This window comes from Martes martes (assembly GCF_963455335.1).
Source record: "Martes martes genome assembly, chromosome: 4".
NCBI lineage: Eukaryota > Metazoa > Chordata > Mammalia > Carnivora > Mustelidae > Martes > Martes martes.
The window spans coordinates 157,414,784-157,987,573 of NC_137891.1; the positions used below are offsets into that span (position 1 = coordinate 157,414,784).

Genomic DNA, 572,790 nt, shown 5'->3' on the forward strand with positions numbered 1-572,790 from the left:
TTTATCTCAATACTTAATACAAGCAAAAGTCTGATTCATTGTGTGAGGTGTGAGTCAGGCAAGGGAGAATTGAGTGAATGGATGAACATCTGAAAGCCAAAAGACGACGTATTTATTGGAAAAAGCCACTCTTCTTGCTACATCATATGTTAAGAGTAGAATAGCTGTGCCAGTGTTTTCTCAAACAAAGCCTGTTCACGTGTTATCCCTCCTCTCCCTCCCCCACCTGACCCCTCACACAGTTTCTGTACCCACTCAGGGCTCCATTCTGCAGGTGGCTTCCATCCCCATTGCCCCAGAACCCAGGATTCTCTTTAAAAACTGTCTCTTGGGGCACCTGGGTGGCTCAGTGGGTTAAGCCTCTGCCTTCGGCTCAGGTCGTGATCTCGGGGTCCTGGGATCGAGCCCCGCACCGGGCTCTCTGCACATCGGGCCTGCTTCCCCCCCCCCCCCCGCCTGCCTCTCTGCCTACTTGTGATCTCTCTCTTGTCAAATAAGTAAATAAAAATCTGAAAAAAACAAAACAAAACTGTCTCTCTAGTCTGTGGAGGGTGGCTGAATTCTACACCAGCGCAGACAGAGGACAGGGTGTTCTCCTTTGGACCCAGACCAGATCCAGGAAAGTTGCCTTTGGGAGGGCATTAGCTACAGCCCCAGAGCCTCAAGCCAGGCAGCCCCCGGCACCTGTTTGACAAAAGCAGGATCGTCATCAAATGCACCCAGGGCAGGGTGAGTCCCCAGCATAGCCAACCAGCAGCAGTTGTGGCTGAGGGCTGGGAGGTGACCTGTAGCAGGAAGTCAGAAATTCTTTTCGCTCACATACCTTATGCAACCACTTCTCGAGAATCTGCTTGTCTGTGCAAACCACGCTCCTCCATCTTCCCCAAATGCAATCGCCTGCTCCTCAGCCCAGTAAAATCCATCCATTCTTCACCCAAGGCAACCGAGATGGGCTTTCCAAATGCAACTGTAATCATCCATTTGGGAGTCAGCCTTTCCTGCATTTAGCTCAGAACTCCAGGGAGAACTAAGATCCAGCTGACCACTTGGCCACTGTATCCCCATCACTGAGACCCCTGGGCACCCAGTAGACACCCAGTAAATTTTCTGATGAATGGAAGAGAATGCATACAATGCAACTTCTAACCCTGTTCAAGGACAATGTTCCAAAGGCCTTTGGAAAGCCTTCCCCCATTTTATTTTTTATTTCGCATCCTTCCCCCCAAGTTCCCTCCCAAACTAGCCCCCTGTACTCTCTGAAATTGTTCCATAATCTGGGAACTCCCCTACATCCTCCATCTCCTCCAAGAAGCTATTTCTTCTTCTTGCCTTCACATCCTGCCACATCTCTGCCTTGTGAAGACATCCCAAACCATCCACCTATCCTAAGATTCATTCTCCCATCCCATCCACCTTGGGATCTCTCACTACAGTGCTACTTAAAAAACATTGTTCTCCCAGGTATTTGCAAATTATGTATCTAATAAGGGGTTAATATCCAAAATATATAAAGAACTTATACAACTCAACAGCAGAAAAACAAATTATCAGATTTAAAAATGGGAAGAGGACCTCAATAGACATTTTTCTAAAGAAGATACACAAATGGCCAACAGACTTGTCAAATCACTATGTTGTACAGTTGAAACTAATGTAACATTGTGTGTCAATTATACTTCAATTTAAAAAAAAAAAAGGAATGAGGGGTGCCTGGGTGACTCAGTCAGTTAAGCATTAGACTCTTGGTTTGGCTCAGGTCATGACCTCAGAGAGGTGAGATCAAGCCCCATGTCAGGCTCTACACTGACCATGGAGACTTCTTGGGATCTTCTCTGTCTCTCCCTCCACCCCTACACACCCCCCATTCATTCTCTAACTCTCTAAAAAAAAAAAAAAAATGATGAGGGGTACCTGGCTCAAGGTACCTTGCTATCTTGGCTCAAGATCCAGAGAGGTGGGGCGCCTGGGTGGCTCAGTGGGTTAAAGCCTCTGCTTTTGGCTCAGGTCATGATCCCAGAGTCCTGGGATCAAGCCCCACATCAGGCTCTCTGCTCCGCAGGGAGCCTGCTTCCTCCTCTCTCTGCCTGCCTCTCCGCCTACTTGTGATCTCTGTCTCTCAAGTAAATAAATAAAATCTTTAAAAAAAAAAAAAAAAAAGATCCAGAGAGGTGTCCCTCTGAGTCTTTGACTAAGTACTGATCAAGCATAAGAAGAAATTACTCATGACTAAGAAGAAGAACCCTGAAAAGTAGGCAAACAATTCCTGGACCTCACACAGGATGGGAAATAGTTTGTTTTCACCAACCAGAATGCAAGAACATAATATATGGATCAGGAAGAATCCTCAGAATGTTGCCTTAGTAGTGGGGTTAAATTAGCCCTAGAAAAAAATGCAGTTCTGAGACTGTTCTAAAAAAGCTGAAAGTGTAAGTCTCATGATACAAATGCCCCAGACGCCTGGGTGGCTCGGTCGTTTAACCATCTGCCTTTCTGCTCAGGTCCTGGAATTGAGTCCCACATCGGGTTCCTTGCTCAGCGGGGAGCCTGCTTCTCCCTCTGCCTGCCGCTCTCCCTGCTTGTGTGCTCTCTTTGACAAATGAATAAATAAAATATTTAAATAAATAAATAAATATTCTCCAAGGGAAAGAAAAGTAAGCCTCAAAGAGATCCAACTAACTCCAAGAAAGTGCAATGCATGCCAGAATTAAAAACTAACAATATGTAAAGGAATAAAACAAAATCCAGCAACCAACAATGTACATTCACAATTGTCTGGCCTCTAGTACAAAATTATCAGCTATTCAAAGCAGCAGGAAAATAATTATCAAGAGAAAAACCAACGATTACAGACTCAGAAATGATGAACATGATGGAACCAGCATCTGAGGACATTAAAACAGCTCTTTTAACTATGCTTCTTATGTTTGAGGGAGAGAAAAATATGGGCATGATAAGGAGAGAAATAGAAGATTTTTAAAAGATCCAGATGGAATTTCTAGAGATGAAAAGTACAGTATCTGAAAAACAGAGCAGATTACACTGTAGAAGAAAAGATCTAAAATGAGAAAGAAAAGACTGAAAAAAATGGACAGAGCATCCCTGGCCTGTGGGACAACAGCGAACAGTCTATTATATGGGCAGATTCTGAGTCAGGAGAAAAAGGGGAGGGGGTCAAAAAATTGACAAAACATGCCAAAAAATCCAAATTTTATTAAGACTATAAACCTTTAGATGGAAGACATTCAGTGAACCCTGAACAGAATAAACAAAGTTCAAAACCACATAAAACAAATCATTATAGGGTTTAAGAATATATACATATGGTAAAAACAAAGAAAAGCAAACACAAATTCACCAAAATTCAGGATAGTGGTTACCTCTGTAGAGGATGAGGCCCCTGGTCAGAGAGGAGCACGAAGGCTTCAAGTATATTACTGTGTGCTTTTTTTTTTGAAGTGGCCTAAAGGGCAAATACGTTATTACTTCAAACTGTATATAAGCAAACTTTTTTGCACATGATCGACATCAACAATAAAAATACAGAAAAATAAACTTCATCCATTCTCCTTCCACAGTCACTTAGAACACAAACTATTAACCTGGGAGTTATCCTTGACCACTCCCTGGCCAACCAGATCCAGCTATCCCTGGGGTTGATTTTATCTCTTAAACCTTTCTACTACTCTCCACCTACCCCGTCACACCCTGTCCCAGCCACCTTCCACTCTCTTCCACTCTCACCTGGAATGATCCCTTCCCCTTAAGCAGAAGAAACCATTTTTAATCATGACTAATTCTCGCTTCTGGTTGAAGGTGTCAATCTTGCCCTACTTGCTATCTGGTGCAGAGATAAGTAAATTGCCCAAGGCCACAAGGCCAGAAAAGGACCAACGCTGGATTCAAAATCTACTAATCTCACTCCCGAGCCCACAAGGCCTTTACCCCACCCACACTACCTGGTGTTGAACAAGATAATTCTGGGAAAAGGCTTAGCCATAGCCTGGATAAGGTAACCTGTAAACTTTTTCCCTTCCAGTAACTTCCTCACCTCCTTATCTGCCTCCTAGTTAGTGCTTACCACTGAGCTCAAACCCTATTTCCTAAGGGAATGCCTTCCTAACCTTTGTCCTATTACAGGCAAGTCCCTGATATTTGTCCTCACTGCATTCCAAATGTCTATTGTCCTTCCTCCACTAGATTGTGACCTCCACAAGGGCAGGGCCCCTTGTTGCCTGACACTATAGTGTCTGGCACACCCCTGCCCTCTCTGGCTCCTTCCAGCTCCATTCCTTGGTGAAAGTGATGGGTCTCCAACAGACCTCTCTCTTATGTCCCAACAAGCAATCTGGCCTTCTGACCCTACCAGCAGGGATGTGTGTGAGCCATGTAGGGCAGGGAATGGAGACCAGTGCTGGCCCACTGAGCTTGAGATGTCCTGCTTCACAGAAGGGACCCGGTACCCAGGTGGGAATGAAAGAGACTTTGGGCTCTTGAGACCTGAGGCCACGCATTGGGTCCCAATCAAGTACTCCTCATGTCCACTCATGTCATCATGTCCACTCCCCTCAGAGTTTGGGTGAAGGCACTGAATGCCTGGTGCAGATACACCGGGGCTACCAAGGGAACAGACCAAGGTGGCCATGCAGGAGGAGGTAAGCGTGAGGATGGGGATCACAAGTGTCACCCTACCTGTGGGACAATGCTCAGAATAAATTTGAGCCCCCAGAGATTTGGCAGCTCTTCTTGGCAACACTGAGTGCTTTCAGAATGTTTAACTGTGGTCTTAATGGCCCACAGCCATTAAGACCACAGTCATGCTCTGAGTCCTTAGTGTCCAACACAGGACAGGACCAAGGGTAGACATCCAGGAAATTGAGGTCTGGCTAACGCCCATGAGTCCTTCAGGGCTGGCTCAGGCACCTCCTTTTGAGAAGTCTTTCTTCCCTGACACACCCTCCCATTATCCCTGTGCCCTCCACCCCGAGTCCCCACAGCTGTGATGCTCCTGTAGTGGACTCAAAGAACGTTTGTCGAATGAATAGAAACTTGCTGGTTTGACTCTCCTCTGAGCAGTTGTGTGGGTCCAGCAATCTGTCTAGAATACTTTTCTCTTCATTCACCTGCTCAGTTTATTCCAACACTTAAAGGATTACTAGATATTACATATACTCACTGAGCTCAAGGGTGACTTTCCCTTTAGGTGTTCCTCCTCTGCATGGCCACCACACCTAGGTGGACTTCTCAGCCCCTAGACCAAGATGATCCCTTGGCCACAGGACCTGATTCATATCTCTATGGCTATCACCTGGCAGTGTTTGGCAACAATCCCAATTCTGGTTGGGATCCCAGCTCTGCCACCTGAGTTTGGGCAAGTCTCTATTAGTTTGCCAGCCAGTGGAATGGCTGGCTGAGAAGTCCAGAAATGAGACTCAAAATCACCTGAGTACTCAGGATAGCTATTATTCTCTCAACCCTACAGGACGGAAAAGGGCAAGACGGGGCCTTTAATACCTGGTATTTGGTAGCCCAGGTACCGGTTAGGGGAGAAGAGGAAGTTACAGTAGGCTTTGTCCTTCTCTGCCCCAGTCTACTGTCCTCCACCCAAAGTCACCTAGAAAACAGAGCCTGAAACAAGAACTAAGTACTAATGTTTTATTTGAGAGGTGCAAACCCAGGACACTGAGTGAGAAAAGGGAAGCAAGGCAGGGAAGAACTGATGGTAATGCAAAGTGATACCAGTTGGGTCCTGCTTCATGACAAGCCTTGAAGAAACACAGCAGGTGTGTCCAATGGCTACTTGGGCAATCTCCCCACTGGAGAAACAGTGCCTTGCAGCTATCGAGGAAAGGGAGGGAAGAAGGTACTTTATCTGCCTGACTCTCTCCCATCTCCCATTAGTTAAATGTTATCTCAGGAGCATTTACTCCCCCACACTTCTGGGCCGCTAATAGCAACCTGAGATGCCAGATCCCATGCCCTGCAGTGGGGCATTCCATCCAAGTCTCGAAGCTATAGAGAGACAATCTCTGGACATGAGGCTGGTGATTGCCAGAGAGACTCTGATTCAGTACCTAAGATGGGTCCAAAACAGTCCAACACAGTTTTTCTTGTGTACCAGATGAGGAAACATGGCATAGTTACCAAACACCTCTTCCCAGGTCACATGGCTAGTAAGTGGTAAATTCAGGATTTAAACATAGTCTGGTTCTGGAAACTATAGAAGACCAAGATAAGGAAGTTGGATTTTATGTAGCAGGTGAAGGAAAGTCACTGAAGAGTTTCAAGCTGGGCAGTGACACAAGATAAAGCGCTTTTGGATAAAGCTCCCAATCTCTACTTTCCTTCATTTTCCCATGTGGCTAACCTTGGCAAAAGTAGGTGGCCCCAGAGAGGAGAGGGCACGCAAGACAGTTCCGAGGAGTCTCTGACTGGGTCCAGAGCTCATATAGGCTTTAACACCACCTCATCATCTTTCTCTGTCTTCATCTAAGCCTATACCTACTGAAGACTAGCTGGTCAGAGGCAGGCGAGATCTGGGTAGAGAAACCAAGATGAGGAAAGGAGATTGGTCTAAAGACCAGCAGCAGGAGGACCAGCCATCTGTCCTTTGCTGGCCTGGGGGTCTGGGGATCCTGGCGCCCGTTGATGAATCCTTTGGTGTTGCCTGAGATGGTCAGATCTCATGAATTGTCGGCCGCATTGATCACATCTATGTGGTCTGTATCTCGTGTGTATCCGCATATGTCGTCCAAGCTCATCAGAACGGAAGAAAGACCACATACAGCTTTCCCACATGCATTTATAGGGCCTCTCACCTGTGGGGAGGTGACAAGGGACAGAAGAAATTAAGTAGAAGAACATGCCAGCAAGTGCTTAGAAAGGGGTCTGACTCTATTGAGGAAGAGCAGTCAAGGTTGAGAAACCAAAAGAAAACCAAGCAAAAGGAGCGAGGAGGCAACAAGACCAGCAGTCCCATGATTCTGGCATGGTCACACTGGACAGCGGGAAAGCACATTGGTGGGGCCAATATAGTTTGACCCCAAGCTTGAAAGGTAACAAGCTAAACCCAAGCCATTACAAACCAGTGGTCAAGCACAAATCTAAAGCCCAGAGACTCCTCTACCCCATCCAACCCTACCCCACCTATCTGATACCTCATTCACCTGTGTGTTTGCGTTGGTGACTCACAAGGTGGGAGCGCTTAGTGTAAGCTTTTCCACAGCTTTCGTACTGGCAGCAGTAAGGCCTTGAAACCGGGGATCTCCTCCTGAGAGCCCTTTCCTGGGACCTGGAGTTCCGCTCTGCTTTTGGGGGGGCATGCATGGGCTGCTTGGGTAAGGGGACTTCCTGGAAGCCTGGCTGGCTGAGAGAGTCCTGGGATTCTAAAGCCAGAAATGATGGGGACCCAGCTGGGCTCATCCTAAAGTCATTGGGTTCTTTAGGTGGCAACATCTGAGTCAAAGAAGGAAGTATTGCCTGGGCCTCAGTAGAAGGCATGGTTGGGACCAGTAACATTTTGGATGTTAAAGAGTCTCTGTTAGAAGGTACTGTGGCGGGGGCAGAATAAGGCATTGATGGAACATTGATGTGGGATGTCACTGAGATTCCACCGGGAGCTGAGACTGGCGGCCCACTGCGGGGCATCCTTAGATTTCTACCAAAGGTCATGGCCACCCCTGGAGTACTGGGCTCCCCTAAGGGCATCATCTGGGGTCCCTTGAAAATCACCATGCCTGGCTGGGAGGGAGACATTCCCTCACAGTAAATCATCTGGGAAGGAGTGCGAGTCACTTGGGAGCAGTAGCTCACACCATGCTCAGGCAGCAACATACTGAACTGTGGCCCCATTTCACTTGCATTCTGCCTGGGTGCCTCAGCTAAGGCCAAAGGGATCCTCTCCAGCTCTGTGCACGGAAGGAAGTAGTGAATGCCTGATGTGCCATCATTCGAAGAGGTATGCACTCCACTGCATCTAGGAGATGGAGACATGTCCAAGATGGACATTGACTTCTCAGTATCCTTGAAGAGAGAGAAGTGAAATTCACCCCTAGTTCAAATTCCAATTCCACATGTCCCTCCTTCCCAACTCCATCCCTCTTTCTCATCTCTGGACTCCACCCTTATCCAGCCTCCAAGACCTTTTGCCTGAATTATCCTAGCCCCAGGCCATTCTCCTGGGTGGACTTTCTAAGAAGCAAGTCTAGCTGATAGGAGCACAGTGGAAGCCTGGATGGGACTCGTGCCATTTTTCCTCCTTGTCATGTTTATGTCAAAAAAGAACAAAGAGAGCAAATAAAATATTCCACAGCCTATAGCTTCAGTAAAACTCTGAGAAAACCTTCAAACATATCTTTAAGTGTAAGGGCGAAAGAACATCCAAAATTGGCCTAAGTGCAGAAAGCCACAAGAGTAGGAAGAATTGAGGGTTCAGATGGGTCATGGCTCTAGCAAAACTTAGAAAGCATCTGCAAATATTTACTTACAGAAGAGGGTCTGAGCTGAGTTGGAACTGCTGTGGACAAGTCTGAGATCAAACATTGGAGGAGGTGAGGAAAAGAGGACGATTTTTAACAAGGGTGGGAGATTAGCTTGGAAGTCAAGAGGCAGTATTCCTGGAAGACTGGTGTAAAGGGAAATAAAGAAGAGATGGGCAGTAGAACCTCTTGAAACAGGACGAGATCCAAGAAAATTTTTTATTAGAGAGAGCTCTTGCTGAAAATCCTGATTTCTCACAATATTATTTTGAAACTATCTTAATGAATAGTTTCCATCTATTCCTCCACTGCGACAGTCCAGAAAAGACCAATCCATTCAAATATGAAAAACAAAACATAAGTAAAAAATACAGTATCCACAGAAGATACTAAAACACCAAAAGAAATTGAATATTGCAATCTCAAAAAACCAAAACAAACAAACAAATCAGGGCTCCTGGGTGGCTCAGTTGGTTAAGCATCTGCCTTCAGGTCAGGTCATGATCCCAGAGGGTCCCTGGATGGATCCCAGCATCTTCTCCCTCTCTCCCTCCCCCACTGCTTCTCCTTCTCCCTCTGCACCGCCCCCCCCCCCCACCCCAGCTCCGGCTCAGGCACTTGCTTCTCTCGCTTTCTTTCTCTCTCCCAAATAAATAAATAAAATCTTAAAGAAATTGACCGTAAAAAATGTTGCCACAGATCAAGAAAAAATGAGCAACATTCACGCACACACACAAAAAGAAAGCAAACTTAAGAAAGCAATTCCGGCTTTTATACCAATTTCAGAAACATCACAGAACAGAAATAGCGGAATTCAAAGAAGTTATGTCCAGATAATAAGGTACAAGTTATATTAGAGGGGAGCAGGGGAGACAATGATAAGGGGCATGGAGGGGGCTTCTGCTGTGGTGGCAATGTTTCACAGATCTTCACTGTGTAATAATCCATTAAGCTGTACACTTATATTCACGTCTCTGTTTGTTATTTTTCATTAAAATAGTTTCAAAATAATATTGTGAGAAATCAGGATTTTCAGCAAGTGAAAAATGCTATTTTAAAAATCGAGTAGAGGCACCTCGGGGGCTCAGTTGCTAAGCTTTCGCCTTCGGCTCAGGTCATGATCCCAGGGTCCTGGGATCAAGCCCCACATCGGGCTCCCTGTTCAGCGGGAAGCCTGCTTCTCCCTCACCCTCTACCCCCACTTGTGTTCCCTCTCTCACTGTCTCTTTCTCTGTCAAATAATTAGATAAAATCTTTCATAATTAATTTGTTAATTAATTAAAAATCAGAATAAATTAAGTAAAAATAACGGTAAATTTAAATAGGAAATATTCTATACATTTTCCCTCCCAAGAGGGAATTTGTAGCTGTAAATGCTTGTAATAATAAAAAAAATCTCAAATCAACAATCTAGCTTTACACCTTAAGGAACTAAAAAAAAAAAAAAAAAAAGAACAAACTAACACCAAAGCTAGCAGAAGGAAGGAAATATTAGGAAAAATATCAGTGAAACCAAGACTGGTTCTTTGGAGAGATTAACAAATTGCCAAACCTTTAGCTAGACTGGCCAAGAAAAATGTGAAAGTGAGGACATTACTACCCATTCCACAGAAACGAAAAAGATTATAGAGTACTATGAACAATTTCATTCCAACAGTTTGGATAACCTAAATGAAATGGATAAATACCTAAAAAGACAAAAATCTACCAAAACTGAATCTTGAAGAAGTAGAAAATCTATACAGACCCATAACTAGTAAAGAGACTGAATCAGTAATCAAAACCCTCTAGGACAAAGAAAAACCCTGAACTTGATGGCTAATGGTGAATTCTAAATATTTAAAGAAGGATATCCATGCTTCTCTAATTCTTTCAAAAAACTGAAGAGGGAATACTTGCTACCTCATTCTGGCATTGCCTTGATACCAAAGCCAGGCAAAGACATCACAAGTAAACTAAACAACAGACCAACATCTTTCATGAATACAAATACCAAAAAAAATCCTTAAAAAAAAATCAGCAAACCAAATCCACCAGCATATTAATCAGATTATACAATATAACCAAGTGGAATTTATTCCAGGAAGATAAGGCTGATTCAGCATCTGAAAATCAAAGTAAAATAAAGGGGGGAGAAAGCAGAAAAAGCATTTGAAACAATCCAATACCCTTTCATGATTAAGGAAAAGGTCTCTTAAAAAGCGAAGAATAGAAAGAAACTTCCAATTTGATAAAAGGCATTTATGAAAAATCCATAGCTTAAAGCATATTCATGATGAAAGACTGAAGGCTCTTTAAGATCAAGAAGACAAGGATGCCCACTTTGACCACTTTTATTCCACATTGTATTGGAAGTTCTAACCAGAGCAATCAGATAAGAAAAACAAAAGGCACCTGTTTTGGAAAAGAAGTAAACTGTCTGTTCCCAGATGATATGATCATATATGTGGAAAACCTAAGGATTACACATACACCTGTTAGAACTAACAAATTCAGCAGTAGTAAGAGTCATTTTATAAAAGATTATTTATTTGTTTATTTGAGTGAGTGAGTACACATATGTGAATGTCAGAGAGGGGTAGAGGAAGAGGGAGATAATCTCAAGCACACTGCACCAGAGTGTGGAGCCCAACTCAGGATTCCATCCCATGACCCTGAGGATCATGACCGAGCTGAAACAAAGAGTCAGACACTTAACCAACTGAGCCACCCAGGCACCCCATAAGTAGTAAGATTCAAATTGAAGGCATGAGTAGATACTTTTCCAAAGAAGACATCCAGATGGCTAACAGACTAATGAAAGGATGCTCACCATCACTCAGCATCAGGGAAATACAAACCAAAACCATGATGAGATACCACCTCACACCTGTCAGAATGGCTGAAATTAACAACAGAAGAAACAACAGGTGTTGGCGAGGATGCAGAGAAAGGGAAACCCTCTTGTACTGTTGTAGGAATGCAAACTGGTACAGCCACTCTGGAGAACAGTATGGAAGTTCCTTAAAAAGTTAAAAATAGAGCTATCCTGTGACCCAGCAACTGCACTACTAGGTATTCACCCAAAGTACAAAAGATACAGATTCAAAGGGGTACATGCACCCCCATGTTTATACCAGCATTATCAACAACAGCCAAAATTTGGGGATATATATCTATCTCAGTCACACAGTGGAATATTACTCAGCCATCAAAAAGAATGAAATCTTGGGGGTACCTGTGTGGCTCAGTCAGTTAAGTGATTGACTCTTAATTCAGCTCAGGTCATAAGATCAGGCTCCCTATGGGCCTCTGCACTGGGTGTGGAACTTGCTTAAGATTCTCTCTCTCCCTCTCCCTCTGCCCTTTTCCCCACCTCCCTCTTCCTCTCTCAAAAGAAAGAAAGAAAGAGGAAAAGAAAAGAAAAAAATCCTGCCATTTGCAATGATGTGGATGGAGCTAGAGTGTATTACGCTAAATGAAATTAGTCAGAGAAAGACAAATTACCATATGATCTCATTCATGTGTGGAATTTAAGAAAGAAAACAGGGCATCTGGGTGGCTCAGTTGGTTAAGTGTCTGCTTTGGCTCAGGTCATGATCTCAGGGTCCTGGGATGGAGCCCCACATCAGGCTCCCTGCTCAGTGGGGAGACTACTTCTCCCTCTCCCTCTACTCCTCCCCTGCCAGTGCTCTCTCTCTCTCTCTCTCAAAAATCAATCTTTAAAGAACAACAACAACAAAAAGAAAACAGTGAACAAATGAGAAGCAGGGAAAAAAGGAGGAGGGACCATAAGAGATTCTTAATGTTACAGAACAAACTGAGGTCTGAGGGCAGGGAGGTGGTGGGGATGGGCTAGATGGGTGGTATTAAGGAGGGCACTTGTGATGAGCACTGGGTGTTATATGTAAGTGATGAATCACTGAATTCTACTTTTTTTTTAAGATTTTATTTATTTGTCATAGGGAGAGCAAGAGCACACAAGCAGGGGGGCAGCAGGCAGAGGGAGAAGTAGGCTCCCCACTGAGCAAGGAGCACCACCATGGACTTAATTCCAGGACCTTGGCATCATGACCCAAGCTGAAGGCAGACGTTTAACCAACTGAGCCACCCAGGTGTCCCTGAATTCTGCTCCTAAAACCAATATTGTACTGTAAGTTAACTAACTAAAATTTAAATTAAAAAAAAAAAAAAAAGATTTGGGGATGCCTGGGTGGCTCAGTCGGTTAAACCACTGCCTTTGGCTCAGGCCATGATTCCAGGGTCCTGGGATCAAGTCCCACATCGGGGTCCTTGCTCGGGCTCTTTGCTCGGCAGGGAGCCTGCTTCTCTCTAGCTTCTGCCTGCCAGCACTCTGCTTGCTTGTGAGCTCTCTCTCTTTCTCTCTCTCTGACAAGTAAGTAAGTAAATAAAATCTTTAAAAAAATAAAAATAAATTAAAAAATAAAAAAAGATTCAAATTCAATATACAAAAATCAGTTGTTTCTATACACTGACAATAAACGATCTGTAAAGGGAATTACAAAATCAATTTAATGGATAATAGCATCAAAAAGAATTAAATATTTAGAAATAACCAAGGAAGATAACTTAATCACTGAAAACTACAAAATATTACTGAAAGAAATTAAAGACAAAATAAACGGAGAGACATCTTAGTGTTCATGGATTGGAAGACTTTAATAGTTATGTCAATGCTATGCAAAACAACCTACAGATTCCATACAACCTCTTACTAAAATACCTTTTTTGCAAGAATAATCTACCCCCTAATATTCATGTGGAATTGCAAGGGACCCCAAATAGCCAAAAACAATTTTGAAAAAGAACAAAATTGGAAAATTCACACTTTCTGATTTCAAAACTTACTACAAAGCTAAGTCATCAAAACAATGTAGTATTGGCATTAAGTATAGACCTATTCATCAACAAAAGGAATAGAGCCCAGAAATAAATCCCCATACATATGGTCAAATGATTTTCAACAAGGGTGCCAAGATCGTTCAATGGGGGAAAGGACAGCCTTTTCAATAAATGGTGCTGGCAAAGCAGGATATCCACATGCCAAAGAATGAAGGGCCTTTACTTAATACCACATACGAAAATTGATTCCAAATGGATCAAAGACCTCCACACAAGAGCTAAACTATAACTCTTAGAAGGAAACAAAGGGGGAAAGCTTCATGACATCAGATTTGGCAATGATTTCTCGGATATGACACTAAAGGCATGGCAACAAAAGAAGAAAAGAGAAGCTGAATTTCATCAAATTAAAATCTTTTGTGCATCAAAAGACACCACCAGAAGAGTTATAAGGGCAACCCGCAGAAGGGGAGAATACATTTGCAAATCACATATCTAACGGAGACTAATATCCGGAAGATAGAGGGAGCTCTTAGAATTTAACCCAAAACAACCAACCCAATTCAAGAATGGGCAAGGGACTTAACTAGACTTTTCTCCAAGGATATACAAATAGCCAATAAGCAAATGAAAGATGCTCAACATAACTAACCATTAGGGAAATGCAAACCAAAGCCACAATGTGATACCACTTCACACCCGTTTAAAATGATTGTTACCAAAAACAAAAAAACAACCCAAAGTGATGGCAAGACATGGAGAAATTAGAACCCTCGTGCACTGATGGCAGCAATGTAAAATGGTGCAGCCACTATGGAAAAGGGTATGACATCCCTTCAACAAATTAAAAATAAAATTACTTTATGATGTAACAATTCCATTTCTGGTATCTCCCTACAAGAATTGAAAGCAGGGACTGAAATAGATATTTGTATGCCCATATTCAGGGCAGCAGAATTCATCGGAGCCAAAATGTAGAAGCAACCCAAGTGTATATCAGCAGATGAATGGATGAACAAACTGGGGCATATACCTACAATGGAATATTATTCAGCCTTAAAAAAAAAAAAGAGGAAATTCTGATACATACTTCAACATGAATGAGCCTGGAATACATTAAGCTAAGTCAAATAAGCTGGTCACAAAAGGACAAAAAAATGTATGGTTCCATTCATATGAGATATTTAAGGAAGTCAAATTCAAAGACAAAGTAGAATGGTGATTGACTGCCAGGGATATGGGCAGGATGGAATTGGGAAGTTACTTTTTATTGGTTAAAGAGTTTCAGTTTGGACGGCAAAGGAGCATAGTGGAAGGGAGGGAAAAATTGCAGGAGACTCCCTTTCTTTTTTTTTTAAAGATTTTATTAATCTATTTGACAGAGAGAGAGAGAGATCACAAGTAGGCAGAGAGAGAGGGGGAAGTAGGCCCCCCACCGAGCAGATAGCCCAACAACATGGGGCTTGATTGCAAGACCCTGGGACCATGACCCAAGCTGAAGGCAGAGGCCTCAACCCACTGAGCCACCCAGGCGCCACCCCCCCCCCCCCCACCGCAGGAGACTCTTAAAGGAAACAAACTGAGGACTGCTACGTGGAGGGATGGGGGAACTGGGTGATAGACATTGGGGACGGTAGGTGTTGTAATGAGCACTGGGTATTATAGAAGACTGATGAATTACAGCCTCTGAAACAAATAATACATTATATGTTAATGAATTAAATTTAATTTTTTTTAAAGATTTTATTTATTTATTTGACAGACAGAGATCACAAGTAGGCATAGCGGCAGGCAGAGAGAGAGAGGAGGAAGCAGGCTCCCCGCTGAGCAGAGAGCCCGATGCGGGGCTCGATCCCAGGACCCTGAGACCATGACCTGAGCCGAAGGCAGAGGCTTAACCCACTGAGCCACCCAGGCGCCCCAAATTTAATTTTAAAAAATAAAAATAAAAAGAGTTTCAATTTGGGAAGATGAAAAAAGTTGTGGAGATTAATAGTGGGGATGGTTGCACAGAAATGTGGTATGACTAATGCCACTAATTATACACTTAAACGTGGTTATAATGATATTGTTGTTATGTAGATTTTACCACACTTTAAATGTCTAAAAAAGGTCCCACTGGTCAAACTTGTGACAATTTGAGAATCAAAAAGAATAATGGCTACTAGTTTTAACAGAAGCTTTGAACATTGTGAATTGAAGTGAAAATTAAGTGTTTTTTTAATCTCTTTCTGGTAGGAAAGTTATTTCAAAATCACGGAAAGAGTCCAGTGGTTTAAGAAAAATCCTACTTTACAGAAGAACACAGACCAATAAATGTAAAAGGAGTGGTAGAATTGGAAAATCATTATTTTACAACCCTTAACAAAACTTTCGATTAAGGAAAAATTAACATTTGGTTGACACCAAAAGAAGATTGATTGGTGGGGAACTGGGCATTTGGGTCTATCCAAGATAATGTCACACAGATTACTTTCTGACCACAAGGCTAAACGTTAAGTTTGAATCAAGAGATCAATCAGGCTTTTCACTAACTTAATTCAAGGGCCAAGCCTAGTGTGACTCAAATGTGGGGATCCAGGTTTGTCTCCTGAGGAAGAGGGAGCCTACCATACCTATGAGACCTTCTTACCAACAATCAGGAATCCAATGAAGCTTAAGGTCTAAGTTCAGTTTAGAAATGGATCCAAGAGCCAGAGGATCAAGCTAAATTATACCAGGAGAATGCAGGGTGATAAATCCAGAAGAAGAGTCTACAAGACCAAAGTCAGGATCATGAAAAATGGAAAGTCAGTCAGGAAAATAGAAAACTACTCTAATTTCAAAGAAACTCAAGAGATTGAACCACCAGATGTGGCGTGTGGTTTTAAACCGGATCCTGGTTTGGACATAGTTTAAGGGACAACTAGGGAAATCTGAAAACAAATTACATTTAAGATGATATTAAGAAATTAGAATTCTGGTAGGTTTGCAAATGTTCTGACTATGGAAGAAAATCACTTTCTTTCACCCTAGAAGGGTTGGGGAGAGCCTGTCTCATTCACCACTATACGCAGCTCGCATAAAGTAAGCACAGAACGGGCTCCAGATAATGTCTACCGCATGGGTATTTCTGGGGCGCTCAGCCCTCCTTTTCCTCCCTCTCATTGATGGCCCTCATAATTATTTTCCTGATCCTTCACAGGCAGACTTCTTTGGAAATGCTTAAAATATACACCTTCACCACTACCTTGCCTAGTTATTCCCCCAAATTCGATTTGGCCCCCATTTCTCCACAGAAACAGCTTTCATAAAGGTCATCCACGACCTTCGTGTCACTAAATCCAAACACTTGTCAGACCCCTTCTTGCTTGACCTCTCTGGAGCTCCTGCAACTACTGACCATACTCTTCTTCTAATGTTTTCCTCCCGTGGCCTTGGGAACCCATTTTGTCACACTTCCGTGGTTTTTCTCCTTCGGTTCTCCCTGGCTCTCCTCAGCCACCTCTACAGGTTTCCCGTACTGCCTACTTTCCAGGCACTCTTTCTCATGCTAATGATTCATTTAGGTTTATAGTCCACTTATTCTTAAACCAGTAGCTCCAGGGCAGAATTCTCCTGAATCTTCCAGCTGCCTACTACTCAGTCCACCTGGACAGCCCAAAGGCTCCTCAATGGACTGGTTCTAAAACTCGCGCTCATCCTCACTCGCCCCCACCCCCAAGAGTAGAAAACAAGCCTGTTCCTTCTCATCCTTTGCTCTCTCACAAAATGTCATTATTCTTGCCCAGCCGTACAGGCCAGAAATCTCGTAAGGTGTCCCAGATGGCTCCTTCACCACCTAGATGCAAATTAATGACCAGTTTTTGTGGTGTCTACCTCCAAAGCATGTCCAAGATCTTTTTGGTTTTCTCTATGCTCACCCTCACCTCCCTAGTGAGGCTGCCACTTCGGTTCTCACTTGGATCATCACAGCAGCTTTCCAACAACCACCTGGAATTCTGCCCACCTATCAGGGCACTCTTTACAAAATGCAAATCTAATCACGACTGATCACATTTAAATTCCTCAGGGGCTTCCTATGGGCTCCGGCCCTGCAGGACCTCCCATAAGGCCAGGAATCCCTGCCTCCCTCCCCTTGGGCCACTCTCCCATCACTCTCTGGGCCTTAGTTCTCAGTCCATCTCTCACTTCCTCCAAGGCTGATTGCCTTCCTGTTTCTGGTCTCAGACCCTGCAAACCCTTCACCCAGCCAGTTCCCCAGGTCCAGACCAAATCCTCAGCTGTCTTCCCAACCTCCTAAACCAACTCAAAGACCTCTGCTATTTGTTCCCGTGGCCCCCGTTCTTCTCCCTCATAGTAATTTGTATGTGTCCAGTCATTCAGCTACTTATTAATATAATAGCATAGTATCCTACAGTAAGCTCACCCCAGGGTCTTGGCAAAGGCCTGCTGCTTACTAATGTTTTTCCTCCCTGCCTGCTTCCCACTGACTTTCTAACTCTGTCTTCTTTCCTGGATATTCAGGATATCCAGGGCGTTCTGTCAAGTATGACAGGGCGTACCCCCGGACCCCGGCACAGGTGCTAACCCTGGGTGAATATTAACTGCATAAACGACACATCATTTATGTCCGCGATCTCCCATCCCTCCCCTTCCCAGCCCTACCCTCACACTTCTGATACCTCAGATTTCTGCTTCCCTCCACCCCCAGCCTGCACCCACCCACCCCCGCCCCCGACGCCCGGCCCTGGGGCTGAAGTCTGTACTCACCTGTACGAGCTGGTGCTGAGCCGGCTGCCACTGTCTCAGCATCTCCGCCTCCCGCTCCATCTCAGCCTGGGATGGGCTGCACATCAGGACCGTGTGCGGGTCCAGGCCCACACCAGATCACAGCTGAGACGCTCCAGCTCCGCGTCGCAGGTCAAGTGCCCCGCCACCACCACGCCACAATCACAATTGCCTAGCTCAGCTTCTACTTCCCACCGAGCCGGGGGGCGGAGCCAAGGGCCGCACCCACAGACCCACCCATCAGCAGCCGCCCCGCCCCGCCCGGCTACAGGGGGCACCCAGGTCCCACCCGGACACGGCAGGGTCACTAACAGGGGACCTCAGACCGTCACCACAGCTTGTGTCTAAAGCCTGCCCCCACCCAATTTACCCCATTCGGCCTTCAGTCTGAGCATCACTTTTTGGTCCTTTTGGTCCGAGCATGAGGTTTCAGACTCCAGACCTTGGAGACCTCGGAGTGGAAAAACCAGGGCAGGAGGCAGCCACAGACAGGGGTACCGGAGACAGGAGAACCATAACCAGCACCCCACCAGGTCAGGGTTCTTTGTTATAAGCTCCCAGAGGCCTGGATCTTCTCTGTTATAAACCAGGTACCTCTCTCCCTTGTGTGTACAAACCAAATTCTGGGAGCTTCCTAGCCCGTGTCTTTATTCCAGAATACTTACTGAGCACCTCCTGCGCGTCGCACTGTTTTTCGGAACTAGGGATATAACGGCAAACAAGACAGAACCAAGGGTCTTAACTCTCAAGGAATTTTCATGTGAAATGGGCAGACAAATGAATATAATAAAGTCAATAGTTAATATGATATTCTTTGGTGGCGAGTGCTACAGAGAAAATGAAATAGGAAAATGTGAGCTGAGCACTGAGTGCCTGAAAGGGACCTCCCCATAGGAAGACTGGAGGGATCTGAGGCAGGAGAGAGCTTGGCTTGCGGAAGGAAACACAGGGGTCCGCGGGGCCGCCGCTGTGTGAGTGCGGAGGAGAGTGGAATGACATGATAGGGATGGTCTTGGAGACCATGGACAGCAGTTTGAACTTCATTCAAAGTGTGATGGGAAGCCACTGAAGGATTTTAACAGGAAATTAATAGGATCTAAGTTTTTTAAATAATCATTGGGGTCCTTTGAGGTTTATGGATTATAGGAGATGAGATCAAAGCAGGGACACCAGTTAGAAAGCTAAAGGAGGGCGCCTGGGTGGCTCAGTGGGTTATGCCTGTGCCTTCAGCTCAGGTCATGGTCTCAGGGTCCTGAGAGCCCCACATCGGGCTCTCTGCTCAGCAGGGAGCCTGCTTCTCCTTCTCTCTCTCTGCCTGCCTCTCTACCTACTTGTGATCTCTGTCTGTCAAATAAACAAATAAAATCTTTTTTAAAAAGAAAGAAAGAAAGCTAAAGGAGCTCTCCAAGAAGGAGCGTATTTCGCAGGGGCTGGTGATGGCGATTAGAGGATATTTTAGAATGAAAAGGGAAAGAACGTGGTAATGGGTTGGAATGGTAAAGGGCTGAAGAGGATATGAGGAATCAAAGATGACCCCTAGATTTCTGGCTTGAGCAACCGAGTGGTGACTGCGCCGTTTGGGAATATAGAAAGAGAAGAAGAGCAGCTTTGGAGGTAGCTGAAACAACTCAATTTCAGGCATATTGATTTTGGATGGTCCATTAAACGTGCTCAGAGAGAGGTTGGGGTTTTAAATGTAAATTTGGGCATTGACAGCACAGAGATGGTGGTCATAAGGCCATTGGAGTAAGTGATATCATCTAGGAGCTTGTTAGAGAAAGGGACTGGGGACAGAATCTGAGCATCTCCTACATGTAAGTTTCAGCAGAACAGAAAGTTCATCCAAGGAGACTGAGAAGTAACAGACGGAGAAGTAGGGGAGTCAGGAGATTATATTTCGGGAAGCCAAGAGAAGTGTGCATTCAAAAGAGGGACGTGCCACCACATCAAAGCTTGCTGAGATAAGAACCAGGACTTGACAAGATGGAAGTCATGGGTGACTGACAAAAGCAGATGGAGCCTGGGACTACTGGTCTTGGAGTCACAAGTTCGAGCCCCATATCGGGCAGAGAGTTTACTTACATATACATATGTGTGTGTGTGTGTGTGTGTGTGTGTGTGTGTGTGTGTGTGTGTGTTTAAAAGACGTTTTGCTATAAAAGGGGGCAGAGAAATGACATGGTAGTTAGGAGGATTCAGGGAGGCTGAATGGGGATCCACCAATAAAGAGAAACTGATATTGAAGGAGGTAGCTTAATTATAGGAGCGACATTGATAATTCAAGTAAAGACAGGACCCAGACAGAGTACAAATGGGCAAGTGGGACTTTGGTGAGAGGGGGGACTTTTGTTCTTTTGTAACAGGTGGGGTAACAAGAGTCTTGAGTATATTCCTGTTTCCAGCCACTAGTACGTGGTGGGGCTGAGAGCAGGCCCTTGGGAAATAGTGGCTGTGCCTCTATCACTAACACCTGCTCGGGTCTCAACTTGGATGTCACTGCCTTCTGGGACCATCTCTGACTCCCAGGTGATGCCTCTCCCAGTTTCCATAAACTAATGTTTTTCCCAACATGGCATCTCGACTGTGCCTGCAGAATGAATCATATTTGATACATGGAGCAGATTATTAACAGCTTATCCTCTATAGGATAAAATTATTTTATTTTTAAATTAAATTAATTAATTACTATCAATTTAATCCATTTATTATTTATGAATAATAACATTAATAATTAGTTATCATTAATTTAAATTATTTGACTAGTTATTTAGTTAATTTAGTTAAATATTTTATTTTATTCTTTTTTAAGATTTTATTTATTTATTTGACAGACAGAGATCACAAGTAGGCAGAGAGGCAGGCAAAGAGAGAGAGGAGGAAGCAGGCTCCCTGCTGAGCAGAGAGCCCGATACGGGGCTCGATCCCAGGACCCTGGGATCATAACCTGAGCCGAAGGCAGAGGCTTTAACCCACTGAGTCACCCAGGCACCCCATTAATTAACTATTTTAAAAATTAATTTATTTTACTATTTTTTTCAAATTTCATATTTTCAAGTGACCAAGAAATGAAAAGAAAAAGAATGTGCAGAAAAGAAATATAGAAGTGAAAATTTTCTTTTACAAACCTTGTATGCATATTCTTACCAGTAAAGCAAGTACATACAGACAATTAGAATTACAGTACCAAAAAAATGAAAAAAGTAAAACTGTTTACATCAGTCATTTTCACATCAACCTGTTTGAACTTTGATCCTTTCACTGCAATCTGTGACCTTATGTAAGTGATCATTCAGTAACTAACAAATGATTTTAATAAAACCAAAACTGCTAAATTGTACCACTGATGTAACATTTACTTTCCTGATTCATCTTTCATTTTAAAACAGCAAAGACTTTTTAAAAATAAATTTCCATTTTAAAAGTGTGATTCCAATTCAGTAAAACATTTCGTGTGTGAATTAAAATTTGCCTTTAACCAGGGGCGCCTGGGTGGCTCAGTGAGTTGGGCGTCTGTCTGCCTTCGGCTCAGGTCATGGTCCCAGGGTCCTGGAATTGAGCCCTGAGATGAGACGGGCTCTCTGCTCAGCAGGGAGTCTGCTTCTCCCTCTCTGTATGCTGTTCCCTCTGCTTGTATTCCCCCTCCTCAAATAAATAAAGTTAAAAGAAAAATTCGCACTTAACCAAACAGAAGTATTTTGCCTCTCATTTGCATTGTTTCACTGTTCTAAATTTTAACACAAACCTCCAGCTGGCTGCGCTGAAGGACAGAATGGAGGTAAATCAAGTTCTGTTTCTTTGCCTTTATAATCAATCACTGTAAAGCCGTTGAAGCTACTGTGTGAACACAGGCATATCTAATACCACACGTGTTAGAGACATGACCCAGGCCTAACGTGAGTTCCAAGCACAGCTGAGCACTCTTCTGAATTAACTTCCACATCGAATAGGGGCACCTGGGTGGCTCAGTCGGTTAAACATCCAACTCTTGGTTTCCGCTCAGGTCATGATTTCAGGGTCGTGAGATGAGGCCCTGTGCCTGGCTCCGCACTCAGCTCAGTCTGCTTGCCCCACTCTCTCTGCTCCTCCTCTCCACACCCCCCAAATAAATAAATAAATAAAATCTTTGCAAAAAGGTCTGTAATAAATATATGCTAATACATGATTTTCATGGTTTTTTCTTTATTTTTTAATTGAGATATAATTGACATTTACCATTATATTAGTTTCAGGTATACAACATAAGGATTTGATATGTGTATATATCATGGAATGATTACCACAATAAGTGTAATTAACATCCATCACCACCATTACAATCTTTTTCTTCTCCAAGCAACTTTGTGGTATACAACACAGTATTATTAACTACAGTCCCCCTGCTGTACATTACATCCCAGGACTTATTTATCTCACAGCTGGAAGTGTGTACCTTTGACCACCTTCACCCACTTTGCCCACCCCTCTCCTCCTCACCGGCCTCCCCCAGACCTCTGACGACCACAGTCTGTTCTATCTACGAGTTCAGTGCCTTGTTTTGCTTTTTGCTTAGGATCCACATATAACTGATATCATATTTGTCTTTCTCTGCCTGACTTATTTTACATACAAACTGCCTTCATGGTGCATCTATGTTGTCACAAATGGCAGGATTTCCTTCTTTTTTTACTACAGCTGAATAATATTCCATTGTGTGTATATGCATACACATGGCAGTGATCAACATTTTGTATACTCGGTGGTATCTTTTTCTCCATGTACAAGTATACATGTTATATCTCATTTTTTGTGCTTTAAATAAAAATGAGTCATTTTCAACAAAATAAAAATCAGGAAAATTTTCTGAATGCATCATCTGATTAAGACGTGAAGTCTGGAGTCAAGGCCTGGGTTTTAATCCTAGTGATGGCTCTGGTTCTGAGATTTTGGAATGTGTTATTTAATTTTCCTGATTCTCCTGAGGGGTGTCTGGAGGGCTCAGTCAGAAGACCATGGGACTCTTGATCTCCAGGTTTTAAATTCGAGCTCCATGTTGGGTATAGAGATTACTTAAAAATATAATCTTTAGGGGCACTGGGGTGGCTCAGTCCCTAAGCATCTGCCTTCTGCTCAGGTCATGATCCCAGGGTCATGGGATTGAGCCCCGCATCAGGCTCCCTGCTCAGTGGAATCCTGCTTCACCGTCTCCTACTTCCCCTGCTTGTGCTCCCTCTCTCGCTGTTTCTCTGTCAAATAAATAAATAAAATCTAACAACAACAACAAAAAACTTAAAGAAAAAATAATAAAAATAATAAATAATAAATAAACAAATAAAAATAAAATCTTCAAAAGAAAAAAAGAAAGGAAGAAACCAGTCCCTGAGAAGATAAGCTTTGTGACTTATCAATGTTCCATTAATGTCATTTATCCTATCAACCTCCCCCCAAAGGCAAGGCAGGGCAGGACAGAGCAAGCACTACCCCTTAGCTTTAGAACCTTTTTTTTTTTTTTTTAAGATTTTATTTATTTATTTGAGAGACGGAGTGAGAGAGAGAGAACATGAGCAGGGTGGGGGACAGAGAGGGAGGCAGGAGCAGACTGCCCACTGAGTAGGGAGCCCAATGTGGGGCTCAATCCTAGATTGAGATCATGATATGCACCAAAGACAGATGCTTAACTGACTAAGCCGCCCAGGTACCTGCCCCTAGAGCCTAATTTTGGTGTGGACATCTTGAACACCAGAGGCTTGTGGGAAAGAGATGCTTACTCTGGGGGTCCTGCTTCATGCCCCAACCTGAGACTACACCCCATCATTGGCTGGCTGTCCAACAGGCATGGCCCCCTGATTGCCTTATCATCCTTCAGAACCTGGCTTGTTCTAGACTCCAGTCTTGAGTTAATGAGCTGTGCCCCAACCCCCTGTGCCCCTCCCCCTGAGGCATCTCTGATTCCTGTGTGTACCCCTTACACACAACACAGCACAGTGCCAAATGCCAGGATCTGTCATAGGCACTTTCGTGGCTTCTCTTCTGTCATTTAAAGAAAGGATTAGCATATCCACTTTACACGTGTGGTAGAAATGGATGCCGACTCAGAGAAAAGCAGCCCCTCAAATCATAGGAAAGGTAATTCCCAAGCCGTATGCTGCTTAACACCCCCAGACTTGTTTCCCTGCTGGGAACACCCTGCCCTATTGTCTCTAGAGCTTCCCCAACCTGACCAACTCCTGCCCATCTTGCACTCCCTATAAGGTAGCCTATCCTGGTACTCATGCTGGGTTAGGTGCCTCGTCTATGCTCCCGCTGCCCTGGCACAGAAAACCAGTTGCTTTTGTTGTTGACAATGTGCTTGATATTTATTTGCTCAAGAGTCTTCCTTTTCTGGGTGCCCGGGTGGTTCAGTCATTAACCGTCTTGCCTTTGGCTTAGGTCATGATCTGAGAGTGCATCCGGCTCCCTGCTCAGTGGGGATTAATAAATTAATTATTTAAATAAATTAAGGTAATAAATAAATTAAATTAAAATAAATTGATTAATTAGTTACATTAAATCAATAAAATCTTTTTTTTTTTAAAGAATCTTCCTTTTCTGCCTTCTCCCTGCCCACTCTGAGGCTCACATATACACACCCTATTCCGTGTTTGCCTCTCAGTGCTCCTCAAAGTGCAGGCCATGGATGATCCCAGTTTGCAGACTTAACCAGTCCTGCAACAAGATACAAACAGAAATTGAGCAAAACATTTAAAATTCTTCTAGCTAGGGGCGCCTGGGTGGCTCAGTGGGTTAAAGCCTCTGCCTTCGGCTCAGGTCATGATCTCAGGGTCCTGGGATTGAGCCCCGCATTGCATCAGGCTCTCTGCTCGGCAGGGAGCCTGCTTCCCTTCCTCTTTCTCTGCCTGCTTCTCTGCCTACTTGTGATCTCTGTCTCTCTGTCAAATAAATAAAATCTTTAAAAAAAAATTCTTCTAGCTATGTGGCCAGTTATTTTTGTGTGTTGAATCCAATAATGAAAAACTGGGGCTTGTCTTGTGTATATCCTTTTTTTCATTTTATTTTCCTAGTAATTAGTATTCACTGTATTTTAGAAAAGAATCCATCCTGACTGATTAGGGGTGGGAAAAAGTTCCCTCACCAAGACAGACTGAGAAGCACTGGTTTATTTTTATTTCCCTGGGTTCTGGCATAGAAAGGCATTGAGGAGCTGCAAAAGTGAAGGATAAATGAATGCACTTGACAAATGTGTCTACCCTAAGGTAACAGAATGAACAGAGCTTGGTGCTGCATTGGGTTGATGCTGGGGAAGAATGGGGGGCATTAAGGGAAGTTCTAGGAGGTTGCTGAGGCCATTCCCTAAAATTATGGGGGACATTGAAAGAGGAACAGATTCCGGACATTTTACAGATAACAAATACATATTTGACCAGATTGACTTTGAGGTTACCTATGAGATGGCCACATAAGGATGCCCAGAAAGCATTTAGAGATCCAGGTTAGAAGCTCAGGACACACACACACACACACGCACACACACACACACACAAAAGAAGCTCAGGACACAAAATCAAAGCTGGAGGTGCAGATTTCTGAGTTGAAGCCGTTAGAATATAGAATAGGAAGAAAAATGGCTACAGAAACCTCCGGGTGCCTGGCACCGTGTCTGACACGTGGACGCGGTGATTAACTCTCGGTCAAATAGAGAGGTTGTTAGATGGGAGCCTGAACCCATCTTATTCTAAGCCCACACTCTCCCTACTGGATTATAAGTGTTTAAAACTTCTTGTTTTTCTGCTGCCCCAACAGCCCCACAAACAGGCTGTGAGCCCCCGAGCACCAGTGTGAAAGTGTGGTCTCTGCTACAAGTCCCCTCTTTGCCCTGCCCTGACTGTAACTAGTGCCATTCAAACACACCAATGACGTCCCTCCTGCCTTTTGCTTGGGTACTCCACCCTGACCCCCATAAAGGCACTTGTCCATGGTTCTCGCTCTCTGGGTTTCCCATCTGTTTGGTTGAACACGCTCCTTTGGTGCTACCCTCACCGCCACCTCGGCAGGGCACGCCGGCCTCCCTCTTCTCTACCTTCACTTTCACACGTCTCTGTGTGGTTTTAGTCTGTGCGCCTATAAAAAAAACAAAAACCAGGGGTGCCTGGGTGGCTCAGTGGGTTAAAGCCTCTGCCTTTAGCTCAGGTCATGATCCCAGGGTCCTGGGATCGAGCCCCGTGTCAGGCTCTCTGCTTGGCAGGGAGCCTGCTTCCCTTCCTCTCTCTCTCTGCCTGCCCCTCTGCCTACTTGTGATCTCTGTCTGTCAAATAAATAAATAACATATTTGAAAAAAAAGAAAAAAAAAACAAAAAAATTAAAAAAAACCACGTGTGCACACATTTTTAAGTAACAAAATTGTTCCTTAAACCATACTTATAAGCCCCTTTGACTTTCAGTCTGTGCTCTTTTCTAACAGGCACCACTCAGGATGGCAGTGGGGTGAAGACGACCAGAAAAGGCAAGGCTGGGAACCAGGAAAGCGCAGGGCAGATTCGAAAACATAGGAGAGCCAGAACTCAGCCATGACCTCGGGAGGACTGACTGGGGGTGCTGAGGTGGCTCAAGAAGAAAGTCAGAGCCAGATTTTAAAGGTACAGCCTTGGACTTCATCATAAGTTGCAGAAAGATGCTTTCTCTCTGCTTCCTGACAGTATAAAGAAGTTAAGGACAAAGGTACAAGTGTTGCACCAGTTTATAATAGCAAAAGAAACTTGGAGATAACCCAAATATCTACCAATAGGAGAATAAAAAACACACTGTGTGGGGTGCCTGGGTGGCCCAGTCAGTGAAGCATCCAACTCTTGGTTTCTGCTCAGGTCATGATCTCATGGTCATGAAATGGAGTCCCGCGTCAGGCTCTGCGCTCAGCGGGGAGCCGGCTTGAGATTCTCTCTCTTCCCTCTGCCCCTGCCACTCGGGTTCTCTCTCTCTCTCTGAAATAAATAAATCTTTAAAAAAACACACACATTGGGTGCCTGGGTGGCTCAGTGGGTTAAAGTCTCTACCTTCGGCTCAGGTCATGATCCCAGAGTCCTGGGATCAAGCCCGTGTGGGGCTCTCTGCTCAGCAGGGAGCCTGCTTCCCCTTCTCTCTCTCTGCCTGCCTCTCTGCCTACTTGTGATCTCTGTCTGTCAAATAAATAAATAAAATTTTAGTAAAAAAAACCACACACACATTATGTTACAGTCAAAAGTGGAATTTTAACTTCAAGCACAATGAATAAGAATGCCAGGTATCGTCACAAATCTCAAAAACACAATCTACTAAATGTTATGTGTCCTGGGTTGGATCTAGAACTGGAAAAGGACATTAGTGGAAAAACTGGTGAAATCTGTATAAAGTCTACAATTTACTTAGTGGGATTTCACCAGTATTTGTTCTTAGCTTTGACAGATGTATCACTGTTAGGTAGGACACTAACATTGCAAGAAGCTGAGTAAGCAGTTTACAGTAACTCTCTGACTACCTTTGCAACTCTCCTGAAATTTAAATGACTCCCAGATAGTTTATTTGTAAAAATGTAAGCACAAAGAAAAAAAAAGCAAGTTTTCTTTCTTTTTTTTTTTTTAAGATTTTACTTATTTATTTGACAGAGAGAGACTCAGCAAGAGAGGGAAAACAAGCAGGGGGAGGAGAGGGAGAGGGAGAAGCCGACTTCCCACTGAGCAGGGAGCCTGATGCAGGGCTCGATCCCCCTGGGATCATGACCTGAGCCGAAGGCAGATGCCCCCAAAGCAAGTTTTAAATGAAAATATAGACTCAAAGATAAAAATGAGTTAATGTAATAGGATAACATTTATACATAGTTTCAAACCATACAGATAATACTAGATATGGCTTATGGACACATACATATGTAATAAAGATATAAAAACCTTCACAAGAATGAAAAATACCCAATTTAAAATAGTGGTTTCTCAGAGCAGGAAGGAGGAGAGAGTAAGGAAGCAGATCCAAGAGAAGTAGTGATGGAATTTTAAAAATGTGGGTACTGTTTCTTCCTCTTTAAAGGAATTGGGGAATGTCCATCAACAGAGGAATGGATAAAGAAGATGTAGTACATATAGACCATGGAATATTACTCAGCCATCAAAAATGAAATCTTACCATTTGCAACAACATGGATGGAACTAGAGGGTATTATGTTAAGTGGAATAAGTCAATCAGAGAAAGATGATTATTGTATGATTTCACTTGTATGTGGAATTTAAGAAACAAAACAGAGGAGTATAGGGAAAGAGAGGGAAAAATAAAATAAGACAGGGGTGCCTGAGTGGCTCAGTGGGTTGGTCCTCTGCTTTTGGCTCAGGTCATGATCTCGGGGTCCTGGGATCAAGCCCCTCATTGGGCTCTCTGCTCGGCAGGGAGCCTGCTTCCCCCTCTCTCTCTGCCTGCCTCTCTGCCTACTTGTGATCTCTCTCTCTGTCAGATAAATAAATAAAATCTTTAAAAACAATAAAAAATAAAATAAGACAAAACAGAGAAGGAGACAAACCACAAGAGACTCTTAACTCTAGGAAACAAATGGAGGGTTGCTGAAAAGGAGGTGGGTGGGGGGATGGGGTAATTGGGTGACTGGCATTAAGTAGGGCACATGATGTAATGAGCACTGGGGGTTACATGCAACTGATGAATCACCAAACTCTACCTCTGAAACTGATAATACACTATATTTAATTAATTGATTTAAACTAAAAAAATAAAGTATCTGGAGCAAATATCATAGATGCTAAGATTTGACAAACCTGGGAGCCAAGTACATTGGTACTCATTATTATATTATTCTCTATATGTTTTAATGTGGTGGGTTGTTTTTTTTTTTTTCTGAGAAGGGAAAAAAGACTAGGAGGGCTTTCTGAATTGTCAAATTATGTAACTATAGAGCATATTTTAATTTCTCAGGAATGTCATTTCAACTCTCAACCCCAGATTGATGCTAATTCTGCTAAAGTAGAATTTTTTTAAAAAATTGTTTTCCAAGTAGAATTTCTAAAAAGTTAACTGGTTAATCAGAAGGTTGGAAAAGCTGATTCAAAGAGCATTTAAGGAACGAGGATCTACATAATTTCATAGGCAGGGGATACCTCAGTAAGTTTGCTAAAGGAGACACTTTTATGGACGAAATGTTTGTGACCTCCCCCAAAATTCATATGTTGAAAGATGATGGTATTAGGAGGTGGAGGTTTTGGGCGGAAATTAGGTCATGAGGCTGGAACCCTCATGGATGGGATTAGTGCCCTTATACAAGGTCCCCCAGCAGGCTCCCTCACTCTGTTTCTGGCCTTAAAAGGCTGCACTGAGAAGCTGGTGGTCTGCAACCCAGAAGAGGCTGTCACCAGCATCTGGTTGTGTAGGCACCCTGACCTCAGACATGCAGCCCTCGGAACTGTGACAAAGAATTTGTAGTTCTTCATAAGCCACCCAATCCAGGGGACTTCATAATAGCAGCCCAACCTACTAAGACAGAGATCAAATAAGTTAATGTAGGTAGCCCAGGGAATTAAAACTGCAAGCTCGCCTTACATGAAATGCTAAAGGAAGTTCTTCAAGCTGAAATGAAAGGAGACTAACAAGCAACATGAAAACTTCTGAAAGTATAAATCTCACTGGTAAAGGTAAGCGTACAGTCAAACTCAGAACACTCTAATACTGTGATATGGCGGTGTATTAACACTTAATCTGGTAGAAAGGTTAGAATATTAAAAATAACCAGAGCCACAATCATTTGTTAATATAAAAAGAAATGAGTTGAGACGTCAAAACATAGTGAAGGAGTAAGGGGTAGAGTCTCTGTGTGGAATCAAAGTTCAATTGTTTGTTTGTTTGTTTTTAGATTTTATTTACTTATTTGACACAGAGAGCTCACAAGTAGGCAAGAGGCAGGCAGAGAGAGAGGGGGAAGCCCAGAGAGCCGATGTGGGGCTCTGTCTCGGGACCCTGAGACCATGACCTGAGCCGGAGGCAGAGGCTTAACCCTCTGAGCCACCCAGGCACCCCAAGTTCAATTGTTATCTGTATAAAACAGGTTGTTATATCTGTAAGATGTTTTGTGTAAACTTCATGGTAACCAAAAAGCAAAAACCTATGGTAGATGCACAAAGGAAAAGGGAATCAAGCATACCACTGCATAAAAAGATCATCAATTCACAAAGGAGGACAGCAAGAGAGGAAGAAAGGAACAAAAGGCCAGAAAACAATAAGATGGCATTATTAGGTTCTTATCTATTGATAATCACTTTAAATGCAAATGGGTTGATTTCTCCAGTAAAAAGACACAGGGTTTCTGAATGGATAAAAAATAAGACCCAAGATACGCTGTCCTCAAGAGACTCACATCAGCTTTAAAGACGTAGGTAGGTTTGGGGTCTGGATGGCTCAGTGGTTTAAAGCCCCTGCCATCGGCTCAGGTTGTGATCCCAGAATCCTGGGATCGAGCCCCACATCGGGCTCTCTGCTTAGCAGGGAGAGGAAAAGATAACTAAAGATATTCCACAAAAAAGGAAACCGAAAGAGGGCAGGGTAGCTCTACAGTATCAGACAAAGTCGACTTCAATCAAGAGGGAGATGAATGGGGGATGGACTAGATGGGGGATGGGAATTAAAGACGGCACTTGGGATGAGCACTGGGTGTTGGATATAAGTGATGAATCACTGATTACTACTCCAGAAACCAATATTGCACTGTATGTTAACGAACAACATTTAAATGAAAATAAATAAATAAATGAATAAATAAAGCTGTAACAAGAGGGGTTGTGACTTTGAGCCCCATGTTGGACGTAGAGATTACTAAACAATAAATAAATAAACTTCAATAGAAAAAAAGCTGTAACATGAGGTAAAGACGGTCATTATATGATGATAAAGGGGCCAATTCATCAACAAATATAACAATTATAAAAATACATGCATCCAACATTGGAGCACCTAACATATACGAAGCAAATACCAACAGATCTGAAGGGAGAAATTAGGCAACAATACTATCGTGGGAGAATTCGCTACCCCACTTTCAACAATGGATAGACCCTCCAGACAGAAAATCAGTAAGTAAAGATTGGACTTAAACTACGCTTTATACCAAACGGAACCAACAGACATATGCAAAGCATTCCATCCAGCGATACACAATACACAGAAAACACACACGCATATATATCATATGGTGTATATATATTATTATGTATATTGTTACATGTAATTTATTATTATGTAACATTGTATATATTATGTATATTATTCAGCCATAAGAAGGAAATCGTGCCATTTGCAACATGGCTGGATCTTGAGGGCATTCTGCTGAGTGAAATAAGTCAGACCGAGAAAGACAAATAACATATGATCTCATTTATATGTGGAATCTACAAAAGCTGAACTCAGTAACAGTAGAATGGCGGTTGCCAGGGCCTTGGGTGGATGGGGTGGGTGGATGGAAATGGAGAGAAGTCAGTCAAAGGGTACAAAGTTTCAGTTATAGGATGAGTGAGTTCTGGGGATCTAATGTACAGCATGGTGACCATAGTTAACAATAGCTAATTATACATTTCAAGGTTGCTCAGAAAGTAAATCTTTATGTTTTCATCACAGACACATGCATGAAAAGGTAATTAGGTGAGGTGATGGAAATGTTAATGCAGTGGTTGTAATCATTTTGCCATAAATGTGGGTATCAAATATCAGGTTGCATACCCGAAACTTTACACAATATGGTGTGTCAATTGTATTTCAATAAAGCTAGGGAAAAAAATAGAAAGTTGAAGAAAAGAAATAATGAAAAAGGCAGAAATAGTGAAACAGAAAACGAGCATAAAACAAAGGAAAGCGACAAGCCCAAATTGACATTTTGAAACGATTAATAAAATTGATCAATCCTGGGGTGCCTCGCTGGTTCAGCCAGTGAAACACGTGACTCTTGATTTCGGGGTTGTGAGTTTGAGTCCCACGTGGGGTGTAGAGATTGCTTAAATAAATAAACTTTTTCAAAAAAAAGTATTATCAACCCTTAGAAAAACCAATCAAGAAAAGATAACTGAGTATCGCATTCTATATGTGCAGTTAAAACTTAATGAAATGTAATGGAATTGTAAAAGCCACCTTAAAGGGATTAATAAAGTTTTCCGGATTTATAAATAGAATAAGAAATATTAGAGCAGGGGCACCTGGGTGGCTCAGTGAGTTAAAGCCTCTGCCTTCGGCTCAGGTCATGATCCCAGGGTCATGGGATCGAGCCTCACATCGGGCTCTCTGCTCAGTGGGGAGCCTGCTTCCTCCTCTCTCTCTGCCTGCTTCTCTGCCTACTTGTGATCTCTGTCTGTCAAATAAATAAATCTTAAAAAAAAAAAAAAGAAATGTTAGAGCAATATGAATTTAAATGAAATTATACAAACATGAAGTAACAGAAAAATTTTAAAAGGAATAATATAATCAGTAAATGAAAGAAAAGCTTGAGGAAGAACTGAACTTTTTACCATGATAGCTTTCAAGAATAAAATATTAACTTTAAGAAACTAAAAAAAAAAGTGTACCTGGTTACATAAGATATTAACTTTGTGAGATGCTGGTGACAGGTATCTGAGAATACTTTGTGCTATCACTGAAACTCTCTGAAAATTGAAAATTATTTCAAAATAAGTTTTAAGAAAAACTTTTTAAAAAGGACATATAGTCATCCTTTCGCCTTATTACCAATTTTACGTAATTTTTCTTAATAGTCCCCTGCTGTGATCATAACTATTCTCCAAAGATCACTCTCAATCATCCCAAAACTCTGGCCTTACAGTGTTTGGCCTGATTCATTTACATCAAGCAGCATGTGTTCTTATAAACTCTGTTGGTCTGTGTGATATTGTGATTTATAGTAAGAATTATATATATTTGATTTTCCTCCCGTTTCTGGCCAGGAGGTCTTAAAACCCTTGGAATTTCTTAACTGAAGGGAGTGATAAAGGTATCTTTTTTTATGCTAATAAAGCAACTTTTGGAAAGCCCCTAGAGCACCTAAGGATGGGGGCTGGTCCTCAGAGGAACCAACCAGGCGATTAGGAATGGAACTTTCAGTCCCATCCCCTTGACCTCCGGGGAGGGGACAGGGCCTGGAGGTTGACTCAGTCACTCATTCGATCCCTCATGCCTATAATAAAGCCTCCATAGAACCCCAGAAGGACTGGGCTTAGAGAGCTTCTGGGTTGAACACATGGATGTTTGGGAAGAGTATGAAAGCTCAGCCCATGCATCTTTTCCAACTGGCTGGTCCTGAGTTCTATCCTTTTTACAATAAACTGGTGATCTAGTGAGTAAAACGCTTTCCTCGAAGTTCCTATGAGCCATTCTAGCAAATTAAATGAATCCAAGGAAGAGGTCGTGGGACCTCTGATTTATAGCCAGTCTGTTAAAAGTACAGGGGACATTCTGGACTTGGCACTGGCCTCTGAGGTTGGGTTGGTAGGGACAATCTTGTAGAACTAAACCCTTCATCTGTGGAATCTGATGCTGCTACCTCTGGGGAGATAGTGCCAGAATGCAGCTGAATTTTTGGACCCCCTGCTGGTGTCCAAGAATTCCTTGTTGGTTTGGGGAAGCTGCAACACACGCATGCGCGCGCGCACACACACTGGAATTGGGTCCAGGAATCTAAAAGAATTTGATAAAATTCTTAAGGATATCTTTTCCTAAGTGCCCACAGTTCTTGGTCACGCCGATTCGAAGAATGAGAGGTAGACCAGACGAAAAGTGGTGGGCAGCAAAGTTTATTGAACAATAGTACCAAGCCTCCAAAGAGGGGGAGGGCACCAGAGAGGGTTGCCCTCTGGTAAGTCTACGGATTTGGGGATTTTTTAAAAAGATTTTATTTATTTGAGAGAGTGAGTAAGTCAAAGAGCACGAGTAGAGGGAGGGGCAAAGGGAGAGGGAGAAGCAGACTCCCCGCTGAGCAGGGAGCCCAATGCGGGGACTCGATACCACAATCCTGGGTTCGTGACTGGAGCGGAAGGCTGACGCTTAACCTACTGAGCCACTCAGGCGCCCCCTGCGGGTTTTCCCGAGCGTGCTGGCAGCCTGTTTTAATCTAATCAACCCTCCACGCCCTTGTCACCCAATCAGGTTAGTGTCCACGTGCTCATTGACCTATCAGGTAGTTGTTCATGTGGGAACCGCCTCCTTCCAGGGTGATGTAAATAACAGAATGGGGTCTTTTTCCTTTAAAGGGTAGTTTCCTTTTGGTGGGGGGGACTTGCCCCTGCCTGCCTTTCTTCCCAATATCCTGCATTATTTGTAAGCGATAGAGGGTTCTCAGTGTTCTACCCCCCTGTTCTCTCTCTGAAGCAGACCCTAGATACTTCGGTAAAGGTTATAATAAAGATGATTGAGGCGATTCCAGGAGCAAAAGTGGCAGAGGAGTATATTGTGTCTTCGAATGTTCAGCTCACCAATTCTCTTCATGGGGAAACAAAAACGAATCTTAAAAATCAAATAAACTAGGGGCACCTGGGTGGCTCAGTCGGTTGAGCGTTCAACTCTTGGTTTTGGCTCCAGTCATGATTTTGGGGTCATGGGATTGAACCTGGCATGGGGCTCCCGCTCTGATTCTCTCCCTCTGCCCCTCCCCTACTCTTCCTCTCTTAAAAACAACAACAACAACAACAACAACAACAAAAAAAAAAACTAACTAACTAAAATGTATGTTTGTATTCTACTCTGCACTGGTAAAAATCAGGAAAAAGACAATTTTTTTAAGACAAAATTTTTTTAAGGTAAAATTTCAGGTCAGTCTGACTTGTCCGGCATTCAACCTTGCTTGATTGCATAAACTTAGATTTTGCATAAAATTGCTTCCAAGGTACCAGTTTCTAGGAGAAAAGGTTTTGCTTAACCCATTTATAGTATTAGAAGTTCAGCTTCTTTGTTTTCAGGTGGTTTGAGCAATATTGGATTTATATAAGCTCTTGTTAGTCTCTATGAACCAATCAGAATAAATGTCCTTTAATTCGAGAGTCTTTAAAATCTAATTTGCTCATGCCCTTAAGCTGTAGGAAAACATCCTACACCCGCACAATGAGATTTAAGGCTTTTCTCATTTGCAGGCCTGAAGATATCCAGAGTTTGCAGGTTCCGTTTTACCTGTCACTAGTCTGAGCAGACATAGAAACACAATGACTCACCAGTCCCCATCTCAAAGGGCCCTTCCTTTGTCCATTGGGCATGAAATATTTTAAGTGATCTGATCTCACAAATGGTATCAAGACCAACAAAACCAACAAACCGGATTCTCTGTCATCTCTCACCTGACAGAAAGAGCTCATCACTCACCTGGCAGAGACCACCAACAATCAAACCATAAAACCAGATTCCTGACAATCACTGCTTCCCGTGGGGAAAACTGAACCAGCCCTGCACCACTGGGCTCTTCTGTACACACACTGTTCTCAGCAGTGCAGTCCAGCCTGGTCTAGTGGCCTGATTCCTTCTGTTCCTGGACCAGCTCTGGGAAGGGAAGGACCCCCAGAATAAGCTAAACAAGTCGTAGATGAACAGACCCTGCCAATAACCAGAAACAAAAACAAAGAATCAGAAGGAAAAAAGAAAAGAAAAAGAGCAAAAGTGGAGTCACAAGGCCTCCTAGGGTTCACTCCAGCAGTCATGAAAATACATGATTAGGCTGAACCCATGGGTTTCTACTGCTAATGCTAATAGGAGGCAACTGGGCAGATTTTCCAGGGCTGAATTCCCAGCACTAATTAAGGGAAGAAAACTTTCAGAATCTCTGAGCAAGGCTTTCTTAGGATGGGTTTATCTGACTGCTGAAACCTCCAAGCTCACTATTAGGTAAGGTCAGGAGAGCACACAGCCTCTTTGGAAAAGAGGCCCTAAACTGCAGTATTAACCTTAAAAATAAAACTGCGAGGGGGTGGCTGGGTGGCTCAGTCGGTTAAATGCCCAACTCTTGATCTCAGATCAGGTCTTGATCTCAAGGGCATGAGTTCAAGACCCGTGTTGGGATCCACGGCACGGCGCCTACAATCAATCAGTCAATCAATCTGCCAGTTATTTTACCAGGGGAAAATGGGTTTCTTTGGGAATAGCAGAGAACTGCAATCAGGAACAAACAAGCTACCGTACAACCGCAGGCAAGGCCAGAGAACAAAACGGAGGAATATTCTTACAGAGGAAAGGAAGTCCACCAGAATAAATGGGAGTTCAGAGTACATGGTTCTTCATTGGCTGAGTTGGGACAGACTCTCATTGGCTGGGCTGTTGGTCAGGATAGGAGGAAACCTTTCTTCCTCCCACTGGGATAGTTAAGGAGGAGCTCAAGTAGTGAACTTGCAAGGTGCACCTCTCCCTGCTGGGTCTGCCCTTGACTGCTACAGACTCCTGCTCTGGTGAGTGGGAGGAAGTGAGAGCGCCCCCTTCTGGCTTCCCAGCTCCATTCTAAAGGAGATTTCCCTTTATTAATTTTCACAGCAGGTGACTGGCTTTTCTAATCACTGCCTTCAACTTCACTTGTTATATTTCTCTTTCCAGTGCCTTAACAATGTCATGAGCAAGCGCATTAGCTTCCGGTCATTCAGTATAATTGAAAACTCTAGTCTCCTATTCATCAACCCATCATCATCATCATTACAGTTGCCCCTCTGTTCTCATCTCCATCACACCCCACCCTTCTTCCTCTCCATCTTAAAGAGGATCTTCTCTGCAGCCAGGTGAATCAGAGATAATTGTCCATTTCCAGCTCCATTCTTCTGCTTCATTTGAATAAAAAAGCAGCGCTGAACAGATAAAGGGTTGAATGAAGGGTCCGACCACACTTTTCCCCTTCTCTAAGTATCTGTGGCAAATCTGACCTGTGGGGAGAGTGGGAAGAACAGGAGAGAGGTTCAGATTGACTGGACTTGAGATCTGTTACTCCCAATTTGTTACTCTTTTGTGTCTTCTGGTCTCTGACATCACCTTAGCTTTTCTTCGTGTTTTTGTCCTTGTGTCTCCCTCAGGGTTGCTCTATTTCCCTCCTACTCTGTCTGCATTCCAGTTCCTGTAATCACCTTGAACGGTGGAGAAGTTCTATCTGAAATCTAACTTGAGTGACTTCTTTTGAAGTTTCATACTTGGAACCTGGAGAGGAAATTTTGTATAGAAGGACCATCAACCTTGATAGTTCCTAACACTTCTCCAAACTTTTAGCATCCTTCATGAATCTTCCTCAATTTTCACCCTGGAGGAAGTGAGGCTGAAAAGGAATGTGTAAGAATAAGGATGGGGTGCCCTGGGAATAGGATGAAATAGTAATGGGGATCGAGTGGCCCCAGGGGTGGGGATAGGGATGGGAAAGGAATGGACACTGGGAAAAGAGGCTGGTGATAAAGATGGATGGGAATGGAGACCAGAGTGAAAATGGAGATGAGGATGGAATGGAGACCAGGTGGGCATGCAGGTGGGGCAGAAGCAGAGGCTAGAGAGGGGGCTAGAGAAGATGGGGATGGGAATGGAGATGGGAAGGTGGATCTGTAAGGAGAGAGGAATGGAGATGGGGATAGGAGTGGAGATGGAATGGAAGTAGAAACGGGAATAGGATGGAACGATGAAGTGTGTGGCATCAGGTTGGAGATGGTGATTCACATGAGTCAGGATGGAACCAGTATACTCCACAGCTCCCAGTGCTGGGGTCTCTTCATGCAGCATTCTTGAGTAGGGAACTGGCAGGGTAGCTTCAACTCAGCTATCTTCCATGGTGGCCAATGGCCTACAGGCAACTCCAAATCGTAGGAGTACACTCTTCTCCCTACGCCTGAGACTCATGTCCCACATCTCTAACGGCCCTCTTCCCCACTCTCCTTCCTCCCCTTTCTTCTGCTTACATGGAGAAGGGGGTTTGGAGTGATGGTTAGGAGTAGCAGATTTAGTTTGGTTAGCCCTCAAGTCCTCAAAGGGGTGGCTAGCCCTTGATTATTGGAGTACCTGATGCTGCTTTGTCCTCAACTCTGGTCCTAAGGGTCCCTCTGGAATAACAAAAGTCCTGTTCAACATCCTATTATAACCACTGTCATTGAATTGATTGAGCTAAGAGATGGTCACACCAGATTGAGCTGAGAAGTTGTTTTCCCCTCTGGATGTGAGTGGTTTTCTCAGTATGAACTGAGATTTCTTCATCAGAACAAGATGTACTTGGGGTGCCTGGGTGGCTCAGCCAGTTAAGCATCTGTCTTGGGCTCTCACGTCATGATCCCGGGGTCCTGGGATCGAGTCCTGCATCGGGCTCCCTGCTCGGTGGGGAGTCTGCTTCTCACTTCTCCCTCTCCTCCTCACTCATGCTCTCTCTCTGTCAAATAAGTAAATAAAATCTAAAAAAAAAAAAAAAAAGAAAAGAACAAGGTGTGTTCTCATAAGTACAGTCACGGACAGTGAAGGCCTCTATTGACTCAATTTCAGTGTGCTCCTTGTATAAACTGAGTTACTAAATCTCCTAGAAGAATGTTCCCAGAGACCTGTAGCCTGAGCCATTCTCCCAGCTCTCATTAAGGGCACTTCTTCCAGCCATTGCTACATTTCTTGAAGGAGACTCTGGCTCCGAACTTTGGAGAGTAACAATTCTGAGGAAGGTAGTGATTTATGTGAGGAGCCCAGGACTCACTCGTCCTCTTGACCAATGCGACGAAGGTTTATGCTTCCTTTGTTCAGACTCACACTTTCCCCGTGACCACTCCTTGCATCAATAGACTGACTTAATTACAATAGATTTGTAATAAGTACTGTTCCTTGGTAGTGTAGGATGTACGCATTGTTTTTCTCAGGAGATAAGTGGTAATTCCTAGCCCTTTTTATTTCCACACATATTTTACAGTATTCTTGTCATGTTGGGATTTTTTTTTTTTTTGCAATGAATTGCAATGAATCTATAAATCCACATGGAGAAACTTAACATATTTAAGCTAACGACTCTTCCAATCCATATTATGTCTCTCCATCTATTTAGATCTCCTGTAATGTCTCTTATCAGAGGTTTATAATTTTCCCTGAAGAGGTCTTGCACATATTTTCAGTAGACTTATTCCTATGACCCCATTTTTTAAAAAATGCTATTTCAATTTCAATTCTGGTTTTTTACAGGAATATAGAAATACAATTGATTTTTATGTTGATTTCATATCTGGCAACTATGCTGAATTATAATTATTTGTTTTTGGATTGTTTTTAAATATAGATAATCATGCATCTGTGAATAATACTGGTTTTATTTATTCCTTCCCAATCTTTTACCTTTTATTCAATTTTTTTTCCTTTTTATACATCACAGGCTATGATCTCAAGCACAACATTGAACTGAAGTAATAATGTGGGCATCCACGGCTTGTTTCCATCTCAAAAAGAAGTTTTGTTGCTCGCTATGGGATTTTTGTAAATAGCTTTTATCAGGTTAAAGAAATGTCACTTTATTCTTAGTTTGCTAGAAGTTTTCACGAATAGATATTAAATTTTATCATATGCTTTTTCTATTGCTATAGTGTGCTAACGAGTATCACATTTTTGTATTTGTGTTTACGGGGGAGATTGGCCTATAATTTTCCTTCTTCAAAGTGTCCCTGTTAAGTTTTGTTTCACAGTTATGCAGGCTCATAAAATGACTAAGGGAGAGCATTCCCTCTTCGTTAGTTCTCTGGAAACATTAGATCGTAATTGTGTCTCCTTGAATGTTCAGTGGCGCTCACTGGTGGCAGTCAGTCTGCCATCTTGAATCTGTTTGGTAGGCTTAGCAGCGGCAAGCTTCCTCCTACAGCGGCTCTTCCTGTGATAGCCTCCTAAAAACAAGCACTAACATTCTCCAACACCCAGCAAATCAGATATGATATATTGCTTCTTCTGATCACATGATCCTTAATAAATGCCCCTGTTAAATCCAGCCTATTTTAAGTTCCAATAATGAGAGAAGCTTGTGATAGCTTTGAGGTTATTACCAATTTAATAACATTTTCTGTTAATTTCTCCCCAAATAACCAATCTTGACAGGTCAGTGAGATTCTCCCAGAAAGTTCCACATAGGAAGTTTTGGTTTCAGCAGGAAGGTTTAAAGAGGTTTCCTCTGCCTTACGCTATGCACAAGAAGCCAAACCTGTTAACTTGCCCCAGCTTATTCCTTTGCTACATATGAATCTGTCATGATTTATAGCCATTCATTTTTCTATTTGAAGTGATATGTGATTGTAGACCATAGTGGAAAAATGGGAATTTTTCACCTCTGGAGGAGAAAACATTTCTAACTGTCTTTATACTCTGTTCTACGCCTAACCTTTTGTTGCAGCTATCAAAAAAAAAAAAAAAGTTATTATTCTTCAAAAATCTTTCTACCTGGAAATGCCCTAGCACTTTGCTACTTCAAAGTGTGGTTTATGAACTAGCAACATCGGCATCACCCCAGAGCTTGTTAAAAATGCAGAATCTCTAGTCCTTCCCCAGAATTTAGAAATCAAAATCTGCATTTTTGCAAGATCCCTAGAGGATTTGTGGGCAGGCTAGCGATTAAGAAAAACTGCTCTGGTTGATGCCATGTACCTTTCCCAGGACACACTACTGCTTTTGTCCTCCCCCTCCCTGCCAACCATCAGTGCATTCTTTTCTGGTGATCATGTCTGCCAAATTCAGGAAAGGACACCAGAAGACTAGTGTCATGAAAAATTGAGATTGTGCTTTGTTGTTGTTGTTGTTTTTTAATCCATTATAAGCACTATTAGTTTTCAAATCTCTTTTATTGCGAAATGTAACACATGTAAAAGTGCATAAAATATAAAGTACAAGCATTAATTCTAATGTGAACATCCATTTACCTACCACCCAAATCAAAAAAATGGAACTTAACTAGCACCCCAACAACAGCCCCTCACCCATACAAGTGTCTTTCCAGATCACCTGACCCTTTCTATCCTAGAGGTAACCATGATCCTGAATTTTCTGTGAATCACTTGCTTCTTTTTCTTTCATACCACATATGCATATGGCTCTAAACAATATGGTTTAGTTTGGCTTGTTTTTTGAACTCTATATAAATGGATCATGTATATGGCACTTCACGCACTTGATCTGTAAGATTCCTTTGTGGTATTGTAACTCATTCATTTTATTGCTGAATAATTTTCCATATGACTATGAATATGTTACAATGTGCTTATCTCTTCTGCTGTTGATGCCCCATGGAGCTGTTGAGGTTATTGTCAAAATGCTGCCATGATTGTTTTTATATAAATATTCTGGTGAACCATAATAAATATGCTGGTTTTATATAAATATTCTGTGCACCAATCCTCTAGGAAAGTGATCCCAAATTTTTCTCCCTTATCCCTAAAGACTTGAAAAATGTATGCATTCTCTCACACATTTTAAAAAAATTTTTATTAACATATAATGTATTATTTGCCCCAGGGGTACAGGTCTGTGAGTCATCAGGCTTACACACTTCACAGCATTCACCATAGCACATACCCTCCCCAATGTCCATAATCCAACCACCTTCTCCATACCACCCCTCCCCCCACCCCGCAGCCCTCAGTTTGTTTTGTCTCTCACACATTTTCTAATAGACCTTGTTTTTTACTCAAAAATTCACCACCATCGCTTTAAATTCACCAAAAAAAAGATTGAGTAGAAAGCACAGAGAGTTCCCATATACCTCCTGCCTCTACACACGCCTCTACACGTGTACAGCCTCCACAGTCAACATCCCATAACAGTGATAACATTTGTTACAATCGGTGCATCTACACCAATCCTTCATTATTGCCCAAAGCCCATAGTTTACATCAGGGTTCACTCCCGGTGTTGCACAGTCTATGGTTCTTGACAAGTGTAGAATGACATGGAACCATTATTGTAGTATACAGAATGGTTTCACTAGCCTAAGAATTGGCACATATTTTTAAGTATATCGAAAATGTTCACTGTAAGTTAAATAGTTGCAAAGGATTTAATTTCTGGAATATTACAAACATTGGTATATTAAAATAAAGCTTTTATAGCACTCTTTATTTTTGAAATATTTTATTTATTTATTTGACAGAGAGAGAGAGAGAGCGAGCGCACAAGCAGGGGAGCTGCAGGAGAGGGAGAAGCAGGCTCCCTAACGAAGCGGGGCTCTGTCCCAGGACCCTGGAATCATGACCTGAGCTGAAGGCTGCTGCTTAACTGACTGAGCCACCCAGTGACTCATCTAAATACCAGCAGACTAAACCCTATTGCAGTTTTTTATTTTTTATTTGCAAATAATTTTTGTATTTCCAAGGAAGTTGCAAGAACAATGCAAAGAATTCCTATATACCCTTCACTCAGATTCCTCAGGTATTAATATCTTACCGCATTTGCTTTATCTATCCCTAAATACTTTAGTGCATATTTCCTAAAGATAAGGACATTCTCTTATATAATCACAATATAAATATCATAATAAGGAAATAATACTGATATAATACCAAATAGCCTGTTCTTATTGTCCAAAAAATACTCATTTTTAAAAATATTTTTATTATTTATTTATTTGACACAGAGAGAGAGAACACAAGCAAGGGGGGCATCAGAGGGAGAGGGAGAAGCAGGCTCTCCTCTGAGCAAAATTAGATCCCAGGATCCTGAGATCATGACCCTAGCTGAAGGCAGACCCTTAAACCAACTGAACCACCCAGGCACCCCTAAGCAATAGTCATTTGAAGTAAAGAAAATCTAGGACCATGAGCTACATTTAGTAGTCATGCCACAAAGCCTTATTCTGGAGTAATTCCTCAGCCTTTCCTTGTCCTTTACGATCTTAACATTTTTGAAGAATAAATCAAGTTACTCTGTGGAATGTTCTTTAATTTGGGATTGTTCAGTGTTTCCTCAAGAGTAATTAAGGTTATGCATTTTTTGGCAGGAATACCAGGTAAGAAATGTGCCCTTCTCACCGCAACATGTCAGGAGACATATGATAGCTATTTGTCCTTTTACTAGTGATGTTAATATGATCACAAATTTCTCCACTACAAAAATAAAAAATAAAAATATAATTTTATTGATGTGCCAAAACATTTTGATTGATATGCTATGAAAGGGGAGAAAATGAAATCACATAAAATGCTCAGTAAAACCACACAAGGCAAAAAAGTGGAAGACAAAAATAGGGACAAAGAATAAAGGTGATGTATAGAAAACAGTAACAAGAGCATGCACCTCTTGATCTCAGGGTCACGAGTTCAAGCCCCACAGTAGGTGTAGAGATTACTTAAAAATAAAGAAAAACCAAGCTAACATGTACATTTCAAAATGGTTAAGATGGTGAATTTTGTTATATGAATTTTATCTCAATAATAAATACCCAGAACGTGAAAAAGAAACAATAACAAATATGGTTGATATTAATCCAACTATAATCGGTAATCGTTTTAAACGTCAATGGTCTAAATACAACAATTAAAAGACAGACTAGTTGAAAAAAACCAACCCTAACTATACATTTCTCCAAGAAACCCACTTTATCTTTTCATGGTATGTAATACTTTCATTTTAGCAAGAGGGAAGTATGAAAACATGAAGAAGATCAGAAGTTCTGTTCTGTACTCTAGCTTGGTTTGCTCCAACTGGAGGGGATTAAGAAACTCATTTTAAATATAATGACACACATGGGGCACCTGCGTGGCTCAGTTGATTAAGCATCTGCCTTTGGCTTGGGTCATGATCTCAGAGCCCTGAGATCTAGCCCCATGTTAGGCTCCCTGCTCAGCAGGAAGTCTGCTTCTCCCTCTGCCCTCCCCCAACTTGTGCTCTCTCTCTTTTTCTCTTGAATCAATAAATAAATTAAATCTCTAAAAAAAAAAACCACATGTAGATTAAAAGTAAAAGGATAGAGAAAGATATACCCTGCTAACATTAAATGAAAGAAAGCTGGAATGACTACATTAATTTCAGACACAAAAGACTTTAGAGCAAGAAAAATTATCAAGGATAAAGAATGGCATCACATACTGATAAAAGAGTCAGTTCTCCAAGAAGATATAACAATCCTTAATTGTATGCACCTAACGAAAGAACAAAATATGTGGGCAAAGACTGATAAAACTGCAATGAGAAATAACTGAATCCATTATTATAGTTGGAAGCTTCAATACTCCTCCCGTTAGAAACGGACAGATCAGTAGGCAATCAGTGAGGACATAGTTGAACTCAACGGTGCCATCCATCAACTACACATAACTGACATCCTATAGACTATTTCATTCAACAATAGCAGAAAAGAGATTCTTCTCAAGTTCACATGAAACAAGACAGACCACATTCTGGGCGATAAAACACACCTTAACGAATTTAAAAAATTTAAAATCCTAACAATATCTGCTCTCAGATAATAGTGGAATTAAACTAGAAAGCAATAACAAAAAGATAGCTGGAAAATCCCCAGATACTTGGAGATTAAAGTTACTATTTTCTTTTCAAAATCACTCAGCGTTTTGTGGGGAGAATCTTTGAGTCTATGTTAATTCACCCACAAGTTTTCGTATCCATTTGTGAGTCCTGCCTGAATCAATTGTTACTATTATGGTTGCTAGACAGTAAGTTTCTAACTTCCTAATCCTACATTTATTTGTTAGTTGGCCTTCTACTGTATGGAAGAGCTTTTCCTTCTCTGTTGTTTATTTCTCTATAATGGTTTAGACTCATGGATTCCTATTTGACTCAATGGATTATAATCCATACTCATTATTTATTTTCATGCTCAACTTGTCCCTGATTTGGCCAGGGAGAGCCACTGCCATCTACCACCTATGTCTCCTTTTGACATGTCACCATCTTTCTTTGAGTACTAACCTTAATTTCTGTCACAAGATATTCTAGCCTCAAGTGCAGTTTTCCAGTCTAGCCTTAGAGCCCTGGTTTCCTTTTAGTATGCATTTAAAAACCAAGATTTTATGGTGAGCACTGTGAATTTTGTAAGACTGATGAATCATAGACCTGTACCCCTGAAACAGATAATACATTATATATTAATAAAAACAAAACAAAACAAAACAAGATCTAGGTCCTAGATGAGCTCATTGCTCTTCAAGTGTTATTGTTTTCAGACCCTCAGTGGCCTGAACTAAGAAATAAGATTATACATATACACACGCACACACGAGTATAAAGCATGGGTTTCATTCCAGCCTTCCCTCTTTCCATGTTTGTAACTTCCTTCTCCAACAGTGAGAAACATGGCTTAGAGTTCCAGTTGGGGGATACGCAGAAAAAGAAGTTTGCAAAACCTAGCCTGGGATGGGAGCAGGGGAAAAAAGAAAAATCTAGCCTATACCATTCCAAAAAACAAACCAGATCTCAATATTCAGTACACCTCAAGGTATCTGTTTTTCTTTCACTGGAGAGTGTATCCGCATAATTCCACATTCAGGAGTTATTCCAATTGACTCTTTCCCCCCTTCCGTGTGGTTATATTTTTCATTTGAAATATACTTCGTTTCATTTGCTTCTTTCTATTCTGCTGTAGGCTTCTGCCATTCTTGGCTTTTTGCTTTTTTTTTTGCTATACAAAACATTAGCATGATTCTAAAACTCAGAACTGTACAAAAAGGTCTGCTCGGTAAAACATCTTTCCTCTTTCCCATTCTCAGTACCCTCATTTCCATCCCCCATTCTTTCCACCCAGAACCTGCCCAGATCATTTATTTCTGATCTCCATTCTGTTCTGCTTTTGCACAAAAGAACAGAAAAACACACATACTTTCCTATTTTCTCTTCCTTCTTACATAAAAGGTAGCATGCTGTAGCTGCTCGTCTGCACTTTCCTTTTATTTCCTTGACAATATATATTGGAAATCACTCGGCACCTGTTCATGTAGCTTCTTTCTTACAGGGCGTAGTACTCATTCGTATGGATGTACCACAGTTCATTCACTTTCCTGTGTCTGACATTGAGGTTGCTTTCGATGATTTGCAATTACAAACAATACTAAAGTGAATAACCTTGTCCATAAGTTGTTTTTTTTTTCTTTTAATTTATTTATTTGAGAGAGAGAGAATGCATGAGAGGGGAGAGGTCAGGGAGAAACAGACTCCCTTCTGAGCAGGGAGCCCCATGTGGGACTCGATTCTGAAACTCCAGGATCATGACCCGAGCCGAAGGCTGTTGCTTAACCAACTGCGACACCCAGGCGCCCCATAAGTATTTTTTTAAAGATTTTATTTATTTGACACACAGAGAGAGAAAGAGAGGGAGAGAGAGAGCACAAGCAGGGGGAGTGGTAGAGGGAGAGGGAGAAGCAGGCTCCCCGCTGAGCAAGGAGCCTGATATGGGTCTCCATCCCAGGACCCTGGGGTCATGACCTGAGCAGAAGGCAGATGCTTAACCGACTGAGCCACCCAGGCGCCCACTTCCATAAGTATTTTTGTATTGTTGGAGGCATATCTTGTGCAAGTGGGATAGATGGATCAAGAGATAAATGTCTATGCAGCTCTGACAGATATTCCTAAATTCTCCTCCATGAGGGTTGTGCCGGCAGTGTGGGAGAGGGTCTGTTTCCCCACAGCTTTGCCTTACCAACAGAAGGTGTCACAATTTAAAATTTTTACCAAGCTGATGGGTGAAAAATGGTATATCTGAGTAAATTTACTTTGTGTTTTTTCTTACTATGAGTGAGGTTGGACATCTTTTCATCTGTTTAAGGCCATTTTTATATCTTTTTTGTGAATTGTCTATTCATGTCTCTTGCACATGTTTCTGACAGGTTTTGGTCTTGTTTCCTTAAATTCTTTTTCAGAGAAAATGCATATATACTCTTTAATAAGGTGTTAATGATAACTGTATAAACTATCATATAAACCAATATTGCGTCTCTGACTTACTTCATTTTAGATGAAATGTATATAGATTTTCAGATTTAGCAAATTATGATAAAGTTAAAATAACTATTTCCAGCTGCAATATTGTGATTTATAATAAGAAATGTATATTTGGTCTTCATCTTACTTGTATCACTGAGCTTCTAAAGCCCTTGGAATTTCCTAAATGAGGAGACCGGTAAAGATCTTTTGTTAGGTTAATGAGGCGACAGGTGGACTGCACCTAACAGTGGGGGATGGCTGTCTTTAGAACCAACCATGTGATTAGAGGGTTGAAACTTTTAGTCCTATCCCCCTGCCCTCTGGGAAGGGAACAGGGCCTGGAGGTTGACTCAATCACCCATGGCCAATGATTCGATCACTCATGCCTATGTAATGAAGCCTCCATAAAACCCCAAACGGACTGGGTTCAGAGAGCTTCCAGATTGGTGAACACGCGGGGGTTCTGGGAGAGCGGTGCATCCGGAGAGGGCATGGAAACTCCAGGCCTTCTCCCCAAACATACCTTGCGTTATGCACCTTTCCCATCCAGCTGTTCCTTCCTGAGTTACACCCTTTACAACAAAGCGATCTAGGAAGTAAAATGTCTCCCTGAGTTCTTGGAGCCACTCTAGCAAATTAATCGAAGCCCAGGAGGGGTTCATGAGAACCTCTGACTTATAGTCAGTCAGTCAGAAGTACAGGTAACAACCTGAACTTGTGACAGGTGTCTCAAGTCCAAGGAAGGAGTTGCGCGAACTCCCAATGTATAGCCGGTCAATTGGTAACACAGGTGATAATCTGGGTTTGCAATTGGTGTCTTAAGTGTGGGGTAGGAGGGACAGTCTTGCAAGACTGACCTCTTCACCTGTGGGATCTGATGTTATCTCAGGACGGATAGTGTCAGAACTGAGTTAAATTGTAGAACACTCAGCTGGTGTCCAGAGAATTGCTTGGTAGCAGGGGTGGGGGTGGGGGCTGGAGTAGGGGCCGGAGTTCGGGCAGGTGTTCCCCTCCCCCCACAGTGGAATTGGTCCAGAACCGAATTTGCCAACTTAAGTCTATCAAAAATTTCATTTTCAAAAAATAGTTTTAAATGCTTCAGAAAATATGGTTGGAAAGGAGTGATTAATAACAAAGTCCGTGCAGTGACAGAAGTCCTTCAGAGAAAACTGTGAAACTGGTCACTCCCTCAAATAATAGCATAACTTCTACATCTAAAAGAGAGATTGGAATGTTAAAAAATAAAATAAAAAAAGAGAGCCAGAGAGCCCCCTGGCTGGTTCAGTTGGTGGAGTGTACAGTTCTTGATCTCAGGGTTGCGAATTCAAGCTCCACATTGCAGGTGGAATTTACTTAAAAATAAAATTTTTTAGGAGAAGAGAAAAGCGTACACACATGGATGCACACCCCACTCCCATTAGAACAATTTTCTCTCCTTCACTTTGATTTCAAAATGCTTCAAAAGAAAACCTTACCTAGATTTACCCAATCTCCTTTGCCAACATCTTTTGTGTTTCCTTTACAACCTTTCTTGCTAACTTTTTTTTTTTTTTTAAGTAGTCTCCACACCCAGTGTGGGTCTTGAATTCACGACCTTGAGATCAAGAGTCGTGTGCTCCACCAACTGAGCCAGCCAGGCGCCCTCTGACTTGCTAATTTCTCCCAACATTGTGTAAGCGCCCTCTGCCAACTCTGTCAATCCTGGGCAGTGGTACTGGCACCACAGTGTAAGGCCGTAAGCTTTCTACTACTTTGGCAAGAAAGAGTACAAATGAGTCCATCCCAGTCCTTGTACATGGCTACCAAGGCAACTAGGAATTTGGGTAACGTGACTTTTGCTTTTTCTTTTAAAGATTATGCTTGGCATACACAAGTTAAAACTGTGACTGTCTCTTTCCCTCTTTCCAGACCTGGCCAAGCAGAAGGCTCCAACATGTGAGATGACTCCAGCTTGGTATGGGAAGAAATGAATACATTGGCCTTGTTGGTAGAATGGTATTATTATTAACAGTTGCACTTCAGTAAGCCATCACGGATTTGGTAGACCTCCAATTTCCATATTTCATTCAACACCATAAAAAATGCCTGTGTCGGAAACAAAGTTCCTACTTTAACATTTGGTAAAATATGAAAGATCAACAGAGATGAAGCCTACCTCTTTCTCTCAACTCCTTCTAGTTGCATACATGTGTACACATAAATGTGTCATCAACGTGTAAATGTGTCATCAACTTCTCTTGCAGGGACAAAGTGCGGGACACTTGCTGATTAAACCAAGTGCTTCTGGAAACAAGCTACCAGTGACATTGATGCTGCTCTCTTCCCGTCACTTAGACACCTGGTTTACCAGCCAATTTTGCCCTAGGCTGAGTGCACTGTGACCTTGATCCGCAAGCCAGACATCAGTTTCCCAATGAACAGTATTAGTGGGAATCAAGAAATTAGAGGCTAGCTTTCCATTAAATATGTTTGGGGAAATAGAGGTTGAACAATTGCCCCATAGTTTGTATAGAGAATAATCAAATGTTCTTGCTAACTGGTTTTGTCATTGACTTTAAGTTGTACATACATATTTATATAATCACTCAGTAACTTATTTTTAAATTTTTCCATAAATCCTTTCAACAGCAATGACTTTTTAAAAAGTGCATATTTAATAAAAATACATGTATTGTGTTACATTTCTCGAAAAAGTTTATGCAAATGTGTAAGTTGCACAAAACGTCTGCTGACATTTACCATCCACTTTGGAGGATGTGGCAAAATCCTTGGCTTCATAAAAACTAAGACATTAGCAACTACATTGAAAAATGGTCAGATGGGGGTGCCTGGGTGACTCAGTCATTTAAACATCCAACTCTTGGTTTCAGCTCAAGTCATGATCTCATGGGTCATGAGTGTGATTGAGCCCTGAGTCGCCCTGAGTTGACTCTGAGCTCATGGGGAATCTGCTTGAGAGTCTCCCTCCCACCCCACCCCCCAAGTTCTTGTGCAAGTGCTCTCTCTCTTTCTCTCTCTCTCTCAAAAATAAATAAATCTTTAAAAAAAAAAGGTCAGATTGAACTTGTGTCACTGCAGAAGGTACATTTAAAAATCCTTCTGTTAAACATTCTTTTCATCTGGGTCAAGTGCTTGTTCTCAATTAATTTCAATCATTTCAATTTCTCCCTTTTCCTTGCATGATTTTAGCTGTTTAAGTATTGGCTACACTAGTAAAATAATTATAAAAACGGTGGAAATTAGGCCAATTTGATATCCGTTAACATCATATGCATCAAAGAGAAAAATTAGTGATACTAAGGTCAATAATGGGTAGATTTTTTTCATTCCATTCATTCAGTCAAAGTAAAACTTTTTTTTAAAAGATTTTATTTATTTATTTGACAGAGAGAGACATCACAAATAGGCAGAGAGGCAGGCAGAGAGAGGGGGAAGCAGGCTCCCTGCTGAGCAGAGAGCCCGATGCGGGGCTCGATCCCAGGACCCTGGGATCATGACCTGAGCTGAAGGCAGAGGCTTTAACCCACTGAGCCATCCAGGCACCCCAAAGTAAAACTTTTGAATGATTCTACTCTTGAAGGTGAGATATCTGACTTTAGCATTAAAGCCCCTGTAAATTCAGCTGAAGAATTTAACACGGAAGGCATATTTATTTGCTTTTGTATTAATAATACAAATACAAATTTGGTAGAGTACACATTAGGCGAAAAACATTGTTTTTACTCAATTAATAAACTTACATAACAGATTAGAAAAACAAAGCAAAACCGTGACTACCTCAATCCATAAATCTCCCAAAGTTGCTCTCCATTAACTTCTCTCTACATGTGATTCTTCAGTAACACCAGATGCTACATTTCCCTGAAAGCTCTGGCTTAGTTATTACAACAAAAATTTGGAAGTGATTTGCTCAAGCAAATAAAACAGATAAGCCAAAGCTATCTCATCAGGTTATCCAACCTATATATCAAAACCATAGGAATCTTGGGGCACCTGGGTGGCTCAGTCAGTTGAATGTTGGACTCTTGATTTTGGCTCAGATCATGATCTCAGGATCTTGGGATCAAGGCCCAAATTGGGCTCTGTGCTGGGCACGGAGCCTGCTTATGATACTCTCTCTCCCTCTTCCTCTGCCCCTCCTCCAACTCTCTCACCCTCCCTAAAAACAAAAACAAACATTGACAGGAATGTTAATAGGAAAGTCACAAAATAAATCAAGGAATTATAAATCTTACTGTTTTTTAAGAAATTTCTTTATTTTTTAAGTAATATCGACACCCAATGTGGAGCTCGAACTCACAACCCCGAGAATAAGAGTTGCGTGCTCCACCAACTGAGCCAGCCAGGCACCCCCAAATCTTTTTTTTTAAATATTTTATTTATTTATTTGACAGACAGAAATCACAAGCAGGCAGAGAGGCAGGCAGAGAGAGAGAGAGGAGGAAGCAGGCTCCTTGCTGAGCAGAGAGCCGGACACGGGGCTTGATCCCAGGACCCCGAGATCATGACCTGAGCCGAAGGCAAAGTCTTTAACCCACTGAGCCACCCAGGCGCCCCAAGGCACCCCCAAATCTTAATGATTTTAGAAAGTACACATTGCCTGCAAAAGTAATCCAGGACTATTTTAATTAGAGAGGTCTTAGAATTTGTTTTAATTAATTTAATTACTGATAGAGCTACAGCCCCCTCATAACTTTCCAGCCTGTTTTTACATGTTTATTTTTCCACATGGACTTTAGTACTAACTCGTTGACAGTTTGGGGATTCACAATTAAATTTATAAGCTTACCTAGGGAGAGCTGGCATTTAATTATGTTGAATCATCCTGTCCAACGATAAGGGATGTCTTCCCCTTTGCTTATGTCTACTTTTGTATGTTTCAGGAGAGTTTTCAAATTTTCCTCAGATAGACTTTGCACATTTCTTAAGTTTTTTCCTAAGTGTCTTCTCTATGGTAAATTAGCTTTTTCTTGACCATCATATCCGCTGATTATTATTTATATACCTGATGGCTATTTACATCTGCTCATTAATTTTGTATCCTGATATTTTGCTGAATTCTTTTACTGAGTGAATTTTATTATTCTGTTTAATATCTAATTTAACAGTCAATATTAAATATTGATAGAGGTAACGCCCTACAAAAGCTCCTTAGGGTACTCAATTTTTTAAAAGAGTTTATTTATTGGGGTGCTTGGGTGGCTCAGTCGTTAGGCATCTGCCTTCCTCTCGGGTTGTGATCCCAGGGTCCTGGGATGGAGCCCCATGTAGGGCTCGCTGGTCAGCGGGAAGCCTGCTTCTCCCTCTCCCACTCCCCCTTCTTGTGTTCCCTCTCTTGCTGTGTCTCTCTCTGTCAAATAAATAAATAAAATCTTTTAAAAATGTATTTTACTTATTAATTTGAGACAGAGAGATTCAGAGAGAGAGCATGAGCTAGGGGAGAGGCAGAGGCAGAGGGAGAAGCTGACTCCCCACTGAGCCGGCAGCCCAATCCCAGGGCCTGGAGTTCACCATCTAAGCCAAAGGCAGATGCTTAACCATCTGAGCCACCCAGGCACCCCTCTCAATTTTTTTTTGTTTTAGCTGAAATATAGCTAACACACAATGTTCCATTACTTCCAGGTGTACAACATAGGGATTCAACATCTCCCTTGGCTGAGCTCACCAGGAGTGTAGCTCCCACCTGTCACCATACAACGCTATTACGCCATTGGCTATATGCCCTGTGTTGTACCTTTCATCCCTGCTTCCTATTCATTCATAGCTGGAAACCTGTACTTCCCACCCCCCCTTCTTCCATTTTGCCCCACACCCACTCCCATCCCCTCTGCCAACCACCAGTTTGTTCTCTGTATTTATGGGTCTACTTCTGCTGTTGCTTGTTTGTTTGCTTTATTTTTTAGATTCCACATATAAGTGAAATGATACAGTGTTTGTCGTTCTCAGACTTATTTCACTTAGCATAATGCCTTCTAGGTCCATCCGTGTTGTTATTCGGAATGTGGAGAGATTCAGATTTTAGCCGCCGCTACTATTCTTGGCAACCTAGATTTCGTACTGAGGTTTTTTTGTTTGCCATTTTATAGAGGGGTTTTTATATTGATTTCATTTTTCATATTTATATTTATTTATATATAATATAGAATATATTTATTTTATATTTATATTTATTTTGTATTTATTTGTATATGATTTATATTCTATTTTATATTTATATTTATTTTATATTCCAGATAAGGGTTTATATTTGCCATTTCATAGAGGGGTTTTTACAGTTGCCAAAATAAAATACAGGTCTCCTCATGGTAGACGCAGGGAGGCACCCCTCAGATGCCCCTGCAGGGAGAGCTGGTTTTCCACCTGCACGGAGCACAGTAGCCAGATGCCCTCCAGCTGCCAACGATTTCAGAATTGGCCTCATCTGCAGAAAACTGCCTGCCTGCAGCCCCTACCTGGGGACTGGAGGGGCGGCGGACAGGCAAAGGCCCAGCTGTGTGTGCCAACACCAAACACCGTGGTGCGTGATACTTGCTAGAGCTCCCTGCTGGGTTAGTTGAGGCTCATGGTAGCCATATCATAGTTCAAATTCTTACTCTGCCCAGTCCTGCTTCCTCCCCCTGCCACTCACCCATGTAGACCCCTGGTAAGCTTCTTGGACCTCACATTACGTTTCAGTATCTGCCTCTGGAAAATCTATTTGGGGTATGGATTGCAAATATTTTCTTCTGTGAGTGATGATTGGTTGGTTACGGTTGTGTCCCAATATAGTCCTGCCTTACTGACGTCATCTGTTGCTCATTATGCCCCCTGCCTTCCTTGGCCACTCAACACCAGGCTCACTGTCAGTCTCTGCAGTGCTGCCCTGTGATCACTCCTGGTCACTTCAGCGTAGCCAGCGATGTGCCTGTTCACACCTTGGCCTCTCAGCTCTTTGGTGTCCTCTCCTCCAGGAGCCTGACATCCATCCTGCCTCAGCCATTCAGCCCCATGGTCACACCCCAGACTTTGTCACTACAAATTATTGCAACTCCCTATAATCCTAATTTCATACAGTCCACCCTCCAATCAGCTCCTCCCCTATTTCCAATTCACACCTTCTAATACTCCAACTCCGAGGAGCCTTTGGTTTCACCATTACCTACAATCCATTTATCTTACCTCTTTGTCATTCTCCTAGATTGCTTCCTTCCATACGATTATGGACTGAATTGTGTCCCTCCAAAATTTCTATGCTGAAGCCCTAATCTCCAGCGTGATTGCATTTGGAGACAGAGCCTTTAAGAGATAATTAAGATTAAATGAGGTCATATAGGTGGGGCTCTCCTCTGATAGGACTAGTATCCTTATTAGAAGAAGAGGACATTATGCTAAGTGAAATTAGTCTGAGAAAGACTAATACTTAAGATCTCACTTATATGTGGAATCAAAAAACAAAAGACAATATAAGAAACTAAGCTCATAAATACAGAGAACAGATTTGTGGTTGCCAGAAGTGGGGGATGGGGTGGGCAAAATGGGTACAGGGGGTCAAAAGTACAAACTTCTAGTTATAAATAAGCCACAGGGATATCATGTACAGCATGGTGACTAGAGCTAAGGATACTGTATTGCATATTCAAAAATTGCTAAGAGAATAGATCTTTTTTTTTTTTTGAAGATTTTATTTATTTGGGGCGCCTGGGTGGCTCAGTGGGTTAAGCCTCTGCCTTTGGCTCAGGTCATGATCCCAGCGTTCTGGGATCGAGCCCCACATCGGGCTCTCTGCTCAGCCGGAAGCCTGCTTCCTCCTCTCTCTCTGCCTGCCTCTCTGCCTACTTGTGATCTCTGTCTGTCAAATAAATAAATAAAATTTAAAAAAAAAGATTTTATTTATTTGACAGAGAGAGAGAGCACAAGTAGGCAGAGAGGCAGGCGGGGGGTGGGGGAGCAGTCTCCCTGCTGAGCAGAGAGCCAGATGCAGGGCTCAATCCCAGGACCCTGAGATCACGACCTGAGGTGAAGGCAGAGGCTTAACCCACTGAGCCACCCAGACGCCCCCTAAGAGAATAGATCTTGAAGAGTCTCACGACAAGAAAAGAAAATGTGTCGATATATATAGTGAAGATGTTAAGACTTACTGCAGTGATCATTTTGCAATGTATACAAATACCAAGTCATGTAGTATATCTGAAATTAATATGTTATATGTCTGTTCCACCTAATAAAAAAGGAAGAAGAGTCACCGGCGATCTCACTCGCTCTCTGTCCACACACATAGGAAAGGTCGTGGGAGGACATGCAAGAAGGCAATGGTCTGCAAGCCAGGAAGAGAGGCTTCACCAGAAACCAACCCAGCCAGCACTTTGATCTTGGACTTCCAGCCTCCGGAAGAGTAAGAGAATAACTGAGTAAGAGAAGCAACTGTTTACGTTGCTCAAGTACCTTGGTATGCCAGCCAAGATAAGATACTTGGCTCCTACACTTCCTTAGCCAGTGACATTTTCATGATCAAACATAACGAACCATTGTCAATGCTCTCAAGTCCCTTGGCCAGATCTCAGTTTGTATCGCTTGCTCTGCAAAACCCAAACCTTGGCAGAATCCAGTTCTCCCAGCTCCTCCACGTCAGCATCAATACTGCAGAAAAACACGGCTGAGCAAAAGGTCACTGTGTTGGCCGGACTCCTTCACATTGCTGACCACCTACCTCCAGTGGGCATTTAACTTCCTGGCAATTATTCTACATGTTTCTAGTCCATTAACTCTCTTATTTGCGTACTTAATTAGTTTACATCTTTTCCTCCCTCTTCACACAGGTTTCATCCCTAACTCCCTGCTGATGACTTTGCTCCTTGTTTCACTGATAGAGGCCACCAGGAGAGCATCCCACCGCGCCTGCTCTCCGGCCTGCCGGTCTCCCAGCATCTCTCCACAGGCACTCTGCCTTCCCGCCTCAGCTGTCTGCGTCCTTGCTCTGCTCCTGCAATTTCCCCACAGCCCCGATGTTTACTTGCTAGTGGATAATTGCTGCCAGCATTCAGAGATGCTGTATAATCTCCCAACCCCCCCAAACCCAGAAAACACGAAGGCAAAGGCTTCCCTTTACCCTATTTCTCCTTCCAGCGATTACGCTGTCTCTCTGCTCCCCTTCAGAGCAAAATCCTTCAAAATAATGATCTGTTCTCACCATCTCTAATGTCTCTCCATCCGTTCTCCCCTGAAGTCATGTCAGGCAGGTTTTCAACCCTGTTGCTTCTCAGGGCTGGGCCGCTCTCTGCCCTCCTCTTTTTTTTTTTTTTAAGATTTTATTTATTTATTTGACAGACAGAGATCACAAGTAGGCAGAGAAGCAGGCAGAGAGAGAAGGGGAAGCAGGCTCCCTGCTAAGCAGAGAGCCTGATGCGGGGCTCCATCCCAGGACCCTGAGATCATGACCTGAGCCAAAGGCAGAGGCTTAACCCACTGAGCCACCCAGGCACTCCCCCACATACATATTTTTATTCCACTTTCCTTGTTTTGTGTCAGTCCTAAGTCCACCTAACCTAATCTATGTTACCTCCCTACTGTGTTCGTTTTCTGTCTTCCCATTAGAATGTGAGCTCCATCGGGGAAGGAATTGTTGCCTTCTTTCCTTATTCACCACTTTAACTCCAGCATCTAGAACAGTGTCTGGCATATAGCACGTGCTCAATGAATACTCACTGAACCAACAGTAATGCCAACTTGCCCATAAATATGAGTAGCTCATCCTCTGCCGCAAGGACACTTGTAAATATTTAGGTGTCTACCTAGGCAAAGAAATGGTGTTCCTTTGATTTTGCCTTGGTAATTCAAGTACATTTTTAGCAACGAGCAAAGGCTAACCCAGTCACCATGAATCAAAAACTTATGAAAATCTTCCCCAGGTTGAGGCAACTCTATCCTTCAGCAGTGATCGGGTCAAACTGTAAAGGGAGTGAGTAAAGCCCCGCTGAAATGAACACTTGCACTGCTCTCATCACCCACAATTAGCTCACGGTGGGAGAAAGCCAAAGCAGGATTTCTAAAAGGAAATTAGCCAAATCGTGTAGACCAAAATGGTCAGATGTCTTGCCCGTAATTCTCAAGATCATAAGAACTATAGCCAGCAGAAGAACTGGATAAGCTCGTGTAACTTCTCATTGCCCTTCCAGTGCCATCCACTTGGGAAATATTTATGTATTCAATGGTATTTTGCTACCTTATTCCAAAGCACTACTGAAGTGTGTCAGAACTTCTGTTCACAGGAACAAGAAGGGTGAAAGATCACCCTGGTGACCCTGAATTATAATCTACAAACTGATGATTGCATAGACCTTAAGATGCACCAGAGAAATGGGGCGCCTGGGTGGCTTAGTGGGTTAAAGCCTCTGCCTTCAGCTTGGGTCATGATCCCAGGGTCCTGGGATCGAGCCCCGCATCGGGCTCTCTGCTTAGCAGAGAGCCTGCTTCCTCTTCTCTCTCTCTGCCTGCCTCTCTGCCTACGTGGGATCTCTATCTGTCAAATAAATAAACAAAATCTTTAGGGGGAAAAAAAAAAAAGACGCACCAGAGAAAAGAGGCATCACTTGAATTTCCCTGGAGGGAACCATCCCAGCTTGGACTGACCACCCACATAACCTGGTCCAGGCTTCCCACCTCAAGAAGACATCCGTGCCAGAGGCATGGCAGCTTCTCAGGCCTATTTCATAGATATTTAACCTTAACCTTAAAAACAACCTGGCTGATATTTTATACTGTCTCCTTATTTGCTCTCTGGATGCCAGCTGACACTTATCCTGACAATGGACTCTGATCTCAGGCCGATTTGTGAGCAACACAATGAGGTCACAGCTTTAGAGGAGTAATTCTCTCACCAAACTCTCTTCTGCAAAGAAAAAAGTGCAAGCAAATGAGCCATGTCTTTCATTGCATAAAAAAAGACCTTACTCAGGGGCACCTGGGTGGCTCGGTTGGTTAAGCGACTGACTTTGGCTCAGGTCATGATCCTGGAGTCCTGGGATTGAGTCCCTCATCGGGCTCCCAGATCCACGGGGAGTCTGCTTCTCCCTCTGACCTTCTCCCCTCTCATACTCTCTCTCACTCTCTCTCTCAAATAAATAAATAAAATCTTTAAAACAAAAAAAAAGTTCTATTTTTTAAAAAAAGGCCTTGCTCAATTCTTACCTCAAAAATTTAAAGACAGGGGCGCCTGGGTGGCTCAGTGGGTTAAAGCCTCTGCCTTTAGCTCAGGTCATGATCCCAGGATCCTGGGATCGAGCCCCCGCATCGGGCTCTCTGCTCAGCGGGGAGCCTGCTTCCCTTCCTCTCTCTGCCTGCCTTTCTGCCTGATTGTGATCTCTGTCTGTCAAATAAATAAATAAAATCTTTTTAAAAATAAATAAATAAAAAATTTAAAGACACAGTGAGTGTGTGGTCCCCTCTCTTTTGGCAAATAGATCAAACGACGAGGTCAGTTCCGCCAGGTCACCACGGCCCTGGGCTTGCTGTCCCTTCTGAATGCACAGGTTTGGTTTGGGTTCTTGCTTACAAGGTACAGAAAATGTTCCATTCCAAAGTAAAAAGGATCTTCTCCTCTGGAGGAAGGGGAAGAAAAGTACTATCTAAAAGATAAGGAAAAGACTCCAAAATCGTTGATGGGTTTTTATCTGATTATTGTTGTATGGCTTTGGTATGTCAAAATCCAGGGGTAAAAATATTACGCTTTCCTTAAAACTGTTCTTTTGGCTCATAAAGAAACTTCACATCACCACGTATTGGGTCAGTTCTCAGGGGATCCCCAAGATACCAATGCTCCTCCTGTAGGAAGACTTTCTAAGCTCAGGGATGCAAAACCATTGTTTTTGATTGCTGCTGGAATGGGACCAATAAAGCCTTCCAGACGCACCATCCCCAGCGTAATTTCCCATACTTCCATACTCTTTCCACAAATAGCCATCGCCATTAACGTGTTTCAGTGTTTCATTCAAAATGGATTAGTTCCTGTGGCCAGTGGCCAATGTAATTATAATGAATGTTGTATTAATCCTTATGATATTTCCCTGAATTCAATACATCACTGTATCTTAATCTTCCGCTCTTCAGTTGCTCAATTGCCCAATTAGACTGTCGGTGATCATTTATTGGGACTTATTTCATCTGTGGTACATGAGCTGACTTTTGGCATCCAAGGAATTGGTCTGGCGTATGTGATTATGGGGATATTATCCTGGTTATGCACCACTTCTAGTCTCTCCCCTAAGCAAAATTATAGAATCTCAGAGAAATAAGTGAAACGGAAAGTCTTTGGACATTAACTTTCCAAATATACGGTGTTGCCAGGTCCATTAAGAAAAATTATCCGAGAGTTTAGAACAGGTTGGTAATATCACATATAATAACACTCTGGAAGATATTACAACAGAAAGATTTCTGCCACCAGAAATCTTAAGAAATCTTATGGTTCACTAGAAAATGCCCTCCTGCTTGAAAACATTGATACTGGATAAATTTCAACAAATAGACATTCATACATTTTGCTAGGACCTTAAGACACTAAAGAAAACCTCCAGGGGCCTAAAACAGATACGGATTACTGGAATTGGTGATATGCCAACGCGGAAGCTAGGCTATCATGGGGAAGGTGTCACTCTCAGAAACCTAAAGCTTTGGAGGTAAATAAACATTATGGGGAATGGGGGATAAGTTTTGGGCTTGTATGAAGGAAATAACAAGAAAAAAACCTGTCTGTCTCTGTTGTGACTTTGAATGAAAATAATAATAATAGCCTGTCCAGAATTCTAACCATGAACCTGTCCTCTCATGAATCTGGGGTTCAAATTTATATCATTTAATCTTACAGATTGTTTAGCCCAATATGAGCAAGCAACAAAAAACAAACAAACAAACAAACAAAACCTACCACATGAGGAGAAATAAGCCACCATGAGACAGAGGCAGCAGAAACAGAGACAAATAAAAACAGTTTAGAGTTTAGCTTTTTTTTTTTTTAAGTTTATTTGTTTTGATAATCTCTACACCCAATGTGGGGCTTGAACTCATAACCCAGGGAGGTCAAGAGTTGCATGCGCCAATGACTGAGCCAGCCCCTAGAGTTTACCATTTAAAAAGCAATCAGCAAGATCCACCATAGATTAAAGTGTGAGATTATCTCATGAAAAGCATTTGATAAAAATCCAACATAATTTTGAAGTAAATGATAGCTGTGGAAGGACATGCTTTACTAGATACCAAGACTTATGAGACGTGATTAAGATGTGAAGGCATTAGTGCAGGCACAGACAGAAAAATGGGGCAGACATACATCCTAGAAGGAGACTCACACACAGGGACTGTTGCTCTATGACAGAGCTGTCACTGAAAAGCAATGAAGGAAAAGAAGTCCTTTCACTAAACGGTGCCAGGACAATTGGTTATTTGGAAAAAGTGAAGCTGGACTCCTGGCTCATATCATATACTGAATTATTTCCAGGTAGACTAAATACTTTGTCAATCGGGATCCAGTCTGGCAAAAGAAAGCAAACAAGTAATGTGAACCGGAACAATTTAATATAAAGAATTACTAACTAGTTACAAGGGGATTAACTACTTAGAGGAGTAGAGAACTACAAATAATGCAGGCAGAGCAGACACAGAGAGCAGTCACCACCTCTATGGCTAGGGCAGAGCACCCAAGAAAACACATTTGGAAGGGCGCCCACCACCCATCCAAGGCTGAGTTGCAGATCTCATTGGAGAAGGTGTCGCTGCCCTCCACTGGTTGAGAGAGAAGGTGCCGCAGACCACGGCTGGCCGGCAGAAAACTGCCCACTGGGGTGTTGGCAAAACTTACTGGGAAATCACTGGCAGCAAAACCCACTGAGAAGCCATGGCAAAGAAGCCACTTACTGGCAGCTGCACCTTTGGAACCAGAAGGAAAAGCTCCAGGACCAAGAAACTACCCTCCTCTCGCAGTGTCTCTCTAGCGCCCTCTTCTGGCAAGACTTAGAATTGTATCTGCCGACAAAAGACAACCATTCCTAAGGTGCCCTCCAGGATGACAAGGCAGGACAAAACAGGGTGCATTTGGAGCTGAGCACTAGTAAACTGATAACTGCATTAAATATATAAACATGAAAAGCAAAACCGTAAAGCTTTTAGAAGACACTATAAAAGAAGAGATTCATGGCCTCAGTGTCCCAGAGGCATTTACAGCACCGACCATAAAGGAAAAGATGGATCATTTGACTGAATTAAAATACTATTCAGGGACACCTGGGTGGCTCAGTCGGTTAAGTGTCTGCCTTCAGCTCAGGTCATGATCCCAGGGTCCTTGAATGGAGTCCCACATCCGTCTCCTTGCTCAGCAGGGTGCCTGCTTCTGCCTCTCTCTGCTGTTCTCCCTGCTTGTGCTCACTCTCTTGATCTTTCTCTGACAAATAAATAAATAAAATCTTTTTAAAAAATAATAAAATAAAATGCTGTTCAACAAAAGACTCCATTAAGACAGTGGAAAACTAATCCTCAGAGTGGCAGCCAATGTCTGTAGCATATATAATCAATGAAAGACTTGTACCCAGAAAATGTAAAGAACTCGTGTATATAAGGGATTGCAGAGGGTGGGCTTGGAAGGGGTGGTGGTAAAAAAAAAAAAAAAAAAAGAACTGTATATGGCAAACATATTTTCCAAAGATAGTATCTCCCATCCCATGTGCTCTTATATAGTCTAACTTTCTAATCCCCCAGGAGTTAACTGAAACATTTTACATATCAATAATAAAAAGAAAAAGGATATACAATCCAATAGCACATTGGGTAAAAACATTAAACATGCATTTCACAAATGAGGAAACACAACAGCCAATAAATGTATGAAAAGTTGGTTAACGTCATTGGATTCAGGAAAATGCAAATTAGAACCACAGTGAGATATCCAATAGAAGACAAATGTTTTTAAAGTCTGAAAATCTCAAGAGTTGGTGAGGAAGTAAGTAATGAAAATTTCCTGACCTGGACCCTCTAGAAAGCAGAGCCTGAGACAAGGATTAAGACAAGGACTAATGCTTTATTTTAGATGTGCCAGCTAAGGGCAGTGAGGTGAGGGAGGACAGGAAGGGAGCAAGGGAAGCTAGGGTGCAATGGAATGCTTGCAGACCACCACAGATAATGTTGCCATAAACTTCTTTGTTCCTACAATCTGCCTTGCATGTGCACAGACTTGCGATTCATGCTTTGTAACCAACTTCAAGGAGACACAGCAGATTGTTCATTAAACCTGGTCACTCTCTATGTGAGAAGGGTTGCAAGATGAACTACACTTTGGAAGAGAGAAAGAAGGCTCCTGGTTCCTAGCTTCTCTCATTTCCATTTCCTTTTCTTGTTTCCAGGTTCCTTCCCATGGCTCTCTGGCAGATCTCCATGGTGTGAATTTCAGCCAAATCTGGAATTGGTCAGGTGACCAGGGACAGTTTGAATGCTCAGGAAGAAAAAGAGAGAAAAGGAGGCCTTTGAGGAAATCTGAAGGCACACAAGGTTTGTGTCACCATAAAAGATATTCATATACACTGCTGATGGAGTGCTAAATTGACACAACCCCTTGAGGAAAATTTTGGCAGCAAAGTTTACAATGCATGTACCCTGCAGCCCACCAATGCTACTCCCAGGTTCATACCTTTTTGAAATTGATGCACATGGGAACCACATCACATGCACAGAAATGTTTACAGCAGCATTATCCGTAGTAGTCAAAATCTGGAAGTATCTCAAAAAAAATGCCCATCAGCAAAGGAATGAGCAAATAGATGGTTGTTTGTTCTTACCTTGTCATACTACACATACCGAAAATGAACAAACTGTGATTACACACAGCCGTATGGATAAACTTAAGAACAAAATGTGAATTGAAAAAAAGTAAACCACTGAAGTATAACATGTATTATGAAGCCCTTCATATAATATCCAAAGATGCATAAAATTTAGTGACATGCTTTTTTTTTTTTAAAGATTGTGTTTATTTATTTGACAGAGAGAGAGAGAGATCACAAGTAGGCAGAGAGGCAGGCAGAGAGGCAGGGGGAAGCAGGCTCCCCGCCGAGCAGAGAGCCCGATGCGGGGCTCGATCCCAGGACCCTGAGATCATGACCTGAGCTGAAGGCAGAGGCTTAACCCACTGAGCCACCCAGGTGCCCCTAGTGACATGCTTTTTAAGGTCACATACATAATCTGTAATAAAATGTTAACAAAAAGCAAAGAGGTTATACCCACAAAATTGAGAATGACCATTATCCTGGCAGAGGAGGGAGAGGAAGGCAATGGGAAGGATCTTCCAAAAGGCTTCAAAACTGTGGGTGAGGCTCTGCTTCCCAAGATGGATGATGGGCACACTCGTCTTTATATACACCGTATGGTCTTCGTACGTTATCATTCTCTATGGTGTTTTTATTCGTTATATTACCCTTTGGGATGCAAAAAATCATTTCTTTTATAATTTATAAGAAAACAAAATGTGTCAGTCTGAAGGATCTTGGTTAGTATGGACCTCAACAAAATAGGATCTCAGAGGTGATAATTACATTGGTGATGCTTACCCATTGTGTAGAAGAGAAACTGACTTGGTCAAGGACTCTATGTGCTTGATCTCTGTGGTAATAGACCCCTACTTTAGAAACATTTTTTAGATCCTGAGTCAAATAAACATTCTTATAGGTTGAATTTATATACAACAACAATGGTAGAAAATTCAACCGTGATGTTTACAAAATCACATGTCTCTTGATTTTATTCTAGCCCGGAAAAAGGATTTTGTGCGTTCATTGGTAAAGAACACTAATGAACCGGGGGCGCCTGGGTGGCTCAGTCAGTTAAGCTTCCAACACTTGATTTCAGCTCAGGTCCTGATCTCAGAGTCGTTCAGTGTGGGGTCTGCTTGAAACTCTCTCTCCCTCTCCTTCTCACCCTTCCTTCAAGTAAATACATAAATCTTTTTTAAAAAAGTATTGAGCGGGGTGCCTGGGTGGCTCAGTGGGTTAAAGCCTCTGCCTTCGGCTCAGGTCATGATCCCAGGGCCCTGGGATCGAGCCCGGCATCGGGTTCTCTGCTCAGAGGGGAGCCTGCTTCCCCCTCTCTCTCTGCCTGCCTCTCTGCCTGTTTGTGATCTCTGCTTTCAAATAAATAAATAAAATCTTTTAAAAAAAAATTCACAAGCTCTACAGATGGAGCCAGCCAGGCTCCCCTATATAAAAATAAATAAATAAATAAACAAATAAATAAAAATTAAAAAAAGTATTAAGCACCAGGTTGAGGATTATGACTTATGACCTTGGGCTGGTATCTGACTAAAAAAACTAGAAATAAAATTATATAAGGAACCATAATCATATTGGAAATAACAGTCTTGTTAGTATGTGACAGTAACGAGTTATAGATTAAGTAATTTTTGATAATATATAATTATTATGATATCTGTACTATTATGATACAGGCGTACCTCAGAGATATGGTAGTTCCAGTTCCAGATCAATGCAATAAAGCAAATACAGCAATAGAGTCAAAGGAAATTGTTTCCCATGACATAGAAGAGACCTGTTTATAGATAGTCTATTAAGTGTGGAAAAGCATTATGTCTAAAAAAAAAATGTACATAACTTAACTTAAAAATACTTTTTTGGGGCGCCTGGGTGGCTCAGTGGGTTAAAGCCTCTGCCTTCGGCTCAGGTCATGATCCCAGGGTCCAGGGATCGAGCCCCGCATCGGGCTCTCTGCTCAGCGGGGAGCCTGCTTCCCCCCCTCTCTCTGCCTGCCTCTGATCTCTGTCTGTCAAATAAATAAATAAATAATCATTAAAAAAAAATACTTTCTTGCTAAAAAGTGCTAACCATCATCTGAGCTTTCAGCGAGTCCTAATCTTTTTGCTGGTGGAGGGTCTGGCCTCGCTGTTGATGGCTGCTGACCGGTCAGGGTGGTGGGCGCTGAAGGCTGCAGCGGCGGTGGTGGTTTCTTAAAATAAGACAACAAGGAAGTCTGCTGCACTGATTGGCTCTTCCTTTCAGAAACGATTTCCCTATAGCACGTGATGCTGTTTGATAGCATTTTACCCAGAGCAGAACTTCTTTTTTTTTTTTAACAGCTTTTCTTTTTCTTTTTTTTTTTAAAGATTTTATTTATTTATTTGACAGACAGAGATCACAAGTAGGCAGAGAGGCAGGCAGAGAGAGAGGGGGAAGCAGGCTCCCCGCTGAGCAGAGAGCCCGATGCAGGGCTCAATCCCAGGTCTCTGGGATCATGACCTGAGCCGAAGGCAGAGGCTTTAACTCACTGAGCCACCCAGACACCCCCAGAGCAGAAATTCTTTCAAAATTGGGACTCAGTCCTCTCAAACCCTTCAGCAACTGAGTTTACGGAATGTCCTAAATCCTTTACTGTCATCTCCACGATCTTCACCGCGTCTTCACCGGGAGCAGGTTCCATCTCCAGAAACCACTGTCTTTGTTCCTCCGTAAGCTGTAACTCCTCACCTGTTCAGGTTTTCTCAAGGGACGGCCGCACTTCAGCCACGCCTTCAGGCTCCACTTCTGACTCTCGTTCTCTTGCTCTTTCCACCCCAGCTGCGGTCACTTCCTCCACTCAAGTGCTCAACCCCTCACAGTCACCCATGAGGGTTGGAACCACCTTCTTCCGAAGTCCTGTTCATGATAGTATTTGGACCTCTTCCCATGAATCATGAGTATCCTTAATGGCATCTAGAGTGGTGAATCCTTTCCAGAAGGTTTTCGGTTTACTTTGCCTGGGTCCACCAGAGGACTCGCTCTCTATGGCAGCTGTAGCCTCAAGAAACGTATTTCTTATATTATAGGACTGGAAAGTCAAAATTAAACTGCGATCCGTGGGCTGCAGAATAGATGCTTCTTTAACAGGCATGAAAACATTCATCTTGTCCATCCCCATCAGAGCTATTGGGTGACCAGCTGCTTTGTCAATGAGCAGTCTTATTTTGAAAGGAACATTTTTTTCTGAGCAGTTTTCAACAACAGACCGACACTATTCAGTAAAGTATGTTGTAAACAGATGTGCTGTCATCCAGGCTTTGTTGTTCCTTTTTTTTTTTTAATTTGTTCCCTCCAGAAGTTCAATGCATTTCCTTTTTATATAGATTTTTAAAAATTTATTCATTTGACAGAGAGACAGAGACAGAGAGCACAAGCACGGGGAAAGGCAGAGGGAGAGGAAGAAGCAAACTCCCCGCTGAGCAGAGAGCCCAATGTGGAGCTCGATCCTAGGACCCTGGGGTCATGACCTGAGCCGAAGGCAGATGCTTAACCATCTGAGCCACCCAGGTGCCCCTTTGTTGTTCCTTTGATGGAACACAGGCAGAGTCGATTTCATATAATTCTTAAGAGCCCTAGGATTTTCGGAATGGTAGATGAACGCGGGCTTCAACTAAGTCACCAGCTGCCTTAGCCTCTAGCCGGAGAGTCAACCTGGCCTTGGAAGCTTTGAACCCAAGCACTGACTTCTCCTCTCTAGCTATGAAAGTCCTAGATGGCATCTTCTTCCAATAGAAGGCGGCGTGTCTACACTGAGAATCTGTTGTTTAGTGCAGCCGCCTTCGTGAATTCTCGTAGCCAGACCTCCTGGAGAACTTGCTGTGGCTTCTACAGCAGCACTGGCTGCTTCACCTTGTACTTGCATGTTATGAAGACGGCTTCCTTCCTCCAGCCACCTCTGCTAGCTTCTGACTTTTCTTCTACAGCTTCCTCCCCTCTCTCGGCCTTCAGAGAACTGAAGAGAGTTAGAGCTTTACTCTGGGTTGGGGAATGTTGTGGCTGGTTTGATCTTCTATCCAGACCACTAAGACAGGGGTATAGCTCAGTGGTAGAGCATTTGACTGCAGACCACTAAGACTGTCTCCATATCAGCAATAAAGTTGTTTTTCTTTTCCATTTTTTTTTTTTTTAATCACGGATGTGTTCACTGGAGTTGCACTTTTAATTTCCTTCAAGAACTTTTCCTTTGCAGCCACAACTTGGCTCTTTGGCTTCAGGGATCTGGCTTAGGACCTATCTTGGCTTTCCACACGCCTTCCTCGCTAAGCAGAATCATGTCAATTTTTTTATTTAAAGTGAGAGACACGTGACTCTTTCTTTCACTTAAACACTTAGAAACCATTGTAGGGTTATTAATTGGTCTTATTTCAATATCATCATGTCTCAGGGAATAGGGAGCCTGAGGAGCAGGAGAGAAATGGGGGGACGGCCAGTCAGTGGAGTGGTCTGAACACACCCAACATTTATTAAGTTTGCCATCTTGTAGGGGTGTAGATCATGGTCCCCCAAAACAATTATAATAGTAACACCAAAGATCACTGATCACAGATCATTATAAATATAATAATAATGAAACAGTTTGAAATATTTTGAGAATTACCAAACTGTGACACAGACACACAAAGTGAGCAAACACTGTTGGAAAAGTGGTTCTACACAGGGCTGCCACAAACTTTCAACTGTTTTGTTTTTTTTTAAATACAGTATCTGTGAAGTGCAAGAAAGCGAGGTACACCTGTAATTAATTAATTCATTGATTTTAATATATACGTATTTTGGTCCAGTCTCAACTATAAGGAAATTCTAGGTCACAAATTGAGATGAGGGGAAAGACTTATAAAAACAAAAACTCAAGAAGCTAAAAATACTGTGTTTATTCAGGTGCTGATTTCTCTTGAAGATAAAGAAAGACAAAGTACTTACAACCCAGTGGGCAATACAAAAAGGCTTGTTAGCTGACTAGTCAGTCCAACTCTGGCAGAGACCATAATCCCAAGTAAGATTCAATTTGAATTGCTCTGTTTTCATCATAACTTACAGACATTCTTAGTGTTTCCTGACATCAGAAATTAAGCGGGGAGGGGAAAGCTCTCTGAGAAGCCATATTGTTTTTACCACCGAGTTTGACTTAATCTCTCAGGCTCAGAACCCCTTGTCTCAAGGCTTGAGATAATGCCAATATTTGTAAAACATGTTTCAGAAAATTTCAGAGAGTCACTTATTCGGTCTGTTGTAGGGAATCATGCTAGTTTGTAAGATATGTTTGTTAATACTTACTTAAGTCACTATGAGAAGGAGTCCCATCCGTCTGTCTTCCCATAGCTGCTTGTATTAACCATACAAGATTGGAGATTTCCAACCAGGGCGAGGAAGCAGTTTAGGTGGTGATGGCGTTGGCAGAAGGGAATGGGGGAAGAAACAGTGATGGAGGCGGAGACGACATGTTGCTGGCAAGAGAATGGACTGGGAGTGGGGCGACTGGAGACAGTATAGGCAGTGGAAACTGGGATGAGGGTGGCCTTAATGATGGGATCAGGATGAGGAGCCTGATGTGGATGGGGATAGAGCTAAGACCGGGCTCTCAAGGGAAATTAAGATGGGGGATGGAGGAAATTAGACCTAGAAGAGGGAGGGTACACATCGGACGAGGATGGTATGGGGGAGGGATGGCATGGGGATGCCAGGGATGGTAATGGGCATCGGGCTGTATGTTCTCCTGGGTGAATGGGGGAGGAGATGCAGGTTATAGAAGAATTGAATAAAAACAAGAATGGAATCGGAACTGAGTATGTTGCAACGTTCATCAGGGAAATATTCACTTGTTCCTTCATGCTTAATTATTTACTGGGTAGCTACTATGTGAGGCACTATTCTGCATGCTGAGAATACAAGGGGGAAGATGACCAAGTCTTCCCACATGGAACTTATAATATTCTAGTGAGGAAGATAGAAAGTAAACAAATGTGTTCTATATTATTATGAGAAGTGCTACAGATAAAAGCAAAGCAAGATAAAAGGATAGAGGGATGGGGGTCACCATTGTAGAAGGGTGGTCAGGAAAGACTTCTCTGAAGAGCAGACATTGGGGCAGAATGAAAGGAGAGAAGAAGTCATGCAAATAGCTCAAAAGAGCTGATGTCCAAGGCCAACCTCTGTGCTGTCAGTGGGTCCCTTTCTCTCTCGGCCCCTCAGGATTCCATTTCCAATATTTCTTCTCTCTTCCTCCATCGATCTTTTGGTCTCTACTGGATCAATCCCCTAGATATACTGAAATAAGGTGCTGTAATTTTTCCCATCTTTAAAAGAAAAATCTCTCATGTCCCTAACCCACCCTCCAGCTAGCGTCTACTTTACCTTTTCACAGCAACATTCCTTGAAAGAGTTGTCTATCCACCTGACTCCCACCCTTCTGTTCTTTCTCTCCCAGACATGCTCCCCTAAGCTTTTGCCCCACCATTTCCTGTACTGTTCTTGCCAGCGGCATCAATGACCTTCCTGTTAACACATGTAGGGGGTCAATTCTCAGACCTCCTCTTATTTGACCTGTGACGCAGTTGACCCCTCTCTCTTCCATCAAATCCCTTTTCCACTAGGCTATCAGGGCGCTGCATTTTCTTGCTTTTCCTCCAAGTGTACAGCTCCAGCTCAGATCCCCTGAAACCAGACTCCTATACCCGAGTGGACCTCGAAGGGCCATTTCCATTAGCACTTGCAAAACTGAACTCCCCATTTTCCCACTCAAACCCATTCTTCCCACTACCTTCTCATCTGTTAGCAGATTAATCCCTTCTAGTTAGGCAAAAACAACCTTGCTTTTCTCCCCCATACTTCCAAACCCAACCAGTCCTACTGTACCTTCCTTTAAGTATGTCTAGCATCTTGGGCCACATCCATTGTCAGCATCCTGGTCCAAGCCACCCACATCTCCGGCCTGGCTAATGCCCCAGAAAGCATCATCAGAGCTGCGGGGGGTGAGGGAAGGGACAAAGGTGGCCCAGGCAGCACAGGGAAGAAACGGTGTGATGGAGAAGAGTGGGAGCTCCAGATAGATGCTACTGGACAGAGAGTGGGTGACAAAGAGTGGGGAGAGCTAATGTGAGCGCACACCAGGGACCAGAGGTGGGGAGTCTGGATCGTTACCTGCTGGAGCTTGGGTTTCTTCTGAGCCAATGAGAACTCAGTGAAACCTCACCAGACTGGCTTCAGCATGGGAAATGGACTGAGAACGTGGAGGTGGGGGAGACCCATTCGGAGGCTGTTGCTGTGGCGTAAGCAAGAGCTAATGGCGACGCAGAAAACTGAGAAGCACATTCAGGATCCTTAGGAGATGGTTACAGACCCGGGAGTTGACTGTAGGCAGGATGTGGGGGAGGAAGCTTTGAGCTTGGGGACGGAAAAGGTGATACGGCTGCTCACTTGGCCTTGATCCAGCCATACAGAGGCCACCGAAGGTGTTGTGGGGAAGAGGAGAAATCAAGTTCAACTTCAGGTTTAATGAACCCAAGTGCCTGGAAGGGTACGTGGTCGGATACACGGACCTAGAGCTAAGGAGCTGAGCTGGGGTGGTATTTGGAAGTAACCTAATTACAGATGGTAACTGAGACCCGAGAAGGGAGGGAGCCGGACCAGGAGAGATGGATACAGGGCCGGAGGGGGAGAAGGCCGCGCCCAGAACTCTGGGGAACACAAACACTTTGGGGAAGAAGAGCCAAGAGGAAGTCAGAAAGGGCGAGGCTTAAGAAGTCGAGGACACACCAGGAGAGAGCAGTTGTCACAGAGAGCTTTCCAAGGTCAGAGGGCATCACGGCTGAGCCCAAAACATACCAATGTGAAGGTCATTGGTGACCTTGGCAGGAGCAGTTTGTGACTCCACGGTGTCTGAAGCCACACAGGATTGGAGATCAAGGGGTGAGGAAAGAGAGAACGAACACCTTGAAAAGATGAGGCTTCCCATCCTTTCTATAGATGACACAAAATACATTTTCGATTTTCAAACTAATATAAAACTTGCATGTATGCTTAAATTCAAATAAGCCCTTTCTAAATGATTTTAAATGCAAAGTTAACATATTGCCACTTTTCGTTGAAAATAACTTCTGCTGTGGCTGTCTCACTCCTTCTCCTGAGGGTTGCTCCTCCTCGGTGGTGCCCCCCAGCACAGGCCTGGCTCCTCCATTTGGTGGCCCAGCAGGGTTTGGCTCTGATGGGGACAGGAGAGAAGGGAGGACAGGGAGTGGGACTTGTGGTAAAGACAGAGTGGGGCCTTTTCAAAAAAAAAAAAAAAAAACAAGGGAGGTTTTTGCATGTTGATAGGCTATAAATAGAAACCCATACTCTTGAAGGCTCAACATGCTGAAAGGTCTAATCGATAAAACATGAGGGTTGAAGGTGGGGGGATTTGGAGCACAGGAAGGACCGCTGAGGATGTCGGGTCCCCACCCACGTACTCCCAAGGCCTCAGTGGTCACAGCTGTGAGGGGCCGAAGGAGGGGACAGGCTTAAAGGCACCAGGACAGGTGCCAAAGCTGGACAAGAGCCAGGAAGAGAGAAAGGAGGATGTTGGTGCCTTTGGGGTTGGGGTATTGGACCCTGACCCACCCAAGAAGCTGGGGCTAAAAAGAGATGTAGCCTCTCCCTCAGCACCCTCAAGGTGAGGGCCAAGAGGAGGAGAGCCCACCAGCCTGGGAAGAGCCTGCTGAGCCCCTTCTGGCCAAGACCCCTCCCTGGAAGGCTCTCACTCCCTGCTGAGGTCCCCATTCCCATCCCCACCTGCCAAGATGCCCCCTATCCATCAGCCAGAAGGATGGGAGAACTGGAATATCTCCCACCCAGGGCTGTCTCAGCCTCTGAATTGCTGCCACGAGGTGTGTGCTGGCTCTGACTTTCTGTGTTACTGTCCTTGAAATTTCCATTTCTGCTGGAGGTGGGGCCCTGGCCACTGAGAGCAGGGCACGCTGCTGGGGGAGGGAGAAATGTGTGTAGTAGGCCCAGGGGAGGCCACCTGGTTCGTGATGTCCCAGTGGTGACCCCAAAGTATAGACAGAAGGGCAGAGGGTAGGAATTGTGTTGAAAAGGAGGGTGGGACAGGGGACACACTATTTTTCGTTAGGTTAAGTGTTTCTCGGATGGCCCCTGGTAGAGACGAGGAAGTATGTGGATCATCTACAGCTTTTGACAAGGTTTTTCTCTGGTGCCATCCTGGAGAAAACAAAAACCCCAGGTTCTGGCCCTGGAGAATCATGCTGGCAGAGCAGGAGTTAATGTCCCCCTTCCCCTCTCCCCACCCCGCCTCTCCATTTGCCCTTCTATGAGGCCAGAATGTTCCACTCCAGACTGAGGCAAACAGCTTGGGAAAAAACTGCCCATCAGCCAATGAATCAGATATCACATTGAATCTAGCACTGTCAGAGCCCGAGATCAAGGAGAAGGCCAGGGTGGGGGAGGGGGCAGCAGGTTGCTAAGAGAGAAGCCTCCTGTTGTCGCTGCCTGAGTAACTGGGAGGGTGACAGTGATGACTGGGGGTGGGGTGATGACAAGCTCAGCCCTCACTGGAATGAAAGGCTAAGGAGAGAGCTTGGTCTGTCCCTCTGTGTCCAGACAAGGAAGAGTGGTCTCTGCTGCAAGAGGCCAAGCCCCCAGGGTCTTCAGGAACCCAGGCTTATACTTCCAAGGTATAGAGACAGCCCCCTGCTGCTGCCCCTGTCTTGCTGCCCTCCTCTATCCCCCCACCTAAACCCTGGCCTTTCCCAGTGAGCTCAGGCTGGCACTGGGTCACTGCCAGGATTGTGTCCTGGTCACTGCACCCAGCCCCAGTCGCTGTGAGAGCTGGTTGTTCCTTCTCTAAATAATTTCCCTCAGCCACATGGGAATCAACTTCCCTGGAGGTTAGGCACCTTCCCTGGGGTGCAAATGGCTGTCCTGTCCCACTTGCCTAAAGCAGGGACAGATTCTGTGGTATGATTCATGGTCCAGTGTTCCCTGGGGAATCAGGCCGAGGAGTCTCCAGAGGAGACCATGTCCACATCTTTGCTGAACTTTCTTCGTCTGACCTGTCCTGTTCCTCACTCACCTTGTCCCACACATACTCATCCAGTAAATCACTTAAGCAGGAATCTCCCCAGCAGGCTTTCTTCCAGGGACTCCAGCCAGTCTAGAAAACCCCGTATCATTCATTCACAATCAGCATCACCCCCGGCCTCCTGTGAACCACAACCCATTGTCGCTCGAATTTCAGTCTCACCGAGTACCTAATAACTGGTAATAAATTCCTTCCTGTTTAAACTCAATATTGCAGATTCTGTGGCCTGCAACTAAGGACTTTGACCAATAGAATGATTCACATGAGAAGGTTGTGTCAATTAATGCTCAAGGGAGCAGGGAGTCTGGTCTAGGAGTGGGACTGGTCATCTGACCTGGTTGGGCTTTGAAGGCATTGGAGGTCCTATTGGTAACAGAGGATGACATAGTGAGGACTATTTACCCATTGTTTTTAATTTTGTAAGGAACATAATGAACACCCATGAGTTCAACACTCATCCCAAGTTATATTATCAGTAACGTGGGTCTGCCAATGTGCTCCTCGGGACCTGTGTCTCCCCCAAGAGGTCACTACTATCTGAAGGCTTTATCACGTATGTGGATGCCTAAGTAAGATATTGTTTTTGCCTTGTCTTTGAACTTTATGAAGAACATAGTCATTTGAGACTTGCTTTTCCACTCAGGATTATGCTACTCAGATTTACCCATGTTGTGGCATATAAAGGAATATCACTCATTTTTACTGTTGTATAGTATTCTGTGTGTGAATACACCAAACCCATTTATTCTGGGGCCACTGGGCCCTTGAATTGTTCTTGAATTGAATTTTTTTTGTTCTTACACAAAGTGCTACCAGCGACATTCTCGTCTCCTGTCTTCTGATGCATATGGCAGAAATTTCTCTTGGCCATAAACCCAAGAATTGAATTTCTAGGTATATGATTATCCAATAGCATAAAAGAAAACCAAATTGTTTTCCAAAGTAGCTGTTCAATTTGCACGCCCACCGTCAATGTGTAAGAGATCTCTCATTGATCAATGTTTTCTTCAGGAAGTATTGCTCTTAATTTTTGCCAATTGGCTGTATTTAAAATGGTATCTCATTCCAGTCTCGATCTCCTGATTATTAATAAAGTTAAACATTTTTCATCAATTTATTGACCGTACATGTTTTCTTCTCCGAGAATGCCTTTTGTCAATTTTCCTGTTGAATTCCTTCTGTTTTTCTTTTTTTTTTTTTTAAGATTTATTTATTTATTTGAGAGAGAGAGAGAGAGAGAGAGTGTGCCCACAACATGTGAAAGCGGGGGGAGGAGGCAGCGGGAGAGGGAGAGAATGTGGAGTAGACTCCCCGCTGAGCACAGACGCTGACCTGGGGCTCAATGTCGCAACCATGAGATCATGACTTGAGCCAAAACCAAGAATCAGAGGCTTAACTGAGTGAGCTACCCAGGTGCCACCCCCATTTTTAAAAGATTTATTTATTTATTTATTTGAGGGGGGAGAGGGAACACATGTGCACACCTTCTCTTTTTCTTATTATTTTATAGTTATTTATCTACACTAGATATTAATCTTCTGTTGATTATATGTGTTACAATTATTTTCTCCTTTGCTGTGATTTATATTTTTATTTCTTCTGTGGTGTCTTTTTAATAAATGAAAGTAAGACAGCTAGTGAAGAGTATTTTGATTAATGTTAGGAATACTATTACACCAAATGATTCTAAAAATTGGAATTATGATAAAATCTGATCACTAGTTTCTGATTTGTATTATTTAAATTATTACAAAGAGTTCTAGACCTTAAAACAATATAAAGTTTGGGGCGCCTGGCTGGCTCAGAGGAGTGTGCTACTCTTGGCCTGGGGGTCATGAGTTTGAGCCCCATGTTGGGTGTAGAGATTACTTACAAATAACATTTTTAACCCGAAAAACAAATTATCCAGTTAAGAAATGGGCAGAAGACATGAATATAGGTATTTTTCCAAAGAAGACATACAGATGGCCAACAGACACATGAAAAGATGCTCAACATCACTGACTATCAGGGAAATACAAATCAGAAGTACAGTGAGATACCACCTCACACCTGTCAGAATGGCTGAAATTAACAACGTGGAAAACAGGTGTTGGTGAGGATGCAGAGAAGAGGGAACCCTCTTACACTGCTGGAGTGAACGCAAACTTGTGCAGCCACTCTAGAGAAAAGAATGGAGTTTCCGCAAAAAGTTGAAAATAGGGCTACCTTTCCATCTAGCAACTGCATTACTGGATATTTACAAAGGATACAAACTTCTGATTTGAAGGGGCACACGCACCCCAATATTGATAGCAGCATTATCAACAGCAGCCAAATTATGGAAAGAGCCCATATGTCCACTGACTGATGAATGGATAAAAAAGATGTTGTGTATACATACAATGGAATATTACTCAGCCACAGAAAAGAATGAACTCTTGCCATTGACAATGCTGTGGGTGGAACTAGAGGACATTATGTTAAGCAAAATAAGTCAGTTAGTAAAAGACAAATACCATATGATTACACTCATATGTGGAATTTAAGAAACAAAACACGTGAATATAGGGTAAAGGAAAAACAAAGAGGGAGGCAAACCACAAGAAACACTTTTTTAAGATTGTATTTATTTATTTATTTATTTAAGAGAGCACAAGCAGGAGGCAGGGGCAGAAGGAGGAAGAGAAGCAGGCTCTCCACTGAGCAGGGAGCCCAACCCCAGGGCACTGGGATCATGATTTGAGCCGAAGGCAGATGCTTAACCTACTGAACCACCCAGGTGCCCCGCCATAAGAGACTTTTTTTTTTTTTTTTTTAGATTTTTATTTGAGAGAGAAAGAGAGAGAGCATGAGAAGGGGGAGAGGGAGAAGCAGACTCCCTGCTGAACAGGGAGCCAGATATGGAGCTCGATCCCAGGACCCTGGCATCACGACCTGAGCCAAAGGCAGACACTTAACTGACTGAGCCACCCAGGTGCAGCTAAGAGACTCTCATCAATGGAGAACAAACTGAGGGTTGCTGGAGGGGAAGTGGGTGAGTGATGGTCTAGAATGGGTGATGGGCATTAAAGAGGGCACTTGTGCTGAGCCCTAGGTGTTGTATGTAAGTAATGAATCACTAAATTCTACTCCTGAAACTAATTTCACACTATATATTAACTAACTAGAATTTTAAATAAAAACTTGAAACATTAAAAATAAATAAACAAAATCTTAAAAAATAATACATTTAACAAAATCTTAAAAAATAATACGTTTAACAAAATCTTAAAAAATAATATAACGTTCTTCCTAAAGATACCTAGTTAACATCTTTTTTCTTAAGAATTGGACTGTTAATCTACTCCTATATTTAGTGGTTTGAAAGTTCTTAGTCATTGCTTTTATACACACAATTAGTAGCTTTCAAATCATTAATTATTACAACATTTTACTCATGAAATATTAAATATACATTTGTACTTCAACTGGCTGAAAGAATTTGAGCATCTAAAGCAAAGAAGGACATTTTTTTAAAAAGATTTTATTTATTTATTTGACAGAGAGAGCCAGAGAGAATAAGAGGACGGAATGGCAGAGGGAAAGGGGGAAACAGACTCCCCACTGAGCAGGGAGCCCGATGTGGGGCTCAATTCCAAGACCCTGGGATCTTGACCTGACCTGTAGGCTGACGCTTAACGACTGAGTCACTCAGGTCCCCCAAAGATGGACATTTTCAGTGATTTGCATCTGCTACCCATATTTGAAAGCAAATATTCAGATATTAATAGTAAACCTAAATAACATGGCTTACTTAAATTTGCAGACATTGTTACCTTGATAAGAATTGATGGAAATCATGATCATGGACCACACACAAGTTCAAAGACGTCGGAAATGATACTAAAGTAAATGCTTGGCTGTTCAACCTTCTAAGGGTTCAGGCCAAAGCCACAGTTGAAGAGCTGATATGAGCCAAAACCCAGGCCTGCAGCTAATCTCTGGCATAATCCTAACACAGAATTATTTTAAACTGTACGTCATTAAATGATTTATAGCTAACGTTCTCCATATATTGGCATAGAAAGTTGGCTAGAATGACGATCAACAAATGTTGAAGATAATTGTTTTGGGATAGTGGCCCTTGGTGCAATTAAGAAAATGTTTCTAGTGCTTTCTACATTAGTTTTTATGATGAGCATATGCCTTTTATGATAATTGGTTTAAGAATCTTTTCTCAGGTGCACCTGGGTGGCTAAGTGGGTTAAAGCCTCTGCCTTCGGCTCAGGTCGTGATCCCGGGGTCCTTGGATGAGTCCGGGGTCGGGCTCTCTGCTCAACGAGGAGCCTGTTTCCTCCTCTCCCTGCCTGCCTCTCTGCCTACTTGTGATCTCTGTCTGCCAAAAAAAAAAAAAAAAAAAAAGAATCTTTTCTCAATCACAATATCAATAGTTACTAGTACTTAACAATAAATCTTACTGCTTTGATTACCCCTTGCTGTGTTCAGCGTATCAGGCCTTCCTTGTTTCTCAGCTAACTTTTCTCATTTGCTTGTCCATTTGGCTGAAGCACTTCCTCTAACAGTTACTTCAGAGAAGCTACATGGGCAGCATTTCCCCATTTCCACCTTCTCCCACCCTGCTCTGTGCCCCCCACCCCACTTCCTGCCAGCATTCACCCTGTTTCCTGGCTCCTACTTCCCTCATCACTTCTCAGACAAGCCCAAACGCATCTCCGGGCCTGAGATGGCCCCCGATTCCTTTGGGGTACATTCTCCCTGCTGCTGCAAGCCCAAGAAACTTAACTTCGATTAGATACAGGTGTGTTCCTGGTGGTCTTTTGCTGGTGGATTTTGACATCGTATGTAAACTCGTTCCCCCTGAATCTATGGCTATAGACAGAAGGTTGCAAATTAAAACTGAGTATTATTATTCCCAAGGTCTGTCTAAACCCTGCAAGCAAAGAGTCAGAATACATTCAAGTGATGACTTAAAAATATATATATGTATGTATGTATATATATATATATAATATATGTATATTATATATATATCAGGTGTCAGCTGTCAAATCTTATGATTAATGAACTCTGGAGCTGCCTAAATGAAAAGTGCTGCCAAATATTGCTGAAGAAACAGCTGGTTCTCCCCTTTCTTACCACACGCCTATGGAAGGTGGTATTTTCATGTCACACTGCAATGTCAAAGACATATGGAAAAAGATTGAGCCTGCACTGACATAAGAATCTGACTCAGGGGCACCTGCATGGCTCAGCTGGTTAAGCATCTGCTTTCGGCTCAGGTCATCATCCCAGGTTGATTCTGGGATTGAGTCCCATGTCGGGCTCCCTGCTCTGCAGGGAGTCGGCTTCTCCCTCTTGTTCTGCCTGCTGCTTCCCCGTTTGTGCCCGCTCTCTGTCAAACAAATAAATTAAAATCTTTAAAAAAAAAAAAAAAGAAATTTAAGAATGTGACTCAGTAATATCACTCTTAACAACAGGGTGTTAGGCAATCTTTTCCATTTTATTGGCATGTAATTTAGAAATGGTACTGTGTACAAATTGATTTTAAATGCGTATGTCCTGTGTAATCACCACCCATATCAAGAATACAATAAGTACAGCTTCCCAGAAGATTCTCTCGCATCCCTGCAAGTTAGTATCCCTCCCCTGGGTAACTTCTTCCTGATCTCTACCACTGTTGGCTAGCTATGCCAGTTTTTAACTTCATATGACTGTAGTCATATAGCATGGAGTCTTTTGTGTCTGAGTTTTTTTTTAATTCTTTTTTTTTTTTAAGATTTTATTTATTGGGGCATCTGGGTGGCTCAGTGGGTTCAGCCTCTGCCTTTAGCTCAGGTCATGATCTCAGGGTCCTGGGATTGAGCTCCACATCGGGCTCTTTGTTCAGTGGGGAGCCTGCTTGCCTCCTCTCTCTCTGCCTGCCTCTCTGCCTACTTGTGATCTCTCTGTCTCTCTGTGTCAAATAAATAAATACAATCTTTTAAAAAAAAGATTGTATTTATTTATTTGAGAGAGAGAGAATGAGAGAAAGCATGAGAGGAGGGAAGGTCAGAGGGAGAAACAGACTCCCCATGGAGCTGGGAACCCGATGCAGGACTTGATCCCAGGAGTCCGAGATCATGACCTGAGCGGAAGGCAGTAGCTTAACCAACTGAGCCACCCAGGTGCCTTACTTTGTTCTTTTTTATTGCCATGTAATATTCTGTTGTGTGACTACATCAAAACATATTTACCCACTCTGCCGTTGATGGACATCAGGGTTGTTTCCAGTGTGGATTATGATGAATAGAGCTGCTATGGACATTCTCTTCCATGTCTCCCAGTAGACAGAAGCATTCGTTTCTGTTAGGTATATATATCCAGGAGTAGAATTGCTGATTGTAGGAGGTATGCACGTTTAGTTTTTTTTTTTTTTTAAGATTTTATTTATTTATTTGACAGAGGGAGATCACAAGTAGGCAGAGAAGCAGGCAGAGAGAGAGAGGAGGAGGCAGGCTCCCCGCTGAGCAGAGAGCCCGATGCGGGGCTATATCCCAGGACCCTGGGATCATGACCTGAGCCGAAAGCAGAGGCCTTAACCCACTGAGCCACCCAGGCGCCCCTGCACCTTTAGTTTTTATAAATACTGCAGACGTTTTCCAAAGTGATCGTCTCAGTTTACACTCTCACTCGCTCTATGACTGTCTTGGTTTTTCCTCACCTTTGACCTTAAGATACAGAATTTTTTTAAGGGCCTGGAAAATGGTACTATTTTTAAATTTTTAAAAAAATATTTATTTATTTATTTGACTGAGAGTGAAATCACAAGAAGGCAGAGAGAGAGGGAAGCAGACTCCCTGCTGAGCAGAGAGCCCGATATGGGTCTCGGTCCCAGGACTCTGCGATCATGACCTGAGCCAAAGGCAGAGGCTTAACCCACTGAGCCACCCAGGCGCCCTATTTTTAAACTTGAGGTATGTATATGTATATAAAATAAGAGATGTCTGACTCCTTTTTTATTTGATCTTAATAAAATAAAATTATTTCTTTAAATTCTTAAATCAGAGTTAAAAATATATCCAATTAAAATTTTGATCAAAAAATTTTTTTAATATTTTATTTATTTATTTGACAGACAGAGATCACAAGTAGGCAGAGAGGCAGGCAGAGGGAGAGAGGGGGAAGCAGGCTCCCTGCGGGGCAGAGAACCCGATGTGGGGCTCGATCCCAGGACCCTGGGATCATGACCTGAGCCGAAGGCAGAGGCTTAACCCACTGAGGCACCCAGGCGCCCCTGATCAAAAATTTTTTATCATTTCTTTTGAGGGGAAAAAAAGACTGACTCTACCAAGTATTGGAAAGCATGTGCGGTTTCTGTGACAGTGGGTCTTGGCAGTGGTCTGTTGGCAATTATTTAACAAGTGGCTCTCTGAGAAAGAAACTCTAATTTGTAGAAGTTGCCAATTTCTGTGGCATAAATACTTTTTGACCGTGGCTGAACCCTCACACGTTGCCGGTGGGAGTCTAAATTGGCACAACCACTTTATAACATCATTTGACAATATCTACTCAAGTTGATGGGGGGACATTAATTCCACTGGTAGGTATGTGCACCGAAGATTTATATTACTTAAAATAGTCAAAAAGCCGGAAAACTCGAATGGATAAATCATGCATTAATGTAATGGGATACCACACGGCAATGAAAATAAACAAGTTGCTGCTACACATAACAACAGGAATGAATCTAAGAAATAGCAGAGAGTGTATACTGTGTAATTCTAATGATATGTAAGGTTCAAAAACAGTCAAAACTAGTCTAGGGAGTTAGAGGTCAGGATAGTGGTTACCTGGGGAGGACAGAGGGTGGTGATGGGGAGGTTTTTTTACAAAATGGTTATTGTATGAACTCAATGTTTGTGCCCCCCAAAGATCACATGCTGAAGCCCTAACCCCCCCATGTGATGGTATTAAGAGGTAATGAGGTCATGAAGGTAGGGACCCCATGGTGGGATGAGCGCTCTTTTAAGGAGAAAGCGCAGGGATGCCTGGGTGGCAGGGATGCCTGGCTGGTTAAGTGTCTGCCTTCGGCCCAGGTCACGATCCCAGGGTCCTGGGATCAAGTGCTGCGTCCAGCTCCCTGCTTGGCAAGAGCCCATTTCTCCCTCTCCAACCTACTTCTCCCTCTCTAGCCTGCTTCTCCCCTTGCTTGGGCTCTCTCTCTCGCTCTGTCAAATAAATAAATAAAATCCTTTTTTAAAAAAGAAGAAGAAAGCACAGAGGGTGTATGCTCTCTTTCCTCTCCCTTTATCCTCTCCCCCACACCCCATGGTAGAGAGAGGGCAACCTTCTGGGAGTGAGGAAGAGGTCTCTCACCAAGAACTGAATCTGCCAGCACCTTGATCTTGGACTTCCCAGCCTCCAGAACCAGGAGAAATAAAGGCCTGAAATTCGAGCCATCAGATCTACAGTATTTTGTTACAGCAGCCTGAGCTGACTAAAACAATTAAGTTTACACAGATGTGTTCAAGTTGAAATGATGCGGTAAGCTATATATTTATGATTTATGAAATTTTCTGTGGGAGTTATTTCAATTAAAGGGTTATTAAGCTAACGCATTCATGCAGTATTTGCACACATAAAACCAAAAATCTTATTATTATCAGAATAAATTAACTTCTCAACGTCTCTAATTCATAGATAAATCTTACTGTGTTCATAAATTAAACAAACTATACCTCAGCCAAACACATGAAGACAATTTCACCAAGGGAAACTTAGGCTCACAGTAAGGCAACTCATTCACATACTTAAGAGCAAAAAGAATATTTTCCCAACCCCCAAATACTAACTTTTAACCAATGAGCTCTCAATCCAGTCATGTCAGAGGAAGTTTCTGGTTCGAAAAACAGAATGTAGTACCTTCTCAGAAGGAGAAAAAGTCAAACACACATTTCATGACCAAAGCATTCACCATTAAGAAGGAACTTCTCATTCAACTGCTCTTCCCCTAAAACCCTATTTCCCCATTCTGACAGAAACATCCCTTTATTACACTGTGGGTATGAGGTTGTGATATCCCTCGGTTCTCCATCTGTTCCGGGTGAACCAAGGGAACCCGTGGAATCAGGACATTTCTCAGCATAACTGACATCTAGAACCACCCCAGGCACGCAGCCAATTCTGCTTGGAAAGTTACTGGCTCTGCCTCTTCTCGTATTTAAACCACCATACTTAGTCTACTTTAGGAAAGGGGAAAAGTTCCTATCTCCACAGGCTTTGGTTTTCTCACATTTTTAAATAAAATCTTTGGGCCATTGCCACCAGCTACTCCCACATTTTGCCTCTATCGCCATTTCCTGACATCTACATGGTGAAGTTAGGAGAAGCCGGACAGCTCCCAACACACAGACACAACACATAGACACACACACACACACACACACACACACACACACACACACAGAGTCTTTTCGTGGTCCTGCTTTCCAAACACTCTGGAAGCCATCCCCTGGTAAATAATCTTGTCTTCGGTGAATTTAGCAGCGTACCTATCGGAATCTGATATTGCTTAAATTCTTAAAGTGTCTTAAATTCTTAAATGCTTTAAATTCTTAAAGTGTCCACTAGAGGGCACTATAACACCACCTCTAACACTGATTCACAGCAGAATGGCTTCTGTGAACTCCCAAGGGAGACTTCCTCTTCCTGTCTAACCCACCTACATGGTCCTATCTGATTATTCCTTATACTAAGCACCTAAAAAAGAAATCGGTAGCATGAATAAGGGAGGAATGCAGCATCACCATCTATCCCCCTATTCTTGAGCCCTGGGTCCCCGGGCAGGATACTTTCACGATCCAGTCATTCCTTCCCTCAAAGTGTATGTGACTGACTCAGGTGCATTTTTAGTGAAGTTGATTTGGCAATGCCCGACCCCTGTCAATGCTCCAGAAAATGTCAAAGGGTTGAGTTGGGTCTAGGGTCATTACGAAAACATAAAAGATATGTCAACATTGTTGACAACCCCACCTCATGACTGGGCTGTCTCCTCTCTAGACCTAGTTCTTCTGATCACCCTCACCTGCCTCCCCTCCTTCCTTCTCCTGGAACTTTTGTCTCAGGACCAGCTCTCATTGTTTCCTCTCCCCAAGGCTGTTATATCAAAAGTCAGGACTAATCTCTCATTAGCTCACCCAAGAGAATGGGTGGCTTCATGTTATTAGCACAACTACTTTATCTTAGAAAAACAAAAACGAGCAAACTTTGGTGTTGAAAACATCTTTATGATTGAGTCTTGATAATAAAACATTACTTCTTATTGTACTTTTTGACAAAAATGGATATATCTAAACATAAATATATTCAAGATGGTGGCTTTTGCGAGTGCACGTGTTTGAGCCAGACTGCCTCAGATCAAATCCCATTGCTTGATGTTTACTGGCCGTGTGGACTTGGGCAAGTTACTTAACCTCTGCGCATCAGTTTCCTTAGCTGTTGAAAGAGGAAGGTAAGAGCGTCTACCTACTTCACCACATTGGTGGTATGAAGATGACAAGAGTTAATGAATGCATTTACATGGTGCCCGCTAAGCCAATCAGAGCTGATCTTCAGGATTTCGAAGTACTGAAGCCAGGAAAAGCTTCTCTCTGTTCCTCTGACACAACCAAGGCCCATGTAATGGAAGACCTGAGCTGCTTTCGGCTGTGTGGCTTCCTGCGTGGATCCTGCGTGGGGAATCCTGTGTGGATTCCGGAAGAATCCCACCTGCAGTAGAAGCTGTAATGAGAAAGGGAGAGAATGTCTGAGCCCCTGCATCTAGATCTACTCTTGCTCTCTCTGGGCAGGAGTCAATGAACAAGTCACTAAGTGCCAGGAGCTATGAGGACCACTTTCCAGGTATGCGCCCAGTAACCCCAATAACCTCAGAAGCGTAGTCCATGCTAGATAGGAGGAAACTTGCTCAAGATGGCAGAGTGCGAGAGCTGGGATTTCAGCCTGGGCAGCCAGCTTCAGAGCGGACATTCTGCATGTGGGCCCCGTATTCTTTGTTGTGGGGGCCTGTCCTGTGCGCTGTGGGATGTGAGCGGCATTCCAGGCCTCCTCCCACTAGACGCTTAGCACACCTTTCTCCCAGTTGTGACAACCCAAACTGTCTCCAGACACAGACAGATCAGCCCCTGTTGAAAACCACTGCGGCCACTCCTACGGCCTCCCAGATTCTTTTTGAATCGCTACCATTGAGTGACCCAGATGCTGTGTTAGCCACAATTCAGGGCGACCTGATGCAAGTGTCAAATACAAACAACCCAATTTTCCTCACACCCTGGGTCACCCACAACACATTGCTACCTAGACCCCGTGTTGTCTAAAACCCCAGGTCACCTACCAGCCTGTGTCCCCAAAACTTCTTGTCACTGAGTTTTCTATAACCCATTACAGAGTGGCATCCCTGCCCTCTGTCCCCAACCAGAGTTTCACAGGGTCAGAGCCACAAAGCTCTTCACAGAGACAAGGCACAAAATACCCACGGAGGCGGAGGCAAGGAGACAGAAACCCAAATGCCGAGACAAGGCAGGAAGAGGCAGAGACACTCCCAGGGACCGAGAGAGGCTCTACCCCGCCAAGAGGGCCATAGCTGGTTATGCTAAATGGGTCACCAGGGACCCACCAAGGCCCTTCCCCCCACCTCAGGATTAGACCTGGGGGTGGGGAGGCTAGATTCTCAGGGTAAGGAGCTTAGACCCAGCGTGACAGCTAATCGCCCACACGAGACCTCTGTCTAGGTCACCTAGCCGGGGGCAGCGCCCACCCCCACAGCCACTCCTCTGCTCCTCCCATCAGGGACTCCATGGACAAGTTTTCACCCCTGAAAAATCACAGCCTGGAGGGCGGGGGCAAGAGGTCAGACCGTCCAGCCTCCCCTCTAGCTCTGCTACCGGGGAGTCAGGGTGGGGTGAGATCCACAGGCACCTACCGTGTTGGTGGGGGCCGGGGAGCCCCCGGACAGAGATCTCGGGCTTCCCACTGGATTGTCTCAGGCAAGATCTGGCTGAGTCCAGAGAAACATCTCTCTGGGTTGAGAGCCGTGGTGGGGAGCAGAGGGTCCCTCCTGTTCCAGACCCCTCACCCACAGGGCCCCTGAGGATTACCAAAATGAAAGAATCACGCCTGGGTTTTGGGGCAATAAGTCTTTAAAGCAGCCCCACCCACACACTGGCCTGGCCTGGTTGCCATGGTGATACCCCAGTTGCTCCAAAGGCGGCTGCCAGGCCTTGAAGTGGGGACAGTGGAGGCAGCGGATCCTGGAACTGCGGCGGGTTGGGGTGAGAGGTCAGTGCTCTCTGGGAACATTCCCGACCACGGCTGGGGGCTGAGTGCCCAGGTCTGTCTCCACTCCTGCTCTCTCAGCTCGGGCCCCATCCCCAGCCTCCGGCCTCTACTTCCTCTGCGGCTCCCTGAAACGGACTACCTCAGAGGCCAAAATCCACCTGTAGTTCACTGAGGGCAGGGTTCTGCTGTGAGGACTGATCAGTGGGCTCAGGTCCGGAGGCTGGGTGAGGAGCTCAAGCATGTTGCCCCAGGGTAAGGGCTCAGAGAGGTTCCAGTGAAAAAGAGAGGGGATGAAGGTTCAGCATAAAGGTTCTGGAAAAATCCAGGCCAGGCATAGGTACAAGACTTCAGGCTTGGGGCAAACACGCCCTAAATATGACAGGAGAGGGGCGCCTGGGTGGCTCAGTGGGTTAATGCCTCTGCCTTCGGCTTAGGTCATGATCCCGGGGTCCTGGGATCAAGCCCCGCATCGGGCTCTCTGCTCAGTAGGGAGCCTGCTTCCTCCACTCGCTCTCTGCCTGCCTCTCTGCCTGCTTGTCATCTCTGTCTGTCAAATAAATAAATAAAATCTTTAAAATAAATAAATAAATAAACAAACAAATAAATATGACAGGAGACTTCAGTGAGGGCTCAGGGACGAGGACCCAAATGGGAGGGCACCGATGGGGCTCAGGGAAGGATCTGTACTGGTGCCTCCCTTCAGTACTGACTTGTTACGAAAAACAATTGTTAAATACTAAACTTCAGGTGAATAACTTTTTGAATGTATGAATTAAAAGGGTGTTTTGTGGTGTATCTATACAATGGAATATTATTCCACCATAAAAAAAAATGAAATCTTTTTTTTTTCAAGATTTTATTTTATTTATTTGACAGACAGAGACAGTGAGAGAGGAGCACAAGCAAGGGGGAGTGGGAGAGGGAGAAGCAGACTTCCCGCGGAGCAGGGAGCCCAATAGGGGGCTTGATCCCAGGACCCTGGGACCATGACCTGAGCTGAAGGCAGATGCTTAACGATGGAGCCACCCAAGCACCCCAAAAAGGAATGAAATCTTGCCATTTGCAACATCATGGATGGACCTTCAGGGATTATACTAAGTGAAATAAGTCAGTCAGGGAAAGACGATACCATATAATCTCACTCGTATGTGGAATTTAGGAAACAAAACAAACGAGCAAGGAGTGGGGGGGGGGGAGACAAACCAAGAAACAGACTCTTAACTCTAGAGAACAAATTGGTGGTGACCAGAAGGGAAGGGGTGAGGGGTGGGTGAAATAGGGGATGGGGATTAGGGAGTGCCCTTGCGGTGAAAAAATAATTACATGACTTAAAAAATATTCCTCTTTTTTTAAACAAAAGGGATTTAAATTCAGTTACATTCCTAGAGGTTTCTCCTAACTTTTCTGAGGTTGAGTTCTCTTATCTATAAAATGGGAAGAATAGTAACTGGTTTGTGGGTCATTGTGAGGACTAAATGGGAAAGTGAATGTGAAGTTCTTAACACAGAATGTACTCAATAAATAATAGTGTAAAAAAAGTGCCCTTAGAAACGGAAGAGACGGTATGAAGCAAGAACAGCAGTAACCACGCAGGTCGCCGCCTGCCAGCCGATGTTATCAGTCCCGAGGGCAGGAGTTTGTAAGGATCAATTTCTTTTCTCATTAAGAAAGACCAGGCTTTGTGGGGAGAAGGTGCACCCTTCACGAGGGAGAGGGAATGCTGCCAACCGCACTAGGAACACACTGAAAATCTGTAGCTTATGGGCTTTGTCATGTAGGCAGTAGGATAAACTTACTTTTCCATGGTACACTAATCACAGAGGTCTAGGGCAGAAAAGGGGCTCTCTTTTAAACATTGACATGTAATTGACATATAATGTTGTGTAAGTTGAAGGCAAGCAACATATTGATTTGATACATTTTTACTGCAATGTGATTAGCTAACACCTGTATTGGGTCACATGATTAACATTTCTTCTTCTTCTTTTTTTTAAAAGACTTTATTTATTCATTTGACAGACAGAGATCTCAAGCAGGCAGAGAGGCAGGCAGAGAGGGGGAAGCAGGCCCCCTGCTGGGCAGAGAGCCTGATGCAGGACTCGATCCCAGGACCCCGAGACCATGGCCTGAGCCAAAGGCAGAGGCTTAACCCACTGAGCCACCCAGGTGCCCCGATTAACATTTCTTCTAGGAATGGGGACAATCACAGTGTAGTCTCTTAGCCATTTTAATGTTTATAATACAATTTTGTTGTCTTTTTTGGTTTTCAAAATAAAACTCCAGCGGCACCTGGGTGGCTCAGTTGGTTAAAACATCTGATTCGTAATTTCAGCTCAGATCATGATCTCGTGGATTGGAGCACCGAGTCAGGCTTCATGCCTAGCGGGGGAGTCTGCTTGAGATTCTCTTTCTTCCTCTACCCCTCCCCCTGCTCACGCTCTCCCTTTCTCTCTCAAATAAATAAATAAATATTTATTAAAAAATAAAAATAAAACTCCCATTCCGTTGTTCTCAAACTTTTTGATTTCAGGACCTCTTTGTGCTTTTAAAAATAACTGAGGACCCAAGAAGTTCTTTTTTTAAAGATTTTATTTATTTATTTATTTGTCAGAGAGAGAGAGAGAGCAAAGGCAGGCAGAGTGGCAGGCAGAGACAAGTAGAGAAGCAGGCTTCCCGCTGAGCAAGGATTCCCAATGCCGGACTCAATCCCAGGACCCTGGGATCATGACCTGAGCCGAAGGCAGCGGCTTAACCAACTGAGTCACCCAGGCATCCCCCAAAAAGTTCTTTTTAAGTGGGTTTTATCTGTTCATATTCACTACATTCAAAGTTAAAAGTGAGAGACAGTTAAAATACATATAAATTGAAAATAACATATCCATGTATTACAGGTTAACAGAAAAAAAATATGTCTACGAAAAATAGCTGTGTATTTTCCAAAATGAAAACTTTAATGAGAACAGTGACATTGGTTTACATTATTGTAAATCTCTTTAATGTCTGGGTTGACAGGAGACAGCTGGATTCTTATACCTGCTTCTGCATTCAATCTGTCACCATATGTTGGTTTGGCTGAGTTATGCAAAGGAAATTCATCCTCACAATGTATGTTGCTGGAAAAGGGAGAAGTGTTTGAATAGACTTATCCATTGTGCTTATTCTTTCATACCACACCAAAACTCGCCAGGCGTAGTTTCCTGAAGGTTAGTTGCAGTGAAACCTGAAACTCCATTAATGAGCTTTTCATATTCTGTTACATGAAATCTCATGGGTCTGTCCTGCACCCTGAATGCGTCTTTTATCCATGTGTGATTTTGAACATCACGTCCCGGTCATTTGGAAGATATCGGTTCACTGAGTTATGCAGATCTTCCAAATACTGACACATTTCATTATACAATACAAACAAAACAACCCCCCTCCATGTTCATTGATGTCATCACCAACCTCATCAAAACTAAAAAGATTTCAGGGGCGCATGGGTGACTCAGTGGGTTAAGACTCTGCCTTTGGCTGGGGTGCCTGGGTGCCTGGGTGCCTGGGTGGCTCAGTGGGTTAAATCGCCTCTGCCTTTGGCTTAGGTCATGATCCCAGGGTCCTGGAATCGAGCCCTGCATCGGGCTCTCTGCTCAGTGGGGAGCCTGCTTCCTCCTCTCTCTCTGCCTGCTTCTCTGCCTACTTGTGATCTCTGTCTGTCAAATAAATAAATAAAATCTTAAAAAAAAAAAAAAGACTCTGCCTTTGGCTCGGGTCATGGTCTCAGGGTCCTGGGGATGGAGCCCCACGTGGGGCTCTCCGCTCAGTGAGGAGCCTGCTTCCCCCTTTCTCTCTCTGCCTACTTGTGATCTCTGTCTGTCAAATAGATAAATGAAAAATCTTTAAAAAAATTTTTGAAAAGGTTTCAAACTCACAGTAGCAGATAGATATTTGCCAAATTCTAATTTTCACTTGAAAGCTCTAATTTTATCAATGGCGACAAACACTAAGAAGTTGTTTCCCTTGAAGTGACGGGCTCACTTGGTTCACTTTGGAGAAAGTGGATGCCAAATACCCAAGCCTGACTATTTTTTGTCATTTGTTCTTTTAAGTAAAACCAGTGAGAAAAATGACTTTCAGCTCGTAAGTCAACTGCATAAGTGCTTTTCTCCGAGATTACTATCATACAACAGAATGCAGAAGACATGCTTTATGTATACTTCCCATTTGTCACAAAAATATTGAAAAGACACTTAAGGGTTGAAAGTTAAAATAATTAATAATTTTACTGTTTCATCAAGACATTTTTAAGTGAAACTGGCCTTTTTTTTCCTTTTATCCTTTTTCCTCTCTTTTTTTTTTTCTGCGCATGCACAGTGGCAGACAAAATTCAAAGCTTGCTGGTACAGTTGGGAGCCACACCCTGATTTCTCCTTGGGCATCAGGTTAGAACTGCCCACCTGCTGCCCTTGCATCACTAATGTGAATATCGACAAAGTGAAAATGGCAAATAAAAATTTGACATTATTATAAAAATCGTTTTTGTCTTGTGGGTCCCCTGTAAGGGTCCTGGAGACCCCTGGAGAACTTTGAACAAGACCTTGAGAATCGGTGCTTAAATTTGAATGAAAGAATTAGAGTGGTTGTACTTACTTTTCTTTTTAAATGACCCTTTTTGGGGGAGATATCATTCAAAAGTTTGTAAAATGCTCTCTTAAATATCCCATGGAAAAAAATGAAAGTCAATTCCATTTGTGGTACTACTTGCTTTACTTCCTCCAAAAAGGGGCGGGGAGAGGACTCAGAAGCGGTTTGGCCCCTGGGAGTGCACAAGGCATGTGAAGTCATCCATCATATGTGTCATGGTGAGCAGACACAGTCCTGAGACTGCAAAGGCAAATGGTGTTGGGAACTCAGGGCCCTCTGTCACCTTCCCCCACACAGTCTCAATAACCACACATGCCAGCACCACACGCAGGCACACACGCACATGTGGGCAGACGAGCCACACGTTTTACCATGGCCAATTTCACACAACATCAATGACAACCCCGACCATGGTTTATACTCACACAATGCAATCAGCCACATCATAGCCAACAAAAGGTCCCAGTAGTCAAACACCCATCCTTATTGTTCTTGAAACCAATTCACGTTTTATAGTCACAGTTGGAGAATTTCAATGGCCATACACCCAGTCTTGGTTACACTCAAAGTATCAGTGTGGCACAAAAAACATCTACTGGGTTGCCATGCAACTCTGTGTGCATATTGTTCACACGGTGAGAGCGTAGGCTTGGGAGACGGGACCAACTTGGGTTCAAGTTCAAGTTCTACCATGTACTAGTTCTGTAACCTTGGGCAAATTATTTAACCTTCTTGAGCCTTGATTCTAGAGAATGGAGGTAATTCCTACCTTGTAAACTTGATGTGAGGACGACACAAAATAACTGGACAAGTGACAACACCTCGTCTGGCCAGATGTGCCCAGGGATCCAGCTGTAACTGCCATGTACGGCTTTTGTCACCAGAGGGCACCAGGGCTCCAAGGTGTCCATAGGGGGAGCAGGAAGAAACCAGGCCAGAAAGTCTGGGATTCCTGGGAAGAATTCCTGAGGCAGGTGCAGACTGGGAAGGTGTGGGGGTGCGCACAGGGATATGCATGGGGCTGTACAGCCCCTGAAAACCCCAGACCCCAGTGAGGCTCAGGACACCAGAATGTGCTGCTGGGTAGGATGGGCACCTCTGGGTGAGAATTCTGATCTCACCTAGGAAGCAGGGCAAGTACTTACTATATACCAGGCCCTTTTCTATGCCTACTTCACACATACTTGATCCCCACAATACTATGATTGATGGTCACTGCTAATAGTATTCTTGTTGAGGAACATTGTGGAAACCGAGGGCCCAGCTTACCCGCATATGACATGGAAGAGCTGGGGTGCAAATGCAGGCATCTTGGCTTCAGAAACCCTGTTCCTAACCCCTGCTCTGCATTGCTCTCCCAGGGACCCCTCCCCTCCGCCTTCTGGGGCTCTGCCAGGACACCCTGACCCCTGCTGTCTGTCCTGGAGCTCAGCCAGACCCAGCTGACCCTTTCCCCTTTTCCAGCCTGCTCCCTGCCTGCTCCCTGGGCCTGCCCTGGTAAAAGACTTATCAGGCGTGTGGGGGGGACAGATAAGGCAGGGCCCCCGAACATGGCTTTATCCAGTCCTGCCATCCCCAGCTGCTGGGACTTTGGGGAGCTGCCAGCAGATGGAGCCCCACCCACCCAGCCCTATGCCACCCACACCCAGAGCCTGGTGTCCCTCCCTGCCATGTCACAGCTCCCTGTGATGTCATCATCTGTGGTGACATCATTGCTCCTCCTTTGAGTCTAAAGGGGCCACCGAGATGGGAGTTGGGGAAGTGGAATTAGACAGGAGTCTTAGCCAGGCTCCAGGTCAACAGGGTGGGTTGGGCTGGATGTCCCAGCATCCTCTCCAGGGTGGATGGCTATTTTTGGTATTGGCTGCTTCACTTAGAGCCACCCCTCTTCTGGTCTTCTCAATCCAAAGAGGCCCTGGGTCTGGCAGGGGCCGGAGAAATCTCCAGGCCCATTGCAGTGTGGCTCTGGGTATCAGCCTCTAGCTCTGAGCCGGCCCCCTGCTCCCCACAGGGAGGCCTGATGCTGGCGAATAGGAGCCTTCCATCACTTCCCGTGGAAAATGGCGAGGTGGGGAGGGACGAGGAGGATGGCCTGACAGGTGGACATAGCCAGACCTGCTCTGACAGTCACGTGTGTCAGCTTGCTTGTGTCAGCAAGTTTATGTTCACAGCCTCTGACCAACACCATCACACGCCAACAGCCATTCCATCTCACGGCCATGCCTTCGGCCACAGATGGCCACGTGTTGGGCCACACCAACACACCAGCACAGGCACACTATCCTACCTCCCACATGGGAGAGTGGGGAACCCCTCTCCCCTCATGTATTCTTCTGTATTCCTAGAGATTAGCAAATTCCCAGCACCTTGCACATGGACCTATGTGGTTAGTCCGTGGATGTCTGATTATACGGGACCTGTGACTGGGGTAGGGGTGCGCCTGGGAGAAAGCCAGCTCTTCTGTGGCCCCTCTTGGCCTCTGCAGACCCAAGATGGGGGCAATGAGGAAGCATAACTGCTATTCCCAGCACCACCCACAGCCCCAACTCCAGTGATGGTCGCTCCCCAGTCCCTGAAGGGCCCTGGGCCATGCAGGGGCACTGCTCCATCCCCTCCAGGTTGTTCTCAGGTGGGTTGGGACATTGACACTCAAAATTGGGTATTAGGAATGGTGGGTGATCTAGATGTTGGGTACCCCGGGCAATAGCCCACCTGGGTATTGGACCCTGAGGCTCTGGGTATTGAGAACTCTGGATTTTGGGTTCTCTGAAGTGTTAGGAGCTCTGGCGCCCTTGGCATTGGGTATTCTGGATTTGGGGAGATCTACAGTGTTTCAGAATCCGGGTTTTGCACGCTCTGGACATTGGGGCTACCCACCCAGCCCCACCCCCCCAGACAGGGCCAAAGCCAACATTTCCAGTCTATAGGCCTAATTTCACCTGGAGCTGCTAAGATCCAGCCTGACACCCTGCTCTGAGCCCCATGATTGGCTCATGCTGCCCCCTTGGACCAGGGCCAGAGACAGCTCAACAGAATGATCTGAGGGACACATGGAACCCCACAGACATCTCCTGGATTGGGAACCAATTTAATGCTCCCTTGCATTAGGATAGGACAGGGAAGATGAAAAGTACTGAGCACTGGGCTCCAAGTTCAAGGAGAAAGAATCCGAGCGCCGAGCCCAGGCAGGCCACTCCCAGCAATCTTGCCCTGTTCCTGAGGCTGGGACTCCAAGAAGGTGGAGATCAATGGTCAGAACAGGCTGCAACCCAAAACAACGTCCACCCTCCCACAACGTCTCAGCAGGGCCCCTCCCCCTCTGCACCCCTCCACCAAGCTCCTTCAGTGCCCTCTAGAAGCTGCCCACGTCTGGTCTTATCCCTATTGCCACAGACACACGCCCAAGCCAACTCTGTACGTCCCGACGGAGGCCTTGATCCTGAAGGCTGACGACAACAAAGGAGGAAGCCAGCCAGCACTGGGGGATCCAACGCTGGCTGCAGCCCTCCCAGGAAATAGCACTGTAACTGGAGGCTTGGGAGACACACCTTAGCCCACAATGGGTGGGGCCCCGCCGCAGGCTGCCTGCCCTCTCACTGCCTGGCCCCAAGAAGACAAGAAGCAGCAGGTCAGCGGACCCCACTGGTCCTCCTGTCTGTCCTAGGCCTGATCCCCCTACTCTCCTGACAACGGTCCAGGCTAGCCATGCCTGTCCCACTCTGTGGGCCAGCTGCCCAGGGCCAGGAGCTCCCAGCCAGGGACGAAGGCCATCCAGTTCTGACCTGGGCTCGGCCCAGACCTGCCTCCCTTGGGGCCTCATTTTAGTTGGGGGAAAAAAAAAAAATACAGCTGCTCTCGTCCCTGTCTCAGGGAGCCAAAATCTTTCTCAAGTTTCTCCTCAGGATTCAACTCACTGTATGGCTGCCTAAAGCCCTTTCTGGATCAAGGTGGGTAAAATGCACGCATCCATGAATCTCTCTATATGTATTCAAATATATTTTGTGTTCTGTCATCTCTGTCTAGCAAAACCCTCATGGGCAAATCTCCAGCCTCCCCACCAAACACCCCAGGGAAAATCTTTACCCCCAACCCATGGACTAAGGTGATAACTGCCTCCTCACCTCCCCCCTCCCAATTAATGCCTAACTATCCTCCCAGTAAGGCCTCAGGTTGCTGAACCCTGAGCACCTCACCCTCCCCAGTCCCAAAGCCTGAGAGCCTCCTGGGCATCTGGTTCTGAGTCTCCTGAAATGCTTCTCTTCATATGGATGCCTTCGTGTGAGGTAGGGAGTCTCCTCAGGCCATAATAATCATCAGACACTTCACTGGTCTGCTTGGGGCCTTCTTGTGCTCCTTCACCCTCCATCTACTGCTCCAAGAGCGAAGGAGCCCATTGAAACCCCCTTTCACACACTTCCTTGTCCCCACTCCCTACCTGGGGGCCTCTTCCAAGAGCCTCCAGAGAGGGAGGGAGAGCGAGACCAGAAACAGAATGCATGTCCTAGGCAGGAGTGTCAAGGAGGGCTTCAATTCGATGCTGCCAGTCCCCGGAGTTGGGGGCACACACACACACACACACACACACACGCCACTGCACAGAGTGGTGGCAGTGCACAACCACTCCTCTAGCAAACACAGACCCACCTGCTCAAATCCACAGCGTAAGCGGACACAGGCCCAGCCGACTCCCCGGGCAGAGGTGCACTTGTGCACGCACGTGCACATACACAGGACACTTGGCCATTCGTTCTGGAACAGAACTCCCTAACCTGCTGTCCCTGCTAGGTTTGGGAACAAGGTAAAAATGCAAATAATCTGGTGATGAGGTAAAGTGTCTCTCCAGATCCAATCAGGTCTCCAGTGTAAATAGGTTGTAAGGTCTGAGCCTACAGCCCTGGGGAGAGTTTGTGAAATGGGCTGTGTGTGGCCTGAGAGCGCTCCTGTGGACAGGAAATGTTAGTGCCTGATACCTATTATCTTGCTCAATGCCTCTGATCGTAAATTAATCAAGTGGAATCTCACTTGTGTGACTTTGGTGTGTGCTATCAGCTTCTCGGAGGGTGACTGTCCCCAGGGAACAACAAGACCACAGTGAGAAACAGAGGCAGGGTCCAGAGGGCGTACCATCTCCCCAGGCTCGGTCCCTGCCAGGCAGATGCCCCACTCAGTCTGGGGCAAGACCTGTTTCTCTGACTGCCAGTACGAACGGGTGGCTCTCACAAGGGAAACAAACTTTCCACCAACTGCCAGGCATTGCTGCCCAGGGAGGCAGCCTGGAGCAATGTGTTTTATACACAAGGATACACATTATCTCAGCTCATCCTCTCCACTTCACCCGGGGAGGAAACTGAGGCTCGGCAAACTCCTTTTGGCAAAGTCTCTTTTATCTAGTATTGGAACCCAGGTCTGTCTCCTCAGGGAGGGAATTAAGGGGCCCAGATTTGTGTCTGCAGCCCTGCAACACAAGCAGCCAAGTAGGGCTGACCAAATCAGTAGCCCAAGGAGCGTCCCTGGAGGAAGAATTACCCCTAGACCTCCAGTTCCGAGGATTAGGACCCAGGCCTTACCCAGCTGTGCCCACAGTCCCCAGAGGCACCGCTCCAAAGGCAATGGAATTTGCTCTGACTTCTCCCTGGGGGCAACGCAGGCGCAGAAGACCAGGGGCCTGGAGGGCCAACTCCAGCCCCAGCCCCCCAAAGCGCCCCAGGTCTTCTGGCTTCATTCCAGGCTAGTCCGAAGTGGGCAACGACATCTGCTTCCTCCAAGGGCCCCAGCTGGGGGTGGGAGGGGGGCGGTGGGGGCAGCAAGGCAAGGGCGAAGGGGGCTCCTTTGTGGAGCCCACTCCCAGGGGTTATGGGGATCAATCATCTGAAAGCTGGAGAGACTTGTAATTTTATTCCCTGGGAGGAGGAGCCTGAGAAGTCGGCCAGTGGGGTGGGGATGAAATGGGGGAGGGGGGGGACAGCGGCCAGGGGAGCTGTGTTCAGGGAGGGGAGGGACTTGGCTAGGTCTCCCAAGCCTTCTCCACTCTCCAAACTTTCACCAAACTCTTGGCCCCCGCCTCCCCGAAACCAAAACACAACAAGCTCTGGAGGAGCCGCGAGCGGAGCGGCGGGGCGGGCGGACTCGCGGCGGCACTGAGCCTCGGGAGGCTGATGCAACTTTCCCTTTAAGAAAGCCACCTGGGCGCACCGCGGTGCGGACCCAGCACGCCTGGGCCGGGGGCTGCAGCATGGTAAGGGGGCTTGGGGAAGGGAGCGCTGCGGCCCGCGCCTCTGTCTGTCCTGCCGTCGGTCTGGGTTTGGTGGCTCCTCGAGGCTAAGCCCCAGGACCAGCGGGCGTGAGTGTGTGTGTGTGTGTGTGTGTGTGTGTATGATCGCGCTTGCATGCGGGCATCTGTGGGTAAGAGTGTGGGTGCACGCACGAGGATGTCTGTCTCGCCGCAAAGATCGGGGGTAGGTGCGCGCGTCTGGGTGTCACCGCTGTCACCAAGGAGCTAAAGCGGGCGAGAACGGAGGGGGGGGCGCGCTCCCGAAGGGGGGGCGCTGCGTGCCGACGCCGGCTCGGTCGGGGGCGGCGGGCGCGGAGCTGTGCGGGCAGCGCCGGAACCAGAGCGTGTCACGGTCCGTCTGGGGCGCCAGTGGGTCTGCGAGCCGGGGGCCTGCGGCGGCGGGGAACGGGCGGGCCGGGTCTGCGCCCCGCGTGCAGGCTCCCGCTCCATCTCTTCGCACCGCTGGCAGGCCTGTCTGCCTATCTGGCCCCTTCAGCCGGCCTGCCTCCCTATCTGCCCGCCCACCCACCGGCCCGGTTTGGCTTCCCACGCGCCTGCGGGTCCCGGGAAGCCGCGCCAGGGGGTCCCGACGCCCCCAGGATCTTTGTCCGCGGCTCCCGGCCACGGCTTTGGGAAGGGACTACGGCCGTGCAGTTATTTGGGGGCTGCTACTCCAGGGAAAATCCGCGCCCTCCCTACCCCAACCTTCGTTTCGGGTGCGTGTGGGGCGGGCCCGGGCGGCCACAGGTGAGGGCAGGGGCCTGGCAGCCGGGGGCGCCCACCCCCAGCCGGCGCCCCGCACCCCGCAGCCACCGCGGGGCGGTAGAAGGCGGCGGGGCTGGGGCGGGACGGGAGGGGGCTAGCCAGGAGGGCCGGGAGGGGCCGGAGCCGGCCTGGGGGCGGGGCAGGGGGCGGGGACCTCGGCGCCCCGGTACTTTTCCACCGCTGGGGCCGGGGGCGGGGCCGCCGCCTCCACACCAGCTGAGAGGCCCACACGTGGCGGCTGATGTAACACCGCCCCCCAACACCTCGCACCCCGATTAAAGCGGACGCACTCCGCTTCGAGGAATCAGGGTGCTACGGGCGGTGCCGCAGCTCCAAGAGCGACCGCGCCCCTGCCTGCCGGCCCGGGGCCTCCTCGCAGTTCGCCGGCTGCTTCTTAAAGGAGCCGCGCCCCCTTTCGGGCCTGCTCTCCGCAGACCACGCCCCCTCGCTGGTCACTCTTAAAGGAGCCGCGTCCCCGGCTCGCTGACAGCTTCCGCACAAAGCCTGGGTCTATTTCTTTGCTGAAACAAGCTTGATGCTGTGGTTCCTAGAAGATAAAGCCTGGGGTGGAAGTGGGGAGCGAGAAATGGAAAAGGAAAGAAGGACCTGAGAACTCCAAAGTGAGAGAGCATAGGAAGGTTGGAGAACAGTGGGTGAGGGAACCGGTTGGCGGCACTGAGCATGCCCGAGTGTTTCCAAGGACCGCAGAGAAAACGCCCCCTTAGTCGGCCTACACTGCGACTGCGGCGGTGCCCGCTCAGTGCCCAGCCCTGGGGACACAGAAGAATCACACATTTTCCCTGGAAAATCTCTCCAGTTCGTGGGGAGCCAGATCTGGGCACAAGTAACCATGCCGCAACACTACATGTGAAGAGCGTGTTCATGAGATGTACACGCTTTGGGGGTACAGTGAAAAGGTGACTGCAGCTGGAGGAGGAAGGAAGGCTTCTTGAAGAGAATGCTACTGGGACAGGTTTTGAAGCTGGGTAGGCTCTATACAGATGGTAATGGGGACAAGGATGCTCAAGGAAGAGGGAATCGCCTGCATGAACATGGAGGCAAGAACCTCTGGGAATAGTCCCACATGGCCACAGGTGGCTGCAGGTAGCTAACTTGGGCTCCAGTCAAAACTAGAAGCCATCCCCTGCTCCCACAGCCCCTCCGCTCCAGCATCATAGTGAATAGAATTTATGTTTCCTCCTCTGTCTTTCTCCTAAACTATGAGGTCCTTGAAGGCAGAAAAAGAGCCCATCACCTTTCCATTCCCAGAGAGGACTCCAAGGCTTGGCTCAGATGGACCCTTACAACTGATTGACAGACAGCCCCCTCTGGGGAGAAGGAAAGACAGAGCAAAGGTAGCTGGGTCCTGGGACTGCCCTCTCACCATCCACCCTTGAGTGGCTCCCAGGCAGCTCACACCCAGCTCACCCACCTCCCACTCTAAACCTATAGCACCCCACACTCCTGTCCCTGGGCCTGGCACTGACTTTTTCCTGTTGCACCTGCAGAAACCAGAGATCCCCGATTGTCCTTCACCTCCTGTGCAGTTCATCACCATGTTCTACCAATGTCAGCTTCTATATTTTTCTCAGATCTGTGCACCTCTTCCCACCCTATGGCCACCTTCCTCATCCACACCCCGTCATCGTGGCCTGGCCTCTTCCAGACTGACTTCTCTTCCACTAACCACTCCCTCCCGTCCTTTCTCCACACTGTGTCTAGGGTGATGTTTTCAAAATGCACCTTCTACCATTTGCTCCTGCCAGGTGCAACTCTGCCTTAAAGCCTTTGATCGAGACCATTGCCCTCAGGATAAAAATCAAAATCCAGGCTCCAAAGGCCCTGACCGTGCTTATCTGTCCACCTCCATTTTTGGCCACTTTCTCCCTGGTGATCTGAGTGCAGCCTCAGGGTCTTTGCACATATTTAATTTGTTTGAATCTCTCTTCCTGTTCTCTTCCTCACTATTGCCATTTTGCCTGAATAAGTCCCCCTGAGCCTCTAACATTGCTTCCTCAGGAAAGCCCCCTGTGACTTTCAAACAAGGCCATGTCCCCTTGCTCCCAGCTCTCATAGAAGGATCCTTCTCCCTCAGCCTTTGGTTGTCTTCATCTGAGTCACGAGTTTCCCTTTCCCCCTAGTCTGTTAGAGGCAGGAGGGCAGAGACCAATGAGTTCTTGCTGCCCAGCACAGGTCTGGCCCAGAGCAAGCCTGAACTATTTGTGGAATAAATTAATTGAATTGTGACCAGCCCTAAATGCCCACTAAACAATCTAGGCCATATCTGTGGAGAACCATGAGGGGGAATCGGGGCTTTAGGGCTCTGGGAAGCTTAATGGATCAGCTAGAGGGGGGCACTTGCAGTAGAGTCCAAAATTAAGCAGAAACTTCAGAATTTACAAAGGAAGTATTACTAGTCCCATCTTCCAGTTAGAGAAAACTGAGGCTTAGAGAAGTTAAGTAACTTGCTCGGAGTCATATACGTAGTAACTGGCAGAACCAGAATTCCAGTCCAGGCCTACCAGGTCCCAGAGCCCAAGCTCTTCATCACATGCTAAACTAACTGCTTGCCAGTGGTGGTCCATATGTGGTACTTTTTGAATGGATAGACAGGGCCATTTAACAGAAATGGCAGAAGTGGGAGAAGCAGCAAAGCTTTCTGACCAGCTCTTGTTCATTCTCCTGGAGGCCACCACCAAGCTGTCTTCTGGTCACCAGTAAACACTCTGAGCACAAGGACTGTGTTTGTAGTCTGTGCTTAGGGATAACCTGAGTGAGAACACTCTGGAACCTGAGTTCCTGAGCAGAGTGCCTTCAGTTTATTTACCTAATCAGGGGACATAGTAATTACCAACCCAAGAGGTGTATTTGAATAATGCCATGGGCTGTTATTACCATTTGTTGGCTGAAGAGGGACAGCTTTGGGGAAGTCAGATCTCGAGTTTACAGCTTAAGGAGGGGTGCAGTGAGTGAGGAGGACAAGGGTATGACCTTCTAAAGGAGCACAGACCCCCTCTTCTCCTGACTGCCCCCAGAAGACCAAAGCCATGTTCAGGGACCTTTTTAGGACACTTTGAGAGGCAGAGAGGCCAGACTGGGTGACTGATGAAAGAGAAATGGTTACAGGTCTTATCCATGCCCATAACCCTTCCCGCACCCGCCTTGGGGAGAAGACTGTGCAGGAACCAAGTGGCTGGGGCCAAGTCCTAAGGAATCCAAGGGCTGATTTTCACAGGCAAGGAGATTCCTCCTCGTCCCTTCTGGCCTTCTAAAACCTTCCTGGGCCTATAGGAGAGAGGGGGCCCTTGACAGGTGGCTGTGGGTGGGGCAGAGTGGCACCGAACAGCCTTTGGAGTAGAGTCTGCTCCCTGGGAGGATAGAGAGGGCCCCAGAAGATGAACCCAGTCCCTCCTGGGACCAGGCCCTATGGAGGTTGAACATCCTTGTCCACCTAATCCAGGTTTTCCTCCCATGAGAGAATTCCTTGAAGCTCCTTGAAGGTTGAACCCTCTCCTGAGGCTTCTCAAAAACGAGCCCCTATTGCATCCGTGTCTAACATTAAACCTGTATATGGCCGCGCGGCCACTCCTTCTGTTTGTCTGCCGCCTCCGCTCGTCACACCCACACTGCGTCTCAGATGCTTCCTCCAAGGTCTCTGACTGGCCTGGACCGTCATTCCAATACCTCAGTCTCACCATTGCCCTTCAGTCCCATTTGAGCAAGACATCCTGCTTGTGTGCCCTGGGCTAGGGGCAGGCGTGGAAGGTAAATGAAACAAGGACCCAACCCGCGGGGAGTGCACAGACTCAGGTTGATGGACAGAAACAAATAAGTCTAGTATGAGTTGATAAGGACACCAGTAGAAACCTGCTAAAAAAAGAAAGGAGGAAGCAGTTTGTTCACTCTGGTTGGGGAGAGTGCCAGAAAAGGCTACAGAGAAGACGTAACATTTCAGCGTGGTCCTAAAGGATTTGCAGAATTTTACCGGGTGAGCAGGAAGGAAGACGTTGCAGACAGGGGAAGGCCTGAGGCAGGGCAGGGAGGTGGTCCCGTGCACCGCATGTTTGGTGTTCACAGAGCCTGTGGTCCAGGTCCAGCTTGCCCAGCTGTTCTGGAGCCCCAGATGAGTGGCACCAGGACGAGGAAGGAGCGTCCTGGCTGCCTGGCTGGGGTGATCTTGGGGAGCACGTGCTGATCCGCGCTGACTCCCCTTCAGGAGAAAGGTTGAAGCCATCCACACAGACGATGAAGGAATTGGACCCTGTCCCAGTCCTGTGTTCATTTTTTAATCTTTTATAGAATTGGGCATCTGGAGAGTCAAAAATAGACCTTTGCCCATTGGGACAGGAAGCCTGGAGACCAAGGGATTCAAGGGAAGGGTTGGAAGAAGGGTTAGGAAGGAGCTGATCGAGGGTCATCCAGAAAGGACCAGATGGGAAAGGGCCTGGCAGAGGGTAGGCCAGCCCGGGAGGGGAGTGAGGGCCTGCCAGCTGGTGGCCCGGGCCCAGCACTACCTGTCCTGGAGAGCTCTGACCACCCCACCTGGCTTGCCCTCACTTTCCTGGGCCAGGTTCCCACCCCGCTCTCTGCTCTCTCCACAGCTCTTGAGGTCTGTGGTCTGAAAGGTGCTGGAAGCAGAGCCTGTGAGCGTGGTCCAGGACTCCAGGGCCCCCCCAACCTGCTGCTGCCATGGTAGGAAAAGGTGCCAAAGGGATGCTGGTGAGTACAGGAACCAGACTGCAGGGAGGAAGGGGGGATCATGAGCACTGCCCCCTGGAGGCCTTCTGCCGGCTGCCTGCCATAACAGGAGGGCCCAGGGGGCTTCTTGGGACCCTGAGTCTGGCTGCACTGCTGGGGCTCCTGAGTAGTAGGGCTGTCCCAGGCCCCAAGTAGGCAGCCCCTTACCCGACAGGCTCAATGGTATTGCAGCTCTGAGCCCATAACAGGGCCGGTTCTGCCACAGAGCCCACAACGGCACATCAGAAGGCAGGAGCACACACCCCATCCTCATTAGGAGAGGTGCTCCGGCCAACAAGACAGGAGGACACGCAGGACCGTCACACAGTTGGACCCCAGTACCCCACCCCCACCGCGTGCTCTGCCCGCCACAGGGAGCATTCCGTATGTGCGAACCCAGGGGTCTTCAGGCCCCGTCTGGTTTTTCTCTCCTTCCCTGGTTCCTTCTCACTCTGAAAAGGAACAGAGAACATTTCGTTTGAATCCTCTTCTGAGGCCTCAGAAAACTCCCCTCTCCCCCTTCCCCAAGCCATGGCCTTTCCTTTGCCCACTGCTACGGACGGAGCACAGGAGAGCAGGAGAGGTGGTAGTGAGGCCCCTCGAGGGGCAGCAGGCAAGGGCTGGGCGTGGTCAGGGCTTGAAGGAGGAAGACTCGCCGATGGACAGAGCAGGTTGGCACTGGAAGCAGGAACTGAGAAAAAGATGTCAGATCCCATCCCAAGAGCAGTGGTTGTATTTCTTCTGTTGGGATCTTGCCTCAGGGACAAACTAGATGGGGCAGCTGTCAGGGGAGGAAGCCAGCGACGGAGCACAGCCCTGCCCTTGGCACCTCTCTCGCCCACATCAATTCCTTCCATTGCTTTTCTCATTCTGTGAAGGATTGACTGGCCTAGGGTCTCTGCAGAGCTCTCCCACCCCCTAAATAGGCCCTGTCCCTCACCAGAGATTTCTGGGGCTCAGAGTACTTGGTCCAGAGGAATGGCTTGGGAGTGGAAACGGGCAGTTTCTCTCCAGGGTAAGGACCCTCCATTCTACCCCGTTCTGAATGTCTAACACTCAGTCCCTCAGGCCTGCTCTGGCCTGGCTCCTACCTCGTTGGAACACGTCTGAATGAGCCAAGCTTCCGAAAGTACTCCCGAGCCAGCCTGAACTCAGGGTGCTCACAGATGGGCAGAGAGGAAGTCTCGTGATGGGGCCAAAATGGCCTCCCTTTCCCAGAGAACTCTGGGAATCGCCACAGGCCTGTCCTCCCGTAGGAAGTGGGGTGTGGCTCTGCCCCAGGCTACATGGAGATTCTGAGCCCCATGAAACCTAAGAAACCCTCGGAGGATTCCCCGGCTGCTCTTCTGTCTTGGGAGTGACCCTGAAAGGACTGGTGGGGGCAAGCAGTCGAGATGCGGGCCACAGAGGGAGCATGAATCACAGCGTCCCATAATCCCTGCCCTGAGCTGGGCTTCCCGGACTTCAGGCCCTGCCCGGCCAGCCTGTCTGTAGAAGGGAGTGCTGCCTTGGGACGCCCGTTCCCAGCCCCAGGATGTGCCTAAAGATAGCTGGGGCTCGGATGCCCTCTGCCCTTTGGCTTCTGCCTGCCACTGCTTGTTTGAGGCCCATAACATCTGTCCCCTGGGCTCCCCCCATCCCCCACCACAGCGGTTGCTAGAGATTCTATTCCTGCCTCTTTCTCAGTTCTGCTGATGACCTTGGGCTACTCTGTTCTCGGGCCCCAGTTTGGAAACTGAAGCCCTCTCCATTCAGGGCCTGTCTCTAGGACACAGGCTGCGAGAGGCGCCATCCCTCCTGGCTAGCTGAGTCAGCCCGTTTTTAGGTGTCTGTGCTCCCCTAAAGGCAGAGAGCTGAGGACACTCCTTTCAGACATGCCTTCCGCTCCATGCTGGCGTAAGGGCAGAAGAGAGGCTACTGAGGGCCATGCATGTAAGCTGCATGGACGGTCCCAGGCCTGTGGCTTCTTTTGCCATTTGTAACCTGGTATGCGGGGATGGGGTAGTTAACCCCTGCCGCTGGGTCCTTCCTTCCATCCCCTTTCTCTCTGGTTTGGGTGTGAGGACATGGGTCCCTCCTCCGCCCCCATCCCCAGGCTCTCTTCAGTGTCAGCAGACATCCTGTGTCATCCTTGGAGCTCCTGCCCTGCTCTCCATGGGGCAGGGGCCTGGCGGGGAAGCAAGGCCCTCTTCAGCACGTGCCCAGGCCCACATGCCTGCTGCACGTGTCCCTCCCCCACCCCCAGCCCAGATGGTCTCTGCCGGTCTAGCTCAGCTGCCTCCCTCACGCCTCAGCAGCTCCTAGGACAGGGCCATGCAAGAACCCAGCTGGCCAGGGTACCTCCAAGCCTGGGAGCAGCTGGGATGCTTGGGGGCACTGGGGGATGGGTGGGGTGATACTTGCATGGAGACCTAGTGCCTCTGTACCCGCATGGGGCGGCGCTGCCTGAGGCTCAGAGGACAGGAAGCTGGGGGAGAGGAGCCCAGGACAGGAGAACCCCACTGGGATCGGCTGTAACTACATGGCCTCCCAGCAAGGTCACCAGCTGGCTGATTTGGTCCCCTCCCTGTGCCTGCTCCCCACTGACAGAGTCTCGGGCAACAGAGGCTTTGGTGAGCCTCATTGGCCTCTCCCTGTGTCTTTGAGCACCCTGGTCGTTCTTGTCATTGGGCAACCTTGCGATGATGAAGAGCAGAGTCACCTGGGCTAGGGCGGTAGGCGCCAGAGCATCTAAATCATCCCAGAAGCCTTTGCAAGCACCACAGGCACCTGGGGCTGCCCTGCCCTGACCCACTCTGTTGCTTTGACAGGAGGATTTGTACAGTTTGTACACCTCTTATTTGCGCTGCCCATCACAGGGCCTGGCACACAGTGAGTCCTCCCCCAGCCTACAGCCTGGCATGTGGCAAGTGCTCAGCTAATAAGGGCTTGGCACATGCTGGGAGTTTACCAAGCACAGGGTTTGGCCCACGTTAGGCACTTCCTAGGGGAAGAGCCTGTCCTCGGCTAGGCCCTCACCGAGCACCAGCCCCAGCACATGGGAGGTGCTCACCCAGGACGGACTCGGCACGCATTGGGGCACCCATCTGTCAGTGCCAGGAGCACAGTGGGTCCTCCCCCAGCCCCACACAGGGCATACCATGCATGGGTCCTTACCTGGCACAGAATTTGGCCAACATGGGCTTCTCCTCTGGCACAGGACCTAGCCCACCGCTGGGGTTCGCTGGTGTTGGGCTGATAGGAAGGGGTGCCCTCTTCACCCCGGCTTGGCACCCTGCGTATCCTTATAGCTCAGACTTTGCACGTAGTGGGCCCTCTGCTAACACAGGTCCCGGCCTACAGTGAGTGCTTTCCAAACACAGGTCCCGGAGTGGTACAGCGGGTGCTTTCCTAGATCGGGGCCCGGCACACAGTAGGTACTCTCCTAGCTCAGGGACTGGCACATAGTGGGTGCTCTTCTTATAGGAGGCCTAGCCCAGAGTTGGGGCTCTCTTAGCCAGGACAGCCTGAACAGTGACCTAGGTGATCAACCAGGTGATTGGAGACGTGTAACTACACCCTCCCTGTGAAATGGACGATATCTAGATCCAGAGGAAAAGGCTCCATGTTCCTGAGGCCTCCTCTCTGGACCTAAGATCCTGCCCTCCCTTCCCCTTGGTCTCCTTCCCCTCCCCACCTTTTTGGGAGTACACCTGCTCCATCCTGTGCCCTCCCGTCCACTCACAGGGCTTCCCTGCAGCCCTTGCCCTGCTCAGTCCTAGCTCTGCAGGACCTTCCCCCTGGAGGCACAGGGCACAAAAGCAACTAGATTCCTTGCCCCTCTGGAGGCATGCCCACTCTTATTAAGAAAAGTCAGGGGTGGGGGCTGGGGGAGTCGGCCTCCCAAAGTGGGGCTGGAGCAGCTGGATCCCACTAATGAGGCCTCATTACGGCCAGGGCCCAGCTGGGCTGCTGCCGCCTCCTGTCCCCATGGCCAGGGCCAGAGAAAGCCGTCCAGCCAGGGCTGCCTGTTCTGGGCACCCTGCCCAGGCCAGAGCAGCCAGAGCCGGAGCCCACCCTGGGTGGAAGTGAGCATTTGGGCATCATGGGTGACTGGGCCTTCCTGAAGGCAGTGGCCCAGCCAGGGCCTTGGCCCGTAGTCTGTGCGCGCAGGAAGTCAGTGGAGTGTGTCTGGGGACCTGGCTGCGTGAGGCTGGCCCAGTGAGATGCTGAAGTCAGTGGGGTCTCAGACCATTCTTGGGAGACTTGCTTGAGCCAAGGCTGGTCTCTATCTATCCCCAAATATGGGGCTCATATCAAGGGGTGGGTCTACATCAAGGCATGGGGGGCGGGGAGGAGGATGAAATGAATTTTTATATATATATATATAAAGTGTTTAGGACACTGTCTGGCCCATAGTAAGCACTCACTATGTGTTATCTATTATCGTTATTGCTAATTCTCACTAGACTCGGTGATGGGTGGATATTATCCTTATTTCAGAGATGAAGAAGCTAAGATCAGACATATTAAGTGATTTGCCTAAGTCTATATGGTGAGAAACTAGCTGTGCTGGGGTTTAAACTAGGTCTGTCTGACTCTAAATCTTGTGCCTTTTTTTGTTTGTTTGTTTGTTTGTTTAAAGCCATCCTTTAAAAAAAAAAAAAAGCCATCCTGACATGTTCCCTTCAAGGTCACCATACTTACCAAGCTCACAGAAAGGCGAGGTTTTCTTTACATCAGAATGCATGCTTCCAGTTGGTGGGTGTTTGCTAAGATTGTACCATGTGCCCGGCACTCTGCCGACCTATCCATTTCCAAAGAGAGGTTCGCCTTCCGAGGATTGGAATACTCTTGTCCACCTTCCTGACCGCTGGGTCTGTGGCATCTCAGCATCAGCTGGAGACTGACCTGTGAGTGTGGTCTCAGAGAAGTGGGACTGGATGGGTCTGAGTGACATCCCGCCCCAGTGACAGGGATACCTGCTGGACGGAACCCAGCCCATACGGCACAGACTCCCAGAGCAACACGTCAGGCTCTGGGCAATGCGGTACAGATCTCTAAGAGTCCTAGTCCATGGGTCCTCCTTTGCCTGGACTCTGTGGTGACCACTCTCTGGGCTGGTGCCATCTTTCTTAGGACAGGTGACCGGGTAGTTCCTGGGACCAGAGCTTTCTTGCATGGTCAGCCACATTCTCCTGTGAGGACCTCAATCATCTTGGCTGGTTGAGGGTCTCCAGCTCTTGCAGGGGGGAGGGGAGGAAACCGCTCCAGGGCCCACCCCCACTTCCCCCCGCCCGCACCACTCTAGGCAGTCTAAGATGCTTTGTTAGGACCCTGTGGACTATGCCCCCCCTTCTTCCTGCCCTTCACCAGGTCTAGTGCCCCAATGGCACCCAACCACCCTACCAGGAGCCCACCAAGTGCCAGGCTTGGGAGCTCAGAAGCATCTGGGCCCTGAGGCCGCTCACTCTCTTACGCGCTCCCTCTGCCTCACTCTGTGGTTGTGAGTGTGTGTGTGTGTGTTTTGTTCCAATAACTTGCTGGGAACAAGGGAAAAACACAACAAACCCCACGCCTCACTCCAGCTCCAGAGCACCCGCCTGGGCTGCGTGGGGACTGGCCGGAGAGGGAGGGCCAGGGGAGGGGGAGGCAGAGCTTCGGGAGGAGACGAGGTGAAAGTAATTGACGCTGCCCAGCCAGCAGTGGGAGAGGCAGGGATGCGTCAGTGTCGCCTGGAGCTGGCAGAGGTGTGAATGAGCAGCGGAGACACGCTCCGCTCTCAGGGCTCATCCTGGGATGGCCTCGGCTTGTGGACCTGTGGCCCCCTCCTCCCCAGAACAGGTCAGTCACCTTCCAGAAGGTTGAGCGCCCCCCTCCTGGACCCAGGCGGTGTGGGAGGCTGGGCTGGGGGTGGGGAGAGGGGCTGAGTGGTCTGTGCCAGGGAGGAGCAGGCACAGCCAGCCAGGGAGACAGACACCAGCAAAAGTGACCCAGAAAGTTACAACTGTGCGAAGGAGTGCAGGAAGAGTTAGCTGTGTGGTGGGGGCCTGGGGGAGGAGAGTGGGGGGGAGTGTGGGCTCCCCCAGCCCAAGGACCTGCTGAGAATCTGCTCTGTGTATCAAAGCTGCATTGTCCCAGCTCCCGGGGAGACGGGCCGGAGGTGCCCAGGAATTGTACTAATCAATACAGCCCCATTGTCCGTGCCACGGCAGTTACTCCTATGGGAAGAGTGAGCGAGGGGGTAGGGGGATGTGGTACATGGACTCAGCAGTGACAGTGGGGATAGGGATCTCTGCTGGGAGGAGAGAGACCCCAGAGAACATTCACCAGTGTCCACAGCAAGTGCCCGGATGAGGTGGGCACCCTGTGGCCTCCTCCCTGGAAGCTGGGGTTGGGCAAAGATGTTGGGGAAAATGGGGCTGGTGGCAGCAAGGGTGAGGGGGACAGGGAGAGCCATCCTCCCCTGTACAGCATCCTGATTTGACCTTCAGAAGGGAAGAGAAGGAATGTCTTCTGGCGAGACGCATGTTGGGTCCCGAAGAAGCATTATGCAGAGCTGCCCTCAGACCTCAGAACCGCCAGGGTCACAGACCAGAGCCACTTCTCTGAGTGCCAGCCCCACTGCCAACTGCCTGGGGTAGAGACTGCCCACAGCCGCTGCGCATGAGGCCGGGCTGCTGGACTTCTCCAGGCCCACCCAGCTTTCCCCACCACTGCTCCTCAGGGCCTGGAGCGGAGCTGGGCATGCCTGGGGGTGCCCCTTCTGTCTGCTGTCCATAGTGTTGGCATGTCTCTCTCCACCAATCAGGGCTCTGGGCGAGACAGCACAGGGTATCCCCTTGCCTCTCTCACCTGCTCTACGAAGGCTTAGACTCCTAATGGGTGCCCAGAACTTTCTCTGAAGCTCTCCCGGAGGCCAGAGGCACTCACAGCCCGGTACTGTGCAAGCCTCAGGCAGATTTTCCCATGGTCCTGCCCCTCCAGCTCTGGTCCCTCTTTCCCGGATCTGGATCAGCGAGGCCAGATGAAGGACGGAAGGCTCTGTCATTGCAGGGCAGCGCTACGTAAGGGCCAGCCTGGCCCCTGGACCAAGGGGAGAGAACTTGGGGGAATAAGAATCTAGGGGTATGAGGCAGTAGTGAGGTCTTCTAAGGCGGCTGCAATTTACTGTAACGGCGTTCCTGCCTGAATTCCCTGATGAGGCTCAGAGAAAGTTGCCAGTGATCTGGATTTGGCTCAAGGTCAGTCTGGGATGTGGGGTCTTGTCTGTCCTTCTCCATAAAGTTTGTCTTGGATGGGACTTCATCCCATGAGCAAACCCCGGGGCTGTGGAGTTCTGAACCAGAGGCCTGCTGGATCCCAGCGGGGCCCGCCCAGCCAGGCGGCTCCAGGATTCTTCCGTGTCCACCGAGAGCAGGAGGAGGGAGCTCACAATTCACAAAAATATCCAGTGGACCCTGATCTGGGAGGGCGGGAGTCAGGAGCTAGAGGAAAGCCATAGCCCAGGGTAGAAATCCGGACTCTGTCCGAGTCTGGGCATGGAGAAAAGAGGGGGTGGCTCCCATGTTGGTAGTTACCTCTGGGAGGGGGCTCTGCGGCTTTGTTTCCTCGTCACTCTTTGCTGTGGGTTCCCATTTTTTGGTGATAAGCTTATAATGCTCTTATAACTAGAAGAAAAACAATAACATTTAAAAAAGTCATTTAGAAAGTTAGTGGAAACTAATGGGAGGTTCAGAAGAGAGTCGGAAACAGGAAAATTCCAGGCAAGGCAGAACTACAGAGGCTGGTAGATCTATTGAGGTGGCCTGGTCTGTGAACTGATTTCATAGTTAAGGACGCTGAGTTACAGGGAGTGGAAATGACTTGCCCAGAGTCGCTGGGGTAGCAGGCTCCAGAATGCTGGGGTTCTCACTCCTGGCCCAGGGTCCTGCCCTGCCAAGCCCAAGGCACAGTGGGGAGATCTGGATTCTGCCCTCGGAGCTGAACACTGCTCGTTCCAGGAGCTGATCTATCGGGGACTAAGCCAGGCACAGGGCTGTGTAAAGGACTTATGTAAGTGATTGTTCTGTATGGCTCACCTGGCTGGGCAGGCATGGGGTGGGAGGTGACAAGTCCTTGTGTGGGACTGGACCCTGCTGCCTCAAGGACTGCTCCTAAGGGGAAGGGCATCTGTGCATGCGTAGTCTTATGTGAGGGTCTTACATGCGTTTGTCTATGTATGGTGGGCATCATGGAGGACGATCAGCCAGCCTACCGCTCTCAACCACGGAAAGAAAGCCCCAGAGCCTGCCTTCTACTGCGCGTGGGGAGCTTGGGCACAGGGCAGGGCTGTCCCTATCCCGGAGACCACCGATCAGGCCCATGGCCATGGAGTCCCACGTGAGGGTGGGGGCTATCTAGGGAGCCTGGGGAGGAAGCACCAGCCCACTATGGTTTAATTCATCACCGAGGTGTGAGCAGGGGAGGAAGGGAGAGCAGTGAGGGGCTGAGAGTGAAAGATGGGTGATGGGCAGGAGAAGCCTGGAGCCTGGCCAGTCAGCAGGGCTGAGCTGGGTCAGGCAGACGGGCCACCGGTCTGGGTGAAACTGTGAGCACAAAGGGATTCTTTCGTGGGTGCCTGAGAGCTGACGTCCACTGCAGGGACAGGTCTGATCAGTGACACAGGTATCTACCCAGCAGATGAAGAAAATGAGCGGCTTAGGCTAGGGGAAAGGATGCAAGGAGAACAAAATCGAGGCAAGTACTAGAAAAGTCTTGCCAGCTGTGGGCCTCTCTTGCCGAGGAAGGCAGCGGCCGAGAGTGCCCAGAGCAGAGCAGAGAAGGGACCCGGAGCCCTCAGAAGCCCCGCGGGGCATGCATTTTGGAGATCCTTTCCTCTAGCGTACTTGGAGAAAGGGGGCTTGCTATGTCCTCTGCAGAGAGCCAAGCCCTCACCAGGCAAGTCCCTTGAACGTAGCTCGCTCTAGCACAGAAGTCAGAGGCCTAGCCGTGCTCCCACGGTGACCTCCCAGCCACAGCTCCGGGAGTCTGCTGCATGCATGGTGCTGAGCCGCAGGGCCCGGGAGCCTGAGCGGGTGCTGCGTCTGAGGGGTGCTTCTCACAGGGCTTGCAGAGCGTCGCTGACCCCCAGCTCCTTCTGCCCCGCAGACCCTTAGTGTGGTCAGGGACTCCCTCCAGAGTCCCATCCCTGGCTCCCCACCCCTGGGCCCAGTCCCAGGGCTCCTGCCTCCCCGAGGCATGGATTGTGGTCAGCATAGCTAAAGTGCTTAGCTCAGGGCCCAGTGGCGTGCGGCTCATTAACTGAGTGGCGCTGGCTCCTGAGGACGGCCTGGGGCACGTGGCTGGGGAGCACCCACACCCTCCCCGTCCCCCTCAATGTCAGGGAAGGAGCAGACCTCAGAAATCCCAGTCAGGTCCTGCTGAACTTGGTTGGGGGCTGGGAGCAGGACAGGTGCCCCAGCCTTCCAGCCTTGGGGACTTCGGTCTCTGCAAGGAGTCCTGACTTTGCCTTGCCCCGTGAAACACTCCTGGCCCCTTGGCTGTCTGTTACAGCTGTGAGTGCTGCTTCATGACCCCACCCCTGTACTCGGCAGCTGCCACAGTCTCCCATTGTGCCCCTAAGTAAACAAGCCTTGGACAGAATAAAACTGTTATTGTAGGGTCAACGTATAGGAGCCCTATTTGGCCGGGATTTGTTTGGGAATGCAGAAACTGTCCCCCAGCCGGACTCACACCCTCTGAAAAAATGCCCCCCTATCACCCGGACCATGCAGAATTGCTAGGCCTGTCCCCAAGAAGGCCCTTGGAGGTGGTGACAGCCTTAGGCAAGATTTTGTATAGGCCTGTCCCCGAGGGCACCCTCAGACTGTGAGCCACCCTCTCCCAGAGCCAGACTGGCCCTCAAGCCCCTTCATCGAGGAAGCTTTCCTGACCTCTCCCTGAGTGCCCCCCACCTGGCATCCTTCCTTATTCTTGTGCCCTGAGAACGTCCGCTTTGTGGTCACCTTACGGCTGCGATATAAAAATCACGGATTTGTTTCCGACATTACCGGCTTGCTCCGCCACCAGATTCTAAGCTCTGAGCGCACCGCCATGTCTGTTCAATTCACTGCTGGGTCCCCAATGCCTGGGGCGGGGCCTGGCATACAGCGGGTGTTAGTAAGTCTCCGTGGTTGCGGTATGAATGCATGCGGGTTCTTCCAGCCTGTCAGCCTGCTCTGGGCACTCCTCGAAGGGGACCAGACCCCGGTTCTCGGTGCCACGTCCCCAAGCCTCCCTCGAGGGTATGAAGGTCAGCATCTCCTCTGGGGTCAATACCAGTTTGGGGGAGCAGGATGGTCTCCCACAACACCTCACAAGAGTGTCTGTGTTGTAGGGGTCAGGGTACGCAAGCCGAAGGGTGCCCACCGTGGGAACCAGGGGTCCATGGCTGGGGCCTCTACTGGCCCCTGGTGCCTCCCGTGTCTGCATTCCCAAATAGGCCTTTCTGGAAAGCACACAGGTCCCCATGAAACCATTCCTCCCCTCTGCATTTGTCAGTCAGTGTCAGGATCCGATAGCATTTCAAAGCACCAGACCTCTTTGTTTATGGGCCAGTGTCACTGTTGTCCTTGACTATGTCTCTTTCAAGCTGAGGGTTGGTGTCACTTCAGCCACGTCTCTCAGGAGCCATGCTGCTCTGTCTCCAATCCTGGTGTCCTCTAGGGACTCCTGTCTCTTTCTCTCAAGGGAACAGCCCACCTCCGAGAGGCTGTCTCTGTCACTCCAGGGCTCTGTGCTTCTCTGCTGGTGATTCTAAGGGTCCCTGGTCTCCAGTGAGACACCCCCCCCCCCAGTCCTTTAGGTGCTCGCTCAGGGTGGCTTGATTTCCTTTCACCCTGGAAGGAGGTGGAAGGGCCATGGCATGGGGAAGGGGCATATTTACACTTGTAAAGGGACTTGCTGAGTCAGTTCCAACTGTGGGGTTGGGGTTCAATAGGGACTGTCCTCAGTGGGGCCTCAGGCCACCCAGCCCAGCCCTGAAGCTCCCCGGGGCAGGCCTGGCTTCCTCTCCTTGGGGCGAATCCCCTCATCGGCCCCTCCTGGCCAGCCCCCTGCTCCGCAGCCCATCCCCTCTCAGCTCAGAGACCTTTTTCCGGAGTCCCTCCCTCTGTTTCCCCTAGCAGAGTCTGTCCTCCAAGTCTGGCGTGGTGCCTACAACTCTGGTCTCCTCCCCCAGCTCATGGCCAGCACCACCCAGCCCAGGTCAGCTTCCCCAGTGTCCCCCCACCCCAGCTATGGCAGTATAGGTGGCTCCCTTGGGTCCTCCCATCCTGAGTCCCAGAACACCCTCCCTGATTCTGGCCCAGTTCAGTTGCTCTCCCATCTCCCACCTCGAGGCCCTGCCATCCTGTGCCCCCAGGAAAGTGTCTTCAGCTGGGGGAGGGGTCGGGCATCCCCTCCCCCGCACCGCCTGCCCATGGGCAGGCGTGCTTAGCCTGGTGATGTGGTCGTGGCGGGTGGGGGGGGCTGTCTGGACACAGGCCCCTTTGTGCCCAGCCCGACTTGGCTGCTTGGTATGAGGCTCAGCTGCTCCCAGATCCTCACCCAGAGGGGAGAGGGGAGGCTTTGGAGGGGCTGGGGCTGGGGGCTCTGGACTTGAGCTCCCTCTCCTCATCCCACCTCTCAGATGTTGGGAGTAGCTGCTCAGGTGGGCTGGTGCTCCTGGCACAGGGTGCTGGGGGGCTGGTGAGTGAGGCCCCGCTTGGCACCCTCTGGCAGCCGCTCCTCCCTCCTCCCCTTCTCTGCCAGGCCTGCCAGCAGCTCTTGCCAGCAGACGGGAAGCCCAGGGTGGGGGTGGGGGCTTGGAGGGTCCATAGTGTCCCCGCTGGGAGAGGCCCAGAGGGTCAGGCACGGGAGCACAAATGCCTTTCTGATGGTAGCTTCTCTCCTGTCCCCACAGAATGGTGCTGTGCCCAGCGAGGCCACCAAGAGGGACCAGAACCTCAAACGGGGCAACTGGGGCAACCAGATCGAGTTTGTACTGACGAGCGTGGGCTATGCCGTGGGCCTAGGCAATGTTTGGCGCTTCCCATACCTCTGCTATCGCAACGGGGGAGGTACCCAGCGGGCACAGGGCAGGGACCACCCACTTGGATAGAGCCTACCCACCAAGGCCCGGGCTCCCCCCTCCCTGGCACAGACCCCTCTCCAGACAGGCTGGCCTCTGGCTCTCATCTCCTTTGCCCCAATCCCTGGCTTAGGTACCCTTTACCTAAGGCACGATCATCCCCTGACCCTGGCTGTCTGCTGTTTGGGCCTGACCCTGCTAACCTGCTCCCTTGAGGTCAAGAGAGGTGGAGAAAGGCACCTCAACCTCCCGAGGTTCCCTGTCTTACACCCCCTGTGTGTCAACAGCCCCCTAAATGGCTTGGGGAATTTGAGGATCCCAGCAACTTAGGTTTGTGACTTTGCTTGGTGAACCCATCAAATCCCACCCTAACATGGTGGGTCTGGGGCCTGGCTTCTGTTCAGGAAGCCTCTGCCAAGTTCAAAGGTGGGCTGTGGGTAGGATACCTCAAGCCCCAGGCTCCTGCTCAGTGTGTGGCCCACCCTCCTCGGGCCTTAGCTGATCATGAAAGTTTTGCTGTTGGGTTGTCAGCAGGAAGAGGGTGGGAGCCTCCAAGCCCACCCTGAGCCAGGCCTTTCCCTGCCTGCCAGGAGCCTTCATGTTCCCCTACTTCATCATGCTGATTTTCTGCGGGATTCCCCTCTTCTTCATGGAACTGTCCTTCGGCCAGTTTGCAAGTCAGGGCTGCCTGGGGGTCTGGAGGATCAGCCCCATGTTCAAAGGTGAGGCCTGGGGAGGGTACACCAGCCCCCCACCCCCACACACATGCACACACATGCACGGGCCTCTGGGGCCCTACTCACCCATCTGTACAAACACTGCCAACCTCCCCGGAGCCCTGGTGCTGACCCCAAGCCCTACATCAATGGCCAAGGCCACGGATGCATGCTGGGATCTAAGTTTACTTGGCCTCCGCCCTCCCCACCTACCACGTGTATCCATAAAGCCCCTGGGCCGCCCAGCTCACCCCTGCTAAGGCCTCGACCTGTCCCTTCAATGGCCCTCCACAAAAGCCTGCTCCAGGGGGGCAGGGTGCGGGCCCTTCAGCGTTAACCTTGCTTCCGTCAGCTAGATGCGTGAGGCTGCCCCCCCTTCCCTCCCTCTCGCAGGTGTGGGCTATGGCATGATGGTAGTGTCCACGTATATCGGCATCTACTACAACGTGGTTATCTGCATCGCCTTCTACTACTTCTTCTCGTCCATGACACATGTGCTACCCTGGGCTTACTGTGATAACCCCTGGAACACGCCTGACTGTGCCGGGGTGCTGGACGCCTCCAACCTCACCAATGGCTCCCGGCCCGCCACACCACCAGGCAGCCTCTCCCACCTGCTCAACCACTCCCTCCAGCGGACCAGCCCCAGCGAGGAGTACTGGAGGTGAGGTCCCACTGGCCCCAGACCGAGTGGTGGGTGGGGAGGGGGGGAACGACATGGACACCTGGCACCAAGCCTTGGCTCTCCCCGCCTCCCCTCCACTCTCCCTGCCCAGCACCTCCCTGCCCAGCACCCCCCAGCCATCGGGCAACTTTCTGCTGAGCAGGTAGGGGGCCAGGACCAGAGCCGGAGAGAGGGCCTCAGGAGCTTACAGACGAGCTCAGGAGAGAAGGCTGACCCAGTGCTGGAGGGCTAGACGCTGAGTGGAGCATCCTGACCAGGGTGCTGTGAGGGAGGGAGGGCTTCAGCAGTCAGGCACGAAGCAGAGTGGAGTGGGGACAGCGGTGTGTCTTCCCTGTGAGAACAGTGTGAGCAAAGTCCTCAGGTCCCAGAGGAGCAGAGGCTGGTCCTAACCCTGAAGGGAAGCTCTTCTGCTGAGACTCACAGGTGTGTGGGAAACTCCTGGGACCTAAAGGAGCCAAGGAGGGGCACCAGCCTACTTGGAGAACTTCTATGAATTAAGCGTAGACATACCACTGCAGGGTGAAGGGAGCTGTAGAAGTTTCCTGAGCCCAGGGCTGTCATCATCAAGCTATGCTTAGGAAAGACAGTCTGGCACTAATATGGTGACAGACGGGAGTCTCAGGCTGCTGCTGGAGTGTTCTAGAACACCTTGTCCCCACAAAGTAGGAGTGAGGGCACAGGGGGAAGTCCTAAAGGAGACTCCCCGTGTCTTGTTGGGGAATGGGTGGGAAGAGAGTGTTGAGGGCCTGTGGGTAGGGCACGTTAATTCATTCCACATCTACAGGGTCTGCTCTGCCAGGTCCTGGGTACCCATGGGGTCTGAAGAGCCCAGAGGCACTCACCCAGAGGAGTCCACAGCCCTGAGGGGGTCCTATTAGGGCAGAGGTGTGGTAGGGGCACAAAGAGGGGATGGCCAGTTCTGAAGGGATGGGGGCAAGAGGAGGTGGTCCAGAAGACTTCCCCTAGGAGGGAGGAGGGAGGTGTAGAAGGGTTAGGAGAGACATGGGAAGGTAGGCCATGGCTGCGAGGTGGCTGAGGTTTGAAGTCTCTCCACCAAGTGGCAGAGAGTCATAGGTGAGAGGCCGAGGCCCCGGGGAAGCTGGAAGTCCTAGCAGGTCAGTATCCTCTGAGCCTGGTCCCAGTGCCCTGACCCCACAGGGCCCAGCTTCCCTGCACCAGCCACTATGCTGTGCCATCGACGTTCAAAAACAGCTAAGATGTGGTTACTACCACCAGGGGCTCGCGGTGTAGACAACAGTGCTCCTGCCTCCCAGTGAGGGGCAGGCAGAATTATCACCAGGCTGACTCAGCCCCTCAGTCGCTAGACAGATCTTTTTTTTTTTTTTTTAAGATTTTATTTATGTATTTGACAGAGAGAGAGATCACAAGTAGGCAGAGAGACAGGCAGAGAGAGAGAGGGGGAAGCAGGCTCCACTCTGAGCAGAGAGCCCAATGCGGGGCTCGATCCCAGGACCCTGAGATCCTGACCTGAGCCAAAGGCAGAGGCTTAACCCACTGAGCCACCCAGACACCCCTGGACAGATCATTTCTTGAGCACCTAGTGGGTACCAGACACTGCCCTTGGAAGGGAGACAGCATGAGGACTGAGACACTTGGCCCCTGCCCTCATGGAGGTCCCATCCACCGAGAGGACCAGGCAATTTACTGCCCAGTTAGGTGTTGTGCTACATTTGAGGCACGGTGTGGGCTGGGCAACTTGATCTAGACTTGAGGGGGCGGGAAGTCCGGGAAGCACAAAGCCTCACCCACACCCACCAGGCTGCTTCCGAAGCCCTCACCCTAGCAGCTGTCTGCCAGGGAGTCCCAGCTAGCTAGGGCCAGCCAGGGCAAAGTTCTGGAGATTTTATCCAGAGGGGAATAGTCCTCAAAGGAAACTGCTCATGGGTTGGGAGGGCTCACTGGGCGGCCCGTTGAACTCTCCTCAGTCAAGGCTGGAGCCCGGCCTGCCTCACTAGCCACAGCCCCAGCGGGACTCCTTCCTTGCAGGATGGCTCCCTGCTGCCCCCTTCTGGAAACCCTGAGAGGCCTGCCCAGGCTGGCTTCCGCAAGGAAGTGGGGAGAGCAAGCACCCCCATTTCCTGGGCCCCTACTATGTGCCAGGCATATTATCTCCTGTCCTAGTACCCCTGTTTTTCAGATTCAGAGGCTGATGTTCAGAGATTAAGGAACTAGGCGGCCACGCTGGGTCAGGATACACGCCTTCCCCGTGTGTGAATCAGGTCGATGGTATGAATCAGGCCAATGAGACTCTGCAGGTGTTCTTGGCCCATGCTCTCCAACACCCCTTCAGAAAGCTGTGTGATCACACTGGAGCCCCACCACAACCTCGTTGGCTAGCTCGTGCAGGTAGTATAAAATAGTCCCACTTTACAGATGAGGGAAGCAAGTCAGAAAAAAGATTAGGAGACACTTCTAAAGCAAGAGAAGCACAGAGGACAGATTTCTGAGCCCCAGTCTGCCTCCTGCCCACCCTCTGGCCCATGGTCTCCTCTCTCCTACCAGCCCTTCCGTCTTATTTCACCATTATCTTCATGCTGCTCTGATTCAGGCCCAGAGGCCCTAAGAAACGACCAGGCCCTCACCTCCATAGCCTGTGGAGCCCAGAGCACCTGAAACCCAGTGGGACTCGGGCCCCAGAACCCTGCTCCCAGTGTCTTCGTGGCAGCTCTGGAGTTACACAGACCTCCTTCAGATCGTGGCTCTTTCGCTTATCAACTGTTTGGCCTCGGGAGACCACCCAACCTCTCAAAGTCATAGCTGTTCATCCATTAAATGGGAGGGGGGGTCACAGCACCTACCTTGTTGTAAAGAGGAGATGAGATCATGCAGTTGGACCACGAAGGACAGGGACGGGTGCTCGGGTAGCACAGTGATGCCTGCCGACAAGCTCCAGCTGCTGCTGGAGACGCAAAGAAACAGATTAGGCTGTTTTATTCTCAAGGAGCTGATCACCAGGCTGGGGCAATTAAAAAATAATGCAGAATAATTCCAGAGATGTTATGCACCGAGAGCCAACTTGTAAAGATGTTGGGTTCCAAGAGTTCTTAGGTTAATTGATCTCAAAAACACATGGTCCCAAAACAAAACAAAAAACTAAATATGGTGCCATAAAAAAGAGAGGTAGAATTCACTACTTGGTACCCAGGCTAGCATTCTAAACTTTGTTAACCCCCTGGTATTGTAATGCTGTGCCCTTGCAAATCATATAAATGATTAAACAAAGTCATATAAAACACTACCAGTTGAACATACATAATTAGACAAAGTTAAAAAAAATCTTTTGAACAAGAAATGGTTTCTTTACATGGAATGCTATTGCCTGAAGTAAGGCAGGTCTGAGTGGTAGAAGCAGAAGGACCCTGTGGCTATTCTAGAGGGCAGAACTTCCCAGCACGCACGTGCCCCAAGTAGGTGTGCCCCATAGAGTGGGGCCTGGGCAGCCCGGAGCCCCTAGCCCAACTGCCTTCAGCTTTGAGTGATTTTGTCAGTTTAACCCCAATAGCTCCCAGAACACTTTTTCTGTGTACAATGAAGGAAAAAAGATTGAAAGCACTGCCGAAGGGGACCAGGTGCCTCTTGGTCGTGGTCCCGCAGCTCCTGAACTTCTGCCATCCCCTTGACCAAGAGCCTGGAGTTGGGGCGCAGAGGGACGTGTCGGACAGCGCCCTCTGTGGGTTACGGTGCAAAGGGTGGCCTCTGGGGAATTTCCGTGGCTGCAAAGAGACAGGCCTGCGGAGCAAACACCAAATCCCAGGCCTGGCAACATTGTCCCATGAGGGGACAGAGCAACATCGCATCACAAGGTATTAAAAATGTCACTGTGAGGTTTGAGAACTGACTTGGAAAAAAAAAAGTGAGAATAGCTGAGAAGGATAGAGGACAGTCTATGAGCTATTCTGAGAGGTCCTAGCTGTGAGAGGGGACAGAAGGGAGCCTGTATTTACCTAAATCCAGCTACAGATTATGCTAGATTGGTGTTATTATGCCCATTTTACAGATGAGGAAACTGAGGCTCGAGAGCTTGCCTCTTGCTCATCACTTCTGGCCTGGACAACTGTAATACCAGGCTGGTCCCCGCTCCCAGGTTCTCTCCTTTCTACTTCCGAGTCCCTTTACCACGGTGTTCACTTACTCATTCATTCATTCATTCAACAATATCTTTTGAGTAGTGCTCCGTGCCAAGCACTTCGCTAGACAGTGGGGGAGCTGGGTACTCCTGCCTTACAAGAAAATGGATGACAAAATAAACTAGGTTAAAAAAAAAAAAAAGGAGATGTGTGCTGTGGAGAAAAATCTAGCAAAGGGGGTAAGGGATGCTGGGCAGGGACCAGGGCTGCCATTTTAAGCAGAGTCGCCAGAAAAGGTCCCTTTGCAAAGAGGGTACCCGGAGTAAGTACCTGAAGGAGCTGAGGAGGGAGAAGGCGATGCCGACAAACCCAGTGGTGTAATTTGTGGGGCCCAGTGTGAAATGGACATATGGGGCCCCTTATTCAAATGTAGTCAGAATTTCAAGATGTCAATGGCAGAGCGTTAAGCCCAGCACAAGGCCCTTTGAAGCAGGGGGCCCTGTGTGACTGCACACGCCTCACACCCATGTGTCCATATGGATGTCTGGGGAAAGAGCACTCCAGACGGAGGGAAAGCTCATGCATGCAAAGGCCCTGAGGGAGGTGCCTGGCATGGTTCAGGAACTACGTGGAGCCCCGTGCAGCTGGGGCAGGGAGTGGGGCATCGAGTGGGAGGACAGGAGACCAGAGGGGTGGCAGACTGGGGACAATGGACCACTTCGGGCTTTGCAGCTACTGTAAGGACTTAGGCTTTTCCCTGGTGAGAGATGGGTGCTGCTGCAAAGTGTTGAGCCAAGGAGAGCCCTGAAAGTGCTCTTATAAAAACCCTTCGGAAGCTTCCCATTGCTCGCAGGATAAAATTCAAACTTCTCAGCCTTGCCTTTCATGGCTTCTTATAATCTGGCTTCTTCCTCTCCTTCATCCTTCTCTCTCCCTGCACCTTCTGTTCTAGCCTTGCTGAGCTACTGACAGACCCAGGCCAGGCCACGTTCTTTCATGAGCCCCTGTCCTGCTGCGAGCCACACCCTCAGCCTGGCATGCGTGCCCTCTTCTCTTCACCCACCTGCTCCCTTCCTCACACCTTAGCTCAAGCCTCACCTCTTCCGGGAAGCCTTCCAGAGTGCCCCTCCGCCTGGGATCGAGATGCCCTTCCTTGGTGCCCATGTGCCTGATCCGGGTCTCTGTGCCCGGCACCTATCACAGGGCCCAGGCCACAGGTGTCCCGTTGATTGAAAAGGCACTGCTGGGGCGGTGTAGGGCACCAGATAGAGCCACACATCACACATACATAGGGGAGGAATTTGGGTTCAGGCCTAGGCCTGCGTACGTCAGAGCCTCCAGTCTTTACTGAGCACTCCACCACCTCCCTCAGCTCATCAGGGATGGAGAAGCTAGTGTGGGTGGAGAGTTCCCAGAAGGCTTCCTGGAGGAGGTGACGCCTGACAGGATGTTTCCATTCTAGAGGAGAGGGCATTACTAAAGGAAGAAAGGCGCAAGCCAGGGTCTGGGATGGGCCCGAATAGGGCCGGGGAGACCTTGACACCCCGGGGACTGAGGAGGCTGGTCCAGGCTCAGGGTGTTACCTCCGGGCGCCTTTGAGGGTCCCGGAGGGGCTGCGAGCAGTGGTGTCTCAGGGAAGCGGGCAGAAGGGGTGGGGTGGGGCCCGTTGGGCTGGGGCCTCCCAGTGGCCCCCTTCTTCCACATGCCAGGACCTCATGAGAAAGAAGGAACCTGCCAGGCCGTACCCTGGGCCTTGGGACTCAGTTGCTGGGCATCAGGGGCCCAGGCCTCAATAACAGAGTGTCCCCTTCCCCAGGCTGTACGTACTGAAGCTCTCAGACGACATCGGGAACTTCGGGGAGGTGCGACTGCCCCTCCTTGGCTGCCTTGGTGTCTCTTGGGTGGTGGTCTTCCTCTGCCTCATCCGAGGGGTCAAGTCTTCAGGGAAAGTAAGTACCCTTCCCCCAGCAGGGTATGTGCCCATCCAGGAAGACCCTGCCTCCCCTGCTGGGGTTTAGTGTGTAGGGCTTGGGCACAGTGATAAGGGAACATGGTGGGGAGGGAGGGGCCAGAGGGCCGGTGGTGGCTGGGGGACCAAGCAGGGGCTGCCCAGGGCAGGAACAACAGCTGGGAGGAGGCCAACAGAGCCCGTCTTGCGCACAGGTGGTGTACTTCACAGCCACATTTCCCTACGTGGTGCTGACCATCCTGTTCGTCCGAGGTGTGACCCTGGAAGGAGCCTTCACCGGCATCATGTACTACCTGACCCCCCAGTGGGACAAGATCCTGGAGGCCAAGGTGGGCCATGGAGTGTGTCCCGGAAGGGGCAGAGAGGGGCTGAGAGGTCCCCGCCTCTGACCCCAGCTCCTCTGCCCGTCCTGCCCCGCAGGTGTGGGGGGATGCTGCCTCCCAGATATTCTACTCGCTGGGCTGTGCCTGGGGAGGCCTCATCACCATGGCTTCCTACAACAAATTCCATAACAACTGCTATCGGTGAGACCGCTGCCCCTGCCCTGCCAGCCCCGGGCTGCCCCCTCTACCCTGCAGCCTTCCCCAGGCTTTCCCAGATCCCCAGACCCAGTGCAGCCTCCTGGGCCTCCCCGAGGGCCCTCCATTCCACACATGGCCTGGAGGTCCTGGGAGCACTGGGTCTGGAGTGGGTCACTGGACAATCCCAAGAGAAGAGGGTGGGGAACGGTGATGCCCTATGGGTCTGTGGGGACTCAAGAGGCTCAGCCCACTTAAAAAGGCCAGGAGCAGACCAGAAAAGAGGTTGAGGGGGATTCTGTTCCTAGAATGTTCCATCTCAGGTCTCCTCCCTGCCCAACTGGGTAAAGGGAAGCCAGCTGCTCATCTTGAAGCCTGTTTCCCTCCCTCCCCCACCAAGGGACAGCATCATCATTAGCATCACTAACTGTGCCACCAGCGTCTACGCCGGCTTCGTCATCTTCTCCATCCTGGGCTTCATGGCCAATCACCTGGGTGTGGACGTGTCCCGTGTGGCTGACCATGGCCCTGGCCTAGCCTTCGTGGCTTACCCCGAGGCCCTCACCCTGCTGCCCATCTCCCCACTCTGGTCCCTGCTCTTCTTCTTTATGCTCATCTTGCTGGGGCTGGGCACTCAGGTAGGAGGTGCGGGACATGGGCCCGCTGAAGGAGGAGGTGGGGCCAGAGGCCAGGCCCCTGCTCTGACAGCCACACCCTGCAGTTCTGCCTCCTAGAGACGCTGGTCACAGCCATTGTGGACGAGGTGGGAAATGAGTGGATCCTGCAGAAAAAGACCTACGTGACCTTGGGTGTGGCCGTGGCTGGCTTCCTGCTGGGCATCCCCCTCACCAGTCAGGTAAGACCTGAGGGAAAGCCTGGGCTGGAGTGGCCAGGGTAGGGGGGTTTCTGGGGCAGGAGATCGGGGCCTCGGGCACTCCCAACTCAGCTGCTTACTGGCCCGTAGGCAGGCATCTACTGGCTGCTGTTAATGGACAACTATGCGGCCAGCTTCTCCTTGGTCATCATCTCCTGCATCATGTGTGTGTCCATCATGTATATCTATGGTAAGTGCCCAAGCTTCTGTGTCCTCTTGCGTCCCAGGCCCTGGCCTGCCCACGCTGCCCTGCCAGGCTTACTGACACCCCTCTCTCAGGGCACAGGAACTACTTCCAGGACATCCAGATGATGCTGGGCTTCCCACCGCCCCTCTTCTTCCAGATCTGCTGGCGCTTTGTGTCTCCAGCCATCATCTTTGTAAGTTTCTGGTCTGGCCCCTCCCTCCCTGCTGCCCCCGCAAGTGTCCTTCTATTGGGAACCAGCAGAGGGAGCTCGGGAGCCCATCTGTCTGGCCAGAGCTTCCCCACGGGGTCTCCGCACCCGCACCGGGGCACTGGGAGTCTGAAAGAGGTTGCACAAAATCGGATGGAGACTCAGAACCACCCAGGCACCGCCCTCGGTGTGGGGAGGGCGCTGAGAGCCCTTATTCGACTGAAGAAAGCAGACTGGCGGCTGCTGAGAGCTGGCCCTCCCTCCTGCCTGTCCTTGATGGGCCTCAGCAACCATTAGTGATACGGGTGTCAGCCTTGCTGGGCCTGGCTGAGCTCCCATCTCCAATCCCTTTAAGCCCAGGTGCTCGGGGTACGCAATGTGAATGCATGGGTGTTCCAGAAGTGGGTTGTGCAAGTCAGATGTCAGCTCCAGACTAGAGGCAGCCTCCTAAGCCTTCCAGGCACCAGAGTGGCCTGGCTCTGGAGAGGGAAATGCTCTCGTTCCACTGATAATCAACACCTGGGAGACTCCCATCAGGGAGTGGAATTTCTGCACGTTGTTCATGGATCAACTCATGTGATCCGACTCTCCCAGGTATCGTTGTCATTTCCACTTGACAGATGAGGAGACGGAGGCACAGAGATGTTCAGTCATTGACCGAAGTTGACACAACTAATAAAGGACAGAATTGCATTTAGAAGCCGCTGGTCCCGTCTGGAGCCCGTGTGCTGGGCCAGGCTACACCAGAAACGCCTGCAGGAAGGCGGACTGGTCCACGGGCTAAAAACCATCTGATTTTGCTCCTTTATGCCCAGGGTTGGGGGAGGAGCCACAAATTGTTTGACAATGGAATGGTGCCTCCCCAAAGAGGAAGGGCCACCTGAGTGACAGAAGGGTGAGCCTAGTGGCAGGGGCAGCAGTGTTCAGTCATGTCCCTGTCATGCCCAGCCTCTCTGGGCCACAGGGAGCTCAGCACTGGATTTCCACTTGAGCTCCTATTTCTGGGGGAGGGAAAAGGCCCCCGACGCTGAGGCCTCTGCCACATGGGGTGTGGGATCTTCCCGGACGTTGGCACAGCCACCAGCTCTGGCCACTGGCCCAGCTGTGAAACAGGAGCAACGGAAGCCTCCCATAAGTGGTGGGAGGCGGGGGAGGCCAGGCACTCTGGCCAAGCGCGTGCCCCCTGGGGGCTGTGGCTGAGGCCGAGGCCCGGGACCCTCCGGAGGGGAGCTCACCCTCCAGAGCTCCAAAGAGGCTGCCACCCTGGGCAGAGACCCAGGGTACCAGCCAAGGCAGAGCAGGAGGCAGGGAGGAGACAGACACAGGAAGGCTCCCGGGGTTTGGGCAGGGTGGCCGCAGGCTGGGCCCCGGTCCCATGTCTCTGCGAGATTGAGACAAAGTGGGCAGCGCCATCTCTGAGCTCAGAAAGCCAGGCCGGAGTCGCCCTAAGCTGAGGTCTCCAGGCCCTGTGGACCCATGTTTCTGGGCTGTCATGTCTTCTTTGGGGGCTTTACTTCTTTACATTTCTGAAAGGCTCTTTTTGACAAACCGTCTTTCTGTCAGCTGAGACAAGGGACTTGTTTACACCTTGATCAGCATCTAGTTTCGTTCAGGAAACTTGCCATAAGCTCCTACTATGCACGGCTTCCGGGAGGGGGCCCCCTAGTGGATGTGGATCTCGCCCCCCTGAATTTGGGCACCAGGATGCTGCTGAGGGCTCGGGAGGCAGCTGCTGAAGCCCCCCAGGGAATGGCCCATGAGCCATCTGCCCATCTTTCGGCTTCCTTAGTTTGTTGTCGTTGCTGGGGCCCCGGGGTTCATTTCCCATTCCACTCCTCTCTTTCCAAAACAGTTCCCGGTCCCCAGCCTGCCATTCACCATTTCTAGCCTTTGGAACCTCCCCTTTGGCTTCTAAGCCTTAGACAGGCGGGGCTTGGCCCTATCCTCTCCTGCATCGCTCCCATCTCTCTGCACAAGTCAGTTCAAATCAGCAGTGAAGTTGTGTCAGGCACTGTGCCAGGAACTAGAGACCCTGATGGGGTCCCAGGAGGCCCCAGGCCTATGGGAAACATGAAACAAGTGCTCAGCAGTTGGAAAATGCCATTGAGAGCCCTTTTAGGAAGAGAGATGATAAATCTGGAAAGGCTTCTTGAAGGAGGTGGCATTTACATAGGGTCTGACAGGAAAATGGAGAGGATTCTCCAGAATAAATGAAGAGGGAGGAAAATGCTGGGTACAGCCGAGACACTGAGACCAGGGCGAGACCAGGGTGAGACCAGGGTGAGAACCCTAAGGCCCAGGATTTGGCAAAAGGGAGCCATCGAGAGTCTCTGAGCGGAACTGACTGACTGCAAAGGTGGTTATCAGTTGTTCCCTGGCCGGTTCGGGATTATGGTGCAGACAGACCTCTCCTCCTCCACGATGCCTGATGCCTACCTGTCCCCCAGGCCCTGGACCCCTGGTTCCACTTGCTTTTTCCCCTACCCAAACCTTGACATTGCCCCTGTCCTGCCCCAAATGCCTCTTCCTAGTTCGAGAGACCAGAAAGGAAGGGGAAGGGGTGCTGGGCGGAGGGCGGAAGCCTGGAGAAGGGGGGGGATGGAGGGGAGAATGGAGGGGTGGAGGATGCAGGGGCTGGGGATGCATGGGCGGTGCTGGGCTGGCCTCAAGGGCACTCCCTTCCCCTACTGTCTGCAGTTCATTCTCGTCTTCACCGTGATCCAGTACCGGCCAATCACCTACAACCACTACCAATACCCAGGCTGGGCTGTGGCCATCGGCTTCCTGATGGCTCTGTCCTCCGTCATTTGCATCCCCCTCTATGCCCTGTTCCAGCTCTGCCGCACAGATGGGGACACGCTCCTCCAGGTGAGGGGTGGGGGCAGGCCACAGCCAGGTGAACCGGGAGGGGGTGAGTGGATGGGGCTTCATGGCCCCCTTCTGAAGCACCCATCCACCCTCCATGTCTACCTCTCCTGCAGCGTTTGAAAAATGCCACAAAGCCAAGCAGAGACTGGGGCCCCGCCCTCCTGGAGCACCAGACTGGGCGCTATGCCCCCGCCATCCCACCCTCTCCCGAAGATGGGCTTGAGGTCCAGCCGCTGCACCCGGACAAGGCCCAGATCCCCATGGGGTCCTGCAGCCGCCTGCAGGACTCCCGGATATGAGCACAGCAGCCCGGGGAGGGCCCCACTGGGAGGGCCCCACCCCTGCCCGAGCTCCCACCACAGAGACTGGGGAGAGAGGGGACGGGTGTCACCACCTGCCCCTGCCATGCCCTGGCCAGGGTGGCTGCTGTCACCTTGGTCACCACTGGTAGCGTGGTCATTTGTGCTCGTGTCCCCAGTGTTTACAGGTCCTTTGGATGCCAAGATGGCAGCTGGGGGTGGGTGTGGGCGATAGGAGGGTTGCCGGGGGTGGGGCCAAAGCACTTTGGAGGGGGTCTCAGGCCAGGTCCCCAGAGATCTGCTGGGCTTTACATGGCCTCTGATGCCCTCACACTCTGTCCGGAGCTGCAGTTCTAGGTGGGCCCCTACCTGTCCCGGTCCTCAGGCCTCCAGCCTCCTGACCAGTGTTCCTGCCCCCACAGCAGACCCCAGCCTCTGCCCAGGCAAATTCGGGTCTTCCTATCCAGGGGCAAGGTGAGGGGCTAAGGGGCTGTACAGTGTTATTTGTCAGGCTGTGCTGCCCAGCCCTGTTTGTCTGTGTAATTATTTTTGTAAAAATCGTATTCTCTGTGGTTGCCACTCCCATGCCCCCCGCCTTGGGCCCCTCTGTCTTCCCTGCCTGCCTGCACCTCACTCGGCTGCTCTGGGGTTTCCGCACCTCATTCCAGCCCTGGCTGTCAGGCCCAGCCAGCAGAGGCCCATGACCCGGCAGCCTGCCCAAAGCACTTGTTTCTGGGGGGTAGGGGTGGGGTGCTGCTTAGCAGGAGGTTTGAGCCCAGAGCCCTGGGAAAGGGGACCTTACACGAAACCCCCTTGCCCTCCCTCCACCAGGCTAAGGTCCAGTCCTCCCAAACTGGGCTGCCCTTGTTCATGTGCCAAATGGCCCCATCCTGCGTGCCCCATCCCCTCTGGAGCCAGAGCTCCTTTCCCCCCAGCCCTGCAGTGTCCGTCTGTCTATCCTCTGTGCCCCTCTGTGCAGTGACAGCCCCGAAGAGCCGCCTCTAATCGTCTGTAGCAATAATGGTGCATCGCCCACCCCTACCCATCCGTGCACCACTAGGATTTTAAAGTCCATAGATTTTAATGAAATTTCTATTCCTGTCTCTGAGCTGCTGCTGTGCTTTGTCTGAGTCCCCCAGGGGGACAAGAGTCGGGGCCAGGATGAGACCTCTGCCTGCCAGGCCTTTGTGGAGGACCAGGAGAAGAAAGGCCAAAGGCTCTGATGGTCGGAACCAGACACCAGGGGCTCAGCGAGGGGGTGGGGCAAGAAGGGCCAGACAGACGGAGAGCCTTGCATCCTGGCTCGGGCCCATCCAAGACTAGATCTGAAGCAGGCTGGGCCACAGCAGCTGAGGGGTGGGCAGCAGCGGATGGGGTGAGTTCCAGCAGACACCAAGGCCTACTTGACGATCAGCCCTTCAGGTGGAGGCCTGGGGTGTTGCACTGGATGCTGGAGTAGATGCTGGCCTTTCCCCAGGGCTGCCCTGAAGCTTCCGGCCCCAGCGGCAGGTGGTAGCCAGGTCTCGGGGGCGGGGGCAGCACTCGGGAGGCGGGGCGGGCAGGCAGCGCTGGCCAGGCCCTGTCCAAACCCCAGCCGTCCCGCGGGGGCAAGGCCGGGGTCTGAGACCCGGGCTGGAGGATCCCACGGGCTGCTGCCTGAATAGGAAAGAGCAGCAGTGAGCGAGCAGGGGCCTGACCCTCTGGCCACCCTGTCCGGCCGGGCCACCGCTGGGGTTGACCTGAGGCTGGAGGAGACATGGGAGGGCCTCGGAAGTGCCTGCAGCTCCCTGCGCATGGCTGCCTTTTGCTCCTTCAGCTCTGTAAGAGAGACGCCTCTGACACACAGCACCCAGCAGCTCTGGGCCGTACACCAGTGTGGGGTGGGGAGCGGGAGGCTGGGTGCTCCGGGGCCTCCTTGGGGTCCTCACCTGCCAGGGTGGGCGCTAGGCTTGCCTCGGAGGGCTGGGGTGCCCCTGTGTACTTCTCTTCCAGGCAGCGCTGCCGGGAGAACTGGCTCAGTGCCCGGCCTGAGGCAGGGGTGGGGCAGGGCAGGGTGCAGAGGCCAAGATCCCCATGGCAGGGCCCCCCAAACAGGCTCAGGCAGCCCATAGGGGTGGGAGGGACACTAGCTCCCCTGAAAAGCCCTTCTTTGAGGGGGTGGCTGGCTTGGACTCAGACTTATGGAAGGGAAGGAGACAAAGACGAAAGACAATTCAGCGAGTTAATCTAAAAGTGCTGACCGTGGGCTAAGGGGCTCAAACAGAACCTTCTGGATTCACAAACATAAGGACCATGCACATGTGAGAAATGGCCACAGCACCCACACACACCTTTCCATGCACATGTGCACCCAGACAGACACACACACACGGCTCTCCCATGCCAGGTGAGAGGCGGTGGTGTCTACACTCAGCAGAAAGGCTCTGGGCAGGGAGGCCCTGGGCTGCCGCTCACCTGCAGGACAGGGATCATCCTCTCCAAGGTGTGACACTCCTCCTCTAGGAGGCTCCTGGGACACGTGGGAGTATGGCAGCCACGGCCAGCTCCATGAGACCCAGTCTCAGTTAAGCCCTCCACCCAGCCCCTAACCTCCAGCCTCCCCACCGCTAGGACCTCCTGCCTCAGCCCACCCTGCTCTCTGGGGCCAGGCACTGGCTGCAGCCTTCCACCCCTGCCAGCCTCTGCCAGGACAGGATGTATCCTCCCTGTGCTGACCTCACAGTGCCCACCAGCCTCCCTTCTGCATTCCTGCAGGGGCCTCCTCCAGCCTCTCTTCTCCCCCACATCACAGCCCCTCCCCAGCTTAAAACCCTGCCACAGTTCCTCCATAGTGGCCCTGCAGCAACCCGCCCTTTCCACTTGTCAGCCTTCCTCTACTGGCCCCCACCAGGTGTGTGTCCCCCTTTTCCTCTCCCACAGTCCAGTCCTGGTACTTGGACACCTGTCCCAGCCCTATCCTCCCTGTGTCCACCCCCACCACGCACACTCAGGGGCCTCACCGCAGGTGTCCAGCAACCTGGTCGATGCTGGACACATTCAGTTGGTCTTTGATGATGCTGAGGTCCCTCTGACCGCTGCTGGCAGATGAGGTCACTGTCACTCTCCCCATGTTGCCTCACCCCAGGCCTTCAGGATACAAATGCCACTTCTCCTAGACAGTTCTGTGTCTTTTCTCACAAAGGCAACATAATAGACTGCAAAGGGGAGAAGTTCTGGAGCTTGGGTTTGCAAATGGGCTCTGCCACCCTTCAATGTGCATGAACTTGGGCAAATGGATTATCCCTTCTGAGTTTCAGTTTCTCATTGGTAAAAGGGTGCCATCATTCCCCTAAAGGCTTGTGTGAGAACTAGAAATAAGTGGCTGCTTACACACTTGTGAACATGCTCCTTCTCCTTTATCTCAGGCAGTCCCCAGCACTCTCTAGCCCAGCTCTCTTGGATCCCTACATATGGTTGTAGGAGGTCCAGCTCCAGGCCAGGAACTTCTCCGTGGAGCCAAGTGGAACCCACCAGCTGGCTGGGGTTCTCTGCCAAGCAGGGACAGCTCCCTCCTCTCCTACCACCACTTTACCTGGGTTCACCAGCTCTCATCTGCAATACCTCCTGTTCTGGCAAATCACATCTAGGCTCCTCCAAGGCAAAGCGCAGGACCCTGGGGCTATACTGGACCCAAGCCTGGGTCTGGTCCCTGCAGAAGGTGCACTGAAGGTAATTCAGGGGTTCCTTCGAGGGAACCATCAAAGGCAATCCTGGCCCCTTATCAGGCGCACAGCTAGCCCCTCTTAGTTCTGCCGCAGGGCCTAGGTCTGAGGTTCCCACCTGCCCTCGCAGACGGCCTTCTGGCGGAGCCCTAGGAGCAGCTGCCTCAGTTCTTGGCGCATGAGGTCTCTTAGGAAGGGCGGTGGTGCCAGAAGGGAGGAGGGATCAGAGGTGGGGCGGGAGCCAGAGGCTTGGGAGGATCCACGAGCCTCTTGGAGCAGTGACTGTAGCATCACCACCTGCAAGGAGAGCTGGGACACCTTGCGACTCGGACTCCGGAGAGAAGTGACAGAAGTGAAGGGGGCTGGGGGACTGAGGGACAGAGCGGAGTCAAGAGGGTTGGGGACAGTGAGATCCGGCAAGATCTCGAGAGCTATCAGGCAGGACCGGGGACCCGGAGGAGGTGGGGTAAATCACCCGAGTCCTGGGACAGGCCTGGAGTGTGGCCCATCAGCCCACTCCCCACCTCTGCTCGTAGCTCCAGGCTCAGGTCCACCGTCGTCTCCCCCAGAATCCTCTTCACTTCGGGCCGCTCCGGGAGCGGAACGTGCTCTTCTACCAGCTCCCACAGAGACGGGGAGTCCCGGAGCATGGCCCGCCCGCGCTGCCGCCCCCCGTCGAGCGGCCCGGGGCTCGCACCTGCAGGAGAGCAGGTGGCCGGGCCGCGTTACCTGGATAAGGCCCGTCGCTCAAGGATGGGCCCCGCCCCCTCCTCGCCTCACGGGCCCCGCCCCCAGCCCGTCGCGCTCCCCGGCCTGCCCAAGCCCCACTCTTGTTCTGCCGCCAGTCTCACCGACTGAATTACCCGGTCCGGAGCCGCCGGTCTCTGGCGCTGTCCCTTCTGCCCCGCTTCTGGCTGACTCTCGGGAGCCACGGTTCCCCGTCACGGCCCCCAGGAGCCGGGAAGTGGGAACCGGGGCTCTAGCCCCGCCCCTTCCGCGCGGCCGTCACCCGGGAAACCGCGCCGCTACCCAGGCTCCGCCCCCAGCCCTTCCAGGTGGGGTGGGCGGTGCCCGCTAGCCGGGAGTCGGACCCGCAGCCGAGGTAGGTGGTCTGGGAGTACGAACCACGCAGAGCCCTGACGCCAAGCCCTCTGGGCTCGTCTCGCGGCAGCTTTCGTCTTTGGGGCAGGTGGGAAGAACCGAGAAATCGGAGCCCACTGGGACCGTTATTACTTCATTGCCTCTCCTGGCCGGGAGGCAGCGGCAGGGTAAACCTTTCCTCCTAGAGTCGGCGAAGTCTCGCGAGCGACTGGGGCCTGGGGAACCCGGACAGCCCGCGCCAGACAGACGGGTTAGGCCAGGTGCCCTCCCACAAGACACACGCGGTCTGGAATCTGGGCCCAGATTCGCTAACCCCAAGCAAAGGGGCTGCTCCATTCACGTTTTTTACTAAAGCACCCACACAAGTTTCTGTGCAATGTACAAACAACGAGCCGGCCCTGGGGCTACTGCCTTCTCTCTGAGACAGGGAGGCGGGAACCAGACTGACTGATCTAAGCCCCACCCGCCCCCCATGCAAAAGCCCAACCTCAAGATCCCAGGCAGCGACACAGCACCCCCTCTGGTCCCCTCCTGGGGCTGCTCCTCAGCAGGGGGCGCACCAGAGTTTGCCCCTACAATGTTGAATGAAAAAGGTTTCCCCTCCCCTGGGAGCACGGGGGATCCTCAGGTCTGAGAATTCCCCCTGGAAGCTACACTGCCCCCTAGTTGTACCTCCCACTCTTCCAGGCCCTAGGGGACTCAAGGGGGGAGAAACTGAGGCACAGAGAGGTGGAGTGACCTAGCCCAGGCCACTCCGTGAGGCAGTGCAGGGGCTGGCCCGACCCTGACAGTGAGGGAGGGCTGGGCTGGGGAGGGAGGGGCAGGAAGAAGGGTTGACCCCAGAGAGGGCCACACTGGAGGGGCTTGCCCAGGTTGGAAGTCCCCCAAAGTAGGTTCTGAAACTTCCAGGTGCAGCTGAGGGGGCCTATGGAAGACCCTCGGAGAACAGAGCCCACAGTCTCAGTCCTGGGGGGTCCCACAGAGTAGCCGCCAGCCAGGCTATCGAGGTCAGTCCTCTGGCAGGCAATCCTTGGCACTGGGAGCCTTTGTCCATAGTATCAGCCCCGGGGGGGCCATGACGGGGGCCGCCCAATGTCCACTGTGATATTGGTGAAGAGTGGTTGCCGAGACACCTCCAAGACCTGGTACCGCACTGACCCGATGCCATCCCGCTTCATGGTCAGCTTCGTGTTTTGAATCTTGGTAAACCTAGATAGGATAGAAGTGGGTCCAGATCAGGGCTACCCAATAAACCCAATATGGGATCTCTGGGGCTAAGGCTCAAGCCACCCTGGCTTCTTCCAGGGATGGCTCAGTTCTCACCAAACCATCAGCCCGTCACCTGCTTGGAACCCTTTTGCTCTGGCATCTGTTTTCAAAACAGAGATCTTATTCCCTTGAGTCCAGAATTGTGACACCCTCACAGATCTCTCTCTGATCTCAGACTTTTCTCCTAAGCCTTAGACTCAGACACAGGCATCCCACTGGCACCCCAAATGCAAGGGGTCCTGTGTCAGTCATCATCTGTACTCCCCAAGCCCCTCTTCTCTTTGCTATATTCTCTGTGTCCCTTACCACTTACTTACTGAGCAGTCCCCAAGTACCAGGCTCTGCTCTTAAGTACCAGGGACACAGTCAGGAACAGGACAGTAAGTCCTTCCTCTCATGGCAAGTCTGTTCCCCTAGGGGAGAGAGGTAACAGACAAGGAGCACATCAGAATGCTACGGGAGACAGGGCAGAGAGACCAAGATGGCTGCCCTGGGAGGCATAAGCACATGACACCAAAGCTGACAGCAGGGGGAAGGACATTCCAGGCAGAGGTAAGCACATGCTGACCCTAAACTGGAAATGAGAATCTGCACAGCCAGTGGTTCGAGCTTAATGGGCCAAGGGCGTAAGAACAGCTTGGAGGCTGGAGCGTGTAGGGATGGGGCTCTGGAAGTCAGAGGATGCAGGTTTTTTTATTCTAGGAGTGAGAAGACAGGGATTTTTAGCCCAGTCGGAGGCACGTGGGGAGGGCCAGAGGACAGGAACAATAGAAGGACAAGGGGGAAACAGGGAAACTAGTGAGAGGCAACTGCAGGAGTCCAGACAAGAGGACAAGAGGCAGTACTGGGGCAGAGGGGGTGAAGGGAAAAGCGGATGGGCTCAGAGACATTTTGGGAGAGGCACGGATACAACCTACTGACGGTTTAGACACACAGGGTGAGTGAAAGAAGAATCCAGGAAAACTAGATTTGAGGCAAAAGCCACTAGGTGGATAGAATCATTCCTTTCTTTGAGCCAGAAATGCCTTGCTGTCTTGCCACTTCCTCACCCAAGGCGGACATCACTAATTCATGAGGACACGGTGACCCGAAACAGGACCAAGGCTCCTGGCATGTGCTTTGAGAGCTCCCCTCCCACCTTCACTGCAACTGTTTTGATCCTCCTGGTCCTTCTGAGCTCAGCTCACGTCCCTCTCCAGAGCCACCCCAGCACCTAGCACTCTCCCTCAGATGCCCTGCAGCCCCTCTCCTCCCGTCCCTGTTCACCCTGCTTTTCATCTGAACTGCTTTTCCATCAGCTCCCTGGATGCCCAGTGCTTCATGCTCCTGCCAGAGGCCAGCCCACCACTGGTGCTGCAGCCTATCTCCCCACTCTTCCACCTGGCTTCAGAGCAGAACAACCCTACTGTTCTATCCGGGCGTGTGGCAGCCTCACACCCAGCACACCCCTGGGCCCCGTGATTCCTCCAAGCTTCCTTCCTGGCCCACCAGCAGTTCTGCCAGCCCTTCTTCACCTTCTTCAAACTCCAAGGGTGATCTTTCAAACCCGAATCTGATCCTGCTCCTTCCCTGCTTAAAGCCCTCCCATGACTCCCCATCGCCCCTGGCACAAAAGTGAAACTCCCAACCTGGGATCCGAAACCCCAGACACCCAGCACGGACCCCAATGCTGTCACTCCCAGCCCTCAGCGACTGTAATACCAGAGTCCCAGACTCTTAACTTATACCACACACGTTCACATTTCTAGACTGCTGCAAATACCATTCCTTTTCTCCAAACTGGCCTCCTCCACTAGCCTGGTGAATATAGCCCTGTGCCCAAGGCAGGCGTGTGACAAACACCTGTTGAATTCATGATCTTTCAAACCCTGGTTTACCATCACCTCCTCCTGGAGAGCCTCCCACCATCACTCCCTCTTCTGCCAAGACAGCACCTTGCCCTGATCACCGGGGCTGTAGCTCCCTGTCTCCCTCACTAGAGTGAACTTCCTGCGGGCTGTCCAGCAGGGACTGGCTCCAGACTCCCCCGCACCCACTCCCCCAGGTTAGAGCAGTGCCAGGAAGCCCTTGTCTACACTGCACATGCCCTCAGGTGCCTCTCCCAGCTGGCACCAGCACCGAATGTTGCTACGTCCTCAGGGATGGAACAGCCTGCTCCCGTCTCAGAGGGGTCAGCACTGTCTGTCCGCGCCCTGCCCCTTGTTGCTCAGGCCAGCTTCGTTGGGTCCCCAGGCCCAGGAGCTGTGCCCGGTGCCCGCTACCTCTTGTCTTGTCTGCTCTGGCATAAGGGAGGTCTGTGAGGACACCAACGGGAATGTAATCTACTCAGGGAAGATTTGAACCCTGCCTTTACATTGTTGTGACCTCTAGGAATTAGGCCAGGGATGACAGAAGTCTGGGGTGAGGGTGAGCTAGGGGTTGGGGAACAGGGATCAGGGGCATGGGAGTCCTCTCCAGGAGTCAAGGGGTCAGAGGCCTTGGGAATCACATCTGGGGATCAGTGGCACTGGGAAGTCCCTTCTAGGAAGTAAGGGATTAGGGGCACTTGGGGTCACCTCTGCGGGTTGGGCTCGTTATGCTTGTCCCGGTCGTGCTTGATCATGCGGTAGCGGCCTATGCGGATGTCTGGGCGCGAGATCTTCATCCCAGTCAGGGAGATCCTGGGGATGGGGACAGACGGGCTGGAGCAGGCACCAGGAAGGGCAAGGAGCCTCGCCCAGTCTGCGCTGCACCTGCTGCACCCAGTCTACTCCCCGCCCCACCCAGACTCACCGGTTGAAGATGTCGTCATCCTCGCCACCCCAGCCCCAGTACTCGTTGGGGAAGCCGTTGATTCTCAGAAACTGGGCTTTACTCAGGCCTGACACACCTCCGAAGTAGCCGGCATAGGGTAGCCTGTGGCACGGAAGGGCGGGTGTCAGCCGTGGGCCTGAGGGGATTCCAGGGGGAAGGCCGGAGATGGGATGAGGGGCCGGAAGCAAGGGGGCGCTGGGTGCAGTACCGACCGTCAGGGCAGGAGTCTGGGTCCAGCTGAGAAGGGAGCCCTCACCGGAAACCGAACTTGTCCATGGCAATGGCAAAGTGGCGAGGCTGGTCACCGCAGCGGTACAGGTTGCGGTCATCCATGGGGACCAGGTCCACGTCACTGAAGATGAAGCAGTCATAGGTGGCATCCTCTTTCAGTGCCTCCAGGAAGCCTACGTTGAGCAGCTTGGCCCGGTTGAAGGTGTCCTCGCCGTGCTGGGGTTGGTGCAGGGGACAGGTCAGCTCTGGGCCTGTGACCGGCATGCACCGGCCACTTTACCACTGGCCAGAGTGCTCCCCAAGCGGCTCCTACTACCCTGCCTCCCCCTGACCCCACTCTGAATGGCTCCCCTAAGTCCTGCCTTCCAAGACCTTCCAGGACTTGGCTCCAGGCTTCCCCAGCCGTTGCCGTCAGATCCCAAGGCTTTCTGTGCTACGTTCCTCAGCAGCCCTGGAAAACGCCAGGCTCTTTACTGCCTCGAGACCTTGCTGTTAGCTCTGGAATGCTCTCCTCTAACAGTCAAGCTAATGTGTGGACAGGCATCCCTGATCACACCTCCCTGCCTCTGCGTCATCGTTCATTCTGTCCTGTGAGCTTCGCTGAGTGTCCGGTTACACTGTGACCTAGAGCGCTCATTCCTTTCATTCTTTCACCCCTTCATCCCAGCATGCCCTGTAGCCCTGTCCTGGGTGCCAGGCACCTTCCCTGGGCCGGTGGAAGCCTTCGAGGAGAGCAGCCCGGAGCCCACTGCATCCCTGCTGAGCACACTCACAAGAGAAGATGAACAGTGAATGCCCCAAATAACCAGCGTCGAAGACAAAGAAACCATAGGGACTGAGCCATCCGGCCCCTTTGGCTCATCTGGATCCACATCCAAACCCCCAGGCAGCCTCTGAGACCGGGACAGGACCTGGTGAGATTCCCCAGTCTCCCCCGCAAAATGCCAAGCACAGGTGTACAGGCAGTCATGGCCCAGAGAGCCAGGGGTCCCCTGAGCAATGGGGCTGCAGGGCCAGGCCTCTTTGAGGCTGGGTTCCTGGCCATGCATGCCCATGCTCCCAATTCTAGCCAGAGCAAGGAGGATCCCATGGAAGGAGCTGACTGCTGAGCCCCCTGTCCCAACCTATCATCTCCAGGCTGGAGCTGGGCAGGGCCCTGGAGAGGGGTTTTTAGGCGGGCCCCTTGAGAGCGAGAGCAGGAATCATGGCCCCTCCTTCCCACCAGCCAGCCTGAGCCCCACAGGGTGGGAGCGGCTCGCCCTGCTTGCTCTCTCTCCTGGCCCTGCACCTTCCCTCCCACCAGCCCTTGCAGCAATTGTGCATTTTCTCCTGGCTCATCGGCTCTCCTTTCTGACCTTTCTCACCAGCCAGGAGCCCTGAGTTTCTCCCACGCGGCTCATAAACATGCCCAATTTTACCCCATCTGAAAAAGAAACCTCTCCAGCCACCACCCTACCTTTGCCTCCCCTTCTCGGCAGTGTGTTTTTTTTTTTTTTTTTAAAGAGTTGCCTCCAATTGGCTATTTCCATTTTGTCAAATCTGATTCCTTCTTCAACCCACTGCAATCTGCTTCCGCCCCCACCATGCCCCTGAAATGGTTCTCGCTGGGCCCACCTTGTTGCTAAATCCACTGGACGCTGCTTAGTCCATATCCTTCCTCCCCCAGCAGTGCTCACGTAGCTGCCATGCTTCCTTCTGGACACTTACTCCTGGGCTTCTGGGACACCACACTCTCCTGGGACTCCTCGAACCTCTCTGCCCAACCTTCCAGTCTGCGGTGCTGTCCCCTTCTCCACCCATCCCTTACATGGTGGCTTTCCTCTCTCAGGCCCCGAGCTCCCCAGGCAGGATGGACGTTGCTGGCTTTAGGGACCATCTGCATGCTGGTGGCTCCCAGATCCCTCTCTGCACCTCAGACCTCGCCGCTGGGAGGACTCATTGGTCCAACTGCCGGCTGAACATTCCTCTCGTACTTCACGCGGGCACTCAGACTCATCCCATGTAAAAAAAGAATTCAGGGTCAGGCTCTCCCTGAGACCTGGCCCAGCTCCTCTGTTCCATCTCACTCACAGGCGCAGCTAACCATACAGCAAATGGGCCAGGAAGAACCCTCCAGGTGTCCTGGTGTCTCCCTTTCCTTACTCTCTACCGTGTCACATCTCTCCCTTCACGGCCACGGCTGCTGCCGACCCACACACAGGTTCACTGTCTCTTTGCTGAACGTCGTACCCCTTCTCAACTAGTCACCCTGCCACCAGCCTCCCCTTCCGTCCCATTCCCCACATGCAACCAGAGCAGTCTTCCCAGGAAGCGAGCGTACATGCTGCTACTCGCTTAATCCAGCAGTGGCACGCCGCCTTTAGGCTGGAAGTCAACTGCTTCGCGTGCCTCCGGAGACCTTTCTGGATTTGGCCTGTGCCAGCAACTCCAGGCTCATCTTTGCTACCCACCCTACACGCTGGACCCCACACCCCCGCCAGTGGTTCCCGAACACACGAGACCAGCTCTCTGGGTGGGACCTGGGGCCTCCAGTCTGTCTGCAGACTGATCCCTACTCATCCCTCAAGACCCATCTCAACCACCACTTCACCCCAGGGCTACTGTTCAAGGCCCATCTGTGCCCCCACAGCCCCCTGCTCCAACTCATCCCACACGGTCGTCTTGGAGTCTATGGGGATCCAAGTCCAAGTATGGGAGTCCCAAGTACGGGAAGGAGGACCTACATCAGATCCTCCCCGGGTCCCAGCAGCCAGGCCTCATCAGGCCCAGGACAGGGCTGGGACCCTGAGCTGAGTTCCCGGGACCTCTGCTGTGGCCGTGGCCCTCTCACAGACTTCATTCCTCTAACCCGCCCCTCTCCAAGGGCTTCTCCATAGCCCCTCACAGCCAGCTGACCCTAGGTGTCTATGCAGGGCCCGCCAAGGGTAGACCATGGGGCTCATCTGCGCTGAAGCTACGCACACGGCCATTATCGTGTGTGCCAATGCTCGCGTGCACACTCCCCACCACGCACCTGCAAACCCTCCCATGTGAGCAGGCATGTACACGGAGCCCCACATGACCACAGGCAGGTGAGAAGCCATGAATGTTCCCACCCGCACTCACACACTGAGAGGCACACGGGTCTCCCCAGCCGCAGGTGCTCACGGTGCCCAGCCCCGGGGCCCCAGGCAGCAAACCTGGTTGATGACGTAGACGCCATAGCGCAGCCGCTGTCGCCTCAGGATGGGGTGCAGGTAGTGGAGCCAGTAGCGCAGGTGGTGCTCCCGGTGCCGGAAGGGGATGATGACTGCCACCGTCTGGGCCGGTGTGCAGTCGGGGGGCGCGTAGCGGCCGCCCAGGAGCACGCCCGGGTTCTCCCTCTGCACCCGCTCCAGCGGCATGGGCGAGGTGAACTCAATCAGCAGTCGGCCCACTGCAGGCAGGACGGCGGCAGGAATCAGCTGGCCATCGGAGGCCAGGGACGCCGGCCCTCTCGCTCAGCCCCGGGGGGAGGCCAGGGAAGCCCTGGAATGGCCCTCTCGCAACAGACCCGGACCCCTGTACCCCCGTAGGTCACTCCCTGAGCCAAACCGCGCCGGTCTTCTGCCCACCCCTAGAGGCCGGCCCTACCCTGCAGGCTCACCAAGGCCTGGCGGCGAGTCAGGACAGGGAGGCAGGACAGGAGCCGTGGGGCCGGGCCGGGCGCTGGGAGCCTCGGGGAGCCCCGAGCTGGGGGCGGTGGCGTTGGGCCGAGAGAAGTTGGTGCTGCTGCTGGCAGCTGGGTGGAGGGCCCGGGCAGGGCCGCGGGCACTGAAGCGGCTGAAGAAGGCCAGGTGCTGGGCGTAGACGTCAAAGTAGAGGATGACGGCCACAAGAAAGTGCAGCAGGCAGAGGAGGAGCACGGCCTTGCACACGCGCTCCAGCGTCCCCCCCAGCAGTCTGCTCATCCCGCAGGCGGCCGCCGGCCCGCCCAGTGGGCCCGGGCATCCGGCTGCCGGCCTGAGCAGGGGGAAGAGAGAAACAGACCCAGCGGGTCAGGGCCCGATGAGCCAGGCTACCCAGCCCCCGCCCCTGCCTGCTGCTCACCCTCACAGACCTGCATCCTCACACTTATTACCTGCTCACACCCTGTGACACTCACAGACTCCCATTCACACGGACACAGTCCCTGGCAACTCACTACTCACACAGCCTCACACACCTGAGTACTAACCCACAGACACACACGTTCCTCATTCTCGCTGCCACACATACACAGAAGCACAACCTCATGCTCCCTCACACTCAGGTGCACGCCCTTATTGCGTGACTCGACACACAACTCTGTGTGTCCTCAGAAACATGAACACATGACCTCTGATCACAGTGGTTCATACCTCCCAATGAAAACATTTACTTGCAGACTCACATGTGTACCTGTGCCCCAGAGAACAGACACCCCACAGGCCAGCATCCTCAACCCAGGACTCCTGGTCTGGGGAGGCGCGACCATTTACTGAGTACCTAGCATGCAGGAACCCTTGGTACTCGTGACTTCAGTTAGTCCTCCCAGGACCATGGTGGGCAGTAGTGGTGTGGTTGGACAGGTACCAGTGACAAGTAGGCCAGGCCAACTAGGACCAGGCTGGGAAGCGGCCCTCAGCATCCAGGAGGCCCAAATATGAACAAGATGTTTATGGGATCCCTGCCCTCCGGAGTGGGAGCTCAAAATACAAGGTGGGGCATAGGACGCCCCTCCTTTAAGACCTCAAGGATTGGGATGAACTTTCTGGAGTCTGCCCAGCACTTGCTGGTTCTGATTCCAGGAAGAAGGAACGCCTAGGCCCTGGAGACCCGTCCAGTACCAGCATGCCAGGGAAGGGTCTCCGGCCATGGCTCCAGCTGGGGTTCCAACAGAGCAGCACTTCTGGGGGCTGGGTCTCACTCAGAGATACACAGCATCACACAACCACAGCCACCGTGGGTCCCAGCTAAAGTCACCTGCACTCACACACACTGAGAACTACATGGAGTCACAGACACACCCCAGTGACAGTAACAGTAACGCAGAGTCACACACTCACAAACAAAGCCGCTGCTCCTCGACGTACACAGCCATGCATGCAGGCTCCCGGGCAGCTCGGACGCCCGGCCCCACGTGCAAACATTCCCACCCCTCCCTCCGGGGCAGGGGTTCTGGGTCAGGCTGGCGGCCAGGCTCCGAGGTGCCTTAGGGCGGGGCTGAAAGGCAGACCGGCCTGAACACGTGGCTCCCCGGGGCGGGGGAGGCAGTGAGGACCCGGTGGGTGTGGAGTCTGGGGGGGGGGCGTGGATTGGGGGAGTGGATGTGGGGCGGGGGCCGAGGCCAGGGGGAAACGTGAGTGGAGCGTCTCCCCGCGCCACGAGGCCAGGGCGAGCGAGGACAATAAGGGAGGCTGGCAGGGGGCGGGCAAGAGGAGCCCGGGGCGGGGGGTGGGGAGGGGAGGGGAGGAAAGAGCCGAGGGGGAGGGATGGGGGAGGGATGGGGAAACGCCAGGCCGGGGTCTGGCCGCCGGCGCCTCTCACCGGCTCCTGGGCGGGGATCGCGGGGCCGCGCTCGGGGCGCTCCTCGTGGGGCTGGGTCTGGAATGTCGGGGCCCTGGGCTGGGGGCCGCGCGCGCACCCCTCTCACCCGGCGCTCGGGGCTCAGCAGGGGGCACCGCTCCAGCTCGGGCTGGGTTCCCGGCTCCCGTGGCTGCGGACGGCTCCGTCCCCCATGGCCCGGCCCCGCCGCCTCCCGCCGCCCGGTCAGCGGCCCCCGCGGCCCCCGGGCCGCCTCCCGCCGCCGCCGCGGGCCATGGAGCCGAGCCGCCCCGGGGGGCAGGGCGGGGCCGGGCGGCCGGGCAGACCCACGGACCGGCGGACCGATGGACCACAGCGCCGCCGCCTCCCTCCCGCGCTACGGCGCCTCGGAGGGGCAGGCCCGGCCGGCGCGCCCGCGCGCGCGCCCCCGCGGCCCCCGCCTCCAGCGCGCCCGCACCCGCCGCGCGCCTCTGCCGTCCGCCCCTGCCGGCGGCCAAGCGCGGCGGACCGAGGGGACAGAGGTGGCACGAGACCAGAGAGGAGCGGAAGAAATCGGTAAGGCTCATCCCAGAGGTTGGGTTCGGGGTCCGGACTGGGGAGGGTGTGAGCGTGGGCTGGAGCGCGAACTCCGCCAAAGGGGGCCTGGAAGTTAGGCGACTCTAGCAGGGAGGATAGGGATTTGTCCTCTCATTGATGGGCACAGGTTTATAGGTATGCCAGCGGTCGCGGGAAGGAGTGGGGGGGGGTGGTGGTTGCTGGTTGGGCAGGACCCTTAAAGGCGTGAGGAGAAGCGTGTGGCAGGGGCTTCTAGGGTGACAGGGTGTTGGTAAAAGATTGCACAGAAGAGGGAGGAGCTGGGGCCCTGGGAACAAGAGCTCAAATTAGTTACTGGCAGGGGATGGCACTGGGATATGCAGAGGCAAATGAATGGGCTCCAAGCCCCTGAGGGATAGACAGTGAGGGATGCCTGAGGGTAGAGCCAGATAGATGTGGCCCACCTGGGCTTAGCAGACAGAACCTTGAAGACCTGGGACTGGGAGGATAGCCCCCTTCTCTGCACAAACACCTGGGTCCATTCATCCCCAGCGTCCCTTGCTCCTTTCAATAAAGATATTCAAGGCTAGAGTCCTCAGCCCAGCACCCTTCCTCTCCACCCAGGAACCAGCTCTGTCTAAAGCAGAGACTGTATATGAGACAGGTGCCAAGAAGCTGGCATTATGTTGAGGCCTATAGGTCGTTTTATCCTCTCTCCATGAAAGAATGTAACAAAGGAGGGCAACAGAAGCAGCACTGACCCAGACAAAAACCATGTTTATTTCACAAACACTGGGAAGATGGGTTGGGGGTAGAGGTGGGACACAGGTGCACAGCTCCACACGGTCATCAGCAACCCACTCCCCACACTGAGGCTCCAGCCAGGTAGTGCCTCCAAGTTGATGGGCAGCAAGAAGCCAAGTGCAGGGAGAGCCCTGAACACCAAGCCCCCTGAAAGGCCAAGGGTGACAGCTCCAGCTGTCCTGGGAAAACCACAAATAAATAAAAGTGGGACACGGCCCCACCCAAACAGATCATCTAGTCACCCATCTTCACTCTGGAGGTCTGCAAAAGAAGAACAAGGAGAAATCAGGTAGTGACAGAGGAATAAGTAAGACAGTAATAACAAATGACGTAAGGTCAGCCCTAGCAAACCCATGGTGGGATGGACAGACCACAACAGATGGATGATGGGACCAAGATGGACATGCTGTGACAAACAACGATGAACAGGGACAGTCAGACAACCACAGAGTTAGGCTGTGGGACAGAGAGATAGAGGAGTGGCACATGAACAGGACCCATTACCAAGAGTCAACCCAAATAAGCATTCACATTCAGACCACCAAGCTGATCCTCAGCCACACATACACATTGTCAGAAAAAATACACACAATTCAGACATACTGTTCTACTCACAGTATAGATACACACAGGCCTAGAGACACAAAGTCAAACACACCAAGACAGACTGACAGACAAGATCCCAATCCAGGCTAAACTACAAATAAAGACCAAAAAATAATACAACAGAAAGTCCCAATGAAAGACCTATAGACACAAAGCAGTAGGGAAATACACATTACACTAGTCAATGACACCACGCTGGAAAGCTTCAAAAGAGGAAAACCGAAAAATGGGAATTAAGTGGGGGGAACTGCTCAGGAGTTCTATGGTTATAGATGGAAAGAGAGTGAAGCTGGGTTGGGGACAAGGACACAGGATCCCCAGGGGATTCATCACCTGAAGGATTGCAACAATGACGCCAAAGAGGCCAATGGCACTGCCAAAGATCTCCACGATGAGAATCTTCACAAAGAGGCTGGGGTTCTGTGCATCAGCCAGGGCAGCTCCACTGCCCACGATGCCCACGCAGACTCCACAGAAGAGATTAGAGAGGCCCACTGTGAGGCCAGCTCCAAACATGGAGTAGCCTGAGGGGATGGAAGGAAGAGTATTGAGGCCAAGCCAGGCACAAAGGGAGAGGAAGACAAGGCCCCAACATGGACTCATGGGGCTAGTCACCACTCCTAACTCTGCAAAGCAGGCCAAACAAATGGAGTGAATGTTGAAATGATGGGTCTAAGCTGGGGCACAGAAGTGGGGAAGCAGACATGAAGCCCCAGGTTTTTTCCCTCACATATCCACCTACCTGCATGGTAGTTTCGATGCCCAATGGCCTGGGGGTCAGTGGCACTGAAAGGCTGCAGGAGGCAGAGAAGTAATCAGAAGCCACACTCCCTCCTCCAGTATCATTAATCACTGTATAGAACACACTGGAATAGATGCCCACCCCACCGTGGTTCTCCATACCTCAGCCATGTTGCTGATCACAATTGCCATGATGATGCCATAAATGGCCACAGCCTCACAGAAGATGATGCTGGTAGTGGTGGGCATGGGGGTGGAGAGGAGAAAAAGATGAGAAAGAAACAAATCTTCCTCCCCCAAAGAGTCCCCAGCCACCATTTCCCCCACTGACTTCCCACCCCATCAGGAGGCTGGTCAGAAGCAGCATGTCAGGTCAAACAAACAGGGAGCTCCCAATACAGATGATCTGGCAACCCTCCAAAGGTCCTACATTTACCTGACCAGATTCTTGGTCTTGATCCTGGGGGCCTTCACCCCTCCTCCAATGATAGAAGAGCCAGTAATATAGATGCCCCTGGTGGAAAGATAAAAAAACCGATGAGCAGAACCCAAGCTTGTCACTGCCCCCAAGATGACTAAGGACCCACTGACACCACCTGCTATGACTCACCTCTCTCCCCAGTCCCACCACCCCAACACTCACCATGCTGCCCCAACCACAGACAGAGAGATAGCTAGACCAATGCCCAAGTTTGACCACATGAAGGGGGAAGTTTCAGTCAGGAACCTGGTGTGGAAACGGAGGAAAACAGTTTCAGCCTTGGTGGAGAAGTGAGCACAAAATCCATATCCCAACCCTCCACGCCCACCAGTCCTGAACGCTGAGATAAAATACATCTTGTGTCCCAAAGGTCCATGTCCCATGCACGTGGGGATGGGGTGGAGTAGGGGCTTAGATCAGTGAAGGAAAGCTACAAAGAAGCTCCTAGGGGAAATCCTCTCCCTGCAGTCCCTTACCATGCCACATCAAAGCGGAAACCCAAGTCAAAAATGGTGTAGCAGATTCCTGCAGGAGTGAGGGAAAAAAGAGTTAGAGGCGGTTCTCTAGAGAGAAACTTCCCAACTTAGACAAGAAATATCTGCCCCGCTGTAACGTCCCCAAAAGTCTGCCTACAGGTTAAGTCAAGGGAGACTTGTCAGCCTGGCCTCCATGTGAAAGCACGGCTATCTATTCACACTCCTCAGCTCAGGCCTCCATTTTCTGCCACTCCCTCAGTAACCTATCGTCTCCCAGTTACACCACCTCCCAGACCAAGACCCTCCACGGCCATCTACCAGTCGGTCTGAATACCCTGGAGAAAGGGAGAGCGCACCGGATCCCACCCGCCGGATCTGATCCGCTGTTTACCCAACAAGCTGTGGGTGGGGGCGGAGGGCAAAACGACAGGGAAAAGAGGAACTGGAAAGGCCGGCTCGTGACCTAAGCAGGCCCCTCTGGAGCAAGCGAGGGATCGCAACAGTGAGATGGGGGAGGGGCGGTAGTGACAGAGAAGTACCGAGCGGCTCTCGCAGCCCCCACCTCCCCCCGTCCGCGCTCCTCCTCAAGGGGCTAGAGATCCGGGTCTCCTCTGTCAGGGTCAAAAGCCCCAACAGCCTTGAGGCAAGTCCTGGGGCCCCAGGCACAGACCCCACGCTGGGGCCCAGCATTCCCGGGACCCCACTTCTCCCGCTGGGCTCCAGCCCCGCCAGCGGGGCCCGAATGCTGGCCCCGCCCGCCAGGGCCCGGCCTCACCCACGACCAGCATGCAGGCCCAAAAGGCCACGAAGACCCCGGAGTAGAGCAGCGCTAGCCCCGTCATGGCGGCAACGACGGCGGGACTCGGGTCCGTGGGGCCACAGCTAAACCCGCGTCCCTGCGTCCACCGTGCGCCCCGCAGTCTGTCCGCCCGCCCCGCAGCGTCACCTGACTCACCCACGTGACGCGCGGGCAGCACGTGACCCCACGCCCAACCCTGCGCCGCTGTCCGTCCAGAACTTTGGCGACGCCAAAGCGCTGAGAATTGTGGTTGTTGTAGTCCCTCGCTTCAAAAAGGGATCCAGCAGTCCTCAGTACCTCGACCTCCGGCGGGTCACTTTCATCTCTCTCCAAACCACTCTTCCTCAGCCCCTATAGTCAGCTCCACTTGGGCTACACCAGAGCCTCCTCGCGGGGCTCCTCAGCTTGGCCTCCAAGCCAGTGCTGATTCCATGGGCCTCCTCCCTTGCTGTGCTCCCCAGTTCAGCGAGGGTGTCTTGCTAACTTTGCTCATGCTCTTCTTTCTGCCTGAAGCACGCTGCTTCGTGTTCATCTCGTTGCCCAGCTAACACCTATTGGTCCCCAGAAAACACTGTTCTAGGAAGCCTTCCCTAGCCCAGAGGCAGGGCAATGTGCCTGCTCTGGGCTCCCCTGCTGTCCTGGTGATCCCTATGAAACTTGTCACTCTTTAGTTTAAAATGCCATTTCAGGGGTGCCTGGGTGGCTTAGTCAGTTAAGCATCCGCCTTCCACTCAGGTCGTGATCCTGGGGTCCTGGGATAGAGCCCTGCATCGGGCTCCCTGCTCAGCAGGGGAGCCTGCTATTCCCTCTCCCTCTGCTTGTGCTTTCTCTTTCAAATAAATAAAATATTCAATAAAATGCCATTTCACTCAGAATAAAAGCCACAGTCCTAGTACTAGGCCTCTCCTGGTGCAGCTTCCCATGCCCCTCACCTGATTTCATCTAATATTCCCCCATTAACTGCACTGGCCTCCTTGCTATTCTTTGAACATACCAGCCATACCCCCACTACATCACCCTTGCATTTGTTCCCTCTGCGTCTACTTATCCATATGGCTCACTCCATAACTTCCTTTCAGTCTTTGCTTACCTTCTTCAAAAGGCCTTCCCTAATCATCTCGTTTAATACTGCAATCCACTATTCCTTGTGCTTCTTCCCAGCTTTATAGTTCTCCATAGTACCTATCACCATTTCGCATACTAAGTATTTTGTCCATCTCTCTTCCTCCACCCCCCATGAGAATTAAGTACCATGAAAGGGTTTCTGATGAGCTTACTGTATTTCCAGTGCCTGGCACACAGTGGGTGCTCCATATGTATTTGTAAAATACACGATTGGTGCCCATTTTGTCTGCTGCCACAGTCAGTTTACAGATCTGCCTCTACCAGTAGACTGGGCACTCCCTGAGAGGAGGGACCACATCTCCGTTTACCTGCTTCTTCAACACCTTGGACAGTGCCAGTATGCCAAGAGCGTCTGCAAACTTGGTAATGAAGAAATGCCCCATGGTGCGCTTGGGTGACCCAGTTGGTTAAGCGGCTGCCTTCAACAGGTCATGATTCCGGGGTCCTGGGATTGTGCCCCACATTGGGCTCCATGCTCAGGAGAGAGCCTGCTTCTCTCTCTCCCTTTGCCTGCCGTTCTGCTTAATTGTGCTATCTGTCAAATAAATAAAATCTTAAAAAAAAAAAGTGCTCCCAGGGCCTTCCCTCCTCACTGAAAGTAGTTTCACTGTCTTGTAATTGCTTATTTAACTGCCTCTCTTCCTAACTACACTGTGAGGACAGGAATCCAGTTAAATACAGTTCAGATCTCCACTCAGGACCTATAGTGTTTGATGAATAAAAAGAAACAGAAGGAGAAAAAGTATCCAGTTTATTCAAGTTTCTGTGATCTCCTGTGAGAAACAAAATAGGAATCAGTATAGACCAGCACTGTCCAACAGAACCTTCTGAAATAATGGAAACGTCCTATTGCTGCATTGTCCTCTCATGTGGCTAAATGACCACTGAAATGTGACTAGTGTGACTGACAAATGGAGTTTTTATTTTTTATTTTTAAAGTTAACTTTTTTAGTAATCTGTTGACCCACCATGTTGAACTCATGACCCCGAGAGCAAGAGCTGCACACTTTTCCAGCTGAGCCAGCCAGGCACCCTGAGAAATTTTTAATTTTAACTAATTCAAATTAACACTGAACAGCCATGGGTGTCTAGTGGTTACTTTGTCGGACAACACAGGTCTACACCAGTGGTTCTCAACTAGGGACAGTTTTGCCCCTACAGCAGACACTTGTCAATGTCTGGACGCATTTTTGGTTATCACAATTGGGTATGTTGGTGGCATCTAGTGGGTGGGCAGAAACCAGAGACAATCCTAAGCATACTATAGTGCACAGAATAGCCCGCCACAGCAAAGAATTATCTGGTCCAAAACATCAATGGTACCAAAGTTAGGAAACCCTGGTCTAGACTATCTAGGACCTTTGACAAGGGCAAACCCTCAACTGCACATCAGAAACTGGGACTGGCCAGAGGCCCTGGGCTGTTCCCAGGAGGACAGATGGGCCCATAAGACTTCAGGAAAGCCCCAAATCAGTCCCATCAGTCCAACAGGTATTTATCAAGCCACTATATGCTAAGCCTTGTGCCAGGGCCAGGACAGGAACAGAGCAGGATTCCCTTCCTCAGTGAGGGGCTGTCCACCCTTCCCTGCATCCAGGCTCCTTCAAGGATTCTGGCAGAGGAGGCGGATGCAGGGAGGATTAAAGGTCTTTGCAGCAATTCTTAAGTCCATCTGTGTCTCTGGCCCAGATGGTATCAGCTGCTTCCCTCATCCTCGTAGGCGATGGCAATCCCTCGTCTTCCACTCACAGCTCCTGTCACTGGTGTCTGACCCAGACGGGGCTGCAGCCCTTGCCAGCTCCGGGAACTAAGGTACAAGGCTGTAGAGAGAGGGGACTGAGGCCAAGTGGGTGGAATCTGGGGAAAGAGTTCAGCTGGGAGCAGAGACTTGGCACACTTACCTGCAGGGCTGCTCTCAGCGAGCTCTAGCTGGGGCCGCAAGGTCAGGGCCAAACACCCAGGATCATCTGATGGCTTCCACACAGGTGGGGGTCGGAGTTCCCCAGTAATGAGTGACACATCTGGGGTGTCCCACAGTTCTGAGTCGGGTGGTGGGAGGGGCACGTGGAAGGGAGAACCTGGGAAGGAGAAAAAGGATCCATACTGGCCCGATTCCTGCCCCACATGTTTCCAGCTCAGGCAGTACCCCAGCACTCACCAGGCAATAAATCCGCATAATGTGTGAGGTGGGGAGCCAGGCCTGCAGGTGGCCAGGCGGGGTTGCAGGCAGCTTCCAGCTCACATGGTGCCAACACAGGCCGGAAGAAGCCACCAGAAGGCTGTGGAGCTAAAGCACCAAGAGGGCAGGCCAACAGCACAAAGACATCCACCTCAGGGAAGTTGGCGAGCTTGGGAGGCGTGGGCCGCCCCAGGGCCAACACATAGCTGCGCTTGCCTGCAGCCTGAGCCAGGTTCCGCAAATGTGCCAGCGCCTCCTGGTGTCGGGCTACACCCAGTGTCCCTGCCAACAGTCCTACCACACGGGCATCTCTGGCCCTCTCTACCAGATAGTGTCTACGTGCCCTTAGCCGCCCAGCCCGGACACCTTCATCCTGAGTCTGCCCGGTATCTGGGCAGCAGGTGAAGAAGGGCTGCCCTGGTGCCCAGCCCAAGAGCAGCCGGCTCAGGTCTGGGTCAAGGTCAAGGTCAGCACTGGCTGCAGAGCCCCCCACATAGAAGGCACCATATTCTTCCAGACACCTCCCTGGAGCCAGGGGGAAGCGGCGCCCAAAACGCTCCAGGGGCTCAGGCTCTGGACTACAGGAGCCCACTGTCAATGGAAGAGCTGGGCTGGAGACAAGCAGGTCCAGGTACCGCGGGCGCAGGAGAGTGGCCAAGGCCTCTGGAAGAAGGAGGTGATATTAGAGTTGGGGTCTGCCAAAGGAGAAACCCCATCATCCCCAGGTGACTGAATGTGACCCAAAAGCAAAGACTAGGATCAAGCCCGTATCAAGAGCTCTGTGGGAGTGTACTGAAATGTGACTACCAAGGCACAAAGTAGTTGGCCCACCCTTCTTGTATGCCAAAGCAAAAACCCTCACCCAAGGCGTGGGCACAGGCCGGCTCACTTAGCAGCACCACAGGCGCTTTGGAGTCTGGGTTCTGGGCCTCAAAGGCCTTGGCGCAGAGCTCCAAGTGCACAGAACGTTGACCAAGGACGAAGGCCACAGGCAGTGGGCGGGCTGGAGGGCTTAAGCAGGCAGGACCAAAATGTACAAGGGCCTGAGCTCCAGCTTGCTCAGCACCCAGTACATCCACACAGCAGCTGCAGGGGAGACACCATTAGTGAGAAGAATTTTCTCAACAGGAAAACAGCAGCTGCCCTTCATGGGAAATGTGAAGCCTGAAATATCGCCGGTGAAGTAAACGATGTTATAAACGAAGACACTGTCATTCAGGGGAGCAGCTATAAGAGCGGGCATCATCATCAAGAAAAAACACAAGCCACTGGGGGCAGACACTGTCATAGGAGGGAAACACCAAGAGCCTTGGATCCTAGACCTACTCCCCAGCCCCGACCCCTGCCCCCAACCCTCACGCTCAAATTCATACCTGCCATAGGCCGTGTCGCCCAGAATGAACATCTTCGACCCTGTGGTCCCTTCCAGTCGTGCAGCCACGGCCCCAGCATCTCCCAATAGCTGGTCAGGGAACTGCAAGGCCACCTGTAAGTATAAGCCATAGAATCAGGAACAGCCTCTTCTCCACCCTCTTCCTCTTCAAGGAAAACCTTCCTGGAGTCCCTGCCGAACCTTCGAAGCCCCTCCTCCCACAGGAGCAACTGCCCCCGTCCACCCCAGCCCCATCCTCACAAAACTATCCCAATATCCCGATCTTCTGGGAGACCCATCCCGAGGTGAGCCACTCCTCCCTAACCTGCCCTCACCCGCTGACACCCCAGGTCGCGGACAAATTCAGCGACTCGCTCCAGCTCGTACACGCGGTGCAGGTCCTCCGGAGGAGTGAGCTGCCCCGGGGCGCCCGCGTCTCGCTGCAGCGCTGCCTCAGCGGGGCTGCTGAACGTAGATTCCATGAGGCACCGCTAGGGTGGCAGGAAGCAGCAGGGAGCTCCCTCGGTCAACTTCAGGCCCCGCGTCCTCAAAAGCAGCCCTCAATAAGTCAGAGTCATTTAACGAGAGCGGCGAATCTGGGAAGTCGGTGCGCAGCCTTCGGACCATCCCTCCACGACCCCAAACTCACGTTTCTCGGCTACCCCACTGCACGAGGGGATGTGGGGGATTACTTCCGGGTTCTTGAGGCGGGGCTGGCAGTAGTTTCGCCAGTCTTAAACTAGCACTGCTCTCGCCTTCCAATCCTCGCCAGGCCGCCCTCAGAGAACCAATGATCTGCTCCAGAGCCCAAGTCAATTGGGAGTCAGAGGAAGGCGCGGAGCCTTGTGGGTGTTGTAGTTCCTCTAGTCCTCGTCTCCAGCGGCTGGTTTTCCTGTTCAGCCCGCCAATGGCGCTCAGAAAAAGTGACTGCCCGGGTACCTGGCTGGCTCAGTCAGAAGAGCATGTGACTCTTGATCGCAGGGTTGCGAGTTGGAGTCCCACGGGATACAGATTAAATAAATAAACTTAGAAAAAAAAAAAAGCGACCCCCTGAAAATACTCGTTTGAGCATCTCCCATCGTGGTACACTGTTAAGCACTTCATTCCACTCTATCATCTAGGAAGTAGCATTGCATAATTTTCTTTTTTTTTTTTAAAGATTTTTATTTATTTATTTGACAGACAGAGATCACAAGTAGGCAGAGAGGCAGGCAGAGAGAGAGGAAGGGAAGCAGGCTTCCGGCTGAGCAGAGAGCCTGATGTGGGGCTCGATCCCAGGACCCTGGGATCATGACCTGAGCTGAAGGCAGAGGCTTCAACCCACTGAGCCACCCAGGTGCCCCGCATTGCATAATTTTCAATTCAGGTGCCAAACTGCCTGGGTTTGGATACTGTGCTCTGCCATTGCTACTTATTCAACACCTCTGTGGCTGTTTCTTCATCCGCAAGTGGGGGTTGTAGCAAGAGGATTCCTAATAATATTGTTGGCTCAAATGAATTTAGATACAAAAGTTTACAACGTAGTCCTTCGTATATCATATACTGAAAGCATCGCTGTTTTTCTCACAGTCGTCTGTTAATCGGGTAAATATGGAGCACTTATTGTTCACCAGGTACTAAATTCTTAAAGTTAACAGTCTTTGGAGTAAGACTTGTCCCAAGAGCGCCTGGCTTGCTCAGTAGGCAGAGCGTGGGACTCTTGATCTCAGGGTTGTGAGTTTGGGTCCCACGGTGGGTATAGAGATTATTTTTAAAAATAAAATCTTGAAAAAAACAACAAGAATTGTCCCATTTTACAGATGAGGACACTGAGGTCCTAGTAAGACACAGCAAGTCAGTGGCACAATCAGCATCAAACCCAGATTTGACTTCAGAAAGTAGGCTTTACCCCCTCATTCTCCTAGCTTATATATGCTACATTTGATCATGGGGGATAGCGGAGGAAGACACTTGGATACCATGTAGTAGGAGAAAAGGACTAATAGAAACATTTCCGGGGTGCCTGGGTGGCTCAGACGGTTGAGCATCTGCCTTTGGCTCGGGTTATGATCTCAGGGTCCTGGGACCGAGTCCCACATCAGGCTCCCTGCTCAGCGGGGAGCCTGCTTCTCCTTCTGCCTGCTCTGCCTGCTGCTCCCCTGCTTGTGCTCTCTGACAAATAAATAAATAAAATCTTAAAAAAAAAAAAAAGTCTCTACATACTTCAGGAGAAGTGAGAAATCAAGAGTAAGTGAAAATGGGACTGAAGAAGGGTCTCAAGATGGCATATGAAACAGGGACTGATGCTGGCTGGCATGGAAAGAATGAATGAGGATGTGCCTCCATTCTTGTGTAAAGATGGGGAAAAAACAGGGGAAGGAGTGAGACAAACACAGGAGTAACTAGTTCTCCTATCACCTCCGAGGAGACACAGGTTCAGGAATGGAAATGGGGAGACCCAAACCCTGCTCTTAAGATCTTACTGAGGAGAAGGCTGGGGTGTCTAAGAGGCAAGGTCAGTGGAGACAGAAAGGGATGGAACCCTGCTAAGGGAGGAGATCAACAGCCATCCAGGAGCTGTCCCTGGTCCTGACTGAGCCCTGACCATCAGGAGCTGGTCACGTACCACAGAGGTGGGGAGCTCTGGGTATGAAGACAGCTCCACGTTATGCATTCCTCTTCCTCTGCGGGCTGCCATGCTTCCTACCACACATGCTCAGGCCCACTTTCTATATCTTTCCTCAACCATGTGCAAGTTTGGCCTCCATAACCCCATACAAGAAACCTATCCTGGAACTTAAAATCACTCTCCATTTCCTCCCTCTAAGCTGGACCCTGCCCCACCTCACTTCCAGCCAAAAGCCCCAAGTGCTCTATCTAGGAAACCATCCATTTCCATCAGAAATGAAAGTTGAGGGACACCTAGGTGGCTGAGTCTGCCTTTGGCTCAGGTCATGATCTCAGGGTCCGGGGATTGAGTCCTACATTGGGCTCCTTGCTCAGTGGGGAGCCTGCTTCTCCCTCTGCCTGCCACTGCCCCTGCTTGTGTATGCTCATGCTCTCTCTCTCTCTCTCTGACAAATAAATAAAATCTTAAAAAAAAAAAAAAAAGAAAGAAAAATTCCTCCATGCAGCCTTCCCTCACTGGTCCCATTCTCCCAGCTTAACGTGGTGGCTATGGAGTAGATTAGCCTTTGTTCAGAGAGAACAAAGCAAGGCAGAACTAGGGAGCTAGTACTCAGCATTGTTGATTTAATAAATGTATGCATGCACGAATGATGGGACTAATTTAATGGGTGGCAGTAGGGGTAGGGGGGAGGTTGGTGACATTACTGCAGGACCATTCCAACCCAAGGGCAATGGCAATATTATGAACAGCTCTAGCCTACGAGGCTTGACTACAGTGGATCCCTTCTGCTCTAGGAGCTAGAAGTTGGCCCCACAATTCCCTACAATGGCCTGGATCCAAACATCCTCCCATTCTTCCCCCGGGCCTTCGCCCAGTTAGGTGGTGGTGGCAGAGGAAAGGAAGCCGAGACAGCGATGCAGTGAAGATCCAGGTTTACTCTTTGGGGACAGGGAGGGGTGAGGAGGCATGGGTGGGACGGGGCGCCCCTCAGTAGTCAGCTGTATAATCTGTGCCATGAAGCCCCCGGCACAGCAGTGTGAATTCCTTCACCATCTCCTTCACCCGCCTCTTGTTCACTCGCTCACTGAAGAAGGGAAGGGAGATCAGGTTAGTACCATCCACCACCGCCGCCCTCTCCTCTGGATGCAAGCCCAGGCCCCGCCAGCTCTGCTCACCGAAGGATCTGCTGGCTGAAGGTGTCCTTCTGTTCAGGGCTGAGGCGGGCAGAGGGAAAACCGGGTGGCTGCAGGGCCTCCTTGATCCACATGCTCAGGAGGCTGAAGCAGTGTTTGTTCAGAGCAAATAGGATGTCGGCAAAGCAGTCCATGAGGCTGCGGGAGGCCTGGCCCCCAATGGCCTGAGGGAGATGGGTTCTCAGCACACCAGGGCCTTGCCCCTTTTGTGGCAAGGGTGCCTAGTCACATCCCACCCACTCCCGGACAGTTCCTCAGCCAAACTGCACATGACAAGTGAATGCTGTTTTCTGAGAGCCGGCTGATCCTCACAGCAACCCTAACAACTGTCAGCCATTTAACTGATGCAGAAAGAGAGTCAGAGAGTTTAGGGAACCAAAGGCTCCAGCTTCCCAGAAGGGCAGCTGCCTTGGCAGTGAGGGGCGCCCCACCCCCCTCAAACACTGGCTCCATCTCACCTCCAGCACTGCTATGAGCAGCATACGGCCATCCTCTTGAACCACTTTCCCCACGGGTTCTACTTCCCCACACCGAGGCAGCAGCTCTGTCTACAGAGGATGGAGAGGCCTGTCAGCCTCAGCTCTTTCCCCACTCTCCCTGGGGACAAGACTGGCACACCACACCCCTACCCTCTGGAGTTCTGAACAGGGCTGGGTACAGGATGGTGGGGGGTCAGGACTCAGCGTAGGACTCACAAAGAAGCCACAGGAGGCCTTGACAGTAGGTGCCTCGGGGAACTTGAGGGCCAGCACAGCTGCAGGAGAGGCAGAAGCAGATCAGATAGGGCCTAAAGATCCTCCTGAGGGGGCCCCAGGCCCTCCTGTCCACCTGGCCCCACTTACCACACTGGAACACAGCTTTGACATCCAATCGTTCACACAGGAACAAATCTGGCTTCCGCTTCAGAGCCTGCAGGAGGTGGAGCTGGTAAGCCCAGCCCCAACCAGCTGCAAGGACCAACCCCCCTTACCCCCCACTCACCTGCCACCCCAGGCCCCAACTTCACACACCATAGGTTACAGGCTGCCAAAATCAGCCACCCAGCCATCTCTGGGGGACCCACCCCACCCCATAGTTCAGTCAGTCAGGAGGGGAGCAGCCAGGGGATACTATGTACATGTACATGTACTTGAATGCACTGGTGTGTGTGAGAGGTGGGGGAGGGGTGTCACAATACAGAAAGCTTGGGTCCCAAGTCACTCCCTGAGCAAACACTTATTCTCCCCTCCATCAAGGTCAGATCTCCTGCAGGTTCCAGGTAGCCAGCAGTGACTGCTTTGATTTGGAGGCAGTCAAAACCCCCTGGATTTGTTAACAGGACAGCAGGAAGAGATGGCAGCTGGATGTGAAGCCCAGTCCAAAAGCACCCCTCCCCACATCCCACCTGCATTCCTCAGACACCCTCCAGCTTAGAAAGAGGAAAAGTAGGGTAGGAGCCTTGGAGCCAATGGCCCCACCATTCAACCAGGACACCTTGCGTCCAGGCCCTTCTCAGCCACACCCAGCCCAGGAGTCAGTGCTGCCATGTGGGGGGAATGGAAGGAGTACAGGGGCCAGAGAGCCCATCCCAAGTGGCACCAGGACACGAATGGCAGGCACATCCTCAGGTCACAGGAGATACTCTGCACAGCTCCAGCAGTCATCAAACACTGCTGCTCTCCAGCAGCCCCCAACGCATACCATGTAGATGCCTAACCCCCATCCCCTCACATACCTTTCACTACCCTAGGTTCACTCATGTACAAACACACTCACGCGTACCTTCTCTGGGAACACCCTACTTACCCTCAAACACAACTCTATCACATCCCTTATACGTACTTCCCCACATTTGCAACACACCCTGCTACATATTCACACCCCCAAACCTCCCCACATCCCCCAGCCATGTCCACATGCCCACACCTTCAAGCTACCCAGTCCTCTAGCATGTGTACTCTCCCGACACACCCATCCACAAACACACATATAAGTGCCTCACCCCCAAGGATGCACCCTCATAGATACCCACACACGTCCATCCAGGCCCAGAACACACTCCCTGTTCCCCACTCCTCCTGTGCCCCACCCCCTCTACTAGACTTGAGTTCTAAGAGAGTAAGAACTGTGCCTGCTTTTGCTTACCATTACATCCTCAGCATCTGGCAGAGTACCAAACATGTATTACACACTCAGTAAATATTTGTGGAATGATTAAGCAAAGAAACATCATTTACCCCAACCCACAGGAACCTCCCCATCAACCCCACACTAACCCCATGTCCCCATAGCTCAACACATGTATCTTCCACAACCTACATCCCCTAATACAGACCTACTGATACCACTATATACACTCCTCCATCAAAATACACACTCCCACAGCCCAACACACATACCTCCAACACATATCACTGTCCAAAACCCATCAATGCCTAATGCACATCAATACACAACATCCATCAGTGCACACGCCCACACTCAACTACACATTTATCCCAACACAACACACACACTATTTAGAGCAGCTACATGATTTCTGTTCCCAAAGTCAAAACACACAAATAAGGTCCAACACACTTAAACACACACCAAACACAAACACATCCCAACGCAGTCTCACAATGGAGCCAGCACCCCGCCTCCCAGCAGCAACAAACCCATCTGCCAGCCCCACTCAGGACTCTGCCCCGAGCACATTCATCTTTAGCCCCTCCCTTCAGAGCTCCTCCCGGCCACCTCTCCAGAGCGGGCTGGGGGCACTGAGGCAGGCAGTTCCCGGCAGGAGCACGGGGACAATGAACCCCAGGCCCTTTAACTCCAATCTTACCCCTGAACTTCTCGGGCACCCCAGCTGCACAGGAGCTGCTGGGCACAGTTACTCCCCCTCCCCCACCCAGGCCAGCCCAGCTCCCTCCCTTCAGGATCGCCTCTCCCTGGTCTTGGTGGAAGAATGAGCTAGTTGAGGCAAAGGGGCACTAAAGGAGGATGTTGGGTTGTCAACTTCCACGGAAACAGATGAAGAAACTCTATTCAACTGAACAGAAAAAAAATTTGTCAACAGAAAGCTAAAAATAGGCTTAAATTGAATTTCAACATAAGAGAAAGAGAAAGAGAGAGAACAGAACGTGAATGAATAAAACTAAAACACACCTGTGCCAGGAGTTGCATAAATGAATCAACAATATCAGGATGATCCCTGGGCCCTAAAATATAATAAAGATGGAACTTAAGAAAAAATTATACAAACAGCAACTCAACCTCATATAGTTATGTGGGACTGAGAGCCTGCAGGGAGACAGCGTGGGGGCACATGAGCAGCAGGAAGCAAGATAAAGAAACAAAACATACAAAAACCATGAACTGGGAGAAGCCCAACAGAAAGAGACGGCAAAGTGAAGGACGGGCCTGCCCCAGCTCCCTCCCAGGGGCCTTCCACCTACTCCCCACTCCTCCTCAGGCCAGTTCCCCGAGTGATCCTTTGGTGCTGGAGCAATGTTGGACTCCACAGAGCTGAACAAACAACCCCCACACTCTTGCTGCAGCCTCTGGCTGGCTGGGGTGGCCCTACACTGCCTCCTAGCACATACCTCCCCACACTCGCCATCAAAGAGGAGGGCAGGGCTGGTGGGAGGTCAGTCCTCGGTAACTCCCGTGAATGCCTGGCCAAAGGCCCCGGAAAGGTGAGGGCGTCAGGGCCTGAGCAGGTGCCCTCTCACTTCCGTGGCCTTAGAGCTCTGGGTCTGGCCAAGGAAAGGAATCCTCTGAGTCCACTTAAACCAGAGGACCTCTCCTTGGCTAGGGCAGGGCCCAGTATGCTGTGGAGATGGCTGGCCAAGCCACCAGCAGGGTCTGGGGAAGAAACTGTATCATGAGGCCCAAAATGAGAGCCTCACCCAGCAAAGTCCCTCCACATGGACACCGACTCAGCAGAGGGCCAGGCTAAGGGCTAACCACCAGCTCCCACCATCTGGACACACGAAGAAAGAGGGAAACCAGTCAACATGTCACCCCATGGTGCAGTGGGAGGGCAGAGACTGAGAAAGGAATGGCAAGACTGGGAAGTGTAATGGTAAGGGGGCCATTCTGTCCTGCAAGACAACCAATAACCAAATCTGATTGCCATTGGACACTAGTCTGCTTCCAATGCTGTTGACACCTGTGGCAAGGGCGAGGCATGTGTCTGGAGCTGCTGCTTGGGCTGCTCCACTCTGAGGAGGAGGCACCGCACAAGCATCTGCCTGAAACACCACTAAGGAGCTGTGTGATCTTGTGCAAGCCACAAATGCCCAGTTTCCCCAACCATAAAGCAGACCATGAGCTCTTTCCTGCCTCCCTCTCCAGGCTATGAGGAGCCACTGAGAAAGCCCACCTCCTTCACACCTGAGCCCCGAGTTACTCAAGTCCTGGAAAGTGAGGCCCAATGTGCCCCATTCCTGGGTCCCCCTGCGGATAGCATGTTTGATATTCAGCTGATGCCCTGCTAGCGGTGGGCCCCAGACGGTGGGGAAGAAAGGCTCCAAGGGCAGAGAGACCTCACCCTCCTCTCTTCAACAGCGTCTGATACCTACTCTACGCCGGCCTTGTTCTGAGCACTGAGGAGGCAGAGAGAAGAGCCTCAACCCTGCCCTTGAGGGGCTTAGTCTAGGGAGAGAGACGAACACACAGAAGGAGATTACTGAGTAGGACTGGTGCTGTGTCAGCAGTGTGTACATGATGTAGTTCCAGCCCAAAGTCAGAAACACCCAGTTCTGCCCCAAAGAAGCCTCTGAGGATCGATGAGTGGGCAAGGCTTGGAGGAGGGGCGCTCACCCAGTAAAGGGCACAGGGCACTCCAGTCAGAGGATCAAATGGGACACAGGAAGGGAGAAGTCAGTGTGGCTGGACTGCTGGTATGTCGGGGATGCTGGCAGGAGAAGACACTGAGGAGTAAGCAGGAGCTGCATCATGTGGGTGGGAGTGGGATGAGAACCTGAGGCAATGGAGAACGACGAAAGCGTTTCCAGCCAGGGAGGGAAATTACTCAGATGTGTGTTTCCTAAAGAACATTACAACTGCAGGGTGCAAAGAGGGGCCTGGGGAGAAGGGCAGATGTCAGGGAAAGCAGTTAGAGGACTGTTGAGGTGATCCAGACACCCCACACTGAGGTGTGGTCATGGAGGGAGGGGAGAGGTAGGCAGACTGTGGGATAATCAGGGTTCAGGACCACCCAGACTTGCTCCCGACTAGATATGAGGAGTGAGAGAGGTGGAGTTAAGGATGGCCACACCTGGTTTCTGGCTCAAGTTTCTGCCCACTTTGCACCTACCCACTGGAGCAGAGGCCTGCATCATGGGACCACACACTGACTATATAAGCAGAGAGCACTCTGGCTCCAGCGGAAAGCCCTGGTGAGTGCCCAGCCTGTGACCACAAATCCAGGCAAGACTCATGAGGCTGGCAGAGCAGCACCACTTCTTTTCCAAGTTAGAAGCCTGGGGTAGACAGCAGGAGAAGCCTGGAGCCCCCTGCTCCCAGCTCTCTCAGGCAGAGAGCCACAGAGAATAGAGTGCTGGGGCCACAGCCAAAGGGTTTCGACTTAGAACGTAGGGAAAGGAACCAACACTCCCTGAGTGCTTCCTGCGCAAAAAAACCCAAGTCAGGGGACCAAAAGGCACTACTTTCAGGCCTATAACGACCCTATCAAGTACATAAAATCTCCACTCCATGGACATGGAAACAGGCTCCACAAAATAAAGGTAAGTGACTTGCCCAAGGTCACACAACTAGTTGGTGGTGATGAGCTTAGAATCTAGGTCTATCTGACTCCAAAGCCCATATTCTTTCCCCTTTTCATTATATCCCAAAGAAAAGGAGCCAGCCTAGTGCCCCAAGTCCCTCAGAGCTCTGGCCCCACCTTCCCGCACATCAAGATTGGCCCTGAGCCCAGCAGGCCGGTAGAAGACATCATTCACTCTCTTATCCACTTCAACCTAAGATGTCAGCTATTTGTAGGGTGACAATTGTGCTGTGCTTGATCCTGTAAGTTTCCCATCAAGTCCCATGTGCAATTCAGGGGACAGAGGAGAACAGAGTGGGCAGCTTTGGCTCCCCAGTCAGGGAAGCAGAGGCAGTGGCAGTGGCGGCAGCAGCAAGGACCCTGGTCAGGACCTACCTTGCTGGAAGAGAGTGAGTGTGACGGAGGTGACGAGCAGGAAGAGGGCCTCGATTGGGGGAAAGTGGGCAGGTTCATGAGCAAAGATGTGGACCAGCTACAACAAAGCAGGGAATGCTGGTCAGTTGAGGCCCTGTCTCACCAAGAACTGGCCAGCATCCCTGGAATGCAGGTCAGAACCCCTGCCAGGGCACCCATTCACCCCATTCCACCCATCCACCCCATCCCAAGGTCAGATGAAATCTAGAATACTGCTGCCTCAGTCAGAAGGCCCACCTGTCGAGTGAGGTCAAGAGCAGAGGCCTGGGGGATGGTGCTGTACATCCGACCCAGCATCTCACACAGCTGTGGCACCATGGGGGCAAAGTCATCCAGCAGGGTCTTAACGGACTTCTCAAAGATAGCGCATACCGCCTTGGGAAGGAAGCAAAGGGACCCATGAAATAGACAACAGTATTATGATCATCAAATTTGCCAAGAGACTAGATCTTAATTATTCCAACTACTAAAAAGAAACTATAATTATGGGATGTGATAGGGGTGCCAATTATCATACAATGGCAATCACATTATAACACAGAAATATACCAAATTCACATGCTGTACACTTAAATTTAAACAATGTTAAACATCAAATATATTTCAAGAAAGAAAAAAAGAAAGAAAGAAAGAAACCAGAAAGCAAAGGGGCCCTGGTTAGGTTAGCCCTAGGTTAGCAGTTCACAATCAGCTGGAACAGAACTGAAGCCCTGCACAGAGGAGGCCTAAGGAGGGACCCTTACCTATAAGCCTGGCCTGGCCCTGCATGTCAAGGAAGGTAAACAAGTCTGAACCTCACCCCGAAAGGCAGGAGGCAAAAAGGCCCTTCTCAAAAGGGCACAGGATGGAACTTTGCAACTCAAGTCTTGCTACTTACATCTGCACCATTTCCTCTCACAGAGCAGCAATAGCAAGAAAATCCTGAATTGAAAAGGGACCAAAGGCAGGTCTCTGATTACAAAGTGGACCCCTGACTGTCACTCAGCACCAACATCGTAATTCTTTGGTCAAGTACTTTGTGATATTGGGAAGTTCTGAGTGTCTTCCCCCAAAGACTCCTTGTACCTGTAGGGCAAGATTCACCTCCTTTATTTCCTCCAGACCATTGCAAGCCGAGATGGGGCAACAACACCTTCCTCCTGCTCCATATCTAAGCACAGTCACCATGGGGATAGAGACCAAGGACGGGGGCTCACCTCCACCACCTGGGCATCATTCAGCCATTTGCTCAGCACCTTCTGGATAAGCTGGAAGACCTGCTGCAACACCACAACCACCTGAAGACACAGGAAGAAGTGAGGTGCCCCCACCACCACTCTCACCCACCCGAGATGGACATGGTAATACAAAGCAGGCTGGAAGTTCAGATCTATTACCCCAGACTAGACATTGAGGACTCAGTGAATGGGACCTTGGGGGAAGGGCTAGTTTGCTGAATCCCCCATGAATGAAAGAGGATATCCTGAATTCTAAGGATCATTTTAGAGGAAGCCTCAAAGTGCAAAGCAGGGATATTACAAGGGCTTCAGAAAATTACCAAAACTTTGTCACTTTAAAAAAAAAATCACTCTCTATCCATTTCTGCTCAGAAAAATCCTGTTAGTGCCAAAGCCTAAGGGCTAGCCCCTGATGAAGTGGAGATGCTGTGTCACTCAAACAGGCCTAGGGTGGAGAGCCCCAAGGTATACACATATATGGAAGTTTATGGAGGAGCAGAGAGCAGATTGAGGTCCTGGGAAGTGAGGGAAGGCAGGAAGGACAATGACTACCATGGAAGGAGAAGGGGCTCTGTTGGAGGATGCTAGCCCAAGTTTTATCTAGAGCCAAAAGGGAAACTGAAACTAAGGTGAGGAGTTGAGGAGAGGAGCCAGGATACTGTGACTTTTCTCCTTTTCTCCAGGAGAAACGGTGGGAACAATGATCCAAGCAGTCTCCCACATTTATTCAGAACTTTACAGTATGCAAAGTACTTTCACATAAGGTACCCAGCACAGTTCTATGAGATGAACAAGCCAGAGAGTCTGACATTCATGGTTTTGAATGGAAAGCTGAGGCTGGCCCCAGATCAAACAGCTTGTAAGTGGTCACCCCAACCCCCCTATGCCTAAGCTTACCATGGTACTTGTCACACTGCTTTGCGACAATCTGTTTACATGTATACATGTAGAGCATGTAAGTATCCCCAATGCCCACAGGGAACAGTGAATAGTGAAGTAGAAGTTGGGGGTTAAACAGGGGTCCATAATTACATCACTTAGGAGGCTGAAGGATAATGCCAGTGTCCCCCATGGGGCGAAGGAACCACAATGACATCACCCCAGTTGGGCTGGGGACAAAGACAACATCGCCCACAGGGTTGGAGGAGACAATGACATCACTCTCTATAGAGTTAAGGGCAATGATAAGGTCATTCACAGGGTCAGAGGACCAAATGCATCATGCCTCACGGGGCCAAGGGAACAATGACAATATTACCCATAAAGTTGGAGAGAAACAATGACATTCCCACAGGGTGTATGGTGGGGGGGGGGACAATGGCAACATCACCCACGGGGTTGGGTCCCTGTGGCACTGGCAGCTTCCGGAGCTCAGGGCCTTCATGATCGTCCTCATGATGACTGACATCCAGTGTGGTGAAGAGGTTGGAGAGAAGGCCCAAGATGTGGACAATGGCCAGCTTGTTGGAAGGATTAGGCTACGGGGAGAATCAAACCAAGCTCTGGATCTCCCAGCCTCAGTTTGGCCCCTGACCCCAGCCCTGACGGCCAACTCCAATCCCACCCACCAGCAGCCACAGCCCACACAAAGGGAAGCCCATCCCTGCCCTCTGGCTACACGTGTACACACACACACACACACACACACACACACACACACACACCCAGCTCACTCACTATCTCCTCTGCTAGCTTCTCCAGCTGCTGGATGTAGGGTGAGATAAGTGAGTGCAAGTTCTTAAGGATCTCCTCCACCTGCAGGGCTGACAGCAGGAAGCCCAGTGCCTGCATCAGCCACATGCACTGGCTCGTCTGTGGGGCAGAACACGGAGAGTCAGTCCTGGACATATCTGGTCGTGGGTAGGAGGAATGAACCTCTTGGAGGAAGGTTCCAAGAACAGGGAACAAAAGACAAGGGATAGGAAAAGGCAGAAGAGGATTTCCACAATATCCCCAAGGACCCCTAGAAACTTCTGGGCTCACCTTATGGATCTGTTTCATCAACACATCCTGGAGATAAGAGAAGGAATATGGGATCAGTGGAGTGCAATGGGCCCTGCGACCCAGCCCCACCCAGGCCCCTGCATACCTGGGAGACAGCCACGATGTTAGCAGCATAGGGTGGCAGGTCATACTTGCATTCTCGGCAGATCTTCTTGAGGGTGGACACAGAAGAGACAGAGAGCTCAGGATTGCCTAGGGCATGCAGTACAAGGGGCAGAACACTGTTGATCATGACAGGGTGGTCAGCCAGCCATTCAGACAGAGCTCCTGGGGGAAGAAGGAAGAGGGGAGGATATCTGAGGCAGGCCAGGCTGGCTTTGTACCATGTTCCTGTAAGGCACGCAGAGCTTCTGGCAGGATCAAGTTACAGTCTTAGTACTGAATAGGGAAATATGCATGCACATCCTCAAACAGGAGCCTTATAGCTGAGAAGCAGGAAGGAGTTACTCAGAAGAGGCCTAGCAGTGCTGTTCCATTGACAGCAAACTGGCCTCACTGAATTGCAGCTCAGAACACTGTAGGAAGGACCCCTAGATGTGCCAGGACAGTCTGTTGGGTGCAATGCTGATTGTGTGTGTGGGCATGTGTGTCTCTCCCATTCTGGACAGGAACCAGCAGGCTGACTGTGGCTAGGGATGGGTGTCTGTGGCTCTGGAAATGTGCTCATGGGTGTGTGCCAGGTCTCACCAATGGTGAACATGACAGTATCCGCCAGCTGCACGTTGCTGATGCTGATCCGTGGAATGAGGCCAATGAGCCCAGGCACCACATCAGAATAATTGACATCGATGGTCTCTGCGATGGATTGGAAGCCATAGAGCAGGGCCTCTGTGTGCTGAGGAAAGAGGGTGCCACTGGCTTGGCTGAGGAGGAGGTTATGACAGTTCTGGGAGGGCTGAGGGAATCAGGCTTGGGAGGTACCTGCCAGGAGTAGGGCTCCTCTGAGCTGGTGAGCAAACGGCCCAGCTTGTCATAGAGGTTGCTGAGCAGCTCGGCCCCCAGCATCTCATACACATACATGAGCGTATCTGAGATGTCCACCCTAAGAAGCAGATGAAGATCTTATACACTGCCCGATCCTGCCCCCAAGTCCAGAAGCCCACCCCCACCAATTCCCTCACAACACTGCAAAAGTGCCTAGAGAATAGAGAAAGGAGCCCCAGGATTCAGGAAGGCTGGCCTTGGGTTCCTCTCCTTATTGCCTTCATCAGTTCAGGACTCTATTTAGAGGTAGGACTGGCCTGCTACCATCACCTGTAAATCCGGAACTGTTCCTTCTCATCTGAGGACCAGAATCCATATTCCTCGTCAGAAGGGAACTGGGCCTTGTGCAGAAGCACATCCACTAGCTGGAAGTAGACTGGCCGGTACACCTGCTGGTATACAGCCTGCTTCTCTGCCTCGAAGGACAGAATGTCATCCTGAGAGAGCCAGGGAAGGAAGTTAGCCACCTAGGCACCAGGCCCAGAAGTCCATGATCTGCCTTCTATCATTACAGCTCAATCCTACTGGAGGTCACACAGACACACCTGCAGCGTGTACCAGAAGGTGAGGGTCAGGGAACTGGTGGTCTCGTTGACAGGGTAGTGGCCAGGGATGCCAGTACAGAACATAATCATGTTGACAAGGGCCAGGAAACTCTGCCAGTGCTCCACTTGATCCAGCAAGGCCCTTGGAAGGAGGACGTATAATAAGGTCATTCCACCTCCCCCAGTAGGGCTTCATAACTCCACCTCTTAGAGGGCCCTGCTATTCCCCACCCCCCACCAGCTGCCCCACTCCTTACCGGGAGTGGTTCTCGCCCAGGGCCACAGCAATGCGACAGATGCCATGGGAGGTCTCCATGTCCCCATTCTGCACTGCCTGTCGCAGTTGATCTTGCAGTCCCAGCACCAGCGGGATGAGTTTCAGGAGTGTGTTCACATACCTGGAGGCAGGAAGTTAAGGAGACCCATCAGAGCTGCCTGCCCATCCCCCACTGGCTTTGAGAGAGACGCACATTCTCTGTCTTCCAGCAAGTCCCCTCCCCTACATTAAACCCAAAGTGAAAAAGAGGTCAGGCCCTACATGGTAGCTTTAATGCTGCCCATGTTGGGAAAAACCTCAGGTCAGGGACCTACCTTCAGGAGAACTCTTATACAGAAAGTATAAGAAGGTCAGTGTTGAATGGGTTGAATTATGTTCTCTAATTATACTTACAGTTGATGCTGGCATGGGTTAAGACATCTGGGGAAGTTGAAATGAGATGCACATATTTTGCATGTGGGAAGGACATAAATTCTGGTGACTAGAGGGCAGACTGTTATTTCCTCCCCCCAGAAAATATGCTGAAGTCTTAATCTCTAATACCTCAGAATGTAATCTTATTTGGAAACAGGGTCAATGCAGATGAGGTCATAGAGTAGGGGAGAGCTCTAATACAACGGGTATCCCTAAAAGAAGGCAACCACATGAAGACAGACTTACAGGGAGAATGACATGTGATGACAAAGGTAAAGATTGGAGTCATGCAATCACAAGCCAAGGAACAAGACTGCCAGCAAACCACCAGAAGCTAGGGGGAGGTTAGGAAGGGCTCTCCTATAGGTTTTCAGAGGAAGCCAACACTTTGACTTTGGACTTCAAACCTCTACAAGAGTGAGACAATAAATTTCTGTTGTTTAAAGCTACCCAGTGTACTTCATTTAAAGTGGTACTTTATTACGGCCCCTCCAGGAAACTAATATAGACAGTGTTAAGGGAGACTGAACAAGGATAGGAAACAGAGGAGTTAATACAGGCTCAGGAGCCCTGATAAAGATTTCAGGAGACACCGACAGCATCAATCCCCACTGTCCACTCCACTCCCTATCACCAAATCTGAACTCCTTTGTACTCTGGTGGCAGTATGAAGGGAGAGCAGTAGATGATGAACTGGAAGACAGCTAAGAGGCAAAATGGTCAGGACTTGATGACTGACTGGATACAACAATGGGGAAGAGTTAAGGATAGCTCTCAGGTTATGAGACAACTACTAAGATGGTGGAACTATTTACTGAGGTCAGGAGGAGTGGGTGGAGGGGGATAGTACTAAATTTAATGGAAGGCCGGAAGGTGTAAGTTCAGCATTAGGCATGTTGAATCAGAGGTACCTGGTGAGATCTGCAAACAGAAGTGTCCAGAGAGTTGGATATGAAAACCTGAAGCCCAAGAGAGAAGTTAGAGCAGGAGACAGTCATGGGCAAACAACTGATAATTGAAGCTATGGGAGCAGATGAGCATTGCCCAGGAAGAAAGCACTGAATGAGAGAAAAGGGGGTCCAAGTCAGAGTCCTGAGGCACAATGATCTTAAAGGGGGAGCAGGGGAAGCACAGTATACAAAAGAGACAGAGAACACTAGCTCCACTCACTGGACAGCAGCCTGCTCTGTGGAGATCAGACTAATCAGAGGAAGTGATACTCTCGGCAGAGGTTGGGGGATCAGATGCTTGAGACCCTCTGCTACCAATCATAGTGTCACCAGAGCAACCTATGGAGAGGAAGGGGGACTGATGGACCAGAGGAGTTCTATCTGTATTTACCCCAAGCAGGCTGCTAGGCAGGCAGGTAGTCTCATAATCTCAGGGGTAGGATGAAAACAACAAGAGGCAACCAGCTCAAGATGTTGGCTTTCTCCAAATCCTCATTCTGGACAAGGTGCCCATGCCAGGATACCCCCAACCCAGAGACAGCCCTAGAGGGTGCAGCTTGGAGACAGCTGGGATAGCTTCAGTCTCATGACCCTGACACAGGCTGCACCACCAGACAATGGGTACCTTCAGACCAGACTCTGGCACAAAGAGCAGGGGGAGGGCCAAAGCCCTGGCCTTCGAGCTTCCCAGCAGCTGAGATGGGGGCAGGAGGTAGTGCTCTATCCCCAAAGCATCCCTACCAAGGCTCTCTCACACCTGCTGAAGTTCATGTACACAGCAGGGACTCACTCTTCAATGGGTTCTTGATTTGTCATATTTGAGTTGCATAATAGGCTCAATCACAGACAATATGGTCCAGAAGGGCTCCGAGTATTACTCAAGGTCATATAGTAACTTAGGAACAAAAAATGCCAGGCTGGGGCAGCCGCTTCTACTGCAGCAGGACAGCTCTTTCAGGGCCCAGCCTGAATTTCTCCAAATGATCTATGCAAATCTCAGTCCATATCTCAAATTCAAACTGATAAGAGCCCCCAAGAGTCTGTCTAATTTCACCTTCTCTCTTTCCCCGGCCCCCACTGAAAAGCTTTTCTAGGATTAAAAACCCATTTTTAGGAAAACGAAAATCAAGGCAGAGAGAGCCAAGCAGCTTCTCGAAGAGTGGGAAAGAGGGGACCTGAGTGCAAGCTCAGTTAAGGGGACAGCCAACATCAGGACACCTGGGGGAAAATAGTGGCCAGATGACCCAAGAGTGAAAACCACAGGTGACTTTCTCAAGCCAGAGTCCTGGAAACTAGACTAACAGAGCAAGGCCTAAACCCTGACACCAGGCTGGGTGCAGCCCACCAACAAGGAAAACCCTTGTTTAGATTTCCTACCACCTGGGCACCTATTCCTGAGAACTGTAAGGAGGCAGAAGAACAAGTCTGAGGCTTCTATAGGCTTGTAGATTTGGGGGAGGGAGATAGAGAGGATATCTTTAAGGCCATGGCTGAGACTGGGTTCAAGAGGCCTAGTTCCCACTGGTCAGCTCAAGCTGCCGGGGCAGGGCTGCTAGAACTTGCTGGCTGCCACTCACACTGAGCTCAGCCCAGACCTGCAATTAGAGCTCCGGGAGGAGAGCTGAGAAAATGGGGAAAGTTGCTAAGCAACCATGGGGGCTGCAGCCAATGGGCGCTCAGGAGGCTGTGGGTTCCCTCACTAGCTCCTTGTTCGCTCATTCGTTCAGAAGAGAAGAGGCATCAATTACCTGCCAAAGCCCTTGAGACTGGCTGGGCGGGTAAACCTGGGTGTATCCAAGGACACCCCATATCACCCACTCGGGGGCCCCGGGCAATTCCCCTTAGCCACTAACTGTCCGAGCCCAGCTGGCACTTGAGCTACAGGCTGCTGAAGAAGGCTAGCCCTGGGATTCAGTACCCACCTTGAGTCGGAAAACCTGGGAAACCACGGAAAAGATAGACTAACTACCAATGCAGTAACAATATCAAATACTAGCAAGTACCATTTATGGGGTGTACAGGAACCACACGAGACTTTTCACAGACCTTCTCTTCTTTGATCCTCATACCAAAATATTCTTTATAGAGCACCAGGAGCCCTGTGCATATTATCCTGTTTAAGCCTTTACAACTCTGTGTGGTTGATATGTGTGGTTGATATCACACCCATTTTACTGATGAGGAAACTGAGGCTTAAAAATTACTTACCCAAGGTCTCAGATCTAGCAAGCGGACCATCTGGGATTCAAACTCAGACGTGACTAATGCCAAGGCTGGAGCCATTAACCACTCTCTGATGCTCTCTTTCAGTGTTTTCCCCTCCAACTCTGTTAAGCGTTTCTAAAGCCCCATCTCTCCATCTTCTTCCCTTTTTTTTTTTTTTTTTTTTTTTTAAGTAGGCTTCATGCCCAGTGTGGAGCCCAACTTGGGGCTTGAACTCACAACCCTGAGATCACGACCTGAGCTGAGATCAAGAGTTAGATACTTAAAACTGACTGAGCCACTCAGGCGCCCTAAAAGCCCTATCTCTATAGTGTTGTTAGTGTCTCCAGTCTTGCCCTGGCCAATCCAACCTATACTAAAAATCTCATTATGCCATTTTCTCTGCTTGAAATCCTTTAATATCTTTACATCCTCCTCAGGATGACCAAAATCTTAAACCTAGCTGACAAGGTCTTGCATGATCTGGGCCCAGACCTCCCACAACTGGCCTTTAAACCCTGCTGTTTAATCACCCCCACTCACCAGGCTCTCTCAACATATTTTCATTGCTCAAGCTCTTTAAAGCACACCTCCTCTGGGAAGACTTCCACAACCCTACGATAGGGTTAAATGCCTCCTCTGGGCTCTCACAGTACCCCCAACCCCACTTTCTGCATTATAGCATTCATCTCATTGACCATACTTGCCCCTTCAGGTGTCTGTTAGACTGTGAGCTCCTGGCTTGCTGAAGTCAACCCATTCAACTTTGTGCACCAGGTGCCCAGCAGAGGGCCCAAGACACAAACAGGTGCTTGACAAACATCTGCACAAACAGCTCACTACACTAACCTTCTTCCAGGCCCCTGTGGGTACTACGGTGTTGCCCACCACAGGCCTTTGCCCCTGCTGTAGTTTCTGAAGTCTGGAACACTCACTCCTCCCCTGACCTCCCCCACCCCGCTCCCACCTCTCACCATTCAGGCAACTCCTACTTCTCATCTGTTCAAAAAATACTGAATGCTACCAAATGCTGCCAGGCAGAGTGTGACAAAATAAAATGACACAGTGCCTGTCCTCACAGAGCTGAGAGACCAATGGGGAGACACACGGTAATTTACAATGAAACTGCATTATAGGCTAAGAAGGAGAAACACTAGGAGCTCTGAGATGAAATAATTGAGGAGACCAAACTTAGTCTTAAAAATCACTGATGGCAGGGCGCCTGGGTGGCTCAGTGGGTTAAAGCCTCTGCCTTCGGCTCGGGTCATGATCCCAGTCTCCTGGGATCAAGCCCCACATGGGGCTCCCTGCTCAGCAGGGAGCCTGCTTCCTCCTTGCTCTCTGCCTGCCTCTCTGCCTACTTGTGATCTCTGCCTGTCGAATAAATAAATAAAATCTTTAAAAAAAAAAAATCACTGATGGCTTTCCCAAGAAAGTGAAGTTTCAGCTGAGGTAGAGATGATGTGCCAAGTACATGGGATGGTTCAGAGGCTAGAAGGAGCATGGGACAGTCAAGGAACTGAAACGATCATGTGAGAGTGAAGAAAGGAGTGTGGCATGAGAAGAGACTGGAGATTAGCCACAGTGTGCAGCACCTTTGTGAATCACATTAAGGATTCTGAACTTCATCCTAAGAACTGTAAAAAGCCACTGAAGGAGTCTGAGCAGAAAGGACAAACTGGATCCTCATTTTCAAAAGATCACTCTGGCTGCTGGGTGTGCAGTAAAAGGTACAAGAGTAAAAACCAGGGGACTAGTGAAAAAGCTCTGCAGTAATTTGGGGAGAGAGATGATGACAGCTTGGACTAGGGTGGTGGCAGTGGAGATGGAAAAAATAGATTTGCAATATGGTCAAGAGCAGAACAGCCAGGACTTGGCGACTGATTGGTGGAGAGAAAAAGAAGAAAGAGTCAAATATTGTAATGAGTAATTTGTTGGATGGTTAGTTGTCTGTCTCCCTCTCTGAACCATAAGGACCATGTCTTGTTTGCTTCCTTGTGTATCACCAGCATAGGAGCACGTATGCCATAGGCACTCAAATAGTGTTTACTGAATGGATGGATGGATGGCCAAGCAAGCTGTCCTTCTCTGGGAAGATGGGGACCAGCTCACCTCTGGGCATCAGGCTGCGAGATGGCATTGACAATGGCCTCCACGCTGCTGTCGAAGAGCTCTGAGTCCTGCAGAGCAGCAAAGGCAGCCTGAATGAGCGCCTCACAGTCCTGCAATGGCACCTCCAGCTGCACCCAGCTGGAAAAGCACTTGAGCACCTTCTGACGCACACAGCTGGGTGAGCTGGGCTGCTGTAGCAGCTGCTCTAGCAACGGGAAGACAGCCCCGCACTCCACTGCCAGGCTGGCCCGCACCAGGCCTTTGCGATACTGGGGCAGACGGCTCGTCTGGAATTCCTCCGGCAGCACTGTCAGCAGCTCGAGTAGGGCCAGGCAGCGGCCCTGACCATCCACCGGTGAGTCCTCAGCCTGGAAGAGCCGTACCATATCTGCCACAGCACACGGCCAAGCGTCAGGCATCATGCTGAGAGCCAGGGAGGCCAGTGCCACACAGAGCCGAGTCAGCACAATCTTGGAGCCACTAGCAAAGTGGGTGATCTGGGTGAAGAGCTGTGCCTTTAGACTTTCATACTGGTCAGTGGGTATGTCACTCCAGTAGCGAGAGATCTTGATGTGCAGGGCACTGGCCCCAAAGTACTGGATCTCAGGCACCTTGTCGGGCTGCAGTAGCTGCCAGCTGAAGTGCCAGGCCTGTGGGGAGACCTGGGCCTGCATCAGCCATTTCTGAGCCAGGTTCTTGTTCTCAATGTTGGGATCGTAGTAGAGCTGGTGCAGCGCCTGCAGGACAGCACAGGACTGAGCAGGTGCTGGGCACTCTGGATCCTGCCAGAGCCCAGAACAGAGGATATGACTTGGTCCTGCAAGTCTGCTCTCTCTGAGGGACTGAGCAGGAAGAGCCCAGGGCTCTACAGTGTTTTCTGAGCCCAGGGTTCTACTGATATCTTGAGAGCCTGAACTCTGCCCATGCTCTACCATATTCTCTTCTCCTTATAGCAAAGCATTATGGGTTCAGAGAGTGAACCTCCACAGGAAATCAGAAAGAGGAGGTTGAGCTCCCCAAAAGGGAGACACTTGAGGTAAAAGACAAGGCCCAGGTTGAAGGAATGGCTCCACAGGGATGAAGCTAAGCCTGAGTAGAACATGGAATAGCCTGAGGGGCCCTGACCCTCCCAGGCACAGCTGCTCCCATCAACTCCAAGACTTCTATTTAGCTCCCCCAGGATCATCCCTAGGTCACTCCAGATGCTGGCACCAAAGCCAGTGTGAAATCTGAGCAGGGCTAAGACTTTGCCAGGTAGCTGTAGGCCAGAGACATACTGGAAGGGAGGGTGAGGACAGCCCTCCGAGAGCACACGTGAGGGTCCAAAAAGCTGGTCAAGAAGTCTTGGCTGGCAGCCCTGGCAAATGCCTTGTCTGGAGCTCTCAACTAGCCAAAGCCCCAGGGCCCCAATTCCATAGGGACTTCACACAGTAAGAAAACAGTGGTTTGTTTCCCTGGCAGCACATGGAAGAGTGCGCCACCATGCCAACACCGCCCAGCCCCAGGGAGTAGAATAGCCAGGTCAGGACTCTGACCCCCTAAGCAGGCTCCATTCAAGTAGTCTTAGCCCAATCTGTACTTCTGACAGCAAGTTCTAGCTACTGTCCCTTTTTTGACCACTCCAGGATGCTGAGGCAAGCACAGAAAAGCAGAAGGGTTGCAAGGGATCAAGAATAACAAGTGAATATCTGTTACCATTCCCAGCAAGGTAGCCCTATCTCTCCATACATCACAGTGGGGAGGCATTTCTGCATCCCAGGCCTCTGGGGCAGAACACAGAAAAGAACCAGAGAAGCAGTTCAAAAAAGATGGCTTGGGCAGTGGGAGAACCTGGGAAGGCCATGGCAGGAAGCTGTGTGGGCAGGAGAGCAGGGAAAGGACCCTGAGGCTGCCAGCAGGCCTGAACCCCTTGGACCCAGCACAAAACAAAGGGGGGCCAGCCCTTCCTGCTTGCCCAAGACTGGTCTGGCTTCCATCCAATATAAGAAGGGCCCTTCTTCAAGAAAGAGTAAAAACAACCCAGACTGTTTTAGTTTCAGGTAATTTTCTGAGCCTCTGGGTCACAAAACAGGTCCAGGATGGCTCTGCATCTGTAAGGTTCCTGGAGACTGAGCTGCAGGTCTCCTGGGTTCCTGGTTTCTTGCTGCACTGCTCATGCAGTTCCCATGGAGCTGGAGAATAGCCAGTGTGGCTATAGGTCTAGGCCATCAGCACTCTGGAGGGACCATCCCAAGACCCTAGAGTATCCACAGAGAGCCCATGTCTAAGGAAAGCCAAAAATAGACCATTAGGACACCACTACACTGCTGTCCATGCCTGCCCAGAGAGACAGCAAATGCCAGGTGCTCTGGGGGCACCATCCCAGCGGGCACCCAGCCCAAGCCTGGGCTCTGGCATTGGTATCAGTCCCCAGAACTTCTGCTCTGTCACTGGACCGCCCACCCCAGGGCCCTCATACCTTCTCCACGTTCTCCACAGTGAAGTCCAAGGCTGGTGCTGCTCCAGCCCCTGTAGCCCCTGGCTGCTCCTCCCGCCGCTCCATCTTTGCTCCCTCCCCAGCAGGGAGGTGGACCCTGACCTGTCTCCTGCCCCAGCCCCTTGGCTGCTGGCCCCCTGCTAGACCCCGGCTTGGGTCCCCAGGAAGCGGTGGGGTGACAGGGGACCCAGGGCGGGCATGGCTGCCGAGGCCTCCCCACCTCGGTCGGGGATGGGGGCCTTGCCAGAGGCCAAAAGGGTGCTCTTAAGAGGAAGCCAATGAGGGGGACTCCGAGGAGGGAGCCGTCAGTGAAGAGTTCGCAGGCGGGGGTCCCGGTGGTGGGTTACGGCTCTGTCCCCAGAATCTCTGAGGAAGGAGTCATAGGGAAGGCAGGCCTGTGGGGGAAACCGAGCCCCTGGCCCGTGAGAGGTCACAGGGTCGATGGCCTGTACCCACAACACCCTCGTCTGAGGGAGCTCTCGGGTCCTACGAGGAGGTCACGGGGTAGGGGGTGACGAGGGAGAGAGCCCTTCGCGGGTTACGGAGGCGTCCGACGAGGCGCAGGGGTGCAGCTTCGCGAGACTGGGGCGAAGAGTCCGTAGAGTTGAGGGGCTGTGGCAAGTCCCCTCCGCTCGGCCTGGCCCGCGCTCTTCTCACCACCCGGCTCCGGCCCCGCTACCGCCGCCGCCGCCGCCCCAGTGACTGACAGGCGAGCCGGCCCGGCCGGGACGGGGCGGGGACCTCAGCGAGGCGCGGGCTGCCCCCAGCGCCTGTTCCCGGCACGGCCGACTCAGGCACCGCCCTCCCCCCGCGCCTGCCCTGGCCCGGCCCGGCCCGGCACAGTCCGGCACGGCCCAGCGGAACTGCGCAGAAACTCATTCCGGGTCCCTGGTCTTGTCCTCGCGCCGGCCCGCGCGCCCCCGAGCAGGCGACGGAGCGGCGCGCCGCTCGAGGCCCCCACTGAGCCAAGGCCCCGCCGCTGGGTACTCTGGGAAACGTAGTCCGCATTGCGCCTAGCGGGAGGGCGGCGCCTTGCGGCAGAGGTCGGGAGCACGTGGGCTGGGGACCCGTGGAGCCCCGCCGGCCCCAGACCTCCTGCCGGCTACAGGGTCAGATGAGCAGTTCCCTAGGAGGACGTGACCGAGGGGGCCGGTGGTTGGAGCTGGGAATGCAGGCTAGAGGACAAGGCTTGGGGCTTGCCGTGGAGAAACAGGTCGCCGTGGTGCCGCGCTGCTGTCGCCTCCTGGGGTCCGGGAAGAGGACTATCTGGGCAGAAGGCATCAGCACCGCCCACAGTAGAAAGGGGGCTTGATGCGCCCGGGAATAAAAAAGGACGGCTCTCCGGAGTGCCCAGGGACCAACCAGGAAACCACATACCATGGACAGTACTCGGAGAATTTCCTAAGGTGCTTGGAAGCAGCTTCTCTTTATGAGTAATTAGAATAAGAATAGCTCACATTTAAGTGCTAGGAACAAGTAGTACTTTGCATACCTTAGTCCGATTCTCTGGACAACTCTGCGGTGGGTTTTTTAGTCACCATTTTCCGATGAGGAAATAGGTTGAGGAAGGTTGAGCTTTTCTTGTCCAGGGACACACAGCTAGTGTAGCAGAGACCAGCATAGATCTGGTTGACTGCAGACCCCAGCAGACCCTACTCCTTCCACTTCCACTTGTCCTTATGTTAACTCTTATTTTTAAAGTTTATTTATTTAAATACTCTCTGCACCCAACGGTGGGGCCCAGACTCACAACCCTGAGATCAAGAGTCCCATGCTCTTCCGAATGAGCCAGCCAGGCACCCCGATCTTTTATTAACTCTTGCCAGTTATCCCAGCAGGGGAAAAAATGATCAAAAGGGAAAGGAGGACTTGTATTTGTATTCAGTGGAGGAAGCTGACATTGGCAATACCTGCTAAGGCTGAAGAAGGTGAGTGTAGGCTTCCCTGAGGAGGAGAAACTTGGTCTGGGCTTGAAGAATAGAGAGAAAGGTGTAAGGAGGGGGGCTGGATTAGCTCGGAAGCAAAATCTAGTGGGAGTCTAGTCATTCAACAAATCTTAAGTGGGGTTTCAAGTGGGCAGTGATGATTGGATTTGCATTTTAGAAAAACCTATCTGTAGGATGTAGGATAAATTGAATTCATCACTTGGGGGTGCAGGGAGCGAACCCCCCTGCTTTCATCAGAGTTCCTAAGGACTTTACAACCCCAAAACAGGTTAAGAACCACTCCTTTGACCAAGAAAGGTGATTTCACATAGTGCAGACTCTCCTAGATCTTTTCTCTGATCCCTTAGCTTTCTACACAGCCTCTCCTTTCCCAGATGAGACCTCAGTGAGTCAGCTGGTGCACATACACTCTGTCACAGGGGAAACAGGACCATCTTTGGACAAGAAAGGAAGAAAGCCATTGGCAAGTGCAGGGGGCAGCACATGGAACCCCACACCTCGGTTCCTGGATGAACCAAATGTCCAGGGAAGTTTTGGGTGCTCCCTGAAGCTTTAAAAACTGCCATTTCAAAGCTGCCTGTAGTTTTCCATCTTACAAGAGTTGGTGACTTGATAGCCCTTTGGAGGAGACCATAGCTTGGTTCTGGGAAGACCACTCAAAGGGGCAATGTATTTTTTTTTTGCAAATGTGAAACAAAGACTACGCTCAAGAATGGAAATACCACCTGTGGCTTCCAGGAGTGGAAAGTTCTCTGCCTGGTGAGTTCACATGCCAGTGACCTCTGCTAAGTTGTAGGCAGAGAACTACAGCTCTGGAACTTGTTCCTTTGGGGGGAAGGGGCTTTATTTTATTTTATTTTATTTTATTTTATTTTATTCTTTAAGAGGGATTTGGGTTCTTGTGGGACTGTGTTCTTCTTAGGAAAGGTACAGTTTCAGCTGGGACTGTGTGAGATGTTGGACACAATCTCTCTGGGGCCCAGAATGCATCGAGTTGGAGGGACCCTACTTGCTCAAGGACTGGCAATCAGGACTGTTGAGAGCCAGCACCCTTGGCTTGGGTTCTGATCTGGCTCTCTTGCCAGGTCAGTGCTCTCTTGAGCATTGTCTGAGGTGGTTTCAGTCTGTCTTCTTTAAGTGGCTCTGAGAGCGGAAATGACCACTGAAGGGCAGGGTCTGGAGGGCTTGGGGGCTAGGCCAGGTTTTCAAGTCTTTCCAGCAGGGGCTCCCTGGACCCGATGACCCTGCTTGATGGGATGTCCTCCTTCATCCCCAACCAGGGCCAGGGCCTAGGCCTCCATGAGGTGTCTGCAAACTGCATGGCACTGGTTCCATTTCCTTTGGGTGCAGGTGGGAAGGGCTGGGGACTGGGGATTGTCAATCAGTTTGGAGGAAGAGAGATGGGGCAAAGGAATGTTTGAAGGCAGTGTGAGAGCACCAGAGTTTGGGGAGCACCTAGAACTGGGGCAGTGAAAATGGAAGAGTGGAAGCACAGACCCGTTTCTCCTCCTTGACTCAGAACGCACACAGACCCTGTTGCCTGCTCCTCACTCTGGCCCAAGTGAAGGGGACAACTGTGCCAAAGCAGCCAGGCACTTAGACAGTTTGGAAGGAATTTTGGTTAGCAGTGGCAGATGCCCGAGGGGTCCCACCCTCAGCCAGCTCATTCCCACGGTGCTCTCATGGGCCCCTGGCTACAGCCACTGCCCTTGTGCTCACAGCTGCCAAATCTATCTCCAGTTTAGACCTCGCTTCTCAGCTCCAGACCACATATCCCTTCCTCTCGATGGCCCTTCGACGCCCCGTGCTTCCTCAGACTTGACGTCCTTTCCAAGTGCAGGCCCTCATCTTATTTGCAAAGAAGAACATCATATCAGACAAATTCACAGGACCCAGGAAACAGGGTTTCACAGGGACAGGCAGGAAAGCTCAGAGGATTGCACTGACTTTTGAGAGATGACTCGGGGACACTGTGGAAGGCCAGGGTCAGAACTAACCTCTCCTTCCTTTCAGAAGCAGGTGTGTACCTCTTAGCTTCTTGTCCTTTTCATACTATCTGTCAAACTGAACTTCCATAATTATTTATAGTCTGTTTCTCCTGAGTTAAGCTTAAGGGCAGGGATCATGTTCCTTTCACCTCTGTATCTCTGATGTCTACCATATAATAGGTAATTAATAAATACTTGTTGAATGAATAAATGAATATCCTTGTTCATCTCTCAAAATGCAGGTCCCTGTGGGGGGCCCCCTCAGTCCTTTCCTGCCCTCTAATTCCCTTGATGCTCTCTGCTTCATCCCCCCACCCCACCCCCAAACCAGCTGCACCTTCTACCTTCTACCCCCACTGCAGCCTTTGCAGATGATCTTTTGCCCTAGGCTGCTTCATGAAACGTGGACAGTGAGCTCTCCGTGCTGGATTGTCTATAAGCAGAGGCAGTGTATGCACCTGTCAGGGTGCCCAGGAGGGCAGGACACTGATGAGTGACCATGGGGTGGGGCAGTGTGTAGTTCTCTGTGTCATTACACATTAAGTGAGGCCCCCAGAATGCCTGATGTGGCAAGGGTAGGGTTCTCTCCAACTGTAACTCTGGGTCCCAAGGGCTGGGGACGGTGCAGGGGGGTGTGAGCTGGCCTGTTGGGACTGGAGAACACCCCTGTGCCACCCACTCTGCCTGTATTCCATGCCCCATGTCCCAGAGCTGGTGGCTGCAGGCAAGCAATGGAAAATCCAGGCCAGGCATTTGATTGCTGAGTCAGCATGAAGACAGGGGGATGGCCAGCCCCGGATCCCCATCCAGCTGCTGTTACCCGTCCAGCTCCACTGCCCAGGAAAGGATCTGACAAACCACGGAAGTAAATAAATAACTTAGGAATAATAAATAGGGGTCCAGCTCCCACGAGTGAGTCCAGGCCCTCGTGGGCAATACAATTGCCGTGTGTCTCCTCCGATTCCGCGCCTGCAGAGCCTGTGCTGAGGTTTGGGCTCCCGGGCACTGCTGCGTTCTCCAGTGGAGGAGTCCGGGGCCGCGGCCGAGTCAGTTCCAGAGTTTGTGCGAAGCGGGTCCTAAGGTCTCCGCAGCTGAGGTGTCTGGTGTCTGCAGGGCTGGGACTGGCAGGGTGAGGACCCTGGGGCCCCAGGCCCGTCGTCCCTCCATCTCTCGGGGGCTCATGGCCATCATTCACCCCGCAGAGGCCTCGGTTTCGCGCTGAGGCCCCAGCCACCCCAACCCCCACCCCACCCCACCCCAGGCTCTCCTGCAAGAGGGCCCCGGGCGCGAGAAGCCGCGGGTAAGGGTGCAGTCCGCCGACCCCGCGAGCGAGGCTTCAGCCCAGGCAGCCACAGGCAGTGGCCGACAGGCGATCCACGGTCCTCCAGGTGCTGTTGACGTCCATGAAGGAGACCGCCTCGTAGCGCGTGGGGCGGCAGCACGGCTGGCTGACGGGCCGCGAGCCCGGGGGCGGCCGCAGGGCCCCGGCGCCCAACAGGCTGGCCAGGCTGAGGTCGTGCGGGGAGCGCGCGCGGCGGCAGGAGCCGCTGCAGAAGCGGAAACGCACCAGCTCGTCGGAGCTGTGGCCCAGGCCGAGCGCGCGCACCGGCACCAGCTGCGAGCGCAGGCGGCAGCCCCGCGCCCCCGCCGTCCGCGCGCGGCTCCCCCGGCTCGCGCGCCCGTCCCGGCCCCCGGCTCGCGCCGCGCGGCCCCCACGGGCCAGCGCCGGCGAGGGCGCGGGAGGCAGGGGCGCGGGCCGGGGCGGCTGGGGCGACGGCCGCCGGGCTCTTCCGCCGCACGTGCGGGCCGCGCGGCCCCCTGCAAGGAGACGGAGTCACGCACCGGGTCCCGGGCCAGCCCCGTCCCGCCCCGCCCCCTCGCCCTCTCACCTACCGGGCAGGTGGCCGGTGGGGGGCGCCGGGGCCGGAGCGGGGCCGAGGCGCGGGGCGGGACTGCGGGGCGCGGGGCCCAGGGAGGCCTCGGCGACGCTGCTCAGCAGGGCCAGAGCGGCCAGGGTTGGCCACAGGGCCGGCTGCGCAGAGACAGCAGTGGAGCCTCAGGGAGGAATAGGGCCCCCCGGGTCGGCTGGGGTGGAGGGAGGTCGCGAAGGGGCTGGGGCAGCGGAGATCAGAGAGAGGATGGGCATTTAGTTGGGTGGGGGGAGCTCCCCAAGGGTTTAGGTTGGAGGATAGTGGATCTGCTACCTCAGGGAGCGGAGGGGAGAGATCACTGACGTTCCTCCTTACTCCTGGTCCCTCTTTGACCGTTCTCCCTACCTCTTTGGTCGCCAGCCCGGGTCAAGCCCTACGCTGCCTCCCCACTCAAATCACCTTCCCTCAATTCCAGGTGGCAGTCACTGGGAGAACCACTCACCTGCCGCCTAGGTGGGGGCCAGTGGGGCAGCACAGAAGGGCTTCCACATCTGGGCTCCATCTGTCAATACCAGGTGCGCCCATCAGCCCCAGCTGACATTGTTCCCACCCCTCTCCTCCTCTTGAGGCAGCTTGGGACAATGAGAGATGAGTTATCCTCTGGGTAGGTCATCCCTCCTCTTCAGTGTTTCCAGATGAAGTACAAGGGACTTGGATAGCTGGACTCAACCCGGGAGGAGAAGTAACTGCACTGAGAACCTAACTTTGTGTTGGAACTTTGCACCTGTTCCCTCTTTCAGTCCTCACAACTCCATGAGTTAGCTGGCATAATCCTCATTTTCCACCTGCACAAATAAGACCCAGGAAAGCTTGGCGACTGCTTCACATCCCAAGGTCTTTTGCCCCAGGACCTCACTGCTCTGTGCGGCAGGGCTGGAGCTGCCAGGAGCAGCTGGAGAAGGAAGTAGCTGGACACTCTGGGTCCCACAGAGACCTTTGTTTCCATGGCAAAGAGGAGGAAGGTGTGGACTAGAGAGGATTCAGGGTGTTTGCTGTTGACCTATCTGATGTTGGCGATGTCCCAGCGGCAGCCCATGTTGCCCACCCAGCGCTGCTGCTCCTTGCTCCTCTGTGATATCTGTCTGGACCCAGGGCCGCCAGAGTTCTCTCTTTTCCCCACAGATGAGCCAGCGGATGATGGGGGCTGATGGGCCCTCCAACATGGGGCCTGGGCATGGCTCCCTGTGGCCACCAGGGGGCAGCATTGCCAAGCCTGCAGACTCAAAGCGGGGGGGTGGGCTTTTGGCTGTGCTCAGATAGACACATGCCTGAGCAACTCCCAGGAGGGCCAGCCAGGCCTCCACTTCAACCTGGTCTTTGAGAGCTGGTCCAGGTCTGTCCCCCTCCAGCTTCCTGTGGGTCTGGTAGCCTGGCCCTGCTCCTCTAAGTTTCCCCCATGAGCCATGCTTCCTGAGCCCAGCCAGCCTTTCTGAGCCCCACCAAGACTTTGGTGAACCCACCCTGGCTGGCATTCCCAAACGCAACCCACCCTGGCTGGCATTCCCAAACACCCCTCTGGAGCCCTAGAGCCCTCACTAGCTGGTCTGCCCTTGGGTCCCACCCCACGGCAGACAGAACGCCTGCATACCTGTGGACCAGATCTCCCCAGGCAGGCCTCCCTGGTGTGCTCCTACTCAAATCGGGCCTCGAGGGACCAGGCTAGTGACCTCTCATTGATGGAGTGCAAGCCGGGGCCAGGCAGCCTCAGTGACCCCCTGCGCTAGGGGGAGCTCAGGAGCTGGTCTCTTGAGGGCAGCTCAGGCCCAGTCTCCCTCCTAGCGGTCTGGGGGCCACTTGGTCCTCCAGTCCTTGCTTCCCCGCTTGCCAGCCAGATACTCACCACAGGGGTCCTCCTCTGTGGTCTTCTAGGCACCTTTCCTGGGACCAGTGCTGAGCTTTCCTCCGCAGCTTAAAAGGCTCATGCCCCGGGCTGTGCACCTGGCAGCGCCCCTTTCAGCCAAAAGCGTGGCCTTGGCAGCCAGTCTGCGCCCTGTAGCGGCAGCAGGAACCTCACATTACGGCGGGCTAGTGCAGTCGGACCAGCGACAGGGGGACTGAGGGGGCTGGGAGGGGCGGAGAGCTGTGCCTCTAGCCCAGGAGAGGGAGGATGTGAGAGAGGAGTGGAGGGGAACTCTCCTGACCGCTCCCCCTAGCCCCAGGGCTGGAACAAGGATGGGCCAACAGGTCGGCTTACCGCGGTGCAGGGCTCTGGGTCCGGGATGCAGTGAGGGCTGGGGCCCGAGGGACCTGCTGCTGGCAGAGCCCGTGGGCCGTGTCTGGGGGCCGAGCCCAACTCCATCCCTTAGCAGCCTCATGCCCGCCGCCATCCGGTGTCAAATTCCAGCCCCGGCGTCACCGGATCCCGGGGTGGGGCCCGGAGCGCCCCCGCCCAGCCCCACCTTTCAGGGCTCACCTGGCCGCTCCACCTGCTGGGATCCGGTCCCCCCGGGCTACGCTAGGTCCCCCAAGCTGGGCTGGGGGGAGGAGACGCTGGGAAGGGACCCTGGGGATGCAGAGTGGAGAACCCGGGCGGCAGAGAGGCACGGGAACTGGGAGTTCAGAGTTTGTAGGCACGCAAAGTAGGGAGTTGGGAGGCTGGGCGGAGGGCGGGCAGGGAGGAGACAGGCCGGTCGCTGCCTCTGCTGTGGGGCCCCGAGATTGGCGTGGGCTCCGGGGTCCCAGCTGGCTAAGCCACCGAGGCTGCTCTCCGATCCCTGGCCCACCGCAAGCTTCTTCTCTCCGCAGAACCATGGACTTGTCGGATTGGTGAAGTGGGGCGCTGGGGCTCCGGAGGCCTGACCCTGCTCCAGCCGCCCTGCCGCCCGCCAGGCAAACGCTACGTTCCCTGGGGCCGCGCTGGTAGGAGTCGGAGCCCCGGCGGCAGAGGGGAGGGTCACAGAGGAGAGACGCATGCACGGAAGCTTTGAGGTAGGAGCTGGAGGGTAGTGTTTCAGGTGCCTAATTACAGCAATTTGGCAGGTGAGGTGGAGGTTGAGTAACACGGATAGAGGTAAGGAAAGGCCAGATCCTGTGTGTCATACTGGGGAGTCTGGACTTTATACCAGTGGACAAGGGACCACTGAAGGTGGCAGGCAGGAGAATGGTGCGACCAGACATGCGTTGCAGGGACTGGCTGGTTGGGGGTGGGGGGCGGGAGACGTAGGGAGGCTGCTGTGGAGAGAGGAGACTGAGGCAGAGACTCGGGGTAGGTGGGCAGAGGGCCACAAGGCTTTTCAGACCACAGCTTCTTGAAGACTCAGTTGGTGTCTGATTGGAGGGATGAAGAGGTAAGACAGACAAAGACGTGCCTCTGGCCTGGGTGACCAGGTGGAGGGGTGCATGCTGGTAGTGGGCCTCCCTTGAGGAGGATGGGTTGGAGACAGGAGCTCTGGAGTTGGGTGTTCGACATGTGGCTTTGGAAGGACCTGTGGATTACCTTAGTGGCCACGTTCAGGAAGTAGCTGACTGTGTAGCCTGGAGCAAAGCGGAGAGAGCTGGGCTGAAGAGGGCAATCTGGGAATTGCCGACCAGCCGACAACTGGGAGCCGTGGGTGGGGAGGAAAGTGCTCAGGGGACGTGTGCGGACCAGCTAGGCCTTGTCTATGCATCAGAATCACCTGTGGACCTTTAAAAACCACCCACATCTGGGCTCCACCCCAGACCTGAATCAGAATCTTGGGGTGGGCATGTGCAGGTTTTCCAGCTTGCACAGGTTGGCCTGGTGTATGGCCAGGGCCGAGAACTTTAGCTTTGTGACAGCAGGTCCCGTGCAGGGGAAGCCAGAGCACAGAGAACTGCTGGGGTGGGGGTGGGGTGGTGCCAGGGGCTGTCCGCAGGCCTGACAGGTCCCCTGGGGGACAGGGGACCAAGCAGGGAATAGCTCCTCCCTTTGCTGCTTTCTGCAACCTGGGGCTCAATCAGCCATGGCTGCCTCTTGTAGGCCGCCACCTAGGCCTGGTACAACTCCAGGGGGCGCATTCCCGTAGAATGCGGGAACTCATTGGAATGGTGCCCTGTTTCCAGCAGCATCCCAAGGGAGTTCTGGGTGTGCCTGTCCCTGTCAGGGCCTGGCTTTCCCCCGAGCAGAGGCAGCTTCTGCCTGAGAACCAACCACAGCAGTTAAGGGGGCATACGGGACGCTGGTGGCCCTTGGGATGGCAGGCGAGAGGCAAGGGGGCCAGCCAGCCTCACTTACTGCCACAGTGGCAGCTCTGGCAGGAAGTGCACTCCATGCCTCAGATGTGGGTGTGGTTTGCCCTGATCTCAGGCCTGCCTGGGGACACTGGGAGGGGAGCCTTCAGATTCTAGGTCTCTCAGGGTCGGGGTGGGGGTGTCCTTTCCCGGGTTCACCTGGGGGTGCCTAGAGCTGGGCTCTGCCTTCCTCTTCTGTGTGGGTGGAGAGGGGTTGCGGGGAGGGGTGTGCCTTTGTGCTCTGGGTGGGGATGGGGCCTATTCCCTCTGGAGCTCAGCCCTGGGAGCCAGGAGCAAGTGTGGTTGATGAGCCTCTCTGTGTCGGGGCTCAGCACATCATTTTCCTGAGCTTGCAGGAATCTCTGTCCCTGTGTAACTGGGGTTCTGGGGCCCTGTGGACTTCAGCCCTCTGCCCTCTGGCTCCTTCAGGGTAGGGCAGACCCTGGGGCATGCCCTCATACTTCTGGTCGGCCTCTCTTAAGGCAAAGAGGATGCGGGACTGTGAGGGATGGGAGAGGCTTCAGAAGGAGAAGAGGAAGGGGCCAGGAACCTGTGGGCTAGAGAGACGGCCCCTGGCTTTCACGTGTTGCCGAGGCCCCAGGATCCTGCTTCGTTCAGGAGCATCACAGAAAGCAGAGGAGGCCGGATTCAGGGAAGAGCTTTATTGCTTCCAGGATGGCTGCCACAGCCTGGACAAGGTCCTTGAGCCTCATTTCCCTCTGGTCCAGGCTAAAGGCAGAACCCAAGGACCTGACAGTCTCATTGCTGAAATCCAGAACAGCTGCCAAGTTGGTCAGTCCAGGCTGGGGCACTGTCCTATGGATCAGCTGGGGGGCAGGGGGCATTTCCATCAGGCTAGGCCAGGCCTCGCCTCCTGAGCTTTCAAGTTCTCTCTGCTTAAGCCAGAGTCTGTCTTGTTGGCTTAAATGATGGCTCCAGGTTTCCCTGTGGGGTAGGTAGGGGCTGGTGAATGGGGATACCCCATCTTCTCCTCAAGAAAGGCCAAACAGTGTCAGGAGCAGGAGGGGGCTGGCATGAGATCCTGCCCACCTCCACCAAGCCCCAAGCAGGGCACGGTCTAGTCATGGCACCCCCACTCTACAGGGAGCTCACTGGTACCACTGCCAGGCGGGCCCCCTGGTGGGCCTCTTTCTGCATGGCAAGTGGACCCAACTTGATATCTCCAACCTTATTTAAAAATAAATTATCCCGCCCCTCCCCCCCACCTAAATTCACAAAATGATAATACACCAAACACTGATTGGAGAAATGATTCCAGCAGCAGCCTTGCTGCCTGATGTCCACCTCCTGCATGCTGGGCCTGCTGGGCACAGCCGGTGGCCTTCCAGCCCTCTGGCTTCAAGGACCCAGGCTGAGAATGAGGCTAAGTGCTGGTCTCTGAGGCTGGCCTCTGGGCAGACACAGCTCTGGCTGCCCTGCCAAGGCCTCGCCACCCCTGGGGCCACTTGGCACTGTCCTTCTCTGGGTCTGAAGACTCCTGCACCTTTCAGGCAGAGCCAGACTGAGGCCAATGGGGTGGGCAGGTGGCGGTGGCTGCTTCCTCTTGGCGGTGCCAGGACCTCCGTGGCCATGTGCTGGGCCCACGTCAGATGCCGCTGGTTAGGTCAGTGATGACACGTGCTTTCACCAGCTTCCGCAGAAACTCTTTCTCTCGCTGGATATTGTGCGTCCAGGACTGGAAGGCAAGGCACAGGGAAGGGATGAGTGGGGCTCGGTGCTCTCCTCTGCCCAACACTCTCCCAGTGCTCTGTGACTGGGAAATCTGCTCATCGTCCTCCCTTCCCAGAACCCCTTTCCCCACCCTACGAGAACTCTGCCTCTCCTCTCCTTCCAAGACTTCGAAGACAGAGGCCTTCCCACCCTGTTCAACAGACGTCACCTCCTTGTCTAGCTGTGCATCCAAGGCACCTAGGTCCTAGGCACCCTGAGGGTAGACCATATGAGTCAGGGAGAGCTGGCCCCGGCCTGGGGGCTGTGCCCTGCTGGAAGGAGGACTGCGTGGGGTTTCTTAGTCATCCTCCCGCCTGATGCAACGCGGTCTCCAGGCTGATGAAATCCTGCCTCCCGGATCAGAGGAGCCGGGGGGTGGGGGTGGGGGGCTGAGGACAAGAGGCTCACCTTTCTGTGAATGTGGAAATTACAGGGAAGATGCTGCCTTCTGGGCCTTTCCTGGGTGAAGACTGCACCTGGGCTCAGGCTCTCTCCTGTCCCTGGTACTTGCATCAGGAGGCTCTGGTGGCTAAGTCCCTCAAAGAATGAAAAAGGACTGACTGACTGGCTCAGGGAAAGCGGACAGCCTCTTTGGAGTTTGTACGCACCTGACCGCGCTGTGGGAGCCTGACCGTGGTGTTCACGGGCACTGCTGGCTGGGGCTAAGGACCCAGGGCTCTGTCCTGGCCCTAGTCTCATCCAGTCCACCTTCTCCAGCTTGCCAAATCTTTTTGATCAGAAACGCAGGCCAAATTTCCTGCATCCTCTGACTATGCCCCTCGACTTCTTGGGCTAACCATGAACCCGGCTGCCCCTAAGGACAGTGTCCCCCAGACACATCTCAAATGGTGACTGTTTCTTCTCTCCCACTCCACATTCCACAGTGCCTGGAAGGACTGCAGGGTCTGCCTCTCTCAATCGCTGCGTCTACACCACTGTCCTTCCAAACTCCCTAAAACCTCTGGCTCCCCTGAGGCTCCTGTCACAACACTCTGCCATCTGTGACCTGTCCCCTCCTCCTGCAGACCCCCAGCGTGATCTGCCCTCATCCCTCGAAGAGTCACTCATTCGGCACACTGTCTCTCTTTGAAGGCAGGGACTATTCGGCACACAGTAGGTGCTCAATAAAGATGTGCTGAATGAAATTAGATTTTGTGGGTAAGAACACAGAGGCCTGGAGGAAGGGCAGGGCCAGGATCCGAACAAATGTGTACACTTAGACCACTCTTTCCTTATGCCTCCCCTCTACCACCCCCAGGAAGAAGCAATCACTGATGGGTTTGTTTCAAGAACACCCACCAGGAGTCACTGATGGCCAAAAGCTCAGGGGAAGACTGGATTTTTTTAAAAAGCTTGTTTACTTATTTTTACTCATCTCTACACCCATTGTCAGGCTGGCACTCATGAACCTGAGACCAAGAGGTGCATGCTTTTCTGACTGAGCCAGCCAGGCACCCCAAGACTGGACATTTTTATGATATTAGGAAACTGTTAAAAGTTTTTTTAGGTGTGATAATGGTATTGTGATAATTTTTAAAAAGTGCCTATCTTTTAGAGAAAGTTACTGAAATATTTATGGTCAGAATGATATGATATCTGAGACTTGTTTCCAAATAACCAGTGGGGAGGGGTGCACGAAAGGAAGGACAGGTGAACACTGGCCAGGCACTGATAATTGAGGGAGGTCAGTGACAGATGCATGAGCATTCATTATGTTTCTGTCTACATTGATGAATATGTTTGACAGTGTCCATAATAAAACAGGAAACACAACGATTGGCCCTGGGCCGTAGCTCTCTTAGGCCAGGCAATGCCACCTCATTCTCCCTTCCACACGGACGGCACAGGAGCTTACCAGAGCTGTCTATACTGTGTTGTCTACACCGTCTATGGGCTGGGGCCAAATTCTGGCAGCTCTGGGTCCCCAGCCTCAGCAGGACCCCTGATTCTGGATGCAGCTGTCCTTCTGACAGCTCTTTTTCTTCCTCCATCTCTGGTTCCTCGCCCCTGACCCAGTCATTAAACCCTGGGGCTGCGCCGACCGCTGGTGCTCTGTGCTCTCCCTCTCCCTGGGCAACCGCTCCCCTCCCTGCCGGCCATGGACCTCAACAGGCAGCTGTGCTCCCAACTCACACAACTCGCACAGTCCTGTGTGAGCCCACATCAGCCCTGAGCGAGCTGCTGCTCCGTCCTCCACCTCCTCCTCCCTGCTTCCTGGGAGCACGTACTGGGCACTATTCCTGCCTCTGTGCACTGCCTTTACTCCCTGCTCAGCCACTGGCCTTCGAGGCTGCTCTCCCCACCGTACACGGGGCCACCTCACTGGTGCAGCCCCTGGCCGCTTCCCAGTGCTCCTCTCACTAGACTTCTCGACAGTGCCAGATGTGGTGGACAGTCCCTGCGCGCTGCTCCCTTGGTCTCCACAACCCTTCACCTTCCTAACTCCTCCCTTCTTTCGCTCTGTCTCCTCTCCAAACTCCTTTGATGTTCCTTGTAGATCCCCCAGCACGGAACCTCGGCTGCCCGCCCCTTCCTGCTGGGCCTGGAGAATGGGCCCACGGGCCGAGCAGAGGGAACAGTGCTCGGGCCAAGGGGGCTGGACGGTTCAAGTGCTTCCTGCAGACACTCAAGGTGGACAGGGGGGATCCCAAACCCAGGCACCAGCATTTCCAGTGAATCCTCAACCAGGATATTGGGAGGCTAACGGTGAAAAGTACAGATAAAACGTTAATAATAACGACTAACATTATGAATGCTTACTGGGTGCCAGGCCTTTTTTTTTTTTTTTTAAACACATTATTGTGTCTAATCTTCCCCAAACCTAGGGAACAGGTGCTATCATTACCCCCTTACTGGGAAGGAAAGAAAGGCACAGAGCCAGGTTCTAAACCCAGGCCATGGGATCTCCTAACTTGAAGTCCCCAGCACCCTGCACGGAGCAGGTGTAGCCAAGGCCATGAGCATCAAGGCAGCCAGTTTCAGAGGATGATGGGGGTGGGGTGGGGGGGCGGTTTGGCCTGGAAACCGAGATCTGGCACGCCGAAGAAGAAAGGGAACAGGCTCCACCGAGGGCTTCAGGGAAGGTGCAGCCCTTCTCCCTCATTCCTGCACTGGGGCAGACCCAGGCCCTGCTGATCGAAAATTCTGACTCTTTCCGTCTTCTCATCCACTCTGGAGTCGACGGAGTCTTCGTGTCTTGCCTAGACTGCTGGGACAGGCCCTCGGCTAGCTTGATCTCTGCCTCGTGGCCTTCTGTTTCATGCTGCAGCCGGAGTGACCTGCTAGTGACCTACTACATGCTAGTGACCTACTATATGCAGCCTGAAACCCTCCCGTCCGTGGCTCCTCCCGGCCGGTGGAGTGATGTCCAAACTCCTCACCGCGGCACACGAAGCCCTGAGTGAGCTGGCTACAGCCTCCCACCCTCTGCCTGGAACCCGGACACCAAGTTTGCATGAAAGCAGTATGCAAGAGGCCAAAGATACCAAGGAACAGAAGCCAGGAGACAGGTGAATGCTGTGTTAATAGTTCCGAGTGCGTACAGGCAGGGGCCAAAAAGGCAAGAAGATATACAGAGACACAGACGGAAAGACCAACGGGGTCCTGGCCACAAGGAGGCAGGCCTGGAACCACTACTGAGGGTGATGGCATCAATCTGGAGCTGTCCTAGCCCCGCGGTGGGCCCCCCACTCCTGAATCCCACTCCAGGCAACAGGGGGGCCCCACCATAAGGCCGTTCCGGGTTTCCCAAGGCGCTCTTAAATTCCTGCAATAACTTCTCACGGCTTAAGGTGCCTGAGTGAACAACACATGCGAGAGTCTACAGAAAGGAACTTAACCCACAGATGGGGATATCAAGCTCCTGGAGAATGTGGAATGTGAGAAGACCGTCTAGGACAGAGCCCTAGTGAATGCTGACTCTTTAGGGGTGGACTAAAATCAAGGACACTGAGGAAGAGAACGAGAGAGACTGGCAAGCGAAATGAGAGGAACACCCGAGATCACGGACTCGCAAGTCCGAGCAGGAAAAGTTTCAAAGAGGAAGGAGTGGTCAACTTAAAAAGCATTTCTGAGAGGTCAGGAGAGATGAGGCTTACACGTGTCCACTGGATTTGGCAGCCTTGCGCTGAGTCACTGGTGACCTTTGTGGGAGTCATGGCAGGGGAAGGGGGAAGTCGGGCTGTGACAGAGTGAGGAGGGCAGAGGGGACGAGCCCACAGGAACTGCCCGAGTCCCCGCGGTAGCCTGTGCTCCCATTGGACACAGGGACGGTGGGGGAGCCTTCAGGGAATCCAGGGCTCGGGGCTGGAGGGGGGCATGTGAAAAGGTACTGAGCAGAAAGGAAGGCTGGCTGAGATGGGAAGCACTACATTTACAGGACTAGGAGTCTGCACAGAGGGGAGGAGTTCTCCAACACCTGCTCCACCCCAGCACCCCCTGTGGAAGCAGAGAAGCTGCTCAAAGCACTGGCCCAAGATGTGCAGGTCGTGGGCTGGCGTCTGTGGAAGGCTGGTGGTAGCAGTGAGGGGACTGGGAGAGGGATTCACATGGGCTCTGGATGTGAAGGCAGAGATGCTGTCAGAAGAGGCTGGCTGCCAGCCCAGACACCGGGAATGCTTCTTGAACATGAAGGCACCTGGACATGTGGACCACCTGGGAAGCCGTTCTGGGTGATCAAGAGCATCCATGCTACAGGGCTTCCCTTCCCAGGGAGGGCAGAGGGGTGCAGGGACTGTTCCGGCACTGAGAGGCAATGTCTCTGGGTGGTCTGAGGGGGCACGGAAGTCTTCCGGAGGAAGATGGTGCTGAGCTGGTGCCAGGATTAGCATGTGGCAGTTGGGGAGAGCAAGGATGAGGCAGGTGCAGGACCACGGCAGGGAGAGTGCCAGGGAGGGAACGTTCGGGGAGAGAAGGGTAGGGAAGGGGGCGCTAGGTTCAGGGGCACAGAGGATGCTTGGTGACCAGAGACCCGAAGGCAGGGATGACCGCCTGTGACCCAACTTAGCTAAAGGCAGGGCTCTGGGCAGTTGGACCAGCCACTGGTTCACCCCACTCTGTCCGTTTATGCTGGGAGCATCCCTCCCTCGGCCCTGCTCAGGGACCGCCCCCCGACCAGCCCGGCACCTCTTTGATGGCCGCCATGCGCACGGTCTCGTAGTAGTGCAGGGGTGCGTTGGGTGTGCTCATGTCATAGCCAAAGCCTGCGACTGCCACCTCATCACAGCCGTGTAGTGCCATGGTCACCGCCACGCTGCCAAGTGTCGGGATGTTCTGGAGGGGACGGAGGAGGGCAGAATTCAGCTGGATTACTGAGCCAGGCTGAGACCCTTAACCACACTCACCAGAGCTGAGCTCCATGTCCCAGGGCTGGGCCCCTGCCCCGCCCCCCTGTCCTCCCCTCCTGAGCCATCTCTGGCCCAGCTCCCCTCCGCCCACCCCCAGGGCCCCGCCGTCTCACCCCGCGGCCCATGAGGCCATTGTTGAAGGGCAGTCCGATGAGGGTGAAAGCGGCCTCCTGGATGAAGTACGGGTTGAGGATGCGAATCTCAGGGGGCTCCTTGGGCACTCGTGTGGCCACAGATTTCCAGAAGCCATCAGAAGCACTCTGCAGACACAGCATAAGAGGGCGTGAGCTGGGCACATAGCTCGTCATGGGACTGTGTGGTGGGGGGGGCAGGGCCCCAAGTGTGTACAGGCAAACGAGAAACAAGGTGCAGGTATGATGTATATACTGGGGGACCAGGGGCACAGGGAACAGACACCCTGGTAGACGGATAAGCTGGTGTGCTGGGGCCAGGGGTGGAGGGCCATGACACAGGATGTGTGACAGAGACAAGAGTATGTGGTGGGGGACAGGGAGCACATGGTGGGGCCACAGCGTGTGAGGGAGGACACAGAGTGAATGGCAGGGCAGGGGCACTTCTGGGTGGGGCCCTGAGGTGTGCCGTTCTGGTTCGAGGGGATTCTTGGGTCAGCAGGAGGACCCAGCAGCCCAGCTGTCCCCCCCCCCTTTGCAGCTAACTGAGGGGCCCACGAGGAGCCTGCCCTCTCTCTCCTAGCTGCTCTGCTGGGCTCGCCTCCTTTCCCTCCTGCTGTCTCTCCTTGCTTTCAGTCAACTGTTCTAAAGTGAACCTGAAAAATAAGGACAGAACGTGAGCTAATGAGGCACAGCAGAACACAATATGCCACTGATTAGCAGTGGGTGACTTTAGGCAAGTGACAAGCTCTCAGAGCTTTAGTGTCTCTAACTGCAAAGTGGAGATCTCGGGGAGACCAGTCCCATACAGGAAAGGCATCAGGTCTCAAAACTTGACATCCCAGCATCCATTCCAGGGCCACAACATCCTCTCCTGACCCTCTCCCTTCCTCCAGTCCCCAGCCCTACCTTTCTGTCCAGTCCACGAGCCCTTTCTGGTCTAGTCCCTGAAGTCGGTCACCCCAGGGAGCACACAGGAGAGCTCACAGCCCCCTGCCCCTTGCCCTCCGATAGCCCCAGCCTTGGGAGCCCGACAACTTGGGCTCGACCCATTCATCCACCTTTTCCACCCACTGGACTCCGACTACTGCTGGAGAGAATCGCACCAACCCTGCAGACTGGAGGCATTACCAAGCCATGGACTCCAACCTGGTATCTCAGGGTGTTTGTTATTTGCCTAGAAAACCTAAGAAAAACAACTAAACTTAGAATGGACAGAATAATTTAGTAATGTAATGGGATGTGAACTCCAATAGGAACAGTCACCAGATATACTACAAAGGAGATCCCATTTGCAATCCTAACAAAAAATATCAACTACTGAGCGACAGACTTAAAGATATGTGACCTGAAATAATAATTTTAAAAAAGCGATAATCCTTTATCGAGAGAGATTAAAAAAATGACTTAAAAAAAGAAACAGGAGAGACAAACTATGTTTTTGGATGGGAAGGCTGAATATTAACACAATGCCAAGTCTGCCCAGATTCATGTAGGCTTAACAGAAGTCTAAGAAAAATCCCAATAGGACTTTTGAAATTTACCAAAAATAGCCCCCAAATTTACATATTAGATATCAGAGTATATTACGAATTTGCAACTATTAAGGCATTGATAGATGTGTAAGAATCAACACAAACAGCAATGAACCAAGAGAGCCCGGAAGCAGAACCATATACAGATTTATATGTATTTAGCTAAGGTTATGGTAAAGGAAGCTTCACCGCCAGTGGGCCCAAGAACATTTTCTCAGCAAGTGGTATTTGAAAATCTGCTCTTTAGAAAAAAGATCCTTTTACTTCCTCTTCTCATACCCTACACGAAATTACTAAATGCTAAAAGAGCAAAACTAAAAGAAAATTGAGGTGTATATTTTATCACTGAACTTTTGACAAGTTAATGCAATGTCAGAAATAAACTAAAAAAACAAAAAAAACCCATATTTTGACTTTGTAAACATTTTTAAGGGTTTTGCTATATCAAAAATAGAATAAGTGGGGTGCCTGGGTGGCTCAGTCGTTAAGTGTCTGTCTTCAGCTCAGGTCAGGATCCCAGGGTCCTGGGATCGAGCCCTGCATTGGGTTCCCTGCTCCATGGGAAGCCTGCTTCTCCCTCTCCTGCTCCCCTTGCTTGTTTCCTCTCTTACTGTGTCTCTGTCAAATAAATAAATAAAATCTTTTTAAAAAATAGAATAAGTCAAATTATGAGGGAAACAAAAAAGTGAGAAACATTTTGCACAGATAATAAGAAAAATATATTTTAAAAATTAATGAAAAAATTAACAGGACACCATAAAAGTAGGGAAAGAACACAAGGTTAATATGCATAAAAAAACGAATAGTGACAACGAGACATAAATTAAAATAAGATGTTCCTTGTTATCCTCTAAAATATGCGTACGTGTGTGTATGTGTCTCTGTGTATGTATCTTGGCACTGTGGCGGTCGGCACACCCACGCGGGATTCTCCTGCATTCCGCTATAGGAGTAAAACTGGTAGAGCCTTTCTAAAACGAAACTGACAATATGTACCAAAAGCCTCAAGGCTGTTTTCGTATCTGATGACTGCAACCCTTCTCTTTTAACAGTAACTGGAATGGTGAAGACCTTTGTAAAAAAGCCTGCTTATTCGGTGTTATTTATAAAAACACAATTCAAACCAGAGGAAAATCAAGAAGTATACAGCAGAGGTTTGGCTAAATGATACAGCTATATAACTGATTGTTACAGACATCAAAAGTTTGTTTTCTGAGAACTGGTCTCACCAGGATGTCTCATAACTTAACGAACCAATCCACTGTTGCTGGACGTGAACGTGGTTTCTGGTTTCTCCAGATCTGCTCTGTCTCCTCTTCTACTATCTGTATGTTCTTCTATCCCTTCTACTATCCACCCCACCTTCCAAGTCAGAAACCCGGGAATCCGCACAGGATTCTTTGTCTCTCCAGCCCATCCTGGCTTACCGGTCATCTGCTTCTTTCGATTCTATCTCGGAATCCCACAGACCCAAAGGCAGGGAACACAGGACCCCGCAGGAAAGGGAAGGGTGGAGATGGCCAAGATCTTATGCAGACCTGGGGAGGAGCCCCTGCTGAGAGGGCCAGGTGTGGACTGAAAGGAATGCAGATGCCAGCCCGTGTGCCAGGCCCCTGTCCCCTCCGTGGGACCTGGCAGGCCCCAACAGTTCCGCACCTGGGGTTCCCGCCCATGCCTGCCCCTCCCCCCCACCTGAAGAGCAGGAGGCACAGGGGCTGCTCAGGAGAACCAGGAACAGGCACAGCGGGGGGTGGGGAGGTGGGGAGCAAGGCTCCTGGCTGGTTTTCACGACCTTACTCATTTACATCTCCTCCGCTTTCACTCACTTCACAGGTACAGTCCCCAAGATGAAGCAACATGCTTGATCAAGGTCACAGAGGTGGCTGGGCCAAGTGTGACACTCGAGTGTCATGAGGCCAAGATTGATGTTCTGCCACCCCAACGTCATCACTATTGTTCCTGCCTCTGGAAGTCTGGGGCCTGGGGTTAAGGGTGAATGAGCCCTCCCCTCTGCCCTCCAGCAGCTCTGAAATGAGGAGGGGTCGCCTGGCAGGTGCCCCACAATCCATTTCACAGAGGCGACTGGGGTTCAGAAAGGCGAGGGGAGAATCTGGCTGGATCCAACTTCAGAAGCTGGTTCTCTCCATGACATGAGGTGTCCTCTCTGAAGTCCCATACATGACTATTATGTAAAACGGTCAGAAATGAGCTTATCAGCTCTACCCTCTGTGAGACTCTGACCAAAGCTTCGGTGGGGAGGAGAAGCAGCTGATCTGGCCACTTTGGTTTGAGGGTACTGAGTGTCACAATTACTGGGATAAGGCAAGAAGTCTTTCTCTCTAACACACACACACACACACACACACACACACACACGCCCCTCTCTTTAGCTCCGTGCTGTCATACAGCAGCGGGCCCAGCTCCTGATTGCAGCCTCTGCTCCCTGCCTCTGGGGAGAGGAGGCCTGGGTGTGGGTCTCAAGTCCCAGAGAGCCCGGCGGGAGAGCCCTGGAACTGGTGCACCAAATAGTTCAGCGGCTCTAGTTTCTTTTCTCCCGTCTGTCCCTGTCCTGAGGCAGAGACTCCTCAGGAATTTCAGGGAAAGGGGAAATAAGACCAAGACATGATTTGGGCATGTCGGGGTTTTCCCAGCCATAAAAATACCAAGTACCAACAATCCCCCAGCCTGTCTCCTAAAATAAAAGCCATGGATTCCCTTCTCGGAAAAAATCACACACGGGCACACACACACTTTACATTCTGCACACTGATGCGGAGGGTCACGGGATGCCCGAAGTCAAGGGACCTGCAGATCCCCGCTGAAGAACCTCTGTGCCGGGACGGGGGAACTGGGGATGGGCACGGAGGAGGGCACCTGCCCGGCTGCTGTACGGAAGTACCGGATCCCTCATTTCTACGCCGGAAACTGAATAGACTGTTATGTATGTGAACTGACATTGAAATAAAAACTTGGACAGGAAAAAAAAAATAAAAAGCATCTCTGGTAATGGGGTGAGAGGGGATGAGAAGCCTGCAGCCGACACTGAAGGGGCAGGTGGAAGCCAAGGCCCCGGGGACTGACGGGAGACATGAGAGAGACGGGGTGCCGGGCAGGAGCAGGAGGGCTGGAGCCCGTGAAACTTGAGCTTCACGTCCCGACTGCACACGTGTGTGACCTGGGGCAGTCACGTCATCTCCTCCAGCCTCAATGTCCTCGTGCATAATGGGGCTGACGGGACCCACTTCCCAGAGTTGGGAGGACTGTATGGATTATAGAGCCAGACGCCCCACATGCCAGGACACAGACGTCCAGACACCCAAAGTCGGGGCGGGGGTGTGTTCCGTCTGGCTACTTGCAGGAGGGCAGTGGGCGCTGGAGCCTTCCCCTGCTGGCTGACACTGCCAAGCCCGCCACCAGAACACAGCCCTGTCCCGGAAGGCCCACCCAAACGTAGCTCCAGGCCTCTCACGGCTCCTTTCCCTGCCCCACAGGACACAACGCAGAGGCTTACAGAATGGTCCAACCTCTCCTCGAGGCCAGCTGGACACTGCCTTCCTTCCTTGCCGAGTCCCTCCCCTTCCAGGAAGGTCCTTGGCTCAGTCAAGTCAGGACCCAGCTTGACAGTGTGCAGTGTGCGGCCGCTGCAGTTCTCCCACTGATGTGCCTTGCCCTGGTCTTCAGCACAGCCAAGAGCAACAGGGGAAGTTCCAGGACGAGAGCGCCTCCAGGCCAGGGCCCGAGGCTTCCCCGTGCCCTCGCGGAATCTCCTCCTGCAGCCCCTTCCTTCCTCCCCTTATCCCTTAGGAGAAGTCTGGGAGTGGAGAGGCTGACCACAGGCTGGTTCACTGATGCCCAGAGCAGGGCAGGCATGCTCCCTCCTGCTCCCTGCTGCTCCCGCCTTGGGACAGGCCAGCACTTCTCCCTGCGGTCACCCCAAAGGCCGCGCCAGGTCTCCCCACCTCCGCCTTCAATTTCTTCACTTCCCTGCACAAATCTGACCTGCACGCTCTCAGGACTACCGTATTCCGTGGCTTTCTGCTGCCCACTGGGACAGCTTCGCAGGATAATTAAAAGCGTAGGTCTGGTTTTTGGTTTTGTTTTCCTAATCCAGCAGGAATCTGTAACGGAGTGGGAAAGACAGGGTGGTATACAAACACCTCCGTACATGGTAGGGTGGTTATAACGTGAGAAAGAGCCGAAGAGAGGTTTAAAATATCTGCTGCACTTACTTAAAATATATACAGAGAAGACATCCAAAAAACCTTCAAGTGCATGGTACATAAAATGGGAGGGACAGCAAAGTGACACACTAACAAAACCACATGTGAAATGAGCTCGAGGGGCGCCTGGGAGGCTCGGTCAGCTAAGTGACCAACTCTTGATTTTGGATCAAGTCATGATCTCAGGGTCGTGGGATTGAGCCCCGCATCGGGCTGCACAGATTCTCTCTCTCCCTCTGTCCCTCCTCCCTTAAAAAAATGAAGAGTTCAAAAAGTAGGCTATGTACAGATGCAAATATCTAGAAATCAACCAATCAATGAATACTTGAGGGCCTGTTACATATAAATCATGTACTTGTCGTACAAAGAGATTCTCTAACATTTTGGACAACCAATGACCCCCCAAACATGGATTACAATCATATGAAAAGAGACCTTTAACAGCATCTGGTCCAGTCCCCTGCTGAAGAAACCAAGATCCAAGAGGCTTGTTTTCTTCTCTGATCTATGTTCCCTGAGGATCCACCACCATCCTTCTTCCCCAACAACCCAGACACGAGTCCTCCACCTCCCCTGACCTTTCCCTCTCCCTCACCCCCAGGAACCAAACAACTACCAAATCTGTGGCTTCTGGGCAGACCCATCACATAACCTTATGCTTCCCACCTTCACGCTGTCCATCAGCCCATCCCGGCTGGTGGCCGGGGTTGCCCCCATGATTCCGTAGGTCTATCTTTGAACCCTGACACTCCAACTACCAACCCTGTGTCCCAGCCACGTTATTTGCCCTAAGTTGTCTCATCCTCATCTACAAAATAAGGGAAAGAAGAGTAGTTCCTCCTTCATCGTGGTTTGTGCTACGACAAATCAGTCCTGCATGTAATACGTTTGGAAACAAGTCAGCTCGCTGGCTTCTGCTACTGTTTATACCACAAGATGAAGTCCAAGCTCCTCGATGTGACCCTTCACCTTCTACTCCCTGCCTACCCAGCCTCATCTGCAGCCCTTGCCCCCATATCCATGCAGGCTGCCCCCCAGTGCGTGTGGGGCAAGGGACAAAATTACAAATGGATTCCACGTGCCACAGGTCTAAATTTTAGATTCTAAATGTTTGAAAGTTACAGGTTAAGCTATCAAGCTGTTAAATAAAATATATTCTATTCCTGTTAAATAAAATATATTGTATTCTCCCTTGAAAACCCATCTGGAAATCCAGATTTGTGTTTAGAATCCGGACTCTGGCAGATCTGGGCTGGGCCATGGTGGTGTCAGGAGAACTCACCCCACCCTGCCTCCCTCCTCTCCCTACGCCTGCCCCCCCCACCCAGACCCCACACCATGAGAAGTGCTGTGCACAGGTGCGCCGACTCCCCAGCCCGCACATCCACCTTCCACTCCCAGCCTCTGCACACAGCTCCCGCTGGGCTTCCAGGTCTGCACGCACGGAGGCATATCCTGTCTTTGGGAGGACAGAAGTGGACTTGGCCCTGTTAGCCCAAGACACTCTGAGTCTCTAGCTGCAGGTCATGGTCTACCGAGCGAGGATGGGCCTGTGGGAGGCAGCTCCTTCTTCAGTCCACAGCAAACGGTGTGGCCAGAGGAGAGCCATGCACCCTCCTGGCCAGGTCTTGGGGCACAACCACACTCATGCCACACGCCAGTTACACCGAGTCACGGAATATACATTTGTCGCCCATGCTCTTCTGTGTGCCCTGAACTTCATCCAGCATCTACAGAGGCCGGGCCAGGGAGCTAGCTGGTTAGGGTCCTGGGCTTCAAGTGTCCCAGAGGCCAAGACATGAAGTGGTGGGACCTTCCTGACCAGGTGGCCCTTGCCCTGTGCCCAGGGCCCGTTGCCCTCCCTGACGCACTCATTCCTGGGCCCCTGCCTGGCCAAGTCTCACTTCTCAGAAGGCGATGGTCATCTTCGTGCCGAGGCAGAGGAATCATTCGTTCCCAACACAGAATCCAGCGCCACTTCGCTGACCTTGCCCGCACGGAAGCAGCAGGGGCGGGGGTGACCGAGACAACATGGCAACACCGGCCCGAGTGCCCACCCCGGCCGCAGAGTCAGCCCCCTCCCCTCCCCGAAGGGTCGCTGACACTCCTCCCTGTCGTTAAACTACAATTTATGTAATGAATCCCTCAGGTTACACTTGGGTTTGTCCATTATAAATAACACTATAATAAAGATCATCGTGTGCACATTTGTCCTTCCTTTGGATAATGGCTGTTGGTGCCAAATGTCATTTCCTTTCCAAAAACCTTGTCCCCATTTACACTCTGACTAGTAGCCTCCGAGAGCACCTGTCACCACACTCTTGCCAGCATCATGTATCAGAATTTGAACACGTTCTTTAAAGATGTGGTAGGTGATAAAGGCATCCTTTTGCCTTTGCATGGATTTCTCTGACTGCTAGAAAGTTCAGCATATTTTTATTGTTCCTAGTTATATTTCTCTCTGTGTGATTTGTTCAGTCTCCTGCCCTTTTATCTGCCGGGGTCCTGAAGCTTTTCTTGTCAGCTTTCATAACAATAACCATTGGTCTGTCATATCTCCCAAATAAACTTTTTCTAAGTTTTATGGTATCTCTAGTCTTTTCATTGTTAATTCGGTATAAATTTTCATATATTATTAAATCCCTTGAAAGTTCTTTCCTCTCTAGGGATCTGATTCCTCTTCTACTCACTTCAAAGTTCCCTTTGGTCATGTTTTTATATTTTTACTTTTTAGTCCATTTGGAATTTACCTTGATGTGCGCTATGAGGAGAAGGTCAGAAAACCTTTTTGAAAGCTATATTTGGAAAAAGCGATGAACAGAAATAGGAGTCGGCGTGGGGCCAGCTCCGTGAGGCTGACAGACAAGGGAAAGACGCAGAGCATCAAGGATGGGGAAGCTCTCATTTCTTCATGAAGCAGAGTGAACTTGACCCGCGAAAGGAAGATCAAACATACTTAAGGGAAAGGCATGCTTAGGAGAGGCACGAGGAGAGCAAGGGTCTGGATCTAAAAGAACGACCTCCCAGGGCCATGAAAGAAGGAGACGGCCCGAAGGAGAGGAAGGAGCCCTGACTGAGGGTCGGAAGACTTGGGTTGGAATCCTGACTCTGCCAGAAGTTCCTGCCTTACTCTGGCCCTAGGTTTCCACACGTACTGATTCACTTATGCGTGGCCAAATATGTTTAAGACACGGCTGGAGGTGATGGACTTGGAGAGACAAACACGGCCGTTCCTGTTCTCAGCTTGTCAGAGCTGACAGAGACGCAAAACCTTAAGTGGAACAGAGCAAGGAGCGTTTCGCTGTGGGCTCTGACGACGGCCTCTCGAAGGGGAGCAGCTGAGGCACGGAGGCAGGAAAGGGAATATGGGTGCTGGCACAGCCAGAGGGCAGGGTGTTTGTTGGATGGAAGAAAGAGGCCCAAGGATAAGGAAGGGCGTGGCAGGGGCCAGGTCAAGGGCGTTGGGCCTTGGAGTCCGGCTGTATCACAGCTGAGCCCGTACCCAAACCTCCTGGACCGCTCATGACAAGAGACTGCTGGGCCGCGCCCAGAGCTTCTCATTTGCAAGGCTGAAGGCGGTGGGGGTGGGGGGGCAAATGCATTTCTGACACGTTTCCAGGTGATACCGGTGCTGAGGACACGGGACGGCCCTTTGAGAGCCACAACATGTAGGCAATGGGAACCGTTAAGCAGAAGGAACCACCCCCATGGACACCTGAGGACTCTTTTGGATACAGATGTGGACAATGGACCGGAGGGGACCTGATGGGACGCAGGGTGAGAGGAAGCTGCTGAGATGGTGTGATCGAGGCATTCTTAAAGGCAGGAGTCCCAGATTTGGAGACTGGATGAGTCCAGAGGGCGAAAGAGGTGGGAAATCAAGCATGCCAAACCACCCCCTCCCCCCACTCGCCCCGCAGTCTGGCCAGGAGCTAGTAAGGGCTGGGGATCATCCCTACAACTCAGCACCGAGCCCTGTTCACAGTAAGTGCTCACTGGGGGTCTGCCGACAAGCTGTTCCTCTTAAGGGAGGAAGAAGTTGAGTCCACTGGATTTGGAATCAGACCACTGCCAGCAGAGAGAGAGATCTGGAAGCTGGCCTGGAGAGGGTTGAGAAAGAGAAGGGGAAGGCAGAGAGATGTGTCACGGACAAGTGAGGACTCTTTCCAGAAACCTGAAAAGGAGGGAAGCAGAGAGGACGAACACATAGGAAAGAGGGCCTTCATTTGTAAGGTGAGAGAGACCCGAACGAAATCACGTATGTGAGAAGAGGATCCAGGAAGAAGTGAGAAAAGAAGAAAGAAAGTCCCTGAGGAGGTGGGACAAGATGGCATCCAGAGCCTGGGAGAAAAGTGACCTTGAATGGGAGAGGCACAAAGAGGACAGTGAGGAGGGAAGCCGGGATGGATGGGGATTCCACCAAGCTGGGAGACCGGAGGCTGGGAAGTCCAGAGTTCTGACTGCTGACGACCTTTGTTTTCCCTGTGGAGCGGGATGGGAGACTTCTGCTTAGAACAGGGGCGGGGATGTCATGCAGAACTGCGGACCATGGCAGGTAGGTTGTGAGAAGAACAATGTCCAGGGACAGGACACAGGGGTGGCAATCAGCATCACCACCGTCTCAGCTGGAGCGTCCCTCTTCATGGGAGGCTCCCTGGCACTGCACTGGCTGGAGGCAGATGTAGTGGGGGAGGGCATGAGGGAGCTGTCGGGTGAGGGAGACAGCATCTGAAACCTGGGGCTCCGCGTGACTTTGCTGACTGATTTGGACTGGCTGAATGAATGAAGCAATGAATCAGTGAGAGGTAATTCAGTGCGACGGTGACAGTGCGACGGTGATGCAAGACCCGTCTGATTCCAAACACTACCCTTCCACTTACTACTACTTGTCGTCTGGCTGTGCAGGGTTGTTGACATGGCCGGCTGAGGCACTTCATGGAAACCACGCAGCCCAGGGCCTGGCACGTGGAGGGGCTCAGTAAACCGCAGCTCTTACCATTCTCGTGGGCCATGCCAGGAGGGGAGCTGACAGATGGAGGACTCTAAGCAGGAAGGGGATGCGGTCAGGCTTCTTTCCTAGGAAGACCCCAGAAACAGCCAGAGCCAGGTGTGAGTTCAGCTCTGCCACTTAGCCAGCTGTGTGAGCTTGAGCAAGCAACTCATTCTCCCTGTGCCTCAGTTTACCAATCCCCCAAATGGGGATAGTGACAGAACTGATCTAATAGGGTCATTGTGAGAATTCCAAGAACGAAGGAAGTCCAAGAAGGCTGGCAAAATGAAGAGGTTCATACATGCCAGCTACGATGAGGACGCTGGGAGGAGGAGGAGGAAGCAGAGGAAGAGGAGGAGGGGGACAAGGAGGAGGGCGAGAGGCAGGAAGCGGGGAAAGAGGAGACAGCGGAGAGAATACTGATGATGAGGCACAGTAACCATGAGGTCGTAGATGACAGCGGCGAGAGGAGCAGGGGCAGCATGAATCCCAATCCCTGAGCACTTTTTATCTGAGGGTGGAGGAGCAGCAGTTAGGGTGCTGCCGTGGGGATGAACATGGAGGCCTCCTGGCCCTCCCAGGGGAGAAGAGGAATGAGCCGTGTCCACCAGAGGTGCTGCAAAGGAAACAGTGTCCCAGGAGAGCTTGTCTCTGAGGCCTGGGGAGCAGTTGGTGGAGGGGGTGGGGGGGGGAGAGAGAGAGAGAGAGACACACACACACACACACACACACACACACACACACACACGCTGACTCAGCAGAAGCCTCGTCACACGGGAAGAGGCCACAGTGCGTGCCGGCCTCAGCGCCCTTTCCAGGGACCCTGCACCGAGTCTCCCCTGTGGTGAGGCGATGTCCATCCTGAGCTCCTAAGGCTCTGCATCCCTCCCCGGCCTGGAACAGAGCAAGAGGTTTAGGTATAGATGGACACTCAGGCCCCATCTCGGGCCTGGTCCAGTAAGGCCTCATATATACAGGGACTTGGTGTCCCTGTTCGCCCTGGTGACTTCCTGGACTATTAGCCCAGCCCTGCTGTCTCTCCCAGAAGGAGTCCCCTCCTCTAGGCCTGGCCTCTGACCCCTGCTTGAGGTCACCTCCTAGGTCAGACCCGACAGACAATCCTCATTCCCTAGTGCCACCAGGCTGTTCTAACAGCACTAATACTAATACTAATAAATAGCATTAATCATTGTCACAGACAGCACGTACTAAGTGTCAAGCACCATGCCAGGTGCTTCTGTATTTCTCCTGGTTTATCTTCTGAAACAATCCTGAACAACAGGTAGTATTACTCCTGTTTAGGGGACGAGACTAAATCTAAGGGGCCTGGGTAATTTGCCTGAGTGAACCCAGCCAACAAGTGACAGAGTCTAAATTTAAACCAAGTCTGTATGACTCCAAGGCCTGATCTGTGGTCCCCTCTTAAACTATGTCGTCTTCCTAAATTCTGGGGCCCAGTTGGCTCGTGGCACAAATGCAGGGGTTCCGGCTGGCCTCAGGCCGCTCCCTCCTTCCCCAAGGCCTGAGCTACCGCTGGGAGGTCAGGCCTCTGTGAGGCTGTCCAGGGGCCAACCTCCGCCCGTCTTCTCCTGTCCCCCTGCTGGGCTGGAATCACACCCATCCCAGCCTAGGCCAGGTCTCAGGGCCTCGAGGAACTAATAACCAGTCAGAGGCCCGGCAGCAATGAGGCCAGCCTCCCAGTTGAGGGTGAGATGGGAGGAGGAGGAGGAGGAGGCAGCCAAGGGGACTAGGAGGGCAGCTCCCTTCTGGGTTACCAGGCATTCTGGGGTACGGGGAGGAGAGGCTGGTGGAGGCAGGAGGAACGGGGCCTGAGTAGCTGTGTGGGAAGCTCTGCCTCTCACATGTCCTATCTCTCCAGGCCCCAGGGACAATGGAGGGAGCGTCTCCAGCCTTCAGCAAACATCAGGAAGAGGACGCTCAGCTATAGGACCTACCATTAGAGGTGGCTGCATCATAACTCTGGTTTCAGGACTGTCGCTCCCACTAGACTGTTAGAGACTTCAGGTCAGGAACGCTCAACACCTCAGTGACACCCGGCAAGCTGAGTGAGCGCGTGGAGAGACGGAGTGAGATGTGTCTCCAAGGATTTCACGAGAGCCAGAGGCTGCCCTGTCCCACCACAGACTTCCACACACCTCCACCTCCACACCCTGGTTCCTCCTCCCTTCATTTGACCTCACTCCCTACCCAGCAGTCCCCTGGTGCTCACACATGACCGGCTGGGAACTCCTCCAAGTTTGCCGCCTAGCTCAGGACTCCCGGGGCCCGGGAGACAATGAGCCTCTGGGTAACTTTGGAGTCATCTGTACAGCTGTCCAGTGAGGCAGGGAACCAAACGGCCACAAAGGGTGACAAGAAGAGCCCCCATAAGGATGAAGAAAGTATGGCTTGCTGGCCTTAGCACAGGCTGTCTTTTGGGTTGCCCCATCTTCCTTTCCCATCTTTCCTCTTTCCAGATCCCATTAGGGCTCCTGGGTACCAGAAAGTGATGCCCAGTGAGCAGCTGTTTACATACAAGTGGAAGGCAGCAGCCAAGAACCAGGCCTAATACCTGCTCCAGCCCCGCCCAGCCAGGCCTCGGCTCCCAAACACAGAGCTGCCTCCTTCTGGCCAGAATTCTACAGGTGAGGCTCCGGGCAGGTGCAGAGAGCTCCCCAGCAGCCCAAACGCTGCAAGGTTGGAAACCTCGCTGTAGCAGGACAAGCCTATGATGGGCACCAGAGAGGAAGGGCCTGAAGAAGCAGCCTCCCCCACATTTGCCTGGGTCTCAGATGCCAGAGAAGTGAAGGAGAGCAGGGGATGTGAAGGCATCAGCCCTGGGCTTGGGGTAGGGAAGGGTTCTAAAGGAGAGGTTTCCTGTGTCGCCAAGAAGGGGCAGGGTTGGGGAGGCCATGGGCACTGCTGGCTCTCCTCTGGCAGCTCACTCTGAAGGCCCAAGCTATCCTTGACTTGGGAGCCAGGGAAGGCTTGTGGAATTGCAAAGGACTCCTCCCGGTCCCCTCTCTCTTCTCACTCACCCCTACCAATTCTGGGAATGAGTTTTCACTAACACAAGGCTGGTCCTACATCCCCGGGCATGGCTAGGCCAGGACACGGACATCCACATGGGTGAGCGTGTGCCTGAGCACAACTCCTAATTCTTTATCCCAACTGTTCCAGTGCCTTCGGTCAGCCTGCAGCCAGAGGGGAGCGCCTCGGGGTCTTCCTGGGAATAGTGAGGCCCTCCTGTCTACTCCCTGAGTGGCCGGAGCACGGCGAGTCTCCCGACACTAGCTGACTTTCCTTTTCTGCCTTCTTTCCTTACTTCCTAGGATGAGGTATAAGGGCCTTGAATGAACTGACCTTGGTGTTCTCGGAAAGAACATGTGAGAACATCCACCCGACCGGCCTGCCTGTTCGGTCCCGGTCTGCTCGACAGGAAGCACGATCCGGTGTTTGAGCCAACTCCGGTCATATATGACGACGTGGCATTGAGGGGTTTTAAAAAAGCCAATGGGATGAGGGCCCTGCCCTTTAGGAGCTCCTCTGAGAGGTGTCTATGCGCAGAGGAGAGGGTGTGCCGGGAGGGGGTGGGCAGGTGCGCAAAAGGCCAGGGCGAGAAAGCAGCCCTCAGGTTCTCTGGACTTCACCAAGGCAAACGCGATTCCCTCCCATTTCCCCTGAGAAGTGCCTACCTGTGATCTGCCTTCTGTTGCCTTCAAGGCAGAGAGAAGAGCGGGCCCTGAGGACACTAGTTTTCCGGCCATGGTTCTAAAAACAGAGGGGTGCTCCCTTGGCCCCCATTCTCTCCCTGGTCTGCATGGGCGGTGGGCCTTCTAGCAGCTGGAGCGGGCTGAAGCCAAACCCCTTCCTCCCCTTTGGGAAGCCAAGTTGGACTCAGTGGAGCCTGGCTGCCTCGTTCGGCTTGGCTCTGGTGGGGGGAGGGTTTCCCCTTCCCCATTGTCCCACCTACCTGAATTTTTGGACCTGACTTCTGTCTTCTCTCTCACTTGCTACCTACTTGACACTGCCTGCACTTGGCATTGCTTGGGAAAGGGCTGTGGAGTTAAACCAAATTGCACTGAGACCTCCATAGGCAGGTTACGCTGTTCCCATCCCCGAACTCGCCTCTAAACCTCCAGAAAGAACGAGCTTCTTATTGTAGGCGGAGGCCATCTGTCATCATTCTCCTCTGGTAAGAGGCTCGGGTATTGGAAGACAAATGGCTTGAACTCTGCAATACCCGTCCCCTGGGGTGGCTGGTGACAGCTGGTTGAGGGGAGAGGGGGAATGGGCCCAGACATGTTGGCAGGTATCCCTGTGGGCCCAGAGCTGAGAAAAAGAGAACTCTGGAGGGGTACTCAGTGGGTGGTCCACCAAGGAGCAGTCACCCTACTCGGCCACACAATCTCCCTAGAGCAATGGGCCAAGGCCCTTGCTCGACTAGAACAATGAGGACAGAATCTGATCATTGCCCGAGTGCAACCAGACTCAGTGGCAGCTGGGGATCCAGCTGTAGGTCAGGAGTAAAAGTACAAAGTCGGGGGAGGCCAGGACTTATGGGCTTGGAAACTGGCCTCCACAGGCTCACTGAGGGGTCTACGATCCCTGCAGAATGGCCCCAGGGTCCAGATTTTCCTCCCCTGGCCGGGAAGGAGGGTGGATCCACATGGGAGTCAGAGAGGCCTCGCAGAGGGTAAGGGGCTTGGAGAGGCCACTACAAGGTCAGGGCAGGGGAGTGTGAAGGTTAGGAGTGATGCTGAGGCTAGCCAAAGAAAAGCTTTCCTTCCAGGGGGACCTAAGGCCAGGGAAAGTCCTGCAGGGGCTGCTGGAGAGGGACTCAGGGTCTGGCTCGAGAAGGCTGAAAAAGAACATGCAGTCTGGGCATCTGGGCGGGTGGCAGGTATTAGGCAGAGCAGCTCCAGGAGCCCAGACCAGTTGCCCCTTGGCATCCCCTGGCCTCTCTGTCCCTTGGTTGAGTTTAGGTGTCTTTCACCTTTGGGTCATTAATGCTTCTTTTGAAAGGTTCCTACTTGTTCTTTGCTGGGTTTGGTAGGGGGGAGGGTGGAGGGGCTGACCTGGAAGCCAGGCAAGGCCAGGGTGAGAGGGGAAGGAGCTGGTGCACGGGGAGCTCACCACTCTCTCCTTGTAGACGATGTACTTCAACCACTTGAAGTCCTGCCATTTGAAGCCAGCGAGGACAAATAGAGAGTCGCGTTCGTACTGCTCGGGCCGCTGCATGGCGCCCTCGGGGTAGGTGATGCGCAGAGTGGTTTTGCTGCCCACGTCCTTCTCAAAGCCTTTCACTGGTGCTGAGTTCAGTCTACAGAGAGCAGGCCCAGTCAGAGCCTGCCTTGGGCTCACTGCTTGTAGCCTGTGGGCTTGTGTTCGGGGAGGCACTAGGACCCCAGAGTTCCCCAGGTCATCTGCAGCCACCTAGCTTTCCAGAGCCCTCCACACCAGGGTCCTTCTCTAGGCTTCTGCTGACCTCCAGCCCAACTGGCCAGACAGACGGACGGTTCTCAGTGGACTTGGGGATGAGGGTTTGGGCCAGGACACGCAGGTGCCTGAGGCACTGCTTTGGGAAGCTCACCTGACCACAATGTCATAGTCATCGATTCGGGACCCCAGAGACTTGTTGGCAAGGACACCCCCGTTGCCCACGATGATGCAGCGGCGGCAGCTGAGGCTGAGGGGACAGAGGCAGAGACCTCTGGAGAGCTGTCCTCCAGGGCTCCTTCTCCGCCCCCCTCTGGCCCCTGACCTCATGCCTTTGGCCAGGTGGGTGATGGGCTTCCGGCAGCATTCTGAGGCCAAAGCTATACTGTGAGCAGCTGGGACTCTGACATCCCTAGTCCCAGATACTCTCTAGGAGAGTATGGCTGTGCGAGGGGCAAGGGCACTAGCTCAGTGTGGTAAAGAAGAAGCCTCAGGTAGGATGGCATTCTGGGCTAAAGGTTCCCCGAGGGTTAGTGGAGTTCAAGAGAATGGCAAAGTGGGCTGAGTTTGAAGGCTGTGACAGAGAAGCAAGCAGAGAGGACAGGCCTGGAGGCTCCAGGACCCAAGGCTGGGCTTATATTCAGCTCAGAAGCCCCCATGCTCCATTGGCCACCAGAAAGCCCTAAGCATCTTGCTCCTCCTGCCTGGGTCCTCCCCACTCCAGGCTCCATTGGCTTCAGAGCGGTCACTGCCTCCTGCATTTAAGCCCTGGGCCCCTCACCTGCCTCGACCACCCCGTCCCTCAGTCCCAGTGCTTGGCTGATCTCAGCCTGGTGTCTTCCATCCTTACCCTCAGACCTCTGCCAGCTGAGGACTGAAACAGATCGCCAAGCGCTCACAGCCTGGGGGGTGCAGGCCAGCTGGATGGCCCCCCTTATCTTATGTGCTCACCACCCCCGCGTGTGCACTCTGTGTGCATCTGTGGACAAGCTGGAGCATCTGCTCATGTCCAGCCAGGGCTGGAGGGGCCTCGATGTCTCTGCGCATGCCAGGCAGCCGAGGGGCAGGGGGCTGGGTAGCAAGTGGCTCACCTGTCCAAGGCAGGGGTCAGGCGGTACTCTTTGGTGACGGACAAGATGGCTTTGATCAGATTGTCTGTGGACAGAGGAGGGGGGTTACCGTCAGAGGGTCCCTGGCATGCCCGTGCAGTGTTAGTGGATGACGCTCCCTTGGGAGGCACACGCTCCTGCACTGGGTGGAGGCAGATGTGAGGGTGGGAGAGGGAGCTCTGAGCACAGGGCAGGGGCAGGCCACTGGCTTAGCTTTCTCCCCCAGGAAGGGGACAGAGGCAGGGGAAGAGGCAGGCACACTTGGCTCTGCCTGGAGCCATTCTCTCCCAGGGCTCCCCAGCCCCTCCTGGGAGGTCTCCTCTGGCTTTCGGAGGCTCTGCAGTCAAGCTCCAGGATCTGGATCCCCAGGCCCGGGACCTGCCCCGAGACAGAGACCACGCTGGGCCTGGAGGCCACCAACAAAGAGCTCGAGTGGGCTCTCCCAGCTCCCAGCTCAGATCCCCTTGCCTCACTCTCTGATCCTGTCTTCCCCTTGCTTCCCCCCGCCAACAATGCAAATCTCCAGTCTTGGTCATGCCAGCCTGTGTCTGCCTCCTTCTATCTCCAACCCCTGAGGCCTGGCATCTGTCCACCGGCACTCCACTCAGGAGGCCCTCAGCAAGGGCCCAGGACCTGTGTCCTCAGATCTCGTGAGCACCCCTCAGACCTCATTCTTCCTGGCCTCTCTCTGGCTTTGGTGATGGGAACTGCTCTCCTTTCAAACTCTGCCATAATGAGAACATTATAATACAACATAATGATATTGGCTTTGGAGCCAAATCCTGGCTGTGTGCCAATAAATCACTTCCTTTCTTCACACTTTAGTTACCCATCTTTCAAATGAAGATGGCAATTCCAATGCGGCAGAGTCATGAGGAAGATGAAAAGATAATGTACATGGAGATCTGGAGATACAGTAAGGAAATCAGTGCAGCCGTAGCGGAGAGCATCTTAAGAACATGAAGCAAAGATGTAGATTTGCACAGACTAAGATCGCTCAACTGTCTTCCTAGGAAGACAGCATCTGAACCCTCACATTTGTTTCAGGCTCGTACAAGGTTCACTGCAGACCTGTTTGTAATAGCCAAATGTTGGAGGCCAACTAAATGTTCGCCAAAGGAAGACAGATTAAATGTGGTACACGGAATACTACACAGAGGTAAAAACAAATAAAGAAGTGACCTTGGGCTATGTGTACTCATACAGATAAACCTGAAAAGCAGAAGCAAAAAAATTAATTTGAAACACACACACACACACACACACACACACACACACACACACACACACACACACAATATTATCTGTAAAATGTAAAAACATGCAAAAACAATACCATATTTTCAATGGATATATAAATATGTTGCAGAAATAGATACACAGGCATTGCAACAGTAACACCAAAACCAGACTAATGGTCTCCTGGAGAAGGAGGGGAATGGAACGGGAAGGGCTACACAGAGCTTTAACTGTATCTCATGTTCTATTCCTTAAGCTGGGTACACAGCGCACGGGTGCTCACTGTACTAGTCTCCATTCTTTTTTATACGCCTGAAGTATTCCATGTAAAGAAAGAATGTGTCCCAACTTAAAAATAACAACCCTATCATTTTTTAAAGAGATGGGGTGGACGACACTGTCAGATGCAGCCAAGAGGTCAAGTGAGGGACTGAAACGGGCCCTCTGGATTTCATGGGGGCACTGAGCAGTGTCACTGGGAGGGAGGAGGGGAAGGGAGTGCTCAGGACTAAATGGTGAGGAAGAGGAGGCAGCAGGCACAGTGAGTCTTCCCCGGAGCTGAAGGAGAATGAGTAAGGAACAGACCTTTAAGGAGAGTTCTAGACTCAGTGCCTTCAGGTCTACCTTCTGGAGGACTTCAGGGAAGGCTACAGAACCCCTCCTTTTCCCACCTCCCATTTCACCTCGAAGGAAAAGTATACTGCGACTCATTGGCCAAAGTCAAGGCTATGGCTTGGGTTTCTGTCTCCTAGGAGGGGACTTTAGCAGAAAGGGTATAAATGAGCAGGGGCTCTCTTCTCGCTGGCCAACAGGCCGTGTACCAGCCTTTCCAGGCCTTCCTAGCTTAGCAGGATTGGAGCTTGAGCAAGAATTTAGGAGAAGAGTAGGCTGCTTAGCTACCCATATCAAATAAAAAGGAGTTCTTCACACAGTTCAGTCCTACCCATTAGATTTGTCCCTGGGGATCTGAGGCCAAAACTCCCGTTCTAGAGAGTTCTTTTGCCGGTCCCTGTTTTCTTTTCAGGGAGGGATAGACTGACTGAGGGGAGGATTCTGTTATTTTTTAGTCCCCTGGCCAAATGATATCACTCACGCTTTCAATAGTGATTTTATTGAATTCTGACCACAACCTAATACATGGTATTATTTTCTCCATCTAGCTGATGAAGAAACGAAAGCACAGACAAGTTAAGCGACCTCCAAGGCCATAGCTGGTAAAGAAGTAGCACTGAGATCTGATCCTTCAATGTCTGACCCTAAGCCCAAACTCTGCCATGCCATGGAACAGTGCAGGCACTTGACAGGGCAACAGAACTGTTCAACTGTCAGGGGCGGGAAAGTCTTAAGTCGGGAGGGAGCTGCATGGGTAAGGTCCCTCAGGCAATGGAAGGGGACAGTTCTGAGGGCACAGGGGACAGATAAGCCTTGGACAGGGTATGAAAGGACTGGAGGGGAGACCAGGGTAATAAGGAAGGGATGATGGAGGTGGCTGGGGTCTTGGTGGGGGAAGTCCTCCGTCTTCTCAGGATCTCTCCCTCGTTATCTGGTCCTCTGGCATGGATGTCCCTGACATCCTGTCCTGTGATCTCACTGTGCTTCCCTTGTCAGAGCCCTTACCGTCCTGCCCTCTAAGTATCTGTGTCTTCACTAGACTGGAGCTTTTTTAAGAGCAGGACTATATTGTCTACTCCACTGCTGTCTGCCTGGCCCAGGTCAAGTGGTGGGCTCTGAGTGAACTGTTGTCCATTGAAGTTGGAAGACAGAAAGGAAGGGGAAGTGGGAAGGAGAGGTGGATCCCTAGCATGGGGACTTCTGAGGGTACAGCCCTGTTCCAAGTGCAGGGATGCAGGCTGAGGGATCTCACATTAATAGAGAGTGGGCCAGGGCTCCCGACCTACCTTGACCTTTGATCCCAAAAGGCGGCACAAATTCCCGAATCCTAGCCCACTTGCGGAAAGAGTCGTCCAGGAACATGGGTGCTGGCTTGGAGAACCTGGAATACAATAGGGCTGCTGAGGATCCCCAAAGGCCAAAAGCGGGAGTGCTGGCTGGCTCTCTGGCACGTCTGTCTGGGCAGTGGATCTGCCTGAAGCACCTTCTCGCTCCAGCACGCCCTCCCTGCCCCCAGTAAGTGGGGAGCTGCTGTGTGGCATCTGACACAGCTTGTCCAGTGGAGTCTGAGTTTGAAGGGGCAGGTCTGGCCAGGCCCTACGCGGCCGGCTGCAGGGGTGGAGAGGCAGGACTGCTCTGCCCGGATGGAGATGCCGCACGGCAAGCTCTCTGGCAGGCGCCCCAGGCATGCGTCCACACGGTCCTTGCAGTCTGGGAACACGGAGGTGACTCGCTGACCAGGTGAGTGGAAAGAGACTCAAAGACAGATAGTGCCTGGAGCCTGAGATTTGCAGAGGATTCTGGGAGGTGGACCACCCAGGGTGAGGAGGAAGGAGAATTTGGGGTGAGGGGGAGAAAAGCCAAAGGAGGCCTGACGTTTGGGAGAGAAGAGAAAAATTGGAGCATCCTGTGGCGGGGAGGCAGGGCTGGGGGAGGCCTCCCACAGGTGGAGGGAACCCAAAGCGCCTCAGGAGGTGGGGGAGGGGCATGGGCACAAGGGGAGGGGGTAATTCTGGCCTGGAGGAAATATGGGAGGGGAAGGGGGAGAGAAGGAAGGACCAGATGATGCTCAGCTGAGAAGGGAAAAGAAAGTTTTACTTGCCAGCGTTCAGGCTTTGGGAGGTGAGGACAAAGTCACTAGGGACGGAGATGGCAGTGAGGGGAGAGCAAAGGGAGAAACCAGACTCTTCAGGGATGCAGGGAACCTAGCACCCGCTTCTGAGACCAGTTCCCGGTCATCCCCTGTGTGTTGATTCTCACTGTGGGGCCTGCTTGGGGCCCCGCTGGCCAAGAATGAGAGGGTGGAGGCCTAGGCCTTGGGTCCATCCCGGTGTTTCCAACTCAACCTGAATCAGCCCCAGAAAACCTGAAGACCAGAAGACAGGCCCTCCAAACCCAGGAGGGAGAACTTAGCCGCTGAATGTCCTCCAACTCAAGCAAACCTTTCTCACTTCCATCCTCACTGGCCATCACAATCACCCTCCCCAGGAGGAATAATACCAGTGACCACCTGGAGGCCTAATATTACCAGAGATTTTGACGTGAACTTGAGAGAGGCAGAAAATTCGCCATCCTGCCCGCCCCACCCCCTCATTACTCCTGGCTGGGAAGAAGTCATCAACCCTTGATGGCACAGAAAGGCCATTCCCTGCAGAGCGGCTTCCCTTCTGTGCACAGGGGTCAGGCATGTTTCTCATACCTGGGGTAGATCAAACTGAAGTACATTAATACATCTGATGTTCTCCCAGAGGCACTGAAGGTCCTGGCCACAGCCTATGTGGAACAGCAAAGGGAACAAGGTCCCGGGATAAGCTCGCACCAAGAACCTCTCCTCTTGTGTCAGGACTGAGCTTATAAAATGTTTGCAAAGTTTCTCAGTCGGGCTTGGACAGGATGCTATGTGCTTCCTGATAGGTACTGGATGTCATACGCTAATAAAATCTCTTGAGATCTTGCCAAACGTTCTCAACATCTTTTTCTCCTTTTCCCTATGTTATTCTGCTGATTAGAAAGTTCATTATGTTAATTTTTACTTTTTAAAAAACCTTTGTTTTGGTGTAGCTTGTAATAAGTGTCAGTTTTGGGGAAAAAAAAATACTGATGGGTGCACACATAAACACGAATAAATCAAAAACACCCATAATCCTAAAACACAAAGGCAAGGGACCTTTCCATATATGTCTGCACGGAACTCTGTAGACTCCTTTTTCACTTTATAGTAATGAAAACATCTCCCTGCAAATGGACGAAACTTTCTCCCAATACACAGACTGGATCAAACAACAAAAACAATAAGCTGCTGGTAACCTGACCCAAGGCGACTCCAACAATCAAATGTACACAGATACACAAGTGAAAATATGACCTAAGAAAGCATCGGTTCCAGTATTACTGTTACAGCCTGGAGGTCTGTGTTCCCTCAAATTCTTATGTTGAAATTTCATCCCCAGGGTGATGGTGCTCGGAGGTGGGGGGCCTTTGGGAGGTAATCGACATGAGGGAAGAGCCTTCATGAGTGGGATTGCTGCCCTTCTAAGAGGAGGCCAGGGAACTAACTAGCTCTCTTTCCACCATCTGTTGGATACAAGGAGAAGCCGGCCATCGGAACCTGAGCATGGCTCTCACCAGAACCTGACCCTGCTGGCACCGTGATCTCAGACTTCAGCCTCCGGAATGGTGAGAAACACAATTCTGTTATCAAGAAGCCACTAGGCTTATGGTAGTCTGTTAAAGCAGCTAGAGCTGACGAAGGCTGTAAGTAATGAACAAAAATAATTCACGGGAGAGATCCTGGCAAAAAGCATGACATGGGTCTGATAAGCATTTCTTAAAAATCTTTGCCGCTATTGTAGAACCCATTTATTTCTTATTTTTATTATCTGTTCCTCCCTGTTCTTTTATGGGGTCTTCGTGGGTTGTTTTTTTTTTTTAAGATTTTTTTATTTTATTTTTTATTTATTTGACAGACAGAGATCTCAAGTAGGCGGAGAGACAGGCAGAGAGAGAGAGAGAGAGGAGGAAGCGGGCTTCCCGCACCGAGCAGAGAGCCCGATGCGGGGCTCAATCCCAGAACCCTGGGATCATGACCCGGGCCGAAGGCAGAGGCTTTAACCCACTGAGCCACCCAGGTGCCCCCAGGGGTCTTCGTGTTTTAGCTGTGCATTTTGTAGCCCCTCTTTATTCCTTGACAGACGGGCCAACCTCCTCAAACATTTCTTTCTGCTAGCTGGGTGCGCCTTTGTGCAAAGGGTACTACTCTTTTTTCCTCCTGGGGATATATTTTTAAAACCCTTTATTATGGGAGATTTCAAACATGCATAAAAGTTGAAAAACAAAACAGTGAACCTTCATGGACTTGTTATCCAGATCCCAGCAATGATCAGCCGTGGTCAATTTTGTTTCTCTTAGACCCCTTCCACTCTCTTTCTATATTATCTTGGAAACTCCCAGAAATCATGCCGTTTTATCCATAAAATACTTTAGCATTAATTTCTAAAAGGTAAGGCCACCTAAAAAACCATAACCACACCTAAACAACTCCTCTCAAAGCCATTATCAATCTGAAGCACTAACTATAATTTCTTAAGAGCAATAAATAGTTTCAGATTTCTCCTATTATCTCATGAATGTTTGCTGTTGTTGCTTATTTTAATAGTTATTTGAGTCAGAATGAAAGCATGGTCCACACATTCAATTGGGCTGGTCTCCAGTCTCTTTTAAATCCAAGGTTTCCTCCTCTCTCTTCTTCTCCCTTTGGCCTTTTCATCTTGTCTCCTGAATCCTTCTGACACAACCCAGGAATCTTAGAAAACTCCACTGCTGTCTAGTACGTAAAGATGTCCCAGGTTCGTCTTGTGCATTTCCTGCTTCCACCTGGAGTCGGTCATCTCCTAAGGAGTCCTGGTTCCTTTTCCTTGGAAATGGTATTCAGAGACCACCGTCTCGATGGCTAGGGTACTCACATTGCTACAGTTAGCCATTTTCCCCACACCTTTTCAGGGAGACAAAGCAGGAAATAATTTTTATTATTTTTTAAAAATACTTTATTTATTTATTTGACAGAGAGAGAGAGAGCACAAGTAGGCAGAATGGCAGGCAGAGGGAGAAAGAGAAGCAGGCTCACCACTGAGCAGGGATCCTGATGTGGGGCTCAATCCCAGGACCCTGGGATCATGACCTGAGCCGAAGGCAGAGGCTTAACCCACTGAGCCACCCAGGTGCCCCAGGAGATAATTTTTTTAAAGAAAAAATACATCATGCATTTATACTAGCATCCCCAGTCCGAATTCAGGATGACAAGATTTCTACTTTCTTTCTCTTGTGTCACAGCTTCACTGAGATATAATTCACATACATAAACGTCATCTATGTAAGCTTCCTTTATTTTATATTTATATCTTTTCAATTCAGTAGACATTCTTGTTTATAGTGGTATTAACACAATTGCTTGTTTGCTTTATCTTAACACTGTACACACATATAGGTACATGCAGAAAATATAATAGTTTCATTATAACATTACTAACACTATCATTGCTAAAAACAATTTAAAGTTTCTTTATAGTTGTTTCTGCCTTCGGTTATATGCTACTAGAGAAGGACAGACAAATGACTTTGCTTCTGCCACTTGAAAAAATTCTGCTGGCTTTAATTAATCAATGATACATAGTTCATTTGTTTCATTTTGCTTTTGCTTTTTACGGGTTCCTTATACTTGATCTTAATTTAATTTTGTTTTATGATGATATAAAACTTTACACAATGCCAAAACCAAACTCATAAAACAAGATATATTTAGAGGCGTCTAGTCGAACCGTTCTCTCTGTGTCTGCCTCCTGTTGCTTCTATTCCCATATAGTATTTCTTTTTTATTATTAAATTCATTTTTTTAATCTTATTCAGATTAGTATCATTCCTATAATGAATTCATTTTTATTTTATCCTTCGTTATTTTTTTGATGTGAGCAAATACATAATACTTATGTGTGTGTGCAGAGTGTGTATTGCTAGTCCCTTCTTTATTCAATAGAAAGAGAGCATATTAAATACACGGTTTTGCCTACTGAGTAGTATTACTCAGTAGTATTACTCAGTCCCCTGGGCTGTTGTGGTCTTTTGTAAAGTAGCCTCTACCAAGGCAGTTACAATGAACAACTTCATGTATATGTCTTTTCTCTTTGGCAATATATCTTTGGAGTGGATTCCTTGAAGTGGATGGATTGGGTCAAAGGAAAAAGGCATATGAGTAATTTTCCTCCATATTGCAAATGGCCCTCCATGGGGACTGCACCATCACAGGACCCACCAGCAAAGTTTGAGAACATGCTGTAAAACATTTTAGTTCTGCCAGTCTGATGGGAGAGAGACGGTATCTGTGTTGTTTTTATTTGTATTTCTTTTATTGCAAGTGAAACTGCACACTGGTATATACCTAAAAGGGTCATTTGCACTTCTTTTTTCTATTACCTTTGTTCCTATCTTCTGCCCATTTTTCTACGGGTTATAGGTCTCTTTCTTTTCTCCCAGCTTTTTTGACGTATAACTGACATCTAAGTTATGCTGCTGTGTAAGACGTCCGGCGTGTTCATTGGATGCGCTTCTATAACGCGTTTTGATCACCACCATAGCGCTAGTTAACAATCTTCTCTTTTTTTGAAGCTCTGCATATATTAAATACATAAACCCTCCAAGAAACAATTACAAATATTTCTCCTAGTTTATTTATTTAATATTCACTTGGCATATGGTGTTCTCTTGTTTTCTTTTCCCCCCTCATTTTTGGCAATAGATTTTTTTTTTAAAACGTAGTCAAACTTACCAACCTTTTAACCTTATTATTTCTGGATTCTGATTCTTAGTTAGAAAAGTTCTCGTCATTCCCAGGTTACATCTCTTTTCTAGCTAGAATCCCACCCATTTCTTACTTCTTTCCTGCCAGGACCCCATACCCCTAGTTCCACCGTCTTTCTGTCCCACCCATTGGGTAAAACCTACTCAGAGATTAATCTAATCCTACAACTTTTCTATTCTTTATACTTGATACTCAAGTGCTGCTAGAACACACACACACACACACACACACAGACACACACACACACCCACACACACATGAACTGATGCCACTATAAATTCATGGGTTTGAACTTTAGTTGGACCCTCAACTTCGCTGAGTAGCTATTTCAAACCTTCTCCAAGCTTCACAAACACTCTGTCCTTTCCAACTTTCTCTCAGCAGATTACCTCTTCTCACACTTCATGGTCCAAACCAGGACGTTCAGAGAGGAACTCGTTCTGGTTCTCCCTTCCTTAGCCCTCTCCACCGCACACCGCGCAGGCCCACCCAAGCAGATCTCTCCAACATGCTACGGTTCCTTTTACTGTTTGTTTCCCCCCAAGCATAGATCAAGCTCAGGTCTCTCTTATGCGAAAACAAACACACAAACCCACCCAACAAATTTTCCTGGTCATGTACCCCTTCAGTTACCCATCTCGCTCTCTATCCCTTTGTGGCAAAAAACCTCTAGAAACAGCAACGGATACACTGTCTAATGTCCCTCAGTCTAATGTCATTGGGACTCACTCTTTGGAGACTACTGTTACATTCCACCGACGATGCCCTATTTGTAGCTCCCTGAACATGCCCGCCAGCACGTACTTACACGGGCAGTGTCGTTGCCTGAAATGTAGCCCCCCACCAAAGGCTCACGCTCTAACCCCCGATCCCCTTCTGACTCTGCTGGGAAAATCCCTTCTTACTCTTTCAGTTCAAACGCTGTTTCCTCTGCACCGCCTTCCCCGATGCCCCCAGGTAGGCTCGTCCTCTTCCTTTAGTGTTTCTTTCCGCTGTACTTCGCTTAGCCCCCGTGAAGTGGCTCAGTGCCCGCAGAGGCTTTGGAAGCAGAGCCGGGGGCCATAAACAACAGGAAATGGGGTGGGGTGATGGTAGCGGTGATAGTCTGTGTGTGTGTTTGTGTTAATTCTGCAGGTGGCCTGGGCAGAGCCTCATGCTACACCTGGAAGAGAACCAGGGGCTTCTGTCCGGGGAGCAGTGTGCCAGTCTGGGGGCCCGGCCCGGGGCAGAGGTGGCCTTCAAGGTGCGGAATGACTGGTCAGACTGGCCGGGGGTGTGGGACGCCTGACCTGCATGCCCTGGCCTGGGGGGTAGTAGGGGAGGGTGGGGCGGGCTCGGGCAGACGGGCCCCAGCCTGCCAGTCCAGGGCTCCAGCACGCGAGGCAGCTCTAGGATCAGGTTTCAGTAGGGTGTGTGAGTGCGTGAGAAGGACGTGGGGAAGCAGGAGAGGGAAGTTGCACTGGAACCTGTCCTTCTTTTCTCCTGAGATCCTAAACCTCAGGAGGGCACGTGATGAGGGCGTGTGTGACCCCTCTACCTCTCACAGCAAGGCTGTGACCCAAGGGCCCACAGGTTGTCCTGTCCACAGACTCTGACTAGCTAGGAAGGGCAACCCAGGACCCTCTGAAGATGTCTTTCAGCTCATTTCCTGCCCAGTGGTGTGACTGTAGAAGGAGAATGTCCCCAGCAACCTAAACCACTACTGAGGGCCCAGCACTTCAGCCTGTATCCTGGGACCAGCAGGAGAGGGGACAAGGTCTTATTGGGGGTGGGGAGTGGTTATCTGTGGCCACCAGCCAACCCAGGGTACGGTCTTCCTCCTGGTTCCCACCAACCCAATGGAAAAAGTGCCTCCAGATGTGGGTTTGCTGGAGCAGGGCGAAACATCCCTTCAGCTCTCCACCTGGGCCTGGTTAGCCTTCTAGCTACTCACCCCAATAATAAGTGTGAACAGCTCGAACAGCTCAAGCACCTGGGGGACAAAGGGAAGGAAGAGCCCAGTAATGGGTCCTGAGGACCAGGGGTCATAACACATCAGTCTGTTAGGTTCAGCCACAGGCCTTGGCCCCCTACAAGTGAGACTGTCATCCAGCAGGGTGAAAGCAAAACCCCACAGATCCATCATCCTCGACCTTGTTCTGGGAAGCGGTGAGCTGGACAAAGCAGAGGGACACGGGTTTTCTAGAATTTTCCTGGTTTTGTTGGGGTTCTTGTTGTGCAGCAGCCTCCCCGTAAGTGGCATACATCCCTCTAGGCAAGATGAGCATTTCCCAAATGCCTTGTCAAACTGACGCGTGCCTGCATATTTCCCTTGCTGACCACCTGAGTGGGTCCCCTGAGAAAGCAGCAGAGCAGGGGGACAAAGGACGATAAATCTGTAGGGCAGGTGGACATACGCCCAGCGAGGAGTGGTGCAGAGGGAGAGGAGATGAACAGCGGGCAGCAACCAGCAAGCCCTGTTCCAAGTATCAGCACGAAGCTCCGACCTCCGTATCCCGCGTGGGACGAGGCAGAGTGAAGAAAGCAGCCCCGTCCAACAGCTACTTGCCTCCTCGCTGCCAGCTCCTGGTGCCAAGCGCTGGTGGGGGACCTCAAGGAAAATCAGCCCTGGTCCTTCCCTTCAGGAGGAAATAGCGGACACAGGTAAACAGATGATCATAAAATACACGTGCACATTGTGTGTTCTGCACAAAGGTCTTAGACCAATTTAGGGGACCAGGAGAATCTTCGTGAAGGAGATGACAACAAAATGAGCTGAGCCTTGAAAGACAACCCGACCACAGTAATTAGCTCCACAAAGGGCACCTGATCCAAGTGGCATGAATCAAATTCTTCTCTGAGGTCGAATACGTGGACACTGGGGGATAAAGGAGTCTTCCTTTCTTTCTGAGATAGTCAGTTGTCAGGATCATGTAAGGCAAGAAGAGGGCGTGCACAGGGGAGCCTGGGTGGCTCAGTCAGTTAAGTGGCTGCCTTTGGCTTAGGTTGTGATCCCAGGGTCCTGGGATCGAGCCCCACACTGGGCTCCCTGCTCGGTGGGGAGTCTGCTTCCCCTTCTCCCCCTCCCCCTATTCACGTGAGTGCACTCTCTCTCTCTCTCTCACAGGGGCATGTGCGCACACATGCTCTCATATAAATAGATAAAATCTTCAAAATGCTTTTTAAAAAAACACAAAAAATGAACAGGGCTTATAGAAACTGCAGCCCATAGACCAGCTGCCTGTTTCTCTAAATAAAGTTTTATTAAACCACAGCCATGCTCATTCAGTTACCTAATGTCTACAGCTGCTTCCATGCTCTAACCGCAGAGTCAAGCAGTTGTGGCAATAGTTTATGGCCTGCAAAAACAAAATATCTACAAACTGGACTTTAAGAAAAAATTGGCTGATCCTGGGCCTCGAGCTGCTGGAGCCATCTCCATGGCTACACGGAGGAAAGAGTCCACAGAACAGGCAAACCGAGACGGACACAGAGCCAGAACACTGGGAGAGAGACACTGCTTGGGTCCTCTATTCAGGTGGGCCTGAAGATAGTCCAGCTCCTGCACTTAGGTTACATAAACCAGGACATTTTCTCCAGGCTTGATTTAGTTTGATACTGGTTTCTACCAGCAGCAGCTGCTAACTAGGAGAAACACTTTAAGCTGTTTAGTCCCTGTGACCTGACTCCCGTCTACCTGCCTTAGATAGGCCCTCTCTTCTCCCTTTCCCAAAGCGCCAGCCATTCCCAACTATTTACAGTTTCTACCACCTGCCAGACTCTTTAATGCCTCCCTGATTTTATACCCGCCACTCCCTTTGCCTGCAATTCTCTTCCCTTTCTCATTCACAGGCTCCTCTTCAACTGGACTCCAGCATCTCTACCTTCTAAAAGCGAGAGTCTTCCCTGAGCCACAGAGGGCTGATGGAGGCCCTTCTGTTCTCCACGGTTCTCTGTGTGCTCTGTCCTGATGGCACTCACTGCATGCTGGTGTCATCGCCTGGTTCCCTGCCAGACTGTGGGGTACCCGGAGCACATGGCCGAGCACATGGCTGAGCACACGGCAGGTGTTCGGCAAATGCCTGCTGGCCAGAAGCAGAGGAGCAGCTCAGGGGGCAGGCCCCACAGTGTAGATCCTGCTGGGCCAGTCCAGGCCAGATTTCTGCTCCGCTGTGGAGGTCTGGGGGCTGCCTTCTTGGGGATCCTCACTGATGCTTGGATCTCTCTGTTCCAGAGGGTCAGGCTTCCACCAAGGTCTCTGCTGTTTCACAGCAAACCCTTCCCGAGCCTGAAATTCTGCCAGCTACTGCCCCTCAGCCTGCTTAGGGACTGCGGCCACAGACAGCCTGGAGCCATACGCATGACATGTATGACAGGCAGGGAGGCCTATGCTGAAGGAGGAGAGGAAAGGCTGAGCCAGGGGCCCTCGAGGGGGCAGTGCCCGGGCTCCTGCTGACAGGGCTCCCACTGACTATGCTGACAGCCTGTGCCTGGTGTGGATGAAGGAGGGAGGGGAGGGGCCCAGACTTCCTCCTGAGGGGAAGGGGGCATGGGGAGACGAAGGGGAGAGCTGTGAGCTGAGAAGCTGCTGAGAGGCAAGCACTCCTCCCCCTGTGAGAGCATGGGTGATGGCCAGATGTCTGCAGGGGCCACCTAAGTCAGAGTTCAAGGGCATGGTCCCATGTGGCCTTGGTGCCCACCATCCCTCTTGCCAACATGTGATAAGCCCCAGCTTATCCCAGCCCCTGCGCTAGTCACTGAGAACATGAAAACAGCTCGGAGTCCCTACCTTTGCAGATAATGGGTAAAGCAGCCAAGTGCAGGCAGAGACAGCGTGTAATATCTGATAAAGGCCACGATCATCACTGCAGTAATGATGGCAGTTTACAGGCAGAGCCCTTCCTGCGTTCTAGGCACTGCCCCACGCGCTCTGTGCACCTGACCAGATTACACGCTCACAACAACCCATGGATTGGCACTACTCGTGCCCATATTTTCACGGATCACACTGTCTTTGGGAACACAGGAAAGCCACTGGCCTCTTTGAAAAGCAGAGGTCAGAGAAGTTAGAGATGGAGAGAGGACGGAGCCAGACTGCAGGGGGTCGAGGAGGGAGAGAAGTACGGAAGTGCTCAGGAGAGCTCAACTTCTACAGAAACTTGGTGGTGAAGGAGAGGACGGAACACAGTTGGTGGCTACAGGGTCAAGGCCGGGAGCAGGCAATGAGCGTGTCTGTATTTGGTCTGGAAGGATTCAAGTAGAAGTGGGGACAAGAGATGGGGCAGGGGGACAGGGGAATGAGGCCCCAGGAGGGAAGGGGACAGGATCCAGAGTAGGAGTGGAGGGACACAGAGGCAGGATACCTTCTCCCAGGAGATTTGGGCGGTGGCGGGGGGGGGGGGATATGAAGATGGCTCCTGAGTGAATGCTCACCGGACAGAATCTCTTCTCTGGGAAATACCTGGGCCTGGGTATTTGGGGGACCGTAGGCGTGAGGTGGAGACTTCAGTAACTCCAGTAACTTCAGTAGCTGATGAATGGTGAAGGTGTGGAACAGTTACCGTGATAGGTCCGCCAGTGCTGAGCACTCAGCACTCAGCAGAGGTGGGAGACCATGGGAGACCCATGGGGCCAGTAGGTGTGTTGTGTTGTGCTCTCCGCCAGCAGCTCAGTGGCGCAGAGGCAGAGAAGTGGCCAGATGAACTCAATCATGGGCATTGCTGTATCAGGTTCGTTGGCAGAACAGGAACATAATGGAACTCACAGAAGTGAGGAGAGCACCAGTGATGCCTAGGACCATGGTGGAGGTGGGGCAGTTTTGGCTTCAATGGTGAGGAAGGCCAGGCCAGGCCAATGCAGCTGACCAAGAAACACCTGAGAGTCCCCCTGTTTTCCATTCTAGTGCCACTGACCCAGGGTCGGCACACTCTACAAAGGGGAACGCCAATTTCACAAACAAACCTCTATCTTGTCAACTGGACGGTCTCCCTCAGAGTCATTCTTGACTCATTTCTTTCTCTTGGCTGCCTCTCATCCAGTAGCTCAGCAAATCCTGTCAATCTCTGAATGTCCTGGAAACCTATCCAATCATCTCCCTCTCCTCTGCTTCCACCCAGGGCTAAATCATCACCTCTTGACTACGGCGATGGTCGGCGACCAGCTTCCACTCCTGCCCCTCAATCCGTTCTCTAGAAAGGCCAGAACGATACAACTCAGTTAGCAACAATATCACACCATTCCTCTGCTTTAGACCTTCCCAGAGCTCTCTGGATAAAACCAAACCACAGGCAGCAAGGCCAAACCCTCACCTACGTCTCATGCCATTTTAGGTCTTCTCCCTACTCGCCCTCCTACATTGCTTCTGTCCGAGCTCTTGGACACAACACACTTTTTTCTGCATCTGGAATTTTCTAGAACACTCTGGATCTTCATTTTCACTCAGATCCGCTCATAGGCCACCTCCTCAGAGAGGTCTCCTCTGATTTCTCTGCCTTAAGGGGGTTCCTCCTCCTGCCACTATCATTCAGCTTGATTTTCTTCTTTCTTTCATAGCACTGTATAAATTCACCTTATTATTTGCTTATTCTCTCTCGTGTGTACCAGTGTATGATAATACGGAGAGTACAAGCTCTACGGGACCAGGGATCCACCTGTTCTGTTCACTACCATATCCCCCAGCATCGAGGAGTGTGCCTGGCATGGTGGGTGCTAAACAAGCACATGCAAAGTGAGGTCAGAGGTCGCCTCCCACCAAATCGACAAAGCCACCTGCGTCTGCCCCCCCCCCACCTCCGTCCTTCGTGGTAAATCTGAAGAAGTATTCATTCTCCTACCACAGATCCATCTCCTCAGGTGGGCAATGTCTTCCTATCTCAGTCATGGTAAAGGGTGAAGTCCTTGCAATGGTCTACGAGGTCATCCGTGATCCCGGACACTTCCCCTACCCCACTTCCTCTCCTGCTACATTCCCCCTGCTCGCTGCGTCACAATAGAATTGAATTCCCTGCTGCCTTAGGGCCTTTACTCAAGCTGTTTCCTCTGCCCAGAACTTCTTCCTCCAGAGATTCATTTGGCTTACTCCCTCACCTCCCTCCAGTCTTTACTCAAATTTCACCTCTTCCACAAGGTGACCTCTGACCATCCTATTTAACACTCCAGCCTGCTCCTACCACGCTGTCATGCCCTTTCTTTCCCCCACAGTATTTACCTTGTACTGATTTACTAACTAATCTACTTATTAGTTATTTAGTGTCTGGCTTTCCCTGCTAGAATAGCAACCTCATGAAGGTAGAACTTTGAGATGAGGAGATTATCCTAGATTATCAAGGGGGCTCTGAGGCACTCACAAGTGTCCTCAGAGGAGAGGTGGAAAGAGATTTCACCACATACAGAAGAAGAGGCAATGTGACTTCAGGGACAGAGGCTGGAGTGATGTGGCCACACGCCAGGCAACGCCAGAGCAGCCACCAGAAGCTGGAAGAGGCGAGGCACAATCTCCCAGAGCACCCCACCCGTGACCCTGCTGACACTCTGATTTGGGCCAGGGATGAGGACTTTGGTCTTCTGGCTTCCAGAACTGTGAGAGAATCGTTTGTTATAGCGACTACAGGAAACTCATACAGGTATGTTGTTTTCTGAGCCCCACAGAGAAGTGAAATTCTCACAAGGAGGCCGCAGCCATTTCCCCCTCTGCTTAGGAATGAGAAAGGACGGTGAGTGAGCAGAAGCTGTCTTGTCAGATGAGACCTTCTGCCCTCGGAGGAGGGCGCTGGGGGAGGCAGCCCAGGGGAGGCACGCAAGGACAGTTGCTGCCGACCATCATCCACTCTGCATCCCACCACTGCTTTCAGGCCCAGGGAGGACTGGAAAGAAAAGACTGTTTTAAGAGGGTTCAAGTTCCAAATGCCCAGATGCTTACGCCCAACTGGCAGCCACCAAATCTTTGTCTCAAGTTCAGACCTCTACCCTGTGCTCAAGACTTATTATCCAACTGCACCTGGAGTGTTTTGGCCAAGATCTCTCACTGGCACCTGGGTTTGGCATAATTTTAAAAAGGAATCTATGGGGGCGCCTGGGTGGCTCAGTGGGTTAAAGCCGCTGCCTTCGGCTCGGGTCATGATCCCAGCGTCCTGGGATCGAGCCCCGCATCGGGCTCTCTGCTCAGCAGGGAGCCTGCTTCCTCCCTTCTCTCTCTGCCTGCCTCTCTGCCTACTTGTGATCTGTCTGTCAAATAAATAAATAAAATCTTAAAAAAAAAAAAAAAAGGAATCTATGGTCTTCCCCTAAACCTATGCCTCCTCCCTTTTCAGGGAGGAGCACCCAAGTCCCAGACAAAGGGCCTGAGTGTGGCCCTCTGTTGCTTCTCTCTGCAGGGAAGCTGGAGGCCGTGCCAGCTCTGCTGGCCACAGAAGCCTGAGCCTCTGCACCACACAGCCCTTCACTGCCCCAGGTGGGGCAGGGCATCCATGTGGACTGCTCCTGAAATTTCCTCTGCAGGTCGCCTTGGGCCCCAGCTGGGCATGCAGCTCCTAAAGAAAAGTACTCTAGCTATCTTCTTTAGTCCAAGGGCTCCAGCATTGCTCTTGACTTCGGAGACTTTGGGTGAGGATGCATGGACAGAATTTTCTCTCTCCCAGCATCAGACCAATTGCCAAATGGGTAGGCTAGTGGTTGATGGAAACCCTGAATGTCACCATCCTCCTGTCCAGATGCACAGGGAGGACAGTCCTACAACAAGAATTCCAGCGCACGTAAAACACAAATGCTGCTACTCCCACGCCTTGCGCCATTCTTTGCCTCTACACGGATGTCCTGGCCCCTGCAAACCCAAGAGGTCTTCCATCTGAACAACAAGCAGAGTGGTGCCCTGAGAGACAGACTTTATCACCATGTCCTGTATTTACCACCACATCCCTAATCTTAGAAGACCACCCAACAGACTGCAGTTAATCAGTGAACAAACGAATGACCAGTCACAACAAATGGGCCCTGCACACGGGGCAGGGATCTCTCACAGCCACGAACCACCGAGCTGTAGCATTCAGTTCCCTCTTTCACACCCATCCACCTTGGGCTCGCCTACGTCCTGCTGCACTCAGCTCTGCATGGCTGGCCGTCCAGCCAACCCCCAGGAAGGAGGACCAGGGACCTGCTGTAGTCATTCTAGGTACCTTCCCAACACATGGCATTGCTAATGCCTGCTAGAATGAATGGTCCTGGAGACAAGCAGGCCCCAGCCCATCCTGCCCTTCCTTGGAAGATCTTCAGAAGCTTCCTCTCGTTGGTATCATTGACTTAGGCTCAAAGCCCTAATCCTAACAATTCGCACCTTACAAGGGCCTCTGTGACTTAATCTCTTACACCTGCCTCAGTTTTTTGTTTTTTTTTTAAGATTTTTATTTATCTGTCAGAGAGAGAGCACAAGCAGGGGGAGTGGCAGGCATAGGGAGAAGCAGGCTCCCCACAAGGCAGGGAGCCTGATGTAGGACTCGATCCTAGGCTCCTGGGGTCATGACCTGAGCCGAAGGTTTAACCACTTAACTGACTGAGGCACCCAGGTGTCCTCCAAGACCTTCAGTTCTTATGCTCAGCTGGCTCTCCTCCCCTTATGACCTCTGCTGCCTTTCTGATCTTGGCCAGCCTTGACTGTGGCCACGGACCAGTCCCCTAGATTTGTTGAAATCTACCACCACCTTCCTTTTTAGCAAGCTCCTGTCCCCTCAACTTCAGTCTCAGTCCTAAATAAAGTGCAGAAGAGAAACCCTAAAGCAGTTATCAGTCTCAACACCTGTAGCATATTCCTTCCTCCCTAAGTAAGAAACAGGACAGATGAGCTTCCTTCTAAATTAGAAGCCGGTAAACTCCAGGGCAGGCCTGGATGGACCTCCCCTCCTCCCACAGTGATCCTATTCTCTCCCCTCCCTGACTTACTTACTCCTAATCACAGCCCAGACCGGGTCATTGGTAACAACTGAAGCCCTCTCTCATCCCAATCTCAAATTGGTTCTCTGGCCTCCACCTATCAAAGTATCTTTAACCCACCTACTCTTGGGGCTAAACGCCAACCCTTCAACCCACGAGATCTTCAGGCCACAGGTCCAATCGTCTTTTTTACTGTCTTTCACCTCCTTCTGTTCGTACTGCAGTTCTCACCCATCTGAAATTCCGCATCAATCATAACAATCACTTCCTTAGTCCCTTGGCTTCTTCGCTCCTCTCTCATTCAGCTTAAATACAACGGCGGTTAAATCCCACTTCCTACCTAGTCAGGGCACGTTGCTGAACAGACGAAGGACATGGGCCAGAGAAGGACACACACTGGTTTGTCTCACCTGAAATGTTACGAGCTCAGCCATTCTCCCATGCCCCTAAATGACTAGTCACAATCTCTCCTCCTCCCTCATCCTTTGTTTTTTTTTTAAGATTTTATTTATTTATTTGACAGACAGAGATCACAGGTAGGCAGAGAGGCAGCCAGAGAGAGAGGAAGGGAAGCAGGCTCCCCGCTGAGCAGAAAGCCCGATGCAGGGCTCGATCCCAGGACCCCAGGATCATGACCCGAGCCGAAGGCAGAGGCTTTAACCCACTGACCACCCAGGCGCCCCACCTCCTCCCTCATCCTTACTAACCACAGATGGCCTTGCTTACCATGGCTTGGAAACAGCAGAGACAAAACAGGATTTCCACAAGCTCCATACCACCACTCTCCTGCATTTGTGTCCACTGTCTCTACTTTCTTTCCTATTTCAAGAGTCCATACTTCTCACTGGGCCAACTTGTGTTCCCTAGACCTTATCCCTTCCTATAGACTACAGGACACTGCTCTGGGAAGTCTCCACTCCCACATCATCTCATTTCTGAATTATTCCTGTCAGCATACAGACAAAATCTTCCCCACAATGAGCTCTCCCACCCCCTCTCTCTTCTAAAGCCTTAACATTCTTGTTTTTTCCAAGACACGTTAAGTGTCTGACTCTTGATTCCGGCTCAGGTTATGATCTCAGGGTTGTGAGATCAAGCCCCAAGTTGGGCTCTGCACTGGGCATGGAGCCTGCTTGGAATTCTCTCCCTCCCTCTCCTTCTGTTCCTCCTCCTCTCCCTCTCTCTCTCTCTCTCTTTTTTTTAAGATTTTATTTATTTATTTGGCAGACAGAGATCACAAGTAGGCAGAGAGGCAGGCAGAGAGAGAAGGGGAAGCAGGCTCCCTGCTGAGCAGAGAGCCCGACGTGGGGTTCGATCCCAGGACCTTGGGATCATGACCTGAGCCGAAGGCAGAGGCTTTAACCCACTGAGCCACCCAGGTACCCTCCTCTCCCTCTCTTAAAAGAAAAAAAAAGTTTCCTAGTTTAGACAACAACTTATAGGAGCACCCTACCTACAAGCAACATATTACACAGTTAATTGCTCCTCTTAAAACACTCTTAATTTGGTTTCCAGAATGTCCTATTTTCCTTGTTTTCCTACTATCCCACTGGGCATGCTTCTGTTTCTTTCTCCTTTGTCGTTTCTTCCTCCTTCCCACAGCACTCAATGTTAGTTGCCCTGGGCTCAGTCTTTGCTTTTCTTCTCCACCTACCCTCACTTCTTTGGCAGCCTCTCCTGCTTCCATAGCCTGGACCTCTCCCCTGAAAGACAGGCTTCTATATTCCATTGCCTCCTTGACACCTCCATTTGGATGTCTAAGAGCGCTCTCAAACTCTGCATGTTTAAACTCAAGGTCCCGATACTCCCCCTAAAACCTGCTCCTCTGGTAGTCCTTTCTTTAGCTTGGTAAAGGGCTTCTTCTTCATTCTTCTCCTTGCCCAGGTGAAATGCCTCTCTCTATCTCACAGCCACATCTGAGCTGCTGGCAAACCAGTAACCTCTACCTTCAGAATTCATCTCGAATGCGACAATGTCTGAACCACTGTCCACTGTGGTCCGTGTCACCACCATCTCTCCAGTAGATTATTACGACAGTCTCCTAGTTGGACTCCCTGCCTGGCCACAGTCCAGCAACAGAGGCCCCTCTCCTGCTCTGGGATTCCCACCTCAGAGCTTTCACACTGGCTGCTTCCTTACCCTGCAAGGCTCTCCACCTCGGGTAGCAGCAGGGCCCCTCCCTGACTTCCCTCAGGGTTTTACCTCTGTGTCACCTGCCCAGGGAGGGCTTTCCCAATCACCTTATCTAAAGTGCACAGCAATCAGTTGCTTTTCACTAACAGCGAAACTGCTGAAAGAGAAATGAAGGGATCAATTCCATTTACAATAGCACCCCAAACCATAAGATACCTAGGAATAAACCTAACCAAAGAGGTAAGGGACCTATATTCTAGAAACAACAGAATAGTTATGAAAGAAATTAAGGAAGACACAAAGAGATAGAAAAACATTGCATGCTCATGGATTGGAAAAATAAATATTGTTAAAATGTCTATGCTGCCCAGAGCAATCTACACTTTCAATGCCATCCCTATTAAAATACCACTGGCATTTTTCTTTTCTTTTTTTAAGATTTTATTTGTTTATTTAACAAAGAGAGACAGTGAGAGAGGGAACTCAAACAGGGGGAGCTGGAGAGGGAGAAGCAGGCTTCCCGCTGAGCAGGGAGCCCAACGTGGAGCTTGATCCTAGGACCCTGAGATCATGACCTGAGCTGAAGGCAGACGCTTAATGACTGAGCCACCCAGGCGCCCCCACCAACAGCATTTTTCAAAGAGCTGGAATAAACAATCCTAAAATTTTTATGGAAGCAGAAAAGACACTGAATAGCCAAGGGAATGTTGAAAAAGAAAAAAAAAAAGCTGTGGGCCGTCACGTTGCCTGACTTCATGCTATATTACAAAGCTGTGATCACCAAGACAGCATGGTATCAGCACAAAAACACATAGAAAGATCAATGAACCAGAACAGAGACTCCTGAAATGGACCTTCAACTCTATGTCAACTAATCTTTGACAAATCAGGAAAGAATATCCAGTGGAAAAAAAGACAGTCTCTTCAACAAATGGTACTGGAAAATTGGACAGCCACATGCAGAAGAATGAAACGGACCACTGTCTTACACCACACAAAGATAAATTCAAAATGAGTGAAAAACCTCAATGTGAGATAGGAATCCATCAAAAACCTAGAGGAGAACACAGGCAGTAACCTCTTTGACATAGGCCATAGCAACTTATTTCAAGACACGTCTCCAAAAGGCAAGTAATAAAAGCGAAAATGAACTATTGGGACTTCATCAAGATAAAAAGCTTCTGCACAGCAAAGGAAACAGTCAACAAAACTAAGAGTCAACCCACAGAATGGGAGAAGATATCTGCAAGTGACAGTACAGATAAAGGGCTGGAATCCAAGATCTATAAAGAACTCCTCAAACTCAACACCCAGAAAACAAGTCAAAAAATGGGCAGAAGACATGAACAGACACTTCTCCAAAGAAGACATACAAATGGCTAACAGACACATGAAAAAATGTTCAACGTCACTAGCCATCAGGGAAATTCAAATCAAAACCACAATGAGACACCACCTTATACTAGTTAGAATGACCAAAATTAACAAGGCAGGAAACAATAAATGTTGGTGAGGATGTGGAGAAAGGGGAACCCTCTTACACTGTTGGTGGGAATGCAGTCTGGTGTAGCCACTCTGGAAAACAGTATGGAGATTCCTCAAAAAGTTAAAAATAGAGCTACCCTATGACCTAGCAATTGCCCTCCTAGGTATTTACCCCAAAGATACAGATGTAAAGAAGGGGCACATGCACCCCAATGTTCATAGCAGCAATGTTCACAATAGTCAAATTGTAGAAGGAGCTGAGATGCCCTTGAAAGGTTGAATGGACAGAGAAGATGTGGTCCATATACACAATGGAATATCACTCAGCCATCAGAAGGGAGGAATACCCACCATTTGCATCGACATGGAGGGAACTGGAGGGTGTTACACTAAGTGAAGTAAGTCAAGCAGAGAGAGACAATTATCATACGGTTTCACTCATATGTGGAACATAAGGAATAGCATGGAGGACCATAGGGGAAGGGAGAGAAAACTAAAGGGGTTGGAAATCAGAGAGGGAGACAAACCATGAGAGACTCTGGACTCCTGGAAACAAACTGAGGGTTTCAGAGGGGAGGGGGGTGGGGGGATGGGGTAGTTGGATGATGGGTGTTAAAGAGGGCATGTGTGGTGATGAGCACTGGGTGTTATATGCAACAATGAATCGTTGAACGCATCAAAAACTAATGATGTACTGTATGTTGGTTAACTGACCATAATAAAAAAAATTAAAATAAAGTGACAGCCCCTTCCTAACTTTCTGGTTCCCATTCCTGCTTTATTTCTCTCTGGCATTGCACCCCTCCCCGCCCCCCGCCTTGTGTCATACCCTATACATTTTACCTCTACGTCTTGGGTGTCTGGCCTGCTTCCACTAGAACGTGAGCTCCAGGAAAACACGGACGTTTGCCTCTTGACTTTGCTCCCTGCCGTGTCTCCAGCACCCAGCACCTGACGCCTAGCAGGCACGCCATAAATACTTGCTGAATGAATGAATGTAAAGCGGGGTGAGCACCTCCACCTCGAGGATTACCGTGAAGACGAGATGAGATAAAGCATGAAAAATTCCTGGCACACCATGTTGCTCAATAACTGTCAGATTCCTTCCCCTCCCTCCCACTCCTCCCTCCCCTCCCAGTTGTGGTCATCAGCCATGCCCTCCTTCTCCCTCGGGGAGTGCCGGGTCAGAAGTAGGAGTGATGGCAGTAGCTGCCTTACCAGCAACCACCAATAGCCCTCCTGGGACGCCCTCACCCCCAAGGTGCAGTCTGGTTCCTGGACACTGATTTCTCTGGTTGGATGTGAGCCACCTCGCTTTACCTCGGGAAGCTGAGGGCTCCGGGATATTGGAGTGAGGCATTCAGAATCCCCTGTGCAACCAACCAGATCTTTGTATCAAAGGCCCAGGGGCTGTTGAGTACCTGAGCCTCTCGCACACACATGGGACACACATTGACGCTGCTCCCGCTCCGACAGCCCTCGCCCCTGGGTTAATGTCTTAGTCTCGCAGATTCGTGCAGTGACGCTGCCTCACTGTCTCTCCAGAATTCTCCACCGCAGTGGCTCAGGGCCCCTCCATGTTACAATGTACAACCTGCTGGACTTTGCCCAGGGTGTTCTGTCCCCCAGCAACCACTGCTGTCCCCCAACACAGCATGGGGGGGCGGTCCTGGGAACTTTCGACACCCTCTTTACTGTCGTGGCCACACCTCCCCGGCTGCATGCAACCTGTTCCCTCCCTCACAAGCACATTCTCTGGAAGAGTCCACACACACTGACCACAGGGTCTGCCTCACAATTTTCAGCCTGATGTGTGGCTCCCCCCAGGTCCTCCACCCCAGAGACACAAGTCTCATCAAGGACTTCTCTGTCTCTAGTTCCAGCCACGAGGCCCCGTTCCTGCCTTGCCCCCGACAGGTTTCAAGCCTCTTATTCTTCAAACATGTGTTCTGACACTGGACCAGAATAAGAGAAGGCTGACCGTTCTCAGCCTAATCTCAGACCTTCCTGGGAAACCCTTCCTCTGCCTTGTCTTGGGTCCATGAGCACTGACCTCCCCTGATCCCAGCTCTGGCTCCCTTGTTTCTGGCACGAGCCGGTGGCACACCCAAACCTCCTGCTGGATCAAAATTCAGCAGGGCTCCTGTGGCTCCTATGTGGGTCCCGCTCTGTGCTTCCATATTTGTAGATCTTCGATATGTGTGTATGAAACGATAATCATCACCTTACTCTTACCTATTGTTCTGCACTATAATATAATCCTTTTATCTTCACCAAAGCCACTGGAAGGAAGCAGGGTAGGCATTTCCTCCCATTTACAAATGAGGAAACTGAGGTTCTAAAAGTTTAAGTGATTTGTCCACAGTGAGAAGGTGCTGAGCCAGGTCTGAAACCTGGGATTTCTGGTTTCAAAGTTGGTGTGGCTCCTGGGACTCTGCAGGGCTCCTTTCCAGGATGAGTCTTGTATGCTCTCAGACACCCCATGTGGGCTGTGATAAGGCCCCAGAAGAGCATGCCGCCCACGTCCTCTCAGGCAGCCTCAGCAAGGTTTAAGAGATGGACAGCAAAGTGGGCGAGGTGGCAGGATGGTTGAAGAGTTTGTAGCTGGTGAACAGCTCTGCTCAGGCCTATAGGTCCAGGCCGATTCTGTTGTAGGCTTACCTTGGTCACTGTTTTTATGTATTTTGTTTGGAAAGGGGATAGAATGGCTTAATCACCAAATCTATGGAAGATGAAGAAAGGAAAGAAAGAGCTTATGCTGGAGGTCTAAGGAGGATCCAAAAAGCTTTAGACAGGCAGCTACATGGCGGGCCAGGTTGGTCCCATAAATTCCATCACGTGTGCTGAGCGGGACAGGGACCGGGCCATGGCAACGGCTTGCGCAGAGCAGGCTCACGGTCTACGAGACGCGTCCACTGACGCAGCGTCTGCTGGGGCTCGGTCATGACAAGAAGGAGCATCGAGAAGGAGATGCTTCCCCTGCTATCCTCTCTGCCTGCGAGGCTGCCTCTGAGCAAGCCCGAACTCCACTCTGGGTGTCTCCCAAGGAGACAGCCATGAAGCGGACCTGCCTGAGAGAGGAGGACGACCATGACAGCCAGGGGCCTTCGGTACCTCATGAGAGCAGGGCCGTCTGGCCAGAGGGGACTGAGGGCGCTTGATCACCAGCCTGGAATCTCTGACCATCTGATAGAGGGGATCAGATCTGCTTTGTGGCTCTGGCAGGCACAATTAGGCCCACTGGTGGAAGTTATAGAAAGGCAGATTTTGCCTTTTCTTAGTTAAAACTTGCTAGTTACTGAGTATCTTGAAATGGATGGGCTGTTTCTACAGGCTAAGAGCCTCTGGCTTTTGGGAATGGGGGATGGCCCAGATAATCTCTGTGGTTCAGAGACAAAGGAGTTCTAGAACCACCACCCCCCCCCCCGGCCAAGCCCAGGGAAAGGGAAGGCAACATCTCCTTCCTGGGCCCCCCTGGGCTGAAGTGGGTGGCAGGTCCGGCCTCCAATCCTACCTCTGTGGCGGAGGCTGCAAGTTCAGACACTCAGGGCCACTGTCTGGGGACTTTCTTGGTAGGGCTGTCTACAGTTTGGATAACTTGTTTTCTCTCTTTAAAAGGAAAAACTTTAGAAAGGGGGGAGGCTGCGGGAGACTATTTCTATCTCGGGTGTCTACTCCGAAGCTTTGGTGTTTTGCCAGGATTTAAGCATGGTATACACAACACTGTTAAAAATAATCCCTTGATTGAACAGAAGGCGTGGGAGAGAGGGGACAGCCAGGCAATTTGACTGGAGGGTCGGGAGGTGGATGTGGAGATGAAAATTGTACCCAGAGACCCTGGGAAGGGTTTTAGTTCAGAAGAGTTATGGAGACTCAACACAGGAATACTCTCCCTATGTGCTCCTTTCCAGAGACTCGTCCAGCAAGTGCCCTGCTTTGGACGTGCCTAGGACATAAACAAGCTGCCAGTTTTGAAAGGCTCTCCCAAGATCGAGTCTGCCATTTTTCAGTCCCGATTGCCAGCCTATGAGACAAAGGTCAGGGAATAACAACAAGGAGCAGGAGCCAAGAAAGGTTAACAATGTCAAAAGCCACAGAGAGGTCAAAGCCACCGAGGCCAGAGAGAGGTCTACTAGATTTAGCTATTGGGAGCGATTGTATGTGAAACCTTCCAGACTTTTCCTTCTATAACCAGACACTTAATATAAACAGGATTATCTTATACGTACTGTTCCATAACTTGCCGTTGAAAAATTTAACAATAAATTGTGGGGTCGTGACAGTAAATATAATCTGACATCATTTTTTATGACTACGTAATATTTCATCATACAGACAGACTATATTTAATCATTCTCAACCAAGAGACACTTTGGTTGTTTCCAGTTTTTTCCTATTATAAACATGCTGCAACAAGCATCATATTACAATGACTTGCGTGCACAGACATGATTACGTCCTTACGTTAAATACTTAGAAGTGGAATTGTTGGATCAAATGGAATCCACATTTTATGTTTTATTACACACGGCCTACATCGCCCTCCATAATTCTGGAAAGAACAAAATGCTGTCCTCGTGAATTCCTCCAACTTCTAGGGCCTTTCTTCCTCCTATTCATCTCTAATGTGTTGGTGTTCCCCGGCGCTATGTCTTTCTGTTTTCTTCTTCTTCCTCCCCAAATTACAAACTCAAATGCCTGTAAGAGCCAAGAAGGTGCCATAAATATATGAATTGGGCCAGATGTGAGACGATAAGAAGGGACGGGATTTTGGCGGGCTGGAGTACACACACTGCCTAAAGGGATTCACATCACCTGAAAACACTGTGCCAGCCCCAAAAAGTGTGTCTGCAGGAGGATTTAGCTGGTAAGCAGCCAGTCTGGGACCCAGTCTACACACTATCCTTATACGATGTCATCCACTGCCAAATTTCCATCTATATGCTAAGAGCTCCCACTGTGTGATCTCTGGCCCTGACTTCTCCTCCTGGACTCCACGCTCACTCACACAAATGACTGCTCTATGTCTCCCCAGTATCCTCAAGGCATCTCAAAATCATTACCTCCACAACCAAGTTCATGATCTTCACCCTTTCCCCTCTCCTCTTGACAAAGGCCAGAGATCTAAAACCAGAAACCAAGTGCCCTTCTTTTGAGTTCCCTATCTCAATGAATGGCACCCTCATTTTTCTTATCTTTGGGGCCAGAAATTTGGGAGTCCTTCCAGGTTCTTCTCTCTGGCTAGCCTTCCAAATTATCAGATCAATTCAGTAGGCATACTAAGCACTTGCCTGAGTATCTTATCAGTGCCAGGTACTCTTGGGTGCTAGGGTTGGTCCCAAACAGGGATGATATGCAGTCCCTGTCCTGGAGGGGGAGACAGATAACAATGTCATGGTCAGCTGCAGTGGTGGTGGTGTGAGAAACGATGTTTCATTTCTGGGAGGAGAGAAGGGACACTTTGATACTGTTTCCTAAGCATTCCTCCAACAGTCCCTGTTCTCCGTCCATACAGGATTGCTGATTAGCAGCTACTGTAAAAGTGCCCTAACTGATCTCCATGTTTCCAAGTTGCCTCTTCCCATTCATCTTCCATACGGGGTCAGAGCGATCTTTCCAAACAGCAAATGTGAGCCATGTCATTCTCTTGTCTCTTGTCTAAAACATGTCAGTAATTCCCCAGGTTCTTTGGGATAGAATCAAAATCCTTGCAGAACAACTTGTGAGGTCTCCCAGGATCTGCCCCTGGATGACTTCTTCCAGCATTCTAGGATATAACACTACACTCCAACCCTACCAAACCATTTGCAATTCTCTGAATATCCTTCTGTGCCTCCTGCTTTTAGTTTATGCATTCCCTCGGTCTAGAACACCTGTCCTATCATTTCTCAACTGCCTAATTCCTATGCAATCTTTAAGACTTGGATAAAATACCACTTCCTTCAAAAGCGATTCTCTGACCACTTCACTCAAAAAAGATGGCTTCTTCAGGTGTTTCCTGTTAGACACCCTCCCATTCTTGCAGGCTTATCGCAGGGGAGGGAAAGGAACTTCTAAGACATTTTGCCCGGGCTGCTGAAGGGGACCATGACATGTCCTTACCTGGAGGTCTCTGAGAACAGACAGCATTAAGAAAATACGGGAGTGTGGGGTAGATAGTGAATGATTCCAGAGGAGGTCAGGAGACCAGAAAAGGGCACAGCTTTTTGGTCCTGGTTGGACATGGCCTTGAGGCGCCCATGAATATTTTAGGTCTGCAGACCACGTATTTTGAGGAGCTACTGACATGACCTATCCTACCCACTGACACTTAAAGCACCCACTCCTGTCAAATACAAAATAACAAGCAAAAAAACAAAAAAGAAAAAAGAGAAGTTTTCAACCAAATGATAGTAAGATAACACTCACCAATGGACCCATGAGAGGATCATTTCTGACTTTTAGGATTATTAGAACGAAGGCCGAGAAGTCCTGTGAATAATAATGGTAGAGGAGGAGTGGACCCAGAAATTCAAGCCTCCTCTGACTCCCTCAATTTAATTAGGTGTCTCATTTCCGTATATTCATGGGATCCTATGGTTTCGTCTATCATAGCACCCACACTCTATATTATCATCATTTTGTGTTCATGCCTGACTCCCCATCTAGACTGGATTCTAGGCTGTGAATTATGTATTACTCTGCATTCTTAGCACCTAGCACGGTGCCCAGCATATGGAAATGCTTCTAAGACACATAATGGGGGAAGGAGTCAAAGGGAATTTAGGCAAACAGATTTCAAGTGGAGAAGTCTGGTGATAAAAAGGGAGATATACAATGAATCAGTGTGGTATCAAGAAAAAATATCTTTTATTATGTCAGAGACACAAGGAAATTGTCAAGGAACTGCATAAAGACCTCATTTAAGAATATTGTTCAAAGCAATGAAATAAAAATAAAATAAAATATTAAAAAAAAAAAAAAGGACATGGGTGCTCCACCTCTCTACTCGATGTTCCACTGGAAGTTCAAGGTCAGCATTTCCCCAAATGAACTTAATAGCTGCCCCCAAACTTGCCTTCTCCAGGTTAGGAAGTGGTGCCAGCATCTCCCCAGCTGCCTGGAACAGAAGCGGGGCTGTTTTCACTTGTTCCTCCACCACCCACCTACTGTCCCCATTGCTCCTCCCTTAACATCTCACCAACCCAGCTCTGTCCCATCACTGCCTCCAGAGTGTTGCCCTCATTCTCATCTCCTCTGACCACTCCCTCCACTCCCATTTCCGGTAATGACATTTCTTCTTTAAAAATATTTATTTATTTATTTATTTATTTATTTATTTATTTCAGAGAGAGAAAGAGAGAGACACACACACAACACGAACGAGAGTGGGGGGGACAAGTGGAGGGAGCGAATACTCAAGCAGACTTCTTGCTGAGTGCGGAGCCCGACTACTATGCAGGGCCTTGATCCCAGGACCCTGAGCTGAAACGAGGAGTCGGACACTTAGCCTACTGAACCACCCAGGCACCCCAGGTAATGACCTTTCCAAAGAACAACAGATCCAATGTCACTTCCCTCCCTGCTTGAAACCTTCACTGAGCACATCATAAACTCCTTAGCATGCATTCAGGGCCTGTTCCCACCCCAAGCCTCTACTCCAGGCAGCCCAAATGACTTGCTAGGGAGCCTCCCTCCCTCCGGGTGAGTGCCCTTCCCAGACTCTTTGCCTGGCCAGCTGCTAATGTCCTCCAACAGTCAGCACGGGTGGCACCTCCTCTAGGAAGCCCTCCCTGCCTGCTTGCTCTTGTTTGGTTAGATGTCCCTAATCTGCGTGGCTTGCTCGTTCCTTGCAGTCATCCTGTTGTCCTGCTTGTCACCCATTCATCATAAACTCCTAGGAGGCAGTGACTCTTTCTTATCACTGTCCTCCAAAGCTTTGTATAAGACTTGGCAAAGAGGGTATGCATAGGGGCTGGGAAAGGGGCAGGATCTACCCTGGGTCCCTGGGGGTCAGGAGTGGAGGAAGAAGCAGTCTCCACGGGCAGGGTCCAGAGGTAGCACTGTGAGGCCTGGTCTGGTCCCCACAGTGGTGGAGGACGTGGGAGGCTCTCTTGCATGCTGAGGGCACTCTCTGTCTCTGGCCGGAGTCTCTGCGGGGGGGTGGGGGGGGTCCTCTGGGGAAGGAGACCACATGCTCTGCAGATACACCCAATTCTAGGGGGCAGACGGTGGCTTCATGACGGAGCCCTGCTCTCCCCAAGCCATTCTTCATTCTTTACGGTCTCTGAATTGCAGAAGCAGAAATTGCTCACCCTCGGTCTGAAGCTTTTCGTGACTTGTGCTGAAGAAATGTCATCAACAGCCTTTTGTTTAGGCTTGACTTGGGTGAACATGCCAAGAAGACTTGCTCAGAAGAGTCTTTTTCAGATGTCATTTGTCTCCCTAAAGCCCTGCTCCATGAAAGCCATTCACAAGCCAGTTTTTCTGCGGCTCCAAAGCTGTCATCCCTTCAGTCCTGCCGCAGCTCTGAGAGCTACTGTGTGACACTCACTTTGTAATGGCCTATGCTGTCACCAGACTTGGCCCAGTGTGGGGAGGCAGCGGTGAGGAGGCTCTCAGACAACCCGGCCTGAATGTCACCAGAACCCTGAGGTACAACTTCAACTTACATTCTCCACGTGGTGATCTGGCACCACACCTGCCTTTTTCAAAACCATTTTCCCAGTGTCCAACATAGGCATGCAATAAAAATGCATTCACTGAATAAATAAACAAAAAAGCAATTCTCAATTATTTGAGCTGAGGGAGACCATCAAACTTGTGTTTTGAGGGGAGAATTATCTAGAAATTAATATATTCTCAGAATCATTTTAGACTCTTCCCACTGTTGATGCTGGCAGTGTGGCTGCCAGGAAGGAAGCCCAGAGCGCCGGGTCCAGCAACACGGTCAGTCTGGATGTTGGCGCAAGAAGGTCTGCAGGCTTCCATTTCCCTCTCTTTCCCTGCTTCCATTTCCCTCTCCAAGCCAAAGCTAGCTGTGGCAACTGTGCTGAGGGCAGACAAGGGCCAGGGGAATGGGAGCTATCCCCAATTCATTGCCAGCAAGTGGTGACACAGGGTGAATTAAAGGTGAACATTAGACCAGCATCAGCGGAGGACCCAGGAGGACACTACAGAACCATGTGTGAAGCGTTACAGACAGAGACGCACAAAGCTGTGGGAGCCCCCAAACCAGTTCTTGCCTGGGGACCTAGGGAAGAGCTTCACAGAGGTGGTGACATTTGAGTTGGAGTCTAAGAGGTGGAGAGCGTGAGGAGGAAACTCTGGATAGCAGGTGCGTGTGGCCAGCCCCCCAGGCTGAGAGCACACCCCGTCCGGGCCCCTTCTGAGGGGGAAGCTGCCACAAGCAGCTCTTGGAGTAGAGATCACTGTGCACCAAGCCAGGTGACGTTCGGGCTGCTTGCTGAGTGAAGAAGTGCTTCCACAGGCACAGAGTTTGCAGAAGAGCATTCCAGGCTGGGGGAAGACAGCATGTGCAGCACAAAGGTGAAAAGACTATGGCTTAGCAGGGCGAGGCCACCCCGGGATTATGGCACCAGGAGGCCTCAGCTCCCTGGTGCTCTGACAGCTCTGAGAAGCCTTCTTACTAAATTACAAGTTATCAGTTGCATCCTGTGTGGCTGGAGTTGCCCAAAGCCACACTTCCTGATACGTGGAGGCATTCCTGTATCAACAAATGCCAATCACGCGGGTTTGTATACACAGTCTGTGCAAGTCCCGACGGCTCCCGGCCGAGCCGAGGTACTGGAAGGCCTCATGGAATGCTGAAGTGTCCGGGCTGTGAGGACAGCCCCACAGCAGCAAGTACTACCACGGACCAGGCGTGCCCTGGCCAGGCACTCGCTGTTGTGTCGGCCAGCACAAGGCCACCAGCCGCACGGATGTGGATCCCTCCCTCATGATGGCCCACGGGGCAGGACTCTTACCCCACGTCGCAGAGACCTGGCACGACTAGCGGAACTTGTCCAGGGCACGCAGCCGGCCGAGTGGCGACCACTGGACTTCACACCCGGGTTTGCTTGACAACAAAACCGAGCTGTTTTCACTTGCGCAGCCTGAGGCATGGCACTCCCAAGCCCTGTTCAGTCTCTGTTGGACAGCCTGCAGGAGATGCCGACGGGGCCCCGGCCTCAAGGGATCACTGGCCTGGTGGTGAAGTCAGGTGGCAAAGACGTCCCTCCCCATAGCCCCTAACCAACTTCGCCCCGGCGCCAAGTCACGACAGTCTGAATATAGTCGGACCGCTGCTGTCCCAGCTACAAAGCTCTCTGCTTCCCGAAATCCAGGCCAACCCCCAGGAAAAGGCTGAAATACAGCCAGTAGCTCAGTGCAGTCATGGCCTGGGAAGAAAATGAGCAGCCTCCAGCTAGAGAGAGGGTAGGGGCTGCATCGAGCCCGTGTTCCTGCCCCCCTCTCTGCCTGCATCCAGCCCCCAGGCTCCAGCTTGAGAGGGCTCACGGCTGCACAAGGACCAGAGCTGCTACTCACAGGGGTGGGCCCCGGGGCTCTTGGGGCTCCAGAGGCAGGGCTGAGCAAGGGCAGTCTGTCCTTTCTTCCTTCAGCAAGTGCTCCTTCGTGAGTCTCCGTGTGAGTCACAAAACAGATGGAGGAAGCCAGGTTCACTCCTGACCCTGCACCCTCTGAGCAGCGGTGACCGTGCTGCCAGCTCTCCCTGGCCAGGCTACAGTCCCCAAACCCTTTGCTTCCTCCTGATAATCTGAGCAGTAAAGGAATGCATTCTCATGCATGTCCGAGACTGCTGGAGGCTGCTGGAGACTGGGCTGGGTCAAAGGCCCAAAAATCTCTGATGAGTTGTCCTTGGCCACAGCCTTGAGCCCCTGGGCACAGTTTGCTGTGCTCTGCCGTGCATTCAGCCTCAGGAGGACTAGGCTGCCAGCAGGACTGGCTCCATCAGAGGAAGCTACTGGCCATGTTAAAAAAAAAATGGCTACCGCTTCTGAGGAAGGATTCCTTCCATCAGGGGAAACACATGGGCTCCCAGGACCTAAACGAACTAGGGGTCATTCTCATTGCACCCTCCTTCAGGGGCAGGGGAAGAGTGGAGCCAAGCCCACTGAGGGGGAAAGGACCCGGATCTGAGGGGCAGCTGTGCACGCATTAGCTTCTGAGCAGGAGAAGAAAGGCCCAGGTGTATAGGCAGCAGCTGACAGAGGGTCCTAAAGGCAAACACAAAGCGGCCAGGTCCTGCCCTTAATCCGCCTGGTGGGTTCTGGGGGTGTGTGGGACCGTAGAGCGGGGAGACAGGGTGGAGACAGCCCTCTACCTGGCCAGAACTGCACCGGTCATAGCCACCGCAGGAAGCATGGAAGCAAGGCCAGTGCAGGCAGCAGGCACGGAACCATCACTAGGCTCCACAGAGCTGGTTTCAGAGCCCAGACCCCAGGCACCATTGCCTTGCCCCATGTGGGGGTCTTGTTCCATCTGGGCATATACTTCTTGGGCAAGCTCTGCAGCTGGCCTCTGGCCTAGACCCTCTTTCTTGAGGGCCTGAGCAACGTGTCCTTCTGTTTCTTCCAACCATCCATTTTCAAGCTTCTTGAAACTTCCCCAGACTAAGCGCCTGGAACACAGGGAAGGAGGGTGGGTCTGACCCAACACAAGCCAACACAAGAGGCACGGAGAGGTCACAGGGCCGGCTGCCAACGGACTTGCCTTTGTGAGGCTGCCACGGGTCAGGCTTGTGTCTTTCCCCATCAGGGTCTCCCAAGAGCGGAGACCACATCATCTGGGACAATCTCGCCCACCCTCCGAGGTTCATGTATGAGTCACCTTCCAACCGTTCCTCCAGCCCAGACCTCTCCCCCGAGCGGTTCACTGAACTCTCACTATCTGGGTGGGGTTGTGGCTTCCCTCGGGCTACTTCATGTGCCTCAGCCTGGACTCCACGCATGGTGCTGGCAGACAGGAGAAAGCTCTCAGGACCAAAGGCAGGCACGGTGGGCTGGCATTCTGCCTGCCCCCAGGAGAGATCAGGCCTCAGCACTGCTTCTCCACTTCCCCTCTGGCTATTTCTCTGAGGAGGCCAGTCACCCAGCGAGACCATCCCCGCTCCCCGAAATACAGACAGAGTCAGAAGGGCAGGACCAAATCCTGAAAATGCCAGCAGCCTCCTCTCTGCCCACCTTCCGCCTGGACCCTGGGACGGGTGTAGGAGGAGCTCGGACGGGAGCCCTCCCTCTCACTGCAGAGACGGAGAGACGGAGACATGGAGAGACAGAGAGACGGAGCCCCGCAGGGCTATTCTGGGCCTGGAGCCGCTCGGCTTGGGAGAAGGGCCAGGATCACGTTTTGTGCTTTCACCAGCTTTTGCTCTTCACGAGCCGCACAGCTCCCCACGTGGGGATCTTGTACCTCAACCAAGAAAAGCAAAGCCGCTAATCTGACAAGATCAATCCTCAAATACCGCAGGAATGCAGCTGGCCTGCCTGCCTGCTCTCCCCAGGGACCGCACTTCTAAGCACCTCCAGGCCTCCTGCCACCCCACAGAGCCTGCCTTGGGGTCTGCAAGGGAGGAGGCTGCCGCAGAGGCCCCATCCTTCCAGGCACGGCTCAGAGATCACCGGCCCCAGGGATCCCGCTCCCACATCTCTCACCAGCCCCTCCTGCCTGCAGGCCTCCTCTGGGCCTCCACAGCCCTCTGTCCTCACGGCTTTCAGAGCACAGACTGCGGATCTGCGCCTGTGTCCGTGTGCCGCCTCCCTTCATCTTGAGGTCCGGAGGTCCAGATGAGGAAAGGGAGGGCCAGCCCCACTCACTTCCAAAGCCTGGGCTCTTGCACTATGTTCCGTGCTTCTCAACCCACCTGTGAAGAAGGGCCAGTTTGTTTGGTTTTTGAAACTTCAAGTCCCACAGTGACACTTTTATAAAGTGTAATAAAAATGGGGGTGCCTGGGTACCTCAGTCAGTTAAGCCTCTGACCCTTGATTTCAGCTCAGGTCTTGAGCTCAGGGGCATGACTTCAAGCCCCGCATTGGGCTCCACATGGGTGTGGAGCCTACTTAAAAAAACAAAAACAAAAACAAAATAAAAATAAAAACAAGGGCTCCTAGGTGGCTCACTCAGTGAAGGGTCTTCCTTTGGCTCAGCTCATGATCTCGGAGTCCTGGGATCAAACCCCATGCTGGGCTCCCTGCTCAGAGGGGAGTCCGCTTTTCCCTCTCCTACTGTGCGCTCTCTCTAATAAAGAAAAATCTTTCTAAAAATAAATAAATAAGGGGCGCCTGGGTGGCTCAGTGGGTTAAAGCCTCTGCCTTCAGCTCAGGTCATGATCCCAGGGTCCTGGGATTGAGCCCCACATCGGACTCTCTGCTCAGCGGGAAGCCTGCCTCCCGCTCTCTCTCTCTGCCTACTTGCAATCTGTCTGTCAAATAAGCAAATAAAAATTTTTTTTAAAAATTTTAAAAAATTAAAAAATAAATAAAATGAATCACCAGCAAAATTAAAGCATATACAAAATATAAACTCCATTTTTAAATTTTCAGATTTAACTGACATAAACTTAATCTAGTTACTACTGACATTTTTAAAACTTTATTGTCAATTTCTCAAAAATCTGGTTGCAGACCAGCCCACATCACTTTTGATTCCATAGCACACAACAGGCTTCCACCAAGGGTTCTGCCTGACATTTACCTTGAGGAGAAGTTGGAAAGGGGACAAGATATGGCTCCTCAGGTCCTGAACCTGGCAGGACAAAGACATTGACATCATCCGCGGCAGTTAGCAGACTGAGGCCTGCTCAGCAGACTGAGCAGCAGATGAATTCAGAACCAGGGAAAAACCCAGCAGGTTTTCTGCAACAGTCACCAGTGCAAAGAAAGGAGTATGAGTCTCCAGTCATCTAGGGAAGGAGATTTTCCCATAGAAAACAACTCTGGCCACCTACCACAGACTTGCCTATAAGGGTTAATGTATAGAACAGAGGAAGGACATGGAATTCCCAGCTCTAGGATACAGGGAAGGGACAGGAGGGCTGGGGGTGCTGAATTCCTTGAAGGGTGGGGGAGGCAGAAGGGGGAGGCTGATACAGGAGTGGTGTTAATTTTTTTTTTTTTTAAGATTTGATTTATTTATTTGACAGAACAGGAGAGGGAGAGAAAGCACAAGTGGGGAGCAGCAGAGGGAGAGAGAGAAGCAGGCTCCCCGCTGAGCAGGGAGCCCAATGTGGGGCTTGATTCCAGGACCCTGAGATCATGACCTGAGGGAGGCAGAGGCTTAACCCATTGAGTCACGAAGGCGCCCCTGAAGTGGTACTAATTTAAAAGCAGATCAAGGATTGGTTCCCAAAAGTCAGAACAACGGACACCGGGGAATACATGAAGAGAAAACTGACAGCAGAGAAACCAAGAGGACACAAATGGCAACTCTTCCAGCTTCAAACTGGAGTCCAGGTCAAGGACAGGCATTTAGTCTGCCTAGCCCGCACAGGGCTGCACACCCTTGGACACTAGACAGAGAAGCTTGAGTTACTGAGTGCTCTGCTCCTCCCAGAAAGGCCCAGCACCCAGGGATTTCCCTGCAGTGGCACCCACTGACAATATTTAAAACACTCTACAATCAAAAGGAAGCTGCATTCCCCTACAGGCTCACGGTTCAGGGCCATGACTCAGGACAAAGGTGGGGCTGGTGGGTTTGCATCCTAGCTCTGTGCGACTGTGACTTGGGCCAAGTTATAGCTTTTTCACCTGTAAAATGGGTATTAGTAACACTTATTCCAAAGGGTTACTGCAAAGACTAAGTGATATAATGAATATACAATGTTTAGCACAGCGGCTGGCACATAGTAGGAGCCCTCTAAAACTGCTGACCTTTTATACGCACAGACTGTGTATGTCTGCAGACGGAAAATAAGGTCTCTGAGGGATGGATTTCATGTATCTTACACAATGCTGAAGCTCTAGCACCTAGGAAAGTGTCTGGCACGTAGGAGGTGCTCATTAAAGATTTCTTGAACAAATGAAACAGGAGCTATTACCATTAGGTTTAGAGGATAATAGAGTTAATGTGGCAACTTTTTTTTTTTTTTTAAAGATTTATTTATTTTACAGAGACAGCAGTTGGGGCAGGGGTAGAAGGAGAGAATCTTCAAGCAGACTCCCTGCTGAGCACAAAGTCCAACTCTGGGCTCGATCCCACAACCCACGGGGCCCTGACCTGAGCTGAAACCAACCAACTGAGCCACCCAGATGCCCAATGTGGCAATTTTTTAAGGGATACAAGAGACTTTAGTATGTTAAAACAGGGATATGAAGAAGTCAGTAAAGAGAATGAAGATCCGGGTTCCTGGGTTTTGGTCCAAGATCTAGGAGAGGTTGAAGAACCAGGGCACAGGAGAAGGGACTGACCTCAGAGAAGAGATATTATAGAGGGCAGAAGTGTCAGGGCATGATGACTAACTGGACATTTGGTTGAGAGAAGGAGAAAGAAGAACTCTCAGATTTCCGGCTCAGGTGACACTCTCAGGTGGATACTGGTGTCATTCATGGAAAGAGGCAATATGGACTGATTAGCTTTAACAGGAATTCAAGGACTTGGGCATACTGAGTTTGAGATGCCTGAGAGTCATCCAAGTGGAGTTGTCCAGCAGGGAGTTGGGTATTTGGGTCAAGTATCAGGAGCTGAGAGTCATTGGCAAACAGGTTTTAACTGACACGGTCAACTACGAAGTGAAGAAGACCACAACTGAGCCCTGGCAGACATCAGCACTTAAAGGTGGGCACAGGACAAGAAGGCTGCTTGCAAGAGAGACTGAGAAGGAACAATCAGAGAAGTAGAAGGACAACTGGAAGGGAGTTTGGACAAAGATTACTGAGAGGAGAGAGTTTCAAAATGGAGGAAGAGATCAATAATGTCAACCGCTTCAGAGAGGTCAGAAAAAGAGAAGGTCTACCCTTGGATTTGTCACTTAGTCATTTCAAGTGACCTGAGCAAGAGCATTTCGGGGAGGAAGGTGGTCGGGGTAGAGAAGCAACTGCAATGAGTCTCTGTACATCCTTGCTTGAAGGGTGTTCAACTTGCTCCCAGTCTGAAGGACAATAATTTTGTAGAAGCGGATGGTGCTCTATTCTCCTATGTAACTTACGGTATGCGACAAAGCTTAGCAGGGATGCCTTTCAATCCCACCATCCCTCCCTGGTATTGCAGTAGTAAGAATCCCAAGGATCCTTTCTGGAATAGCAGAGAGGGAGGAGCTATGGAATGTGGGGATGCCAGGTACCCAGGTACCCTGGCCAGGAGCCAGCAAACTTTCAAAACCCTTGAAGGCAGTGTATTAGGCTTCTTGTACCTTCTCACACAAGGGCCCCAAAACATGCAGCTGGGACTCTGTCAATATTCCAGACTTCCTGCTTCAGAGAGCTCAGCAAGGTTTCAAAGGCCATCCCTATACTCTTGGGAATTCAGCCAGCTTGGACCATGGCAATAATTCCTTAATGGTATGAAAATCACAGATACACACAGTCACAGATAGACACCATGCACCTTGGCCTTTCGAAAGCAAAGTGGATCTCAAGAGAAGTGACGTTTTCCTCTGTAGAGCTGGGCAAGAGGGCGATTTCTACACCAGTACCTCATCAGCTAGCACCAGACATCTGGTAGACCTCTGTACTTTGGCCACTAGCCAGCCTGTCCATGAAACAGCAGCCAGGAGAGGAAGCAGCATGTGGCAGGTAAGCTGGCGGACTCTGCGGTCAGAGTGCTTGGGTTTGAAAGTTGGCTTCATCACTTCCTATCTTTATGACTTTAAGCAAACTGATCCATTCTCTCCACCCCCATCTTCCCACACTTAAAACTGGATTAATGACAACACCTATCTCATAAGATTGTTGGGAGGATTAAAACAGGAAAGATGGGAAAAGGTCTCATCAGACAATCTGATACATCAAGAGGCGTCAGCTATCACTGCCACTGGAGCATGGCCATGGCCTAGACTTGGCTTCTTCTTTCTGCTTTCTGCTGAGACCGTTTGCCCCAGGCTTAGCCTGTAGATGCTATGCTCGCTCCCCATGCTGAGTGGCTCCATTGGCCACCATCTAAAAGACATGCTATTAAATCTTTCACCAAAGGGTGCTTGGGTGGCTCAGTCAGTTAAGGGTCTGACTCTCGATTTTGGCTCAAGTTGTGATCTCAGGATCGTGAGATTAAGCCCGCAGTCGGGCTCTGTGCTGGGTGTAGAGCCTGCTTAAAATTCTTCTTTCCCTCTGCCCCACCAAAAATAAATGTAAAAATTAAAAAAAAAAAAAAAAAAAAAAACCTTTCACCAAAGCAGAAAAGGTGACTCAAACATACATAGCAAAGGATTGCCAGGAAAATAGGATGTGCCAAGTTTCATCAGTTACACTTTTTGCTTTAAAAACGTACATTCCCTACCCTGCTCCTAAAACCTATATTTTAAATGTTTATCATGATCTATTCTGGGATCTTTATTCCTTCCTGATAAAAACTTATCTGATCATGATAAAAGTCATTGAGAAAGTGGGAATTCACTTAGTAAGCGTCTAACACGAAAATTTTCTGGAATGATCAACATTTATACCCCTAAGACACATCATCTCATTTCATTCTCTTGACTTAATGAGGTAAGTAATACTCAGACTTTTCCAAGGTCCCACAGTATGTTAAGTGAGAAAGCTGTGAGAACTTTCTGTCTCATCTCATCTCTTTCCAATCTTTCATGTATTAGTATATGTCAAAATAATTCTTCTACATCAAAATAATTATTCTCTTCACTCTTTCCATTAGAAGAGTATTGTACCACAACCCTCATACCCTCGGTCTCTCCATTTCCTGAGGGCTCCCCCTCTTCCCTGTCTTTCTCATTAGCAGAAGATGTCTCCAGGCAGGCAAGTCTCAGGGAAAGAAAGGAAGACTTCCCAGCAGACAGCACAAAGGGTTTTGAGGGAACAGGCTGGTTTTCCTGAGAAGCAGGACTCTGTAGGCAGAACAGGCTGGCACATCGGCGTCCCTTCCATTTCCACCGCCTGCTCCCCCATATGTACCCGAGTGTGGGAGTCAGTGACTGGATGGGCTCCGGGAGGAACAAGGCTTAGGAACAGACTAAGAATGTAGGTTTCACACAGCACTTGGTTTAAAAACAAACAAACATAAAGATTTAATGGTTTAGACTGTGTCAAAACTACCACATCAAAACTGCATTAAGGGGGCACCTGGGTGGCTCAGTGGGTTAAAGGCTCTGCCTTCGGCTCGGGTCATGATCTCGGGGTCCTGGGATCGAGTCCCGCATCGGGCTACCTGCTCTGCAAGGAGCCTGCTTACCCCTCTCTCTCTCTGCCTGCCTCTCTGCTTACTTGTGATCTCTGTCTGTCAAATGAATAAATAAATAAATAAAAATCTTAAAAACAAACAAACAAACCCAAAACTGCATTAAGACCTTCTGTGTCAACTGTTGATGCCATAGCAGCACCCAGGTGGCTCACTCGGTTAAGCATCTGCCTTCAGCTCAGGTCACAACCGTGGGGTCCTGGGATCAGGCCCCACGCTGGGTTCCCTGCTCAGCGAGGAGCCCACTTCTCCCTCTCCCTCTGCCCCCTGCTTGTGCTCTTTCTCTTGTTCTCCAGCTCAAATAAATTTTTAAAAGAGTTGATGCTATAAAAATCAAAATCCTGATTTTTACTTAGTACATTTGGTCAAAGTTATCGAGAAATGCTAGCTACCCGCAAGGAAAAAAAGAACACAAACCCAAGTTACAACACCAAGGATCACTCCTAACACCGAAACAACACAAAACACCCACAACAAAAACCCTGACGGATTAATTCAAATATAAATAATAAAGGTATAAAAGGACTAGAAGAAAGCACAGAGGAAGACACCTTCACAGATCACAATGTATGGATGTAAATTCAAAAACTGCTTACTGAGGGCAATTTGCCAGTAACTTTCAAAGTTGCAAATGCTTGTAACTGTGATCCAGAAATATTTTTCTTTATTCTAGGTGACCTCACATGTGTAGGAAATGATGTACAGAAAAGGTTATTCAATGATGTAATAATATTTGTAATAAAGATTAGAAAATGCATAAAAGTCCATCAACAGGGAATTACCTAATTAAACTATTGTACATCTATACAATGAAATGCTACATAAAACAGAATAAGGTACTTCTGTTTCTAGCCATGATGGAATAACAGGGATACGATTTAACCTCTTACCTTAAACAACAAAGAAACAAGTCAAACTATGTGAAAAAAAAAAAAAAAAAAAAAGAAAACAGTTTTCAGACCAGTACAGGGAGGAGGAACCCAAAGAGAGCCCAGTGGTCTTTCAGAGTTCAGAAAACAAGTCACAATTTAGAAGACCAAAGGGCTAGAACTTGTGGAGAAGACCAATAGAGAGGACAGAGTTGCACAGAAAGCTCTGGAGATCTGCGAAGGGGTCCCCTCAGATCTTTAGCCAAGCACTTCTCTGTGTATATATATGAGAGGAAAATCTGAGGCTGAGAAAAGACCACCAGGAAGCAGTAGACCAAACAGTTCCTGATGCCCATACAGGGTTGGGAATTGTTAGTATTTACAAAAACCTGAGTGGAAATAAATCAGAGTGGAAATACTTCATAAAGCACAAGGCACAGGGTCGAGTCCTCAGAATGGTACAACATTAGAAATGGGGATAAATTAGCCCCAGACAAAAGACTGCTCACAACCTGCACTAACAGCGTTAAAAGCAAGCCTCAAAGGGCTAAAACCGATTCCAAGTAACTCAGCCACATGCCCAAGCAAAATCAAACACTCTTTAAAAGAATACAACAAAAATCTAGCCCAGAAAAATGTAAACTTTGCATGTCTGGAATCTAATAAAAAATTACCAGGCAGGTAATTTGATGTGGGGCAAGGAATACAAAGACCCAAAAAGGGCCATAACCAGAAGGGAAATCCCGGTTATGGGCCATAACTGGGAGGGAAATCATCAATAGAAACCATTCCGGAAATGAGAGTGATGATGGAATTAGCAGACAAGGATATGAAAACAGCTATTGTAAATATATTCCACATGTTTAAGAAAGTAGAAGAACACATGAGCATAACAAAGAATGAAATGGAAGATATAAAAAGACCTAAATGGAACTCGAGAGATTTAAAAACTCAGTATCTAGAATGAAAATACACCAGATGAGATAAACAGCTGACTGGACACTATGAAAGAAAACTCAGTGGACGTGAAGACTTAGCAATGTCGACTACCCAAAATGAGGCACAGAGAGAAATAAGACTGGGGGGCGGTGAGGGAAAGGCATCAGCGGCCTGTGGGATTCCCTAGACTCCTGGGAAGAGAGGTGGGGTAGGAAAAATATTTGAAAAAAAAAAAAAAATAAGGACAAGAAAAAGTCCAAATCTGATCTTTAAAAAACCAATAACTATGAATCCATAGGTCCAAGGAGCTGAGGAAAAATCCCAAACTAAAGAAAACCATAATAGGGCACATCATAATCAAATTGCTGAAAATCAGTGACAAAGAGAAAAAAATCTCAAAAAGCAGCCAGAGGAAGATAAAGACATTACATATGAGGTAAAACTAGGTAAGAATGACAGAGACTTTCATAAGAAACTATGCAAGCTAAAATAAAATGAAGTTATAATTTCAAAGTAATTGGTGTGGGTAAAACCCTCAACCTAGAATTATATTGTCAGTCCCCTGCCCCCCTCACCAAAAAAAAACCCCAAAAAACCTTTCAAAACTTAATGTAAGGGATGCTTGGCTGGCTCAGTGGGTTAAACGTCTGCTTTTGGCATAGGTCATGATCCCAGGGTCCTGGGATTGAGCCCCGTGTTGGGCTCTCTGCTCAGCGGGAGCCTGCTTCTCCCTCTGCCTGCCCGCTCTCTCTTGTGCTCTCTCCTTCTCTCTCTGACAAATAAATAAAATCTTTGAAAAGAGAAAAACCTTAATGTAAAATAAAGACTTTATCAGTGAAACCAAAGCTGAAAGACTGCATTGCCATTAAATCTGACTCATAGGAATCATTACAAGAAGTTCTTCAGGCAGATAAAAAGGGAAACCCTAAGGAAATATGTATCTATAGAAAGGAAGAAAGACCCACAGAAAAAAAAAGCTTGTCGATAACTATAATAGACTTCCCTCTCATTAAAATTTTTTTTTAAAGACTTTATTTATTTATTTGACAGAGAGAGAGATCACAAGTAGGCAGAGAGGCAGGCAGAGAGAGAGGGGGAAGCAGGCTCCCCGCCGAGCAGAGAGCCCGATGCAGGGCTCAATCCCAGGACCCTGAGATCATGACCCGAGCCGAAGGCAGAGACTCAACCCTCTGAGCCACCCAGGTGCCCCTCATTAAATTTTTTTTAAAAATTGGGGCACCTGGCTGGCTCAGTGGGTAGAGCATGCAACTGAGCCTTGATCTCAGGGTTGTGAGTTCAAGCCCCACCTTGGGTGTAAAGATCACTTTAAAATTGTGGTAACATACACATAACATAAATTTACCATCTTAAACTTTTTTTTTAAAGATTTTATTTATTTATTTGACAGAGAGAGAGAAATCACAAGTATACAGAGAGGCAGGCAGGGTGGGGGAAGCAGGCTCCCCGCTGGGCACAGAACCCGATGCAGGGCTCGATTCCAGGACCCTGGGATCATGACCTGGGCCGAAGCAGAGGCTCAACACACTGAGCCACCCAGGCGCCCCTTAAACTCTTTTTTAAAGATTTATTTATTTGAGAGAGAGACCATGTAAGCACAGGGAGAGACAGAGACAGAATCTTCAAGCAGCCTACCCTCTGAGCATGGAACCTGATGCAGGGCTTGAACCCGGGACCCTGAGACCATGACCCAAGGCAAAATCAAGAGTCAGGCGCTTAACTATCTAAGTCATCCAGGTGCCCCCATCTTAAACATTTTTTTAAAGTAAGCTCTATGTCCAACATGGGGCTCAAACTCATGACCCCAAGATCAAGAGCTGCATGCAAGATGCCCCACATCTTAAAACATTTTTAAGTATACAATTCAGTAGTATGAAAGTACATACATACACATTATACAACCAGTCTCCAGAACTCTTTTCATCTTCCAAAATGGAAACTCTACATCCACTAAGCAACTTCCCATTTCCCCTCCCCCCAACCTCTGGTAACCATGAAACTCTTTTCTGTCTCTACGAATTTGACTACTTCATGTACTTCATATAAGTGGAACCAAACATATTTTTCTTTCGATGACTGGCTTATTTCACTTAGCATAATGTCCTTAAGGCTCACACATGTTGTGGCATCTTAAAATTTCCTGCCTTTGTAAGGTTGAATAATGTTCCATTGTACGACTATATCATATTTCGTTTATCCTTCCATCTCTCTGGATAGACGCTTGGATTGCTTTGGCTATTGTAAAATAATGCTGCTCTGACCATGGGTGTACCAATACCGGCTTGACCTGCTTTCATTTCTTCTGAGTGTATATCCAGAAAGGGAATTGCTGGGTCACATGGTCACTCCATTTTCAATTTTTTAAAGGAATTATCACGCTGTTTCCATAGTGGCTGCACTATTTTACATTCTGGCCAACAGTGTACAAGGGTTCCAATTTCCCTACATCTCTGTCAACACTTGTTATTTTCTCTCTCTCTCTCTGTTTTTTGATACCAACCATCACCGAAATGGAACACATTTTATCCCATGACTCAGGTCTCAATCAACTTAAAAGTATGAAAATTAAACAAAAGATATTCTCTGATCAGAACAAAAATAAGCCAGATATCTGCAACAAAAAGATATCTGCAACATCCTCAAATCTTTGGAAATTAAGCAAAATGTCAAAAGAACCCACGGGTCAAAGTGGAAATCACAAGTGAAGTTCGAAAATATCTTGAACTCAATGAAAATAAGAATACAATATCAAAATTTGTGGGATGTAGCTGACAGTTTTTTAAAAAGACTTTATTTATTCATTTGAGAGGAAACAGAAAGAGAGCACAAATTGGGGGGAGGGGCAGAGGGAAAGGGACAAGCAGACTCCCCGCTGAGCATGGAGCCTGATGCGGGGCTCCATCCCAGGACCCTGAGATCATGACCTGAGCCAAAAGCAGATACTTAACCAACTGAGCCACCCAGGCATCCCAGCTGATACAGCATAGAGAGAAAATTTTGTAGCATGAAATCAAGGAATCAATCAGTGGTCTAATCTTCTATCTCAAGAAACAAGGAATAAATTAAATCCTAAATAATTGTAAGGTACGAAATAATGAAGAGTAGAAAACAATGATTATAGGGAGAAAAATACCAAAAGAGAAAAATCAATGAACCCAAAAGCTAGTTCTGTGAGAAGATCAATCAAAATGATAAACCTCTAACCACAAAGACTAGGAAAAAAAGAGAAATTATGTATTTCATGTCAGTATATTTAACAACTGAGATGAAATCTACAAATTCCCTGTCAGGCATTAACTACCAAAGAAGAAATAGGAAACCTGAATAGAAATATGAAAGTTCTAGATCTATTAAAGAAATGAAATTCTTTTTTCTTTTTAGAAATATAATTCTTAGTTTAAAAAACCTGCCCACAAAGGGATTTTCCTTTTTTTTTTTTAAAGATTTTTTTTTTTTTTTTGGGACGCCTGGGTGGCTCAGTTGGTTACGCAGCTGCCTTCGGCTCAGGTCATGATCCCAGGATCCTGGGATCGAGTCCCATATCGGGCTCCTTGCTCAGCAGGGAGCCTGCTTCTCCCTCTGCCTCTGCCTGACTCTCTGTCTGCCTGTGCTCACTCTCTCTGACAAATAAATAAATAAATAAATCTTTAAAAAAAAAACAAAACATTTTTTTTTTTAATTTGACACACACACAGAGAAATCACAAGTAGGCAGAGAGGCAGGCAGAGAAAGAGGAGGAAGCAGGCTCCCTGCTGAGCAGAGAGCCCGATGTGGGGCTCGATCCCAGGCCCCTCAGATCATGACCTGAGCCGAAGGCAGAGGCTTAACCCATTGAGCCACCCATGTGCCCCGCTTTTTTTTTTTTTTTTTTAAGATTTATTTATTTATTCGAGAGAGAGAGGGGAGGAGGGGCAGAAGGTGAGGGAGAAAATCTCAAGCAGATTCCCCAATGAGTGCAGAGCCCCACATGGGGCTCACTCTTACAACCCATGACATTGTGCCCTGAATGGAAACCAAAAGTCAGATGCTCAATCAACTGAGCCACCCATGCGTCCCAAAGGGATTTTCTTAATACAAAACCTAGGTCTCCCTAGATATCTTTGCTGATAAATCCTATTAATCATTTAAAGAAAATTATTCTCAGTTCTACACAAAACTTTCAGGAAACTGCAGATGAAGGAATATTTTTCTCACTTGTCCTATGATGTCAGCATTACCCTGATGCCAAAACTAAAGACATTACAAGGAAACTACAGAGCAATATTTCACATGACTGTTTATGTGAACAAAAACCCTTAATAAAACATTAATAAATTGAACCCAGCCATATATAAAAAGAACAATACATTAGAGCCAAGTGAAGTTTATTCTAGTAATACAAGGTCGGTTTAACATTTGAAAATCAATCAATGAAGAAGAAATCACTGTGATTCACCATATTGACAGACTAAAGTAAAAAAAAAGCCGTATGGTCATGCCAAAAGATCCAGAAAAAGAAGCATCTGACAAAATTCAACACTGTTCATTATAAACATTCTCAACAAACCAGAAATAGAAGAGAACTCCCTCTATCTGAAAGGTTATCTATGAAAAACCTGCAGCTAACACCGTAATGGTGAAAGACTAGAGGTTTTCCCCCTGAGACTGGAAACAAGGCAAGTATATTCACTCTTACCTCATCTGTTCAACACTGTACTGAAGATTCTAGCCAGTGCAATGAGCCAGAAAAAGGAAAAAGAGGCATCCAGATTGAAAAGGAAGAAATAAAACTGTCTTTATTAACAGAAGACCTGATTGTTTATATTAGTTTATATTAGTGTGATATCAGTGCAAGGAGAGACATAAACATCAGTGGAATGGAACAAGGATTCCAGAAAGAGACCCACATATACATGCCTAGTTGATTTTCAACAAATACGCCAACATAATTGAATGAAGACAGACTAGTCTTCAACAAATAGTTCTGAACAATTGAGCATACATATGCAAAACTATATATAAAAATTCACTTGATACAGGTCACATACTTAAATGTAAGGGCTAAACCTATAAAAATCTAGAAGAAAACATAGGAAAAGACCTTTTGACTTTGGACTAGGGTAAGATTTCTTTTTTTTTTTTTTTTTAAAGATTTTATTTATTTATTTGACAGACAGAGATCACAAGTAGGCAGAGAGGCAGGCAGAGAGAGAGGAGGAAGCAGGCTCCCTGCTGAGCAGAGAGCCCGATGCGGGGCTCGATCCCAGGACCCCGGGATCATGACCCAAGCTGAAGGCAGAGGCTTTAACCCACTGAGCCACCCAGGTGCCCCTAGGGTAAGATTTCTTAGGTAAAATACCAAAAACAAAATCCATAAAAGAAAAAACTGAGGGGCACCTAGGTGGCTCAGTGGTTAAGCATCTGCCTTTGGCTTAGGTCATGATCCCAACATCCTGGGATCGAGCCCCGCACTGGACTCCTTGCCCAGCTGGAAGCCTGCTTCTCTCTCTTCCACTTCCCCTGTTTGTGTTCCCCCTCTTGCTGTCTCTCTCTCTTTCTCTGTCAAATAAATAAATAAATAAATAAATCTTTTTAAAAAAAGATAAAAATTGATAAACTGGACTTCATCATGATTAAAAATCTCTGCTCTGTAAAAGACATTATTAAGAGAATAAAAAGACAAGCCACAGACTGCAAGAAAATATTTGCAAATCACCTGACAGAGGTCTACTATCCACAATATGTGAAGCTGTCTTACAATTCAATAAGAAGACAACCAATTTAAAAAAAGAGATTTGGACAAATCCTCAAAGATAAAAGAATGCCAAACATCAGAAAGGATGAATACCCAACTTTTGTATCAACATGGTTGGGACTGGAAGAGATTATGCTGAGTGAAATAAGTCAAGCAGAGAGAGTCAATTATCACATGGTTTTGCTTACCTGTGGAGCATAAGGAATAACACAGAAGGCACTAGGAGAAGGAGAGAAGTGAGTGGGAGAAATCGGAGGGGGAGACAAACCATGAGAGACTGTGGAGTCTGAGAAACAAACTGAGGGTTTTGGAGGGGAGGGGAGTGGGGGGTTGGGTGAGCCTGGTGGTGGATATTAAGGAGGGCACGTATTGCATGGAGCACTGGGGGTGGTGCATAAACAATGAATTTTGGAACACTGAAATAAAATAAAATAAAATAAAATCTATTTAAAAAAAAGAATGCCAGGACGCCTGGGTGGCTCAGTGGGTTAAGCCTCTGCCTTCAGCTCAGGTCATGATCCCAGGGTCCTGGGATCAAGCCCCGCATTGGGCTCTCTGCTCAGCGGAGAGCCTGCTTCCCCCCCTCTCTCTGCCTGCCTCTCTGCCTACTTGTGATCGCTCTCTCTCTGTCACATAAATAAATAAAAAAACTTAAAAAAAAAAAAGAATGCCAAATAAGCACATGAAAATGAAACTGAATATCATTAGTCATTAGTAGAATGCAAATTAAAACCACAGTCAGGTATCACTATAAATTAGAATAGCTACAACTCAAAACACTGATAGCAGAGATGTGGAGAAACCGGAACTCTTCAACATTGATGGCAGGAAAGCAAAACAGCACAGTCAATTTGGAAAACAGTTTGGCAATCTCCTATAGAGTTAAACACACACCCTGTCTACAAATGTTTCTAGTGGCTTTCATTATAATCACTCCAAACTAGAACTTACCCCAATGTCTTTTGCCTAGTGAGCAGATGAACACACTATGTTACATCCATACAACAGAATGCCACTCAGCAATAAAAAGGAACAAATGATACACACAACACACATGTGAATCTCAAATACATTATACCAAATAAAAGAGGCACCATCAAAAGGCTTCCCACTATGTGATTCCATTAATATACATTCTGGAGACACTCTAGGAACAGAAAACTGATCAGTGGTTGTCAGGGTCTGGGGGTCAGGGGAAGGGTTAACCACAAAGCAGTCAAGGGAAATTTCAGGGGCTGATGTTGGAAATGTTCTGGTGGACTGTTGTGGTGGTTGCTCAAACGTATGCATTTATCAAAACCCCTATGACTACATCAAAATGTCAATTTTACTGCATGTAAATTAAACTTCAATAAATCTTACTTTTTAAAAAATTATGATATAGCCATACAATCGTATGTTATGCAATCATACAAATAAGATTACCATACATGCTGGTAAGAGGATAATCTCTAACATATACTGTTAGGAGCAAAAAGCAAGATACAAAACAATAAACATGATGCTCTATTTATGGTACCCCTGGCTGTCTCTAGGGCAGGGATCTGGAACAGGAGTATATACCCTTTTGCACATTTTCAGTTATTATTTCTTTAACCATATGCTTGTATTACTTTCAATTAGAAAAAGTTAAAAAAAAAAAAAAAGGCAAACCACACCTATATCCAGGTCAAGAAAAACTCACGGGTGTCTGGCCCAGCAGACCCAGTCAAGTAAGCCGATGAAAACATTTATAAGAATATGGAACATAGCACCAGACACTTCAGAGGTGCTCAATTAATGGCTGGGGGAAAAATATTGTTTGGAATAAAGTCAGAAGGTACACCCTGGACAAAGAGATTTCCATTTGGACACCAGATACTCAGCCAGCAGAGTCCCTGTTTTAGACAAGGAGCCAAGCTTGGGTTGCTCACATTAGAAAAAGAAAAGGAGTGGGGCGCATGGGTGGCTCAGTCAGTTAAGCGTCTGCCTTCGGCTCAGATCATGATCTCAAGGTCCTGGGATGGAGCCTTGCATCGGGCTCTCTGCTCAGGGGGAGTCCGCTTGTGCTTCTCCCTCTGCCCCTCCCCCCAACTCACGCATGTGCATGTTCTCTCTGAAATAAATAAATAAAATCTTTTTAAAAAAAAAAAAGCATAAAAACTGAATATTCTGGATTTACTTTCAGGCAAGCTGTTTCTCAGCATTCCTCTGCAGGCACATTGTGTGCCCTAACCTCAGCCTGCTCAGTGATGGGATGCAAACCATTCCCACAGTGAACAGATCACACCCCAAGAGGCCACTGCCACCTCCAGAGCTCCTCCCTGTGGCACAAGTGTCACAACCCAACTCCCAGAGGGTCCTGGGCAGCCTTTCCTCTAGCCACTCTAAGTCAGACACTCCAAGAACTTTCCAAAGGAACAAAACGACCCTGATAGTTTCCCTGCACTCTAGACTGCAAAGTCCATCCTGGCATGTCAGTACCGTCTCTATACCACGGCTTCACGGAAAGAAAACCCAAGAGGAAAAGGCAGATATGTAAGCAAGGCCCTTCAGCAGTGATAAAAGGAAATCCCAGCGTTTGGCACGGTTTCTTTCGGCAAGCCTGGCATCAGGAAATCAGGAACGCCAGAATGCAAAATGGACAAAGAGAGAAGGTGCTGGAACAGCCAGCCTCTGAAACTCCTCTTTGTTCCCTGCTTTATTTGGATATGTTTCCCTGAAGCCACGTAGTTTTGATATGTGGCTCAGAGCCTCTGTGCTGGGTAACCTTGTCTGGCTGCCACTGGATACCCGGCTTCCAAGGAGCGGCCACGAAGGTTCGACCCGCTCCCTCCCCTCCACAGAGACAGGTTGTGCTGGCAGGTGTAATCTCCCAGAGGCAGGATGTGGGTAAGGTACAGCAAGGGCAGAGAGTAGGACTGGCATAGGAACCACCCAAACAAGCCCCTTCCAGGCACCCACAGACTCTAGGACATAGAGGTGAGTTACAACAGAATCTCGCGTTCTCAGAGCACATCCTAGGCCACAGGAAGAAAGGGGAGCACTTACCGGGGAAAGATGGCAGTCATCAGGGCTGAAGCATAGCCAGGCTTGCAAGCTCCCTCTGAAAAGTTTGCATACTTGGTAGCTAACTCAGCAGGCCTATGGGAAGAGAAGGAAAGTCACAGTTTGCCAGGCACTGAGCAATCAGTGGGGTATTAGTTCTTAAAGAGCTGTAGGTTTTTTAAAACCTTGAATAAAGCTTCATTCTCAGCAATCAGGCTTTCAGCCCCTTTTCTACACCAACACTTCTGGGGGATGGGGTGGGGGGGGGAGAAATCCTAAACCCAAAGGCCTAAAGGAATAAATAAATTAGCAACGCCCCTCTTACAGAATTTGGTAAAAGGAACTCACTGGGTTTTGCGCAGATTCTTTGCAGCAAGCTTAATACCAAGGAAAGCAGGAACTGCATCCAGGCTCCCAGGCTGGGCAAGTGGAGGCCCAAGACCTAGGGGAAGAGCGGCCTGGGCTTTGACAGTCACAGGCACTGACCTCTTAAGCTTCATTGTGGGGCCTGACACGCCAGCCACGCCTGCCTCTATTCTCTCCACACAGACGTACTAGGACCCAGCCAGTGGGAACCACTCTCAGTGTCCTAAAGCCAAGTATATGTTGGGGCTACAGCTGTCATGATCAGATGTTTAGCTGTAGATGCTCTCCTGCTCTTCTATTCTGTGCCTGGAATGTTCTTCCTTGCCCCTTTCCACCCGGCTACGCCTACTGGTCCTTCGCAATTAAGTTCAGGTCTCTACTCCACTGGGAGTAATCCCCTGACCCCCAGGTTGGGCTAAGTGCTTCCCCTGTGCCCCACAGTCGGTCCCCCTGCCACCCATGTTATATGCCGTATTGTACTAGAATTGCTGGGAGTACGTCTCCCTCATTATGCTGTGAATTCCCAAAGCTGGAGTCCGATTTAACCCTGCACCTCCAGTCCCTTGTGAAGAGATGGACCCACAGAAGATGTCTGTAATTTTCCGACAGAGCAACATGACTCTGCTACAGTCTCACGAACTTGTACCGGAAACAAGACAATCTTAGGAGCCCACAACCCAGAGTGTTTGCTGAATATCTGCAGGATATTTTTTCAGAGGACTTGTGTGTCCCAGCTCTGGTTTTGTGGCAGCAACTACAGTCCAATCCCTTCATATCTTTGGGCTTCAATGTCCTTATGTGTTCCCCGTGGGGCTGGAGTCACTGCCCCGCCACCAAAAATTCTTGCCAGTGCAGTCCCGAGAAAACCACAGTGGAAGAACAGGACACATTCAGTGGCTGCGAGGCTGGAGGCCCTGCGTGCTGGGGCACCTGAGGGAGCACTGGCGGGCTGCCAGTTCCCAGGCCCAACCCCCCTCCCCCGCCTCCACCCTTGGGCCCGCTGCCAACACACTGATGCCCAGCTGCTCCACCGAGCTGGGGCCCCATGGTAAGTCTCCCCTCGGGGCTGCCTTCTGCAGGAACTGGGTGGGGCAGGTCTGGGGGGAAGGGAGCTGGCGCCCGGACTGGAGAGCCAGGAACGATGATGCCACCGCTAGCGTGTGTCATGTGTGATTCACTCGTGTGCCCCTATGGGCCTAGCCCAGGGCCTGGCACAGAGTAACTGCTCACTGAATTTAGACAAACTCAGATGTATCCATGTGCAATTTCTTCCAGAAATCTACTTTTTTTTTTTTTATATAGCCTTTCCCATCAATGAAATGTGAAGGCAGAAATGCAGATGCAAATGCCCAGCGCTACGCCAGCGCTGAGACTTTATTTGGTAGGCAAAGGAGAGTCAAAGGTTTAACAAGAGAATTTACGTAACAGTATTTTCTTATGTAAGCAACTGTATTTCCGAAACGAAATCTAAACTCCAGCACAATCGATGACCTTGCAGGAAGCTCTCAGACAAGGCACAGTGACTGAAAGATTTTTTTTTTTTTTCAGTTCTCAACAGCCGTGTGAGTAGGTCCTCTTAGTTATTAACTTATACAGGAGCTCAGAAAGATAAAGAGACTTATCCAAGATCCTACGGCTAGGGAAGTGGCAGACAGCAGGGCAGGAGCTCCCAACATGGCACCACCACAGTGCGGGACCATGGTAAGCGCCATCACACAGCGAAGCGCCGAGTCCGCGGGCAGCATGGAAGTGGCCAGCGCTGGTAGAGAGGGGTAGAGAGGGGGTAGAGAGGAGGGCCAAGAAGGCCTCACACCGCTCTTTGAAAGGGTGTAGACAAGCAGTGAGGTGTCGTGAGTTCCTCCTACCCGTGCCTCCCAATCCCCTGCCATCTGTGTGCCTGCCTTGTAACCGTTCCTGTGTTCTTTCTCAGTTCCAGAAGGTCTCACACTGAAGACGAAAGAAGGACTGCAGTTGCCCCTCAAACACACTGCCCCACAGAAATGTATACATGACAAGAGACAAGGCTTTGGCCACGTCTTTCCTCTGTCTGGTTTACACTTCTGGCGAGATGCTTCAGGAATAAGGGCCATGGGCAGTCCCAGGTCTGCAGACTCAGGTCATCTATCATGGAGAAGAGGGGGCACTGGCCAGCTGGAGCACAGGGAAGCCACAACCCAGCTGGAAAGGCTCTTCCCATGAGAGTGCAAGGTAGCCCAATGTCGAGGATGAGCAGTTCTAAATCAACCCCCATTTAAAAGGCGACAGTAACTTTTAGAACATACAGCCTCGAGGACAGTGGGCCAGGTCAAGTTATTACCAAATTAAAATGCCTTAGCAGTGGCCTCTTGACTACCCCAGGGAGAGAAGAATAGGGGGAGTGTTGGGGATTCTGAGTCATACAGCAGGCTGGGACCTCTGGGGCAGTTAGCGGTCAAAACCACCAAGATTAACAGTCGCCAACTCCCTCCGGCCAGAATAGTTAGTTTCTCTAAGGCACTCACACTCCAAATGCCAGGAGGCCCCCACAGATGTCTGATCAGATCATTCAGCCCTTGTTCTTCTCATACTCTCCAGCTGGCCTTTCATTTTGGGAGATTTAGCATTTCGACCAGTAAGAGCACCCATTGTCCTGCAAACGTGACTACCAAGCCCCTGGGGTGAAGAGTGTGAACCACTGCACTCAAGAGGGAAGCCAGGCGGACAGACTGGAACCCAAGAGAAGGAACCACACTTCCACTCCCCTGCCTCACCCAGCAGCACTGAGTTTAAGGATCAGGCCGCGCGGAGGTTCTAAGTGGGAAGAGCACGGGATCTGGAACAAGACACTTTCACAGAGGACACTGGCAAGTTGTGTGACCTTGGGCAAGTGATGGAAAATCTGATTCTCATCTTGCTCATCTGCAAATGGGAACCACTCAGTTCCCAGGGATCTTGGGAGGATGTGGTGAGAAAGTACCCTGAGAGGGGCCGCCCGTCCCCTACAGCACCACACGAGGTTATGTGAAACGTGAGGTGGCAGAGGCAGGCATCCAGATCATGGAGGCTCCGAATGCCTCGTTCTGGTTTGGATTCTGTGATAGGGGCGCGTCCCCGAAGGATGCCCAGTGGGAGAGTGCATTTAGGGATCAATGCTGGGGAGGTAAGGGAAGGCTGGAAGGAGCAGTCCATGAGACAAAACGCTAATCTGGAGAGAGTGAGTGCTCTCTCCGTTGCCAAAGGCCAGGAGTGTCTCAAGAAGGACAAAGGAACCACCTGCATGGAACACAGTGGAAGGCCTGGCAAGGTGTGGCCACTGGCTGGACAGCTGGCTTTGGCAACATGGAGGTTACTCCTGACCTTGAAAGAGCTGGTTCACTGGAGAGTGGGGGTGAAAGGCTGATTTCACTGGGTTTAAGGGAAAACAGAATGAGTGGAGTCGCAGAATAGAGACTACTGTTTTTGCTCTAAAGGAAGACAGAGAAATGCAGCAACAGATGAAGGGAAGAAGCAGGGAAAGATGTTTTTTGAGGTTAGGAGACAGTTTAGCACGTTTGTAATTTGGCTGGAATAAGAGGGTAACTCCTGATGCGTCAAGAGATAGGACAGCTGTAGGACAAATGTCCTTGAGGAGGTAGGGACGGGGGAGGAGGGGGACAGACCTAATACAAAAGTAGAAGGACTGGCCTTCCTCTGCTCGCCCCTCCCCACCCTGGCCAGCGACTGCCTAGTCACCTTTGCACCCATTTCCCTCCCCAGCAGAACCAACCCACCTGCCTGCGGACCTCATTTCACCCAGCCTACTTTCACCTTAGCTAGCTCACTTGTTGCCATGCTCTTTCCTGCCCCCTCCCCTCCATCCCTCTCATTCATTCGTTCATGCATTCACTCAACAAACATTTGGAGGCGAGCCACTCTACTCAGACTTGTCCTGGCTCCACCCTTCCTAGCTGCATGACTTTGGCCATGCTATGGATTTGCTCTGTGCCTTCAAGGCCACATCTTTAAAAACTGGGATGGTACTCACACGACCGTCCTGAGGGTTAGGGTGAGAATAAAGTGCTTTTAAGTAACTGTAATTAAAATATAAACTTAAAACAAAACAAAACAAAAAGACATGACCAAAAAATACAAAAACAGCAACAACAACAAAACACACACAAAACAACAACAAAAATTAAACTGCATCCAGGTCTTTGTGTGGCTTAATAGTTCATTTGTTTTTATCACTGAATATTATTTAATTGTATGGATACACTTTGTGTATCCATTCACCTTGACAGATATCTTGGCTCCTTCCAGTTTTTGATGATTTTGAATAAAATTGCTAACATTACTTATTTTAAAAAAGAGAGAGAATAAAGTGCTTAGTATAACAGCTTAGTTTTCTCTCAATACATGCTCACTGTAACAGCCTTGTGGGACACTGCGGGACACTGGCCTGGAATTAGGGACACAATGATGGCTAGGACCTGGTTCTGGCCCACCACCAGTTACACCGAAGAGTAAATGTCCCTTTAAATGAGCCTTCTCTCCTGGACCATGAAAACTGAGCCTGGTGCAGAGCACCTAGGCACCATGCACGGCACAGAGTACAGAAGTACCCACCAAAATGTTTGTTGGCGTGAACTCAACTGGTTACCTTGACTAGTTGGAAGGTTAATTAGCAGAAAGCATAGGGGAGACGTGGTGATAGCTGTGAGAAATGGAGATGGGACTGTGAGGATTCTTCCTGGGCCTCTAAAATCCAGTGACGGGCATCTTGTGAGCAATGATCTAATTTCCAGAACCTTCTCTGAGAGGACTGAAATCAGATCAGCCCCCTACTATGTCTCTTCCTTCATTCGGCCCCCAGCTCACTGCTGTGGAGTTCAGGAACTGGTCAGGACCATGTAACAAGACTGTGTAGATAACACCTCACACACTGCTTGACTAGCAGCAGCGAATAAACAGTAGTGTCCTTTCAAGCCAGTAGAGCAATTTAATCAGAGCTAGCCAATATTACCGTCGGATAAGAACCCTCAGCCCAGGGGTACCTGGGTGGCTCAGTTGGTTAGGCAACTGCCTTCAGCTCAGGTCATGATCCCGGAGTCCTGGGATTGAGTCCTGCATCAGGCTCTCAGCTCCATGGGAAATCTGCTTCTCCCTCTGACCTTCTCCCCTCTCATGCTCTCTCTCACTCTCTCAAATAAATAAATAAAATCTTTAAAAAAAAAAGAACCCTCAGCCCAGGGCTAGCCCCACCACCAGTTCTTCAATGCTATCCTCCCTCACCGTCCTGATGAAGATGCATTTCTTAAGCAGAGAGAGTCAATTACATGGTTTCACTTACTTGTGGAGCATAAGGAATAACACGGAGGACATGGGGAGATGGAGAGAAGTGAGTCGGGGGAAATCGGAGCGGGAGATGAACCATGAGAGACTGTGGGCTCTGAAAAACAAACTGAGGGTTTTGGGGGGTGGTGAGGGGCTGGGTGAGCCTGCTGGTAGATATTGAGGAGGACACATATTGCACGGAGCACTGGGGGTGGTGCATAAACAATGAATCTTGGAACACTGAAAGAAAAAAAAAAAGATGCATTTCCCCAGCTACCGGAGACCCGTGTCCAGAACGTGACTTGGGAAATGGCAGCAGCAGCTTAGGTTAGCTTTAGCAGCCCTATTTTGTCATTACACATTTTCATTTTTCTTTCTTTCTGAAGTCAGACTTGTGAAAGGAAGGCTACTTAACACTGCCGTAGGTCCTTGCAGCTCCAAGATGAAACTTCCCTTTTTTTTTTTTAATTTTTATTTATTTATTTGACAGTCAGAAATCACAAGTAGGCAGAGAAGCAGGCAGAGAGAGAGAGAGGAGGAAGCAGGCTCCCCGCTGAGCAGAGAGCCCGACATGGGGCTCGAACCCAAGACCCTGGGATCATGACCCGAGCCGAAGGCAGAGGCTTTAACCCGCTGAGCCACCCAGGCGCCCCGAAACTTCCCTCCTTAAGGATAACTTCTATCTCCTCTGACCGCCTTTTCCGACTAGCTGCATTATTACATGTCTGCTGGCTCCTCTTGCATTATCATCAGTGTCTTCATTCACCCACATCTGGGGGTGGCCAGTCCACTGTGCCCTGGGCATTACTGACCCTTTGCTCTCGTGAATGCCAATGGAGACTGGGGCTCCCATAAAGTTTGGGCCCCACTTACAGTGAGTGATCTATAATAAACTTGGCAGCACTGTCCTCTGTCTCTCTCATTGCTTTAAGGCAGAGGGATGGCGTCATCTGAGCCATCTGGAATCGGTAGTATTTCTTAGCTCTAGAGGACCTCCCTTTCAGCCCTTGCTACTTTGCACTGTAATCCCTTTTCTTTCTTTCTTTTTTTTTTTTTTTCCCAAATATTTTATTTATTTGACAGACAGGGATCACAAGTAGGCAGAGAGGCAGGCAGCGGGGGGAGGGAAGCAGGCTCCCTGCTGAGCAGAGAGCCCGATGAGGGGCTCGATCCCAGGACCCTGAGATCATGACCTGAGCCAAAGGCAGAGGCTTTAACCCACTGAGCCACCCAGGCGCCCCTGTAATCCCTTTTCAACGAACCAGGCCACTCTGCTGTTTGATCGGTGATTCTGGAGCTGACATTACTGCAGTTTACTTTCGTCTCCATGACCTGGTCATTTCTTTCCTTTTGGCTGGGAGGGTGCTCTCCTGTAAGCTCTTGCAAGTGCTTTAGCCTGAGCTGTAGCGGAAATGCCCACAGAGACTCCCCATCAGGGATCTGTGGCAACCGCTCCAATTCAATTTGTTTCTGTATTTCTTAAAAACAAAACAAAACAAAACAACCACATCTTCTTTCAGGGTGGTAGTGGAAAGAACATGAAAACTAACATTTACTGAGCATTAACCATATACTAATAGTTGACCTGATTATTTCGTTTAGCTTTACCATAGTCCTCTAAGGCTGTACAGCCCTGAGATCCAGGCATCCCGGGTATAGAGTCCAAGAGAAGACATAGTTGGAAGATGTACTGTTCTATTTTTAACACTATAAAATTTCAAATGATAAATTCTGATAGGGCTTGCATTGAATCTGTAGATTGCTTTGAGTGGTATGTAATTCATTCTTCCAATCCAAGAGCAGGGTATATCTTTCCATTTATTTCTGCCCTCTTCAATTCCTTTCATCGAAGTCTCATAGTCTTCAGTGGGTACAGGTCTTTCACCTCCTTGGCTGAATTTATTTCTAAGTCTCTTATTCTTTTTGAGGTAACTGTAAACGGATTTTTAAGGAATTTCTCTTACCGATAGTTACTGCTGTATTAAAGTGCAACTGATCTTTGTGTATCGATTTTGTATCCTGCAACTTTACTGAATCCGTTTATCAGTTCACATGGTTTTTTGGTGGAGTCTTTAGAATCTTCTCTACATATCACATCGTCTGCAAATACAGGCACTTTCACTTCTTCCTTTCTGCTCTGGATGCCTTCCTTCTTCTTACCTAACGGTCTGGGCTAGGACTTCTAACACTATGATGAATAAAGGTGGTGAGAGTAGACCTCCCTGTCTTGTTCCTGATCTTAGAGGAAAAGCTTTCAGCTTTTTACTGTTGACGATGTTCGCTGTGGGTTTGTCATATATGGTCTTTATTATGTTGAGGTAAATTCCCTCTATTCCCACCTGTTGAGAGTTTTTATTATGAATGGATGTGGAGATCTTTCAAATGCTGGGGCACCTGACAGCCTCAATCAGTTCAGCAACTGGCTCTTGATTTCAGGTCATGAGCTCGGGGTCATGAGATCCAGCCCCACGTCAGGTTCCGCGCTCCACGGGGAGTCTGCTTGAGATTCTCCCTCCCTTGCCCTCTGCCCCTTCTACCATGCATGCTCTCTCTCTAAAATGAATAAATCTTAAAACAACAACAACAACAAAACCCGGTTCCAGAGAGCCAAGGTACTATGGATAGCAACAGTATTACTAGTTTTTTCTTGTGGTAGGAGGTGTGACTTAGCCAGGAATGATGCACTGGACAATAAAATACACGAAGAGATGCCTGAACCTGAACAGAAAGAGATGGCATCTGGATACTGTGAAGAACGTTCATGTGACCTGAATGGACAATAAACAAATACATAAGCATCTCTTCTTTCCTTATTGTTCTAAATCCTCATCAGTAAATCACTGTATTGCATGTGGAGCCATCAACACCTCTATACACCAGAGGTGTCACAAAGATATTTAGCCCGGGGCCGCCTGGGTGGCTCAGCTGTTAAGCATCTGCCTTCAGCTCAGGTCATGGTCCCAGGGTGCTGGGATGGAGCCCCACATGAGACTCCCTGCTCAGTGGGGAGCCTGCTTCTCCCACTCCCACTTCCCCTGCTTGTCCTCATGCATGCTCTCTGTCAAATAAATAAGTAAAATCTTAAAAAAAATATTTTTAGCTGGGGCTCTGCATACCCTTGGTGCAGCCCTACTTTAAGGTAAGTATTATTCTTGTTTTTGACAAGACAAACTGAGTCTAAAATCCATCTTCTGCTTTTCCCAAAGCCCTTGCTTTCTTTGATATAAATAACAATGGGCATAAAGGTAAAAAGACTTGAGTTTAAGTAACTAGCTCTTCTACTTACTAGTTGTGTCACCTCGGGTAAGAGGTAATTGGTTTCCTCAACTCTTACAACAGCTATAATAACACATATTTTCTAGAATGGATAGAAAGATCAAATGATTTCCTGCAACAATGTAGGTCAGAGCATTCTTTGCAAAGTTACAGAAATGTCAGTTGCTGCTCCTGTTCTAATGCTTGATTTCTGCTTTTACTACTTCTAGATCATCTGAATTACCATTTCACTAATCTAACGAGGAAAAAACTGTTCCCTTTCATTTTTCTTACTTGGCTTATTTTCTCCAACTCACTTGGCTGTCTCCAAACCCCTGCTAATAGGTGTGTGTGTGTGCAGTTAGATTTATACCTAAGTCTTTCTTTGCATGTGTGTGCTATGTAAATGATGCTGTATTTTTATTGACTGACTGATAGATTTTTTTTTTTTACATGGGAGCTATTGGTTTTGTTTTCCCAGATGCAGCAATTCTCTGAGGGCCTGAGTTTTTACTTGCAAAGCAGGGATAATAATGGTACCTACCTTAGAGGTGAGGACTGAAAGAGATAATGTACATAAGGCTTGGTGCTTAGTGGGCATGCAATATACTATTAGTATAGATGTCATCGGTTTCTGCTAATCCAAAGCTTACATTGGAATAATTAAAGCATGTGACTTCGCTATCCTCCAGAGGGTCACAGTCTAGTTTTATGACGTAGTAGGAAACAACTATGCATCACAGGTGTCATAACTACATCAAACATAGGCGTGCAGGTCTGGGCATCTCTGCTGGACATCTTCAGCCTCTTCCAAAGCAGAACAGGCCTTCCTGGCACCCCCAGGCCTTTGTGCCACTGGTCCTCTGCCTGACACTTCTTCCTTTCTCCCACTAACGGGCTCCTGGGGCTGCCACGACCAATTACCCCAAAGGCACAGGACAGGGGAGCTTAAAACAACAGAAACTTATCCTCTCACAATTCCAGAGGCCAGAAGTCCAAAATCAAGGTGGTTTCCTCAGGCAGTTCCTTCTAGAGGCTCTGAGGCAGAATCTGCTCTGGGATCCTCTGTAGCAGCTGACAACCCTTGGCATTCCTGGGCTTGTGGATGCATCACTCTACTCTCTGCCTCCACTGTCGCGGTGCTCCTTCAGTGATACTGTGTTTTTAATGTCAAGTTCCAATTGCTTACTGCTGGTATACTGGAAAAGGTTGACTTGTGTATATTATTAACCTCATATCCTATGGCCTTGCTATACTTGCTAACGCACTCCAGAAGTGTTTTGACAAGTCTCTGGGTTTCTCTACAGAGACAATGATGTCATCTGTGAAAAAAGACAGTTTTATGTCGTCATTCCCCAACTCTATGCCTTTTAATTCCTTTTTTTTTTTTTTTTTTTTTTTTTACTTGAATTAGCTGGAGGTTACTGTATAATACTGGAAAGGAGTGGTGAAAGGGGACATTCCTGCCTTTGCCCAGTCTTGGGGGAATGCATCTAGTTTTCTCATCATTCAGCATGTTAACTGCTGGGTTTTTCATAGGTGTTCTTTATCATACTCTATTACTGGTTTGCTGACTCTTTTTTCTAAAATCATGATTGGATATTGGATTGTATCAAATGCTTTTCCTGCATCTTATAGATATGATCGTGTAATTTTCCCCTTTGCCTGATGATGGGATGGAATACAGTCACCGATTTTCTGATGTGGAATCAGTCTTGCACACCTGGAACAAATCCCACTTAGTTGCAGTATTTGATTCTTTTTATACATTGTTAGATTCAATATGCTAATATTTTCTTGAGGATTTTTATGTCATGTTCATGAGAGAGAACAGTCTATAGTTTTCCTTTTTTTTTCTTTAAAGATTTTATTTATTTATTTGGCAGAGAGAGATCACAAGTAGGTAGAGAGGCAGGCAGAGAGAGAGGGGGAAAGCAGGCTCCCTGCTGAGCAGAGAGCCAGATGCAGGGCTCGATCCCAGGACCCTGAGATCATGACCTGAGCCAAAGGCAGAGGCTTAACCCACTGAGCCACCCTATAGTATTCCTTTCTTATAATGTCTTTTTTTTTTTTCCCCCTAAACAGTCTCCTACATCCAATGTAGGGCTTGAACTCATGACCCCAAGATCAAGAGTCATATGCTCTACCGACTGAGCCAGCCTTATGTTATGTTCATAGAAGATAATGGTCTGTCATTCTCCTTTCTTATAATGTCTTTCTTTTTTTAAAAGCAATCTCTACATCCAATAGGGGGCTTGAACTCACAACGCCAAGATCAAGAATCACATGCTCTGCTGACTGAGCCAGACTTTTCTTATAGTGTCTTCATCTTGTTTTGATTTTAGGATAACACTAGCTTTACAGAACAAGTTAGGAAGTGTTCCCTCTGTTTCTATTGTAGATTGTAGAGAATTGGTATCATCTCTTCCTTGAATGTCTGATAGAATTCATCAGTGAAACCAACTAAATGCAGTGTTCTCTGTCTTGGAAGGTTATTAAATTTTGATTCAATTTCTTTAGTAGATAACAGACGTATTCAGATGATCTATTTCTTCTTGTGTGAGTTTTGGAAGTTTGTGTCTTCCAAGGAATTGGTCCATTGTACCTAAGTTATCAAACTGCCTTTACAGACCTGTTCACAATATTCCTTTATTGTCCTTTTAACATCCAGAGGATCAGTAATGATGATGCCCCTTTTATTTCTGATATTAGTCATTTGTATCTTCTCTCTCTCTCTCTTTTGGTTAGCCCAGCTAGAGGTTTATCAATTTTATTAATATTTTCAAAGAACTAGCATTTAGTTTTGTTGATTTTTCTCTACTGAATTCTGCTTTTTACTTTTTTTTTTAAGATTTTATTTATTTATTTGACAGAGGGAGAGAGATCACAAGTAGGCAGAGAGGTAGGCAGAGAGAGAAGGGAGGAAGCAGGCTCCCCACTAAGCAGAGAGCCCAATATGGGGCTCGATCCCAGGACCCTGAGATCATGACCTGGACCAAAGGCAGAGGCTTAACCCACTGAGCCACCCAGGCACCCCTCCTTTTTACTTCTTTGATGGCCTCCTATGTACTATCTCTCTTCATACTTTTGTCCTCTCCAATCCACCTACCCTTCTGTAGTCAAAATCATCTTCTTATAGGTCAAAACTGACTATGTTTTTCACCTACTTCAAACACTTCAGTGGCATCTTTTGCCTTCAAAATGAAGCCAGAACTTCTTACTGTTATATCAAAAGCCCTGCATGATTTGGTCTGCCCATTCTTCTAGACTTATCATGCCTCACCCTCAGACCTCCTGGGGATTTGACAGCACAGCAAAGACAGTTAAGTCTTTACACAAATATTTACTGAAATTATAGGTAAGGAAGAGATACTTAAATAGGCTAATAGAATGTACTGGGAACTCTTAAAATAACTGATTCAGATTTTAAAAGCCCATAAAGGAGAAACTAAAGAAAGGGTTGGTAACCAAAAATTAATATAAGAAGATTTTTGAAAGTAGTGTTTAAAGACCTAGAGATCACAATGAAAGTTTGAAAAAAAAATACAGAAAAGAAGGCACATCCAAATATATCTTTTCACTGTAAATGTATATGAGGACAAGACGAAAAATGTGAACTCAAAAGGAAAAAAGTACCCACAATCCCACTATCCTAATAAAACTACTACTACATTCTGCCGTAGTTATGATACATTCAGATATGATTATAGTGACAGGCTTAAGGCTATATCTCCATGGTTCTCAACCTGGCATGTGGGAATCACCTGAGGGAACTTTTAAACACTAAGGCACCTAAGTCTGATTCCTGACCTGCTAAATCAGAATCTGTGGGTGGTGAGGACCTGGGCTGAGAGCCAACGTATGTAGACAGACTGCTCTGTGTTGGCAGGGCTCTCCCCTCAAACCCAAGTTTATTCTTGGTATCAACCAACTGGGAGGGTGCAGAGTTCCTCAGACAGCAGACAGTATCTTTTAGAGTAGTGATTCTCAACTTGGAACCACTTTGAACTCACCTGAAGAGCTTAAAAAATCCCAATGCCCAGGCCGAACCTGAACCCGATGACTTTAGAATCCATGTCGGGTGGGACGCAGGCATGGGTCATGTTTTAAGCTCCCCGGGTGATTCCAATATTCAGTCCGGTTGAGGAGCTACTGTGCTGAGAGCCCCAGGAGAGCTGCAAAGTAGGGATGTGGCTCTTTGGGTCTTGATCACATAGGTACCAAGATGTGTAGGAGGAAGTCTTTGAACAATGGGGCTTGTGAACAGGCTAGAAGATGTGAAGCCAAGAGCCCCATCGAATCCTGCCAGGCCGCGCTCTCCTGCTGTGAACTAAGGAGGTGCTGGCTTGAGCTATCTACAGAAGAAGCAGGACACTGTAGTTTGCAAACCAGACTACCTTTCTGGCTTTCTGGTGCTCTTGGGGCTTGTTTCTCTATTGTCCTCTTTTTGTCTTCAGTGAAATATTTTTAGCTTTGCTTAGAGGAACCAAGAAGAAAGACTTTTGTTGTTTTCTCCCCCACTTTTTTTTTTTTTTTAAGATTTTATGTATTTATTTGAGAGAGAGGCAGTGAGAGAGAGCATGAGCGAGGAGAAGGTCAGAGGGAGAAGCAGACTCCCCGTGGAGCTGGGAGCCCGATGTGGGACTTGATCCCGGGACTCTGGGATCATGACCTGAGCCGAAGGCAGTCGTCCAACCAACTGAGCCACCCAGGCACCCCTCCCCCACTCTTTTCTAAAGCATTAAAGAGAACCCATGCTCTCTACAGTCAACCTGATGGTGGGGGCAGTTCTTGACGTGACAGACCCTCCAGGAGACGGAGATGTGCAGGGTTAAAGATGAGGTCACGTGACAGTCCTCATCCCTGCACTTCCCAAGCCTCCAAAATCTTCCAATACTGAGACTTAGGGTCTGGGTTCTGTTATTACAGATGGCACTATTCTGTCTTCTATCCTCCTCCTCTGTCCTTAATTGACTTACCACACATTTATTGACTATTCACTGCACACCAGGAACACAAGACAAAGGCACTGGGAGCACACCTGGGAGCGGGACACTCCTGCCTCCTGTCCTTACGAAGCTTACTTAGGATCAAACTTTCGGTGTGAATTTGGAAAAAAGAGAAAGTTCTATGGAAGAGTAGTATGAGGAGAAAGTCTGAAGCCAGGTGGAAAGGGGTCTGAATGCTGGCTTGATCACATACAGTTCTGTAAACAGGTAAATTATTTCTATGGTGACTTTCTCATTTGTTAAAATGCATTTAAATACCACCTACTTCTGGGGCGCCTGGGTGGCTCGGTCAGTTTAAGTGTCTGCCTTCGGCTCAGGTCACGATCTCAGGGTCCTCGGGATCAGAGTCCCGCATCGAGTTCCTTGCTCAGTGGGGAGTCTGCTTCTCCCTCTCCCTCCGCCCCTTCCGCCTGCTCTCATGCTCTCTTTTGCTCTCTCTCAAATAAATAAAATCTTTAAAAAAAAAAAAATACCACCTACTTCATAGAATTGTCCACCAATTCATTCATTCGGCAAATGTTTCCTGAGAGTTACCAGGTGCTGGGCACTGTTTTAGGTGCTGAGACATAGTAGTGAAAAAAACAGACAAACCCCTTCCACCTGCCCTCCCTCTAGACAAACAAGTAGGTAAAACATAGATTTCCAACAGTGAAAAACACTCTGGAGAAAAATGGCACAGTAGGGGGAACGGGGAATGCCAACGGAGATAAGGGTTACAGCTTTAAGTGGGATAAGCAGGGGACATTTGAGCTAAGGTCTGAAAAGGTGAGGCAGTCTCTGCAGATGTCTTGGGAAGAGCATCCCAGACAAAGATCGGAGCAAATGCCAAGAGTTGGAGGCAGAAATGTGCCTGGAGTATTGGAGGCACAGTCAGGACCCCAGTATAGTATAATAAACAGGGAGAGTGGTGAGATAACAAGGGTCTAGACCGTGGAAGGACCTTGGCTGAGAGTGGTAAAAACTCTGGCTCTTATTCTAAGAGACATGGGGAGCCATGGGGGACTTCTGAGCACAGGAGAACTGAGTCTATCTTGCACTTAACAGGATGGATCACTTTGGCTTCAGGTGTGGAACTGGACCACCAGGACGCAAGCGTGAAAGCAGGCAGGAGTGCTATCATGTAGGAGCTGGTGGTTGTCTGGACAGAGTGATGGTGGGAGAGGGAGTGAGAAGTGGCTGGGTCTCCAGATATTTAAGGTAAAGCTGACAGGTTTTACTGATGGTTAGTGTCAAAGACATGATGCTAAGGTTTTTGACCCGAGCAACTGGAAGGATGAAGTTACCATGCACTGGGTTAGGGAAGATTCTGGAGCATGGGGTGTGAATCTAGAGTTTGGTTCTAGACCTGTGAAGTGTGAGATGCTTATACACCCACGTAGAGGAAGCAGCTGGGTAAATGATTCTGAAGCAGGGTAAGGAGGGCCAGGCTTGTACTATACGTTCGGGAGTCATCAGCTTCGGATGACAGGGGATCTAAAGCCACGGGACTGGTAAGGTCTCTTAAGCAGCTGTGGTGAGGACCGGTAACACAGAAAGTGCCAAGTACAGCATCAGGCATATATTACGTGTTCAATAAACACTCTCCCGGTGTAGCTATAGGGAACTTGGCGGGCATTGCAGGAAACAGTAAACTAGGCCTCGGGGTATATTTTAGACTGTCCCAGGTTTATAGGCCTTTCACAGATGACCTGCGTTTTCACAAGCCTTTGGAGGTTAAAAATGATTGGTTTTGGCTTTCGTATCTTTGTGTCTTCACAGAGAATTCCTTACGAAAGCAGACTGAGCACTGAAGTCCCCTGCTCTCGCCCACATGGTGACTACAGCACACCACATGCTGGCAGCAGCCAGGACCCTTCCAGAGTGCAGAGCACCTACCACACTGAGCTGAAACAGACGAACCCCCCCTTAGCTAAGTCAGCTCCCTGAAGGCTGGCATGAGCTCAGGAAACACACCTACCTGGGCACCAGGGGCGGGCTCCTTTGAGGCTCCAGTGGCTCTTCTCTCCACCAGAATAATGGGCACATTCCTGGCTGCTGGTGTCACATCCCTCATAAGTGAGATTTCCTTCGGGTTCTGTGCTGAGTGCTCTGCCTCCGATTACCGGTGGGCCTAACGCTCTCTCTTCCTTTGAGGTCTCACTCAAATGTCACCTTCCAATGAGGTCTATCCTGACTACCGCATTCAAACTCATAACCTCTCCTCCAGCGTTCCCACGTTCTGCTCTATTTTCTGCCGTGCCACTTCTTACCTTCCAAGATACTGAAAACTTTACTCCTCGGGTTACACTTTTTGTTTAATGACTATCTTGCTCACTGGGATATTCTCATAGAACAGAACATTGCTTGACACACTCAGGTTGCTCAAGACATTGGCTGAATAAAGGAGGAACTGCTCACCTCACTGTTGGGGCAGAAGCCGGTAGCCCTGAGCCTTTCCTCAGGAACCCCAACTTTGAACAGCAGACTTTCAGAGAACCCAGAGCCTCCCCAGGAACCAGACTGCCTCCCTTCCCCCTACAGGTATCACTCCATCAAGCTGTAGCTGAGTACACTGAGAACCTGAGCGTCCCCCACGCCCACTCCAGGGGAACACGAGATTAATTCTTGGGCAATCTTGGGGCAGCCTCACATCCTGGCTGTTCTTGTTCGGTCCCTCAATGATGTCCTTGTTGGTTTCCTCATGCGTAAGTCACTGTTCTCTGCTTCTCCCTGCCTGCACTATGCTAACTTTCCACTGTGATCTGGGAAGTCTTGTCCCTTTACATCCTCAGCTTCTTCAGTGAATGCACCTTCCATCTGCTGCTCTCACAGAAGCCTGGGACTCCCCCAAAATGCCGTTTCCTCTTCAGCCTTGTGGGATGGAGGCTGCTCTTTTCTTTTCTTTTCTTTTTTTAAAGATTTTATCTGGGACGCCTGGGTGGCTCAGTTGGTTAAACGGCTGCCTTCGGCTCAGGTCATGATCCCAGCGTGCTGGGATCGAGTCCCACATCGGGCTCCTTGCTCGGCGGGGAGCCTGCTTCTCCCTCTCCCTCTGCCTCTGCCTGCCACTCTGTCTGCCTGTGCTCGCTCGCTCTCTAACAAATAAATAAATTAAAAAAAATTTTAAAGATTTTATCTATTTATTTGACAGAGAAACAGCAAGAGCAGGAACGCGAGCAGGGGGAGTGGGAGAGGGAACGCGGGCTTCCTGGCAAGTGGGGAGTCCGAGGCAGGGCTCCACCCCAGGACCCCCGTATCATGCCCCGAGCCAAAGGCAGACACTTAACAACTGAGCCACCCAGGCACCCAAGGCTGCTCATTCTTGTCTTCCCCATCCAGCTAATGACCTCTTGTATCCTCTCTGCACTCCATCTATGCTCTCAAGCCACCACTTATGTCATTCCTATCAGATAAAATAAAAAACAAAAACCCGTTCATTGTTGATGCTATCCAGAAACACTACCTCCTACCGCTCCCCCGCACTGTTCTCATTTACTCCCTTCCCATTCACCAAGTCTTTAGCTCACAACACACCCTTTCCAATCACACTTATAAGGTCATCTGTTTGGCTTAGAATTTCTAGTTTTATGCCAGTTACAAAGAGCATAGTTGGTCCTCAAGAAATACTTCCGGGGCACCTGGGCAGCTCACTCAGTCAGTTGAGTGTCGAACTCTTAGTCATGATCTTGGGGTCATGAGATCAAGCCCTGGGTCAGGCTCCATTGTCAGTAGGAAGTCTGCTTGGGGTTCCCTCTACGCCTCTCTCTGCACCTCTCCCTGCTCACGCACACACACTCTTCTCTCTCAAATAAATAAATAAATTTTTTTTTTGTTTTAAAGAAGTATTTGCTAAGTGAAGCGAAAAAATGAAATCTGGGACAGAGAGCAGGAGGTAAGCTGAGGTTCAAGTCTCATGTTGGGGTTCTATCCTTCCCAGTTCAGCAGACACTGATAAGCTGAATCGTATCCTTGGATGATTAGTATTATCCCCACTTTATAACTCACTCAAGATTATAATTAGTAAGATGTGGAGTTGGGCTTTAAAAATCCCATGTCTGACACACAAAGTTTTAACCGCCAAAAACCACTGCCCTCCTGAATATCACAGCTTGCAGTTAAAAGGTTTCATACAGCTCACTGCATATAAGTATTCTGAATAATTTCTGTAGTGTTGACACACGATTTTGTCCTCTAACACAAGCAGTAGGGAATTCCCAAAAGAAATAGAAAACTATTTTTCTCCACAGAGATATAATTAAGAGAATATAGTGAACCGCACCCCCCCCAAATCCAAAACATCTACTCCCAGATTTGTGGAGAATCATCAGATATAGAAACATTTTAATTAAGAGTATTTCTGTATAATAGGATTTCAAGAATGGAATGCACCTGAGGTGGGGAGACAATTTCCATGCAGCTCTATCCGTGCAGAACTCTCAATTAAGGCAACTAGGATTTGTGGCCAAATCCAACCCACTATCTTGTTTTTCTTAAGGCCCATGAGTTAAGAATTACTTGTAACAGCTGAGGGAAAAAAAAAAAGTTAGACTATTTCATGATACATAAAAATCATATTAAAATTTCAGTGTCCATAAATGAAATTTCATTGGAACACAGACCTACTCATTTGTCTACATGCTGCCCCTGGCTGCTTTTATGTTACAGCAGCAGAGCTGAGTAGTTGCAACAGAAACAATAAAGCCAACATTGGTTAAAATGGTGACCATCTGGCCCTTACAGAGAAAGCTGGCCAACCCATTACAGATCATTTCTTCTGACTTATCTTTCCGTTCAATCACACGGTCTTCAGCTCTATCTACTGCTAAATCCTACTGATTTTTTAATTTTACTAAATGTGTTTTTCAATTCTAGAAGTTTCGTTTTCCAATCTAATATTTTATTTTTTTATAATCCCATATTCCATGTATGTAATACATAATTTAATCTTGTCTTTGTTTCTTTAAATACAGTATATATGCAATTGCTTTATCAATTGTGTCTGGTAATTCCAATTTCACAAGTCTTTGTGGGTCCCCCTCTGTTGTCTGGGGTTTTTCATGGTTCTCACTAATGGAGCCTTATTTCCTCGTGCGCTTATTTGTTTTTACTGTTCATTTCCTTGAAAGGTTATTTGCAAGGAGCTCACGTCTTCCTCCAGAGCAGACTTACATTTGCCTCTGCCAAGACCTTGGCGGCACTGCCATTCTAGACTACCTTAAACACCCATATGCTTAAAGTTCATGGCTTAAGATTCCATAGATCACTTGGCTGCAAATACCAAGGGTCGCTTTTTATTAACTTATGGCCCTGATCCACTCAGAGTTCTGGCAACCTTTTCTGGTGGAGAAGTGCAGGTTTCCTTCTAGTTCATCCTACGCGGAGTCCTTTGGGATTCCAGTTTAATGTGGAAAGGATGAAGAGACGGAAAATAGGGAAGAGATGGTGGTGGACCTGGAGGGCTAGAATGAGAAGGTCTAACATTTAAACTGATTAAAGGGGAGTAGAGAGAGAGTGGGCAGAGGCAATATTTAAACAGATAATGCCTGAAAATTTTCCAGAACACATGCATTCCTATACTCAAGAAGTATAGTGACAGATTGTAGATACACTTGCCGTGAGCAAAGTATAACATACAGACTCTTCAAATCACTATGTTGTATACCTGAAGCTAATGTGACATCGTGTGTCAAGTATAATTCAATTTTAAAAATCAATTCTGTAAAAAAATATTGTTTACTTTAAAAAATTAAATATTTAAAAATCTAAACAAATCCAATCAAGACAAATAAAAAGAAATTCTTACATTTATAAATGTATTCATATTTTATACAACCCCTTCTTCTATTCTTCCTAAAAACCTTGGGAGGCAGGTGTTATCATCTGTGTTTTTCATAAGGAAAAACTGGTATTCAGAGAACTCAGACAAATTATCTACAGTCATGTAATGCTAAGCAGCAGGGGCAGAATTTAAATCTAGCCCTTCTGATTCAAGTCCGGGTTCCCTCCTGTACTTCAGAAGTAGAACGCAATACAGCAGGAGGCTACTTCAGAAGAAGAGATCCGGCCACTGCTAAGGGATCACCCCCAGAGCTCAGAATCCTGAACTTGGAAACTTTTCCCTTTAAGCAGATAAAAATCATTCCCACATGGCTATGCTTCCTTCTGAAGATAAGCATTGGACTGGAGAAGTCTTTGCAATCAGAGGCAGAAACGTTGTAGCTTGTACCTTAACTTGTGAGTTATTCCCTAGGCTAAAGACCAAGTTGACTCAAATGGTTCATGGGCCTGCCCTGGTGGGCAACAGAGAGCCGCACAATAGCCCACCATGTACTAGCCAGCTCAGCAGCGACAGGACGGTCCTCCTAATTCCCCTCCTCATGCTGCTGGAGACAGTTTAAATACTGTAGTTAACACGTCCTAGGAAACATGCCTTTTGTTCATCAATGTGATCTGACTTGGTAAATCACTACATCTCTTCCATTCTGGTGGCATTTCACTTATTTACAGCTTATGCTTGATTTCTTTTTCGCCCAGAGCACTAAATTAAGAACTTTTCTAAGGGGGTAGCCTGTGGCTTTCTAGCATGACTGGGCCCCATTCCCCAGATGTTAACATGTGGCTGACATCTCTCTGCTCGCCTGGTGTGAAGAGCAGACCATCCTTCCCTTGGGGCTGCCTCCGTGATGTGTAAAAGCTGGGAGAATTACGATGCCTGAACTCACAGTATGAGGCACAAGAACCACAAAGCCAGACAACCAGGAAACAGGCCTAGAGGCTGGACAATTCAGTGGGAGAGCCGGAGAGCCCCAGATTCGACGTCTCGTGTGTAGGTGTAGTCATCACCATCACAAGCAGCTTTGGTCAAGGGCTCATGCAAGGGAGGAAAGGAAGGAGACACAATTCCCATCTTCCACATCCGTCCGGGATGGAACAAGGGCCATGGGTGCACAAAGACGATGGATAACTGAAAGGAGCCACAGGTGGTTTTGCAACCATTTACTGCAAACCAGCCAGGCTCGAGGAGCCATGCAGGGCACGGACACACAGAATGGCTGCAGCCCCATCTCGAGGCATCTCAGCCTAAAGGGGAAGTGCATGGTCATCCACCTATCCTTCATGCATCCATCCATGCAGCCACGGTCCGGGTTTATCGAGCACCTCACAAACACGCCAGTCCTGGATAGGTGCTAGGGAGACCAAGAAGGCCAGAACAGAGGATTAGATACTCTGTAGTTGAAAATCCATACGAATTAATAATTTCCATTAAATCCTTACCACAACCCTGGGAGGTAGGCATATCGGTGTCCTCATCTTACAGATGGAACTGAGGCTCAAACTGGCTCAGGAGTTTGCCCCAAATGACAGAAAGGAAATGGCAATCCGGGATTCCAACCAAGCAAGCCTGGCACCAAGCCCGTGCTCTTAATAAATTGACAATTATCACACAGTTAATTATAGTACGATGAGATCACCGGTGACAGAGGAAGCATCGCGGAAGAGATCATGAATTTTGTGTAGGGAAGAGACGGTCTTTGAGTTTTCCGAGGTGGGCAGCAAGGAAAGGGCAGCACAGGCACAGATAACAAGCACAAGCCGAGGTGGAGGGGAATGGAGGGTTTGCCTGCGGCAGAGGGGTAGGAGCTACTGTGGGGGAGGGGGTCTGATCACAGAAGGCTTTGCATGCCAGGCTGCAGGACATTTTTGCCTGGTCACTGCTTCCTGCTGCAACTCAACCATACTCAACCATCCTCTGCTCTGTAGCAGAAGCCTTCCCGGGGGCCTCCTTGTCCCCCGAACCTGGCAGGAGCTGTCCGTGCCAGCCAAGTCTCAGGTCTTATGTTTGCACCCACAATCCCATCCTCTCTGGGCCCCCGCAAGTGGTACACGCTCCAAGAGTCTGCTGGCAGACTGAGGCCAGAGGCCCCAGGGGGTCCCCCAACAGACACGGGGCAGAGCACGTGACCCTTTGAAGTTGGATCCCAGCTCCCACAGACACCTCTACCACAGAGTTAAGGTGCTTTTTGCATTCTACTCACAGCTTGGAGTCCAGCTTCAGGAGGAAACCCAACCGATCATACTCTGAAAAAGAAAAGCAGAAAATGTCACTGGAGTCAAGCCACTGCTGACACGAGCAGGTTGCATTTCCCAGACACAGACCATGGGACAGACAACTGCTCAAGGAACAGAGCCAAACACATAAGTCACGACTAAATTTACATCAGAGAACTGCTGAACACCTGTTTTATGAAGGACCAGGTTCAATGCCAGGTGTTTCCCAGACCCTCTAGGCCAAGAATCCTATGCTGGCATGTAACTGCCTTCCTGTTTAAATGTGGTACTTGACTGAAATTTACTTAAACCACAAAACCGGACCCCCGGAGAAGTAACAGGGCCAGAAGCAATCTCTGCTTCCTCTAAGCTCGAATCATAATTTTTGCTGAAGCAGTCGTGTTCACTACATCTTCACTCCATAGCCAAGGGGTCTTCAAATCCATGGTAATGAACCCAGCCTCTTCACGACAGCCACAAAGACCTGACAGATTTAGTTACATAAATATTAGGGAACTGAAAATGAAATCTGAAAATAAGTTGTAAGATATCCAAGACAACTGATAAATCCTGGACAGTTTAAGTTCTTTACATCTTCCCTCATTGTAAAATGAAGTTGAAGTAGTTTTACAAAGTTGTAGGAAGTACAAGATTTTTAAAAAGAAGACATCTGGGATCGAAGGGAAAAATAAGCATAAGAAAAATAACAAAATACAACCAGGATAAGAATACCAAAACCAGATGACCTATAAAGTCCTTTGTGCTCGCTGGAGGAAGGTTACAGATTTACCCCACCCCAAGATTTCTTCAGCATTAGCAAAAGCTAAGTGCAAAGCACTGATAAAATGGTTTATAGTGTTCATAAAATAAACCAGGAGAATCACAGCTATTCATGCTACGAAGACTTGAGAAGTGCCGTAAGGTGATTTCTTGTACCTTTGTTCAATGATTGCAAAATGTGTGTGTATGTGAGTGTGTGTGTAGAGTGGCTACATCAAAATAAGGCAGCCTATGAATGAGCTTTCAGTTGGCCTGGCTTCACCTGAGGATAAAAGAGAATACCGAGACCAAACGAATAAATGGAAAAGACCATTCGGCAAGGCTTTTGAGGAACTCCGTCTTTAACAAGCAAAGATGGGCCAAGAGAAGGAAGTTACACATACTGACAAGTACCTCGAAGGAGCCATTCTGCAAGCCCAAGTAAGGCCCGGATTTGAACTCTTTCTTAAGCAGCAGAGCTGCCGTGACAGAGTAATTCCTCTTCTTAAAACTGAAGATACCAACTAGGACACGCAGCCCGACGAAGCTGGCCTCCCAGGAGAGTACGCTCGGGCAGTCAAAGCCTTTCCTCAAAATAATTCTGCTTTTGCTCTAACTCAGATAAATGGATGGGAGACTGCTTAATGTATCAGGAATCTATAAGTCAGCAAGGAAAAAAAAAAGGCTTCAATTTTAAAAATAAACTGAAAACAAAATTTGCAAAAAGGGTTAGTTTTAAAGGTTGATACTCTTTCAGCAAGACTATTTGTCATTCCATTAAAAAATATATATATATCATTAACTTGCCCACACCTATTGCTTTTCCCCATGTGGTCATAACCTTGGGGCAACCAGCCTGCTACGGCTCCTCGGGCCCAAACTAAGACATCCCTGGACATACAATGAATCCATGCTTTGGCTGGTTCCTTCCAGACACCAGAGAATGTTTTCCCCTTATTACAAACTCAGATATCAGGGCCAAGTAAGAACATAACACAAACGAGGGAAGGAGGAGGAATGTGATATTCTCCCATAGTAACTCATACTACTGATTTTAGCTGCACTGAAAACAAATCCATCCTGTTGAAATGTCTTTTTCTCACTATGCATTTTTGTACAGTAGCCATAATGTCTACAGATTATTTTCCAGTGGTGTCTTAAGTTTGGTTTCCCACATACACATGCTAACTGCATATTAAATAGATAAGAAAACTTTGTGTTTCTAAAGAAATTCCCTTTGTGGCTCTCCTGGACTGTTGTCTTCTCTCTTGCTCTGAGTACCAGAGATATTTCATTTTACTCTGTAATTTAAGGAAAGGTAACTGTGTGAGCCCAACAATGATAAATGGCAACTGACATTGCCTTCGGGTTACAGAGCCAAGAGGGAGTGGAGCCCATCTGGAGACTCCATGCTTTGCTGAAGGAGGGGGGTCTCCGCCAGCGCCAGTTAACAAAAGGCAGCCAGTGATGCAGGCCCAGCATTGCCATGTTCTGATTTTTTTTTAAAAAGCCAAGAATCTGGTTCTTTAAAGGTAAGCCTTCTCAATGTGTAACTATTAACAGTACATTCAAGGAAAATTTAAAGATTAGTAGGCGGATTACCCAAAATATGTCCCCAGGCAGGACTCAGCCAGTGGGCTCTCTGTCTATAAACTCTGTCCTAGGCCGGCAGCCCATGAGGACTGGAAACATTTCTCTTTTGTGGCTGCACCCAGTCAATGGTCCCTAAGTATCTGCTGACTGTTATTACCAGAACTATTTGGTCACGACGGTCATGTATCCAAATCAATAATCTAATAGCAGGCTAAAAAGAGTGTTTCAGGGGCACCTGGGTGGCTCAGTCTGTGAGGCATCCGACCCTGGACTTTGGCTCGGGTTGCGATCTCAGGATCGTGAGATCCAGCTCTGAGTCAGGCTCTGCACTGGGCCTGGAGGCTGCTTAGGATTCTCAGTCTCCCTCTATGCCACCCCACCCTCGCCCCATTGCTCGCTCATTCGCTCGGTCTCTCTTAAAAAAAAAAAAAAAAAAGAGTATTTCAGTCAAGCCTGTGGGATGATACATTTCAGACACTAAAGTGAGGTTCTAGACTGAGCTGTAAAAAATATCTGAGAGCTTGCTACATAATTTGAAAGGCCCTCCCTCCACCAAATATAAAAGTAACCGGCTATGAGCAATTAAGGAGGGACAATTTGAACTGCTTCCCTGGAGAGAGCTGTGCTAGGGACTCCATCTCACTGAAGCGGCAGGATGGGTAGTACTCGTCTCTCCCTCACGCCTGGTGAGGGAGGCTTCACTTTGACCCTTCAAGAGTGGGGAACATGGTGGACTTCGGGTGCCCGACTTCCACCTGACCGGTGTAAAGGACACAAGGTGGGCTGGATGCAAAGGAGAGGTGCGCAGAACTGGCCAGTGCTCTCAGGATTTGTTGCAGAAAAGGATGTGTGAATGAGCTGGTGTGGGTTTGTTTGGCGTCCCTTCCAAAACACCTGTCCGGAGGGTGGTCAGGGCTGCCGCAGAGAGCAGTGGGGCAGACACCAAGTCCAGGAGCTGCAGAAGGAGTGACGAGGCTCTGGTGGGCACATTGCCCCCCTCAGAGGAACTGCACAGCAGAGGTCCCTCGTTGGAGGGGGGGGTCTCTAAAATGCATATCAGAGCACCCCCACAAACATTAGCTTTAAACACTCAGTGGCTGAGAGAGTGTTAATAGGATCTTGTGTCTTTTCTGCTCCCATTCTCTCTCTCCCTTCCCCAGCGATTCCAAAGAGGTCAGAAACGGCAGCCAGCATCCGGGGAGGAGTGGGAGGAGAAGGCCAAGCAGGGCACATCGCCTTCCCAGGGTCAGGCACCTGCCGGTACGAAGCCCTGAGGGCAGGGAGGGGAAGTCACTGTAGCTTTGAATGAATTGAAAGCTATGGCTCTTACATAAGGCTGGATACTCTAATTTTGGAATTGGTGACTCAATGTGACCATGGGATTTTTATCACCTCAGAGGTATCAAAAAAATTCTCTGGACCTCCCACACTGAAAACATTTTAAGGGGACACAGGGAGACAAAATAAAGTCAGCTTTGATTATTCCCTGATGTGTCTTGAATGTTCAATATACTGGTTGTACTAATTCAGGCAAAAAGGGCAATTTAATGGTTCACACAACCGAACTGTGGAAAGGGCCAGGGTGCAGAGGGCTTCAGGGACCATGGAAAGTTGACTGGAACACCATTGGGCCTCCCTCAGCCATTACTCTTCCTGACCGGCTTCCTTCCTGTCAGAAAACATGCTGCCAGCAACTTTCAGACACACACCTTCAGCTTTGCCTCTGAAAACGGACAGAGACTTGGTCTTTCTGCTCCTAATGGCGAAACTCCCAGGGAAGGTCCGGGAGTGGCCTGGTGTGCATCCGTTCCTCGTGCCTGCTCTCATCAGTGACAGGAGACAAGGGTTGTAAAAGAATCATGATTCCCACAGGACACATTGTGGTTAGGAGCATTTTCCAGAAGAAGGAATGTGCTGTCCCGGACAAATGCAGGCTCTCAGGAACAGCAGGAAGTCTTTGGAAAACCAAGAGCTAGCTTAACCTCTCGGGGAACAACATGTATGGCCACAGACTACGTCAAATGGGCCACTGTTACAACGGGCAGTGGACTTTTTTCCTCTCATCCTCATGCTGCTGTGGGATTTTTTTTCTTCCTGCACCAATCTCCTTTTAAAATCTTTCTTGGGGCGCCTGGGTGCCTCAGTGGGTTAAGCCTCTGCCTTCGGCTCAGGTCATGATCCCAGGGTCCTGGGATCGAGCCCCACATCGGGCTCTCTGCTCAGCAGGGAGCCTACTTCCTCCTCTCTCTCTCTCTGCCTGCCTCTCTGCCTACTTGTGATCTCTGTCTGTCAAGTAAATAAATAAAATCTTTAAAAAATAACAATAATAAAAAATAAAATCTTTCTCATGTTGCCCCCGGCTCACCTCCCTCCACCTCCCGGTAGACCTGAAGCCTGGCTCTGCTGTGTGAGACCTCACTTTGCCAGCTTCCTGGAGCCATGAGGGGGAGTACTCATGATGTGCTGTGGTGCAGTTTTCATCACCCTTCCTGGGTTTGGGGTTCACAGAGCTTCTTGGATCTATATTAATCAAATGTGAAAATTTTCTAGCCATTATTTCTTCAAAATTTTTTCTGCTCTCCCCTCTCTTCAGGGGAGTTCCAATGATACAAGTATTCGGCTGCTTGATGTTCCACCACTCGCTGAAGTTCTCTGTTTATTTTTTTTTTTCCCAGTAATTTTGCACTCTGTATTTATTCTAGATAATTCCTATTAAAGTATCTCCTAGTTCACCACTCTTATCTTCTGCAGTATCTGACTATTTATTGGTTTGGTACAGTTTTCATCACAAACGCTATTTTTTACCTCTAAATTTCTTTTTTTATATCTTAAATGTCTTTCCTTAACATTGTCATGTTTTCTTCTATCTTCTTGAAGATACAGTATATGTTTCAAATGTCTCTGCCTACTAATTCTATCACTTGTTATCACTAGGCCTATTTCTATTGACTGTTTTTTCTCCTTATTATGGATTATTTTTTTCATGCTTTTCTGAATTACCTGGTCATTATATATAAAACATTTTTTAAGTTTTTAACTTAATTTTTTTAGGATTTTTAAAAGGCAATCTCTACCTAATGTGGGGCTCAAACTCACAACCCCAAGATCAAGAATCACATGCTCCACAGACTGAGCCGGCCAGGCACCCGTAAGTTTTTAATTTTAACTCCAGTATAGTTAACATACAGTGTTGTATTAGTTTCAGGTGAGCAGGTGAGCCTGGTCATTCTTGATGGGATGCCAGCCATGTGAACTTTACTTTGTTGGGTGCAGGATATTTGTGAATTCCTCATTTATTTTTGAGGTGCAGTTAAATTACTTAGAAAGTTTGATCCTTTCAAGGTTTGCTTTTAAGCTTTGTAGGGTTAAGATGAGAGGCAAAGTGGATTTTAGTCTCAGTCTTCGGTCTGAGATTTCCTCTCCTGAGGTCCAGACTTATATATCCAGCTGTCTGCTAGACATATCCGCTTCCTACAGACACCTGAAATTCAGGCTGCCCCACACAGAGTTCTCTTTCACCATTCTCACACGTGCAGAACCTGGTTCTTCTCCTGTAGTCCCTGCCTTAATGAATGGTACCACTATTTACCCAGCTGCCGAGCTTGAAACCTGAAAGAATTCCTTGATTCCTATTTCCTTCTATTTAATTACCGTGTCCTTTTTTTTTTTTTTTTTAAGTTTTTCTTTAAGGATGCCTCACTCTGATAAGTGTCTGCCTTTAGCTCAGGTCATGATCCCAGGGTCCTGGGAACGAACCCCACGTTGGGCTCCTGCTCAGCAGGGAATCTGCTTCTCCCTCTGCCTCTCCACAGCCTGGCTTGTACTCTCTCTCACCTCACTCGCACTCTCCCAAATAAATAAATAAAATTTTTAAAATAATGAAGTTTTAATTTAAATTCCAGTTAGTTAACATACAGTCTGATGTAATATTAATTTCAGGTCTACAATATAGCAATTCAACACTTCCATACAATACCCAGTGCTCATCACAAGTGCACTCCTTAATCCCCATCACCTATTTCCCCCACCTCCCACCCACCTCACGTCTGATAAAAAGTTTGTTCTCTATAGTTAAGAGTCTGTTTCTTGGTTTGCATCTCTTTTTTCCCCTTGGCTCATTTGTTTCGCTTCTTAAATTCCACACATAAATGAAATCATTTGGTATTTGTTCTTCTCTGACTTGTTTCACTTTCCACAACACTCTCTAACTCTATCCACATCCTTACAAATGGCAAGCTTTCATCCTTTTTACGGCTGAGTAATATTCCATTGTATATATACCACATTTTCTTTATCCATTCATCTGTTGATGGACACTTGGGCTATTTCCATAATTTGGCTGTTGTGGATAATGCTGCTATAAACCTTGCAGTGCATGAATTACCATTTTTTTTTTTAAATTTCGTCTTCTAAATGGATCTCAAATCCACTTACTTTTGTCCATTTTTACTATCCTTGACTAAGAAGCCAGGTTCACCTCTCATTTGGATTACCTGCCTCCTGTCTTGTCCCTCTCTAACAGATTCTTCTTGATGTGACCAGAGCTATCTTTCTACATGACAAATATGGTTATGTCATATGTCAGACACTTAACTGACTGAGCCACTCTGCTTAAGGGGCACCTGGGTGGCTCAATCAGTTAAGTGTCTGCCTTCAGCTCAGGTCATGGTCCCAGAGTCCTGGGATCGAGGCCCATGTCAGGCTCCCTGCTCAGTGGGGGGCCTGCTTTTCTCTCTCCCTCTGCAGCTCCCCCTCCTTGTGCTGTCAAATAAATAATTTCTTCTAAAAAAATAAAAATAGGGTTGCCTGGCTGGCTCAGTTGGTTAAGCAACTGCCTTCGGCTCAGGTCATGATCCTGGAGTCCCAGGATCAAGTCCCACATCGGGATCCCTGCTCGGCGGGGAGTCTGCTTCTCCCGCTGACCTCTCTCCTCTCATGCTCTTTCTCTCTCTAAAATAAATAAATAAAATCTTAAAAAAAATTTAAAAAAAATTTTAAAAATAAATAAAAATTAAAAAATAAAAAATAAATAAAATAACTCTGCTTAAAACTTCTGAATGCCTTCTATTGTTCGAAGAATGAATCCCAGTCTCTTGGTTCATAAGGCCCTTCAGGATCTAACCTATAGAGACCATTCCAACCTAACTTTTGGAGTCCCTGCATCACCCCCACTCTGCCCCTGCCAAATGCTACGCTCTGGCCAGGTTGAGCTACTTTATTTTCCTCCAAAGTATCTTTACCGTCTCTAGGCCTTTATACATGCTTTTCCCTTCACTTAAAACCTTATTCCCAACCCCTTCCCACATTGGTTATTCCCTACACATTGCTTCTAAGTGACCCACAGTCACCTCAAACTCAAAATGCTGCAAATCAGACTTAACTGCACCCTGTCCCCCAGTCCTTTTTTTGTTTTGTTTTGTTTTGTTTGTTTAACATTCAGTCCTCCAAGAAAGACATGTTTGGTGTATCCTCTCTCATTTCTAAATACAGATCCTTCTCCCTGCACCGTGGTCACTGCTTTTGCTGGATTGGCACTGTTGCTTAGGCATGTGGCAAGCTCTTCCTCTGTCTGTACCTGTCCTCCTGGCCTCACCTTCTGCCACTCCCCTTTGGGCGGCCTTTCTGCCTGAGAGCTACGGCAGACAAGGTTTCCTCTATCTGCAGTGCCTTCACTCACCCTGCTGACTTGGCAAACACACTCATCCTTCGAGATACAGTTGTCAAAGCAAAATCTAACAGGTACTTTAGTAGTGCCACAAGGACTTTCGTGGCTCGGCCTTTACCCACCCTTCCATCCCCATCTTGCACTATCCTCCCCAATGTGCTCTCTGCTCAGGCCACTCCAGCCTTCATTCAGTTCCTTGAATAATAATAATAATAATAATAATAATAAAAACCATGAGCTGTCTCAACATAAGACTTTTTCTTAGAAGCAGTGTTTTTCTGTCTGAAATGTGTCCTTGCCTCTTTACTTAGCTTATTTCCCACTTCTCCTTTAGACCCTAGTTCAAATGTACTCTCAGAAGAGCATTCGCTGACCCTCATGCCTAGGTTGTGACCCCTCTCTCAGGCCCCTCTAACACACTGTTAGAACGCTAACAATCATTTGTCCTCATGGCACTTCTGTCTTCCCTTGGAAACAAGCCCCTTGAATTTCTTTGAAGGAACTGCCCTTCTCTTCTGCAGGCGAGTGGTGAGACTGTAAACAGGATTTGCCTGCCCAGAGTGGAGGCACTTGACAAAAGCTAGGTTAGTTAGTTGGTCTCTTTCTCTCTTAAGCTGAGTGGTAGCAGAGAGTAAAACAGGGTGCTGAAGAAATGGACCGTTCGTTGTAATCTAGATTCCTGGCACTGCCCTTCATGTCCTTTCCGAGGACCAGCTGCTTGACCTTTAATTGGGTTCTATGGGTACATGTGACCTTCCAGCAAATTCCTTTTTCTTTTAAGGTAGCCAGATTCCGTTTCTGTTGCTTGCCGTTAAACAATCCTAACTCGATGTATCTTGTATAGGGTCTGGCATAGAGGCTGGTATTCCATCAACGTGCTAAACAGATGGAAGAATGAATGGAGTGACCAGATGACCAAGAGAGCCTAATGAGTAGCCCTAAGACCTGGATTCTTTGTCTCCCTCCACCCCCTGCTGCAGGGGGCAACAGGAACACTGCACCCACGATGCCGCCAGCAGCTGCAGCTCCCTGTCGCCAGCCCCACCCCCTTTCACAGCGCTCCCAGGGCACCCAGACAATTACGTCACAGTCACCTGCCCATACAGAGCCTGCCCTGGCTCTTCTTAAGCACTCTTCTCCCATTTCGGTTTCTGGCTTTTACTTTGGGGTTTCCTTCTGAGGATCCAAGTTTGCCCAGGCAATTCCCTTCTGTCATTTGTAAAAGCCTAAAACTTAACTTTCTCCACAAAGACTTCCTGAGGCTCCCGAGTGGCTACCCCATTTCCAGCGCAGCCAGGGATCTGACCTGACCAAACCTGCGCTCTCAGAGTCAGAAAGCTGGGAACTGGTGGACTGATCTGTGCCCTGTTCCTCATGGAGTTCCCGGACTAGCAGGAAAGCTTACGTCTGATCTTTAGGAAATGTAAACTGGAACAGAAAGCAATCAGGGAGGCAGAGACATAATGCTCTGGGACACAGGAGCAAAGTTCCTTACTGTCAGGTTCGGGCAAGGCTGCAGAACCCAGAGCATCTTACTCTATACAAATGTGTTTTTTGAAGTTGCATGTGAATGCCGCTTAGACAAGAGAAATGCTAGTTGAGTGTACCGACTCTTCAGAATCAACCTGCCGCTGGGGAAGCTGGCAGTAAAGCCTGGGTCCCACCAGCAGCCCATGGATGTCAAATCTGTCGTAAGTACACAAGACTCTGGGACTCGCAAGTCAGCGGGCACAACGTAGGCCAATGTGCGTAGACAGCGCCCCCGGGGCCTAAAGGTGCTCTCTCCTCAGGTGTCAAAGCAGCAAGCCCACAGCCGTGCAGTGAAGGAGAGGTGTTTAGTCTGGTGGTTTGGGCTTCCTGCCTCAGCCAAGCTGCAAAGCTCAGCATTATAAAAATCCCTGACCAAGGAGCACATATGTGTCCGCTGTCTGGCTCCAGGTGGGAAGTGGCATGGATAATGCAAATCTCTGCTTTTCTCCTCCCGCACCTGCACCACGTCAGTCACATGAACAAGCGCAACAGTCTTTGAAATTAACCATTAACTCTTCCACTGCCGTTCCAAACAACCACGTTGGTGTTCTGAGCTCATGCAAACTCCTAGGAGGCTCAGACACTGGACATAAACAAAAGGGGGTTATGCACTAACATATGCATGCACCTAGCGATGAACCCTCTCTCTCTTTAAGGCAAAATTAACGAAATTACAAGGAGAAATATATAAGTCTTCTGTCATCACAATGGGAAACATGAGAACCACTGAAAAACCAGGCTCACAGAATCCATGAGAATTCAGAAGACCTGAACAGAACAATCACTAAATTTGAACTGATATACAGAGTACCTCACACGCAACGAGTAGAGAATGCACTTTCTTTTCAAGCATATATGGAACATTTATGAAAACTGACCACCTCGGAAGCATAAACCCTGATATAAAAAATTATGAACACTGAAATAAGCTCGAGCTTTTCACTTAAAAATTTGAAAATGCCTATTTGGGTCTTACAGCAATTCAACATTTAATATACTCCATAATACTTTGTATTTAATTTTGTTCATAATTCCGTAAAGAAAATCATAAATGTGGGATGCTTGGGTGGCTCAGTTGTTAAGCGTCTGCCTTCAGCTTAGGTCGTGATCCCAGGGTTCTGGGATCAAGCCCTGCATTGGGCTCCCTGCTCTGCAGGAAGCCTGCTTCTCCCTCTCCTCCCTGCTTGTGTTCCTTCTCTCACTGCATCTAACTCTCTCTCTCTCTCTCTGTCAAAAAAAATAAAATCTTAAAAAAAAATTATAAATGCTCTCACAGTACCCAATTAGATAACCCTAAGTGCCCCCTGTTTATTTTAGCATGGTGTACAAATACAATCATTCTCAACCTCTGCTCTCATGTGTAAACAGCTGAGAACACCACACTACACAGCGAGATCCTATTCTAGAATGAAGCGAGACCTCCCTCGAAGGTCCCCAAGCAAGGTATCCTACTCTAGCCTCATCCTTAGGCCACGGACACCCAGAATGGAATTTCTGGAACACAAGTGCACATTGTGAGCCAATTGTGCTACTGGTGTTTTTGGCCTCCAGTGACCCACTTCCCTTTTTCAGTCTAAAGAGACACCACAAATTCCCACCAGCTGTCCCTATAATCCGCACAAAGCAGATGTTTAGTAACTAATGGCTATTGAGGACATCGGAACATTTCCCACGAAGAGGAGGAGTTTGAGGAACACTACCGGGGTATATAGAGTTTAGTTCATGGGCTAAAGATATGGCTGTCATTCCATGGGAAAATGACAGTACTTCGTATCAGGATACACACAGGCCAGCCAGGCAGGACAGGACACTAGGAAGAAAACTCCAACCACAGTATGGAAGCAGCTCTGTAGCCAGATCTTCTCTGACGGGGTCATCTTTGGCTCCAGCCTCTGAGCTATGATGAATGGCTAAGTGCAAAGGGCTGAATGGTAAATGGAATGAGGACCTATCCCAAAGGAAAGAGGTCTCTCGTTTCCATAGGAATGGCACTGCACAGTCGCCAATAAAAGTCATAAGCTATATTAAACATAAGTAATACAGGTCATGGCTTGGGTGAAAGGGAAAGTTGGCAACAGTTGCAAATGGACTGTCAGACACGGCAGACGAAGGGAGAAAGTGAGGGAAACAACTGTTTATTGAGCACCTACTGTGTACTCACACTGCTCTCAATACATTTACCTACACTCTCTATTTAATCTTTTCGGCCCCACGGGGCAGACACCGTCTCCATTCTGTGTGTGAGGGGCCAGAGGCTTAGAGAGCAGAGAGAACATGTTCTAGATCCCCAACCAGTAAGCAGACCAGCTGAACCAACCCAGGTCTGACTCTGAAGCTTTTCTTTAAATTATGCCACACTGACTCTCAGAGGCAATAAGAACAGCAGACCCACATAGGAAGAGAGCAATTATCTATTACCTCCACGCCTCTGCCCCAGGGTGATGGACAAAGGCCCCAGCCATGCCCCACATGAGTCATGGGAGTCAGCAATAGCCCAGAGGGGCTGGCCAACACGCAAACAGCTCCCACATCATCTCAAGTCAGGGAAATAAATCATAACGGAGGATCAATTCATCAAAGACAAACTAAAATAGGAAAAGCAGTATTATAAGATAAACACAGAAAAATTCACTGACCTAGACTAAATTAAATGACCCAGTAAAATAACTCAGAAGTTCACAAACTGAAATCCAATCTTAAATGGGTACACGCTGGTGCGGGGGAGGGGAGAGGCCTCACAAGAGGCTCCTGATAAGTCGTGGTCCCCTGAGACTATGAACCCTCCGTCCCAGCACAGCATAGCTCTTCTCCAGCACGAGACACCTGGGGCCAGCAGAAAGTGGAACCTCACTGGGAGGTAGGAGTCCCAGCCCAGCCGGTGCCAGCCAATGGGTCATGCACCTGGTTCCCTCTCTCCTGGGAAAACAGCCATGCCCTGAGCAGGGCACACAGGGAATTCTATTCTATTCTATCAAGTGTGTCCAGACCACACCAGGGTATCTTGAGTGAAGCTGCAGGAGAATTTTGGCGAACGACATGTCAAAAGAGCAGTGGGGACAAGACATAGCAAAAACAGCTCACTCTGCAGTTGGTATCCTAAACTTCATGGAGCTTATCACCTCGTAGGCAGATAAGGACAAATAATCACCAAGCAATTGTTACATAAAATAAGACAGAGTCCCTCTCTCCAAAAAAAATAATTTTTTTTTTCCCAGCAGTAGGATTAACACATGCTATTTATTAACTATATAATAAGTTTTTTTGGATTTTTAAAGAATGAAGTTAAGAATCATTTGAAATTCCCATGATCTAAAGTTAATTGCTGTAAACATTTTGGTGAATATCTTCTCAGAAATCTCTCTTTCCAGAAATACACATATGAATGTGCATATATAATTTTATTTATACGTGGCCTCAATATATATGCTCTTTGTTCCTGTTTTGCTCACTCAAGAATATCCTCAACATCCTTTTGTGTCGATAAAAATAAAATTACATCATCATTTTTAATGGCTATGTAGTATTCCACCATATGGATGTACCATTTTTTTTTTAACATAATCCTTAAGTACACACTGCATGATGGACATCACCATTTCTATTTTTCTTTCTTTCTTTCTTTCTTTCTTTCTTTCTTTCTTTTTTAAAGATTTTATTTATTTATTTGACAGACAGAGATCACAAGTAGGCAGAGAGGCAGGCGGGGGCGGGGGGAGGCAGGCTCCTTGCTGAGCAGAGAGCCCAATGTGGGGCTCGATCCCAGGACCCTGGGATCATGACCTGAGCCAAAGGCAGAGGCTTTAACCCACTGAGCCACCCAGGCACCCCCCATTTCTATTTTTCTACTCCTCAACAAATATTTACTGAGCACCTATTATGTGCCAGCTACTGTTCTCTAAGTACCAGGGACACAGTGATGAACGAGACAGGCAAGGTCCTTGGCCAAATTCTACTGGGGGAGACTGACAGTACGCAAGTAAAGAGCAGATACTTTGAAGGAAGGATGAGTGCAAAGAAGAAATAAAGACATACCTTCCTAGAGAAGGACTGGGTGTCAAGAGAGCAGATTACTTTAGGTGCAGTGGTCCAAGAAGGCCTTCCTGCAGAGAGGACATCTGAACACAGACCTGGGACGGTCACAGGAAGTGGGAGTGAAGCATTCCAGGATGAGGAGATACTGAGCACAGAGGCCCTGACGCAGAAAGGGACCTGGCCTATTCACAGACTTGTAGGAATGCCAACGTGGCTTGAGGGCAGTGAGGGACAAATGGACAAAACACAAGTGTGAGATAATTCCAGAGAAATAGGAGTGGGAGCCGGCAAGTCGGACTCTGTAGATCTTGGAGTTGGGGGTTTATTTTAAGTGCACCATGAAGTCAAAGGAGAGCTTTCAGTGGGAACAAGATATGATCTGACTTACATTTGAAAACATCATTCTGGCTACAGTGTGGAGAATGGATGACCAGGAGGTAACAAATGAGCAGAGAGACCAGTCGCTGCTTCCTTAACCAGGGGAGAAAAGATGGTACCTTGGACAGAGCTGCTAGAGAAAGGCTGGACAAGGACACATCAGAAGACAGAAAAGGTGAGAAAGGGAAAGAGGAAGGGCAACAATCAAAGTGGCTGCCAGACCTGTGGGTTGAACACTTGGGGGGATGGGGACAAAAAAATTGGGAGAAGAAACACTCTAAATGCACACCTTCCATTAGATTTATATGTAAGTATTTCAGTTTGGAGAGGGGCTGCTGCTAAATTTTTTTAATTTTTAATTTTTAATTATTCATTGCTAGTATATAAACATATAATTAATTTTTTATGTTTTGATCTTACATCGCATCATCTCGCTAAACTCACTTATTCGTTCTAGGAAGGGGTTTTTTTGGTAGATTCCTTGAGATTTTCTATGTAGCCAATCATGTCACCTATGAGGAGGGTCGGTTTTATTCCTTCCTCTCCAATCTGTGCTCTCATTGTTCCTTTTTCTTGCCTTCCTGCACCAGCTAGGACTTGCAGGAGTGGTTCTGGATCTCAGAGGGAAAGCAGGTTTTCACCATGAGGCCTGCTGTTTGCTGTACGTTGTTTGGAGATGCCTTGTATCCAGTGGAAGAAGTTCCCTTCTAAGTTCACTGGGAGTTTTTTTAAATCGGGAGTAGATGCTGAATTTTTGTCAAATACTTTTTCTTCACCAATTAACATGGCCACGTAGTTTCCCTTCTTTAGACAGTAAATATGGCAGTCTACAATGACTGACATTTGAATGATGAACCAGCCTTTCATTTGCAGGATAAACCCCACGTGGGCACCAAATCTGGGGAGTTTTAGGCGTTATTCCTTTGAGTGACTTTTCTGTACTGCACTGTTCCTCTTCTTCTAGGATTCCAATGGGAGACATAATGGGGTATTGCCCCATGCGTCACTGGGGCTCTGCTCAACTTTTTAACTCTTTCTTCTTTTGTGGCTCACACTGGGTAATTCCTATTGATTTCCTTTCAAGGTCATTGATTCTTTCCTCTTTATATCTATTTTGTTCCTGAGTCCATTCAGTTGAGTTTTTAAAAATGTCAGTATTATATTTTTTCCCCTATATCTCCATTTGGTTCTTTCTTATTTTATTTATTTATTTTTTTGGAGGTGGGGGGAGGGCCTAACAGTTTCTATCTTTTTTGTTTCAACATTGTTTGCTCTTATTTTGTGGAGCATTTTTATAATAGTCATTTTATTTTTTATTTTGTTAAAGATTTATTTATTTATTTGACAGACAGAGATCACAATTAGGCAGAGAGGCAGGTAGAGAGAGAGAGAGGAGGAAGCAGGCTCCCACTGAGCAGAGAGCCCGATGCGGAGCTCGATCTCAGGACCCTGAGATCATGACCTGAGCTGAAGGCAGAGACTTTAACCCACTGAGCCACCCAGGCGCCCCTATAATAGCCATTTTAAAGTCATTGTCAGATTATTCCAACATCTGTGTTGAGATTTTCCTGGTTCTTCACATGGTAATAAGTAATTTTGGATTACACCTTGGATATTTTGAATATGAAGTGATGAAACTTTAGCTCTTGCTTAAATCCTGGGGAAGGGGGTGCCGGGGTGGCTCAGTCAGTTAAGTGTCTGACTCTTGATTTCAGCTCAGGTCATGATCTCAGGGTCCTGGGATCGAGCCCCATGTTGGGCTCTGTGCTTAGCAGGTTCTGTGCTTAGCAACAGAGTCTGCTTGAGGATTCTCTCTCCTCCTCTGCCCCTCTCCCTGCTTGCACACAGTCTCTCTCTCTAAAATAAATAAATCTTTAAAAATAAATAAATAAGGGCGCCTGGGTGGCTCAGTGGGTTAAGCATCTGCCTTCGGCTCAGGTCTTGGTCTCAGGGTCCTGGGATCGAGCCCCACATCAGGCTCTCTGGTCGGCGGGGAGCCTGCTTCCCCCCTCCCTCTGCCTGCCTTTCTGCCTACTTGTGATCTCTCTCTCTCTGTCAAATAAATATATAAAATCTTAAAATAAATAAATAAATAAATAAATCCAGTGGGCAATGTTGACCTTTCTTTTCTACCAGACTCTTAACCAGGTTGGATTTAGGGGGTGAGTTCCGACCAGCCTTCCCTGGGCTGTGGTTTGAATGTCAAAGCCCACTCATGTGTGTCCTCTGTGTGCGCCACCCACTGTCCAGTCTGGGACTCAGGCAGTGGTCTATCTTTCAGATCAGTTCTCAAAGTCTTTGGTATGTTGGTTAGGATCAGAAGCATGCATGCGTAGCTCAGGGGTTAGCCCAGAAGGTCCTACGTAATCTTCTGGAATCACTTTGAGTTCCTCCCTCTCTGTTTTCTCCTTGTACCTTCCAGTTCACTGGGCCTCCCCTTCTTGGTTCTCTGGCCTGAAAGCTGGGATCTTAGTTACCATATTCTGTCACACATTTCCCAAACTATACCCAAATCCAACCAGCAGGAAGACAGAGGAGAAAAAGGCAACCGATTTCACTCTGCCCTCCCGGGATTACACATCCTCTGATCAGAGAGGAAGGTTTCCCTTTCTCAGTTTTAGGGGCTCTTGAAGACCACTGCTGCCACTGAACCCACCACCACAACTACCATGGGACAGCCAGGTGACTAAGGCACAAGAGAACAGAGGAAAAGAACCCCTGGGACTTCTCCTCTGCCTGAGCCTCGGGCCCCTTTCCCGCCCAAGAGCCCTAACTAGAGGTCTTCTGAAATTCCCTGTGTGCCCTGAAGTGCACTGCTTCAGTCTAGCACATGGGACACTGGAGGGAAAATGAGAAATTCATTGCCAGTGTGCAGCATGCTTAATTCTAGTCTTTTTCCCCAATCTGTCTGCTGCCATTCATATCTCAGAGTCTTCAAACAGCTGCTAAATGCACCTGTCCAGGCCTTTAGCTGCATCCAATGACAGAGTTTCTTGTACATGTATCTTGTACACGTATCTTGGTACCTACAGAAGCATGCATTTATGTAGGGAATATAGCTGTGAGAGGAAATGCCAGGTCATGAGGTAGTGTCTATTTGAATTTTGCTAGATACCTCATGGTCTTTTGTGAAAAGGTTGTAACCAACTTACCCTCTGGCCAGTAAAGGCTCTGAGTTTCCACTCTACCACATCCTCACCAACTCTGGAATAACAAGCTTTTCCAGTTTTCCCATTTTGGTAGAGGTGCAGAGGGATCTCACAGAAATCCTAATTTGCCTTCCCCCAGGTTGCAATGCAAAATGCAATCAAACACCCTTTCATAAGTTTATTGGCCATCTGGATTTCCTCTTTTGTGAAGTGCCTTCTTAGGCCTTTTTGCTTGTTTTGATACCGGGTTGTTTCTTTATTCCTACTGATTTCTACAGTTCTCCATTCTGGAAACGTGGCCCTTGTTGGTTGTTTGCGTTACAAAGATCTTTTTTCTGCCCTGGACTCTCTTAAAGGTGTCTTTCTGATTAATGAGAAGTTTTTAACTTGAATGTAATAAAATTGACCAATCTTTTCCTATAAAAGTAGACACAACTTCTGTGTCTATTTAAAAACTTTCTCTCTGTCCACTCTTTTTTTTTCTTAATCCTACGTGAATTTTTATTAACATACCATAAAACTGATTTAAATGACATATTTTGAACACATTATATGACCTGTTTCTTGATATTTACATTACCTATAGTCTTTTTTTTTAATTTAATTTTATTTTTGTGTGTTGTCCACTCTCTCTCTCTCTTTTTTTTAAGACTTTATTTATTTGACAGACAGAGATCACAAGCAGGCAGAGAGGCAGGCAGAGAGAGGAGGAAACAGGCTCCCTGCTCAGCAGAGAGCCCGACTCGGGGCTCGATCCCAGGACACTGGGATCATGACCTGAGCTGAAGGCAGAGGCTTTAACCCACTGAGCCACCCAGGTGCCCCTGTCCACTCTCTCTTAAAGTGATCTCTCTTGTCTCAGCATTTGGGTGGAGTACATCTCAAGCGCATAAGGCATGAGACAGCTAGATAACAAGGGAGACAGTATGAGCTGCAAAGGCGGACCGATCTGAGTGGCCCAGACAGGTTATTTTACCTTTCAGAGCATCAGTTTCTTTTATCTATAATCAAAGATACACTATCTACCTTGCAAGATGTGTCTGAAGCTCTAACCATGGTGTCAGCACACAGGAAGCCCTTAGTGCATCCTCCGAACTCCTCTTTCCCCTCATCCACAGCTGCCAGAATGTCAGGGCTGCTTTGTGAAACACTGATCATATCTACTGCGTTCGAGGACAGCGAAATAGATTAATTGCCCTCGGCAAGCCTCCCTGTTACAGGCAGCACCCACCAATACGAGAACCACCATCTTCAACTAAAAACGCAGGTGTGATGCCCGGAGGCGCTCTTCTCACAGTAGGGTCATCCTGGCGCTCCCACACCAACGTAATGGCAGCAAGCTGAAGACCCAAAGTGATGTCTCTTTGTGCTCACTGCCAACAGCACAGCGGTGTGGAGCAGGGAGACGGCCTCAGACCTAGGAGAGGCAGGCTCCACTGCGCTGGAGGGATTTGGTGTCCAAGGAGTGGGTATGTCAGCCTGTATGTCCTGCGCTTAGACGCGGGGAAGAGAGGGTGTCTGTTGGCCAGCACGTGGGTTGGCACAAGTGCACGGTGAAGTGCACATCCCAGGGGAGGTGTGGATTTCAGTATATGGGATGTGCGTCTCCTCGGGAAGCTGCCGTACTTCCATCGGCCTGACACTGTGTTGGAGAGCCCCGATGACAATCTTCTCTAGCGTCCCCAGAGCGTGGGGCCTCTCAATGACCTCTGCCCCGCTCTCTGGGCCATGATATGTGCTCAGAAAACACACACCCTTTATAGGAACCTGGAACACTCTGAACGAGCAGGGAGCATCTACCCACACTTCCCCAAGTGCCCGCTTTTAAAGCAGCTGGCCAAGTCTTCTAGATGTTGCATCCCACTTTCTAGACCACGAGTCCCCAAAAAAGCTCCTGAAGACTTTCCCATGGTTCTGAGATGTTCCACTGCCCTCCCCGGATACCCCACCGCCCACCTCACCAGGCTCCACTTCAAATGTGGCCAAGTGCTGAGTGCTGAAAGGATAGAGGGGGAGGGATTGGTACCTGAGCCTAGTGTTTGTCCAGCGGAGTCAAAGGAAAGAACCACTGAATCTGCAACACAAGAGGACAAGTTCATTTCTTTCTCCTTCTTAGAGGGGAAAAAAAAACAAAAAACAAAAAACAAAAAACAGCTCCCACCAACTCTGCCCAAACCCTCCCCCCAGGGAAAGTCAACTGGACTGGAACACTGAGATGCACAGACAGCATCCACAAGTCCGTGCCCAACCCCCCATCTGGGCCAGGAGGCCCTGCCAAGCCCAGCCCCGAGCCTTCCGCTACCGGGAAGAACATCTCAGGGCAGAGACAGGCCCCAAATTCTTCAGAGGCATTTCCTGCCAAATTAGGGGACAAGCTTTTTTTCCCCCCCTTCTTACAATGAAAATAAATTAAAGCAATGCAACAGAAAACTCTCCTGCATCTGGTTAAAGGCACTAACATTTCCCTTTGACTTCTCCCTTTCTTTTCCTATTCATATACCTAATTGTTTATTATTTCTTCTCCAAAAGGGCTTTAAGTGGCCTACAGGAATTTACAGTACACACTGGAACTAAAAATGAAGAAGTCGAGAAAGGAAATACATAGTCAGGGGAATGTTAGTCCACAAAATGCATGCCATGGGAACCAGAGGTAGTATCAAGGAGGCCTGAGCTCCCAAATCACCAAAGGAAAGGAGAGAATGAACAGTTACAAGATTTAGTGCCCACAGTGCATTCATTCATTCGACCAATCAGGAAGTATTGATAGGGCATGATATTATAACATGACTCTGAGATACAGCAGCGAACAACAAAGCACAGTCTCCTCACGGATCTCCCTGCCATCAGTATAAGAGACAAAAAAAGTTACCAAACAACAAGGCATCCAACTCAAAACTGACTAAGTCAAAAAGAGTGCTGTGAACATTCCCATTAAGAACCAGACCTCCAGGGGCGCCTGGGTGGCTCAGTGGGTTAAAGCCGCAGCCTTCGGCTCAGGTCATGATCCTGGCGTCCGGGGATCAAGCCCTGCATCGGGCTCTCTGCTCAGCAGGGAGCCTACTTCCTCCCTTCTCTCTTCGCCTGCCTCTCTGCCTACTTGTGATCTGTCTGTCAAATAAATAAATAAAATCTTTAAAAAAAAAAAAAAAAAAAAAGAACCAGACCTCCATGGTCCCAGGGTCCTGGGATCAAGCCCTGCATCGGGCTCCCTGCTCAGTGGGAAACCTGCTTCTCCCTCTCCCACTCCCCCTGCTTGTGTTCCCTCTCACTGTGTCTCTGTCAAATAAATAAATAAAATCTTAAAAAAAAAAAAAAAAGAAAAGAAAGAAAGCAAGCCAGACCTAGGGGGCGCCTGGGTGACTCAGTCAGTGAAGCATCCGACTCCTGATTTCATCTCAGGTCTCGATCTCAGGGTCGTGAGTTCAAGCCTTACACCAGGCTCCATGCTGGTTGTGTAGCCTACTTAAAAAATTAAAAAAAAAAAAAAACAAAAAGCCACCCAGACCTAGTTAGGAAGGGGAGTGGGTGTTGGTTAGGGAAGGCTTCCCTGAAGAACGCACACCTAAACTAACAGCTGAATGCAAGCAGGAGTTAAACATAACAAGAATGGAACGAGGCATTCCAGGCAGAGAGACTGCCATGTGTGGAGATCTGAAGCTCAATGGGATGGGATGCTTCAGAGTGACTAAAAGACCAAAATATACAAGCAAAGAGCAAACAGTCATCAGGAGGAAATTTCTCTTGTGGGTCCCGACAGTAAGAGGGGGACACTGTATGATGTTGAAGACGGTAACTTCCACAGCATTTCTGTAATAAGTGACTGTGAATGTGGTAAGGCTATTTCTTCCAACACGAGCACGTACAAAATGAACGTATAGTTCAATAAAAGCAATTCTGCGGAACACCAAGATAATGTAAGGCCCCAGACAGCCCCGGATAGCCCAAACTCAAAAGGCTCACCCACCAACAAGGAAAGCCAGCTGGATGCATATGGGACCAGGGTCTACAGCCCCACTGCCACCCCAGCATTACCCTTCGGATCTCAAGTTGATGTCATTTTCTTATTGTACAAGGAAACCCAACACAACAGTTATGTTAACTGTAAGTAATGTCTGTCCCCACTGCTGGACTATCAGCTCCCTGAAGGCAGACACTGTACCTGCTTGATCCCGTGCCCCGTTACCCACACAATGCCTGGCACTTGATAGCCATCTGCTGGATAACAGTGCCGAGAGAAATGAACGGACCACAGGTCCTTTTTGGTAAGGATCAGAAAGCACAAACTCCGTACTGCCAGTTAAGGACAGATCTACATGCTTTGAAACCTACCAAGGAGATGACAGGGTTGAGGTCTTTTTACAAAAGTGCAGAAGCACAGGAAGGCCACTTGGCTGACCCGACAGATGACCACCCTGCCTCTGTGAGACAAAATCAAGGTCAAACTCTCATAAATGCTATTTCTTTATCAACACTTCACACATGATCTTTTCTCAATGCTACGGCCCTTCCAGAAGAGAAACCCCTCTTTCTCTCTTTATTCAAGGAGCTTTATTGAGGTATATTTTACATACTATAAAATTCACTCATTTTAAATGTACAATGGATTTTTTAGAGACTTTACAGAGCTGTGCAACTATCACCACATGCAATTTTTTGACATTTCCATCACTCTGAAAAGATCCCTCCTGCCCATTTTATCCTGCCCCGTTCCCACCTCCAACCCCAGGCAACCACTGATTCACTTACTGTCTCTATAAATTTGCCTGGCTGGACATCTGCCTACCCACTTTTGCTGGGGCTGTTCTATATCCCCTAACCACACCCCTGCCTCCAACGTGGCCCCGATTCCACCACCCTTTCTACCGCTGACGATGTTTCCGAAAAGTATACCTCACTGTGGCTTTGCTTTTGATTAAAATCCTTCAGAGGCTTCCCGCAGCCTGTAAGACAGAATCCAAGCTCTGACATTCATTCCCTCATTTCCCCCTCATTTGCCATTTTTAATACATCTCATGTTCCAGATGGGCCAGACGACCTCTACTTCCCCAGGGGTATACACCAGCGTGTCTTCACTCATCAGACATACTGTGCTCACTGCCTGTTTGCATGCCAAAAATCTCCCACTTTTCCATTAAGATTCCACTCAATCATCCCCTCTTCTTTTTTCTTTTTTTAAAGTAGGCTCCAGGCCCAGTATGGAGCCCGGTGTGAGGCTTGAACTCATGACCCTGAAATCAAGACCTGAGCGGAGATCAAGAATCAGGACACTTAGCCAACCGAGCTCCCCCGGGTGCCCCAATCATCCCCTCCTCTTGACGCCTTCTCTGGTCAGTTCTGCTCACCCTCTTCTTTAGGACATCACTGGACTATTATTATATCATTTATCATAACACCTGGTTACCTCTTTTTCTGTTAAGCATTTCAAGTTCCCTGAGGACAAGAAACGTGTCTTCATTCTGAGGCAGTGATTCTTGGCTGGGTGACTGACACACAGGAAGTACTCAATAGGTTTCTTCGACAAAGGAATAAACGTAAATGTCCTTGCTTACTTTCAAAGGTGATGTGATCTAAGTGGTATTTCAGGGGCTGGGGCAGGGGTGGGGGCGGGGAATATCCATTTTGCATACAGATTCTCATTCAATTATGTCAACCTAACTCCCTGGACAGTGAAGCTTCAGGGGTTCAAGTGTGGCCTCCTCCTAGGAAGCTAAAAGCATGTATACAAGGGCGCCTGGGTGGCTCAGTGGGTTAAAGCCTCTGCCTTCGGCTCAGGTCATGATCTCAGGGTCCTGGGATCGAGCCCCGCATCGGGCTCTCTGTTCAGCAGGGAGTCTGCTTCCTCCTCTCTTTCTGACTGCCTCTCTGCCCACTTGTGATCTCTGTCTGTCAAATAAATAAATAAAATCTTTAAAAAAAAAAAAGCATGTATACAAATCAGCGTAAGGGGAATACGAAAAATGGCCTCGAAGCTTCTAGGTTAGAGGCTGCAGCCACCTGGAGAAGATTAGGACCAGCTTCCTGAGCAGCTGACTGCCCACCCAAGCAACAATAAAAACAGCATCTCAAATTTTTACTGCAGTTGACAAGGACCATTCCAACTGCAATTTACCTTCTCTGTACTCTTAGGCAGTCCTGAAATCATCTTTTCTTTTTTAAAGATTTTATTTATTTATTTGACAGAGGGAGACACAGCGAGAGAGGGAACACAAGCAGGGGGAGGGGGAGAGGGAGAAGCAGACTTCTGCTGAGCAGGGAGCCCGATGCAGGGCTCGATCCCAGGACCCTGGGATCATGACCTGAGCCAAAGTCAGGCGCCTAATGACTGAGCCACCTAGGCGCCCCTGAAATAATCTTTTTAAACTTTTCAACATAAACCAAGAAGAAAGGCTTAAAAGTTAAGTAAAAGACGAACTAAAACTTAACTGAGCCTAAAAGCAGCAAGATGAAATGCTAACAGTGGCTGTCTCTGGGTGAAAGAATTACAGGTTATGTTTCTACTCTGTTTTTGCAGAATTTGTACAGTGACATGTATTATTTATATCATCATCATCATCATCATCATTTGTAAAAAACCAAAAAAAAAAAAAAAAAAAGAGGGGGCACCTGGGTGGCTCAGTGGGTTAAAGCCTCTGCCTTCAGCTCAGGTCATGATCCCAGGGTCCTGGGATCAAGCCCCTCATGGGGCTCTCTGCTCAGCAGGGAGCGTGCTTCCCTTCCTCTCTCTCTGCCTACTTATCTCTGTCTGTCAAATAAATAAATAAAATCTTAAAAAAAAAAAAAAGAACTCTCTAATCCACCTGTAGGATTTTAATCTCTAACTCAGAGATACCAGTACAAAAGGTACAAAACCAGTACAAAAAGGTTCTTGACTGGTCTTCATTTTCCACCGTACATGCCAATAAGCTGTTCAGCTTTTTCCTGTAGTTACTGAGATCATCCTTTTATTTCATGCCATTTAAATATACCCCAGCTATATCAATTTCTAAATAGACCGGGCTTTTTAAAATTATCATTCTTTTTATCTCCCCTCTCCCCACCCCCTCCATGCCCCGACAAATTTATCAAATGCCGATTATGTGCCAGGCCCTGTGCCAGATACTAGAGGCAGGGAGCTGAATAAGAGGGAGTCTCTGCCTCGCAGCCAAGGAAGACGGACAAGTTCACTGGCACCTAAAATAAAAATAAAGTGGATAAACATATGCAAAGAGTAAGCAGGAAGCAGAGGAGCGTCTTACTGGAAAGAAAAAGTCAGGGCTTTCGCAGCTATGACTTCCGGCGGTAGCGGACGGCTCCTGAGAGCAAGTGTAGGCATTGCGGAAGACGTGAGTGACAGGGCAGAAATTTCAGAAGGAAGTTAGTGACATTTTCATGTTTTGCGTTAGTTTTGATGGATTTTGCTTGGAGCATTAAAAAGCACAGACTTGAGAAATCAGTTTGGTCATTCGTTATTTGTGCTTATTCTAAAGGACAGGAGTTCATTTTAGTCATAAACCACTGGGACAGTGAAAGCGAAAACCTGGTATTCAACAAATCAAGAAGTTTGTTTTGCAAGGAACAGAGCAAGAATATCCAGACTTCTCCTTGTCCGGCTAACAAACAGGTCATTTTTATTTCAAGCAGCCCAGGCTCCAGCTGTTCCTGGCTAAGAACAGGCCAGAGGCAGCCATGTGGTGTGCTACGCAAGTGATCAAACAGAATTCCAGACCAAGGTACAACAGAGCGTCGCTGTGCACGACTTTGTTCAAGGAGGAAACCTAGAATTTACTGGAAGTCTTTTATTATGGTCAGATGTTTCCTGTGTCTGGTTTCTGAAGCTTTGGATAAAAGGAATATGAAAGGAGTCGAAAGAATGGGGCCCAGTCTTTCCAGTCACTGGAGGGGCTTCCAAAGCTCAAATTCTGCGAACAAGCCACATATTTGGGGGACGAGGTAGCAGTCGCAGTACACACTCAATGCTTAACTTCTGCTATCTGCCACGTGGAAGCCCTAGAGATGGAAGAACGGATCAAAAAAGAAACTGTCCCTTCAAGTAGCTTGCAAGTAGGTAAAATAAAAACACATATAAAGCTAAGCATTCGAGAGTTAACAGTCCTGTACCATACGCTTGATATTTGCTGGGAGCGGATCATAAAGGTTCTCACAACGCACGCGCGCATGCGCGCGTGCGCACACGCGCACACACACACACACACACACACACACACACACACAGAGGTAACTAGGTCAGTTGACGGATGGGTGAACTTGCTTTATTGTGGTGATCATTCCACAAACAGAGATGTATGTCCAATTATCACACTGTACACCTTAAACTTACACAGTGCTGTCAATTATGTCTTCCTAAAGTTGGGGATGAAAAGCTAAGGATAACACAGAGGGATAGAAATAAGAAAAAGGAAGGAGCTAGTTCACTGTTTGCTAATTTAACAGATATTTATGAAGCAACTCTCACACACCAGACTTAGGGATACAACGGTAAAAAAGAACAAGAAGACTGCTCCTATTCTCAAGGAATTTATGTTTTATGCAGGGAGATGAAAAAAAATGAGTTAAACAAATGAGCAAAACAAGTTCAGGCAGTAAGTGGTACAAGGAATGTTCAGTGATGTGACAGTGACTGACGGTGAGGTACAGGCCAAGCTAGATGGGGTGTTTCGGGAAGGCTTCTCTGAGGAGGTGACCTGTGGGCTGAGACCTGAAGGCAGGAGCCAGCCAAGAGAAGATGAAGGGGAAAACAGAGCTCCAGAACAAAGGAAAAAGCAAGTTTAGCAATCTTAGTACATTTAAGGACCAAAGAGAAGTGGCACTTGAGTGGCTCAGTTGTTAAGTGTCTGCCTTCGGCTCAGGTCACCATCCCGGAGTCCTGGGTTCAAGCCCTGCATCGGGCTCCCCAGCTCAGCAAGAGGCCTGCTTCTCTCTCTCCCACTCCCCCTGCTTGTGTTCCCTGTCTCACTCTGTCTTTCTCTGTCAAATAAATAAATAAAATCTTTAAAAAAAAAAAAAAAAGGACTAGAGAAGGCCAGTGTTGCTGGAATGCCGAGCACAGAAAACACAAGGAGGGTGTGAAAGGTGGTCAGAGAGGATGACAGGAACCAGATCCTTGGGAGGCCCTACGTAGGAGGCCATAGAAAGAGTCTGATTGTATTTTAATGGCTTCAACCAGGAGAGCAACATGATCTGATTTATTTTTTAAATATAAACTTTGACTGCTATGTGGGAACAAAATTGACTATTCTGGCAAGGGAGTAAAAGACAGATGAGGAAAAAAAAAAAAAGACAGATGAGGGCAGAGAGACTGAAGGCAGGGAGATCGATAAGGAGGAGAATGCTCATTCTAGAGGAGAGAACACAGCAGCCTGAATCAAGACAGTGGCAACAGGAAGAGAAGAGGGATGGATGCTAGAGATGTTCAGAAGGGAAACTTTCCAGGACAAGTGACCGGTGATGAGAGTCAGAGATGAAGAAGGAGGAGGATTATATGTACACTGGGACTTGGGAAACTAGATGGCGACTGCTGCCTGATCAGGAGTGGCCTTCATGTGAACTCCATGACCCTGCCTCTCCTCCGGCCACTGACGACTGGACCACAGTGGGTACCTGAACCTGATCATCACCCATCTATGAGGCACATAGAGTCTACCTACGGGTGACCTGAACTAGGAAGTACAAAGAGCTGGGCAGACACAAGCAGTGAAAGAAGCCAAGACTGGGATCATGGGCCAGACTTGATGCTGGGTCCGAGTGCCCACCTTCAAGGCAGAGATCAGAGTGAAAGCCACAACCCTGCCCTTGAGGGCAACAAGACACCCTGAAGAGCTGTCTTAAATCCAGAATGTTCTTCCAGTGCCGGTGTCTCTGGCATTCAACTAGACCACGTTTCCACTCAACCTCAGGGTTCAGCTTTTCCTCGGTTTCTTTGAGGCTTATCCTGTAACTGAGATTCAACTTTCCATGTCCTTTTGCTATCATGGAGCCATCTATAGTCTGAGTGGGCTCACTTCCTCTACCTTCCAGTCCTCACCCTTTAATACCCTAGAACCCTCTCTGCCTTCCCCATGACGGGGTATAACGTGCGGATCTGACACCAGGCTGGACCTGCTCCAAGGACAACTCATCCCACAGGGTATGGATCACAGGAGAAGCAGAAGACCCCACTTGCACCTCGGGCCTAAGATGTGGCCTCTAATCTAGCTCTACAGAAGAGCCTCAACTTGAGGGTTTGATTGGTCTGTTAGCAGAACTGATATTTTAATGGCCACGTGGCTGTTTCTTGTTCTAGATTCTCCATTGCCTAGCTCCTCAGGGGAGGGTTCTAACCCCTACTCTTGGTCCCTCAATTTCTTCCCTCTCTCCCCTATCCCAAACAAACAAAACCTGAGTAAATGAGATTCCTGAAGATACAGAGAAAAAAGGCCTAAGGACAGAAAATAAAGCACAACCATTAATTTAGGGGCATGTGATATATGGAAGAGAATCAGTGAAATAATCAAAGAGACAGGACTAGCAGGACAGAGGGAGCCAGAGGAGGTGAGAACGGGTTACAAGAAGGAATACAGAAATGTGGCAAGAGGTGGAAGAAGCTGATGGATGAAAAGATCCAGCAGAATTATTCACTGGGAAGACATCTGTAACCTCAGTGGGAACCTTTTCCATACAATGATCAGAGGGCAGACTCAGCTTTGAATCAATACAGTAAACACAGTAGACTTATTTCAAGACGTTTCTTAGATTTACTTCTTTTTTGTTGTTTTTTGGTTTCTTTTTTAAAAATTTTTATTTATTTGCTTGAGAGAAAGTGAGAGAATGAGCAAAAGCCAGGCAGAGGGTCAGAGTGAGAGAGAGAAGCAGACGCCCCACTGAGCAAGGAGGCTGATGTGGGACTTGATGCCGGGGCCTCCAGTATCATGACCTTAGCCAAAGGCAGATGCTTAACCAACTGAGGCACCCAGGTGCCTAGATTTATTTAATTAATTTAACTTACTGAACATATGTAATAGGGTTCTTACTAAGTTCAAAAGACCGCAGGAAAAGATTAGACATGTCCCTGCCATGGGAGACTTTATGAACTATCCACCAGGAGGAGAATACAGAGAAGTTGCTACGGTTCAGATGCAAGAGGGAGAGTTTTTGCTGGGAGAACCTAGTAAACCAGGGAGGCGGTGGTGTTGACCTAGCTTGAGATGACCTTATAGGACAGGCTGTGCTGGTAGGGTGGGAACAGCTGAGGAGAGGCACTGAAGCGTGGAAAGTGAGGGGTGTGTGGTTTCAGGAAGCTAAAATCATACCTAATTAATATATTAGGGTTCCTTTCAGGAGGTAAAAATGCATGTGACTAAAAGGGAACTCGTCAATACAATCTGTGTAGACTTTCAGAAAAGGCTTTGACACATCAAAGACTATTTTTAAAAAGTGAGTCACCATGACATTGAGAAAGTGCGTGCTGTATCATCCAGGAGACAAAAGGCACTTGGCTGAGGATCAGGGGAGGGCCACCCCCTGGGGCATCAGCACCCACAGGGAGACCAGGCAGTCTGGGAGTAGCTGGAATTCTACTACACGCTGCCCTCTTGGGGGGTGGGAGGGGCGGGGCAGGGGGGTGGGGCAGGAGGGTGGCTCTGCTTACAAACCCACGTGCGCAACAGAAGCCACAGAACCAGGCATGCGCAGAAACGAAGCGAGGCGCTGGATGAGGTCTGGAACCGCACGCACGCTGGAAAGCTTTAGGCCTGGTGCCCTCAAAAGAGGAAAGGGCTGGATCAGGTTCAGGAACTCTCGTTTGCTGCTCTCTGATTTCAAGGACGCACATACATACCTGCACTCCCTTCCAAACCCCTCTGGGTGACATCCAGAAGGACGCAAAAAGCAAGAAAACAGGAGGAGATGGGACACCAGCAGTAAAGGTTCTGAAGCTGGAAAGCACCTGAACAGGAGGCTGTGGCTCAGCAAACCCCCCACAAAGCTAAATCCTATACTAGTAGTGGGGAAAGCTGACATACAATCTGAAATGCCCCCAGAGAACTCCCCAAAAGCTCAACCATCGAGCACCCCAGGTACCACTGAAGTGGGAGGGCAAACAGTACTAAAAACAAGATATGACACTCTTAAGGATGGACTGAGATCACAAGGCATTAGAAAAAAGTATCCAGTGTAAAGACAGAGACCAAAACAACTGGAAAATAAATGCAGTGTGGAAAACAGAAAATACACATAAAGATGAAAACTCAGGGGGGAAAAAAATCATCAAAATCCTCAGAAGAAACTTCACGAAACAAGTAAAACATCAATTTTTCAAAAACGTACATTCAATAAAAAGAAAATAATAACTCTTGAAAATTAAGACATGACAGGAGAAATTAAAAAGATTGGAAAATAAGTTGAGGAAATCTCTCAGAATGTAGAGCAAAAGACAGATAGAAAACAGGCGAGAAAAATACTCTTTTTAAATCAGAGGACCAGGGGCGCCTGGGTGGCTCAGTAGGTTAAGCCTTTGCCTTCGGCTCAGGTCATGATCCCAGGGTCCTGGGATGGAACCTTGCATTGGGCTCTCTGCTCAGCAGGGAGCCTGCTTCCCCCCTCTCTCTCTGCCTGCCTCTCTGCCTACTTGTGATCTCTCTCTCTCTGTCAAATAAATAAATAAAACCTTTAGGGGCGCCTGGGTGGCTCAGTGGGTTAAGCCGCTGCCTTCGGCTCGGGTCATGATCTCAGGGTCCTGGGATCGAGTCCCATATCGGGCTCTCTGCTCAGCAGGAAGCCTGCTTCCCTCCCTCTCTCTCTTTGCCTGCCTCTCTGCTTACTTGTGATCTCTCTCTGTCAAATAAATAAAATAAATCTTTAAAAAAAAAAAAATAAATAAATAAATAAATAAAACCTTTAAAAAATTAATAAATCAGGGCACCTGGGTGGTTCAGTTGGTTGAGTAACTGCCTTCGGCTCGGGTCATGATCCCAGAGTTCTGGGATCGAGTCCCGCATCGGGCTCCCAGCTCCACAGGGAGTCTGCTTCTCCCTCTGACCTTCTCTCCTCTCATGCTGTGTCTCTCTCTCTCTCTCTCTCTCTCTCTCAAATAAATAAATAAAATCTCAAAATAATTAATTAATTAATTAATCAGAGGACCAGTCTAGGAGACATGACATCTGAATATAGGCATTCTAGGAAGAGAAAATAAGAAAAAAAAAATGAAGGGAGAAAATATTCAAAGAAATGATTCAATAAAGTTCTCCATAATTAAAGGGCTTGAGTTTCTTTTTAGCTTGAAGGGACCTCTGAGCGTACAGAACAATATGAAAATAACACTCCACCAAGGTACAGCATCATGCAATTTCAGAACACTTAAATTTCCAGAGAGGACAAGAGGTTTTATGCAAATAATAAATAAATCAGAATGACATAAGGTCTTATGTCTTATGTTGTTCCTCAACAGGAACACTGAAAGCCTAGAAAGCAGTGGGGCAGTATCTTCAAAATACTAAGAGGAAAAAAAAATATATATATATATATTTTTTTCTAGATTTTATTTATTTGAGAGCGAGCACAAGTAGCAGGAGTGGCAGAGGGAGAGGGGCAAGAAGAAGGTCAGGCAGACTCCCCCACTGAGTGCAGTCTGACCTGGAGTTCAATCCCAGGACCCCGAGATCACGATCTGAGCCGAAGCCAGATGCTTAACGGACTGAGCCACACAGACGCCCCTGAGGGAAAACAATTTCTAACCAAGAATTCTACATCCAGCATGACTGTCAATTAAGTATGAGTTTAGAATAAAGACACTTCCATATAGGCAAGGTCTGAAAAATTTGCCTCTCAGGCATCCTTTCTCAGGAAATTATTAGAGGATGTGTTCCACTAAATGAAGAAGAAAATGAAAATAATAAAAACAAAAACATGGTATTGAGGAAACAAGAGATACCAGAAGAGGATGATGGTAGAGGGTGACTCCCAGACCACAGCCCTGCAGCAGGGATAAAGAGCAAACAGTCCAGAGCAGTTCCCGTCAGAAGGCTCCTCTAGATTTTATTCAAGAAATGAAACTGAGAGACTACCTGACATGTCTGAACGTCTGGAGAACAGATCCATACAACTGAGGAAGAGTTTAGGATTGAATTAGTATAAATACACAGAAAACTACAGAAACAGAAGGCAAGACTGTTAATTGACTTCGGGAAAAACAAAATGCGCAGTGAAAAACAGTAATGTTGTCATCTATGAAGAGCGTTTTCATGGTCATAGTATATGGACTGAATGCGGCTCTCACTGTATCAGAAGAATGGGAGGACGGACTTCCTGTCTGTGGTGACGAAGCAGTGAGTATGGCGGAGTACTAAATCTCCACCTTCCACTGTAGAATGTCAACAGGTAATACCCAAAATAGAAATATTAACAACTGGCAGTAGAAGTATATTATTTAGAGATCTGGAGGTAAATACCAAACAAATTACTTGGAAGAGTTGAAATTGGATGCCTCCCAGAGGTAGGAAATCTAGTAGTAGCGGTAACGGGGGGAATATTTTTTTCTTGTTCATTTTTGTTGGTAACAAGCCTTGTAAAACTGTTTTTTTTTTTTTTTTTTTTTTGAACATGCACAGGTACAACTTCACTTAGAACAAACCCTGAATTAACTTGCACAGGACTACACAGCCTACAGCGGTAGGAATGGGGCTTCTAATCTAGCTGCTCTGGTTCTCTGACCTATTTGTCACGTCTCTACCAACAGAGCCAATGAAGAGTCTATTCGAAATCTAGGTGACTCATACTTGACCACATCCTACTTACTTAACGCCTTACTAGATACTGTCTTATGTTATTTTGTGATTATTTTTGATAAATCATATGTGGATAAATAATCAGTTTAGAATAAAGATAATTAAAAGACAAAAAAACCAAATGTGTGGACCTTATTTGGACCCAGATTAAAACAACAACAACTATGAAAAGGCATCTCTAAGATAATTACAGACATCTGAGCATGGACCACGTGTCAGAAGATATTAAAGAATTAGGTTAATGTGAGGTAATAGTATGACAGCTCTATTTTAAAAAGTTCTTCTCTTAGAGATGTCTACTTAAGTATTTATGGGTAAAATGACATAATGTCTAGGATTTGCTTTAAAATCAAATCTAAGGGGTGCCTGGGTGGCTCAGTGGGTTAAGGTCTCTGCCTTCAGCTCAGGTCATAATCTCAAGGTCCTGGGATCGAGCCCCGCATCGGGCTCCCTGCTCAGCAGGGAGTCTGCCTGAAATACTCTCTTGGACAGTAAATAAATAAATCCTGAAAAAAAAAATAGAGTATGGTACTTGGGGTGCCTGGCTGGCTCAGTGAGTGGAGTGTGTGACTGCTGATCTTGGGATCATGAGTTCAAGTCCCGTGTTGGGTGTGGAGATTATTTTAAAAAATAAAATCTTTAAAATTAATTAATTAATTAAAAGAGTATGGTGCCATTCTGTTCTCCAGAGATAACTTAGTTAAGGCAAAGGGAGGGAATAAAGTAAAAGGTTGCTCAACCAAGTCTTTATATTTTTTCACGAGAAATTTTATGTGTCTATGACTTCATAATATATATCTATTTAAAAAGGGAGGATAGGCACTGCATAGTACCTCAGCTGAGAAGTGAAAAGCTAATAGCTGGTTGCCATCACATCGTTCATCTTAAGTACTAATAGTGGAGAGTAGGGGGGAAATGGAATATATCACGGGTAAGAATGTAAAATGGTGAAGTAGCTCTGGAAAAGAGTCTGGGATTTCCTCAGTAGGTTTTTGTTTTGTTTTGTTTTTTAAGTTTTTATTTATTTATGTAAGTAATCTCTACACCCCATGCAGGGCTCAAACTCATGACCCTGAAATCAGGTCACAGGGTTCTTCCCACTGAGTCAGCTGGATGCCCCCTCAGTAGGTTAAATATAGTTACGGTATGACTCAGAAACCAAGAGAATTTTGTCCACACAAACACCTGAACATCAATGTTCACAAGCTATTATTCACAATAGCCAAGAAGTGGAAGCAACCTAAATGCCCATTAACTGATAAATGGATGAACAAAAGGTGGAATATCCACATAGTGGAGTATCATTTCACCGTAAAAAGGAATAAAGTTATTGTTCCATGCTTCGACATGGATGAATCTTGAAACATCATACGAAGTGAAAGCCGGTCACAAAAGACCACATACTGTATGATTCCATTTATACAAAATGTCCCAAATGGGCAAATCTATTCTGATAGAAAGTAGATTAGTGGCTGCCTAGGGCTAGGAGAGGTTGGGGGAAAGGGGAGCGTGACTGCACATGGGTACAGGGTTCCTTTCTCAAATAAGGAAAATGTTCGAAAATTCACTGTAGTGATGTCTGCACACTCTGAATACACTAAGAAACGTGTGATTGTATACTTTCAATGGGTGGGCAATAGCATATATCAATTACATTTCGAGAAAGCTGCTACCTAAAGAAAGGGGGAGGAGAATGGAGGACACATCATGTCCCTTCCAGGGAAACATGGAACCCTGTGGTTTTGGAGGCTAACCATGGACAAATTGCCTTTGTCTGCTCCTCTGAACACAGGGAACCTTACTATTTGGATTTTTTTTTTTTTTCTTAATGAAGGCAGGAAAGAAACCCCAGCAGAGAGCTAAGGAATCAGTGAACGTCATCATTACTTCTTACTTAATTATTATCCTGAAGAAAGCATAAAAAGGACCTGGTTTTTAAAACCCTCTTTTGGGGGCGCCTGGGTGGCTCAGTGCGTTAAAGCCTTCGGCTCAGGTCATGATCCCAGGGTCCTGGGATCAAGCCCAACATCGGGCTCTCTGCTAAGCAGGGAGCCTGCTTCCCCCTCTCTCTCTGCCTGCCTCTCTGCCTACTTGTGATCTCTGTCTGTCAAATAAATAAAATCTAAAAAAAAAAAACAAAACCCTCTTTAGGTTTCTTTCCTTAGTATTCTGAATATCTTATTTAGTAACTTTATTTTTTTTATCTAGGACTAGACAAGTGGAAAGGAATTTTGCCTAATCTTTTGACCCAGAATCCTCCTGTACCTGAACTTTTGTCCCCTCAAGCAGATACTGCAACTGGAGTGCACAAAGTGTATGAAAATTTTTGAATTCATCAACATTTATGAGTCAGGAGATTTCGCATAAAAAATCTAGATTTCCAGCTTCTCTTGAAAAATAGGCAGAATCTGGTAATAGAGAAGAACGTTTCTTTTAAATTAAGCACAGTAATGAATTAGCTTTGTAAACGGATATCCAAAGGACTCACAGATACTCAAGCCAGTTCTCACTCTAAAACTAGGGAAGAGAAGGTAAGGAATCAGGCAGACAGGGACTGGGTGTACCAGAGGCAGAAGCTGGAGACAGAAGGGCGGACATCTTTAGAGCCACACTCTGAGCTAATGCAGGCTGGGACAGTCTTCCTCTTATTCCCTGTCAGAGCCGCTCTACCTTTCCTTTGCAGCCTTTACTACAGAAGGACTGAGTACTGACTTGGGTTTAATGTTGGTTTCCCCACACAGACAAAAAACTCCAGGTGACATGAATAGTCTTATCACCATACTCTTCACTTAGCACAGTACCTGGCACACAGCAGACACTCAATAAATATTTACTGAATGATAAAAAAAAGGAATGAACAAATGACGTGGAAAGGGATCTGGAAACAGGTAATCTTGAGGAAACAAAAATCTTATCACGTCCTTTTTCACTACAAAGGAAAGGACTGAACACTGTCATGGAGTTACTACAGATTTTCAGAAGTGTGTTTCCGAATAACCACAGGATGCTTGGTTCCACCTCCCTCAGAGGGAGGAATAATGCCCGCCTCCATGCAGGGTTTTCGTACTTCCTACAGGGCTTTATTACTCTAGTCCTGTCTCTGGCCCCTAACCTAAAAACTCCAGTTCATGGTCAGCAACGCAAAGGTCCTGAGTCTGCCACAGAGAGGAGGTCACTCAGTGGCCCACATATCTGCACTTACAGCAAGATGCAGTCTTCTGGAAACATCCACTGCAAAACTCTCCACAAGGGAATGGCAGAGAAAATAGCTTTGATTCTTATTAAAATATATTGTAAGCTACATGGCCCCACTGGTCAGTGAAACAAGAATAAAAACATCAAAAGAAAAAAACCAAGTCAGAAGTGGAATCACCACAACTTCTAACAGTTCTACCTGGTAACAAGGACTCGATGTCATCACATACAGCACATACTAAGATTTAACCAACTGCCCCACCAATGTTTTTTATGGCCTTTCTCCTCACATCTGGGTTCCAATTAAAGTTCACCCATTGCATGTGGCTGTATTGTCTCCTAAACCTCTCTAACTTAGGAATAGCTCACCTCCTCCATTTTTGTTTACTCATGTCACTGACCTTTTTTTCCCCAAAGAGTCCAGGTCAGCTGACTTGTAGCACATCCTACATGTTGGATTTGTCTGAGTATGTCCTCAATATTAGATTCAGGTTGAACATTTTTGGCATAAACACTCTGTAGATGATAGGCATTTACTACTGCATCAGATTAGAAGGCATATAATGTCAGATTCTCATATTGGTGTTGCTAAATTTGATATCTGGTTAAGGTATTGGCCCTCAGACCACTTTTTCCCCTTGTGGTTAGTAAGTTTGTTATCAAGAAATTAGTACGAGGGTTGTCTGGGTGGCTCAGTTGCTTAAATGTCCTGGGGTCAAGCCCCACATCGGGCTCCCCACTCAGCAAAGAGTCTGCTTCTCCCTCTTCCTCTCCCTCAGCCCCTAACCCTGCTCATGCTCTCTCTCTCTTGTATAAATAAAATCTTAAAAAAAAAAAAAAAAGAAGTTAATAGGGGAATTAATAAGTCAATTTTCTTAGTGTGATAATGGTCCTGTGGCTATGTAGAATATCTTTGGTTTGGGGTTTGTTTGCTAAGGGGGGGCCCAGAAAATCTTAAGCAGGGGCTTGATCTCACAACCCTGAGATCATGACCTGAGCCAAAATCAAGAGTTCGATGCTCAACCAACTGAGCCACCCAGGAGTCCCATAATATCCTTGTCTTTAGGAAATGCAAGATGAAATATTCAAGAAAAACTACCAAAAACTCTGCAAATTACTTTCAAGTAAGGGAATACTATGAACAACTCTAAGCCCACACATCTGATAACCTAGATGAGACGGACTAATTCCCTGGAGACACAATATGCCCAAACTCACACAAGAAGAAATCGACAAACTGAACAGGCCTGTATCTATTAAAGAAATTAAATAAATAATTAACCACCTTCCAAAACAGAAAGCACCAGGCCCAGATGGGTTCACTGGTGAATTCTACCAACCATTTAAGGAAGACATTAAACCAATTCTTTATTATATCTTCCAGAAGACAGAAGCAGAGGGAATGTCTCCTCACTCATTCTAAAAAGCTGGCATTACCCTAATAGCAAAATGGGACAAAGACATTACAGGAAAAGAAAACTATAGACCAGTATCTCTCATGAACATACAGACATAAAAATCCTCAACAAATTATTAGAAAATTGAATCCAGCAATGTATTAAAAGAATTACATACCACAACCAAGTGGAATTTATCCCAGGTACACAAAGCTGACTTGATTTTTGAAAATCAATTAACGTAATATATCAACATTAACAGGTTAATGAAGAAGAAAAAGCACGAGATTACATCAATAGTTGCAGAAAAAGCATTGACACAATCTAGCACCCAATTATGATAAAAACTCTCAGTAAACTAAGAAATGAACAGAACTTTCTGAACTTGATAAAGTATATCTACAAACAACCCACTGCTAATATCACTTAATGGTGAAAAACTAAAAGTTTTCCCACTAAGATCAGGAACAAGGCAAGGACAGCCCCTCTCACCATTCCTTTTCAACATTGTACTGGAAGTCCAAGCTAATGCAATGAGAAAAAAAAACAGAAACAAAAACAAAAACAAGGAAATAAGGTATACTGATAGGGAAGGAAAACATAAAACTGTCTTTGTTCACAGATGACATGACTGTGTAGAAAATCTGAAAATATTGACAAAAAACTCCTAGAACTAATAGGCAATTTTAGCAGGATACAATATTAATACATAAAAGTCAATCACTCCAATATACTAGCATTGAACAAATGGAATTTGAGGGGCACCTGGGTGGTGCAGTGGGTTAAGCCTCTGCCTTCAGTTCAGGTCATGATCTCGGGGACCTGGGATCGAGCCCCGCATCGGGCTCTCTGCTCAGCGGGGAGCCTGCCTCCCCCTCTCTCTCTGCCTGCTGCTCTGCCTACTTGTAGTCTCTCTCTGTCAAAAAAATAAATAAAATCTTTAAAAAAAAAAAAAGAAAAAATAGAACTTGAAATTTAATACCATTTACATTAGTACCCCCCAAAATGAAATACTTTGGTTTAAATCTAACAAAATACAAGATCTATATGAGGGAAAATGTAATCTCAGGTGAATGAAATCAACAAAGAACTAAAAAAATGGAGACATCCCACCACATTCCATAAGAAGACTAAATATTGCCAAGATGTTAGTTCTTCTAAACCTGACCTATATAGATTCAAGGCAATCCTAATCAAAATCCCAGCGAGTGATTTTAGGACTACTGACCAACTGATTCTAAAGTTTCTATGGAGAGGTAAAAGACCCAGAACTAGCAACACAATACCGCAGAACAAAGGTGGGAGACTGGCACTCCTAACTTCAACACTTACTGTAACACTATAGTCATCAAGACAGTGTAGTACTGGCCAAAGACGAGACAAACAGATCAATGGAATAGAGAGCCCAGAAATAGACCAATATAAATATAAATATATATGTATATATATACAAATATATATATATACATATATATATATATAAATAAATATAGTCAATGGATCTCTGAGAAAGGCAGCTGTTTCAACAAGTGATGCTGGAACAACTGGACATCCACATGCAAAAAAAAACGAGTCTAGGTAGAGACCTTTCAAAAAACTCAAAGTAGATCACAGACCTACATATAAAACAGAAAGCTGTAACAGTGTTAGAAGACAGAGGAAAAATCTAGATGACCTTGGGTTTGGCAGGGACTTTTTTTTTTTTAATTTTTTAAATCTTTTTTTTAAGATTTTATTTATTTATTTGACAGACATCACAAGTAGGCAGAGAGGCAGGCAGAGAGAGAGAGAGAGAGAGAGAGGGAAGCAGACTCCCCGCTGAGCAGAGAGCCTGATGTGGGGCTCAATCCCAGAACCCTGGGATCATGACCTGAGCCGAAGGCAGAGGTTTTAACCCACTGAGCCACCCAGGTACCCCTTGGCAGGGACTTTTTAGATACAGTGCCAAAGATGTGATTCAGGAAAGAAAGAACTGTTATACTAGACCTCATTAGAATGAAAAACTTCTGCTCCATAAAGAGAATGAAAAGACGGGATGCCTGGATGGCTTAGTCGGTTAAGCCACTGCCTTCTGGCTCAGGTCATGATCCCGGGGTCCTGGGATCGAGTTCGCGTCAGGCTCCTCGCTCAGCAGGGAGCCTGCTTCTCTCTCTGCCTCTGCCTGCCACTCTGCCTGCTTGTGCATGCTCTCTCGCTCTCTCTCTGATAAATAAATAAAATCTTTACAAAAGAGAGAGAGAATGAAAAGACAAGCACTGTTTGGGAGAAAATAATTGTAAAAGACAAATCTGATAAAGGACAATGATCCAAAATATACAAAGAACTCTTAAAACTCAATAATACCACAGACAACCCAATTAAAAAGTAGGCTAAAGACCTTAATAGAGTCCTCACCAAACAGGATATATGGATGACAAATAAACATATAAAAAGATGTTCCACAGGGCACCTAGGTGGCTCGGTTGGCAGAGCATGTCACCCCTGACCTCAGGGTTGTGAGCTGAAGCTCCATGTTGGGTGTGGAGTCTAGTTAAAATAAATTAAATAAAATAAAAAAGTAAAACTTAAAAAAAAAAAAAAAAAGATGTTCCATACCGTACGCCAATAGAGAAATGCAAATTAAATAAAACAGCAATGACATACAGTACACACCTATCAGAATGGCCAAAATCCAGAACACCGACGACACCACAAATACGGTCAAGGATGTGGAGCAACAGGAGCTCTCATTCATTGCTGGCAGGAATGCAAGGTGGTACAGCCATTTTGGAAGACAGTCTGGCAGTTTCTTACAAAACTAAACATACTCTACTATACACTCCAACAATCATATTCTTTGGCATTTATCCAAAGGGCTTGAAAACGTATGTCCACAAAACAAAACCCTGCACACAGATGTTTACAGCAGCTTTATTCATAATTGCCAAAACTTGGAAGCAACAAAGATGTCCTTTAGTGATTGAATGAACTGTGGTAGATCCAGACAGTGGAATATTATCAAGCGCTAAAAAGAAATAAACTATCAAGTCATGAAAAGACATGGAAGAGCCTTAAATGAGTATTTTTTTAAAAGATTTTATTTATTTATTTGACAGACAGAGATCACAAGTAGGCAGAGAGGCAGGCAGAGAGAGAGGAGGAAGCAGGGTCCTTCCTGAGCAGAAAGCCCGATGTGGGGCTCGATCCCAGGACCCTGGGATCATGACCTGAGCCAAAGGCAGAGGCTTTAACCCACTGAGCCACCCAGGCACCCCACCTTAAATGAATATTGCTTAGTGAAAGAAGCCAATCTGGAAAGGCTGCAATCTCTTGATTCCAACTATATGACCTTCTGGAACAGGCAAGACTATGGAGTCAGTAAAAGGATCAGCATTTTCCATGGGTTGGGAGGAAGGGAGAGATGAACAGGTGGAGCACAGAGGATTTTTAGGGCAGTGAAACTGTTCTGTATAGTAATATAAAGGATACATGTCATTATACATTTAGCCAAAGCCACACACAGTGTTGACACCAAGAGTAAACCCTACTGTAAGCTACGGGCTTTGGGTGACACTGACACATCATTGCAGGTTCATCAACTGTTAACAAATGGGGATGGTGGCAGTGTTGACAGTGGGGGAGGCTATGCGAGTGTGGGGGCAGAGCGTTTATGGGAAATATCCTTTGCTATGAACCCAAAACTGCTCTGAAAAAATGAAGTCATAAAAATAAAAACTCTGCAACTTACTTTCAAATAGTACAGGAAAATGTTTCTGTCTACAGAGACAGAACAAATGTGGCAAAACATAAAAATGTTAACTAGAAAATCTAGTTGAGAGGATCCTGATGCTTACTGTACTGTGCTTTCAACTTTTAGCTGGTTTGTTGGTTTTTTTTTGTAATTTTTCCAAAGCAGAAAGTTGATGTGAAACAAATAAAAAGGATCAACAATGGGTCAGAACCGAAGCCCTGAGTCCACTGCACGTAGTAACCCTGGTCAGACAACACTAAGATGCCCAAGAAGCCTGGGCCAGAATCTCTCCACTCCTTGAGGGAAAAGAAAAACAACAAAACCTCACAGGTTGACTGTCACCCGGGAGCCAAAATTCCAGCCACCAGAGGTGGGTCAGATGTGAGCCTAGGGACTGAGGTCATTGAGAAGTCACTGTGCTTACAAGGCTCAAGAGGCTTCCCTTCTTCCTTCTTCACTTCCGTGTTCCTACTGAGAGCATTCACCACCCAATTAAGAACCTCATCCAGGGGCGCCTGGGTGGCTCAGTCGGTTAAGCCTCCAACTCCTGATTCCAGCTCAGGTCTCAGGGTCCTGAGATCAAGCCCCATGATGGACCCTGCACTGAAGGGGGAGTCTGCTGGAGATTCTCTCCCTCTCCCTATCTCTCCCCCGCTGCCCCTCCCGGCCTCCCGCATGTGTGCATGTGCGCACGTGTGTGCACTTTCTCTCTCAAATAAATAAATCTTTAAAAATAATTCATTAATAAAGTGATCTGGGGGCACCTGCATGGCTCAGTCAGTTAACTGTCTGACTTTGGCTCAGGTCATGATCTCCGTGTCCTGGGAGAGAGCCTGGGAGGCGATGGGCAACCTGCTCGGCGGGGAGTCTGTTCCTCCCTGTTCCTCTCCTCAGCACCACCCCCCAACCTGGCACACCCTCCTGCAACTCATGTTCTCTCAAATAAATAAATAAATAAATCTTTTTTAAGGTTTATTGATTTATTTATTAGAGAGCGAGCGAGCACATACTGGTGAGAGAGACAGAGGGAGCGGGAGAAGCAGACTACAATTGGAAACTTTAAAAAAAACCCTTATCTAGGGGCACCTGGGTGGCTCATTGGGTTGGGGCCTCTGCCTGTGGCTCAGGTATGATCTCAGGGTCTGGGGATCGAGCCCCACATTGGGCTCTCTGCTCAGCAGGGAGCCTGCTTCCTCCTCTCTCTCTCTGCCTGTCTCTCTGCCTACTTGTGATCTGTCAAGTGAATAAGTAAAATCTTAAAAAAAAAACCATATCTATATGCCAATGTGATTTATTATATACAACAAGGAAAAACGTTTGGGACACAGGAAGCAGTTCAGGAAGAAAATAAAACAAAAATTACCTTGGATTGCCTCTGAATGATGGAACTATAGGTGTGCTTTCTAAAATGAGCCTTATTTTATCATGACTCAAACACACAAACACACACACAGTTTTATGAAGAACTGTAATCCCCGAGTTCTGGTCTAATTTAGAGCTTACTGCATCAAAAGTCGTTTCCAAAAAGACCCAGTCTCACTTATTTAAATATAAATGGTGATTTCCAAGAACCTATTTCTCAGTACATGGAAAAAAGGTCTCTAATTCATGTTTTCTAAACCAGTCAGTCTGTTTATGGCAGGCACGTTCACGCACTCATTTTGGATACAGAATGTGTTCACGATTTTTATGTGGATGCTGATTGCCCAAAGGGAGGGAGCCAGGGCAAAGTGGAGGCTGGGGACGGCAGACGGAGAAGGTGATGCTGACCCGATGAGGGACGAGGGAATCCCACTGGACTTGGCAAGTGGGGGAGTGAAGATCGGATGCTGGCAGAGCCGGGGTGAGGCCCCGGGACGGCACAGATGCCAGCCTTGTTCTTCTGGCCGACGAGGCTGCAAAGTCAGTCGGAGATCAGAACATGAAGGGCTTTGTATGCCATGACGGGAAGTTTTGAACTCTTCCTGCTCGGGACCAGGGCGCAACGCTTCCTTTCCAGCTCAGGGACGGGACTTGATTTGATTTAACATCCCAGGCGTCTGGCCACGTATCTGGCATGCTGCAGGAATTCAGCAATGTTTGCTAAACCGAATGATTTCTTCTCCTTCTAGGTGCCGAGAAGCAAGGGGAGAGTGGGTCAGACGCTTTGTTTGCAGCCTTGACAGCCAGTCGAAAACCGTCCAGCTAATTTTCATCGCTGTGCTTGCTTTCAGGATGGCTTTTGCTCCGGTCGAGGTGGTCTTTAAACAAGACGTGTCCTTTCATGAGGATTTAGTCACCCGTCCTGCCTCACCAAGCCAAGATGGGCTCGCACCTCCCTCCTCTGTCTTCGTTCAGCTCTACATACAGCTGACGACTGAAGGCCAGTCACTGGGCCAGAAGTTCTCTCTCAAAACTTCTGGCGTAAAATTGCTCGTAATAGTCACTTTTTATCTTTTTAATGTCTGTAGTTTCTCTAGCGTTGTCCCTTTTCCATGGCGGGTGCTGCTCATTTGGCCCTGATGCTCCCACGCTCTCTCTCCCCGGATCACTACGTGGTCAGCCCTGCCAGAGGTCTGTCCATTTTATCAGTCTTTCGAAAGGACAAACTTTGGGGTTTGTTCATCTTTTATATTCGAAGGTGTTTGTTTTTTTTTTCTTCAAACTCCACTCTATTATTTTAGTTCCCTTCTTTGGGTTTAATTTGCTGTACATTTCTTAACTTCTTGAAACCCATGCTTCCAACACTGATTTTCAGCCTTTGTTTTTTCTTAATATATGCACTGAGACCTGTAGATTTCCCGCTAAGCTTGATTTTGGTAGCATTACCCACATTCTAACGTAGTGTTTTTAATATTTAGTTCAAAATACTCTCCAATTTCCATTATGATTTTTTTCGTTGACACGATTATTCACAAGTTTATCTCTTTGACTTCTAGACCTACAAGGGTTTTCTAGCTATCTTTGTTACCGATGTCTAGTTTAATTCCACTGTGGCCAGAGAATTTATTCCATGTGCTACCACTCCTGGGAAATGTGCTGAGACTTGCTACATGTATTGCCTGAGGCTTCCTCTTCTAGGAAAGTCTGAACTCTTCGGTGTGACCTGAATCATGAACCTACCTGCCCCGGGAGGGACATCGTCTCATTGGAGCCCTGCCTGCTGGCCACGCGGGCTTCCCTGTGGTTTTCTGAAGACGCCAGGCTCTTTCACATTCTGTGCCTTTGCCCATAATCTTCGCTTTGCCAGAAATGCCCTAGTGCTACTGTCTGCTCCTCCTCATTATCCTCCTCTCCGCAGCTCAGAACACCCCCCCCCACCATGCGGCCTTTCCCACCCCCTCCCCATCCCTGAACTACTAGAGGCAGCCAGGACCTGCACCTGCTTTTCCCTCACCCCCTCTCTTCCACGCTGCTGCCAGAGTTCTCTTCCTAGAGTGCAGATCTGGCCACGTCTCCTGCACACAATCCTTTCATCACATCCTCCTACCCAGAGCCTGAACTTGGCGCTCCATACAGGACTCTCTCCCAGCCCTTCTCCGGGTCCCCACACCTGCGTTCCTGCTGTTCCCTCTACCTAAAATGCACTTCCTGCCTTGTTCCTGCAGCTTTCAAGTTCAGGCTCAAGGGTGGCTTCCTCCACCCCCATCCGCAACACTGTCCTTCCCCAGCAAGTTAACCACTCCCTGTGTAACAGTAACCATCAAGGGCAGAGGTGGGGAGAACTTCCCTTCGTGAACTGTTAATTACGTTATTTATTCTATTTCAGGAGGATTCGGGGGTTTTCACGGCAAAGTGTGGCCTTTGCAAAAGGCTGGCCAGCACTGTGGGCCCCGCGACCTCCCTCTGCCTTAGCCTATATAACACCTAGTGCACTAACTTTTTGAAGTATGTCTTACCTAACCAGACTATGATTTCCTTAAAGGCAGGCGTTGAGGCTTATTTAATTTTGATCTTAGGAGACTAGCACAGTAACTAGCTTAACAGGTACAACTAAATGGACTTCACTGGGGGAAATAAAGGAAGAAAGTTTTCAATTCTAGGTACCCAAATAGAAATTTCAGAAGAAAGTTCTATGCGCAGTTAATCCTTCACACTGAAGGCTGGAACACCACATTTCCACCAGGTGTTTCCAGTCTGTCTAAGAACCTTTAATGGTCCTCCTACATCAAACCTGAACTTGGAGAACGGGGACCAGGCCTCCGTCATGGACTCTGCCGCCCATCCTGTCTTCCATCCCACTTCCCCGTGCCCCTCCCCCCACCCCACCAAGAGTCACATGTAGCTATCAGCCATCATTCCTGCTTCAGAAGTATTGCTAATGCTCTATTTAGCTGGTGCACTTTCCCCGGGCCCCCTAATGTCCTACCCCACTCATCAGGGTCCCTGTCTCAGAGTTCAGGTCCTTCTCAAAGCCCCCCTCGATTTCACTCCTTCCTCCTCACCTCTGGGACACTTAACTGGGCCCTGTCTTACCCTTGGTTCCTTTCTCTGAGCCACAGCTTTCGGGCTGCCAAGTTCTCAGGTCCTGGTGCTCTCGTCCCCTGTGCCCCACGTTGCCTAGAACAAAGCTAGTAAGTGCGCAAGGTCACTCAGCAGTAACACCTGTTGACTGACAAAGTCATTGATCTCTCTACGTCAGCTTCTCCCCATCCATCAAGGGCTGCTTGGGTGGTACCCCCACGGATCTCCAGGAACTATCAGGGCTGTCTGCATGAATATTTCCTTGTAATCCTATACCTCCCAACCCCCTCCATGTCACCATGTGAAAGACATTCCTGCATAAGTGAGGGAGAGACAAGAGCTTGTTTTCCTAGCTACAGGACAGAACCAGAGGCTTTTCTATGTTCTTCTGTCGCCCTAGAAATACATACACACATGCATACACACGCAGACGTACAACTCAAGTTGCTGTGCCTCTTTCTGCCTTTCCAGAGTAAATAATCCTTAAATTCTCAGTTCTTTATTACTCTGTTCTGCTCCCACCCTCTGGGAGGTTCCTTTCCTGAACCTTTTAAAAATACCTGCAGGTAAAAATGAAACTGTGATAGTATGATTTGGAAATTTAAATATGTAACTCTAAGAAATTAAAAACATATAGTTTTGAAGTGTCTTTGATTCCCCAAGAGTGGTGAGACCCAGCCACTGCAGGGTATGAGCAATATAACACTGTAGCAGCCAGGGTTCCATGTCTGTGTCGTCCCCCCAATGTCCCCCCAATGTCTCCTCTCACCCTCCAGCCCCCAGCCCCCCCCCAACTACTCTAGGTGCTAGTTCCCCTCAGTTGGTGATGGGGGTTCTGCTCAATGGAATGTGGGCTGCAAAAGCATATCCCCTCCAGTCCTGGCCCACGGAGACCTGCAAAATCTCCACATTCTGCCCTCTTTCTCCTCTGTGAACTGGATCAGGACCAGAGGAGGACTCTGAGCCCCTAGGGGCTGGTAGGGTCACTAGATGGGAGGAGTGTGCATGAAACAGGACAGAACTCTTCCCCCAGCCCCCACAGCCCTACACTAGATGGTGACAAGAAAGAAATCAACCTTCACTGTGGTAAGCCACTGCAATTTGGGGGTCATCTGTCATAACAGAAAGTCCCCACTGACTAAAATGATATTATCCTGAATTCTTAAAGTTAAAAAGGATAATCTTTCCTGAATATTATTTACAAACAACTCTGTCTAAAGTTCTTTTGTTACTGTTCTCCCTTTCAGATGACTTGGGCACTGGTGGGAGCTGTAGAATGCCCCTCAGATTCCCCCCTCCCCTGGGAAGGAATGAAGGACTAGTCCCCATCTGCGGGCATCACTGTGAGCAGAAAGCCCCCAGCTGTCAGGCATCTTCAGGAAATGGCTTAGTTGAACAGAGCTGCTTGCCCAGCATCACACCCTTCCAGGGTGGTCTTCCAGTAACTAGTGGCAGTCTGTGACCAGTCAAGGAGAAACGATAAAGGCACAGCCCCTCACTCCAACTCAGGAGGACCGTCCCCCCTCCTGAGTTGGCTGAGGCCTTTCTTAGGACTGAAGCACAGCCCACGTTCTCCCTCTGCACAATCCTGCTTCCTTTTCCTCCCTTTCCTTTTTTTCCCATCAGGGGTGTTGACTCCAAATTCCCCAGTAAGCTTTCCAGACTCTGACATGTACCTCAGAGTCACTTCCCCATGACCCCAACCCAAGACAGGCGCTGTATTCCTGACACAACAGCAAGCTGCCCTCCCCCTGCCTCGGCAGGTGGCATGAATACCATATTTTCTGATCAACAATGAAAATACACAAAGTCACAATGGGACAGAAGCTCTAAAACTGAGACTCTCCAGCATGGGTGAAACAGGTGACAGGGACTGAGGACACTTGCTGTGATGAGCAGCCGGGACTGTACGGAAGTGTGGAACTGCTCTACCATACCCCTGAAAACTACTATTACACTGTCGGTGAACTAGCCGGCACTGAAATGAAAACTTCAGAAAAATAAAACGAGACTCTCTACAAAAATTCAGAATGGACTAGACTATTAAAAGACAGACTCTTCACAAGGAAGCAAGAGAAACCATGAACACTTTGAGAAAAGCAGCTTTGAAATTGTCCTCAAGAAAACATTACCACCTGGCTTATAGTCAAATAAAGAAATTATTAAATACATAACGAAGAGCTACATAACAAAAATTATTGAGGCTCTATTATCCATCCGTGCAGGTATCTGGTATTTTTACACTTACAGCAGCTACTTTTTTGAGCTAAGACCTTTATTTGCATGCATTATCTCATTAAACTCTTCATACGTTCCGCAGGCGGTAAAATTCAGGCTCACAGAGAGTAAATACGTTACCTAAAGTCCCAGAAGTTAGGACTCAAAGTCAGGTCTGGATTACTCCAAAACCTCAACTCTGTAGTATGCCCTGCATATTCAAGCTACTATATAAGGAGTTAGCCACTAAGTTATTTGCAAGGTTGAAGGGAGAGCAAAAGGCAAGCATATGTGATTCCAAAACCTGTTCTCTCCTCTCATCCCCTCTCTCCACGACAGGCACAGGACAGGCACTGCCATCTAGGTCGGCAGGCTCCAGGGAATGAGTTAAATGACTCTTCCCAGCACGATTTTGCCAGAAAGAGACCCAGCACCCAACTGTCCTCTGGCTATTCCAAAGGTTCTTCTGCCCTCTTGTGGCTCAAGGACACTACTACATCTTGAAGCCCCATTAAAAAGCTAACACACCATATAAAGGCAACTGGCAGTCACACGAAACAGCAGGAGGCAGCTGGGATGGGCTCTAAGTGAAGCAGATTCAGTAACTCAAAAATCTGACCTGGCCACTCTTCCGTGACAACCACTGCTTGTAATAAGATCGTAAGAAGAACAACAGTACTAGAGAACAGACAAAAACAAATCAGTATTTTCTAATGAGAGTAAGGAAAGGGACAACAGCTATATCCACTTGAACAGGGACAGAGGTTTAAAACCTTCTAAGCCCCAAACAAAACTCCCAGCCTTTGCTTTCCACATTTTTTTTTTTTTTTTTTAAAGATTTCATCCATTTACTTGACAGACAGAGATCACAAGTAGGCAGAGAGGCAGGCAGAGAGAGAGGAGGAAGCAGGCTCCCCGCCGAGCAGAGAGCCCGACGCGGGGCTCGATCCCAGGACCCTGGGATCATGACCTGAGCCGAAGGCAGAGGCCCCAACCCACTGAGCCACCCAGGCGCCCCTGCTTTCCACACTTTTTAAACAGTGTATTTTAGAAATCTCACAGCAGCAAATACACAGCCTCCTCATCCTTCAGGGGCAGGGCACCCCCCTGAATGGGAGAACTTGGCCCCAGTGGTGAATACTTAATGGCCTTCCCAGCTTTTGCCATTAAAAACAATGCCAAACAAGCAAACAAAGAAAACCTGCCACAGTGGATCGTCTTGAACACAGACCATTTTGCAAGATTACCTGCAGATGAATTCCCAGGAGTGCAAATGTGGGGTCAAAGGGCACCTGCATGCCTTTGTATTACTTTCTAAAACTTCTCTTTCTCTGACTTCCCCCTCCTAGCTCTCTGGCTGCTCCTTCTCAGGCTTCTTCTTGTGCTTTCTTAAAAGTTTACAAACCAGCTTTATTTGGGGTGACTTTCTAAGCAGCAACCACTTGTGGCCCAACCCTTAGTTATAAATTCCCACAGGACTTGGTCTTTGGTCCTCTTTCATCCTGTATCCTTTCCCAGCTATCAGTTTTCGGGGTTTTATGCTTCCAGAGTAATTTTATGCACATGCATGCAAATCCATACGTACTATAAAAATGTGTGTATAAATATTAATGTACCTGCACAAGACTTTCCCTCTCCCCTTCTATGCAAATGTTAGCATTCACATCACAAACTAAAAGAGTTGTAAGGGGATACTGCCAAGCATCAACTTTCATGAGAGAGAAAACTGTGGCCCCAAACATTTTTCAACCCACAGCTATGTGGCAGCCAACTGGAGTGTACCCACAGGGGAAGATCAGATTCAAGTGCTGCTCCCCCACCCCAGCCTCCTGTTGGAAAAGGTTTCACAAAATAGGGGCGCCTGGATTGTTCAGTCCATTAAGCATCTGCCTTCAGCTTGGGTCATGATCCCAGGGTCCTGGGGTCCAGCTCTCTGCTCGGCGGGAAGCCTGCTTCTCCCTCTCCCTTTATTGCTCCCCCTGCTTGTGCTCTCTCACTCTCTGTCAAATAAATTTAAAAAAAAAAAAAAAAAAAGGTTTCACAAAGTAGCCACAAATTAATTCAAGGGAAGAATAGGGCACAGAGGTCGATAAATCAAAGATCAGAGTCTATACAGATCTTTGACATCTCTGCTTATCTACCACTGAAAGATTTTTTATTTTACTTTATAATGAAAGTTCTCTAACTACATAAATATAGAAAGAAGAGTGTAATGAACCCCATCTTACAGATTCAACAATTAAAACCTTCAGCTACTGGCTTCCCGGTTTCACTCCTTTCTTCATTCTCTCTTCCCTCCCCTCCCCTGCTCCTCTTTCTTTCCCCTTCTCTCTGTTTGGGCCTTATAAATTTGAAGTAAGTCCCTGACATTGCACTGTTTCACCCCTAAATACTTTGGACATAAAAATAAAACACAAAGGCATTTCCTTATATGACCACAAAATCATTATCATACCTAACAAAGTTAATAATTTCTTGATATCATCAAATGCTCTGTCCATATTCAAACCTCCACAATTATCTCAAGGAAATCTTTCTACAGCTTGCCTCAGGTTTCAAGGGACGTGTACAGGCAAAGAAATTCCAAGCCCCGTGTGCAACAGCCCATGACTATTAAATCTGAAAAGAATTTCCAGGTTCCCAAACCCCCACCAACAGGAAATGAGCTGCTAAAGCTCCCAGGAGGGGTGTCCCTCCCAGTGCCCATGCCAATGGGGCCTTAGCATCCACGGGTTAAGGAAGAACCACCCTGTACCCTTTTGCTATCATACTCCCACCACCCCCCCCCGCCAAGTCCTAAGCAAACAATCTATTTTCTGCCTCTACAGATTTGCCATATTTGGACATCTCCTACAATATGTGGTCCTTTATGACAGGTTTGCGTGTTTTCAATGTTCATTCATGTTACAGGATATATTAGCACCTCGTTCCTTTCTTAACCTTCCACTGTATGGACATTCCACATTCCGTGTACCCATTCATCAGCTGACTGACGTCTGGGTTGTTTGCACTTTTTGGCTGTTAGGAATAATACTGCTATGAACACTTGCGTACAAGTTTTAGTTTGGACATATGCTTTCATTTCTCTTGAGGTCCCAGGTGTGGACCCTGGGTCAAATGGCAACTCGATGTCTAATTTTCGAGGAACTGCCAGACTGCTCTCCAAAGCTGCCGCACCGTTTCACGTTCGGACACACAGCGCAGGAGGACTCTCACTTCTCCGCATCATCACCAACACTTGTTATTCTCTGTCCTCTTCATTACAGCCATGCTAGTAGGTGGTAAGTGGTGTCTCAGTGTGATTGATACTGACCATGTAACCAGGTTCCCCCTCCCCTGCTTTCCAAAAGTGGAGCGCTCCCATGAAAACTTTCATAAGCCAAAATGGCATACAGTGAAGAAACACCCCTCATTTATTTTTTTTATTTTTTATTTTTTAAATTAACATATAATGTATTATTAGCCCCAGGGGTACAGGTTTGTGAATCGCCAGGTTTACACACTTCACAGCACTCACCATAGCACATACCCTCCCCAATGTCCATAACCCAACCATCCTCTCCCTACCCCCCTTCCCCCAGCAACCCTCAGTTTGTTTTGTGAGATTAAGAGTCTCTTATGGTTTGTCTCCCTCCCAATCCCATCTTGTTTCATTTATTCTTCTCCTACCCCCGAAGCCCCCCATGCTGCTTCTCGACTTCTCATATCAGGGAGATTATATGATAGTTGTCTTTCTCCAACTGACTTATTTCGCTCAGCATAATACCTTCTAGTTCCATCCACATCATTGCAAATGCCAAGATTTCATTTTGATGGCTGCATAGTATTCCACTGTATATATACACATCATCTTCTTTATCCATTCATCTGTTGATGGACATCTAGGTTCTTTCCATAGTTTGGCTATTGTGGACATTGCTGCTGTAAACATTCGACACCCCTCATTTATATGGGAAAACGTCTGCGCGATGCTAGACCCCAAAAAATAACTCCTTTAGGCCTCTCTGATACCTTAGGGCACACCTTGCTAAAGGAGGCACAAAATAGATCGAGCTCAAGCAGAGATGCTCACTGACATGGTTCAAAGCTCCAAGCGGCGAGACGCAGCCACAGTGGGTGTAGTTCCCGCTGAAGGAGCTTGGGGGCGCCACTCCGGCCACTCGGAGTGTGCGCTGCCACTGTCCCAGCTCCCGGCAAATGGAACATTGAGTGCTATTTTCTCTTTCCACCTTTTTTTAATGAAGGCAAAAATCCTCTTCAGGGTTCGCTGCACGAAAACAGGTACGAGCCGTGCAGGTGTCAAGTAAAAGCGAGGGGGCTAACCCGAACTTCTGAAAGGCAGGAGACACCGGCATCTTCTTCAGCCCCATGGCCATTCAGATTCCTTGCCCATTAGAAGTGGCTTGTCTTCTTATTGAGTTGTAAGAGTTGAACATTCTGCTTTTCCCCCCATCTTTTCCATTGAGAATAAAAGGTTCCCAACCACTTAAGAGAGTATTGATTGTTCTTTCTCTACAGCCAGAAGTGACCACCAGAACTGGTTTCAAACTCCCCCAGATCAATGATAGCTTCGCACCGCTGTGCAGGCTTTTGAAAAGCCAGACAATCAACAACAGCTTCACTACAAGGACCAGGCTTCTGGAAGCCACGCCATTCAGCACCAATCCTCCTGGCACAACTGCATGTCCACGGCGAAAGGTCAGCCAATCCCTAAACACTCTTAATTCCGAACGTCTACCAAGGCCTGAACTCCACTCTCTGGAACACTCGAGAATAAACAGTGGTTCTTAAGCTTACATCCTCGAAACTTACTGAGAACTCCAAAAAGGGTCTATATGTGTGGGCTAACAGTTAATATTTACTATGTTGGAAATTAAAAGTAAGAAATGTTTAATTAAAATTACTTATACTAAGACCATTAAATATTACCATAAACAATACAATTTTATGAGAAAAAAAAAACTTCTCCAAAAAAAAATTAGTAGGAAGATTGGCACTGTTTTACATGTGCGCAAACGTCTTTAATTTACAACTTTATAAGAGAAGTGTGGATTCTTCTCGGTTTCCACATTCAGTCTGTTGTGAGACATTGCTTTAAATATATGAAAAAAACTTTGGCCTCTCACAGATAATACAGTTGGAAGAGGGAGAGGTTAAAGAAAAAAAAGAAGAGGGAGAGATATTTCAGATGTTTATGGATATTCCACTCAAAAAGTGGTCGTTTCTTTTTTTTTTTTTTAAAGTGGTCGTTTCTTAAAGGTTACTGGCAATATGGAATCTGAAACCCTATCAGGAAACATTTTCATACTTTATTACATTAACATACATATTACATTAACATACAAGGGTCTGGGGCGCCTGGGTGGCTCAGATGGTTAAGTATCTGCCTTCCGCGCAGGCCATGATCTCCAGGTCCTAGGACTGACCCCCACGTCGGGCTCCCAGCTCAGTGGGGAGTCTGCTTCTCCCTCTCCTGTTTCTCCCCCGCTTGTGCTCTCTCTCTCTCTCTCAAATGAATAAATAAAATCTTTAAAAAAAATTAAAATAAACAAAACATCCACTGGTCTATCTCACACTTAGAACGAAACTTTTTGCCATGCGTGATTTGTGAACATTACAACTGTGGGCTTTTGACACGAGATTAATTCATGGAGTTATACAGAACTTCCAATGTTTTCATATTCGTTATACCATATTTTTAAAAATCCCATTTGCGGAGTGCCTGGGTGGCTCAGCTGGTTAAACGAGCAACTCTTGATTTCAGCCCATGTCATGACTACAGGATCCTGGGATTGAGCCCCAGCTTGGGTTCTGTGCTCAGTAGGGAGTCTGCTGGAGATTCTTCTGTCCTTCTCCCTCTGCCCCTCCCCGATCTCTTTCTCTCTCTCAAATAAGTAAATAAAATCTTTTTAAAAATCTTATAAAAATGTCTTTTGAAAAGCAAAATTTTTTACCTTTGATGAAGTCTAATTTATTAATTTGTTTTCATGCTTTCTTTACCCTCCTTAAGAAATCATTAGCAAACCTGAGGCATCTGGGTAGCTCCACTAGATGAGCGTCCAACTCTTCATTTCAGCTCAGGTCATGGTCTCAGGGTCACCATATCCGGCCCTGTGTGAGGCTCCGCGCTCAGTGGGAGTCTGCTTGGATATTCTCTCCCTCTGCCCCTCCCACTGCTCATGCACTCTCTCTCTAATAAATCAATCAATCCTTTAAAAAAATCTTTAGCAAACTCAAGGTTACTAAGATTCTCCCCTATATTTTGTTCTATGAGTTTTATAGTTTTAGCACTTCCATTTAGATATATGATACATTTCAAGTTAATCTTATATATGATGAGAAACATGAGTCAAGGTTTGTTTGTTTGCTACCATTTATTGAAAAGATTATATTTTTTCTACTGAACTGCCTTGGCACCTTTATCAAAAATCAACTGGCTGCTGAATGAATAAGTCACAGAAATAAGAGGCACGGCATAAGGAATATAGTTAATGTAGTTAATGACTCTGTTATAGCAACATAGCAGGACAGATGTGAACACAGCATAAGGTATAAACTTGTCAAATCACTAAGTTGTACACCTGAAACTAATGTAACACTGTGTGTCAACTATGCCCAAATTAAAAATATTTTTTAAGATTTTTTATTTATTTATTTGACAGAGATCACAAGTAGGCAGAGCAGCAGGCAGAGAGAGAGGAAAGGAAGCAGGCTCCCTGCTGAGCAGAGGACCCTGGGATCATGACCCGAGCTGAAGGCAGAGGCTTTCACCCACTGAGCCACCCAAGCGTCCCTAAAAACATTTTCTTAATTAAAAAAAAAAAATTCCAGGGGCTCCTGGGTGTATCAGTTGGTTAAGATCAAGCCCTGCATTGAGCTCCTGCTCAGCGGGGAGCCTGCCTTTCCCTCTCTGCCTGCAGCTCCCCCTGCTTGTGCTCGCTGTCAAACAAATAAATAAAATGTTAAAAAAAAAAATTCCATTGGCCATATATGTGTGGGTCTCTTACTGGACTGTTTTCTGTTCCATTGATCTCTATGTCCACTGTAATACCAGTACCACTCTATCTTGATCATGTAGCTTTATATAAGTTTTGAAAGCAGTTAGTATGTAAGTCCTCCAACTTAGTTACTTTTTTCTAATATTTGCTTTTAAGTAAGCTTTACGGCCACTGTGGGGCTTCAACTCACAACCCCGAGATCAAGAGTCGCATGGTCCACTGACTGAGCCAGCCGGGCGTCCCAGCTATTTTTTAAAACTGTTTTGACTATTCTAAATTCTCTGTGTTTCCATATAAACTTTACAGTGAGCTAGCAATTTCTACCAAAAAATAAATGTAAAAATAGCCCACCAAGTCTTCTGGAATTTTTATTGGAAATGTGTTGAAGCTTAAAACAAACTGGGGAGATTCAGGATCTTAGCATCGTGCCTTCTGCGCCATGAACAAGGGGTCTTTATTTCAGTATTCTTTCATTTCTCACACAGCAATGTTTGTGGGTTTTAGTGTACATACTGGCTGTTCTGCTCCCTAGAGGGTCTTCTTTCCCTCACTCAGACAGCCTGTCCTCCTAACTGTCACAGAATATATAGGCATATAGAAACATTATCCAGCCACACTGAGGGAATTGCAAGGAACCCTATGGAAAATAATATAAATCAAGTCAAATATTATTCCCCTTTTTTTCCCCTATTTCCTTCCTCCTAGAGAGGTAACTATCTATTCTTTAATATATTTTGTTTAATATATATTAAATATATATATTAAATAATATATTGTTTAATATATATATTTGCTTATGTTGTTTATATATATATTTATATATATAAACTATTGTTTAATATATAGTTTCTATTCTATTGTTTAATATATATATTTGCTTATGTTCTTTTGTTTAATATATATATTTGTTTATTGTTTAATATATATTGTTTTGTTTTAAACAAAACAATTGTTTAATATATATATTTGTTTAATATATATTTGTTTAATATATATATTAATTGTTTATATATTATTGTTTAATATATATATTAAACAATAATATATTCTATTCTATTGTTTAATATATATATTTGCTTATGTTCTTTTGTTTAATATATATATTTGTTTAATATATATATTGTTTAATATATTAAACAATATATATAGTTTAATATAGATATTTGCTTATGTTCTTTTACTATATGTATGTTTGATAAGCATTTACTTTTTCCTATCAACTTATCAACTCTTCTTATCAACAGGAATAATTTATATAAACTGTTTCAATTGAATGTATACAATTGTGAAGAGTACTGACAATTGTATACACTCACAAAACCACTGCCATAAATCAAGACACAGAACATTTCCATCAATCTCAAAAAATTCCTGTACCCTTCTGCAATCCACCCCTCCCCTTCACATTTCACCCAACCTAACCAACAATTGGCTTTTAATTACTAATAATTACTTTGTATTTTATATAGATTCTTTTTAAAAAATATTTTATTTATTTATTTGACAGACAGAGATCACAAGTAGGCAGAGAGGCAGGCAGAGAGAGAGGAGGAAGCAGGCTCTCCGCTGAGCAGAGAGCCGGATGCAGGGCTAGATCCCAGGACCCTGGGATCATGACCTGAGCCGAAGGCAGAGGCTTTAACCCACTGAGCTACCCAGGTGCTCCTACTTTGTATTTTATATAAATGGAACCATATAACATGTAGTCTTCTCTGATTTCTTCTGCTCAGAGTAATGAGTCTGACATTCATCCATGATGTTGCGTGGATCAAGTTTTTTTTTTTCCTTTTCATTGCTAAATTGTACTTCACTGTGTTAATATAGCACATTTTGTTTATCCAATCACCACTTGAGAGACATTTAAGTTGGTTTCCATTTTGGAGCTCCTGGGAATAAACCTGCTTTGAGCATTCTTGTACTTGCTTTGAGCATTCTTGTACAGGTCTTTATGTGCTCACATCCTTTTAATTTTCTTAGGCAAATACTGAAGAGTGGAATGACTGTCCTTTTGGCAGGTGTATGGGTAACTTTTTAAGAGACCACCAAACTGGTTTCCGAAGTGGTGGCACCATTTCACATTCACAACAGCAGTACAAGAGTCCCATTGTACTTCATAACCTCGCTAATACTTTGCCATCTTTTTTTAAAACTTGAGTCATTCTAATTGGTATCTAATGTTATCTCACTGTGGTTTTAATTTGTATTTCTATGCTGAGTAACAATCTGGGAATGTCTTCATGTGTTTATTGGCCATTCTTTCATCTTCTTCTGTATAGTGTCTCTTCAAATCTTTTACCCATTTTGATGAAGCTGTTCACCTTATTAACTTATAAGAACTTTTTTTAATATATTTTAGGTATAAACATATCATGTACTGAATATGTTAAAACTGAATATTGTATGTACAAGTATTAAATGTTCCTTCCCATTCTATGGCTTGCCTTTTCATTTTCTTTTTTTTTTTTTTTTTAATAAACATATAATGTATTTTTATCCCCAGGGGTACAGGTCTGTGAATCGTCAGATTTACACATTTCACAGCACTCATCATAGGCCTTTTCATTTTCTTAGTGGTGTCTCGTAAAGGGCAAACATTTTTAATTTTGAAGTTTAATTTATCAAATTTTAATTTTATGGCTCATTTTGGGGGGGGGGGCTCATGTTTTTTGTATCCTAAGAAATCTCTGTATGCTTTCTTAATTTATAAAAAGTGCCATTGTTATTGTTTCATTTTTGACTTAAACTATGTTATTAAAGTTCCATCCATGTTGTTTCATGTATATATGATCTGTTACTTCTAACAGTGGCACATTGTTTCATGATATAAATACCCTACTTTTTGCCTATTTCACCCCTATCCCTAGGATGGAAGCACACTGGGCTTCCTGGGCACACAGACAATGCATGTATCTGATAAGTGCCATAGAATATATATATATAAAGGAGCGGACTTGCCAGCTAAAAGATGTGTGTATACTTCCGTTGATTAGTTATTACAAGACCGTGTTCCAGAATGGCTTTGCTACTCTACCTTCCCCCCAGCAAAGAATACTGGTTATAATATTCTATTTTTTTTTAAGATTTTTTTTTTAATTTTTAAATTTTTAATTTTTTTTTTTTTTTTTTGGCCGGAGAGAGAGACAGCAAGAGAGAGAACATAAGCAGGTGGAGTGGGAGAGGGAGAAGCAGGCTTCCTGCCAAGCAGGGAACCCAATGCAGGGCTCAATCTCAGGACCCTGGGATCACGACCTGAGCCAAAGGCAGCCACTCAACAACTGAGCCAAGCAGGCGCCCCACTGGTTACTATATTCTAACATTCCTGCCAACACGGGCCATTATCCAGCATTCTTTTTTTGTCAGTCTAAGAAGTATAAAGTAGTATCTTCTTTTAATTTTAATATTTGTTATAGCCCATGAGTCTGAATATCTATTCCTATGCTTAGCCTATGGGCTTTTTATTCTGTAAATTCTTTGTTCTAATTCTTTGCCCATTTTCCTTTTTTAAAAGATTTTATTTATTTATGAATGAAAGAGAGAAAAAGAGAGAGAGAGACAGCAGGGGGAGGAGCAGAGGGAGAGGGACAAGACTCCGCGCTAAGCACGGAGCTGGATGGGGAGCTCAACCTCACAGCCCCAAATCACAACCTGAACTAAAATCAAGAGTTGGTGACTTAACCAACTGAGCCACTCAGGAATCCCTCTTTGCCCATTTTTACCGGGAATGCGGCCTTTTTCTTCTTGATTTGCAGGAATTCCTTGTATATTCTAAATATAAACCCTAGCAAGTTTTATTTTTTTTTAATTCCAGTATAGTTAACAAATATTGGAATTGTCTTCTCCCAGCATATTATCTGCACATTAACTTCACCTACGATGTCCTCAAAGGCACAAAAATCTCAATGAGCATTCTGTGCACACTCGGAATGAATGTGTACTCTGCCATTACCGGGTAAAGTGTTCTATAAATGTCAATTAGGTAAAGGTAGTTCATTGAGTTGCTTAGATCTTCTATATCCTTACAGATTTTTTACTTGTTTTATTAATTACTGAGAGGATATTAATATATTTGAACATGATGGTGGATTTGTTCCTTTCTCCCTTTTATTTTTAACAGTTTTTGCTTATTGAAGTTTGATGCTCTCTGATTAGGTACATCCATATTTAAGTATGTCTTCCTAGTAAATTGCTCCTTTTATCATTATGCAATGACCCTCTGCAATCTCTTATAATGTTCTTTCTTAAGGTACGTGCTGAAATTAATATAGCTAGGCCAGCTTTCCCATGCTTACTGTTTATATATTTTCCACCCTTTAAATCTGAACCTGTTTCATTTTTTTAAGATTTATTTATTTATGAGCATGGGGTCAGAGTGGTAGAGGAGAGGGAGAGAAAAACCCAAGCGGACTCAGCGCTGACTGCAGAACCCAGCGATGCTGGGTCCATTCCCACGACCCCAAGATCGTAACCGGAGCTGAAACCAAGAGTCGGATGATCAACCAACTGTGCCAGCCAGGGGCCCCTACTTGAAACCCATTTTTAAATTTAAAGACTTTATTTTTATTTATTTGACAGACAGATCACAAGTAGGCAGAGAGGCAGACAGAGAAAGAAAGGAGGAAGCAGGCTCCCCGTGGAGCAGAGATCCCCATATGAGGCTCAATCCCAGGACCCTGGGATCATGACCTGCGCTGAAGGCAGAGGCTTTAACCCACTGAGCCACCCAGGCGCCCCTGTTTTTAAATTTAAAATCTAGGTCTCTCCTGTTGGGACATACATCATGCTTTGTTAACTACTCTGACCGTGTCTGCCTCCAGCAGGAGCTTCAATCCATTTGCGTGTAAATGCAATCGATGATACAGTCAGGAACAAGTCAACTGTGTTACCATTTGTCTTCCATTTCTCTCTTCTGTTTTGGGCTCTTTCTATTGCTGTTTTCCCACTTTCTTTGGGGTTAACCAGGTATTCCTCTAGTGCTTTTTATTTCTTCTTTGGCTTCTCAGATATATATCTGGCGGGGGACGGGGGCTGTTCCTGTTGTTGTTTCCCCGTAGTCGTTAGCTCCCCTCTGCCCATTCCTTGGGTAAGTTTTATCACATCTTACTTCTATACATACTCTAAACCTCATTCCATCTGGCTATTACTTTTGCGTTAAGCAACTGTCTTTTAAGCAAATTATAAGAAAAAATGAAAAAGAGTCTTTTATATTACCCATTATTTTTACCATTTTCCGTGATCTTCATTTTTTCCTATAGATTCAAGTTTCCACCTGGTCTCACGTCCTGGTGTCCCAAAGGATATCCGTTAGTATGTTTCTCTTTTTTTTTTTTTTTGTAATGCCATTCTGCTAGCAACAAATTCTCTTAACTTTTCTTTGTTTGAAAAAAGGTCTTCATTTCATCCTCTTTTTTTTTTTTTTTAAAGATTCTATCTATGGGGCGCCTAGGTGGCTCAGTGGGTTAAGCCTCTGCCTTCACCTCAGGTCATGATCTCAGGGTCCTTGGATCAAGCCCTGAATCAGGCTCTCTGCTCAGCAGGGAGTCTGCTTTCCCCTCTCTCTCTGCCTGCCTCTCTGCCTGCTTGTGATCTCTCTCTCCCTCTCTCTCTGTGTCAAATAAATAAATAAATAAAATCATTAAAAAAAAAAAAAGATTCTATCTATCTACTTGACAGAGAGACACAGTGAGCAAGGGATGCGGGGCTCCATTCTAGGACCCTGGGATCACGACCTGAGCCAACCAGCTGAGCTACCCAGGCACCCCTCATCCACATTTTTGAAAGATATTTTTAACCAATAAAGAATTCTGAGACAACAGGTGTTTGGTTTTTTTTATTTTGTTTTGTTTTTGTCTTTCCTAGCACTTTAAAAATCCTTCATTGTGTGAACTCCACTGTTTACAATGATGGGTCAAGTGGGATTTCTTACCTCCATCAGAATGTTTCTTTTTCTCCATTTTCAAGATTTCCACTTTAGATTTCAGATGTTTGACTATGATACACCTAGATTTTCCCAATATTTATCCTTAAAGTTTGCTGACCTTCTTAGATCTATAATCCAATGTTTTTCACCAAAGTTAGGAAGTTTTCAGCCATTATGTCTTCAAATTTTTTTCTGTCCCATACTCAGACATACTAGACAATTTTATATAGTGCCATAGGCTGTTCATTTTTCTTCCACAGTTTTTCTTTCTGTGTTTCAGACTGAATCATTTCTATTGCACTCTTTTCAAGTGCGCTGACCTCTGTTATATTCCAACTACTGGTAAGTGAAAACTTCATTTTCTCTTCCTATACTTTTCAGTACTACAATTTTTTTTCCTTAAAATAGTTTTGATTTGGGGCACCTATGTGGCTCAGTGGGTTAAAGCCTCTGCCTTCAGCTCAGGTCATGGTCCCAGGGTCCGGGGATCAAGCCCCGAATTTGGCTCTCTGCTCAGCAGGGAGCCTGCTGCCCCCCCCCTCTCTCTCTGCCTGCCTCTCTGCCTACTTGTGATCTCTGTCTGTCAAATAAATAAATAAAATCGTTAAAAAAAATAGTTTTGATTTCTCTGCTGGGACTACTTACTGTTCATTGTCTTTTTCTGTAATTCTTTAAATTATTTGTAATAGCTACTTTCCTAAGTCCAATATTTGAGCTATCTCATCTACTAACCTTTTTTTTTTCTCTTATAATATGGATCACAATTTCCTGTGTGTCTGTTTGTCTAGTAACTCTTTACTGAACACTGAACAGTGGGGATGGGTATGCGGAAACATACGAATACTGAAGAGCATCGATTTGTATACTGCCTGACCTTGAATCTGTGTAGGCATGATTCTATGCTATGTTTAGTTTGGATCTGAGGAAATCCAGGGCATTTTTGACCTTTTTAACTTGGTGGGACCCAACCTTCAAAATCTGCATTGGTAGGGCTTGGTTTTCGTCTTGTTAGGGTGAGTCTTAAGTAGATCTTACTCTAGAGTGGGATCTTTATTCTTAAGGCCTGGACTTTCTGGTATCTCAGTGCCAGGGGCAGGAAAATGCTCATGAGCCTTCTCCACCCTGGCCGGGCTGGCACTTCAAAGTCCCTGACGCTTCAGCTACCCACACTGCTTGACCTCTACTCCCATCCTGCGGATGTGGTTAAATTCAGCGGTTTTGCCCTGTGCACATACAGCCCAGTCCTCAGCTACAGACTCATGGGAACTGCCCTCGACCCCAGACTTTCAGGACCCTGCCCCTGTTCAGTGACGGCCCATGTCATGGACTCTAACCACTTTAGCTGCCCTATGCTCAGAGCAGTGCAGTCTGTTTTGATCCCAGCTCTCTGAACAGGGATGGGAAACTGCCTCCTCCCTGCCCCCAAGAGAACCGTGGAGCTCACCTCACGAGTTTTCCTTTTCTTAGAGACTGAAATTTTCTACTGCCTACTGCTCGTCAAGAGTTGCTTCATTTATTCTGTCCTGTGTGACAGCTACGGAGAGAGGGCTGGCCTAATACCAGTTATACCATTATTATAAGCAGCACAGGGTCACTCTAAGCTACAGGCTAAAAATGCCAGCCTCCCTTTCATTTTTAAGATGGAAAACTGAGAGTTAATATAATTTCCTATATCTATAAGCTAAACTTAATCTACTCTTCTCCCAATATCAAATCCGAACTCCAACTTACTCACCAGATGGTATTCTCCACAGTAATCAGATCAATAATGCATATTTTATAATCTCTTAGTTATGATCTTTTTGTAAATACAGGCAAGAACACAGAGGGAGCTGCTATATTGATAAACGTGGTAGTATGAATTTTTAAAGGCCTCATAAGAAATTAATCCTACTCCTATAAAATATCCACTTTAATTTATGAAATATGAATAGATAAAAATAATAAAGTATGTAAAGTGTCCATGAAATGGACCATATCAGGTCTACTGATACAACTCTCCAAGGCCTGGGGGCGCCTGGGTGGCTCAGTGGTTTAGGCCTCTGCCTTCTGCTCAGGTCATGGTCTCGGGGTCCTGGGATCGAGCCCCGCATCGGGCTCTCTGCTCAGCAGGAGCCTGCTTCCCCCTCTCTCTGTCTGCCTCTCTGCCTAGCTCTGATTTCTCTCTGTCAAATAAATAAAATTAAAAAAAAAAAAAAAAAAAAACAGACCTACAACTCTCCAAGGCCTGACCTGAATAAAGCATCAGAGCCAAGAGAAATGTCAGTATTTTGTCTCCATTCTGAAGATGATGAAATCGAAGTATACCCATTCCTCCCGAGACTGTGTTGATTTGTCCATTAAGTTAAATATATGTACATATATATTTCTATCATACTATATATGTGTGTGTGTATACATGCACACACATATGTATGATAATTCTACAGTACTTCTTTTTCTCATTTTTAGAGAACTAGGTTCACAGCAAATTGAGGGGCAAGTACAGAGATGTCCCATGTATCTCCAGCCCCCATACCTGAATATCCTCCCCCATCATCAATATCCCTCATCAGAGTGGTATACTCTCAAAAGTCATGAACCTACACTGAAAGTCCACAGTTGATGTAAGGGTTTATGCTTCGTGTTACATAGTCTCTGTGTTTGGACAAAAGTACAAAAACACATTCATATTATGATATCATAAAGATGTGCCACCCTAAAAATTCTCTTTGCCCTGCGTGCATGTCACTTCTCTCACTTCCAACCTTGGCAACCACTAATCCTTTTATCGTCTCCCTAGTTTTGCCTTTTCCAGAAATGTCATAAAGCTGGAATCATGCAGTATATAGCATTTTCAGATTGGCTTCTTTCACTTAGAAATATGCATTTCAGGGGGTGCCTGGGTGGCTCAGTTGGTTGAACATTTGCCTTGGCTCAGGTCATGGTCCCAGGGTCCTGGAATCGAGCCCTGCATCGGGCTTCCTCTCAGTGTGGAGCCTGCTTCTCCTTCTCCTCCCCACTTGTGCTCTTGATCTCTATCTCTGTCTTGCTCTCTCAAATAAATAAATAAAATCTTTAAAAAGAAAGAAACATGCTTTAAGGCTCTTCCGTGTCTTTTCATAACTTGACAGTTTATTTCTTTTTGGCGCTTGATAATACTCCACTGTCTGGATCTACCACAGTTCATTCAACTACTGAAGGACATCTTGGTTGCTTCCAAGTTTTGGCAATTATGAATAAAGCTGTTATAAACATCTGTAGGCAGGGTTTTTGTGTGAACATAAGCTTTCAACTCCTTTGGGTAAATACCACAGAATGTGACCAGATCACAGAGTTAGAGTATCTTTAGTATTATAAGAAACTGCCAAACTGTTTTCCAAAATCACTGTACCATTTTGCACTCCCATCAGCAATGAATGAGAGCCCCGCTGCTCCACATCCTCACCAGCATTTGATGTTATCAGTGTTCTGGATTTCAACCATTCTCATAGATATGTGGTGGTATCTCAGTGTTGTTGTATTGTCTGTTTTTCTGAATTAGGCTCCATGCCCGACATGGGGCTTGAACTCATGACCCTAAGATGGAGTCACGTGCTCTCTACCAACTGAACCACCCAAGCACCCCAAGCTACAAAACTTTTAAAAACAGTTGAGGGGTGCCTGGGTGGCTCAGTTAGTTGAGTGTTCAACTCCTGATCTCGGCTCTGGTCTCGATCCCAGGGTCTTGAGGTCAGGCCCCGCACTGGGCTCCATAAATAAAGTGAAATTTAATAAAAAAATAGATTTAAAAACAAGTTGGTAACTAGACCAATCTTATACTTAAAGTCTTTCAGGTTAAGCATCTGACCCAAGTCCTAGCAATCTGACCAAGACTTGACCACGCACAGCTCTAAGCGGCTCAAAACAAAGCAGTTTGCATCCTGCCACAGTATGTCTTGGGATTAATGAAATCATGATATTTTCCATTTGGAAGGGATTCTATGCTCCAAAAGGGCATTTCATATAGACGTCTCTTTCAGAATGCAACATATGAGAGCTGTTTGAGTTCTTTCACATTTACAGGCCACGAGCATAAAGGCCTATGCATCTTAAACCCGGTTTACACAGAGCAGCATATGGCCCATAATAAGAATATACTACTTATTAAGTTAGTAATTTAATAATAGAAATCTCCAGACCCCCCTCTACCACCACGCTATGAAGGACTTCTAATACATCATCTTGGTAAGTCACAAAAAGTATAAAAACGCAGGAAACATAATGTTAAAGACATTTATGTTTCAAACTTGTAAATGCCCACACATGGAAGACACACACACTCTTACTGAGCTTCTTCGAAGCCTGAGCTTCTATGTCTGTAAGACAGGAGAGCAATGATCAATCTACACTAGGAGGATCGAATGGAACTGGGAATGTGATGTTCTCATGACAGGACAGACACAGACCCGAGACTCTCGTCACTAAGCCACTGTTCTCATTATTAACCGCAGCACCGGTATCAACCACAGCCTAACTCTCCCTCCCCCACAGTCATCTCCCTGCCTTCGGGAGCTCTCTCCAGCTCACTTTGCTAGAGAGACTTTGCTCCTTCTGGGCCTTGGTTAGCCATCACAGTTAGCCATAGTACCCTGCCCTCCGATGTGACAGCACAGAAAACAAAATGCTCCAGGAAGTCGGTCTAAAACAACCTATTCAAAGCCAAGTATCTGAAAGACTTGGAAGTTGGAATAACAAAAAGATGCAAATAGTGGTTAGTCAGCTGATAATTCACTCACAGGAAAGCACAAAGCTATTCTTAAACTAACAGAGCAAGCCTACAGCACTCAGACAGCACCACGTCATCTCCTGCTTCATACACCCCTGTCTTCTGGAGCACTTTCTTTCTTTCCCTTCCCCTTACTCTCCCTCCTTTTTCTTTCTCCTCCACCCTCCTGATGCTCTCTACCCTTCCTTCGGAGTCCCTCTCCTCTCTTCTTACCAATCAGAATACAGAATTCAATCCTATCCTTAGTCTTTGTACTTACTGTACTTTTCAATAACATAATGGACATAGTTTTTTTAAAGACAAATCAGGGGAAGCCTGGGTGGCTCACTCAGTTAAGCATCCAACTCTTGACAGATTCCTGATCTGGCTCAGATCATAATCTCAGGGTTGTGAGATCGAGCCCCGTGTAGGGCTCTGTGCCCTGCTCTTGAGCTCTGCTCAAGATTCTGTCTCCCTCTCCTTCTGTCTCTCCCCACTCACTCCTGTACACACACACTCTCTCTAAAATAAGTAAATAAGGGACGCCTGGGTGGCTCAGTTGGTTAAGCAGCTGCCTTCGGCTCAGGTCATGATCCCAGTGTCCTGGGATCGAGTCCCACATCAGGCTCCTTGCTCCGCAGGGAGCCTGCTTCTCCCTCTACCACTCTGTCTGCCTGTGCTCGCTCTCTCTCTCTCTCTCTCTCTCTGACAAATAAATAAATAAAAATCTTTAATAAAAATATTAAAAAAATAAAATAAAATTAAAATAAAATAAGTAAATAAAATCCCTCAAAACATTTTTAAAAACTGGGGGCACCTGGAGGACTCAGTCAGTCAAGAGTCCGCCTTCAGCTCAGGTCATGATCCCAGAGTTCTGGGATCCAGCCCCATGTCAGGCTCCCTGCTCAGCAGGAGGCCTGCTTCTCCCTCTCTCTCTGACTCTGCTCCCTGCTTCTGCGTGCGTGCTCTCTCTCTCTCTCTCAAATACATAAATAATCTTTAAAAAAAATTTTTTTAAATAAAGATAAATCAGGATTCAATTCCAGCTCTAATAATTAGCTGTACAACTTAGGTAAATCAATTAAATACTTCTGTTTACTCAGCTGGAAAACAGGGATAACAGCATCTGCACATGGTTAGAGTGAGAAGCAAATTTTTTTAAAGTTTAGTTACTTATTTGAGAGGGAAGAGAGAGCAGAGCAGGGGGAGAAAGGAGAGGGAGAAGGAGAGGAGCAGGCAGGCTCACAGCTGAGTAGGGAGCCTGATGTGGGACTCGATCCCAGGACCTGGAGATCATGACCCCAGTGGAAGGCAGATGCTTAACTGACTGAGCCCCAAGGGTGAAAACTAAATTAACTTAGATTTCTAAGTTGTCTAGCCTAAAACCTGATATATAATAGTTTTTCCATAAAGTTAATGTCCTTCTCAACTTCTCTGGAAAAAGATTATCTAATTCTTGGGTATGTTGTCTACAGGTCAGTAGTTCTCAAGAGAAAAGGAAACCTCCATTCCTTGAATCTGTTCCCAACTACTTTACAGATACAGCTGAATCCATCCGTTATGGATATACACAGTGCCTTTCACCGCAGAATTTTGTACGGTCCTGACACAAACACTTTATTCTGAGTCGTCTCCTTGATTTTAAAAATAAGTTGGACGAGAGAAATTTAAATAAACTTTGGAAACCCAAAGTAATTATTTAAAATTATAAGCTATGCATGTAAGAACCACTTACACACCAAATATAAATCAAGAAATTAAAGATAAACACTACATTTTTAAAAATTGGCTTGAAACTACTTCAGGAGTTTGGGCCAGGTAAGAAATAAGTGAACTACTTCATTGGAATGGTTCCCATACTAAGGTCTCAATACACTAGCAGGCCAGTTGCCAGCGGCCTCTTCCAATTCATTTTAACAGATTTTAACCTCACACCTAGAGACTGACTCTACTCTTTTTTTTTTTTTTTTAAGATTTTATTTGTTAATTGACAGAGATCACTAGTAGGCAGAGAGGCAGGCAGAGGGGAGGGGGAAGCAGGCTCCCCGACGAGCAGAGAGCCCGTTGCGGGACTTGATCCCAGAACCCTGAGATCATGACCTGAGCCGAAGGCAGAGGCTTAACCCACTGAGCCTCCCAGGCACCCCGAGACCCGCTCTACTCTTGAGTGAATCCTACACTAGTATCTAGCTGACATTTGTAAAAACAAAATGATGTTAGAGAAATCACATTTACTAGGAATCAAGATCCAGGCTCAGACAGCCATCAGACAAAAGAACCAAAAGGAAAACTACTTATGGCCACTGTGGGACACTTCAAGCTACCTCCAAGAAGAGAACATGCAAAGGTCAATGCAGCCCAAAGTGAGCCCTTCAGCCCCGAGCCTAAAACCACACCACGGGCCGCACTGGGTGAATCGAAACCGAGTCAGAGTTAAGCAGAAGGCTAGGTGGGAAACACTGTGTAGCCCAGAGGCTGAAGGTACAAGCCAAGGAAAGGGATTAGGAGTTACAGGGGAGGTGGGAGGAAAAGCCGTTTTTCCATTCAGGTACAAGTTCAGGGCCAGGAACTGCAAAATAATTAGGTGGGCAAAATTTCTTCAGGGGCAATAAAGCAAAGACAATATTAAATTGAAAAGTGAAAATTCAAAGGAAGATGTAGAGGTGACTGTTTTCAGGGCAGGAAAAAAATCAACTTCAATCCCCACCCCGAAGGCAGTGAAGACGCATGGGTGTGGCAAGACACCACAGTCATTAAAAAGAACAGCGTTCAAAAAACTAGACTTACTGGTAGGGTCTGGGGTTTTATTGCAGAATAGCGTGTTTTTACCACGATCATAAAAGGATAAGCCATGGCATGCAGTTTTTGAAAAACATCAACCTACAGCAACAGAAATGGCAGGCAAGGTCTGAGCCCCTATGAGGCAGGAGGGCATGGCTTCATCTCACTGCCTGTCTCTGAAGAATATGCGAGCCCCGCAGCCCCAGCCCCGCAGCCCCAGCCCCTGGGCACCCGGGTAGCCCTCGGGGCCAGGCTTCTCCTGGGGGCAGGCTGGAGCAGCCATACTTACTGGAGTCCTCCCACTGGAGTAAATGGAGCTTCCACGCAGAATAATACAAAAATCCCAGTACCAGAAAAAGGCAGAGGGCTAGCAGCAGATTGCGCACAAATACCAAGAGTCCCATCTTCACATGATTTACGATTTCCTACATGACCTAAAAAATAAAAAAATAAAAATAAAAAAATAAAAAAATAAAAAATAAACCAATTTAGGTCTTAAAGGATAAAGCAATCACCTTGTTGATACCCTCTACCTTCAAATAAGTACATACAGGAGAATAGCAGCATGAAGAGCCACCTCAAGTTACCACTGAGCTCCCCACGTGGCATCCTCCAACCTGCTAGATCTGGTCTCAAGAAACAGCTTCACCAGTCACTCAGCATCCAAGGCAGAAATCAGCAATCATCCCTGCATCCCTCCTCTCCCTCATCCCCAGCATCCAATCAATGACCAAATTCTGGCAATCCCAACCCGCCAGGTAAGTCTCCAGTCACAGCCCCTGCCCCCCCATCACTACCCTAGTCCGCGCCACCACTGCCGTCCCAGAGGAAAGCTCCCTGCCTCCACACTGCACTCTTCCCAAATCCCTTTCCACACAGAAGTAGGGTGGATCCGTTAATAACACAAAATCAGACATCGCTCTCCTGTTCGAACCCCTCTGTGTTCCACTGTGGCTGAAACAGAGAACCACAGACTCGGAGGCTCAGAGTTCTGGGGGTCCGAAGTCCAGCTCCGGTGGGGCTCAGCAGGGTTCTCTGCATGACGTCTCCCAAGAGCCAAAGCCAAGGGGGCAGCATAGAGCTGGGGGGCCGTAGAGCTCTTCATCTTCTTCAGCTTTTGAGATGGAAATGGGGCAGGGTTAATCGTTACACTGGGACTACAGGTATAAACTGGGCGGTCCAGACAAACCCAGCCATGCGGCCAGGCTCCGCTCTGCAGGTTCTAAGGATGAAGCCACCTCCAAGCTAATTTGCATTCCAGCTGCTGGGTGAACGCAATTCCCTGCACCTACAGGGCCGAGGTCCCCAACTCCCTGCTCTTGTCACACAGTCTCCTGTTCTCCACGTGGCCCCCTGCAGCCACAGCCGGTTAGGTCCCTCTCACTGGGAATCTCTCCAGCTGGCCCTTCTACCACACCTTGCTTCTGCCTCCAGTCACAGAAACGTCTCTTGGCTTCTCAGGCTCCTGTGCTTAGGTTGGGCCCACTTGAAGAATCCAGGATAATCTCCCCGTTTTAAGGTCTGTCCTCTTAACTGCATCTGCAAAGCCCCTTTGGCCACATGACGGAACATATGTATGGATTCTAGGGATGCGGGTGTAGACATCTTTGGGGTGCCATTCTGCCTCACACCCCTTTCACTAAATTCTCAATCCCTTCAAAATGAAGTCATTGCTCCTTAGAGACTAGCAGCTTCTGATTATGCCCCTATTTTACTCTCTAGACCATCTCTTGCCCTTCCCAGCCTTGTCTGTGTCCTGTGTTCTTCTTCTTCCAACTCAATGAACACAGCCTTGTTGCTTCTCCCCTGGAGGCCTGCCTGGGACACTCTCCGCCACACCCCTGTTTCGCTGGTGGCACTTTCTCTGATGCTCACCTGAAATGGAACATCTGCGGGGAAGACTTCCCAGGACCACCCACCCCACCCCCGCCTCACTCAGATAGCTTAGCCAGGAAATAACACATGAAATTACATATAAATACCATAAATAAAGTGATAACATGTTATCATCTGCAGATTTCACTGTCCATCCAGAAAAGCCAAGAGAATCAACTGAAAAAACCTTTAGAACTAATACATAGGTGATTATAAGATTAAATTACAAAAAATCAACAGCTTCTTTTTTTTTAAAGTTTTATTTATTTAAGTAATCTACACCCTACATGGGCCTCAAACTCACAACCCCAAGATTAAGAGTCAAATGCCCTTCCAGCTAAGCCAACCAGGTGCCCCATAAAAATCCATAGGTTCTTGGAGGTTCCTCAAGAGGTTAAAAACAGAGCTACCCTATGACCCAGCGATTGTACCCCAAAGATACAAATATAATGATCCTAAGGTGCACCTGCACCCCAATTTTTATAGCAGCAATGTCCACAATAGCCAAACTGTGGAAAGAGCTCAGACGTCCATCAACAGATGAATGGATAAAGAGATGTGATATATATATACAATGAAATACTATGCAGCCATCAAAAAATGAAACCTTGCCATTTGCAATGATGTGGATGGACCTGGAAGGTATTATGCTGAGCAAGATAAGTCAGTCAAAGAAAGACAATTATCACATGGTTTCACTCATATGAAGAATATAAGAAACAGTGCAGAGGAACATGGGGGAAGGGTGGGAAAACTAAATGGGAAGAAATCAGAGAGGGAGACAAACCATGAAGGACTCTTAACTACAGGAAACAAACTGAGGGTTGGTTGCTGGAGGGGAGGGGAGTGGAGGGATGGGGTTACTGACAGGCATCAAGGAGGGCACATGATGTGATGAGCACTGGGTGTTATATGCAACTGATGAATTACTCAACTCTACGTCTGAGCCTAATGATGTCGTATATGTTGGCTAATTGAATTTAAATTTTAAAAAAAGAAGGTAAAATCAACAGCTTCTTAAAAACTATGCCAGCAACACCGAGGAGAAGATGCAAGGGGAAGGATTCCACTCATGATGGCAACAAAACCTATAAAATATCTAAAAATAAACAGGAGGAAATGGGCAAGATTTTTACTAACAGACATAAGAGACCTGAATAAATAAAGGCACATATTAAGCTCCTAAGTGAGAAGTTTCAATACTGGAAATATGTCAGTTCTCTGTAACTCCAGTCTGACTCGTCAAAACCTATGGTTTTGTGTGTGTGTGTGTGTTTTAACTTAAATCCAAAGTTAATCTGAAGACTTCATGCCCAGGAAGAGCCCAGAAATTTCTTTAAATAAAAAATAATGAGATGAGGATATGCCTCACCAGATAGCAAAACCAACTCAAAGCTGTAATTCTTAAGATCGATGGGCACTGGCGCAGGAAAAGACAAATAGGTCAGTAGAGCAGAGTCTACAAATGAGCTCTCAGAAGAGACAGATAGAGATACACACACACACACACCATATAAAAATGAATTTACCTTATCTATCTATACAAGAGTTTATTCTATGATAAGCACATAAATTTCATAAAGAAAAACAAAACCACGATAGGATACACAGCTAACTGCTGATGTGGTTAACTCCAGGAAACAGGATGAAACAATGGGAAGGGCTTTTTCCTTTATATACTTCTAAGTTAAAGTTATTTGTTGTAAGTCACAAGACTTACCTCTAAAATTTTTTTAAGATTTATTTATTTGAGGGAGAGAGAGAGAGAGAGAGCATGAGCCAGAGGGGCAGAGGGAGAGGGAGAGAGAATCTTAAGCAGATTCCACACTTAACACAGAGCCTGACGTGGAACTCGACCTCACGACCCTGAGATCATGACCTGAGCAGACACTTAACCGACTGAGTTACCCAGGCGTCCCACACTCTATGATTTTTTAATATTAAAAAGAAAAAAAAAATCAGGGGTGCCTCGGTGGCTCAGTGGGTTAAAGCCTCTGCCTTCGGCTCAGGTCATGATCCCAGGGTCCTGGGAACGAGCCTGCATCGGGCTCTCTGCTCAGCAGGGAGCCTGCTTCCCTTCCTCTCTCTCTGCCTGCCTCTCTGCCTATTTGTGATCTTTGTCTGTCAAATAAATGAATAAAATCTTAAAAAAAAAAGAATGCTTTAAAAAAAAAATCAAACAACACATTGTAGAAATGGAAACTGGTGGGCTCGTTCAGGAGCAACTGGACAACAGCTACTGAAATTTACAACAGTCATGCCCCTCGAGCCAGCATTTCCATTTTGGTGACTTTTTCCAATAGCAACAGTGCAACAAATACTTTACAAGATATGTACCCGAATGTTCATTAGCAACACTCATTTTAAGAACAAAATACTGGGAAAAAATTCAAATGTCCATCAATAGGGAACCAAACAGATGAATTATGGTACGTCTATGCAGTGACATCCAGATCAGTGGGGGTTGTGTTAGGAAACAGATGGCACACACAAAGGAATTAACCAAAGGAAGTGAATCATGGGGGTTTTTATAGCTATGTGATTAGAGTTAAAGGAACCAACCAGGGGGTGGTGAAGCACCCAGGAACTCTCCACAGTAGGAAGCCACTCCTGCCTTTGAGGCGACAGAGCAGGAGACGGAAGGGTGTCCCTGGAAAAGAGAGGCTGGCCATCAGGAGCGTTGCTGCGGAGGGCACAGCGGCTCCTGGAGCCCCAGCAAGGGGCGGAGGCGACTAAGAAATGCTCTGACTTCTCTCAGCACTTGCCCTCTGATCCCTCAGTGTCTTTTATCAGCTGATTCCAACGGGAAGCCAGAAGGCAAGAAGCCAAGATGATGCCGTTCTTCAAGGTCAGACACCAGCACAGAGGACACAAGGTGGGTAGTGATCAATGAAGGCAGGAGAACAACAAGTATTAAGTATGATGTACCAGCCAGACAGAATGGGGCACGGCTGTCTGTCCTGACATGGGAAAAACATCTAGTCTATACCGCTAAATGAAAAAAACCAAGTTGTAGATTAGTAACGAACGTATACACATGGCCACATACTGGTCACAAACAAGGGCGACAGGAATGAAAACTAAGGTTCCATATTCAGTCCATAGTTAATATGCACCAAACTGTAGACAATGTCTACCTCCGAAAAGTGGAGGGAGCTGTTTTTCACAATCTTCTTATTAGTGTATTTATTTTTAATTTTAATTTTTATATTTATGCACATAACAAACACAGAAAGTTTTCAAATTGAAAGAGAAATTAGAGACTTGCAGTTTCAGCAACACAAAGGACCCTGTATCCCATCTGGTGCTTCCAGTGGAAACAAATTTAAGTTGTAAGCAGCCTATTGGAAAGCCTTTCCTCTCGGCAGGCGGCTGGTCCCAGCCCCACCCACTCCTTCCTGTCCTGAAGGCAGATGTGACAACCTGAGCGGCCGTGGTCATGACCAAGACCTAAAGCTCCGGCAGACATAGAACCATGGGTCAGTCCACAGATTTAACCCATGCATTCAGCAAACAGCACAGTGAGAAGGCTGAACTAGTCTGCTACTTTACTTCTATCTTTTCCATTACGGAAAAGGATCTTCCAGATCCTTTTCCAAAGAGGAACCCAAAGAGGAAACTGATTTCCAAAAGTGGAGGGCATACAAAGAACCGAGTAAGAGCTTAAAATAAGTCAAAACCTTCAACACCAGGAAAAGAACCACTCAAGACTCGGAAAGAGATAAACTTTCAAACTCCCTGCTAGGACAAAAGCTTGAGGCTGTAGGGGGAAGGGGTCTCACACACAGCCTGGTGGTGGGAAGGGCTGGGCCATGTCTAACGAAATCACACGTGCTTTTGCCCTTTAACCCAATAATCTCACTTTTAAGAAACTATCCCAAGGGTGCCTGGGTGGCCCAGTCCGTTGAGCGTCCTACTCGTGACTTTGGCTGAGATTATGATCTCAGGGTGCTGGGATCGAGCCCTGTACTGGGCTCTGTGCTCCATGCAGAGTCTGCTTGAGATTCTTTCTCTCCCTCCGCCTCTGCCCCTCCCCCTGCTCACGCTCCCTCTTGCTCTCTCTTTCTCCCTCTCTCTAAAATAAATACATTCTTTTTTAAAAAAGAAACTATCCCAGAGACACATGAATAAAAATTCAAAACAACTTGTGCACATGGCTATTCACTGCAGCACTATTTGTGATATGAGAGAGTAAGTCCTTCAGCAGGGGTTGAATAAGCTAAGGTATATACCCACAGAATGGAGGGTGATACAGCCGTGAAAAGGCATGAGCTCTCTCCCGGTCTTCCTTTCTGAATAATCTAATCGAAAAGCCATTAAGCCTTAAGCACCAATCAAGGCAGGCATGCCTACGTGAAATGAAGAGAGGTGTGGGGCATCAGGCCAATGTGAAGGGGCCTGGGGGTGTAGGAACCCGCAATACTGGAATTGACCGAGTAAGTAAATGTACTGAGGCACACAGAAGCCGGACTTCTCAATGATGGAAAAGGGAAATAGGAAAAGGGAAAAACCAGAATAAATGGGGGGGGGGGGTTGTACTCAAGTTGAAGGGATGGGTGTGAGTGGATGGGTTTTGGTAGATAAAGATACAAAAATATGAGTAAAGACAGTGTGTGTGCCTTTGTGTGATACCCGCATACGTTCCCTCGCTGCGGTCACTGACAAGGGCCTCGCAGCAGGCATGCCCCAATTCCAAGGAGCACATCTGGCACCTGGAGCTTGGTTTTTAAATACGACTCTCCCCTAGCGGGAACCACGGATCCCTGGAAGAACGGCTGATTGCATGGCCAAGGCAAAGGAGGCACAAACGAGCCAAGGCTGGGCTCTTTCGAGGTGCCTGGAAGCAAGAAGAGACTCAAAAGGTGACGCCATGTCAGAAGGAAAAAGCAGCCAGCTGGAGGGGCTCCTAATGGTCGGCTCTGGAACAATTCAGACCACTAATAACAGTTTATAACCCACGAAAGAAGAGCCTAATAAATGAGGAGAGGAGAGAGCGCTCCCTTAGAGCAGAATGCCAACTGATGAACACAGAAGGAATAATGTAATCAGAAAATCACCATTTGGGGACCAGGCCAGTAATAATTCAGCTAAAGACACATCAAAGAATGCTAAAGTTAAGGGGTAGAATTTTGAGAAATGGGGTATCGTACAGTCTTCAAGTATGTGCCCACCAGATGCTTCTTAATTACAGAGAGGGGGAGAGGAGCCTGACGACGGAGCCATCCGACAGACTCCGCCATAAACGAGCCGCGGGCTCTACGGGAGTTCTCTGTAGTATTTTTGCAACTTTTTTGTAATTACTTCAAATTATTTCAAGAGAAAAAGAAATAAACCAAATGCTCAAATGTTCAAATAAACGTCCAAATGAGACATGTGGCAGCCACTTAAGATGTAATTTATGAAAAAAAAAGATGTAATTTATGAAAATATTTTAATGACATGGGGAAATGCTTATGATACACTATTAAATGAAAAAAGAGACAAGTAAAAAAGAAGAAAAGAAAAGGACTAGAATAAAACATAAAAACACTAACACTAGATTAATACTTACGATCGTTCGGGCTGTAGGAGCTCGCTTGGCCTCCCTGCACAGCCATAAAAAAGCACGCAGGTAAAGAAAAGTGCAGTAAGCCCGTTTGGGCCGTCGAGGGAATGCAGCAATCCAGACTCATCCCCTTCCCGTGTATTCATCTTGGGGAAGGAGATGTCCCTCTTCTGTCCAGAGCTGACTCAGCAAACACTAAGTGCCAGGAGTTATGCAGAGCATGGGGGGACACTAAGACAATCAAACTCATACCCTGCCCTAGAGGGTCACTAAGTTTCCCACTGACGTCTTAACTGTCAAACCCACTGGACGTGATTATCCTCCAATGCCTTGACCTCTCTGCGGCATCCGCGACTGAGAGAGACAGCACAGCACGGTGGGAGGGCCCTTCCTCTGCCTTCTCTGCCGACCACTGCCAGCTCATCTTTATGGCTCTGTTCAAGTCTTACCTCCCTTGGGAAGCTTTCCTTACTCATAGCCCTATACTCCATGTCTGCTCCCATATTGTCCCATGCCTACCTGCATCACAGTATTTATGAAACATCGTGCCCGCTCCTCTGTCTCTGCAAAGGAGGAGTATACCACCTGAAAGCATAATCTATAACTTAGCTCTGTGAATCACCTGCGTCTACTAGCACAGCGCCCGTACACAGCAACACTTGAGAAGTGTGTGTTTAAAGAATAAACTACTGTATTTCTAATTACATGTCTCAATTCTAGACATGATCTAAGCTGTACACATTCCAAAACGTAACATCTTGAAGGCATGATTCGTGTGCACGTACGGACACACAGCAACGCTGCATGAGGAGAGAAGCCTGGGGTCCTGTGTGAGGCTGTCCTAACATTTCCACTCTGCAGACATCCCCGAAGCAATTTTGCTCCGCTTCTGGTGATTCAATTTGCTATCATTATGCTGACCAGCCCAAACTTGAGCTCTTCCATCCAGATAACGGCTTCTGAGTCCCATGTCCGTCTATTTAACACTCTACTCCACAGTACCATCTAGATGTTGCACAGATGCCCCAAACTTCCTCTTTCTCAAGTAAAAGGTGACACCTTCACAGGGGCTCCTGTCAGAGACCTGGAAGCCATCCTTGACACTACCCTCCTCGCTCTCACCTCCACATACGCTCAGTCACCGAGTCCTGTGACCTGCACCTCTGAAACCCTTCTTGAATGCATCCATCCCTCCAACGTCACTGCCACCGTCCCGTTTCAAGTCACTCTAACCTTCAGCCTGGGCTCCTACTACAGCCCCCTGGGTAGCCTCCCACTCTCCACACAGCAGCCAATGTGACTTTATCTCACTCCCAGGCTGAAACTTCGCAAATATCCCGCTATCCTCAGGGTAAGGGCCCAAATCGCTTAACAGGGCCTGTAAGGCTCGGAGTGCTGGGCATGCTCTGGCCCCTGCCCACCTCTTCCCACACCTCTCTCCAGGCCCTACGCCTCCCCGGGAGGGGTCCAATCCGCAGCATGGCCGCTCTCTCAGTGTTTCCCGTCCCCTCGCTCTCTCCCAAGGTCAGGCTGACACTGCCCTGACCCTCCCGCACCATGGCGCCAACTCCCACTCAGCCTCGAATCCACAGCTGCCAGGTGAATCCCGCACAGAAGCCTCACCTATCTCCACACCTCGGGTTAGGCCTCCCTGTTACAAATTCCCACAGCAGCTGTTTATCCTCATCCCAGTTCGCAGGGCACTCAGAATCTTACGCGTATTTACAGTAATTTGTTTAACATTTATATTCGGGCTGATGCAGGCAGGGACCAGTCGACGTTGTTTACCCGTATCCCTGGTAGGTCTTCGAGAGCGACCGGCTCACTGACTGACTATTTGGTCAGTTACAGTACGCTCAAAGAAAGGGACCAAAGGTTTATTATGCTAGGTTCTTTTTATTTAGCCATAAAAAGAAAAATCATATAAAAATCTGAATTCATGGAAAAAAACTGCACCAAACACCTGTCATTTCTAAAACACCCTACAATATGATTATTTTCTCAACTATACCTGGCAACAATTTTTAGTCTAAAATATCAGAATTTGGGGAGCTTGGGTGGCTCAGTCGTTAAGCATCTGTGTTCAGCTCAGGTCATGATCCCAGGGTCCTGGGATCAAGCTCCCCATCAGGCTCCCTGCTTAGCAGGGAGCCTGCTTCTCCCTCACCCTGCTGCTCCCCCTGCTTGTGCTCCCTCTCTCGCTGTCTCTCTCTCTGTGTCAAATAAATAAAGAAATCTTTAAAAATAAATAAAATAAGATGTCGGAATTTTGCTGATCTTCAAATATCAGCCATACTGGATATAAACTCAGGTATGACAAAGGTATGCAGAGCAAAAACCACAAAGCATGACTCCTGTGAATATTTTTTGAGGCAAGTTAATGAGAAGTTATTATATACCATGCTATTTATTACCCAGCTTCCCAAAAAAATTTACTGAAAAACTCATCAATTTTTTAACAAACGTTTTTGCTGAATGCACAGCTCCTATTCAGCTGTTATGCATGACTAGGCAGATTTAAGTAGTTAATTAATATGCAATATGTTAAATTAGTCTATGCAGAAGAACGTGCATTTTCTAATTGCAAGTCAGTGAGTGGGGTAAGTTAATATTGTTAATGTTCATACAGCACTTACAGTGGATCAACCACGGTTCTAAGAGTTTTGAATGATTTAACTCGCTGAATCTTCTCACCAATCCTATGAGGTTATCTATCGTTCCCATTACATACAGAAAAAACTGAGGCACAGCAAGGTTGAATTATCTTGTTTAAGATCACAGAGCTGGCAAATGGCAAAGCCAGGATTCAAATCCCAATGATCTGGCTTTAGTCACGTAACTTTTTGCATCTGAAGAAGTGCTAGACTAAATCAAAACATCAGCAAAAAGAAATCAGTATAGGAAATCTAATGAGAAATGCTACAACACAGTGGAAGAAAGGAATGGGGACGGTTGGGGCAAAACATGGTAGATGAAGACCACAGGACAGAAAAAATGTGGTTATAGAACAGATAAAGATCATTAACAGAGACTATCCTAATCCCACCCACTCCCAACTGGCTCTATAGAACGCGAGCTAACTAAGAGCAGACATGAAAGGGGGAGCTCAGGGAAAAAACACTAAGACAACGCCATTTTTCTAAATAAAGTAAAATTAGCATTCAGGAAGAGTGAACCAAGAAAAATAACACCATCATGGAAATGAAAGCCTCAGCGGTAACCAACAAAGTGGTCGCTGCTGAAAAGATGTTAAGAGTCATGAAAGCAACAGTGGGGACGGTGGGGACCTGTTGCTGACTCAGGGGGCGGAGTCTGCGGCTCTTGATCTCGGGATTGTGGGTTTGAGCCTCACGTCGGGTGTAGAGCTTACTTTAAAAAAAAAATCTTTAAAAAGGAAGGAAGGAAGGAAATGAAGGTGGATTAAAAAAAAACAAGATAAAATAAAAAAGAGTAAGGGCAGCTGGGTGGCTCAGCTGGTTAAGCACATGCCTTCGGCTCAGGTCATGATCCTCCCTCTCCCTTCCCCTGCTCATGCTTGCAAGCGCACACTCTCTCTCCCACTCAAATAAATAAATAAAATCTTAAAAAAAAAAAACCGAAAAAAAGAAAAAGTGTAAAAGGATTGCTAAAACAAATCCAAACAACAAAACAAAAACGTGCAGCAACAGTAGTTATAGGAGATCCAGCGTAAGCATAACTGGTATCTGAAAAAGAGAACCGGGCATACAAAACAGAAAAAGATGTAAAAATGGACTAGAAAGAGCTGGGCTGAGGGCAAGTTGACTCAAAGACACAGTGTCCTGGCTTCTCCAATCACAGCAGCCTAGGGGCAAGGATAACCTTGGGACCCCCAAAGGGAATTAAAAAGCTCGGGGGCTGCTGAGATCCCCATGACTCCTGTGTGGGTTACAGGTTTACTGCCTCTCCGCTCCATAGTCACCCCGTTTGCTTGCTCTGTCAAGACGGATCTGAGCCTGGGCATATTTGTGCATATTTTTCTTTGCCAGTTGGCATGATATGAGCTCTGTCAGTAGAAGGTGCTGGAGAGCCCATGCTTGAGGAAAAAGGGATTTTGTTTCTGGGTTCCAGTGTATTCCTCCGGGTAGGCTCCGACAGCAGCACACCTGGCTTTTCCAGTGCCCGGCCATGAGCGATGAGCAGCAGCCAACGGCGGCCCTCACAGCGCCCAGCCTGGGCAGCTGTATAGCAGAGTGCCCTTGGTGAGACACCTCTGTGCAAAGAGACCCCAGCCCCCAAGAAGGCTGGTTTCCAGCCAATCCCACAACGCAGCATCACCGTAACTCTTCGGTGACCCAGTGAGCCATGGTGACGTCCACTACACCCCAAAGTTTGTATCTCGGCCTGCACCAGGTGTGGGGTAGACTGGGGAGCTCTTCACTGAGCACTCTCTCTCAGCCCCAGGCCTTATATGTGCTATGCCTAGATTCCTTTGGAGTTCTCTTTACTCCTTTAGAAAAGCCTTATGGAGGTATCCTTCACATACTATACGATTCAGCCATTCAAAGGAGATATTTCAATGGCTTTTGGTATTTTCACATAGTTGTGCAAACATTACCACAATCAATTTTAGAACATTCCCATTACTCCAAAAAGATATCCTGCACCCCTGAGCTGCCACCCCCTGCCCAACCTCCCATTCTCTGAATTCTAAGCAACCATTAATCTACTTTCTGTTCTACAGAATAGCCAAATGTTTATAGACATGTCACATATACGGAATCATACACTATGTGGTCCTTTGTGACAGGTTCCTTTCACCTAGCCTGATGTTTTCAAGGTTCACATACGTTGTAGCACGGATCAGGGCTGCATTTCTTTTTAGCGCCAAATAGCATCCCAACATATGAACATAAATTACATTTTGTTACATGTTACAGTTGATGGACGTTTGGGTTATTTCCACTTTCTGGAAGAATGATGCTTCCAGGAACACCGATAAACAAATTTTTATATGGACATAAATTTTTAATTTCTCTTGGGTATATACCTAGAGAAGGATTTGGGTACATCTATTAGTGATATATACCTGGGTCACATGGTAACTCTCTACACTGAACTTTTCAAGGAAATGACAGCTGAACTATTTTATGTTTCCATCAGCAACGTATGAGAGTTCTGATTTCTCCACACCTGTGCCAACACTAGTGATTATCTGTCTTTTTGATAATAGCTGTCCTAGTGGGTGTGAACCAAGCAAATGAAACAATGTACATATATATAATTATAAATATATAATAAATTAAATGTAATATATAAATTATATATAATACATAAATATATATATTTTATATATATATATATATATATATATATATATACACACACACACATAAAATGGATAATCAGAGAAAGCTGGGGTGAGGGTAAGTGTCTCATTATAGTTTTGCTTTGTATTCCCCCGATGGCTAATGGTGTTGAGCATCCTTCCATGTGCTTATTTCTTTCCTTCTTACTAGCTGATCTCAAGTTACTCCAAATCCTTATTATAGTTAATAATTCTTACACTAAGTTTACCTGCTCAAAGTACCATGTGGTTTCTCTCTCTTGACTGGACCCAGACTCCTAAAACACAGGTGGTCAGTGACTTTCTAAGTAGAAATTAGATATCCACCAAGGTGATAAAAATAGAAGACGGAAGTGGAAAGCTGAAAAATGTTTTGTCTCTGATCGGATGCGCCCTTCAGAAGCAACTGAGTAAAAGCCAGGCTGGGGGGAGGCGGGGCCGGGTGGTGCCGAGGGATCCAAAGGAACACAACTTTCAGTTCATCTTTGTTTTTACCCAAAAAATAAACAAGCGAACAAAATGACCCTTTCTGAATAGGAGCTGTTAAGGTTTGGTTTTAAGGGGGTTCTGCTTAATGGTGTTCTGGGGACAAGGTTGCAGACACGATGTTTTATCTGGAAAAGGCAAATTCTATGTGTAAGATTAAAAACACTGAATGCAATCAGTCTTGAGAAAATTCAACCAGAATGTTTGAAGAGACAACCCTCCTTTGCCTGGGCCAACTGAGATCAAAGAGTGGGGGCTGGTGTTGAAGTGGGAGATGGCCGTGTGTCCAGAACACCATAATCTGAAAGCAGTCAGTAACAGCACTCACACACGGGCATGCACGTCAGGGTTCCAGTGACACCAGCAAGCCCGGCCACCAGGCCCTGCGGCCCCCGGGCCCTGCTGTGTGCGGCGTGCAAGCACAGAGCATGGAGCAAAACCATAAAAACATGTATGGGAATTTAAGAGCTTTAAATTCAAGATACTGTTTCTCTGGTGAACAAGGAAAGAGATGAGGAAAAAATACGTAGGGGAGCATTTACTGGAAATGCAACATTCCATTTTTTTAGGCAAAACAAAACAAAACCCTGAAGCGATATGGCATATTAAGACTTAGTGACAGATGTCATTATATTGTTCTGTTGCTGTGAGTGAAAAGTACATCATTAGGAAACCTGGGCCCACCTGGCTGGCTCAGGGGGTGGATCGTGCCACTTTTGATCTTGGGGTTGTGAGTTCGAGCCCCATGTTGGGTGCAGAGATTACCAAAAATAAAAAAACTTAAAAAAATAATAAAAATCTGAAAGAAAGAAAGAAAAGGAAGAAAGAAAAAAAAGAAAGAAAGAAGGGGCACCTGGGTGGCTCAGTCGGTAAAGCATCAGACTCTTGATTTCAACTTGGGTCTCCATCTCAGGGTTGTGAGTTCAAGCCCTACACTGGGTTCCACGCTGGGCATGGAGCCTACATAAAATAAAATAAAATCTTAAAAAAAAAAAAAATTTCTGGAATGAAAGGAACAGTTGTGTATTTTTCTTTTAGAAAAATACCAGTGTTCCAAGTTTGCTGACCATTACTGGCAATGGCAAGTATCTGTTAGCAGTATGCTACTTAGCAGATATTCCAAAAGTACTCACAACTGTCCTTTCAAGGTAAAGAACATGTTTTTTGTTGTTTTTTTCTTAATTTTTTATAAAAGATTTTATTTATTTATTTGACAGAGATCACAAGTAGGTGATCTTCCTCCTCTCCCTCTGCCTGCCTCTCTGCCTACTTGTGATCTCTGTCTGTCAAATAAATAAATAAAATCTTTAAAAATAATAATAATCAGGAGTACCTGATCACACCCTCTACCAACCAAGCCAGCCAGGTGCCCCAGTCATAGAATTTTTTAACCCATTCAACATATTTCAAACAAAAGGTTTCAGTGGGTTTTTAAGTCATGTCAAAAATACATAATGCCATCTTTCCATTATTTTGTAAGAAAAACTGACATCAAGGAAAAGGGGAAAGGCACTGACATGTAGACAAATAATGAATGGTAAGACAAGAAGACAGTAGATGACATTTAATCAGAGTAAAGTAAATTAAGTTACACAAGAGCTCGGAGGAGAGGAACTCCCATCAGTGGGGATGACCAGGGAGGAATCTAATGGAAAACAGTCTGATTCAAGCCCCATTATCATCTTTAAAACCATGCTCAGAAGAAGACTGAAGAGGAGCAAAACTTCAGGGGGGACACAGTCAATGACGACAGGCCAAAGCAGCACGTGCTCCAGCCGTACATGCAGTGTGTACATCGGAGCAAAGCCGGGGCAGGAGTGTGCACCCTTGTGCACATGCGGCTTCCGGGTGGGGGCGGGAGCAGCTGAAGAGCCATATATAATTTGTTGGCATTTAAAGAATGTTTAAGTCGGTGTGCTATCCCTATCGATGCTTCCCTTCTAGATCTCAGAATAATCCCCCATGCCTACCACTCCCAGACCAGCACTCACCAATCACTTAAGATGTAGAAATAAAACCACAATGTGGGCGGTGGCTATCTCCAGGCAGTGGGATTGAAGGCTGAGGAGCACCTACCACGAACCCAGTAATATTCTAGACGTTAGAAATCTTAAAACTGTTATTTTTATCACAGGAGGCCCCTTACGTTATCTAATCGTGCAGGGCTTCCTATCTGCTTGTATCCCCAGAGCGGCAACCTTGCAAGGTAGGGATTTTTTACCCCATTTCACAGATTTGGAAACCAACAAGACACAAGGGGTTCTGGAGCTTGCCCAAGGTCAAACTGCAGAAACCAGGGAAACCAGGATGGAAATCCTGGTCTACGGACCCTTGGACAGGGTGCTCTCCTCCATCCCCAGGAAGGACCCCGAGGCCCCACCCACATCACCGCCCCTGTCTATCTGGTGCCCTCCCTCCACTCACCTCACTCTCATCTCTCCCCAGACATGAACATTCTACGACACTTGTGTAGCAGGGCACGGGACCACGGCTGCAAATCCCAGAATTTCCCGTCAGGGAAACGGGGCACCCGCTGTTCCGCCTCCTTCACACGCAGTGACCCTCCTAAGGAACAAAGCTGATTTCCTACCTTCAAATCTTCAGTGGCTCCTACACCTCTGCACGATAAAGCTCTGACTCCTGAACTCAAAAAGCCTTCGCAAGGTGCCTTTCGAAGCCTCCACACACCCCTTCTCTCTCCTGCCACTCAAGTGTCCTCAGGATGCAGCCACACTCGCTCATGTTTCTAGGCCATTACACACATCATTTCCTGTCAGAAAGCCTTTCAAACCCACATCCACCAAGCTAAGAGCCAGTGATTCTTCAAGACCTAGGTTAGGTGTGAACCTTTCTGGAAAACTGTTATTTATATTCCCAGTGTGATAGCAGGTCTCATTTTGGAGATCCCAAGGGACCCTCAAACACAGTCCTTGTGACAATGTATTTTAACTGCCGGCTTACTGGCTTCTGGTCCTACCAGACTATAGGCTCCTTTAGGCCAGGGCCATCCCTTTCTTAACTTACAATGCCATGACCTAGCACAGGGCCTTGCTAGTGCTGTAAACAGAGCAAAACAAAGTTGATTTTTGCTCCCCGAGTGACATTACTGAGGGCACTATAAACAGCACAAGCACCTAACAGCACCTGCTCAGTTAATAGGTGACTGGAGTGCCTTGTGTGATGGTGGACACAGACATGCATACGACTAAGTAAAATAACTTATGACAAATGTGAAAATAAGAAAGGTATGGTAAGAATGCTATCCAAGGGGGCACCTGGGTGGCTCAGTGGGTTAAGCCTCTGCCTTCGGCTCAGGTCATGATCCCAGGGTCCTGGGATCAAGGCCCGCATCAGGCTCTTTGCTCGGCGGGGAGCCTGCTTCCTCCTCTCTTTCCCTCTGCCTGCCTCTCTGCCTACTTGTGATCTCTCTCTCTCCGTGTCAAGTAAATAAATGAAATCTTTAAAAAAAAAAAAAATAAGTGTTTTTCAAATCCTGCTGCTGCTGGTGGTAATATTCATGAACACGACTGCTTACTCCGAACCAGGTACTATGCAAAGCGCTTTACATAAACCAACTCTATTGATTCACCCTACGTATTTTACTGATAACGTCAGGCTCAAGAAGACACTTGGTCAATGTCAGACAATTAGTGGCGGAAACAAGATTTCAACCCGGATCTTGTCTCCTGCGCCACAGCTCCAACCAACACTCTATGTTTCTATTCTTTATCAAAAGTGAAATCTCAGGTCGCCTGGGTTACTTAGTCAGTTAAGCATCCAACTCTTAGTTTCAGCTCATGATCTCGGGGTCAGGAGATCGAACCCCATATCAGGTTCTGCACTCAATGTGGAGTCTGCTTCAGATTTTCTGTCCCTCCCCTGCTCTCTCGCAAATAAATAAAATCTTAAAAAAAAAAAAAAAAAAAGACTTTCCTCCCGTAAGTTTGATGGTCTCAAGGAAACCCAGTTTAACCAATGTGAAACTAAGTTTCCTTCTTAGTTTAATTATACAAGTGGAAATGTACCTCCAGTTATTTCATTCCTCCTGGCTAAATTACTTGAATATAATTCAACTTTTCTGGGATGCCTCAGGACCATTCCTGTGTTCATTACTGAGGGCACTATAGAACAGTGACGCCCTTGGCATGACTCTGCTGGGATTAGGGTACATCAGCCTGCCCAAGTACCAGCAGCCCTGCCCTGTGGGTGTGTACAGTGCCTGTCATGGAGTCCCAACTTCCCAATCCAGCCTCCTCCCATGCCTAGATAGAGATCCTATTTCTTGCTACTGTCTAATGCTCGTCTCTAGCAGGCCATCTGATTTTGCTACCTCCAGTCTTCTATGGACTGTGGTGAGTACCATAAAAGTACCATAAAAGATGCGTTAGTCCTTCCTGCTGCCCACCAATTAGATCTGGCTCTTTGCTTCCCAGGCACATGCTAAGGCTGCTCTTCTTTTTTTTTTTTTTTTTTTTTTAAGATTTTATTTATTTATTGTTGGAGAGACAGCATGCATAGGGGAGGAGCTGAGGGAGAGGGACAAGCAGACCCTATGCTGAGCACAGAGCCCAATGCAGGGCTCAACCCCACGACCCTGAGATCATGCGTGATCTAAGCTGAAACCAAGAGTTGGACATTTAACCAACTGAACCACCCAGGTGCCCCTCCCTGCTCTTCTTTAAAGTTAGGTTTGACCATGTAACTTGCCTTAGGGGATGAAATGTGAACAAAAGTGACATGTGCCATCCAGGGACCATGCCCCCTAACCACCATCTTTCACTCAGATCAAAAATGATCCTTGAAACACCATGTTCAGATGGAGTTTCCATCAGCCTGGGTCCCTGAGTGATTGTGAGGAGCACAGTTCCCTGGGCACTCGTGCTAGTGAGAAATCCGCTTTTGTTTTGTTAAGCCACTTAAGTCTTAATGGATTTTTGTTAATGCAGCCTAATCCAAGCCCTCCAGATCAATACATCAGATCATCAGATCTCTTTTTTTTTAAGACTTTATTTTTGGGGGGCGCCTGGGTGGTTGAGTGGTTAAGCGTCTGCCTTTGGCTCAGGTCACGATCTCAGGGTCCTGGGATCAAGCCCCTTGTTGGATTTCCTGCTCAGTGGGAAGCCTGCTTCTTCCTCTCCCACTCCCCCTACTTGTGTTCCCTCTCTCACTGTGTCTCTGTCAAATAAATAAATAAAATCTTTAAAAAAAATTATTTTGAAAAAAAAAATTATTTTGGGGGCAGCTGGGTGGCTCAGTTGATTAAGTAACTGCCTTCAGCTCAGGTCCTGGGATCTGAGGGTCCTGGGATCGAGCCCCTCACCAGGTCCTTCTCCCTCATCTGCTTCTCCCTCTGCCCCTCCCTTCTGCTCATGCTCTTTCTCTCTCATAAATTAAAAAAAAAAATCTAAAGATTTTATTTTTAAGTAATTTCTACATCCAATGTGGGGCTTGAACTCACAACCCAGAGATCAAGAGTTACAAGTCCCACTGACTGAACCAGCCAGGCACCCCTCGTCAGATCTCTTAATAAGGAATTCTCTCACATAAGTAACTTTCTTTACAGATTTTATGATGAACATTTTGTTTGTACAAAGAATTTTCTTTGCATCCATCTTGGTTTAAAGCTATGTTCAATACAAAACATGCCTGCAGGGGCTCCTGGGTGGCTTAGTTGGTTAAGCAACTGCCTTTGGTTCAGGTCAAGATCCTGGAGTTCCTGGATCGAGTCCCACATTGGGCTCCCTGCTCAGCAGGGAGTCTGCTTCTCACTCTGACCCTCTCCCTTCTCATGTGCACTCAATCTCTCTCTCTCAAATAAATAAATAAATATTAAAAAAAAAAAACCCGAGCCTGTCAAGTACCTACTATGTACAAAACACTGTATTAGATGATGAAGACTGTCTATGCTCTGAACAAGTTCAGTTTTATAAAACTCCCATATATGGGAGTTTTATAGTGCCCTCAGGAGGTAGCAAAATCAGATGGCCTGCTAGAGTCTGCATTTTTGGCACAGTTATCAACATAAAATGTTTTAAAAGAGAGACAAGTCCCATCTAGATGGGAAGAAAAGTACAGGAAAGTTTCACAAAGGACGTACCATAGCACATGGCCCTGAACATGGGTAAGAACCAACAATTAGGGATTCAAGGGGGTCATTTAAGATATAAAAAGCAACATAAACAAAGATATGAAGCACAAACAGCAAAGCACAAAGAGCAAACAGTTCTACTGACCTGGAAAAAATAACAAAATCTAAGGGAATGCAAGAAATGAATTTACCCATAGTGTCTCTGCCAGTCTGTTCTGTGCTTAATTCAACAGACAAGGGGAAGCTGTTAAAAGTCTTGACTAGGGAAGTGAGATACCTGGAAGTGAGAGAGCAGTACACAGCATAGATGGGAAGGGGGGAAATGCTGGGGGTGGGGTTCCTACAAAAACTCAATGGCATGGTATCAATGATCCCAAATAAGCCTGATGACACCAGAAATGGAAAGCAGCAAATGACAAAAACAGTGGGGAGTCTAGCCGCAAGACCTGGCAACAAAGTGAACACAAGGGGAGAGAAGGAAGGCAAGAAGGCATCTAGAGGTCCCAATCCTCCATCTCAGTAGTCACAAGGTACACTGTCACTGTCGGTACACTCAGCTGGGATTAATCAGAAAAGTGACAAGAATGAACAAAGTGCTACTGTCTATTTTTCTAAAGGCTAGCTGGAGTTACATGCTTCTACCTTTTTATCCTTTGCTCTGCCTGAGACAAACTTACTTCTCCATCTGATGCCACCCACCTACCTTTTTGATACAAACTTACCTCCCAGTTTCTCTAACAAGAACCCCCTGGAATCACCCATGAGCATTTGCCATTCTCCCCTGCCCCCTGACCATCCTTTCTTATACCTTCTGCCTTCTTATTCATCATCCCCCAGGCTTACCCAGTCATGGCTTAAGGCAAGCGTCAGCTTCCCTGTGAAACCTTTCTCAACTATATGGGTTTCTTCTCTTCTCTCCTACCTACTGTCTAGGAATTCTAGAGGCAATATGACCAGTTATCAGTGTCCTGTGTGCCCTGTATTCCCACAACTATCTCTTAGGCTAATCAGAACAAGTCTCCTACATTAGAGGTCTTCAGTTCCCCCACATTCTTAGTGACTTGCACATAATATGTATTCATGAGACACTACTGATGATCCAAAGTCAATTACTCTAAGAACATGCACGTCTTATTCCCTCTTTAATAATTTACTTTTATTTAACCACGACTACACATGTAGACATGCAAAATAGTGAGATTCATCACTTAATACTTCAAGATATCCTAGAGTGAAAAATCTTTCATCTTAGGAGCTGTTACTGCCTTAAGAGGTGATCTGAAAACAGAGTTTGGTCATAAATTTTTGTGCCGGCTTCCTTTTAATCTTTTTGACTTGAAGGTATACCAAACAGCTCAACGATCATCACTCCAAGGTGATTTTGACTTAGAGATAGCCTATTTTCCATGAGGACTACTTTACTTCCAGGAAACTAATAAGTGATTTTGTTTTACCTTCAAGTTCAACTAGGTATAGTATAGACAACTCAAATTACATCCACAAAAAAGTTCCCAGTTTTTACAAAATAACAGCCGCTTTCATTGATGTCTCTGTCTCTGTCTCTGTCTCTCTCTCAATTAACTACTTTGATTTAGTTCACGCGTTCCACTCCTCCCTCGTTTGTGAGGGAAGCGCAAACAGAAATGAAGTTTATTGAGGAATCATAAAAATGAGCAGTGGCAAAAAGAAACCCAAAACATTCATGGGACACCATCCTCCCCAAACCTGCTCTCATCACAAAGATATTTCGTCTTGCAAGCAAGATTCCCGAATTAACAATGGGGAGAAGTGCCAGAAGGAAAGGAAGCCAGAAAGGCGTCCTCTGCCAATCAAACTGACCCGGTCCCCCGAATGTCTGGCTGCCAGGAAAGCAGTAAGCAATGACAACCGCTACCCAGTGCGCCGCAGATTCCCGCTCAAGCTTTCCCTGGACTTTTCCTTCTCCTCTTCCCACAGCGGAGCCCCGCTCGCCCGTCCCTCCTCTGCGCCAAGGTGCGCAGCGCTGCGGGGTCTCGCAACGCAGGTGACCTCACACCCCGCGGCCCGGGTCCTGCCGTCCTCCCCCGGGGCCTGGCTGTCCGCCCCACCTTCCCGGACGAAGTCGCCCGGGGCCCGCAGTCCAAGCCGGACCTCATTGCTCGGGGGTGGGGGGGCGCAGCTAGGCCGTGCCCCCACCCTCCCTTCCCCAGCGCGAGCGGGTGGACTCCGCGCCCGCCGGGACCGGGGGCGGCGGGGGAGGGGAGGGGTGGCGCGGCCACCGTTACCGCGGTGGCTGCCGCGCCCCGACGCGCGCACGACTGGCCCTTACCGCAGCGGAGAGGGAGGCAGTGGGGAGGTGGCGCCCGGCCCGACGCGGGCGGGAAGGCGAAGGCCAGGGCGCAGGCGGCCGCAACAGCCGCGGGGGACCCCGGCGGGCGCCCACGACGAGGTGGGCTGCATGGGCGCCGCCATAGTGGGGACGCAGCGGCGGGCGGAGCGCGCGGCCGCGACCCGGGGACGACGCGACCACCAATCCCGCTCTCCGCCTCAGCGCCCTCGCCGGGGGTCGGGCATCCGCGGCCAATCGGGCCCCGGGAGCCGGGCGGGGCGCCGGGCTGACCAATACAGAGCTGCGCTGCGGGCAGCGGGCGAGCGCAAGCTCGCGGAGACCCAATAGACACGGGCACCCCCAGTTTCCCGACCCGCCCACCCCACCCTCGGCGGAGACCCAGGCTGCGGGCGGTGCGGAGCCGCGTCCGGCAGAGGCAGCCCGGCCTGCAGGTCAGCGGGGTCGCGTCGCCTCGGTTTCCCGGAGCAATTCTCCTCCCCCGGCTTCATGGCCGGGAGAAGGACATCTGATGCCCGCGGGCGTGACCCAGCTCCTCGGGAGCCTGTTTCCTCACAGGCGCGCGAAGGGCCTGCGGCCGCTCGGACGCAGATGCAGGCTGGCCACCGTCATTCCACAAGGGCCGCAGCTGCCGACGGGTGCCCGGCTGAGCGCCGCTGGTGGGCTCCCTGAGGCCCAAGGTTTGGCAGCCTCTACGGGCTGGGCGACCCTGCCCTATCCTGTGGCGTATAAGGAAACAGGGTTCCCTGCTGTATTGCCCATTTCAGTGTGGCAGAAAATGTTTTTAGTTCGCGCACAGGACCACTCGCCCTGCAGCTCCCGAGGTCCCAGCTCTCTCCCATCCTACGTCATTCCCTCCCCTGAACACCAACATATCCACCTGGGGCACCATTTGAAACGTTTACCACCACCGATGGGATGGACAGAAGGGAGAAGGTACTGTCAGGCTGCGATCCTTGGTTGCCAACCCAGAGATGCTACCTTAGGAAAGCAGGGCAGTTTGCCCTGACGAAAAGGCTTCCCTGGAATCCATCCTCTACAGCCTGGGCCTGACTGCACCGGCAGGCAATGAGGAAGAAGCCTGTTCTGTAGGATTTGAGCAAGTTTCATCCCCTCTTTTAAACTTCGGTTTCCCCAGAGTTATTACTTAAGCCAAAATCCGAAGTGCATATTTTCTAGAAAGGTCAGCTGCTAAGAGCTCTGCTGGGGTTAGACCAGGCACCTCAGCCCTGCAGGTCCTTCAGCAGGAATGGGGATGGAGATGGTGGGGTCGGTGAGAGGTAGGAGGGTCTGGGACCCTGCCAAGTCTAGATAAGTGTGTTCCTTCCCTTCAGAGATATGTGCTCCCGGGGCTCAACAATCCACTAAGACCGGTCCCACCTCATCTCCCAAGTGAATTGTTGGATGCTGGACAAATAATTCAGCTTCCCTCTCTTGGCCCCAGGAAGGAGTTGGCATAGAAAACTATCTTTGAAACCTGCGGCTTCTCCCTTCCCCCCAACAATCAACACCATGCAGCGACCACCTCCCAGGATATAAAGCATTGAGAACTGCTGAGCTGACCCAAGCCTCCCTAGCACCTAGACAGGCCATGAAACAAGTGCCTGGTTATCCAAGGGCCAGCTGGAGCAGCTCTGCTGTGCCCCCGAGTCTGGCTCGTAGTCACTGGCGCCTCCTTGCCCTGCTCCTGCTCCATCCTCAACCACCTATACCCCAGGAACCCACCAAAGGGACTGGATACTCCAAGGAAGTTTCTCACCAACTACAGGCAGCTCAAAGTAGCTTCAAGACCCCATTGGATCCCACTGGGGGCCGAGTCCCTTAAAACGGTGTTAGGCAGGTTCCACAATTTGCATGGAACACATGATATTAAGTTGGACCAGCTCGGTGAAGATAATCAAGTATAGCAGAAGTGAGAGACCAGGGACGCCTGGGTGGCTCAGTTGGTTAAGCGGCTGCCTTCGGCTCAGGTCATGATCCCAGCGTCCTGGGATCGAGTCCCGCATCGGGCTCCTTGCTCAGCAGGGAGCCTGCTTCTCCCTCTGCCCCTGCCTGCCACTCTGTCTGCCTGTGTTCACTCTCTCTGACAAATAAATAAAAAATAAAATCTTAAAAAAAAAAGAAGTGAGAGACCAAACCCTGTTTGTGAAAGTGGTCTGGTCCTCCCTTCCCTCCTTCCTATCCCTAAGGCAAAAGAAACAAAACAAGGTGCTCAGAGCCCCAAGTGCCTCTGCCTCCCATGTGTCTGTCACCTTGCCTGGTCTAGCACACAGCCACAGGACCAGACCTTGACAAGGAACCCATCGCTTTTAGGACAGCTTCCTGGGTCCCGCCTGAGTCTTCATAAAATACCTGGCCCTGGGGGCACCTGGGTGGCTCAGTCATTGAACGCCTGCCTTGGTTTCGGGTCATGATCCCAGGGTCCTGGGACTGAGCCCCGCATTGGGTTCCCTGATCAGTGGGGAGTCTGCTTCTCCCTCGCCCACTCACCCTGCATGTATTCCCTTTCATGCTGCCTTTCTGTCAAATAAATACATATTTTTTTTAAAAACCAACTAAAAAAAAAAAAACTTTAAAATACCTGGCCCTGCTCCAGGATTTATGACTAGATACACCCCCAGCCTGACCCTGGGCCACTCAGGCTCCTCGGGGCAGACACAACCAATCCTCTGCTCAACACATTTTATTGCTAAGGACAAGGTGATGCACCAGTTTTCAAAATAATTTGGTTTATAGCGTTCATACGTAACAAAAAACAGGGAAGTATTATAAATCTGATTCTTGTATACACAGGGTATAGGTGTGAAGCCCTCCAATCCTGGGCCCAGGCAAACAAATTCATGAGGAGCAAAAACCTGTTTAACCCCTTCAGTGTTGCCCTCCATTCCCACCCCCACCCCCAAATCAGCTCCCTCCCACCCCCAGACCAGGGACATGTCTAAACCTGCCCCTGGTCTCCAATGGCCCCAATTCATCTTAACCCTCCCAGCCCCTGCATGATTCCAATTTTCTGTTGACAGAATCACCCACCAGGCTCTGCCTGCTTCCATTGTTAAGAACCCCCTTCAGGGTGTTCCCCAGCCATACCCTCTAATACTATGCCACAGAGGCTCTGTGCCTAGCATGAACAGGCACACACCCATGTTACCCCCAGTCTTCTCCTCCAAGACAGGACGAAGAGGAGGCATTAACTCCGTGACATCTCGATACTGCAGCTTTGCCAGCACTCCCTTGAGGCAGTTCCAGGGACAGACAGATGCTACACACATCTCCAGCCAACCCCCAGGAGCCTTTACTCAGCTCAGCTGAGGGCAGAATTTCACATTTTGTTGCCCTGGACAGGCAAGGAAGAAAGTAAAGGCCAGGGGCTGGCAGAAGCTGGTCCAACCAAACACACACACACACACACACACACACACACACACACACACACACGTGCGCGCACGCACACATACACACACATAAATACAAAAGGGGGAGGGAGTAAGCACCAGCACCTCGGCCTCATGGGTGCAGGTGACTGTTAGGAAGCTAAGTCCTAGGCAACCAGCCCGGCCAGCGCAGTCGACCCCACTGTAGACCAGGGCCAGTGCAGCCCCGCGTTTCAGTGCTCAGCCCTTCAGTGGGGAGATAGGCGGCTGCTGCCACATGTCCAAGAAAGGCTGTCCTTTCACTACAGCGGAATGCGACGGGGAATGGGGGCGTGAGAGGATGATGGGGTCGGTTATTCCATTCCTTTTCGTTTTACAACTTCACTCGCAGAGACTTCAGAGTTCCAAGTGTCTGCCGTGCTGTGGAACCCCAGAGTGCTGTCGCCTTGATGGCTGGGCACCTGCTGGCCCCCAGAAGCACCTACTCCATGATGGCTCGGTATAGTGCAGGCTCGATGTAATCCTCCCGGTATCTTGAGTTGATCACTCGTTGCCGTTTCTTTTCCTGCTTAACCTCCTTCTCCGTGAAAATCTCATTGAAGCGCATGTCGGAGGCTACAGACTACAGAAGAATAAGCAAGCCAAATGAGCACTCTGTAGCCAACCACCCGGAGGAAAGAACAAAAGGACACACCCTTGCTTTGTTCGCTCCCTCCCAGACGGGAGCCAAGGGCACACAGAAAGCAGGCTTACCAGTCAATGGCATATAGAAAACACACTCAGCAATCAAGGGCACATAGAAAACATGCTCACCAATCAAGGGCATACAGAAAACACGCTCACCAGTCAAGGGTACACAGAAAACACACTCACCAGTCAAGTGCACAAAGAAAACAGGCTCACCAATCAAGGGTACACAGAAGGCACGCTCACCAGTCAAGGGTACACAGAAAGTATACTCACCAGTCAAGGGCACACAGAAAGTACACTCACCAGTCAAAGGCATACAGAAAGCACGCTCTCCACTCAAGGGCACACAGAAGGCACACTCACTAGTCAAGGGCACACAGAAAACATGCTCCCCAGTCAAGGGTACACAGAAGGCACACTCACCAGTCAAGGGCACACAGAAAACATGCTCACCAGTCAAGGGCACACAGAAAACAAACTCACCAGTCAAGGGCACAAGAAACATGCTCACCAGTCAAGGGCATACAGAAAGCACGCTCGCCAGTCAAGGGCACATAGAAAGCACGCTCACCGGTCAAGGGCACACAGCAGGCACACTCACCAATCTGGATTTGACCCTCTTGGGAAGCTCTTCATCCAGCGTGTACACGTCATCTCTCTTAACCACAAGCTGTGAGCCATCCTCAAACTCCACCTACCGAGGAAACAAAGACCTTTGGCTGTGATATCCCTGACTCCCTGGTCCGCTGTGCACAGTGGCAATTTCCTGCCATCACAGGAAGGATCCAGAACACTGAAAAAAGGACTACCAAAATGAAGCCACTTCTGGCAGACAGGACACAGGGCAGCCGCACACTCTGAAAGAGCTCCCTAGAGCTCTCCTCAGAGGAAACACTGAATCAATCAAGTATTCCCCAGCCCCCCCAAAAAAACCTTTGGCTACCTGGTACATCTGGATGGGGTGGGAGGCCACAAATTTGGCTCCGTAGACTTGGCCATCTGTCCATCTCACTTGGACCACTTCTCCTTCAGCGGGAGGACCCAACTGGAGACAGTCCTGACTCTGAGGGAACAGTAAGTGAGAAGAGTGAAAGGAAGATCCCTCATCACCATCTACTTAGGGAAGAAGGAACCAGGACAAATTCCTGCTCAGATGTCTGCCCAAGCAAGGCAGACTCTCACTGGGCTGAAAGATACAAGTTAAAGAGCTGCCTGCTGAGTCCAAGTCAGCCCCGTATCTCTACTCCTGACGCTCTGAGGTGACAGAAAAGGGCAGCCAGAATAAGCTTCCAGTAAACTTAATCAACATAGTGCCAAGATCAAGAATCCTTCTCACGTTCCTTTAACTGTCCTGCTAAACATCGGAGGACAAAGCTCTGCCCTGAAGAAATACTAGAATGAGGATTTCAGGGTATAAAAAACATTATTAGCCTCTTTCTCTGAGTTGACCTTTGCAGCTATGGTGTAAAAGCTCTAACAGGTAAAACTGCTTGTTCCTCAGCACAAGGCAGCAGCTGCAAGCATTAGCAGTTGTTACCGTATTCCTCACCACTGTGCGCTCATAATTTAGGGGGGAGGGAAAAAAAAGGAAAAATACCTGGTTTCACCTAACAATGTCTCTTGATGAAGCAGAAAAACTTGTTTTGTCAAACCTTAGTCCTTGAGTACATGTGAGCACTCAAAGGCGGACACTTTGGCTACCTGCTAAAGAACAATGGTTATCTTGAGGAAAAGCGCCGTGTAACTGACCCGTGAGCTGCTTTTTTCATGGAGCACTGGCTTTATTTGAAAAACTGGCTGACAAACTACAGTTATTCAGACTTGAGTACTGGCAGACATCCTCTTGAAAATGAATGAAATAAGCCTGTCACTTCAGGGAAAAGAAGTCATAGTACTGCCAATAATAAAACTTATGCTTTTAGAAAAATTAGAACTTCAGGGAAGTTGTATCACCACACTAAACTTGAAGCTTTGCCAAATTTAAAGATATTTCTGAGGGGCACCAGGTGGAGCATGCAACTCTTGATCTCGGAGTTGTGGATTCAAGCCCCATGTTGGGTATGGAGATTACTTTAAAAAAAAAATCATTTAAATAAATAAATTTATTTATGAGCAGTTATACTAATAAATGTGGTTTTTGATGCTGTATAATAAAAATTTAACATTTAGGGGTGCCTGGGTGGCTCAGTGGGTTAAAATCTCTGCCTTCGGCTCAAGTCGTGATCCCAGAGTCCTGGGATCAAGCCCCGCATCGGACTCTCTGCTCAGCGAGGAGCCTATTGCCTCCTCCTCCTCTCTCTCTCTCTGCCTGCCTCTCTGCCTACTTGTGATCTCTGTAAAATACATAAATAAAATCTTAAAAAAAAAATTGACATTTGGAAGATCTTCATAGTCTAATGCGTGAGTACTTTCCAAATACCCAATGTATGATGTTACAAAATTAGGCGTAAGTAAAGATTCATTCTCAGTGCAACATAAGCCAGTGGATTTTAATATAAGTTCACTGATCTACTTTCAGATTCCACCCTGCAACTAACTTTTAAGAAACCACTCCTCATTGACTTTTGGTGCAGTACCCAAAGAATAATCACAATGGTATGAAAGGCTATTAAAACACTCCTCCCCCTTCCATTTACTACTTTTACTACTTTTACTTTTACTACTATACTTTTAATCAAAACAATACATCACAACGGAATGAGTGAAGATACAACATTAAAGAGATTTGCAGAATCTGGGGTGCCTGGCTGGCTCAGCCAGTAGAGCACGAGACTCGATCTCAAGGTCATGAGTTTGAGCCCCATGTTGGGTGTAAAAATTACTTATAAATAAATAAAAATCTTAAAACAATAAGGAGATTTGCAGAATTGTAGAAAAATGGAATTCTTTCCTCTAATATTGCTTTAAAATGGTTATTTTTCAATTAAAAAACCCAGATTGTCTAAAGATTTTATTTATTTAAAAAAGATTTTATTTACTTATCTGACAGAGAAAGAGACAGCACAAGCAGAGGGAGCAGCAGAGGCAGAGGGAGAAGCAGGCTCCCCACTGAGCAAGAAGCCCAATGTGGGGCTTGATCCCAGCACCCTGGGATCATGACCTGAGCCAAAGGCAGATGCTTAACCAACTGAGCCACCCAGGCACCCCATTTAAAAAAAAAAAAAAAAGATTATTTTAAATCAGTTATCTCCATTTTAATTTCCAATAAACGCCAATAGACATTACCCACAAAAAAAAAAACCAAAAACAAAAACAAAAACAAATACAAAACCTGTGGGGTCCTCAGGTTTTAGCAGAGTCCTGAGATCACAGATTTGTAAATTAGAGATACCCCCACCGGCTTCTCAGAACTGGTATGAAAAGTGAGATAGACACCTGCCATGAAGCATTTAGTATAGGGCCTGGTAGACTAGAAAAGCTTGGTAAGTTACACCTATTCTACTGCCACAGATACTATTAACATCATCCTTACTGTGACTCAAGTCTACCTTGTAACTAATGAATGTGGTTTTAGCAACTAGGTTGCTAATGCAATATAAAGGTGGGAAATACCAGATTTGTTAAAGGCAGAAGTGGCTTCATCCCTCTACCTTGGTGTTCAGTCTAACATATGAAAAGGCAGAGTGAGGATAAGGGAAACTTGAACTAAGTCCTCAATACTGAGCCAGGAAACCTAGAAGTGTGGGTGTCCGGTGTCAATATCTTAAGCAGGCCAGGGATAGCTCCTAAGTAGTTCCTTCTTGGCCCAAAAGCCGTCACCTGTAAAGAACCAAACCAAGGGGCGCCTGGGTGGGTCAGTGAGTTAGGCCTCTGCCTTCGGCTCAGGTCATGATCTCAGGGTCCTGGTATCAAGCCCCACATCGGGATCTCTGCTCTGCAGGGAGCCTGCTCCCCCCTCTCTCTGCCTGACTCTCTGCCTACTTGTGATTTCTGTCAGATAAATAAAAAATAAAATCTTTAAAAAAAAAAAAAAAAAACAAATTCCATGTCTACTAAGAGGGCACAGACAGGAAAGAGAGTTGGCTAATTCTCCAAAATCACACAGCTACTGATAAGCAAACAAGCTGGTACTGGCCCCCTGGTCAGATTCCACTGCCTGCACTCTTGCACTGCCTTACAGCCCCTTGCAAGGGTGGCTTAGACTGAAGCAGCACGTTGCAAAGTACAGCAGAAAACAAGGATTCCTGTGAGCTTCTAGATGGAGCAGGGTAGCCCAGCAGCACACAATTTTCTTGGTGAGGAAAGACCAACACAAATGCTCCTTTCTGTTCAGGGAAAGACTGATGGAACTTCGGGCCTGGCTAGAAATGGCAGGCAGGCACACAGTCAGTCTGTCAGCCAGACCTAGAAACACCCCCATCCCAGACCACCCAAGCAGCTCCTCGCAGACATTACCACTATGTCCTCGGGATAGAGATTGTCGCTGAAGGAACCATCATCAAAGTTGACTTCATAGAAGGTCTCGGTGGTGAGCCTGACCACCTCACACTGGTAGAAGCGCCCATTCTTGTGCTTGCTAATGACCTTCTGGCCGGCGGTGATGCTCTGCAAGGCCCCCTTGGCACGCTGGGAAAAAAAGAGGCGGAGGTTACTCCCACATCCAGTTGACAGGACTGGAAAATGAGAACCAAGATCAATTGGTCTTTCTTTCCCAGGGAGAGATGAGCACGGAAATGAAAACGTAAAAAGGACTAAGGGTGTCAGGTGGACCCGGACTTTTCAGATACCCACACCTCTGCAGGGATGCTGCGAAAACACTAGCATCCTGTTCTCCTCCATAAATGCAACACCTCCTAAATTCCCAGTCCATACTGTCTCACACCGCCCGCCTAGTTCCCTTACCCCAGACTGTGTCCCAGAGGAGACCACTGTCACTTCCCTACTGCTGCCAGACATGGACCTACTCCTGCACCCACTCCTGCACACAGCTCAGACACAGCAGGGTGGACACTCCTCAGGAGACCCGAGCCCAGGGCCCCAGACACTGCTCCACGCTCATCTCAGCACGAGCTCTACCCTCAGGGCTACAGCACAACGGCCAAGGTCCCCCGGAGGTTCTCAACTGCATGTGACCGGGGACTCCCCACTTTAAGGGCCCTGCTGGCTCTTATTCTGAACTTGCCCTTGATGCAAATGGGATCCCAGAGCATCTGGTGGCCTCCTATCCAACCACTCCTCCCTGAGTTCCCCAAGCAATGTGCTCTGTCACGCTGGCGGCCTTGCTGACCCTCAGCATGTGTGCTGAACAGGCCCGCAGCTCAGTCTTAGCCCTGCGGGCCCCTCTACCAGAAATGCTGTTCCCCAGTCAGCTGCACACCGGCCCCCTCACATCCCAGTGTCAACCTATGGACACTGTGGCTTACTACGCCTCTTCCACTTCCCTTACCCTGCTATGTTTTCATTCACCACACTCCTCCCCATCAGATACACTGTACGTTTACACGTTTCTCCAAGTCTTTCGACTGCATGTAGCAGGACAGGCTCAGTTTTGCCTGGTTCACTGGAACACTCCCAGCACCTACACCGGAGCCTGACATGTGAGAGGCACTTAGTATTTGAAGAGTGAAAGAGTAAAAGAAATACTCAACGGTCCCCTCTTTTCTCACAGCACCAGGAGTCTACGGCTGCCAATTTAAGGATACGGAGAGCCGATGGCAATCCCCAAGTCACTGTCCTGCCTCCATAGCCAAACTCCTGCCCCCTGAACCGTCAGGGCTCAGCGCAGCCGCACCCACCGCTCCTCTAGTCTCTCCCTCACAAAGACTAGTTTTCTTGTTACTGAGCTCCTCACCCACCTGATTACCTCTTGTGCTCAGTGAAAGATCTTTATGAAAAAGAAGAATCCAGTCAGCCAATAAGGCCAATAAGGCCTCTGCCATGATGCCACATGGTAGTGACCGGTTTGCTCCTCCAGACCAGTGTCTCATGTCCTGCACTACCGTGTTCACTGTACTGCTAACAGGCTTTATCGTGGCCTCTCTTATTTGACTCTAACTCCCCCAATTACAGTCAGTCAGGCTCCTGACCGCAAGACCCCATGGCGACTCCGCAGCATGGGGCACCAATGAACATGACACCAGAGCTGCCCGCCCCAGAGCACACAGCCTCCCGATCCCTCTCCACCGGCTTCTGTCTGTACTTCCTCGGCTACTTTCACTGGCTTCTGCTCTGCCATCTGCTCCTCATATTAGGACTCTCCAGGGTCCAGTTTCTAACGGCAACTGGACTGAACTACCCTGTTAAAAACTGGTGAGATCCAAAACTTCACAGCTGCCTGCTGGTGGCTCCATCAGAATTCTCCAGAAATGACCCCAAAGTCAAAGGTCCTACCCTCTTTTTCCCCCTCTCCCCCTTTCCCTTGGAAGCCCTACTCTGAATCAGTTTTGGTCACAGTTAATAGCATCATATTTGTACTCTCCCCATCTTTCAGGAAAGTAATCGGAGCCCTTTTCAATTCACACTCCTTCACCCCTTTCCCCATGTTCCCCTCTTCAGGATGGTCAACAAACCGTCAATCCCACCCATCGTAGGACCCCGCGGTGAGATGTGACCCCAAAGCCCTACCTGGTGTGTTCCCACTACAGACCTCACTCCACTCCCAGACTAACCAGTCTCCCTGTCTCAAATTCTTATTCTTTGAGCCTTTGAATCCACTACCAGAGTAACTGTTAAGAAATACGGCTCAACAATGTCCACAATAGCCAAACTGTGGAAAGAACCTAGATGTCCATCAACAGACGAATGGATAAAGAAGATGTGGTATATATATACAATGGAATACTATGCAGCCATCAAAAGAAATGAAACCTTGCCATTTGCAACGACATGGATGGAACTAGAGGGTACTATGCTTAGCGAAATAAGTCAATCAGAGAAAGACAACTATCATATGATCTCTTTGATATGAGGAAGTGGAGATGTAATGTGGGGGGTTGGGGGAGGTAGGAAAAGAAAAAATGAAAAGATGGGATTGGGAGGGAAACAAACCATAAAAGACTCAATCTCAAAAAACAGACTGAGGGTTGCTGGGGGGAGGGGGGACGGGAGAGGGTGGTGGGGATATGGACATTGGGGAGGGTATGTGCTATGATGAGTGCTGTGAAATGTGTAAACCTGGCGATTCACAGACCTGTACCCCTAGGGATAAAAATACATTATATGCTTATTAAAAAAAAATACAGCTCAAAATCTTAATTTTTTAAAAGTTCTCATCTAGCAGAAGAGGACTCAAACTCCCAAAAAGGGCAGTCCAGGGCCTTACCCGCCAGCCCAGCCACATTCCCAGAACCAGTCTTACGTGTCTGTTTTCCTGAGACGTGTTCACTCTGCTTCTGAAGCCCTGAAAGCCCTCCCTCTCACAATTCCTACTTCTTTTTTTTTTTTTTTTTTTTAAGATTTTAGTTATTTATTTAACAGAGAGAGATCACAAGTAGGCAGAGAGGCAGGCAGAGAGCTGGGTGGGAGGCAGGTTCCCTGCTGAGCAGAGAGCCCAATGCAGGCTCGATCCCAGGACCCTGGGATCATGACCTGAGCCGAAGGCAGAGGCTTAACCCACTGAGGCACCCAGGTGCCCCAATTCCTACCTCCTGCTGAAGTCCCACTTCAATTGCCACCTTCTACCCAAACCCTCTCATAACTTGTCTAGCTGGAATGACACGTAATTTTCTCCAAGCTTCACTATTTAGAGAAGCACAAAAATCTCTACCGTACGCTCATTAATGGCTAAGTCCTCTGAGGTCTCTCCACCAGTTCACACTATCTGCCAAGCCCCCACTGTGTCCTGGACATGGTGTTAGGGAATAGGGGCGCTCCCATTAAGAAGCTAGGGCCCCTCGAGGAGGAGTGGCAAACAAGTACACAGATAATCACAAGGACTCAACCACAAGCAGTCTGGTGCCAGGCAGGGAGCAGAGATGGACCGGGGCCGCCTCTTTGTCCCTTCCTCACCGGCATTCTCCACAAGGCAGAACGCCAGAGAACATACTTGCCGACACAATTAATGGACAGCCTGCAGAGATAATGATCCTAGAGACGGGTAAGAGGATTGCAGACCAGCATCCTCCCTCACCTCCAGACTGGGGATCTTGTGCCGAAAGCAGGTAATGAAGACGACAAAAGGCCAGTCGTCGGGCTGCATCACCACCCCTGCAGCCTGGGCGCAGCTCACGTGGAAGGCGGTCGGGCAGCGGCCGTGAGAACACTGCACACAGCAGCCGGCGGTCCTTTTCCTCCGCTTCTTGCAGAAGACACATTTCTACAACATGAGGGAAGTAAGCCAGGGACTCTAGGAGCTACCAGTGCCATCTCCTCTGCCGTTCCCCAGCCCAGACGCACAGAGCCCAATGAGCAACCTTCCTCCCAAAACAAGAGGACACACACACCTCTTCCAAACTCCTATCTGAATACGTGTGTTCTCATGAAATAGTTTTAACCATATGGTGACTCAGAGACTCTGACCAAAACCAAGGGTAAAAGAGGAACACTGGGTCATGCGGAGGAAAGGATGCCCTCAGAACTGTTATGCTCTCCACCCAGAGATGTGTAAATGGGGCAATGACGGACAGAGTCCCCAAACCCATCTCCTCTTCCTTACCAGTTTGAAGCGGGGCAGGGGAATTTTGCTCACATCCACTGGACTTCTTTCGGCAATGTTGACAAACCTTGCTTCCAAAATTGCCACAGCACAAGACACGTGGACCCACCTGCCAAAAGGCAAAGGCTACATCAGCTACCTCTGGCTCCAAGGCCCTGTGGCCTCCTCATCAAATCTATCGAGTCAAGAGTGGATGGGCCTGCCCACAGTGCTCCGTCCCCAAACCAACATGGCCTCTTACTTCCACCTGCAAGGTCCCCGGGCCCAGGAAGGTAAGAACTAGGAGTGTCTCCACACTGAGTATGGGGATGGGTCTCCAGCAAACTGCCCTGGGTTAGCCTAGGGTTGTGCTTCTCACACCACAAATTCATTCCCAGTCTGCTGCGAAATGAGTACAACCATAGCTAATTGAGTGAGGCAGGTTTTGGGGAGTGAAAACAAATCTTGAGAGCTCTATAAAGACCTCTTTTACCACAGAAGCAGGGTGGTAATGTCTCAAAATGTCTCCCCATGCGCCCTGCCAGTAGCCATAGATCGCCCCTCTAGGCCTTTACCCAAACTCTTCCCCGGGGCTGAGATAACCTCTCCCTCTGCTCCCTTCATCCACAGCACCCTCACTCGTTAAGGTCTGGCCCAGGACCCACCTTCTCTGACAGGTCCGTTCAATGAACACCCTGGGAGAGTTACAGTTCTGGGCATTCTGAGAAACTGATGTGCACCATGATGAGAACCCCTGAAACCAGACCCGGTGGAAACCTACCACACAGAGCGGGGCTTCTGTGCAAGAGCCGGAGCAGACTGGTTGGGCGCGGCCCCACAAGGGCAGAACCAGAAATATACGTGGAAGGCGGGGGGCTCAAGCAGAGCCACTTCCACTCCAAGTAAGGAAGAACCTGCAACAGTGCTCTCTCACAACTATGAGGAACATGGTGGCCTTAAGAAACGGCAGCAAGTGCCTTTAAAGGCGTGGAAGTGGCAAACAGAAGAGCCGTCTACCTGGAACAGCACCAAGGGTGGGGAGGCTCTTGTGTTGCAGAAGGGCTCCAGCCCCACGGGACAGGAGCTGGAAGGAGGACACTCACGACCAGCTGCCCACTGACCTGTGGGCACCATACCCTACTCAGCCAAGCTTTTCCAGAGAAAGCCCTTCATCCACCTCACGCTTCTACCTCCGAATACGTAAGTGGAGACCAGGCACAAAGGGTCAGCTCAGTGAAAAGCTGCTGCCTGCCATCAACAATGCCCAGACTTCTGTGGATCGTACTCCACAGGAGGTGGGCAAGGCTGAGCTCTACTCCACATCCCGCTCTGCTCCCCAAGGACACGCACCCTCCTTCCGAGAGCAGGTCTGAGCCAAGGTGTGTGCCTGTGGACAAGTGCTCACAAGCCCCTGGCCACAGCCACCTCTACACCAGCCCCAGCTACGATAAAGTAACTGTCCTCACTTCCGGCCCCTGGAGCCTCTGTATCACCTGTGCAGGCTCTCCAAACCTCTGAGTCTGTCTGAGCTCCTTGCAAAGGAAGACATCACTTATATCTCCTCCTCAGAGGAGAAGCTAGATCGGAAAGGTCTAGGGCTGCTTGGCTCCCCTGGGCATCCCGTTTCTAAAATCAGTCTTGGTGATGCTATTCCAGCTCCAATGATGTGCTTCCCAAACCCTCCATTGGTCACAGTGACGAACAGCCACTGCCCTCCCAGTGCCTCTCTGCCCACTGCTCCAGAACAGAGCATCAGAGCCGCCACTCGGAAACTCACCTGTCATCATTGGCTCTCTGTAGGGCTCCCCCTCGTAATGAGCACAAACAGCAATCCTGCCAAGAAGGGAGGGGGAGGAAGGGGGGTTACCACCAAGTCATTAACATCCAATCTGCTCTCTCCTTGGCCTCCTTTGGGTAACTGCAGCCTCCACATAAGAAAGCGGCTTACCAGCATGTGGGGCCTCGCCTACACAGTCCATGTAAGCAGGACTCCCCTACAGGAAGACAGGGAGACCACCCGGGGCTAAAGTACACCAAGTATTCGCTTGACTCAACATAATCCTCTTCGCTATTACTGCTAATAATAACTGGAAGCAGTCACCAAGAACACTCTGCTCAAACTGCAGGCATTACAGGGCTCTGCTTGCCTCCTACATGGGGTACTGCTAGGTTCCGGGGCAGGGGCTGATGAGAAAGCTACCAAAAGAACCATGAGCCCCTTCTGATGGCCCAATCCAATAGCGAGATTCTTTGAAGGGGCTTATAGCTGGTCCTCAGGATCACCTCTACGGGGTCCAGACACAATGTAGCTGACAGCTTCCAGACCCCATTCATGGCCCACCACAGCTGGGCGGCAGCCACGCTGTCCTGGGGATTTATTCTGACAATCTGCCCTCTTTGCCATCACTGTGTACCAGGCACACTGTGCAGACTGCCGGAGACAGGAAGTCCACATGAAAAAGCCCGGCCCTGAGCAAAGCCAAGTGTCACAGGGAAGATGAAACAGTGTGGACCACTCACCTCCTCCAGGGCATTAGCTGAACACCGAGAACACATCCAGTCTTCAGAAGCCTTTGCAGGAGGGACCCCGTAACAACCTAACAAGGACACCAAGATGAGCAAATTAAACCCACAGGCCAGGGTGAGAATGTACACCTGCAACTCCTTTCCATACACTACCAGTGTGAAAGCTGCAGCCAAATCTTACAGAAAAACCCCTGAATTCTAGAGTCAGGGACCCAAGGGTTCACCCATACAGCTCTGTGGCCCAAAGTCTCAAAAAGGCAGAGACTGTGCATTGCCTGGTTTAAACACGTAGGGAGCAGCACAGACTAATCACCTCCTGGTATCTGAGGCCCAGTGAACAGCACAAGGTAGACCCCAAAGTCAGTGCAATTCCAAGTCCATCAGCAGCGAACTCCCCAACAACACAAGAGCAATCTGCTGTTGAGGGCCCGGGGAGGCCACTGGCAGGTTGGAGGGAGGCCAATATGGGGTGAGACCGGCACTGAGCAAGCCCAGGCGCCTGGGTCAGGTCTCAGGCGACAGGCGAGGCACTCACTGGCGTGGACGCGGACACTGCACTTCTTGCAGGAAACGAGAAGGCTGGTGCCGTCCTCCTCAAGGTAAGGGGTAGAAAGGTTGATGTCCGTGCTGCAGCCAGTGGAGGTGAAACACATTTCTGGAATCAATGGCTTGGTCCTCTGCTTCTGGACAGCTAGAGCTGAAGTGTTTCCACAGCTCTGACTAAGGCCTCCAAACTCAACCTAAGGAGAGAGAGCAAGTGCATCCCTCAGCGAACACGGGCCTGTGTTCCCAGCTTATACCTGCTCTGTCAGCAGAAAGCTGCCTCTCTTACTGGCAGGACTCTGGCTATGGCTCCCGGGTGCACAGCCATTATCCCAGAGCTGCTAATTGAAGTTACCTCTAATGACTCAAATTCAATTTCTCACAGCAGCATCAAACAGAGGCCCCTGGAGACAACTGAGAAAAGGGAGTGAGGTAAGAGGCAACTGGGATTTCCATCTTCCCAAATCAAGTGGTAATAAAACGCGCTGAGATGTTAGCAAGGTCGCTCTTGTGGGCTCCCCGATGTGCGGCACTGCATGGCTAGCCCCACCCAGGGACAAGACCCAGAGCAGACGCTCCTCGTGGACTAGAACAGATGTCCCCCCAGGGCCCACGGCAGCGAGTCACCTGAGCTGCAGCACCGCCACACGGCTGGACCCCCACCTGGGACTTCCGGATCGGGGTCCCTTCGGAATGAATGCTACGCCCACGTACTTCCTTTGGCAAACAGCCTGACTGCCAGGATCTGCCAGCTCTACAACCATTCCAAGGACAGGGCCCTAAATATGTCAACCCGAAGCACAGGCCCCTCCTGAAGCTCTGAGACCCACGCAGTGAGGGTCTGCTGATAGGACCACCAGGCCACTCGCCTGTCTCAGAGGCAGAGGCACATACAGTTCTTCAGTCTTGCATTTTTGTCAATGGAAAAGCACAGCCAGTTACTAATCCAAAATATGTCAGTGTGACGTCCCAGTCTTTGACAAGCGTCAATCTGGGGCCACGCCAGGCTCAGTGCAGCCAGGCCTCCACAACCACCAGAGGACTGCTTCTCCACCTCCCTCCCCGCCCCCCTCACCCCGGTTCCTTCTGACTATTGCCCGTGTCCACTGTGGCAACGGCAAGAGGAAGACAACACTGCGGATCCGGCAGACTGCAGGAACGAAATGCAGTGCTCCGGACTGGCCAGGACGAAAAACCGCCTGGAAGGAACAAACACCGACCAGAGTGGTAAGAGAAGAACAGATTCCTCTGCGAACAGTGTGAATGCCACAGGATGGCCACAGGGCATCCCACAGAGGCTAAGCCACACCTCCCCATCCCCCCACCCCCACCACCTCCCTACCCCTCTACCCCACAACCCCGCTCTTCAGCAAACCGTTCTCCAGTGAAAACCCACATTGCTGGACTATCTGCCTGGAGAAGCCTGACCAGGACAGAGATGAGGCAGAGAGCACTAAAAGAACAGGCTCTCCCAAGACAACCAGTGACAAGCTCTGTGTACCCACAGTTAAACAAGGCTTCCCTCTGGACTGCTGGGCCTGAGTACACAGAGAGGATAAAGGGGGCATACCTGATGGTAGGTCTGAAAGATCATACAGACTGCGCAGTGAGGGGCCTGCTGGGCCATGGTCTCATTGAACTCCTTCTCGGCCTCAAAGTTCGGAGGTCGGTTCTGCCATAGTTGACTCAGGGGCTTGGCCCAGGCCTCTGTCTCCTCAGCCTCCTCCTCCGGGGTCAGCTGTTCGGATGACTCTAGAGCAGGAAGCAGAGCACGGGTCAGCACCAGCCCCACACATCAGCAGCTCTGCCTAGAGAGACAATGAGTTCACTGGATTCTTGGTCCCAGGTCTGGCCAAACCTCAGATCCTACAGGTCTGATAAAGGCAAAGGGCAGAAGTGATTTCCAAGACTCTTTCAATACTCGAAAGATACTGCAGACAGTCCTGCCTGTGCCGCCTTCTCTGGTTAAGCTTTATACCCGAGTTCAGCCCACTCTCCTTTCCCATGGCAGCTGCCAGCGTTCAAATCCTATGCCCAAAAGCAGCATGGTGAAACACAGTCTTGCCAGAAACCATGTTACTTGCTGCCTCCAATATGCCAGCATGTTGAGTCCCTACCTTTTAAGAGTTTCCTCTACAGTTGCACTGAAGGGAAATAAGGAACAAAAATAACAAAGAAATGGCAAGGCTTCCATGTTTTTACACCATTTGCCTTGGTCAGAACTTTCCAGCTCTCTCAGGAAAGGTCTGTGGGGTATCTGCCTTTTCTGGACAGGGATCCCCAACCATCCTGGCTCTGCTCGGAGGATGAGAGTAGACTGCGACCACGACAAACCCTCTTTCCCAGCCAAAGGATGTAGCAGTTTGAGTCTAGACCAAGGCCTAGCACACAATGGCCCACAGAACAAATGCGATCCACTTGGGGAACTAAGAATTATTTTTCTATCGTTAAAAGATTAAGGGAAAGAAAGAAAGAAGAGTATGTGACAGAAGGTGAAAAGCCTGAAATATTTACTATGTGGTCTTTCCCAGACCTCTAGTCTGTATGACAAATCTGTATCTCTTCATTACTCCAGCCAGCAGAGCACATGATTCATCGGGCCTCAGCACTGCCTGAGGAAGGAAAATCCTCTCTGGGTGCCACCTTACCAAAAGAAAGAGACACACTGCTGAACAGAAAACAAAAAACTGTGCTCGCAAAACAAGATGGAAGGGATAAAAGTGCACACTCTCCAGTTCCCCTTAAATCAGTAAGATGGGCAGAGCTCACCAGATTCCAACAGAAGCAAGGTCAAGGAGGTAGGAAAACACTGTAACTCTAAGATTATGGGTCAATGAAGACAGTCTTTGGTAAAAAGAACCACAAATATGGAAATAAACTAATCCACAGTGTTTTTCCAGATGCTCCCCCAAGTGAGGCAAGTACAAGAGGTTACATTTGGGATGTCCTTCTTTGGCAAATGAGTCCAAAAAAAGGTCCAAGTAAGCAGCACCTGACAGGAGACCAGCTCTGTGCCAGCCACACCACATGACGCCCTTCATGGGATCACTGTATCATGCCATGTGTGGGCATTAGGAATCCCCAACTACAACCCCTCCAGTGATCCCACTGCTTCCAAGATAGAACGGCTCTGAAGCAGCCCTGTACAGATCTATGCAGAGCAGCCCAAGGAACACTCTGGTATGTACCTGCACTAACTGCCCACGTACTTGTTCATTTCTGGCAACTCTGGCTCAGTGTACAAAGTTACCTACTCGGCCTTCATAGTCACGTTGACTCATTTAATGAGACCTGGCAGGCGCCATGTATGACCTCAGTGAAGTACACTGTAACGTCGTGAGGCCACTACAGACAACTAAAATCAGTCCCTATGAGCCCCATCGACCAGCCCCAGCCAGGAACCACGGTGCTGACACCAAAGCAGGTATTTTCCCTACCCTGGCCAAAACAAGAGTGACCAAGATAGAATGGAAGAAACAGAAACAGCCTCCCAATCACAAGAGAAAAACGAACACAGCGACGTGCTCTGTTTACAAAACCACAAGTGGCCAAAAATCACCCCACTTAGATGTTAAATGAAACTTGCAGGAATTTTACCGTTTACACATACAAAACATCACTGAGATGTGCAAATAAGACGTATGTATTTCATGAGTATTTATGCCTCCATTAAAAAAAAATGGGTAGGGGTGCCTGGGTGGCTCAGTGGGTTAAGCCTCTGCCTTCGGCTCAGGTCATGATCCCAGGGTCCTGGGATCGAGCCCCACATCGGACTCTCTGCTCAGCAGGGAGCCTGCTTCCTCCTCTCTCTCTGCCTGCCTCTCTGCCTACTTGTGATCTCTGTCAAGTAAATAAATAAAATCTTTAAAAAAAAAATGGGTAAGGGGTGTGGGGCACATGCTAGACTAAGAGAGACTAAAGAAACAAAGCTTTGTGATGGGACTGGGAGGGAGACAAACCATAAGAGACTCTTAATCTCACAAAACAAACTGAGGGTTGTGGCGGCGGGGTGGGGGGGTGGTTAGGGAGAGGATGGTTGGGTTATGGACGTTGGGGAAGGTATGTGCTATGGTGAGTGCTGTGAAGTGTGTAAACCTGGCGAATCACAGACCTGTGATTAGACCTGGGGCTAATAATACTTTATATGTTAATTTAAAAAAATTAAATAAAACCTTTAAAGAAACAAAGCTTTGAAATGGGTGACCCTGGTTTGGTTTATACTGGTTTAAAGGGAAAAAGCTATAAAACACATTTTTGAGGTAAGCAGGGAAAAATTAAAACAGGCTGAAGATGGGAGAAGATGGGAGAATCCGCTGCCGGATACGGGAGTTTTCATTCCTCCAACTTCTCCGCACTTGAAACTGATCATAAAGAGCGGGAGGCCGTATGTTACGATCTCAACTACGTTATTATAAAAAGACATACATGGATACAATCCAGTATTTGACTAGAAAAATCAGGAAGAGTAACATACTGAAACATGCAAGTGGTCACCTTTGCACAGTAATTCTGTTCACTTTATAACTTTGTTTGTTTTTCCAATTGTCTACGACCTGTATTTAGAGCCTCTACAGCACTGGGGCTGGAAATCCTGAAGCTAGGCTGCTGCTACCCGGAGAACCCAAGCCCCATCTGGGCCAGAGCAAGAGCACAGAAGACTTCCTAAGGCTCTGACTCAAGGTCTGGCCTTGAATCTCAAGAGACTTTCCCCACCTGCTTATCACAATCCTACCACCGAGGGAAACAGCAGAGGTGGGCACCAGCATCAGATCAGAAAGGGAATGTGGGGCTTGCTTATGGAGCAGAGAGGCTGGTCAGACTCTGGATCTTCTCAGCCAGCCACTGGTGCCAGGAAGGATGGGGCAGGGTAAGAAAGGGCCCAGCATTAGTCAATTTTAACAAGGGACCTGCCAGAGACTCACCACGCACGCTCACATTCCTGGAACTCTGAGCTCCAGGCCGCATAAAAGCACGCTGAGCTGATGGCAACAACCCTGAGCTCCGGTGACAGATGAAGTTCCCAGTTCCACCCCGATCCCTGCCTTTCCCCTTCTGTCTCCGTCACAGGCCCCTCTTCCTGCCCTCCCTCCTAGCCCAGCCTCTGCCCTCTCCCCGGCAGCCTCACATACTCCAGGTAAAGGCATCGAACAGACAGTAGCTACACTTGGTCAGCACAGCATAACACAGTTGTCCCATGTCAACTACACTTCAAGTAAAAAAAAAAAAAGAAAGTTTTATAAAAATTTTTAATATTTATTTGAGAGAAAGCAAGCACAGGGGTTGGGGGCAGAGGGAGAGCAAAAGGAAAGCAATCTCAAGCAGACCCCGCTGAGTGCAGGGCCTGGCGCAAGGCTCTACCCTATGACCCCTGAGATCATGATCTGAGCTGAAATCAAGAGTCAGACACTTAACCAACTGAGCCATCCAGGTGCCCCATTCTGAATAATTTTTTTTAAAAAGGTATCACCTCTGCTTGGCCCCAAGTCCATATCCTCCACAGACACTGAACAAAGGTTTCTAATCCCAACCAAAGCTAGAAGGCAAGGAGGCACTGAACTCAGGTTTCTCCAGTCCCTACCACACTCACAGGTCTACCCCCAAACCCAATTGACTTTGTGCTCCCAACACCTTCACTATATCCCTCCCTCATCCTTACCACCATCATCCTGCTTCAGACCCTCCCCTGTCTCTCGGAAACCAAGACAAAAGCCCATCTCTTGCCCTCAAAGCCATTTTCAAGATGCGGTCACTAGGAACAATCCTTTTAATGTCAGTCTGGCCACTTAAAACCCACTAGAGCAAGGCCTCCCTCTTCAGTCTCCCCCAACCTCACTGTGGCCCCACCCAGCACACCCTGAGATGGCCATTTAAACGAGCGGCTCCCTCTGAATCTCTCTTCGCGCACCCTTCTGTGCTGTTTAACATCTCCTTTTTTTGGATCTGTTTACCTGTCAGTTTGCCCCACTAACTTGTGAGCTTTTTGAGGGCATGGACATAATCTTAGTTATCTCTGTAGCTACACATTCAGCATTGGGCTTGGCATCATTGACAGAAGTGCTATCCAGAAAAATCAGCCTGTACCTCCTAACGGAGAAAGAGAAAACCCTGCATGCGATCATCCTGTATTAGACACATTCCAAGATACACAGACATACAAAGAAATATGATTACAAATTAAGCATCAAGTGAGATCCTGTCCTCTTTGCGGAGTACCTGGGAGAAGAGCTAAGCCACTGGCCCACCGCTGACACTCAGCTGGGCCTCCCAATGTCCTGTTGGTGCGAGTCCTAATGGGCTGAAACACTTTCCTCTTCCTGGTGAGGAGGGAAAACAACACTTACCATCATCACTGACGCAATCCTGCAACACGAGTGGGTGATGGCGGGGGAGCTTGCTTAAGGGCTGACGACGGCCCTTGGACTTCTTGTTCTCCTCCAGGGAAAACATGTATTCATCCGCCACCTGGGCAAAGCACAAGAAGAAATCAAATTGGTCTTGCCTCCACTTCAGGACACAGCAGAAGTTGGTCTTACAATGAAAGGCAAGGGAAAGGACAGGCACAGAGAGACACAAAGAAATACAAAGCCAAACAGAACACACCTGGCTTTGGAAAAACCAAAACGACAGTACCATGCAAACTAATCTAAACTAGGATTATGTAAACATTTTAGGGCAAAATTTGTGCCTCACAAGTGTGGCTCCTGTTCCTCTCAGAAGCAGCCTGAAACAAATGTACCAAAAATAAATGTACTCTACAGGAATGCCACGCCCCCTCCCTTAAGCTCACAGTCATGAGACTGCATCTCCCAGTGCCCCAGAGAAACCAGGTGCCCTTTTTCTTGGACCAGAAGGGCAGCAGCACCTGTTACAAAGAGCCAGGCAGCCAGGCCATTGGACGTGTAAAGCTAGAGGACATCCGAAGGGGTGAGGGACAGCTGACCCACTAAAGTAAAATAGGCCAGCCTCTCCTGATGGGCTGTCAAGCCCTCAGCTCTAGCTGATACTGTTCATTCCTCAGTTAGTTTCCTCGTGGAAACAGGACAGAGTGCACATCTAAAACTCCGGCCTAGCTACAAAAGCAAAAGTCAATGTAATTAGCGCTGTATTTAGATAATGGCAGAGCAAATGCAATTAGGTTTAGGATGTACAAGACAGAGCCACATGAGTTTCTTTCCAATCAATGTATTTAAAACTCAGTCATCCTCTCAGAAAAAGCACTTGACAAAGTACAATACCCATTCATGATCAAAACCCTCAACAGAGTAAGTTTAGAGGGAACATAACTCAACATAATAAAGGCCATATATGAAAAATCCACAGCTAACATCCTCAATGGGAAAAAATGGAGCTTTTCCTCTAAAGTCAGGAACAAGACAAGGATGTCCAGTCTCCTCACTTTATTCAACAATACCGGAAGTACTAGCCAGAGCAATCAGACAAGAAATAAAAGGCACCCAAACTGATAAGGAAGTAGTAAAATTTTCACCACTCACAGATGACACGATACCATATATAGAAAACCCGAGACGCCACCAAAAAACTGCTAGAACTGATAAAGGAATTCAGTAAAGTCGCAGGATACAAAATCAACCTGCAGAAATCTTCATTTCTATATACCAATAATGAAGCAGCAGAAAGAGAAATTAAGAAAACAATCCCCTTTACAATTACGACAAAATAATAAGATACCTAGAAATAAACTTAACCTAAGAAGTGACAGACCTGTACCCTGAAAAATAGAAAACACTGATGAAAAAAAAAATTAATAAAAATTTTTAAAAAAACGCTGATGAAAAAAAATTGAAGGCAACACAAAGAAATGGAAAGGCATTCATTCCATGCTCATGAATTGGAAGAGCAAACACTGTTAAAATGTCTACACTACCCAGAACGATCTACACAGTTAATGTAATCTCTATCAAAATAGCAAGAGCATTTTTCACAGAACTAGAACAATCCTCACATTTGAATGGAACCACAGAAGACCCCTAGTAACTGAAACAATTTTGAAAAAGAAAAAGCTAGAAGCATCACAATTCCAGACTTGAAGTTATGTTACAAAGATGCTGTAATCAAAAGAGTATGTTAATGGCACACAGACTCACAGATCAATGGCACAGAAAATCCAGGAGTAAAGCCACAACTAAGATTCAACTAAATAACATAAGAATATGCCACAGGGAAAAGACAGTCTCTTCAACAAATGGTGTTGGGAAAACTGGACAGCGGCAAAAGAATGAAACTGGACCAATTTCTTATATCAGACACAAAAATTAATTCAAAATGCATTAAAGACCTAAACGTGAGACCTGAAACCATAAAAATTCTAGGAAAGAGCACAGGCAGTAATTTCTCTGATATGGCCGCAACAACTCTTTTCTAGATAGGTCTCTCCTGAGGCAAGGGAAACAAAAGCAAAAATAACCAATTGGGACTACATCAAAATAAAAAGCTTCTGCACAGTGAAGAAAACAATCAACAAAACTAAAAGGCAGCCTACAGAATCAGAGAAGACACTTGCAAAAAATATATCCGATAAAGGGTTAGTATACAAAATACATAAAGAACTCCTATAACACAAATACCTAAAACCCAGCAATAACCCAAAACCAAATAATCCAATTAAAACTGAGCAGAAGACAGGAGAACAGACTTTCTCTAAAGAAAACACCCAAATGGCCAACAGACACCTGACAAGATGCTCAACATTACTCATCATTACGGAAATACAGATCAAAACCATGAACCATGACAAGGTATCACTTCACACCTGTCAGGATGGCAAAAATTAACACAAGAAACAGGTATCGATGAAGACGTGGAGAAAAAGGAACCCTTTTGCTATTAATAGGAGTGCAAATGGTGCAGCCACTGTGGAAAACAATATGGCAGTTCTTAAAAAAATTAAAAACAACATTACCTGACAACCCAGTAATCACACTACTGCGTATTTACCCAAAAAATATGTTAAAAATACTAATTCAGAGACCCCTAGGTGCTCAGTCGAGTTAAACCAGGCTAAATCAACAATTTCCCAAGTGCACATCAAGAAGGCCCCTCGGGGTGCCTGGGTGGCTCAGTCGTTAAGCGTAGGCTCAGGTCGTGATCCCAGGGTCCTGGGATCGAGCCCTGCATCAGGCTCCCTGCTCAGCGGAGAGTCTGCTTCTGCCTCTCCCTCTGCCACTACCCCTGTTGAAGCACTCTCTCTCTGTCAAATAAATAAAATCTTTTAAAATAAAAAGCTCAAGAGCCTCCAACCAAAACAGCCCTGCTTTTGATTTATACTTTTTTAAAAGATTTTATTTGAGAGAGAGAGCAAGCGAGCGATCACACTTGAGAGAGCATGAGTCCTACGCAGAGCAGAGGGAGAGAAGCAGACTTCCCACTGAGCAGGGAGCCTGATGTGGGGCTCAATCCCAGAACCCTGAGATCAAGACGGGAGCTGAAGGAAGACACTTAAACGACTGAGCCACCCAGGCGCCCATGATTTATACTTTTTTTTTTTAATTTATTTATTTGTCAGAGAGAGAGGGAGTGAGCACAGGCAGACAGAGTGGCAGAGGGAGAAGCAGGCTCCTTGCTGAGCAAGAAGCCCGATGTGGGACTCAATCCCAGGACGCTGGTATCATGACCTGAGCTGAAGGCAGCCGCTTAACCAACTGAGCCACCCAGGCGTCCCTGATTTATACTTTTTAAATGAGTTAAGATTTTACTTAAAGAAAGGGTTCTTTGGCTGAAACAAACTGGAAAACTAGACTCATCAAATTTATTTCACAGAGCTACCATGGAAAATAAAATAACTTTAGGGACATGCACTCCCACCATACTAACAAATTACATACACCAATGTGTTCATGTACATTTTGAAACAAGAACAGACTATAAAGGCACCTGGGTAGTGCAGCTGGTTAAGCATTCAACTACTGATTTCTGCTCAGGTTGTGATATCAGGGTCATGACAGCGAGCCTTGCCGCGAACTCTGCGCTCAGCACAGGGTCTACTTCAGATACTCTCTCCCTCTGCCCCTAATTCCCCTCACCACCATGCACATGCGTGCTCTCTCTCAAATAAATAAATATATATTTTTAAATATTTTATTTATTTGACAGAAAGCACAAGTGCACAAGCAGGGGGAGCAACAGGCAGAGGGAGAGGGAGAAGCAGGCTCCCTGCTGAGCAGGGAGCCCGATGTGGGGCTCAGTCCCAGGACTCTGGGATCATGACCCAAGCCGAAGGCAGATGCGTTTTAACTGACTGAGCCACCTGGAAGCCCCAATAAATATTAATTTTTAAAAAAAGACTATAAAAAGATAAAGATAAAAATAGAATTCCAATGAGTAGCCTGGCTGGCTAAGTCAGTAGAGCACAAGACTCTTGATCTTAGGGTTGTGAGTTTAAGCCCCAGGTGTGGCACAGTTTACTTAAAGTAAAATAAATAAGTAAATAAATAAATAAAGTCCCATTATTTCTGCACCCCAATAATCTTCTTACATTCTGCCTTTAAAGACCACCTAGATAACAGGCCTATATCTGGGATGTGGCAGTGACAGAGACCAGAAGTAAGAAAAAATAAAAGGAACCAGAAATGATGGGATTTCCAGCCTGCGTCATCAAGGTGAGAGAGACTTAAGAGGATTCTTGGGGATGAAGGGGGAGGAGTAACAAGCCAAGTTAAAAAAAAAAAAAAAGAAAAAAAAAAAAGCCAAGTTAAACATGATAGGCACTACCACCTGCCCTGTTTCTCTGGAAACACCCAGAGGGGCAAGAAGAAATTAGCCTGAGGGTTCAGAACGCAAGTCAGAGCAAGAGCTGTAGATTTAGGGATGCTGAGAATCAGGTTCAGAATTGAAACCATAGGAGTGGATATTACCAGTGAAAGATAAACTGAATGTACAACAAGCCTTCAGGAATAGGAGGAGGAAGAGTAAAGGGAGATCCAGGGGCATGTGGGTGGCTCAGCAGATTAAGCGTCTGCCTTCAGCTCAGGTCATGATCTCCACGTCCTGGGATCGAGCCTGCTTCTCCCTTTGCTCCCTGCTCTTGCTCCCAGTACCTCTCTCAAATAAATAAAACCTTTAGAAAAGGAAAGGAAAGGAAAGAAAACAGAAAAGAGATCCAGCCACAGAGAATACAGGAGGAACACAGAAAGCAAGGAGGGGAACGCCATAGCGCCAAGGGATGCCGAAGAGCTGAGCAGGAAGGGGCCAAAGGACACAGCAACTGGGAGGTGTCAGGATTTTTTTTTTTTTTAAGATTTTATTTATTTATTTGACAGAGAGAGAGGGATCACAAATAGGCAGAGCAGCAGTTGGCGGGGGCGGGGGGAGCATAGGCTCCCTGCCGAGCAGAGAGCCCGATGTGGGGCTCGATCCCAGGACCCTGGGATCATGACCTGAGCCGAAGGCAGAGGCTTAACCCACTGAGCCACCCAGACACCCCTGTCAGGATTTTTTTGAGATAAGTTCCAGCAGACAGAAGTTAGATACTAAGGAATGAATGCATCAAGACTCTTCTTGAGAAGATTAAGGGAGGAAATGAGATCATAAGGAATTCCCTCCAACTGTATTTGAAAAAGGGAACTACATATGATTTTTTTTTTTAAGATTTTATTTATTTGACAGACAGAGATCACAAGTAGGCAGAGAGGCAGGCAGAGAGAGAGAGAGAAGCAGGCCTCCTGCTGAGCAGAGAGCCCGATGCGGGGCTCAATCCTAGGACCCTGGGATCATGACCTGAGCTGAAGGCAGAGGCTTTAAACCCACTGAGCCACCCAGGCGCCCCTACATATGATTTTTTTTTAAAGATTTTTATTTATTTATAACAAAGAGAGACAGTGAGAGGGAACACAAACACAGGGGAGCTGGAGAGGGAGAAGCAGGCTCCCCGCTGAGCAGGGAACCTGACGTGGGACTCGATCCTGGGATCATGACCTAAGCCAAAGGCAGACACTTAACCAACAAGCCACCCAGGCGCCCCTGCATACGGTTTTACAGGCAGAGAGCGAAGAATCCTGTGAGAGGAGAGATACTAAGCCTTTGGCAGACAGAGTAACGGTCCCCCAGAGATGTGCAGTTCTAATCCCTGTGAATGCTATGTTGACAGGACAAAACATTATTAAGTTTGCTCATCAGATAAAATAGTGAGATTATCCTAGAGTCTCTGGGCAGGCCCAGTGTAATCAAACAGTGCTTAATAATTAAGATGGAAGCAGAAGACTTGGTGTCTGAGTGACGTGATGTGAGCAAGACTTGGCGGATGTGGCTGCTTTTGTAGACAGAAGAAATAGGCCACAGGGCCAAGGAATGTGAGCAGCCTGAAGAAGCTGGGCAGGACAAGGCGTCTCCCTCTGGAGCCTCCCATGTCAGACTCCTGAAGAACTGGAAGATAATAAATCTGTACTGGCCTCAGACTCTCAGTTTCTGGGAACTTGTAAAAAGCGGCAATAGGAAATGAGCATGGGGTAGGAGACATAAATAGGTCATTTAGGAGGTCCAAATGCTGGAAGAAGTAGAGGGGTCAAGACCAAGAACACCAGAAGGTAGCTCTGGGAAAGAAGATGCCAGTCTCCAGCCCTGTTTGTACCGACTGCCTCCTGCACGCCAGCCTATGCATCCCGCATACCGTGCTTGGGTGGCGGCAATGCAGACACCAGCGACACACGATCCCCAGCCTCAAGGAGCTCATGGTCCACCCAGAGGTGGACTTGGTGTGCAAGTCTCAAGTCTCTGTCCTTTCCATTACTGTCCCGTTGCCTCTGACCAAAGTAGTCAGATCTATTCAAATAGTTAAATACCTTTCCATATTTTCTCATCTTCCAGCCTAACTACTCCTCCTGCTCTGTGGTCTCTGCATGGCCTTCCTCCCTGAGATATGCTCCGACTTCTAAATTCCTTCACTATGTAGCAGCAACGGCTGGGTTTCAACCTTAGCTCTAGCTGTGTGAGCCCAGGCAAGTAGTGTCCCACTCGTTGAGTGGGAGCAGTGAAATCTGCCCCCACCACGGGTTCTTTGGGAGGACGGGGTGTGACAGCAGGTAGGGTCTCCCAGGCCCCTGCCTGCAAGAGCTAGCGCTCAGGCTCCTGAGTTCTCTGTTCCCCCTTTTCTAACGTCAGGCACCAGGTCAAGGTCAATGTTCTTAATGGGGCTTGTCCCGAACAGAGAATAGCCAACTACTCCCTCCTTGTTTTGGGAACTTTTTCAAAGCAGCCTCAACTAACAAGAAATGTTACAACAGACACATCACTGTGGCTCTGGTGCTTCAGCAGTCAGTCAACCTGGGTACTTTTACCAGGGCCCTTGACATAGAGCAGCACATTAACTGAACAGCAAGAGGCCTGAATTATAGCGTGTGGGATGCTCAAAGTGGGGGCAGGAGGGCCACAAGGGTGCTCTTCAAAACCCAGCTTCTTCCAAATATAGATAGAATGCCATTAGACCTCTCCAAGGGTGGGTAAAGTGGTTCAGCTTCTGCCCCAAACCTTGACTGTCAGTCCCCCATTCCAACCCAATCAATCCTGATGTCAGCTTCCTACTAAAACTAAACTTCCATTCATTCCTTCCACGTTTACAGAAGGCTCATGGGCCAAGATCCAGGACCATGCTGGTGCCCGAAGAAGTCAGGCTGGTGTGGCACAGGGCCTGGCTCCTGGCAGTTTGCCTTCCCTGGCCTAGGACAACCATCTGGAGAGTACGACACACTGTCCTAAAAAGGCAGCCAAGTGCTGCCGGTGTTCGAGGTAGGAGGGCACGCAAATGGCAAGCAACGAAAGTTTCTGCGAGTAGTGACTTTTGAAAAGGGCTGGGCTCCAATCAGCAAGAGGACTGTTCCAGGAGAGACGTGTGTCGAGGACTCCCTGCCTTCTCCCACCTCAAAGCCGCCTGCAGCCTGGTGATGGCCACACAATACACAAGAAGGCACAGGAGGCCACTGAACTGTACACGAAAAAGCGGTTGAAATGACAGATTTTATGTCATGTATACTTTAGCACAATTAAAAACAAACCAACCTAAAATGTAAAGAACAAATACAACAGGAGTGCTTCAAATGACAAAAGAAGAAGTGAAGCAAGCGTGGCCAAGTACTGACAACCGTCAAGCCCCAGCCAGGAACATCTGTGGGTTCACTTTATGACTCCACATGCAGCTTTGTGCACTTAAAAATGTATTCTAGAACGCTCCAATCTCCAGAAACACATGGCAGTGAACCTTCCAAAGTCAAGCTGCTTCACAGCACACAGGCAGACCCTCCATAGCACCTCCCAAGGCCCTCTCCAGACCCATATGCCTTCGACCAACCAAACTCTGCACATGCTTTGACCCTGGCATGTGTGACCATCACCATTTAGAACACACTCCTCTCCTAGACTCCCTTCCCCATTTCCCTCCAGCCATCACGCACAATCCTGCAAACCTTCAGCCTAGCTACAAGGCCTGCTTCTCTGCAGTCTCCCCATACTCTTAACCCCAACCCCAGGCTGAGCTGCTAATTCTTCTACTTGGACTACAACACTTATCCCGAAGGAGTGGATTTATTCATTCACATCTAGACTCTGAGCTCCCTGAAGACACAGTCCTAGCCCCGAGGAGGCATGCTATATGTGATTACGGAGTTTTAAAGCAAAGAGGCAGAGCAGCCAAGTTATTTTTAAAGAATGTGAAGTAGTTCAAAGATGGCAGCGCAGGGGCACCTGGGTGGCTCACTGGTTGAGTGTATGGTTGTGGCTCGGGTCATGATCTCAGGAGTCCCTGGGATTGAGCCCCACATCAGGCTCCACGCTCAGTGGAGCCTCTTACTCATGTTCTCTCCCTCTCTCAAATAAATAAATAAAATCTTAAAAAAACAAAAACAAAAACAAAAGAGGCAGTATATCCAGGAGGTTGGGGGCAGGGGGCTGGGTGACGATGCAGTGGAGAATGGTATTACCATCAGACTAAGAAGGCTAAGAAGGCCATACAGAAGGCCGCCTGGGTGGCTCAGTTGGTTAAGCCTCTGCCTTTGGCTCAGGTCATGATCTCTGGGTCCTGTGATCGAGCCCCACATCAGGCTCTTTGCTCGGCGGGGAGCCTGCTTCCCCCTCTCTCTCTCTGCCTGCCCCTCTGCCTACTTGTGATCTCTGTCAAATAAGTCAATAAAATCTTAAAAAAAAAAAAAAAAAGCCACACAGATATAAAAAAAAGGAGCCAGTAAGGCACTCATGGTCTTTGAGCAGGAATAAGAGGCACGTCAGACCTCCTTCTCCCGGCGTGTCTCCCGGCTTTTTTCCCCAGCCCTTGGACCTTCACCACGTCGGGGTCTGCCTCTGGCGGAGGGAGTACCCTCAGGTCTGTGTTCTCCACACATGAAAGGCAAATGGAAAACGTTCAGCCACTATGAGAGGCCTGCGTCCTCCACGGCTGCCTGGGGACTAGGTGGGTAACCGGTCTCACTGAGGTTAAATGAGCAGCAGAGCCATTAGGCCATAGGTTAAAGGCCACCCCCTTCAATCATTTTCACTGATAACGAAGTAACATTCCGAGCCCCATATGCCCGACTCCTGCATCCATTCCTTAACTGGTTCCTAATTTGAGAGGAAAAAAGATGTGTATTACTTGTTGGCTCCTCCCACCAAACACACATAGACAACTTGCCTCTGTGGTAAGATTAACTTACAAGTAACATACAGTCTAAACCATGTGGAGAAAGTGTTTAGCATATAGTAACTCTCTGCTATCATTAGCTGCTTCTGTGGTTGTGACTGGCACCAGAAGCAAGAAAGTCAGGGGGACGCTACTCGAGGACAGTGTGACCTACAGCGTTGACAGCAGGGTCAACGAGGACCCAAGAGCTTTGCGAAGAGGAATGGCTTTGATGTAGCATCAGGGACCATAAGGGGTTCCGGTGTCCAAGGTGGAAAGCCACCTCTTGTGGAAGCTGCCGCAGGAGAGCAAACAGCAGCCACGAGAGGCAATGAGAAGGAGGAAACACGGTCCTCAGCTCAGCGGCCTGCACCTGCCCAGATGGAAGGAGGGACGTGCGGTGGTAAAGGAGATCTACAGAAACTGAGCCCTGAGACTGAGGGAAGGCAGAAAGGAAAGACAAGGGACAAACCAACCACAACCATCCTCTACTCGGAAAACCCGAAGAACTTTACCACGGGTTCGGGGTTAGTATTTCAGTCAAAAACAGAGAAAGCCAATAGGTCGAATGCTAACATCCGGAGACGAGTATATGTGAGGGGCTAGGGATGGTTCTCCATTTGCACAGACTTTCAAAACGTCTCATAATAAAAACTTCTCAAAGACCAATTTTTCAAAGGTAAAGGTAAGGAAATGGGGAATAACTAAAACTTTTCTGCACTGACTTCAACACCACCCCAGCCCCACTCAAGGCTACAACTTGACCCATAAGCGATGAGGCTAGAAAGTAAGAACATGTCACTTGGGTAGGCGTGAGTCTGGTTGCATTCAACACGGCTCTGCTGTGTCCCACTCAGTTCCAGAGAACCTTTTTATACAAAACAGCTTTTGGTGACAGCATGTTCTAGAAGAAAGCCTGAACATTCACATTCATGGCTTTGGGAATTCATCCTGGTCTCCGAAAAGATGCTCTATCAATACTGTTGTACCGGGAGATAAAGAATATATCGGGGGGCGGGGAGGAGAAGGAGAACTCCCATGGGTGGCTACAAGACAGTCGAGATTTTAAGGGAAAAAAAACCTTGAATTTTCAGGTACAAAAAGCCATTGCATCCCCACCCACAGACTGCAGAGGACTGCAACCACTGCCACTCTAATCCTCGTGCCTCCAGAGCAGGTGGGGTCAGCAGGTGTGTCCAACACCTGGAGATCTGCAGCTGTCATTAAGACGCCTGGATTCTCTGGAACAGTCACACAGGGGCAAGAGAAAAGGAACTCCCAGCAAAAAACAAAATGGAAGTGAACCAGTGCCACCCAGCTTTCTGCTTGACACTGCAGACTGGAGGCCCATTCTGATGGTCTCTCCTGCCATCTTAGATACCTGCAGCAAGCACCCCCACACCCCCAGCAGACGCCCTCCTCCACAGGATCCCAGCCAGGGAGCTTGTCCTCCGCAGCACTGCCCAGAGCCCTTACCTCTGCCAGCTCCCGCTCACTGATACTTCCGGTGGCGCCCCCTTTCTTCCTTGTGCAGGGCTCTCCCACGGTGACCCTGCCGTCCCCTTTGGCATAGCTGTGCACAGTGAGAACTCCCGACTGCCCTTGGGCTCGGCAGGACAGAGGCTCACTGGTTTCTGAATCGGAAGAAATAGAATCCCGAGAAGAACCGGAGCCCAGGCTAGAAGATGATTTCTTTTTTGAACCTGAGAGGACAAGGCGTCCCCCTAGAGAAGCAGGATTCACAGAAAGATCCAAGGCAGCTGCTTCTTGTTCCTCCTCTTCCTCCTCATCCTCCTCTTCTAGCTTGACGTTTTTAAGCTCTTCAAATTTGACTTCAGAGGAGTCAGAATAATCTGAAACACACACGCACGTTGGCCAGAGCCAACTTCCCCGTGCACAATTGAAGCCAGTGAAAAGCAAAGGGGCAAAGCACAGAGAAACACAGGCAGCAAGTACGGCGCAGCTTCCGATTCGGGCTCTGTCACCTGCAGGGTCACTGTGTGATCTGGGACTGACTGTTCAGCCACACTGGGCCTCCAGGGTCGTCCCGTGGAGTGTAGGCAGCCTACCATCTATCTCCAGGTTTCTGTGTCTACTATGGAGCACAGCCTGGCACACAACAGACCCTCAGAAGTCACCTGCAGGAACCAAGGCCTGAACGCAGCAGGCCTGGTGACCCCAAGCTACACCATGTGCTGAACAGAGGCAGCCGGGCCCCAGGGCCCCGCTCCACAGTGCTGTCCAGCTACCAGCAGGTGCACCAAGGCAGCCTCGGTACAGATCCGCCAAGCCTCACCCAAGACTCACCCAAGCCCCCCCAACCACCATCCCAGCAGGTAGAGCGGCTGTCCACACAACTTCCTTCCTAAAATCCAAGCAGCCCCTCAAGCCCCTAGGAGAGCAAACTCTAAGATGGCAGCCAATCCCCTCACCGTCTCATTCCTACTTCTCCAGCCTCATCTCTTGCTAGCCTCGATGTCTTCTACCCTTCCCACTCCTGTATTCCAGTTACAGGAAATTACTACCAGCTCCCCTAATAGCTCATGTGGTTTCAGACCTCCATGCTGGCGCCCATGCCTACTCCTCTTTGGGTGCCCCAACTCTCTGCCTACCTGGAAAACTCCAACCTCTCTCCTAAGAGTTGGGTCAGCATCACTTCCCCAACCTTCGGTGTCTCCCCAACCCCTCATCAGGCACCCAGCATGCCCCTCTCCAAAGGGCTCCTCACAGCCATTCGCACACTCCACTACCACTCTCTGCCCACGGACCCATCTCCCCCAACACCTGTGACGCTGCACACAACATAGCACCTAACCCACAACAGACCCCAGTGACGCTGTGGGAAAAACATCACAGTCAACAGACCTGGGAAGGGAAGAGCATCCTCGACTTGCCGCACGGAGCTGTGGGTGGGCCTCACAGGAGCGAGGGCAGCCTGGCACTCCGCCACATCGTACTGTCCGGAACTCAGCTCCTCCTTGGGGAAGAGCTCACTCTGACTCACCTCCTGCGGTATTTCAAGACAAACCCGGTGCCTCTTGGTCCCTATACGATGTTTGGCGAGGCTGGGAGGAAGAGAGCACACTTTTGAAGGGCCCACAAACACAATCACATCCACACACGTTCACCCACATCACACACGACCCAAAATGAGTGAACGGCCAGAGCCTGTCCACCGCGCCTCACACTGGAGTCCCACCTCTCGTCTGTGGGAGAGACGAGGGACTTCACCTCTCCCAGCCTATTTTATCCAGTGGGAAACAGGAACATCCCCAGCCCCCTCAGAGGTTGGATACGAGGCTTATGAGATGCGCCGAGTGCCTGGCAGAGCTCCTGGCGTACAACAGCTACCCTGTAACCAGTCCTCCTTTCTTCTCCGTGTGGCTCAAGGCAGAAGACAAATCCTCCCGCTCAGACACCGAGGACGCTGGCCAACCTCAATCCTGCCACCCTCCAGCCCCTGTGGGTCTCATTCCAGCCACGACATTCTCCTCTGTAAAAATTGCCTCATATGCCAGGGCGTTCACAGGACTGAACCTGTATGGCTCAGTCAGTAGAGCATGCGACTCTTTTTTTTTTTTTTTTCTTTTGAGCATGCGACTCTTAATCTCGAGGTGATGAGTTCGAGTTGGGCATGGAGCCTACTTAAGACAATAAATTAAAAAAAAAAGTCTCAGGTGGCAATGAGAAAATGACTTTTCTGGCTCAGAGGGAGCCACATTCTCTTTGCATGTGATCTTCGCTCCAGCCAATTACAGGTCCACATACAGATGTGGTCATTCCTGGTTGATGGCCATAAGGAAGAGCCTGGATGCCCTTGCTCTGAGGATTCTAGAGCCTTTACCAAGAATAAAAATTCCCTCAGCTATGGCTCCAACACCCCACTTAGAAACAGCCTCTCGACAGGTTATGGAAGCTGCCCAAGCACCTCTCCCTCAAACAGCTGGGCCCAGAGGGCTGCCGGGTTACCTTCTCTTTAGGTCACCCTCCTCTCCATCCTCAAGCCCTTCCATGTCATCTTCCTCCGGACACTCCTCGTTTCTGGCTCTTGGGGGCAGCTCACTCTCCTTAAGGAACTCGGCTGCTTCTGGCGTGGGCAGAGTATGGTCGATAACTGTGCTGTCCTTCCCAGCTTTCCAAAGCTTGTACCTTTCTGGCTGGAACTTCCTCACAAACACGTCCATGGAGATCTTCACCATGTCCTTCCTACAGGAGCACTGTCCCAGGGAATCAGGAGAGCTCCAGTCAGCACGCTTTAACAGCTTCCCCACGACCCCCATATCCCATCTCCTTCCCCCAAGTGAAATAAAGATACAAGCCCATTTAAAGCCAAACTCCTGGCACTCACAGCTGAGAGCAGACTGGCCTTGTGGAACCTTCGAGCATGGGGGGGAAGCAGGGAAAGAGCAGGCAGGAATGAGCGCCGCAGGGGTGCGCCCACCCAGGCCCTTTGCCAGGCTGCACAGAAAAACACTGCAACGAAGCTCCGCACTCACACCCGGGAAGGTGGACGGATGCCCGCCATCCGTCCTCGCTCTAGCCCACCCAGGCCCACAGGAGCAGGGGCGCCCAGTCAGATGTCTAGCCCTGCCTGCTTCCCTAACCTGAAGAACTTCTCAGAGAAAACCCACAGTGGCCAAAGCAAGAAGCACCAGTGTGTGCGGGTGTGGTTTTCAAGATCAATGGACATAAGCATGGAAACCTCCTTTGAGGTGCCCCAAACCTGAACTTTTTACAATTCTAGACGAACACAATATGGGGGCACTTCTGCCCATTCCTGTCACTCCGTTTCTGAATTCCAGCAGTTCAAAGAATGTTCTAATCGCCAGCCAGTGTAGCTAACAAGAATTTGCTCCCCAGACGTTTTCGGGCACGGCGTTAGAGAAAGAAACCAGACAGACTTACCAGCACCGCTTGCTTGCCATATTCAATCCACCGCCGGGTAGCAAAATTGGTAGACTCCGCACAGTTGAAGCCATGGTTAAAGCCGGCATGGTAACCATATGGGAAAGTGATCATGAATTCTCCAGCTTCTTGAGTGACCTGAACAAGAGCAGACTTGAAGCAGCCACAGCAAATGGCTGAAGTCTACCCAGCTGGACATCTGAGCTCCAGCGCCTCGAGCTCCTCTGAGTAACCCAGGGAAAGTCCTAGAACTACCGGGGGTCTTTGTAAAATGCAAAGCCCTATCATATCCGACCCCATCACTGTAAGTGACCATTCCTCCAAATCAACAGTGTTCAAGGGGACCGGACTCTGCTCGGGCACTGAGAAGCTGCAGTACCTCCACCTTTAATATCCTTGTATATCAAAGTACTGCTATATAGGTTAGCTCTGGCCCATGCCTGGTACAGAAGGATGAACTAGATTAAAGCCCCTTGGTGAAACAGACCAGAAAGGGTAAGACAAAGGACTTCTGTATGTAAAATCAGCTCACCTTGTCAAAGGGAATTCCGTATTTCTTCAGCATTAAAGGGGAAATCAAGGTCATCTTATGGCGGAGAAAAGCCTCGCAGCTTTGAGCACTTCCAGGGAAAAAACCTGTTGCAAGGAACATGGGCCCGGGTTAAGACACTGCTCCATGCCATCTCTTCAACCCTAGAGATGCTGCACTCTTGGGCATCTCATCCAGATGAGGAGGATAAAATCACCACAGATCCTTCTAGCTTCAGGCCAATCCTAAGATTCTACAGTGAGCCCCTAGGCTCTCTCCCAAACAAGCTGTTACGTGGGTAATCAAATTCTGTTTGGGAGACTGAGATCACCCAAGCTGCCCTGTTCTTATAAAAAGCCTTCAAACTGTTTAGGACCTTCCTCTGTTAACCTGAATCCCTCAATATTTCATTAGTAACACATCCACAGTGCAGATCACCCAAGCTCTCCAGAAACAGGCTCTCTGGAGGTACAAACCTATTAAAATCCACTTGAACAAAAGCACAAAAACTGAATTTTCATATTTGGGTTTCCGACAGCAGAACAAGACCCAATATGCATGGTACACGATCTCTGGTCAAATAAACCCATGCCTGATAAAACTGAGGCAAAGACTAGGAATTACTTACTTAGCAGTCCAAAAAAAAAAAAAAAAAAAAAGAATTACTTAGTTCCCTTCCAAGACAAATGGAGGAAGTTTCCGATTTTAATTGCTCTGCGGGGGGTAACCAATCTGGCAGTCCAGCTCACCCCTACACACAGGCCTGAGGAAGGACAACATAAGCATCTGACCAGAGAACGGACATTTTAGAACAATGAGCACAGCACACGGGGAGGCCTGACCCGGCACAGGGAGGAGTCACAGTACCTTTGGCAAGGCGCTCCAACCGCTTTCCATGCTCAGGGGGAACAGAGTACCTGCAATCACAGAGAAGCATCAGATGCTGAGCAGAGGACAGGAGGTAAGGAACTCTTTCCCATTCTCAAAACAGCTCGAAATATCAGATTTTTCAACTTCCCAACCACAAAAACTAGAAAGGAGTCCGGAGAAATGATTTATTAGACTACTGGGGGACAGGAGGGAGGAGCCCACAAGTAAGTACGAGTGAATTTGTTCCTCTTATGTTCTTTCATTTACCGAGACAAGAGCCAGAATTTATGGTATGTAATTAGCGTTACTCTCCTTTATAACGTTCAAGAACTAAAAATTTGGGGGGCGCCTGGGTGGCTCAGTCATTAAGTGTCTGCCTTTGCCTCAGGTCATGATCCCAGAGTCCTAGGATAGAGCCCAGCATTGGACTCCCCGCTTCGTGGAAAGCCTGCTTCTCCCTCTCCCACTCCCCCTGCTTATATTCCCTCTCTCGCTCTCTGTCAAATAAAATATAAAAAAAAAAAATTTCTTTAAAAGGATAGCATTAAGTGCTCCTGGCATAGCCTAAAAAGGCCTAACTGGGAAAGGATAGAGGAGGTGAAAATGGGATTTGATACCACAGACCAGGCCCCATAGATGCTGCCGGGCCCATTTTTCTCTTCATCTCCGTAACAGCTACACTGATTACCCAATAATCAATTACGCCTCCACCCTGCAGGGTAGTGAGATGCCACAGAAATTGTTCCTCATTAAAAAAAAACCAAAAAAACAAAAAACAACAACACTTAACTGAGCCACCCAGGTGCCCCAATTAAAAAAAGAGAGAGAAACCACGTAACCACTTAAAATTTTTGCAAAACTGTTAAAACTTTATATTCTGAAACTCATAGTAAGTCTACTTTAACCTTCATAATTGACTCTAAAGATTATTCCCCAACAGAAATTTCTCATCCCAAAGAATTTCACTATGAAACAGATGGGGAGTAGCAGAAAATGCTGGTCATCCAAAGGACCTTGGGTCCATCAGGCAACCTTGACCAGAAGTCTCTGGAGGTCCCTCTTCCAATGACCTAAAGGGCACGTGTAATAACCAGAAAATCTCTCTACAGAATAATGAAAATCCAACCTCAGGGAATTTAGGACTAAAAAGGCAAAAGACACAAAAGCAACATGTACAGATTCTAGAAGTCTAGCCATCTAAGAAAGGAAATGCAACAGCAGTTAGGTCAACAGAAGCTCAGAAGGTTGCCCCCACCAAGATTAGAAACTGGAAAGCATCTGAAAAAAGAAAGGAAAACCTCCGAGAAAAGAGGCAGCTGAAGATGCTGGCAAGGGAAATGAAGATGCAGTTTGCACGACTCCTCGTGACCTGGCCCAGGGTGTACCTGCCGGCCTCCTCGCTCTTCCCTCCTTATACACGGCACCCGCACCACAATGGACTTCCTCGTTCGTGAAGACATCGGGCTCTCTCTCAGCTTCGGCTCCCTGCATGTGTTGTTCCGACCGCCTGGACACACTCTCCTCAGTCTTCCCTGCCCCAAACCCGCCATCTTCCCAGTCAGCTAGGCCTCCTCATGTTAGGGCTCAGCTTCATTGTCACCTCTCCCACGGAAGCCTTCTCCAATACCCACCCCATGTTCACGTACCCTTCCTATGCAGACCTAGAGCGCCCATCAGAACTTCGTTCACAGTGTATTACTATTTCCTCACATGTTCAGTCTCCTACCTGTGAGGATGGATGCCTCATCTGTTTTGGTCACTGCTGTCCAACAAAGCACCTTCACACTAAAATTCTGGGACTGAGAGACAGGTCAGCACAGGGAGAGAGGAGAGAACAGATCTTCGTCTCCCCAACTAGACTGAGAACATCCTGGAGAGCAGGTAGCATACGCTGAGAAGCCCTGCATCCCCTCTCAGGGTTAACACACAGTGCTGCTCACCAAGTATTTTTTCCATGAGGAAAAAAAAGCTTTCTGTCACCTGAAGGAGTGCCTCCAGTCTTAGAAGCCTGCCTCTAAGAAATGCCTCAGGCCTGTTCAGAAAAATAAATCACAGTGGGAGAGCCTGGAAGAGCCTCTGGGGCTCTCAGTAACTCAGCCAACTTAGCCTTTCACACAGGGGTATCAAACGCCCTGCCACCTAGAGCCCTGCTATTCACAGACCTGTCTGAGCACCAGGCTCCAATAGCACCCCCTGGCTGAAACACCTGGTGACAATGTCAAATGCCAGTCCCAGGCTAGGCCTCCTGAAGCCAAATCTGCCTTTTAACCAGATCCCAAGGTACCACGTAGGCACACAAGAGCTGAGAGGCCTGTGGCGGCCCGAGAAGCCCCAGAGCCAAGGGCAGCCCAGCTTTACCAGGACTTTGGCTCTCCGAAGTGCAAGTAGTTGATGCTGTAGAGGTCCATGTCTTCGGTGTGCCAGGCAAAGGAGGTCTTCCACATACCAAAGTACAGGTACGGGGTGTTCACACCCTCGATGGTGATTCCACTCTCCTTCTCCACCAAGTCCAGGATTGTTTTCAGTCGGCCAATATTCCACTCATCTACATGCTACAAAGAAAATCACAGTTGAGGGCAATTACAGTAAATATAAACTAAGGCTCTTAACCTACAAATCACAGAAGAGGCCACGGGTGACCTGTCACCTCTAATGAAAATGTGGAATAATGTGGAAACAGCCTCGATCCCAAATCCACAGCCCCCCTCACTCACTCTTCACAACCACCACTGGAACAGATGCAATTAGACCTCCACAGGCCAAATACCACTTGGTAAAGGAAACCAGGATATGAAAGACAAATCAGGAGGGAACAGCCAACCTCCTGTTCTTAACCCCAGGAGGAGGAGTTTGATCTGAAGCTAAAGAAACTTACATCAAAATAGGAAAGAACTCTTAACACTACCAAAAATACAACATGGTAATTAACTATCCCAATTTCTGATTCTTTAACCCCAATTTCTACTGAGCAGTGTCTTCCGTTAAAAAGTCTACAGTGTCACCCAAATCCTTTTCCTAAACTGTAATGGTCTGCTAGGAGCCCACCTCTCATAAATCCCTTCTGTATTATTGTGCCGGCTTTTGTACCTCACCATCCCAGACCTTTATAGTATCCGCCTGCCATTTACATCTGTAAGTTTCACTTTCCATCACTCAAAAAATTGCCATAAAAAAACTTGAGATCTATTTAAATCCCTTCCTTCCAATAATTTACAAAAACATTTAATCACTGAGCGATAATCCCTGCAACACCCTACAGATTTTTTAATCATCCAAAAACCATCCCAAATATTCCTTCCTAAGACTATTACCTAAGGTTGTTCTTTATGCCGAAAAACACTACACCCCAATCCAATGCATTTTGTTATAATAGCTTCTGCTAAAGAATCTTGTTTGGGAGGCGCCTGGGTGGCTCAGTCGTTAAGTGTCTGCCTTCGGCACAGGTCATGATCCCACGGTCCTGGGATCCAGCCCCGCATCAGGCTCCCTGCTCGGCGGGAGGCCTCTTTTCCCTCTCCCACTCCCCTTGCTTGTATTCCCTCTCTAGCTCTCTCTGTGTCAAATAAATAAACAAAATCTTAAAAAAAAAAAAAAAAAAAAGGAATCTTGTTTGAGGGTTCTGAAAATCTAAGTTTGTTTCTCTTCTTAAATATCCACCCCTTTCACTAAATTAGTCAGTGATCTTTTTTCTGCAGGAACCACACTGCCTCTCCCCCAACGTTTTCATTAACTGTGATCCCACCCTTTCAAGAACTCATCAGCTACCACCCACAGACTATTCTAACAGCCCTTGCAAAGAACACCGCATCGCCCAATTCACATGTAGAGTGGGAGAAATAAAATTCAGTCACATGCAAAAATACCCACAATTAAGTAAGCACAGCGCATCAGCCCTTGGTGGAGGGTTCCTTTGCAAAGCCACTCATTAAGAAAGCAGCTTTTAGGTGCCTACTATGTGCTGGAAAGATAAAAATGGTATTAAATTGGGGCGCCTAAAAAAAATTGGGGCGCCTGGGTGGCTCAGTTGGTTGAGTGGCTACGTTCGCTCAGGTCATGATCCTGGAGTCCCGAGATGGAGTCTGCTTCTCCCTCTGACTCTCTCTCCCCTCTCATGCTCTCTCCCCCTCAATCTCTCTCTCAAGTAAATAAAGTCTTAAAAAAAAAAAGGTTTTTTAAATGGTATTAAATCACAAAACCGCTGCTGTTTCCAGTGAGTCTCACCTTTTCATAGAGAGTGCCATTCACATCTGCACCATAGATTGGGGGATTGAACGTGAGATTTTTCCAGTATTTTCGTTCAAGCTCTTCAAACTCACTATAGCGTGGGGTACAGTACCTTTCAAAAGTAAACAAAGTATTAACCACTTACCAGGACTAAATTCTTTTTTTTTTTTTTTTTTTAAGAATTTATTTGTTTATTTGACAGACAGAGATCACAGGTAGGCAGAGAGGCAAGCAGAGAGAGAGGAGGAAGCAGGCTCCCTGCTGAGCAGAGAGCCCGATGTGGGGCTCGATCCCAGGACCCCGGCATCATGACCCGAGCTGAAGGCAGAGGCTTAACCCACTGAGCCACTCAGGCGCCCCCAGGACTAAATTCTTTAGGCACTATGAACAGTACAAGACACAATCCCCTGTTCTGGGGACAAGATATTTCAGATGAACAAGACTAACACTCCCAGCACCCTATGCAGTGGCTAACTCAACAAATAATCACACCTAAAAACAAAAAACAAAGTACTGTTTTATTATTTTCTTAAAAAGTATTTTGGGCACCTGGGTCGCTCAGTTAGGCCTCTGCCTTCAGCTCAGGTCATGATCCCAGGGTCCTGGGATAAAGCCCAGAATCAGGCTCTCTGCTCCTCAGGGACTCTGCCTCTCCCTCTCCCTCTACCTTCTGCTCCCCCTGCCTGCGTGTGTGCACGTGCACATGTGCTCTCTCTCTCTTGCTCTCCCTGTGTCAAATAAATAAAAACAAACAAAATCTTAAAAAAATAAGATGCTTTAAAAAAAAGGAAAAAATGTATTTTTACATATGTACTTACACACATAGCTGTCTGTATGTATGTCTCTATAAAAGCATTAAATATGTCTATTCTTTTTTTTTTAAAAAAGATTTTATTTATTCATTTGACAGCGATCACAAGTAAGCAGAGAGGCAGGCAGAGAGAAAGGAGGAAGCAGGCTCCCCACTGAGCAGAGAGCCCGACGCGGGGCTGGATCCCAGGACCCTGGGATCATGACCTGAGCCGCAGGTAGAGGTTTTAACCCTCTGAGCCACCCAGGCACCCTAAATATGTCTATTCTTTAGCTCAATTATCACCTACTAAGAATTTACTCCAAAAAAATCTTTTAAAAATTCAAACCTCTCAGAAATTATTACACAGCAATTTAACAAAAAATAATGTGTAAATCGAATAGATATCTGAAAATGCACATTGTAACTCAAATGGCAAAAAAATATGAATGGATATAGTGGAAGTGAAGACCGAAAACAGACTGTGGGGAGACAATGGAAGGAATGGGAAAAAAAATCTTACTTTAAATATGGCCTTACAATTTAATGTCAGCTTACTGAATAATGAAGTTTAGGACTCTTAAATGCCCTTTGAAATATTTCAAACTATTCCACCTCCAACTGATCTGCTTTATAAATTCAGATTTTTACCTGTTGGGTTTTCTTAAAGCTGGCTGACCATGCACATAGAAATCAAGGGTAAGGATTTGTTGCATTTCAGATGAAGGGGAAAGACACAGGACTTGCTAATTGAAAAAAAGGGATCCGGAAATAAAAGGCCTCCCATATGTTGACAGGAGAAACCAGACACAAGAGACTGAGGCCTCTGGCGGAGCCCCATGAGCCAGAAGGCAGGTGAGCCCAGCCCTAGCACATAGACAAAAACCAGACATAAAGGATGGCACAGCCTTTCATCTGCAGAGCTCGTCACACTTCTTCAACATGCTCTTACATAAATTCACTCTTTAGACAGCAGGTTGGTCAGCGATACAGATGTTCAAAGAGTTAAGCTGTCAACAGAACTAGAAAACCACATTTTGAATTGTGATAAGTCAAAGGAAAAGGTGGCAAAGCACAGAAAGAGAACAAGATCTGATGTGAGAAAGCGCGATTGTAAAGCCACGAGGTAGTGCCCTCGGAAGTGTGAAGACTGCCAAGACACACATCCAGCTCTGGGCTCGTTCACAGCAAAGACACAATCTAACATACCTGACTGGCTGAAATCAAGACGTGTACAGAGCAAAGGGCACAGAAAAAAAAAAAAGCAAGAAAAAAGGAAGGAATCTCTTGTAGACACTCAAAATTAAGGAGTAACATGGGAAAGGAGAAAGTCCAAGAAAGAGGATTAAGAAGGAGCAGTCAAGGGCTCAAGAGGAAACCACAAAATCATTTTCTGTAAATCTGAGATCGAATGAAAGCTAAATATTCAGAACAACAAAGAAACCGGGGAAAACAGAGGGCCTCCACAAAGGCGTGTCTAAGAGAGATAAGGATGTAGGGATGATGAACGAAGGCAAAGAAAGTAACAACCAGCATGGCAGTTTATTCACACTTTGTTATGTCCAAACTGAAAGGAGACAGCGGCTGGATGGGTGGTGAGGAGTTTGAGCATGATAAAAGACAGAAGCACCCAGAAGGAAGAGAAGAAACTACAAGAAACTCGATAAGCAGGTGTTACCAACACACCTGGCAAAACTCCTTTTGAACCAACTCCCAACTTTCTCTTCTGCAACTCTGCAACTTACCAAGGTCAGAGAATGATCCCACTTCTGAGGGAAGAACAGTGGGATTACTTTAGGTAAGAATATGGATGCATTTAGAATGTGACGCAGTAACGAGAATAGTAAGGACGCTTCCATAAAAAGAGCAGAAGGGGAGACAGAGCTAGGGCTGAGGACAGCCTTCAGTGCTGTGCCCTTCAGTGGCACAGCAGCAGGGTTAGGAGACAGCTATGAAGATGAGACGTTAACTCCTAGACCCTATGAAGGAGAGGAAGGGACAGGCTTTCACTCACTTATCACTATTGGCTATCTTGCGGAACTCACGAACAGTCATGGCTTTCTTCTGTATGTTGTACTGAGTGAAGAGGCCAGACTGCCCCGTCACCAACTGCTGGATGGGGGCAGGAATGACCAGATCATCAATATCATCATAGGATGCTCGTGGCTTCCACTCCTTTGGAGGAACGACCTGTAGGGAACATAAGAAACAAAGAGATCAGAAAGCTGGCAAGCTGGTCACAGTCCAGGATGTGGGTGGGCTGCTATCCAACCAGCCGATTTTACTATAAAGTGACTCTGATTTAACATAGCAAGTTACACTGATGTGCTAGCCCTGATCTAGTTTGGCCACCAACTAGCTGCCTCGTTGCAATGACCAAAGATAAGTAATACTCATTCTCAGCTCAGTATCTTATCCGGACACCAAGACAGGAGGCTGAAGAGTTGATTCTCTTTTAATCTTAACAGAAAGTGTACGTGAAGAACCAACTTGCTCTCAGCTGCTGGATGGGACTGAAATGAGAACAAGAGAAGGTGGAAGGTCTAAGCCCTCGGTGACAGGTAAACCCACTAAAGCACTCATCTCCACCATGCGGATGAAAGCAGCACAGCACCTGGCCCTGGGACACTGGCTCTTTACTTCCCTTTAGAGATACCAAGCAGCTCTCCTACCCGAAAGATGCTTCAGATGTTAATGAAAGGAATTAACTTGCAAATAGGACAGTATATACTGAGCATCCTGACTGGCTTTCATTCCCCATTTAGGAAAAATTGCTGCTGCCCTGTCATAAAACCCATGTAGAATCACCCCACCCACCCTCACCTTGGCCAGCCCAGCCCGATGAGCTCCTTGGGACTCAATGTAGGCCATGTATCGACTGAAGTTCCGGAACTCCTCCATGGTTGGGTAAAAGGTCATTATCCGAGCACTGGGATTCAGAGCTTCAGATTCAGAAGCCATCTTCCCTCCTTTCTGAGGTCACTTTGGTCAGACAGGAACCTGAAGAAATACATTAAGAACATAGAATGTGGGGCGCCTGGGTGGCTCAGTGGGTTAAAGCCTCTGCTTTAGGCTCAGGTCATGATCCCAGGGTCCTGGGATCCAGCCCCGCACTCAGCAGGGAACCTGCTTCCCCCTCTCTCTACCTGCCTCTCTGCCTACTTGTGATCTCTGTCTGTCAAATAAATAAATAAAATCTTTATTTAAAAAAAAAAAAAGAACATAGAATGTAATTAGAACTAAATGCTGGGAATGTCGGGGGGATGGGTAAATGAGGGATGAATATTAAGGAGGCAGGGCACTTGTTGTGAACACTGAGTGTTGTAAATAAGTGATGAATCACTAAATTCTACACCTGAAACTAATATTACACTCTACGTTAGCTGACTGGAATTTAAATAAAACTTGAGAAAGAAAGAAAAAAAATGCTGGGAATGTCAGTGCTGAAACAGTAAAAGGTGTAGAAATCCTGAAGAAGCATTAAGACCTCACAGCTGGAATCTGCCTCTAGGTAGGTTATTTAAGTGAACAAGAATACAAATAAAAAAGGCTCTGCTTAAGAGAATCCAATGTATTGGGGCATCTAGGTGGCTCAGTCGTTAAGCGGTCTGCCTTCAGCTCGGGTCATGATCCCAGGCTGGGATCGAGCCCCACAGAGCCCCACATATCCGGCTCCCTGCTTAGCGGGAAGCCTGATTCTCCCTCTCCCACTTCCCCTGCTTGTGTTCCCTCTCTCGCTGTGGTTCTGTGTGTCAAATAAGTAAATAAAATCTTAAAAAAAAAAAAAGAAAAGAAAAGAAAAGAAAAGAATTCAATGTATCAAAATTGTATATAATCAAATCTCACTTAAATGGAGACACTGTTTCAGCTAAAATTTGTTACTAAATTGTTGGCCCTATTTAACAATTCTACAGCTGCCCTGCCCCTCTTTTACTCCTATCTTTTCAAGTTCCTCCCTATTCACCTTTGATAATTGCTTGGGTTGGGAGGGGGGTGTTAAACAATGTATTACAACCAGATTTATTTATTTATTTTTTAAACAACCAGATTTAAAAAACAAGGGGGGGAGCGCCTGGGTGGCTCAGTCCTTAAGTCTCTGCTTTCAGCTTAGGTCATGATCCCAGGTTTCTGGCACTGAGCTCCACATAGGGCTCCCTGCTCTGTGGGAAGCCTGCTCCTCCCTCTCCCACTCCCCCTGCTTGTGTTCCCCCTCTACCTGTGTCTCTCTCTGTCAAATACATAAATAAAATCTTTAAAAACAACAACAACCACCTATGGGCTTCCTTTTAGGGCACAACTTTAAAATAGGATTCTAGATTCCTAAGGAAAGTTACTTGGCTACAAGATTACAAAGCTTAAGAGTTAAAAAAGTACTCTGATGGGGGCACCTGGGTGGCTCAGTGGGTTGGGCCTCTGCCTTCGGCTCGGGTCATGATCCCGGGGTCCTGGAATCGAGCCCCACATCAGGCTCTCTGCTCAGCAGGGAGCCTGCTTCTCCCTTCCTATCCGCCTGCCTCTCTGCCTACTTGTGATTTCTCTCTCTGTCAAATAAAAAATTAAAAAAAAAAAAAGTACTCTGATGCTAGTATTTCAAACCCTAAACTGAAACTGTTCTACCTAAACCAAAATGTCATTTCAGCAGTACCACAGGAGATCAAGCTAGAGACTAGTTCAACTGCACCATACCCAGAATTCAAAGGACAAAATTTAAATGGGCAATACACTAACAATACAGGACAAACTTCAAACTGATTGGAAAAGGTGAAATACTGTTTCTAGATGAGGTCAGTAACTAAGTGGGTGCATCCCAGTGCCTGGTAACACAATAGACTATTCCAACCGAGTAAGAACCCAGCACACCAGCTAAAAGGAGCCACTTTAGAAGCAAAAACATCTCCCTCAACTCCCCAAATCTGGGCTCCAAACCCATGGCAGTTCAGCTCCAAGAGTTCCCCTGAGAGCTCGGAAGGGAAGCAACTGCCTCAAGCAACTGCCTCCAACCTACCAGCAACCTACTAACAGACTAGGAAGACAGCATGGCACAGAACTGTCTAAGGAAGGAGAGAAGACAAGCCTCAATACCCACATCTCTCAAGCTTCCATTTCACCAAAAACAAAGAAGTATGTTCTAGCCCAGGAGCTTTCCATGCACCTCACAAAAACTTTACATGGAAGGTATACGACTATCCCCGTTTTACATAGCAGGTCATCTCCCCGCCGTCCTGCAATGCACTCCCAGTGCTTCTGCCATTACCCTATGCTGCCTACATCATAATTTCCACCTAGACTAAGCCCTTTGCAAGGGAAGATCCAGGTGTGGAGGCACCTCAAGTTTAACCAATTTCAAAGACCCTCTTTTTTAAAAAACACAAAGTATCTCACTTCAGCCAATTTTACAAAAACATATAATCATGTGAACAGGGTGTTAGGCCCCATCACCCGGGACTGCCTCTGGACTTAGTCATCTTTGTATGCCTAGAACCTAGAACAATGCACAGCACAGAGCAGACGCTCGGGAACTGTTGAATAACTGATTTCCTCGCCCCCACTTCAGTTGCTCATTGCCTTTCTTCAACCCTAGGATTCCCTTCCCCCAACCTATTCCCTGGGGAAAGCTCCTGTTCCCTGACTCCTTCATTTCCCCCATTCAGCAACAAAGCCTAGTGGTTGAAGAGCCCCGGCTCCGGAATCAAAACAACTCTGAATTCAGATCCGGTCTCTTCCATTTATTAGCTGTGTGACCTTGGCTGTGTGAGTTGCTCAAGTCTCAGTTTCCCCACCTGTAAAATGGGGACCCCAACCTCCTGGCCCGGCAGGGTTGCTGTGATTAACTCAGATGATGCAAGCGAAACGCTAAGCACTAGGCCCGGTACTTAGTAACTCAATAAAGGTCGCTGTAGTTAACAACCTCCTCTAACTCCCGCCCCCTCCCCTCGCAGCTGCCCCCGCGGGTATCACTCCCAAGGCAGCCCCCCCGCTCCCAAGGTCCCCGAACCTCACCGCGTAGAGGGACAGCCCCTCCCGGCCCCGCCGCCTAGGCGAGTGAGGCCCGGCCGCAGGAAGAAGAAAATAAGGCCCAGTACACCCGCCTCCCTTCCCGATGTGCATTGGCCATAAGAGATTAGAAAGGACCAATCGCAGGACCCATTTTAGAAGCTCCTGTTCCCATTGGCCAAGAACCATGCCTATCACTCTCCGCTGACGGCAAACCCCCGCCCCTCCCCCATCGGAGCTCACGGTCACGGCCACAGCAGCAACAAACCTAAAGGATTCCAAAACGGCATCGTTCTTACCTAAAGCCCACTGCCCCGGCAGGGCTAAGGCTGGGCTCCTGCTGTCGCCGCTAGCCGTACCTACCGCTTTTCCAGCCGGCGGAGGACGAAGCTCCGCCTCCTCTAGAAAGTCGGTCCTCGCGCAGACGCACAGCGTCAACCAATCTGAGGGCCGCTATCACTCCTCAAGCAGCCAATGAGCACGCGCTGCAGTCGCCCAAAAGTCCGGGCATATCAGTCTGCTCAGCCTATGAACGCCGGGTCGGGCTGTTGCCAGGAGGAAACGCTGTACCGCTCGGGACTGCGGCCACTGAGCATCTTGGCTGAATCGCCGGGCTGGCCAATCATAGGAGGGCTTCTGGCCGCCCATAGCTAATCAGCATTGAAAGAGGCGAGCGCCTAGAAATGGGATGGTCGGCCGGGCTGGGGACAGTGAGATTATTGTAGGATGTTACTAATGAAAGGGTGGGGCAGGGTCTTTGTAGAGTGAGTGGGACCCTTGCCTAAGGTGGACGTACGCTGGAGCCCTTAGGGGCAGCTTCCGAGATCAAGCAGTTTCTGATAAGGTGACCAACTTGTCCCGTTTTGCCCGAGATTGCCTTGGTTTTGAAAACTGAAAGTCCCGTACATTGGGAAACCTCTCACTCGCCGGCAAGATGAGTCGTTTCCTGAAAGGAGCAGTTCCTGAAGGGGAAAGAGCTCTGGGGGGAGGGGAGATGTCCTTAGGGTCATTAAAAAGCAGTTCTTCAATGAGCGGGGATTTGGGGGTCATTAGGAGCAACTCTTGGGGCGGGAGAGAAGATCCTGGGAGTCATTAGACGTACTTCTGGAGAGTTGAGGGGGTACCTAGAAGTCATTAGGAACTGTTCCTAAGGGGCACTGAGTCGCTCTAAGGAGCTCCCAGATTATGAGGGATGATGGGCGAGGAAGCCTACAGGACGCTCTGATAGGTTCGGTAGAAAAGTGGAATTCTCACAACCAGAATCATTTAAAAATGTCCAATATTACTCTTGCTACAGCATGTCTTTGAGCTCCACTGACCTAGGCATGGATACAGTTGCTAGTACTGCTGTGACTACCAACTGTTCTGAATTTGATCTTGCTACATTTCCCAGTACTGCCAAAGAGGATTTTCCAAGATCGCTGCTACTTTGTATCATAAGCTTCCGGTTGGTGTGAGCACATGATAGTTGAAGCCTAAGTCAGGCTCTCTTGACATTTTCCCATTTCCCTGCTCAGTTTATCTTAGTCACCTTTTAAAGCTCATCTTTCCTGTCCCACCCCTTAATTCATAGCAAAATTAATCATGGTGAAAAAAGTCAAAGATGGGATTACCTTTGGATGTGGGACAGGGAATGATGGGGGAGAAGCCTAAAGGATGCTTCTGGGGTGTTTGGGTATTAATAATGTGGGAGGGGTTTTTTGCTTGTTTGTTTTTGGGTGTTTGTTTTGTTTCTTTTAGTAATCTTTTTAAGATTATTAATTTATTTGACAGAGACACAGAGAGAGGGGGGGAGCATAAGCAGGGAGAGTGGGAGAGGGAGAAGCAGGCTTCCTGCTGAGCAGGGAGGCCCACAGGGTCCCAGGACCCTGGGATCATGACCTGTGTCAAAGGCAGATGCTTAACGACTGAGCCACCCAGGCGCCCATTTTACTAGTGTTCTATTTCTTGATCTGGATGGTGGTTATTGCACTGGTGTGTTCACATTTAAAATTTTCACTGAACTGTACACTTATAAGTTGTCCATAACATTCAATGTACATGATACCTTAATTTTCTAAAAGATTGACTTACTTATTCTGGGGGGAGTGAGTGAGAGTCCAAAGCAGACTCCACACTGAATGCAGAGCCCAACTTAGGGCTTGATCCCACACCCCTGAGATCATGACCTGAGCTGGAACCAAGAGTCAGATGTGTAACCGACAGAGCCACCCAGGTGCCCCATGATAGCTTAATTTTTTAAATCACAAAATTAAGGGACTTCTGGGTGGTTTAGTTGATAGGTGTCTACCTTCAGCTAGAGTCATGGTCCCAGGGTCCTGGGATCAAGACCCACATCAGGCTCCCTGCTTGTTGGGGAGCCTGCTTCTCCCTCACCCTCTGCCTGCTGCTCTCCCTATTTGTGCTAGCTCTCTCTCTGTCGAATAAATAAATAAAATCTTTTTTAAAAATTACAAAAATTGGGGCGCCTGGGTGGCTCAGTGGGTTAAAGCCTCTGCCTTCGGGTCAGGTCATGATCCCAAGGTCCTGGAATCGAGTCCCACATTGGGTTCTCTGCTCAGTGGGGAGCCAGCTTCCCCTCACTCTCTCTGCCTGCCTCTCTGCCTACTTGTGATCTCTGTCTGTCAAATAAATAAATAGAATCTTTAAAAATTTTAAAAAAATAATTACAAAATTAATTTTTTAAAGATTTTATTTATTTGAGAGAGAGGTACACAGAGCAAGTGAGAGAGAGAGAGAGAGAGAATGAGCAAGGGGGTGGGGCAGAGGTTGAGAAGCAGACTCCTCAGTGAGCAGGGAGCCCGACTCGATCCCAGCCCTCTGGAATCATGACCTGAGTCCCAGGCAGATGCTCAACCAACTGAGCCACCCAGGTGTCCCCAAAATTAATTTTTAACTAAAAAATATTTAAAGAACTGAAAATATGTTGCTGTCCTCATGGTGCTCTGTCTTTTGGGCTCTTCTCTCCTTCTACAAACTCTCCTTAGGTGTTTCTGATTTCACAAGTCACTAGCAGTATGACCTGGGCAAGTTACTTAACTTCTCTAATCCTTGATTATAACTAAAATTGGAACAGTACTTCCCTTTCTTGGTTGTGAGAGCTGAATCAGATAATGCAGGTAAAGTACTAAGAAGTCAAACTGGCATGTATTAAGTGCTCCGTAAATGTTAGCTTCGGAATGGATGATGATGGTGGTGGTAAAAATACAAAGCATTTAACATAAAGCCTGAAACAAGAGCTCAAAACACTTACACTCTCAAGCTTACTCATGTGCACATGATGACACCCATTCTGTACTCCAGCATAATCTTCTCCCCTGTGTTCAGACCCAAACATCCACCCATCTCTGGAACCTCCCCCTGGATTCCTATGAGCACCTAAAACCCACCCACATGCCCAATAGAGAACGAATATATTTGCCCCAAAAACGAGCTCCACCTCTTAGGTTTTGCATCTGAGTTCCTGGGGAGGTCATCCACCTGGTCGCCTGAGCCAGAGGCCCATGTGTAACTAGGGACTCCTTGCTGCAGTCCATGACCTCACCCCGTACAGAGTTCCACAAACAAGTGTTCCACAAGTGCCTGGATGTGTTTACATGTCCATCTTCCTCCATTAGAAAAATCTCTCAAGGGTCTCACTTCAGTCTTATTGATACTATCATTGAGGAATGTGTTCTATTACCAGAAATAGAAAACCCTAGCAACAGTGGCTTAAATAAATACAAGGGTTTTTTCCTCATGTGTAGTTAAGAAGTCTGAAGGGAGGTATTTAATGGCATTGGCTCAATGCTCAACAAAGTCACCAAAGAAAAAGGCTGCTTTCACCTTTGTCTATATTTCACAACCTGGTTTTGGCCCTCAGAGGTGTGCTCCTCATGGTGGTGAGGGGACTGCTGAAGCTCCAGACATCCCATCCTCATTCATGGGGATAAGGAGGAAAGGGACAGTGTCAGCAGCAACTACTCCTCCTATCAGACCCAGCAAAAAGTCTCCTGAAATGGAGCACCTGACTGGCTTAGTTGGTGGAGCATCTGATCTCAAGGTCATGAGTTCAAGACCCATGTTGGTTGTAGAGTTTATTTTAAGAGGGAAAAAAGTTAACTACATTTATTTAAGATTTATTTAGTTATTTGAGAGAGTGTGTGACATGTAGAGGAGAGGGGCAGAGGGAGAGAAATGGTGTAAGTGGACTTCACACTGAGTGCCAAGCCCACACAGGCTCGATCTCATGTAGGGCTAGCTCAGGACCTAAGCCAAGACCAAGAGTTGGATGCTTAACTGACTGTGCCACCCACGCGCTCCTAAAATTAAGTCTATTTATTGAGCACTTATTATGTTCCAGACACTGTTAAGTGCTTTATATATACACAAATTGTTTACACTCTCATTGACATTTTTCTTTTTATAAAAACAACTTTACTGAGGTATAATTTACATAACATAAAATCTGCCCATTTTAAGGGTATAATTGAATGATTTTTAATTAAATTAATTAAGTTGTGCAACCATCAACCAGTCCAGTTTTAGTACATTTCCATCACCTCAATAAGACCCTTGTGCCCAGTTACGATCACTGTCCTTACCACCAGCCCCAGGCAACCATTCATGTACTTCCTGTCTGTATAAATCTGCATTTTTTAGACATATAAATAGAATTATACAAATAGAACTATACAATATGCAGTGTTTATAACTGGCTTTTTTTTTTTTTTAAGTAATCTCTGTACCCAACCTGTGGCTTGAACTCACAACCCCGAGAACAAGAGCCCCAATGCTCTATCTACTATGCCAAACAGGTGCCCTCCTGTTGTACCATTATTGGCTAGGGTGCCACGGGAAGTTACTCAGCAGAAAGGAGGAGGGGAAGGGACAAAAGCAGGGAAGGAATGTGTTTTGTTTTGCAAAACCAACAGTTTCAGCCAAGGAGACACCCAACTTGGTTTTTCACCTGATCACCCCTTACATGAGCCAGTTTGAGATGGATTGGAGCTCTGGACCTACAGAGAATCGCCCCCTCTCCCCGTCCCTCCCCCGTTGCCCTGAGGTTATCTTTAGTTCATTATTATTATTGAAGATTTTATTTATTTATTTGTCAGAGAGAGAGAGAGCGCGAGTGTGTACAAGCAGGGGGAGCTGCAGGCAGAGGGAGAAGCAAGCTCCCGCTGAGCAGGGAGCCCAGTCAGGACTCAATCCAGAACCCTGGGGTCAGGACTCAAGCTAAAGGCAGATGCTTAACCCACTGAGCCACTCAGGCGTCCCGCCTTTAGGTCCTCTTAATACTAAGGTCTTTTCCTTTGTGTGGAGTTTTCTGCCATTTTTTTGTTTTGTTTTCCTCCATTTTTTAAAAAAAGATTTTATTTATTTGTCAGACAGAGAGAGAGCACAAGCAGAGGGAATGACAGGCAAAGGAAAAAGCAGTCTCCCGCTGAGCAGGGACCCTCCCCCGCCCTAGTGTGGGACTGGATCCCAGGGCCCTAGGACCATGTTCTGAACTGAAGGCAGACGCTTAACCAACTGAGCCACCCAGGCACCCCTGTTTTCCTCCATTTTTCGAACATAAGATGGATGCACCAGTGTGTTGACATGTTAGGAACGCACAATTGAACGGAATTGAATTGCACAATTGAAAATGCTTGTACAAGCTCCCAGACCCCGCCTCCTATTAAACTGAATAAAAATGTCCTCTGCCAGCCCCATGGGGAGACAGTGCTTTAAGCATGATCTCTCCCTTCTCCATACTTGTAGCAAGTAATAAAAGGTTATTTGCTTTCAACAGTTTCTTGGGTTGTGTTCAATTAGATAAGCACTACAAGGGGCAAACCCTCTGAGTTAGGTTACAGTACTGATTGACATTGGGCAGTTTCCACTTTTTGGCTATTATGAATAGAGCTTCTATAAACATTTATGTGCAAATCTTTGTGTTGACCATGTGTTTTCATTTCTCTTGGGTAGATAATTAAGGGTGGAATTTCTGGTTGCAAAGTAAATCTATGTTTATCTTTTAAGAAACCACCAAAATGTTTTCCAAAATGGTTGTACCACTTCACATTTCCATGAACAATAGACAAGGGTCCCCATTTCTCCCCATCTTTGTCAACATTTGTTATTGTCTGTCTTTCTGATTATAGCCATTCTAATGAATGTTAAGTGGTATCCATTAGGGATTTGATTTGCATTTCTCTAATGATTAATGATGTTGAACATCTTTTCATATGCTTATTAGCCATTCATACATCTTCTCTGGTGAAATATCCATTTAAATCTTTTGTCCATTTTTTAATTGAATTGTCTTAACATTGAGTTGTAAGAGTTCTTTATATATTCTGGATACGAGTCCTTTATCAGATATTGGCTTTGTAAATATTTGCTCTCATTCTGTGGCCTGCCTTTTCATTTTAATAGTGTCTTTTTTTTAAAAATTTTATGTATTTATTTGACAGAGACAGAGCAAGAGAGGGTGCACAAGCAGGGGGAGTGGGAGAGGGAGAAGCAGGCCTCCCACCGAACAGGGAGCCCAATGCAGGGCAAGATCCCAGAACTCTGGGATCATGACCTGAGCTGAAGGCAGACAATGACTGAGCCACCCAGGCGCCCCTAATAGTGTCTTGAAGCACAAATGTTTTTAATTTTGACAAAGTCTAACTTATTGAAAAAAATTTTTAATGAATTGTGCATTGACATTAACATGTATATAGTTCTGCTCTGCTTGCAAAATACATCCTGAATCCAGGACTTCCTTCCACTTCTGGGCCAAGCTACCATCACCTTTAGCATGATCAGGATACCTCTCTCTGCTACTGCCCGTGCCCGTTAGTCTCCCCAGCACAGCCAGCTGAGTGATTCTTTAACACCAGAATCCAGATTATGTTGCTCTTTCTCTTAAAAACATCAAACGATAGCCTGTCTCATTCTGGAGAGAAGCCAAGTCCTCTGATGGCCTACAACTTTCCCCTACCCCCATTCCTGTCTAACGGCCTCAGCTCATTCCTCCACTTGTCCATTCTCCCAGGTGTTAATGGCTTGCTCCTTCACTTCCTTCAGAGTCTTGCTGACCTGTCACCTCCTCAGTGAAGGCTTCCCTGACCACCACTGTGTGCTTTATTTTTCTACCAACTCTCCCCGTTAGAATGTCTGTTTCTGTTCCGTGAGGGCAAGGATCTGTGTTTTGTTCATCACTATCCTGAGCACTTAAGACACCCCCAGCCCTTTGTGCTAAATATTTGTTGAGTGAATGAATGATATTCCCTAATTTCATTGTCCTAATGAGCTTTTGAAGAAGGCATCATGACTGTCCCCATTTTATAGCTGAGGGGATTAGGTGTTGGGAGTTTCAGTAACTTGAGCATGAACTGGAGAGTATTTGTTGAATAAGTGATTGAGTGATGACCTGAATGAGTAAACAAGCAGGATGGGCTGTTTGTGTGGTAACGATGCTTTTGGTCTTCACCTCTGGGTCGGTCTTTTTTTTTTTTTTAAGATTTTATTTCTTTATTTGACAGAGAGATCACAAGTAGGCAGAGCAACAGGCAGAGAGAGAGGGGAAGCAGCCTCCCTGCTGAGCAGAAAGCCTGATGCGATGTGGGGGCTCAATCCCAGGACCCTGAGATCATGACCTGAGCCGAAGGCAGAGGCTTAACCCACTGAGCCATCCAGGCACCCCATGGGTCAGTCTTATCCCAACCTTTGACGGTGGGCGCTATCTACTAAACTTAAACATTTCTCTCTGGAGCTTTGGAGGCTCTGAGAAAGCACCTGACACCAGCGGCTCCAAAAGGCAGCCGAGCTCCGCAAGCAACAGGAACTTGCAAGGACTCCGCCTGACCTGCGCGGCCAGTCTGCTGAGGGTGGGGCTTGAGGTCCTGCAGCCAGGACAGTCCATGCAAATAGAAAGAGAATTCGGCCTTGCAGACAAGGTCAAGTTGGAAAGACCAGGGCCTTCTAGCCTATGAGATATAAAAATACAAACATGAAATACACCCTGGATCCCTCCGTTAATAAAAACGTAATTTTTCTTCCTCGCCCTGACTTATTTTCCAGCTCTGTAGAGGATGGATCAGGGTCAGGAGCAAAGGCACAAAAAGCCTTGGTGAGTGGCAACAACAGGTACCCCATGGGCCGCTTCTCCATCACATTCAGCCCTTTAGTCTTTGCTTCTACCACCTGTTCTATTGGGGTTTGGTTTGGTTTGGTTTGGTTTTGGTATCAGGCACCAACATGTCTTCATCTCAAAGCCAAATCCCATCCATTCTTCAAGATGTAACTCAAATTCCACCCATTTGGGCATTCTTTTATTTATAGATGTTTTAAATAAGCATCAATACTGTGCTGATTCCAGGGACCCAAAAATGAAGACAACTCTAATTGCCCAGTCGGACTATTCCAGGCATCTCAAACTCAACCAAAGTCTTCCTCTTCCCTTGCTTGTCACTAACAGCCCACATCAAGCCACATCACCATTTCCCTGGACCGCTGTAACCATTGCCCCTTCCAATCTGTTCTCCAAACAGCAGCCAGAGTGATCTTTCCAGAAAGCAAGTCTGAATTCACCACTCTATTGAAAACCCTTTAAATCTTTCCAACTCCCTTGCTTTGGCTGACCAGGCCCTGAGGGATTTGGCCTTGACCCTCTCTCCCCCAATCCTGCACCACTTTCTGATGCTCTCTGGGCTCCAGGCATGCCGGCCTTTGTCCTGTTTTTCTAACGCACTCCTTCAAGGAGCTGTGTTTCCCCCCCAGGTCTGGACCTTTACTAAAGACCACTTTGTCAGAGAAGCCTTTCTGAATCCCACGCCAGTCCTGTGCTGCTCTCATTGCCTTTGGTGCTTTGCCCACAGAGCATCCAGGAGAGCTTGTAATTATGTGTGTACATGAGATTTCCGGGACACCGGACTATGCCTCTAAGGGAAGGGACTTTGTTTTCCAACATTGAATCCCATCACTTTGTGCAAGGCCTGGCTCAGGTAACACTCCTGGAATATTACTGGTGGAAGGAAGGGATAAATGAAGCCACATGGATTGCAGTGTGTATAGTAGTTAAGTATTCAAGCTCTGGAGTCACACAGATCTAGGTTTGCATCTAGGTTCTGCTCCCTTCATGTGTGATTTAGGGTGAGTTGCTCAACCTCTCTGGATCTTAGTCTTCAGCTGCAAAAGGAGATCGTATGCAACCACCTACACAGGGCTGTTGGGGGAATTAAATTTTAACAACACATGGGTTGGCTGGTTGGCTCAGTCGGTGGAGCACGGACGACGCTTGATCTCAGGGTTATGAGTTCAAGCCCCATGTTGGGCATGGAGCCTACTTGAAAAAATAAACAAAAACATAAATGTTAACAGCCCATTTAGAGTGCTTTTCAATTTAAGTGATTAGCAAAGTAGCAGGTATCACTAAAGCATGTAATAAGGGCATTCCATGTTTGCTGGATTGAAGACTTCGAGACCACACAGAAGCTCAGATAGGAGTCTCTGCAGAGACTGCCCTGGAATGAGGCTGGAAAAGGCCATCCCTGCAAAGGGGTTTGGGCCACAAGGTGATTGAGAGGGACCCCAGTACTGGAGCCAAAAGCCTCTCAGCAGGTCAAAGTCCAGTCCAGGTCCTAGGTGACCCTTATTTATTTATTAAAAAAGAAAATACTGGGGGCGCCTGGGTGGCTCAGTTGGTTAAGCACCTGCCTTTGGTTCAGGTCTGGTCTCTGGGTCCTGGGATCGAGCCCCTCATCAGGCTTCGGCTGCAGGGTGCCTGCTTCTCCCTCTGCCTCTGCCTGCTGCTTCCCCTGCTTGTACAGGCACGCACACTCTTTCTCTCTCTGACAAATAAATAAATGAAAAAAAAATACTGTTGGGGGTCCCTGGGTGGCTCAGTTGGTTAAGCATCTGACCTGATACTGGTTTAGGTCATGATCTCAGGGTCTTGAGATAGAGCCCGCCGTTGGACTCCGCACTCAGGGAAGAGTCCGTGTGAGGTTCTCTCCCTCTCCCTCTGCCCCTCCCTCTGCGCATGTGCTCTCTCTCTTTCTAAAAATAAATAAATTAATCTTAAAAAATATATACTGTTGGGGCGCCTGGGTGGCTCAGTGGGTTAAAGCCTCTGCCTTTGGCTCAGGTCATGATCCCGGGGTCCTGGGATCGAGCCTCACATCGGGCTCTCTGCTCAGCAGGGAGCCTGCTTCCTCCTCTCTCTCTGCCTGCCTCTTGGCCTACTTGTGAGCTCTATCTGTCAAATAAATAAATAAAAATCTTAAAAAAAAATATATATATATATACTGTTGCTTGGTGACTCTCCATCTGAGCCATTCCTGCCATTGGTGTGGGGGAAGGGAAGAAAAGCAGCTCATGGGCGGGGGGGTGGGGGGGTCTGATGTGGGGGGTGCAGGTCTTCTCTCAGTTGAGGTGGTTGGGGGATGAGATGCCCCCCTAAGAGCCCTCTAGGGCGTGTGCTCAGGGTGGAAGCAAAGGGAAAGCCTCAGAGAAGGTGGGAGAGGAGGTTCTGAGGGCTGAGCGTGCTGACAGCCCCCGCTAGAATTCTTCCTGACAAATCAGATTTTGCCTCAGGGCCTGGGCAAAAAACACCTTCTCTTTCATTCACTTTGCAAACATCTATTGAGTCCTTGCTTTGGGCGGGACGAAGCTGGAGGCAAGTGAGACCTGGTCCTCTGAAGTTCACAGTCCACTGGAGGAGACAGATGAATCAAACCATAATTATAATGTCAATTTGCATTTCCTTTCCGCACTGCAGCCTGGATAATTTCTTTGGTATTTTTTTTCCTATTTTAGTTTGTGAACAGCTGAAGAAGCAAGAATAATAATTTCGGCCCAGTGCTATGGTTACTGGACCAACAACACAGCTGGATGGGAGGCTGTCTGGTTGAGGGAGGAGGAAGGGGCTAAGACTGGGATTTTGCGGAGGAGATTTCCTGGGTCTTGGCTGAGGTGTGCCTGGAAGGGCGTCCAGGCATGTTCAGCCACAGCGTGGAGTGTCCTACGATTGACACATTCTTATGGAAATGGTGCAGGTCAGAGGTAGACAAACTAGCAAATGCATTTATTTATTTATTTATTAAATATTTTATTTATTTATTGGACAGAGATCACAAGTAGGCAGAGAGGCAGCCAGAGAGAGAGGGAAAAGCAGGTGTCCCCCTGAGCAGAGAGCCCGATGCGGGGCTCCATCCCAGGACTCTGAGACCATGACCCCAGCCAAAGGCAGAGGCTTTAACCCACTGAGCCACCAAGGCACCCCACAAATGCATTTAAAACAGGGAACATCACTACCCAGAAAATCACCACGAACATTGTGGTGTATGTTCTTGCCAGAGCTTCCTCTAATTGTAACACTCATACGGATACCCTAAGAAACTGTCAGAATAAAAACTGTTTCAGTAGGTCTGGGGTGGGACCTGAGATTGTTTCTAAAACGTCCCCAGATGATACGGATACTGGTGGTCTCCAAATTCATTTGAGCAAGATTGAAGACCATTTAAGTGTTGGTGTGGGTATGGGTGTGTATTTTGGCTTATTTCTAACTTTTTACTATTACAAATGATGCTGTAGTGAATCTTTGCCCATAGATTAAAAAAATATATGTATATTTTAAAGATTTTATTTATTTATTTATTTGTCACAGAGCGAGCAAGCACAAGCATGGGGGAGTGGGAGACAGAGAGAGAAGCAGGATCCCCACTGAGCAGGGAGCCCAATGTAGGACTCACAGGCTGGGACCCTGGGATCACGACACTAGGATCACCACCTGAACCGACACTGGGATCACCACCTGAGCCAAAGGAAGGCAGACGCTTTATGACTGAGCCCTCCCCCACCCCCAGGCTGCAGCGTCCTGGAGACACATTACAGCACTTGTTCTAGAAACTGGGATGATTGCGGATACCATACAGTGTTCCCTCCCTTTCATTAGTGCTGGAGGCGCACAGCTTGCTTTTGACCCCAAATTCTAGGTTTCATTGAGACTTCAGCTTTTCTTTGTTTTATGTTAACACACACTCTTCAGATGCGTTGCAACTGATTTCATTCATTGAGGTACAATCAAATCTGCAACCAACACTGAGGGAGGGAATTTTCCAAAAATAGTCTAGAATCCAGTTGGAAGAAAAACAGGGGAATAGCTCTACTTTTGAAAAAAAATGAAAAGATAATGATGGAGGGGACCAGCTGTGTCGGGTAACAAAACAAAGCTACAACAGTTAAATGAGTAGTTTTGGCTTTGACTAGATAGATGAATGAAATAGACTTGAGACTTAGAAGTAGACACTGTATTTATAATGATTTCACGGGTGATAAAAAGGAGGCATTACAAATTAGTGCAGAGAGAAAGGTGATCTAACAAATAATTATTTGGGTGAAAAAAACAATTTGGGGGAGGAACCCAACTCTCATTAACCATACACCAAAGTATCTTTTTTTTTTTTAAAGTAAACTCTACCCCCTACTGTGGGGCTTGACCTCAGGATCCTGAGATCAAAAACACACATTCTACAGGCTGAGCCAGCCAGGTACCTCCACCAGAGTATTTTTAAAAGAATTCCAGGGACGCCTGGGTGTCTCAGGTCATAGTCCCAGGATCCTGGAGTTTCGAATTGGGGTTCCTTGCTTAGTGGGGAGTCTGTTTCTCCCTCTGCTTGTTGCTCCCCCTGCTTGTGCTTGAGAGGGCTCTCTCTCTGATAAATAAATACACAAAATCTTAAAAAAAGAGACAGAAAGAATTCCAAAAAATAGTAAGCCAATTGATGGAGAAATGGGAGCCGAGAAAACCACGTTTTCTTAAACACGAAACAAAAAACCGCCGCTTCTTCTTTTTTTAAAAAGATTATTTACTTATTTATTTGACAGACAGAGATCACAAGTAGGCAGAGCAGCAGGCAGAGAGAGAGGGGGAAGCAGGCTCCCCGCTGGGCAGAGAGCCGGATGCCAGCTCGATTCCAGGACCCTGAGACCATGACCTGAGCCAAAGGCAGAGGCTTAACCCAGTGAGCCACCCAGGCACCCCCACCACGTTCTTCTTAAAGCCAAAATACTTGAATCAAAGGTTGTTCTTCCCATGAGAAGCTTGGATAGGTCTTAAGTTCAGAGTTGACAAATAAAAAATCAAAGTGGTCTACAGGGCAAATATCAGGGTAATTTGATAAGGAAACCCATTAGCAAAGCGTCCACAGTTGCCATACAACCCCTCCTCCTTCAACAACTGGTTAATTCAGAACTAGGAAAAATATCTTCAGGTTTCTGCAGAAAACAATTTTTTTTTAATAAAGAAGGCCATGCCAGGCAAGGTTACAACTGTGAGTGAGTGTAAAAGAAAGATCGTTTCAGACAGTCAAGAATCAGAAAGTATCTAATCCTGTGTGCGAACACCTCACAAGGAAGTACTCACCAAAGAAAAAGATTAACGTGCTCTATGAGAAACAGTGGCAGCGAAATGTGACCCACAAGTGGAGGAAATAAAGAAAAAAAAAAGCAGGAAAAGACTTATTGGAAATTGGTGCTTGAAAGATTTTTTGTAAACATACAATTTAAATGTTTATCAGTTTTACTTTCTAGAATGGAAGGCTTAGGGGCGCCTGGGTGGCTCAGTGGGTTAAAGCCTCTGCCTTCGGCTCAGGTCATGATCTCGGGGTCCTGGGATCGAGCCCCGCATCGGGCTCTCTGCTCGGCAGGGAGCCTGCTTCCTCCTCCTCTCTCTCTGGCTGCCTCTCTGCCTACTTGTGATCTCTGTCAAATAAATAAAATCTAAAAAAAAAAAGAGAGACTGTTAGAATGGAAGGCTTAATTGTACTAATAGAACAGAAAATATTGTAAATCTTGACAACGTGAAGTAACAAAAAATGGTAGGTGGAGGAGGGAGGAGGGAGGAGTTCAGGGAGGTGAGCTCCTGTCCTCGTTCTTCGTAGAGGGCAATCAATAGGCACTGCTGAAGGCGATAAATCAAGACATAGATGTTTAATAAGGGAGTTCCAGAAAAATGAAAAGTAATAATATAGCTAACCAAATCAGGAGGTATAAGTGGGAGGTCATATAATTGATTAAACTCCCAATCCTGGGGGCACCTGGGTGGCTCAGTGGGTTAAAGCCTCTGCCTTCAGCTCAGGTCATGATCTCAGGGTCCTGGGATCGAGCCCCACATCTGGCTCTCTGCTCAGCAGGGAGCCTGCTGCCCCCCCCCCATCTGCCTCTCTGCCTACTTGTGATCTCTGTCAAATAAATAAATAAAATCTTAAAAAAAAAACACCCCTTAAAAAAACCAAAAAAACAAAAAAACAAAAAAACCCAATCCTGGAGTCACCAGGTGCTACTAGAGGTACAACTCATCCTTCAATGCTTATCACACCAGAAACAACACCCAGAAGCTTTACAGAATCAGAAGAGCTTGGGGAGAGGAGGGAGGGGAGCTAACCTTTTGTTTTACATCCTTCAAGACTTATTTTTATCTATAACATGCTCCCTTTTTTTCTTTAGTTAAAAAAAAACTGTATAAAAATATGAAATATAAAATAAAAAGGTAACCATTTTACAAACTTAGGGTCGATCTGTAACATTAGAGCGTGTGGCAGTTTAAAAGATGAAGTACCGACATGGAAAGAGGTCCACAATGTATTTAAATGAAAAAGCGCAATCTGCAGAAAGATAGGACTAGGATTCCAGTTGTATTAAAAAATAGTTTATATACATGTTTGTATATTCATAGAAAATGCCCGGAAGGATGTAGACTAAATTGTGGCTCCCTCCGGGGATTTCAGGGGTAGGGAAAAGAATGGGGACTTTAACATTTTCTGATTCTATCCAATTTAGAAGACCTTTTTTTTTTTTAAACAAAGAAGAATTCGTTATACAATTTTGTCTTTTAAAAAATTAGAGATATTGGGGTGCCTGGGTGGCTCAGTTGGTTATGTGTCTGCCTTCAGCGGGGGTTGTGATCCCAGAGTCCTGGGATCGAGCCCCTCATTGGGCTCCTTGCTCAGCAGGGAGCCTGCTTCTCCCTCTGCCTAAACTGCCCATTCTCCCCTGTGCTCTCTTGCTCTCTATCAAATGAATAAAATTTTTTAAAAATTAAAGCAATAGGGGGCACCTGGGTGGCTCAGTGGGTTAAAGCCTCTGCCTTCGGCTCAGGTCATGATCTCAGGGTCCTGGGATTGAGCCCTGCATCAGGCTCTCTGCTCAGCAGGGAGCCTGCTTCCCCCTCTCTCTCTGCCTGCTTCTCTGCCTACTTGTGATCTCTCTGTGTGAAATAAAATCTTAAAAAAACACCAAAAACTAAAGCAATAATAATTCTTTCCAGTAAATTTGAAAAATTATGAAGAACATTACCTAACCTCACAACTCTTGGTATCCTTCCAGATATTTCTTTCCCAGTGTGTCTGTGTTCCTAGCTATGGCCGGGTAGCAGTGTGGAACGAGCCCTGGAGTCAGGCAGACCCGGAAGTGCTGTCAACTCCACCATGTTCCAATTGGGGTCCCTCGAGGTGGTTATTCAACACTATGTTCAACCTTCCCAATCTCAATAAACAACAACTTCATCCTTCCAGTGGCTCAAGGCAAGGCTCAGGGGTCAACCTGACTTTTTCATCTGGTCCATAAGCAAATCGTCTTAATGCCACCTCCAAGATGAACCAGTATCTGGTCCCTTCTCACCACACCTGGGTTTCTGCCAAGGGCCTAGACCTGACTCCCATTTCCTCTCTGACTTCATAGTCCACGACCCTCTCCCCCCTGACTCACAGTGTCAAACGGCACCAGCCTCAACAATCAGGCACATTCCTGTCCAGGACTTTTGCTCTGGCCGTTCTTTCTGCCTGGATGCTCGTGCTTGGTGGAGGCAAAAACCCCTCACCAGCTTGTCTTCTTGACAACCCATCTTTCCAGTGAGGCTTCGTCTACCACACTTCCCCATGTGCCTGGTCCCTCCTTTTCTAATCCCCTCCCACGGCACTTATCAGTGACAGACTACAAAGACATTTATCATTTTTCATAGGCTCCGTGTTTTCTCCTACGGTATAAATACTACAAGGGCAGAAGTCTTTGTTCAGGTCACTGGTGTAACTAGCACATAGCCAATGCTCATTAAGTATGTGTTGAATTAAGTGGATGAAACCTAATTTTCTCATCTACAAAATGGGTGTAATAGGACCCACACTGTACGTATTGTGAAGATTACATGGAAAAATTTCAAATTACTTGCAGAGGAGGGCCACTTAAGCCTCATTTAGGATGATTAAGGATAGCTTCTGAAGGAAATATTTCAGTGGAGACATAATGAGCAGGATTTAGCCAGCTAGAGAGGTGGGGAAGAATGTTCCAGAACAGCTTATGGGAAGGTACAGAGCGGAGAGGTGGAATGGTCAGGTAGGTACAAAGCTGACAGAGTAGACCGCGTCGTGGCTGGAGGGCAGGGGGTAAGGGGGGGAGGCGCAAGGAGGCTGCAGAGGCCGGGTTTTGTCACCTTGAAAACCCATGCAGTTTGGGCCGACTGTGAGGGCTTGGCAGGGTCCGGTCAAGACAGTGACATGGTCACGTCTGCCCCCAGGAAGAATCCTCTGGCTGCTGTGTTGAGAATGGGTTGTCCAGGACGGGGCTAGGCACAGGCAGACCAGGTAGAAGGCGTGGCAGCAGTTTGGGCCGACTGTGAGGGCTTGGCAGGGTCCGGTCAAGACAGTGACATGGTCATGTCTGCCCCCAGGAAGAATCCTCTGGCTGCTGTGTTGAGAATGGGTTGTCCAGGACGGGGCTAGGCACAGGCAGACCAGGTAGAAGGCGTGGCAGCAGTCCAGGCAAGAGAGGGTGGTGTGGGGATACCAGCAGGGGAAATGCAGAGAATCCAATGGGTGAGGGAGAAGGCCCAATACTCGGGGTTTGCTGATCAGCTAAATGTGAGGTGAGGGAGAAAGCTGAGCAGGGCTGCACACTGTGATGGGGGGCCCGGAGGATGAGGGGCAGGGTAGGGGAAGGGCAGACTGGTGTCAGAGGTGTCAGGTGTCAGAGGTGTCAGACTGGTGTCAGAGGTGTCAGAGACCACCTGCCCTGTGGTCTCTGACAAATGAATTCATGTAAGCCTCAGTCCCGTCTGTGCAGACGAAAGGGTCTGCTCAGCTGGCTGGTTCTGAGGCCTAGTGATCAGGACCTAAAGTACTCCGTGCAAAGCCTGCCCTGCAGGACCCAGGCTCTTGTTCAAGTGACAATCTGATATTTATCCCTCACTTGGAGAGTTTGCCCGTTCCTTCTTTTTTTTTAGTAAATAATCACTCAAATTTAACACTATCAAGAGCAATGCGATGATGATGTCATTTTTCTAAACAGGTAGAAATAGGCCAGGCACTGACCGAGGTGCTGGGGAGCCCAAATCCCAGGCCTTGGTCACTCACAGCCCCCAAGGAGACTGCTGCCAACAGTGGAGGGCGGCGAGGCCAGAGGTGGGGGCGGCAGGATGTGACAGAGGGACTTCGCCTCCCAGGGACTGCATCCCTTTCATGTCACCTGGAGCCCCTCAGCTGTGTGTCTGCCGGCTTCTAGCCTGCCTTCCTTGCTGTGTCTCACTTCCTCCCCAAAACTGCTCTCCTCGCATTTGTCTGTCTGGCTCACAATTCCAAGCCTTTGCACAAGCTGTTCTCTCTGTTAGAAATGCTTTCCCCACTTTTTAAAAGTGATCCCTGCTCACCCCCATGAAACGCTCAGAATCCTGCTGATGTCCCCTCCTCGGGGAAGCCTGCATCGACCCCACCGCAGGGGTCCGGTGCTGCCTCAGTGTACCCACCACTCCGGGGGGTGGGGGTGGGGACGCTTCAGGGCATTAACAGCCTGGTCACTGCTGACTTATTGCTCTCTCCCACTTGTCCTGTGCCCCGGGGAAGTTCCACGGCTCAACAAGCTGGCCGGACTGGTCAGATCACTGGTGGAGAGGCTGCCAGGCTCCACGAGCTCACGCTGCTGCGTGTCTGGGGGTCCAGGCCACATCGCAGGGATTACAGGAGTCCTCACTCACTGATTTCCACCCCTACCAGCCTCCACCAGTACGTGCCATCTCTGTCCTCACAGTGGGGGGGATGTGAAGAGGGGAGGGGAGGGTGGCGTGAGGAGAGGCAAAGCGTCCGCTCTTTGCCTGGGGAGCTGGGGTCCCTCGTGGGTTGCTCTTGACACATGCTGGCAGCTGGCTTTGAGGGTTCGTGGTGCTGCTCCTTTCTGAAAGTCAGCAGCCACGCTGGGAGCCCCACATACCACACTCAGGCCATCCTCACTGTCTCCCTCGGAGCAGGAAATCTCCAGAATCTACCCCTACATACTGAACTGACAGAGCCCCCTCTCTGGTTCCAGAAAGAGCTGAGACAGAGGCCCAGTTTGTAAGAAATCTGATTATTCAAATTTATTACCATCAAGAATTATGCAACGATGCTGTAGTTCTCTTAACAAATAGAAAACAGACTGTGTACAACAGTGGACTCTACAGCACTAGCATCCACAAGGTAAAAATGAATGTTTCATCCAACATTACCAACCCTGGATTGTTGATCTTGACTGAGCCTAGCTAGATCTGGGGACGCCTGCTCCGCGTCCCTCGGCTAAAACAGCTATGCACCCTTCCCCGCCCCCACTTACCTACCTAGATAGTGCTGCCCAGAGGCCCTCTCCCTGCCCCTCAGCGAGCCGAGAGAGTAAGGATTGATTATAGTACCATTGAGAGAAGTCCAGTAGTCTTGCCACATTGGTTTGTGAGGGCATCGTGAAGGAGTGGAAAAGAGCGATTCTCAGGGGCTTTGAAGACAGCTGCAAACCAGGGAGGGAAATCACCCGGCCCCGGCTCTGAGGACAGACGTGTGCTCCCAGGCCCACTGACCTGAACCTGAAGGGCCAGCTGTGCCCCTGCTTGGCCCTGAGGTGTGCGGGGTGTGATACACACCCTGACCTGTATCAGTCACCGAGGCCACACAGCCGGATCCACAGCTTACCAACACCACGCCAAACCGCAATGCCGGGGACAAAAGCGAGGCTCTGTGGGCCCAGAGGTCAGCCTGGCAGCTTCCCCTGGGAAGCCCAGGCACAAGGGGCCACCTCCCCTCTTGGGGGTTGGAAGCAGAGGCCAGGGGGATGACTCTGTTTTTTCTTGGTGGTTTTTGCTTTTTTTGGATTTTTTTTGTTTTTTGTTTTTTGTCTTTGCGTTTTTTTAACCTTTGCAAACACGATGGTGATGAGGAACGCCTTGCCAGGCTCCCCGAGACACGTCTGTGGTTCTGGGCTGTGAATGTTCACACACACACACGGGAATAGACAACTGGAGATGAGTGTTTCCTATCTCCTCCCCGCCCACCACTGTCTGTGGGGCCTCAAATAAGGCTCTGAAGGAAAAACAAAACAAAACGTAAAAAAAAAAAAAAAAAAAAACCCAAAAAACAAAAAAACAAAAGAAGAGTCGAGTTTCCCCGCATTTGGCTGAAACAGGATCTCGTCTGCAGGGCTGGAAGAGCAGCTAGATCAGGGGTGCCTCCTGGGCCCACGGCTGGGCCTCCACTCAGCCTGGTGGCCCCAGCTCCACACAGAGGAAGGCAGGTTCTGTCCTTCAGCAGCAAAAGTCATACAAAAAAAGGATCCGAAGTGAACTCAAAAAAGAAAACAACTGAACCCCAACCCCCATAGAGGCCCATTCTGCAGTTAAGGATTTGCAAAAGGAAAATCAGAGGAAGAGGCTAGAATCCCTCGGTCTACCCCACTTAATGTATAAAAAAGGAGACTTTGTCCCCATCCCCCACCCCATGAGAAGAAGCATGAGAAACGCGGCAGCGAAACAGAGAGCTCGAAGCAGGCTCCGGGCGGGCCTGGTGGACAGAGACGGGCCACGGCACGGGCCTGCCAGCCCACCCACTCGCCCAGGGGTGTTCTGGGCTCTCCATTTGGTGTGGCGATGTTCCTGAAACGCTGTGAGCCCAGTGGGCTGTGCTCTGCCAGCAACAGCATCCGTGCAGGAGGGCTAGACGACGGTCGGTATGGCTCAGAGGAGCTGGGTCCCCTCCGGAGCCCCAGGCAGGGGCAGCGGAGGAGAGGGGAGCGGTAGTTACGTTGCATAGTGGTCAAAGCTGCCAAGGTACTCCAGGGCCGCACGATAGCACAGCTGGTACTGGTCCTGCCGGGACAGGGGCCTGGTCAGCCTCAGGCAGGGGGAGTGGGTTCTCCCAATGCACTGGCCAAGGGCACTCCCCCTGCAGCTGGTGGGCCCTGAGCAGGTGCGAGCCGCAGATGTCTGCTGTGGGGGTTGTCCAGGAGCCTGGAGGGGCCTCTGAAGGCTCAGCTCTCCCCCTTTCCCGCTGCCCTGCACCTACCTGCCTCTCTCCTGCCACTCCCATCACATCTCTCTGCTAGACCCAGCACCCCATGAGGGCTGCTATCCAGCCCTAGCCGGGCACCAGGCACACTGCTGGCGCTCAGCGTAGAGGTGCAGAAGGGGGAGCCCTTTCCACTCACCCTGCCCTAGTGCCTCAGGCAGGGCAGGGAACAATAAGCGGCGCATGCAGGTGAGGGGCTACCCTGTTGCCCCAGCCAGTGGGGCCGTGTACCTCCGTCTGCACCATGGCTGGGCGCTGCGTGCGCAGGGTCTTCACGGTCTGGAACATGTCGACCACGCCCTCGTAGCGCATCCGCTCCAGGACGATACTCAGGGTGATGAACACGCCGGTGCGGCCCACACCGGCACTGCTCGGGGACAGCACTGGATCAGAGGTTCCGCCCACCAGGCCCACAGGCCTCCCCCACCCTGCCCCAGCCCTCCATGGGGTCGGCCCTACCTGCAGTGCACCGTGATGGGCCCGTCCTGCCCGAACTGCTCCTTGGTCTTGTGCACCTGCCCAATGAAGTCAATGAAGCCCTCGCCCGTCTTGGGCACGCCCTGCTCAGGCCAGTCTGTGAACTGGAACTGCCGGATCGTCCTCGACTGCCCATCCTGGGAGAGGCGGGTGGGGAACAGGGTCAGCACCCGTGCCTCACCCCACAGCCCTGCCAGGCTGGACGGGAAATACAGTGCCCCTGTCCACACCCATGAGATGCTGACCCCCGAGGCCCCCGGGAGAGGTGCTCACGCCCCCACACCAGCACCCTCACATCAGACTCCTGCAGTCCGAGCCAGGGCCCCATCCCAATGCGTACTCAGGCGACTAGAGACACGCTTTCACGCGGGTACATGCGCTCCCCTCTTGGCACTCACCCGGGCGTCCGTGACTTTGAACTCACGCAGGATGTACTGGGGCATGTTGTACTCAGCCATCGGGTCAACGACAAAGTACTGGTAGCGAGCAGAGCGCTCTGCTGGCCAGTACTGGTGGCATTTCTCCTGTGGACAAAGGCCCCGTCCCATGAGCAGGTAGGGAGGGATGGGGGAGGAGAGCTCCAGGATTCAGAGGAGTCCTGGGATACTTCAGGTGCTGAGGAGGGGGTCTGAGGCTCTGCTGAGGGGAGTCTGGGTGTGAAAGGAGAGAGCAGTGCAGAGGTGCTGGGTGGGTGCGTTCCCAGGTATGGGAGGGGCCCGGGGGGGGGTGGGCTCACCCTGCCCATCTCCCGGAGCCTGGTCAGCATGACGATGATGGTAGAGTTGTGCTCCCATAACATGCGCCAGAAGTCCTCGGTGCTCTCTGCCAGAGGCCCCTGTGTGGCTATGTAGGCTTTCTGTTGTCTGGGGTGGACAGAAGACTGGACATGCTGGAGGTGCCACTGGCCCGAGTCTCCCCAAGACTGCCTAGTTCCTTGGAGTCCCGCTCAGATCGCCTACCCCTCCTTCGGGAAAGCCCACTCTGATCTTCTGGGCTGGCCCTACTCTGCCGGGCCCCTGGCTAGCCAGGTGCAGGCCTAGGCCCCCGTAGAGTGTGCTGGGCAGTCACAGGCATGCTGACCTATAGCCGTCCAAGAAGCTGGCATTGATGTAGTCCGAGCCCTCCACGCCACGGATAGGCTGCAGACACACGCGGGTCAACTCATAGGGCATGATGTTCACCAGGCGGTTCTTGAACTTGTTGCAGGGCAGGTTGGCGCTAATGAAGCGGGATGTGTGGGCCTTGGAGCTGGCCAGCAACTAGACAAAGGGATGGGCCGGTCAGGCCTGGCTTCTCGGCGGGTGGCGGGGGGGTATCATCCCCGTGACCCAGTCCAGGCCCCAGAGCCCACCTTGAACTCGAGTTCCATAGCGGTCACACTCTCCCCAGGAGGCACTTGGCCCAGCTTCTGGATATGGGCATACAGGCTGCGGGCAGGCACCTCTGTGTGTCCACACGTGGCGGCCTCCAGCAGGGCCTCGTGGATGAACACGTACTGGTCCTCTGTCTGCACCATGTAGTTCCGCTGTGAGCGCATGCACGTCACGTGCCCGTAGACGTCAACCGTCTTCTCGTGCTTCATCCGCTCCAGCATGGCCTCGATGACGATGAAACAGCCCGTGCGGCCCACGCCCGCGCTGCATGACATGGGCATGGCTTGGCGCAGAGCTCCAGCCCACCCCCTCACCCTCCTTGCTGGCGCCGCACCCCCTGCTCACCTGCAGTGCACTACCATGGGCCCCGCATCTGGCGGGTTGCAGGCCTTGACCCGCCGCAGGAAGGCCAGGATGGGTGTGGGGTACTCAGGAACCCCATGGTCTGGCCAAGCCATGAACTGGAACTGACGCAGCTCTCGCTTCTCGCTGGAGCCACTCTGGGGAGAAGCATGGGGAGACATGATGCGACAGGGAAGAGTGTCTGCTAGAGGCTCCGGGAGGGAATGCCTGACCCGACTCAGAAGCCACGGGAGATGGCCTGAAGGAGCTGGAGGCACTGTTTCCAGTCATCCCACCCCTGGCACTGGTTGCCAGAAGGTGCTCACACGCCTCTGAGCCCCAAGTTCTGCACCAAGTTCTCGCTCATCCATCCCCAGTGCATTGTGCTCAGATTGCTTCTGGGTAGGGCCTGGGTGGGGGACAAGCTCCAGGGGGGCTGTACCTTGTGGAGTGCAAAGGTGCGCACGGTGTATGTGGCCAGCTCCACCGTGTCCAGCAGGGTCACCTGAATGAGGCCGTATGTCTCAGTGCCCCTGGCTGGCCAGTACTGATCACACTTCACCTACAGGGTGACAAGGGAGGCAGGTGTAAGGGTGCTTAGAGATACTCAAAATGCTCAGATAGGCGGGGGCACTGGGGCAGAAGAAGGCCGAAGGTCTAGCTTACCTGGCTGCAAGGCTCCCAGCCCTGAACCCTCAGATCGGTGATGCCACCCCCTCACCAAACCACACAGGTTCTCATGCTATGTTGCCATCCCTGCCCTAGCTGGGAGAACGAGGGCCGTAATTGAAAATTATTTATTCATGACCAGATCGCACCAGGCACATTTTCTGCCAAATTTACCCATAACGTTTATGCGCCATTTTCAAGCTCTGTAAATTTTACGTTCCAGTCGATGCTTTGCGGTGCAAAAGCAGATAACGGCAGCTCTTTCCACTAATTAACTTAGGAGATGTGCTAATGCCCCAGGAACACTCCAGCATCTGGGGAACATGTGAACATCCCAGGAACATGCTAGCAACTGGGAAACATATTAACATTCCCGGAAAATGACAGCATCTGGTACAACATATTAATATCTGAAGAATGTGCCGGCATCTAGGGAAAGGGCCACATCCCAGGAATACCCAGCAGCCGGGGAGCATGAGAACACCACAAGAGGACAAGAGCATCCCTTGGGGGAACTTGTGACAGACACAGGAAAGGGGGCCTGGAAGTCACCTGGTGACTGAGTCTCTCCCACCCCACCTCCTGGCTGGAAGGCCCCTGCACGGTCCTACCCGGGACTTCTCCTCCAGCCGTGTCATCATGACCACAGTGGCTGTGCGCTGTTCCCACACCATCCGCCAGAAATCGCCCATGGTCTCGGGCAGAGGGCCCTGCGTGGCAATGTAGGCATTCTGCTTGCGGTAGCCGTCGATGTAGTTGGCATTGATATAGTCACTCCCTGGGACACCTGTGAACAGGAAGGAACACAGGAGAGCATTATCCCCAAGCCCCCTCCCAGCCCACCACACCTCGGAGCACCCCTGGTGTTCCTGGGATGAAATGTCACCCCTGCCAGCAAGGAGGAGAACAAGGGATGGGAGGGTGCACGGCCCTTGGCTCACCGTCGATAGAGGTAAGGATGACTCGCGAGTGGTCATAGGCAATGACATTTGCGTAGCGGTTCTTGGGCTTGTTCACTTCCAGGTTGGAATTCTCCCACGTGAACTGCTGTCCAGGGTCAATGGACTATAGAAAATGGAGTAGGTAGATAGAGCAGGGTAAGAGCTGGGGTCTCCCTCCTGCCCCCAAGACCCAGTCTGCCAGGCGGTGTCCACATGCTGCCTTTGTGCCTGGGCCACCACCAGCTCCAACCCCCAGCTGTAGAGCTGAGGCTGCCGTATCAGCTCCTGCTGTTGAGGTGATGTACCAGTCTCTCCAGCCCTGCCCCCAACTAATGACATGAGTACAGACCAAGACGGAGCCATGGCAGCCAGCCGTGTCACACCCGAAACCACTGAGGGCTCTGGGCACCTGCTGCATCACCCTGTCCAGCTCTCCTCCTACCTCCCTGGTCACTCCCTCTCTGTCTCCTCTCCTTCCCCCTGCCCCTCCCACAGGCAGAGCACAGCACTCCTCTGGGGTTCATTCCCGGGCCTCCTTTGCACTCTACAACCTTTCTGGGGCCTCATTTCCTTGTAGAATCTTGTACTCACTTGCTGGAGCTGCCCACAACTCCAGCCGCAGCCCAGCCTCCCTGAGCTCTGAAGCTGAATGGCCAGCCACCTCCTGGGCAACCCCACCTGGGGGGCCCCATGGGCCCTGCAATCTCAATCCTTGCCAAGCAGAGATCATCAGCTTCCCCCCACTTGGGCTCTGCCACAGGAAGACTGTCTTGGCCAAAGGCACCTTCACTCATTTACCCCCAAACCCCAGCCAGAACCCTCAAGTCATTCTCAAAAACCCCTCTATGCTCCTGTCCCCTTGGTCACCATGTCCTGGTGCTTCCCCATCCCCTTGGCCAGGCTGCCCCATCTTGGTCTTGGCCATCTCCCTGTCTCTCTGCTTTTGCCCCACTCTGACCCTCTCTGTCCTGAAGCCAGAGCAATCCTCAGATAAGACAGATCTGATTGTCATTCTCCTGCTTCAATGCCTTCCAGGGGTCCTCAGGGCCCCAGGTCATAATAGCGGAGTCTCTGTGCAGACCTACTGTGTGCGTGGCACCGTTCTAAGCACTTTGCACATATTTCCTCACCTCATCCTCCGAAGAAGCAGGCTATGTTACTACCTCCTTTTACAGAAGGACAGAACCCAATGCCCTCTGTACTTTGACACCAGCCTGTTACTCTCCATAGGATGGCAAGCTCTGCTTCTGTGAGACCCTCCAGCACACCCCACCCCTCAGCCTGCCTTGGTGCTGCAGCCTGCTCTCTCTGCACGTTCTGTCACATCTAATACGAGGGTATACTGTTGGATTCAGTGTTGGTTATCTGTCTGAGCCGGCCTCCCCACCAGCAGAGTGACCTGACGTTGCCAGGTCCCCAGCATTCAGCACGGTGTGTGCTCCATAGTGTGACGACCGACTGACTGTTAAAGGCGACAGAGCTGTGGGACCCTGCTTGAGAGAAAGCCCACAGCAGGCCCTGGCAGGCAGAGAAAGCTTCTTGGAAGAGGAGGGAAAGCTCACGCTGGAGGAGAGGAGTGGGCAGAACGTGGGAGGGGGAGCACCATGAGCCTGGACAGAGGTGCAGGGTCCCGTGGGAAGGAAGGCAGAGGTGGGATGCGGGACTGGGTTGGTGTGGGCAGAGACCACGAAAGGCCCTCCAGGCCTGTGAGAGAACTGAAAGCAGCGAGTGTAATTCACAAAGTTTGTTGCCTTCACAGCAAGGTCTTACTGCAAAGCAGGCCCCCGTGAGGTTCTACAGGTAGAGGCGGCATGCTTTCCTCACGACAGACACATTCATCAATTTGCCTGCCAAGCTCAATTTCCTCTGCAGAAACCTGGCCCACAGCCCTCAGAACCTACCTGGCCCACAGCCCTTGGAAGGGGAATCCTGGGACCCCAGGGTACCACGTACCGCCAGCAGTGGACATCTGACTAGAGGGAGCAGACTCAGGTTGGGCTGTGCGAGCCCATCAATCACCTATCTATCCATTATTGACTGATGGTGAGTGCTGGGCCAGGCCTGGATGGGAGCAGGGGGCCGCAGGAGAGGAGCGGGGCAGAACACCACCAACAGAAGCCGGGGTTCTCCTTCATCACCTCCTTCTCTGGCAGAGCCCTCCCCAGCTGGGTGGCCTAGAAACCCTCAGACCTCTGGAGCTGGAACGCGGGAGCCCCCAGCAGGGAGCAGGTAGGAGTCAAGACCAGAGTGCAGACAGTGCATGGAGGGCTGAGAGCAGGAAGGCTTGTGCAGCCTGAGCAGCGGGCCTTGAGAACCCTGACTCCCCGCTCTGTGGCCCCTGTGGCTCTGAGAACACACGGGAGGCTGTGTGAGTACAGGCCACGGGCTGTCAGGCAGGCCTGGGTCTGACTCCTGGTTCCACTAAGCACTGGCTGTTTGATCTTGGGCAAGTCACTTCCCCTCTCTGAGCCTGTTTCCTCATCTGTAAGATGGGATAATAACAGTACCACTTCGTACCACGAGGAAGACACAATGAAGGGATGCGTGCAAATGGCCTAGTCTGGTCTTGCCTGCGGTAAGTTCTTGATAAAGAAGCCATTCCTACTGATCCACGTGTGTGTAGGGGTGACTGTTCGTCTGCCTCTGTTAGCATGTGGGCAGGTGTCCGAGTGTCCAGACTTGGGGTGCTTGAAAGGGCCTCGGCCAGGCCTAGTACCTGAGAAGCTGAGTTCCCCAGCTGCCACAGCCTGGAGCCCCCCACTCCCAGCTGGGGCCCGAGGCAGGGCGAGCAGGCATGGGGCTAGGCCTGGGCCCTGCCCAAGGCAGGGGGTGAGGACATCTCACCTCATACTCCTGGGAAAACTTGAGGCCATCATTGGCTTTGAGGCGCTCGATGTTGTCAGCCAGGTCGGTGATGGGGATGGGCGGGTGGTCTCGCATACCTGGGGGAGGGGGAACACATCAAGGTGGAGTCAGCTTGAGGCTGGCGCCGGAGGGTAGAGACAGCCCCGATGCATGTGATGTGCACATGTGAACACGTGTGACCATGGAGCACTCGGCACTGGTGGCATGGGGACAGCAGCACATGCGGCGACAGGGATGGTGGGGCACACAGCGGCTGGAGGGCAGGAGAGGACAGAGGGGAGTGTGTGTGCTGGGGGCACGTGTGAGCGTGGAGTCAGGGGGCACCAGGGCCCCGCCTGGTGGGTTTACAAAAGGGACACCAGGCTTCCTTCCCCCCGGGCTGGGGCTGGAAGCCCAGGTCGGGGGCAGCTGCACACCCGCCCCACGGGCCCAGCCTGTGGACAGCCCTCCTGCCCCTCGCTGGCGCCAGTCACTGTGGAAGACTCGGTCATGTGGTCTCTACACTGAGCGTGTGGATGGAGTGGGTGTGACAGAGCGACACGGAAGAATCCAGAGAGAGAAGAAGTAAGGAGGGAAACAGGGAGATAGGAGACAGGGGAGGCACCTGGCAGGGTGTCAGATGGGGGAATGGAGGGGACAGAGGCAGAGAGACAGGGCCAGGGTCCAGTAGGAGGGAAGACAAGACTGGAGGAAGGAGGGGAGAGGGGAGGGTGGAGCTGGGCAGCAGAGAGGAGGAAAGGGAAAAAAGAGTCAAGAAAGGAGGGAGGTGATGGGGTGAGAGAAAGTTGGAGGAAATGGACACAGAAGCCAGGGTAGCCCCCGAACTCGGAAAACTAACTTGAGATATTCGGGCAACTGGGGACACCGGAACCTGCAGAGAGAGAAAACACAAAAAATAGCGGGGCAGGAGGAGAGAGGCTGTCCACTGCCTCCGGCTGCAGGGACACATAGAGGGACCGAGGGGGCGCGGAGAGCCCCACCACAGCCCCCCCCCCTCGCCCCGAGGAACACAGCCCCATCTCCCACCCAGAGCACAGCGCTCCCAACCCCCTGGGCAGCCTTGGGGGCCTCTTTCTAAGATGAAATTCTAGATCCAAACCAACCCTCGTCCCCTCTGGTATCAAAATTTGACCTTGGCTATACTCAGATGATCAGGCGAAAGGGGAGTGTGCCTTCACATAGAGAAATGATGCAAGTAAGGCCAGAAATGACAGGGTCAATCTGTACAAAGGTACGCAGATGACACCTGTATTTTCTGTGGGTTTGAAAATTTTTCGGAATAAAGATTAAATGATAGGACAAAAAAAAAACCACCGCACTTTACTGAACTAAAAAAATAGGAGGAAAAGTTGCTATGCCCCTGATCCCTCCCCATATCCCTTCTGGTCCCTGGTTCCTTCAACAGGCTGGGGAACGCCATGTCCACGGGGTTGTCTCTCCCCACTGGCAGCCCCAGTTCCTTGAGCTCTGCACCTCTGGCCCCATGGCTGGCCCCAGCCCACAGCCCCCTTTGGACACCCCCATCCATCTGCACTCCACCTTTACCACATCTGTGCACCCCTCTTCGTTGCTCCTTTGCTCTCAGATTTCCCTCTAGCCCCTGTAGCCAACCCTGGGCCCTTGGCGGCTCGGCAACCCTCACAGACATGCCTGCTTAGTGCCCACAGCCAGGCCACACCTTCCCTGGCGCCTTAACCACTTTCTTTTCCTTGTGGAGAAAATCGGGGCCACCAAGCCCAGAGCTCCAGCAGCATGTTCCCTTACACCGGCTTCCCCCAACTCCCATTCTCTTCGGGTCTAGAGTTCAGGAAGGCATTCCCACACTGGTCCCCTGGGCTCTGTCACACCCCACATGCAGGCCGGGGCCTAAAGCAGGCTTCTGGTTTTTTGTCCTACAGGCGAGCATCGCCACCCCTGCCATCTCAAATGCTCACATGAACGACAACCACCTGTAAACAATTTCCATATTGGTAAAAAGAAAAGTCCTTTCTCAAGCCCACACCCCTGTCCTCTCTTGCTATGGTCCTGTCCATCCTATCCGTCACACCGTGGCCTCTGAAAGGGGTTTCTCCACCTGCTCACTCCCCACTCACCGCCCCTCAACCCACTGAGATGCTTCTGCCCCCAGGACTCGGCCACCACACTCTCTCCACGGTCACCACTGCCAAAGCCAATGGTCCTCCTGGTGCATAGCCATCCCCGGCCTTGGCTTCGGGGACACCCCACTCTTCCCATACTCTTCCTCCCCGGCCGCTCCTTCTTAGCCTCCCTGGCCTCCCTGGCTATTCTTCATTGCACCTCCTTCTTGGCTGCCCCCTCTTCTGTTCTCTGGCTTGAACGATCACATACCTCTCGCTGCCTCCCACGCCCATAGTTTCAGGCGGGAGGCAGTGCAGAGGTACAGACCCGCAGACTGGGTGCCACCTGGAACCCCCCTGCCCATTGCTTAGCCCTAAACCCAAATCCTGCTGGCTCCTCACGCTGCCGGAGACGACTCTCTGCCCTCACGGCCACCCTGCTCGGCCAAGGCCTTGGCACCTTGCACTCACTCCGTGGCTCTCTAGTCTCCCAATTTCTCTCCTCCAATCTGACTTCCACACGGCAGCCAGAGCTAGATCCCCACAACACAGTTCTGACCCTGTCGGTCCCCTGCTGAAAACGTTTTAGAAGATTTTATTTATTTGAGAGACTGGGAGCAGAAGCAGAGGGAGCAGCAGAGGGAGAAGGGGAGCAACAGACGCCCCTCTCCTCCGTGCTGAGGAGGAAGCCCCACATTGGGCTGGACCCTGGGACTCTGGGATCATGACCTGAGCCAAAGGCAGATGCTCAACTGACTGAGCCACCTAGGCGCCCCGCCCTGCTGAAAACTTTTAATGGTTCCTTGGTACCCTCATGATGAAGTCCAAACCCCTTAGCCTGGCGCTCAGGTTCCCCTGTGGTGGACCTCTGTCTACCCTCTCGTCTGTGGGCTCTCAGTACCCCAACTCCAATGCTGCAGGATAGCTAGTGTCTGTGGGCGCCCTCCGCAGTGCTATTTCCACTGAAGGGAGCCCTCTCCCATCACCCCCTCTTCGCTTGACTCATGCCCACAGGGCTTGGTATCCCCTCTCATAGGAGGGCTTCTCTGCCCTCGAGGCCCCCAGCATTCTAGAGAGTGGATGCCTCACAGATATGGTCATGCTGGGTTGCGGCAGCCTGCTAGGTCGCCCAGCTCACGTGCTCTCAGGATGCATGCCTTTGGAACCCAGTCACTGTGCTGTGGGGGAGCCCAGGCCACGTGACGAGGCCTCATGTGGCTGTCACAAGCTGACAACCCCAGGTGGGCTCATAGCTGACTCTAGCGTCAACACCAGGCGTACAAATGAATGAGTCATCAGAATTCAGAGGACAGAAAACTTTTCCATAAAGACCAAATAGTAAATATTCTTGGGTTTGTGGACATATGGTAGATGCTACTTAACTTTGCCTCTGTAGCATGGAAGAAGCCATAGATTATATATCAATGAATGGACATATCTGCATTCCAACAAAACTTTATTTGTAAACACAGGTGGTGGGCCATGTTTGGCCATGAGCCAAAGTTTGCTGAGTGCTGCTTTAAATGATTCTAGCTCTCAGGGGCACCTAGGTGGCTGAGTCAGTTAAGCATCTGCCTTCAGCTCAGATCATGATCTCAGGCTCCTGGGATCGAGCCCTGTGTCAGGCTCCTGGCTCATGGGAAGCCTGCTTCTCCTTTTCCCTCTGCCTCTCCCCCGCTCATGTTCTATCTCTCTGTCTCAAATGAATAAATAAGATCTTAAAAAATAAATACATAAAAATAAATGATTCTGGATCTTGGGCTTCCAGGTGAAGGCCCAGACATTCGGGAATAGACACAAGCTATTCCTACTATATTTCTGTCTGAATTTCTAATCCACAAAAACTGTAAGGGGTAACACGTACCTATTGTTGTTTCAAGCTGTTAAGTTTTGTAGTCATTTAACATGCACTAATTTAACTAGCTCACGTATACATATGCCCTGTATGTATGTTAGTTCACTCCCTCAACTCAACTGTCTGGGTGTCCATTTCACAGGTATCCCCTTAGAGTCCACAATGCGCACAGTACAAGGGATGGTGATGAACAAGATGAACAGTTCTTGGCTCCACAGAACTTGGATTGTCATCGAGGCCATTCTAGCCCAGGGTGAGAAGTGTCATTGTGGAAGGAGCAGAGAGCTTCTGGAAGCCAGGGGACACCCCCAGGCCTGTGTGGGCAGTGAGGAGGGCTGGAAGACTTCACTTTGGGAGGGATCTGAGCTGTGTCTCCTGGGGCACGGGGACAGAGTGACGTTTTGGGAAGAGCCAGCCAGAGAGCCGTGGGAGAGTGGCTGGAGAAGGAAGGGCAGGTATAACGTCCCACGTGGGGTCCCTGTGCTCACACAGTGAAGTCTGGGCACCCTCACCTACTACAAGTGTCTGATGGGGTGTTTCCCACCAACAGAACCCCCCTTTTGTGCGGAGGGGACAAAGTGCAGGTGCAGACGCTGGGATGTGGGCTCTGTGAGGTCGTTAGCCTGCACTCAGAGGCCTTGACCCAAGATGAAGCAGGGCCTGAGCAGCCCGCCCCCCCACTGCCCCAGCAGGCTCTGGGGTGCCAGGGCTCCCACGCAGCTGCTGCATATTGGCGCTTCTGTCACAGGGTGCAGGGAGTGAGCAGCAGGAAGAAACAGGAGTAGGAAATGGGGGCATAAGGCCAGGGACTCTTGGGACTGACTCCGGGACCCGTGGGCCGGGCTGGGGGCAGGTAGGCTGGGGCGCCACCCTACCTGGTGTCTGGTAGTTGAGCCTCCGCATCTCCACGGGGTCAGAGGAATGCGCCAGCAAGGAGTCCTTCAGCCCGATTGACTGCTCGTCCTTGGATGATGGGGAGTGGGTCCTCTTCCTAGAGAGGCAGAAGGGTGGCTGGTGAGGACTTGAGGTCCAGGTGGAAGACAGAGAGGGGTGGCACAATTGGCTGTGACAGAGTCCCTGTGTCTACAGCTCGGGCCCTCCCCTTTCCCCCTTCATCCTGGGGTCCCTGAGCACGGGGGAACCAGTGGCACAGCAGCTCGGACACATGGAGAACACAGGGTGGGGTTGGGGGGGTGGAGACAGCAGGACTGGGGAGCGGACACAGGGCCAGTGCAGCGATGAGCGCAGGGGGGAGCAGTGGCAGAGGCTGGTGGTGCCTTCCAATTGAGGGCAGGTCACTGCTGGGCAGTGGCTGCCGTCCCGAAGGCCGCCAGGAATAAACATGCAAACGACACATAAGATACGCAAACATCACAGAGAGCTGGGCCCCAGTTGTCTGTCTCTTGGTATCGGGGTCCATGTTCAGAGCAGCAGGGCAGGGCCAGGGAAGGTGTCACCCTAGCTGGGCAGAGTCCTCCCGCATTGGCCTCAGTTCCCCTGTCTAGAAGGACAGGGTCAGAGACAGACTGTGGGGTCTAGCTGTTGACGAGCATCCAGGAGCTGCTCCTGCTATGTGGATACGGGTGTGCGCATAAGTGTGCATGAGTGTGTAAAAACACACACCTCCCCCTGCCTTGCAGCCACTGCTCTTTGCACTTTTATCTCCTGCAGCACTTAGCGGGTCATCTTAAAAAACTGGAGCCTGGCAGAAGGCTCTGGTGAGGTCGGAGTCGGTCTGTGCACTCGGGGAGGGTGCTGAAGTCTACACTATGCTTGTGCCCTGGGGAAGGGGCATCCCCTGGGCAGGGTACAAGTCGAGAGAGTCACAGAGCCCACCCCAGAGCCTGCTGAGCTGACCAGACAAGCACAGGCCAGGAGGCTTCTGGTCAAAGCCCCGTCCCTCCCTGCTGGGCCCGACATGTGCACAGGGATAAGAAGTGAAGGGGGAAGCGTGTGAAGAGAGAAGGAACGACTCCTACCTTTCTTGTTTACTAGGTTCCGAAAGACAGGCAAGGACAGAAGAAAGGAACGGTCATTGTTTCCGCCAAGCACTCAGGCCCTCTTACGACCAGGGGGACACTGAGGGACCTATTTATGGCACTTATGTGGCACTCACAGGCAAGGTTTACCTCTCCTGACAGACTCCAGGACCCAGATGGGGTGGGAAGGAGGATGAGTGGGTGTGTGGGACACTCCTTGGGCCACCCTCCACCGCCCCACCCCGCCCATCTCCATGCCCCGGACCAGGAAAGCCTATCCCTTATTCATGCTAGGAGAAAAGGAATGAATTCTTCAAGAAGGGGCCCTTGGTCCAGGTCAGGGGTCAGGGGTAGGGGAGAGATGGGGCACAGGGCAAGGAAAGCCTATGTGTTCAGATATACAGACCAGCATGCGCTCAACTACAAGCGTTCATGAACACAGCCTATAGGCTGAGCAGTGTGCTGGGTGCTAAAAACACAGGCCTCATGATGTACCCACTGGGGCAGATGGGGGACAATGTGGGGAAGGAGCAGGGACCCAGGAGAGTCTCATGGATACCAGAGTCTGGAAGGGAGTCTTTTTTCTTTTTCTTTTTTTAAAAATTAAGTTCTATGCCCAATGTGGGGCTTGAACTCACAACCCCAAGATCAGCAGTTACACACTGCTGACTGAGCCAGCCAGGCACCCTGGAAGGGAGTCAAGAAGGCTGTTACGGCTATAGGCGGGTGGGCCTGAGCCAGAGGGTTGCAGTATGGCGGGGGCACAGCGCATTAGTTCAGTGATGACATCGGGAACGGCAGAGGGGCCAGACTAGCCGAGGGGCCAGACTAGCCAGATGTTTGGTCGTCAGTTGACAGAGATTGCGTTTTATCTTGGGAGCCCCCCAAAAGTTTAGACGGAGAGTGACAAATCTTTGGGAATTACCTTTGCAACTGCCAGGTGGATGGAGAGAAGGGGCGGCTCCAAGAGCAGGTAGCTACTGCCACCCGGGAGAACCAAGGAGCACCACGGGCTAGGTGCCCAAGTACGGCTGCACATGTGTTGCCTTATGGGGAGCCCACTGGGTGGGGGGGGTACAGATGCAGCTATCCTTGGGACAGAACTCACAGGGGACCGGGCGGAGCAGGGGGGAAGAGGAGAGGTGAGGCTGGCACCCACATTTCCAGCTGCTAATAGGTGGAGGGACCAGTCCCTTGTGATAGGGACTGCAAGCGAGGAAGGTTCGAGACACACTGAGTCTGGGACAGCCGTGGCTGCTGTGGTTACACCAGAAGCTCAATCACCATGTGTACCAAGTGAACATTGGTGGGCGTGGGGCCTGCTGGTGGGTCCGGACCTTTCAAGGCCTAAGTGGGAGAGCCAGGCTGGGGAGCTACCTAGGGATGGCAGCAGAGGGAGTGCTGAAGGTAGGAGACCAGGGAGGGCAGTGTCCTGAAGCATAAAGACAGACATGTTCACATCCACCGAAACAAAGAGACAGATGGACAGATGTGCCCAGGGAAGCAAGTGAACCAGCCCGCTGTGAAGCTTTGGCTCCTCGTTACACCTAGGTTAACACACACACGTGTACACACGCTGCTTCTGCTGTTCCAGGCCTCCCACTGAGCGGGGCTGCCCTGTACCTGCATGACCCATGCCAGGAAGGCCCTCCAAGTCTAGGGGCAGGTGGCTGTTCCCTGGAGCCCTGAGTGTAGCACTTACCTCTTGAACAGGAGGATGGCGATGACAATGAGGATGATGAGGATGACTGCCAGGACGGGGCCTGTCACCCACAGCATCTCAGGCTCCTCCTGCTGCTGGGCTGGCGTCACCTGGACCACGATCTCATCGGAGTAGGGGCTGGAGGCATAGCGCTTCTGTGACCCAGCAGAGGAACAGCACGGGTCATGAGCTCAGTGTGAGTTCCCCCACTCTCTGCCCACCCGACCTGGAAGAAGAGCTCTAGGGCTGGGCTGTACTGGGTTGGATCCTGAGCGGCTGACCTGAGCCTGGCCAGCTGATCGAGTCCCCAGGGCTAGATCAGGTCTGGCCTCCTGGGTCCTCGAGTCTGATGGCTTTTGAGATAACCTAGTGCAGGTCCAGGGTGTTTGGGGCAGCCCTAGGTCTGGGATCTCAGTGTTTGAGTCTGGCCCACTCTCAGGGTGTGGAGAGCCCAGGTGGCTAAGCCTGACCTGGTCCATGGGTTCCTTCAGGGAGGCGAGCACGAAGCACTGATAGCTCAGGTCCGGAGACAGGGGCCGGTTGTAGAAGCCCCGGTAGCTCTTCTTATCCCCCAGGGTAAAGGTCTCGGGGAGCACATCCACCTGAGCAGCCACGTAGGGCTTCAGCCGCTCTGCCTGACGCCGACGTCGCCGCTCCCCACCACCCTGCTCGATGGCCTCTAGAAGCTGACAGAGCAGAGCACGGGAGTCATGCCTGACCTCAGACCATGTGCCCCTGAGCCTGTGGCCTCAGAGTCTTTCCCCCAGGACTGAGGCCAAGGTTCACCTTCTGTATAAGGGGCTCGAGCCTGGCCTGGCCCACTATCCTTGCAGAATAACACCACACACCAATGCCACTCCCAGCCCCTCACTCCCGCAGTTACCCCAGCCAGAGAAGGGCCTCCGGGTCACCTACTCCTCACCCTAACCAGACAGGGCTGACTCCACACCTCTGCCAGAGGAGGACAGAGGAGTTCCAGTATGCTGGGGGTTCTACTCCAGCCCCCCAGGACTGCCTCACGTCTATAGACCCGCAGAGTGTTCCCTGCTTCTTCCCATCCTGGGGGATCCTCAGCCAAACCCTCCAGGGAGTCTCTGTCAGCCTCCCAGGAGCTTTCCGAGGACTCCCAGGGGGCCGCTTCAGAGTCCCATAGAGGCCCAGGCTGCCAGCCAGAGCAGCCAAAGAGGGATTCCTTTTTGGGGGTGTCACCGGGGCCACAACCAACCGGTGTGATGGGGGCCGTCACGAGGTGTGCCCCGTCCGCCCAGGTACCTCATCCAGCTCAAGCTCCTCGGGTGTGGTCCATCTTGGGGCCAGCACGCTCCCGCCCACGCGGTCGATGGGCACCACCACGATGTAGAACCACCTGGGTGGGCAGAGTGGGAATCGGGGTGGTCATTGCACCTGCGTGGGCCCCGGGCCCCTGGCCCCACCCGGCCCCAGCCTGGCCTCCCCCGCACACCTGATGAGGGAGGTATCCTGCACTTGCGGCATGGAGAGGGTGAAGCGGCCGTCCTCTATGTAGGCGGAGGCGGGAAGCGGCTTGTGTGGCAGGAGGTCCGGGGCAGTGCGGATGGACACGAGGTGCTGCAGGCCCCCCGCGCTGCTGCCACGGTTCATGAGCACAAATGAGTACTCTGTGTTGGGCTGCAGGTCTGCGATCAGTTTCCGCATGGAGTGCCCATCCACTTCCACGCTCTGCCCGTTGTACAGAATCTGGCGGGGACAGGGACAGGGAGTGCACGGAGATGAGCCTCCCTATCACGGGCCCACGGGCCAAGCAGGTGCGCACGCCCAGCCAGGAAGCTGCGTCACCAACGCCCACACGTGGGACTGGAGGGACGGCCCACGGCAGGCCTGCGTGTGTGCTAGGCTTGGCTGGCAACAGCCTCACCCACCTTGAAGGGGACAGCCGACTTGTAGGAGTCAGGGACCTCCCAGCTGAGCAGCACAGACGTCTTCATTGCAGCAGCCACGCGGAAGTTCTTGGCAAAAACTGTGGAACACAACGGGGGGTGGGGAGGGGAGTCAGCTCCGGCTGTGTAACCGGGCTGGGGTGAAGGATTCCCTGCTAGGAGGAGATGCCGGTCAGGGACGGGGGTCAGGAATGGCTGCAGAGGCTGGGTACCCCACTCCTAGCCAGCTTCCAATCACACAGCTCAGCTCTCCGCCCAAACTCCTCTTCACAGTGAATACCGAGCCAGGCAGATGCCATAGGACCCGTGGTCGGGATCTCCAGAGGTGCTGGTCAGTGACCAGATGTCAGTGGGATTTGGTCATGAGCAGCATGTGACCCCACACCAAAGCACAGTGGAGCGTGTTCACTAGAAGTCAGTGACCCCGAGAGATTAGTGTCCCGCACCCAAGAATGGTGATGCAGTCAAAAGAGATCAGTGGGTCAAGGTCACGAGAGATTGGAGTCACACAGCAGAGGTCAGTAGGTCAAGGAGAGCAGAGGTCAAGGGTGGCACACTGAGAACGTGGCGCCTGTTGGCTAGAGGTTAGTGGTCACGGTCATGAGAGACTGGAAGGTCACACAGCAGAGGCTGGTGGATCACAGTCGCCAGAGGTCAGTGGGTCAAGGAGAGCAGAGTTCCCCAGGCGCAGCCACGTGCCCGCAGCACACACCTTGCTCCACGGGCATGGTCCGGGACTGGATGCTGGGGCTGAGTGGGCCGGCGCCTTTGCTGGTCCGTGCGCGGACCTTGATGTCATAAGTGGTGTCCGGCTTGAGGCCGGAGAGTGTGAGGTGGGTGTCGGCCGTGAGGTTCTGCAGCTCCTGCTGGCTGTTGATGTCACGGAACACCACGGAGTAGTTGGTGATGCGCCCATTCCTCTCCGCCAGCACCGGGGGGTCCCAGGTCAGCTCCGTGGTGGAGGTGGTCAGCCCAATCACACGCAGGTTTTGGGGGAAGCCGCTGGGCACGTCCTCGGGCGTTGTGATCTCCTTCTCAAACTCCTCACCCAGCCCAGCCCGGTTCTTAGCGGCCAGCTGGAAAATGTAGGTGGCTCCCTTGTGCAGGCCGATGACTGTGAAGTGCTGTTTGTCCTTGCCGAAGTCCATGATGTTGGGCTCCGCCTCGTCGGCCCGGCGATACCGAAGCCGGTAGCCCAGCAGTTCTCCGGGGAGCTCCTTGGGGGGCTGCCACTGCAGCAGCGCCGTGTTCATGGCTGTGGTGCTGACCATCATTGTGGGCCGGCCTGGGACTGAACAACCACGCGCTGGGCTTCGGTGCTACCTGCCCGGCCGCCCCACCCTCGGCTCCATCCCTGATCCCTCGCTCACCTGCCCCAGTCGTCGTGACGATCTTGGGCTTGCTGCGGGCACCATCCCCCTTGGTGGTGTAGGCGGCGACCGTAATGGAGTAGGTGGTCTCTGGGGTTAGGCCGCTGATGGTGGTTTCCTAAGGAGGAGGAGGGGCCCACTGCCATCACCAAGCAGCAAGGAGGCCAGATGGTGCCAGGCGCCCCGGGACCTCAGCTGGCAGGGAGGCTCTGGGGCACACAGGGCGCCGTGCAATGCTGGACTCTGCTGGATGCGGGGCAGGCAGGCGGGACGTGGGCCTGGAAGGACCCCGCCCGTCCCAGGAGCTGCACACCTGGAGCACACAGCTCTCTGCTCCTTTCAGGTAAGAACAGAAGGCCACCCCATTTCTCTACTCCACTGTACCACAAATGCCACATCACGAGGTCTGTGCACAGAGGACACACAGCAAAGAGCTTTGCACGCACATAGCACTTGCATGGCTCTTGGCACACACACACACCCCCACACCTATCCACACCCACACCCATACCCACGAGCAAGATGGAATGGGCCAAGGTGCTATCCTGCTGGACCAGGCCAGGGCCCCACCCGACCTCATGTGGGAATGGGCTCTGTGAACACCGGAGGCCTCATGATCCCTCGTGTGACCGGGAGGAAAGACGAGGACAGGACCCGCCCCCACCCTGCAGGGAACGTTACACCCCCACTGTCCCGGGTGATGCCCATGAAGTCAGCCAGGGCAGCATTTCCCAGCCTTGGCAGGCCCTGCCTATGCCCATCTCCAGCCGAGGCATCATTTCCAGACATGCGGAGAAACCCCACAGGAGGCCAAGCCACGCCACACGGAGAGGGGAGTGGGAAGAAGGGAGGGGACCACCGTGCAGTGGGAACAGAGCTGTCACCACCAACCCTGGTGCCCCTCCAGCTCTGAGTCTCAGGTAGGGCCACTGCAGCCACCCCCAACTTCTTGCAGAGACCCTTCTGCCCCAGCTGGAGAGTGTCCCAGGGCTGGGGCTCCAGAACGCACCAATGCCGGAACCGGCTCCCCAGGTTTCCCTCCCAGCCTGGGCCCCGGAGCCGGTGATTTTTCACTCCTGGGATCAATAAGGCCTAATGATCAGGATCGGATTTAACTCCATCCCCCTCTGGCCAGAGCAGGGGCCAGGCCCTGGTCGATCACAAACACCGGCCTGAAATTGCTGCTCGACAGGCGAGAAGTGAGGATTAGAGGAAACGCCAATCGCTGCTCAGCTCGCCGCCTGAGTCTAAACGCCAATTTTCTCTGGATGTGGCTGGTGCCCCGCGGATCTCGGCGGCTCAGGCTGGGAGGGAAGGCGGTGGAGGGGAGCGTCCCACGAGCCCAGCCTGACCCAGGTCTCGCCCGCGCTCGCACACCTGTTACTTACATAGTCCTCGGACTCCTCTGGCCGCCACTGACCGCGGGAGGGAGAGAAAGGGAGACAGGATGTGAAGGACTCTGACTGGAGTGGGCCTGGCCCTGGCAGGGCAGAGGGAGGGCGCAGGCGTCCAAGGGGCCTGCCCACGGGGGTAGCACCTCAGGCCCACTCCCCATCTGCAGATCCCAGCAGCCCATGCTGTTTGCCAGGACTGAGGAGGGGAGGGAGACCAGAAGGGCACCCAGCCTGATGGGGGAGGGCTCCCAGCCTGACGGGGAGGGCTCCAGGACATGCAGGGAGCAGAGAGTGCCACGTACAGGTGCTTTGAGGGAGAGGCCGCCAGACATGGGGCCTGGGAGAGTCTGGCCTGGGCAGTCCTGGCCTATGCCTGTGGTCATGGTATGATTATTCTCCTTTCACTTTCTAAAATCTCCCAGTTGGGAGACAGATTATACAGCTGGCCCAGGCAGGAGCGTATCCCAGGAATGGTGAGAGCTGCACCAGGGCCAGGAGGCTGGGGGCAGGTTGGCCAGCAAGATGTTGAGAGTGTGAATGCCAAGCTTGGAGCCTGGGCCTTTCCACACACGCACAGGGGAAGGCTGCTGTTCCTTCCTGGGGGTGCCTGAGATCTCACTGCAGTAGAAAGGTACAGTTCAGGGCTGGCAACGTTTGTGTTTCCTAGTATGCTCTTCCTTAGGCCACAGTGCGTGTAGGTGCACTAGCTGGACAGAGGGAGTGAGGTGTCCCTTCTGTGGTCCTGTGGCACCGGAGGGCTGAAGTTGGCTGGTGTCTAGCACAGCACAGGGAGATGGCCCTCCCAGGCTAGAGGTACCATGAGGTCCTCAGGCCCAACCACCCTCAAAGTGCTGATCTGGCCTCTGCCTGCTGACCCCAATTCGCCTGTTCTGGGAAGCTCTGCTGGAAAGGTCTTGCAAGGAACATGGGACAGAATATGGCAGGAGGCCATCCGTGGATCCCTACTGGCTGTGGTCACTTTCAAGGATGTGGCTGGACCCATCTCCACTCTAGGTCCCTTGTCTTGGGGAGGAGGGGTAAGACTCTCACTGTCCAAGCCAGGCCTGGGCATGAAGGTCCTCACAGAGCACCTCTCTTGTGTCAGAGGCAAAGTAAGGGAGAAGGAAAGACATAAAGTGGATGAAGCAAAATGGAGGGAGAGAGGACAGAGTGGAGCAGTGGGAAGGAGAGGGGAGAAGAGGCCTCCAGAGAGAGGAAGGAAAAAGCATACTGTAAGAAGCAGCTACACCCGAGATGGAGACATACGTAAAAAGTGACAGGTCTGGCTGCACACTCGAGGGGGACATGATGGTTCTTCCAGAACTGATAGGGGTCCCTCAGCTGAGGAGATAGGCTGGGTGAAGGAGGACAGGCTGTAGTATCCTTGACACAGTGGTCAGGGGACAGCTAGGCCCTGTGGCCAGGCTGGGAACGAGGCCCTCCAACTTCAGTTGGCTTTCCTGGAGCCTGGGCTCATGTCTGCCTGCTGTCATGGCATGTCTGAGGCCCCAAGGACAGCGTCCCTCCTCCTGTGGCCCAGCTCCCTTCCAACCACTTGGAACCAGAAGGGGGCACCTGAAAGGGAGGCTCTGAACCCCACTGGCTGCAGCTGAGCCGCTGGCCCCCAAGGATGGGAGGGGCCGGAGGGAGCCCATTCCTGGGATGTTTCTGGGTGGGTGTGTCTGTGGAGACTCTAGGAGGAGCCCCCAACCTGCCCCAGGAATGCAGGCGGGGGCACATGTCTGTGTCCTCCACCCCCGTTCTCTTTGTGCAGGGCAGGCTGGGAGGAGGAAGAGAGCACCCTCTGGCCAGAGAGGAATTCTGGCCAAGTGCTTAGTCCATCCTGAGCACAGCACGGAGAACACGGGATCTGTCCCTGCACCTCTGGGCCCGGCCCAGAGAGGGGGGAAAAGCAGGACAGGGAGGGCATGTGGGATCTGAAGGGAATCTGGGCTCCTTCTCCCAGGGCTGGCTCAGTGCTGCCCACTGTGGATCCCCTCCCAAGGTCCTGATTCTTGCTGGGAGACCCTGAAAGCACACCACACCCGGTGTCAGGACTCGTCGGCAGAATATCTGGGGAGAAAACTTGCCGTAGCTATTACCGCTCTTTCCAGGAGTCCAGAGTCTGGGTTTCTCGTCTGAGCTCAGCCACTGACTACCTGGGGAGTTCTGGGCCATTCACAGCACCTCCCAGTATCCAGATTCTTTCCCGGAATAGCAAACCAGTGCTCGGGATACCCTGGGGAACTTACCCCAAGCTCACAGGTGAAATCATTATCCCCTGGAGAACAGAAGCGCACGGAGGAAGACATGAGCCTGGCTTCCAGGCCCAGAGCAACAGCCCAGCTCAGCCATTCACAAAAATCTGCCATGGCCAAAGGCCGAGTAGGGGCAGATGGTGGCAAGAGCGCTGTCCCTGCCCTGGCTGGGAGATGAACAGTCGCCTAGCCCAGCACAGTTGAGGAGGAAGGCAAATCTTAAATCCCAGCCTAACTGACACTGAACATGCTTCCTGCAAAACACAAAGCAGGGCTTAGGGGGTGCTGAAGCCTGGGCAGGGGCAGACAATGGAAGCCGGGTCTGTGCTCCTGCCAGCCAGTGCTGGTATCTGAGCCACAGAGGTTGAATGCCACGCTGGGACAGTCACCAGGGGAGATGGGGCTGGCATAGCTCAGGCAGACCCAAGACAGAAGAGGGAGTGTTCCTGGAACCCAGCCCTAACCTCCCGGTCAGCACCACCCGAGCCTGACACACAGCAGGACATCTCAGCGTCTGAGTCCTCTGAAGGCAGGCAGGGGAGGGGGCAAACCTGGGCTCCACAGACACAGAGAGGCGTGCTGGCCTTGTCCACCTTCCCACCCTGCCACCTCCCAGCGGCGCACCTGGGCCTCCGCCAGCATGACGTCCTGGATGATGGGTGGGCCACGGGGCTCGCCGTTCTCTAGCCGCACATAGGTGACCTGGTAGCCTCGGATCTGGCCGTGCTGCTTACTGGGGACAGGCAGCTTCCAGGAGACGTGTACAGCAGTGGAATTCAGCGGCCCCACCTCCACCTTCCGTGGTGGCCCACTGGGCACTGGGGACCGGGAAGAGAAGACAGTCAGGCCTGGGGGGTATGGACCTTGGTTCAGCGGGCCACAGCACACTCCAGGGCCTTGCCTTTGCACTCCACGGCCCCGGGAAGGCTCTGAGAGAGTTTCTGTAGACTGTCCCTGCCGAGAAGGAAGGCCTGCTGACCCCTCGGGCCGTGAGCTACCTCACTTGGGGGGGCAGGGTAGGGGTTAGGCACCAGGCCACCCTAAAGTCAGCACAAGCCATCCCAACTTCTCCTGGGCCCCCACATCACGCCAACGTCTGGCCAAGACGGAGTCTTGTTGATTCTACTCTGAGTGTCTCTTGCACCCAACTTCCCAGTCTCCACCTCCCAAATCTGAGGCAGGGCTGCTCCTTCTGTCTTAGCCTTGCCAGGCTCCAGCTGCCTTGGAGCTCACCCTGAAGGCAGGGATCTAGGCCCAGGCTAGCCCGTCAGTTAGTTACATTTCCCCAGTGTGGGCTCTTCAGCCTATACCAGGAAGGCCTTCCCGGCTTGCGTGAGGCAAAGGCCCTGGGGATGCGAGGTGGGTGGTATCTGGGAGGGCTCTCTCCCCTCCCCCCGCCCCTCCCCTTGGCGCGGCCGCCTACCGTCCTCATCTGTGCGCACTAGCACCGGGCTGCTCTCCGGGCCGGGGCCCACGTCTGTGTGCGCCCGCACCCACACCCGGTACTCCGTCCACTTCTCCAGGCCCACCAGGTCCCAGCTGGAGTGCTCGTGACTGATGCTGTCCACCACATGCCGCCCTCGGTCCTCGCCGTCCACTGCCTCGTAGGCCACCGAGTACTGGGTGATGACGCCGTTGCGGCTGGCGGCCGGTGGCGGGACCCAACTTACCCGGACTGTGGTGGAGCCCGTGCTCACACAGGTCACCTTCTGGGGAGGGGCAGAGGGGGCTGGGGAAGACAAATGGGGGGAAGCAGGCAGATGGAGGGTGGGGGTCGCAGGCACGGTGACTGGTCACAGAGGATGGGACACTCACCCAGGCAGGCTACTCCCTGAGTGCAGAATGGCTATCCCAGGGCCCCTCCTAGGCAGGCTGCCACTGCAGCTGCCAGACAGCCCGGCTCTCTCTGGACCATAGACTACAGACACACACACACACACACACACACACACACACACACACGGTGTCTCCCACACATACATATGGTGTCTTTCACACATATGGGGCTCTAACAGCACCTCACACACACACAAGGTCTCTCCCACACGTACGCTGTCTCGCATAAAACACACACCCTGCCAAATACACACAGGCGTGGGCCATGACTCCTGCTGCTGTGCCCGTGGCCCCTGGCAGGACTAACAGTCCCAGTGACTCTTCTGGCACAAGGTCGTCGTGACCTGGGCCTACTTGGACAAGGTGCCTGTGCCTGAGCCACAAGCAGCCACAGAGACTAGAGACCAGATAGGGAAGAGGACAACGGCCCAGGCTAATCTGGAGAAAATGCACCCCGTGGAGGTGCTCTCACTGAGGGAGCTCCTTGGTGTTAGGAGGCAGGTCTGTGCCCCCCTGCCCGGTTTCCCAGGCCTTGTCCACATGGAGGAGCCTGGTGCTATCACATGGCTTCCTCTGCCCCCACCCCCTGCCCCAGGCACTTCAGCAGTCTCCCTCCCGCAGCCCCTCGTCCCCAGGGCTTTCCCCGCTCCTATACTGCTGTGGCCACGCTCTGGGTATTGCCGCAACTCAGAATGGCCCTACTCCACAAACCGTGGCCTCCAACATCCCTTTGTAGACCTTCACCTTGTCCCAGCGTGGCTGCTCAAGGTCCCCAGAACTGTGCTGGCTCTTCACCCCCACCCCGGACCACCGGCCATGGACCTACCATCCTTACTGCCCTTGGTATTGGGCTTTGACCCCGAGGTCCTGCACCTCAACACTCCACATACCCCCAACTCCCTCACCTACTTCTCCCACCTCCTAACCAGCCTGTGCCAAGACTTGGACCCAATCCTCTGCCCTCTTGAAGCTGGCCCTGGGGCAGGTAGAAAAATGTTGCCTGCCCTGGAAGGCTGGGATCCTATGAGCACGTCCCCAGTGGCCTCACCTGCAGCCCGTGGCCTCTCTTCTCTGCCCAGCTCCCTCCGCCGCTGTACACAGAACGCTTTCAACCTCCTCCACGCTCTGCTAACCTCCAGCTCTCAGCACATAACCGTCTCCCACTTTGCAGAGAAATCCGAAGCCTCCCACCAGCAGCTCCCTTCATCATTACCAAACCCACCAAACAAATGCAGTCTCCCCGAGCCACCCCTGCTTCCCACGAGGAGGGAGGCGTGCCCTGCCCGTCTAAGGCGGCGCTCTTTCCTCCATGCTCCTTCCCCTTCCCCCAACTCCCGAGTCTCCAAAATTCTCTTTCCTAAATTTTCGACTTCTCCGTATGGAGTCATTCCTAGTAACACTTAAACATGCTCAAATTTTCCTACTTTAAAAGATAAATCCCATGCTCGGGCCTACAGCACCCCTCCTCCAGCTGCAGCGGTCCCCTCCCTCCAGCTGTCCTCACAACCCTCGCCCCAGGACCCTTCTCCTACAGGTACCCGATGCAGTGGCCACTCGCTCCTGTGTTCCTCTGGACTTGAGGGCTCAGCAGCAGCACCTGGAATGCTCCTTTGAACCCTCTTCTTCCAACCTCTGAGACACTTTCCTCTTCGGGATTTCCTGCTGTCTCTGGTCACCCCCCTCAGGGTCCCCCACCTCTAGCCCAGCATTGCCACTCATGGCATAAGGCCTCCCTGGCTGGGGTGCCTGGTTCTGTCCCACTTCCTACCCTCTTCCCAGGTCTATACACCAGAAGCACAGAATTCGCCTGATGTGCCCCTTGCCCTGAGCATCCCAAAGCCAGTCCATCACCTAGTCCCAGGCAGCTGGTACCCCTAGATGGCTCTCTAACCCACCACCACCACGTCCGAGTTGCTATCTTTTGCTTAGACGGCCGTAGGTCTCCTACACAGTATCTGGCACGCTGCTGGGCTGTCTTGGGCATTCTCGGCCAGCAGCCGGCCAGCTGCTTCAGCCACGCTGGCCCCCTGCTCGCCCCTGACCTCAGCTAAGTGCCTTCCCTTTTTAGGGCCTTTGCACCTGCTGACCTCCTGCCTGGGGCCCATGTCATTCGGCCCCCTCAGACAGATGAAGCTCCCATCCCGTCATCGCTCCACTGTCTGTCTCCTCCACAGCACTTCACACGAATGTAATTAAAAGCTCATTTGGGTAATTGCAGGTCTAACACCTATATGCCCCACCAGATGAGCATCCCTGCAGGCAGAGGCCATGTCCGGGTCATGCTGTCGGGCCCACACTGTGCACGGGCCTCCGCAGGTGCTGGTAGGATGAATCTGTCCACACTAGGTCACGCGTGGCCTCCCAACATCACTGGCACATTCACACACAGTCCCGTGTCACCTGAGCCACCTCACAGACACTGCCGTGTTGAAGGCTGTCACATGTGCTAGCTGTCTCAGTGCCATGGTCCCATCCAGCCACACATCTGTGGCCCCCACTGTGAAGACATGGAGCCTCACGGCCATTCAGTCACTGGGACACACCAGACACGTGCTCCTACAGGTACGGCACAGCCACGTGGTCAGACGGGGCCCCACGCGGCCTCACAGCATTCGTCTCAGGTACAAAGGAACATGGTCAACACACAGAGCCGCAAGGCTGTCACGCAAATGGTCTCACAGACTGTCTCCCACATGGAAGGCCGTGTGGTCCCAAGGCAGGCACGTAGACATTCTCAGTCACACGGGCTCATTCTCACAGACGTGTCCCTACGTGCGGCTGGCTCAGCGTGAGATGACGAGCTCACATGCTCCTCTCATGGTGGGGGTCATGAGGCAGGGAATGCAGGTGATAAGGGAGATGAGATGTGGGGATATGGAGAGGGAAGACAGTTGCCAAAGCGGGGACATGTCCGAGACGTGGCCAGCGTGGCCGTCCTACCACTGAGAATGGTCTAGTCAGCTAGTGTGACCAGCACAGATGGGGGGGCGGTGGGGGGTGGATGAGTCACAGACACAGAACTTACCTGACCTGCGGGGGTGGGGGCTGGGGGTGGGGAGGGGCAGAAGTCGGGTGGGGAGCAGCGCGGGCAGCAGCTGCCTGGATGCAGACTGGCGGGAACTTACCTGACCCTCTCTCAGGGTCCAGACCCGGAGCCCAGACCGGAGTCTGGTCCGGGGCCCAGCAGACCAGACCACCCCCCTGGTCAAGGGGGAAGCGTGTGTGTATCTGCGTCCCAGCCCAGCTGTAGCAGGCAGTGGCCTCCGGAGACACTTACTGGACTGTGCTGTGCGGGCCTCAATGGTGGGGGTGAAGACGCCCACCCCCATCTCGGAACGGGCAGCCAGCTGGAAGTGGTACAGTGTGTCAGGCTTCAGGTCCTCTAGAGTGTAGGAGGAGGTGGGGTCGAAGGTCACCTTGTGCTGGAAGAGCAGGGAGCACTCACTGACCGCTCTGACCTTAAAGGTCCCTCAGAGGCTGTTACCCAGTATGGGCTGTAGCTGACCCCTCTGGACCCACTGTGGCTCCAGGGCTGGCTCCAGGTCACAAGGCCACCTGGACCACACAGGAGACTTGGCACAGCCCATGCCACAGAAACCTTGCCGACTACACAGCCACGAACGCCTGATATAAGGGCCTGTGGTGGGGAATTTGAGGGCTCTGCCATTGCCATGTAAGCCACAGGCCCTAAGAGACCCAAGGACAGACCTAGGGACCCTGCCCCCAGCACAGGGGTGACAAAGACTGTGGATCATATGGGCCACGTGAGCCCCAGGCCCCAGGGAAGAGGCAGGGGTCCTGCGTCCGTACAACTGTAGAATCCAGAAAGCCTGCATGCGTGAGCCCCCCACAGACAGAGCAGCCCTCCTCCCCCTCTTGTCCCCACCCAGCACTCACCTGCTGGCCTTCATCGTCTGCTGCCCAGTACACCAGCTCATACTTGACAATCCGCTCCTGCGGGGGCAGCAGCCATGACAGCTGGATCCTGGTGTCCGATTCTGCCTCTGCCTGGAAGTCCGCCGGTTGGGCAGGCACTGCAACACCCCCATGCCACGCGCTGTGAGCCTCACCTGTTCCCCTCAATGGCAGGGGTGCCCAGAGAAACGAGGCAGGGGAAGACACCCCTGGACCCCTGTACTGCATCCCCAGCAACCACACACGTGTGGAACGCAGGTCCCCAGACCCCTGGCCAGAGGGCAGGGGTCCCCGCCACAGGCTTGGCCTCCCCAGCCCCCACTGCTGATGCCCAGCCGGCGTGCTGCCCACGCCTACCTCCCTGCTGCGTCTTGACCTGGATGGTGGGGCTGGGGGGGCCATCGCCCACGGCAGTGAAGGCCAGCACGCGCAGGCTGTAGGTGATACCGGGCAGTAGGCTGCCCACGGTGGTGAGAAGCCCCGCATCTGTGTTGTGCTTGTGCCAGGCGCTCAGTGGGCGGCGGGAGTCGGGGGTGTAGTAGACGCGGTAGCCCCGCACCAAGCCATTGGGCTCCTCGGGCGGCTCCCACTGTACCAGCATGGTGCTGGCGCTCAGCATGCGGGCCTGCACTCGGCGTGGGGGGCTGGAGGGCGCCTGCTCCCCTGTGCGGGCCCGCACCGCCTCGCTGGGCGGTCCCCGGCCAATGCTGTTCACCGCCAACACGCGGAAGGCGTACTCCGAGAAGGGGCTGAGGCCGCCGATGCTGTAGCGGGTGGTGGCCACGCCGTCCACCTCCTGGAAGGGCCCCTCCGCGCCTGCTGCGCGGTACTGGATGCCATAGTAGGACACAGGCTCCGAGTTCCCAGAGTCCCAGGTCAGGGTGACGCTGGTGGCGGTGGTCTCTGTCACCACAAGGTCAATCGGAGGTTTCGGCAGAGCTGGGAACAAAGTGGGAGGCTCAGAGCTGCCTGAGGTCATGACCCCAGAAACCAACCCTGCCTTTGGTATTATCCAGAGTGTGGTCAACCCCTGTAGCCCACCTTGAAGAATGGCCTGGAAAGCTCAAGGTGACCTCTAAGGGCCCCACCTAGTGGAGAAGGGTGACACTTGCCACTGCGCCCAGGGGCCTTCGGTCATCTAGTGTCTGCCTGCACCGTTTCCAGAACTCACTGGATTCCCTCCACCCTCAACAACAGACCCAAAGGTGGTGCGGCCTGACCGGATCTCATGCAGGTGGGAGGGGCACAGGCTGGAAGGTGCAAGTCTGCCTCTGGGGGTAGCCTACGCTCACCTGTGGCCACTCACATGTAACCTGGGGGTGGTGCCTGGGAGAGAGGTGCCCAAAAGAACAGCCTGGATTTTAGAAAGAGTGATGAGGCTGCTGGCCCTAAACCCCTATGGGTTGGCTCAGATGGAACATAGAGCAGTCCCAGATCTACGGCCAACCACTCAACAAATAATTACCAAGTGCCTACTGGGTGTTGGGCACTGCACTGGGGCTGAGGACACAGGGTCACACAGCTGGGTCACAGCCCTGCTCTCGTGTTTACGTTCTAGGGCAAGTGGAAAGCACCGAGTCCATAATCATGACTCTGGGACATAAAGGACAGCGGAAAGAGGGTGCTGAGCCAGAGAAAACCCATGAAGGCCTCACAGACCCGAGACCCGGGCAGGGAGAGGACCAGCATGGAGAAGGTGCGCGGAACTAAGCCGAACCAGGAGGGCCGGGCAAGGTGAGTGAGGATTCCGGTTTTAACCCTAAAAGTAATGCGAAGTCACTGAAGGGCCCTTTCTTTCAGAGTGGTGAGATCCTGCTTTATATCTTCAAGAGACCATTCTAGCTGCAGAAGAGGATGGCTCTGAGCGGGGAGTGGGAGCAGTGAGTCTGGAGGGGTGTGCATGCCTGTCCCCGGGCTCACACAGAGAGCCCACTTCTCCTTGGCCACTCTTTCACCGCATCCTTGTCAGGGGGCTGGTGAGCCTGAGGGTGTGGCATGTGGTGGCTAGGGGGCCGTGCTGTGGCATCAGACCCCAAGGGTCCAAGTCCCTGCTCTGTCATTCACTCCCACATGACCCTGTGCCTCAGTTTCCTCATCTGTACAAGGGGAACGAGAATGCCTACCTCCCAGGGTAACACAGACTGAACAGGGCGATCTGTGCTTGCCACCACAGTAACTGCCCCCAGGACCTCAGTACCTGTTGGCTATTACTATGAACACCAACAATCAGAGAAACCCCTCTCTCCACCACTGAGGGTTGGTGGGACTCCAGGGGGCACCCAGGAGAGGACAGTGACCCCTCGACCCCATGCATCCCCACAACGGCCATATGCCCCTACCGCGGATGCTGGGACCTCCTGTTGCCCTCTGAGATGGGGCAGGCCCCAGGCCCCAGGCCCCAGCCGGCTCACATGTGGTACTCACCTTTCACGGTAACCTGGGCCGTGGCCTCGATCATGCCCAGCGAGGAGATGGCCACACAGGTATAGTTGGCAGAGCGCACGACGTTGCTCAGCTCCAGCACGTTGCGGCCCACCGGCATCTCATCCTCCTTGGTGAGCTCCTCGGCCCCCATCATCCACTTCACGTAGGGCATGGGCGCGCCCACCGCAACACAGGTCAGGTTCACGCTGCCGCCCGGCATCACCTCCTGGCTGCTGGGAGGGATGGAGAAACGAGGAGCCACACGGCGCACTGCGGGAGGAGGGAGAGAGGCACTCACCGGCCGGGCAAGACACTCAAGAGGATGCAAGGGCAGGGGCCCCTCATCCAGGAAGCCCCCCTCGTCAGAGCCGGACCCACCTCAGAGGCAGGTGGGGCAGAGTCCCTGGGCCCCGGCTTACACCCTCTCATTCTGCTTTTGGGCTAGGAGTAGCCCCCATGCTCAGAGACTGGAACACGAGAGATTCCATAAACAAGCTCCCATTTTACAGCCTAGGAAACTGAGGCCCAGCAAAGTCCTGCTGTCTGCCCAGGGTCACACAAGGACTCTGCAAGGTTCAGGCCTCAGGTCTACATTGAAGGTTCGTCAGGGCCACATTCCAGGTCATCTTCCAGTGCTGCCCCCCACCCGCCATGGGTCTCCAGAGGGGCTGAATGGGGCACCAGTGAGAGAAGTCCAGGCACTGGAGGGTGGCGGACCTCAGAGCGTGCCTGGGGCAGGGCAGAGGGGCAGGCCGGGAGGGGCGTGGCCACCCTCTCTGGAGTCACTGCCTCCACCACCCGGCCGCAAACAGAGGGAAGAGATGATCTCAGCCATGCTCAAGGCACAGGCTGGGAACCCAAGGGGAAGGGCCGCCCCTTGGAAGGGGCTGGGCAGGGCAAGGGACCAGGGCGGGCCAGGGACGTGGTCCGCGGGCAGGATGGGCATGATGATGGCAGTAACATGATGAGGGCGCCGAACAGATGGCTTTCTGTGCCAATGAACGAAGGTCTCAAGGGGGAGACTGGCTGTACCTGGCCACGACCTCCAGCCTTGGACTTCCCAGGCCAGAAGCTATGCTGAGCTTCCCAGGCCAGCGTGCAGCCTGGAACCCCTCAAAGTTGCAAGCTTGGCACAAACATTTGGAACATGCAGAGGGAGGGCAGTCAGATGTGACCTAGCTGTGGGCAGGCATGCTGGGCGTGCTGACAGGTCATGCAGCTGGGGGGCCGTGGCCGAGGTGTGTCCTCCACAGGCACCCCTACAGACAGGGCAGTGGGAGGCAGGCAGTGAGGCTACATGACCAAAGGCACCGCTGAGAGTGCGTGTAGGTCTCTGAGGACCTGCGCTGGGGAGCCTGGCATGCAGAGGACCCGTGCCGTCACATCAGGGGCACCTCCACTGTAGGTTCCAGACTCTGCTGCTCGGACAGCCTCAGCCCACCAAAACAGAGCCGGAAGTAACTCCAGAAGCCACCCGGTCCAACCTCTGACCTCCCTGCACGGGGGTCAGGCTGTGGCCCGGAGACTAGACATCCAGGTCCCGTTAACCCAAGGTATCTTTCAAACCCACTAACTTCTCTTCAAACCCAGAGGCTACTGCTCCCACCAGTGCCTCTTCCACCTCCCTCTTCGTGGCACTGCTGTATTCACTGCTTTCTTCCAGGACCAGTCCTCCACTAACAGCTAGCACCAGTCTGTTCACATTAGCTTTGTTAAAAACCCCTGCCTGATCCCCTCAGTGAGTCTACAGGCCGCACGACTGGACCCCCCTACTTGGCTCCTGCCTCAACTGTGTCCCACACCGCCTCAGTCCGAGGCCTCCGGACAGAACCCCCAAGCAAGCCATCTGTTCCTGGCATCGTGGGCCGAGTTCCCTCTGTGCCACCAAGCCCACTGGGGTCCCAGTGTGTCTCATGGACACCTGGTGCTCTACCTTGTAGAACTGGCCTCCTCATTTTCTTTAGGGGAACCTCTCCTCACCATTCTTGCTATGTGGGGCATGTGACCCAGATCCGGCTAGCAAGATACAGCCTTTGGACTTTGGCAAAAACCATGAGAACAACTTTCTCTCTGTACTGCAGCAGCCAACCTTAGAGCCTTAGAGGAACTGAGGGCCACCTTTCATAACACAAGGGAGAACACTCTGGAGAACAAAGACGTCAATTGTGGAGAGCAGAGCTAAGAGACAAACCCAAAAGCCTGATCAAACTGTTTAAATATCTGGATCCAGCCCTGCCTGATGCCAAATCTACTTCTACAGATTTTTGTTTGGTAAGACAAGAATCTGCTTGTTTTGCTTAAGCTGATTAAGTCAGTTTCTGTCACTCGGCCCAATGCTGGGAGTCCTGGAACAATGACAGCATGTCATCTGTAGAGACATATGCCTGGCAGACAACAGGTAGATACCGGGCATGGCTGGCGGGAGGGACCCACGACAAAGAGCACCCTTTGAGCATCCCTCAGATGGCACAAGAGTGAGACCAGGAGGCATGGACACTAACATCACCCAGCCTGGTGCTGGGTGCTGTCCCCGAGCTCTGGAGCTGGGCGTGGGCTGGCGGGTCATGGGAGGAGAGGCCCAGGCAGGCAAGTCTGTCTGCTGACCAGGCCCAGGCCTGCCAATGAAGGGAGGGGTCTAGCATAGCCCTGGCTGGAGCTCAAAGCACAGGAGCACAGCCTTAACTGATCAGGTCTTTATTCTCAGCCAGGGGTGGCCCGTGTGCTCTTCGTTCATGGGCATCAGAACAGGCTCAGGGAAGGGAAACCACTCTTGAGCTCCTTCCTACCATGTGAGGAAGTTTTCCTTGCTATAGATCCCACCACCTCCAGACTATAGACAAAGGAACAGATTTTTAAGACTGATACTTTTAAGTGACATGCCTGAGTTCATGTATTATCAGGAGGGCGTCAGTGGGATGAAAAGCTCACGCCCTTTTGAGGCCTGGCTGATGGGATGGAAAAAAAGACATACAGGAGGCTCTATGGAGAAGCTCCTGGGCTTCTGGGTAGCCAAGGCTGGCAGAAAGTATTCTCCAGCTGGCAGAAGGATGGGGCTTAGAGAGCCTGTGCCAGGAAAGGTCATGGCTGCAAGTCTGACCCTGGTCAGTGGCAGAATCTTGGGGCCTGATTAGTACCTGGACAGAAAAACAAAGAGCCCCAGGGAAAGGAAATAGGTTCTTGGCCAATAAACCTCGGGTCCCAACCTAAGCAGTGTAGAAAGCTGATAGGACCGTACCCCAAGTGGTCCCGGGAGGGTAAAGTTTTCTGTTCCATGGCCAGGAAATGGAGGCCTTTCAGAACAAGCGCTGGGAATAGCTTTGTTTTTAGTTTTATGTTTCCTCTCCTACATGCAGGTGGAAGAGAGAACCCCACGAGCGAAAGATGAGTTTGAGTGGTCAGAAACCACACTTAGGGGCCTCCAGCCTGGAGACTGCTGGGGACGGAACCCCAGATGCATTCGCTAAAACACTGGGCTCCAGGCACAGGCGAGGCACTCTGGAGCGAGATCTCCTGCAGCTCAGGCTCACGCTCCCTGTAGTGTGAGTGAGGTTAGAGTAGGTCTACAGAGGGAGGGTGGGGGCAGGAGATCCCGAGTGCCGGTGGGACCCTAAATCCCGGACCTGACTGGACAGCCACCCCCATCCCAACAGCCGGGCGTGGCTGCCGCCTCCCCACAGCAGCCCCACCGCCACCTCTCCCGCTGTGCCAGATACCAGGCCTCTGAAAGGGGCAGGACTTGCCCTGGACCCGGTCTATTGACAGAAGCAACAGCAGGGAAGAAAGATCCAGGGCCAGGGAAAAACGCACTTAAGGTCTCATCTTGGGCTCCAACAATGCCGGTCTACTACTGTTCTCTGTGCATCCTCGGTGCTGACGTTTTATAGACAATTTCTAAAACAGGGCTCTGCCATCTCTGGATTATATTTCAGCTGTAACTTTTAAGTCTAATTATTTGCGCTGACAAGCCCGTATAATAGAGCGGTGTGGCGCCGGGAGGCATCGGCATTCAGTGGAGTGACAGCCTAATCGCAGGGGGAGGGAGGCCCAGCAATCTGCATTCGCTCGCAGGAATTTCTCTGATGAAAATAACACAACATTAAGGAGGGGATGAGGGGCAGGATCCACTGTATCAAGATAAAATAACTCTTTAATAAATAACCTTGTGGCTGCTGCAGAGCAGTAATTAAATGCCGGCGCACTCGGCACACAGTTTTAAGTAAAGCTGGAAAAATGTAAGATGTAATTATCAGCGCCAAACAAATTACCAGCCCGGCAAATCCCCCTGGAATATTTAGAAACTCATTTCTGCCTTCCCGTTAAATATTTGTGTACGTGCTTTATTTTTGGTGGGACCAAAGAGGGGGAGAAGAGGAAGGGACCAAGGACCAGGGCGGTGGGGGAAGGGGGCCGGGGGAGGTGGCTGAGGGCTGGGCTGTCTCTGCTGATGACTGCTTTCTGAACGCCCCAGCAGATCCGCCTGGTCAGCGAAATGGTATAACTGAAATGCCCCAGAGCACAGGAGTGCATATGGATGGATGCTCAGGGCTGATACCCGAGCTAAGGCCACAGCCCTCCCCCTGACTGGCTCCCTTCCCCCTTCTGGAGGAAACCCAAGCCACGGAGATATGATGCAGAGAGGAGCAGGTGGCCGAAGTCTGCTCCCTGGGGCTCAGCCCAAAGTCCAGTGGGAAGGTGTGTCTCTTCTGACCACTTAGACCACGTGACACAGGGATGACTGCTGGCCCTGGCTGCCAGCACCAAGCCTAGGGGTTGGAGTCCGGCTCTGAGGGTGGGGCTGAGAACCGAGCTAGAGCAGGGTCTCCGGGGGCCCTTCCCAACCTATGGCTGGGCTGGGACCTCCTCTGGGCTCCCATGTGGGCCCAAGTTGCAATCAAACGTCCAGTCTGGTATGAGCTCCCTGAATGTGACGCTCAGCACCCAGCACAGGCCTGGGGAAACAGGAGGGGGCTAGGCAGGGGGGCTGGGGCAGGTGGGCAGATCTTTGCTTAGCTCTGCTTAGGGAGGGTACAGACAAGAATGTAGATTTCCTCCATGCCTAAGGTAACGCCACCCAGTTGCGCCATGGACACCAAGCTTCACGAGGCAGACTGGGGTTGGCCATCCCATTGAGCTTGGTGGGGACCTCAAAGTCAGGGCAGACCTGTGGGACTCTTGTCCTGTGCTGCAGGACCTTGAGGTATGAGCTCATCCTAGATTAGCCTTTTCCCTTAGTCTTCCCAGCAGCTGCAGGTGAGCTCAGGCAAAGGCGGAGTTTAGGGGACCAGGTTGTGGAAGGAAGGCCCCACAGGCACGTGTGACGCACTATTGCTCTCAAGGTTGAGCCCCACCGGGAACAGACAGCTGGCCTGGCCCAGGCGTAACGGCGGGGTACCATGTCATATCATGCACCATGCCTGCCTGACCGCCCTGGCAGGGAAGCCCAGCTAAGGGGACATGCAGACATGTGGCACATCAGGGACCCAAGCAGCGGTGGCATGCAGGGCGGGAGGCCTGCCCACCCACCCCTAGTCCTGCAGGCCTGCCGGCCCAAACAACGCAGAGCAGAGCCTGACTGGCGGGCAGGCCTGGCTGGAGCGAGCCCGAGGGAGCTGACCGAGCCCGCTGGTCCCTACTGACAGGAGCATCCCATCGACGGGCGGACTGTAGATGGATAAGAAGTGAAAAGGACCAACCTTCTCGCTGATCTGAGAGATGAGAGTTTGGGTTGATGGCAGAGTGCGATGAGGATGAGGAGGGAATAAAAAAAAGACAAGGAGAAACACAGAGAGAGTAAAAACAGGCCAACCTTCATCTGCCCACACAACACGGACACGAGACAAGACTCTTATGCCCCACGCACACACACGTGCACGCAGGTGCGCGCGGACCACGCAGCTCACGAAAGACTCAGGACTCATGGAGGACGCGGTGGACGGGGCTGGGTCCCACTGGCAGGTGCCAGGATGCCAAGGGCGGGACAGGGAGGGCTGGAAAGGGAGCACAGGTGAGCCCCCATGCCTCACACACACCCCACGGCTTGACAGACCCAGTGAGCTGGGCTGTAGGGTCGGAGCCCCTGCAGCCCGCAAACCAACCAAGGCACACGGGCGGCTAGATTCCCACCACCTTGAGGAAGCCCCACACTGCACGGCACGAGCGTGAAGAGCTGGTCTGGGCACCTATGTGGAGAAAGGCTGTGGAGACACCACCCCGTTTAGAGACAGCTGTGGCCAGCGGCCAGCTCCCTGCAGAGAAGAGGGACGGTTGGGGGCAGGTAGGGCACGGCCACACCCTGGCCCCTGGCAGCTCTGCGTCCTGAGAGCTGGAGGAGAGAGACGCTGTGGAGGGAAGGAGAGGGTGAGTCACTCGGAGAAGGAGATGGATGGTGACACAGAGAGGCTGGTCCGCCCAGCCTGCCTGGGCCTGCTGGACCGCGGGTGGAGCTGTGGGCAACCGAACAAAGGCAGATGTAACTGGATGGCGTATCCCCCAACGGCTGTCCTGCCAGCAGCAGCAGTCACTGGCCCCCACGTGCTTCCCGTGCGCCCGCCACGGTGTCGGGAGCTTCACACGCGCTGTCCTGTTACATGCGGCAGTTGCAGGGGAACAGAGGAAGGATGTGAGAAACTGAAGACAAATCCCAGGAGGACATGTGGACTTGAGCCCAGTGAACACAGTGAGAAAAGAGGGAGATGGAGAGAGATGAACGCTGGTGGGAGGCTGTCCATCTAGAGCACTGGTTCCCAATGTGGGGGTGAGGAGAGAGCCTCCCAGATGACACCAGGCAAGGGATGGCGATGTTGTGGGTTCTCATGCCTAGGGGTGCTGCTGCCATCGGGGAGCCAGAGGAGCCGCTACACATCACACGACCCCCAGGAGAGCCCCACACAACTAAGAGTCATCAGGCCCCAAGGGTCAATGGTGCTGAGGCTGAGAAACCAGGGCTGGAGGCCACAGGGGCCTGGATGTTGAGGCTCCTGACAGCTGGTGGCCACCGGAGGGCAACAGGTGCCTGCCTGCTCTGGAAGGTCTCAGAGCTGCTCTGCTGGCAGCAGGTGGGCGGGCACTGGGGGACTTCACCACAGGTGGTCCACAAAGCAGCCTTTGGGACAGAGCCGGTGGCCGGCAGAGGAGAGGCTGTCTCAAGAGTTGCTGGGGCTGTTGGGCCCTGAGCACCGCTGGGGGCGGAATATACGGGCTTTGCCGGGACTGAGATGAGGAGCGGTGGGGACACCAGAGGCAAAATTCCTAGCAACTGGCTTTCTAGGTGTCTCCAAGTCTCGTTAGTAGGGCCTGTCTTGGGGCTACGGGACAGTGCGTGTGAAGCTCCTGGCAAGTCGCTCTTGACAAAACAGGGTAGGGACAGGTGCTGGTAGAGCCTGGCTATCAGGCAGGTCTCAGGCACAGAGACTTAGGATTGGCCCGTGGACGTCAGGGTCCACAGGAACACGTGCGAGAGAGGGAAAGATAAGCAAAGCCGCACTGGGACAGCCTGCCTCGGGGTACCTGGCAAGTGGGGCTAGAACTAAAGAAAGCCCCGTACTTGCTGCCCAAAAGGCCTGTGGGTGTGGGCAGGAAAGGTGATTTAGGGAGGCTAGGTGGGAGTGGGGGATGGGCCACGTCAGGACCTGAGCCCACCTGGTGGGGCTGGAGGTGAGAGCTCTCCGGTTTGTGCCTGAGCTGCCAGCTCGGCTCATCTCCAGAGAGACCGGCCACCTTGCCTCAGGGCTGCGGCCAGTGCGAAGTGACTTCAGAGAATACTACCCAGCCAGGATAACAGCACGGGGTCCTTCCTCTATGTCTGGGCCTTCTCCCGCAGCTCTGCCCCGGGAAACACGCCCATCAGACCATGCCCATGCAGCTTGCGTGGGTTTCTCAGTGGCTCTGCTGGGCCACTCCTCTCCCTGGTGTAGTCACACACGGCGAAAGGCTTTCTTGGGACCTCAACTCTTTTGACCCTATGATCTTTTAAAAGAAGTGTTTGGTTAGGACTGCATGGCATTTGGAACGGTCCGGGTGGAAGGAGGCAGGTCTTTGAGAAGAGCTGTCCCGGTGGCTCCTCTCTAGGATGGGGCTTGTCAGACCTGTGCGCCTGTCAGAAGCTCTGCCTGGAGCAGTGGGGGGAAGGCCATGCACGTCACAGCTCCCCTCATCTTGGCCATCTGTGGGGGCTCTCAGGCTCCCCACCGGACTCTCTGCTCTGACGCTGTTCCTTAAGACAGGCCCTGGGGCCACTTAGGCGAGCCTGGATGGGCAGGATACCTCACAAGAGGCCAGTGGGGGCCTCCCACCCTGCACCCCCAACTCTAATGAAGTGTCACCCCTAGTCTCTGAGACACAATTTGCCCGTCACCCAAGGGGCTGGCAGCCTTGGCCTCTTGGGAACCTGTGCCCTGACATGGAGCAGTTCCTCACCAACTACACAGTTGATGCCTAATTCTCTCCACCCTGTCTGACCAGGTGGCCCTAAAGAGCAGGACAGGCTGTGGACACTGCTGGCCGGACAGGCAGACGGTCCCCTCGAGAAGCTGCACTAAGCACTCAGCGTGATGAAGTCATCGCTGCAAGAAAGCCGCGTCCAGTTTCCTCTTCAAAGCCCCTGAGAGGAGACAGTTTCACTCGTAATGATGCCCATCTGTGCAGGAGGGCTAAGTGACAGGGATGTGGGGGTAGGAGGGGCTCTGGGCCCCTCCCATGCACTGTGCACACCAGACCCAGCATGTTCTCAGGAAGGGACGAGTGGCCAGCTTTGGTTGCCCTTGGGCCGTGAGCCTAGGAGATGCTAGACACTCCAAAACAGCCCCCAGGCCCTCTGGTGGGTCCCTGGATTTGTGAAGACGCAGGATCCTCCAAGTCTCAGGGAGAAACACCTGAAACACAGTAGGTGCTCACCTGTAGGAGCTCAAAGCAGTCTCGGACTGGCCTTCTCTATAAGGATCCTGGCTGGTGACAAAGCACAGCTGCCTCCTCCTCCAGGAAGGCTCTGGGCAGACCTGGCCAGAGGGCAGGCTCACTTGGCCTGGAGTACCCCCCTTGCTGGGGTGGGCAGACTCGAGGAATGCCAGGGAGGTCTGCCCATGTTTACATACGAACAAGTGTGTTTGCTTGTGCGTGCGCGCACGCGCGCACACACACACACACACAGTGAAAAGTCAGCTTGGAAGGCTCTAGACTCCCATGGGGCTCTGGACCCACGGGGCAGGACCTACAAGAGATACAAATGCTCCCAAGAGCTGCTGCGTCCCCCAGGGCCTGCGGGGAAGGAAGGCAAAGTGGCGACGGACATGGGGAGTCTGCCCAGTGGGAGCAGTCCTGGCTGTCCTTCCTGTGGCAGAGAGAGGCGGGGAGAGGAGAGCCTGGGCAGAGGGCAGCCCCCACTGCCTACACTGAGGGCTCCAGACCGCATGCCCAGCAGGGCCAGTTCAGCTCCATGGAGACAGGGCTGAGCGCTGCCCGTATCCTTACCTCGCACATACAGGTTGGCGGGGGCCGAGTAGCGAGTGCCTGCAGAGTTGGTCGCCACACACTCGTACTTGCCTTGGTCCGACTCCTCGCTGCTCTCAATCTGCAAGGCACCTGCGGGGACACAGCAACAGAGATCAGGCCTGGATTGTGGGGAGGGGTCTCGATGGCATTTGGGCTTGTGCTGACCAGAGGTTGAAGATGTTGGGGCCACACCTGGGCACCAGTGTTGCCTCCAGGAAGCTCTCCCTGATGAGCCTCCGGCCTCGTGGCTGGAAGCAGGCTTTGCAATCGGGAGCACAAACTGCCTGTCCTAACCCCTGCAGTTTCGCAGAGCTTGTTGGCTGGGCCAGGGGCTCCATCCCATCCCCCCCAGCTCCATGGAGTGTCCAGTCCTGGACTCCCCATCCTCTAGCCCACTGGCCAGTAAGCATGCCCATGGGTGCTCCCAGACCTACCGGCCCTGCCAGGCAACGTGGAGCCAGGCGTGGGTGGGAGCAGCCTGGATCCCCACTGGCCTGGGAGCTGCGAGCACGCGATGGGGCTCACCTGGCAAGAGCCTGGGAATCGGCCGCCCACCAGAATTCTACAGGAAGGAAGGAGCTTGCTCTGGGGGGCTGATGCCTGGCAGCCTCCGCTCACAGCACCCACCCTCTCCTCCCACCCTACCCCTATCCCTCGGGCCCCGCCCATTCCGGCTCCTCTCCTCAGCCTGGTCCTGCTAAAGTGCTTCGACCCACCGCGGCTGCTGCATAATTCAGGAGGCTAATGGAGGCTGCAGCTCCCACTCGGGCCAGTGCCCTCAGGGGCTGCTCTGGCCTCAGACGGACAGACAGGAGCCAGGACTGGGGGTGGGGGGTGGGCAGCTGAAAAGGACCCTCTGGCAGATCCAGGTAGGGGAGCCCAAGGCAGCAGGGGTTGGGGGGGTGGTGAAACCACTCGACCTGGCCACCCCCAGCCTTGGCAATAAACACCTGAAAACACCGTTCTTGAGAGCACACCAGGCAAGCCGTCTAAGACAGTAACACCCCGAGCCACAGGCAATACCCCCTCCCTGGAACAAGCCGACAGACAAACCCACACAGGACAGTCCAACGGACATTGAATCACCCCACAGCACATGGCCTGACAGAAAACCGCCACCTGCACAGAACAGCCAGAGTGACCCTAACAGCCCCTTCCCAGGCCTCAGACTGGCTGATGGTCACCACACCCACAAAGGACAGAGACAGAACCTGTTGGACCCCACCTGACTGGCCTGGATAAGAGCCACAGGAAGAGTTCCAAGTCACACTCTCATGGCCCACGCCCCAGGGGAGGTGCACCATGGGTCCCAGCTGCAGCCCCTTCACTGCCTGACACCCCTCTTCTGCACCCAGACCCAGGGCAGCAGCAGGGGCCCTGAACACACAGGGGGCTAGGGCCTGGGGGTAGAGGAAGGGCCTGCCAAGGCTTAACCTTGATGCAGGACAAAGGGCTGGCTTGCTCCGTGGTCCTGGCTTCAGCCCTCCCCACCGGCCATCAGGGAGCATGAGGGCCCAGGGCGCAGGCCAAATACCCATCTTCTGCAAGAACAGCCCTGATGGGCACCCAACAGGTCACGTGTATGGGATGGATGGACGTTGTTACAGAAAATGTCCCTTCAAGCAGGTGGGGTTGGGCCCCTGGCTGGTGTGTGTGGGGGTGTTGCACTAGGTCAGCTCAGCTGGGGAGGGAGGGGAGACCTGGTGGCCAATGCCACAGGCAGGGACAAGTAGTGGCGGGGTGAGACCCCTGCCGGGGGAGGAGGCTCCCCTGTTGCAGAGAACTGGACCTGTGTTGGGGACCCAACACAGCCCCTGAGCCTGGATGCACACAGAAACCCCAACATCTGGAACCAACACCACAACCCAGTGGTGGGGACACAAAGAGCTAGTGCAGGCTGACAGCATGGGTGGGGGGTCTGGAGGGCGAGTCCCGGCCTCGGAGGGTAACAGACCAGACACCCTGCAGGGAGGCAGCAGCTCCTCTCAGCCCTGAGACCACCCTGGCCCTGGACTAAGGGACTAGATGTGCCCAAGGATGCTGAGAGAGGCGTGATGAAATGAGGTAAATACGATCAGTCCAGAAGTGACTGTCTTCCAGTGGGCCTGCTCCAAGCCAGACACTGCCCGGACCCTCGTCCTCTCCTCTAAACCTCGTGACTAGTGAGGTGGGCCCTGGCCCTGATTTAAAGAGGAGGAAGCAGACTTCTGAGAGAGGGATTGCTTCTCTGAAGGCCACGCCAGCGAGTCAAACTTGCACCTGGATCTTTGAGTGTCCAGAGTGTGATTTCTGAAGCCTGGGGCCACAGGGCTCTGGGGTATGAAAGCAGCCAGGGCGGGCAGGGTGTCTGAGCTAGTCACAGTGGACCCTGGTTATCCCCTGTGTCACTGCAACACCTACACTGGAGTCTTCCCTGAGTGCTCCTTCTCACGTATGCTGGGCCACGGGGATTTATGGGGCAGTCCTCACCCTGCTCTAGGGCCAGGATGTTAAGGGAAGTCAAGCAATCATTGAGGGCCCCGAGAAACAGGAGCTTCTTGGGAGGAAAGGCGAGGCCTGGTCATGCTGCCCCACCTCCTGGGAAGACTCTCCGTCTGTGGATGGGCTTGGGGCTCAGCACTTGGCTTCCCCGTGGGAGTGGACAGGGTCCTTTCTGTGGGGTTGGCCTGAAAGGCTGGGGAAGCAGGGCTTGCCATCCCCAAGGCAGGGCTCAGCGGAGTTTTTCTACAGTCCAGACTTGCAATGGATGAGTCCACAGGAGGGAATGACCGAGAGTGGAGGTGTGTGGTGGCCGGTGGTGCTGAGGGGACTGGAGCTGGAGATGAGGAGGCTGGAGAGGTCAGGATGGGGATGGGGGAGGTGACGGACTGGACGGGATGGAGTGGTGGTGACGGCAGTGGCGTGGCGTGGCGTGGCGAGATGCACGGACAGCATTCTTACCTCTGATTGGTGAACCACCTGGCGAGGTAATTTGAATGCAAATAAGATCAGAGAGAAGCATTAGTACAAAAGGAAGGAAAGCCACAAAAAGCCAAATCAGATCAAATAAAACATGAGAAAGGGCCTTAAATACACGGAGAAATCGAGGCCTGAGTTAGACCGACACAGGTGATAGGTGCGCAAGCGCCAGGCTGAGCCAGGCTGAGTGTGGGTGAAGCGGTGTCCCCAGGGTCACAGGCACTGCTCTGAGGCGGGCAGGGGCGGGAGGTGGGGCTGGGGTCGTGGAGCCAGAGGTAACCAGGATCAGGAAGATGGAGCCAGGGCTCCTGCAGACCGCGCTGGCTGAGGTCAATGAGGGGAAAGTGAACAAAAGAGGGAGCAACCCCACTCCTCAGGGGCACCCCAATGTCCCAGATGGGCACGATTTCAAAACAAAGCACTTACCAAAACAAACCAAGTTAAGCACACAGAAGGGGCTAAAGGGAAGGCTTGCTGTAGGCCACCACCAGGCCAGGTCTCCTTCAAGCAGACACACCAGCCCAGCCCCACCGGGGGACTGTGGGGAGAACTCACAACCCAGTGACAGATGCCCCACAGAGCCCACTCAACCCAGATAAAAAGTGAGTGACTACTGAGCTTCCCCCAACCTGACTGGTGAGAGCCAGAGGCCAGGGCCTCCCCCTCACCTGGTCAGGGCTACAAGCCCAGAGGGCCAGATGCACCGTCTCCAAATGCCCAGTGCAGGGCTGCTATGAGGTCCGAACAGGGGCCTCCTCTGAGGCTGTGCTCAGGCCCCATCTTCTACCACGGCCTCATCTGCAGGAGCAATGAGCCTATGGGTGTGCCTGAGCCCCATGCTGTCCACCCTGCCCCTCTCCCCCTCTGCCTGTTGCAGGGGAGGGAAGTATGCCAAAGGACAAACACCGATCACTCCCTCATCGACCCTGATGACACCTGCCTAGGAGGAAATATCCATGCCCACACAAGAATGATGAAACAAGCTGAGGAACAGTAAGTGGCTTCCCCAAAGCCCAAGGTCACATGGCCTTTGAGTGACGTGGCAGGAACTAACCAGGTCTGGTGCACAGCCTTCCCACTGGATCAGGCTGCCTCGTGCAGACACAGAAGTTGGAGGGGAGGCACAGGCAGGTGCTGGGACCTGGGCTGGGTGGGGAGGGGCTGCAGAGAGACTGGGAAGAACCATTATCACAGTGATCCCCCAGGCATGATCCTCAAGGGACCGTGAGTGTCCCCAAGACCCTTTCAGAGGGTCCACAAGGTTGAAGCTATTTTCATGACACTAAGAAGTCATTTGCCTTTTTCACTCTAGCTCTCCCATGAATATACAGCGGAGTTTTCCAGACGCTCCACGAAGTGTGATATTGCAATAGACCAAATGTAGAAGTAGACATGAGAATCCAACAGTCTTCTATCAAGCCCCCAATTAAAGAGATTTGTGAAAACGTAAAACAATGCCACTCTCCTCATGAGATGTTTCTGTTTTAGAAAACATAATTATTTTTCATTTAAAAATACTATTTAACAGGGGCGCCTGGGTGGCTCAGTGGTTTAAGCCGCTGCCTTCGGCTCAGGTCATGATCTCAGGGTCCTGAGATCGAGTCCCACATCGGGCTCTCTGCTTGGCAGGGAGCCTGCTTCCCTCTCACTCTCTCTGCCTGCCTCTCTGCCTACTTGTGATCTCTCTCTGTCAAGTAAATAAATAAAATCTTTAAAAAAAAAAAAAAAGAATGAGAAATTCTAAAAAAAAAAAATACTATTTAACATGTAATAGATTTTTAAATTATTTGAAAATTTCAATATCTAAAACTTTTCTCAACATCTAATATGGTAAATACTGATGGATAAAACCTACGCCAACAGAAGCTCTTTGAGGTCCTCTAATATTTATAATCAGAGGTCCTCAGACCAAAAAGTCAACAACTGCTCCCTGATCTGCTTCTACAGTGTAGGCCTGGCCTGGGAGGGGGTGGCAGGGTAAACAGTCCAGGACTGGGCCCCCTAGCTTCTGGCCTCTGCTCTCCCAAAACCTAACCTGCTGTGCGATGAGTCTCTGGATCTCTCAGAAGAGTCACTTCTCCACCAGACTGAAAAAGAATTCACCTTACCATGTCACAGGGTGGGTGTGGGAGACTGGAGGGACCCAGGAGTCAGCAGGAGTCAGTGCTGCTCCTGAGACGAGCCAGTGTGCCTGGGTCAAGGAAACCCTGACCACGCACCGCCTGCGTGTCCTCCTGCAGACCCAGGGGAGAGGTGGGGCAAGTAGGGGGACAGGCTCTTCTGGTCAGAGCTGGGCCGTCTAGCCAGTGGGGTTGGGGACAGCAGCCTTCAGGCTCCCCCCGGAGTCTGCTCTGCGCTTGGCTCTGGGTCCCATCTGCCAGGGCCAGAGGGCTCCCCCCACCGCAGCCAGATGCGGGCACCTCTGCTCAGGCCCTGTAGTCTCAGCTCAGGTGTCAGAGGGTGTGCAAGTAGACTGCACTCTGGGGGAGAGTGTGGATGTGGTCAGGCTGTCCTCAACGGCAAAGGGATGGCAGCTTGCACGTTCAGGCCATGGGGATGAGCGGAGCACTGGAGGTCTCCTCAGCACCCCATCTGGGCTTGGCTGAGCGTGTGGGCCACCAGCTCCTTTCAAGACCTGGAAGTGGCTCTGAGCCCCACTTGGAGATGAGCCTCCCCTTGCTGCTCCGGTGACACCACCTGCTGCTGCCTTGACTTCCACTCTCCCTGAGTTTGTCTCCAGTCCTCTGCGCCCACCCTGGGCCTCAAGTTCAAATTCCCAAGAGGCTCTGTGACAGTATGTCATGTCGCTTTAGTGAGGAAAACACCCATGGAGCAGAGCTCAGGCCTGGGCGGCGCTCACACCAGCAGCCCTTCTTTCCAGTTCCTGTTCTGGGGGCCATGTCCTGTGCCGTGGGCTGTAGCTCAGCCTGCAGGTGCCTGACAGGTGCTGGGGACGGGTCAGGGAGGGTGTGAGGTCGGGAGAAGACAGGACTGTGGCACTCTGCTGTGCTCACGGGGCCCAACGATCCCCCAGGCCCCAGGCTTGGCATTTGCGATGCCAGAAGGCCTCTGGGTGACTGCACGGGGGAGCTCCCTGGCCCTGGATCTCCACGTGTGACCCCAGGTGACTCCCTTAATTCAGCTGTGAAGTGGGCATGATAATCACAGCCTGTCCTACTTCTCAGGGTTGCAGGAGAATCAAGTGCAACAAAAGGCAGGGAAATACTTTGTGATCCGTCGGTGACGCGTAAACTGCGAAGGTCCCTGTAAACAGCCAAGCACTCGGGGGTCTGATTCCACTGCATGAAGGGATCTCCCTGTCAGATGGGCGCCAGCACCCTTTCACACAGTAACAGGACAGGGGCAGCAGCTCCTGGAGATGAGGGCCTGGTGCCAGAGCCAGGCAGCAGTGATGGGAGAGAGTCCTGTGTGTTACTAGAGACAGGATGATGAAGTCCCCTCAGGTGTCACCTCAGGACCTGGATCCTGGGTCCATAACCCTCAGGTTGCAGCTCCCAGGTGGCGGCAAAGGTGAAACAAGGTCTTCCTTGGGCCTAACCAGCAGGGGGAGTGGACATCTGTCTGCAGGGGCAGGGCCCAAAGGTCTCGTTCCTGAGAGCCACCTGTCCTATAGCTGGCTTGTGCTGGGGGGTGGGGGGAGGGGGACCTCGCACTGGGGTCTGGGGAGCCAGACCCATGCCCTTCCTGTAAGGAGCACCCGGCCTAAGTGAGCAGAGAGATGGGGCCAGGCAGTAACAGCATTGAATGCGGTGGGTCCTGAAGGAGGAGGCCTTACTTAGGCACAGAAGGGAGAGGCTTCCTGATTTGGTGAAGTAGAGCAGACAGCAAGGATGGGGTCAGGGTGGCTCCGTGCAAGTGGGGGGTGGCCAGAGCCTTCCCCGTGCACCAGGCAGTGAACTAAAGCATCGACTGCTGTTGTCTCCCTTAGTCCTTTTTAAAGCTGAGAGAACAGAAGCTCAAAGAAGTTAAAGAACTTCACGGAGGCCGCAGAGCTGGTAAGTGGTGTAGCTGAGACCCGAGGAGGTAAAGCCGGCGACCTGAGCTGGGAAGATCAGGAGGCTTCTGTGCACCTCGTTCAGGAGCAGGAGCCTGGGCTCGCGGGCAGTGAGGGGCTACTGAGGTTGTCCAAGCACAGAGGGGCACGAGCAGAAACCCGGCAGCTGCGGGGGGCTGGATTCTCAGGGAGAGCCTGGAGGCAGGGAGCACAGTGCTTACGGACCGGGCTACCGCCAAGGCAGCGGAAGGAGGAAGGGGGTCTGGCGTGGGAGCCATGGGGGTGACAAGAGGATGTGATGCTTCCTTATCGGAGCAGGAGTTGGGGCGTGTCCCCGTGTTCAGGCCGAGGGGGCGGCCACCTGCAAGGAGGTGGTCAGTGGGAGAAGGCCGCCGCTGTTTGGGAAGGAAGTCACCACTCCTGGCGAGTCAGGGTGACACTCAGAAGGCAGTTAGATTTTTTTGGTCTCAAACCGGGCAAGCTGTGTGGTGTTGGGAGACAGAACCAGGCATGTGGGTGTGGAGAGGGTACCTGAAGCTACAGGAGGGGGTGAGTTGGCCTGGTGGGGGAAGGCCCCACTCACGGAGCAAGTGCTGCGGACGGGGGCTCCCTGGCTGGTGGAAGGAGCAGAGGAAGAGGAGGCCTCAGGGAGACAGATGTGAGAAGAAAGCCAGGGAGGGGGGAGGAGCGGCTGCCAATGGCGTGACAGGCAGCAAATGGGGGGCACAGGGCCTGGCCCACAGTAAGGACCACATAAATAGTTGATGGACGAGCGTGCGAGACGGCGAGCCTTCCCAGAACTGTTGCCACGGACGGCCAGGGCCATGCTGGGGCGGAGGCCAGGCCTGCGGGGAGGACCATCTGGCTGTTTGGGGAGCCTGCCCGGGGGACTGCAGGCAAACGCAGAGGAGCCGAACCAGGCCGCTGGGCAGTGCTGGGCAGTGGCTGCAAATGCTGCCGGACCATTTCCTGCCTTGATTATGGCTGTTTTAATTAACTGCGTTACAGCTGCCTCCATCTTGTTGAGTTTTAATTAAATTAAATGAGCTAACACTTTGTAGGCTGTCTCAGGCGGCCCTGGCTTAGGCCTGAACCTGGCCCCCACCGGGCAGCTCATCTCTCCTTCCTCCCCTTGGTGCTGCTGGGGCGGCTCCCTAGTGGGAGGCAGGGGGGAGGGGCTCGCACCCCAGGGAGTGGCAGGGGCACCTCTGACGCCTGCACAACCCTGACAGGCAGAGTTGCGTCGTCCTTTGCAGTGCTGACCTCACAGCCAATGGGCAGCAGGGGCTCTGGCTGGCACTGGCCGTCTTGCCTGAGCCCACCACCCCACGCAGCTCACAGCAGAGTTTCTGGACCAAGGTCTATCGGCTCAGCCTTCGCTGGCGGCAAAGGCAGAGTGCAGCTAAACTGATGCTGAGCCTCCTTTCCCGCCTGCACCGTTCCCACAAAAACTGAATCAATTATCCTGGCGGGAGCCTCGGAGGCAGATCGATCAACGGGGCGACACCTCCTGCCTGGTCATGACGGCATCCTTGCTGCCAAGGGCTCCCAGCTGGCTCGACTGAGATATCCAGAGGAGACAGGTGGCCCTGGTGGCCAAGGGATGGCAGTAAGTCCTCCTGGCTCGAAGCTCCTGAGGTCCGGCCTTCTGAAGCCTGACGAATCAGGCATCTCTGGCCTCTTTTCCTGGCTAAGCCCTGCTATCTGGGGAAGTAAAGAGAAGCATCGAGTAGGCCTCCTCCCAGGCCAGACTCCAGGCAGGATGGAGGATAAACAGCCACGGAGCGCCTCTGCAGAGTCCAACACAACGCCAGGCACTCCACTCATGCTGCGAGGAGCCGGGCTGCACTGAAGTCTAGACTCTGGCGATCCCAGGAAGGTAGAAGAATCCCTGACAACGAGCCCTCGCTGTCAAGCTCCCTTCCCTGGGCCAGGAGGGCCTTTACCGAGATGCGAATCGCCCACTGGATGCCGTCCGCTCAGCCACGGAGGGCCGGCCCCAGGCTCCCAAGCCCGAGAGGGAAGGCTGTGCTGGGTGCCAGCAGGACATCCTTCCTGAAGTCTGTGTGGCCCCCTGCCCCTTGCCCTCTGCTCACCTGAACGCAGCTGCTTGATGCGGCCATTGCTCGTGGCAGGGTCCACCGGGAGGAAGTCCTTGAACCAAGAGATCTCAGGGTCGGGATTCCCGCCTGCTGCGCACAGCATGGTGGCTGTACGTGCTTTCTCCACCACCTTCAGCTGAGGCCCCATGTCGATGGAGGGGAACCCCGGGGGTAGCTGTTCCTCTGTAGACAAAGAACAGCAGGGCAAGTCAGGGCCGGCACTGTCTGCCCACTAGAACCCTCTGCCGTGGGTAGCTGCTCCCGACTCCCAGGTTGGCCCGGACCCTTGAGACCCTTGTCTCCCAATTTCTGACTTCTAAGGGTGGAGCCTGCTCCGTGTGAGGACCCAGACTCCTGAGTCCCACTTCCCAGGCCTGCCCTTTGGGGTTGGGGGCTGGGGTGGGGGGTACAGTTGACCATGGAGCACGCCCGGCCCTGGCAGGGAGTTTCCAGGTCTGAGAAACAATGCCTCAGACTGGAGATGTCAGCACTTCTCTCTCCGGGCCCTGTGAAAAACGAGGACTGATGCTCTGCTGGCCACAGCAGAAAGTGTTACACGGATGCTGGGCTGTTGGGGGTGGGGGCACAGCTCATATGGCAGCACCCAGGGCCACAATGCAGCCCAAAGCCCCCCCCATCCCGGTGCTGCCTAGTTCCCACTCCCTTTTCTGCACGTCATGTCCCTTCCACTGCTTGCCTCTGGCCTTGAGCCCCACAGCATGGCAGGACCCCACATCACAGCCTGGATTCTGGACCTGACTCTGGTACCCCTGCCCTACAAGTGACCCCCCCGCATCTTCTGGTCCTGACTCTGGCCCATTCTCTACTACAGCCTTGACCCTGACCCTCTTCCCTCACTCCCTGGGGGTCGTGGTCAGGCCTGTGGACCATGCTGGAGCATGTGGAGGCTAAGGAGAGGAAAAAAGCTCTGAGGACACCAAATTTGATGAAGGGAAGCGAAACTCCTCCCTGACTGCCTTTCCCACCTCACCAGGGGCTGGCGGCTCACACAAGAGTCGTTGTGTGGAAGCAACAGACATCGGTACACCCCCACACCCACTGCACAGACACTCCGACACACGGCCCCTGAGGCTGGGGGAGCAGGGCTGGCCACTCGCCACTCCTGGAAGCACAAGGGGCTGGGAGCACAGGCTCTGGACTAGACCAGGCGGAGTGGGGCTTTGACCTCCATCACCAACTAGCTCTGTGACTGGGGTGCATTACTCATCCTTTCCACGCCTCCGTTTATCTGTAAACCAGGTTCAAGCGCCCAGCTTGTACAGCCATTGCAAGGATCACATCTAATGACACACAAGGTGCTGGAGAGTGTGACAGAGAATCCGCACCAACGAGGATTAGTGGACATTACCGTTACAAGGAGCACCCGGCTGAGCCACCGGGGCAGTCAGGTACCAAGCCCAGGGCCTGGGGCTGGGGCCTCTGCCTGCGTTCGAGAACCTGGCAGAGCCTGTCAGTGAGGACACCAGACATGCCCAGTGGAGGCTGGGGAACGCTGTCAGTCTTCCAGTGGGAGAGCAAGTCTCCGTGGTGGCAGAGACCAGGAGACAGCACTGCCTAGACTTTCCTCCCTTGGGCCCAGCACAAGATGGGTATTTGGGGACACTAGCTGAGGTTAGACTCCTGTGCCAAGGAGAAGGCATATGGCATCCTTAGAAGCGATTCTAGAAAGTAAAGACTGGCAGGGCTGATCCTCCCTATAGACTCTCAGAGACCCAGGGGGACTGACTGGGGAAGCAGGCAGGAGAGGAAGCTGGAGGAGCCCCAGTAGGCAGGGGCAAAACATCCCTCTATCTGCTGCCAGATCCTCGGCGGGTGGGGCGGGGGGCTCTGCCAAGGCCCTAGCTGCCAGTGGCATCCCAAAGGGACCGTGGCTGCATGAAGAGATGGGGTCTTGCGCTAGAGAACAGGAGGGCTCGGAGCACAGCCTTGCCTCCCCAGCCTCTCCCAGTAGCTGGCGCTATGCTTACTTCCCCACCTGCAGCCCTATAAACTCCAGATGTGAACCCAGCATCTCCTTGGCTGTAAATATGATCCCACAGTGTCCTGACTTCTAGCTCTGATTTTGAAAAGGAAAATGTGGCAAGGAAGCAGGACTCGGGGTACACCAAGCAGGAGGCGGCTGCCTTTGGGCCTGCTGAGGTCTGCTTTAACAGGAAGGCCCAGAAAGGGCCTGAGGCCCAGGGCCCCTGTCCACCCTCTTTGCCCTCCTCAGCAGCTGGGGGACATTCAGGACAGTCAGAGCCACCCTAGCACACCAGGGTGACAGTCCTCAATCCTACCTGCACAGCCCTGCTGAGCAAATGGGGGCACAGGGGTGACAGAGTCTGCCAGAGTCCGGGCCCAGGAGTCAGCCAGCCCCCATCTCCACTGGCAAGGGAGATCAAGGAGAAGGGAAGAAGTACAAACACCTGCGGCCCCCGTGTCCTGGAATCTACTCTGAATTCCTAACACGGGGAAGGTCTTGGGGATTTACGCCAAATTAAGGACAATTAATTTTCCTCCCTCAATTATCGCGCCCTCAATGGCTCCGTCCTTGGCTCAGATCATGCCTCAGGCACTGCCGCCAGAGCCTAAAATCGGCATGTGTGAAGAGCTGTCCATAAAACAGCGGGACCCAAAACCCGGTCCCTTGTGCCAACTCGGCTTCTAGGCAGAGCTCGGAAGGCTGCCGTCCTGCACCTCCAGCAGGGTAAGCGTGTCTCGCAGGAGGACACTGGCCCCTCAGGAGTGACCCGCTGCTGTCTCCTCCTTCTCTGCTCCCCAGGAGGCCTCCAGCACATTCAAACGCAGCCAAGGTCAGCAGCTGCTTACCGATGCCCGTCGTAAGTCTGGCCAAGTTGGGCACTGGGCACACTAGTGGAAACTGACCCATCCACGAGTCTGCACATTTATCCCCTGCACACCCTGCAGGACCCACAGAGACCAGGTCCACTACAGTCTCAACCACGGGGGGGCCACGGACCTGGGGAAATCCCTCAGTCTGACATCACATGATGACTGCAAACCCATCAACAGTCAGGAAAACTGAGGCCCAGATAGGAGGCATAGAAGGTTACTGTTAGGGAGCATTCACTGTGTTCCGAGTAGAGAATTAAAATGCTTTAAAAAATGATTTACTCTTACCAAAACCCTAGGCAGTAGAAGAGTGACTCGGGGCTTAGAGACCTGGCCAAGGTCACGCAGCTAAATGAGAAGGGGGGCTGGGATAATCCTGAGGGGTGGGCCTTGGGCTCCTGGGAGGGGTGCCCCTGGGGAATGGTACCACCATCCTGCCATACCTCGCCCTCCTCCGGCTTCAGGGCTCAGCTGCTCCTCGGAAAGCCCCTGCACACAAGCGGCAAGACAAACCCGACTGTACCCCACATGTGGCCACCTGCGGGCACGCACCCACATCCCCACACCCCAGTGTATGCTTATTGAGTCCCCTCAAAACCTGTCCCGCAGGCTGCGGGTGGAAGGGAGGAGGGGCCCCTCCCCCTCCAGGCCACCCGGTAACCATGGCAACGGCAGAGAGGCGGGCTTGCGGAGGAAGGCTGCGCTCGTGCCCGTGTCCTAGCTAGCGCGCATCCGGGATTGGTCCAAGCAGCTGCCGCCCCTCTGGCCCCCACCTGGGCAGAGCGGCCCCCTCCCCTCCCGGGACCTTGCTCCCCCATTCCAACTCCCCAACTCTCTGCTCCCCCCCTCCTTGGGTTTCCTTCCCTCTCAATTGCTCAACCGAGTAGCTGGGGCTCCCCACACCTGCCTCAAAGCCTCAGCCGGGCAATCCCGGTGTGTGCGCCTGCAGGGCGGAGGCCTCTCCATTCTATGACAAGGGGGTCCTTGGGAGGGAAAGAGAAGCCTGTGAGGCCTGTAAGGGACTACAGAGGTATCGGGCAGCACGAGTCTCTACAGCTGTCTGTGGATTCCGCCAGCATGCACAGTAGGGTGCACACACGTTCCCAGGGGTCTGCCCCCACGGATCTCTGCACACCGTGCTGGGTGCACACGTGTACTTTAACGGCTCCTGCAGCAAACTGCACTGGGCTTTAGATACTGCAACAGGAGATCTAAATTCCTCCCCTGCTGTCCCCACTGGGCAGAGGAACATGACAGGGTGTGTGTGTGTGTGCGCAGGCGGAGGGTGTTGCCAGACGAAGGCTCAGAGAGGGGAAGAAACTTGGCTGAGGCCCCACAGCAGTGGTGAAGCTGCTTCACCTCCATGACTCACTTGCTATCTTGGTGGCTTCCTGGAGGAGGAGAGAGATGCAAGGGTACTAAACCCTTGAACATGGGACACAGGGAGAGCTCTGGAGGGGTTAGGTGGGACCGCCTGAGTGAAGGCTATGGGAGACTGGGGGGCCAGTGGGAAGGCAAGTCTGCTTGGAGCTAAGGCAAATGTTGGTGTCCTGGCAGATGAGGCTAGGGTAGGGGCAGATAGGGGATGAGCTGAGGCTGGCTGCAATGGCTGCGGGGAGGGAGGCTGGTGAGGCCCCATACAAAGCACACACAGGTTTCTTTGTCCAGCTCAGCCTGGGATGCCTGGGGCTGAGTCTGGGCCAGAGGGAGGGGGCTGCACCCGGGAAGCCGACAGATGGAGATGCCTTGCAGGGTCCTGGGGCGGGCGGCACCGTCTGTCGGCACGACCTTCTCACCCGTGTTTACCCAGCTTCGTGGCGTCTCCGTGCACACCCAGGCACTCACCGGCACACACATCCGCAGACTCCCTGGGGCGGCACCATCTGGACGCCTGACCTCCTCCCCTGTGCCTGAGTGTTGGGCCTGGCCTCACCCTATCTCTGAACACAGACACCTAGAAACATGCACGGCCAGACAGCCACAGAGGTGCACGGGAGAGAGAGACAGGTGCAGAAATAGAAATGTCCATGTGTGTGTGGAGAGGCACCTGCAGTGATGGCACCTGTGGAGACAGACTCCTGCAAGCAGATCCAGAGGCCGAGCGCATGGGCACTGCACACACACGGGGAGACCTGCAGTCAGAGCTGCACAGATGCCGGGGCACGGGTACCCAGAGACATGGGAGACACAGAGATGTGTAGAGATGTGTGAAGGGAGCGCATGGGCAGTGCGGCTGCAATTTCCCCACCCCCCCCCATGCACTCTAAGGAAACCAAGGCCACCTCGAGTCTCGTCCCCGAGGCAGCTCCATCCTCAGCAGGGTTGGGGCCAAGACACCAGCTATCAACCCGGAGGCCCTCCCCAGCCCTGGAGGCTCCTGCTCTCCCAGAGAGCACCCCCACCCAGCTTCCAGGCAGTAAGGGGGGGCCCAGGGAGCCTTGGGCCCATCTTCTTTCTCAGCTTTCAGTCTCGATTTTCAGCTTTTTCTAAGAGAAAACTCCCACCTCTTCCAGCACTCAGATTTCATCAAACTTGGCATCTTAAAAGCCTGTTTTGTTTTTGAATCTGAGCTGTTTGGGGCCTGTCGGCAGCGAGAGCCCGAGAGTGGCGGTGAGAGTGGAGAGCAGCCATGGCCTCCCCCTCCCCCAGGGCTTCCCTGGCACTGTCCTCCTCAACCGGCTTGGGGAGGCCTCCCTACCACACCGCCCCAAGTGAACCCTGGTGCTCTCCCCAGCCATACACCCTACCCACACTCTGGCTTGTGGGCCCAGGCCCAGGCTGGACTTTCCTCCTGGGGTTCCCCCACCCTGGCCCTATGCCAGGAAGATTCTTTTTATCCATTGATACCCCTAGGTTCAGGCGCAGTCCCTCCAGACCTCCGATGGCCTCCCACTCACTCCTCAGACCCCTGTCACCCAGCAGCCACCTCTACGGCTTCTGGCCAGTTCATCAAAGTCAACCGTGACCCCACAGGGCTAAGTCCAAAGGACACTTCTGAGTGCCCATGTCGCCTGACCTCTTGACAGCACCCCGCCCCACTGACCACTCCCTCCTCCTTCACATACCTCTCTTCTCTCCACTTCCACAGCCTCCCTCTGGGTTTCCCTCCTCCCTTTCAGGCCTCTCCTCACCAGATTCCTATGGAAACCCCCCCACCCCCCAACATGAAGTACTAGCCAGCTGGGGTTCCATCCGGGCCCTCTTCCTCCTTTCTTGGCTCTGGCTCCCTGAGATGTGCCATTTCTCAGCCTTCAAAACTCCATTTCCAGATGTCCCTTGGAGCGCCAGGCGAATCGGAACAAGGCCTCCTGGATACCTCCCCCTGGATACCCGCACATGCGTGCTACAACAGATTTCTAGCTGGCCTTGTCAATCTGCCCCTTCAGACGGGGTCCTGAGCCTCAGAAAATGGTACTGCCATCTACCTGGCCCCAGAGCCATAACCCAGAGTCTCCCACCTCCCCAGCCCCACTGTAGCCAGGCAGCTCACCACTCTCTCTCCACCGCTGGCCACCCATTCTCCCTTCCTCCCCTGCCTGCTGCCTGGGTTTGGGCCATTGCGACCTACTGCCTGGGCTGCAGGGCTGCCCCAGACCCTCACTGGTCTCCTGCTGTCCCACTATGCACCCTCAGGGACCTTTCTGAAGCATATATTTGATCGTGTCATTCCTCTGATTAAAATCCTCTCTCCCCTGGCAACCAGAGGGAGCACCTTACCAAGGACAGAGAATGTGCACAGATAGGGGCATTGAGAGCCTCCGACTTGGTAAGCTGTTCCCAGAGCTGCTGGCTCCACTCTGTGGTCATGAGGCTAGGGGAGAAGGGAGTCAGCGAGGGAGCCAAACACACAGCAGGGCCTGGTCAGTACCTGTGACCACAGGGGCGGCGGGGGCAGGCTGGGCACAGGGGAGGTACCTACCGTCCGGCTAATAGAAGACACAAGCATACTGCCTACACCATAGGAGGGCCATTCAGAAGGAAGTCCAGTTGGGCCCTTGGAGAAGGATCAAAACTAGAGAAAATGCGGGATTTTACGTACCAAGAAACCCAGAGTCTGAACTTGAAGGCCCTCCTGGCACTGCCCACCTACCTCTCCCAGCCCCATGCCTAGGGCCCAGAACTCTCCAGGAAATGGTTGCAGAGCCTCATGTCTGTGTGGTCCCCAGTGCTACAGTGGTCATGACAGGGGGTGGGGGGAGGTGGAAGGAGAGGTCACAGAGATCATAGTCGCTGGACCAGAAGCATGTAGGTCATGCCTCAGCTGTGAGGGGAGAGGCAGGAGCTGGCCTGGGTTGTAGGCCTTCTGTGACTGCAAATCAGGGAGGTGACAGGTCCGGATTCTGCAAAACCAGCCTGTTACCTAGACACATATGTAGGCAACAGGGAGAGGGCACAGCCTGCCATTTGGGAAGTCATTCTCTGCCTGTAGTAGCCCTTCTTCCAAATGCCCCAACCCCAGTCAGACCTAGGCCAGGGGCAGAGAGAAAGGGAGAGTAAGGAGTGCCAACTCCCTGGGAAAACTCCCACCCATCCTGAAAGCAAGTTCCCTTACCAACTCTGCTCCAGGTCCAGCCCAGCCCAGCCCAGGATCTCAGGACAGGGTCACAGGCTGCTCATCAGCCCTCCTGTCCCGGAGCTATTTCCAAAGGGACTGAGTATGGGGGTGAGGAGTGGGAGGCGGTTCTCGAGAGGTCCTTCATCACCCCACATGTCCCAAAGCCAGCCAGGGTCAGAGCCACTGCAGAACTCACGGGTCCAGGCCCAGCACTGACTGCCCCGCTGCCCCAAGTCTCTGTCCCACACGCCTATCAGTTGGCACCCCCCAGAGCCTGCCACAAAGGAGGAAGACCAGACACACTCCAGGTGGGCAGCTGGATTCCTGAGCCCATCTGGCATCCAAGGACGGTATGGTCCCAGTCTATCAGCAGGCATTGAAGCTGGGTGGAAACTGGGGAAAGGGAGCCTAGCCTTGGTAGGAGGAGGGGAGGAAAAGGAGGGCTCCCAAAATCTGAGCAGGATCCCTCTCTGGTGCACCCTCCCTCCTGGCCTGGCTGCAGAGGACTTGCTGGGGAGCCACTGTACTGGAGAACAGGTCAGCCTGACCGCTCTGTCCCATATTCGTCTGTCCAGCTGTCCCGCTGACCTAGAGCTCTGAGCAGGGAACCCATGGATCCCCGAGACAATGAGGCTAAACAATCTCTCTGACCATCCCCAGGGTCAGACTGACCCCCACACATTCAGCTCTGGCTGCTTGCGACACACACCATACCACGCACCACAAACACTCCGATGTGCACACACCCACAGACACTACCTGATGTACACTGCCTGCTGGATATACCACATCTCCCCGTGGGGCTGGATGGGAGTGCGTGCGTGCACACGCACACACCTGCCACACACCCCCTGTTGTACATGCAGCACATGCCACACATCCCACACACTGCCGTACCCAGGACACACGGGGCACCCACAGCACACACAGGGTGCAGGTCAGCTGCTGTGTCCCTGATCACAAAGCGAGCACTGCCACCAGGGGCACGTGGAGCCCTCAGAGCCAGGTCCCCCCAGGACAGAGTCAGAAGCAGCTCCCTCCTGCCCCTGGGCTGCCCCCTCAGCCCTCCACCTCTCCCCCTCCCCTTCGCAGCCCTCCCAGAACCTACCCCAGTCACCCGGGCCCTGCCCACATCTCTGCTGTCTGGCCTCCTCTGGGGCTTTGCTGACCACTGTCCTGCGTGGCCTGGAGCCCACTGGCTCAGGCAGATCATACTGTCCAGAAGGAGCTCCGAGCCCCTCACTGCTCCCCCCACCTCCTGGAGGAAAGGCCAAGAATTAAAGCCTGCTTCCCCTCCCCCTCCCTCGAGAGGGAAAATGTCAGATTCTCTGTCTCAGTGGCGGCAGCGGGCGGGTTGGAGGGGGAGTGATTCAGCCGCTGCCTCAAGAGTGCAGAGTGAGAAGAGCTTTTCCTGCCATTACCGGGCGAGGGAGAGGCTGGCGCACTAATGGCTTCAATTACCACTCAGACAGGAACACTGGGCGGCAGGCCCCGCGCGTCACAGCCCGGACGGGCTCACCCCCGGCCCACTGGTGCTGGGCACCACCGAGGCAGCCCGCAGAGCACCGTGGGGCCACACTGGGCCACACATGGACACGTGGGGAGTGCCAGTCGTGTCAGTGGAGCCCCGGGGGGCAAAGGCTGGGATGAGGGACCAGGGAGTGGAAGGCCTCAAGCAGCAGGGGGTGTTCCTGTGAGGCTCACCGGAGCCGTGTATCAGGAGGCTAGGCCGGGTGGGGAACCACACAGGACAGGGGGCACAGGACCAGAACCGTCAGCCTGGGCTCCCTTTTCAGGGCATGCTGACTCCTCAGGCCCCGAGCCAGGTTGCCGCAGACAGCCCTCAGCCACTCCCCTGATCAGCCCAGTGCATAGTAAGCATGTATGCACGTGCGTGTGCTTTTGGGCGTACGTGCAGTGTGTGACACCCCTAAGGGACTCACTCCTATTCCCAGCCCTCAAACCGGCCTCCTCCTCTCCCCAGGCCTCTTTAGAACCTGTAGAGGCCTCCCAGGAGTGGCCCTGGCTCTCCTCTGGCTCCAGCCCACAGCCCCAGTCAGACCATCCTTCAATCCTGTTCCACACACACCTTTCCCAGGGGCCTGGGAGGAGCGGGGGGATGGTCGCAGTCTGGCCTGCTTCCTCCGGGCCCCACCTCCTGGCACCTTTGAGGCCTCCCACTCCACTGCTTGCTGCCAAGCCAGGAGCCTGGTCAAGGTTACACAGACCAACCTGGTAAGTCAGCGTTTCGTCTTCCGGGTGCTGTGTTTCAGGAGGAGGAGGAGGAGGAGGGGGAGAAGGAAGAGGAGGAGGAGGGGATGGGGGCTCGCTGAGGCCCACAGTCCCACCCCCACAGGGACGGGGCACTAGCAGGGCAGGGACCTGCCCCACACTGACCCCAACCTCATCAGACATCCCCCACAGCCCAGACATCCCCCAGGCCCCTGCTAGAGGACCCTTCATTCAAGAATGCCCCCCAGGATGGAAGGGTCCCCCCCTAGTCTGAATCCTCACCTCAGGGCCTGAAAGACCATCCACATCCTCCTGGATCCTTTAAAAGATAAGGCCGCCAAGGGCAGTGTTGGGGGGCAAAGAGAAGTGCCCACAAAGGAACTGGGGTGTAGGGACTCCGGGGGGCGGGGGTGCTTTTCTTTCAACACTAGCACGGAGGTCCTCTTTCCTCAGAGAGTCTGACCAGATGCCCTCTGGGGCAGGAGTCACCTCCCAAATACCAGGGTAGGACAGATGGCTCCATGCTGGGGCAGATGCCAACGGCTGGGGGGCGGGGTGTGGAGGTGGGGGCAGGGCTGAACTACTCTGTCCCCTGGTTGTGGCTACAGAAACTGAGGTCCTGGCCCAGGGCCTGTCCTCTGGGTCCCTGCTCCACAGGTCAGTGCTCCCCGTGGGAATGGACAGAGGGGCTGCACCATCTAGATGATGCCATGGAAGCCAGGTACCGGCAGCTCCCAGCCCAGCAGCCAGCCACTACTGTTCCCGTCGGAATTCCGAGAACCACTTGATGTCATATTCTATCCTCCAAACCGGCTCAGGCAATAGGCATCACCTCCCCATTTACAGATGGAGCAAATGAGGCTCGGCAGCACCACTACCTGTCCAGGTCACTGGGTAAGAGAGGAAGGGGTCAGGAGCCCTGCTCTTAACCACTGTCCCTCTAAACTGGACCCCGGCCACATAAGCACAGGAGACACACAGGCACCAGGGAGCTACTGAGCAGATGCCCGTGAACACATAAAGCCATAGCATAAAAATGGCCAATGTGAAAAGATGTTCAACTGCTCTTGTAATCAAAGAAATGCAAATTAAATTGAGATGCCATTTTTTGCCTATTAACTTGGCAAAGATTTTTTTTTTTAATGATAATTCCCACTGCTGGTGAGGATGTGCAGAAAAGAGGCCCTCTCGTGCCCTGCTTGGTGGGAGTGTAAACTGACACAATCTTCTGGAAATACTGAAAGGCTTAAAAATTCATGTGTCCTTTGATCCAGCAATTCCACTTCCATGAATCTAGAGTAAGGAAATAATCAGGAAGGTGATCACATCTTATCTGCAAGGAAGGGCATAGCACTTTATTTATAAGAGCAAGAAAATGGGAACAACATATGTGTCTGACAATAAAGGAATGGCTAAATAAATGAAGGCACCTTGCGTGATACCTACAGCCATTAAAAATAATGATAATGAATACTTAATGGTGAGGAAAAGTTCCTGATATGTTATCTTGAAAAGCAGTCTACAAATGAGGGGCGCCCAGCTGGCTCGGTCGGTGGAGCATGCGTGCAACTCTTGAACTCAGGGTTGTGAGTTCGAGCCCCCTACTGGGTATAGAGATTACTTAAAAACAAAATCTTAGGGGAAAAAAAAAAGCAGTCTACAGATCATTGGGCAGAACGTGATCCCATTTTTCTTATACAACGGACCCCTGAACAACACGGGTTTGAACTGCACAGGTTCATTTATATGTGGACTTTTCCTGATAAATACAGTACAGTACTATACAAATGTATGACCGCTCGTGATTTTTTCTTTTCCTTTTTTTTTTTAGTAATCTCCACACACCACGTGGAGCTTGAACTCACAACCCCAAGGTCAAGAGTCACATATTCTCCTGACTGAGCCAGCCAGGTGTCCCTCCTGTGATTTTCTTTCTTTCTTTTTTTTTTCCATGATTTTCTTTCTTTCTTTTTTTTTTTTTTTTAAAGATTTTATTTATTTATTTGACAGAGAAAGAGATCACAAGTAGGCAGAGAGGCAGGCAGAGAGAGAGAGGGGGAAGCAGGCTCCCCGCCGAGCAGAAAGCCCAATGTGGGGCTCGATCCCAGGACCCCGGGATCATGACCCGAGCCAAAGGCAGAGGCTTAACCCACTGAGCCACCCTGGTGCCCCTTTCCATGATTTTCTTAGTAAGATCTTCTTTTCTCTAGCTTACTTTATCGTAAGAATACAGCATATAATACATACACAAGAGATGTCTTAATCGAAGATTTTATATTATTTGAGCGGGGGGAGAGGGAGCATGAGCAACGGCAGAGGCAAAGGGAGAAGCAGACTCCCCGCTGAGTAGGGAGGCCAACATGGGGCTTCTCCTCAGGAACCTGAGATCATGACCTGAGCCAAAGGCAGATGCTTAAATGACCGAGCCATCCAGGCAATCCTAACTGACTTCATGTTATTGGTAAGGCTTCCAGTAGATAGCAGGCTATTGGTAGTTAAGTTTTGGGAGAGTCAAAAGTCATATGCAGATTTTCCAGAGCTTGGCAGTGAGGGGTGTGTGTGTGGGGGGGTGCTCAGCACACCTAACCCCTATGCTGTTCAAGGGTCAACTACATACACAATGCCTGCCCAGAAAATGGACCCTAAGGAAATAACCAAGTGTCACTGGTAGAGGCAGGATAACAGGTGATTTTTACTTTTTCCTATGTGCTATTTTATACTTCTCAAATCTTCAACAATGAACAGGTATTGTTACTGCATTTTTTTTTTTAAGGCAACAATCAAGGCTGTTTTGAAAATACACACAGACATACTCAGGCTGATGACTCCATTGTGGCTGGGGGCTGAGTGTGTCACTCCCCATCCCACGGTTTCCTGCGCCCCCAGGAAAGTGTTCATTTCTCAGCCCTGGCCTGTGTGATCAGCCCCCCAGCCTCTCCAGATCACCCCGCCTTCTCTCTGTGCCTTCAAACTCCACCCACTCCCCCCAAGCCAAACTGAACAACTGAGTTCCCTGAAAGCTCCCTTCTCTCTGGCTTCTGGGCCTTGGCACGTGCTGCTTAGGCCCCAACCCCGACCCCCATTTACCCTCCGGACTCAGCTCAGACAATAGTTTCCTCTCCTCTGTGCTCCCCTAGCTGCCCCCATAAAACTTACTGGAGACTGTCTCAAGGGCAGGGCCCAGGTCAGATGACCCTCTGGACTTCACAGCAGCATTAGGGAGTATTTGTGAATGAAGGCAGGAGCCGGGAGGTGAGAAGACACTAAAATCCACAGAGTCCTAGTCCCCAGCCTGGGGCCCTTGTTCCTAAGGGCTACAGGGAACACACCTTTCTGAAGCCCCCTGCCAGGCTCCACAGAAAAATCACATCCACGGCCACGAGCCACGTAACTCAAATGATGGACAACGGCAGCCCCACACGTCAAGTCAGACCTCAGACCCTACCGGAGCAATAGCACGGCTCCGTAGGAGGATACAGAGACACCAGGCACACGCTAGACAATCCTGCCGCAGCCGATGACCATCCCCATCCACATCTGACCTTTGCCAACGCCAAGATGGCCAGCTCTCCTTTCTGCCAAACACACGCCAGCTCACAGCAGGGACAGGGCTGGCTGACCGGCTCTTCCCACACGCCACTCTACCCACTCACGCCACGTGGCTCCCCAGCACGTACCTTCGAGAACTGAGAGTTTGGCACTAGTGTTGATCTCTCCCAGACTGTTGGTGGCTGTGCACTCGTAGATGGCTTCGTCCCGTTGGACCCGCAATGGCTGGATCCGCAGCACAGACCCTGCCCCATCATCAAACTCGATGACCTGCCAGAGGACAGACACAGGGTCACAGACTGCTCTGGCTCAGACATCCTCCCACCTCCAAAAGGCCCCCAAGCAGAGAGATGAAGGAGAGGGAATGTAGGGCCAGGCCCTGGAAGAGGACAGGCAGACCATGAGCCCCGCCTGCCCCTTCCCACCCAAGGCCATACCTCAAAGCGCTGGGAGCTGACTTTCTTCCCCTTCTTCATCCATGTGATGCGTGGCTTGGGCTCCCCTGAGGCTTGGCACACGAAGGAGGCCACTCCTCCTGACAGCCCAGTCTGGTCCTCAGGAACCTTAACGAAGACAGGTTTGCCTGGAGAAACGGAGACACCAAGTCACCACGGTACAGTCCTACAGAGATGGCCAACACTCCACAGTCATGGGGGGAGGTGGTGGCAAGAAGATCTACAATGAAAATATTAAGGGCAGCTAGGTGGCTCAGTCAGACAAGCGTCTGACTCTTGGTTTCAGCTCAGGTCATGATCTCAGGGTTGTGAGATCGAGCCCCTCATTGGGCTCTACACTCAGCGAGGAGTCTGAGATATTCTCTCTCTCTCTCTTCCCCGCCCCCTCCCCGCTCTCTCTCTAAAATAAATAAGTAAATCTTTAAAAAAGAAGAGAGAGAAAGAAAATACTCATAGCGACACCTGACCCTTATAAAGTGTTTACTACGTGCCAGGCACTATTCAAAGAGCTGTAGCATATGAAGTGGGGACTATAATTACGTCTGCTTATAAAGAAGAAAATCCAGGCAGAGAGAGGTTCAGGGATTTATCCAACATGACACAGCTGGTTTGTGGCAGAGCTGAGATTTGAACCCAGGAGTTCTGAGTCTAGAGTCCAGGCTTTAATGGCTACACTCTGTCTCCCATCCCCCCATCAATTCCAAGCTCCAGGACAAAGGCATGTAGAGAGCTGCCTGTAAGAGCCCCAGCGTCTCTCTCAGACTTGTCCCTCCCCCACTGCTCTCCTTCTGGGCGATGGTACCTCCATCTACCCCACAGCTCAAGCCAGAAACCGTGACTCCTCCTCTCTCTTGGCCCCCACATACCAGCAGTCCCGAAAGGCCTAGACATTCCACCTCTTAAGTGTCTCTGGACGTCTTCCCAGGTGAATGCTTTCCTGTAAATCTGCACCCACACCCGCCCCCACTGGCTTGGCTATTGCCTTCTGATACAGCTGGCCTGTACATCTCCCCCAAGGTGGCCACCAGGAGGCGGGGGAGGGGGAGGAGGAAGGGCCCGAGACACTGTACAGCCCTGCCCACATCACCTCTGTATGCCCACCAGGTCTGAATGGGCACACCTGTCCCTGTGAGCCCCACTCCCAGGGTCACAAGACCAGAGAAACCTGCTTTCATTAAGACATAGCAATGCCTCGTTAATCCTGACAGAGGATCCATTTCCTATTAATCAGGCCAATGAACAGCTCGAGGAAGGCTAATACCGTGAGAAATGACCTTTCAGACCACCTGCTCAGTGCCGATGAGCCCCGGCCCGACCTGACCCCATCCCTGGCACAGAAATGGGTATGTGTGCCATGATGACACTCTCTCCCTAAGCACCCACTCTGCACCAAGAACTTCATCTCATTTAGTCCTTCGCTATTGTTATTCCCAGTTTACAGGCTCAGAGAGGTCAAGTCACTGGCCCAAAGTCACCTAGTCAGTGAGGGGCATATCTGAGACTTGACTTTAAGCCTGTATGACTCCAAGACACCTGGGGCAGAAGAGAGGGGCCTTGTGGCAGGGTGTGTGGCATGCTGTGGGTAGCTGGACCAAAGAAGGTGAAGGAGTGAGTGGGAAGTGAGGAAGGGGAGGGAAGACATTGGCTACAACAGGAAGGTACAGAAAAGATGGTGCCTAGAGGGGATGAGGGGCCAAGGGAGGTTTACATCTTGGTTTCTTCTTTGGTTTCCTAAGACATGAGGGACAATCTTTATGTGCTGATGGGAAGGAGGCAGCAGAGAGGGAGAGGGTGCCGACCCAGGGTCCAGCAGAAAGAGCCAGGCTCAGTCCCCAAGGAGCGGAGGGGTCGGGGGACCACCGGGTCAACAGTTACAGCTGCAGATACAGAGAGCAGGAAGGGAGCCACCTTACTGAGCACCCCGGGGCCCAGGGAGGATTTTATGTAATTTTTAAGCAAGTCACTCGTCATCTCTGAGCCTCCATTTTCTCATCTGCAAAATGGTGCTAGTGACCCAAGGGTCTGTGCAGACTCTCATTCATATCATTAGTCTTGAAACAACGTGGGTTGTCTTAGCATCTTTGACTGAGAGATGGAGAGCCAGCGGCTCAGAAGGCTAAGTAACGGACAAGTCACCGTGACGTGGGGTGGTGCTAGGGTTTGACTGGTGTTCCAAATCCTAAGCTCATCTTCTAGCACTAACACCCAAGGCTCCATGGAGGACGGAAACTTGGCCCCACCTGACTGCCCTTGGAACAGAGGGCAGGAGGCAGGAGGCAGCTCAGCCTGAAAAGCCAGGGGCAGCCTTGGTGGGAGCCAGAGTGGCCTGGGGATAACAGAGGTTCTAGAAACTTCAGTTTGCTTCACATTTCCTCTGCACTCTGAAGGAGGCTCCAGACTCTTCCATTCTATGGTGTTCTGCAGAATCTGCCCCTGTTTACTGGTCCTTTCAGATGGGTCCTCTCGCATAGGACTCTGCCCACTCAGGCTCCATGGGCATGCACCTTCCCCACACCCTGTGCAACCCTCCCCCACACTTTAGGACCTGCACAGCAGCAGCTTTGTGGATCTCATCCTACAATGCCATCACCTTAGTCCAGATACCACCTTCCCTTGACTGGACACTCCATCAGCCCAACAAGCTGTGTCCCTGTCTCTAATCTTGCCTCTTCCAGTCTAATCTCCATTCAGCAGCCAGAGTGAACTGCCTCACTCCTGATTTAAAAAACCCTGGGAGGGTTTGAATCAGGCCCTGAGAGGGCCTCCCTGGCCTATCAAAACAAAATTTCAAGTCTTTTCATGGTGGACAGAGCCCTGCCAGGTCTGACCCCAGCCACCGTCCATCATGTCCTCCCCCCAGCCCTGGTTTCCCATTCCCTGGATAAACAATGTTCCCTGGGGCCTCAGGGCCTTTGCATAAGCTGTTCCTGCTGTCACAAACCTCTTAGACATCCTCTTTGCCTTCCCGTTCCCAGCTTAAGCATCATTTCCTCAGAAAACCTTCCTTGGTCTCCCTGTCATTGTCTCCTGCTCCATTAGCTCAGTTCCTGGTTTGAAGCTCTCTGGTCACTCCCTCTGCCTCTGTCATAGCACTGCTCCAGCTTATTACATAGTATGTGGGTGAAGTTATTACTTTTCCCATGTTTGGAGCTAGTATGTGGCTCACAGCTGCTTCCCCACCTAGAACAATACCCCAGGGCAGAACGGACACCGTGCCTGCTTTGCTTCCTGCCCTGTCCCAGGTGCCCAACCCAGCTCCTCGCACACAGGGGTGTGGAACAAATGAAGGAGTGACCCGACAAGGGAATGCTCGAGGAGGATGGAGACTGCAGTCCCTTCCACACCAGGGGGATGCCCATTCCACCAGGGAAAGCAGCGCAGGGTAGAAACCAAACCGTCTTTGGCTCTTGCCTGGACGTGCAGAAACCAGAGGCTGGAACCTGCTGAACCGGAATGGCCAGGAGAGCCCGCCTGGGGGCGGGGCCTTCCCGCCAAACAAAGAGCCAGAAGCTGGGGAGGAGAGCCAGGTCCGGGTCACAAGAGAGGAGAGAGCTGGGAGAAGGGAAAAGGCCTGAGCACTGTATGGAGGCTGGACGGGGCCCAAGGCCTGGGGCCACCAAGGAGGCAGAACCCCCTTGGAGGCTGGAGAGGAGCCAGCGCCCCGCCCAGCCCACCCACCGGCCAGACTGGCAGCGCCTCCCAAGCCTGGTGCCCAGGGGGCAGACCCTTCCCCTCCCTCCAGTCTCAGCTTCCCAAACCCACCCCCACTTCCACCCAGGGTCTCCTCACCCACCCTGCAGCCAAAGCCCAGCTTGTCCTTGTCCCAAAGCCCTGCTGAGCCCTTGCCCTTTTGGTTCCACAGGCCAACTTCTGGGGAGCACACATCTGACCAGGTCTCTCCCCAGCTACAATCTCTGTGCTGACTGCAGTCTCCCTGCTGCTGCCCCCTACACGGGTTCCTGCTAACCTCTCCAGGCTCACCTTTCTTGACTCTTTCCAAACAGAACACCTACCATGGGCCGAGTACTGTGCCTGGCACACAGCTCAGCCCTGGGGGACTTGCCCCGACAGGCCAGGCCAATGGGCATCTCCTTGCCTTCGTGTGCCCTGTCCCTCTCCTGCACCCCACCCCCTGTGGGAGCCTGCCCTGTGTCCAGCAGCACTTGGGGTTCCCATTCCAGCACTGATCACAGCTACACTGACTGATGACTGCCACCAGCATGCCATCAACGTCAGGCCACCTGACCTTTCGGCTTCCTGCTGACTCCCAGCTGGTGTTCAGAGAGGGTCTGAAGAACTTGTGACTTTCTGTACCCCTCCTGACCCCTTCCTCACTGCATGGAGTTTGGGGGGCCACACAGCTCTTTGGGCAGCAGCTCCCAGAGTATGCCCGGGGACACTCTCTGTGCAAGCAGGCCACTGAGCCCATGCACAGTGGGAATGAGTGGCCTCATAAAGGAAACCAGCAGGCTAGCTTGGGGAGAGGGTGGCCATGCCTCTGGGTGAGGGGTGCTCAGCCAGCCAAAGTGGGCCCCCTTGGAGGCTCCTCCACCGGGAGACGGACTGCTATCTCGTGCCTTCCCTGTGGAGTACATACACACACATGCACATGGGTGTACACGGAAGCAGAGAGCAGACACACAGCCACAAGGGAGTGAGGGACAGCGAGGCAGGGGAGGGAGCTCCTGGAGGTGGAGTTCCCAGGCCCTGAACGGTCTAATGAGCTGGAGACTCATTAACTCTGGCTCCTATGACTGCTCCTGGCGCTCTCCAGAGGGGACCCTGCTCAGAGACAGCCTTGGGTTCCCAGGGGACACACAGGGAGCCCCAGGTCATGGCCTTGGATCGAGGGACCACACACCAGGTACCAGGTGCCTTGAACATGGGACCTCAGTTAACCTTTCCAGGTAGGAATGATTACTCTCATTGTGCAACAGGGAAACAGGCCTAGAGAGAGCAAGCAATCTGCCGGAAGTGCCACAGAGGGCAGAGTCTAGGCAGGCCAGCAGGCCCTACCCAGCTGGTGGCCCTGCCTACCACAAGGCTGGCACGGCAGGGGTAGAACAGGACACACACCCCCTCAGCTACACGGGCCCTTGCCCCCCATCCTACTCCCACCCCATCCATGGTGGGGTATCCTGCTCTGTGCTCTTAGGATTCCAAGTCCCTGGGCTGTATATAACCAGGGACCCCTGTGCTGCATCCCTGCCTCTGTCCCACACTGTCTGGGGACAAAAGGTTTTCACCCTGTGGCTCTCTCCTGAGCTCCATGGAGAAGCCCAGGGCCATTCCTGTCCCCAACACCGACATCTCACCCCATTATGCATCACCCCCCATTAGCAAAACGTCCAGTCACCCTTTAGGGTTCCCTTCTTCCAGGAAGCCTCCTAGTGCCCCCACCAAGGGCTCAGGTCACGACCTCTGTGCGGTGCTGCCCCCAACAGAGCACAGGCCAGAGTACCTCGCATTGCGGGGTCCAAAGGCAGGCCCATGCGGCCACCTGGCAGCTGACTCGCACATTAGGGCAGTAGAGAAACCTCTTCCTGCTCAGGACTGCCTCTAGCCCCACAAGCCGCTTCCCTGAGAAACCACAAAGCCCTGCGCTCGGGGAACTGCCCAAGCTCTGCTTGCCTCGGTCTCCAACAGCGCTGACTCGGCAGCAACGCTGGGGCCTCTGGGCTAACTCCTGGCAGCTGCTTCTCCACCCCCCTTCCCTCTGCTCCCTTCAGAGGCCAGGGCTCCCATTCATTTGTCTCGTTAAGAGGCCTATAGAAACACATTTGTCCGCTCCTCGCTTCACTGCTCCGGTCGTCAATTCTCTGGGGGCGCCTGCCCTACCTTTTGCGGCAGCTCCGTCCACGTTTGCCCAGTCACCCCCACCTAGAAGGCTCCCAAGCCCCTAAGCCTGGCCACGGTGGGAAGGATACAGCTCCAAAAGTGTACATGGCATAGGGAGGTCTGTAAGACAGGGGCCAGGTCCCCACAGCTCCCAGCCCAGGCCACCCTCCCATGGCTCTCTGCCTGGGAACAGAGCCCCACTCACCCTACTTCAGCATCTCTAGCTGGTTCCTACCTTCCAGACCTTGGGCTTTGGGTTCTAGGTCTCAGGGGACCAGCATGGAGGTTCTGGGACTCTGCTCCAAATACTGTTCCACACTGCCCCCCAAGTGGCCCATGACCCAGACTGCTGGAGGAAGTGTACAGGAACTGGTCAGGGAAGAGTATTCCAAGCAGAGGCATCAGGAGGAACAGGGGTCTGGGGAGTGCATGGGCAACAGAGAAGTCAGCACAGTGGGGCGTGGGGTGGGGCGCAGGGTGAAGGATGAGGCTGGCAGAGGCTGGAAAATGGAGGGCCTTGATAAGCACTGGGACCCCTAAGCTTGATCCTGGAGGCAACAGGGGAGGAGAGTGAGGGATTTTAAACTGAGGGCGACATAGGCTTTCGTTTTCAACCAGACTCTTACTCTGGAAAGAAGAATGGCTTATGGGGGAACTGAGGCAGGGAAGCCATGGGGAGGCAACTTCGTGTAAAAACCCAAACAAGAGTCGAGGGTGGCTTGGGTGAAGGCAGTGGAGGGGAAGGGGGATGCATTCCAAAGATGTTTAGAAGTGAGAAACAAGCTGGTGATGGATTGGACATAGGGGATGAGACAGGGAGGAGGCCCCGGGGTTCTGACTCGGTGGGGGGGGGGGGCGTGGGTGGTGATGCCTTCGCCAGGAGAGTGAACACAGAAAGAGGAACAGGTCTGGGGGGATGAGGGGACGCGTCAGGGCACGTTCGGTCTGCAGCAAGAAGGGAAAGCAGTTAAGTCTCCCAGGATGTGCTGTCTGCAAGGCCAGCTGGGTGCTCCTCCCTTGGCCCTCGACCTCCTGTCCAAAGGCCACGAGACTGTCCAGGGTGAGGTCGGGGAGCAAGGACAATACTTCAGTGTCCAAGGGCGACTGACCACACCTGAGTGTTGACAAGCCTTTGCCTCCCTGCCAACATCAGAGCCACACCTAGTGACTTCCACCCCAACCTGCCCATGTGGGTGCAAACTTTCCCCAGCAGCCCCAGCCAGGCCTGGAGATCACCCTCACCCCGACCTGGGCCTGCGCCTCAGAACTCCCACTGCCCTTCACCACCCCCTTCCCCAACCCCCAGGGGTAACAGGCTCCCCTTCCCGGGCCCTACTAGCCCCACCAGGGCCCAGCCTCAGAGGACAAAGGGCGGGGTGCCCTGGTCCCACCCCTCTCCAGGATCTGGTCCTGAATAATTAATGAGCCGTTAGAAGAAAAGACCTCCTGGGTGGGGCAAGGAGAGAGATCTGTGCCCAGATACTTGGGAGTGGGGGGGTGAGAGAAGCCCTATGGCCCGCTGACCCCCAGGTTGGCCCTTGGCCACCTCTGGGCTCCGGACAGGCTGGGAACAGCCCCTTCCCCCAGGGACCTTGGCTCCGACCTCACCCCTCCCAGTCCGTGTGCAGATTGGCTAAATCTGCCCTGTGCTCCGCCTCCCACCAGTAACCAAGCAGTGGTAACCATGGTGACGGGGCGGGCTGCGGCCAGTCTCATAGTGCCAGGCAGGGGGAAGGGCAGCAGGAAAGGGATGAAAGTTCGGAGTTGGATTTGGGCAGGGGACAATCTCACTTCCACACACACACACACAGCCCAGCTTCCTGCTGACCAGGTGCAACCTTCCCCCCATTCCCTAGGCCGAGAGACTGGGGGAAGGGGGCTCCTGCCCCTTGGCCTGGAAGGTGGTGGGGAAGGGGAAGGAGGGGTTCAGTGTCCCCACATCTGAACCCCAAGGGTTTGGCCCAGGGAAAGGGCTACGGGGGCTCTGGCTTCTGATCACTCCCTGGACCTGTGGACTCCGCTGGTGTCCCATTCACACACCTGTACACATTGCTTGTGTGCCACCCCTCCCATTCCCACTCAACTCTGACACAGCTCACATTGCGTCTTCTGGACAGATCTGCAGTGGCAGACACAGTACACGCCTAAGCACGTCACCCGATGACCACATGAATCCTGGACATGTCTCACCCCCGTTCCATAAAACGGGGTCACACTTAGCCATGCCCCACCCTAGAGTGCCTTAAGGGACATGCAGGCATTCCATAGGCCGTTCCTAGGAAGCACTGTGCTGGAGTACTTCTTGGGGGAGGTTCTCTAACAGTAGGGGGTCTAGGGGGTGTCTAAGAATCCTGCTTCCTGTAGTAGCTGCCCTAGCTGCCCGTATCCCCCACCCTAGGATCCTGCTAGGAGGAATGTGCAGCTTGATGGGTCAGACTTACTGTCACCATGGGCACCTGCCACCAAACCAAGCATCACAAGCGCAGGCACAAGGGGCACCATCGTCTTCCCTGGAGCTGGCTCAGGGGCCATCCAGGGCCCCAGCACCAGGGCTGGCCACAGCCCAGGACAATCAACCTGTGATGGAGAGAAGGGCACAGCCAGTTAGCCGGTATCCAGCGAGGTCCCTATCACCCACCTGTGCCACCTCCTAGCCCCCACTCACCACCCAGACCCCGCTCATCCTCACTGACCATCCAGAGCCCGGTTCCACAGACACAGCCCCCTCCTCGACCGTGGACTGTGAGATGACCACCCAGACCCACAGAGCCCTGTGACCACCCAGGCTCCTCATGGATCCCCCCACCTCAGTGACCCCAAGGACAACCCAACAGTCACACCATAGGGAGACAGCACAAGAGGCCTTTAGGTCATTCTCTAAACCTGAGTAGGAGGGCAGGGGGCCACTGAGACCAGAGATGGACAGGGCTGTTCTGTCCCAGACTGTGAGTTTCCAACCTGCCTCCATTAGGAGACCCGAATGGGGAAAAAGGGTCGGAAGACACAGAAACATACAGACCAAACAAAATAAGACAGAGACAGGGAGCAGTGAGAAGGCAGCAGACCCATACAGCCAGGGGGACCCATTGTCTCTTCTCGCCCCCGCAGGGAGGGAGGAGGCAGTGGGCCAGACCCCGCACGCTGAGGACAGGCCCCAGAGCACAGACTTGTTAGCAGCAGACAGAATCCAGGTATCAGAGGCTTGAAGCCAAAGCCACAGCCCGTCCAGGCTCGCCAGGACATGCTCTTGACAAGTCGTAGCTGCCCTGCCTGGCCACCCTCGTCCTACCCAATTCCCATGGCATCTTCCCACTCCAAGAGGAAACCCCAGGGAGGCCCTGGTGTGGCCAGGGATGCGGTGCTGGACCCTCAGATTCCACCCGCACCTCCTCTGCCCCTGCCCTAGTGGCCCAGGCCTCCCAGCTTCTGGAAGCTGCTTGCTCAGAACCACCTGCCAGCCTGAGCCAGGCACCTGTGCACGGGGAAGGCTGTGTTTGGGATCGGTGGAACGCCTCCCAGGCCTTTGCTCCTAGGGCTCCTCCGGCAGGTGTGCCCTCCCCAGTCTGCCAGGCACCTGTGTGAAGCCTCAGCACGGCCACAGCACACCGACTACACCGCTGTCACTCCACAGCCCTGATGATGCCCCCCGCAGGGGGCTTCAGGGAATCCACAACAGCTCCCACCAGCTCTGCTCACGCTTCACTCTGAGCAGGCGGCTGGCACACGAGAAGCCCCTTGATAATGCTCTGGAAGCAGAGCAGGATGCAGAGGGGCCGGAGTGATGACGAACACCCCCGGGCACCCCGCAGTGGTCCCAGGGACTCCGGGGGGAGAGTCTAGGTTAGACTCAGGTCCCAGCTGGCCCACAGTGGTAGGAGGATTCGCAAGGAAGTGCCGGGGCCGGGCTCGAAGACGGCTTCGCAAGGAAGTGCCGGGGCCGGGCTCGAAGACGGCTCTGCTCCTGCCTGGAACTCGAACTCTTGGCTCAACAGGGACAGTCAGAGGTCAGAAGACTGGAGGGCGGTAGGTATGCAGAGGTGCTAAGACAAAACAGGCAGGGCTGGGAAGTGGGGCGGGGGCTGAGCACAGAGGGCAAAGTGCGGGAGATGTCCTTTGTCCCAAGAGCTGGCTACAAGCCTTAGACAGCAACTAAGAAGCAAAAGCAAGAGAGCCAAAGGGGCACAGTGGGCATCCGGCCCCATTTACACCATGCCTGGGGTTCCCCTCAGGGATCACAAAGTTCTGGTGGCTGAGACCAGGAGAAAGGGGGTCCCCACCATGATGCCTGGTACAGCCAGTCTGGGACGGAGGTCCCACTGAGCTTGGATGCCACGGCACTGAGGTGAAGCCATGGCACCAACCACAGAATTCAAGTTCTAAGGCAGACATCCAGCAGCGAACTAGCCAGGCTGTGGCCCCCTGACACAGTCATCCTGTTGCCCCTGGAACAGACACCGTGGGTTTACAGCTCAGGGGTGGGTTGTTGCACCAAAGACGGGGCAGAGGGGGCTAGTCCCAGTATCACGGTGTGCAATGATAGCATACTCACAGAGAGGCTTGGAGCCCCCTCCCCAGGGCAGACCCCATGGGGGTGGAAGCCACAGGAACTCTCAGAATGGGGGCAGATCTCCCTGGTATGAACTAAAGGTGACAAAGGTAAAAGAAGGGAGATCATGGAGGCACAAGCGCACAGCCCGGCAAGCAGGGCATGGAACGCCCCAGCACGCGTCTCATGGCGGCGTATCCCTGTCTGGCTATGGGAATCAGATCCCTAACTCTTGGGTGGGCACATCGTGGAGGTGTGGCCATCCAATCCAGACATCACAGGAGAGTGGACAGAAGGTGCAGACATCCTGGGGGTGGAGCTATCTGACAGACATTACAGGGGTGTAACTTGCCAGTACATTATTATGGGGCATACCCCAACCCTGACACAGACATCGTGGGGTGGGAGTCCCCAGGACAGCAGTCGAGGGGGCCTAACTCCAGAACAGAGGTCCTGTGGTGCAGTCTAGGATCTGATTCTGGCCATGGGTGTCAGGAGAATTGGGGCCCCTGATAAGCCCCTCCCCACTGTGAGAAAGACAAGTGACACTGACTTGGGGACTCCAAGGGCCCCCTGTGTATCTAAGTTGGAGATATTGGCACACTATCCAGATACACAAAACAGGACAGACAAAGGTAAAGAAGTTGAAAACAAAGACATTCCCTCTCCAAAGAGCTTCTCCCAGAGGTCCGTGGACACAGGGACACAGCTACCCAGAGACTGGAACCACCGGGAACACACCGGCAAAGACACATTCTCAGGGGACTGCTCCAGCAATCATACCACCGTCTAAGCCAGGGGTTCTCTGGTCACCAGTTCCTAGCGAGAGTGAGCTGCTACCCGCCTCCGACTCTGGAAACACAGCCTACCCCCAGCCCCGGGGCCCCCTCCTCCGAGTCCTGGATGTCCGGGCCTCACCTTAGTCTAGACCTTGGCCCTGTCCCCACCCCAGAGTGCTCCAGGTCACCTGTGGGGAGAAGGTGGGAGAGGAGCAGGGAGGTGAGGCTGATGCTAACCCTGCTGGGGTTGCCGAGCACCCTCTGAATCCAGTGCGACAGTGTTAAGAGCCAAGTGTCCACTCCCCCCAGCATGGCTGGGTGAGTCTGTGTTTCTAACAACTGAGACGAGAACAAGGCCTGAGCTCTTGACATTAACGAAGGCTTGTCTCTGAAATGCATTGTGGCCCATTGGTCCTACCAACTGACATACTGGGGCAGGAAAACAACTCCATACCATATGACATTATAGGAACATAGCTGGGTGTGATTTTTCTACATTCAGGATGGTTTGGATACATCCTTCCTTTGCTACGTCAGTGTAAGGCTGGCAAACGCCCTTTCTTGGGAAGAACTGTCCTTTATTCTCAAATTGTGTTTTGGTGTTAAAATGTCCTTTCTGGTGTGCAATAAGGGTGGTAGCAGATAGCAGTATTTTCTATAACATCCTTACCTGGCCAAATAAAAAATTGCCATTCCCGTGTCTGAGCCCCAAGTACTTCTGGAAAGTGTACTGGTTTGCAAAATCAAAGAGCCTGCAAATCACTGCTCTGAGGAAAAAGGAAGAGGCAGGCACCACACCAAGCCACAAGACTCAAATAAGAATGTCCTGGAAATGTATGTAACACAGAGGCCATGTCACCTCCAGGCAGCCCAACCTAAGCACCCCTGTCAGCCTCAATGGGTCCCCCCAGCCCTGAGAGACCATGTTACGCCAGAGACGGCGGTGGTGGGGGTATCCCTGGCTGGAGAACAGCTGGGATCATTCTGAGTCCTCTTCATGAATATGCAAACACAGATTGATTTGTTTCCCTTGGGCACGTGTTATTATTCACAAATATTAATTAGTCTCCAAATACCACCTGTTCCTACGGCACCCCACCCCCAGAGCAGGACCCTGGCTCCCTGGAGGCTGGGGCCCCAAAATGGACATCAACAGGAGGAGGGGTCTCCAGGGCCCCCAAGAGGAGAGACCAATGCTTGGGTAAGAGAAGCCTGAGGGCAGGGAGGGCAGGGAGAGCTGAGAGCCGCTCACGTTCAAAGCCGCGGGCAGCTAACCGAGCCCTTTTGTCATGTACTGGACAGTTCACCGCGTGGCACTGCAGCAGCGGCCGCGGAGGCGGAAACAGGCCTTGTTACACTTGGGAAGGAAAACCAACATGTTTCCAACTCTCACCAAACCGACCGCGGGATTATGACGGGAATAAATCAGCCTCAGCCTCGACCCCAGCCCTGGGGAAGGCGGCAGGCAGCAGTAGGCAGCTTCCCTCAGCCAGCCAGGTGGCCAGAGTCTGTAAGCATAGCTTGTAACAGCCGGCCCACCCTCCCACAGTGGGGCCCCCTACCCTCTTACAGCCCTGGGCTTCTTGGGCTCCCCGGGGAATGGAGGGGGAACTTAGGAAGCACATCCCAGAGTCTCTCCAGGCGGCATGAAGTCCAGCAGAGGCACCGGCCTACAGCTATAGCCCCACCAAGCCACGAGCCATCCGGGGCCCGCCCTCCGGGGCCCTCCCTCCAGCAGCAGAACCTCCATGGGGTGAACGCTCCCCAACACCTCCAGGCCTCAGCACTTGCTGATCCCCCTACCGGGAATGGGCTCCCAGGTAGGTCAGACCCAACATCTGAGGATGGACAGGTGAAGAGACACATGCCTCCCCAGCTGGCCTTTCCCACCTGTGACACAGCCTTCCTGCTGCACCCTCCACCTTATCCCAATGCCCACTTCGTCATGCATAGGACCTGGCCCCTAGCAGATCCCCAATACATGCTCATTCCCTTTCTCTGCTTAGGCTGGACCTATCTCTCATGACCCCTCTCATCAGCCGACCGTGCAGAACTATTCAGTGGGCCCTGCTGGGCCCTGAGCCAAGGGGCAGGGAGATGAACAAGACAGCCATGGGCTGGGCCTTCCAGGAGCTTAGGGAAAATGGCCCAACCAGAACTCATCCTCCCCAGAACCATCCCCACCTCCTGGTCCCCATCTTAGTGACAAGCGCTACCACAGACCTGGTCCCCCAAGCCAGCCAGTCCTCCTCAAATTCTCCTTTTTCCTCTCCCCACACAACCAACTGGGCAGTAAGTCAGAATTTGCATTGCCTGGGGCACCTGGGTGGCTCAGTTGGTTAGGTGCCTGCCTTCAGTTCAGGTCATGATCCCAGGGTCCCGGGATCGCGCCCCGCATCGGGCTCCCTAGTCAGCAGGAAGCCTGCTTCTCCCTCTCCTACTTCCCCTGCTCCCTCTCTCGCTGTGTCTCTTTCTGTCAAATACATAAGTAAAATCTTTAAAGCAAAAAAAAAAAAAAAAAAAAAAAAAGAATCTGCACTGCTCTGCTCCAACCACCACATGCCAGTGAGACCCCAGGAGTGTGGACCTCTTCAGGGGGCTTCCTGCCTCAGCTTGCTCCCATCTACCCTGCCCACAAACAATGCCACCCGCCCCCACCCCAGCTTACAAAAACATGAAGGCAATCGTGGCCCTCTGGCGCATTCTATTGCTTGATTCCTTAGCAGACGCACGGACAGCATTTCAGGACTGAATGGGTGGGCAAGTGGAGAGATGGACGCACGGCTGATGCTTCTCCGCTCACGGACCTTCAATGTCTCCGCACCACCCACAGGGAAAAGTCTAGAGTCTTTATTTAGCTGGACACCCAAGGCTCACCACGCTCTATCTCCAACCCCAACCCACCTGCGCTGTGCTTCCTGCAGAAAGGCAGTGAGAGAAGTGAAAGAGACAGGGAAGGAAGTGCCCAGATCTCGGGAGTGCCTTGCTCTCTCTACCACAGCCTCCAGGTGATGGGAACCAACAGAGAAGCAGATAGATACCAATGTAAGTCCCAGAACGTCACCCAGAAGCCTATTTCACACCTACAGCAGCTGACGAGCTGGATATCACTCCCCACCCACCTCCATCAAGCATTCTGGCCAGAAACCCAGGCATCACCCTTCACACCTCCCCTCCCTGCTCATGTGCCACATTCAGCCCTTCGCCGTGTCCCATCTCCTCCATGTCCCTAAATGGCACTCACGTCCCTTCTCTCCACCTCCACCTCCCTGGTCCTTCAGCATCCCTCAGCCGTGTGCACCCCGGACCGTGTCATGTGCCCAGTGGCAACTCTTCCACGGCTCCCTGCCAGCTTGCATCACAGTCCCAGCCACTCAGCCTGGCCACAGGACCCCTCTGCGTCCCCGGCTCCTGCCACCTTTTGCGGCACACTCACCAGGTCTCTGCTTGCTCACGTCAGTCACTCTTGGACAACCAGCACTGAGGGGAGGGCACCAGGGTCTCCGCTCCTTCCTGGAGAGAGAGGAAAGCATGAGAAAACATCAAGAATTTCATCACAGCAGAGTAGATAGTGACACAGAAAGACATTCAAAATCTGCTGTTTATGGGAAAAAAAAATAGGTTTTGAAACTATTCATGCAGGACATTCCCCATTCAGTAAAAATGCCCATCGTCTCTACTCGCTCACTCACTCTTTTCAGGACTCCTGAGCATCTACTATGTGCTGGGCTTTCTTCCAGGTACCCAAGTACGCTGCGAGCAACACGCAGACTAAGCCCCTGCCCACCCTGCAGCTAGCCCCCCAGTGACCCACCCCCCCAGTTAGACCCCTTCGGGATCCCTCCAGCGGAGCAGAGGCCCCTCCCACCTTTGTGCCCCACCCCCAGCTCTGGCCTGCCAACCAACCACAAGAACCTCCTCTTCTGATCCTCAAATGTGCCCCATTTTGTGCAGTCTCCGGCCCTGTCAGTGTCCGAAACACGCTGCCTACACGCCTCTGCCAAGCACCCTTTGGATTTCGGAGCCAATGGCACTTTATCAGGGAGACCTTCTGTGGTGTCCCAGACTACACGCTTGGACTTTGCCTAGGAGTAGTGGCCACAAATGTCACCAATTTTTTTTTTAACTTATAAAAAAGATTTTAAGGGCACCCAGGTAGCTCAGTGAGTTGGGCCTCTGCCTTTGGCTCAGGTCATGATCTCAGGGTCCTGGGACTCACTCCCGCATCGGGCTCTCTGCTCAGCAGGAAGCCTGCTTCTCCCTCCTCTGCCTGCCTCTCTGCCTACTTGTGATCTCTCTCTCTCTGTAAAATAAATAAAATCTTAAAAAAAAAAAGAGATTTTATTTATTTGAGAGAAAGAGAAACAGAGAGCACACAAGCTGGGGCAGCAGCAGAGGGAGAGGGAGAAGCAGGCACCCAGCCAAGCAGGGAGCCTGACTTGGGTTTCGATCCCAGGACCTCAGGATCATGACCAGTTAGGCAGATGCTTAACTGACTGAGCCGCCCAGGTGCCCCGCGAATTGTCTTTTTAATACAATTGCTGAGTGGTGGCCGAGTCACGACCATAAGCCGAGTGTGTGCCCGGCTCAGTTCCGTGTCCCTGGCCCCCAGCAGAGAGCAGGCACATAGTAGGTGCTCCCCCAGGATATGCCGAATGAGTGGATGAACACATGAATGAGCGCACAGAGAATACCCCAGCTCAGAAGAACTACACCAGCATACGTGCAGCCCTCAAAGAAGCTTCAGCAGCAATATTTATTTTTGACTTTCTGCTTCTCTATAATTTTAAAAATGAAGGTGTGCCCCTTGATGCCTCCTCCGTTGGCACACACACAGTCACACAGCCCGGCTCTTCCCTCCAGAAGAGTGGGCACCAGCCCAGGTCAGGGTGGGGGGTCGGACATGCCCACACAGTCTTGTTACCACCTTGCCACCACTCAGTGACTTGGCGCCATGGGGCCCACTTGGAACACAGCAATTGCACCATGCCTCCTCCCAAAACAGACACTCAGGGATGGGGGTCAGAGGGTGCCCTCACCAGCACCCAGCCAGCCTTCCGCACCTGGGAACTGTCCTCCCTTGAGACTGACCACCTTTGCCACTACAGAGGATGTCCTCACGGATGGAAGGGCCATCATAAAGGACCACGACGGGCCTTACCAACCCACCACCGTCCTGGACTGACCCTGCAGCTCACCCTCTCTTGGGCCGCCGCTGGCCCCCGCCCCTGCCCAAACCAATAGCCCTGGCCCTCAGAAGGGCTGTGCACTTCCCTCCCCGGGTCCACTGAGTTTCTACAGCATTCCCTGTGGCCGCTGCTCCCAGCACATAGGCTGCTGGGCAGGTCTGGCCAGACAAACCAGCTTCCACGTCCTAGACTCAAAGGCTGGTTTGTCTGGGGACACCCACCGGGCCCTCATGCTGCCAGATGTGGGCTGTTGGCTCCTCCATTGCTCAGGGACCCAGGGCAGAGGGACAGAGTCTGAGGCAGGGAATGGGGAGGGTCCCCTAAGCCAGTTGGCACTAGGGGCATGGACCTAAACTGACCAGGAGTCACACCTGGGAGAGGTGTATGTTCAAAATGGCCCAGAGGTGGGTGGGTCAGAGAACAGATAAAACTTTGCATTGGGAAAGACCTTAAAGTACACAGAACAGCACAAGGGCAGGATCCTGGAACGGCCAGAACAGTACCTAGTACCACACTAGTCCAGGATCAAACGGGCCCCAAAACAGCCTGGATAGGCAATCAGAATCCCCTTCACATTCACCTGCAGCAGCTCCCAGAACCACGCTACACTTATCCTGGTACAAACCCGGAACAATCAAGACCACCAGATACACCCAGAAAGCCAACTGGAGAGCTACTCGGAAAGGGCCTGACTGGTACTGAACCCAAGTCTGGAATCCCTGGTTAGCCCCCAGAAAGGCCTCGGAAGTGCAGAGGTGGGCAGCAACGATCAGGATCAGGTAAGAGGCCTTGGCACCCACCCACAGCTGGCCCCCAGAAGGGCTCTCGGGCATGTGCCACACCTGGAGGCCTGCCTGGCAGCAGGACCAGAAACGCCGTGGCCCCTCCAAAGCAGTGCCCAGGCAGGTCCTGCGGCTACGCCGGGGACGGTCCCCAGAAGCAGCAGCCAAAACACTGCTGAGCAGCAAAAACCACTGTTCTCAGATCTGGAGGTGAGGGACACGTAGAGACCTGTGCATCCGGACCTCAGACGCAGACCCTCATCAGACACCCAACGCCGGGGCGGGGAGGGGGGAAGAGGGGATGGAACACACTGAGGCCTCCAGTCTCACTCCAGCCCACCAGAAAGACAAACACACTCGAGCAGTATACACGCTCCCATAGATGACAACGAGGGCAGGCGGCGGGGGGCCAGACGCCCTCCTGGTTGAGCTCCCCCAACTTGCGAACCTTGCTTCAGGACGGCAACTACTTTAGGAGAGCGGGTGCCCTCACCTTAACATGGTATTGATTTAAAGGCACCCCCTCGCCAGCCCTCACCCTGTGAGTCTGAGGAGCGTGGGTCTGCACCACCCCCACTGATGGTTACCAGAAGGACTGCCTACTAGTACCATTGAGTTATCGTGCTCGCCAGAGGGCGGGCCCTGTTCTAAGCACCTCCTGCATAGCCAACCTTAATCCTCACCACAACCCCACTGGGCTCGGAACTGTCTTATACCCCACCTGACAAAGGAGAAAACGGACTCAGAGACTTAAGCAACTTGCTCGGGGTCAAACTGCTAGTCAGCGGAGGGGTGCCTCAGCGGTCTGGAACCAGAGCCTGCACTAGCCACTGACGAGCACAGCCCAGCACTCTCTGAGAGACCTCTCTGCCCTTCCTTTGCCCAGGTTTCTCTCCCAGGCTCTCTCCAGAGCCTCATACCCAGCCCCCTCCTGGATGTCTCCCCTGCCTGCAAAGGAACTCAAATGTCCCAAGCATGTCAAAGACATCATGTCCAACCGTGACCTCAAGTTCATTATCTCCACCCACCCCCCAATCTACCTCTCCTCCCTATCCCCAGCTCAGTGACGTTGCAGGGCATAAAGGCCCCACCCAGTCACCTAGGTCCAGGAACCTGGACCCCTACCTCTTCCTCTCTTCTACCTCCACATCCAACAGATCATTCTGTCCTGATAAATGTGCCTTCTTGATGGCTCCATGCTACTGTCCTATCCAAGCCACCATCACTTCTCACCCGCACCCTCCTCACCGGCCATTCTGGGTCCATCCACTTCCCATAGCCACGGAATCCTCTTCTGGAAACGTCAGTATGATCCTAGCACATTCCACGGCCCCAGCCCAAGCTTTACATCTTCGGCGTCTCCCTTCTGTGTTCTCAGAATAAAGTTACAACTACTTACAAGACATTAAAGGCCCTCTGGGATCTGCTATACCTTAGAATTCCTCAAGACCTCTGAGTCTTCACTTACACTATATTCTCTGCCTGGAGTGCTCTTTGTCCAGCTGGAAAACTCCTGTTCATTCCTCAAAACCCACTTCGGATAGCCCCTTCTCAGTCTCTTCTGGAACTCATCTGACTTTGACCCTTAAATTCTTCCTTGCCTCATGTGAAGGTAGCTTCCCCAACCTTGTGACTTCAGCTCGGGACCGCAGCTGCTTCAGATGAGCTGATGCTGAGCTCAACCTCGGCAGTTCCTGAGGGGAGGGCTGCCTCTTCCATATAGCGGCTAGTCCCCTAGGAAGAAGGGCAGCCTGGCTGAAAGTGCCTAGCCCAGTGTCTGGCACACAGTCGGCAATCAATAAGAGGTTAGTGAATTGCTCTGCATTCCCATGATGCAATCTGTTCCCCCAGGGACCATGAGCTTCTCAAGGGCAGGGCCCTAGCTGCAAGCTTGGCCCAAGCACACAACAGTGTCAGTCACACAAGGCGGGCCTGCCATTGCTGATTATGCACTGCCACACAGTCCCTTGGATTCTCACAATGGCCTGGGGACCTGGTCAGGGTCAGGGTCAGATTAGCTGTCCCATTTCACAGGGGGTGAAACTGAGGTGCAGGGAGGAACAAGCTAGAAAGTGGAGAAGCTACGACATGTGTCACAGTCTCCATCAAAGAGGCCTGGGTCCCCTACACTGAACTCCTACTAGTTAGGGCCGATGGGAGAGAATGGAGAGATCACAAACTGCCAGGGCCAGCATTTTGCTGCATATCAACCCAATTCCCCAGAAAAGCTTTCCAGGCCATCTACTCTTACTGTAGCCATTCCCCTCCAACTGCTTCAACAGCCCCCAAATCAATGCCACAGACACCCCCATGCTCACAGTGTGAAAAAGGCTGAACAGAGGGGAGGCCAGGAGCTGCAGAAGGACAAGGAGGAAAGAAGGAATAATATTAAAACTGTTTCCTTGTTAAAGAAAAGAAAGAGGAAAGAGAAAGAACAACTGGAGAGAAAAACAAAACTGCAGACACATTTCAGATCATAAGGGGGAAACTGAGCCAGCCAAAATGTACAAGAAAGTGTGTGCAGGGGAGTGTGCTAGACTAGACTGTGAGCGTGCACACACCCTTCCCCAGGCTGTGCGAAGGGGTGCTGTGAGGGCACAAGCGAGCCGCAGAGCAGAGCATGGGCATGCAAGATACCTGAGCTCCAGGGGCTGGGCAGGCCCCAGTGTGCAAGAGTGAGGGCAAGAAGGCAAGGGGTGGGGAGGGAAGATGAGTGAGGGAATGAAGGGGTGTGTGTGTGAGTGAATGTGTGGCCTGTGCCTGGGGCTGCGGATGTTGGAGGCTGTGCTTAGGGAGTTACACCTGCTCCTTCTTGAAGCCCTAGGCTCATTCATATAATCAGTGAAAAACAGGGATTTTCTTGCTCCCTGAAGCAAGAGTTAATAAGGTGCCAAGCATAGAATTTTCTGAGATTTCCTCTCAGAACCCTCCTCTGGATCCCATCAGATCTCTCATGCCTCCCAAAGGATCTCTCAGCAGATCCCTTCCCAGGGGATCCCTCACCATTGAGGATCCCCCGGAAAGATACTCCTGGATCCTTTCCTAGGCCTCCCACCCCAGTGCACTTTCCTGGATTTTCTGGCCGGATTGCGCACCAGGTCACTCTGGATTCCTGCCCTTGTCTCTTCAGGAACCAAAGTGGAGCCTTCATCACCAACACTCAGCAGTCCAGCCTCCCAGGCTCTGCCTGGCCATCCTCAGGGGAATCCAGAGAATCCCCTCCCTTTCAGTTCACAGCTCAGGTACCGGGCTCCCACCGCCCAATATGCTCCACCTTGGGGGGGCCCTGCACTGCGCGGCTGGGGGGGGGCGGTTGTTGAAATGGGGAGAAAGGCTAGCCCCTCCCCCACCCAGGGTGGAAGAACCAGAGAGGCGGCATTCCAGAGAAATGAGGAGGGGGCCTAGCAGAGCGCGGGCAGAGATCCTGGTCAGTGGGAGACAGAGACATCGAAAAGCCAGTATGAGACGAGAGAAAGACAGGCTCAGAGATGGGGACAGGAGTACAGAGAGACGCGGGGAGGGAGCCACACACAGCGGGAGAAACCCTGGGGCTGCGGGGGGGGGGGGGTGAGTCTGGGAGGCAGTGACACAGGGAGAGATACAGAGACACTGAAGGGCATCGAGGCCGAGACACCGAGGAAAGCAGAAGCTGAGCCTGAAATGTGGGCACAGCGATGAGGACCGGGGCACACCGGGACGGGACGGGACGGGACGCGGGGCGGCGACTGAGTGAACTTTCCGGAGCGGGTCCGAGTGGACACGTCCTCACGGGACAGGTCGCTCTGGGGCCTTCAGGTCTTCGCGCCGGGGTGAGGGTGGGCACAGCCCGCCCGGGCCCCTCCCCTAACCGCGCCGGCGAACAAGGCGGGTGGGGGGCTCCAAACTCGTGCCCGGCGCACCCCGGGCCCGCACGTGCGCCGGGGCGGCGAGCGAGACGGGGGCGCGTCGGCTGCGGCTCCCCCGCCGGCTGGGAGGGGGCGCCTGTGCGGCGGGGGCGGGGGCGCGGCCTGGACCCGCCCGGGGCTGGGGTGGCGGTGGGAGGTGGAGGGCCGCCTCCGGAGCGCGGCCGTGCCGCTGGGGGGAGACGAGGCGGGCCCGAGGACGCCGAGCACAAATGCAAAGGGAAACTTTGCACTGGGGGGCGCGGGCTGCGGCTCAGGTGCGGCGCGGAGGGCTGGGAGAAGGGGGGCGGCGAGGAGCGAGCTAGCCAGCCGGCGGCGGTGGCTGGGGCGGGGGGGGGGGGGGCGTCTGCCGCGGGGTAAGCGCGGGGAGGAGCCGCCAGGCTCAGAGGGGGGGCCCAGCCGAGGCTGCGGGCGCGGCAGGTGGGGGCGCGGCCCGGCCTAAGCGGCGCCTCTAGCCCGCCTCGGAGGACGCGGGGAGGGGGCGGCCAGAGCCGGGAAGGAACCGACGCGGAGGGTCCTGGAGGGGGGCCCTGGGGTCACTCACCGCCTATCCAGGGGCCGTCGGTCCGCATGTCCCCCCCCCCCAAGCCGCTGGGGCCGCTGCTCCCGCTGCTCTTCTGCCGCCGCCGCCGCCGCCGCCGCCGGGTCCCACTCCCGCCACCTCCACCCGAGCCGGAGCCGGAGCCCGAGCTGGAGCCGGAGCCGGAGCCGCCGCCTCTGCTGCCGCCGCCACCGCTCCCGCCGCTCCCGCGCCAGCTCCAGCCGCGCGCCCCCGCTCGCGCCCGCGCCCGCGCCCCTGCCCCTGCCGTGCGCGTCCCCGGCGCCGCCCCTCCCCTCGTGCACTCTCACTCGCCGAGCGGGGGAGCCGCGTAGGCCCAGCGAGGCCACAACCCAGCCCTGAGTCTAAACCGACTGGAGCTCCAATATTGGACCAGAACCCCAGTAACGAGCATGGACAGACCCAAACCCCCACAAGAAGTCCAGATCCTATTAGTGGCTCCCACTCATAATACGAACCTCATAACTACTCAAGGACCACATTTCTTTCGTCTACAAATTTGCACCTGATAGTGAGCCCAGACCGATCTCCAAACACAATATGGAGTCCAAACTCCTAAATCTGCCCTCGCAGTGGCACAAGTAGTCATTTTAATTTACACTCCATATTGACCCCAAATACCAGTTCTGAGTCTTAAACCCCTTTTCATCTCTACCCGCCTAAACTTGATTGTGACACCAGCACCAACTCTGGCCTTTAAATGGACCCCAGCACTAATGCTGATCCCCAGATCCCTACATGGACCTTAAAGTGCAACAGCTACCTTGCTATGGACCCTAGTACTCTCTTCTGTACCCAAGACTTACATAAAACCCCAGTAGTCTCTTCTGAACCCCAAGACTTACACAAAACTTACATACCTACATAAAACTCTGAGTCCCAGGTCAACACCAATACTTTCTGCCTTGGGATTCCCGATTCCACAACTGAATTGGGTCATCAGAAAAGGACCTTACCACAGATACTGACCTTAATTAAACCCCACAAATCCTTGGGGCAATTTAAGACCCTAACTTACCCCAACTCTAATAATCTTAGAACGCGAGATTAATGAGACTGGCTTTGCAGAAACTCCACACAAATCATTCCCATGCTCACCCTCTACTTATCTGACCTGATATCAACCCCAACCAGAGGCTGGCCGGTACCCTAATACTTACACTAGTTCCAACGGTGAATCTGAATCAAGTCTTTCACTGGTCCCCCAAACCTGATTTCAAAACACACACAAAAAACACCCTTGGTACCGAGTTTATGACTTCTCCTAACAAACTCAAATGCTGACCTTATAAATTTCTGGGCTAAACCTACAACTTATCTGAAGATTTATTCCAAGTCCCAACTCAGAGGGAGACTTGGTGAGCTCCAAACCAAAAGCCACACCCACTGGCACGAAAACAACCCCGTCCCCATCTGCTCCAGACTCACTTTCCCAGTCCATATCACCACCATTTAAGAATCAGCCACAGAGCCACCTCCTTCCTGGGAAAGATGGGAACCTGCCCCTACTGCCCTCAGTCAGTAGACCACTTTAGGGTCTCTGATAGGGTATGGGTCTCCCTAATACCTTTGTGAGTTTGGAGGTCAGGTGAGAAATAAATAAAGCTTGGGATTGTTGAGGGTCCTGGATCTAGGGGTTAATGTGCAGGGCAGGGCTGGAGGTGGTGGTTAGGGATCTGGGCTGAGGGGTCAAGTTCTGGTTCTCGCCTAATTCACTGCCTGCTTTTGCCCAGCACTTGGATTCAGAAGCAGTGCGTGTGCGCCCCCTGGTGTGTGAGGAGGGGATGGACTGGCTCTGGTGGTTCTGGGCAAACAATTAGATCCTCATGACAAATAGATCAAAAAAGAGTATTCCCAGTCAGTGGTTTTTTACCCATTGGTAATTTTGGTGTACTGTGGGGGAGGCATTGTAAGTTTTATGTATCTTTAGACATTTTGCCTGGTTTTCTGAGTTTGGAGCCCGTTTAGTTTCTTGGTTTTGATTTCCAAATTTAAAAACATATACTTTTTAGCCAATTATGCCTGCTCTTTGCTGACTTCCTGTTGGCTTCAGTGGCCTATACTTTCCACACTGGCTACCCTTTCTCAATCTCTTTTACCATCTCCTGCTCCTCCCAGGGTCTATCCTAGGACATGGCTTTTCCCCTTCTGCTCCTACCCCTGGACCATCCTGGCCACCGCCAACCGTATGTTGTTGACTTCCAATCTGTCTCCAGTCTGGGCCTCTCTTCTGGCCCAGTTCTTCTTCTTCTTTTCTTTTTCAGTTCTCATCTAACCAAGAACCTTTTCCATACCACTTCCTAGACGGACATTCATTGGGTAAACTGAATTCACTATCTCTCCCACCCCAGATCTCCTGGCCGTCAGGAGTCCCCATCTCAGGCCATGGCATCCTCATTCATCCTGTCACAGGGCCAGAAATACAGACTCTTTTTCTCCTGCACCCCCATCCAATCAGTCATCAGTCCTGCAAATCTTGAAAAATCAAAAAGGACTAGAGACCACGTAGCCACGTGTGAGGGACATAAAGTGTGGGAAGTAGGGGGGAGACAGAAAGACAAGGAAAGGGGGGGGTGGAGAGAGAGAGTTTCTGATTTGGGGGTTTCAGTCCATACAAAACCAGTTGGTCATAAAATCCCTTACACATAGTCTTTAAGGAACCCCCCTTTAGATCTGTTCTTCCTGGGATGCCTGGGTGGCTCGGTCAGTTGGGCATCTGCCTTCAGCTCAGGTCATGATCCTGGGGTCCTGGGATAGAGTCCCATATCAGGCTCCCTGCTTGGTTGGGAGCCTACTTCTCCCTCTGCCTGCTTGTGCTTTCTCTCTCTCTGTGACAAGTAAATAAATAAATAAAATGTTAAAAAAAAAAAAAAAGATTTGCTCTTCCTTAAAGGGTACCTTGGATTTCATTTATTTATTTATTTGTGACAGAGTGAGAGAGAGAGAGAGAGCACAAGCCGGGTGGGGGAGGTTGCAGGGGGGCAGCAGCCAGAGGGAGAAACAGATTCCCCGCTGAGTGAGGAGCCCAATGCCAGGCTGGGGCTCCATCCCAGGACCCTGGGATCATGACCTCAGCCGAAGGCAGATGCTTAACTGACTGAGCCACCCAGGTGCTCCTAAGTGGGTAACTTGGAACCTGTTTATAGCCATTGCTTCCTCCAGGAAGCCATTCCTTTTTTTTTTTTTTTTAAGATTTTATTTATTTATTTGACAGAGAGATCACAAGTAGGCAGAGAGGCAGGCAGAGAGAGAAAGGGGGAAGCAGGCTCCCCACTGAGCAGAAAGCCCGATGTGGGGCTCGATCCCAGGACCCTGAGATCATGACCTGAGCCAAAGACAGAGGCTTAACCCACTGAACCACCCAGGCACCCCAGGAGGCCATTCTTAATCTCCGGCTGGGTTGAGGGTTTCCCCCGCCTAAAAGCTAAGTGCTAGGTACCAACACCCCACAAAGTGTGGGTTCCTTGAGGGCAGGAGGGATGAGACTGTGTTGTCTACTGCCATATCCCTGTGGCCAACATGAGGGCTTAACTCACAGTAGGTTCCATAGGTATTTGGTAAAGGAGTGGAAAGGTCAGTTTTCCTCTTCTGTGCTCAGGGATCCATCAGACATAAATGACTAGGGAGGGAAAAGCTCCCTGACCAAGCCTCAGAGCTCGTCCCTACCTGGGCCCTCTGTAGGCCCAGCATAGGTTCAAGAGGGGCTTGTGATGTCTGCTGACCCACATGCCAGCTAGCCCGGACCTCAGGAGGTCCGAAGTTCCGGCTGTTGAGTTCTCTCCCGCCCAGCCCAGCCTGGTCTATGAATACACCACTTGGAGGGCGGGTGGGCAAGGGCCTTTATGGGGCGGGCAAGGGCCTTTATAGGCCTGCAGTGGAAGCCAGCAGACCCCACTCTCTGCTGTGCTACCCAGGCTCTTCTTCAGCCTCCACAAGGACACAGTGGTCTTGGAAACAGCCTTCTGGGCTCTGGTCCCCTGCTCACCCATCTTTCAGTACCCCCTGCAGTCAAGTGTGGGCTGAGCTAGGGCATGAAGATAGCCGTGTGCAGCCTGCCTGGGGCCTCGCATGCGACTGGACGCCAGGCCAAGGTGGAGAAACGGGAGTCTCAGGCCCCAGGGCCACACAGGCAAGGACCTCAGGTGGCCGGGCCTGTGAGTGCGTGATAACTACGGAAGGAGAGGAGCCAAGGCTCTGTCCAGATTGCCAGACTCTGAGCACCGGGTCCGTGTGGGACTGACCTGCCTCCCTGCTCCCAGGCCTGGCGGGGAGGGACGTCCTTGTGCTCATCTGTGAAGGCCGAGCGGTACCACGTGGTAGTTCTGTGTCTGCTGTGTTCCAGCCCCAGGGTGCAGGGTGAGGGGAGAGCCAGATGTCAGCTCCCACTCACTGCTCACCCTTAGTCCAGGGCCTGGGCCCACCAGACGCACTTCTCAAACTCATGTCGTAAATACATCTCTTGGTCCGTCTAAATCAGATTAACCTCAGCTTGAGTCCCTACCCAGCAGATCAGCAAGAATTCCATATCACTCACAACACTCCTCCACCTCCTTCCAATTGTCTGAGAACTCCAGGGGCTGCCTAACCCCCAAAAGGTCAGTCTGTGCTCCACAGCTTTTTTATTTGACAGAGGGATAAGGAGCACAAGTAGGCAGAGCGACAGGCAGAGGGAGAGGGAGAAGCACGTTCTCCGTCGAGCAGGGAACCTGATGCAGGACTTGATCCCAGGACCCCAGGATCATGACCTGAGCTGAAGGCAGATTCTTAACCGACTGAGCCACCCAGGTGCCCCGTGGGCTCCACAGCTTTGCCGGGAAGGGCTGAAGTCTTTTTCAGGCCACTGCACTGTTGCAGCCATCAGCCATCCCGGCCATAGGGCCTCCACTGTGTGCTCTCATCTGCAGGGCCTCCCTTGTCCAGCATGGGCTTTGGTAAGGGGCCCCCCACTCCCTCCCTCCAGGCCCTTTCAAGGGGGCCTTTCCCCTAGACATACAAATTGGCAGCCTTGAGATCTTGGCATTTTTGGTGTTACACAGCTACTTTCCTGGAGGCCGCATCCCAGGGGGATGGCAAATGCCTGACCCCTGGCCCCCTCTTCTCCCATTTTGGCCAATGAACTCCCTGGAATACTTGGTGTTCTCCCTCTTAGCCCACCAGAAAGAGCTGGGAGTCCAGAACTGCAAAGCAGTGTGTTTACCTTCTCAGGTGTGGGGCCTCAGGCCTCAAACACAAAAGCCTCTCATTCCTTCCTGATGAGTCACTGTAAGGGGGAAAATGAGCCAGGGGTTAATTTCTCAACAGAACACTCTGGGGATGACTTGGCCTTAAGCCTCTCGGGGGGGAAACAGAAGCCACCAGAGGACTCCATCATCCCCCCCACTACCAAATCCACAGTCCGTCCTCCCTCTGTCCGCCCCCCCCCCCCACTCCCTCCTGGTTCCCACCACAGCAGGGGCTGATCCCCACCTGGGCACAGGAAGCTTCAGCTCCCCCTCCCCCAGGACTTTGCTTCTTCCCCTCCCCCCCCATCCCCATCTTTTTTACTGTATCATTCCCACCAGCTTGCATGTTTAGATCTCTCCCATCCTAGGGAAAATTCCTTGCCTTGACCCCACACTCCCCTCAGAGTGGGAGGCATTGAGCATTTTTCTGCTCTCCTTCGCAGCAAACTCAAGAGCCATTTCTACATGAACTTTCCACTCTCCCATCTCATGCTCACAGTCAGCTTCCCTGGATGTGAGAACCTCGCTCTCGCACCAACACTCCACGGCAACTGCTCTTGACATAATGACTGTTCACCTCCATTTTGCAAAACCCAATGGCCAAACTCTGTTTTCAGCTTAGTGGACTTCCCAGCGGCCTTTGCTGCTTCCTGCCACCTGTCTGGGTCACTTCCGTCCAAGCGCAGACAGGCCAGCTCCTTGACGTCATCACAATGTCCATCTTCCACAAGCCATTTAGGCCACCCAAGCTTTTTTTTAAGTTTTGTTTTTTTTTTTTAAGTAGTTTCTACACCCATTGCGGGGCTCAAACCCGCAACCCCAAGATCAGGAGCCTCATGCCCCACTGACTGAACTAGCCAGGCGCCCCAGGCCACCCATCCTTCCTGGGCCCTGGTCCCATCTCTGACCACAAACTTCACTGCTCCCACCTTGTCCATGTGACCTCGAGATAGCTATTGGTTCTCCTCAGAGCCCTGCCCTGTTCATCTCTTGGGGTTCTCCTAACACATCAGCTTTCTCCTTGTTTCCCTTTTCTTCTGGGCCAACTTAGATGCCAACGCCCCACTTTTTTTTTTTAAAAGATTTTCTTTATTTATGCGAGAGAGAAAATGAGAGAGAGAGAGAGAACATGAGAGGGGAGAAGGTCAGAGGGAGAAGCAGACTCCCCGCTGAGCAGGGAGCCCAATATAGGACTCGATCCTGGGACTCCAGCATCTTGACCTGAGCTAAAGGCAGTCGCTTAATCAACTGAACCACCCAGGTGCCTGCCAACGCCCCACATTTTGATAACAGTTGCCAATACCCCAAACCCTTTGCCTCTCTGCCTTTTGATCATATCTGTCTGGCACACCCCCAGCCCCAATGAGCCCTCCTATCTGCCTTTTCTTTAAGATTTTATTTATTTATTTATTTTAAAATATTTTATTTATTTGTCAGAGTGAGAGAGAGTGTAAGCACAAGCAGGGGGAGTGGCAGGCAGAGGGAGAAGCAGGCTCCCCGCTGAGCAGAGAGCTCGATGATGCGATGGGGGGCTCCATCCCAGGAACCCTGGGATCAGGACCTGAGCCGAAGGCAGAAGCTCAACTGACTGAGCCACCCAGGGGGTCCCTTAAGATTTTATTTTTAAGTAATCTCTACTCAAACTTTCACCTCCCAGATCAGGAGTTGCATGTTCTACCAACTGAGCCAGCCAGGCGCCCCTCCTATCTCCCATCTTGTGTGCTCAAGCAGCCAAGTGACTCCACAGGTCAGCTTGACGTTCCCATAAATCAGAGCCCCTGACGGCATATGGGCCCTCGACATGCATCTCCACCCGCTCCCTGCAATGGCTATTTCCAACCTTCCCCTTTCTCTTTAAGTCTCCCACCAGCCCATTTCCTCCCCAATGACAGAGGTGACCTTGCTGCTCCTTTACAGAGAGGATTAAAGCCACCAGACTGGAACGCCCCTGTCTCCCACCAGCACAGCCCACATCTCCCTACTACTGCCCTCTCCCCAGCTGCGTTAGAGAAAGCACCCCCTCCTCCTATCTCAGGCCGGTGCACCTGCCCATCCTCCATTCCCCGTGCCACTCGCTCATGGTTATCCCCTCTTTCTCTCCACCTGCCCCTGCAACCTCCACCTGGCTCCCTTCCTCACTGCTGGCCACTACGGGTTCTTGTTCATTCTAACAGTCAAATTTGGCTTTCACCTCCCACAGCTCCCCTAGAACATGATGCTTGAGATATGACCTCCATATCTCAAACTGAATCCCTCCCCCCCAGTATTCCTCTTATTAGCTCTCTTGATTACTACATTCTTAAAACACTGGCCTCTTTGACTCCCTGGACACTGTACTCTCCTGGTTTGTCTCTTGGTCTCCTCCTCAGGCTTCTTTGTGGGGTTGCCCTCCTCCACCAAATGCTCATGTTCCTCAAGGCTGATTCCCAGGCTTTTCCCCCCTCTCACCGTGGACTCTCCCCAGAGATCTCATCCATGCCCATAGCTTCGATTACCGTGCCTCTGCTGATGATTCACACCTGTGCGTCTCCAGCCCCGGGGAACCTCCTGTCTAGGCTCCTGACCAGCAGGTGCCAGGCCAACTGCCTCATCATCTCCACCTTGACGTCTCAAAGGCACCTAACCCCAGCATGTCCAAGACCTACCTCGCTCTCCAACGTTGCCCGTCTCAGTGAATGGCACCACTGTCCACCTAAGAGGCAAGCCAGTGTCCTAGGAACCACCATCAAATCCTGCTAATTTTACTTCTAAAACATCTCTCTGACCTTCTTTTCTTCATCTCTGCCGGTACCTCATGGGTCCCAGCCACCACTGCGGCTTATCTGGATTCCTACAGGGGCTTCTAACTGATCTCACTGCACTTGTCCTGCCCTTCTCCTGTCTTATCCTTTTTAAGGATAAGACACTCCCCTTTAAGACCTTCTGATGGCGTTTCATTGCTCCTGGGATAAAAAGCCCGCTCCTTACCCTGTGCTGAATGCCCTCCCCTGGCCTATGACCACCTTATCCAGCATCACCCTCCCCCTTGCGTGGTTCCCTTCTGCTGTGCCAGCTTCCTTCAATTCCTCAAACACACATGAACACCTCATTCCCAACCCTCCCCCCCTCCCCCAGTCTTTCTAGATGATTGCCCCACACCCACCTGTTTTACCTTTACCTCATCTTCCCTTTTGGTTCAAGCGTCACTTCCTTGGGGCAGCCTTCCCTGACCCTTGGTCTAGATCAGGGTTGTTTGTTAGACATTCTTACAGAGCCCTGTCTCTTCCACCAGGAATGATGCGTAGGTCTCTCTCTGGGACCCCAGGTCTGTGTGAAAGGTGGGCGGAGTCTGTGGGCATCTCAGGCAATGTGGAGAATGGGATTCAGAGGTGTGTTGAGAGCTTCTGGCTGGGGGCTTGGAGCTGCAGAGCTGCATATAATGGCCACCTCCAGGTTTCCAGGGACTCCCCACATGCTGCCAATGCCACCAGCGCCACAGGCTGGACTGGCCTCCGTCAGGACAGACCAGATGCTGGAGGAAGCCTGGCGTCCGGAGGGATACACCCCTGATCTGAATTACAGCCATGGCACTTACGAGCTGTGTGGTCTTGGACAAATTACTTCTCTGAGCCTCAGTTTCCCCTTTATGAAAAGGGGACGCCACTTACTCTGCAGCATTGTAAGAATGACATGAAACTGTGTTTATAAAGAGCTCACCAGAGCTTCAAATCACAGCTTCTTGAAAATAGAAGCTATTTGATGATTATTAGAATTAGCATAATCAAGGCCTCTAATAGCACCGGTTTGGAGGACTGTTTAAAAGCTAATCCCACTGGGCCGCATAGCCTGGTAATCCTCAGCCACTATCTGAATGAGAGCTGACTTTACCCTCCATCAACCTTCTGCATTTCCTCTCCCCTGATCCAGCCTCCCGCTGCTCCCTCCTCAACCTTCCCTGTAGCCCTCCAGAAGCCCTCAGCCTCTTCAGAGGTCCTCTAATTCCTGCCTAACCGAGGACCCAGCCGTTGTCTCCAGGGCAGCTGCCATCCTCCACAACCACAGAGTGACGAGGCAGGGCAGAGCCTCCCCGCTCTCAAAAGCCACTCCCAGATCATTATTCCTTCAGCCTCATGGAAAAATCCCTGCTCATTTAAGGCTCATGCCATCTGGTTCCTGCAATTCATTCATTCAACCAAGATTTATTGAGTGTTTTTCCTCTTTCTCTCCCTTATCTTCTTTCACAAAGGATTTTGGTGACTTAGAAAAGAACATGCACTATAAGATGCCTAGTACCTAGTAGGACTCTCTATCTTTATGAATAAATGAATGCACGATGTCCACCTTTCCCCGATATCCCCTTCTAAGGTGGGTTTCATCTCACATAAGCAGAGAAGTGGAAGGCTTAGTCTTAGACCTCCCTTGAGGTGTTCAATGGGGAGCTGGCCTGCCATTTTCAACGTTCTTCTAAGTTCTAAAGGGGATCACATCTCATAATGTTTGTCACCACTTGGAGCTTGGGATGTAGATACCTTAAGAAAACTTTGCTAAAAAAAAAAAAAGAAAAAAAAAAGAAAGAAAAAAAAGAAAACTTTGCTCCCTGCCCATGAACCCCAGCAATGAGGTAGGGGTAGAGCAGGACCCCTGCTCCATTCATCACAGCACCTTTTTAATTCTCCCCAAGACCATCACATGAGGCTGGTCTGTCATATGTCTCTTACTTCAGTGAAGGGCAAGACAGCTTCAAAGAGTAATTATAATGCAGGAAAAGAAAATTATACCCGGACAATAAGTAGGACTTTCCTAGAGACCGAAGAGAAAAGTATCTCAAAATTCATTTTTTTTTTTGAAGGTTTATTTGTTTATTTGAGAGAAAGAGAGAAAACAAGCTGGGGGGAGGGGAGGAGGGAGAGAGGGAGGAGCAGATCCCCGCCTCCCTCCACGTGGAGCTCTATCCCAGGACCCTGGGATCATGACCTGAGAGGAAGGCAGAGGCTTAATTGACTGAGTCACCCAGGTGTCCCTAGTATCTCAATATTTAAATGTTAACTTTACTCCCCTGCCCTCCATTGTACAGCTTCTCTCTGGACTTCATCCTGCCTTAACTTCCCCTTGTAACCCACTTACAGAAAATCCCTTTGGTTTTCACTGGTATGGGGCAGGGCACGTCTATCTCCCCAGCTCCCTCCAGTTCCTCAAGTCAAGATAAGTGGGGAGTCATGTCTGCTGCTTCATTAAGTTGGTCGGTAACGTGAGGGAAGTTGGCATCCTACATCCCATCTTTCTAGGTGTGTTTCTTTTCTTCGAGGGCTTTCTTCTTGATATGGTATATCCATATGGGTTTCCTTAAATGTTGAACTTGCTAAACAAATGCATTCATACCCGTAGCTCAAAGACAGACGTTACTTCTTAGGTCTAACACATTCTAAAGCCATATTGAGAAAGGAAATAATTCCTTAACTGCCTCATAATTAGCAGCATGTCTTCCCTTCTCTCTGGGAATCAGTAAATCCGATTATTGTGGCAAGGGTAGAATGTCTGCTCCTTTCTTGATCCCCTTTGGGATTTGTATGAATAAGAATATGGTCATAGTCCCTTTAATGACTTCTCAATGATTTTCACACGAGAGGTTTTGATGGCTTGATTTTAGGGAGCCTCAATTACATTCTTGCCAAGAGCTAATATCAATTTGGGGAGAGAGAAAGGAGATGACCTAATCTTCCAGTTAAATAAAATTAAGAGTAAGTGTATGAAGAAATTGAGAAAAAAAAATAGTAATCAAGACAGTGTAATACTGGCATAAAGATAGGTATACCAATAAGTGGAACAGAATTGGGAGTCCCAAAAGAAACCATCATCGTTATGGTCGGTTGATTTTTGCTGGAGGTGCCAAGGCAATTTGATGGGAAATGATAATCTTTGCAACAAATAGTTCTGGGACAATTGGATATTCACATGCAAAAATATTAATTTACACTCTTATCTCATGCCATACTCAAAAATTAACTCGAAATGGGCCATAGAGCTAAAACTATAAGTCTTAGAGGAAACACAGGAGTAAATAAATCTTCGTGAACTTGGGTTAAGGAGAGTTCTCAGGCATGACACCAAAAGCAAAAGTAATAGAAGAAAAAATGATACATTGGACTTCACAAAAATCAAAAACTTTTCAATTCAAAAAACACCAAGTGAAAACCAGGTTCAGGCTAGGAGAAAATATTTGTAAATCTTACGTCTGCCAAAAAGGATTCGTATCCAGAATAGACCACTCAATGATAAGAAGACAAATAACTAAATTTAAAAAATGGGTGAGGGATGCCTGGGTGGCTCAGTGGGTTAAGCTTCTGCCTTTGGCTCAGGTCATGATCCCAGAGTCCTGGGATCAAGGCCCGTGTGGGGCTCCTTGCTCAGAGGGGAGCCCGCTTCTCCCTCTGCCTGCCACTCCCCCTGCTCTCCTTCTTGAGACAAATAATAAAATCTTAAAAATCTTAAAAAATAAAAATAAAAATGGGTGAAAGACATTGACATTGATTAGACATTTTGCCAAAGAAAACATATGGATGGCCAATAAGCCCGTGAAAAGATGCTCACCATTAGTTGTTAGGGAAATGGAGATTAAAACCACAGTGAGGGGACGCCTGGGTGGCTCAGTTGGTTGAGCAGCTGCCTTCGGCTCAGGTCACTATCCCAGCGTCCTGGGATCGAGTCCCACATCGGGCTCCTTGCTCGGCGGGGAGCCTGCTTCTCCCTCTGCCTCTGCCTGCCACTCTGTCTGCCTGTGCTCGCTCGCTCTCTCTCTCTCTAACAAATAAATAAATTAAAAAAAAAAAAAATTTAAAACCACAGTGAGATCCCACCACTCACCCCCTAGAATGGCTATAATAAAAAAGACAGGCAATAACAAGTGTCAATGAGGATGTGGAGAAATGGGAACCTTCACCCGTTGCTTGTGGGAATGAGAGACGGTGCAGCACTTGGCACAGGTTTGGCTGATTCTTTTTTTTTTTTTTTTTTTTTAAGATTTTATTTATTTATTTGTCAGAGAGAGAGCACAAACAGGCAGAGTGGCAGGCAGAGAGAGAAACAGGCTCCCCACTGAGCAGAGAGCCCGATGCAAGGCTCGATCTCAGGACCCTGAGATCACTACCTGAGCCGAATGCAGAGGCTTAACCAACTGAGCCACCAGGTACCCCAGCTTGGCCAATTCTTAACATACATTTACCAGGTGACCCAGCAATCCTACTTGTAGCTATGAGCCCGGGAGAAACACAAACATACATCTGAAGAAGGACTTCCCAAGTGGAAGTCCACAGTAGCAGTGTTCCCAATAGCCCCCAAAGCCGACACAACTCAAATGTTTTATCAGTTGGTGAAAGGATAAACCAAATGTAGTGTATGTGTATAGTAGAATACTATTTGGCAATAAAAAGGAAGGGAGTACTGATGGATTCTACAGATGAACTTCAGAAACATTATGTTCAGTGAAAGAAGCCAAACACAAAAACTCACATACGATAGGATTCCATTTATATAAAATGCCCAGAAAAAGCACATCTACAGAAACAGAAAGTAGATTAGTGGTTGTCTGTGGAAATATGGAGTGACTAGAAATGAGCACAAGGCTTCTTTTTGGGGTGATGGAAACGTGTGTGGGATAGTCTCTCCACTCTGTAAATGTACTAACAATCATTGAAGGAGACGCTAAAAACAAAACAGTGAAAAAGACAACAGGGTGGGAAAGGGACCGCTGGAACTCAGGGCGATCTTGATATCCACGGCAGGGTCTAAAGTTGGCTGAGCTTCCTGACAGCCGAAGGAAAAAGGAAACATGACTGAGTATGTAATTCATAGAAAACAAAACAAAACAACCAAGTTGTTAAAGCCTCTTCAGGTCCTTAGACCCGAGAAAAAATATCTCCTAGAGAGAGGATGGCATATGAGCTAGTGAACACCCCAACCTCTATGCTACAATCACTGTAATTTTGAGTTGTCTTTGATAGTTTCTTATTTTTTTTTAAGATTTTATTTTATTTATGACAGAGAGAGATAGCAAGAGAGGGAGCACAAGCACAAGGGAGCTGGAGAGGGAAAAGCAGGGAGCCCAGTGTGGGGCTCGATCCCAGGACCCTGGGATCATGACTTGAGCCGAAGGCAGATGCTTAATGACTAAGCCACCCCCAGGCACCCCTCCCTGACAGTTTCTTATGATGGCCTTCATTGTCATTGGTGGAATTAGGCTAGAGTTGTGTTGCCCAACATGGTAGCCACCAGTTGCTTGTGGCTACTTTAATTAAAATTAATTAAAATTAAATAAAATCAGAAATTTATTTTCCTCAGTGACTCTAGCCACATTCCAAGTGCTCAGTAGCCGCATGGGCTCATGGCTACCATATTGGACGGTGCCTCTATAGAATGTTTCTGTCACTGCAGAAAGTTCTACTGGGTAGTGTGAGGCCAGAGGGTCGTTTCATAAAAACAGGTAAGCTCAGAGCTTGGAATGCTGGGGAAAGAGTGATCCTGTTCCAACCTTGGCAAGGACAGAACTTTTTAATTTTTAATTTTTATAAAACTTGATTAAAGTTGTGAGCTTAAAATTTAATGTAAATATTCAGAAAACTATGTTTCTTGTGTAGAGAAGGTGAAACTGTGGGGCACCGGGGTGGCTCAGTTGGTTACGCGTTTGCCTTCTGCTCAGGTCATGATCTCAGGGTCCTGGGATCTAGCCCCACACTGGGCTTCTTGCTCAGCAGGAAGCCTGCTTCTCCCTCTGCCAGCAGTGGCCCCTGCTTGTGCTCTCTCTCTCTTTGACAAATAAGTAAATAAAACCTTAAAAAAATGGTAAAACTGTGAGGCAGCAAAAGTATTTAATTTGGCAGGAGCACCTGGGTGATTCAGTCAGTTGGATGGCTGACTTTGGCTCAGGTCATGGTCCTGGGGTTCTGGGATCGGGCCCCACATCGGGCTCCTTGTTCAGTGGGGAACCTGCTTCTCTCTCTGCCTGCCACTCTCCCTGCTTGGCTCTCTCTCTCTCTCTCTAATAAATAAATAAAATCTTTTTTTTTTTTTAAGGTGTTTCATTTGGTTTCAATTTAATGGCAACAAGTAGAACCCTTTTAAGATTTATTTGGAGGGGGGAGGGGCAGAGGGAGAGAGGATCCTGAAGCAGACTCCCTGCCTAACGAGGACCCTGACGTGGGGCTCGATCCCAGGCCGGAGATCCTGACCTGACCCAAAATCAAGGGTCAGCAGCTTAACCCACTGAGCCGCCCAGGTGCCTCCACACAGAACCCTTGATCTGGGGGTGGTCCCGGTCTCTTCCTCTATATATTCCACCTTTCTCTCCTCTCAGCCCAATCAGTCAAGGGTCAGTTCTCTGATGTAATTCTACCCAGTTTATTCACACAATGAAACACCTTATTATTGAGCACCAGATAATCACCATTCACCCCATCAGTATTTACGAGCAACACACACATTGAACGAGGGATGGAACTTTTCAATCTATTTTCGTAACTGCACACATTGAGAAGGGGATGGGCAGAAAGATGGGTTGAGGGTAGGAGTGGAAATGTCATCTCAAACAACAGGACAAAATTGGACGCTGGTACGTGTCCTGGAGTGGTGGGGGACACAGAGGCCCACCGGGGACACATTCGAAGAACAACATTTGGTTAGTTTAGCCGCTTAGCTAATGACTGGGCTTTTGTTTTGCAAAGCGCCCTTTGGCTGGCTTCTAGTTTGGTTTGCAGAGTGGAATATTCAGGCTGGCAGGATTTTGATACACAGAGCAGGGAGGGCCTGAGCCAGCCTGGCTGGCAGAGGCCGACCGCCAAGCGCCAAGCGATGGGGGAAGAGAGGGAGAGTGTGGTTCCGCCTTGGGGAGAGGGGTGTTCCAGGAGCACCCGTCTGAGGGGTTTCTGCTCTACAGAGACTCATGCAGCCCCCTCCCCCAGCTCTGCCAAAAACTTCTAGTCCCACTGGAGTTAGGTTTGTATCTGGGGGGATTTCATGGTATGTGACTTTAAGCAATGGTTCAAGGAAATCCACTGGTGGGAGGTGGGGGTGTCTAGTCTGAGACTTTTTTTTTTTTTTTACTTAACGGGTGATGGTTCTAGGGTACATCTTGGATTAAACCTTTCTTCTCAAGCTCCAGAGAAGAAGCGGGCTCTGACTGCCAAGCTTGCAGATTTAAAAGCACAAAGAAATGAAGATTGATCAAGCCTGAGCTGTAATGAAATTTGGAATCCCATCTCAAAGTCAGGGGAAAATTGTGGAAACCACTCTGAGATAGAGATAACAACGGCAGTGGTACCCAGGTCCCCTTTGGGCCCCTAGCTGCCTTCCTGAAGCATGGGACATTCAAAGACCAGAGTGACAAAAGGGCCATGTGGCCACGTGACTCTGAATGGAGCATCAACAGCTCTTTCTGGGTAATGGCACACGGGCTGGATGCCAAGAGGATGTGGATGCTGGTAGTAGGGAGGTTAGTCTTTCTTTCGTGTAGATACTTGAACCAGTGGCCCCAGCCCCAACCCCGCCTGTGAACCCAGCAGGGACCAAACAACTGACAGCTTTTACTGAGTCCCAGGAGGCAGGCTCCAGCAGGACGGGAGGGAAGGTTTGTGCATACACAAACAGGTGGAGCGGAAGCAGAGAGCAGGAGAGTTTGAAAGAAAACTTTTCCTCCTGGTGTGGAGCCGGTGGGCCTTTTAGGTGCAGGGAGAGCCTGCATGAAAAGCCCCCTGTGGGACGCCTGGGTGGCTCAGTGGGTTAAGTGTCTGCCCTCAGCTCAGGTCATGATCTCAGGGTCCTGGGATCCAGTTCTGCATTGGATTCCTCACTCAGCAGGGAGCCTGCTTCTCCTTCTCCCTCCGCCTGTCACTCCCCCTGCTTCTGCGCGCTCTCTCTCTCTCCCTGACAAAAAAAAAAAAAAAAAAAAAAAAATCTTCGGGGTGGGGGGGAAAGAAAAAGAAAATCCCCTCGCTTACGGAGGTGCTGTGAGGGGTCAGCCATCCCCCAAAGCAGTTCTCAGGATGCTCTTGTAGAACTTGGAAGAAAAGCTCGAGTCAGAAGTCAACAATGATTTTGTACATTTTTCTGCACTTTGGGTATGTGTGTTTCTGGCCAGTGGTATGGTTATTTATGATAAACAGTGCTTCCCCCTCCCTGCCATGTTTAGAGGGTAGTATTAGAGGGAAAACCGCCCAGAAGTGTTGACCAAAGCAGGTGTCAGCTGTGACCAGACCCAAACATCCCGCTGAGCTGAGCAAGCTCTGGGCTCCCTTGCGGCATCTGAGGAGCAGTGGACACTCGGCACGAGAGGGCCGGGGAAGAGAGACCAGGTGGAGGCCACAGTCATGCCTGGCTCCAGAACGGCTGGAGGGTGTAATTCTAGAACCACACAGCCACGGACGTCGTGGATGGGAGGCAGCCTGTGCAGGGAGCCGTGCGAACACGTTCGATCCCACCAAACCGTGAACAGTCGCTGCAAAGTCATCACAGAAGAAACATGTGATGACCCACTACCATTCCCCAAGACCCATCCTTCTCTGGCTGTGGCCAAAAGGATCGGAGAATTAGTTGTTAGCTGATGGGAACCACTAACTTTGTATATTTCAAGGGGTGGGTGCTTTGACTGGCATCTGTAATGGTCAGGCATGGAGTAGACCTTTTATTCTGTTTAGCTGGGAAGGAGAATCCAGGAACTCCCATGGGGTCCTTTCTATGAAAAAAGCTCTTAATCCATATAGGTCAGGGATCTGGGCAGAGATGGGGAGCTACTCAGGCTGGGCGTTCCAGCTGCGCTCTCGGGAAGTAGGTAAATGACGGCAGGATAGGGTTGGGGCCTTGCAGGGCCTCCTGTAAGGTGGACTCAGGTCCAGATATCCATTTCTGCCAACCCTATCCACTCCCACTCTAACCTGTGGGCCTCAGGGACATCCTAGAGTCCTAGGAATCAATGCTAGGTTAATTGTCAGTGCCCAAGAATCCCTGGTGTAGGCCAGAGCCATGAAAGAGGGCAGTGTATGCAGAACCCCAGGGATCAGCTAGTCTGTGCTCCTCTGAGTCTGCCTACCCCTCTAGCCTAGGTCTCCCTCACCACTCCTTCTCGGAAGGTGTATTAGTTAGGATCCTTCCCCCTGCACGTGGCAAAGAAAGGACAGTTGGTGTGGCCTTGGGAAAGTTGAGTCAATATATCTGTGCCTTGAGACACCTGGCTGGTTCAGTGAGTAGGACAAGAAACTCTTGATCTTGGGGTCATGAATGCCAACCCCACATTGGGTGGAGAGAGGATTACTTAAAGTAAATAAATACATACATCTAAAAAGAAAAAGGAAAAAAACACATTGGTTTGCAGAAGTGAAAAGCCCTTTGAGAAATTACTGACCTCCGTCAGTTTAAGGTGTGTATCGTGATGGTTTGGTTTACATATATTTCGAAGGGATTAACCCAATAGGTTCGGCTAACAACCATCTTCTTGTATAGACAAAATTTTAAAAAAGAAAAAAAGGGGGGTTGCACCAGGGTGGCTCAGTGGGTTAAGCCTCTGCCTTCAGCTCAGGTCATGATCTCAGGGTCCTGGGATCGAGCCCCGCATTGGGCTCTCTGCTCAGCGAGGAGCCTGTTTCCCCCTCTTTCTCTCTGCCTACTTGTGATCTCTGTCTGTCAAATAAATAAATAAAGTTTTTATAAAAAAATTATTTAAAAAAAAGAAAGGTAGACAGTGTTCTCCTTGTGGTGAGAACTCCCAGCTCTCCTACATCGAACAGGGCTCGCCGTTGTATTGTGCTTTTAACGTGACTGTGCTCTGATCAGTACCTGTTTGTCTTGCACAACTTGGGTGCAGGGGAAAGAACCTACAAGTACTTCTCCTAAATGCCAAGAAAATCTACCCGTTCTGTACTGCTGGTTAAATAAAACAAGACCGCTGAAGTCATCCTCAGCAGGTTAAATATTACAAGGTTGATGGAAAGTTCAATATCCTCTAACAAATGTACGATGAGTAAATACAATTTTCTACAATAAACAAGCATCACAGTCTCAAGGTTAAGGGTTATAAAACAATAAACCATTGTACTTAGAGCGGAATATTATAGGAGAGCTTCTTGCATACAAACTACTCAATATCATCACAACGAGATACAAAATAAGAATAAATGTAGTTTGAAATAAGATCTTAACTCCATATGGTTAATATTCTCCTTCTCCCTCCCTCTCTCTTTCTGTGCCTTGTACCTTTCAACTTACTCCTAATCTTTGCCACACAAAAAATTATATCCAGCCAATGCTTTGTATTCTCAAAAGCCCTCTTGCCAGTAACTTCTCATTCTCTTATGATTCCTTATTTATTGTTACGGAAACCTCTGGTTTCAAAGACAATTCTAAGCAAAGAAGAAATAAGAGACTGGGGGACTTAAAATATTTTATTTCCTCAAAGGATAGATGCTCTAAAATGGTTGGGGCCAGAGGCTCAAATCATGGTCACCAGAGTTCTCTCTTTTTCTGTCTGTTCATCTCTCAGCTCTATTTAATCTCTGGTTGGATTGGCCTGTTGGCCTCATTCTCTTCCGTTGTAAACTTTTTCTTCTGTGGGGACAGTGAAATGGCCACAGGGAGCTCCGGCTGGTGCTCTCTGGGAATGGAGAGCCTTCTCTCTTCGTGGGTCTGACAGAAAACTCCCAGGGAAGAACCAGGTTGGCCCAGCTCTGCGTGCTCTCTCCCATCCCTGAACTGATCACTAAGGCTGGAGAAAAGGCATGGTCTGTAGGCCTGTGTCATATACCCACCTTTGGGCTCCGGAGGCGGGGACTGAGTGGGGATCCGTGCCATCTAAACCACAGGAAATGAAGGAGGGATGGTCCTCTGAAGGGAAGGAGGCAACGCAAACCACCTTGGTCTAGGACGAAAGGATGAAAGTTGTGATAGTAGGTCAGTGGGGAGAATAAAATGATGATATTTGCTCATCAAAGCCCATCTGGCAGTGAGGCCCAGACTACAGAGTTAACAGACAATAGAGTTTTTAATGCTGGAGTGGATTATCGAGAATATACTTAAGGAATGTGAATATGGAGCCCCCCACCAAAGTGGGTTGCTACCCGCCTCACTTCCTAGGGTTGAATCAGATATTAGAGGGAAGGCCGGATTAAGTCCAGTGTTGTTATCATAGCTCTGAAGGTGCAGCTGCTGTGTTACAAAGGTCACCTCCTTGGGTCGCAAGAACCATCTTTAATGAGGGAGCGCAGGCCAACTGGAATGGCAGAAGGGTCTGGAAAAGAGCCTCGGCTGACAGCCTGGGGCAACCCTCTGCAGCTTTTCTTGCGACCTTGAATTACGTGACCCACGTCTGCCTCCCAGCCCCAGATGGAGGTGGGGGACGAGCCAGGACCTTCACCAGGAAGCGCGCAGTTGTTGACAGTGAGGGGGGAGAAGTGGGTCCTTTTGGCAGGAGGGATACAGAACTCTTCTAATGGCCTGAAAGTCCTACTCCAGGGAGGACAGAGACCGCCCCAATTAGTGGGTAGCATACAGGATTCCGTGGGCTTCATAAATGAAGTGTGGAAGCAGTTGGTACTGGTTCAAAACGGCTGCCCCGTAGCCCTGAGGTCCATGCAGGATGATTTTGGGGCCTTGGGGAGGGAGCAGATGCTGGGGCTAATTAGAGCATGGTTCCTCCAGCCCAGGATGGCAGAGGACGTCCTAATAAAATGGGACACCTGCGCCCAGGGCTCTACGTGGACAGCACCGCTCACCCAGCAGCCTATCTGGAGATGACTCGGAGCGGCGCACTCTGAGAAATGGTGTGCCTTGATTGCTGTCTTCTGAAGCCAGACGGTCAAAATCAGGACCGGACAGTTCCTCCTGTGCCTGGGTCTCCCACCAGGGATCAAGAAGCTTCCTTTGCAGCAGGGGTGCGGCAGGAGAGGTTCACCGTTTATGGGTTTCCCGCTTTTAGACATCCTGGCCAAGAAGTTGTGAGGTTTTGAGGATGGTCTTGCCGGCGGAGTTGTGATGGCAAGGCAAGGACTGCTCTCCCAAAGGGACCCCAAGCCAAGGGATTTCACAGAACTTTATGAAACGTGCGTGGAATGTTCCAGCCAGATCAAAAGCAGCCGAGGTGCTGGTCTAGGGCCATTCCAATCCCCACGGTTCCTTGGGGATGGCACCACGGACTGTGTTCTTCTCTATCACGACCGTTGTCTCCGAGCCACAGCCACTATTGATCTCACTCTAGGTTTGACAACAAGGGGACACACAGGGACAGTCTCACTCTGTATGCCACCGGGTTGAAGGGTCCCCTCCAGGTGGCTGAGGGTTCGTTATCGCTGCAGCTTGCTAGAACACCGCTCAGAAGACAAGATCAGAGCCTGGAGAGCAGACATCTGTTGTTCTGGCCTGCTCGGAAGCCATCTCTCCTCCTGCAGACCACACTCTGATTGGCACTTGGGGAGCCACACCTCAGCCCCTCTGTCTCCACAGCTTGGGGGCCGGGGCTGAGGGGAACTGACAACACCGTCAGGAAGAAGAGAGGTAGATTCCTGACGATCTTGTTTAAGCCAGGGCTTGGCAGAGTTTTCTATAAAGGATCAGGAGCCAATATTTTCAGCTTTGTGGGCTATATGGGCTCTGTTGCAACTCCTCCGCTCTACGGTTGCTCTCAGAGAGCAGCCACAGGCAATGTGTACCAGATCAACATGGCTGCATCCCAATAAAAAGTTATTTATAAGGCAAGCGATAGGCTAGACGTGACTTATGGTCTGTAGTTGACCAGCCTTTTGTTCAAGATCCTGAATCCGGCCAATCCTGAACTGACTGCCTTTGTGACTTTTCAGTTCACAAACCAGTATGTTCCCCTTCTACTCAAAGCAATTTGAGCTGATGTTCTTGTCAACACAATGGAGAGGTTTCTTGCTAATTCACCATGTAGAGAACCAGGGCTGCGGACTGGAGATTGGATTTCATGATGGATCTGGTGGCCCCAGGTAGCCAAGAGACAGTTTAGCAGTAAAGGGGCGCTGCTCAGGATCCCTGACAGGTTATAACACGCAGCAAGAGGCCAGAGCTCTTAAGATTGTCCGTCCACCCAAGTTTCTACCCTGGAGGGACATAGACCCTAAACCCCGTAGCCTGCTCAAGAGGAAATGCTCCAGTGAAGCCAAGGAAAAGCCAGCCTCCCCTTGACAGGACAAGGTGAGGAGACAGATGGTGAGGGGGGTGCCTGTGACCCTTTGGAATGGGAGTCCAGTGATGCCTTGATCCCAGGCCAGGGTGAAACACTCATGACTGTCCGTGGGGCCGTGGCCAGCCCTCTCTACAGCACTCCATCTAGAGACAGCAGAGGATAAGGAGGAAGAAAAGAGGATCATGGAGGGAAGGTGGCAGGAGGAACGGAGGGGGCACAGGGGAATCCACCAGTCACTTGGTTGATGGGTTAGAGGATGGCTTTATCCAAGACAGACCCCACTTGTCTTGCGGGTGCCTGCTCTGTGGGACTCCCTTTGATACCCTTCGCGTAGGAGGGATCCGTGTGCCTCCATTATGAGGAAGTAGGAAACTCCAGCCTGCACGGACTTACAATTCCTTAAGGGGTTGGGTCTTTTCCTGGAGGAAGGAAGAGTTGGGAGGAAATACACCTGGACTAGTTTGGGGTCCAGTCCTCTTTCACCCGAAAGTCCTGGGACTCACCAGAAACAGAGTCAGCTTCTATCGGGGCTCCCGGTACCCCTTCTTCCTCAATCCCTCACTCCAAAGGGAGGAACCAGGGACACTGCTCTGCCTCCTCCAGGCCTCCATCCCTCAGTCCGGACTCAGGGCAGGAGAGAGTGGAGGCTTTCACGCCACAAAGCCCTGGAGTTTGGAGTTTGGAGTTGTCCCTGGAGCAGATGCGTGGGACAGGCAATGGAGCAACAAGAGACTCTGCCTCCAGGATGGGAGCTGAGTTAGTGGAGCGGCTAGAACATGCCGGAGGAGTATGGTCTCCGCTCTGAAGAGTGCACTAGAAGTAATGGGAGAGGGGCCAAGGCTGGCCCAGTCAGTGCTCCGTCCACATTCCCCTGGACTGGTTTTTTGTGCACCAGCTCCCCGACGGCCTTCCCATCCAGCAGCCTGAACTCCATCTAATACTGAGAACTGACCTGGGGCGGAGGCAGCCTTTACTGGTGACTGCGGGGTTCCCCTGCACCCCATCGGGACAAGCCTGGGAGTGCCTACACCACCCTCCAAGCCCACTGTGTGGTCCAGCCAAAGTTACCCTCTGTGGGACTTTGCTCAGTGTTCTGCCTCTCTCGCCCCCCTTCCTTGGCCTTGTCCCGCACCCTGCCCCGCCCCCACTAGTTTCTCCTGGGAACTCTTAGATCAGCTGCATAGCCTTCCCCCTTTGAGGGTTTGCTTCCAAGGCCCCAGCCCAAGTGTCTGTGGGCCTGTCAGCTGGCAGTGCTGACTTAGTAACCCCAGATCACCCTGCGGAGGGGAGGTGCTCTCACACGTGTGCACCGTCTCTGGGAATATTCGGGGGGAGCGGTTTGACAAGGGGCACAAACTCAGCTTTGAGAATCTGGGAGGGCTGCAACCAGTCAATGTGGGAATGATTTAGCCAGGCTTTCCTGGACAATTTTAGACCCTCCAGAATCTGGAGGGGCCATCTGCATTCTAGCTCTTAACGAGGAGCAAGAGAGGGCGGTTAGGATCAGGGCTGGCATCAGAGGGGGCTGGTGGGGATGTAGCTCCAGTTCTCGGCAAGTGAAGCCTGGGGAGGGGGACAGAGAGTGCCCCTCATTTGACGGCACCTCAGGCCTTGGACCTGGCTCGATCCTGCTCCCTACTTTCTTTAGAGTGGTCCTTTGGGATTACTGGGTCTCTCGGCAGCCCTAGGCCTCACCAAAAATCTGGCAGTCTCCGGGACAAGTCCAAACACCAGGGTTTTGTGGCATGAAAGCCTCCACTCTCTCCTGCCCTGTGAACGAGACTGGACTGCGCCCGTGAAGGGCATCTTATAGCAGACCGTGCCCGTGGGAAAGGAGCATGGCAAACACTCCCTTCCTCCTGGGGACGGGGGCCTGGAAGAGGCAGAGCAGCATCCCTGGTTGCTCCCTTTGGAGTGAGGGAGTGAGGGAGTGAGGGAGGAAGAAGGGGTACCAGGAGGCCCGGTAGAAGCTGGCTCCATGCCTGATGAGTCCCAGGACTCACAAGTTTGCCTCCCTAACAGTCTCCCAGTCCTTAACTCCCAGGCACCACCCAAAGGCTTTGGTTACCCCTGAGGGTCCCCTATGGGCCAGCTGGGGTCCAAGGAGAGGCCCTGGAAGGAAGAGTAGCTGAAGAGCCAGGCCGGTGCTGGAGAGCACATCCCCAGGGGAAGCTTCAGGGGTGAAGGCAAGGCTGGGGAGCAGAAAGAGGAGGGATCTGTGGTCGGGGCTTGACCCCAAAGAGCCTCTAGGACACAAGCCAATAGCACACCTACTGCACTTTTTAAAAAAAAAGATTTTATTTATTTATTTGACAGACAGAGATTACAAGTAGGCAGAGAAGCAGGCGGGGAGGGAGAGAGAGAGAGGAGGAAGCAGGCTCCCTGCTGAGCAGAGAGCCCGATGTAGGGCTTGATCCTAGGACCCTGGGATCGTGACCTGAGCCAAAGGCAGAGGCTTTAACCCACTGAGCCACCCAGGGGCCCATACCTACTGCCCTTTGCTGAAGACCACAAGCATCTGCCGAGCAGGAGAGGGAGAGGAGGTGAGCCCAGGCCTCCTGGGGGATGCCTGGGTGAATGACCAGCAGCTTCTGTCTGGCTAGTGATGCCGGAGGTTTGCACGCTGATTTTGAGAGAGAATGGGTAAGGAGGCTGGAGCCACCATGGAGAGAGAGCAAGGAAGAGAGGCTGCAGAGACGGGAGGGACTTGCTGCGGGCAGGAGAACTTGGGCGAGGGAGCACGTGGGGAGCATTAGCACTCCGCTGTCATCTCACAAACCTGCAGGAAAATCCAAATCATTTATTGCTGCCTCGGGAGCTGGAATTCTGTGTGTCTGGGATGCAGAAACATAGAGACACACAGGAACGGGCCTCCGGGCAGTCAGAGAAAGATCTATTTGGTCCACTCACATGCGGGCGACATGATAAGCCAGTAAAACCCAGAGAAGGTTCAAGTGGAGGCGTGAGAGAGGCCCCCGTGCTCGGAATCCCAATGAAGACCTCCCGTTTCTGCTCCTCTGTGTTCAGGACAAACATGACCCCATCCACCCCCCGAGAGGTGGTTCACCCAGGAAAAATAGCTTTCGACTCACAGAAGGCTTCCAGCATGGAGAGGGAGGGCTTTGTTGCTTTGGAGACCGACTCCAGCTGGCCAGGTCCTGCAGTGTTTCAGGGGACAAAGACCAGGGGAAAAGAGGGATTGGGGAGCCCATGTGCTAGTCCTGAATGTGATCCTAGGTCCACAAAGTAGGAAACTTCCAGAGCCATAGGGGGTTCAGGAAAAAAATGAGGGACTTGATGAGACCCCAGGAAACACGAGTGATACAGACCACTGATGAACACAGGAGGAGTCCTCTCTCCACGTCTGTGTGAGTCTCTCCCTGCTAAGACTCTCCTCTCTGGGACCGGGTCATTTGGGGAGCAACGGTGTCTAGGTGTGATGCTTGTGAGGGAAAAGGTGGAAAACCTGAATTTTAGCTGCCGTCGGGTCCCCGGTGGTGTCAAAGACCAATCAGCCTGGCCCAGGGCAGGTTACGTCTTTACTGTGGGTCCGTTATTTAAGGGAAGTAAGATAGCTCTGAACAAAAAAATATTCCTTCTTGTTGCTAACATCCACCAAGCTTCTAGATCTGTCGTTTTCCATGTTTCACACCCAATGCACACTTCTCACCAATGTTTCCTAACATCTCCTTTACTAGCCTGAAATAAATGCATAGGTAAGATTACCTACGATACTGTAGTTTCAAACGTCTAAACTGTTCAAATGTCAAAAATGTCTAAGTAAGGCCCCAAGAGTAATATAAAGGAGAAATATAGGGAGAATGGTGCGCGATGACGTATTTGTGTATCAGTACCTAAATGCTCGGGCACGACTGTCCTGAAGACACAATGAAGGGGTCAGAGGTTCGTATGTGAACATGGAATCACTGGGAGCACCAAGGCTGCAAAGATAGTGTGTGGCACAAACAGATCTCTGGGGGTTTTGTTCTCTGTGTTTTTCCAGAATGGTGAGCAGGTATTGGAAAATTCTGGGCAAAACCAAGGCCAACCCTCCCTCCCTCTCTCTACATAATGCTTGCTCCATTTCTGGAGGGGTTGTCCATGAGGACAGTGAAGTCACTAAGGATACTGGCAAAACTGGGGAGTGTGAGGAGAGGTCAGTCTTCAAAAGCTGAGGAAGAGTGTGTTGACGGCCCCCCAGGAGGTGTCTGGAAAATGCGTGACTGTAGTTTTGGTTGCCTTCATGATGGATGGAGTCCTTGGCATTCAGGGATCAGGCGCGAGGGAAGGTGGTGCTCCGCAAACCCAGGACAGTCCTACGCAGGAGAGAAGCAGGCTATACCCTGCCCGACTTGGGAGCAGCCCACTGGACTTTCACCTAAATGGATGGCCTGTTGGTAATAATCTGAACAGAGACCCTAACTCCCTGTTGCAGGAAAGCGAAGCATGCAGGGCCTTCAAAACAGTGTGGCCCTGGGGCCTGAGGCAGCCACACTGGTGCAGCAAATGCTGAGGGGCACACAGGGGGCTTTGGCCTGGGCCTGACTTTCGTTCATTTGTTTTTAAAAATATTTTATTTATTTATTTGAGAGAGCAAGAGAGCAAGTGCACAAGCAGGTGAGAGTGGCAGGCAGAGACAGAAGAGAAAAGCAGACCCCCGCTGAGCAGGGAGCCGGATGCAGGGCTCGATCCCAGGACCTGGGATCATGACCTGAGCCGAAGGCAGCCCCTTAACTGACTGACCACCCAGGCGCCGCCTGGGCCTGACTTTTGAACACAGCCAGGCATCTGGACCTCGGGGCAGCCTCACTCCAGAGAAGGGCTAGCGCCTTGCGCTTGAAATCGGACCGGGCCTTCTACGAACCTGGTCTTCAGGTGTGATTTCAGAGGTGCAAGGTGATTTGGCTGAGCCTGCGCAGTACTTCTCCAGGGGAGCAGCCCTCTGGGACAGAGCTCCCCAAAGTCTGAAAGAGCCATCTGAAGCCACTGTCCTCACCAGGTGTCCTCACCAGGTGGCCTTGTGCAGAGCGGGCTCAAGGTTCCCTGGGCTCCCCCATTGCCTACACTCAGCGTGAGGACAGCACCTCCAGGAAACAGCTACCAAAGAGAAAATCAAAGGAACAGGCTGAGCGCGAGAGGTGCGTGCAAAAGCATGGGCTGCAGGAAGTGAAGAATACAAGAAAACCCATCGTGTGAGAATGGGCCATTATTGCTTTTGGCCTAGGAGCACATGTCTTTCTTCCTGCGGGTAACACCTGCTATTCCTCCGGGGATTCCCTCCTGAACTCTGAGACACCTTCCTGCTAAGGTCCTGCTGTCTCACCCACCTGACTTCCGCCCAGGCTTGGCCAATCAGAATGCCCCACGCTCTCCGATGCCGTGATAGGGCGGGGAAAGGCATGTGACCTAAATTGGGCCAATCACCAGTAGTCTGGGCCTCGCGGCCCTGCGCCTGGGGAGAGAAACGCTTTTCTTCTTGGGGTTGCTAAGCGGAGAATGTGTGTATTTGGAACTGGCGGCACTTGTCTGCCCTGGCAGCATGGAGGCGATCCATCCAAGGCTGGAGAGGATGGGCACACCGCGGGAAGCAGAGCGGGGGCTTGCTGGGCTTGAGCGAGGCTCTCAGTTCAGCCGTGCGTGGTGCTGGAGCTGCCTGCAGACTTCCCTTGGGAGTGGCCTCAAGAATCCACTTTGGTTGCTACGGCTAGAGCTGGATTGTAACACAGAGTCCCAGCTTCCACAAGTGGCAGTATTTCAGTTATCAAGCCTGTGCTGTGGGAGAGGCAAAATAAAACATTTCCACCATCAATAATTTTACATAGTCATTCAAGAAGCGCTATGTGGAATGCCTATTGAATTAAGCCCCGTAAGGGCGGGACCTTTGTCTTTTTGGTTCACTGACCTACCTTCAGGGTCTAGAACAGTGCCCAGCACATAGAGGACACTCAGTAAATATTTACTGAAAAAAAAAAAAAAAAAAAGAACAAAGGACAAAGTTCTGGACATAGCAGAGAAGAGTTGTGAGAGTGGAGGAGAGTTTCCTCAGGAAGCAACATTTAAGCTGACCTCCAGAGAACATAGAGGGGTTGGCCAGGCCGCAAGGGTAGAGGGTCAGGATCTGTGAAGGTGGGGCTGGAGGGAGGAGGCCAGCAGGGCGGAGAGGAGGGAGCAGGGGGAGGTTAGTGGGCCCTGAGGTGGTGGGTGGGGTGGGGCACTAACCAGAGGCTACAGTGGCCACACTCGGGATTTGGATCATACTCGGAGAGCAGTGGGTAACTAGTGTTCAGAGCAGTGAACAAAGTGGTCAGGGTCCACGGCGTCAAGGGTCGTAAATGAAGGTAGAGAGTGAGAAAGGAATAGGGGTCGAGGAAGAGCGCAGAGAAGAGTTTGAAGGTTGCTGTATTGGCCCTGGAGAGGGATGAAAGAGAGGAAGTCACAGCCAAGCGATATTTACAATCATTAGGAGCAAATGAACGGAAGTAATCTTCACAGACCCAATGGAAATGACTTCCTGTGCTGAGAAAAGATGAGGTAAATATAAGCCCATGAGTTTCAGGAAAATTAATGAAGAATTGTATGAGAGCATATACTGGCAATGAAAAAATTATTTTTTCTAAGACAAGAGAAAAATAATGTATGGATCCATACGTTAAGTCAGGTGACAAAGGGAACACAGTCTTCGCCTGTGTTCTGAACACTAGAAGACAGGGAGCAATGATTGGAGCTTTGGAAATAAAAGACTGTGACACAAGAGTTCTGTACCCAAGGAACTGTCATTCACGTGCACAAATGACAGAAATACACTCCAGATTTACAGAGAAGAATGTCCAAAAGAATGTACCACTCCTGTGTCCTCTCTAAGTAAACAACTTGAAGATGCACTTCAGCTGCTCCAGAAATGAATTAAAATCAAGAACTTGAAAGTGGGAACATTGTAATACTATAAAAGATGGGGTTGTGAGCGTTAAAACCAACTAAATATATTATAAGAATTGAACAACAAGGATATAGATGGTTAAAATGTAAGTTGGATTTATAAACCCCATTATATTTAGAAAGTCTGAGAAGCAAGTGGGGAGAGGGCAAGAGAGGCAGAGGCATGCCGAAGTCTTCATCTGAGGTAGAGGAAGGGAGTTAAGAGATGCTGACTGTTCTTAACGTTTCTAATAAGAGAAATAGAGGTATGAGAATATATCTGGGGGCACCTGGGTGGTTCAGTAGGTTAAGTGACTGACATGATTTTGGCTCAGGTGGTGATTTCAGCCCTGCCTTGGGCTCTGCACTCAATGGGAGTCTGCTTAAGATTCTCCCTCTCCCTCTGTCTCCTCACACCCCTGTTCATGCTCTCTCTCTCTCTCTCTTAAAAAATTAAAAAAAAACATAATTAAGAATATATCTGGTGATATGAAAGTCAACCACTAGTAAAATTAAGAAAATGATCGCAACCTTTTAAACCAAAGGAGATGACAAAAGAAAACAGAACATTCTAGGGCTTTTTTAAAAAAGTAATCTATACCCAATGTGGGGCTTGAACTCCCGACCCCAAGATCAGAAGTCGCTCATTCCACTGACTGAGCCAGTCGCCTGCCCCCAGAACATTCTATACAGCAAAAAGAACAAAGTAAAGGATTCCTAAGTAATAGAGATGAAATGTGAAAAAAGATTTAAAAAAATAATCCAGTGTTAAGATTTCAAATGATTTCAATAAAACAGGGGACATGAAGGATCAGGAGTGGAGTTCAGGTGTATTATGATCTCACCTTGCTTGGGCGAAAGTCATTAACTAATTTGATTCTTGACATTGATAGAAAAATGTGTTTCAGTATTTAACAAAACATGGAGGACAACCACAGAAGGATAGAAACGGAATGCAGAACATCTAGACCACAAAAGAATCAAAGATGTGCTATCAAACCTCAAAAGGCAGAGAGGGAATAAAGGAAATCAGAAAACATGATCAATAGTAAATACAGAATGAAACAGTAGGCATAAATCCAAATACATCAGTAATTACTGTAAACTTATTTGAAAATGATATGATGGTCTCTGTAGGAAAGGAATGAGAATCAACTGTAAAACCATTAAAATCAAGAAAAATGTTTGGAAAGGATGCCAACATACCAAAATCAATAGCTTTTCTATTTGTCTGTAGCAATCAATTAACAATGATAACTTCGAGATACCTAGGAATACACTTAAAACAATGTGTGCAAGATAAGCAAATGACAAACTATCCGATAGAAAAATAAGCAAAGGTTGTGAACAGTCAGTTCACAGCAAGAGAAAAATGGTCAATAAACATAAAAACATGTTCAAGTTCACTGGTAATCAGAGATATGGAAATTGAAACAATATTAATATCAGAAGTGAAAAATGATTCTTAATATTTCATGATGAGGATGGAGTGGGGCAATGCACAGGAGTAAGAATCAGTAAAGCCATTTTGTAGGGCAATTTGGGAATGTTTTACATTTAGATGCATGTGTCTTTTGACCCAGCAGTTGCGCTTTCAAGAATCTTCTACAGAAATATCTGCACTCATGCCAAGATACTTGTGCAGAATTATTTATAATAATAAAAAATGAGGGGAACAAATACCCCAAAGTAGAGGAACAATCAATTAAATTACGATATATCCATATGTAAGAGAGTGCCAGGCCGCTGGCCCTCTTCTCGGCTTAGGCGGATTTAATGCTTCACCTTGAAATGAGTCTCCTCCATTCAGAGAAGGATAGCCTTAGTGGTATCCATTATTTATGGGAATGCGTGTTAGATAGGCACCCCTTGCCCCGAGGGAATGGAGGGATGAAGCCTTCTGTGGCTTCATAAAAGCAGGATTCTTACATACGCCCTTGGTGTGGAGGCTTGGTCTGTGAGGAGAAGGTAAGCTGATTTGCATTGGAAGCCCCAGGCCTGTGAGAAGGAAGGGATGGCGGTGAGAGCCCTCCTTTTCTTATGCTGGACTGTAAGCAGACCTGACCTGGTCAGATGGAGCACCAAAGTGTTGATGTAGGTCTGCTGGCGGGAAGAACACCATGGTTTCCAAGGGAGGAATGACCATGAAGAAGGTGGGATCCAGGCTCAAAATGAGTATCCTAGAGATCACAGGGAAAGCTGTCCTTTAGGCCAGAGTACCTTGGCATGGCATTGTTTTGGGGAAACTATCACTGGGTTGCAGCTCTACTAAGACAGACCCAGGCCAACTTGTCCTTCAACAGAGGAGAAGAGCATTCACTGGATTGGCAGGCGGGGGTGGGGGTGGGGCGGGCAGGTTCAACAGGAGCACCATGTGGTATCAATGGAAGAAAACATACTAATGGTTCAAGGGGTCAAAATGTCCCCTTCCGTGGAATGTCATGTAGATTCCACCTTCCTTCATGGCTTCCAGAGGGCTAGGACTCTACTGCCTTTCTCGTTTAATTTTTCTCTGCAGCACTTAGCACCTTATTTATTTTATGTAGTGCTTATTTCCAGTCCACTTTTTCCTACCCATCGGCAGAATGTAAGATTTGTGAAGCCAAGTTTTGGGTGTGTTTGGTTCACGGAGTTGGTTCCCAGGACCTGGAACAGTGCCTGACACACAGTAAATGCCCTATGACTATGTGATGAAAGAATAACTAGGTACCCAGAGAAAAGCTCTAAAACATGTAGTAAGTGAACAAAAACCAGATTGTCCAATAACACGCATAGCATCATACCATTCATGTAAAAATAATGTGTGTGTGTGTGTGTTAATAAAGGAGAGATATCAAACTATTATTGGAGAAGGGGGTGAGATGTGAATAAATAAATAAAGAACTAAAGCGATGTATTTTTTCAATTACTAAAAAATTAATTTTTCTTTCATATAGTTCTGTATCATTTGGTAATTTTTCAACAGGAGTATTTATTAGTTGTATAACAAAATAGATAGAAGTACTTCTTTTTGAGATCTTACTTTTTAAAGTAATCTCCACTAGGCCCAACATGGGGCTCAAACTCACAACTCCAAGATTCATCAGAGTTGTATGTTTTACCAGCTGAGCCAGCCAGGCACCCCGATACGATAATAAATACTTTTTACAACCAATAGTAAAAGGCTAACCGTGCAGGAACAAGGTCCTAACTTCTGGTTCTGGCAGTTTGGTTTACAGCAGATTAGCCCTCTTGCGGATAAAAATTATAAGCCCTGGTCAAAACATTTTTTACAAATGACTGGAATGCCCTGGAAGTAGGACAAAAAGTGGGCAGAAACTTGAGGAGATTCAATTCTTGAAAGAAGGCAACTGTATGGGTGAGAACCACAGTTCTATGGTTTCTCCTCTGAGAGTACTTCCCAGTTGTTACAAAACAGAGGGATAGAGAAAAAACCAGAAAGCTTAGCCTGAGTAGTCACAGGACAGAGTTTGGGATTGCCAAAGCAGTAGGACATCGAGGAGGGAAAACCAGAAAGGAGGGAGTTACAGAAGGGGTAGCACTGAATCTATATATAAATTTTTCTAAAACCCTTGGCTGATCCCTAAACTACATGAGTGGAGAGACTCCAAAGAGATTACGAGAGAAAAAACAGCTGGAAGCCTCAAATCTGAGCAGAGAGACTTTACTAGCTGCCCACTTCAGGAGAAGCAGTTCTTAAAAACAAGACAATAGGCCCCAAATGGAGTCACTTAGGCAAAGCCCTACATCATGAAACGGAGACTTAATTACAGTTTCAGCCTCTCCAGAAATGGCATATTAAACCAGTCAGTCAGGAATCAGCTGGTGGGCACTAGGGAGGTAATCTGCCTGATGGACCCCTACCATCCCCTAAAGGAAAGTGATCTTGACACAGTCCACCTGCTACTTACTATTAGAATTTTCTCATTCCACTCCCTTTTGCTGGTAGAGGTAAAAAGCCAATAGAATCCAAAGAAGATATACAAATGGCCGATAAGCACATGAAAAGATCTCAACGTCATTCCCCATCAGGGAAATGCAAATCAAAAGCACAATGAGATACCACTTCACACTCACTGGGAAGGCTATAATAAAAAAGACATATCATAGCAAGTATTTGTGAGGATGTGGGAATTGGAGTGCTCATTCTTTGCCAGGGGAATGTAAAATGGGTTGCTTTGGGAAACAATCTAGCAGTTCATCAAATGCTTAAACACAGAGTTACCATGTAACCCCAACACTAAACTCCAAGGTAGATACTCCAGAAAAATGAAAACACATGTTTACACAAAAACTTATTATACACAAATGTTCATAGCGATTTATTCATTATAGCCAAAAAGTGGAAACAACACAGCGTCCATCAACTGATGAATGAATAAGCAAAATTGGTATATCCATACAGTGGAATATTATTTGACAATAAAAATATGAAGTGTTGATACATGTTATAACATGGATGAATCTCAAAAACATTATGTTAACTGAAATGAGCTGGACCCAGAAGGCCATATGATAAAACATTCTATTTATACAAAATGTCCAGAATAGGAAATTCTATGGAGACAGAAAGTAGATTAGTAGTTGGCTAGTGCTAGGAGATGGTTCCCCCCAGAAGGAAGGGAAACTAAAGGGTATATGGTTTTTTTAGGGGGGGATGTTGAACATGTTTTAAAATTGATTGTGGTGATGGGTGCACAACTCTGTGAATATACTCAAACCATTGAATATTATACGTTAAGTAGGTGACTTGTATGGCATGTGAAAGCAATAAAACTATAGTTTTTTTTTTAAAGATTTTATTTATTTATTTGACAGACAGAGATCACAAGTAGGCAGAGAGGCAGGCAGAGAGAGAGAGAGGAGGAATCAGGCTTCCCGCTGAGCAGAGAGCCCAATGCGGGGCTCAACCCCAGGACCCTGGGATCATGACCTGAGCCAAAGGCAGAGGCTTTAACCCACTGAGCCACCCAGGCACCCCTAAAACTATAGTTTTAAAAATACCAGCACATAGAATCCCGGGGTCCTGGGATCAAGTCCCATGTTGAGCTCCCTGGTCAGCCAGGGGTCTGCTTCTCCCTCTCCCTCTGCTGCTCCTCCTGCTTGTGCTCTCTTTCTCTGTCAAATAAGTAAATAAAATCTTAAAAAAATAAATAAATATTCACTAAAAAAAAAAAAACAAAGAGAAGAAAGAACATAGGGAATAAATAGAAACAAGTAATGAGATGGTCAACTAAAACACAACAATATTGATAATTATATTAACTGTAAATGGATTAAATATCCCAATTAAAAGGTGCAAATTGACAGACTAGTTTTGTTTGTTTGTTTGTTTGTTTGTTTTAAGCAGGGCCCTTTAATGTTTCTTGGAGTTTGTTCTGGGATGCAACTAAGTTACTTTCAAACAGTTCGATCCTTTTAGGTCTTGCTTTTATGATGTGTTAGGTGAGTCTGCAGCAGTGCTCACTCTAAGATCAATTATTTCTCACTCCTGGGGAGCATTCTATAAAATGCCTGAGTACTGTACCTAATACCTGGTGAACTTAGAGTTTTCTAGTGTGGACTTGTGTAAGTGTCAGGCACTGTTCCCTTTAATCCTTTTCGATGATTCTTTCTCTAGTCTCAGGATGTGTCCTCACATACATACGCTGCCCAGGACTCTGCTGAATACTGGAGTGAGATCCTCTGTAAACCTTCAGGGTTTTCTCTCTGTGCAGCTCTCTGCACTCTTGTATTTTGTCCTGTAAACTCTAGCTGCCTTGTCTCCAGATTCTGAGTTCCAACTTCTCAACTCCTGGCATCTCTAGATTCTGCCCAAGTTCTTCCTATTTATGCCATGATCTAGAAACTCTCCCAGGCATTAAGTCTGGGCCGTCACAAGATTTATTCTTATTTAAAAAAAAAAACAAAACAACTTATTTATTTATTTATTTGAGAGAGACAGTGTGAGTGGGATGAGGGACAGAGTGGGAGGCAGATGGAGAGAAGAATCCCAAGCAGACTCCATACCAGGCAGAGTCCGATGCTGGGCTTGATCCCATGGCCCCGAGATTAAAACCAAGAGTCAGATGCTCAACCAACTGACGTACCCAGATACCCTGACAATCAGAGGAATTTAATTCAGTTGTTTACGCTCTCTCAGTGATCTCTGTTCTTCTTTGCCTGATGTTCACTATTTTGAAAACTTCTGTTCCACATATTTTGCCTGGTTTTGTTTGTTTCCAGTGAGAGGGTGAATCTTGTCCCTGCTACTCTATTTTGGCTGGAAGAAATCATTTATGGCTGTTTTAATATTAGAAAAAGTGGATTTTTTTGGTGAAGAGCACTTGGTGTTTTATGTAAGTGATGAACCGCTAAATTCTACTCCAGAAACCAACATTACACTGAATGTTAACTGAGTAAAATTTAAATAATAAAAAAATAAAGTCTAGAGGAGGGGGAAAAAAAGAACAAGTAGACTTTAAGACAAGGAATATTAAGATGAGGAATATTATCAGAGACAGATCATTTCTTGGTCATAAAAGGATCAGCCTTACAAGAAAGAGGGCGAAATCTCCAGTGATTGTGGATTTGACTAGCTCTCCTGATAGTTCTGTCAATTTTGCTTTATGTATTTTGAAGCTGTTATTAGCTGCTGCTATGGGTTGAATGCGTTCCCCCAGCCCCAAATTTATATGCCAAAGTCTTAATCCACAAAAATGATGGCTTTTGGAGGTAGGGCCTTTGGCAGGTAATTAGGTTTAGACGAGGTCATGAGGGTGGGCCCTCATGATGAAATAAGTGTCCTTAATAAGAAAAGGGAGAAATCAGAGTTCTCCCTCTCTCTGGCATGTGAGGTTACAGTGACAAGCTTGGTTGTCTGTAGCCTAGGAAGAGGGCTCCTGCTCTGAACTGAGTCTATTAGCACTTTTTTTTTTTTAAAGATTTTATTTGTTTATTTGACAGACAGATCACAAGTAGGCAGAGAGGCAGGCAGAGAGAGAGAGAGGGAAGCAGGCTCCCCGCCGAGCAGAGAGCCCGATTCGGGGCTCGATCCCAGGACCCCGAGATCATGACCCGAGCCGAAGGCAGCGGCTCAACCCACTGAGCCGCCCAGGAGCCCCTCTATTAGCACTTTGATGTTAGACTTCACAGCTTCCATAGCCATGTGAAGCAAACATCTGTTGTTTAAACCACCCAGTTGTGGTATTTGGTTATGGCAGCCTGGAGCTGACTGATACAGGTACGTATGCATATTTCAAATTGTTATCTCTTCTTGGCAATTGATAAAAGAAGTGCACTAAAAATCATAAGGGTACATAAAATTTGAACTAACATTATCAACCAAATTGATCTAATTGACATTTATAGAACCTTGATTTCAAAACATCAGAATACGTCTTCTTTTTAAGTGCACAAGGAACATTTACCAAAGTGGACTATTTTCTAGGCAATAAGACAAGTCTCAGTGCATTTCAAAGGACTTAAACCATACAGAGTATGTTCTCTGATCACCATGGAAGTCAGTTAAAAACAAAAATAAATTTAAAAACCAGAAAATACCTAAATACTTAGATATTAGAGGACACACTTTTAGCCTATATATCAATAAGAGATCACAGGGATGTTAAAAAATATTTGGAAGTGAAGGATAATGAAATTATACCATATCAAAATTTAGGGAATGCAGTTAGAACAACACTTTGAAAGAAATTTATAGCTTTAAATGCTAATGTTAGAAAAAACAAGAAAATTACAAAATCAGTGATCTAAGTTTCCACCTTAAAATGCTAGAAAAAGAGGAGAAAATTAAACTCAGATAATAAAGGAGAAAAGAAATAATAAAGATAAGTATAGAAAAAATGAAAGAGAAACAGACAAAACAAAAAAAATCAACAACACTCAAATCAGTAAAAAAAAAGACAGGTGACAAGATACATGTAATAACATGGTTTGAATATTAAAAGCATGTTAAGGAGCGCCTGGGTGGCTCAGTCAGTTGGGCCTCTGCCTTCAGCTCAGGTCATGATCCTGGCGACCTGGAATCGAGTCCCGCATCAGGCTCCTTGCTCGGCGGAGAGCCTGCTTCTCCCTCTCCCTCTGCCTACTTGTACTCTCTATCTCTCTGCCAAATAAATAAATAAAGTCTTTAAAAAAAAAAAAAAAGCATGTTAAGTGAAAGAAGCCAGACCAAAAGAGTACATACTGTTTTATTCCATTTATATGGGGTTCTAGATGAGAAACAGCCCATTGGTCAATTTTGGCCTGATACCTATTTCTCTGTATGACCTTGAGCTAAGAGTGGTTGTTACATGTTTAGAGGATTGTAAACGAGGAGGAGGAAGAGCAGTAGTAATGACACAAATCATACACGGGTTAGAGCCTGAAATACTTACTATTTGTCTCTTTTTAAAGACCTTTTATTTTTAAGGAGTCTCTGCACCCAACATGGGGCTCAAACTCACAACCCTGAGATCAAGAGTCACATGCTCCACAGACTGAGCCAGTCAGGAGCTCTGTTATTCTTTACAGAATACTCTTATTTACAGAAGAGTTTCCAACGTATGATCCAGGCAAACAACCATGACAACAGATATGAGAATAGTGGCTACGTCTGGGGGCGAGGGTGGGGGGAGGGGTGACTGGAACAGGGCGGGGGAACTTTCCTGTGCAATGGAAATGTTTAATATTTTGATTGTAATGATATTTGAATGCATATTCTTGTCAAAATCCATTAAATCTGAGCATTTTATTGTACATAATAACATTATACCTTAATAGAAGAACCAAGAGGAGGTCCCCCCCACCCCACCCATGAATTGTAGTCACTGATTAAAATAAAAATAGATCTTTAAAAAGCATGTTTAACGTTCCCCCCTAATATCTTTTCTTCTAAGTGGGATTGATATCTGGAACAGAGAGCTTTGTTCTAGAGGTCTTCTTTGATATTTTAGCTTGATTGAGGGCCAATCAAACAAAAAACAGTGTTTATAGGGCTTCAGAAATTATTGTTTCCTTAAGATTGTGCTTCCCAAGTAACAATTTAACATGATTGAAAATATAAATTTATGCTGTGAACTGATGTTCTCTTTCTAATGTCTGTCTGCCTACATGTGAATGGGGCTGAGCAGTGTACTCTCTCCTCCGCCTATGTTAAAATTTATGAAAAACACACAGTAAATTATTTTGCAACATATTCTGTTTTCCATCTATTGCAGTGAATTTGCCTGATAGAAAATTGACTTGGTCTTTAAACTGATATTAAATTCCGTTGTAGCATGACTTTTGGTTTTGAGAATCCAAAGTTATAAATTCCTTCTTTAAAATTTATGATTTAAAAATTTTTTTAATTTTAATTTAATTTTTAAAAAGATTTTATTTATTTATTTGACAGAGAGAGAGATCACAAGTAGGCAGAGAGGCAGGCAGAGAGATGGGGGGCAGCAGGCTCTCTGCTGAGCAAGAAGCCTGATGCAGGGCTTGATCCTAGGATCCTGAGACCATGACTCGAGCTGAAGGCAGAGGCTTAATCCACTGAGCCACCCAGGCGCCCCTGATTTTTTTTTTTTTTAACATGAAATGATGTTGACCTGTGTTTGCTTCATGTCAGAAGACCCAGCTCTCTCTTCCTTCTGATCAAGTGATAAAATTGGATTGTTAGAAAGAAACTTTGTAATACAGATTTTCGGATATGTTTGATTTATTCATAAAGCGAAAAGCAGGAGTAAAAATCCCAGAGCCACTAAAGGAGTGAATACTAGTACAATTTTTTATGTTGGGGATATCTCACTTAAAAATAGGTTTCATGACTCTTTTAGATATCCCGCCCCCATGAGCAACAGAAAATAGGGTGGAAAAATGTTTTTTCTTTTAAAGATTTTATTTATTTGACAGAGAGGGAGAGAGAGAAAGAAAGAAAGAGGTCACAACCAGGGGGAGCAGCAGAGGCAGAGGGAGAAGCGGGCTCCCCGCTGAGCAGGGAGCCTGATGCGGCTCTGATTCCAGGATCCTGGGAACATGACCTGAGCCAAAAGCAGACGCTTAACAACTGAGCCACCCAGGTGCCCTGGAAATGTTGTATTAAAAGTTGATTTAAATGATACCACCTCTGGTGCGCCTGGCAAGGAGTTTGGACGGGAAGCCTCCAGGTGAGGCTGGGATTCCCTGCAGATGAACTAGAGATGTGACTGAACTGAAAAATACTACTGACAGAAAAAGACAACAAGGATGTTCTGACTACAGACCTGGAGGCTGTCCTCACTTGGAAGTGATGCCTGATAACTGTGTGTCAAGAAAACCTCTCAAGTCTGAAACTTAGAATATATTCTAGGTTTGTGGTGTCTCCAATCAGTTGGCAGAAGTGAACATGGAAGATTCCTCCATGGAGAAACACGTTTGCACCGAGACCTCACTTTGCTCAGAGAAATTTCCAAAGAACGTGAGTTCATACACATTATATTTATTACAGATTTTATTTTTAAGTAATCTCCACACCCAACACGGGGCTCAAACTCATGACCTGACATCAAGAATCATGCTCTCCACTGACTGAGCCAGCCAGGTGCCCCTTTCATTTTTATTTTTATTGATTGGGTGAGAGAGAGAGGGGAGGGGCAGAGGGAGAGGGACAAGCAGACTCCATGCTGAGCGCACAGTCCAATGCGGGGCTCGATTCTATCACCCTGAGGTCATGACCCGAGCTTAAATCAAGGGTCAGACACTCAACCGACTGAGCCACCCAGGCGCCTCAAGAAATACAGAAGACACCAAAAGTTTGACAAAGGAGCAACAGACCATCAGGAAGGATTAGGCAGAGTTGAAAAGAAACTGAATAAAAGTTCTAGAAAGTAAACAAGGTAGGAAAGAAGAAGAGAGACCAGAAATGGACCACATGTACGTGGTCAATTTTTTTTTTTTTTTACAAAGATGCAAATGCAAATGTGGAAAAAGGATGATATTTTTAATAAATGGTGCTGGAACATTGGAATATTCACAAGCAAAAGCTGAACTTTGACACATATGTTGCACTTTATACAAAAATTAACTCAAAATGGGTCACAGAGCTGAATGTAAAACCTACAGCTATAAAACTTCTTGAAGAAAACATAAAAGAAAATTGTTGTGTCTTTTCTATATAGGAGGCCAAAAGCATGATTTATTTAAATAAAGGTAAATAACAACTTTAATTAAAAAAATTAATTAGACTTCATCAAAATTAAACATTTCTGCTTTGTGGAAGACCCTGCTGAAGAATGGAAAGACAAGTCACAGACTAGGAGGAGCTATCTGCCCAAAACATATCTGACAAAGGATATGGATCTAGAAGACATAAAAAAAAAACAAAAAACCCTCAAAACTCAGTAACAACAAAATAGCTTGATTTAAAAATAGGCAAACGTTTGCAACAGACACTTCACTCAAAAAAATATTTGGATATGTGGCATCTGGTGGCTCGGTTGGTTAAGCATCTGCCTTCTGCTCAGGTCATGATCCCAGAGTCCTGGGATTGAGCCCCACATCGGGCTCTCTGCTCATCAGGGAGCCTGCTTCCCCGCCACCCTGCCTACTTGTGATCTCTCTCTCTCTCTCTCTCTGTCAAATAAATAAATAAAATCTTAAGAAAAACAAAAACAAAATAAACCAGCTGTGTGGTAGCCCTGGAGAGTGACCGACATAGGCCAGACTGCATGTAGTCCTTGACACGCACAGGTCTATGGGTATGAATCGCACCGCTGTGTCTCCTCCTCTTGCCATCATATTGTGGCAGGGGGACTCAGTCATCTTGATGACCTACAGGATGTCACCCTGGTTCCTTCCGGTGATGGCTGCTCTGCTAACCCACCTGGGGAGGGCGAAGTGCTTAGCACTCTAGATGCTTCTCTCTAAGATGTGTGTGTGCCCGAGGCTGAGAGCCCTACCACGTAGGTGCAATTTCTGCGGCCTCAAGGGCCTGGGGCCTCCTTCTAGAGTGAAAGGCAAGGTGCTGGCTCCTGAATGTCACAGCACAATGAAGGACACGCTGGGGCCAGAGGGAGGACCGGGGTCAAATCCATCGTGGACGGAGCAGAGCTTTGCTCTTGCGGGTTAAATACGTATTCTGCTTTTTTGTCTTCTCTGCCTGATGCGTTTCTTCTAGCATCACGTGCAGACTTAGAGCCTGCCTTAGCCTTCACTGAGCTATCAGACACACCTCAGACAAGGGATGCCTTTTACCACACAAGGAGTGTGGCCGTGGGCACATGCCTGTGAACTTCACCGGTATGACCATGTGACTTCCTGCCTGGGCCCGAGTGGCTGGAGAGAATGATGAAGGGGATTACTACAGCCTGGGTTACGTGCCATCAGGAAGGAAACGACTTCCAAAGAGCATATGCTTGGGGGCGCCTGGCCGGGTCAGTTGGAAGAGCACGCAACCCTTGATCTCAGGGTTGTGCGTTCAAGCCCCACGTTGGGTGTAGAGATTACTATTAAACAAACAAACCTAAAAAAAAGGAAAAAGAGCATAGGCTTTAAGCCAGAGGTCAGTGTATGAGCCACATCCCCCAGAGCCAGGATGCGTGTGATTCAGAGAAGACCTTCTGGCTTTCCACCCTCGGAACCGCAGGCCCCGGGAGATCTGAAGCTTCTAGCATGCCCCGTAGCGATTCTTCTACAGGAAGAATGGTCATGGTGCTCATGAACTCGAAGCTGAAATGGACCCTGTTTGTTTTAGGCTCTCGTGTCCCTACACAGCCAGCGCAGGGGTTCTCAAACGTGGGGGTGGGGTGGGGGCAAGGACTTCTGATCGCTGGGGGAGAAACTGTGTTGCCCCCGTGAGGGCAAGGAGGACTCTGTGGCCAGTACCTCTTTTCTTGTCTTGCTCTGAAGCTCTGGTCAGTGAAAGATGGACAACCCAGTACCGTCAAGACTACTGATGACTCGGCTCCTCCAGAAGGAAGGCGTGAGTCATCCCACTGACCTTACAGAAGGGCTGGAAAAGGGCAGAGGGGACTTGGATCGGGTGTTGGCAGCAGCCTGCTGGGATCTGATTTGGGCCTATCACCAGCTAGAGATGAAGACGGTAACAGCTATGCTTACGTGACTTTACTGCTCACCCCCTGTTTGGTTTCTATGGCTATCTGACACATTATCATGACTACAACAGCTGAAAACAACACCCATTCATCAGCTCACGTTCCGAAGGTCACAAGTCCAGGCATGGTGAAGTGAACATGGCTGGGCTCTTGCCTCAGAAGGCTAATATCAGTGATGAGCTGCGTTCTCCTCTGGAGCTCAGGGTCTGCTTTCAGGAGCACGTGGTTGGGGTAGAATTCAGTTCCCTGTGACTGGAGGCTGGAAGCCTCCATAGATTCCTTTTTTTCCGGGAAGAGCCCTCACCCTTTCAGGAGTTCACCGGATTAGGTCAGGCTCACCCAGGGTACTCTCCTTTCCGTAACTGGTTTGGGACATTAATGACATCTGCAAACTCTCTTTCTAGCAGTACCTAGATGAGTGTTTGACTGAACATTGGAAAGCAGGTGTGCATATGTCTGGGAGTAGGAATTTCAGAGGACACTTCGGGATTCTGCTGGCTCACTTCCCTTAACTTTCACCTGATTCCTTACCCGAAGACGATCAGTGGTAATAATGCTTTAGTTTTGGGGGTGGGGATTATGCCGGATTAAGATTGCCTCATGGCAAAACAGGAGCCAATGGGACTCTGTGTATCCCATGGATTGGGACATGAGTTTCTCAATCAGATGCAGGATGAGAGTGTATCCCCAGGGAGGAGCGACATGAACTGTGCCAGGTATATGGTGTGTGTCCCTCCAGAGCTTGTTCTTGCTCTCTGTCCAAGTAGGCAGATCTGTGTGGATTGCTTCAATGGGTTCCTTTGTTCTCTGTGTCTGCTCGGTTTGGCTTATCTGTTTGGTTTATCTAGAGATTAGAAGCACAGAGGAGAGGAAAGTCTGGATACCTATTTCTCGGGCTTCCTCCCGGCAAGCCACTTCAAGCCAACAGTGTCCTTCAATGGAAGGCTTCTGCTCCTTGGAGGGCAACTGTCTCCACATGATCCTGGATTCGAGTCCCCCACGCCCCCCTCCCCTTCACCTTGCCAGGCCTGGGAACGGCGGCGGACCTGCTGCTCCTAGCCCTGGGTTGCTGGGCTAGCCTGCAGATCTCACGTACGCCCTGCCCACACCTCGGTAAATGGTGCCTTTTTAAAATCTCCTGAATTATCCTAATTTGAATGAGCCATCTGTTTTCTGTTTGGACTCTGACTGATCCAAGAACCTATCAAGAGATAGACACAGGAGTGTGACAGATGGAGAGACAAATATTACTTTCATGACTGCCACCGCTGATACTGGACAATATGGCTTAGGTCTGCCAGGCGAGCGGTTTGCTGCGTTTCCACCCTGAGGTCAGGCCTGTGAGGGCTGAGGCCCCGGCAGAGCAGGAGTGCTTTCTTGCAGAGATCAGGGAAGGTGGGACTGAGCTGAGCATTTTGGCTTCTCTTTTCTGCCCAAGTTACCAACCACGGGGGTCACTCCTTCGCCCCGGGGAAGACTGAGGGCAGGCTTCTTTCCACACCGGAGCAAGAAGCTCCATGGAAAGGCCGCCCTCCTCCTCCACTCTGAACAGCAAATGTTGCTTTAAATAAAGTGAAAGATAAGCAAAAGAACCAAAGACGTAATGTCTGGAATTTCTATAAAGAGCACCCACAAACTGATTCATGAGAATACTAAGAATCCAACTGAGAAGCGGACAGAGGTTACCAGTGAGCAAGTCACAGAAGAAGGAATAATAATGGCAAATAAACACCTGGAAAGAGGTTCAATCTCAGTAATAATCAAGGACTTGATTTTGAAAGACATTTCTTCCAGGGCACCTGGGTGGCTCAGTGGGTTAAGCGGCTGTCTTTGGCTCAGGTCAGAGCTCAGGGTCCTGGGATCGAGACCCACATCAGGTTCCCTGCTCAGCAGGGAGTCTGCTTCTCCTTCTCCCTCGCTGTTCCTCGTGCTTGTGCTCTCTCTCTCTCTCTCTTTCTCAAAAATAAATAAATAAAGGGGCACCTGGGTGGCTCAGTGGGTTAAAGCCTCTGCCTTCGGCTCGGGTCATGATCCCAGGAACCTGGGATCAAGCCCCGCATTGGGCTCTCTGCTCGGTGGGTGCCTGCTTCCCTTCCTCTCTCTCTGCCTGCCTCTCTGCCTGCTTGTGATCTCTGTCAAATAAATAAATAAATAAACAAACAAATAAATAAATAAATAAAATCTTACAAATAAATAAATAAAATCTTTTAAAAAATAAAAAAAAAAGACATTTCTTCCCCTTCAGGTTGGCGAAATTATCTTTTTAAAGATTTATTTATTTATTTTAGCAGGGCAGGAGCAGAGGGAGAGAGAGAGAGAGAGAATTTCAAGCAGACTCCCTGATGAGCATGTAGCCCCAAGTCCTACGTGGGGTTTGATCTCATTATCCTGACATCATGACCTGAGCTGAAATCAAGAGTCAGACACTGACATGACTGAAACACCCAGGCATCCCATGGTTGGCAAGATTCTTAAACACTGATATGATTCAGTATTGATGAAGATATAGGGAAATAGGTACTTTGACAGACTGTTAGAAGGAATGCAAATTGATAAAACCCTTTGAAGAACAATTTAGTGGTGAATTAGAGATTTCTTCTTTTTTTATTTTTATTTTTTTATTTTTTATTTTTTTAAAGATTTATTTATTTATTTATTTGTCAGAGAGAGAGAGAGAGAGAGGAGCGAGAGTGAGCACAAGCAGACAGAGTGGTAGGCAGAGGGAGAAGCAGGCTCCCTGCCAAGCAAGGAGCCCGATGCGGGACTCGATCCCAGGACGCTGGGATCATGACCTGAGCCAAAGGCAGCTGCTTAGCCAACTGAGCCACCCAGGCGTCCCAGATTTCTTCTTTTTTTAAAAAGATATATGTATTGATTTGAGAGAGAGAGAGAGAGCGAGCAAGGGGGAGGGGCAAGGGGAGAGGGAGTGAGAATCCCAAGCAGACTCTGTGCTAGGCACAGAGCCCAGTGTGGGGCTTGATCTCATGACCCTGAGATCAAGACCTGAGCTGAAACCAAGAGTCAGTCCCCTAACTGAGCCACCCAGGCGCCCCAAATTAGAACTTTCAGTGCGCTTGTCCTATGGCCCAGCAAGTCCTCTTATGGGACAGATGATGGAGAAATATTCGTATTTGCACACACACATAAAACATATACAAGAATGCTTATTGTTGGTAATAGTGATGATTTGGAGGCAATCTTGTTCATCAGCAGGGGAATGATAAAAGTCTTCATATTTTGGATTACCTGGCTGGCTCGGTCGATAGAGTGTGAAACTCTTGATCTAGGGGTTGGGGGCTCGAGCCCCATGTTGGGTGTAGAGATTACTTAATAATAAAATCTTTTGGATTTTTAAAATCTTTTTGGATTAACATATTTTGGAATAAAATGCAGTTGAAAGAACGGCCAAAGCTCTAGAGGGGAAGAGAACAGTAAGGTAGACTGAGTTTATTTATATTTTCCTAAAAATATATTCCCTACATATATCTGATACATATTGAAAAAGAAACAAGAAGCAAAAAGTAGGTACATAACACCAAGAGTAGAATTCACATGTGTAAAGATGAAACAAAGGAAGGATAGGATTCTGTAGTCAGGTCTACTGAGATTTTTCAAAATTTCCAATATAAAACCCAGCTTTTTGAATATTCACACCTGTGCCCTTTGAGTCACACATACACTGGTTGTATTTAGCCAAGTTTAAAGTTTGCATGTGGTTGGGTGTCTGGTTAGTTACCTCAGCAGTAGTTAAGGCTGTCAAGGGCCTTGTGTGTCACAAATAGCGTGCACATGTAAGGGAAGGGCGCAAGGAGAGGGTCTGGATGTGATCTGGACCACCAGCAACAGAATAGAAACTAAAGGGCCAGTTATAGGAAATCTCCTTTGCAAGATAAGGGCGTATATCATGAAACAGCAAATATGATAATACCTTTCCAAGAATATTATATGATCATTCATGCAAACAATTTTCATAAAATGATTCCATGCTGTTTTGTATAATGATGTTATTCAGCGTACTGTGTGTGTGAGATGATTCTGTTTAAATGTGCTGGAATTTGAGTGGGAGAGTCCTAATGTGGATGCACCGTGGATATTTCTCTATGCTGTGCTTGGATCCACGAGAAAGCTATGAAAGGAAAACTTTACCGAAGACTTTGCTTCCTTTCCGATGCGGTTCCAAGCAATCACAGGTCTGTGTGATACGGACTACTGAGGGCATACTGAGAAAAGCAGGGAAGATCGGTTCCCAAGCCCTAGCGATGCACCTTCAGCGGCTCAAAAAAATAACAATAATTGAGTAACACTTGAATGCTGCTATTCTTACATCTAGGCACCTGTAACTGAACACATGGTTGGACATGAAAATATAGAACATGATCTGTGGAATCCGTTGAGCATTGCTGTATAGAAGGGGTATAAAGACCAGTAGCTCAAAAGAGAAATGAAGATGCTCTTGTATTCGAACAAGGTAGGAAAGAGCTTAAGGAAGTCGGAGTGAAATGAAAACAGCATAAACTCACGACTTTGAGAAGATAAAGGCTCTGCTACAGGCTACATGAAATTATATAAATTCAGAAAATGACATAAATACATAGCCCCAGGGCCCAGGGTTTGGGTCTTTAAATTGAGGAAGTTACATTTTACCAAGAGAACCAAATATTTCTTGGAATTGGCACCATGCTGGATCTTGGGATGGAAAAAGCAAGTTTGTTCTGGTACGTCTGGTTTCTAGAAAGAGTTAAGATGAAGTCAGAAGGCCAGCCTGGTTGATTCCCTCACAGAGGTTCCAAGTGCTGAACACAGTGCCACTTGGTTTTTCTTTGCCACTCTGCTCTGTACGTTAGCTTTATGCTCTCTGGCTAACTGTCCCCATGAGCTATGGTTCTATTAGGAAGCAGAACAGAGGGAACAGATGTTGGGTAGGCGACCTACAATGTCTGTGACAGGTTATATGGTTGACCTGGCTTGGGTCAGGTGCCCACTCATTGACCAATCAGTGGGACCTGGAGAGAGAATCATATAGGAAAATGGCAGCACTCATTTATACCTTAAGGTGCCAGAGTGGTAGAAGTGACATTGTTTCCTCAAACTAGGGAACTTATCCCAGAAAGAAAAAGAGATCTTTTCTTGGTTATCCACTGTTGCCAACAAATTACCTCAAAACTTGGTGGCTTGAAACAACCAACATTTACTACCAAAGAGTTTTTGTAGGTCAGGAATCCAGGTGTGGTATCTCTGATTTGAACCATATCTGTCACAAGGCTGCAATTAAGATGTGGTTGGAGGTACAGTGTTGAGGCTTAATGGCAGTAGATCTGCTCCCAAGCTCCCTCACGTGGCATTTGGCAGGCCTCGGGCCCTTGCTGGCTGTTAGCCAGACGTTAGCCCTTTGACCTGTGTCTTTCCATAAGGCAGCTCACAACAGGGCAGCTGGTTTTCCTCAGAGCGAGGGAGTGAAAGAGTGAGAGGGGGCGCCCAAGACGGAAGCCACAGCCTTTTTGTGACCTAATCTCTGAGGTTCTAGTCTATCAGTTAGAAGGAAGTTGCCAGGTCCAGCCCACATTCAAGGAGAGAGGGTGTGAAGACCAGGAGGAGGACATCACTGGAGGACTGGACAGGCTGCCTACCATAGGTTCTAGGCAGGTAATATGATAAAAGACCACTACACGGAACAGCGACACATTGATTCCAGAACGTGGTGATTACAGTCTATCACAAACAAGCTGAGTCTGTAGAAGAAGCCTTGCGATTAAGATGACATTACCAGAAGGATGTTAATGCAAAATGTGCTAACAGGTGGCAGTCATGCTTACAGAAGGTTTTACAAACTCATTTTTATTAAATATGAAACAGACACAACATGGTATTTATAAAATAGATGTGAGGAAGAGGGAGTCGTGATAAAATGGAGGTGCGTGCCTACGGGACCGTCTCAGCCAGCGTGAGAGAAAGGGGATGGCCATGGGTTTTGAAGCCTCCGACGCTCCCCTCTTCCCTCCCCATCTGGAGCTCATGGTCACCCTGGATTTTGCAGTCTTTATTCACTTGCTCGTCTTCACACTTTTACCACAGAGGCTCATACCCTTACACGAGGCATTGTTTGGTCTTCCCTGCTTTGAACTTTGTATACATGGGATCACACTCTACGTATTTCTCTGTGATTCGCTTCTTTCACTCAAGAGTATGTTTCTGAGATTTATCCGGTTGATGTGTTCGCACTGATGTTTCCAGCTTGACCCAACCTTCACTAAGCTCTTCATCAATCACCAGAATTCAAGAGCAAACTCAATTGGGTTATTTGGGCCACCGGCTTTGTCTTCACTTTTCTATACAACCCTGGATGGCGATCTCGCGACTCATCTTTATGCCTACCTAGTGGACATTAGGGTTAGTTTCACATTTTGGTACGTAAATAGTGGGGTTCCTTTACATCTGTGCAAACGTCCCTCCAGGGGCTATACCTGGGGAAGGAACTACGGGATCAAATGTATATGGATGTCTGGCCTTAACAGATGCCACGGGATTGATCTCCAAAGTGACGGTAGTGATTCATGCACTTCTACCTGCAGTGAATAAATGCTCCAGTTTTTCCAAATCCAATCCAGTATTTGATAATGTCTGACTTAAAATTTTCTGTCAATCTGGAAGGTATAAAACGAATTTCATTGAGGTTTTGATTTGCATTTCACAAGAAGTGTGTGTGTGTATGCACGTGTGTATATGAAATTACATGTATGTGTGTGTGTGTATATATAGATATATATACACACACACTTACCAATTGCACTTACCAATCTGGTTAAAAATATATATATTATATAAATATTTTATATTCTTATTTTATATTATATATTTTATACATTTTATATTATATATTTTATATATTTATATATATATGTAAATATATATATATATATTTTAACCAGATTGGTAAGTGCAATCCAGTGCCCAAACAAGACTCTGAACTCTACACTCAGGTCTTAGCCACCATCGATGTAACTATTTATAAGTCATTGTTACTTTAACTCATTGCCATACCAAATTCTTTGGTTAAAATTTAAATGTAAAGAATCAAGATTTATTTATTTTTAAGATTTTACTTATTTAATTGACACAGAGAGAGACAGCAAGAGAGGGAACACAAGCAGCAGGAGTGGGAGAGGGAGAAGCAGGCCTCCCGCTGAGCGGGGAGCCAGAAGCTGGGCTCGATCCCAGGACCCTGGGATCATGACCTGAGCCAAAGGCAGATGCTTAACAACTGAGCCACCCAGGAGCACCTAAAGAATCAGGATTTACAATAATAACTTAGTGTAATGCCTATGTTGCAAAGTGGTATATGGTAGAAAGTCAAACAGTGAGTAAAGAAAATAATTTTCAGGGCACCTGGCTGGCTCAGTTGGTGGAGTATACAACTCTTGATCTTGGAGTCGTGAATTCGAGCCCCACACTGGGTGTAGAGATTACTTAAAAATAAAATCTTAAAAAAAAAGAATAATTTTCATGGGCATTGTCCTCCTTTTGCATTTATTTTGATGTAATATGTGAAGGTGTTGAAGAAAATTAAGGGGGAAAGTGAGTCATGCCTCTCTAGTTTATATTTATACATCATCTCTGCTGTCCAAAGGGTATATATACAAGGGAGTGGACCCCAGCAGATGGTGGTGCTTTTAAAGTCTTAAGTGGAATTTACACGCTCTAAGATTTACATTGAGGTCTTAAAAAGGAATTACTTTCAGTATACCTGGGTGGTTCAGTCGGTTAAGTGTCTGCTTTCAGCTCAGGTCTTGATCCCAGGTTTTAGGGATCAAGTCCCCACATTGGGCTCCTTCTTCTGCGGGGAACCTGCTTCTCCCTCTGCCTGCCACTCTCTCTGCTTGTGCTCGCTCTCTCTGACAAATAAATCAAATTAAAAAAAAAAAAAAAGGAAATACTTTCCTTAGGTGTTATTCTGCATGGTCAACATTGGACTACAAACATGCTGAAGCTGGGATTGATTAAAATGTTAAACTTAGTGAGGTCACATCCTGATTGGACTATATCCAAGAAATACACTTCAGGACAAGTTCAAGTTCCAAGTATAACACCAGCTGCAAATGGGCAAGAAATCAGGTGATCAGGAATAGCTGGTGGCAGTCTGTTCTTAAAGGCAGAGCTAAGCAATGGAACTTGCTGGCCGCTTGGATGAACTCTGATGCTGGCCTGGACCCCAGGTGTCTGTGTGAGCCTGTCTGGGGATAGAGGTCCGCAGCGACGGGGAGTGGAAGTTGGGTGCTCCTAAAGCAGCCCTTTGAGCTTCCTTCTCTCAAAGCTAGCACAGAAAACCGACCAAGAGGACTTCCACCCACATACTGGTGGAGCATAAACTCGCAATGGTTTTAAAAAGCAGTTTAGGGGGGTGCCTGGGTGGCTCAGTGGATTGAAGCCTCTGCCTCCCGCTCCGCCCGTGATCCCAGGGTACTGGGATCAAGCCCAGCGTCCGGCTCCCTGCTCAGCCGGGAGCCTGCTTCCTCCTCTCTCTCTGCCTGCCTCTCTGCCTACTTGTGATCTCTGTCAAATAAGTAAATAAAATCTTTAAAAAAAAAAAAAGCAGTTTAGCAGAGCATCAAGACCTTAAACATGTTCCTATTTGCTGACTATGTAATTCCAGCCTTAGGATTCTTCGCAATCATTCGGGTTATTGAGGATGAAATAAACTCATTCCGATTCTCTCAAGAAACATTAAGAGGCTACAGACAACGGAAACCCAGGAAGGTCTAAACATCCCAGCCTAGGAAGTGTACAGACCCCAGGTCTGTGGGTTTCGCCACCCGGATAAACACCTAGAAGTTTCTCGACGTGCCACCTCTACCCCTCCTACTCTGGAGCTTGGTTACTCCCCTGCCTGCGCTAGCGTTCCTTCACCAACTGACTCTTGCTTACTTGGTTTCTACAGCCACAATCATTTTTTTTGGCAAGACTACCTCTTAGTTGACTTTCTCAGTACTTCAGGTTTGGACTTTGAGAAACAGAATCTGATTGGCCAGATCCAAACTCCACCGGTCTTCAGCCAGTGGAGGCTTTCGCCGCCCTTGGATCAGATGTCCTCCTGTGGCCCAATCAGCTGGGGGAAGAGGGAATACCCTCACCCACAGCTGCTCAGTGCAGAGACCCGGGGTGGGGCCAGTTCTCCTTATAAAGGACTTAGGGCGGGCAAGTACTGTAATGGACATTTCAAAGGAACCTCAGAAAAAAAATTCAGAGATGGAGCCAAGAGGTGCATTCAGGTGCCTTCACAACCCATGCACACACGAATGCTGAAAAACTCTTAATGACCATCAACAGAGCAGTGGGATAAACTCTGGGCTGTGGGTATGGCACAATGAGCAGCGAATGCAATGACTTTGAAGGATATTGGACACGGGGAAATGTTAACAAAATAATATTTTAAATGAAAAAGCAGACCATAAAACTGAATGTACAGTATGATTAGAATTCTCTAAGAAAAAAAAAAACCTGCTTATGTTTGTTTTTTCATCTGTAAGGGAAAGTTAGCGGTTAGTGGTGCGATGACTGGTGATTTAAATGTTCTTGATTTCGTCTTATAGCTTTCAAACGTTGCATAACGAACAGATACTATTTTTATAATGGGGGAAATACTAAGTTATTTGTTAAAGTTCACGTTCTTCACTTTTAACTGGGTTCTCGGGACGGGCCAGCTCTCTCTTGCCCTTCTCTCTGGGCTCTCAGCCCCTGGGGCTCCCAACCATCCCCCGTCCCCCCTGCCCCGTCTACCCTCCCGTGGTTGGAGGCGGCGGGGGGAGGGAGCGCGTGTGAGGCGGGGAGGGGGGATGCTCTCCCGCCAACCCCCCGGGCCGAGCTCCTCTCGCTTGGTTCTGTCGCCTCTCC

At 49.6% G+C, this 572,790-nt stretch overlaps 11 protein-coding genes across 25 annotated transcripts; 1 reads left to right on the plus strand and 10 right to left on the minus strand.

The window, feature by feature from the left end:
* Positions 1–6,570: 6,570 nt before the first annotated feature.
* Positions 6,571–18,152, minus strand: KLF17 (KLF transcription factor 17; the record flags this gene model as incomplete). Its single annotated transcript, XM_080802461.1, has 3 exons — positions 6,571–6,815; positions 7,164–8,019; positions 18,069–18,152. 3 exons carry the CDS (start codon positions 18,150–18,152, stop codon positions 6,571–6,573), a joined length of 1,185 nt encoding a protein of 394 aa, XP_080658587.1.
* A 77,739-nt stretch (positions 18,153–95,891) lies between these two features.
* On the plus strand, positions 95,892–127,097 carry SLC6A9 (solute carrier family 6 member 9). The gene is made up of 14 exons (XM_080799920.1): positions 95,892–95,949; positions 101,352–101,469; positions 113,411–113,567; positions 114,169–114,300; positions 114,688–114,958; positions 120,884–121,016; positions 121,231–121,365; positions 121,457–121,560; positions 121,955–122,192; positions 122,276–122,410; positions 122,519–122,618; positions 122,708–122,808; positions 125,521–125,691; positions 125,805–127,097. Exons 2-14 carry the CDS (start codon positions 101,440–101,442, stop codon positions 125,988–125,990), a joined length of 1,893 nt encoding a protein of 630 aa, XP_080656046.1. The 5' UTR covers positions 95,892–95,949; positions 101,352–101,439; the 3' UTR covers positions 125,991–127,097.
* CCDC24 (coiled-coil domain containing 24) lies at positions 127,058–130,341 on the minus strand (the record flags this gene model as incomplete). Its single annotated transcript, XM_080799921.1, has 8 exons — positions 127,058–127,646; positions 127,730–127,808; positions 127,919–127,988; positions 128,445–128,499; positions 128,990–129,067; positions 129,562–129,678; positions 129,810–129,988; positions 130,216–130,341. 8 exons carry the CDS (start codon positions 130,339–130,341, stop codon positions 127,409–127,411), a joined length of 942 nt encoding a protein of 313 aa, XP_080656047.1. The 3' UTR covers positions 127,058–127,408.
* Positions 130,342–131,085: 744 nt separating this feature from the next.
* B4GALT2 (beta-1,4-galactosyltransferase 2) lies at positions 131,086–140,915 on the minus strand. Its single transcript, XM_080802867.1, has 7 exons — positions 140,612–140,915; positions 138,711–139,066; positions 138,265–138,500; positions 135,111–135,301; positions 134,834–134,956; positions 134,617–134,721; positions 131,086–132,001 (listed from the first exon to the last, which is right to left on the minus strand). Exons 2-7 carry the CDS (start codon positions 139,012–139,014, stop codon positions 131,851–131,853), a joined length of 1,110 nt encoding a protein of 369 aa, XP_080658993.1. The 5' UTR covers positions 139,015–139,066; positions 140,612–140,915; the 3' UTR covers positions 131,086–131,850.
* A 984-nt stretch (positions 140,916–141,899) lies between these two features.
* On the minus strand, positions 141,900–145,201 carry ATP6V0B (ATPase H+ transporting V0 subunit b). Its single transcript, XM_080802775.1, has 8 exons — positions 145,026–145,201; positions 144,251–144,299; positions 143,937–144,020; positions 143,730–143,807; positions 143,456–143,525; positions 143,295–143,346; positions 142,886–143,076; positions 141,900–142,207 (listed from the first exon to the last, which is right to left on the minus strand). Exons 1-8 carry the CDS (start codon positions 145,090–145,092, stop codon positions 142,181–142,183), a joined length of 618 nt encoding a protein of 205 aa, XP_080658901.1. The 5' UTR covers positions 145,093–145,201; the 3' UTR covers positions 141,900–142,180.
* A 1,703-nt stretch (positions 145,202–146,904) lies between these two features.
* On the minus strand, positions 146,905–150,436 carry DPH2 (diphthamide biosynthesis 2). Of its 4 annotated transcripts, none has more exons than XM_080802834.1 (6): positions 150,375–150,436; positions 149,727–149,839; positions 149,216–149,439; positions 148,333–149,016; positions 148,076–148,252; positions 146,905–147,994 (listed from the first exon to the last, which is right to left on the minus strand). In XM_080802834.1, exons 2-6 carry the CDS (start codon positions 149,756–149,758, stop codon positions 147,870–147,872), a joined length of 1,242 nt encoding a protein of 413 aa, XP_080658960.1. In that variant the 5' UTR covers positions 149,759–149,839; positions 150,375–150,436; the 3' UTR covers positions 146,905–147,869. The 4 variants fall into 4 exon arrangements, with proteins under 4 accessions (XP_080658960.1, XP_080658958.1, XP_080658959.1 ...); XM_080802832.1 differs by having other exon boundaries at positions 150,061–150,434; XM_080802833.1 differs by having other exon boundaries at positions 150,113–150,393.
* A 2,493-nt stretch (positions 150,437–152,929) lies between these two features.
* On the minus strand, positions 152,930–173,599 carry IPO13 (importin 13). Of its 5 annotated transcripts, none has more exons than XM_080802414.1 (20): positions 172,862–173,599; positions 170,404–171,140; positions 164,706–164,846; positions 164,449–164,590; positions 164,174–164,340; positions 163,841–163,961; positions 163,607–163,754; positions 163,005–163,186; positions 162,899–162,925; positions 162,593–162,727; positions 162,250–162,393; positions 160,895–160,975; positions 159,936–160,073; positions 159,660–159,756; positions 156,659–156,711; positions 154,369–154,435; positions 154,222–154,280; positions 153,985–154,074; positions 153,509–153,690; positions 152,930–153,417 (listed from the first exon to the last, which is right to left on the minus strand). In XM_080802414.1, exons 1-20 carry the CDS (start codon positions 172,943–172,945, stop codon positions 153,321–153,323), a joined length of 2,892 nt encoding a protein of 963 aa, XP_080658540.1. In that variant the 5' UTR covers positions 172,946–173,599; the 3' UTR covers positions 152,930–153,320. The 5 variants fall into 5 exon arrangements, with proteins under 5 accessions (XP_080658540.1, XP_080658541.1, XP_080658542.1 ...); XM_080802415.1 differs by having other exon boundaries at positions 160,895–160,954; positions 172,862–173,584; XM_080802416.1 differs by having other exon boundaries at positions 163,005–163,111; positions 172,862–173,583.
* Positions 173,600–178,149: 4,550 nt separating this feature from the next.
* On the minus strand, positions 178,150–179,246 carry ARTN (artemin; the record flags this gene model as incomplete). The annotated part of the gene is made up of 3 exons (XM_080800044.1): positions 178,150–178,631; positions 178,707–178,845; positions 179,187–179,246. The coding sequence occupies 3 exons, from the start codon at positions 179,244–179,246 to the stop codon at positions 178,150–178,152; spliced, it is 681 nt and encodes a 226-aa protein (XP_080656170.1).
* A 4,330-nt stretch (positions 179,247–183,576) lies between these two features.
* ST3GAL3 (ST3 beta-galactoside alpha-2,3-sialyltransferase 3) lies at positions 183,577–369,635 on the minus strand. 5 transcript variants are annotated; one of them, XM_080801259.1, is made up of 12 exons: positions 369,407–369,556; positions 348,089–348,233; positions 280,521–280,563; positions 258,587–258,679; positions 210,573–210,667; positions 207,418–207,481; positions 206,481–206,576; positions 206,024–206,210; positions 190,125–190,271; positions 189,791–189,937; positions 185,075–185,195; positions 183,577–184,631 (listed from the first exon to the last, which is right to left on the minus strand). In XM_080801259.1, exons 2-11 carry the CDS (start codon positions 348,201–348,203, stop codon positions 185,094–185,096), a joined length of 1,089 nt encoding a protein of 362 aa, XP_080657385.1. In that variant the 5' UTR covers positions 348,204–348,233; positions 369,407–369,556; the 3' UTR covers positions 183,577–184,631; positions 185,075–185,093. The 5 variants fall into 5 exon arrangements, with proteins under 5 accessions (XP_080657385.1, XP_080657384.1, XP_080657386.1 ...); XM_080801258.1 differs by lacking the exon at positions 185,075–185,195 and adding an exon at positions 299,666–299,713 and having other exon boundaries at positions 183,585–184,631; positions 369,407–369,585; XM_080801260.1 differs by lacking the exon at positions 185,075–185,195 and having other exon boundaries at positions 183,585–184,631; positions 369,407–369,635.
* Positions 369,636–372,091: 2,456 nt separating this feature from the next.
* KDM4A (lysine demethylase 4A) lies at positions 372,092–418,457 on the minus strand. 3 transcript variants are annotated; one of them, XM_080800301.1, is made up of 22 exons: positions 418,354–418,457; positions 414,884–415,060; positions 414,075–414,250; positions 411,268–411,382; positions 409,405–409,598; positions 407,044–407,093; positions 406,180–406,283; positions 405,648–405,785; positions 404,712–404,959; positions 403,608–403,807; positions 402,219–402,595; positions 391,468–391,588; positions 386,697–386,878; positions 385,119–385,323; positions 384,578–384,654; positions 383,835–383,890; positions 382,079–382,187; positions 381,554–381,739; positions 377,881–378,051; positions 374,429–374,548; positions 374,087–374,179; positions 372,092–373,417 (listed from the first exon to the last, which is right to left on the minus strand). In XM_080800301.1, the coding sequence occupies exons 2-22, from the start codon at positions 415,019–415,021 to the stop codon at positions 373,277–373,279; spliced, it is 3,201 nt and encodes a 1,066-aa protein (XP_080656427.1). In that variant the 5' UTR covers positions 415,022–415,060; positions 418,354–418,457; the 3' UTR covers positions 372,092–373,276. The 3 variants fall into 3 exon arrangements, with proteins under 3 accessions (XP_080656427.1, XP_080656428.1, XP_080656429.1); XM_080800302.1 differs by lacking the exon at positions 418,354–418,457 and adding an exon at positions 418,061–418,095; XM_080800303.1 differs by lacking the exons at positions 372,092–373,417; positions 374,087–374,179; positions 374,429–374,548; ... (9 more) ...; positions 403,608–403,807; positions 418,354–418,457 and adding an exon at positions 418,061–418,147 and having other exon boundaries at positions 404,333–404,959.
* Positions 418,458–436,386: 17,929 nt separating this feature from the next.
* Positions 436,387–521,752, minus strand: PTPRF (protein tyrosine phosphatase receptor type F). Of its 2 annotated transcripts, XM_080800495.1 has the most exons (34): positions 521,546–521,752; positions 514,565–514,641; positions 508,245–508,380; positions 499,948–500,093; positions 499,639–499,780; positions 486,313–486,501; positions 477,223–477,333; positions 467,758–468,027; positions 465,691–466,272; positions 465,316–465,452; positions 464,696–464,840; positions 461,006–461,311; positions 460,207–460,400; positions 457,319–457,345; positions 455,931–456,048; positions 455,273–455,851; positions 454,543–454,640; positions 454,107–454,360; positions 453,917–454,010; positions 453,115–453,330; positions 452,645–452,799; positions 449,839–449,954; positions 445,010–445,107; positions 442,166–442,289; positions 441,836–442,011; positions 440,998–441,117; positions 440,559–440,713; positions 440,192–440,477; positions 439,921–440,099; positions 439,577–439,703; positions 439,239–439,364; positions 438,823–438,977; positions 438,595–438,730; positions 436,387–438,164 (listed from the first exon to the last, which is right to left on the minus strand). In XM_080800495.1, the coding sequence occupies exons 3-34, from the start codon at positions 508,333–508,335 to the stop codon at positions 438,096–438,098; spliced, it is 5,721 nt and encodes a 1,906-aa protein (XP_080656621.1). In that variant the 5' UTR covers positions 508,336–508,380; positions 514,565–514,641; positions 521,546–521,752; the 3' UTR covers positions 436,387–438,095. The 2 variants fall into 2 exon arrangements, with proteins under 2 accessions (XP_080656621.1, XP_080656622.1); XM_080800496.1 differs by lacking the exon at positions 457,319–457,345.
* Between the last annotated feature and the right edge of the window lie 51,038 nt (positions 521,753–572,790).

Bases quoted from the DNA above. Each gene is read 5' to 3' on its own strand.
- SLC6A9 (XM_080799920.1), top strand. From the start codon at position 101,440: ATGGTAGGAAAAGGTGCCAAAGGGATGCTG. The intron at 101,470-113,410 runs GTGAGTACAGGA...CTGTCCCCACAG, and splicing joins AAGGTGCCAAAGGGATGCTG to AATGGTGCTGTGCCCAGCGA. The intron at 122,193-122,275 runs GTAGGAGGTGCG...CACACCCTGCAG, and splicing joins TGCTGGGGCTGGGCACTCAG to TTCTGCCTCCTAGAGACGCT.
- B4GALT2 (XM_080802867.1), bottom strand. From the start codon at position 139,014: ATGAGCAGACTGCTGGGGGGGACGCTGGAGCGCGTGTGCAAGGCCGTG. The intron at 134,722-134,833 runs GTGAGTCTGGGT...CCCCATCCCCAG, and splicing joins GATGACGACATCTTCAACCG to GATCTCCCTGACTGGGATGA. The intron at 132,002-134,616 runs GTGACCCCAAGT...TATCCTATCTAG, and splicing joins AACGAGCCCAACCCGCAGAG to GTTTACCAAGATTCAAAACA.
- ATP6V0B (XM_080802775.1), bottom strand. From the start codon at position 145,092: ATGACGGGGCTAGCGCTGCTCTACTCCGGGGTCTTCGTGGCCTTTTGG. The intron at 143,526-143,729 runs GTAAATGTAGGA...CACCACTACCAG, and splicing joins AAGACCAAGAATCTGGTCAG to CATCATCTTCTGTGAGGCTG. The intron at 143,077-143,294 runs GTAGGTGGATAT...CCATCCCCTCAG, and splicing joins GCATCGAAACTACCATGCAG to GCTACTCCATGTTTGGAGCT.
- DPH2 (XM_080802831.1), bottom strand. From the start codon at position 150,207: ATGGAATCTACGTTCAGCAGCCCCGCTGAGGCAGCGCTGCAGCGAGAC. The intron at 149,440-149,726 runs GTATGAATTTGA...TCTCCCCTGCAG, and splicing joins GGCGACACGGCCTATGGCAG to CTGCTGTGTGGATGTACTGG. The intron at 148,253-148,332 runs GTGAGTGCTGGG...TCTCCTTCCCAG, and splicing joins TTATGCGGATTTATTGCCTG to GTTCTCCCTTCCACGTGCCC.
- IPO13 (XM_080802414.1), bottom strand. From the start codon at position 172,945: ATGGAGCGGCGGGAGGAGCAGCCAGGGGCTACAGGGGCTGGAGCAGCA. The intron at 171,141-172,861 runs GTATGAGGGCCC...GCTGTCCTGCAG, and splicing joins CTGTGGAGAACGTGGAGAAG to GCGCTGCACCAGCTCTACTA. The intron at 164,341-164,448 runs GTGTGTCTGTGT...TGGCTCTCTCAG, and splicing joins CCTTCTGGTACACGCTGCAG to GATGACATTCTGTCCTTCGA.
- ST3GAL3 (XM_080801258.1), bottom strand. From the start codon at position 348,203: ATGGGACTCTTGGTATTTGTGCGCAATCTGCTGCTAGCCCTCTGCCTT. The intron at 258,680-280,520 runs GTGAGTAGAATG...CTCTTCCCATAG, and splicing joins CTGAAGCTGGACTCCAAGCT to GCCTGCTGAGTTAGCTACCA. The intron at 206,211-206,480 runs GTGAGCTTCCCA...TGCTCTCTGTAG, and splicing joins GACTATGACATTGTGGTCAG to ACTGAACTCAGCACCAGTGA.
- KDM4A (XM_080800301.1), bottom strand. From the start codon at position 415,021: ATGGCTTCTGAATCTGAAGCTCTGAATCCCAGTGCTCGGATAATGACC. The intron at 383,891-384,577 runs GTGAGTGGTCCA...CCTTCTTGGCAG, and splicing joins CAGCTAATGCCCTGGAGGAG to GATTGCTGTTTGTGCTCATT. The intron at 378,052-381,553 runs GTGAGGGAGGAT...TTTTTTTCCCAG, and splicing joins ACAAGATCCCCAGTCTGGAG to CGTGCCAAGGGGGCCTTGCA.
- PTPRF (XM_080800495.1), bottom strand. From the start codon at position 508,335: ATGGCCCCTGAGCCAGCTCCAGGGAAGACGATGGTGCCCCTTGTGCCT. The intron at 442,290-445,009 runs GTGAGATGTCCT...CATTTTCTATAG, and splicing joins AGTTTTCCCAGGAGTATGAG to TCCATTGACCCTGGACAGCA. The intron at 442,012-442,165 runs GTGAGCCAAGGG...TCCTGTTCACAG, and splicing joins CATCCTTACCTCTATCGACG to GTGTCCCAGGGAGTGACTAT.